Consider the following 576,716-nt stretch of genomic DNA (forward strand, 5'->3'; position numbering starts at 1 on the left):
ATTTTCCTGGAATGTTCCTGGAATCTCCTGAGTCCTTGCGGCACAATTATCCAAGCCTTGTGTTTTTGGGTCGGAAGTTTGCGTCAGGTTCAGGCAAACAGGACTTTCAACTTGGGGGTACAGGAAAGCCATAAATAACTAGTTCCTGCATAACCAACAAGTCCTACATGTCGCCAGAGAGAAGTTTATTATTTTCACTCAATCCAGTGACAAAATCTGATTAAACATTACACGTTTAAAACATATGGGTGAATTGTTCACCATAAGTTCTGTAAGAAACTTTTAGAAAGTAGCTAGGATGCGCATGCTTTAAGTTAATGTGCTTTAAGAATAATTTTGCGCTGCATGGCTTTAAGTTAATTTGACCAACAAGATGTTTTGAGTATTGAGTTAAAATTAAAACGTGATAAATATCGCATCATTACCGAATTCATAACTTCAATATAACTTCAATAGTTATCAAGCACCAGCTGATTTAAGTTTTTCTTCAAACAAGAGTAATTTTCTGATAAATCATCGTACACCTACACGTGTTTTGTTGTATGCACAGATTTTGAGGGTCGCTTATAGAAAGAGGCATCCTTGTCTTTATTTTTAAAAACATAGAACCAGAGAACAGAGAACCTTGTGTGGCATATCCGCATAAAGGGTTAAAATATACATTTTAGCGCTATTTAAAAACTAGGACGGTATAACGGTATATAGGACGGTATATAATATAATGTAAATGTCTCAAGTGAAGATGATGGTTTAAAACATAATTTTATCAAATCAAGCCAATTCATGCGAATACTGTCGTATATGAACAAAGAGAAGACCTAGAGTTCACTAACATTACAGCTAACTGTAGGAAACAGATATCCGGGGAGAGTGTAAAGAAAACACCATACAAAACATTACAATCACACCCGGCAATACGATAAGTGTTGCGCTAGTGATGTTAAAAATTGTTGTTTCAGAAGAAATGCAAAGATGTGTTTTTTACGAGCGCCCGCTCGACACGTGACGTCACATCTCCGCGCTGCTGTTTTGGCTCGCTTTATGGAAGTTTGAATCGTTAGCGATGGAGCGCGTGAACACGAGCAGTGTTAGAGGATTCCTGAGATCTTGCGACGATCTGACTGAGAAGATTCGCTGTTTAATACAGAAGAAACTCGTCAAGAAGTACTTGAGCAGGTGATATTATGCGCTTACGATGCGATGTGAACAGGGCCGTAGCTAGAGAATTCGGGGGGGGGGGGGGCCCCCTAAAAAATATATTCATGCAATATATTCACCAATATCATATACTGTACAGTAGATGAGCATGGAGGCCCAAATATAACAGAAGATGGTGATGTTGTTGTAAAACCTTTATTTTAAAAGTTAAATGTTTATATAAAATTACAACTAATAAAAACTAACAAAAAGAAAGAAATAGTTGAATAATAAAACAAATTTTAAAAAAGTAACAGCAAAATAATGTTTTTCCCATCAGTCTGTTATAATTCATAAATCAAAAAGTAAAGAATGCAGTCAAATTTAAAAAATAAAATCATTTATTGTCTTATTTTTTAATAAAGATAATATGGAACTGGTAATATTATTAAATAAATCTAATAAATGTATTCATCCATTTTTCTTGATGTAATAAATACTTCATCAGCCGGCAGGTCAGGTGCATAATGCAATGCGTCGTGACTCATGTACCTTTTTTTAACTCTTATGTTAAAAAGAGAAATTTTGACCGCGCAATCTTTCGGCCTTTGAAAAAGTGAATGTTTGAACTCTGGTGTATGCTAAATGAAACCAGGCGAACGGGTGTATGAATGTGTCTACAGGTGTATCTAACCCTAACAACTAATGACCAACTTTATTTTTGCTATTGTACATACATTTTATTCTTCTAACTGTTTGTCTTTGGTTAGCACAGCTGGAGAAGAACAACAGGGAAGTTGGAAGACACAGTAGAGGAACTACAGAATAAATATGGAGAGAAAACAGCATTAAAAAGGATCAAGTCCATAGTGAAAAAAATCAGAAAAAAGAATATCAAACGTAGGAAAGATGTATAATTTACTTTGTTAGTAGTCAATATGTTTCTCAATCTTCAATTAGCTTTACTATAATGTTTACATGGTTTTGGTTGTGTATTTAATTGCTCATTTTTTAACAGATGGTGACGTTCAACAGCCTAACAACCTTCCACAACGACGCCAGCATAATATTTCTACATCATTCGGACAGCCATTAATTCAGAACCCTAATCAGCTTAACTTAACAATTGCCCAGAAGAATGGTGGGACAATAGTTACTACAATCATGGTAGAAAACACAATATATGGTGATGTTAACATCGGTGCGGTGAGTGTCTGATAATTTAAGAAACAGTTGCTTAGTTAAGAAATTATTTGTGTGTGTTATATATATTTATTTATGTGTATTTTTGATTTGTTTTTTAAAGTTAGTCCATAGGGTGTGGAACTTTGCACAACTATTTACACACATACTGTTTTTGACACATAGTGATTATGAACATTCCTTTTCTTTTTTTTTTTTTAATAATACATCTCTTTCATTTTGTGCCGGATGTTAAAAGATAAAGGTATTAGTTAATAACAATTAAAAACTTTAAATCAACATGAAGCCATAATATTAATCAATAAAATATGGTTAAATTACAGTACAATGACTTCCATAATATTTTATTTTATTTTATTTTATTTACAAAGTTGTGCGTCGTGAGTGAGACCTCGCAAAGATTACACCAATATTAGATTTCTTGTTGCGTGGTCGCACTATATGCCAGAAGCTTAGTCATCAACATCTAAACTAAACATTATCATGGTTTAGTTGTATTTAAAAAAAATTTTAACAGTATTTTGTATTTTTTTATTTTCATTTTTCAGGTTGATATTTGTAGAAATAAGCAAAATACATTTATAAAAACAAGTTAATGGCCTTGTGTCAGAACACAACAGGTCTTTTTATTGTAACTTTGAAAAGTGTAATACAGTATTTGATTTTTACAAATACCTAAACCAATGGGCCTAAGCCGTTGACCCCTGAAGTTATGACTTCTGAAGGCCTCTCATGTGTAGATTCGCTCGTTGAAAAAATTGTATTTTATTAGCTAAAATCATTGTCTGTATTCATAAAATATGTCCTCATGGGTGTAAAATGACCTCTGCCAATGATCTGACTTATCCTCGTAAGCGAAACATTTCTTATCTTTATTTACATGGGGCGGGTAAGTCCAAGGAGGCTTCCGTGTCGTTCCGCCATCTTGAAACACTATAATACCAGAGAGGGACAAAAAGCGCTAGCCTAACTCAACACGTTTCATCATCAACACTAGTATAGTCATCAGCACATTCAAAAGAACCATCAAAATAGTGTTACATTAAATTTGACAAAAATTGTAATTCTGAATTTAGTAATAATTATAACAAAAAGTTGAAATTAAAATTGACTATGCGTCATAATTATGAGATGAAAAGTTTAAATGATGATGTACTAAAATTGAAATTATGATAAAGTAAATATTCCATAGTGAAATTTTCTGAATTCTATATAATTGTATTTGTGAAAATGTTTCAGTACTGAAACAGCATTTATGAGTTTTTACATATCTTCTGCTTGTTTCTGCAGTTCGTGCAGGCCTCTAAGCCTATAAATTACTAAAAATGATTATTGAATAACTAGAATTTTGTTGACAATGTAAAAAAAATTGACTTTCCATACCGGGAGTTGAACCCGGGCAGCCTGGATGAAAACCAGGAATCCTAACCGCTAGACCATATGGGAGGCACTGTGTGGGACAATATAATGCAGGATCATACTTATGCTGAGCCACAGGAAAAGGAATCCTCGTGGCCAAAAAGCAAAAATTTAATTTATCGGTATGTAAATAAATATCGGGATAGCTTTTCCCAGGTGGAAAGAGCTAATGAAGGAGAAAGAGGAACGCTGTAGGTGCCTGCTTTCTTCTCGACAGGTAAGTCAAAGGTATGGTCTAAATTACAAGCTTTTTCATTGCTTGGTTGTGTAAATCATTATATAGCTGCCATAACAGTAGAACATGTATCGTTAAACTCAATGATGTGCTATTGGAAGCCATGTTGTCATAGCTTCTTGACACATTACGGCTACCGCAGTTGCAACACCCATTTGAAAAAGCGAGTAGATGGGAGAACCACTAGATGGGAGAAATTCTTTTGGGAGGACTAACTTGTAGGGTCTTTAACAAAAAAGCCTGCAAAATCGAGGAGGTCAAAGCGCATGCTTCCTGCTATATAGCTCTCCACAAAGTCTGTTCATGCGGTCACCATAGGCTAATGCTAACATTTGAAACTTCTACATATATTTAAAGGGTAAAATGTAAAGGGTTTCACCCTGTGTGTTTCCACACTGATTAAGGATAGTTCGGGAGATACAAGTAAAAATGATCTTATACGATCTTATACTTATACTTTGAATTAAGACGAGTAAAATTAAATATTCGCTCAAGACCAACTTTACTTATCTGAAATTGTGTGGTGATTTTCCAAATGATACAACTTAGTCTAAATAAGAGCAATGTGGAGTCCTCGGATTTCTTAAAACAACCCAACAACAAAACTTTGACAAAATGGTGTATGGACAAAAGATCTAAGACGCCCAAGCATACTTTTTTTTTTTTTACTTTTTTTTTTTTAATAATACACAAGTCTTCTTAGAAGATAAATAGAAGATATGATTTTAATAATACTTTAAAGATTTAATTTAAACAGTCTTTTAACTTTAAAAGATAAAATTTTTACTTTTAAGGTTATGGTTTTAAATGAGAGAGAGAGAGAGAGAGAGAGAGAGAGAGAGAGAGAGAGAGAGAGAGAGAGAGAGAGAGAGAGAGAGAGAGAGAGAGAGAGAGAGATTTTATATTATATAATTTATATACTTTTAAAGAATAGAATGTTTTTCAACTTTAGTTAAATTAGCAAGATATTATTTTATAACCATATCATTTATACTTTTAAAGAACAGTATGTTTTCAACTTTAGTTTAATTAACATGATAATTATTTTAAAGGATACAATTTTTGTTTTGTTTTTTTGTATGACATTGTTTAATCACAGGGTCGAAACAGCACGTTTCAAATGTCAGAGTTCAAATGTGAAGGCTGGGAGAGGGAATCCCGTGACACACACACACACACATAGACGCGTGGCCATCAATGGTGTGGACATTGATGTGTTAAGAGCTTATTCAACTCTCTCTAAAAAATGTAAGATGATTTTTATTCTTTTAGTAAGATATATTGTATAAGCATTTCATTATATACTTTTAAAGGATAGAATGTTTTTTAAACATCATCCGACTGCTCAGCCCCGTCACTAAGTCACTAACACAGAAAATACGACCGCTGTGTACCAGATAATGATTGTTACAAAGACGTTTATATCAGCGAATACAGACCGCTAAGTCAGCATAGAAAGTGCAAAACAGGATGGACATAGACTAACCAAAGCGCAATAATTTATTTTAACCTGTCAGACGGCCCGCAAAAATTACCAGCATCAGTGTTTTTAAACAAATGACTGTTGACTTGTATACAAGTGACTTGTATGAACGCCAAGTCAGCATACAAACTGTGAGAGCACAGCGTTCATCCTATGAAGTCATCATCCTATGATTTTTTTATTTTTGACTGAAATAGCTGTCTTAATATCATATTTTATATTGAGTATGTTTTTCAACATTCGTTAGTGTGATATTTAGGAAACCCCATTCTCACTTTCACTGCTCTGTAATGCGAGGGGGGTCTGAACTCAGCCAGAGAGAACGCGCGCATAGACGCAGGCACGCTCGCCCCCCTCTTCCTGCCGACACACACACACACACACACACACACACATGGACGCGTGTGCCACTCTGAGTGCTCTGGTGAGCTAATTCAGGAAAAAACTGTGTTTTTGTTTTACCAGTTTTAATAATGTATTGAATTTAAAAACATTATTACGACTTTTAATAATATATTACATTTAAAACATTTTTAAACTTTGAAATAAATGTAGCCCTAACACAATGTCTCATTCTGATCGCTGAATAAACCCTAGGAAGTCAGAGACCGTCAGGTGGTGCTGTAAGAGAGAACCACTCTGTGATTTTATTATTTTGTTTATCTAAATCTAAAACAATTGGTTTCAGTATTTTTTTTATTTTATATACTTTTAAAGAACAGAATGTTTTTCAACTTTAGTTAAATTATTTTATAACCATTTCATTTATACTTTTAAAGAACAGTATGTTTTCAACTTTTTGTGGTATGTTTTAGTATGATATTATATATTGTGTGATGTATTCTTTTTATCCTTATTCATTTTTCTTTTGTGTGATAGACACCACACTGATTTTCATAAACTGTTTTTTCTTCAGCGCTCTATAAACATTTAACTGCTTGTATAATTGTTTTTCAATGTAGTGTGACACACTTACACAGTCTTTTTCTTCTCACTTTTCCAAAGGGGCACACAATGTGCTGGAATGCGGAGGAGATGCTGACACATATCCTAACAGAGCCTTCAAACTTTCTGTCATACCCACATGATCTAGGGTTAAAAAGGTTAAATGGCAAAAGCTTCTGTCAAAATCACATGATCTAGGGCTAAAAAGGTTCAAATAGGGCAAAAGCTTCTGTCAAAATCACATGATCTAGGGCTAAAAAGGTTCAAATAGGGCAAAAGCTTCTGTCAAACCCACATGATCAAAGCAAGGTCAATAGGGCAAACCATAACAACATATGCCGGATAGACACCGGAAGGCCGAACTGTCAAAACACATGATCGAAGGGATAGGAAGGGGCAATAGGTCAAAACTAACTGTCAAAACCACATGATCGATGAATAGGAAGGGTCAATAGGTCAATCCATAACAATAGTGACCGGAAGGGCAACCGGAAAGGTCAACCGGAAGGTCAATGACAACCGGAAGCCATCAATCATTTTGACACTTGCCGTAGGGTATATACTAGCCTACTTTTATAGGATTTTTTAAAGAAGATGAACCAAATAGTTTATTTTCTGTGTAACCAGGCATAGCATGCACCATGTCATGATATTAATGTACCATTGCTTTGACTTGTGTATAGTATACTGTAGATGTTATTGTTTTTTTTGTTTTTTAGATAAGTCCATACATACCCTTCTCATCTCCGTGCGTGCCGTAACTCTGTCTGACGCACCCACCGCTAGCCTAGCTTAGCACAAAGACTGGAGTTTAACGGCTCCAGCTAGCATACTGCTCCCAATAAGTGACAAAATAACACCAACATGTTCCTATTTACATGTTGTGGTTTGTATAGTCACAGTGCGTACAAATAACCAGAGGTGGAAAGTCCAGGTTCAGAAAGTAAAAGTCCTTCTCAGTATTTTGTTCCAATCACCTGGATTTGCTAATTCAGCAGGAGAGAGACCTAATTAGTGAAATCAGCTCAGAGCAAAAACTCCAGTGTTAAATGAACTCTCCTGGGAGTTTATTTGGCTCCAGACTCAAGAGATTCTGTTTCACCACCAGTGACAAAAAGTCCAAAACCTTTACCCAAAAAAGTTGAACTTGAGGACACTTCCATAAGCAATGGTATAAAGTTCCTATCTCTAGGTTGCATTTTATACATTGATTGGGAATGTTGGGATAAAATTTATGTAGTAATTCTGGAGTTATGTATGCTCTCTTAATCCACTTGTAAATACCACTTTATACCTGGTATTAATTGTCTGGGTTTGGGCCTTTAAGCAGATACTCACAGTGCCATTCACAGGGCTGCCAACTTTTGAGTTTAGCTTGGAGTGAGATTTTTGTTGGGGGGGGGGGGGGGGGGGGTTGTTATGTAAAAACAAATATTGCATCACAATTGATTGTCAAAACATTTGGTAACTAAATAGAATTTTATGAAGTTTAGTGACAACATGTTACAATGTTTACATTGTACAATGACTGGTAGGATACAGTTTTTATTATTGCTTGACAAAAATTTCAAGATTTCAATTCCATTCTTGTGATTTGATTCCGATTTTGATTCAATATTGACTACTTTGGATACATGTTTATTTTAAATTTTATTTAAAAAAATAATCTCACCTAATGCTGTAAACATAGAGGGCCCAATCTGCTGGTATTATTAAAGGTTAAAAATAACAAATGAAATTAAATATAATTCAGTTTTTGTTATAATAACAATTATTTAATGACATAAGTAAAAATATAATAAATATGTTATATAGTGCTCAGCAAAATCTCCTCTCTAGCTATTTTTTCTATTCAATTAACATGCTATGGTCATTAAATGGCTTTCCTGAGGTAAATGTAACGTTATGTGACATAATTGTTCTCCTGCTATTATATATTGACCTCTTTCCGTGGTTGAAAAACACTAATTGGTCGATATTATGTATACTTTCGGTAAGTTGTACTGCATCTTTAAATAAAAAAGTAACAGCTGATCGGTTCACGTGCACTTGAACTGAGGCGCTCAGCGATCTGTCACGTCACATTTACAAACGCCAAACGTATTTTTTGTCTGAATTTCGTAATAAAATTGACGGAATCTAAGAGCTGATAATTAGTTTAATATTAAAAGTACCTCTTTGCTCCGCAATTTTTCTGTGCGTGAGAAAATGGATGTGTGGCGTGAGAGCGTGTGAAAAGTGTCAATTGCGTGAGTCTCACGCTCAATGCATGAGAGTTGGCAGCCCTGCATTCATCTTCTGTTATATTCTCACTTATATCTTGACACCAAGCCAAACGCTTTTTCTCAGTATTTTCCTTGCAGTTAGTGGAAATCAGTCTATAAATAAAGGAAACTTGCCTAGCACCATTAAGGTGGTCTAAAGGGGACAGATCCGGTAAGAGAAGAGAATCAAACTTTTGTATTAATTCCTGAAAACTGAGCATAGTTTCGTTGCTAAATAAATCTGCCACTTTGTTCAAACCACTTGATGCCTAGATTTAAAAATCACCATCATGTGTCCCTGGCGTAAACATAGTGTTTCCCCAAATAGGGGTAAATTGTGATAATTGTGGAATCTGTCCAATATGTTTCAAAACTTCATACCATACCACAATAGTATTTTTAACAAAGGGGTTGGAAGTGGCTTTTTTTCAATTTAGGCAGGGGTGCTGAGTACAGATTAGGGCTGCACGATACTGGGAAAATATGCGATATGCGATGTTGTTGAGTATTGTGATAACGATATTTCTAGCGATATAACATTTACCTAGAGAAATGCTATTTTTATTAAGTTTTTTACATTTATTTATAATTTATGTATGTAATGATCATACTAAAATAAACAGGTATGCTAATAGATATTCTTCTGATCTTCAGAAGAATATCTCAGTTTTTTCATAAAGAGTTAACGTTATACATGTAACACTTTGATTAATGGTTGTCTTTGAGACTCTGCTATTGTTACTTGACATTTCGTTAGCAGTTTTGGTAGATTTGGGCTTACACTTTTTGAAGTCTTCATATAGCTCCCTGAGGTTGAGTTCCAGATGACTGTGGAGATTAGTTTCCTCTCGACGTGGCCAAAGTTTTCGGCACGACTTAGTGACACCGTCACTTATGTTCACATACCGTGGTTTTTGTGTGTGCAAATTCGTTATTTCAAATGCAGGCGCGCGATCAAAATGGAAGCACATTTTTCCAGGCCCGCCTATGACGCGACGAAAGGAGAACATCTCAACTTTTCAGAATTCTGCAAGCTCACACAAGTGCTTGTGGAAAGAAGGAGATAGCGGCGCGGCCATGCTTTCCATGCGTTTTTAGACGCGATAAGTGAACGGCCCCTTACAGAGTACCTGCATTAATGACACGTCTTCTCTATTGAAGCCAACATATTGCCATATTTCAGACGTACAGTTCTTTTTAGGCACAGGATCTTCGCTGTCATTTTCCTTGCTTGTCTCTACTCCTGCCATTAGTCTTTATATTCCACTCTCTGCTCTGAGCCACTAGGTTCCCCTTTGGGCCCGATCTAGCCAATAGCATAATAGCACCTACTGGGGAGGCGGGTATAAAGACAGTAAGGCCCCATTTGATTTGTCGAATTTGGAAAAACAACCTATGTATGCATGCCTCACACAAATGCTTGGCACATAAAATAAATGTAATTTATTGCACCTCTCTGCGATACAGATATCACATATACTATTATCACATATACTGCAGCCCTAGTACTGATACAGATTCAAAGGCAATTGTTGAGTTGTACTCAGGGCCGGCGTGTCCATATAGGCGAACTAGGCAATTGCCTAGAGCGGCACTTTTGTAAGGGCGGCAAAATGTGTGCCAATCGGGAATGAACAATTCACAAAATAGGCTATATGATTTGCTGAGCTGCCGCTGCCCCGCCCCGCCCCGCCCCGCCCCGCTCTCACGAGTCATTAGTGAGTGATGGGAAGTTCGGAGCATTTTACTGACTCTCTTGGTCGATCTAGTTCATCAAAATGAACAAATCTTTATTTGAGTCATTTCGTTCATTTAAGTGGCTTTAAATTTTATACTTCTAACAGCCAAATTCCTCGATCACATCCACCTACGCATATATACAGTATAGTGTATATGTATTTGCTTCCTCTTGGCCTACTAAAGTGTTCCTGCGGGAGTATTCTCTGGCTAGAGCGCAGAACAGCGGAGTTTGTATGGGCAGAATGCATGCCTGAGCTTGTGTTTTGGGTTAAGCTGCGTTGCTTTGACATTGTGGAAAATATAATAATAGAAGCGAAATGTATTAGCCTTTTTACCCGTTATTATCAATCTAAATTAATCTCGTTAACTTAATTTCGTTTTTCTTTATTTAAATTTCGTTTTTTCTTTATTTAAATTTTGTTTTTTCTTTATTTAAATTTTGTTTTTCTTTATTTAAATTTTGTTTTTCATTATTTAAATCTACCCTTTACTGTGTCAGTAATTTGTTAGTCAGAAAAATATTAGACTACCTTAAAAGTATTGCTTAATTTAACAGAGCTGTGTGTGTGCGTTTAATATCAGTGTCCGTTCGCGGAGCATATATGCCCTGCCCGCATGAGGTGCAAAGTGTATTTATTCTGAATGTGTCGTGTCTCGCGTGTCCATCTATGTTGCACTAAATGCGACACTGCACTCCCTTGTGAAGTCGATTGGATGAACGGTTCTCGAAATAATCAAAATGCAAACAGACAGACAGACACAGAGAGAATACTGCCTTTATTAGAGAGAAGAATATGTTCAGCACCCTCTCTCCGAAGCTTCGAATATTCGATGTTCATTACAACCGAAGATTCAAAGCTCAAAAAATGGTATTCGGACCAGCCCTAGGGGCGGCACAATTGTTTTTCGCCTAGAGCGGCAGAAGTGCACTCGCCGGCCCTGGTTGTACTCGCCTCAATCCGTATCCAAGGGATAGATTTTTTGTTTGTAAACCAAAACATTGCTGCTCTTAGCTGAGCTGCCCAGTAGTACCACTTAAGATTAGGCAACCCTCCCCGTTCATATGGTAAATACAAAAGAGAGAGCCTCAGCCTGGGACGTCAATTTGCCCAAATAAAATTGGTGAAAAGCTTCTTCATGTTACAGAAAAAGTTATGTGGTGGGGGCAGAGGAATTGATTGAAATAAATCTAAGAATTTGGGGAGAACATTCATTTTTAATATATTGATTCAGTGATTAATTTAGTTGTATAATTATTTTTTTTATATATGATTTATTTATTGAATTTTTCACAACACCAAAGACAAACAATCAATATAAAAACAAAAATTCATAATAATAACAATATAATAAAATAAAAAAGCACAAAAAAACAGACAAAAAAAAAAAAAAAAAAAAAAAAATAATAATACAAAAACACCAACACAAAATCCCTCACAGTACTAACAGGTTTAGTATAGTATATAATATATAACAGAGCTTTATGTCATAATACAGAAATAGGACAAGGTCAGCCTTAACTAGGTCCAGCAAGTAAAGTTGAGTAACCTCAAAACTTAGAAAATAATGTGTGCTGCTAACGATAATACCAGTTGAAAACTGAAAAACCACTGAAAGTGCGGGGTTGGGCGGTCAGTCAGTCAATTGAGACTGCATCCAGCTGCAGAGATTTTACATGCTCAAAAAAGGGTAACCAAATTCTTGAAAATTGAATCATGGAACCACGAAGGCAGTGTTTAATTTTTTCCAATTTAACAAAAAATAAGGCATCTTTTATCCACCGAGTATGAGAAGGGACTCGAGGACCCTTCCAGTTCATCAAAATGCAACGTCTCGCTAGTAGTGTAAGAAAAGCTACCAACTCAGCGAAATGAGACGGCAGTGAGTAATTAGGAGGTAAAACTCCAAACAAGCCAATTAGCTGAGAGGGATGGATATTGATATAAGTAATAGCGGAAAGTGAGTCAAAAACCGACTCCCAGAAAAGAGATAAAGCAGGACAAGTCCAGAACATATGAGTTAGATTAGCCGGTTCTAGATGACACTTGTCGCAGCTTGGATCAATGTCAGGGAACATACGGGCTAATTTACTTTTAGACCAATGTACCTTGTGGACCACTTTACACTGTAAAACCCCGTGGCGAGCACAAACAGATGACGTGTGAACACGTTTCAAAATCGAATGCCATGTTTCTGTCTCTATCTCTATATTAAGATCCCTAGCCCAGGTAATCCGCAGACTATCAGAATCCAAAGGGCAACATGTGAAAAAGGTATTATAAATCGTAGAGATGGCCCCTCTTTGATAAGGATTGATATTTGATATGGTATCGACAATGGTGGAGGGTGGGATCGAGGGGAATCCCAGAAAATGCTTACGGACAAAGTCACGAACTTGCAAGTATCTGAAAAAGTGGAACCTTGGTAAGTTAAAAACTTGAGTCAATTGTTCAAAAGAAGCGAATGTTCCGTCAATGTAAAGATGTTTAATGGAAATGATCCCGTGGTCCACCCAGGCCGCAAAAGCCTTATCAATGAGAGAGGGAGGAAAGAGGGGGTTAGAATGTTCAGGGCATAGAAGAGGTGTTGACTGTAAAGTAAAATGCCGCCTGAGTTGACGCCAGATCTTAAGACAATTTTTAACTATAACATTACTGGAGAAGGTTAAAGGTGATAACGAGAGAGGAAGACACAAAAGAGACGTAAGCGAAGTGCTGCCACAAGCAGCCTCCTCGATCCTTAACCAGGGTGGAGGCTGATCGTTGGAACAGCACCAGATTAACATATTACGAACATTTGCAGCCCAGTAATAAAACAAGAAGTTAGGTAGTGCTAAACCCCCCAGCTCCTTAGTTTTTTGTAAAATGCCTTTCTGTATTCTTGGAGTTTTTCCATTCCAAATAAATTGAGAAATAGTGCTATCTAAAGAGTGAAAGAAACGCTTTGGAATAAAAACCGGTATGCATTGAAAAAGATACAGAAATTTAGGCAGTACATTCATTTTTATACAATTTATCCTACCCGCAAGAGAAAGAGGCAATAGAGACCAACGATGAAGATCTTCGGTCAGTCGATCCAACAGAGGAGAGAAATTACAGTTAAACAGGTCAGAGTAGTTCTTAGTTACGCAGACGCCCAAATAGTTGAATTGATTTAATGATGTCTTAAATGGCAATTTCGAAAGAGGATAAGCTATGGCTGCGGAATTTATAGGCAAGAGTTCACTCTTATGAAGATTCAGTTTATACCCCGAAACCTGCCCAAATTCCTTCAGTAAATCTAAAACGTGGGGTATAGATCTGTCTGGCTCAGAGACGAAAAGTAAAAGGTCGTCAGCATATAAAGACAGTTTGTGCACAGCGCCCCCTCTTATAATGCCCATCATTTGACTAGATCTAAGGGCCACTGCCAATGGTTCAATAGCGATGGCGAACAATAAGGGGGAAAGGGGACAGCCCTGCCGAGTACCACGTCCAAGGGGAAAATAATCAGAATAATCATTGTTTGTGCGGACACGAGCCAAAGGGGAAGCATAAAGAAGTTTAATCCACGAGATAAATTTACAGCCAAATCCAAACTTTTTTAATGTATGGAACAAATAAGGCCACTCCACACGATCAAATGCCTTTTCTGCATCCATCGAAATAACCAACTCAGGGGTGGTAGAAGTTGAGGGAGAGTACAATATGTCAAATAGACGCCTGACATTGTGAAAATAGTGCCTTCCCTTGACAAACCCTGTTTGGTCTGTAGAAATGATTGAAGGCAAAACAGCCTCTAGACGCCTTGCCAGCATTTTAGCTAATATTTTAACATCCGCACATAATAAAGAAATAGGGCGATAGTTACTACAGAGAAGGGGATCCTTGCCTTTCTTCAATAAAAGTGAAATGGTGGCCTGTCTTAAAGTAGGAGGGAGTTTGCCGCATTGTAAAGATTCGTTAAACATATTTAGCAGTAGTGGGGAAAGTTTATCTGTAAATGCTTTAAAAAATTCAATAGGAAAACCATCAGGCCCCGGATATTTCCCATTCTGCATGAAGTGTAACGCATCTTTAATTTCGTCTACCATAAAAAGCTCATCCATCCTAGAAGATGCCTCAGGGTCAATGGAAGGAATGTTTAGGGGCCTAAGGAAACTATCCAACTGAGCCTCATCAGATGAACACTCAGAAGTGTATAACAAGGCATAAAAATTCCTGAATTGGTCATTAATAGTTTGAGGGTTAATAGTTGTGCCATTGACAGTATTAATTTTTAAGATATGTTGAGCCGAGGCAGATTGTCGGATTTGGTGAGCCTATATTTTGCCTGGCTTATCACCAGATTCATAATAGCTATGCCGATACTTAAGTAATGCTTTTATTGCACCGTTGGAAGCCAATATATCAAATTCAGACTTTTTAGTAAGCAATTCTTTTTTAAGTTTGGGTTCAGGTGCATCCTCGCATCTGGACTGCAGGTCAGCCAATTCCCTAGAGATAGAGATACTCCTTTCAACAGTGTTTTTTTTTTTTCGAAAGGCAGAGAAAGAAATGATCTCTCCACGTAAATAAGCTTTGCATACCTCCCAAATTGATGACGCTGACACGTCTGAATTGACATTAGTGGAAATGAAAAGATCAATGCGACCATCAATGTTTTTTATGAAATCCGGGTCAGTAAGAAGAAACGAGTTAAAACGCCACGGGGATCGCGTAAAGGACACACCAGGAAATGAGATATCAACTATGATAGTAGCGTGATCTGAAATAACTATAGGACTGTAGAAACAATTGTTAACAGAAGAAAGCAGCTTGTTGTCAATGAGAAAGAGGTCAATTCGAGTAAAAGTACCATGTACGGGAGAAAAAAAAGAAAACTGCTTATCACTGGGATTGAAGAAGCGCCATACATCCGAGACAGCATACTGCTCCATAAACAGTTGAATAACTTTAGATGATTTAGATGGAGAGATGGGCTTAGTGGATGAGCGATCGAGTGAGGGGTCCAGACAGCAAGTTAAGTCTCCACCGAGAATAAGGTGACTAGACACTATATCAGGAATTGAAAAAATATTTTTTTTATAGAAATCCTCATTATCCCAGTTTGGACCGTAAACATTAGCTAGCATCAGAGAAATGGCCAAAATTTTACCTGTAACAATATTAAAGCGACACACACACACACACATACTAACCCCAACCCGGTTGCTGTAGAGAACAAAAACAGTAACGAACACGCCTCTGATACAACAATCAGCGAATATTACTACTTCCCTAAAACAATCGCACTGCCCCCACAAACAAGTGCAATTAAACCTTAAGAGAACAAGTTAAACCATATCAAACAACTCGAATAAAACACATTGAAAAAAACAAGGCCTGGACTTATAAGACCCGTGAGGTCATATAAATAGTCAACAGAAAATATACCAAAACAGCATTCACCTTAAAGGGGTGGTTCGGGATTTTTGACATCGGACCTCATTTTTAAGTCAGCCTGGTTGTTATTCATCAGTGGAGATATTTTTTATTTTTTATTATCCAGTCCTTATATTTGGATAGTTAGCCGATGCTAGGCTAGCGCGAGTCAATGGTATATGTTAGCCAGCCATTAAAAACCGTTTTACCCACTCCACAGTGCACCAAACGCAAATCAATTATAACACTAGACTATCGATGTATATGTCCGTTGAGAGAATAATGTTGGAAATCAAACTTACCTTTCATCACATTGCATTAGTTATAATTTGTTCCCTGTAATCATAAGCCTTGTCTACAGCAGCAGCGGAGTGATATTGATTACCTAGGCAACCGAGTGAGCCGGTACACACATGACGCAAGTGTATTTACCTGCCGCTGGTACACTGTAGTGCGCTTCTGTTCTGTGTTTACTTTTTGCCGCATTACTAACCGGAGCAAAGTAAAATTCCGCAGCTGCTGAGAAACTAGTTCCTTTGGGATCATTGAGATGAAAGGTAAGTTTGATTTCTAACATTATTCTCACAACGGACATTTGCATCGATAGTCTAGTGTTATAATTGATTTGCGTTTGGTGCACTGTGGAGTGGGTAAAACGGTTTTTAATGGCTGGCTAACTGTACCATTGACTCGCGCTAGCCTAGCATCGGCTAACTATCCAAATATAAGGACTGGATAATTTTGAAAAAAAAATGTCTCCACTGATGAATAACAACCAGGCTGACTTAAAAATGAGGTCCGATGTCAAAAATCCCGAACCACCCCTTTAAAGCCGGTGTACGGTGCAAAGATCCATGTTATAAGAAACTAAATACACAAGACTTATATATATACTGTATAATACTGTATATATATATTAAAAAAATAAAATAAATAAAAACACCTTAACATGCATTTACCGTCCGTAATAAGGCAGGAAAAAGGTCTGCACCGTTTTAGCAACATCAGCCGCAGACTGAAAGTGCCAATTTGCTAGCTTACGAGTTCTTGTCTAAGTCCTGGTCCTGGATGAATTTAACAGCATCTGTAGCAGACTGGAGCCATGTTTTATATCCGTTGGGTAGAGTGATGCGCAGTCTGGCCGGGTAAAGAAGTGCCGGCTTGAACCCGCGCTTGTATAGCTCCGTCATGGGACCTCTGTACTCGGCGCGCTGCTTCACCACGTCGGGGCTGTAGTCGTCAAACAGACGAATCGTATGGCCTTTATAAAGCAGGACACCCCGTTTACGAGCCTTGCGAATTACGACGTCTTTAACTTGGAATCGGTGGAAACTCAAGATAACAGGCCGCGGCCTTCCTCCCGGAGCCGGCTAAGGAGTGAGGCTCCGGTGCGCACGATCTAACTCGGGGAGAAGTGAGGACCTCCGAACCAAGAACATCAACAAGTAGTTGAGAAAAGAACGTTGATGGACGAGGACCTTCAATCGATTCAGGTAGGCCTATAATCCGAATGTTTTGACGTCTGCAACGTCCCTCCAAATCAGCTACTTTGAGTTTAAGCAACTCGTTGTCTTTCTGCAAAGCGGAGTAGGCGCCCTCGAGATGCTGAAGTCGTTGGTCAACTGAAGTGGCGTTAACTTCCAGAGAATCAATGCGTTACCTGTGACCAGTAATGGTGGAATGAATGCTGTCCAGTGTAGATGCAAGAGACTCGAATGAGGATTTAAAATCAGCCGAAAGGGCCTCTCTATGTTCATCCAGCAGTGAGCTAATGTCAGCCATGGAAATGCTAGCCGTTAAAGAAACCTCCTTATCTTTTTCTGCGTGTTTTCCTTTAGCCTTAGACATGATGAAGTGTTCCGAGCACTTACAAACAGTTTATTAAACTTTTGTTGACAGTATAAATAAAAATGTGAAGGTTTGGTAAGAAAATTAAAAATGAAATGGCGGGAGCAGGCTGAGCGCGCGACTATTCTGCACTCCTCATAACCGGAAGTCCGGAGAGATGTGTTCTGAGGTGAGCTTTGCCTCTCACATGGTGAGTTCAAATGGTAATTCCCAGAGAGGTCCTTTGTCCTCTCAGGGTCTGGTCGCTCTTCAAACAGACTGTCCGGCAATTCCTAATTTCTCAATTCTTACAGCCAGGTATACATTTCATTGGCGTTCTGTTCTGACATGATGCACTTTTTCTTAGCGTGTACACCCCGAAGCGCACACACAGTCAAACAGCGCCAAACTGAACTTATGTAGGGTCAGACCCATCTGCTAGCGATGGAAAAAAATACTCAAAACAAGCCACTTTGAAATTTTGCTGTTTTCATGAATACAAAAGTTGGGTGACCCTCCCCCTAGACTAAAAAAATGCCCTCAACAAAGAATAAAAAGACATGATCGACCCTCCCCTATTTTCCTCCGGTGGTCCATTCCATGAATACCGAACGGTCCCTTACTTCAATGAGCTCATTGTTTTTGCCTTAAATTGTTACATTGTTTAAATTAATACATTTTTAGCTAACTGTGATTTTGTATATGTACATTTCTGAAATGCATAACTTGGACAGTTTCCTCTGATAACAGATCACTCTAAATTGTAATGTGGACTCGTGTATTTTCTGTAAAGCTGCTTTGAAATGATGTGTATTGTGAAAAGCGCTATACAAATAAATGTGAATTGAATTGAATGCTGTATTATAGATATATGTTATGCTGATGTGGGTCAGAATGGCTCCTCCTCTTCCTCTGATCTTCTTTCTGCTCATGATTCACGGTGAGTCTCTCTTACATTCACATTAGAAACACTCTGATGTTTTATTTAAGGCCTCATGAGCGGCTGATCTGCGCTTTCTTCTGTCCTGTTCTCACATATTTCTCTCACATATTTCTCTCTGAAACAGGAAGTTTGTGTTAAACTTGTCAAACGCTCGTCTCTTTTAGAAATGTCCAATAGTCATTTGCTACTTGCTAGTCCGTGTCACATGGTTTAGGGGGAGGGACTTTCTCATTGTTTAGAGCATTTGATTGGACAAAAATCACTGTAGCAGCAGATCATGAATATGTTTGGCTCAAGTTCTCGGAAGTGAATGTGTACATGTTAAATATTTATCATGTCAAAGGAGTTCACTAGCATAAATGAGCTCTGAGCTGATAGATAAGAACTATAAGCCACAAAACTAATATTTTGATGTCATTGGGTATTTAAGAAATCAACTTTGATTATTTTCTTATTTTTCATATATTTCATTATTTGAGAGTGCGTCATGTTGTCCGTGGCTGATTTCTTGGTTCTCTCTTCACTCTGTCTCTGTACGTTTACTTCAGCTTTTCTGCAACACCGTCCATCAAAGCTCATCAAAAAAATCACTGTAGGACAGGGCTGCCAACTTTTGAGTTACCTTTCGAGGAAACGTCACATTTACAAGCGCCTAAACTATATTTATTGTTTTAATTTCATAATAAAATTGACAGAATCTGAGAGCTTAGAATTTAAAAGTAACCAGCTCTGTCTTGGCTGACATGTGGCCAGAGGTGTAAAGTTCAGGTTCAGAAAGTAAAAGTCCTCCTCAGTATTTTGTTCATCTGGATTTGCTAATTCAGCCAGGAGAACTAATTAGTGAAATCAGCTGCTGAGTTCATGGGTGGAATAAACATAGACATGTATAGAAAGGCTAGATAGCTTACCGGCGCTGAGAGCCAATGGGACCCGACGACGTCACACGGCGGACATCTTAGGACAGGACCGCTCGTCCAGTTATAACATTAAAGTCTATTGTGCATGTAGTGCTGAAATAACTATATTTTGCTCAATTTTCAATCGATTTTCAAACGGCTTGGTGTGTCATAAACGTCAGGGATGCGGCTATTTAACTGCATACTTGTGAAAAATTATAGCCACAAACGGCATCAGCACAAATCATAGCCACGTTAATAAGGTTTGTAATAAACCAAACCGTTTGTAAATCCGTCAAGAATTCAGCAAGTTACGAGCATTTTAGTTGGCGTATGTCACTCACCTTCCGTCCACAGCAGCAGGGAGCAGCAGCGCAGTCTCCTGACCTAAGATGGCCGCCAAGTGACGACACAGCTGACTCCGCCTTGAGCCATCTAGCCTTTCTATACATGTCTATGGGAATAAACATATGGCAGGACTTTTACTTTCTGACCCCTGGACTTTACACCTCTGCCCATAGAGAGGTGTTGACCATTTTGATGATGCTTGCAGTTTGCCGAGTTCTGCTGTTCTCACGCAATGAATGTTTAGCAATTTTTCTCTTTGTGAGAAAATGTGTGTGTGTGTGGTGTGTGTGGCGTGAGAGTGTGTGAAAAGTGTCGATTAGAGTCTCAGGCTGAAAGTGTGACAGTTCACAGCCCTGCTCTAGCACTAGATCGTGAATATGTTTTGCTCTTGTTCTCGGAAGTGAATGTGTATATGTTAAATATTTATATTGTCATATTCCATGATTTACAGTTTTTCTAAATTGCTAAAACACTAAACCCACTTCTCTGAACCAAATTCTCAATAACCTAAACCACTTTGTCAAATAAATCACTCTTTCTGTAAAACATTAAACAAGTTCAGGAAGTTAAAACACTGTTTGCAAATCTCATGCACTCTTTTTGTAAAACGCTAAACACATTCTCACTCATTAAAACACATTTCTCACTGTGATGCACTTATGTTTCAAAACACTAAACACAGGCAGGCTAAAGTTAAAGGACAAGTTCGGTATTTTACACTTAAAGCCCTGTTTACAGATCGTATCTGATGAAATAGAACGGTTAAGATTAACATTTGGACACATGCTCCTGTCCCGAGAATTTTAGGTTTATTTCGCTTTGTGGACCTATTTTGCCAAACGCGTCACACCCGTGATTCTTCCGTTGAGAGCTTGAATAATAGACACTCCAGCCCAGTTGGTGGCGATAATGCACCTTTGCCAATTGCAAGCAAACCACGGGCATTTCATTGAATACACAGAAGAAGCAGAAGAAGAAGCGGCGGAGTAATACCGTAAAGGTGCTGCGGTTTCAAAGCACGTCCTATACAAGTCAATGGAGTTGGACAAAAACTACGATAAAACCTGTTGGAATGCATATTTTTCAGCGATTTTTGAGTGAACATATCAGTGAACACCCCTGACCACTCGGTGAGTTTCACGTCTTTGTAAACGAAAGTTTAATGTGTTTTTAGGAAGGAATTTTCCAGTGCACATAGACAACCATTGTGGGGGTGGGGGGGTAAAGCGAAATAAACCTAAAATTCTCGGGACAGGAGCATGTGTCCAAATTTTAATCTTAACCGTTCTATTTCATCAGATACGATCTGTAAACAGGGCTTTAAGTGTAAAATACCGAACTTGTCCTTTAAGCACAACTACACACAGTTGTCATCGTTTACACACAATGGGTCTAATTCATGAAACATTCGTAAATATACGAGTAAATATGTGAGTGATTTGCGCGTAAAGAGACCTTCCCGAAAACTCTTCTCCTGATTCACAAATACTTTGTTGTAGCGTTTATATGCCCACGTATAAATCTAATTAATTATTATTCATAACGAATTATGATCAATAATTAATCATTTAATTATTTTCAGAATTTACTGTAGCAGAATCAATAGTATGATTAGTCTATCAGTTCATCCAATGAACAGAAAGCATAAACAGTTATTAAATTAAGAACTAAATCCAGGGTAAGCATAGGTACTTAGATCGAAGTTCAAGACAATAAATTCGTAAGCAGATAACACAAGTAATCTCTTTGTTCAAATACAAACAATACTTTATTGATTATATACTAACACATAAAACTAATATCTAACACAAACACACACACACACACATTCATACGAGTTGCAGAAGGAAAATGAGTAAGGAAAGATTAAGTTTTAAGAGTGAGTTTAAGAGTGAGATGATGAAATCCCAAGTTTCTATATGTACTATAAGACATGACCTGGAACGAACCATCAATCATTAATTTAACCCTTCTATCGTTTCTTAGACAGGTTATTCAGTTTATATCAATACACCAGTTCAGCTTTTAGTCTGGAGGTACTTGCTTGTCTTTGCTTTTGGGGATTCCCTTTTGTTGTGAAAGGGGTTTTCCCGGTCCGTTCATTGGCTGGTGTCCTTGTGCCTGATGTCTGGGGCGGCCAGTCACGTGGTGTGCTGGCGGATGAAAGTCTTTGTTTGAAGCTGGCTTTGCCGTCGAATCGGGACCGAAACTTTGCCGCAAGAGACTCACAACGGAAAATAAAGGAAAACTTAGAAAAGAAAAGACAACTTAGACGAGAGTAGTAAGATGGCTTGAATAAAGCTGTTGAACCCGTTCTTTTGATCTTAATTTGGGTTCTTTGTCTCTGCGTTTACATGGTTACTCGTCTGGTTTAGATCTTCATCTCCCGCTGCATTTTTGGTTCTGCACCACACTTCTTGAGAGTGATAGCAGAGAGAGAGCACAGAGATCGAGAGAGCACAGAGCTCGAGGGAGCACAGAGAGACAACTTTGTTTCGGGTCTAAGATTTTAAACTCAAAGTTTGTCCAACCTCCAGGATGAGTTCTGGCCAATTAGACACTGACTAAATTTAGGAGGTGGCATTCTTTTCAGTTCTGATCGTAAATTATCTTATCTGGGGGGGTGTCTGTTCTCTCGCTCTTAAGCAGAGAGAACAGAGGCCACAGTTTAGACATGATTTCCAGAGGTGGGAGTAAGTCACTAAATTCAAGTCTCAAGTCAAGTCCAAGTCTTAACCCTCTGAGGTCGAGAAACGCGCCGACGCGTTTTGCTGGATTTTTTTCACATAGCAGCAACATAAACTTAAATTACTCCATCATTTATGGTTATACAGAAAAAAGAAATATAAAAAAAGAATCTGTGATATTTCTACTTTTGTATGTGTCCACTTACAATCAAATCAAAACATTGTGCTTTTGTAAAATAAAGAAAATAAACAGGGTGTGCGTTCTGCCTCTCCGTCGCGGTGAACTTTTTTTTCTTGAGCACGTCTATAAACTGAAACATAACTCAGCGAATCCTTCTCACACATTTATGAGCCATATACCTTTATGCACATTTAAGTGTGTACTTTTAAATGATCGGATTCAAACTGAAAACAAATATTCTCTGTTTAAGTAATTTGTATAAAACCAACAGGATGTCCAGTATCTCAAACGCTTGCTAATTATTTTTTAATTCGACACGCCCACTCGCGCAAAAGAGATTCACATGCAAATCTCCACATGGAACGCGAACGCCCTCGTTACCTCAAACACAAAACACTTCACAAGTCTCTGCTTTTCGTCGAGTTTGGAAGACACGTCTGAGCTTACATTGGATTTACCCCCAGAAGAAGAAGAACGCGATTTGAAGACAAGAAAGATGTAAGGTAAGAAATTCTTACTTATTAGTTTATGGTATTGTTGCATAAACTTCACATTGTAGTTGAACTGTTGCTAGATATATGGTGAATATTATACTATTTAGACCCGTGTTTACTGTTAAATACTGTTTGTGGATATCTGCTCAAACATAGATATGTATAACCATAATGTTTAATATTTTGGAGCGCGATCGCGTTTGAATGTATCATATTTTGGAGCGCGCTGTGGGTTTGAGTATCATATTTTGGAGCGCGCTATGGGTTTGAATGTATCATATTTTGGAGCGCGATTGCGTTTGAAAGGAAAAATGCACCAAACATTAGGCTTTATGTTTTTACTATTATCTCATTTCATATCATCATAACGAATGGAAACATTTGAAGTAACATGTGATAATCAATATATTTTTCTCTAGCGTAGTTGTTCTTGAAATCTTTTGGAAGATTTAATTTATTGTTATTATTATTTTATGCAGCACTGTGTAGCCTATGCCTACAAGGCCTATATTCATGTTCATTATATATTGTTGGAAACGTGTGTGTGTGTGTGTGTATTCTGTGAATTTTAAAAATAAATTTTAACCAGAAAAATCTAAAATCTATTCCCAAAATCGTGCAGCCCTATAGTTTCTCTTGATATCAGTATGTTCACAGTTTTTTTCTTTTTTTTTTTCTTTCAGGGACCAGATGCAACTGAGTCCTGCTGACTTCAACATTCACATGAGTCTCTGTACATGAACATGGTAAAGTGAAAATCAAACACCTTGGAAATGAAAGGTATGTTTTTAGGAATGGCACAAAGGTCTCTGTCTTTGGATCATTGTTTTCAATGTGCTCTTTTGTCATTTGTATTTTTGGATTGTGTTGTGTTGTAAATAAATCCAAACAATCTAAAAGCCATTCTTTTTTAAATCTCCTCATTCTTTGTGCAAGGTTGCTCAGAATGACAGGGCCTGATCGCTCCTAATAGGGCAGTTAGGGGAGTGTTTCTTTGTCTTTCTCAGGTGTAAAAGCTTACATATTCATGAGATGATCACGCCTCTTCGCATATGGCTTAGAAATTTTAAATCAATATATTGTCTTATCTGAATGAGCAGTCAGGGTGATTTTCACATAGTTTTGGAGCAAATATTCTAGGCTACGTCATACAATTTTCTAGCCTGGGTGCCAGCCCGAACCCCGCCCACAACATGTTTTGGTCGGGAAGTTCGGTCTGGACTCGCTCCGTTGAGGAGCTATTATGCCCGAACAAAAATTGTTCGGACCAATCAAATTGTCAGGGCGGGCTTTATACGATGATGGACAGATGAGCAACGGTAACGTAATCATCCACGTCACCAAAGAGCGCTTGATTTGAATTAGTTTACAACAAAGACGACTGCTGCTGGAGAATTGAGATTTCACGAGTTCACATTTACAAATAAGTTAGATAAAATAAATGCGTATATAAGATTTCATACAAATAAGTCGATAGAATAAATGCGTATATGACGTGCTGTCCGAGGAGAGGGCTGTGGGCTCGGTAGCCATACTCCCCCGTATTCCTGGTTGTGAGAGAACAAGACAAGAGTGAGGATTCGGGGTGGTGGAGGGATGCTGAAAAACTGTCAAGGAGTGTTAGGTAAGTTGACAGAGTGAATTTGCTTCCTCATGCTGATAGATAGGGTAACGTTAGTCATGGTATTGTTTGATGACAAGTTGATATTGTATTGATTATTTGTACGTGCTCCTCCCGAACTTTGTTTATGAAACATCATGTGTAGATTCCGCCATCGCGTCTGTTATAGAAGATATCGACAGCGCATTCATTTTAAAAGAGGAACAGAGAGCCGCGACATTTTGTTGGTTGAAAATATGAATGAAGAACATGCGTCATTTACTCCGTTGCTCTGATTGGTTGTAGGTCTATCCAATTGAGTGCAGAGTTTTTTTTTTTTTTCTGGTTCGGTTGAGACACACCCCATAATCAAATCTCTATGGAGAAGTATCAGACTCACATTCTGACTAGAATCTGAGTATGACGACGTCAGGCTAACAATTTTCAAAAGTCTTGTGAAGAAATAATCAGTATGGGTTTCATGGCCTTATTTCAGTGAGAATTTTTTTTTGTATTTTCACAAACCACGCATAAATGTCATTATCTCAAAACTACAAACTTTTACATACATGCTGCTGATATATTATTGTAGCAGAGTTTGTGCTAAATACAGTGTAATTAGACTTTAGCCATGAAAATGTCACTAGTAACAGAAAAAAACACAAATGTCAGAGCATGTCAGACCACCTCCAGGGCCCAGAAAACAGCTCAGACCTCAGAGGGTTAACATTGCAAGTCAAAGTCAAGCCAAGTCATTCTGTTGTAAGGGTCAAGTCAAATCAAGTCAAGTCAAGTCAAGTCATACTCTTTGTCAAGTCAAGTCAAGTCGCAACTTAGTCATCAAGTCATACCAAGTCACACACAGGCTCGTTTTACAAATTTTTTAACTCTGGGACTTTTATTTATTATTTAGACACAGAGGGCTGATGGGTAAAAAAAACTAAAAAAAAAAAAAAAAAAAAAAAACTTGTGTGTAATACATAAAATATCGTTAGGAAGCACATTAAATGCTCTAAAAAAAATAATAATTAAATGACCACAAGTAAACAAGAATTAATAAAACTATTCCCATCTTGTGCTAGCCCTACATAGTTATTTTGCTTTGATGTCCTCTATGAAAGTGTAAACGAAACAAAAACATTAAAAATGTCAATTTAATCCAATTAGGCCAACGTGAACACACTCAAAAAAAAAAAAAAAATGTCTAAACATAAGATTTATGTATTTAAATTGCATATAGAATTTCCATCCATTTGGATTACATAGTTTTAACATAAACCAATTAATAATCTGAATGTAATTCATATTTTTAAGTCATATATAAATGAAACAGATAAGATTTATGTAATAGTACACAGAAAAACGCCCATGTTAAATTAACACTGCTCAGTGTTCATATGTGTGCACACTACAGAGTTAAAGTACCATTGAAGCAGTGTTGAAGTTAATGAGATAATTAAGTGATGATTGATCATTAATGATGAACACCTGCTGTTAACAAGCAGAATCACTGAAGAACAGAGAAACACAAGAACTACAACTGACTTCAGCCACAGTCTTAGATGAAATCAACTGAAGAGAAAAGAAGACATTAAATCTGTGAAGATCTCAGCAGAGGAGGATTAAACAACTCAAACAGCTTTACCAGCTTTATCTTAGAAACACACAAGTATAGCAACCAAAGAAAAGTTTACATTAAAGAATCAAGGGTCAAGAGTCCAATTAAAGCAAATGCTAACCACCATCATGGTGACTTTAAAATACAACTATTGATTTCATTAAAACGGATATTAAATTAAGTCAGTCTGGTTAGTAATAGGTGAAGCTGGTAAAGCTGTTTGAGTTGTTTAATCCTCCTCTGCTGAGATCTTCACAGATTTAATGTCTTCTTTTCTCTTCAGTTGATTTCATCTAAGACTGTGGCTGAAGTCAGTTGTAGTTCTTGTGTTTCTCTGTTCTTCAGTGATTCTGCTTGTTAAAGGTAGGGTAGGTAATAATTTTTCCCAAAAAAAAAACGCCAAACGCTCAGGCTGGAACAAGACGCATTTATTACCTGAGACGAGTGGAGAGGAAGGAGCGCAGTACATACAGTGACATCATGTCAGAATCACATGTAATAAAATACCTAACTTTATCACTATGAATATAAACAAATAAGATTTCTTTTAGTACTCACTATCAAGCTAGCATATCGATAATGGTAAAGTTTCATTCGGTAACGAGCTATATTTATAAGGCAAAACTAAAAACAGGTTGCATTGATACACGTTTTTCCATTACCATCAGTTACACTGCGATGAAGATGAATTTCGTGTAAGATTCATAACATATACGGTGTTTTGCATGTAAGAGTTTCCATGATGAAAACATTGTTGACTCTAATGAAGACTAACGTACACTCCGAGTCCGGAGACAAGTACCGCATCGTCGGCTCGAGGACAGGTCCGGGGTTGAGGTCGAAGCAGAGGAGGTCGTTCAAGAGTGCGGGCAGGGTCCGAGGAAGTAGTTTTTGCCTTGTTTGCCTTCGCTGACTGCATATGCAGGTGCTTTGAGCTGAATATTTCCGGGAACGGTGACATGTGATGAGTGCACGCAGGGCAGCGCGCGCAGTGGGGCTCGGGGCGGGCACGAGACATGAAGGCATCTGATTGGTTCTTTACATTCGCACCGAATGGCAGTGATTGGTCAGAGTTTTTACTGTCCTGCAGCTGCTACAGAGGTCTGATTTTTTTCATTCCTTTTTCTAAACACATAATGTATTGACTACTATCAGGATGGAAGGACCATTTCACCCAGTATAAAAAAAAGTGTTTCTGAACAGGATTACCTACCCTACCTTTAACAGCAGGTGTTCATAATTAATGCTCAATCATCACTTAATTATCTCATTAACTTCAACACTGCTTCAATGGTACTTTAACTCTGTAGTGTGCACACATATGAACACCGAGCAGTGTTAATTTAACATTAGAAAATTAGCGTTTTTCTGTGTACTATTACATAAATCTTACCCGTTTCATTTACATATGACTGACATATATGTATCACATTCAGTTTATTAATACAATTACATAAATCTTATCTGTTTCATTTATATATGACTTAAAAATATGAATTACATTCAGATTATTAATTGGTTTATGTTAAAACTATGTAATCCAAATGGATGGAAATTCTATATGCAATTTAAATACATAAATCTTATGTTTAGACATTTTTTTATTTTTTTTTTGAGTGTGTTCACGTTGGCCTAATTGGATTAAATTGACATTTGTAATGTTTTTGTTTCGTTTACACTTTCATAGAGGACATCAAAGCAAAATAACTATGTAGGGCTAGCACAAGATGGGAATAGTTGTATTAATTCTTGTTTACTTGTGGTCATTTAATTTATTTTTATTTTAGAGCATTTAATGTGCTTCCTAACGATATTTTATGTATTACACACAAGTAAATTTTTTTTTTTTTTTTTTTTACACATCAGCCCTCTGTGTCTAAATAAGAAATAAAAGTCCCAGAGTTAAAAAATGTGTAAAACGAGCCTGTGTGTGACTTGGTATGACTTGATGACTAAGTTGCGACTTGACTTGACTTGACAAAGAGTATGACTTGACTTGACTTGACTTGACTTGACTTGATTTGACTTGACCCTTACAACAGAATGACTTGGCTTGACTTTGACTTGCAATGTTAAGACTTGGACTTGACTTGAGACTTGAATTTAGTGACTTACTCCCACCTCTGCTGATTTCTAATTAAAAGAAGATCAAAACATATTACACAGATTTCATTCCAGCCAACTTACTAGTGGTGTTCGTAAGATAGCATTGATATGAAACAGTACACACTTTCAGTCACACACCTATAATAATTATAACAATTACATGAATTATATGGGATCAAGGCATATTAAATGGACACATATATCGTAGAAACACATAGAATGATGTATGATGTTTATAAGTCCATTGAAAATTGTTACTGAATGAGTTTTATGTATACTGTAGGAAGAATCTCAGTTTTCTGGTTTAGAGAGAAAAGAATTCTGGTTTGTTCATTCAGAGGTCCTTAAGGAGGAGGGGGTCAGGAATGTTGTGGGGGGTTCAGCAACATCTGCTGGTATCGATCCGTCTTGCAAACTATCAAAGTTGACCAATAAAAGTCGTTGGTCCGCAGACTTTCTGGAGACTGTGAATGATTCATGGCTCTGGGTTGGGTAATTTGAATCTGGAATGTGAGGATTCTTGTGTGAGACCTTGGTCTCTGTCTTTCTCTTAACCAATCAGTATTTGGCAACAAAGCTAGCATTGACCAGTTATTTCGTTAGTGCTGGGGGCTCTTCTAAATAGTCAGATTTAGACTGATGCCGGATCCGATGGCAAGATTGATGATGATCATGAGACGTTCTGAACAAATCTTCCCCCTTCATTCACGAGAAGCAGAGAGTTTGAATTAATCTTCTGGAAGAAGATAAGTCGGTGTTTGGTTCATACTTGCAGTCGTTACATCGTAAACGTCAGATGTGATAGTGAAATGTGTGTGTGTGTGTTAATGAATTCCAATCAGTCGTAAATGGGACGGGCGTGCACGCTCATTCTCAATTACCATAAATCCCGCCCATTAAATCCGACTGACAACTATATATGGGCATCATATTATGACACCAAACGAAGGATTTCAACATGTCTTCTCAAAAGCGAATGAAAAAGAGAAATTTCTCAGATGCAGAAATTGAAGTTTTATTGTCAGAAGTTCATTCAAAACGCCACATTTTATTTTCAAGCGTAGCCTACATAGTGGCGTATCAGGTCCTAAAAAAAAGGAAGCTTGGCAGCATAGATGCAGTTAATGGAGTTTCATCTGTTAATCGAACAGTCCCAGAAGTGAATAGAAAATGGTTCGACATGAAGCTTGACTGCAACACTTGTGACTTGCGGACTTGAGTTCCGTTTGCAGATGCTATTACTGGCTCCCATAATAAAAGTAAAAAGAAATGTGACGTATGTAATTGCTATATACAATATTTTTTCAAAATGCTGTGTAAATATGTATACGATTAAGGTGAATTAAAATGCAGCCTTATTAATGAGCAAAACGTTCGGATGTTAAACGCACTATTTACACATGGCTGGGAGCAGGTGTAGATTTCTTTCATACCAACTAACATTTGGAAAATACGAACATTTTAATGAATCCGAAAATTTACGCCAGAACCACTTTACACACGATTTACACAAAAATTCGTTCTGCTCGTGTTTCATGAATGAGACCCAATGACTCAATTGTTCACACTTATTTTTAATGATGAGACCAAACCAAGTGTACAAAATACAAGACAGTTTAAAGTTCCTAAATTGACTCAAAATGTTGCATTTAATGTTGAGAACAACAATGGATGGAAACAATATAAGAGGGAGAGGAGGAAGAGTGTGTGTATAAGAGGAGGAAGAGTATCTCTCTCACTGACCTTGATTCTGCAGTTGCTCAACTCTTCTGACTGTACTTTACAGTAACATGCTTTTCATTTACAGTTTTTTACTGTAACCTTTTGGGCTTCTGCAGTTGGTCACTGTATTTCACAGTATGCAAATGCTGAATATACAGACATTCCATACTATACAGTATTCAGTACAATACTATACAGTACTTGCAGTGCATACAGTATTTATTCTCCTCTCCACTGTCAGGTGTCAGTACTACTTTATTACATAATTGCAAAATTTGTTTACTTTCTTACAGTAAATAAATAAATATTTCTCCTGTAACTGCAAGCTTTGGATTCTGTGTTCTCCATTTTTCATGTAGTGTCTAACGAATGATCTGTAGTGTTTATAATATTGACTGATGTGTGTAAGATCTGAAAGCATTGTTTGATTTTGCCAGAAGAGTCAGAGATTCTCTGAATGAGTTTTGAACATTTGCTTTTGTGTTTAAGGTTTTGAGAAAGTGAGTGATGGTTTCAAGAAATGTGTTTTAGCAATTCAGAAAAACTGTAATTGTGCAGCTTGTTGTTTTTGGCTGATTTCTTGGTTCTCTCTTCACTCCTCTGTCTTAAAGTAATTCACACCGAGATTATTCATTTACATTTATCTTATAAGTCCTGTAATGAGTCCCTGTTTTCAAATAGTAATAAAGTATTGTCATGTTTTCATGGCCCAATATAACAGATAAAACAACATTTACAGTTTGATGAATTCTGTGTTTCAGGGGTTTCTAGTGCTGGTTGGGGTGTGAGTTACAGTCCTTCACACATCTGTGCACTAAAGGACTCAACAGTGATAATGAGATGCACTTATACATACCCTACTGGACATCAGATCATGAAAGTGTTCTGGAGCAAAACAGAGGTAATAGATTATGAAGAGCCTCCAGATCTGTCTAATGACCCTGAATACAGTCAGAGGCTTCAGTATCTGGGAGATAAACAGCAGAACTGCACCGTCAGACTGAGTCATGTGAGACTGAAGGATTCACACATGTACTATTTCAGATTCATCACTAATATAACAAAAGGAAGATGGATTGGTGATCCTGGAGTGACTCTTAATGTCACAGGTGAGTTTGATGAGGTTTATCTCTTCTTCTGTGCATTATGTTGAATAATAATCAGTGTATGACAGCAGCACTAGATATAATGTGTGTGTTGTGTTCAGATCTTCAGGTGGAGTCTCCTGAGAGAGTGACAGAGGGAGATTCAGTCAATCTGAGATGTAAAAGCAGCTGCGCTCTGACTGACAGAGCAACATTCATCTGGTACAGAAACTCACAGCCATTAACTGAGAGAAGAGACAGAAACAATGAACTCCTGCTGCAGTCAGTCAGAAGAGAGGATTCAGGCAGATATAGCTGTGCTGTAGACGGACACACTCACATCTCTCCTGCTGTTCAGCTCAATGTCACGTGTGAGTACAGATTGACTTTTCAAACATTACAAAGAATAAATATCTGAATTTATGATTTATAAAAATGTTTTAACCACTATTTTTAAGACTGCCCCTCCCCAACACCCGTGGGACACTTGCCATTATACATTTATAACAATAATATCTTAGTCTAAACCTAAAGTAATCTTGACAAACTATATAGCATTTGAAAGCGTTCAGACTGTAGTTAAGATCACTCAATCCATACACTGTAAAAAATTTCTAACCTCTCCAAGTCAAAATTTTCTAGTGACTGGTCACATCTACATTTTTAAATTGGCCCAAGTGCAATTCTTGTTGCAATAGTCTGTCACTCTCCTCACCAGAGGAGTCTGGATGTCATCTAGTGGAAAAGTTTGGTATTGCGCTAAAAAAAATCGTATTGATTTTCATTTTCTTTCTATTAGATATCAACCTAAAATTTGTCTCAGAATTTATTCAGATATTTAGCTTTTGATTTTCTTGAAGTTTTAGTTGAATTTGTTTTGGTAAAATATATATTTTATATAAATATATATTTTACATTTTCATAAACTTAAATTTTCTATGATGCTTTTTGTAAAGTTTTTTTACATTTATTTATATACATTTAAAATATGCCATAAATCCTCCAAAAACTGCACAGATGTGGAGTAAAAACATTAATAAAAAAACTAAAAAAAGTTTTGTACTCAAAGTTAAAGGGTTATTTATTTACTTATTTTATTTATTTATTTATTTATACCATCATAGTGAAAATGGCAGAACAGTAACAAGTAGGAACAGCAGTGATTGACTTCTCTGTGTAAAGCCCTCTCCTTCTCCAAGGGTGCGGGGGATCAGGCGGTTTACACAAGGCGCTGGAAGACAGTATTTCTTAGTGATCCCAATTCATCAGTCACTGACATAACTCATAGTGACGACTGAAGGGGAACGTCTAGGTTACTAATGTAACTCCTGTTCCCTGAAGGAGGGAAGGGAGCCAAGGTGAAAAAGACATACAATTAAATATATTAAAAATGTACTTGAGTATGTTTTTAGTACAATACAAATATACTTTAATGCATTTTAATACATTTAACAGTACGTCTTTTTCAACTGGGAGAAGTTACGTCCCGTTGCCGTTGAGCACCACTCGGCTCCTCTGGGGAAACTTGATGAGTGTCTCTGATCGCTTCCTTTATAACCACAGCACGGGGTGTGGGTCACGATGCAAATCTCACTCGACAATGTCCATTGGACCGGTTCTGTTAAAACTCGATGATGATGATGATGATTATGATATGTTCTCAGGCGCGATCCTAATTTGTCAGTCATGCAACGTCTCGGTTCCCTCCTTCAGAGAACAGGGGTTACATTAGTAAACTAGATGCTAGTATAAATATATTTTAATTTTTTATTGAAATTATTGCTAGGGACAAATTAGTGGTCACTGATTTGTTAAATAACAAATAATATTCTATCCTTGCAACCTTCCCTTGAATCCTACAGGGGGTGGAACTGAGACACGAGGAAAGGAAACGAGGATACACAAATAAGAAATGAGAAGCGCTCTATTTGTATATTGGAATATTCTTGATCACTGGAGCGTCAACAGCTGCGATCAAGGGATCTGCCCTTATGTTGTTAAAGTTTGGTTATTTGAGAAATTCATACATAAAGATAAAGCAATAAGCCCTGTTGATATATGTTTGATATACAATTTATATAAACTGCAAAGGTAAAGCATAAATAAAAATGATGAAATCTCTAAACAAATGTAACATAACATGTATATGTATTTTTTCCTCTCAGTTTTTGCAGTTGCACTATATATACATTCATTGTAAATTAGGAAAAGTAAAAAAAATTAAATTAAAAAAAATCCTCAAACTTAATTCAGAACTTGGTAAAACATTTGTCTGTATTTCAAATGTTTCAAGCCTCTCAAATTTTTGTCTTAAAGGTTGGGTAGGTAGGAATTGTCTAAAAAACTTATTTTCCAAATTTGTTTAAACTTTATTTATATATCAATACATAATTAAAATGTAAGTACTCTGAAAAAGAAAGTATAAAAATCGAGTGTCTGTAGACCTCTCACGACTGTTTTAAAGACAGCTCATTATTTCCATTCACTCCACCCCCTCCCTTCTGGGCTCCTTCCAAAGCCACGCCCCCAAAACACATGAACGCGCGACTCCGACCGCTGAGCTGCAAGACGCATTATTTACCCGAGACGAGCGGAGAGGAGCGCAGTGCATGCAGTGACATCATGTCAGAATCACATGTAATAAAAAAATCTAACTTTATCATTATGAATATAAACAAATAAGATGTATTTTAGTACTCACTATCAAGCTAGCATTGGTAAAGTTTAAAGCTGCAGTAGGGAGCTTTTAGAAAACGTTGACTTAGCCTGAAAACATGCTAGTAACGTTAAACATGCAGGGACACTGATGACGGCGGATAAACAGTTATCGCACATTCACTGGTAGGGACGAAACATCAACAATATGCTTTACATTGACTATGGCCTGCCCATACTTTGACTACAAACTTGGTCCTCAAATCATTACGTATTTTGCAATACATGTAATGTAACTTCATAACGTTGCACTCTTTCTATAAGTTATAAATAGCTAGCAAGATAATAATGGTAACGTTACAGTATCTAAGTAATTATTCTAGCGATGTGTAATGCTAAATAAGGTTTGCTAGTACATTATTTCAGCAACATGACAAGCCAGTGAATTAGCAGGTTTCTATAGAGCGCGGGATCGTGACGTCAGCGGATCACAGTAACGCAAGGCATTGTGGGATTTTAGGACACGGAGGTTACGGGAGAAACGTAGAATAGCAGTAATATTAGTATTTGAGGCATATTTTAGAAGTAGGCTAATTCAGTTTAGAAAAACGACAGAATGGTGAACGCATGTTGCATTGTAAGTAAGGGTTAATGCCCGACGAGGTGTCCATTATCAGGTATTAATGGACGACGGCGAGGCGTGAACCGTCCGACGCGCAGCGCAGGACGGTTGCCTCCGCCGAAGTCCATTAATACCTGACAATGGACACCTCGAAGGGCATTAACCCGCTTATACCATGGTCACTTACGAAAGAAAGAAATATTTAATCAATTAATAATACTTTAATGTGTTTTAGAGTAAAAATCGTGAGGGTTTTTATTTATTAAGTCGAGCGCACTATTTAATATCTCCCGTATACAGGCGTTGCCAAGCAACAGCGACCCGACCGCAGCAGTTGATCAGTGAGTTTGAGCCAGCGCAATCATTTAGAACTGTCATCAGGCAAATTGACGGGACGCCTTTCCTAGGTGTACATTATCACTTTTTAATGGACACCCTGCAGCCAATCAGAATCGAGTATTCACCCAGACCATGGTATAAACTGTCATAATCGTTCTCACGATCGGCGTGGAAAACGTACAATAAATGGAGTACGATTTTTCAGCTTTCCCGCTTGGAAAAAAAACAATGGAAATCAAGTTGCTGAGCTAACAAAGAGGCGTCGCATGGCATGGGTAGCAGCTGTAAGACGGACAAACATCACCTTCAGCAACATTTCCCGAAACATGTTTGTGTGTTCACGGCATTTTCACACAGGTAAGTTATCATTACAACACCTTTAACTGTTATGTGGTTACCGCTAGCTGCCCATAAAAACTTAATTTTGTAGCTAACTTAACGTTATGCAGCCAGCACTCGGTTGTGCAAAGTTAGCTAGTTAAACTAGTTGCAACCCAACAACCGTACAAGGTAGGGCTGTAACCATAGACAGTATATGAAGGCTGTAACTTGTTTAGCTTAGTTGAGTTTCATTTTATAGTTATGCAGCCAGCTAACTTTAGTTGTGCAAATTTAGCTAACGGTAACGTTAGTTAAAACTAGTAACAACACAACAACCGTAACATTAACTTCAATTACGAAAGAGTAGTAACTAGATAACTTTGCAAAACTAAGTTAGCTGGCTGCATAGCTATAAAATTAAGCTATAAAGGAAGGAATCTCTATAACATATGTAACTGTTACATTATGTATCTGTAACCGTTCATCCGATCAACTTTAAACTTGAGTGTGAAGTTATTTGGATGAGCAGGTATCCAGACAACTGCAAGCACAGACTAAGAAATTCTGTTTTGTTTTTTTCAGGCAAACCAGCCTATGAAATGCTGGAGTGTCATCCCGACTGGGTACCGTCATTACACCTTGGCCACACAGAAGTCAAAACAACACACACACAGCGTTTTAACCGGAGGACGAAGAGACAGCAAGCTGCACAGAGGTCACAGGTGGATGATGCTGCACCTCCAGATGAAGCTGCACAGAGGTCACAGGTGGATGATGCTGCACCTCCAGATGAAGCTGCACAGAGGTCACAGGTGGATGATGCTGCACCTCCAGATGAAGCTGCACGGAGGTCACAGGTGGATGATGCTGCACCTCCAGATGAAGCTGCACAGAGGTCACAGGTGGATGATGCTGCACCTCCAGATGAAGCTGCACAGAGTTCACAAGTGGATGACACTGCACCGGAGGATAACAACAGAGAACAGCAGGAATGCAGTTTTTGTAGCCACAGGTGTGCCGAAATTAACCGCTTGCTGAAGGAGAACAGGATACTGAAGAAAGAGCTCTCCCAAAAGAAGATGGATGAGCATTTCTTTAAAGATGATGATGTGAAGGTAAAGTACTACACTGGGCTTACATGTTTTGCTGTTTTGATGGGCGTGCTGCAGCAGCTTCTTCCTTGCCTGCCACAGACTGTCCGAAAACTTTCGCCTTTTCAGATGCTCGTCTTAACTCTGATGCGCCTGAGGCTGAATCTGCCAATCCAGCACATTGCACACATCTTCTGCATAGACCGAAAGACTGTTTCCACCACGTTCAGAGACACCATAGCTACAATGTTTACACACCTTAGCCCTCTGGTGCACTGGCCTGAGCGACATTGCTTGCAAGGTAGCATGCCACATCAGTTTGTTGAGGCTTTTGGCAATCGTGTTTCAGTTATTGTGGACTGCTTTGAAATTAACATTGAGAGAGCATCAAATCTGAAAGCTAGAGCACAGACATTTTCTCATTACAAACACAGGCACACCCTCAAGTATCTTATTGGCATTACACCACAGGGAGCTATCTCTTTCATTTCCAAAGGGTGGGGAGGTCGTGTCAGTGACAAGCATGTGACTGAAAACAGTGGCCTTCTAAATAAATTATTACCCGGAGACTTGGTGTTGGCGGATCGGGGATTTGACATCAGGGACAGCGTCGGATTTATGTGTGCAGAAGTGAAAGTCCCTGCATTCACAAGAGGACGCTGCCAGTTGGATGCAAAAGATGTGGAGGAGACAAGGCAGATAGCTCACCTCAGGGTCCATGTGGAGAGGGTGATTGGATGTGTACGCAACAAGTACACCATACTAAGTGAGACGATACCTGTGAGCATGGTGCTCCCATATGAAGACGAGGACATTATTTTCCTTGACAAGATTGTGTCTGTGTGCTGTGCGTTGACTAATATGTGCCCTAGTGTTGTCATGAAACCATAAAGTTACAGTATGTAGCCTACCCCACATAACTTCACCTTCAAACACCTTCATGTTTAACTGCTTCTTTTTTCTATTTAATTTTTTCTTATTCTTTACATTGTTTTTTTTTTTATTGTATTGCCTCCTTGAAATGTATTTTAACTTTTAATCTGTAAGGTGTCCTTGAGTGCTATGATAGGTGCCCACAAATAAAATGTATTGTTATTATTATAAATGATGGAATAAATGATGGAAAACTGTCAATTCTAAATCTTTTTATTTGTCACATAACATGAACTTAGTGCAATGCTGAAGTAAATATGGTAAGTAAATAAGTAATTATAACAGGACCTGCACAGTAACAATGTAGTGCAAATATAACAAGTATAATAAATAACAGGCACTTATGTAACGATCACCAGCTGGAGTGCCCTTGAGAGCCACCAGAGGGCACTCCACATAAGACTCTCCTATTCACTCACAAACTACAATTCCCATAACTCACTGCCTGGACTCATCACTTATCACTGATCACATTCACCTGTACCTCATTCACTGATTGTATTCACCTGTCTCATCCTGTTAGTCTGTCTATTTATACCATGTTCATTCATTCACTCACTGCGAAGTCTTGTTGTACTGTTAGTCTGCATTTCCGAGCATTTTCCCTGGTTTCTTGTCTGGTTTTTGAATATCTCGCCCTGGTCCCTGGATTACTCTCTTGCCTCTGGTCCCTGCCTGTTTTGTTAGTTTGTTTCTTTATTTGTTTGTTTGGACTGCCTACCTGTGTTTTGACCTTTTGCCTGTACTTTGGATTACGCCTTTGGATTACCCCTTCAATAAAAGCTGCACTTGGATCTTAACCTTCGTGTCTCGGAGCAGTTCATGACACTTATAACAGGACCTGCACAGTAACAATGTAGTGCAAATATAACAGGTATAATAAATAACAGGCACTTATAACAGGACCTGCACAGTAACAATGTAGTGCAAATATAACAGGTATAATAAATAACAGGCACTTATAACAGGACCTGCACAGTAACAATGTAGTGCAAATATAACAGGTATAATAAATAACAGGCACTTATAACAGGACCTGCACAGTAACAATGTAGTGCAAATATAACAGGTAAAATAAATAACAACTTGAACTTAGTGCAATGCTGAAGTAAATATGGTAAGTAAATAACAGGACCTGCACAGTAACAATGTAGTGCAAATATAACAGGTAAAATAAATAACAGGTAAGTAAATATGGTAAGTAAATAAGTAATTATAATAGGACCTGCACAGTAACAATGTAGTGCAAATATAACAGGTAAAATAAATAACAGGTAAGTAAATATGGTAAGTAAATAAGTAATTATAATAGGACCTGCACAGTAACAATGTAGTGCAAATGTAACAGTATATAACTTCAAGAACTGACAACATGTCATCATAAAAAAAGGCACTATGTACAAACTATTCACAATCTATTGAACAAAGAAGTGTTTGTTCAGTATTCAATACCGGAGATATAAATACCAAAACCTGCTTGTGCTCCACTATTTCAGTTCTGTGTGCATGAGGCACAGAGCCACGGCTCACTAGCTGAAGGGGCCTGACTGAGTCCGACACAGCTGAGGTGGAACCACTTTATTGCACAGTTTTCATTGTCGCAAGCCACCATGTCGTCCTGGTCTTCAGGGCCTCTGCAAACGCACCAGAGTTGGTTTGTATTCTGCAGTGTCTGTGTTCTTGGCCTTTTTGCGTGAGCTTGCTGTAACACGGTTAAAGGATGCGGAGTTGTGGAGGCTGCTCGGGTGTAGTGGCAAGCCACAAGCTCAGGTAGAGAAACATTGAGGAAAAACTCCCGTGCCTTTGTCAGAAGTGTTGTCCAGAACTCCACATCTGGTAAGATCCGAACCACAGCACAGTCTCGCTGCGTCCACACAACAAAGTCACAAAACCCTGACCCGGTGACGAAAATCTGAGTTTGTGCCTGGCTGTAGTACTTGTGTTTCTTCTTCAAGTTTAACTTCCCATCAGTTAGCTGAAGACAAAAGTCGCTGTCATCTGTACAGGCCTGCAGGATGGAGTTGTTTTGGTGCTTATATGTGCATTTGATTTCCAGACATCCTTTCCCACAACATGTGCAGTGAATGAGCCCATCAGGTGATGCCCCAACCTCCGGAAATGATGGATTTATGATAAACCCACATTGCTCCACTTTCAGGTTATCATGCTGGGAAGCTGTCAGTGTGACATAGGTCTGCCTTGCTTCTTCTTCGTGGTCTATCCCCCATCTGATGGCAGCTGTGGATGCTGTTTTTTTGGGGCAGCACACCCTCCTCACAGTTGACAAAGCTGGTCTGGCAACACTGGTGGACAAAACGGCATGGATGTTGGAAGCTGTTATTCTTCCTGCTCTTGATGTGTACCAGGCAGGGGATCGATGCTGCTGTCTTGTCTGAGCTTTCACCGCAACCACCTGTGCCTCTGTTACTGCTACCATGTGTGTGAGGCCCTCACAATGCTGCTGCAGGACAGACAGTTCACATCCATCCTTCCCCGGGTCACGAAGGTGCTGTAGGGACTTTGGGACTACACATGGCTTAACAGGGTCTGCATAATTTTGGTAGTAGCCCTCCATTCCAGAAAGGCAAACAGCCTTACTATGAGTATGTAAAATTTCAAGTAGAGGGGACAAGTTTGAAAGTGTCGTTGTGTGTCCACACGGAGTTGTGCAGCCAATACGAGTCCGTATCCCTGACATTGTGCTCTCTCCACTGATGCACTTGTCAAGCGCCCTCTTCTTAGCTGCGCCAGAGGAGAAGTCAATCTTGTAGCCCACCTCTGCTTGGACCTTGTCCACACTACTCGGAATCATCCAGTAGGCTGGAACATCAGTGACTGTCTTGGTACCCCGTATCCGCACTGCTACTTCAATCTTAAACAGGAGGGCCCCGACATGTGTGCAAGACTCCGCTATGCCAGCCATGCATGTGCAGTGTGCACACTCCACTTGCCCACTGGTATTGAGGATCACCCATGGCTTGAGTGGAGGTTCATTGAGGCGTTGAGAGTGCAAAACCTAAGACATAAATAACACTGATAAGCATAAAATGAATTATATGTATATATATATATATTCAAATTGCCTTCACTTCACATTTACACACCAGTGAAAATAGTTGTAAGTTCATAGTCAAATCTCCAGTGTATTTTTTGTAGACATGTATTTTTGATCTCTTTACTAGTTCTTTATTTGTGTTTATATAATAAACTTGATTCTGATTTAGTACAGAAACTAGTCTAGAACAGTGCAAAAACAACAACAACAACAGCGTTTCGCCTGGAAATTACATTTAATAAAAGTAAACAACTTAACCAAAATGTTTCCTACGTAAAAAAAAAAAATTATATACGACGCAGAGTTTACCTTTGCAGTGTTGTTGTTACGTTTAGTATGGTGACAGAAAGGTGTGTCTGGTGCGTGGTGATTACCTACCTTTGTGCGAACGACGATTTTCTGGTCGTCGAGTTTGTAAATCTCCAGGTCCTGAACCCAACCATTAGTAAACTGGTGATGGGCCTCAAGAGATTTATAATTTCGGAACTGCTCAAATGTGTATGCGCTCACACCACAAACAAGGTAAGAAAACACGTCAGGAAATGTTGTTTGCGGTAGCTTGTTCAGATCAGTCGACCACTCTTTGTGTTCGTACGGATCGAGCCCGTTAATTGCCTTTATTTTCTCCAAGTAGCGCTCCTTTGCTTCCTTGTTCAGCTTCTCTCGGTAGATAACCTTGAGCTTGATCTTCGCACGGTCCATGTGTGTTTGTTTACCTTTTTTCTTCTTCTCTATACAACCTCGTTTGGAAAACAAAGAATTACCGCCACCAGCTGCCTCTAGGAGTTATAACAGCCGTGTCATAAAAGATGGCTGCCGCTACCCAGAATGCACTGCGTCATGACGCAGTTTCCCATTCTCTATTGTTGCTTTGCACAGTGCGCGTGACATTTTATCTGTATGCTATGCGGCTAGAGTTTTGACACTGAGTCAATGGGCTCCGACGGGCTTGTTTATCGTCATCGGTCTTTTTCCGTTTACCTGTCTTTGTTGTATGAGCTGGTGCCACTCGAGAAATTGGCAGTTTTGGTTGTTTGTCCGCCATTAGCACAGCTGCGCGGCACATCGGCTATCTTGATTTTGAACGACGGTACGCGCTGTGCGAGAGAGGGGGGTGATGATCAGCGTGTACACAAGCATGATTGACACTGCTAAGACACTCCTCCTGGCTCTGATTGGTTGTTTCTTACCGGGAGCGGTGTATTTCTGCAAATGGCAATAGGACCACTGGGAGGAGCCTGGGGAGCTTGATTTTTTCACAGATTATCTGTCTCATATTCTACTGTCAGGACATAATGACAGTTTTAACAAATATGTAAAAAATACATTTTTTCAGAAGTTACCAACTGCAGCTTTAATAGTTTTTCCTTGTTAACTTTTCTGAAAAATTAAACTGGGATGTTTGCTGAAATTGTCCCATAATAACCAACTGCAGCCTTTCCTAGAACATTTTCCACCAGCCGTCTCTGATAAATACTTTTACCTGACATCTGTAGATCCTCCAGTGAAACCTGTGATCTCCATCAGTCCATCTGGTGTAATAGTGGAGGGAGATTCAGTGACTCTGAACTGCATCAGTGACTCAAACCCTCCTGCAGAAATCAGCTGGATTAAAGGAGGAACGATTGTAGGATCTGGAAGAATCTACAACATCTCAAAGATCAGCTCTGATGACAGTGGAGAATACAAGTGCAAGTCCATCTATGAACATGGAGAGAAATACTCTGATGCTGTGGCTTTGTGTGTCATGTGTGAGTTTTATGAATCATATTCTGTATTTTAACCACATACTCCTGCTTACTTTCTTATCTGTCAGTATATTTTGTCTGATCTAGTCCTGTTAAACATTGGTGTGTTTTGTCTGTATTTCAGCAGTCAGATGTTTCTCGTCTGTAACTGTCGGTGTTGTTGTCGGTGTTTTACTCGGTGGAGCATCAGGAGCTTTTGTGATGTACATTTGGTAAGAAGTTCATTTAAAAAAAAAAATCTACTTCTCTATTTATGAAGAATTACTGTATTACATTTAGGTTAAGTGTAACATTTAAAGCGGTAGTGCGTAAGCTTTGCCTCTTTGTCGCCATCTCTGTTTGAATCCTGAAATTGCAGTTATTTACAGCGTTAAATGTGTTGTTTATTCCTCTTTCTTCTGACAGTCTTACTAAAAGGATGAACAGAAGATCTGCTATGAAGGAGGTGAGATGATCTCAATTATTCACAGTGTTTTCCTGCAGAGATTTTTCCTACAGCCGCTATGAGCCGTACACAGATATTAAGAGTATAAGACACACGAGTCTCGTGACCAAACACCCGATTCTTCAGTTCTAGATCCAGTAAAACCCTCTAAACATTACATTTAAAAAAAGTGTTCTTTGTCCAAATGGCATGAAACTTTGTACGGCTCTCAACCCTTTCTAGATCTACCAAACATTTTTTTTGACTGATATCTGTTTTTATGTTAAATGAAAAAAATTGTCACACTCGTGGTCTTTGGGGTCTCCAGAGACCCCAGGCTATAACATGTAAGTTTGTAACAGAATAATAGTTGTTTTTTTGTTTTTTTTACAAATGTAATTTGACTCTATTTATTAATGTTTTTACTCCACATCTGTGCAGTTTTTGGAGGATTTATGATATATTTTAAATTTGTATAAATAAATGTAAAAAAAAAAATATAATAAAAAATAAATAAATAGGTTTTTATACAAAAAATCTCCATAAATGAAATTTTGAAATTTGGGTCTTTTATAAAGTGAAATTTACATAAAAAGCTGTTTTTGTATAAAAACCTACTTAAAAAAAAAACAAACAAAAAAAACATTTTTTTATTTATTTATATACATTTTAAATGTATCATAAATCCTCCACAAATGTGGAGTAAAAACATTAATAAACAGAGTAAAATGACATTTGTAAAAAAAAAAAAAAATATATATATATATATATATATTATTCTGTAACAAACTTACATGTTATTGTCTGGAGACCACGAGTGTCACTCCAAACGAAGACCATCAGAGGGTTAAAACATGAACTCACAATGTGTGTGTCCTTCTGTCTCTCCTGTAGATCTCTGATCCCAATGAAGACACATATACAGCTCTTGATCTCAAGTCCATGACCTCTGACCTGTACGACACACTCACAGTAAGTGAGACGTCAAAGTCAGATACTCCATCACTGATGATCACATGACCGATCTCTCGCTCTCTTTCACACAGACCGTTGATCGCAGACCTCCTGAAGACTCTTGATCCTCAGAGCTTTTCTAAACATGAGAATCCATCAGTAAGTGTCAGAACCTGCAGCTCTTCTCAATATAATCAATAAAACTCTCTTCAGTATAGTGTGATTGTTTTATGTATCTTGTGAAAGGTTTTATAATGTTGTTGATGAACTTCAGTCAGTCTTTCTTCATCTTATTGTTTGTTCAGATCAACAGGAAGATTCTGCAGTGAGAGGCGGAGCACAAATGAACCAATCCTGAGCTCTGTGGGCGGAGCCACTGATGATTGACAGGGATCATCAGTGATGAGTCTCAAAAGTTTAATTTCTGTATAGTTTATGAAACATGATATAAAAGTGGAATTAAATGAAAGGTAAAAGCTGGTGAATTGTTATTGTCTAAATATATGTTAAAATTAAGTCAAAACACCTAAAGTGATGTTCAGTTGTGGCAAACAATCTATGCTTTCTCATTTTACAACATTTTCCTGCTTTTAAATCATAATTGATCATTTTATTCTGATAATGGAATTCATTCACAATGGAAAATGTATCTTTTTTTTTTTGCTCTCAAAGTGCTCAATATAATCAGCTTCTGTTATTCTGTCTTTTGTGTTCCTGTAACTCTCGCTTTAAATGTTTTTAAGTTGTATTTGTGATCATCTAATATATACTTGTACAAACCTTAAGGGCTCATAGATCCTGCAGTATTAATATATATAGATTCTCACAAGCTACTTATTTGGTATTGATTCCATTAAAAAATATCAATATTAAAATTGTTAATGAGAAAACATGGGTTTCTGCATCACTTTTATTTGTTTTCAATACTTTTTTTCATGTTTGCTCCAAAATTTGTTGGTGTGATATGCCTTTAAGTCTAATTTATTAATTTTTTCTAAAAATAATAATAAATAAAAAACATACCAATTTGAGAAATAACTGGTTTTGACATTGGCATTGTTAAACCTGCAAGAAAAAGTATTGGTATTGGATCAAAATAAAAAAGTTTGTAATCGCCTATCCCTAACAATCCCTCAAACTGCCACCAGAGGTCACATCTCCTGCGTCTGACATCAACCTCGATGAGCCTCACCTGTAAATCACTATCATTCATCTTCATTCTTCAACAAAGAAAAAGATCATAATTTTTTGTTAGTTTTAGTTCTAGTTGTCTTGTTGAAGGAGAGGAATTTACAGTTAAAGACCAGGACCAGATATGATGAATGAAGACCATGAGTCAGAAGTGCAGTCAATTGATGAAAGTTTTCCTGAAGAAAGTTTGCAGTTTCATCAGCAGAATCAGCTTCAATACTCAGACAGGAGTTTGTAGGCTGTTCTGCCGTACATTCCCATTTTCACACCAATTATCCTCTCACACAATCGCTACGTCATCGCGTTGTCTTGTTTGTTTGCGTTTGTTCAGTGTTTCGGTAGTGAGTTTCGGTAGTGAGGCATGGCCTAAGCCAGCTCACGCTATTCATACAGTGTGTTTGTAGCATTCAGTAGGAAGAAGCAGTCAGGCAACAGGAGGTGACAGTAACTGTAAGTGTTTTTGTATCTTTTGTTTCTTGTATCTTTGTAAAGACCAGCGACTCTACCTGCGCAACTCCACCGAGCAAGGACACCGACAAGGCACTTGAGTATTATTTTTCTTGTTATTTCCTTCCTTCTTCTTCTACACAACTTGTTCTCACTATGTGCTTCCAAATCCCTACTATTACTAACACACGTAAATCAAATGTCACACATATAGCAGTGCAATCCTAACAACCTGCATACTTTTCTTCAAGTACATTACTTTCTTTTTCTATCAGTCTCTGGAATTGCCAGTCTGCTGTAAACAAAGCTGATTACATATATTTCTAGTCATTCAGGTCTTAGGGTTAGGGTTAGGGTTAGGGTTAGGACTGAGACCTGGATCAGACCAGAGGACACTGGCACACCGGCTGCCTTCTCCACTAACTTCACTCTCTCGCACACCCCTCGGCTGACTGGAAGGAGAGGAGGTACTGGTCTGCTCATCTCTAACTCATCTCTGTGTGACAACATCTCTTCTGAATTGCATTCAATTACTATCACCAGTCCTATTGAAAATCCCTTTAGTAATTGTTTATTGTCCACCAGGTCAGTTTGGCAGTTTCTTGTGTTACTCTCATTCTTCCCTGAGGATGGTAGTCCTCTCGTAGTTCTTGGAGACTTCAACATTCACCTAGAAAAGCTTCAGGCTGCTGATTTCCACACTCTGCTCACCTCATTCGACCTCCAACGAGTATCTACTGCCGCTACTCACAAATCAGATAACCAATTAGACCTTATTTACACGCGCTACTGCTCCACTGACCATACACTGGTGACTCCACTGCACACAATCTCAGATCACTTCCTCCTCACTCTTAACCTCAACCTGCCTCAGGACACAACACACACTCCTCCACAGGTCACCTTTACACTCACTCTCACCCTCTCGCCTTTCATCTTTGGTCTCATCCACAATTCCTCGACCTGATCAGCTCTCAACACTAGATACTAACAGTGCAACTGATAATCTTTTCTCCACTCTAACATCGAGTTTGGACAACTTCTGCCCCCTTTCATCCAGGCCTCCTGACTCTCGTCCACTTTTCAAAACCTTCTCTCTTCTTAGCCCTCCTCCTCCTCAAATCTAGACTGTGTATAAACACATCTCTTTGACCTAGCATACACATAACACATTATAGACTTCTATAATTCAATGTTAGGCTGCATAGATTAGGTCAGCCGGAACCGGGAACACTTCCCATAAATCCTGATGTACTCGTTACATCATAAGAAGAATGGCGTCTATAATATTAATCTCTCTGTTTATCCCGAGGTTTACCGCAGTCCACCGGATCCAGGCCGTATCCAGATCTGATGAAGGACCTGCGCCTGGACACGACGACAACGCAGTCCTGAAGTGTCAACTAGTCTCTCCCCTGTGAAGGCCTCTTTCCCCTCCCGTTACCTATCTACAGATAAAGCGTTGTCGGGATAATTCCAGTTTGCGTGGCTATGCGGAAGCAATAAACAAGTCTGTATTATACATTTTTAAGGCCAGACAAGTAGTTTGTTGAGGGTTGGTTTGTAAAGAAGGACTATACGCCTGTGCACATATATATTCAAACGCGCATACCTATAGACTAGACATGTAATGCGCATGTGCAGGCCATCAGCATTCTCACAGGTTCGCGTTTTTGAAATTTGCGCAGAGATAATAGAGATAACCAGAGCGCATTAAGGGTTTTCTGTCAGAACGGTGTCGTGTTAGCGGCCCCTAAGTTAATAACTAATGATTGTTGCGACGGAAGTGAATCAATCAAAAACTAACTTTAGCTGGACAATAACTTTATTCTAGAGCTGCTGTAAAGCCAAACAATCTCTGTTACTGTAATTTCCTATTATCACTGTAAAGCTGCTTTGAAACAATATATTGTCAAAAGCGCTATATAAATGAAGGTGACTTGACTTGACTTAGCCGCTACACAGCTAACGCTGTGCTACACTGGGAAGGGGCCATATTTTTAATGGATGTCAATGGAGGAGAGGCTTCATAACACTGAATAAACCACTTTTGTGAGGAAATTTGCGCAATTGACTTTGTACACCGACGCATGTATCATTCCTATTTTGCACCCGCGCAAAGCGGACTTTTCCTTCCTCAGACGCACGTCCGTAAGTTAGGAAATACACTTGCGCTCCCGGGGGCGGTTCAGCGCAAAGAGGAGGCGTGTTCCGGCGCAAACGTTCCTTCATGCTATTTTGCAGGTTTAGAAAACAATTGCGCCACTAACCAGGAAAAAATTGTTTAAAGTCAGTGGCGCGTTGCGCATGTTATTCATATGCTATTTTAAGGGTGCATGCTTGGCCATAATCAATGCAGCGTGTGCACAACGCACACTTTGATTCTCTCATCTACACAGAAGCAGCAGTTTTCATTTTTGCAAATCATACATTATTACGATAGATAGATAGATAGATAGATAGATAGATAGATAGATAGATAGATAGATAGATAGATAGATAGATAGATAGATAGATAGATAGATAGACGTTCTGATTGGTTTATTTCACGTTATGCCCAAACCACACCTATGAATAATGAAGCTACTTCAGACCAACCCCTTTTAGATTTGCGCATGGCATTTGCAAGAGGCATTTATCCCGCCGGGAAAATAGCAACAGCGCCGAGACCCGCCCACAAAGTTACTTGCGCTTTGCGCTTGACACTTGCTTTTCAGATCGTTAAAATAGGGCCCAGTATGTATAAACTTTAATTTAACAATTGAATAATCAATTAAAAATGAATTTATACCTGTATGATATTATGCCTGTAGCCACATTGGACCAGCGGTTTGGAAAATGGATGGATGGATGATTCAGTTGCCTCAAACTGCCACCAGAGGTCACCATCTCCTGCGTCTGACATCCACCTTGATGAGCCTCACCTGTAAATCACTATCATTCATCTTCACAATTATTCATCTTTATTCATCTTCAAGATCATAATTTTTCTTTAAGTAGGTTTAGTTCAGTAATGTTGTTCTCTTGTTGAGGGAGGGACTGTGATGTTTCCGTCGCAGGTCATTAATAAACAGTGTTAACCACACAAAGTCCTTCACTATAAAGCTAAAGTGCTTGTGTTAAAACAGTCAGTCATTTGGTTGCTGTTGATCTGATGAGCTTCAACACGGTAAGACAAACACACTCTTGCTTAAATGAAACTGATGATTATTGCTCATATAACATGCGTGTCTTTACATGAGAAATGTTAAGAATAGGGTGATTTACATATACTTGTTTAAGTGATGAATATATTAACGCAAGTATTCATTACTTCAATGAGCTCATTGTGTCTGCCTTAAATTATTACATTGTTTAAATTAATACATTTTTAGCTAATTGTGATTTTGTATGTACATTTCTGAAATGCATAACTTAGACAGTTTCCTCTGATAACAGATCACTCTAAATTGTAATGTGGACTCGTGTATTTTCTGTAAAGCTGCTTTGAAATGATGTGTATTGTGAAAAGCGCTATACAAATAAATTGAATTGAATTGAATGCTGTATTATAGATATATGTTATGCTGATGTGGGTCAGAATGGCTCCTCCTCTTCCTCTGATATTCTTTCTGCTCATGATTCACGGTGAGTCTCTCTTACATTCACATTAGAAACACTCTGATGTTTTATTTAAGGCCTCATGAGCGGCTGATCTGCACTTTCTTCTGTCCTGTTCTCACATATTTCTCTCTGAAACAGGAAGTTTGTGTTGAACATGTCAAACGCTCCTTTTAGAAATGTCCAATAGTCTTTTGCTACTTGCTCATCAGTGTCACATGGTTTAAGGGGAGGGACTTTCTCAAAGTTCAGAGCATTTGATTGGACAAAAATCACTGTAGCAGCAGATCGTGAATATGTTTGGCTCAAGTTCTTGGAAGTGAATGTGTACATGTTGAATATTTATCATGTCAAAGGAGTTCACTAGCATAAATGAGCTCTGAGCTGATAGATAAGAACTAAAAGCCACAAAACTAATATTTTAATGGCATTGGGTTTTTAATATATCAACTTTGATTATTTTTGTCTTATTTGTCATATATTTCATTATTTGAGAGTGCGTCATGTTGTTCGCGGCTGATTTCTTGGTTCTCTCTTCACTCCTCTTGTCTCTGTACATTTACTTCTGCTTTTCTGCAACACCGTCCATCAAAGCTGAAGAAGTCATTCACACTGAGATTATTTATTCACACACAGCAAAAACTCCAGTGTTAAATGAAATCTCCTGGGAGTTTATATGGCTCCAGACTCAAGAGTGTTAAAGTGTTAAAATATGAGTGTTAAATTAACACTCAAGAGTGTTAAAGTTAATGAGCTAATTAAGTGATTCATTGAGTGATGATTGACCATTATTGAAGACACCTGATGTTAACAAGCAGAATCACTGAAGGAGAAAATTAAGCCACCATTATGGTGATCAGTGTTTGCTTTAGTTGGGCTCTTGACCCTTTAATCATTAACTTTAGATTTTGTTTGGCTGTTGTATCTGAGTTATAACTGCCAGATGAAAAAAAAGAGGAAAGGTGATCAGGTTATGTTTTGACATAATCATAAATTGACCTGAATCACAAATCTCATTTCGAGAGTTATGACTAACTTGTTGATTACAGCAGCCTGTGATTCTATATCAAACAATTTTCAGCATTTTTAATATAATCCAAAATATTCCTCAAAAGTTGTTCTGATCAAAAGACTTTGTAAATAAATTTATTGAGACACACTGACATCAATAATCAGCCTGTGAATCTCAACAATGGTGACAATAATAAAGCATGTTGCAGTGCATTCTGGGTGCCACCAATCAAAACTAATTTATGGCTCCCATCATGCATTGCGGTATGAATAAATTATGATCTGAAGTGTCTTAGTAATTTCCTTTTCCTAATTGAATATTCTGTTTGTCACCATTGTTGAGATTCATACACTGATTCTTGATGTCTGTGTGTGCCTAAAAGAAAGATTTTTATCTTCATCAGAACAACTTTTAAAACATCCGTTGGATTATTTAGAAAATTCTGGATTTTGTACTGTAGAATCACAGTGATGCTGTAATTAACAATATACATTTAAGCCAGAGATTAGACTCTGAATGAGTTTAGCGATTCAGGTCAAATGATGATGATGTCAAAACATAACCAACACCACCTGATCAACTTTTCTCTTTGTTCATCTGGTAGTTATAATTCAGATACAACAACCAAATAAAAACTAAAGTTAAACATGTAAGGGTCAAGAGCCCAACTAAAGCAAACACGGATCTCCATAATGGTGACTTAAAATTGTGCTTTTTCTCCTTCAGTGATTCTGCTTGTTAACATCAGGTATCTTCAATAATGCTCAATCATCACTCAATGAATCACTTAATTATCTCATTAACTTTAACACTCTTGAGTGTTAATTTAACACTCGTATTTTAACACTTTAACACTCTTGAGTCCGGAGCCATATAAACTCCCAGGAGAGTTCATTTAACACTGGAGTTTTTGCTGTGCATTCATCACTCCATAGATTCTGAGAAGATGAGCTTATATTTCCTGTAATGAGTCGATGTTTCCAATAGTAATAAAGTATTGTCATATTTTCATGGTCCAGTGTAACTGATAAAACAATATTTTCATAAGTACACTCTAAAAAGAGTTGTGTTAAAAAGGGCACATGTTGTCAAATTTAACACAATACACAGTAAATTCCCGGTGTTAAATTTAACACCGCTCGGTGTTTATATGGGAACCACCAGCAGGGTGTTAAAAGTAACACTGATGCAGTGTTAGAGTTAATTAGATAATTAAGTGATTAATTGAGCGATGATTGAGCATTGAAGACACCTGATGATAACAAGCAGAATCACTGAAGAAAAGAGAAACACAAGAACTACAACTGACTTCCGGAGATGAAATCAACTGAAGACAAAAGACGACATTAAATGTCTCAAGATCTCAGCAGAGGAGGATTAAACAACTCCACAAACAGCATTACCAGCTTCACTTATTACCAACTAGTTATTGAGAATTAAAGCAGCACTCAGTAGTTTCGGGATTTCTTCGCTGTATTCTCGCTTTTTGCTCGCAGGTTTCTCTCTAGAGCTCCCCCCACAGCTTCGGAATAGATATTTGACAACACTGTCGTAAAAACTCGTTGGTGATTCTCAGACACCAGAGGCTATAGATCAACGACATCAAAGCAGATGGGACATTCTTTAAAACGTCTTCTTCATTCGGGTTCGGACAGCGTGAGGGAGCGCAATAATGACAGCATTTTAGCAGATTTCTTTTGGCCGTAAAGCAATTGTTTACATCGCGAGACCTGATATCACGCGAGACTTTCTAACGCAGCGGCCGGCGGCCCGCCGGCCCAAAGTTGCAAGTGCGTATTTTACGCTCACGGGCACCAGGGGGGTGCGAAACGACCACCATTCAACCCGAAATAAGTAATATAACCATTCCAATGACTCCGAAGCTGTTCAGTTAAGGTAAAAAAGTTACTTAGTTCACCTTTAATAGAGGTGTAGATGTTGATGTTTTATTGGAAATAATATGTTTTAGTACACTCACCATTATGGTGATCGGTGTTTGCTTTAGTTGTGCAGTTTGACTCTTGGCTTTGCTATGCTATGCAAGTTTGTGCTCTTTGTAACAGTGTTTACCAAAACACATAATTTTGTTACAAGGTATGCCAGAAACAAAGATGATCAAGTGATGTAGTTTTAACCGTCATGAAGTAGAATGATTCACTAATCTCACTATTTACCAAAAATGGTTAGTTGTTATTAAAATATAATTTTTTCAACCAATGATCATTTCTTGCCACAGAACAGATATTCTGAATTATGATTTTTTTTTTTTTTAATGACATTGTGGAGCTTATTATTGAAGACACATACAGACATCAAGAATTAGCATATGAATCTCAACAATGGTGACATGCTTCCTGCAGCAATGCATGCTGGGAGCCACCATAGTATAAAACTAATGGCTCCCAGCATGCATTGCAGCATGAAGCATGTCACCATTGTTGTGATTCATAAGCTGCTTCTTGATGTTAGTGTGTGTGGCTGTGGTTGGTTTTCTCACAATGCATTTAGAAGTTAAAATTCTGAATGTTTGGTATTGAAAAAAAAAAAAAAATTGATGGTAAATATCTGTTAATAACAAGTGACCACTTTTGGTCAGTTGTGACATTTGTCAAAATTTTTTTATGATGATAAAATATATATCATATCTTTGTTTATGGTTTCCTTTGCAACAAATTATGTGTTTCAGTAAACACTGTTACAAAGACAACAACTAACATAAAAACAATATATAAATTGTCAAACCACCCAACTAGAGGAAACACTGATCACCATAATGGTGACCAAACATTTTCAATAAAACTTCAACATCAAAAAATGTGTTCACTCTCAAAAAGAACTTCTGTAGAGGAATGACAGAAATAAGGTCAAACTGGTTTATAATAAGAGCGATTTCATGTCTTTTCAGTTGATTTCATCTAAAGCTGTGTCCAGAAGTCAGTTGTAGTTCTTTTGTTTCTCTTTTCTTCAGTGATTCTGCTTGTTATCATCAGGTGTCTTCAATAATCCAACAATCATCACTCAATTAATCACTTAATTATCTAATTAACTCTAACACTGCTTCAGTGTTACTTTTAACACCCTGCTGGTGGTTCCCATATGAACACCGAGCAGTGTTAATTTGACTAACTTTTTTTTTTATACATGCCATGATGGGATTAATCAATGCATGCTGATGAATGATGTATAATAATAATAATAATGAATCTGCATACCCTAGTTTTGCACTGACATAACAAGACTGACAGTGACACAATAAGACCTCATGTTAGCATCTTTTTACTCTTAAAAAAAAAAACATGTATGTTCTTTAATGTTTGATTATAATTTTACTGTCTTCACATAGGGATGGGATTTGATAAGATTTTACCAATAATAATGCCACTGACAATTCTGATTATCGATCCAATTCTTTAACGATTCTCTTATCGATTCTTGATAGCACTGTGTGGAAAAATGTTTTTTTTTAAAAGTGGTTTTATTTATTTTAAAGTTTAAGCTTGAGTTAGCAAACTGTACTTTTTATATAATGTATGTAATAAATAGAACCTTATTGTAAAGTGTTACTGATTAGTTATACACCGATTCAGACCTCTCCTGAGTTCACTGTTGGAAAGATCAGTTGTTTTAACGATTCATTAAAATGAATCGGTTCAAAGGAGTCATTATTAGTTCGCGAATTGGACGTGTCGTGCGCGTTGTGTGATTATCCCAGCAGTTAGGACATGGACAGCCAAGATTTGTGTCAAGTTGTCAACATAGAAAACATTTCATCACTGTATAGTTTTATTTCTGTAACCAGAATGAGTATGCTATGCCTTTAAGTGGGCAGGTGGGGTGATTGGGTCGGCCGCATTTAAAGTCTCGCGGGTGTCAATGAAAGAGCGTTTGTTCTCATTCTCCGCTTAATGCACGAGTGTGCGTGGTCTCTCCTTTTACTGGCGCGTTGGAAGAACTGCTTGTGTGTTAATGCTGTACTTGAATTCAATGTGAGTAAACAAGTTTTTTTATGAGTTGATCTTAATAGGAGATAAGTTAGTATAATGTGCCTGCAAATGTGTCTTAGGATTATTCCTGCGTTGAAGACCTGTTGATCGGAGAATGCAGTGTGCGTGTCACCCTGCGTCTGGGCTTGGCTACCTGTGAATGTATTTTTAGGATCATTCCTGTGCCGATGACTTGTTGATCTGAGAACGCTCGACGTGAGTGCATGGTTAAGTTTATTAATGATTTATGTAAAGGGTGGTGCTAAAGACCTAGAATGTGTATTTTTAGGATCATTGGTGTCTATACTCGGCTGAGTTACGAGTGCCAGCATTGACGGACGTTTGTAAGGAATAGACTGCGTTACAACTCACTCTTGCCGCTTATCGAGACTCTTATGTCTCAGCCAACCAAGTGAACTATAGTGTATTGAGTAGGCCTACGTGAGTATTTTACACGTTTGTTTTAAGGTAGAATATGTTGATTTTTATGCGTAATAAAATGTGAATTGGTTTTAATTACAGGTTTCGAAACCTTCTTTGGGCGGTGGTCATCGTTTCTTTTCCCACTGAAATTTTGATTTATTTTGTTTTCTTTCGTTAATTGGATAATCATGTCATCGTTGTAGCGTTTTATGGTATTCATTTTTTTGAAATCTTTCTGTCTTATTTACTGGTGTACCACTGTATGGGAGGCTTTATTGGTTTGTGTGTTTGATATATGGTTTGATTGGTTTTGATTTTTATTGGGTTTTGATTTTTGTTTCCTCCCATGTGGTGTGTTTTCCAGTTTATGATTTCAGTTTGATTTGTTTATTTTGAGTGCCATATCTCTCATTGTCTTCTGTTATATAATTTAATTTGCATTATAATTTTCCAGTTTATGATTTCAGTTTGATTTGTTTATTTTGAGTGCCATATCTCTCATTGTCTTCTGTTATATAATTTAATTTGCATTATAATTGTCCAGCTTAATTAATTCAAAGGTTAGATTCATCATTTGTTTTCTTTAATTTATCATTTTTCTTAAGTACTTTAATTCTGATAGTTTGGTGCATTGTTTTCATTTGTTTTGTTTTCTTTGTTTGATGTTTTCTTAAATTGAGTGGGGTTGTTGTGGTATCTGTTTTTGGTTCTTTTGAGGTTTTGGTTTGTTTTATTCTCGTAAGTTTGTGAAACATTTTCTGAACAACAGTGCTACCAATCAGGTTATTTCAACCACCATATCTGTGAAGGATTGTATCTGTCATTTTAATAAAGCATCAACTTTTTGCACTCTGACTTCTGGTTCATTCATTTGAACTGCCTGTGTTAAAGTCATCATTGTTAGGGTCCCCCATCCCATAAGTGGGGGTGGCGTAGTCAATCAGGTCAAGGTCACACTTGGCGTAGTCGGCAGGATTATATATTAAAGAAGGCTGAGTGCAAATGGTTGTGTTGTTTTAAAGTGTGTATTTTGTGGGGTGGGGAAAGAAACGGTGGTTGCAAAAGACCGAAAAAATGTATTTTGTTACGAGCAGTGATCCTCATCCATCGTCAGTTGTTTTCTGGGTTGCTTTTGTGTGTATGTTACAGATCACTATGGAGGAACAACTTAAAGTCTTGACTGAATTGGTACAACAATTGCAGACAGATAACCAGCAACTTCGACAAGAACTCGTAAGGAGGCCCGTGGAGGTTGTTGGTGAGGCTCAATCTGCTAGTCCTAGACGTGATGTTGGTGCCCGTCCATCTGCTAACATTCCGGTATCTGAACGTTATGTTTGTGTTCCACGTGAAAGAAAGTGTCCCAGGTTTTCTGGGAGGAGGTCTATTGATTTATTGACGGTGGAAGATTGGGTTGAAGAAGTACGTCGGTCTTTGATAGTTCGTCCAGTCCCTGTGGCCGAGAAAGCTTTGTTCGTCTATGATCTTTTAGATGGAGAAGCTAAGGCTGAAGTAAAGTTTCACCCTTCTAGTGATAGGGATGATCCTGAAAAAATCTTTACAATCTTGCTTGATATGTATGGTTGTTCTCAGTCTTTGGTTGGTTTGCAGAAGCAGTTTTTTCAACGCCGCCAGCTGGAGGGAGAGTCGCTCCGTGAATACTCGCACGCTCTCATGGCTCTAATGGAGGCAATGAAACGTAAGAACTTGACAGGTATTTGTAACCCAGACCACACATTACGTGATCAGTTTATTGAACATATGCGTGATAATACCCTTCGTAGGGAGCTGAAACGACAGGTGCGGTTAAATGCTGAGATGTCATTTCTGGAGGTTCGTGCTGAGGCTATACGGTGGGCAGACGAGGGAGACACCCCTAGTGTAAGATCTCGAGCTCATTCTTGCGCTGCAGACGTTCAGGTGGTGGAGACGTATAGGTCAAATCGATTTTCCTCCGAATCCACTAATGAATTGGGCGAGCTTAAAGATTGTCTCCGTAAACAACAGGCGCAGCTGGATGCTATTTTGAAGCACTTGAGTATAAATCCATCAAATCCTGTAGGGGGTGCTGTTGGCTCCCGGCTGGGTTCTGCCCGTTTCCAAGCCGATGGTAAGCCGATCTGCATGCGTTGCAATAAAGCTGGTCATATTGCAAGGTTTTGCAGATCTGACTTAGCAGGCATGCACGTGAGTGTGAGAGAGGGGGTAGGAATTGGCCAGGGACAGTCATCTCAGGTGCGAGATCAAACGGTTGTACAGGAAACCCCAGTGCAGCCGGGAAACTAGCACCCTCTGGTGTTGGGAGCTTGGCACCAGAGGGGGGTCCTTTTGGCTCTAAAGGGGTATTTGAGGAAGATGTGGTCCAACTTATTGGGCAGTGCCCTATAGTGGAAGTTTGTTTTGGGGGTGTGAAAACTCCCTGCTTACTGGACACTGGATCTATGGTGTCAATGGTCACAGAGAGCTTCTTTGAGTCTGCATTTCCATTGCATATCAGGGAATGTTTGAAACCTTGCAGCTGGTTACGGTTGAAGGCTGCTAATGGGCTGGACATTCCCTATTGTGGCTACTTGGAGCTGGAAGTCGAGGTTTTGGGTAAAATTCTACCTAAAATGGGGATACTAATTATGAGAGATCCACTAGATCCTCTTATACGGCAACAAAAGCTTGCAGTCCCAGGTCTCTTGGGCATGAATGTTTTGAACTGTTGCTATCAAGAGCTTTTCTGCCAATATGAAGAGCGTTTATTTTCCTCCCTCACGGTTAAGCAAGCAGGGAAGGAGTGGAAGCAGGCCCTTTTGGAGTGCCAAAGTTTAGCTCTGACTAGTCTGGGTTCTTGGGGAAGGCAGTTGTAAGGGCAGGACCGGCTATACGAGTGCCAGCGGGTTCCCTTCAATGGGTTCCTATAAATGGTTGTCAAGGTATGGCACGTGTTATTACTTCTGTATTCTTGGAGCCCTCAATAGGTGAGGAAGGGGCACTACCTGCGAATATCCTTATCTCAAAGAGTTTATTACCAGTAGAGCAGGGTGTAGTTCATGTTCCTGTAGTAAATTTGGGAGAGAAGGACCAATGGCTTAGGCCAAAAACTCTTTTAGGCCAGCTGTATATGGTCAATCTGCAGTCAGTTCTGGAACCGGAGTTGGAGGAGAGTGTGAATAGTCAGGACATGGTGAGTTGTAATCAGGTCATGGAGGCAGGTAGCGGGTTATCCTTGGATTTTAATGAGGCGTCATGGCCTTCGTTATCCACTGCTCAGTCTCAGCAGGCTAAATGCCTTTTGACCCGTTTTAGTTCCGTGTTTAGTAAAAAAGAGGGTGACTTGGGGTGTACTCACCTAGTCCAACATGAGATTCCAGTGCTAGACAATGCTCCTGTTCGGCAGCGGTATCGTCGGTTGCCTCCCTCTCAGTATGAGCAAGTTAAAACTCATATTAGTGAGCTGCTTGAACAGGGTGTAGTTCGGCCTAGTTGTAGCCCCTACTCATCACCTATTGTGATTGTGCAAAAAAAAGATGGGAGTATCCGTCTTTGTGTTGATTACCGCCAACTCAATGCAAAAACACGGAAAGATGCTTACCCACTTCCAAGGATTGAGGAATCGCTTGATGCGCTAACAGGTTCTAAGTGGTTTTCTACTCTTGACTTGGCGAGTGGGTACAACCAAGTTCCAGTGATTGAACGGGATAAGGAGAAGACCGCTTTCTGCACTCCATTTGGGCTTTTTGAATACAATCGAATGCCTTTTGGTTTGTGCAATGCACCCAGTACTTTCCAGAGGCTTATGGAGAGGATTTTTGGTGATCAACGGTTCCAGTCACTTTTGCTATATTTGGATGACATCGTCATCTTTTCTGGTTCCTTTGAACAACATCTTCAGCGGTTGGAGATGGTTTTGGGACGTCTTCAACAAAATAATCTAAAATTGAAGTTCCAGAAATGCCATTTTTTCCAAAAAAGGGTTAGGTACCTTGGCCACATAATTTCCTCCCAGGGAGTGTCTACTGACCCAGAGAAGATCAGCGCTGTAGCCAACTGGAAGCGGCCCAGTAATCTTTTGGAGTTACGCTCCTTTTTGGGTTTTGCATCATACTACAGAAGGTTTGTAGAGGGTTTTGCTCAATTGGCAGCACCTCTACATCGATTAGTAGGGGAGCTCCAAGGTAAGGGAAAGAAGCGAGGTTCAGGTACTAATACTCTGTTGGAAGGACGGTGGACCGAAGTTGTGGAGAATGCCTTTGTGGCTTTGAAGAAGTCGCTGGTAGAGGCCCCAGTTTTAGGCTATGCTGATTTCACTAAGCCATTTGTGTTAGAGATAGACGCTAGCCAGGTCGGCCTTGGTGCCGTATTGTCTCAAGAACAGGAGGGGCAGCGGAGGCCTATCGCTTACGCCAGTCGGGGTCTGCGCCCTGCAGAAAGAAATATAGTATAATTAAAATATAATACAGTTCAATGAAATTGGAGCTCTTGGCCCTTAAGTGGGCCGTCTCCGAGAAGTTTCGGGAATACTTGCTGGGTGTCAAGTTCGTGGTGTTTACAGATAACAATCCTTTGAGTTATCTGCAGACTGCCAAGTTGGCTGCCGTAGAGCAGCGGTGGGCCTCACAGTTGGCGTTGTTTGATTTTGAGCTGAAATATCGTCCTGGTACAGCCAATCGCAATGCGGATGCACTCTCCCGCCTGCCTGTGAATCCAGCTTCTGAAAGGGTCAGGGAAATTGCTTCTGGTATAACCGTACCCCACGAGCTTTCATTAGTTCAGTGTTTAAGCTCTGCTTTGGACTGTACCTTAGCCTCAGAAATAGCAGTTCTGCCCTCTCGTGAGAAGGCAGATATGCAAGCTCTTCAGGCGGCAGACATGCATATTTCTGCATTTTTGAAATATTGGCGAAGAGGAGTGGTCCCTACTCGTTATGAAAGAGCTAGGGAGTCTAGGGAAGTAATGGAGCTTGTTCGCCAGTGGAAACGTGTTCGACAGGTAGATGGAGTTTTGTATAGGGAAGTTTTTTTGGCTCCAGGAAAGGTTAGAGTGCTTCAGGTGTTGTTGCCTGGGGTTTTACGGAAGGAAGTGTTGGAGGGCCTTCATGACCATCACGGGCATCAAGGTATAGAGAGGACAACCACTCTGGTGAGAGAGAGATGTTTCTGGCCCAATCTGCGTCACGATGTTGAGCAATGGTGTATCAAATGTGAGCGCTGTGTGGTCGCTAAGGCTTTACGCCCTAAAGTTCGGACAACTATGGGACATTTGATGGCTTCAAAGCCTTTGGAAATTCTCGCGATTGACTTTACACTCTTGGAGCGGGCAAGTAATGGATGTGAGAATGTGCTCGTAGTTACTGACTAGGGGTGTAACGATATTCGAACCGAACCGAAAAACCGCGATACACCACCCACGATACGAATCGCGATACTCTCATGGCGTACCGAACACGCCCGCCCCGCCCCCTGCTGCCCCGCCCCCTGCTGTCCCGGCTCATTGGACCTCATGTCTTATGTGTACACAACGAATACAGCGTTGCCTAACCACCATTAACCACATTTAATCGCAATAAGCTCAGTGTTTTGTTACATTCGATAATAAGCAAGGTGTAATCTTTCAAATTCTGTCTATTTGATGACGAAATTCAAACATTAAATGTCGTTTTGGCGCTCTTTGATGTGGCGTGACAGATCACCGTAGGCTACTAGGCTCCTCATTTCAAGCGGCAGCGCGGAGCGCGAGTAAACGCGATTCTCTTCCTCAGTTACAGAATAAACATGAATGGACACCTGAAGGTATGTTGAAAGATACAGTATACTTACTGAAAGGCATCATAACTCGTGTAATCGCTCAGTCAGTGTTTCAACAGCGGAAATATGTCAATAAAACGCTTCTTTTTTCACATAGCTTTATTTACCTCAGGCAAGTCATTCAGTGTCCACAGCTTGTTGGTTTGCTAAGGAAATGAACTCTTTCACTAAATAAATGCACTATATTAGCCTATATATTATATTTTACTTAACCTGTTAATGACATCTTGATTATTTTATGTATGTTTAAAATATCTGTCATGAAAATGACAGCAACTGTGTAAATTATTATATTTCAATAATAAATTAGAGTAAAAACATATGTTAATGTAAAAACTGCCTTATGTGCAGTTTACATGTTTTCATACAATTTGTTACTTGAGTGTTGATTATTATTATATCTAAAAATAAATAGCAACTGAATTTAGGCTAAAAGTCTTGGCTCTGTTGTTAAGCTTTAATGTTATAGTAATGTGCAAGTAAGGGCTCCTATATAGTTTACAGCATTAGCAGATAATTAGTTTTATCCTTGCGAAACGTTTACTTGTAATTGAATTAATTTAAAGACAAGGACACAATTTGTTAATTAAATTATCTGTTTAAAAACAAAAACAATTTTAGCTTTCTAAACCCCCCACTCCACCTAAATGAACCGAACCGAACCGAACCGAGACGTCAAAACCGTGGGACGTACCGAACCGTCAGTTTTGTGTATCGTTACACCCCTATTACTGACGTGTTTTCTAAGTTTACCCAAGCTTATCCAACTCGAGACCAAAAGGCAAGCACTGTGGTCCGTATCCTGACTGAGAGGTGGTTCTATGTTTATGGGGTGCCAAAACGCATTCATTCAGATCAGGGGCGGAATTTTGAGGGAGAATTGCTTAAGCGACTGTGTCATCTATACGGGGTCCAGAAGAGTAGGACTACAGCATATCATCCTGAGGGAAATGGGCAGTGCGAAAGGTTTAATCGCACTTTGCATGATCTATTGCGCACTTTGCCCATTGAAAAGAAAAGGGTATGGCCTCAGTCTTTACCACAGTTACTTTTTGCCTACAATACCTGCGCCCATCAATCCACCGGCTACTCTCCCTACGAGCTTATGTTTGGCCAGAAGCCAAAGCTTCCCGTGGATGCCCTTTTAGGGATAGAGGACGGGAGTACACCAGTGACTGTCCAAGACTGGGTGGCGAGTCATCGGGACCATTTGGCCTCTGTGTACGTTAAGGCTAGGCAGCAGCTGGGGGTGGCAGCAGCCCAGCGAGCACGTCACCATCCAGAATCTGTGCCTCTTTTGCCAGTTGGTACTCGGGTTCTTTGTAAGAATCATTTCCCAGGCCGGCATAAGATTCAGGATGTGTGGGGCGCGAAGGTGTATGAGGTAGTAGAGTGTTTGGATGGGGTGGGCACTGTGTATAAGGTAAGACCGCAAGACACCGTGGGGTACGTGAAGAATGTCCACCGCTCGGAATTGCGAGAGCTTCCTGATGGGTATGTACCCTTGGATGAATGTGAGGTTGAGGCAAATTGTCCCCCAGCAGGATTGCTGTCGCCGGAGCATGGTCATTGGAGGCAATTAGCTGAGGAGGATGAAATGTCAGAGGAGGAGACTACGGTTCTACGTGTAGCCCAGGAGGGAGGTCCAGCAGTAGTTGGGCAAGATGTGGGTGAGCGGGAGTTGGGCAGGTGTTTAACTGAACAAGTCATTGATCCCCCAGATTTCCAGTGTCCAGTGGAACAGGTACTTGATTCCCCAGACTCCCTAGAGCCAGTTCCTGGACTTTACGATCATTTAGAACGGGAACCTGAGCCGGGGCGGGCAGAACTTGGTTTACGTCGGTCGGTTAGAACGAGGGCTGGCCAGCATACAAATCCATTTAATCTGCCAAGGCCGGTACAACCCTTGGAAGATCAAGCCCCCCAAAGTTCAGCCTCCGTAAGTTGCCTATATGTCCCTTTTAGACCTTGGGACTAGGATGGGTATGATGGGGATAAGCGCTGTCACCGGGACGGCGACTTTTGAAAGAGGGGGTGGATGTAACCAGAATGAGTATGCTATGCCTTTAAGTGGGCAGGTGGGGTGATTGGGTCGGCCGCATTTAAAGTCTCGCGGGTGTCAATGAAAGAGCGTTTGTTCTCATTCTCCGCTTAATGCACGAGTGTGCGTGGTCTCTCCTTTTACTGGCGCGTTGGAAGAACTGCTTGTGTGTTAATGCTGTACTTGAATTCAATGTGAGTAAACAAGTTTTTTTATGAGTTGATCTTAATAGGAGATAAGTTAGTATAATGTGCCTGCAAATGTGTCTTAGGATTATTCCTGCGTTGAAGACCTGTTGATCGGAGAATGCAGTGTGCGTGTCACCCTGCGTCTGGGCTTGGCTACCTGTGAATGTATTTTTAGGATCATTCCTGTGCCGATGACTTGTTGATCTGAGAACGCTCGACGTGAGTGCATGGTTAAGTTTATTAATGATTTATGTAAAGGGTGGTGCTAAAGACCTAGAATGTGTATTTTTAGGATCATTGGTGTCTATACTCGGCTGAGTTACGAGTGCCAGCATTGACGGACGTTTGTAAGGAATAGACTGCGTTACAACTCACTCTTGCCGCTTATCGAGACTCTTATGTCTCAGCCAACCAAGTGAACTATAGTGTATTGAGTAGGCCTACGTGAGTATTTTACACGTTTGTTTTAAGGTAGAATATGTTGATTTTTATGCGTAATAAAATGTGAATTGGTTTTAATTACAGGTTTCGAAACCTTCTTTGGGCAGTGGTCATCGTTTCTTTTCCCACTGAAATTTTGATTTATTTTGTTTTCTTTCGTTAATCTGATAATCATGTCATCGTTGTAGCGTTTTATGGTATTCATTTTTTTGAAATCTTTCTGTCTTATTTACTGGTGTACCACTGTATGGGAGGCTTTATTGGTTTGTGTGTTTGATATATGGTTTGATTGGTTTTGATTTTTATTGGGTTTTGATTTTTGTTTCCTCCCATGTGGTGTGTTTTCCAGTTTATGATTTCAGTTTGATTTGTTTATTTTGAGTGCCATATCTCTCATTGTCTTCTGTTATATAATTTAATTTGCATTATAATTTTCCAGTTTATGATTTCAGTTTGATTTGTTTATTTTGAGTGCCATATCTCTCATTGTCTTCTGTTATATAATTTAATTTGCATTATAATTGTCCAGCTTAATTAATTCAAAGGTTAGATTCATCATTTGTTTTCTTTAATTTATCATTTTTCTTAAGTACTTTAATTCTGATAGTTTGGTGCATTGTTTTCATTTGTTTTGTTTTCTTTGTTTGATGTTTTCTTAAATTGAGTGGGGTTGTTGTGGTATCTGTTTTTGGTTCTTTTGAGGTTTTGGTTTGTTTTATTCTCGTAAGTTTGTGAAACATTTTCTGAACAACAGTGCTACCAATCAGGTTATTTCAACCACCATATCTGTGAAGGATTGTATCTGTCATTTTAATAAAGCATCAACTTTTTGCACTCTGACTTCTGGTTCATTCATTTGAACTGCCTGTGTTAAAGTCATCATTGTTAGGGTCCCCCATCCCATAAGTGGGGGTGGCGTAGTCAATCAGGTCAAGGTCACATTTCGTTTAATTAAAGTATTGTTTTATGTCAGCTGAATGTCCGGAACGCTTTTCAGAGAAGATAAGGAAACTTATTTAACACAATTCACACCCAGCAGTATAATTCAGGGAAAAAAAATCTCCGAATGCTCCACACGAAACTTTGGTCTTCCGACCTTTTACCACCCTGTCGATTTATTTTGATTAATATGTGCGAGGGAGAGAGAGCAACACAGCGCCTAGTTTGGAGACGGTGAAGTCGTTTACACAGAGAGTGCGCGCGCGCGACCGGCTCTCTCTCTCTCTCTGGTCGTTCTTTTAGTTAAAACATGCGCCCTGTCACAAACGCAGCCGTTCATCTACATTACTCACCGATCAAATAAGACTTTGGCGGGACAAAAATTCACTTTGGCGGGCGCTAAAACAAGTTCAATGCAGGAAAATTCATGCGTGAGTTTCCATTAGACTCGCACGGTAGCCAGGCAAATGGCGAGCTCAGCTGTTGTTGACGCTGTGTGCGTCATGGTGTGTGTGCTTCAAGATTATGACGCAAGTGCTAAGATTCCGATTGGCCCAGAGAAATGTAAATTATAAGAATAATCCAAGAATGTTTCGCAATTCTAGCCTGCATGGCAGTTTACTGTGAGAAACAATACCCCCAATACAAGTTTGCAGGTATGTTTCATGGCCCAATATAACAGATAAAACAACATTTACAGTTTGATGAATTCTGTGTTTCAGGGGTTTCTAGTGATGATTGGGGAGTGAGTTACAGTCCTTCACACATCTGTGCACTAAAGGACTCAACAGTGATAATGAGATGCACTTATACATACCCTACTGGACATCAGATCATGAAAGTGTTCTGGACCAAAAAAAGTGTTGAGCCTCCAGATCTGTCTAATGACCCTGAATACAGTCAGAGGCTTCAGTATCTGGGAGATAAACAGCAGAACTGCACCGTCAGACTGAGTCATGTGACACTGAAGGATTCACACATGTACTATTTCAGATTCATCACTAATGATGGAAGCTGGTTTGGTAACCCTGGAGTGACTCTTACTGTCACAGGTGACTTTGATGAGGTTTATCTCTTCTTCTGTGCATTATGTTGAATAATAATCAGTGTATGACAGCAGCACTAGATATAATGTGTGTGTTGTGTTCAGATCTTCAGGTGGAGTCTCCTGAGAGAGTGACAGAGGGAGATTCAGTCAATCTGAGATGTAAAAGCAGCTGCGCTCTGACTGACAGAGCAACATTCATCTGGTACAGAAACTCACAGCCATTAACTGAGAGAAGAGACAGAAACAATGAACTCCTGCTGCAGTCAGTCAGAAGAGAGGATTCAGGCAGATATAGCTGTGCTGTAGACGGACACACTCACATCTCTCCTGCTGTTCAGCTCAATGTCATGTGTGAGTACAGATTGACTTTCTCTCTTTAACCCTCGTGCACTTTAGATTTCTGGTTACAGTCTGTGTGGTCCAGGTCAAATTGACTGATTTTCATTTTCTTTCTTTTAGATATCAACCTAAAATTTGTCTCAGAATTTATTCAGATAGTTAGCATTTGATTTTCTTGAAGTTTTAGTTGAATTTGTTTTGGTAAAATATATGAAGAGTTCAGATGCAAAAGCCTCTAAGTGCCATCTGAAATTTTCTTCTAGAATGATAATTTTTATCAAGCTTGTATATTTAAGTTCAGTAATTTCACTTAAATGGCAATGAAAATTACCTATGAATTGTCATTTAAGTGAAATTACTGAACTTAAATATACAAGCTTGATAAAAATTATCATTCTAGAAGAAAATTTCAGATGGCACTTAGAGGCTTTTGCATCTGAACTCTTCATATATTTTATATAAAATATAAAAATATATATTTGACATTTTCATAAACTTAAATTTCTATGATGCTTTTTGTAAACTAAAAAAAAAACCTACAATAATCTGTGAAGTGTTCCCTTTAAAAAAGATTTTAAGACTTAAGTCTGTGCTCTGAAGTATTTACATTTTTTAAAGATTTTTAAAGGCACCTATTATGCAAAATTCACTTTACATGGTGTTTGAACATAAATGTGTCGCAGTGTGTGTACACAACCACCCTATAATGATAAAAAATCTTCCCACTCCTCTTTTTTAAAGCTCCAATATGTAACAATTTTGTAATAAAATTTCCGAAAATAACTTGCACAGTGTGATATATTTCTTGTGTACTTACAATATCTCAAAAGTCTCCAAAGATTTTTTATTTCAGAGAAATTCCGATTTTAAATAACTGTCCGTCCCGGAAAAGAAATGTCGCCTCTCAGTGACGCAATGTCCGCTTTTTTCCGGTGTGGACCATGTGATATTTCACCACACCGGAATATCACATGGTCAAATGCGGAAGTGGTGGTTATGGGTCCGAAATTAACACCCACCAAGCGCCAAATGCGGGTAGATTTTCTGTTTGGCGAGTAAATCTCAAAAGGCTATCCACCACACTGGCGGGTGAATGTTCTTACCAAAAATGAAATTTTAAGCGTGCAAGAAGCGTGCGCCTCTAAGAACGAGCACACAGAGAGAGAGAGAGAGAGCCCCGGTCGCGCGCGCGCACTCACTCACTATTCAGAGCGGCCAAGCTTCCCCGTACTTTTTGACAAGCGTCCTTGACAGGGCGGCCAGAGCTTCTTTGCAGCTCAAGTTGGCGGCGGTGTGTACGTACAGTTAACGCTCTGTTGACGGCGCTGAGGAAAAAGCTCCCGCCACTGGAAGAAGCTGTCGCCGCCCATTTGTGTCCTGCGCACCCATCAAAGCCGTGCAGAACGTCTTCAGCACTCGCGGATCGTGCATACTCCGCCGCTGGCCAGGCTGCTTCTGCTTTACACACCATGGTCGTTATTTTCTCGAGAAAAGGAGTTTTCTCATAGCGTTTGCAACGCAATCAAGGGGCAACATTCTGATCTGAAAAATGAAGCCTACCCGGAAGTGCGAAAAACTGCAATACATCGAAAATCCGCTAGGGGAAGGTCCCAAAAGGGAGCAAATGTCCATAGCCCCCATGTTAAAATGTCCGTTTTCACAGCATAAAATCATGTTTTTACAGGTTGGTCCCATGGACTTTTATTGGATTTTTCGATAGGTTCCGAGTGCCTGACAACGGCGAGGGTAGTGAATTTTTTTCTAACTCGTTAGTTTAGATAGTATTTAGATATAAAATGTATGACAATAAGGGCGTGGTTAACTTTGATTGACAGCTTGATTGACAGCTGAAAGGCAGAATGACAACATAAGAAGCGCCATTTTTTAACACAGTTGACATATAATACTACTGTTTCTGTATCATGAAATGTAGTTTTAAGAGTTTTTCAGGCGAGAATGTAGTTGTTTAAAGCTCAAATCTGTGGTTTATTTATAAAGATTTATGAAAATTGTATCCAGTTGTGAGATCCAGCGATGACCGGGCGCTCGGCGCGATGTACCCCGCCTGGAGCAGCCTTTCATCGGCTAGACGTTTTGAGGTTTGCCGCTGACTCTGGCGTCTCTGTAGTGGTTAAACATGAGATATAATTCGTCTTGTCTATATCTAACGGGCGATTTTTGGTCTCGTGGGCAATCGTTTTGGCTGAGGGGAAGTTTCATAACTTTATAAGCTACAGTATATTTAACTTGTACCGTTGTATGGTTAGACTAGATCGAGCGCATGACTTTTTATGTTTGACTGAATTGTTTGCTTTATTTGTATAGCTTATTGTAACTTTACCTTTTACTTATACTTTTATAATAGCTAATATTGATAAAACTGAAATTTAACAAAAAGAGACTGGGTTGAGTTTTGTCATTTTAAATTTTAATACAACGAAGATGATCTGTAATGTTGTTTACTGCAACATCTGTTGTTTAGTACAAATGCACATATTGCCTGGACCATATTAAAATGTTTAATATTTTTATATTATATTTAAAACGAAAAGAGGCAGGTTTGTGTTTTATATTTCGTTTTGTTATAAATAGGCAAACGTTATGTGCAGTGAATATAATCAATACGCGTCGCCTGAACCACATTTGTGTGGCTATAATGTTTAAGATTTCTTTAAATGAAAACGAAAAGAGTTAGTATGGTGTTTTATAACATATTTCGTTGCCTAAAATATACACAGAGATAACCGGAGTAGCAGAGCGAGCTGAGTGACGCGCGCTGCGTCAGAAGGTGGGCGGGGTTAGGGTTTCCCAAGATTTTCCAAGATGGCGCCGCCCATACCCCCCATAAACGGCTTCAAACCCGTTCTTCAGAAAGTCTATGGGTGACGTCACAGACGCTTTGTCCATATTTTTTACAGTCTATGAACGCAATACTCGTTCCCTTATCTCTCAGGGAACCGAGGTTAAAGTAACCGAGTAGCTCTGCCTTCCCTTCCACATGATCGAGTCAGGTAACAAAACTGACAAAAAAAGTTTTTTATTTCACCCCAATGATAATATTTCATATATTTCTCACATTTTGATCAATATATATATATATATATATATATATATATATATATAGAGAGAGAGAGAGAGAGAGAGATTTTTTTTTATTATACGATTCAAATTTTGACAATTTGAAACAACAAAACGAAAGCGTCCATATTCGGATACACGCAGACTGTGTGACAAACGGAGGGATAAAACCCGGATAAATATCCGCCAGGCGTTTTCGAGATGGAGAGAGCTGCGCGACAATCTTGGACCTGACAGAGACTCGCTCTCGTGAGTGTATTGATAGACAGGTAAGCAAATATATATATTTTTTATTGTACAAGTAACGTAATAGTTAGAGTAAAGATGATTTTAATAGATATGAATTACACCACATGCCTGTAATAATATAGCATAACATTTCACGTTCCTTGCAGTGCATTAACTCTTTCCCCGGCAGCATTTTTTTGAAAAGTTGCCAGCCACCGCCAGGGTTTTTGACGATTTTCGCTAAAGTTTAATGGCCCACAGAATATTTTGTTCTATGAATATATGAACATGCTACATATCAAAATAAAGATCTGAGCGTCTGCTTTTAAACAATTTTTTTTATTTTTTATCTTCATTTTTTCTTTTTTTATTGCCACTTGAACATAGATAGGTTTTGTCAAAAACACAACATTCTGGACAAAAAGCTGAGAAAAAGGCATTTTTATCAAACAAGTGCATTTTCAAGCAGAATACATTCAGATGTCTTTTCCATCATATATAAAACCTTCCAAAATAAATTACAATTATAAATAAATCTAAAATATATAAAATTTAGGCACTGTAATTTGCTTTTGAGTGGTACACTGAGTAACATTTCCCAGGATGTGGAAACATTTCCCCCTAGCTGTGTTCTACCTGTAAATAATTATATGAATAATTGGAATTACTTTCAATAAAAAAGACATAGATACACACACACACACACACACACACACACACACACACACACACACATACATTATATATATATATATATATATATATATATATATATATATATACACACACACACACACAGGTGAAACTCGAAAAATGTGAATATCGTGCAAAAGTTTATTTATTTCAGTAATTCAACTTAAAAGGTGAAACTAATATATTATGTAGACTCATTACATGCAAAGTGAGATATTTCAAGCCTTTATTTGTTATAACTTTGATAATTATGGCTTACAGCTTATGAAAACCTTTTCACAATATTCTAATTTAGAATTTGGGGTTTACATAAGATGTAAGCCATAATCATCAATTTTTGCACGATATTCTATATCTATAGTTCCACCTGTAAATACATATTACAGTGTGGTAAATGTGCAAAAAGAGAGAAACAATTTGGGCATTACACGCTCATATTTATGCACACAGCCACACAAATAGCCTACATGCACACTCACACACAAACATTATAGTGTTTATATATATATATTATCCAACATTGTGCATAAAGATATTTCTGTGACATGAACATCTCTCTCACTAACTACTTCGTCCCGATCAGATTCAGAATGATCAAATAAGGAGTGATCGGACTCCGAGTCCATCAACACCTCCAGTAGGCCTACTTGATCAGCCGTAAACCTCTTCGTTTCAGATATTTTGACCTAACTTTATTCTCGCTACTCCATTCATGTTTGAGCCGATCGCAGTCGGTTTCTTTGATCAAAAAGTTCCGTACTCTTTCAGAGCATGCGCGCGGGTCTTCCTTACCGTATACCACCTAAAACACGGATACCCGGAAAATTCCGTGTTTGGCGGGGAAGTGCTTTTTCATAAAACCCGGAAAATTCCGTGTTTGGCGGGGAAAGAGTTAATTATGATGACATAAAATAATACAATCAGACATACAGGTAATACAAAAACGAATAAATTACCTCATCCGTGATCATGATTCATTAATTCCGTTTAGATACATCACTAGATGGTGAAAACGCATTAAAAACGACATCTCCCATCGTCACCTCCTTCATAGCGTCATCAAGCTTCGCCTTTGTTATTGTTGGAAACTGCGCCCTCTTGTGGTGAAAAAATATTACATATTGGAGCTTTAATCCCCATAAATTATGGTATTTAATGAATTAATTATTAATTAAATTATTATTTACCATAAATTATGGTAGCCGGGATGGCTAGCACTTCCCAGCCCTATACGCTGGCTCATTCGGACAATCAGACTCTGCTATGCTGGGATTCAGTTCTCCCAGTGCCAGATTTAGTGGCATCTGTTTAACCTCAGTGGTGAACGTAGAGGCCCCTGTTCTGCATGCAGATTTTGCAGACCTCATGTTTCTCCTGGCGAAGGACGTGATCGAGCCGGTCCCTCCAGCCGATGTGAGGTCAGGGTTTTACAGTCAAGTCAAGTCAAGTCATCTTCATTTATATAGCGCTTTTAACAATGTGGATTGTCTCAAAGCAGCTTTACAGAGATAAATGTATAATTTAACGTTAGATTGTTTTGGCTTTATAGCGGTTCTTTAATAGTTATTTTCCAGCTAAAGTTGGTTTTGATTGATTCGCTTCCGTCGCAACGATCATTTGTTATTAAATTAGGGGCCGCTAAGACGACACCATTCTCTCTACACAGACTTTAAACGCGATCCTGTGAGAAACGCTGATGGCGTTCAGATGCGCATTAAGAATTGGTTCTATAGTTATGTGCGTTTGAATATATGTGCGCAGGTTTGGAATTCCCTACAAACCAAGCCTAAACAAATTACTGGTGTTTCCTTATAGTTTTAATTCAGAATTTTATTTTATTTTATCAATTCGGGGTAGATACGCAAATTGAGTTTCCCGACGACGCTTTATCTGTAGAGTGGGAAAGGGATCCTCCATAGGGAGAGACTAGTTGGCACTTCAGTACTGCGTTGTCATCGGGTCCAGGCGAAGGGCCTTCGTCAGATCTGGAAACGGCCTGGATCCGGCAGGCTGCGGGAAACCTCGGGATAAACACAGACACTAAAATTAGCGTAGATGCCATTCTTCTCATGATGTAACAAGTACATCAGGATTTATGGGAAGTGTTCCCGGTTCCAGCTGACCTAATCTATGCAGCCTAATATTGAATTATAGAAGTCTATAATGTATTATGTGAATGCTAGGTCAAAGAAATGTGTCTTTAATCTAGATTTGAACTGACAGAGTGTGTCTGCTTCCCGGACAATGTTAGGAAGACTGTTCCAAAGTTTTGGTGCTAAATAGGAGAAGGATCTACCGCCAGCAGTCGATTTTGATATTCTAGGTATTATCAACTGGCCGGAATTTTGAGATCGCAATAGACGTGAAGGAGTATAATGCGTTAAGAGCTCGCTCAAGTACTGCGGAGCTAAACCATTTAGTGCTTTGTAAGTAATCAGCAATATTTTAAAATTGATGCGATGTTTAAAGCAGCACTCAGTAGCTTCGGGACTTCTTCGCTGTATTCTCGCTTTTTGCTCGCAGGTTTCTCTCTAGAGCTCCCCCCACAGCTTCGGAATAGATATTTGACAACACTGTCGTAAAAACTCGTTGGTGATTCTCAGACACCAGAGGCTATAGATCAACGACATCAAAGCAGATGGGACGTTCTTTAAAACGTCTTCTTCATTCGGGTTCGGACAGCGTGAGGGAGCGCAATAATGACAGCATTTTAGCAGATTTCTTTTGGCCGTAAAGCAATTGTTTACAACGCGAGACTTCCTGACGCAGCGGCCGGCGGCCCGCCGGCCCAAAGTTGCAAGTGCATATTTTCCGCTCACGGGCACCAGGGGGGTGCGAAACGACCACCATTCAACCCGAAATAAGTAATATAACCATTCCAATGACTCCGAAGCTGTTCAGTTAAGGTAAAAAAAGTTACTTAGTTCACCTTTAATAGGGAGCCAGTGCAGTTTTGACAGAACTGGGCTAATATGGTCATACTTCCTGGTTCTAGTAAGAACTCGAGCTGCTGCATTTTGAACTAGCTGTAGTTTGTTTATTAAGCGTGCAGGGCAACCACCCAGTAGAGCATTACAATAATCTAGCCTTGATGTCATGAAAGCATGAACTAATTGTTCCGCATTTGTCAATGAGAGCATATGACGTAATTTAGATATATTTTTAAGATGGAAAAATGCGGTTTTACAGATACTAGACACGTGACTTTCAAATGAAAGATTGGTATCAAAGAGCACACCCAGGTTCCTAACTGACGACGAAGACTTAACAGAGCAGCCATCAAGTGTTAGACAGTATTCTAGGTCAGGGGTTTTCAAATTGGGTGAATGTGAGCCTCCCCTTAGAGTAGGTAAGGACAGCCGAGCCCCCCCTTCCCCAAAATCCGGTCCGCCTGCCCTAACCCACACACGCCTCGGCAGTAAATGCCATCTTCTGTGTGTTCCAGGCAATGATGAGTTTCAGTAACAACTGATAAAATGTAAATATTTTTTAATATTGTATTTTATTTCCAAATTTTTTTTTTTTTTAAGAAGTGCATTCATAAATGATTCTTTGCAACAGCAAATGGGACATTCTACCAGAAACGTACATTTCCACTTTAAAAAATCTTGGGGAAAAAAATATATTTTTCTTAAATCTGAACGTTGAGACATATGGAGGACATGTTAAACTATGAGAAACACATATCATCCCATCTCAGCATGTTTTTATGATTAAATAAAATACATTTTTATACGCATTTCACCCCTAAAATGTCAGGCCCTGTCACAGACAAATTTGTATATGTTAGAATGGTTTCCTAATGAATTTCTTTGATACAGATAGCATTTTCTTATTGATCACATGTCCCTGATTGTATCTAACATGGTTTTATAATTCCTTTAAGAAATATAAGTAACTTTTCGGTCAACTGTAGTACACAAAATCACAGAATACCCGCAGGCACTCATATAGTTGTAAAATAACTACCTTTACATAGGAGATTTTTATAAAAACATAGTAGTGGATATATACCCCCACCTTCATCTACACAGTTAAAGAGATTAATTAATTAATATTTCCTCAAATATTACACTTTTATCATAATTTCCTGTGTGACAGGACTGACCATGGCGTGACAGGACTGACGGTACTGTGACAGGACTGACTTTATGGATTTTGATGATGCAGAAAAAGTTATGTTTTGTGTTCTTTATTTAAGTTTTGATTGGCATTTCTTTTTTAAATTATTATTATAATTTTAATGTTAAAGTAATATTAGACTATGGTAAAATTCAGCCAAGGACATACATAATATTGCCAAAAGTATTGGGACAGCCCTCCAAATAATTGAATTTAGGTGTTTAAATCCAGTGGTGGACGAAGTACACATACCATGTACTTGAGTTAAAGTAAAGATACTCAAGGTAAAATATTACTCAAGTAAAAGTAGAAGTGCTGCCTTTAAACATTCACTTGAGTAAAAGTACAAAAGTATTTGCCTTCAAATGTACTTAAGTATCCAAGTACTATGATTTTTTTATTGCTATAATGTCCTATTATAATTTTTGTCACAAGACTCTTGCTTAACTCAGTCTACGTGAAGACTCTGTCACTCTTGGCACATCAATCTATTAATAAAATGACATTAATTAATATATATATATATTTGCATTGAATACATTTTTTGTGTGTTTAATTTTGGACGGAAGGGGACTGATCCCATAAGGTATAATACATTTACAGTATTTACCGTACATATTTTTCACAAGCGTCTATGGTCATAATTATAAACATCCTAATGTTATGATACATTCACATAAACCTGCACAATGCCATTGAATATATATATACACACTACATTATGGGAGCAGCCAATTTCCCTACAAAATTAAACACCAAAACGTATTAATGCAGTGTTTCTGCTACTCCTCAGAAAAAAAAATGCTATTATATGCAAGTAATTTTAGTGTCAAGGTAATAAGCAATGTTCATTATGCGTCAGTATTTACCGATAATTGCTGCAATAATAGCTGCTGCTCTCTGCCCCGCTTAAAATTATTGGCAACACAAATTGTTTGGAACTATTGAGAGCTACACGAATCACGTGACCGCGCGGCGGCGAGATCACAGTAGGCTTGTTCGACTTGAAACGGCACACTGCACAGACCAATCGGTGAATGACATTAAAATACCGCAAGAGCGATTCGAGAGTAGACGGCTCTGTATGCTTTTCAATCGCTCTCGCGATTTCGCTCTATACTTTGATGTCATAAACTGATCGGTCTGTGCAGCGCCGATTCAAGTCGAACAAGCCGTGTGTGTCGCAACCTCTTATATACTGTCTATGGTCGCAACTCTCATATTTAACGGCTCTGGTTCGCGCTTAGTAGATACCACCAAGGCAAGTTCAAAACAAAGTGTGCACGTTGTAGGCTACTGTGATAGGTGGCTCGTTTGACCAGTTAAGTTTTTATCCACTCATAAATAAAAAGGAACGACTGATTTTGAAAATGTAGTAGAGTAAAAAGTAAGATATTTGACTTTGAAATGTAGTGGAGTTAAAGTAAAAGTCTTCCCAAATTTAAATACTTCAGTAAAGTACAGATACGCAAAAAAGCTACTTAAGTACAGTAACGAATTACATTTACTTCGTTACTGTCCACCACTGTTTAAATCACTTCCATGGCCACAGTTGTATAAAAATCAAGCACCTTGGCCTTCATTTTACTATTGCATGCGTTAAATACATAACATATGCAATAAATGTAATAAAAAAGAACAATAACATTAATTTGTAAGGCCGTGTCACACAGGAATGTGACAGGGCCTGATGTGACAGGGCCTGACGGTTGGCCATTGTAAACTGCCATTACTCAGCCTGCTAGCATGCTAGCATAAAAACTGTTAACATGCAAGCAAGGAATTTCAATAACCTTTTTAGACATGTTTTGGATTTAAAACATTTTCATTATTTTCTGGAATGTTTAACCGTGACAGGGCCTGACCCTTTAGCTCGTCTTCCTAAAAAAAACATACAAAAACAAGCTTAAAATCATACAATTCAATGAAACAATTCAGCCTTAATCAATGTAAGCTTCACCTGGGTCAAATGATGTCACTTCCTCTGAGTGATACCCTTAAAGGTGTATTTCACACATTTTATGTAGAGTTTTATGTAAACGTGACAGGACTGACCAAAACATGGGGACAGTTGTAAAATAGAATTTATTTGTAGAATTTATATATAATTTTATGTTTTTGATCAGTTGATGTGAATGATAACAGCTTAAACTTGTTATTGATGAGTTTTTTTTTTTTAAATAACAGTTTGTAGCATAACAAAACTATGAAAGCTGTAGCTCCAATTTGGCTGAGGACAAGGGCATGGACAGGATTTGTAATTTTCAAAAGTGTTTTTAATAAAGAAAAAAATATCTGAGAACCTAATGAATGACATATTCCTTTACAGAACAACTCACAGAAATCAACTATGAGCCAGTTTTAGAAATTTTTGGATGAAATACTTTTTTATTCACTGTAACAATTCAAGGACAGATAATGTACGTTTCTGGTAGAATGTCCCAAATAACTTCCAACTTTTATGCAGGCCTAATTGAGGCTACTTTTAAAAATCACAGAACATCAGTAGGCCTAACCATAAGTCAACAAAACATGCTTAACGTGTAAATGTTAAAAGTGTGAAACTTGTGTCTGGGCCTTAAAGGGATAGTTCACTTTAAAATGAAAATTCTATCATCATTTACTCACCCTCAAGTTGTTTCAAACCTGTATGAATTTCTTTCTTCTGCTGGACACAAAGCAAGATATTTTGAAGAATGTCAGTAACCAAACAGTTAACTGGTCCCATTGACCTCCACAGTAAGAAAAAAAATAAAATACTATGGAGGTCAATGGGACCAGTTAACTGTTTGGTTACTGACATTCTTCAAAATATCTTGCTTTGTGTTCAGCAGAAGAAAGAAATTCATACAAGTTTGAAGCAACTTGAGGGTGAGTAGCCTATGATGACAGAATTTTCATTTTAAAGTGAACTATCTCTTTAAAGGGTCATGAAACCCTAAACCAAATTTTCAGAGATTTTAACAGAGGTATGTGTGTTGAACACCATTGAAGACAATGTTAGCGTCTGTTAGATTTAATAGTAGGGGGAAAATGGTTAAATTTTAGTTTTTTTCTGCTATTTTCATCTTCCGGGTTTAAAATCTTCATCATGTCCACGTCACAGGCAGTGACGTGGCAGAGCACTATAGTACTTTGATGACTCATCGGTGTCTCATAATTATTCATGTACTGAGTTTTCTTATCCAATGAGAAGACACTTGCTCTTAATTATTCATGACACCACGTGGAACTTTCCAGTGACAGACATGTCAAACTGTGATATCGCGTAGTAGAGAGGCAATGATGGGACGCGCGTTTGTTTTCGTGGTGCAAAAGTTCCAGTGCATCTTTCCCCGCGATGCTGCCAGGGCTAGACTCGGCCATCAACCACAGACACATCTAAACTATGTGTGTGTAGCAACCATTCAACTGGAGAATGGTGGACTTCGGCCTTGTACACCAATGCAGATTGCGTCTTGCGAGTGATGCGGTCCCGAGGACTTTTCTATCGCTTCAGAGGTGTGTGTGTGTGTGTGTGCGCGTGTGCGTGTCTAAAATGTAACCCTGACCGTTTTACATGCCTTTTGTTAATTAATCACTCGTTATTAAAATGTAGATATTTCGATAATACTTCAATTGTATGGAACGTATGCTTAGTTTGTGCAAATTTCTATGTCACTGTCCATCTTTATTATGTGGGTTCAGGGGGCGCGTAGATCTAGGCTGTGTACGGAACGTTTTTTTGTTGTTGTTAAGCGGAAAATGTATTACTTTCAAATATATGCATTTATATTGTGTATATAAACAAATATTTATTTTATAATGACATAATTATACATATACATGTACATTTATATGTTTTAAATATAATTATGATTACTGTAGGCTAATATATGTAGCAGGGCATTCAGTTACTTTTGAAAGGACAAAAATAAGGTGTCAGTGTATTTCATTAGACTTGAACTTTGCCAGCTATAAAACAAATCTAGCATTTCCTCACGTTTTACCACTGATTTTTAGTGACAGTCGATATGCATGGGCCACTGGCGATGACAGTTATCCCCCCCCCCCCCCCTCCCTTCTCCCCTGCCGTGCCACACCACACCCACTCCCCTCCCTTCTTCTCACAGCCATCCACGCCCATTTAAGTTGCATTTTTCAAAAAGATTGTGAGCTAGACTTGAGCTGAAAGAGGGGGGTTTCATGACCCTTTAAGCGCACATTTGAATGCACATCGTCTCGAACAAAATCAGCACAATGGACAGCTCTCTGATCAATGAACGACAACGCTTTTTGTTCACGGAATGCATAATAACACATAACAGTCAACTGCATTGAAGGCATGTTATCAGATCAAACAGATTTGCATTACATTTTTTTTTTTTTTTTTTTGCCACATAAAATTTCTGATTTAAACAGCCAACAAAATGCACCATTCACGTCATTTGCACGTGTCATTCACGTCATTTGAATTTTGAATTTAACCGCCCATATCAGTGGGAACAATGAGGACGCGCTTTTGATGCGCAGAGGTGTTCGATGCGGGGCTGCACTGCGGAGAGAAATAAACGCAAGTCGTCCTCCACCTGCAGCCTTGATCTGTATTTGTTTTTAATCATGGTCAGAGCGGAAAACCCACACTCACACAAGTAAGTGGAGGTGAAGGGGATTAGGACTTTCATAGCCTTAGTGGAGATCTGGCGGAACTCGCTCTCCACAGACAACCAGAAACGCGTGATCGGCATTTCTACCAGTCTCTGCTTCAAGTCCACATTCGAGCTGAGATCGATCAGGGCCTCCTCCTCCTGCAGGCTCAGTCCATCACTGGGTGTGGCGGGGAAAGAGAACGGATTTCTCACCCACTGATTTCCCATTGCGTCCTCTCCAAAATACTCGCCTAACTGTTCACGCAACCCATTTAAATGCGCAATGATGACCGGTTGGACAGAATTAAGAGGCAGCCCTGTCTTCTCCGCAACATCCTCCAGGGTTGGGAACATTTCCACAGAACCTCGTTCAACACGAGCACACCACAAGTTCAGTTTTTTCCTGAACCCAGACACTTGGTCGTGTGCCGAAAAGACGTGGCACTCTTTGCCCTGGAGAGAGGTGTTGAGGGAGTTGATCCTATCAAAGATGTCAGAGAGATAGGCCAACATAGCAAGCCAGTTCATGTCTGCCAGATGTTTTGCCAGTGGGGAGTTAATCTCGGTGAGGAAGAGGAGGACTTCTTCGCGCAAATCGCACAGCCTGGTGAGGACTTTGCCCCGAGAGAGCCACCTGACCTCGGAGTGCAGGAGCAGCTGCTGGAAGTTAGCGCCCATCTCATTGCAGAGAATTGAGAATAGACGGGCGTTTAAGGCACGCAATTTAATTATGTTTACAATTTTGACAGCCTCATCAAGAACTGCACGCAATTCTTGGGGCATCCTTTTTGTTGCTAAAGCCTGACGATGGATAATGCAGTGCTTCCAGACAGCCGCAGGGGCAAGTGCCTGCACCTGTTTTACGAGACCGCTGTGACGGCCAGTCATTGCTCTTGCCCCATCAGTGCATATCCCACAGCACCGGCCCCAGTCAAGGCAATTAGACTGGTAAAAGTTATTCAAGGCCTTGAAAAGTTTGTCAGCTGTTGTGCGGGCAGGTAGAGGAACGCAAAAAAAAAATTCTTCCTGCACACTGAGGTCTTTGATAAAGCGAACGTAGACCATCAGTTGAGCACAGTGTGCGACGTCAGTGGACTCATCCAGCTGAATGGCGTGAAAGGGGCTTTCACGAACACAGTCCAGGACCTGCTCTTTGACATCACAAGCCATGTCTGATATTCGTCGCTGGATGGTATTGTCAGAAATAGGGATCGCGTCAAGTTTAGCAGCAGCTGCTTCTCCCAGCATTACTGAACACATATCTCTAGCTGCAGGGAGTAGCAATGTTTCGCCGATGTTATGGGGTTTGCCTGCCTTCGCTATACGTAGTGCGACACGATACGATGCTTCTGTCGCCTTTATGTTAACAGTGCCAAATGACTGTATTATTGTTTTTTGTGACTGCAAATCATCACGCTTCCTCTCAAAAAACTCAACGGGCTTGTTCACTAAATTTGTGTGCTTGGTTTCAATGTGACGCCGAAGTTTGCATGGTCTCATGCTATCATTTGCCAGCACCTCCTTGCAGACCACACACTGTGGCAGAGGTGCGGCCTCGGACCCCGACCAGGTGAATCCTAACTTCAAGTATTCAGGATCATATTTCCTACGTTTTTTGCTGGGTCCTGTCGCCTCCCTTAATGCTGACTTCTGTTGAATTGGGACAAGGAAACGATGCATTTTTTTAAAGCTAATACACGCAGAGTTACAGATATCAATAGAGCTGTATGAATTCACAACTATCCCGAAATCCTTTCAAATGATCACTATGGCAACGTAGAACAACAAGCCGATAACAAACTTCCGGTTTGCGTTGGCCTGAATTGACCGTTCGCAAAAGCAAAAGCCACGCCCCCTAGTTATTGTTACTACGCCCGTCAAACAATTGAGAACCAGACACATAGCTATGGCTGGGTGGAGCTCCATACCGGTATAAATGATTGGTTTTGGAGTAATGCAGCAGACATATCCTCCAGGGCACGACAGAAAGGGCTGCAATATGCAGTGAAGGGATATGTTAAAATAAGCAAAGACGGGAATATTACAACAATCGAGGCCAGTGCTTGAAGTGGGGGGAAAAAGGTGCCGATAGGCTAACTGTTACTCTCTTGCATTGGCAAATCATGACATTTGAGATTAATACAGTGAAAAACAAAACTTGAAGATATTGCTGGTACAGCAACAATTTATTGTTATTTATTAACAATATAAATGTATTTAAACAAGTCGTGTGTGCGTGTGTGTGTGCTTGTGCAAACGGAACTCCTCCAAGTCTGCAAGTCCAAAAATACATTTAGGCTATGGTGAGTTTACTTCATTTTATTTTATTAAATGCATTTATGGTGAGATAGATTATTATATTTTCATGTCAATCTGTGTTCATTTTGACCACATATTCATGTCAATCTGTGTTCATATTTAACCTAATAAAAAAATAATATAGCCTACTGTTATACTATCTGTGCGTACACATAATATAGATTTTAATAGCTTGATGCTCTTTAAATATTTTGTTGCATTGTTAAATGTTTCGGTGCATAGGACAGACCTATCCGCGATCGCTCTCCATGGTTCTGACCAAAGAAGAGCGCTTTGGAATCTCCATTACGCATCATATGCATCATACCTGGGCTGCATTTTCCGATAACATTGTCTCTTAGCGCGCTACGAAGACTCTTAAGGTATAACTTAACTAAAGGTATACTACCACTAAAGGTATATCATTGCTAGGCGTCTTCAGGGCTATCATCCACTCGCGAGGCAGAGGCGCTGAAAGGCAGAGGCGCTGGCGCCCTCCTAGCAACGGCGCTGTTTTTGGTAAAACATGATTTTGACGACTTCATTAAGTTTTGTTTTATATAAAACTCTTTTTAAAAGATTTTCGTTTTGTATAAATTGTATCTTAATTTTGATCAATGTTTTATCAATAAATTGCCCGTATTTAATAAATAAGAAGCAAAAATATAGCAGACAATGTAATAAGATGCAGGCACGATCACTTGCATTGCATGTGAACTGGAGGGCGCCGAAACTCAGCTTGTGCCTCACAGATTTGAGAAATATAGGCTATCTATTACAGAAAGCTTGAAATGTCTACTTTTAAACGAAAATATTCAACATATATTCCCCCCCTAGTTCCTACGTCTATGGCCCAATGACGCAACGATGAGCATTTACTACTTTTAAAAAATGCGGGTCAGGAAGCGGGTCGGGTACAATATTTTCTTTTTCTTTTTTTGCGGTCCGAGTTGCGGGCGGGTTAGTTGAAAACGTCGGTCGGGTGCGGGTTGTTTATACATTGAACCGCGCACAGTGGTGGAGGAAGTACTGAATCTCAGTACTTAAAGGGATAGTTCAGGATTTTAGACATGAATCTCTATAGCTTCCCCATAAGCAGTGTGGTGCATTGACCATGACTTACCCCCGACAGCGTCCTGTGAGCCGAGCTCCGGTCCAGTTTTGGTCAAGATGAAATTAGTCCGGCAAGTTTGCTGGGGTCACGTCAATAAAGTTTTTTTCTTCTCAAATCAATATGTGTTCAAAAGAGTGATATATTTGCAGCACAAAACCGCTGTCTATGGAGAGGTCAGACCTCGTAATGGCTTGGCACTATTTTCTTCCCCGTCATATCACTGCGCGCTGCCGCTACCTACAGCCAGCTGGGAGCCGCGCACGTGTCACTTTGTTTACAGCTCGTAAAGAGAACGATAACATGTCTGACTACAGCAGCGACGATGACAACATTGACTTCGACACACAGCCAAAAGGATATCTTTACGAACCTGAATACACAGATGACGAGTTACGCCAGATGGAGTTAGAAAGGACAGAAAGAGAGAGGATGGACAGAGAAGTTGAACAAGTTGAAGCTGGAGCCACAGCTGCTGCAGTGAGACATTGAGTGGCCGACAAATGGTGGTGTCGCTCTTGGTGAGTAGCTATGTTAGCTCGTTCGTGTAGCTGTTCTGAGCACGTAAACACTGCTGTAAACACTGCCGAACAACTGAAAAAGTGGTGTGCGCCTGCGCAGCTCGCAGCTGGCTGTAGGTAGCGGCAGCGCGCAGTGATATGACGGGGAAGAAAATAGTGCCAAGCCATTACGAGGTCTGACCTCTCCATAGACAACGTTTTAGTGACGCAAATATATCACTCTTTTGAACACATATTGATTTGAGAAGAAAAAAGCTTTATTGCCGTGACCCCAGCAATCTTGCCGGACTAATTTCATCTTGACCAAAACTGGACCGGAGCTCGGCTCACAGGACGCTGTCGGGGGTAAGTCATGGTCAATGCACCACACTGCTTATGGGGAAGCTATAGAGATTCATGTCTAAAATCCTGAACTATCCCTTTAAGTAAAAGTACAAATAACCAGAGACATATTTACTTTAGTAAAAGTAAAAGTACCACAATGAAAACCCTACTTAAGTAAAAAGTACCTGATTTTAAATGTACTTTAAGTATTAAAAGTAAAAGTACTTTCATAACAATTTATTCTCTTAATATCTATATTCTAATAATTAGGGCTGTAACAATATGCAATATGAAACCGAAATCGCGACACTCGGATCCACAAACCTGTGTCGCGGTGTGAGTGTGAGAAGGCAGAATCGCGACACACCCCTTATTTGAAGTTAACAATACGCAGACCTGGATAAATTCTTTAAAATTGGGCAATCCCAGCGTTATGGTCGTGACAATTGCAGTAAAAACTTGAAATGTAAATTCTCAAATACCAATTGAAACTGTTTTATATATGCATACTCCCTTAATAAAGAAGTCCAGACATTAGAAAAATACTAGTCTACAGACACATGCGTTTTATATTTTAATATGAGGGAAATATAAATCCGTAACGGACGTGACACAAAAAAAATCTTTAACTATTAGGTGGCAAAATATTTTTTTGTAATTCTGTGAATTTCACTGTGCAAACCAAAAGTAATACCCACCGGATGAAGAACATATCACAGAACATATCATATTCATTTCATTTTTGTGTTCACATTTATGAGGAAAAAACAATGTTACGGACGTGTCAGTTCTCCGTTACGCACGTGAGCGCTCTGAAAGCGGCACTAAAATACTGCTTTAAAACGTTCACAGAGACCTCAAAAGCCCTTCTTTAAAGTGAATTTCGTTTCGTATTAATTGTATCTTAATTTTAATCAATATTTCATTCATGTTTCATGGATTTAATAAATAAGTAAATATAGCAGAAAATAGATCAGGACACGGAGGCGCGGGCGCGTGAACTGGTGAAACTCATGAACCGAAACTCAGGTCTGTACTTGCCTCACAGACCTGAGATGTATATATATATATATATATATATATATATATATATATATATATATATAAAACTTGAAATGTGTACTTTTAAACAGAACAATTCAAAACGAAAGAAAGCAGACTGTTTTCTGCATGTAATTCGTATGAAATGTGCATTTCTCTCTGGCGCGTTCACTGCAAAGATCGCGCGTCAGCATCAATTAAAATGTCTCCTTGTTATATTTTACATATTCATAATCATTACTTTTGCCGGTTCTTTGTAACAGCTTTATTGGCAGCGCCACAGTTGCATGTTACATGAACGCGTCAGCACCGAAAACATAGAGATTTTTTTCAATCCCTGTTTTGGCAAGGGGAAAAAGAAAAACTGATCAGAAAATGTAACGAAACGTTGTAGAAATGTAGTGGAGTAGAAAGTATAATAATTGCTGCAAAAAGTAATGAAGTAAAAGTAAAAAATATGCACTATTGATTCTACTTAAGTAAAGTAGCCTACAGATACGTGAAAAATGTACTCATGTAAAGTAACAAAGTATTTTTACTTCGTTACATTCCACCACTGAGTTTTCGAGTGTTGTTTGTGCACCTGACAACGGCACACGTTGAGCCAGAAGGAGCCATTGCTTAATCTGTCAGCATTACTACTTGTCAGTAATCAGTCCATTCGTTTGTACCGCGACGCGAGTATATGGTTTATTTTTATTTTTTCTTCATATGTCGCGCCTCCCCTGTGGCTCGTTGGCGCCTCCCAAGGGAGGCGCGCCTCACCTATTGAAAACCGCTGTTCTAGGTTATTACGTGAGGACGTTTTTTGTCCAATAATTAGAATCTCTGTTTTTTCAGAATTTAGAAGTAGGAAATTACGAGTCATCCAATTTTTTATATCAGCTATGCATTCTGTTAATTTAGTGAATTGGTAAGTTTCGTTAGGTTTTGAAGAAATATAGAGCTGAGTATCGTCGGCATAACAGTGGAAGCTAATTCCATGTTTCCTAATGATATCTCCTAATGGTAGCATGTACAGAGTGAACAGCAGCGGTCCTAGTACTGAGCTTTGTGGTACGCCATACTGAACTTGTGATCGATGAGACATCTCTTCATTTACTGCTACAAACTGATAACGGTCAGATAAGTATGATTTAAACCATGCTAGTGCAATTCCACTAATGCCAACATAGTTTTATAGTCTATTTAAAAGAATGTTGTGGTCGATGGTGTCAAACGCAGCACTAAGATCGAGTAACACTAATAGCGAGATACAACCACGATCGGATGATAAGAGCAAATCATTTGTGACTCTAATGAGAGCAGTCTCAGTACTATGGTACGGTCTAAATCCGGACTGAAAATCCTCGCAGATGTCATTTCTTTCTAGAAAGGAACACAGTTGTGAAGATACTGCGTTTTCTAGTATCTTTGACAGAAAAGGTAGATTCGAGATCGGCCTGTAATTGACTAATTCTGAAGGATCAAGTTGCGGTTTTTTAACAAGTGGTTTAATCATAGCCAGCTTAAAGTTTTTTGGTACGTATCCTAGAGACAAAGACGAATTAAAGATATTAAGAAGAGGATCTATGACCTCTGGAAGCATCTCTTTCAGTAGCTTAGTCGGTATAGGGTCTAACATACATGTTGTCGATTTAGAAGATTTAACGAGTTTAGTAAATTCTTCCTCTCCTATAGCAACGAATGAATCAAATTTTTCCTCAGGGAGACTACAATGCACTGCCTGATGCGATACTGTAGTAGACGGTTGCATAGTTGCAAGTTTTTCTAAGCTATCCGGGATGCTAAAATGATGAAACTGATCAGGAAGATTATTAATAAAGCAATCTTTAGTGGCAGAAGTGATAGGTCTAACATATTTGTAACACGGAGTCGGCTTTGCAGCCTTGGCTAAATGTAATTTACACGAGACTAGATAATGATCTGAGATGTCATCGCTCTGCTGCAGAATTTCAACGGCATCCACATCTATTCCGTGTGATAATATTAGATCTAGAGTATGATTACGACAATGAGTAGGTCCTGACACGTGTTGTCTAACTCCAATTGAGTTTACAATGTCTTTAAATGCCAAACCCAATGCATCTTTTTCATTATCGATGTGTATATTAAAATCACCAACAATTAGGACTTTATCTGCAGCCAATACTAACTCTGATAGAAAGTCCGCAAATTCTTTGATAAAGTCTGTATGGTGCCCTGGTGGCCTGTATACAGTAGCCAGCACAAATCTCAAACGCGATTTATCATTTATACTATATATTTTTACATTAAGCACTAACACTTCAAAAGAATTATATTCGAAACTTGATTTCTTAGTGGTTTTGAAAATATTACTATAAATTACAGCAACACCACCCCCTTTGCGTTTAAGACGAGGCTCATGTTTATAACAGTAATCTTGCGGGGTGGACTCATTTAAAGTAATGTAATCGTTTGGTTTTAGCCAGGTTTCTGTCAAACACAGCACATCTAGGTTATTATCTGAAATCATATCATTAACAATGAGTGCTTTTGAAGTAAGCGATCGAATATTCAGTAACCCAAGCTTTAGCATTTGCTCATCTGTATTATAGCTGTTTTTTATTTGTTGAACATCAATTAAATTTTTAACCTTAGATGGGTTTAAACGTTTTTTGGATTTCCAAATTCGGGGAACAGACACAGTCTCTATATGATGATAGCTAGGTGAAAGAGGCTCTATGTGATGGGATTTATCTGACCTGGGTGACGCGAGGCCGCTAGCAGACGGTTGGTTTAGCCAGTCTGTCTGCTTCCTGACCTGGTGCCCAATTTGTCATGTTTGAGCTCTAAGACTATGAGCCATATTACTAGAGAGAAGAGCAGCACCATCCCAGGAGGGATGAATACCATCTCTTTTCAACAGGTCAGGTTTGCCCCAAAAACTTTTCCAATTGTCTATGAATTCTATATTATTACACGGACACCACTCAGACAGCCAGCGATTCAGTGAACACAATCTACTGACTATCTCATCACTCCTGCGAACAGGAAGGGGGCCAGAGCAGATTACAGTCCTTGACATCGTACTTGCAAGTTCACACACCTCTTTAATATTAATTTTGGTGATCTCCGACTGGCGGAGTCGAACATCATTAGTGCCGACATGAATAATGATCTTAGAGAATTTACGATTAGCATTATCCAGCACTTTTAAATTTGCTTTGATGTCAGGCGCTCTGGCTCCCGGCAAACATGTGACTATGGTCGCTGGTGTCTCTATTTTCACGTTCCGTGTGATCGAATCACCAATTACTAGGGCACAATCAACAGAATTCTCAGTGGGTGTTTCACTGAGCGGGGCAAATCGATTTGTTATGGTAATCGGAACGGAAGAGTGGTTTTTAGATCCGCGACTAGAGCGATCCCTCACCGTCAACCATTTGCCCGGCTGCGCAGGCTCTACTTCAGCTGGAACCGCATCATGTAAAGAGTTCACGCTAGGCGCATCCAAAATAGTATCTAAAGCTCTAGCACTCTTACTATCCTCAATTAAGGTTTGGATGCGTGTCTCTAATTCTGAAATCTTCTCTATCAGCCTAACTGACTCCTTGCATTTATCACATATAAATCCTATATTGCCAGCAGAGAAGCCTATGCTAAACATGTGACATGAAGTGCAGGTGACAATAACAGGACAAGACATTACTCACCGTGTTTGTTGACTGATTATTACTTACCTGAGCTTTTATTAACTCAAACGCGCGAGCGAAAAATAAATAAATAAAATAGCTGAGCGCACAGGTGGCGCGTTAACAGGCTAGCAGTAGCGAATTAGCGTGTTGTGCTAGTAGTAACGGAAGCTAGCGATGTCAATCTGAGATGTTGGGTAAGCTGTATTTAGTATAAGTATAGTATTTAGTATAAACTACAAATTGTAGTAAATGATGGTTCAAAACAAAGAAATACGAGGCTAAGACGGAGCTTAGCACCGAAGCAAACAAACTCACAGCAGGCAGAGAGGCAGACAGGAGCAATCCTGTGTTCTCTTGTGGCTCGCGCACAGTCTTCACTCGTACAGCCCCAACTTCATTGTTCCCAAGAAGAGTGGTGGGTTACGGCAAATCTTGGATGTGCGTGTTTTGAATCGGCCCTTCACAAGCTTCTGTTCAAAATGCTAACGCAGAAACACCTTTTCGAATGTGTTCGCTCCTAAGATTGGTTCGCAGCGATAGGTCGAAAGAAGCGTAGGCCTACTGTAGGATAATTTTGGTGATCCACACTCCCATCGCATGTCGCAACTCACCCACCATCTCCTCCTCTGGAGTCAGAAGTGACTCTGGTCAGTGGTCAGCCCCTGTGCTAGACTGGTGCCCATATGTGCTGATCCTATATGTGTATTCTTCCACGGGTAAAACAAATAATTCACTGTCCTTGGAGAAATGTAGGATCTTCTAAGTTTTGAACTCAAAGTTAAAGGGTTATTTATTTACTTATTTAATTTATGTATTTATACCATCATAGTGAAAATGGCAGAACAGTAACAAGTAGGAACAGCAGTGATTGACTTCTCTGTGTAAAGCCCTCTCCTTCTCCAAGGGTGCGGGGGATCAGGCGGTTTACACGAGGTGCTGGAAGACAGTATTTCTTAGGGATCCCAATTCATCAGTCACTGACGTAACTCATAGTGACGACTGAAGGGGAACGTCTAGGTTACTAATGTAACTCCTGTTCCCTGAAGGAGGGAAGGGAGCCAAGATGAAAAAGACGTACAATTAAATATATAAAAAATGTACTTGAGTATGTTTTTAGTACAATACACATATACTTTAATGCATTTTAATACATTTAACAGTTCGTCTTTTTCAACTGGGAGAAGTTACGTCCCCTTGACGTTGAGCACCACTCGGCTCCTCTGCGAAAACTTGATGAGTGTCTCTGATCGCTTCCTTTATAACCACAGCACGGGGTGTGGGTCACAATGCAAATCTCACTCGACAATGTCCATTGGACCGGTTCTGTTAAAACTCGATGATGATGATATGTTCTCAGGCGCGATCCTAATTCCTCAGTCATGCAACGTCTCGGTTCTCCTCCTTCAGGGAACAGGGGTTACATTAGTAACCTAGACGCTAGGTACAGTATAAATATATTTTAATTTTTGATTGAAATTATTGCTAGAGTGGTCACTGATTTGTTAAATAAATAATTTTCTATCCTTGCAACCTTCCCTTGAATCCTACAGGGGGTGGAACTGAGACACGAGGAAAGGAAACGAGGATACACAAATAAGAAATGAGAAGCGCCCTGTTTGTATATTGGAATATTCTTGATCACTGGAGCGTCACTTCAAAGCGTCAACAGCTGCGATCAAGAGATCTGCCCTTATGTTGTTAAAGTTTGGTTATTTAAGAAATTCATCCATAATAAAGATAAAGCAATAAGCCCTGTTGATATATGTTTGATATATAATTTATATTAACTGCTAAGGTAAAGCATAAATAAAAATGATGAAATCTCTAAACAAATGTAACATAACATGTATATTTTTTTCCTCTCAGTTTTTGCAGTTGCACTATATATACATTTATTGTAAATTAGGAAAAGTAAAAAAATATATATATATATCTTCCTCAAACTTAATTCAGAACTTGGTAAAACATTTGTCTGTATTTCAAATGTTTCAAGCCTCTCAAATTTTTGTCTTAATAGTTTTTCCTTGTTAACTTTTTGGCTTAAACTTTTTCTTTAACTTTGAGCCTTAAACTGGAAAATTAAACTGCAAAGTTTGCTGAAATTGTCCAATAATGACCAACTGCAGCCTTTCCTAGAACATTTTCCACCAGCCGTCTCTGATAAATACTTTTACCTGACATCTGTAGATCCTCCAGTGAAACCTGTGATCTCCATCAGTCCATCTGGTGTAATAGTGGAGGGAGATTCAGTGACTCTGAACTGCATCAGTGACTCAAACCCTCCTGCAGAAATCAGCTGGATTAAAGGAGGAACGATTGTAAGATCTGGAAGAATCTACAGCATCTCAAAGATCAGCTCTGATGACAGTGGAGAATACAAGTGCAAGTCCATCAATGAACATGGAGAGAAATACTCTGATACTGTGACTTTGTGTGTCATGTGTGAGTTTTCTGAATCATATTCTGTATTTTAACCACATACTCCTGCTTACTTTCTTATCTGTCAGTATATTTTGTATGATCTAGTCCTGTTAAACATTGGTGTGTGTTTGTCTGTATTTCAGCAGTCAGATGTTTCTCGTCTGTAACTGTCGGTGTTGGTGTTTTACTCGGTGGAGCATCAGGGGCTTTTGTGATGTACATTTGGTAAGAAGTTCATTTAAAGAAAATCTACTTCTCTATTTATGAAGAATTAAAAGAAGGCGACGGGGCCCCTCCCACCAGCAGTGATGCTATGCCACGAATTAAAATTTTATGGCGCATCTGCTGCAGAATACTATTGAGTCCGTCTTCCCCATTTACAGAACTGATTTAACAGTAATGAATGTGAAAATTAGCATTGCATTGGTGCATTTTGTTATTATTGAATAACATTACAAATATGCGTACTGGTTTTGATATCGCTTTTTAGTAAGAAATATCCGCTGGAATAAATAATTAGTCTGAACGTGGAGGCAGTAAAAGTGCCGCTGCCTCAATTTGATTGTTATTTTAGCAATAGCATGAGGATCATTCAATAGGCTAATAATAATATTAATAATAATAACACACAATGGCCCCGGTCTACGTATTTTATTTAACAGTATAGGCTCAATAAAAGGTGCAGAACAAGTCTAAGCTGGCCTACACAAGTATGCGTAATTGTAGAAAATAAATTATTCTGTAGTAAAAAAATGAACAGTAAAAGAAAAAAGAATGACTCTACATTTTAGGTCCGTGTACTTGGCGGCCAACGGATTTTCGTTTTGAAAGGAAAAAAGCGAAAAATGGCCGAATCCGTGTATCATTCGTTCAGTCCTTTTTTGAATTAATATTGAATATAGAAAAATGAGAAAACGGTTCCTTTTTCGTTTTTTCATTTTTTACAAAAAAACGAAAAACAAGAATTCAGCTGGATTTCTCGTTTTTCGTTCCCATTTAGAAAAATTAATAAACAGCTTGAATATTCGATTTCTACACGTGGACGGAAATTAAACTCCCCTTTCCTCTGATTTGTCAGCCATAGATCAAACTGTTCCGTCATCAGTTCTGCACAGCAGAATAAGAGTCCTCCGTTGTGCGGATTCTTAACGTATTTATTGCAACTACATTTAATATTTTTCTCATCAAACCACCAGACTAACGAATGTCTCGACACAACCCGTACCGGGGAATAGACTAGATAGGGCTTTCTTCTGTGTATATAAATTCACCTACGCTTTGCATCAGCTGGCTATATGGGTAGGATAAATGACGGCTGTTAGCCTATCATTGTCGCCCTCGCCCAGTAATAAAAAAAAATAAAAAAAAATTATATATATATATATATATATATATATATATATATATATATATATATAAATTAAGATATAAATCAATATAATTAGTTGTAAATTAAATCTTTTTAACTCTAATACAAAAAGAAAAGAATAATGCATTGACTATATAATTGGCCTATATTAACGTTAACGTATAAACTGTCATTCAGACTGACTAGCCTATCTAACAACTGGAGAAGTTTTATGATGTAGGCCTTGTGTTTTATTAAAATGTATTATAATTTATATCTCTAGGATGCACGCTTGTGCGTGGCGCGCCGGGTCATGTTGAGAGGGAAACGCGCGCGTCACATCGTTGTAAAAAAAAAGCATATTCATAAATAGTGTAAAAGACCGGTAAATAAAATACAACATTAACATTATAAACACTATTAATAACATAATATGCGTATTTTAACGAGAAACTGAAACTGTACAGAGCAGACGTTGGTTTCGGGCATCTCTTATTCGTCCAGTAGCCTATCCATATTTGCAATGTAACATTTGGATGCTAATTAATAATGTAAAGAAGGCTTCGTACTTCATTAGAGTCCCAATATAGGCCTACACGTAAATCAGCATCTTCATAGCAAGGGAAATTAGTTTGGAATGTCAACAGACCAATTAAGCAGAATAACGTTTTATATGTTTGGTTGACTGTGTTTTATTTTAATAACGAACAGGCTGCGACAGTCCCGACATCACTTGGATGTGTTGCTCAACAGGGGATTACTGTCGTTTAATACTCTCATTCGAAACAGTAACATTTATATGTCTATTTGTGTACTTTCAAAATGACTACAACATATCATGACTTTGAAATTATTATATAAGAATAATTATTATTATAAATGATTAGGCTATTATATTCTTTCTGGCGCACACCAAAAATTAACCAAAATAGCCTACAGCCAATAGCCTTCTTGGCGCGCCTATATATTTTTGAAGGTCAACATTAAGATTAATCACAGCGTGCTTCATGTTAAAAAAAAACCCGTGACTTGACTTTACAATCCGGAAAATTGCTAATTATTTCACGGACCCCCTGGCACTTGAGAACTCCTGGTCTACACAGAAGAAAGCCCCATCTAGTCTATTCCCCGGTACGGGTTGTGTCGAGACATTCGTTAGTCTGGTGGTTTGATGAGAAAAAGATTAAATGTAGTTGCAATAAATGCGATCCGCACAATGGGACTCTTATTCTGCTGTGCAGAACTGATGACTGAACAGTTTGATCTTCGGCTGACAAATCGGAGGAAATGGGCGTTTAATTCCCGCCCACGTGTAGAAATCGAATATTCAAGCTGTTTATTCATTTTTCTAACTGAGAACGAAAAACGAAAAATCCAGCTGAATTCTTGTTTTTCGTTTTTTTGTAAAAAATGAAAAAACGAAAAAGGAACCGTTTTCAAAATGTTCTACTTTCAGTATTAATTCAAAAAACGACTGAACGAATGATACACGGATTTGGCCGGTTTCCCAATTACCATTAGTAAATAGGAAAACGAAAACCAGAAAACAACTCCTTATTTGTTTTTTGTTTTGATATTAAAAAACGGAAAACGAAAAATAAAATCGTTATCCGATTGTCCTTGATGTGTTTATAGATGGAAATCGGAAATCAAAATACGTATGGATAAAGTCGTAATCCTTAATTCTGCATTGGTATTTTTTCGTGACCCGGAAGCGATCTTAAGTAGTAAGCAGTTGTCATACTGTAGATACACCTATGAGCGGTTGTATGCTAGATGTCGCCTTGGCTACGGCAGTTCATTGGAACGAATGTATAAATATATATATATATATATATATATATATATATATATATATATATATATATATATATGAGAAAAACTTGGCCACTAAATATTTAATATTAAATTATTTTAATGATCACAATTAAAGTTTTAATTTTATTAAATTGAACAAGTAAACGTTGCATTCATATTCTGGGCTCATCTGATTTTTTTGTACATAGCATAGCCTACTTTGTTATGATTTTAGTATCATAATGATAATAAATGCACGCACAATTATCCGTGAACTTGATTTGAACAAATGCCCTTTCAACTTGTGTGTGCAAAATTCAGAATTAAATGAATGTGCAGCAATTTGTACAAATAGAGAGTCTGTAGGCCTATACTGTTGTAGCCATTAAATAAGCGCTTTTAGTTTCATATTTGTTCAAATATTATAATGTTTTTTTTTTTCCATTTATGCTTGCAGTGAACAGCAGGAGTAAGATGCGCAATATATCGAGAGACATGGAGCGGGTCAGACATGATTTTGACCACTTCATTAAGTTTTGTTTTGTAGAAAGCCGTTCTTTAAAGTGTATTTCGTTTTGTATAAATTGTATCTTAATTTTAATCAATTTTTCATCAACATAATTGCCTGGATTGAATAAATAAGAAGGAAATATAACAGCCAATATAATCATGGAGGCGCTCGCGCGGTCACTTGCATTGCACGTTAACTGGAGCTCATCTCATCCTAACTTAACGAAACGTACTCGGTTACCTAACGTAACCTCTGTTCTCTCTAGAGAGGGAACGAGTATTGCGTAAGTTTAGCTTACGCTACGGGTAAAGTAATCTTTTCTCGAGATATGAAGCAAAAAATTATCCTTAATTTTTATATCTTGTCAACGCAGTGCGGCAGCAAGCTGACCTAGAGCAGGCAATCTAGCGTGCTCATAGGCTGCTCTGCGGCAACTGCAGCAGCCTATCACTGAGCCCTTGGCGTGACGTCACGCCCAATGAGCGCGAGCAGCGCGCCTACGCGTCACGGCCCGAGGCGGGGCGTGGCAGAGGGTATAAATACGGGCTGAGAGGCTGCTTTCACTGGTTTTTGTCGCAGAAGCGAGTGAGCTCGTGGCGCGAGCACGTAGGGGTGGGAGATATTGACAAAAATGAATATCTCGATATTTTTTTCCAATATCTCGATATCGATATTCAGACGATATTTTTGCCATCCTTCAAAGAAATGTGTGCAAACTGGCAAAGAAGTTGGACTTTTGACTTGCTGCATTTGACCATTTGACCTTTGTAGGCTATAGAAAAAACAATAAAGGAGCTAACTGAACAGAATCTGAGGTAGCCCCTACTTTTTCCACTTACAAAAAAATTTATAAAAAAAACGGAATTAGGCACCTTTTGCAACAGTGATTATTAAATCAAACAACAATATTGTTGATGATAAATTCAAAGTAAAAAAAATCTTTTCAAAACGCTATAAATCCATCCATTTTTTCCCCAAAACGCTATAAAGCCATCATTTTCCCCCAAAAAATTGATAGTTTGTCTTTTTAAAAAAAAAAGTATTTTGTCTTTTATTTTTCGTGTTTGCATTTATGAGGAAAAAACAATATTACGTGACAGTTCTCCATTATGGACGCGAGCGCTCTGACTTTCAAACTTTCACAGAGACCTCAAAACAGAAAGCACAAAGCCTTTCTTTAAAACGAATTTCGTTTTGTATTAATTGTATCTTAATTTTACCAATTTCCTGGATTTAAAACATAAATACATAAAAAGTAAATACAGGAGGCCAGAGGTGTGGACTCGAGTCATGTGACTTGGACTCGAGTCAGACTCGAGTCATGAATTTGATGACTTCAGACTCGACTCGACAAAATGTACAAAGACTTGCAACTCGACTTGGACTTTAACATCAATGACTCGTGACTTCACTTGGACTTGCGCCTTTTGACTCGAGAAGACTTGCTACTTCCCATGAAAACTGGGGAAAAATATTTCCACACGGCCGCGCCGCTCTCAGTTTATCTGCATCTGTGAAAAAAATGTGCACCAGCTGTATGCATGCAGCGAGCGCGCGCGCTGCCTGCACGACATCCAATCACTGTAGTCCCACGTTGTTTTGATTCGACAGCATCTAACGCCCGTTTCACACAAACTCCGTTTGTAGTGCGTATGCGCCAGCGGTGCGTATTTTTTTCCGTACCCATGTTAACAGGTTAGAGCTTTCACACTGCACGCGGTTGCAGTCCGTCGATCCGTTCCAGGTGCGGTGCGTATACAGCAGTGCCGCGATCGTTTCCGCACCGAGTCTATTTCTGCTGTGCTGCACATGTGCTGCACGCGCTGAATTAAAGTGACAGCGCATGTTTCGTGGTCAAAATGAACACAGATTGACCTAAAAATTTAGTAATTTCACCATAAACGCGATTAATTAAAAAAAATGTAGTAATCTCACCATAAATGTATTTAATTAAATACTATTTTCACTTTAAGACCAGGGTAAAGCAAGGAAAACTACAATTTACCTCAACAAGGCGACATAATGAACGACACTCGTCTCATTCGTGGAGGTGGAAAAACATGTTCCTTGTGACATGCGAGATTTATTGTATTAATTTAAATATAAAATAAAAGACATGAGAGTCGGCTGTTTTTTTATACAAGTAGCCTACATGGTTAAATATTTGACCACTTGCTTTAGGAACTTAATATAAGTAGAAGTAATGCATTGAATAATAGGCCTACGTTGTTTAAATTGTGTTTAAACGTGCATACGTCTATTAAAGAGTGTATATGTGTACAAAGAGAATCGCAATGCTGAGACGTTAAGACCGGGGTAGCCTAAATCAAGGGAAAATACATATTTCAACAAGGCAACATAACACTCGTCTCATTCGTGGAGGTGGAAAAACAAGTTCTTTGTGACATGCGAGATTTATTGTATAAAGATTTAAATTATGCAAAAGAAAGAGTATGAGTCTGCTGTTTTTGTCAATTTTAAGTTTTAATTAAAAATGTAGGCTATGCGATTTTAATATAAGTACATGGTTAAATATTTTACCACTTACTTGAGCAACTTAATATATAATTATATAAGAGTAATGCATTAAATAATACGTTGTTTAAATTGTATTTAAACGTGAATACGTCTATTAAAGAGTGTATACGTGTGTACAAAGAGAATCGCAATGCTGACAATTTTTTTTTTTTTATAAAAGATGCTAATAACTTCTGGATTTGAAATACAAATAGGCTAGTGAGTATGTATTTGTGGTACAGCCGCGGATCACGCACTGCAAACGCAGCATATGTGAAAGCACTATTGCGCGTGCTGGTCTTGCACCGCATACGCACTGCAACACGCATTCCAATTATATTATCAGGTTGGTCCAGTTTTTCAGAAGTGATAATTTTGAGGAGTGAGGATTTTATTGATGACATGTTTAAAAAGGTTTAGGCTAAAACGACCCATGTCTATTTGAAAGTTAAACTGTTTTGCAATATGAGGTTAATACAATACAGGACTGAAGCTGCATGCTGTGCATTGTTCTAGTGCAATATGCTGTTGAAATACAAGCATTTTTTGTGAAAATTAAATTTTCTGTTTTTTACTGTATTTGATTAATGTCATTGTATAAAAAGAGGTTTAAATAAATACAAATCTTACAGACGTACATGATTTGTATAAATTTTATTTCTGTGGTAAGAGGACTTGAAATGACTCGAAACTAAAATGGTAGGACTTTGGACTCGACTTGAGACTTGTTGGCTTTGACTTTTGACTCGACTCGGGACTTGCCTCATCTTTGACTCGACTTGACTCGGGACTCGAGGGCAAAGACTTGAGACTTACTTGTGACTTGCATAACAATGACTTTGTCCCACCTCTGCAGGAGGTTAGCACAACAAAAGGTGCTTGAACTGGAGATTATATCAGCATGAACCGAACCGTGGCCTACGATCGCCTCACAGGCCTAAAAAATGTGAAATATATTTACAGAAAGCTGGTTCTAAACAAAACCATCCAAAACATAATAAAACTATGTAGCCTAATAAATGTGCATTTCTCCTGCGTTCACTAGCTAGCTTACTGCGAAGATCGCGAGTCAATAGCCTATCGTCAACATCATCTTTGCAGCCGACACACAAATTAATAAACAATTAAAATGTCTTATTGCAATATTTTACATATTCATAATCATTACTTTTGCTGGTTCTTTGAGGCAGCTTTTTAGGTTTTTGGCGTTTTGGAAAAGAGCTCTTCACGTGGCTACAAACACCGTTTCACCAAGGCACAACGGCCCTTCAGCACATAAGAACAACAAGAGAAAAAGCGCTGACTTACTAATTACGAAACTTTTATGTGGTTGAACAGGTGAAAGAATCACAAATTCCTCTGCAACTCAAACCTTCTCAGTACGAGTTATGAAGGAAGAGCATTAGAGTTTTCAACGCGTCCTCCTCTGATTGCTGTGTTGTGAACTTGTGACTGAAAAAGTGCGTGCAGGAACACATGCGCAAAACGTAGCTAGGTCTGTAAAATGTCCTTTTGTAAAATGACATATGATAAAAATAAAAATAATTAATATATCATTTAACAAAACGGTTTTGCGCATGTGCTTCTGCGCGCAGTATTTCGAATTTACGTAGCCTATGAATGTGCGTTTTTGACGTCCCGCGCCAGGCCACTCGGAGGGTGCTTCCGGGAATAGTACTGCCCTAGTATTTAAAATCGCTACATATAATTGTTTAGACGGTTATAGTGTGCGTTATTTGTTTTCTCTTTAACTTCTTTCAGCTCTTTTCATGTTTTGGGGGTCGGATTGTACAAATTATGAAATATTCGATATCCCAATTTTGCATATCGTCCAGACAACAATTTGGATATTATCGTCTAAACGATATATCGCCCACCTCTACGAGCACGGCGGGTTACGCAATACTCGTTCCCTCTCTAGAGAGAACAGAGGTTACGTTAGGTAACCGAGTACGTTCTCTTACGAGAGGTTCTCTCGTATTGCGTAAGTTTAGCTTACGCTACGGGAACTCCCTTGTCAAAGCCGTGCGCGCCCGGCATCCACTGAATGAGTCCCAGGGAAGCCCGGGGAACACGAGAGTGTGAGCCAGGCGGCCAATGATATGGCTAGCGCAAGTACATAAGCACATAGTAGGGGGAACAGAGCGGCGCGGCCGGTCTGACTAACCAACCCTTAAATTGTACAGCTCAACCAGGAGGGCTAAAATCAAACAGCAGTAGCCCGCGCACAGAAGTGGGCCGGCCTACGCGAGATTTAGACTGATAAAAGTTTAGCCTGCAGGGCGGGAACTTCTAGATTGTAAAATCTAACAAATGTAGACGGGGAGGCCCAGCCCGCCGCCGTACAAATGTCATGAATAGAAATTCCGCTAGTCCAAGCCCATGACGAGGCCATGCCTCTAGTAGAGTGGGCTCTGATGCCCAAAGGGCATTGCAGGTCTTTAGACGCATAAGCAGCTGCAATAGCGTCCACTATCCATCTGGACAGAGTGTGTTTCGAGGCGGCGAGACCCTTGGTGCGCCCACCAAACGAAACGAAAAGCTGCTCCGAGCGCCTCATGGCGGCGGAGCGCGTAATGTAATTTCTCAGCGCTCTGACAGGGCAAAGGAGATTACTGTCAACTTCGCTGCCGGTAGCCGGCAAAGCTGAGAGAGAAATGACCTGTGCTCTGAAGGGTGTGCCCAACACTTTGGCGACATAACCGTGTCTCGGTTTGAGAATGACTTTAGAGTCATTAGGTCCGAACTCGAGACATGCCGCGTTAACTGATAACGCATGCAGGTCACCCACACGTTTGACTGAAGACAGGGCTATCAGAAAAACGGTTTTGAGCGTGAGGTATTTCATATCCACAGTTTCCATGGGTTCAAAGGGATGCGCTTTCATGGCCTCTAAGACCAGGGAAAGATCCCAAATAGGAACCGAGGGGGGTCGCGGGGGGTTCATCCTCCTAGCTCCTCTAAGGAAGCGGATAATGAACTCATTCCTCCCTAATGCGCGGCCCAGCGCCGAGTCGGAAAAAGCTGATATGGCCGCAACATATACTTTGAGCGTGGAGGGGGACCTGCCCATGTCCAACAGCTCTTGGAGGAAACAAAGCACACGCGACACCTCACATGTTTGTGGATCCAGCCCTTGGGCGGTGCACCATTTATTAAACACAGACCATTTAGATGTGTAGAGCCGTCTCGTAGAGGGAGCTCTAGACTGTGTGATCGTGTTCACCACCCCTATTGGCAAGTCAACGGGTATCCGTTGACTATCCATACATGCAGAGACCAGCGCTCTGGATGAGGATGCCAGATCGAGCCGCGGGCTTGAGAGAGAAGGTCTCTTCTCACCGGTATCGGCCAGGGGGGTGTGTCCGCCAGCCGTATTAGATCTGGGAACCACGTTTGATTCTCCCAATACGGGGCTATGAGGAGCACCGTGTGGCGCGCTTCCCTGATTCTCCCGATGACTTGTGGCAGCAGAGAGACAGGGGGAAAAGCGTAAAGCGGGCCGCTGGGCCAGGTTTGGGCCAGGGCGTCCTCGCTCTTGGAAAAGAACCGTGGGCAGTGCGCGTTGTCTTTTGACGCAAAGAGGTCGACTTCCGCTCTGCCGAAACGGCGCCACAGCGACTGGACTGTTTGGGGATGCAAAGACCACTCCCCCAGGGGAACATTGTCCCTGGACAGTCTGTCTGGACCCTCGTTCAGGAGACCCGGCACATGCGCGGCTCTCAGCGAGCGCAGTGAGTGCTGAGCCCACACAAGGAGGCGTTCCGCCAGGGCGCAGAGTGTTTTGGATCTGACACCGCCCTGACGGTTCACATAGGCTACCACTGACATATTGTCCGTGCGGACTAGTACATGGTGGCCCTGTAGGTATGGGAGGAAGTGCTTGAGCGCTTTCTCGACCGCCAGCATCTCTAGACAGTTTATATGAAGGTGACTCTCCTGGTCTGACCAAGGGCCATAGACCGGTCTGCCCTCTAATAGCGCTCCCCAACCTAGGTTGGACGCATCTGTCGAGACAACTTTCCGGTGCGAGACAACTCCCATCGTCACTCCCGTGCGATACCATTCGGCTGCTAGCCAGGGCTGCAGGGCTGAAACACAGCCATGATCCACTCTGACTCGTAAGCGGCCGGCCGTCCAGGCTCGGTGAGGCACTCGCGCTTTCAGCCAGCGTTGAAGCGGGCGCATGCGCAGTAAGCCCAGCTGGAGCACTGCTGCAGCTGAGGCCATATGCCCCAGGACTCGCTGGAATGTCCTCAGCGGAACCTGACTGCCCGTCTGGAAAGACGCGGCGAGATGTCGAATGCGGCGCGCGCGCTGCTCTGACAATCTGGCCGTCATAGCCACCGAGTCCAGTTCTATTCCGAGAAAGGAAGTCGACTGGCGGGGCAGTAATGAGCTCTTGGTCCAGTTGACCGAGAGACCCAAGCATTCCAGATGGCTGAGAAGCGCTGTTCTGTGAGACAAAAGCTCTGCCTCTGACTGCGCGAGGACTAGCCAGTCGTCCAGATAATTCAGTATCCGCATTCCTTGTCTCCTCAGGGGAGAGAGAGCCGCGTCCATGCACTTCGTAAATGTACGGGGTGCTAAAGATAGACCGAACGGCAGGACGGTGTACTGATATACCCGACCGTCGAAGGCGAATCTCAAGAATGGCCTGTGACGGGGTATTATCTGAATCTGAAAATATGCGTCCTTTAGATCGAGAGAGATGAACCATTCTCCCGGGCGAATTTGCGCGAGGATTTGTCTGGTTGTGATCATTTTGAACGGCCGTCTCATGAGAGCTTTGTTCAAATGTCTCAGATCTAAAATAGGTCTCAGCGCTCCGTCCTTCTTGGGTACGAGGAAATAACGGCTGTAAAAGCCCGACTCGCTCTGAGAAGGATGCACCTGTTCTATAGCCCCTTTGTGCAGCAGCTTTGCTATTTCTGCCTGAAGCAGATGCGCTACTTCTGTATTCACTCTCGTCTCTGTCCGTGCTAGAAAGCGCGGGGGACGGCGAGCGAATTGAAGCGAATAGCCGTGCATTATAGTATTCAGCACCCATTCTGACACGCCCTGGATAGCTTGCCATGCTTTCGCACACATAGCTAGGGGTCGAATGATCTCTGGGTTCGGATCGCCGCGCTGGGCGGGATGGGGAACCTCTATCAGAGAGGACGGGGCGGCGCGCGCGCTGCCGGTGCTCGAATATGGGGGCTCGCGAACAATGGTGACTGGCTGTACAGCACATAACGGCTCGGTCACTGGGGACGGGGCACATTTTGATGCTAGAAACCCGTGGCGCGAGAGCGGCATGAGGTTTAACGTGTTTGATAGTAAGTGTTTGACTGAGCGGGCACAGGGCTTACATATGCAACACGGCCAGTGTAAGGGAGCTTTAGAGGATCTGCATCCCGGGATAACTGTGTGACAGAGCGGGCAGTGGGTAGGTGTGGGCACGGAAGAGCGGGCACATTCTCTACCTTTAGCACTCGAGCGGCGCGTGCCCGCTTTATGAGAGTGCGCTCTGTGAGCGTTACCGGGGAGATCGTGTTTGTGTGTAGTGGTGAGCACTGGGGCGTGGGCACAAATTCTACACTCATGACACCTTCGGCGTGAGCCGGAAAACCCGAAACCATACTCTTTATGAGATTTCTCTGGGTCGCCGTGAAAACGGCGTTTGTGTGCAGGCGAGAGAGTTGTATTACTGGCTCGTTGGCTGCGATGTAAGCTGCTGCAGTAGCCTTTTCTAAGGGGACTGGCAGAGCTGGGCGCTTTGATGGCGGTCCGGCCGCAGCGGGACTCAGCCATCTTTTCCTCCTTGCAGCCGCTAGGAGGACTTCGCGGGCTCAGGCTTGAGCGTCACCTTGGGCCGGGGTCCCCGGGGGGGAGGCGGTTTGTGACGGCTGGTTGAGCGCGACCTAGGGCGGCCGCCCTGTCGTCGCTGCGAAGACGGAGGCTGGGCAGAGCGCTGAGACGAGTTCCGTGCAGGAGGCTGCTGAGAGCGGCCTGCAGAAGAGCTCGAGCGGCGGGGCAGGAAGAGATTCATCGCCTGCGACGCCTTCTGCACCTCCGAGAAGCGATCGACGATCCCGGCGACCGCTGGGCCGAACAGGCCGGTGGGAGAGAGCGGTGCGTTGAGGAACACGGAACGCTCGGATTCGCTCATATCCGCCAGCGTCAACCAAAGGTGCCTTTCGGTGACGGTGAGCGAGGCCATAGATCTCCCGATGGCTTGTGCAGCGGACTTTGTGGCGCGAAGGGAGAGGTCCGTCGCGCTACGAAGGTCCGTGAGAACGGCGCGATCCGGGCCTTTCTCGTCCAGCTCTCGGAGGAGATCGGCCTGGAGGATCTGGAGCACAGCCATGGAATGCAGGGCGGAAGCAGCCTGGCCGGCGGCGGAGAAGGCGCGGCCGACGAGTGCTGATGTGGTCCTGCAGGCCTTGGACGGCAGGGCAGACTTTGAGCGCCATCTGGCGGATGGCGGGCAAAGGTGCGTTGCCACAGCATCTTCCACCGGGGGAATTTGAGTATATCCCTTCTCGGCGGCCCCGTCCACTTGGGAGAGGGTCGAGGAGACCGGTGAGCGGAGTCTAGTGGAGAATGGGGCGTTCCACGACTTAGAGAGCTCAGTGTGGAGCTCAGGCAGGAAGGGTGCTGACCTAGAGGCAGGCGCTGGGCGGCGGCTAGGCAGAAAACACCCGTCAAGTCGGTTAGGCGCGGGCGCCCTCGGTGGGGACCAGTCGAGTCCCAATTGTTCAACCGCTTTGGTGAGGAGGCGGAGCAGTTCCGCGTCGACACTGGCGCGGGACCGGCTAGACTCCTGTGCAGAGGAGGTGGAGCGGAGAGATCCAGACCACTCCTCGCTGTCCGAGGCCAGGATAGAGCAGCTGTCCGTTAAAACAGCGTCGTCCGCTTCATCCCCCGAGGCGACGGCAGTGCGGGCGAAGGCCGGCCGCTGCGCGTCGGGAAGGGGGGGAGGAGATGGAGATAGCGAGGCTCGCGGGAGGGGCTCCGGCGAGCGCTCAGCTGTTGCTGCGGGTTCCGGTGGCCTCTGAGAGCGGCGCTTCTTCTTGCGCGGCCCGGTGGAGGCAGACGGAGAGACAGCTGGAGCGTCGAACAAGGCGAGTCGAGCCCGCAGGGTCGACATCGGCAGTTCTTCGCACATTTCACAGCCGCCCGCCGCGAGGGCGAGGGCGGCGTGGTCCGGTCCCAGGCAGAGAGTGCAGATAACATGGCGGTCTCTGTCGCTGAGCGGAGCTTTACATGAAATACAATGCATTATTGTGAAAAGGATATGTTTCGCCGGATAGCGAAGCAGGCAGGGATAGCTGAAGGCGGCGAAGGCGGCCGGCTTCCTCAGGCAGAATCCTCGGCTTGCAAGGCGCTGGTTTCAACGGCGGCTTCCTCAGAGATCAGCGATGCCTAGAGCTTCGCTGAAGAGACAAAAATCAGTGAAAGCAGCCTCTCAGCCCGTATTTATACCCTCTGCCACGCCCGCCTCGGGCCGTGACGCGTAGGCGCGCTGCTCGCGCTCATTGGGCGTGACGTCACGCCAAGGGCTCAGTGATAGGCTGCTGCAGTTGCCGCAGAGCAGCCTATGAGCACGCTAGATTGCCTGCTCTAGGTCAGCTTGCTGCCGCACTGCGTTGACAAGATATAAAAATTAAGGATAATTTTTTGCTTCATATCTCGAGAAAAGATGACTTTACCCGTAGCGTAAGCTAAACTTACGCAATACGAGAGAACCTCTCGTAAGAGAACTCAGTGTATGCCTCACAGAGACATGAGAAATACATCAAATACACAAAGCTTGAAATGTCTTAAAAACGAAATAATTCAAAACGAAAAGAAAAAGGCTACTCTCTGAATATGTAATCCATGATGTGCATTTCTCTCTATATGCACGTTCACTACGAATATGGCGATCGTCAACTTCATCTTTGCAGTCGACACTGACAGAAAACACTAGTTTATTAATAAAAATCAATGCATGCGTCACCGGATTTACAAATGCACATCTTGCTTGTTGCACGCACACATATTATGTCGAAATAACGAGATATTATGTTGAAATAACATTATTATTAATAATACATCTTTAGAATATTTGATTGAAAGCTGAATGTTGCGCTTCTTCAATTTAATAAAATTAAAACTTTAATTGTGATAATTAAAATATACGCATTCGTTCCAATGAACTGCCGTAGCCAAGGCGACATCTAGCAACCGCTCATAGGTGTATCTATGACAACTGCTTACTACTTAGGATCGCTTCCGGGTCACGAAAAAATACCAATGCAGAATTAAGGATTACGACTTTATACATAGGCTACGTATTTTGATTTCCGATTTCCATCTATAAACACATCAAGGACAATCGGATAACAATTTTGTTTTTCGTTTTCCGTTTTTTAATATCAAAACAAAAAAACAATAATGGGTTGTTTTCCGGTTTTCGTTTTCCTATTTACTAATGGTAATTGGGAAACCGGCCGTTTTTCGTTTTTGTTTTTTTCCTTTCAAAACGAAAATCCGTTGGCCGCCAAGTACACGGACCATTTTACGATATATGCTACATTTAGGGCGCTTTTACACTGGCAGTTTAGTGCGGACCGGGGCACGGTTTGCATGAAAAATCGCTAATGTGAACGCTGTCATCGGACCCGGGTGCGCACTAGAGTACCGAACCCGAGACTACCTGGAGGAGGTGGTCTGAGCTCGGTTGCTCCCGAACCGTGGCGCGGTTCGCGTTAATGTGCAAGCAACACGGACTCGGGTGCGTGCTTGTTCAGGAAGTATAGTATCCCGCGGGGTCTATCCTATGTGGTGTGTGAACGCCTTTTAGAAGGGCCTGGGCGGGGCCCTCCAAAGAGGCGGGGCCCCCACGCACCGCGGGGGCTGCGGGGGTGTCCGGTACGCCACTGATTACATTTAGGTTAAGTGTTACATTTAAAGCGGTAGTGCGTAAGCTTTGCCTCTTTGTCGCCATCTCTGTTTGAAACCTGAAATTGCAGTTATTTGAGGCGTTAAATGTGTTGTTTATTCTTCTTTCTTCTGACAGTCTTACTAAAAGGATGAACAGAAGATCTGCTATGAAGGAGGTGAGATGATCTCAATTATTCACAGTGTTTTCCTGCAGAGATGTTTCCTACAGCCGCTATGAGCCGTACACAGATATTAAGAGTATAAGACACACGAGTCTCGTGACCAAACACCCGATTCTTCAGTTCTAGATCCAGTAAAACTGATTTCCATCAAGATCCTCTAAACATTACAGTCAGCTTTTAAAACATGAACTCACAATGTGTGTGTCCTTCTGTCTCTCCTGTAGATCTCTGATCCCAATGAAGACACATATACAGCTCTTGATCTCAAGTCCACGACCTCTGACCTGTACGACACACTCACAGTAAGTGAGACGTCAAAGTCAGATACTCCATCACAGATGATCACATGACCGATCTCTTGCTCTCTTTCACACAGACCGTTGATCGCAGACCTCCTGAAGACTCCTGAAGACTCTTGATCCTCAGAGCTTTTCTAAACATGAGAATCCATCAGTAAGTGTCAGAACCTGCAGCTCTTCTCAATATAATCAATAAAACTCTCTTCAGTATAGTGTGATTGTTTTATGTATCTTGTGAAAGGTTTTATAATGTTGTTGATGAACTTCAGTCAGTCTTTCTTAGGGATGGGTACCGAAACCCGGTATTAAACGGGCCCCGGTGCTGAATTTTGAAAGACCGCTGGATCGTTAAGCTCGGACGTTATCGGTTCTGCTGTCGGTACTGGAGAAATTATGAAAGTACACGTGCTATTTATTATTGCTATTAAGAAATTATTATCTTGCGAATTTAATCTCGCCAGCCACTTCTATAATAATATTGAACTGTGATGCATTTTTGCTAAAGAGAGAGAGAGAGTGTGTGTGTGTGTGTGTGTGTGTGTGTGTGTGTGTGTGTGTGTGTGTGTGTGAGAGAGAGAGCGATCTTTCATGCAAAGCCACGGCGCGCGCAACACAACAGCCCTGCTTAATGAGTGACGATGAGGACAGAACATTAAAAAGGTTACACTTTAGATCTTTGATATTAAACTAATTTTATTTTAGATTTAGATTTTGGCTTCCAATGATTATAAAAAAGAAGATATTTGAGGTGTAACCATTAAAAACTAAAGCCACATTCTCTCCAGCGCAACTTCCTTCCCTTCACAGAGCGATGCGCTGTCATTTCTCCCTAAAACCCAAAAGTAGGGGGGCGCTATGGAGCATCGTAGGAGGTAGACGTGTTTGCCATCTCCTCCACAGCCAAGTCGATAAAATCGTGATCTAAACGTCTCTAATCTACATTTAAATGGGTTAAAAGCTTAACTTAATAATCATAGCACTACAGCTTAATCTTAAACTTGGTCGATGCCGTCAAAAAAGCAGCCCCAGGGCATTAAACCTTCTCAGACGCAGCCTGATGTTTCTGAAAAAATGGCGATGGCTGACCAAACGGCAGGCCTCGCGCTGGAAGAAAAAGACATGTCGCGGATGATGGAGAAGATTTCGGAAAAGATCATCAGTGCCTTCGATGAGAGATTCGATAAACTAGAGGCTACTCTTCAAACCATACAGACGGCACAACGAGAGTTAAGTGAGAGAGTCGAGATGGTAAAAGAGCAGGCCAGTGATCATGAAGCTCGTATCGTCTCTCTGGAAGCTTCTCTGGGTAACTTAAGTAAGGAGAACAAGATGCTTAAGTCTAAGCTTAACGATCTCGAGGGCCGATCGCGCCGTAACAATATCAGAATTGTTGGTATCCCAGAAGGTGCTGAAAAGGGAAGGCCAACTGAGTTCGTGGCGGAGCTGGTCAAGCAACTCTTTGAAGACTTTTCCGACCCTCCAATCATTGACCGTGCTCACCGAGTACCTCAGCCAAAGCCTCCGGAAGGAGCCAGATCGCGTGCAATAATCGCACGAATTCACTATTTCCAGGACAAAGAGCGCATCATGCGCCTTCGTCAGGGACGTCAGCTTGAATACCAAGGTCGTAAAGTGCTGTTTTTTCAGGATTACACGGCTGAGGTAATGGAACAACGTCGGAGCTTCAGCGAGGCAATGCAAAGGTTAAGGGAGCTTAATGTGCGTCATACTCTGCGCTTCCCCGCTAAGCTTTGCATCACCTACAATGGAAGTACTGAATTGTTTACATCTCCCACGGACGCAAAGCTATACATAGACAAAGAACTGAGGCAAGTCGCTGGGACAGATCATGAATAAATGTTGATGTGTAGTGCTATGGAGTGTGGATAGAGACTGTAAGTGCACAATTCTTTATTTTTGTTTAGATAAGATTTGGCTGTGGAGCAGTGCTATTTATTTTTTTATTTATTTTTTTGGTCTTACATTTCTTTCTTTTTTACGATCGTTTCACTTAGCTTGGGTGTGCGTATTAGTACAATTGTAATACTTTGCTACAAATATAGCGTGTTCTAGTCACTAGGGGAGCCATAATGCTTCGTTTGGGGAAGTCATTTGAGGCAGTGGGGTGGGCTGGGATGGGTGGGCCAAAAGTTCGAGGCTCAAGTTGTTGTTGTTTTTTTGGGGGGGGGTTTTTGGGTGTTTTTTGTTGTTGTTGTTGTTGTGTTTTTTTTTTTTTTTTTTTTTTTTTTCTTGGAGGGGGATTGTTACTGTTGTTTTACATTTAAATGAAAGGGAACGACACAACGAATAGAGGAAATCCTACTTTAACTTTGACATCTTGGAATGTTAAAGGGCTTGGGCACCCCATTAAAAGAGGCAAAGTGTTTACCCATCTCAAGTCCTTAAAAGCGGACATCTTATTTTTACAGGAAACGCATATAGCCGTGGGACAAGAACATAAGCTTAGGGCAAATTGGATATCACAGGTGTATCAGGCTACTTTCAACAGTAAGGCCAGGGGGGTAGCAATTTTATTTCGCAAAGGTATTTCATTTCAGCTTGATTCAATGACTACTGATACTCATGGCAGATATGTCATGATTACAGGACAACTTAGTTCTTTGCAAATTACAATGTTAAATATATATGGTCCGAATATTGATGACCCTCAATTTTTTAAAAAGGTTTTTGATTTAATACCATCTGGGTGTAAAAATGTAATTATTGGCGGTGACTTTAATTGCTATTTAGATCCACTTTTAGACCGTTCATCCTCAAAGCCACCTCCCAGTATAACCTCAGTACAGATCCTAAATAGATTAATTGAAGAAAGGAATATGGTAGATATTTGGAGGTTACAACACCCAACAGATCGGGAGTACTCATTTTACTCGCACGTTCATAAGTCTTATACTAGAATTGATCGTTTTTTGGTTACTTCTGAACTGGTAAACAGAATAACTGGTACAAGGTACCATAATATGTTGATATCAGACCATAGCCCCATCTCTCTTCAGATTAATAAAGTCTTGCCACGACAAAGTTATCATTGGAGATTTAACCCTTACCTACTTAAAGACCCAGCTTTTGAAAGCTACATTAATGCTAAACTGAATGATTTCTTTATGAATAATGACAATGGCCAAGTCTCTGATTCAATTCTATGGGATACCCTTAAGGCAGTCATAAGGGGCCATATTATTGCTTTTGAAACGGCTAGCAAGAGAAATAACAATAGCAGGCTTTTGAGAATTGAAAATTTACTCACGACTTTAGAACAAGCATATAGAATCTCTGGATTACAAGAAGATTATAATAAAATATTGAATTTGAAATATGAGTATAACTTGATCTTGAACAAAAGAATTGAGAGTCTCTTACTTAAACTGAAACAAAAGCATTTTGAATTAGGCGATAAGCCAGAAACTTTATTAGCGAGACAGTTAAGGAGTGAGCAAGCAAAGCAAACAATCCATCAAATTAAGTCAAACACAGCTGAGATTGTAACCAATCCAGAAGAAATTAATGAATCCTTTAGGGACTTCTACTCTGATCTTTATACCTCAAACTGCAACGTCAGTAAAGAAGATTATGAATCTTTTTTTGATAATCTCAACCTTCCCCAGTTAGATAAAACTGCAAAAGAAGATCTAGATCGTGCATTTTCTGAAGCGGACATTCTAGAAGCCATCAAGTCTTTCCCATCGGGTAAAGCGCCAGGTCCAGATGGCTTTGGATGTGAATTTTATAAAACCTTTTCTTTAAAACTAGCCCCCTACTTTTTAAGAATGATCAATGACTCATATGAAAATGGCAAACTCCCCAACTCACTGTATGAGGCCAATATCTGTGTTCTACTAAAGAAAGGAAAAGACGACACAGATCCGGCCAATTATAGACCTATATCGCTACTTAACTTTGATCAGAAGGTGATAACAAAAGTGTTAGCTAACAGACTTGGAAAGCATATCTCAACAATTATACACCCAGATCAAACTGTGTTTATACCAGGTCGTTTCTCTTTTTGCAACGTTCGCCTCCTCCTTAATATTCTTTATAAGGAACGTGGTAAGGAAGCCTCAGAAGCAATCATCTCACTAGATGCCCAAAAGGCGTTTGATCAAATAGAGTGGCCATTCATGCTAAAAGCACTTGAGCGTTTTGGGTCTGGGAGTCGTTTTATCAAGTGGGTAAAAATTCTATATTTATGTCCTCGTTCATCCATTCTGACAAATTCTAACAAATCTAACTCTTTTGAGTTGCACCGAGGAGTCCGACAAGGAGATCCCCTTTCTCCTCTTCTTTTTGATATTGCGCTGGAACCGCTGGCAGTGGGGATTAGAAGTCACCCACATATTAATGGAATAAAGATGGGAAAGGTTGAAGCTCTGGTTAGTTTATATGCTGATGACCTATTAATATATCTCTCTGATCCAGCCAAATCAGTTCCCTATTTGCTTGATTATATTAATGCGTTTGGTAAAATCTCTGGTTATACTATCAACTGGTCCAAAAGTGAGTTCATGTCACTTGCTAAAAACACTAGTTCCAGTCAGGTTGACTCTTTGCCTTTCAAAACAGTCGAAGACCACTTTACTTATCTTGGCATCGTGGTACCAAAGAATCCCAAACAAATATTTAACTTAAACTTTTTGGCTAAGATTGACAAGTTAAAAGATAATATTGAGAGATGGAGGCTTCTTCCGCTTTCTATGATTGGCAAAATTAATGCAATTAAAATGGTCACTTTACCACAGTTCCTCTACCTTTTTCAAAACGTCCCTACTTATATACCTATATCTTTTTTCAAGCTTTTAGATTCAGTTATCACACCGTTTGTTTGGGCTTACAAAACTCCTCGAATAGCAAAAGCGCACTTACAGAAACCCACGCAGATGGGAGGCCTAGGGCTCCCAGTGTTTAAATATTATTATTGGGCAGCAAATGCCAGGGCTTTATCTTACTGGCAGAAGGGTATCCCTAATGAAACTTTCTCTGCGGCTGATCCTCTATGGCTTAGGATAGAGACATTTTCTTTTACAATATCGTGTCTCCCAGTGTTACTTTTTTCAAAAGTTTCTCCCTCATCAAAACTAATTGGTACCAATTTAATAATTAAAAATTCAATTCGAATTTTAAACCAGATAAGGAAACATCTTAAATTACCTGACGTCTCCGTTTTTACACCCATTGCTAACAATCATATGTTTAAACCCTCTCACCTAGATAGTGGTTTTGTTGAATGGAAAAGAAAAGGTCTGATGTCTATTGGTGATCTTTATATAGATGGTAAATTTGCTTCTTTTAACCAATTGCAATCTGTATTTAATCTTCCAAGGTCTGACTTCTTTCGATATTTACAAGTAAGACATTATGTTCAAACGGTTATTCCACAATTTATTGACAAACCAGAGATTAGTACATTTGAGCGAACTTTTTTGTTTAATCCAAGCTCTAGGCATCTGGTTTCACGATATGTTAATTCTTTCCAACTGCCTGTGAACACCAAGCATATCAAAGAAGCCTGGAGTAGAGATCTTGATGTGGAAGTGTCGGATGATACCTGGAATGACAGCCTTAGTAGGATCCATGATTGCTCAATAAATGTAAGACACAGATTGATTCAGTTTAAAGTAATCCATAGATTGCATTATTCTAAAACGAGATTGAGTAGAATCTACAATTCCATTTCTCCAGTGTGCGACAGATGTAAAACAGAGGAGGGCTCATTGTCTCACATGTTTTGGTTTTGTCACAAACTGTTTAATTTTTGGACTGCTATATTTGATTTTTTTTCAAAAGTTTTTCAAAAGGAGGTTAAACCAGACCATGGTCTCGCAATTCTTGGATCCTCTGAGACATTGAATACTCTTCCAAAATCTCAGCAACAACCTTTATTGTTGGGCATGACTCTTGCAAAAAAAATAATACTTGTAAACTGGAAATCTTCAGACTCTCCATCATTTAAAGCTTGGCTAAGCGTATTGTTTCACGTCATACAACTAGAGAGGATACGTTCCCTAGAGTCCAAATCTCATCGCCATTTTCAAACTGTATGGCAGCCCTTCGTGAATTTCCTCAAGTCTGTATAGTGTATAATTATTGTTCTCACTGTAATGATACATCTATGAGTAAGTCTCCTTGGTTTTGTTTATCTAACCCCCTTATTTATTTATTTATCTTTTATTTTTATTTTTTTATATTTTTATTTTATTTTATTTTTTATTGTTATATTGTTTGTTTTCCTGGTATTCTTTAATTTGTATAACATGTAAAAAATTGTAAATAAAATTATAAAAAAAAAAAAAAAAAAGTAACACACACATGCACTTACCTGCCAATGTGTGTGATATGAGTTCTGGCATCAGGTTTCACCTCCACTCCATTTTTGTACCAGATGCCTTTCACATTCTCATCAGAAACCTCACATTTGAACACAGCCTGGTCTTTGGCCTTCACGGTAAGGTCAGCAATGCTTTGATAGACCTCTAGCTGTTTCTCTAAAGTTCAGAGGTCAAAGAGAGAATTATGTCATCACTACCGCATTACACCAAAAATGCTATTCTAGCATACAGTATGTATTATCAAATGTAATGTGGAAATTCAGGTGTTAGATGTATAATATGAAAAATTAATGTTTTCATGGGATGTTTTGTTATTTTTGGGTGAACTATGCCTTTAAGATTATAATAAAGAGAGGTGGGGTAAAAAAAAAAAGGTAACAATCCCACTGTAGCCTGGTAGAGTTACAGTAAAAAAAAACAAAAAACCAAAAAAAAAAACCAAAAGTAACGTCAGAATCTGCACGATCGGTGATTGTTGTAGGTGATTGTTGTAGGTGATTGTTGTCTACATATTTAAAATGTAGTCTATACTGTTGCTAAACTGCGGGACGCGTTTGATAATAAAAGGCTATTAAAAGTACCAAAATTGACGCAATAGACGCTGTTCCAAAATGCGGCGCACGCTCTGAAACACACCGCAACGAGACAAGCAACGTATATTTTGGGCTTCGTGTGCGCATCTAAACGATCAAATACACAAATATGTCAAAATGGCCGTCTTGGAGATTCACTTAAACAGTTTATTCACTTCAATACAGTTTATGTCTTAAATCGGCGTAAATAGTTGGGAGAAAATATGAGGCTTAATAATGATTAGATCTGCATTTGGTCTTAAAGAGGCAGCAGTCTAATAATCCTGCTGACGATTGCTCCATTAATGTGAATCAAACAACAAAAGGCAAAGAGAAAATCAGTCACAGCTCTTGAATTATATAAGCTTTAATCTATCTATGATAAACTATGCCGTGTTATTTTACATCTGACTTTATTAGATGTCTCTTTAACCCATATTACTCCTGAACAGTAATGTCAGTGGACATTACTGAAATTAAAGCACTGGGTATATAATTTGTATATTTGTTTTATTGTATACTTTTTTGTTTGACCATGTGTTTGTACTTTGTTTTTGGCATCCTGTCTGTCTATATAAAACACAAAAGCCTGCACCCTTCTGCATAACATACATGTTTTATTTGTTTTGTTAAAGCATTGCTTTTTCTTTTGCTATAGATATTTATTTTACATTTCAAAATATAAAGCAATATTAATTATGTCCTAAATCATTTTTTCCCCTTTTTTTAATATAACAAAAAGAACCGATAAGAATACCGTTAAAGTACCGGATCGATAAGGAGTATCGGTAAGAGTAGTAATACCGTTAAAACCTTAACGATACCCATCCCTAGTCTTTCTTCATCTTATTGTTTGTTCAGATCAACAGGAAGATTCTGCAGTGAGAGGCGGAGCACAAATGAACCAATCCTGAGCTCTGTGGGCGGAGCCACTGATGATTGACAGGGATCATCAGTGATGAGTCACAAGAGACTTATTTCTGTATAGTTTAAGAAACATGATGTAACAGTGGAATTAAATGAAAGGTAAAAGCTGGTGAATTGTTATTGTCTACATGTATGTTAAAATTAAGTCAAAACACCTAAAGTGATGTTCAGTTGTGGCAAACAATCTATGCTTTCTCATTTTACAACATTTTCCTGCTTTTAAATCATAATTGATCATTTTATTCTGATAATGGAATTCATTCACAATGGAAAATGTATCTTTCTTTTTTCTTTTTTTTTGCTCTCAAAGTGCTCAATATAATCAGCTTCTGTTATTCTGTATTTTGTGTTCCTGTAACTCTCGCTTTAAATGTTTTTAAGTTTTTAAGTTATATTTGTGATCGTCTCATATATACTTGTACAAACCTGAAGGGCTCATAGGAACTGCAGTATTGATATATATCGATTCTCACAAGCTACTTATTTGGTATTTTGTATTCCATTATATTAAAATTGTTAATGACAAAACATGGGTTTCTGCATCACTACAATACTTTTTTAATCACATACCAATTTAAGAAGTAACTGGTTTTGACATTGGCATTGTTAAACCTGTAACAGAAAGTATTGTTATCAGATCAAAATAAAAAGTTTGTAATCGCCCATCCCTAACAATCCCTCAAACTGCCACCAGAGGTCACATCTCCTGCGTCTGACATCAACCTCGATGAGCCTCACCTGTAAATCACTATCATTCATCTTCATTCTTCAACAAAGAAAAAGATCATCATTTTTCTTTAGTTTTAGTTCTATTGTTGTCTTGTTGAAGGAGAGGAATTTACAGTTAAAGACCAGGACCAGATATGATGAATGAAGACCATGAGTCAGAAGTGCAGTCAATTGATGAAAGTTTTCCTGAAGAAAGTTTGCAGTTTCATCAGCAGAATCAGCTTCAATACTCAGACAGGAGTTTGTAGGCCGTTCTGCCGTACATTCCCAGTTTCACACCAATTATACTCTCACACAATCATGAAGCTACGCCATTATTTCAGGTTGAATGATTCTGATTGGCTAAGAAATAGATACATTTAGAAGCCAGTTTGTGTCGAGAACAACAAGTTATTTCGTCTCCCCAGGGTGCCAATACTGTAGTGTAAAAGGAATACTAGCGCACGCCCACACACACACACACACACACACACACACACACAAATACACAGGATACAAAGCTTCTTTAAGGTTGAAGTTGGTCGAACTCTGGCTCTAAACAAGTCATACTTGTTTTGGGGAAAGTTTAAAAAAAAATAATTTGGTGATTTTTCTGTCCATATAGTGCCGGCCTTCAACAGTTACTGAGGGTTTGCTCACAATGTGGCTCAGACTTTGACATTAAATATAATGCAAAGAAGATAATATTATGATTGTTAGGAGTAGGGAAGATATGAAACTTTCTCTCTGTCTGGTATTGTCCTTAAAGTATGTGATGAGGATAATTACTTAAGACATTATATAACTGATGACCTTTCTGATGATTGGGACATTTATAGACAGTGTCGTATGATCTATGCACAAGCTAACATGTTGATTCGCTAATTTAGCATGTGCTCAGGATCTGTAAACAGAAAGAGCAGCGTGCAGAAACTCAGTGTATCATATAATGATGGACTCTAAAAAATGCTATGTTGGCTTTAATTAACTTTTTTATGTCAACAGGTTCCACTTAACTAGGTTATGTTGGATTTATGTAACGTTATTTATTTCAAGTAACTTAAGTTAATTACATAAGGTTAATCCAATGCCGTTTAGTTGAATAAGGTTAACAGTCTTAATTTTGCCCAAAACAATTAAGTTAATTAAGTTCAAATATCCTAAAATTAATATTTTTACATTCAACCAAAACATTTGTATTAACTTAACACACTTAATTAACTTAATTGTTTTGGACAAAATTAAGACTGTTAACCTTATTCAACTAACCTTATGTAATACGTGGGACCTGTTGACATAAAAAAGTTAATTAAAGCCAACACAGCATTTAGGCTGATGCTTAAAGGTGGTATCAGTGATTTCAGGCCCAAAAATATTTTTATCACATTCATCTAATCTTTCCTAACGATCCGCTAGCTGCCCGCCCCATAAGCATGCCGTCAAAAACCACAGCACCCTAACCCTGTCGGTGATTGGTTGGAACACTATTTGTTTTGGTTTTGAGTGTTTGGCTAAACCATTTGTTTTTGTGTGCAGTTCTCAGAGCCTAGGCTGCCTACAGAGATGCATTTTTTTGACGGCATGCTTATGGGGCGGGCAGCTAGCGGATCGTTAGGAAAGATTAGATGAATGTGATAAAAATATTTTTGGGCGGAAATCACTGATACCACCTTTAAGCTATTTCCTCCATAATGACTTTAATTTGTCTTTAGGGTGTAAAACCAGGACCCATCAGTTCCATGGTCATCACAAAACCTGTACCAAATCGTACAGAACCAGGTGGAGTGAGGCAATTTCAGCTGTGGCATTTTGAAATTTTTGTTTTATGTTACATGTACAGGGGCCCATTCTTCGTACGTCGCTAACTCAGTTAGCTGGATTTGATTGTTGGCGATTTGGCATGATCTTGGATTGTTTGGTTCTTCGACGCTCATCCTGAACTTGCTGTCATAGCAACAGGTGCGCAATCTTAAACCTGCTCGGGAGCAGACTTATTTCATGTTAACAGGATTAGACTGCGGCTTCATAAGCGGAGCTGATACGGGAAGTCCAGCGCGGCGCGATAGTGCACTTTCTGAGATATAAATGTTTTCTCGTGACTCGTAAGATTGTCGTTTACATTATTAATTTGTTGGAAACGCACATTTATGTTCGACTTGTCGGAGTCTGGCTTTAACTACAGCACAAACTGTTTGCATTGCCCTAAGATTATTTGCGAGTGGCTCTTTCCTTTACACTATTGGAGATGCGGAGAACTTGATGGAAAGTGCTGTCTGTCGTGTCATTCGGAGTTTACCTGGCGCTTTTAGGTTTAAAAAACAGTTTTAGGTTTTTTTGTGGCATTTCCAAGCCACTTAAGACCCAATGTTGTAAAGCAGTTTTTTTTAAAGCAGTTTTTTTAGGCTATCATGATTTTTTTATGAAGATCATGCAATCATGACCATGCCGATTAATTACAGTATGTGTCACTCAGGCTTCACTAACGTGATTGGTACCATAGACTATAGCTAGACGCAGGTTTGCACTGCACAACATCAGGAAGATCCGGCCTTTCCTAACTGAGCATGCAACACAACTTCTCGTCCAGGCCCTGGTCATCTCTAGGCTTGACTACTGCAATGCCCTTCTGGCTGGACTTCCAGCATGTGCAATCAAACCCCTACAGATGATCCAGAATGCCGCAGCTCGTCTTGTCTTCAACGAGCCCAAAAGGGCCCACGTCACTCCTCTGTTCATCTCTCTACACTGGCTACCTCTAGCTGCTCGCATCAAGTTCAAGGCATTGACGCTTGCTTACAGATCCATCACAGGCTCAGCTCCCTCCTACTTTCACTCACTCCTACGAGTCTACATCCCTACCAGACACCTACGATCGGTCAACGAGCGACGTCTCGTGGTTCCATCGCAGAAAGCCACAAAATCACTTTCCAGAACATTCTCATTCACAGTTCCATGCTGGTGGAACGCTCTCCCCACCCTCATCCGGAATGCAGAATCCCTGACAACATTCAAAAAACAGCTAAAAACCCATCTCTTCCGTGAGCACTTAACCTCATAAAAAAAAAAAATAAAAAAAAAAAATGTTTTTCCCTTTGAAACATCACTTATCAGGTTTATGCTACTCTGAATAATACCTGAACTTCGTATTTTGAGCACTTCTTGTGTTGTTGTTGTTTTTTGCCTCTTTATGATGACTCGCTTATATTAGTCCTAATTTGTAAGTCGCTTTGGATAAAAGCGTCTGCTAAATGACTAAATGTAAATGTAGACCATAGGCTGCCATCAAGGCCTCAATGAAGGGGATTATGTGAACAGAAAGGGGGTTCACAATGTAAATGTGCAGCCCAGTTACTATTGTGATTCTTAATATTCCAGATTAGTAATATTATATCAAATTTAAAAAAGGCAGTTGACTAAAATCTTCCATATCACAAATGTGAAAGCAAAATGGCCAGGATCTGTGCATGACTTAAGCATTTTCAGAGATTCACATTATGCACATTATTTGAAAGTGGTAAGAAAAGTTCCACAATTAAATATCAAGCTCACTGTATTACATACACTTATGCTGATCCTAACAGAACTGCATTTTTTCATAGGAGATTATGACATGTTCCTGCAGACAGGTGTTTTATGACCCCATTCCCTGACCCAAACCAGTTACACTGCAGCTCTAGCCAGGACAAGGGCACACAATGAAATGAACTTTGGCTAACTAAAGGGAAGATTTCAGTGTCTGATAAGTCTGAGGGTTGCACACCTGACAGGGCCTGTGACATTGTTGCATGTGCCATATTACACAACATTGACAAAAAAAAAACACTTTTCATTAAATGTTTAATAAAAGACAAATATGCTTCCTTGAGTTTTATTTCAATTGTTCTTTTTAAAGAAAAGCCAGTGGTCAAGTGCCTACAACAAGAGATATTAGACACATGCCTCATGCAACAAATAAAAAGGAAAAGTTGGCTATACATTGCCCACCTGTAGGCCTATGTCTCCTCTGTGTGTGCACTCTTCTGTAGGCCTTTCTGTAGATGTGGAATCCTGCTACTTATATTGCAGCCATAAAGCATACAAGTATAAATTAAGTAAAGTTATTTATGCACTTGCAGGTAGGCTAGTTCCTCCATATGACAGTTATCTGAGAGGGTTTATTCACTGTCCAGTGCAATGGAAACAAATGGACATTACAAAGTCTAATACTTTCTTTCCTTTGGAAAGTTAGAAAATGTCCACTTACTGCACATATTTCGGCCACCACTTTCTTGGGAACAGATACAAGTGTTGGTGTATTATGTAAAAGTGCACAAAAGAGGAAAACACAATGTCATTACAATGAACTACACTCGGGAAAAATGTGATCAATAACTCATGGCAAAATATTTTTACATTAACATAAGTTTATCAGTTTTCACTTTCAAGTCAAAGCAATTCATCATTACTCAAGATTTAACAGTTGAAATTACTATACAGCCTTAATTTAATGCAGCAAAAATGATTTTACAGTGTAGGCTACTAAGATCTTTTCTTCTTTTTTCTCAGCCTTTTTCTTGGTTGCTTTTATAAACAGACAACCATTTATTTAACACTGCCTTTTATAAAAGAGACTATAATATAGGCTAACTAAAAATTACCATTATGTAGAATATTTTTGTACTTCACTTTTATTTGTTCCCATGTTCTAGTGTGGTGACTCTGACATTACAATGAACAAAGTAATTATGCAATTATTAAAATACAAATATATAGGCTATTAAGTGATAAAAGACATCTAACATGGCCACTTCTAACGGATTTAAATTGTCTGCTACTTTTTACCAGCCCTCTCTCCTGGCTTTTGCAGACTTTGAGGTGTTCCCTGGCGTTTTAATTAAACATTAAAATTCAGAATTAACTTGGACTATTAGTTCTTGCTCTGCTGAGGAGAAAAACTGAGCCCGCCCTTTGGCCACGCTGAGCAGCCAATAGCAGTGTTGCTGATCAATGTTTCTACTATCGATACATATCCCCTTTTAACCAGCGCATGAACGCGCAATTATCTCACTAACTCAATCCAGCGATACTAATCATAACCGGCAGGTGTGTTCGAAGAACCTAATTAGCCAGATCATGATTACCACGATGATATCATCTTGGATGTCTCATTAGATCTCGGATGTTTTAAGCAACGTCTTCGTACGTCGCTAACTCAGTTAGCTGGATTTCATTGTTGGCGATTTGGCATGATCTTGGATTGTTTGGTTCTTCGAAGCTCATCCTGGACTTGCTGTCATAGCAACAGGTGCGCAATCTTAAACCTGCTCGTGAGCAGGCTTATTTCACGTTAACAGGATTAGACTGCGGCTTCATAAGCGGAGCTGATACGGGAAGTCCAGCGCAGCGCGATAGTGCACTTTCTGAGATATATATTTTTTTTCTCGTGACTCGTGAGATTGTCGTTTACATTATTAAATTGTTGGAAACGCACATTTATGTTCGACTTGTCGGAGTCGGTCTTTAACTACAGCACAAACTGTTTGCATTGCCCTAAGATTATTTGCGAGTGGCTCTTTCCTTTACACTATTGGAGATGCGGAGAACTTGATGGAAAGTGCTGTCTGTCGTGTCATTCGGAGTTTATCTGGCGCTTTTAGGTTTAAAAAGCAGTTTTAGGTTTTTTTGTGGCATTTCCAAGCCACTTAAGACCCAATGTTGTAAAGCAGTTTTTTTTAAAGCAGTTTTTTTTAGGCTATCATAATTTTTTTATGAAGATCATGCAATCATGACCATGCCGATTACAGTACGTTATATGTCACTCAGGCTTCACTAACGTGATTGGTACCATAGACTATAGGCTAGACCATAGACTGCCATCAAGGCCTCAATGAAGGGGATTATGTGAACAGAAAGGGGGTTCACAATGTAAATGTGCAGCCCAGTTACTATTGTGATTCTTAATATTCCAGGTTAGTAATATTATATCAAATTTAAAAAAAGGCAGTTGACTAAAATCTTCCATATCACAAATGTGAAAGCAAAATGGCCAGGAACTGTGCATGACTTAAGAATTTTCAGAGATTCACATTTATGCACATTATTTGAAAGTGGTAAGAAAGGTTCCACAATTAAATATCAAGCTCACTGTATTACATACACTTATGCTGATCCTAACAGAACTGCATTTTTTCATAGGAGATTATGACATGTTCCTGCAGACAGGCAGGGGCGGACTTTACCATTAGGCAAAGGTCGGCAATTGCCTTGGGCCCCGAGCTACCTTGGGGCCCCCAAAATGCCCTATTAACTTATGCTTAAGGTTTTTATTTTTTTATTATATATTTCTAAAACTCCATTTGCGAAAAATGGCATCAAATCATTAGTGTCGCAGACAGGAGGGGGCCCCCCGCCTCACTACATTGGACTATTCCATTATCTCACTTACTGAGCATCTGCGAAAGTGACAAGGCTGTGCCAAAAAACTGATGGAGAAAAAGAAGTGATTGACAGACAGAGTAGTAGACAGAGTAAAAATGAAGCGAGGCTAGCTATCCAAGCGGTGCTGAAAAAAGGAGGAAGCGGGAGGAAAGCAAAAAGTCTGTAAAGGTGCGCGGCGCGAAAGATAAACAACACGCAGTAACAGGAGGACTGGGAAATACACAAACAGAGCAAGACGAGTCTAAACGCGAAAATGTTAAGTTTCGAAGTTACCCAAGCGGCTCAAATAAAAGAAAAAAGTGAAAAGACGCTGATAAGTAACGTTATTTGGGAACGCTGCCAAAAATGACAAACTTTTTTACGGCTACTGTTGGGGATACAGATCAGGAACAACAACGTCCAATGCACAGAAAAATCGTGAAGCAAAGAGGACACGGAGATCGACAGACAAAACTGAGCAGTTTAATTGAATCATGATATTTAAAAAAAATCTCAGCTCTCAGATTCTGTCAATTCTATTACGGAATTCAAACAATAAATACCGTTTTTGCCGTTTTAATGTGACGTGACAGATTCCTATAGCGGCACGTGAACTGATCATCTCTAGCTAATAGTAAATAAACACGAATTAACAATGTTGAAAGATACAGTATAACTTACCGAAATGTATATTCCTCATTCATAATATCAATCAAAGTGTTTTTCAACCGCGGAAAGAGGTAAAACAGCTGGAGAACAATCGTCACATAAAATGTACCTCAGGAAAGCCATTTAATTGGCTAGAAAAAAAGAGCTATAGAGAGTATTTGGCTAAATATGTGTACTATATTACTTATTTTAACCTTAAATTATACCAGCTGATAGGGCTTTTTTTCTTGAGAAAAAGTAATGCCTATCTTGTGAAACGTTACCTAATATTTATCCAAATGAGTCAATATTGAATCAAATCACAAGAATTGAATCGAAATGGTAAAAAAAAAAAAAAAAAAACATAGCTTAGGCTACCAGAAATTGTACCATGTAAACATTGTAACATGTTTCTGTTTAGGAGTAAAGAAGTGTATGCAGGATTTAAAGGGGGCGTTTTTTTCTCCTCTCTAACCTTTACTTCCCCGTAGATTAGCTTTACCTGCCTATCCACCATTCAGTCGGTACATATTTTTTTCGTTCTCTTTTAAAGATTGGATGGGGAGGGCCCATAGCCTACCTTCGCCTTGGGCCCCCGATTTGCTAAATCCGCCACTGCAGACAGGTGTTTTATGACCCCATTCCCTGACCCAAACCAGTTACAATTCAGCTCTAGCCAGGACAAGGGCACACAATGAAATGAACTTTGGCTAACTAAAGGGAAGATTTCAGTGTCTGATAAGTCTGAGGGTTGCACACCTGACAGGGCCTGTGACATTGTTGCATTACACAACATTGCCAAAAAAAAAACACTTTTCATTAAATGTTTAATAAAAGACAAATATGCTTCCTTGAGTTTTATTTCAATTGTTCTTTTTAAAGAAAAGCCAGTGGTCAAGTGCCTACAACAAGAGATATTAGACACATGCCTCATGCAACAAATAAAAAGGAAAAGTTGGCTATACATTGCCCACCTGTAGGCCTATGTCTCCTCTGTGTGTGCAGACTCTTCTGTAGGACTTTCTGTAGATGTGGAATCCTGCAACTTATATTGCAGCCATAAAGCATACAAGTATAAATTAAGTAAAGTTATGTATGCACTTGCAGGTAGGCTAGTTCCTCCATATGACAGTTATCTGAGAGGGTTTATTCACTGTCCAGTGCAATGGAAACAAATGGACATTACAAAGTCTAATACTTTCTTTCCTTTGGAAAGTTAGAAAATGTCCAATTACTGCACATATTTCAGCCACCACTTTCTTGGGAACAGATACAAGTGTTGGTGTATTATGTAAAAGTGCACAAAAGAGGAAAACACGTCATTACAATGAACTACACTCGGGAAAAATGTGGTCAATAACTCATGGCAAAATATTTTAGTTTATCAGTTTTCACTTTCACAAGTCAAAGCAATTAATCATTACTCAAGATTTAACAGTTGAAATGACTATACAGCCTTAATTTAATGCAGCAAAAAAACAAACAAAAAAAAAACAACAAAATTTTTTTTTGCCTTTTTCTTGATTGCTTTTATAAACAGACAACCATTTATTTAACAGTGCCTTTTATAAAAGAGACTATAATATAGGTTAACTAAAAATTATGTATAATATTTTTGTACTTCACTTTTATTTGTTTCCATGTTCTAGTGTGGTGACTCTGACATTACAATGAACAAAGTACATATGCAATTATTAAAATACAAATATATAGGCTATTAAGTGATAAAAGACATCTAACAGCCAGCCCTCTCTCCTGGCTTTTGCAGACTTTGAGGTGTTCCCTGGCGTTTTAATTAAACATTAAAATTCCGAATAAACTTCGACTATTAGTTCTTGCTCTGCTGAGGAGAAAAACTGAGCGCGCTCTTTGGCCACGCTGAGCAGCCAATAGCAGCGTTGCTGATCGATGTTTCTACTATCGATACATATCCCCTTTTCAACCAGTGCATGAACGCGCAATTATCTGATTAACTCAATCCAGCTATACTAATCATAACCGGCAGGTGTGTTCGAAGAACCTAATTAGCCAGATCATGATTACCACGATGATATCATCTTGGATGTCTCATTTGATCTCGGATGTTTTAAGCAACGTACGAAGAACGGGCCCCTGGTCTAAAACTTTTCTGATGGTTACACAAACTGGATCACCAGTATTAACGCATAATCGCATCATATCTGACCATTCATTTGACACATTTCTTACAACAGACATTTGTTTCTTAAAGTTTGTAAAACGTTTGGCATCAACACCACATCTGTTTACAGTAACCGATACATTGGTACATTCATTAATGTAGTTGTGCAACAAGGTGGTCATCTCACATCTAATACGTTGTTTAAGTAGACACTTAGCCAGTCCAGTTGCAAAACAAGTGTTCCCCATGCTGTTGTCACAAACAGTCAACTTGGACAATACCTTTCCAGCTGTCCACAGCGTCATAGACAATTTGTTCACTGCTGCCGTCCACAACTTTCTCTCTGACTTCGCGAAGCTTCTCCACAATGAAAACCTCGTCACGCAGTTTCTTGTAAAATAGCATCCACTGACCCCTGAATCCTCTGGGGGTGAACCCTTAAACCACAACGGCTCAATGCTTGAGCAACGATGTGCTTAAGGTCTGGTCTCACCAGATTACGTGTCAGTTCCTCAAAGTAGGAGTCAAAGAAATAGGGGTCCGGTTCAAACAAGCAGGAATGTCTAATCTGACTGGGATGATCCACTTCACAACCCAAACAGATTTCTTTCAGTTTTTTGTTGATGACGTGTTCCAGAAGGACCACAACAGTTGCTTTTATGATTTTTAACCCATCAGAACGGATACAACTGTCTGTGTCGTCAATTCCTGCTAAGGCAGCAGCTCCAGCTATTGCACCGGTGTTCCCGTATGGAGTTGTAAGGAAGGTCAGGTTGTGATATCCTAGATCCATGCAAAACTTATCCAACCAACTGTTGTCATAGGTTTGTGGGTGGGGTTCCAGCGGTGTGGCATTGTCATCAGGTATCGCTGGGATAGTCTCGGGGGTGTTGCTGTAGCAGTAGACAGGTGTAGATCCTTGAGACATGGTGAATGAATGTAGCGATTGTACCGATCCGAACGCTTTTTTAATGACTGTAATATGTGGGTGGGGTTAAGAGGTGGTCTTCGGGGTTGGTAACGCCCTTCTCAGGGTGAAACAATTGCATCTTTACAGAACTGAAACGATCATACATGTCACACCATCTAAACATCTTGTCTATGCTTGTAAATATATTGTCAAGCATACGAACATCCTTCCACTGAAAGAGAAATTTCATGTCGTAGCACATGTGATGCTCAGATTCTCGAATAGGCAACGCACGCACGTTGAGCTTTGTCTTGTCGTTGCAGCAAAAAATATAAACGCAGTCATCTGGTAGCTTTTTACTATGGTCCCCGACCACACGAAATCTTGTGTTAGGAGTTAAGCCATCCCACTCGGCGACATATAATGGATCATCACCACAGTCGTTCAAATCTCTCCAAACGTAGTTGAAAAACAGAAACCAGTCTTTGTCTTGAAAAATCAGACATGGAGTATGCCATGTAAATTCGTCTCCAACATCAGCAGTGTAGAGTTTCACAATACGCAGCACCTTGTCAAACGCATATCTCAGTACACGTTTACCAGACATTGAGAAATCACATTTCACATTAGCTATGTCTTCATGAAGAAACTTTGTCAAGCTAACATTTTGCTTTTTCCTTGGTGCAAAAGTTAGTTCCTCTCTCATTTCAACAGGTCCTCTTGTCGGCGAAATACACATGACCTTTCTAGGGGTTTTAGGAGTTCCCGGAGCAGCCATTGTAACAGGAAAAGATGCAGAAAGTCTTCTGTGTCTAACAGTGCAACCCCTAACCTTATTTAATCCATGGTGTAGGTAGTGACGTAGGTGTCAGACCAGGGAGGACCATATCATAAAAACTTCATTGGCATATGGTGAGGTGCGAGTATTCACATGTCAATCAGGACGCAAATCTCAGCTAGCTTGACACTGTAAATCAGAGACCCTGTTTTCTTGACACATGGATTACCTGTCAATCACTAGTGACACTAGGGTCATAAATCAACCCAAAAGTGACACATGGTATATGTTAATACTACTAAGGCCTTACCAGGGTCTCTATTGTGGAGCCCATCCCGGTCCAGCGGCTCCACCAGGGTCTCCCTGCTCAGCTCAATAAAAGTCTACATCATTTTTTCTTATTTTATGTACTGTAAATTTAACTGTTTATGTTGATTTTGATATGTTTAACGTATGTTGGAAAAAGTACTTTTATGTAGCCTATAAAACAATTTTTTATTTTTTATTTACCAATTTTATAAAAATAAATCAATAATAAAAAAAATCATTACAAAAATCATCAATGTCCAGAACAATTCATTCTCTTTTATTTACACATTTTAAGTTGCATAAAAATAAATGAAGAGTTCAGATGCAAAAGCCTCTAAGTGCCATCTGAAATTTTCTTCTAGAATGATAATTTTTATCAAGCTTGTATATTTAAATTCAGTAATTTCATTTAAATGGCAATGAAAATTACCTATTAATTGCCATTTAAGTGAAATTATACATAACTTAAATATACAAGCTTGATAAAAATGATCATTCTAGAAGAAAATTTCAGATGGCACTTAGAGGCTTTTGCATCTGAACTCTTCAAATAATGTACAGAATTTTTCTTTCCTTTTAAAAAATTAAAGTTAAAAAAGTTAAACAAGAATATGTAGAAAAAATATATATTTTTCAATCATTCTCTCAAGAAGAAAAAACATCCTGCCCATCCTCTCCCTTCTTTCCTGTGCTCTCCTCGCCTCTCCCTCCCTCTCTAGTTGCATGTCTTCTCTGATCAAGTCCAAAAACTCGTCCGCTCTGTCTCGTCTCCTTCGTGCTGCTGGTGCTGTTGGTGCTGCTGCTGGTGCTGCTGCTGGTGCTGGTGCTGCTGCTGTTGCTGGTGCTTCTGCTGCTGTTGCTGCTGCTGCTGCTGCTGGTGCTGCTGCTAGTGCTGGTGCTGCTGTTGCTGCTGCTGCTAGTGCTGGTGCTGCTGTTGCTGCTGCTGTTGCTGCTGCTAGTGCTGGTGCTGCTGCTGCTGCTGGTGCTTCTGGTGCTGCTGCTGGTGCTGCTGCTGTTGCTGCTGCTAGTGCTGGTGCTGCTGTTGCTGCTGCTGTTGCTGCTGCTAGTGCTGGTGCTGCTGTTGCTGCTGCTGTTGCTGGTGCTTCTGCTGCTGTTGCTGCTGGTGCTGCTGCTGCTGCTGTTGCTGCTGCTGTTGCTGCTGCTTCTGCTGCTGCTGCTGCTGCTGGTGCTGCTGCTGCTGCTGCTGCTGTTGCTGGTGCTTCTGGTGCTGCTGCTGGTGCTGCTGCTGGTGCTGCTGCTGCTGCTGGTGCTGCTGCTAGTTCTGGTGCTGCTGTTGCTGTTGCTGGTGCTTCTGCTGCTGTTGCTGCTGCTGCTAGTGCTGGTGGTGCTGCTAGTGCTGGTGCTGCTGCTGGTGCTGGTGCTGGTGCTGGTGCTGCTGCTGGTGGTGCTAGTGCTGGTGCTGGTGCCCCTGGCTCTTCCTCACCGTGGGCACCCACTGCTGAACTCCGCCCTGGTGTGTCCTCAGGGATTGAGGCAATGAGGACAGGGGGGTTGGTGCAATGCCTCTGTCCCAACACCTCATCCATGAGGACATACCAGGGCCAAGTTCAGCAGTGGGTTTCCCACTCACACCCTCACCTGTCCCAGGACACTTGCAATCCTAAGGCAGAGCAAATTAACCATGGCTTGTTAACAACAACAGCACAATACATTTCAGCAAAGATGTGTGTATTAACCTTCTTACTTTTTTTTTTTTTTTTTAAGTTGTCCCATTTTTTTTTTTTTTTTTTTTTTTTTGCCTGTATGGGAGTTACAGACCCATTTTCTCCAGAATTGCTCTAAAAAAGCAGAAAAGGGTACTTCTGAAAAATATTAACACGGGTGCAGTCTTAACATTAGTGCATTGTTAACACTGCAAAATATGACACATCAGGACATGCATAAAAAATACTTCAGAAATCATATTTCTGGATTCTCAAATTTGGTTAAAACCTTTGTAGACATAGCTTGCATTACAGCACTACAAAAACACATAAAAGTGAAACCCCATTGCCTTATCTACTGCTTTTCTTATTGTTGTGGGCTTTATAGGGTGAGTGATATTTCTTACAATACACAAGTGAGATAGACTAGTGCAAATATTACAAATAACGTTAGGTCGTTAAACTAATATTAGCACAAGTTTTGCCTCAAACCACCTGACAAATTAAGCCACGCAATGATGACGAAGGAGTTAAGTTGAAGTTTATAAGAAAGAAAAAACTTGTGGCTTTTAACTGTGGTTTCACTAGCTATTTGAGTAAATGAAAACATAATACTTACATTTAAATGTGAATTTGCCGTCCACCACCAAACTCTTGGCCGCCTTGTTTTTTTCTTTTTAATAAAAATGCTGTCGTCACCAGCGCGCAATGACTTATGGGGTAGAATAGGGTAGGATAGGCCGCTAAGGATCCTTTTATGTATCCTTCCTTTCACGGGGAAACGAAGGGTGCATTTGGCGTCGCTTTTGAATCTGGGTAGCCTTCGTCGCGCCGCAATGATGCAACCGTCCTTCGAATACGGCCTTCGAAGGATGCAGAACTGAATTGGGACAGCCTTCATCGCGCCGCAATGACGCAATCGGCCTTCAAATGCGACCTTCGAAGGGTGCAGTCTTTGAATTGGGACATCCTTCGTTGCGCTACTGTGACGTTTCGTCGTGCCGCTGTGACGCAATCGGCCTTCAAATGCGGCCAATCAGCCTTCAAAAACTATTTTTTTTAATAAAAGTTGCTGATTACTTCTGGATTTGAAATAAAATGGTGAGTATGTGTTTGTGGTACAGCCGCGGATCAGTTACGCACTGCAAACGCAGCATATGTGAAAGCACTATAGCGTGCTGCTCCTGCACCGCATACTCACTCCACACGACGTATGTGTGAAACAGGCGTTAACCTCTGCTTTCTCATCTTACACATCACACTCCACTGTTAAAGTGGCCATTTCAGTAGATTTACTCACTAACATTGTTGTGGAAACATAATAAGCATAGAAACTAAAATATGGTAGTATCGTCCTACAGCGCACATTCTATCAGCTGCAGTTCTAGCGCCTCAGTCCCAATACTGTACCGGTATGTTAATGCAGCGGTAGAGTTACACTCACAGGACACTGCACTTATTCACAATCGCAAAAGTTCATTATTTGCTTGTGCTTTAAAGCTTTGCCGTGTAAGCTCGCGCTCGATCGGCCCAAAACCGGCATCCGACCAGCGCGGAAGGTCTTAACGTGTTACTGTCCTTTTCTCGAGGCAAAGTATTTTTGGATTAAATGCAATACATTTGAATATATTCTCTCGTTATTTCATCTGACTCCATAAATGAAAAGGTTTTAAATGATATCTCTGCATCATTAACCCCCTGAGGTCGGCTGTATCGCCGGCGATACCAGCTCGCTTTTTTTTTTATCAGTGTAAAAGAAACTCATAAATACTCTGTTGACTTTGATTTTCCATAGGAGTTTCATACATCAATCGATTCTGTTAAATGTGTATTATTTTTGTGTATACTCACAATAAAAACAAAGTGTTGTGCTTTTTGCCAAATACAGAAAAATAAACACGAAGCGAGTTCTGCCTTCTCTCTGCCAGTGTAGTCCATTCTGAAACGCGTCCGAAAATGAACAATAACTCAGCGAATACTCAGTCAAACAGGCATACAGACACACAGGCATGAAGCTTGAATTCTCTTCTTTTAAATGAAGTAATTTATATAAAAAACAAATATTCTCATCTTGTGAAATCTGTATTAAAAGAGAGCGATTCCAGTCGAGCTCATTACAGCTCATTCAAATGTAATGTGACTCCGCCCACGGAGAGCGTGCGCTATTCAAATGCAAATGAATGAGGCAATCCACACAAACCTGTGAACGCCCCCATATCAGCTCGAGAAAACACAAGTTTATTCAGATCATTACTTGTTTACACCGTCTCGCAGCGCTGTGAAGAATAATAATAATGGAAAATGTCCCTCAGAAGTGCGGGTATATCGAGGAGCAAGGATCCGACTGAGCTGAGGAAAACTGTAGTAAGTTTTTTTCCTTCTCACGTGAATCGCGTTTCTGTTTATGAATGAATGAATGGCAGAGATGCTGTTTACCACAGCTCGCAAAAAGACAGTTTAAATATAAATCGCGTGTGTGAATGAATGATGATGTTTTAGCAAACTGTATTGCTATACTGAGATGAGTAAAAATCGAAATGTAGGCTATTTGTATAAGCAACGTATTAAACTGCAAATTAACATTTATATGCTCTAATATTTCATAAAAACAACGTTACAGTCAGGCGAAATATGAAAGACAACATTTTGTTGACTAGATTTGGGTACAGTTTTTACTGTAGAATATACTGCCACATCAAATAAGCTTTTGTTTAGCAATTTCTATATATATAAAATACTATTTTTGTCAAAAATAAAGTCATCAACTAAGATGTTAGCTGTTCCAATGTTGGCTATATTCAAACTAATGAATACATAGATAAAATGTAGGCCTATAATCATTTTTTTTTTACAAAGAAAGAGTACACTTGAAATATTGTTGAAATTGTAATTATTGTTGTAATTGTAACCGTTTTAATAAAATAGCAAAACATATTTACAAGATAGATGTAAGCAAAATCTTAAATGGTCAATATAAGTCTTCTTCTAAATATATCTTTTGTCCTTGCATTGTGGCTCAGTCAGTGTCACACCTGAGTGAATGGCTCATCATTATGCAGAGTGGGTGGGACATTGTATTCTAAGGTGTAAACCACTCCTTGTTCACGCCCCCCTCGCAAATTGGCTTTCCAAGCAAAACCTGTTTTACATCAATTTAAATCAATGTATGGTTTTATGTGAACGATAAAGCAAGACTATTTTCACATAATTTTGAAGAAAAAACTATAGGCGACGACATCCATTAGTCAAAAGTCTTATTGCCACATATTGGCACATATTGAACTTTTTTTTCTTGAGCACGTCTATAAACTGAAACAAAACTCAGCGAATCCTTCTCACACATTTATGAGCCATATACCTTTATACACATTTAAGTGTGTACTTTTAAATGATCGGATTCAAACTGCAAACAAATATTCTCTGTTTAAGTAATTTGTATAAAACCAACAGGATGTCCAGTATCTCAAACGCTTGCTAATTACTTTTTAAGATCTTCTGATAGTGAAACAGAAAAAGTTAGATCATTATCAACTTTCAAAGAATACATTGCTAACTGCACATTAATAATGTGTGATCTATTTAGATGAGACACCATTGAGGGCGACCCCAAGCAAAAGAAAGCGTCAAGGTACCATTGTAAATTCCATTCAACAAATGGCAATTTCAATTCAGGTTAAAGTAAATTAACATTTTGCATTCTATTTAGATGGACAATTTCCTAAAAAAAAAAACATCATTTGTTGAGAAAAGGCCAGACAAAGGTATAAGTATATTTGTATGCTCTTTTTAAACAACTAAATCATTTATTTAAAATTAACGTTTAAAATGAAAATTTCCCCCCTGAAACATATTTGTTATTTTACATTTCTTTGATACAGCAACAGAGGCTACACTTCCCATCCCACCCCAACATAAACCAAGTACATTAGTACAAACACATCAAAAAGTATAGTATCATGAGTACATAAAATATATTTTCTGCAGTTACATGTAATTCTTTTTTGTCTTTGTATACTCAAAATAGAAAAAGTCAAAGAGTCTTCCCAGAATGCAACCTATGACGATTCAGATCCCAGTACATCACATGATTTATCTAAAGGTAGAATTGAATAAATGATTTAACTCTATGGGGTGAATTCACTAAGAATTAATTGCGCCCACTGATATTCTTGTGTACACTGTCTGTGCTGGTTTACAGCCAAATTGACAAAATAACTATGCAAATGGTAATTATTATTGGATAAATATTGTTGCCATGATCTATACAGAAACTTCCTTTTAATAATTTTCACGATAAATGTATTATCTTAAATTATTTAAGAATAATTTGTCAGATATATAAATGGTGTACTTGTTGTACAGAAAAGAATGACATTGACTTGATTTAAATACTCAGATTGCAACTGCTTAAAACATTCTACTGGTGCCTACTAAGACAGGTTTTTGTAGTAAAATATCACAGGCAAAAGTGGCACATCCGTTTAGTGGATTCGTCTCAATATGATGTTTCTCAAGGTTCAAGTTGACAACTGTGTTTTTATCATGCTTGCAGATCTTGATGAATCACCCATATTTAAAGGAGCCGTATGTAAGATTGTGGCCAAAACTGGTACTGCAATCACTTTCAAATTACTGTAGAGCGGTGTATCCCCTCCCCCTCCCCCCTGACTCGAGGTTGCCAGATAGGCTGCAGGATCCAGCAGGAACGTAGACTGACACGTAGCTGTGGTAACTAGAGCAGAGCTGGCAACCCGGATGCCGAAACACTACTGACTTCGTGATTGGTAGATAGGTGGAGGGTGGAGCTTCAGGCCAAAACACAAGATGACAACATCAACATCAGTTGAGGGCTGCAACTTCACTTTTAAATGACAATATCCTGGCCGGACTACTGTTGTCAGTGATATAAGTATTTGAAATGAACATGATTTCTTAATGTCTAGTGACATATCAGGGCCATTTTATGATTAATTGAAATACATTTCTTATGTACAGCTCCTTTAATTCTGTGTCTGTGGCAGAATAAATTACTGAAGGTAACATTTAATTTGTATTCAACATCTGTAAACTTTATTTGAATTGATTTTAGATTGAATTGAAAGTAGCTGATGTTAGAAGTTAGATGAGGCAATGATAATAACATTGCGTATGCAACAAAATAACATTGTTAAATAGGTCATATCATGAGGAATCAAATTGTCCATACAAGATACCTTTTCCCACACAGGATTATTCAAAGTTGAGTGCTTGTTGTATAACATAATACATTACATAACTGTTTTAGAGGAGAGACAAACATCTGCAAGGGCTGACCACACGAAGACCCAACGACCCAATGACCCAACGAAGAGTGAGCTTAAAGGTACATTTTATAGGCCTAAGAAACAAAAGCATCGAATGTAAATTATAAAAAGAAAAAGAGTACATATTGATACTGAGTTCTTCCTTTAGATCGCGTTTTAAGTGAATTGCGGTGTAAAGTTCATTTTTCCTCCAATTAGACAGGTTTATGATGTTTGTAATGTAGTTAATATATTACACTAACATTAGGCTACTTTTTGGTTCACCAAGTGTGTAACTGGTGCTCTCTAATTGCAGAAACACTGGAGGTTCTGCTGCGAAAAGTAGAGAGAAATACTCATCCTACTGAGGACACGCCAGGGTCATCAGAGAGCGGAAGACATCCTGGAGCTCAGTGTTGCTCAGAGCAAAGAGGAGCTTGAGGTCCTTGACCACCGTCTTAAAGCCACACCAAGTAGAAATTGTGTTTTTGTCAAACAGCGACCCCTAGAGTCGCTGTGGAATACTTGCACTGTCGTAAATATATTATATTATAACGTTTTTACTTGATTGCAGCTAAATCACAAGTAAATAGTCTATAGTCTAGGCCTACTGTATAATTTAATTTGTGTTGTTTTTATTGGAATGTAAACATTACAAAATGCCAGATAACATCAATTAAGTTAAATGTACGTCGCATTATTTCATAACATTGGCCGTTATGATGTCATTAGACATGATTATTGCAATTTATCATAATAGTTTGCAAATTGTGCTCGTTTACACTATTTACAACCTCTACGTTAGGCTTATTTATGTCCTGATAATTATGTGAGATATTGAAAGCTGTTCTCATGATAATCGCAGGAATCAACATCAAACGGCGTCGTCTGATATCCCTCAGGACTACGTGATAAATACACCTCACAACACCTGAGTTCAGCTGGCAAACTAACTCGTGAGGCATAGCTATCTGATTTATCAAAACGATTCCATTTACACCTGGTCACTAGGGGTGGCACGGTACATGAAAAAACATCCGAACCGTTCGGTTCGCTTGTCTCGGTTCGGAGCGTGTGTGCGTCGCACGGTTCGCACGGTTCGACGCATGCGCAATGTAGCCTTGTGCCCGTGCTAATACAATGCTAAATCATAAATCAGATGTATGTAGAATAACATTATGATGTCCCGCAATCTATTTAAATAGTACACTGGGTTTACTTAGACATTTAATGAGATCTACTCCACTATATGTTGTTTTTTCACGTGAATAAATACATAGATCGACTATTTTATGTATGTACTTTAATGGTCCAGTGGCAGAACTTTTGCCAAGCGTGTCAGAGGTTCTGAGTTCTATTCCGCACTCGTATATATTTTTTTTCTTTTTCATCAAAACCGATTATGTTTATCAGTGGTTGTATATCAAGCAGGGACAGATTTGTGTGAATTTGGTTTTGTGTTATCACTGAAACGAATAGAGTCTCCTCAACGGATTGAAGCGCGCGTCCGAGTGAAGACTGTGCGGCGTGTGCGCGAGCCACAAGAGAACACTGTATCAGCGCCACTGATCGCAGCGGCAACGAGCACTTTGATCACTTGATTAAAAAAACTAATTTCAGTGCTAGATTGCTTTTTATTTAAAGGTACAATATGTAAGAATTTTGCATTAAAATATCCCAAAATCTCAAGGCCAGTGTTATATATTTTGTTAAGTTGATTACTTACAATATCCCAAATGTTTCCAACTATTTTTAAATCGTGAGAAAATTGCGATTTTAACCAAGGAAACGGGGCGTTAGAGCAGGGGGGAGCTGGGAGTCGCCAGTCAATTGCGTCATATCCGCGTTACCCTCGGTTTCCGCTCGTACTGCATGGAGTCCTGGACAAATGCGGTAGTTGTAGCGTCTATCAAGCTACTACAAACTTTAGCTTGTTTCTTGCAGTCGTTATGGTACACAATTATTCTTTACCGATTGCAGCTGGTTCTGTCGACAAAGCATGCTTAATTTTATATTTTCCAAATGTAGCATTCGGTAATAGTTATGTTTATGTAAGGAAAGTATTATTGCTTTAGATTTGTGTTTAGTTTAAACATTGTTTATCACGTCTGGTGTTTATGGCCATGTAAATAAACATAGCATGTGTTATACATAAAGATTAATCAGTATTTTGGCAAATGATGTGGGTATGTTCGAATGTACTTTTACAACAATTGTTTAGAACATGTAAAACTGCGCAGCGTTATCACAACAACGAATTCAACAAATACAGTAACATCTATGATAACCAATGTTAAACCTTACTTTTCTTGTGGTTAATTCATTTTAATGAAATAAAAGTGTGATGAGGTTTAAGATTCAGGAAGAAAGAAGACAGGGATCGGCGTGACTGGGACTCGTACTTTATTAAAATAAAGCAAAACAAACAAAAGCCGCGCACAACGCGCATTCACCGTGGCAACCGCGACGGCACAAAACAGTTCAAAAATGAGAGCTCGGATCCACCGGTTTTCTTCCTCTGCGTCCAGTTTTCTCTCCAGTCTCTCTCTCATTCCAGCGCGGCTTATAAGCGGTCTCTCCACGCCAATAATACTGCAATAAGACACAGGTTCGTCGTTTGCACTTGACCTACTTGCTCGTCTCTTCTCTCTCCCATCACAGACCGCGCTGAGCCACGCCCCCCTCGCCAGAAAAAGCATGTTATTAAACGCAACATTTATAAAAATAGAACTTAGCCTCATCCATGAACATGATTTTTCGATTCCCCTCTGACTGATTTACATCCACGGTGGAGTCTAAAACGACAGTTCCCATCATTCCACGCTCCTTCACATCGTCATCAAGCTACGCCGTTGTTGTTGTTTGGAATGTAGCGCCCTCTAGCGGCAAAAAAATTCTTGCAATTGTACCTTTAACAAACGAACGAAACGAATAATTTGCTAGTTAACTGGAGATGTTTTATTTATTTGTATTGGTACATCCGTGCCGCGAGATATCGACCCTAGCAAAAAGTGGTGGGTACATGTCCCACCCGCAAATTATGCCTATGATGATGAGACACGAGGAGAAAATGACAAAGAACTGTCCGACACAGCCCACGTAGCTCTCACTACAGATGGATGGACCTCCAGGGCCACTGAAAGTTTCCTCACAGTGACCGCTCACTCACTATTACTTCGAAATGGGAAATGAGAAGCTGCGTTTTGCAAACATGCCCCATTTATGAAATAAATAAATAAATAATTCGATAATTAAGCTATATATCAAATGTTGAAGTACATTTTTGGACCGTGGGTTTTGTGAACCGTGCCACCCCTACTGGTCACATAAATGTATTTTTGCGAAACGGATTTATATTCGATCTTCAATTCTCGCGCTATATGCAGATTTAATGGAGTTCACGTCACCGAAAGCAACAGATATGAGCTGCATTTCATAGATCATCAGCTAAAATTTCAAAATCAAAGACCGCAATAGCCTAAGAGAGAGCAGTAAGCCTGGTAAGATCATTTCGTTTCTTTACTTTTAATGATGAAGATTGTGTGTTAAGCGTCTGTGACTTACTTTCACTTTGATTTGCGTGTTCCAGCGCGTCGTCATATCTGGATATAAAGCCTATAACACGCTCTCACACGTTTTTATTTGTTTTTTTTTAGCATTTTTGGGAGGAGTACAATTTACATATTTCCAACAACCATATGCATTTACACTTGTCCAGTTTCGTCTGGAATGCGTCTCAGATCTCCTCCTGAAGTGGTTTGAGCGATCGGATTCAAATCCGTCTCAAATGCGTTTCGGAGGGCATTTACACCTGGACTTTTCACGATCGGATAGCTATCCGATCTGAGAAAACGCATGAAGTGGCCAGGTGTAAACAGCCCCCATGACAAAAACATACGCACGAAAGCCGAAAACAAACGCTGCGGTTGGCCTCTCGCGTCCAAATTTGAGGAAGTGGTGGGGGAAGTGACGTATGCCGTAAAGCAGTCGAATTTTGTAGTTCTTTTTGTGCTCGGGTTACTACCCGAACCCCGAAGTTACATAGTGCCAGTAAAAGCGATACAGACCCTGTCAGGCTATGGCAGACGTGTCATTCAACCTATTGTAAGTCGATGTACCATCACAAGGATCTTGGAAATATATTATGAAGGTTGAAAAGTTCCATGTTGTTGCTTTAAAGGAGCATTGTGTAAGTTCTGAAATTTCTAACCGTTACTGACACCAGTGGCTGTTAGAGGAACTGCAGCCAGTCTCATGCTCGTTCTCGGTGCGCACGCTCGTACGAGCACGACCACAGCAACCAGAGAGTTGCCGAAGCAACCACAGACGGCTCATCGAGATTCACCAGCATGTTTACAGAGGTAAGAAAAGTTACAGTACTGTAAGGTTATTGTTTGACAGACCATATTTTAGTAAAATATTGCAGCGCTACTTTATATTATCAACTGAAGTCTACTTCTAAAAGCACCTCAGGAGAACATCAGATGGTTCAGAGGCGCTCTTTGTAAAGGGCTATAGTTACGAAGTTTGTGTCATGCCTTGCCTTACTAGCCAATAAATACATTTAGCAAAAAAGCCAACATATATAACAACCCAACCAGTACTTCTTTGGCCATTTTAATACTTCTATGGAGTAACAATCTTAATGCACTCGTGCTCTGAATAAAGATAATTCATAAAAGACAGTAACTTTTGAAACGGTCCTGTGGCTGGCTACCTAGCATCCACATTTGGCTAGCATGCTATCATTAGCATTACACCACAAAAACAATAAAATAATATATTGCAAATGGCCTGTAACTATGTCTTACCTTTGCAGTAAAAAGAAAGCCAGCTCAGGGTCTGTTTTTATACCCAGCGCTGACCGGAGCTCCCTCCAAGAATCAAATGCCGCTCCGATGTTTCGGCTCCGGTCACTCTCTATTTTGGCCGCACTAGATAAGGATTTTTTTTTTTTTTTTTTTTTTGAGGAGTTTCTGTGGGTGTCTGGATTGTGCTGGAGGCTGGTCACTTCTTTCCGTCCGCAGAGTCCATTTGAAACACTACTGCTAGCGATTGCCGCTGCTTACTAATGGCTGCCGTACGGATGTAAGCCCAAGTAGACGAGAACGCGCATGACGTCACATTTTGTGAATTTTCGCGCCAATTCGGACCCGACTCCTCCACACACAATTGAGCCTACAGGCTGATAGAGGATATCGTGGTGGACAGTCAAGGTGTCATTCTTTCTATTACATTATGGTTCGCTCATAAATGTACAAATGAAAACTCTATCTTAAAGGGATACTCCACTTTTTTTGGAAATAGGCTAATTTTACAACTCCCCCAGAGTTAAACAGTTGAGTTTTACCGTTTTCGAATCCATTCAGCCGAGTTTCTGATATTAAGAAGAATATCAGTAACCAGACAGTTTCTGGTCTCATTGACTTCCATAGTATATATTTTTTTCCTACTATGGAAGTCAATGAGACCAGAAACTGTCTGGTTACTGATAGTCTACTTAATATCAGAAACTCGGCTGAATGGATTCGAAAACGGTAAAACTCAACTGTTTAACTCTGGGGGAGTTGTAAAATGAGCCTATTTCCCAAAAAAAGTGGAGTATCCCTTTAAAGATTTTTTTAAGTAAAAACCTACACATAGCCCCTTTAATAAAAAGCTTTGTAAAAACTGTATTTGCAGTTTCTTTTTCACGTTTGCCTTTTCATTTTAATATTGAAAATGTCACCGTGAAAATTAAAATTAAATTACATTTAATTCCATTCTCAATTTTGTCACATATTTTGCATACAGTTTTCTGTAATGAAGTGGTTAATCTGGTTTTAGTTTTCATTTTTATAACTAAATTGATTTATTTAATTTGGCAGAAAATGTCTTCCATATCTGAAGCTGCTGTCACGTATATACAGTAGTTCTGCAGTCTGACACATCTCGTCTCATATGTGCTCGTTCAATCCCTCAAACTGCCACCAGAGGTCACCATCTCCTGCGTCTGACATCCACCTTGATGAGCCTCACCTGTAAATCACTATCATTCATCTTCATTCTTCTTCAAAAATTATTCATCTTCAACTTACAGAAAAAGATCATAGTTTTTCTTTAAGTAGGTTTAGTTCAGTAATGTTGTTCTCTTGTTGAGGGAGGGACTGTGATATTTCCATCGCTGGTCATTAATAAACAGTGTTAACCACACAAAGTCCTTCACTGTAAAGCTAAAGTGCTTGTGTTAAAACAGTCAGTCATTTGGTTGCTGTTGATCTGATGAGCTTCAACACGGTAAGACAAACACACTCTTGCTTAAATGAAACTGAAGATTATTGCTCATATAACATACGTGTCTTTACATGAGAAATGTTAAGAATAGGGTGATTTACATATACTTGTTTAAGTGATGAATATATTAATGCAAGTATTCATTACTTCAATAAGCTCATTGTTGCTGCCTGAAAACATTACATTGTTTAAATTAATAAATTTTTAGCTAACTGTGATTTTGTATATGTACATTTCTGAAATGCATACCTTAGACAGTTTCCTCTGATAACAGATTAAATTGTAATGTGGACTCGTGTATTTTCTGTAAAGCTGCTTTGAAATGATGTGTATTGTGAAAAGCGCTATACAAATACATTGAATTGAATTGAATGCTGTATTATAGATATATGTTATGCTGATGTGGGTCAGAATGGCTCCTCCTCTTCCTCTGATCTTCTTTCTGCTCATGATTCACGGTGAGTCTCTCTTACATTCACATTAGAAACACTCTGATGTTTTATTTAAGGCCTCATGAGCGGCTGATCTGCTCTTTCTTCTGTCCTGTTCTCACATATTTCTCTCTGAAACAGGAAGTTTGTGTTGAACATGTCAAACGCTCCTTTTAGAAATGTCCAATAGTCTTTTGCTACTTGCTAGTCAGTGTCACATGGTTTAGGGGGAGGGACTTTCTCAAAGTTCAGAGCATTTGATTGGACAAGAATCACTGTAGCAGCAGATCATGAATATGTTTGGCTCAAGTTCTATGAAGTGAATGTGTACATGTTAAATATTTATCATGTCAAAGGAGTTCACTAGCATAAATGAGCTCTGAGCTGATAGATAAGAACTAAAAGCCACAAAACTAATATTTTAAAGGGATAGTTCACTTTGAAGTTAATTTTTGGTATGTTTTAGCTTACCTCAAGGGCATCCAAGATGTAGGTGTCTTTTTTTCTGCAGTAGTTTCAATTTTGATATTTTTAGGTCAAACCGTTCTTGTCTGTCAGTCATATAATGCAGGTCGATGGTCACTTGTCTCAAACAGCATGCACAGAATCCAAATTAAAACAATTCCCCATCGTCCAAATTAAACAATTCCCCATCGAATAATGAAATCTGAAGCTCATATCTGAAGATAGACCAGATTTCATCACATTCAAAGTGGCAGTGCCACGTCCTATAGAGAAATACATTTAGTTCAAATCATAACTGTGTATTAATCATCAAATAGGTTCTGATTGGGTGTAATTGTTTCAAATCATTGTCTTTAAAGGGGAACCAGGTGTTTGAGAAAGAGAAATGACACACAGGAATCTCAGGTGAGAAAAAATGATTTGGTTTTCAGTAGTTTACTAAATTCATTTGTAACTAAAAGTGAAAGTCTGAATTAGTGGCTTTTTCTAGTGAGTCGTTTATAGATGTTATTTATTTTCTCTTTATTCTGTTTTTTTCTTTAATGGCAAAGATGAATCATTCCAGACCTGATCATGACAGACTCGATGCTTATGATGTTGAATTGAGTGATCCTGTGTATGAGAATGAAATGGTAAGTGTTGAAAGTGTTTCCTACAGAAGACTAAACTCTCTTCACCTTTAGTCAAAAGAAATTAAACGCTCAAAGTCAGTGTGAACATATCTATATTGACTAAGTATATGGGAATTTAAATAACACACTCCCATTTTTACTTTGTCTTCATTCATAAAGGCTGCTCAACTTGATGATTGTAAATCCGAACTGGACTCGTCTCTGTATGAAAATCTTCGAGCAAGTAAGAATACCCACTAGATAGAGACAAAACCCAATCTATTAGCCTTTCCTCTTGACACATGTTGTTGATGCTTTTATTTAAATATGTCAGTATTAAAGTTTTTATTTTCTTTCTTTCTTATTCAGACTAACAAGAAGAGGATGTAGTGTTTTGGACACAGTAAATATTACAGCCTTTATGCATCTCTTTGTGGGAGGAGCCCTGAATGATTGACAGGAGTGTCATGATGACGTGTGACTGAAGTAATTATGGGATCGTTTTATAGATGGATGTGTGATAATGAAAGTAAACACTTAATGAATTTATGTAAAACTGTGTAATCACTATAGTGTGTTTCTCTTTATGCTTTTATATCATGTATGAATCTTACTTCATTTAGATTATTAATGTTTTTGACCGTGAGTATCGGTATTGTTCATGTTTCCAATAAAAGGCAGAAAAAAATAAGGCTTTAGTGTAAAATTCCACACTTTTCTGTCATTCAATAAATCAAGAATAATAGCATAAGAAATATTAAAGCCACACTACGGTAAGTAAAAATTGTGTTTTTGTCAAACAGCGACCCCTAGAGTCGCTGTGGAATACTTGCACTGTCGTAAATATATTATATTATAACGTTTTTACATGATTGCAGCTAAATCACAAGTAAATAGTCTATAGTCTAGGCCTACTGTATAATTTAATTTGTGTTGTTTTTATTGGAATGTAAACATTACAAAATGCCAGATAACATCAATTAAGTTAAATGTACGTCGCATTATTTCATAACATTGGCCGTTATGATGTCATTAGACATGATTATTGCAATTTATCATAATAGTTTGCAAATTGTGCTCGTTTACACTATTTACAACCTCTACGTTAGGCTTATTTATGATAATTATGTGAGATATTGAAAGCTGTTCTCATGATAATCGCAGGAATCAACGTCAACAGCGTCGTCTGATATCCCTCAGGACTACGTGATAAATACACCTCACAACACCCGAGTTCAGCTGGCAAACTAATTCGTGAGGCATAGCTATCTGATTTATCAAAACGATTCCATTTACACCTGGTCACATAAATGTATTTTTGCAAAACGGATTTAAATTCGATCTTCAATTCTTGCGCTATATGCAGATTTAATGGAGTTCACGTCACCGAAAGCAACAGATATGAGCTGCATTTTATAGATCATCAGCTAAAATTTCAAAATCAAAGACCGCAATAAGAGAGAGCAGTAACAGCCCTGGTAAGATCATTTCGTTTCTTTACTTTTAATGATGAAGATTGTGTGTTAAGCGTCTGCGACTTACTTTCACTTTGATTTGCGATAGTTTGCACGTTGGCTTGATGCAGTTGCTCGTCTGCGGTGATGCGTGTTCCAGCGCGTCGTCATATCTGGATATAACATAATAGCCTATACAACGCTCTCACACTTTTTTTTTTTGTTTTGTTTTTTTTTGCATTTTTGGGAGGAGTACAATTTACATATGTGGTTTCAACAACCATATGCATTTACACTTGTCCAGTTTCGTCTGGAATGCGTCTCAGATCTCCTCCTGAAGTGGTTTGAGGGATCGGATTCAAATCCGTCTCAAATGCGTTTCGGAGGGCATTTACACCTGGTCTTTTCACGATCGGATAGCTATCCGATCTGAGAAAATGCATGAAGTGGCCAGGTGTAAACAGCCTCCATGACAAAAACATACGCACGAAAGCCGAAAACAAACGCTGGTTGGCCTCTCGCGTCCAAATTTGATGAAGTGGTGGGGGAAGTGACGTATGCCGTAAAGCAGTCGAATTTTGTAGTTCTTTTTGTGCTCTGGTTACTACCCGAACCCTGAAGTTACATAGTGCCAGTAAAAGCGATACAGACCCTGTCAGGCTATGGCAGACGTGTCATTCAACCTATTGTAAGTCGATGTACCATCACAAGGATCTTGGAAATATATTATGAAGGTTGAAAAGTTACATAGTGTCGCTTTAAAGACCATTACAATTAGATATTGCTAGAGAGAAAAAAATTGATCAAACTACATAAGATTATTAATATAAGGATTACTGCACAAAATTACACTCGCAATCTTGCTGTTGTTCAACATTTCTATAAAAAAAAGTCCTTAATACACAGCAACTTATGTTTCAACTTATTCCTTCTACGACGATGAAAACAGTTCCAACAGAAACAAGTTGTGAGTGACTAACCGAAACACAGACCACTCGAGCTCTACTTCGGGTTTTCAGTCTCCCGCTCGGAGCGATACTGCAGCCAGCCAGAGAAAACACAGCCGATAATAACAATAACTTTTGTTTTCTATAGTGCCTTTAAAGGAGCTTCTCAAAGCGCTCACATTATAAGACAATACAAGTAAAGTAGGCTAATAAACAAAATATAAAATAAATCAAACAAAAAAGCATAGGTGGATTAAATAAACAAGAAACCAGCAATGATTACCACAATCAAAAATAACTCCTAGATTCCTTAATTTCTTTTGAAACTCAAATACAGAACCATCAGAACCACAGAGCCAATCAAACAGGCGCCTATAAAAGTCATGTCATAAAAGTCATAACATTTGTGACATAAACATTTTCAAAAATCAGATTGAAGTTGCTCAAAAAGATTACTAACAGAAAGATGGTTATGCAGCTGTGAAGCTACAACTCATTGTACATTTTTAGCCAGGAAAGGAAGATTTGACATAGGTCGACTAATTATTTAAAGGCACACTAAGCAATTTCTGTTTTTCTCAAACAGCGACCCCTAGAGTCGCTGTGGAGTACTTGTATTTTACGTTACTGTCCTAAATACCACTCATTCAGAGCCGTCGTTTTCTTTTCCTTGACTCTTCCGACCGCGCTTTCTTCGTTTTCTTCGTCGACTCGATTCTTCGCCATGATTCACGTCTGAAATGCGTGCTGGTGTCTTCCATAGAGGCTGCTTCATATGTTGTTGATATATGAGACGTCGTGCCGTAAAGCAATCCCTTTGTCCACGAAGTGCCTAGGGTGTCCCCTGACAGCCTATATGTACCGTAGTCTTCCTCTTGTCCATGGAGAGCCTATTTGTCCCCTGACAGCCTAAATTAGTGGTTCTCAACAGGGGCGGTACCGCCCCCCAGGGGGCGTTCAGAGAACACCGGGGGGCGTTGGAAGCAAGATTTTTGAAAGGGGGGCGTTCAGGTGTAAATGGTTCACGAGTTTAAATATGTAACGCAAATTTTTGTTCATTTACTGTTATTCATTTTAAGCATTTAGTAATTTAGTTGTAATAAACACTTTAAGTGGGCTATTTAAAACGTGTTAGTTTTGTTAAATTATGTTGTAAAACATATGCGCAGAGTGTGATATCATATTGTGTGTGCACTATGGTGCGCGTGAAAGAATACGCCAGCAGCGCGCAAAAAAACAACAAAAAAACATTCGTCTGCAGCCGTTCTATCCTGACCGCAAGTCCACCGTCAGTGTTGTAGGAAGGCACTATAGGCAGGTTTTTTGTGTTCATTTCTATTGCATTACGATTGAAAGCAGTATCAATAATGTCAAAAATATGATGTGCAGTCAAGTTCGGGTGTGTGTATATGCTGTGAGTGTTCTCACCGCGCGCGCTTGTTGTGATTCGCGGAGTTTTGACGAGTTGTATTTTGACGACTTGATATTATTTCTTATTCAAAAGTTTAGAATGTCTAAAATTTTTAAATCTTCCAGTTTAAAGCGACATGTAGCCTATCGTTACTTTTGCAACGACTGTATTATTTTTCCAGTCATAGACCAGCGCTCAAGCACTGACTAGAATCACGCAGCGGAGGAATGGAAAGTTGACAAGCCATTCAAAAATATTGACTTAAGAAACACTTATATTTTTTCAAATATTTTCAATAAATCATGTTCCCATTCACTCTGGCGACGAATTTTAAAATTAATTAAACTAAATTATATTTATAAGGTAAAACTTTTACATTTTTAGGCATTAACAAATTCCAATCCCTAATGCCAAAATGTTTTCTTTGTTCACCAAGTAATTTACTGGTCAGGCATTATTGTTAACTCGCAAGACAGTAAGGAGAAAATGACAATTTGATGGATAATTTAAATATATTCTGCAATATACATTTTGGTAATGTATTCATTCCGCCATCACATCTGAGTGCGAAACGCTGCTTGGGTAGTTTCAAGATATAAAAATAAATTAATAATACAATAATAATTTAATTGTTCATATGTGTTTAATCTTGTTAGAAGATTTTTTTTTTTACTGATTATGAACACAAATGAATCACGACAAACCAAATTAATTGTAATTGTATTAATTATACCATTGATGAAAACAAGCTGATACCAAGGTATTTTAGGCCTACAATTCTAACATAATTTTTCATGAAAAATCATGATTGTATTTATTTATTTTTCGAAAGTAAGGTTAATGTAAGCAGCTTCTTGCAGTACTCTCCTAAATGCGTAATAAAACCTAAGTGCAAACATTACCGCTTTAATGACCGTCCTTTATTTTTCAGTGCATTTGTTTTACAATATATGGCTATTACTGTCATGGGATTAATATTATAACTATTATTATGTAGTAGTGTAATGTAGACACTAACTAAAAGTAAAAGAGGTTTGAATTTTTTCTTTGTTTAAGCCTGCCTGTGACAAGATGGCCGAACGGTGATGCCGGAAGTGACTGCGCCATAAGACATCTAGCGTTAATATATGATATCTATGGTTCAAGCAACTGTAGCTTTCATCACTACAACGGAAGGCCCGCCTCTCCATTAATTCGATTGGACAGTGGGAAAAAACGCGATGACGTCGGGCGTTTTTTCCGCTCGGAGTTGCTTTTTTTTCAACTTCAAAAACACGAGGCGCAGCAGGCGCATAAACAGCGCGCAGAACGCTCGCTGCCATAGGAAACCAATTGAAAATAGGAGCCTCTCACTGCCAAAAACGTGTCAGGTGTGATCGGCCCTTTACTCTCTCTGTATTGTCTTGTAGGAACACTTGAAGTTTTAAAGGTATATTTATAAAATATTATCAAAAAAGTTTTGACCTCGAAGATAGTCAGATTAATAAGTGGATTTGATGTTGTTCTCGCCTGAAGATGCTGATGTTGGTGTTTGTCAGATGAGATGTATGTAATGCCTGTGTAAGATGACCAACAGGTGCAAACTTACCAAAGTACTGGGCTTGTGCCACTGCTGTTCCCCTCCAGTACAGCTTTGCACAGGAGGCACAACTGGCACATTCAGTTCGGAGTAATGTGCTGACTGGAACAGCAAAGCAACGCAGTGGTTGCATAAGCTCCACAGGAATTGAATCTTTCAGTACCACCTACATAAGTAAAATGTCATATTAAATACTTAATTATCATAGCTTGTTCACTGTTTAATCATTTGTTTAGGACGTAATCTTGTATGTAATCTTGTAATTCTATATAAACAGACCAAATTAGATTGGATTAGATTATGTTGTATAATATGCCAACTGCATTAGATCAAAATCTCTAATTGTTTATTTGAAACTCGATAGCCTAATACCTATAACACAAGATTGCATCTTAAACGAATGACTGAGTTGAAAACTTGAATAAGAATGCATTTTACCTGGAGGGGACCAGCTAGGGAAACTTACCTGCCTACAATAACTGTTTTCATTAGGTTTGAGTTACATTAAACATGAATGACCTCAGCCGAGTCCTCGGGAACATCAGGAAATAATCGGGTTATAATAAGTAACAAGCTTATAACATGAACAAGAACGCATACAGTAACCCGAATGGGGACCAGCAAGGTAAACTCACCTGCCAATTTTAGCCACTCTTTTCATTACCTACTCATTTAAGAGTTATAATAAACATGAATTACCTTTTCTAAATCCCCAGGAACACCGGGCTATTAAAGTAACAAGCCTATAACTGCTGTCTTATCAATTCTAGCTTCACCATACACTCAAACTGTGAGGTTTCTCTGCTTTCCTCATGGACCTGTAGCACAATGCCCTGACAGTGGCTTCACCTGTGCCCTGATCTTTATTAGTGTAAGGACTGATTATTTTCCTGCTAAGACAAAACGCACCCTGCAAGAAAGCCATAAAATGCACCCTGGACAGCATATAGCAAAGACAGAGCACAGGACCTTGTCCTGCCCAAACTTATCTCCTTGTCTCCTTGTTTGACTTCAACTCATCCCCCCTCTCCCTCCTCAAGTCACTGAAAGTTCATTAAGAATGTCTATATATCACATATGGTGTATCTTGTGAATATGGTGTTTTTTCCTTCTCATGTTTGGTATCATTTTAAGTGTCTCAGTGTGATTGGTAAAATGGTCTTTTTTTCATTGCAGTCATTGGTTTAATGAGAAAGATTGAGAACTTACAGTAGGAAAATCCTGTTTCTCCTCTCTGAGTGATATCTCTTTAAGATATCTCAAGGAACCAGGTGCTACCCCCCTGGGGTACATGGATTGGCCCAAACAACTCTAAACAACATTTGTATAACCCCTTTTGTTCTGGTCTGGTTATTTAAGGACAGAGCAATCTTTGGGACCTTTTGGGACACACCACTGTGTGTCTCTGTCAGGAAAGCATTATTTATCTTTGAGTAAATTATGTCATGTATTTTTCTGAATTGGCTTTTAATCATTTACTTGTGTAATTGGCATGATACATTTTTACCTGACAAATAAATGTTACATCTTGATTTATTCTGAAGTTTCAGAAATCATTATTTTAGTAGATTATGAGGAGGCTGGTGCTCCCGCAGCTCTGTGTCCAGGATAGGTCAAACTAAAGGCACATATGAACGGAGCAGTGGCACGTCATCTGAAGACCTTTTGATTTCTGTCTATCACTGACTTGGCAAGTTGTACGAAAGTGGCTAAATAAACTACACTTGTTTGTATGAGTGAGCAGTAGGCAACCGACTTAAGAGGTATTAGCAAACCCTGCACCCTCTTACCAAGATCAGACTGGCGAGGCTGTGTCCGTGAGATCCATGTAAACCCGGGGCGTGTGACTCTGTGCGGCATCGGGTCCCTTAGTGAATTAATAATTGAAAGTATGGGATACTCCGAATAATCAAAGATCTAAATTAATTCATATTCAATATTTGATTATTTTCTAATCAGAAACACGATCTAAATTTGATTATCATTTGAAATTGGAGTCAGATTACGTATAGAGCTAAAGTAATACTAAAACTAAATTCCAATAAATTAAGTGAACTTCACTGGAGCGCTGAAAAGACATACACGCATTATACCTTCGTCAGGCCGTTGGATTCCGTCGTTGGGCCAATGGATGGTCCTTACATTAGAAACTGAGAGGAGAGTTAATACAATTGATATTACAATTATCACAAAAAATAACGAACAGTCTGTGTTTTAAACTAAGAAGAACAAGCTTCTATACTAACGTTACATTAAAAATGAACACGTTGCTAACTAGCTTAGCCGCTATCTGCTGGCACACCACATTAGATTAAAATACTTACCCTCTTAGTTGTGCAGATAACTCGATATGTAGAGTTTAAAGCCCTTGTCCCTCTTGCTTGTCGGAGCAGGGGACCAGGCATCAACAATGTGATGAACATCGCTGACGCTTATTTTCGGAAGATCCTGGAGACACTGAGTAAAAACAGACATTTTGGGCGACGCGCAAGTAAACCAGAAACGATATGCCGACTTCTGGCGACAGCAGAAGTTCGTCACTACGCTTGTGCACAGAGACTATTGTGCCACTTCACAATGGACACTATCATTTTATGGTGAATATCATCAGCTTCTGTTATTCTGTCTTTGGTGTTCCTGTAACTTTCCCTTTAAGTGATCAGTTTTATTAGTGATACGCTCATACAATACTAGCCCAGCGCAGACACAGCAGCGCCAGACCAGCAGTCTCAGACCGGCCGTTAGCGTGGAGATTACAGCAGCATTAAGGTCAGGTTTAGTGGTGGGGTTGGGTATTCATTATGCTGGAGTTTATAGTAATTGTGAAGTTAGGGTTAGTGGTTTTGGCAAGCCTGCAACCTTAGCCGGAAAAAAAATAATGCTAGCTAACGCTGTGCTACGCTGGGAAGGAGACCAGAGGCCATTTTCCTAATGGATAGAGCTGGTAAGTCCCGCCCCTTCTGCTAACCCCACTGGACCTCTAGGTTGAAAAATCGTCAATGCAAGTGAATGTGAGAAAATAATTATTTTCTGGTCCTGTTTGAATTGTGCCATGAATGTGAACATATGTTGTCAGTGAATTTTTTATATAATTTTTCGTGTGAAGAATGCTACAATTTAGCGGGTAGAAGTTTGACAAGGTTAGACTTTGTGTGAGAGCAATTTGTGGACTACAACTCTTTGCTGCTTTCGACGCATTTGATATACGTCACCACCACAAGCACACGATCCCACTATACATGGCTGTGTCTTTGGTGCACTTCACCGCCTTCTTTCAGGGAGAGGACAAAATCATTGAGCGTGGTGAAAACCACTTCAAGTCTGGGCATGTGGAGGGGTTCAACTACGCAAGTGGGGAGATGGTCGGCATTGTCCACACCAGTCGACGAGAAAGGTGTTATAATGTTTCGGTGAGTCTACTAGCTAACTAGCACGTTAGCAAATTGCTAGTAGCAGTTACTGTAGCAAAAGCAAAGCTCCCGAGGGTTAACCATTCTCTTGAGTCTTTTCGATTGTTATTCACACATTCTGCATAATCCACGAATGTAACTAGTGTTGCTGTGGCTAAAGTGCTGTAGCACTAGTTGTTTCTGTGCCGTTGTGAAGCTGCTGTGCACGTTAAAGGGATACTCCACTTTAAAATGAAAATTCTGTCATCATATACTCACCCTCATGTTGTTTCAAACCTGTATGAATTGGAAGATATTTAGAAGAATATCAGTAACCAGACAGTTTCTGTCTGAAACAGAAAGTATTTATAGTATAGTATAGTATAGTATAGTATATATTTATAGTATTTTTTTCCTACTATGGAAGTCAATGAGACCAGAAACTGTCTGGTTACTGACATTCTTCTAAATATCTTCCTTTGTGTTCAGCAGAAGAAAGAAATTCATACAGGTTTGAAACAACATGAGGGTGAGTATATGATGACAGAATTTTCATTTTAAAGTGTAGTATCCCTTTAACAATGTCCCTCCGTTTACTACTGTACCCTGTAGAAAACACGCAAGCCACTGTGTATCCAAACCACAACAAGCTATGAACCATCTACGATCTAACCATGGGATTGATATTTTACCCACCTCCTGTTTTAACAGATCTCCCTGCGTGATGATGGCAGCATACTGAAGTCCTCCTGTGAGTGCGCGGTGGGGGACGTTAAATGCAGTCATGCTGCAGCGCTTGCCATGCGGGAGGTCAGCGTGACTGACATGGAGTGCCACTGGAGGAAACCTGCCGCCGCTAAAGTAACGAGGCCAGTGTTAGTCTTATGGTGCGCGTTTGTATTCCTTCTCCCTTTAGGCCCTTGCCAGGACTGTGAAGTCCTGACCCTCACCGTGACCTTTGAGATTGTCCCATCAGGTGGTGTGCCTGGAGATAACATTGTGCAGTGTATTCCAGCCTTCCTTCTCTTCTTTAATGATATGTCAGCATACATTTTACAGGATAAGACACGGATTTTGTAGTTGTTTCAATTAATGTCCCACTTTGTGACTCAATCTATAGCGATTACACTTAGGATATATATTTTTATGTTATAAATACTACTTATTGACTTAGCAAATAAAGTCAGCTTGTGTTCTGTAAGATTATGCGACTAATTGTATTTTAAATACAAACATAATTTTTTTTCATTCGGAAAGAAACACAGCATAAGGTCATAAGTACAGTAAACCTCATTTATTTGAAATGGTACATAAATCCAGGGTACTGCAAGCAGGACACACAGGAACATATGGAGCTGAGGATAGAAGAACATAAGCTCATGTGATGAACATTAAATCTCAAGCTACATGTTTCATTTTTGGTGTGTAAACGTTCTTGTGAGGTCTGGATGGTGTAAGTAATTAATTAACTAAATATATGCACAAGGCACCACGCCACATCCCTCATATTGTGTGCAATATGATCAACGTGGGGTGGTGTATTGTGGATACTTTCTGTGACTGAGATATGTGGACATGTTCATGGTTAAGTGCCCAGTTGGTCACTGTTAAATTTAAAATACTGCTGTGTATGATGACACTGCTAACTGCGAACTGTAATGCAGTATAGTTAATAAAACACATGACCTGAAAATGACTGTGGACCAGTCCTGTTTGGGGGTCTTTGGCAGTTCCTGCAAAACAGATAAAGGGGACAAAACAGAACATGATGTATTTAATGTCAGAGGAAAGAAAGACTAAATCACTTTAAAAAAATGATAATTATAAAGACTGATTCACGCATGGTAACAGTAACAGTGATTGGTCTGACTCACCCCTCAAAGCAATGAAAGAATTTCATGCATGGCTGATGGTCCCTTCGACTCTCCCTGATCTGTCTGATTTTGGTTTTTGATTGCATGATTACTTAAGATTACAAGAGGGTACATTCCTTAACAATTATATCACCAGTTACATTTTACCTCAAAGAATATACATTTTATCATTACCTTTTGCTCACTAACTTCATTACTCTGAAGCCAATTCACCTTTACACAGTTAGATAAAAAGTATGCCATCATGTGCACCTATTAAAACCTTTTAGAATTTTGTGAATTGCTGCACTGATTGATCATACTGTGCATATCTCATTGTTGCCAGGAGGACTTGGTTGAGCGGTTTTATTGAAATTATAATAATTCAAGCAGCACCTTTTTTATTGTGCTAGTGCTATTAGGCTAACCTGCTAATATTTCAGGAGCTTCTAGCAGAGTAGCGGGTAAGTCAACTTTGCTAGATTCACATACCTGATCCGTTTTATCCAGCGTTTCCTAGTTTTTACATCAGACGGGAATCTGAAGAAAGAACAGCCCATTTTGTTTGAATGGTGACATTTGGGTACAAAACACACAGGCATCTCGATCTGTCTCCATAGATTATCGCAGCATTAGCACCGTGATTTGACAAGTGGAGGGAAAATGTGTTATGGGGTGACGTCACATGGGCGACATGTAGTCTTTCTCGTTATGTCTTTTCCACAACTGCTTGCCAAAGAATCATACAATATACTGTCAAACTCGTAACATGAAAAATTATATAAAAAATTCACAGACAACATATATTCACATTCATGGCACAATTCAAACGGGACCAGAAAATAATTATTTTCTCACATTCACTTGCATTGACGATTTTTCAACCTAGAGGTCCACTTGGGGTTTTACGGATGGGCGGGACTTACCAGCTCTATATCAATAGAGGAGAGGCTTCATAACACCGAATAAACCGCTTTAGTGAGGAAATAGCTTTTAAAGGGGTGGTTGATTATGATTTCACTTTTCTAACTTTAGTTAGTGTGTAATGTTGCTGTTTGAGCATAAACAACATCTGCAAAGTTACAACGCTCAAAGTTATAACGCAAGTTCAAGCAAAGGGAGATATTTTCTTTTAAAGAAATTGCTTTTTAAGTACTACAACAAACGGCTGGTTGGGACTACACAACATTCCTCCCAGGTTAGTGACATCACAAACCCTAAAATGTACATAAACCCCGCCCCCGGGAATGTTATCATGACAGAATATGCTAATCAATGACTTGAAGACAACTACGCATAAGCTATATAAATTCATCAACTAACCATTCAGAAATGTTGTCTACATGTTGCCACTTCTTCTTTAGTCCCTCCATCTTTGTCTGACTCCAGTTTTAACATAAAAGGCTAAACAAAATGTAAATTTTCAGTGCATGTCTGTGTGAGGTCAAAGGACACAAGCTGTTGTAGCTCCGCCCTCTTTGCTGAAGCAGCAGCTCATTTGCATTTAAAGGGACACACACAAAAAGGCGTGTTTTTGCTCACCCTCAAAAAGTGACATTTTTAACATGCTATATACAAATATCTGTGGGGTATTTTGAGCTAAAACTTCACATACACACTCAGGGGGCTTCAAATACTTATTTTACATCTTGTGAAAAGGGCATTATACCACCCCTTTAATGAATCGACAGCCCATCGGCTAATCTTCAATGTTTGCTCTAAAACATAAGTTTAGGACTGATCTATTTTTAGAGTAATACCTGTATGATATTACGCTGTTGTCACATATTATAGGCTTCAGGAAACTTAGCAAACTGGCAGCTCCAGTAGTAATGAAAAGACCTTGAACTCTGTCATGGAAACCAGCATGTATAAACCTTATTTTAACAATTTATTAATCAACTAAAAAGGAATTTATACCTGTTTTATATTATGCTGTAGCGACATTGGACCAGCGGTTTGGAAAATGGATGGATGGATGATTCGGCTGCGGCGCCATCTTCTGTTCAGATGCAGGAATTAAGTTTTTCAATTCACGTTATTGCAGTGCATTGTGGGATTGAATGAGTGCACTCGATAACGTCCACTATGGTGTACCACTATGGTAGAGCCACGGATCCTGGTATCTCCCAGTAATGAGACCATCTCTGGTATAAAGCAGGCTTTAGGTGATCGGCAGCTCCTAACATTCGGTCGGTATGGAAGGCATTTTCTGCCAAAATTAAATAAATCAATTCAACTATAAAAATGAAAATCAGATTAAAAATTTCATTACAGAAAACTGTATGCAAAATATGTGACAAAATTGAGAATGAAATTGAAAGATTTAATTTTCACGGTGACAGTGCATCATCCCTGTCAAAGTGAAAAATAAAATGCAATTGGTGACAGTATAGTTGCAGAATTCATTTACATTTACATTTACAGTACAGACACACTCACAGCGGACATTTAACAATCTAGACAACTGTCTAAACTGAATTATACACGTAGACACTCAAGCAGAAGTTTTCCACAGCTGATTTTTTATTCAGTTTTATATAGCTTCAAATATATTTAAATATGAAACATTTGCCAAGGTCCGGTCCTCTGTGACAGCTAGATACGCCATCTATCGGCATAACCATAGCGGGTGATAATGTCTGGCTATAACTGTTGTAGAATTGTGTTACTAAGATTTTAGTACACCCAAGGGGTTGACATCACAAAATAGGCTAATACATGAATGAACCTCATCGATTATGGTCTAGTCTAACATCATAACATGGCCTACTTACGCTGAACAGTTTCTCTGGCAACTGAAGACGCCCGCGACTCAGGCTGAGGAACTGCAGCTTCCCGCAAAAGCTGACTCACAGATTCTGTCATGACTCGTCTCGATTACAATATGATTAATAATTAATTTGTTACATTTATATAGCGCTTTTCTGAGACCCCAAAGCGCTTTACATGGAAGGGGGGAATCTCCTCAACCACCACCAATGTGCAGCATCACCTGGATGATGCGACGGCAGCCATATTGCGCCAGAACGCCCACCACACACCAGCTTACTGGTGGAGAGGAGACAGTGATGAAGCCAATCAGTATATGAGGATGATTAGGAGGCCATGATAGACAGAGGCCCAGGGGCAAATTTGGGATTTTTAATGACCACAGAGAGTCAGGACCTCGGTTTAACGTTTAATGCGAAGGACGGTGCTCTTTTGGCAGTATAGTGTCCCCGTCACTATACTGGGGCATTAGGACCCTCACAGACCACAGGGTGAGCGCCCCCTGCTGGCCTCACTAACACCTCTTCCAGCAGCAACCTGGTTTTCCCAGGAGGTCTCCCATCCAGGTACTAACCAGGCTCAGCCCTGCTTAGCTTCAGTGGGCAACCAGTCTTGGGCTACAGGGTGATATGGCTGCTGGCCATATCATATCATATCATATGATCACATTTCAATAACTTCGTATCACACATTTAGCCATTCACACTCACTCAATCACCCTCATTCACACGGGGCGTCGACGACGTCGCTTTACGGAAGGCGTGTCTGTAGCACTGTTGCTCTTGAATAAGCCCCACTCATTAACATAGAATTTGCATTAAGGTTGTCATTGAAAATGAAAATGAAAACTAAAAGTGTAAAATAAAAGAGGAAATAAAATGACAACTAAACTTTACATTTGAATTTGAATTGTGTCACTATTATTGCGTGAGCGTTAATAAAAAACTTTGTAAAAATTGTATTTGCAGTTTGTTTTTCACGTTTGCCTTTTCATTTTAATATTGAAAATGTCACTGTGGAAATTAAAATGAAAATTAAATAATTTAATTCCATTCTCAATTTTGTCACATATTTTGCATACAGTTTTCTGTAATGAAGTGGTTAATCTGGTTTTAGTTTTCATTTTTAGAATTTAAATGATTTATTTAATTTTGGCAGAAAATGTCTTCCATATCTGAAGCTGCTGTCACGTATATAGTTCTGCAGTCAGACACATCTCGTCTCATATGTGCTCGTTCAATCCCTCAAACTGCCACCAGAGGTCACCATCTCCTGCATCTGACATCAACCTTGATGAGCCTCACCTGTAAATCACTATCATTCATCTTCATTCATCTTCACAATTATTCATCTTCAACTTACAGAAAAAGATCATAGTTTTTCTTTAAGTAGGTTTAGTTCAGTAATGTTGTTCTCTTGTTGAGGGAGGGACTGTGATATTTCCATCGCTGGTCATTAATAAACAGTGTTAACCACTCAAAGCTTCACTGTAAAGCTAAAGTGCTTGTGTTAAAACAGTCAGTCATTTGGTTGCTGTTGATCTGATGAGCTTCAACACGGTAAGACAAACACACTCTTGCTTAAATTATTATTGCTCATATAACATGCGTGTCTTTACATGAGAAATGTTAAGAATAGGGTGATTTACATATACTTGTTAAAGTGATGATTATATTAATGCTGTATTATAGATATATGTTATGCTGATGTGGGTCAGAATGGCTCCTCCTCTTCCTCTGATCTTCTTTCTGCTCATGATTCACGGTGAGTCTCTCTTACATTCACATTAGAAACACTCTGATGTTTTATTTAAGGCCTCATGAGCGGCTGATCTGCACTTTCTTCTGTCCTGTTCTCACATATTTCTCTCTGAAACAGGAAGTTTGTGTTGAACTTGTCAAACGCTCGTTCCTTTTAGAAATGTCCAATAGTCTTTTGCTACTTGCTAGTCAGTGTCACATGGTTTAGGGGGAGGGACTTTCTCATTGTTTAGAGCATTTGATTGGACAAAAATCACTGTAGCAGCAGATCATGAATATTTTTTTGGCTCGTGTCTGATTTCTTGGTTCTCTCTTCACTCCTCTTGTCTCTGTACATTTACTTCTGCTTTTCTGCAACACCGTCCATCAAAGCTGAAGAAGTAATTCACACTGAGATCATTTATTCACATTTATCACTCCATAGATTCTGAGAAGATGAGCTTATATTTCCTGTAATGAGTCGATGTTTCCAATAGTAATAAAGTATTGTCATATTTTCATGGTCCAGTTTAACTGATAAAACAATATTTTCATAAGTACACTCTAAAAAGAGTTGTGTTAAAAATGACACATTAAAATTGTGTTAAAAATGACACATGTAGTGTGTGTGCTCAGGCACATATTGTCAAATGTAACACCATAGTTGTGTAAGTCATTTTAACACACAAATTGGTTATTTGTTACCAATTTTTTTTAATAAAGTGAAAAATATTAACCATTTAATCAATAGTCGAGGACAGAATGCATGTGCACACAAAGTACAACACAATGTCTCAAGCTCAATGACTGGACAGACTCACTGTACTGGACATTATTCAGTTATTCACGCTTCAACCCCTAACTGATAATGCTGCTTTTGACAAAAGTTCATGAAGAGATAACAGTTCACCGAGTTTGCACTTTAAATTCAATTAAAATGTGACAAAATATTATATATAACTAACTTTTATTTACACAGGCCAGTTTGTTTGAGAACACAGCAAACACTGCATACGATGCACATTGATAATGAATGTCGGCGAGCTCTTATAAAATTATGTGTCGAAAACAACACAACCTGTAAAAAGAAATGCGTTAAAAATGACACATGTTGTGTAGAATCTAACACACAACCTGTGTAATTTCTTCACACATCTGTGTGTTTATATAAGGACTACACGTGTTATTATACTAATGTGTTATTCCTCTTTACACACAAGTGTGTTGAAACCTTTTACACACTAATGTGTAGATACACAACTCGGATCGTTCAACAGAGGTTTAGATGATTATGTTTCATTGAATAATTAGTGGCACATTTACTCTTGAACCCTTTACTTTTCTGTAGACTTTTCTCTGGCTGTTGTAACTGTATTTGTATAAAATAATTATGTTTGTTATGGCAGGAGAAAATATGATCAGATGTATATTGATGATTACATAATCATCAAATATTATTCTGAGCAAGTTGTTGAGTATATGCATGATGTCCGATTTGCAGTTAGTTATAACAGTGTTGTGAAATTACATCATGTTATCCAGCCGTGCAGAATGATTTCTTTAAAAAAGTGTTTTCAGAAACTCTTAGTCAAACAATTACATCAAGAATATGTGTATGAATCTCAACAACGGTGACAATCGACAAAATATTCATATACACAGATCAACTCTGTACATCACAAGACTTTAGAAACCAGTTCCAGCATTAATGAATAACTACACAGGAACAAATAAACACAGCAAAATCCCCAGTGTTAAATTAACACTCGTCGGTGTACATATGAACAACTACTATATGTGACCTCTAGGGGGCGCTCCGACGCACAATTTGGATATTTAGAATAGAAACCCCAAAACCCACACTCCCCTTTTAGATAATTAGGCAGGTTGTGTCCAATGAAGGAACAAAAATGGGACTGATGTACTCAATTATAAATTTATTAAACACTCACAAATATAATGATTGGCAATCAGAGCAGACAAATATTCCCTATAGGTTACAGTAAACAACTCTACAATAAATAGGTCACAGTGAATAAAAGCCTCATAGTAAATGAATTACAAGGTATAAGTCTAACAATATCAAAACTACAGTGCATAAAGTCGAATAAATAGGTACTGTTCACAAAACACTGCAGACACACTTCAAACCAATTCGGCCGTGCAAACATACATTAACACAGCATTTCACACTTCACTAGTGAACATTTCATCACAAAATAGACGCTGTTCCTAAAGGAGATATTGCTCAATGCCCATAGGCCGAATGTTGGAAGTTATGACTGCCAAACAGAAAATAAACAAGAAAATAAAGCAAACAACATTTAAATGAACAGGCTACCACAAGCAGGGCTCCATCTTAAGCCCAACTAGGTCCGGGTCATCCAGAGGGTAGCCGCTCCCAAGGTGCGCGCACACACACACACACACACACACACACACACACACACACACACACACACACACACACACACACACACACACACACACACACACACACAAAGAAATACAGAATAAAACAGAATGATTAAGCTCAGGAAAAACAGTGGCTAGTGACCGACGTAGACAATCCTCCTGTAAATCACAAGCATAAGTGGTTTATGATGCTATGACAATTTAAAACAATAACAAATCTCTAATTAGAAGATTAAAACAGGGAAAGGATCAAACTTACGTTTTTCTTTGAATCAAAGCCGTATGCCCCGTAGCAATACAATTAAGTGGTGTGGATGACTAATAACTGTGCACACTCTCATCAGTGTTGTTTATTACTGCAACTCTTATAGGATCACTACTCATTATGAAAGCAAGTTTCTGTAGGCTCATCACTGCTGGTACCATTGACTGGACACCATAACCGCAGACACCAGACCGAGCTACAAACAAACGAACAATGAGCCGTGTTAAGCAGTTCAATGAATTTAATAAAATAGACATGGACTTCCAAAAAGACTTGCGTTACTTACGTTGCTGCAAAACCTGTGTAAGAGGACTAACGTTACTCGCTATTATGAAAGCAAGTTTCTGTAGGCTCGTCACTGCCGGTACCATTTACTGGACACCATAAACGCAGGCGCTGGTACCATTTACTGGACACCATAAACGCAGGCGCTGGTACCATTAACTGGACACCATAAACGCAGGCGCTGGTACCATTTACTGGACACCATAAACGCAGGCGCTGGTACCATTTACTGGACACCATAAACGCAGGCGCTGGTACCATTTACTGGACACCATAAACGCAGGCGCTGGTACCATTTACTGGACACCATAAGCGCAGACGCCCAACCGAGGTTCTCCCCTTCGCACAGCCGATACACCAAGAGACTCACTCTTCACTCACGCCGCACCATTTTCCTGTTCATCTCAACACCTTTAAAGGGGATGCGTCGCTTACGCCACCTGATCCAAATAATCAGCCGGCCTTAAAGGTACACTTCCCAACTCAACCACCTGACCCGCTACATATATAGTAGGGAAGTATGCGGTTTCAGACGCAGAATGTGAGTTAGAGGAGGAAGAGTGTGAGTATAAGAGGAGGAAGAGTGTGAGTATAAGAGGAGGAAGAGTGTGAGTAAGAGGAGGAAGAGTGTGTGTATAAGAGGAGGAAGAGTATGAGTATAAGAGGAGGAAGAGTATGAGTTAGAGGAGGAAGAGTGTGTGTATAAGAGGAGGAAGAGTGTGAGTTAGAGGAGGAAGAGTATGAGTATAAGAGGAGGAAGAGTATGAGTTAGAGGAGGAAGAGTGTGTGTATAAGAGGAGGAAGAGTGTGAGTTAGAGGAGGAAGAGTATGAGTTAGAGGAGGAAGAGTGTGAGTTAGAGGAGGAAGAGTGTGTGAAAGAGGTGATGAACGAGGAGGAAGAGGATGAGGAAGAGGAAGGTGTGGAGAATGTTGTCAAGGCTGGATCTGCTTCAGGGTTTTCCTCTTCTCCTGCAGAGATGATATTCTCCGGCCGGACCGACATGAAGACGTGAAGCTGAAGCAGAATAAATCTCTCTCACTGACCTTGATTCTGCAGTTGCTCAACTCTTCTGACTGTACTTTACAGTAACATGCTTTTCATTTACAGTTTTTTACTGTAACCTTTTGGGCTTCTGCAGTTGGTCACTGTATTTCACAGTATGCAAATGCTGAATATACAGACATTCCATACTATACTATATTCAGTACAATACTATACAGTACTTGCTGTGCATACAGTATTTATTCTCCTCTCCACTGTCAGGTGTCAGCACTACTTTTTTACATAATTGCAAAATTTGTTTACTTTGTTACAATAAATAAATAAATATTTCTCCTGTAACTGCATGCTTTGGATTCTGTGTTCTCCATTTGTCATGTAGTGTCTAACGAATGATCTGTAGTGTTTATAATATTGACTGATGTGTGTAAGATCTGAAAGCATTGTTTGATTTTGCCAGAAGAGTCAGAGATTCTCTGAATGAGTTTTGAACATTTGCTTTTGTGTTTAAGGTTTTGAGAAAGTGAGTGATGGTTTCAAGAAATGTGTTTTAGCAATTCAGAAAAACTGTAATTGTGCAGCTTGTTGTTTTTGGCTGATTTCTTGGTTCTCTCTTCACTCCTCTGTCTTAAAGTAATTCACACTGAGATTATTTATTTACATTTATCTTATATTTCCTGTAATGAGTCGCTGTTTTCAAATAGTAATAAAGTATTGTCATGTTTTCATGGCCCAATATAACAGATAAAACAACATTTACAGTTTGATGAATTCTGTCTTTCAGGGGTTTCTAGTGATGATTGGAGTGTGAGTTACAGTCCTTCACACATCTGTGCACTAAAGGACTCAACAGTGATAATGAGATGCACTTATACATACCCTACTGGATATCAGATCATGAAAGTGTTCTGGACCAAAAAACGTATAGATCCTCCAGATCTGTCTAATGACCCTGAATACAGTCAGAGGCTTCAGTATCTGGGAGATAAACAGCAGAACTGCACCGTCAGACTGAGTCATGTGACACTGAAGGATTCACACATGTACTATTTCAGATTCATCACTGATAAAGCTGATGGAAAATGGATTGGTTATCCAGGAGTGACTCTTACTGTCACAGGTGACTTTGGTGAGGTTTATCTCTTCTTCTGTGCATTATGTTGAATAATAATCAGTGTATGACAGCAGCACTAGATATAATGTGTGTGTTGTGTTCAGATCTTCAGGTGGAGTCTCCTGAGAGAGTGACAGAGGGAGATTCAGTCAATCTGAGATGTAAAAGCAGCTGCGCTCTGACTGACAGAGCAACATTCATCTGGTACAGAAACTCACAGCCATTAACTGAGAGAAGAGACAGAAACAATGAACTCCTGCTGCAGTCAGTCAGAAGAGAGGATTCAGGCAGATATAGCTGTGCTGTAGACGGACACACTCACATCTCTCCTGCTGTTCAGCTCAATGTCATGTGTGAGTACAGATTGACTTTCTCTCTTTAACCCTCATGCACTTTAGATTTCTATTTACAGTCTGTGTGGTCCAGGTCAAATTGACCATAATTGTATTCAGTTGCCCAAAAATGACAATATGAAAAATAATAATAATTACAATCAGGTACAAATAATGAACTTTTAATATCAATACTTTTCACACATTACAAAGACTAAATATTTAAAAAAAATAACCACTAAGACTGCCCCTCCCCGACACCCGTGAGACACTTGCCATTATACATTTATAACAATAATATCTTAGTCTAAAACCTAAAGTAATCTTGACAAACTATATAGCATTTGAAAGAGTTCAGACTGTAGTTTTCATATTTGGCGACTGATTTTGTAAAGATGTGGTGCCGAATTATAACACATGCTCTGATTCTTTCCATATGTTTTTATGTGTTTTAGAGATTGAATTCAAATCAAATATTAACATTACTACCCAAACTACTTCTGAATAGGATGTCTATTTCATAAATATATTTATTTTTAAAGTATGGAAATATATGGATAAGATAACTCAATCCATATATGGAAATCGAATAGTCCTTATATGGTCACCAGAGGAGTCTGGATGTCATCTAGTGGAAAAGTTTGTTACTGCGCTCAAAAAAACTTAATACAAATATTTTTGAGACATCAACCTAAAATTTGTCACAGAACTTGTTCAGATATTTAGCTTGAAGTTTTTGAAGTTTTAGAGTTGAACATGTTTTGTAAAATATAAATTACAGAGAAGTACCGAGATATATATTGTATATCGTCATTTAACCAAAATATACCGAGATATACATTTTTGGCCATATCGCCCAGCCCTAGGAACAAGTAGGAACAGCAGTGACTGAGTTCTCTGTGTAAAGCCCTCTCCTTCTCCAAGGGTGCGGGGGATCAGGTGGTTTACACGAGGCGCTGGAAGACAGCATTTCTTAGGGATCCCAATTCATCAGTCACTGACATAACTCATAGTGACGACTGACTGGGAACGTCTAGGTTACTAATGTAACTCCTGTTCCCTGAAGGAGGGAAGGGAGAAGTTACGTCCCTTTGCCACAAAGGAAGCGAGGATGCACAAATTAGAAATGAGAAGCACCCTAAGTTTCTTCATGCTAGCATGTGTGGAGGTATTGCCCGCTCACCGCTAGTGGTCTTTTGGCATCTCCATGTGGTCCTGTTTGGTATCGCACATTGACTTGTAGTTATATATAAAAAAAACTCTAAACAAATGTAATGTCCTCTCAGTTTTTGTGGTTGCACTACATACATTCATCGTAAATTAGGAAAAGTTAAAAAAGTTAAAAAAATCTTGCAGAAAAAAACTGTTTTGTGAGAATCTTCCTTAAACTTAATCAAGAACTTGGAAAAAAAACATTTGTCTGTATTTCAAAGGTTTCAAGCCTCTCAAATTCTAGTCTTAATATTTTTTCTTCTGTTTACTTTTTACCTTAAACCTTTTCTTTAACTTCCACTGTTTGGCATTAAACAGTAAAAAAATAAAACTGGGATGTTTGCTGAAATTGTCCAACAATAACCAACTGCAGCCTTTCCTAGAACATTTTCCACCAGCCGTCTCTGATAAATACTTTTACCTGACATCTGTAGATCCTCCAGTGAAACCTGTGATCTCCATCAGTCCATCTGGTGTAATAGTGGAGGGAGATTCAGTGACTCTGAACTGCATCAGTGACTCAAACCCTCCTGCAGAAATCAGCTGGATTAAAGGAGGAACGATTGTAGGATCTGGAAGAATCTTCAGCATCTCAAAGATCAGCTCTGATGACAGTGGAGAATACAAGTGCAAGTCCATCAATGAACATGGAGAGAAATACTCTGATGCTGTGACTTTAAACATCATGTGTGAGTTAATGATCGTTTACACATTTACATTGTTCAAAAACTTCAAATTCATAATTGTGTAATATGTATTGTGAGTCTCAGACATCAGACTAACTGTAACTGTCACAGGTGAAGCTTTTATTAACACACTCCTGTATCTTCACATCATTCATCAGTTTGGAGAGTTAATCATGATGATCTTCCTCTTTCAGTTCATCATGTTGCTGGTGGGAATGTGATTGTGATCACAGCGGCATCTGGAGGATTATTCATCATCATCATCATCATCATCATCTTCATCCTGTTTATAATGTGAGCTCAATAAACAAACTGCAGTGATTGTATAAATTCACTTTTGGTCTAATGTAGGAAATGGCTAATTTGTGTTTTTAATTATTAGTAATCTTTAAAATAAATCCATATTCTGCTAATGTCTTTCATTATAACAGAAAGAAAGGAAGGAGTGTTAAATCTGAAGATCACACAGTGAAACAGGTAAATCATCTAAACATGACTTCACAAAAGCAGAGAATGAATCGATCAGCCGTTATCTGTGTTTCAGACTGTAAATGTACAAAGTGACAGGATTCAAACCTTCCCAATCCAGCGGTAATCAGTTTGTACTATAATATAAAAAAATTATGAAATAAACCTGATTTTAGTGGACAGTTGTGAATGGCCTTGGCCGTGAAGTTTTTTTAGTGAATTTAACCAATCTGCTTAAGTTTTTAATTATAATTTACTGTTAAAGTTATGATGACTCAAGCCATTAAGGGTTTTGTACAAGATACATGACCAATCAGAGATCACTTCATTCACATGCAATCATTTGATTTATATTAGTGTTGCACGGTGTACCGATACTTCAAAAGTATCGCGATACTCGGAAATTAAAAACGTCACGATACCTAAATTTATCAGTATCGATACTTAAAAAAAAAAAAAAAAAAAACGCCTCCCTACGGACGTCTGTGTTTTTTTCCTGACGCACGCAGCAAAGCACCTGCCGCTGTCAGTGTCATGTTACAAAACACTACAGACTACCACAAGTGGTCCACGACTCGTGGAAAAAGATGACGCGAGGAGTGACATATGGAAGTACGTTGCCTACCTTTCTCTGTTGCACGGTGCACCGATACTTCAAAAGTAAATCGGAAATTAAAAACGTCACGATTCCTTAATTTATTAGTATCGATACTTCTAAGAATGACCGCGTTCCAGATTTGTAAGGCCGGCGACACACTGGCTTCGTGTCGTGTCCGTTTTTATTTCGGCTCCCATGTTAACTGCCTGCGTGACACACGCGTCTGGGCGCAGCTCGAGGGAAACGCGTGTATGCTAGAAATAGAACCGACGCCTATTTTTCACGCGACACGCAAGCGTGTTGGAAGCGTTTCCAGGCAAAATAGAATAGGAAAAGATGTTTCTATGTCATTTTGACACGAATACATATTAATAAATGACATTTTGATGTTTGAAAGTTTTGACATAAATACAATATAAATGTAATTTAAAAAAATATTATCGATTTTCAAATATTGCACCTCTCAATACAGAACGAATTATTCTGTAGCCTATTTTGCCGTCAACACTGCCGACGTTGTCTTTGCTGCTATATATTTATGTTTAACATGAAGTATAGGCCTTCCACAACTCTCTCCCCACATGTCAAATATATCACCAATTAGGCTTATCATATGTTAGGCTACCAATATTAAACATTGTTTAATATAATCGCTGTTCATATTTTTATTCAAAGTTCAGAATCAAGATAAAGCTCTTATGTTTCTTATGATAAATGAGATAATGCTGCTAAATTTATCTCTTTTTTTTTCTTTGAATGTCATTGCTCTAATTTATTTTTTATATTTTTATATTTCATATTTTGTTCAAATGTTTAATATATCTGCTGTTCATATGTTCATTTATTAGTGTGTTATATGATTAGAATGTTGTCCCGGTTTTAAAATAAAGCACAGCAATGATATTTGAGAGTGTTTCTCCCTTTTCAGGAAAAGTATCGAAAAAGTATCGAAATCGCAATACTTGACTTGGTATCGGTATCGAAACAATAATTTTGGTATCGTGACAACACTAATTTATATTTTATCTGGTCAAAAAACATGGTCTAATCTCTGTGTTGTGGCTTAAATTAGTTTCGGCTATATGCTCAAATTAAGAGAAAGCAAAGTGAGAAAAACTGCAGAAACTAAAATCCACATCAAGACCAAACTTTGAAGAAATTCATGTCATTTTATTTTGTTAACTTTATAAAGCTTTTACTAACATGAAACATGGAGTAACATATTTATTCGGGAATCATCTCAGATGAAGGATGTTTTCGCCATTTTTCGTTACTGCAGCAAACACACTTCTGTGGACCTTATCGCTTCAGTTGAATGGAAAAGTTTTTCATATTAATAATTGTATATTATTGACTGTAGTAGCTCTATGATTCTACAGCATGTGATCCATCAGTGTTGTGATAATCTGAAGAATTTTAAAACATTGTGCACAATAAATGTTTGAACTACTGTATCTTTCAGACACACTCAGAATCTCAACAACGGTGATAATAAAAGTGCAGTGCCAGGGGCGTAAATGTCATCTAAATGTTGGGGGGGACAATAAACATAAAATTCCTAAAGAGCAATTTTTGAAGGGATACAATCATACAGGCAAAATTGTACTTTCTATGGATATGTGTACACAGAGGAAAGCCTTACTACTATTATTAGTGTAGCTAGCATGGAGACCGTGCCATTATCCTTCTTCTCAAAGTTTCTCTCTGGTTCATTGCAAAAGCTGACTAAATTGACCAAAATATTCTTCATTGGTGTGCGAAATTGACAATAAATGATCTCTATATTTTCAGGGATTTTATCGATAACGATAATTAGACAATATTTTGCTGAGTGTGTTATTGTGCTGGTAACTTGGCATGTTTAGGACTGCCGACTCCTAAAGTTTTTGATATTCTTCATGTTCTGTGTGGTGGTCAGTTCACAGCAGTGACAGAAATCATTTTTCCAATAAGTTTCAATATATTTTTACCTTCATTGGCATTTTTACCTTTATAAATGTATTTTTTTAAACCTAAATATATGCATGCATCATCTTTTGTGTCAATTTCATACATTCAATTAAATTTAATTATAATAATAAGACACAATAGGGCTGTTACCAATCAAATTAAATAAGTATCAACAAAATCTTTGCAATGGAGAGGAAACACAAAAGCTGCATTTGAAATGGCATTTAGATTTTACACAGACATAAAAAATGTTTTGTTTAAAACATAAAACGTTGAATATTGATATATAAAATGATTTAAAACATGAAAAGATACTTTAAATGTGAAATTAAAACCGCCAGTAGGTGGCAGCAATTCATTGTTAATGAGTGAGTCATTGAGATTCAACTGATTCGTTCAAAACGCTGATTAATAATTCAGTAAGGAAATACCTCGTGTGTTTCTCAGAGACGCAAATACAGTGCTTTGGCTTAGTTTTGAACTATTTTCGTTAAAACAGGCAATATGATGTCTAAAAGCAAACTTTTCAATTATCAGTTTATTAAATCACATTTATTATCATGTTAATATCTGGAGAAAAACTGCACTCTTTGTGTGATATTATATTAGATTAACTATATTAAACGATATAAACTGACTAAATCACACAGTGAAAGTGTGAAAATGTAAATGCGCACCCTTGTGTAATCTACAAGACTACACATAGTGTAGCCTATGCGTACACTTTATGGGTGTGTGTGTGTGAGGGAACGGTTTTAAACAATCTAGGTAAACGCACAGACTGTATAAAACAAGGTTATAATCGCCAACATAGCGAGGCGGACTAACGTTACATTGGTTATCATAAAAAATGTTGTCATGATTTATTAATGACGCAGCATAATCTGTATTAAAGAGAAAATAATCACTTCATTCGAGGTTTAAAGTGAATAAAATAGCCTTGACTTACTGGAGTTCCACAACAGAAAAACTTGTTCTCTCCCACTGGACTAGTTTGTTTGTGATGATGAGGTAAAAGGGGAGCAGGCAGTGGACCAAAGCACTGTGAGGCAAGGGTGGGGGACTCAAAATTTTAAAAAGTTTTTTTTTGTTGTTGCCCCGTTTGCATTTTTATTATTTTACTACTTAAACAATTATTTTAAGTATATATCATTATATTATTTACAATACACATACTTTAATTCTATTTTTAGGAGGGGACAACCCTCAGATAGGGGGGGTCCTGACCCCCCCGACCCCCTCCTCGATTTCCGCAGTGCATGATTGGAGCATTCAATCAAAACTCATCAATATCTCCCAGCATGCACTGCAGCATGAATAAATTATGCTGAATTGCCTTAGTATTTTCTTTTATTATTATGATCTGCTTTTATTTTTGCTATTGTTTTTGATGCAACTTTTTCGTAGCTTGTTTTGTGATGTTCAGAGTTTTATTTGATTATTTTGTTGATTGTCACCGTTGTTGAGATTCATACGCTGATTCTTGATGTCTGTGTTTCTACATCATACAGTAGTTCAAAACTTTTTTTATACACCATGTGTTTTTAAAGTTCTTCAGATTACTTCTGTGTCACTGCTGGATCACATGCGGTAATGACACAGAACTATTACACTCAAAAATGAGAAATATAATAGTAATAAACATAATGAAAGATAAGACTCTTTATGAGATCAGTGAATCTGGACACTACATGATGATTATGTCATAACACCTGATTACATTTTCTCTCTGATTTTCATGTCATAACAAAAGTGTTTTATAAACACAGTTAAAGCAGTCAGAGTAAATCTGACGTTAGAAAGTCAAGGGTCAAGAGCCAGACTAAAGCAAACACTGATCTCCATAATGGTAACTTCAAACTTTATTATTTTCAATTAACCATGGTTCAATGCCATAAAACCTAAAATATTACTGCCATATTTTTTACGGTGAAGCACTTGCAACCAGCTGCCAGTTTTTTACCGTAAACTGTAGTTAAATGCCGTAAAACACAAATATTTCTAGCATATTTTTTACGGTAAAGTACTAGCAAATGCAACGGTACGTTTTTTTTTTTTGTATTTGTAATTTTGTAATTGTACGGATTTTGGAAAAATTACATGACATGTCCCGTGAGAGCTATTTTTTTTACAGTTAAAATTATGAACATATGTAAAAGCCCTTTACTTTGAACATTGTCAGGAACTTTTTTGATAGTGTTTCCATAAAATTGTGTATGTTCCAAAGTTTATCATTGATCATGTTTTTAAAAATGTATATTTATTATTGTGATTGTGATATTTTGTGATGTAAGACCTTCTGTCTCTCCTGTAGATCTCTGATCCCAATGAAGACACATATACAGCTCTTGAGCTCAAGTCCACGACCTCTGACCTGTACGACACACTCACAGTAAGTGAGACGTCAAAGTCAGATACTCCATCACAGATGATCACATGACCGATCTCTCGCTCTCTTTCACACAGACCGTTGATCGCAGACCTCCTGAAGACTCTTGATCCTCAGAGCTTTTCTAAACATGAGAATCCATCAGTAAGTGTCAGAACCTGCAGCTCTTCTCAATATAATCAATAAAACTCTCTTCAGTATAGTGTGATTGTTTTATGTATCTTGTGAAAGGTTTTATAATGTTGTTGATGAACTTCAGTCAGTCTTTCTTCATCTTATTGTTTGTTCAGATCAACAGGAAGATTCTGCAGTGAGAGGCGGAGCACAAATGAACCAATCCTGAGCTCTGTGGGCGGAGCCACTGATGATTGACAGGGATCATCAGTGATGAGTCACAAGAGACTTATTTCTGTATAGTTTAAGAAACATGATGTAACAGTGGAATTAAATGAAAGTTAAAAGCTGGTGAATTGTTATTGTCTACATGTATGTTAAAATTAAGTCAAAACACCTAAAGTGTTCAGTTGTGGCAAACAATCTATGATTTCTCATTTTACAACATTTTCCTGCTTTTAAATCATAACTGATCATTTTATTCTGATAATGGAATTCATTCACAATGGAAAAGGTTTTTTTTTTTTTTTTTTTTTGCTCTCAAAGTGCTCAATATAATCAGCTTCTGTTATTCTGTCTTTTGTGTTCCTGTAACTCTCGCTTTAAATGTATTTAAGTTTTTAAGTTGTATTTGTGATCATCTCATAGCCTGGCTAACGTCAGACCTCTTTCTCATTGAGACGTGGTCTGGGAACCACATGTTCATTTTCTCGTATTTGAGGCGTGGTTTACGAATGCCCAGAGACGTTTATTGGGCGCTACGAATGTCTATCAAATGCGCCTGTACGTACCTCATAGCCAATCGTTTCAATTATACCAGATGACGTATGTAGAGCGGCAGAAATTCGACGAGGAAGAAGACGAAATAAACTTAAGTTCTAAACTACTTAGAACACTATCTAAGGCTGCATCGAAAGGTAACTTCGCGTCTGCTGTCATGTTGGATCCATATAAACAAACTGCTTCGGTGTGTCGCATAGACGTCGTCATCGTCTTGCTGCTCCCTCCCCGTTCTGTGATTGGTTCCCTCGCTGAGGCGAAAATCTAGTCCATGGAATCCAGGCTGCCTAGCAGAGTGAATAAAATCGCGCTGCGCACAAGGCAGCATGGGGAAACCCAGGCTAATCATCTCATATATGCTTGTACAAACCTTAAGGGCTCATAGATCCTGCAGTATTGATATATATCGATTCTCACAAGCTACTTATTTGGAATTGATTCCATTAAAAAATATCAATATTAAAATTGTTAATGACAAAACATGGGTTTCTGAATCACTTTTTTTTTTTTTTTTTTTTATATACTTTTTTCATGTTTGCTCCAAAATACACCTGACATTTAGCTGGAGTTTGTTGGTGTGATATGCCTTTAAGTGTTTTTTTTTTTTTTTTCTAAATATAATTTTGAAAAATCACATACTAATTTAAGAAATAACTGGTTTTGACATTGGCATTGTTAAACCTGTAAGAAAAAGTATTGGTGTCAGATCAAAAGGAGTGGTGGTGGCGCAATGGATAAGACATATGCCTTTGGTGTGAGAGACCTGGGTTCAAATCCACTGTGAGACACCAATGTGTCCCTGAGCAAGACACTTAACCCCTAGTTGCTCCAGAGGCGTGCGACCTCTGACATATATAGCAATTGTAAGTCGCTTTGGATAAAATTGTCAGCTAAATGAATAAATGTAAATGTAAAATACCAAAGTTTGTACTCGCCCATCCCTAACAATCCCTCAAACTGCCACCAGAGGTCACATCTCCTGCGTCTGACATCAACCTCGATGAGCCTCACCTGTAAATCACTATCAGTCATCTTCATTCTTCAACAAAGAAAAAGATCATAATTTTTCTTTAGTTTTAGTCTTATTGTTGTCTTGTTGTGGGAGAGGAATTTACAGTTAAAGACCAGGACCAGATATGATGAATGAAGACCAGGAGTCAGAATTGCAGTCAACTGATGAAAGTTTTCCTGAAGATAGTTTGCAGTTTCATCAGCAGAATCAGCTTCAATACTCAGACAGGAGTTCGTAGAACGTTCTGCCGTATATTCCCATTTTCACACTAATAATACTCTCACACAATCATGATATCTACATTTTTACTTCAGTCTGAATAACTACTATACTATAATATCCACACATGGACTGATAAAGCATATCTCCATCGATTATACAGCTGACACCAGAACCCTGAGCGTTAGGCCCCATTTACACTGCATGGTTCAAGTGACCCAATTCCGATTTTTTCCTCTCATGTGGCACAGATCGGATATGACCGGTGAACGTGTAAGCAGGAAAAAACCGCATGGATTCCGATTTTCTCAGATCGGATTCAGGCCTCACTCATATGTGGTAATAAATCGGATATGAATCGGATACGTGCATTTGCGTGTGCCATGTAAGCAGACAAATCGGATATTCCCCAGTAAATGCGAGTCGTACGTCATTAAAAAAGTGACGTCAACTCAGGTGGACACCACCAACTGAGAACACATGACTTATTATAGGCGCGATGGTCGAAGGCTCAACACAGTGGAGTAATTTTTTCTACACCTTACGAGAGCAATGTTTTGCTGACCTTTGAAAATAGTGCGGAAAGCAAAACACTGCATAATTAGAGATGCGCGGATGAGCTCCAACGTCACCCGAATCCGCAGCCAAAAACAAGTCATCAACCTGCCTCTCACCCGCACCAATAATTTTCTCTGATTGAAGTATCCGCACCCGATGGTCAAAGTTATTATTCTTATGTGTGGTTACGCGTGAGGATAAATGGATGATCATCACCTTCAACAGCGGACTCGAGGCGATGGTTGATGCGCGCATCTAATGCAATGATGAATGAGCACTGCTTTTAAATGAACATTTCTTTAAAACAAAATTTATTTGACAGAATTTCATTTTCTTAATGGCATAAACAGGCTTTACTCCCTTGAAACTTAAACTGGAATGGAACATGCTCATATTTTAGAGAATGTAGTTAATATTTTCGTTAATAATGATTTATCTATCCAACCGCGACCCACCCGAAATTAGTCAGAATGTTATTTTTATTAGCCTACTTGACCCGCCCGATCCGCGCAGAGCCCCCACGGATATAACCGCGATCCGCGCATCACTATAATAATTTTGTCTGCTTCTGCATCCATTGCATATAGAGCTGTTTTACTTCATTTTCAGGGCCAGAACATCTACATTTGGTTGTTTTGGCAGTGTATAGTGTAAATGCAAATATCGGATACGGGTCACTTTTAAAAGATGATGTAAGCGGGTCGTCAAAAAAATCGGATATAGTCAGCAAATCGGAATTGTGCATCAAGACCAGCAGTGTAAATGCAGCCTTAGTGACTCTCCTGGGTCACAGGACTGCGTTTCGAGGCGCCAGCTTGTCGAGAACAAGTTATTTCGTCTCCCCAGGGTGCCAATACTGTAGTGTAAAAGGAATACTACACACACACACACACACACACACACACACACACACAAATACACAGGATACAAAGCTTCTTTAAGGTTGAAGTTGGTCGAACTCTGGCTCTAAACAAGTCATACTTGTTTTGGGGAAAGTTTTAACAATGCTAATTTGGTGATTTTCTGTCCATATAGTGCCGGCCTTCAGCAGTTACTGAGGGTTTGCTCTCAATGTGGCTCAGACTTTGACATTAAATATAATGCACTGAAGATAATATTATGATTGTTTGGAGTATAAGACATGAAACTGTAATTTCCTGATTTCTCTCTGTCTGGTATTGTCCTTAAAGTATGTGATGATGATAAACACTTAGGACATTATATAACTGATGACCTTTCTAATGATTGGGACATTTATAGACAGTGTCGTATGATCTATGCACAAGCTAACATGTTGATTCGCTAATTTAGCATGTGCTCAGGATCTGTAAAGACTACACATTTAGAGCATATTGTAGCCCTATGTACCTTTGTGTGCTTCTCATTTGTGGCGGCGCTATAGAAAGATCAGCGTGCAGAAACTCAGTGTATCATATAATGATGGGATAGGCTGATGCTGAAGGTGCCACTATGGAGCAGAGCAAGCCAAATGTTTGTCAGTGTTGACGTCTGTTTACAGCCCTTTACCGTTAATTTACAGCTCTCTTTTTTTACAGTATGTTATGGATTTGTCAGCGTCTGCGTCTCAAGGACGTGAACGCATCAACCTCATGTCCTGTCCTGCTGTGAGAGTTTATTTCACAGACATTCCAGTGATTTATCTGAGAAAAGCTACCATCAATCTCACCAAAATAAAAGTCCGGTTCAGAATAGGTGCATTTCTTTTTTAATTTACGTTTACATTATTTATTTCAAGTTTGCTGAATAAAACTTGTCTTTCATTGCATTGCTTTTGTGTCATTATTTTGGTGATCATAATTCTAACACTTACTATCTATTATATAAAAAAGTCATTGCTACGTGTGCTGCGTTTAGCTGAGACTGGTTACGAAATTTGCATAGTGTTGCCCTATTGTTGATTTGACTGTTTCTATTGCTCTCTTCATTTGTAAGTCTATATAATGCCACATAGTTTTGCAAAAGAATAAATTATTGAGCAAAAAAAAAAGAGTTTTGCTCACAAAAATAAAGAATGGCAAAGGGGGACTCTGTGGTCCTCGAGTTTTTTCACGTAGTGTTTAAGCGCAGCACGTCTGTGTTGCACGTCACCACGTAGGCTCACTATTGGCTGACACTGGTCATGTGTGTGACGTGCAACACAGACGCGCTACGCTTAAACACTACGTGAAAAAACTCGAGGCCCAGAGAGAAGGAAATGAAAAGTGGAATAAAGTCTTTATTTTTGTTTGTTTTTGCGCACAAAAAGTATTCTCCTCGCTTTATAAACTTAAGGTTGAGCCACTGTAGTCACTTGGACTATATTAACAATGTCTTTAATGCATTTTCTGGGCCAGCAAGTTATAGTGTCTTAGGGCCCTTTCACACCTGAAAGTCCGCACCAAGGTCCGAACCAGAGTTCATGTTTTGATACATTGTATACATTTGGTTAGTTTTGGTTTGGTTTCACATTGCAATTATGCGAGCGCACTAAAGAACTTTTCATGACGTACTTGAGTCCTGTCGTCATCATCTATATGGGCTGCATCTTAACATTGATTGGTTTGTAAACGGACATGCGTCTGACGTCAGCGTGTTGTCAATTCAAATGAATGAACAGACGCATATCGTTGCCACTATACTGTTATTATTACGGCATTACTCCCTGCAGCACCAACTATACTCGAGGCTAGTTCAAATTCGCCAAATGAACGTCCTCATTGTGCAAACATTTTATCATCGCCGGCAGGACAAATGTGTGTGTGTGTGTGTGTGTGTGTGTGTGTGTGTGTGCGCGCGTGTGCGGGCGCGCGAATCAGCTGGAAGAAACGCAGGACTGACAGATCTGCACATAAATATTCTTCTTCAGTTGTTTAGACTACACGAGAACCACCGGAACTTCCTGTAAATGGTCCGAAAGTCCGAACCACACAGAAAATGCTTTCACACTAGAAACGAACCAAACCTTTGCTCAGTTTGATCCGGACCGAGACTACCTCTTTTCGTCGGACCAAATTTCGTCTGTTTGGTCCGGGCCGTGGTCCGGGGGAGGTTTCACACCTGTAATTTTGATTCGGAACAAACTGAAAAGTCCGAAAGTCCGGACCAAACAAGGTAGGTGTGAAAGGGCCCTTAGAAGCCTATGGAGGAGTGATCCAGCTCGCAGATTTAATCAAAAATATCTTCATTTGTGTTCTGAAGATGAACGAAGGTCTTACGGGGTTGGAACAACATGAGGGTGAGTAATTACTGACAGAGTTTTCATTTTTGGGTGAACTAACCCTTTAAATATGTCTATTATACATTCCTTTTGGAGTGAGCTACATTTTGATTTTATAACAAAATAAATGCTGTTAAAATTATAAGAGAAGCTACAGATAATTTTGTTTTTATTTTGTTTTCTATTTTATTTTAATATAACCTGCAGTGATTGAGTAACTCTGAAAGTGATTCAATGATTCATAATCAGATTTAATTCATAGATAAATAAATCTATAGATTTAAATATAAGTTGTGACTTGGTTAATCTTGTTTATTTCTGATATTTTTGTTTTGCTAGAAGTTCTGAATGGCTGGTAACTTAAAAAAAATAAAATAATTTGTAGCCAAATTGGCTGGTGAGTAAAAAGGCTTATTTCAAACCCTGTTTGTGCACATACTGTACATATGTGTGACAAACTCCTGTGCACTCCACTGAACACTGAACAAGCAAAAGACACACGATAGCAGTGTTTTACATTTTCTACATCTGTGTGTAGTTGGAGTAGCCTATATGGCTAACCATTTGATATGTGTATAGGTCTATGTATAGGTCTAAAAGTGTTGTTAAATATTGTAGGCCTACACATCGATCTGATCAAAATTACATGTATGGGCACAACTATGACTATTGAAGCTCCGCCCTTCACTTCTGTTCTGAAACTGTAGTCTACTCCTAAAACACATCCGTTTTAGCTTAAGACCAAAAAAGTGAGATATGGAGGAAGAGAAGATGTACAGAGGTAGGACAAGCATGGAAAACATATTTAATAGAAAATGTGCAAATGAGCAATCAGGTCAGTTAAAAGAACCAGGGTTGCCAGGTGCCAGCGAGGTTTTCCAGCCCAAAACCTCGTCAAAAACCGCGAGAATGCACAAAAAACCGCCCAATTTTTTTTTGTGGCTTGTTTCTCGTTTAAACACATTGACATTATTAACAAGCTTTAAAATGACCCATTTTTCGACTTAGCCTATCCGATTTTAGAAACAATATTCAATTAAATGAACGCAAAAGTAGGCTACACTGACTTCAGTCAGACTATTCTAGGCCTACTATTAAACTATAAGCTTATGTTACGGAAAATAATGCGATCAACTTAGGCTATCAATGAGTCTGTTTATTGTTACTAAAAGTCGCTTGGAACAAAAGCATTCAGTAACATAAAAACATCGAGTAGATATGGACATAAAAAATAACCCACTTTAACATTTCAGTTATTTCAAATGGCGACATGAAACATGCATATTTATTTATTTTTTTATGATTTTAAAATCGATTTATTTTTTATTACAGAATATTACAGATATTAATTCAAATTAAATTGCTTTATTTTTGCCCTTGCTTATAGATGAGGTTGACAGAAGTTAGCCACTTTCGATTCAATAGAGGATGAAATGTGTCATTACAGAGCTGCACGATTCATCTTTAAAAGTCTGTGATCTCGATTCAAACACCCACGCGATCTTATTCCATTTCGTTTGTCTATTAAACCTTTGACAAAATCATATTCAAATCTGTGTTGGCGCTGCCGCTGACCAAGAAAGAGTGTCATGAACAGGTCATGAACCGCATTGACAGCTACCTAAGTTTGAAAACCCCGCAATCTACTATGTTGTTTGAGGGGCGGGCGGTGCCGGCGTGCGTCACTTTAAGGTAGTGGGAGGGAGTGTCTGTTGTGAGGTTAGGGGGCACGTCAGCCAGAGTTGTTGTGTGTGTGTGCGCGCGCGTGTGTGTGAGTGAGTGAGTGAGACTGCCTTCTGAACATTGGATCGCAGGAATAAGGATCTGAAGTGCCGGTGTTTTGGCAACAAAAACCCGCCGAACTGATCCGAAACCAGCCCAATTTTTATCCACCCGCCCAAACCCATTTTTGCCCGCAAAATAGATAAAACCGCCCAATCTGGCAACCCTGAAAAGAACTCATATTCCTTTATTAATCTTACATGCAAAAACTAAACTTGATTATGATTTGCGGTGACGACTTAAAGTGGACTGAGTTTACATCTCCTGTGCTTATTCACTAGCTTATTATTTCAATAATTCAACAGCCACTTACGAGTCAATTGTTCCCTTAAATACATTTTAATGCCAACGTGACAATGTTTAGGCTACTAACTGAAAATGGGTCTATGCAGATTTATTATTTTGAGATGATGACAGAATCCGCTTTTCCGAGAAGTGTCTCGCTGTAGACACACACACACACACACACAGCGAGAGATGCATAGACACGCAAGCTTGCAAACACGCTCGCGAAGTCGAAACCGGAAATAATCTGTTGACATGACTGACTGAACCACAAACAACTTAGGCTACCTACTAACGGAAATGTTTTTTCAGCTCGTTTAAAACAACCCGCAAATACAGCCAGACCAGCACAGCATCCTGCAGGTTATATCAGGGCAATCGTGTAGTGACTATTTTTACCAGCAGAGGGCGCTGCGAGCAACACATGGTCACGCGCGCAACATGATGAAGAACATAATAATCACAAGAGGAGTGCAGACCAAGCGGGAAGGAAGTTGACCGGAAGTTGAAGCCGGCCGCGTGCCACCATCTTGAAGCAGAACTTCACCTGCTGTTAGCATCCCATTGACTCCCATTCATTTTGGCGTCACTTTGACAGCGAATAACTTTACATCTGAGGCGTTTGAAGACTCCATTTGTCCATTATTTATTTCTAAAGAAACACGACAATGTATAAAATGCTCCATTACCTTGTAGCTTATGTTATGGCCCCGTAGAAGCAGTTTTTGTAAAAGTAGGCTAACGATTGCGTCATAACCACGCGACACTCTGTCGCACAGTAGAGAGATTACCGTATGGACGGGAGGATAAGCTCGCGGGCAATCGGGGGGACGTGGAGGCAAAGTGACAAAATTATTAATCAGAATACCTAGCAAAAGTTTCTCCTGCTCCTAGCTCATGGACAGACATGGGCAGTATTTCAATTAAATGTATTTTAAATACGTATTTAATTACTTTAGTGTATTTTGTAATTTGTATTTTGCAGTTGTGGAAAAAATAAAATGTAGTTTGTAACAAAATATTTTGAGGGAGTGTATTTAGAGTATTTCAAATACTTAAATACTTAAGAAAAATCACCATATGCTTATCACCATAGTAAATGATTTTGCCATATTTTCGGTCTGATGTTGGCAATGGCAATGTCCAGGATGCACAAAGATTTGTGCGCAAAAAATAAATAAAAAAATAACGACTTTATTCCACTATTCATTTCCTTCTCTCTGGGCCTTGAGTTGGTTCACGTAGTGTTTTAGCGCAGCGCGTCTGTGTTGTACGTCACACGTAGGCTCACTATTGGCCGACGCTGGTCATGTGTGTGATACGTGGTGACGTGCAACACAGACACGCTGCGCTAAAACACTACGTGAACCAACTCAAGGCCCAGAGAGAAGGAAATGAATAGTGGAATAAAGTCGTTATTTTTGTTGTTTTTTTGCGCACAAAAAGTATTCTCGTCGCTTTATAAACTTAAGATTGAGCCACTGGAGTCACTTGGACTATATTAACGATGTCTTTAATACATTTTCTTGGCCAGCAAGTTATAGTGTCTTTGAAGCCTATGGAGGAGTGATCCAGCTCTCAGATTTAATCAAAAATATCTTAATTTGTGTTCTGAAGATGAACGAAGGTCTTACGGGGTTGGAACAACATGAGGGAGAGTAATTACTGACAGAACTTTCATTTTTAGGTGAACTAACCCTTTAAGATTATTGTGGGAGTATTTTTGTATTTTCAAAATACTAATTACTTGTATTTTATTTAAATAAATTTTTCACATCAGTATTTTGTATTTTATTTTGTTACATTTCATGAGCCAGTATTTGTAGTTTGTAACAAAATAGTTTTTGATGTATTTGTGCCCACCTCTGCTCATGGACACCTCCTACTCACACTCTCCGTCTCTGCAAGATTCGGAAGGGAATGATTCAGATTTCTCTTGGCACAGCTACTAGAAGACAGACGGGTTGCTCACGTCACATCTACGTCATCAAGCTCAGTTTGAGTCTGCGCGTCAGGAACGGAAGTCCTAAGAAATCGCTGAAAATGGGCTTCACTTGTCTCAATTGAGTTCCAATGAGATGGCTCTGTCCACTTCTTATACTGTCCATGGTGCAGACAGAGCGATATTATCAAAAGATACATAGTTATCGCTATCAAGGTAGTAACATACCACATACTATTCATGTTAAATTAAATTATTACTGTTTGTAGGCTATGCGCTTTGTAACAGGGCCTCAACAAGGTGCGGGACTGTTTTGCACAATTTCAAACACACAAAAAAGAAGAAGAAACAATTGCATTAGCAGAACACACATACTCTGTGCTTAAAATTAGCCTAAAATGCAAAATAATAAGCCTAATTAAGGATAGTTACTTAATTCCAAGCACAAAAAAAAAAAAAAAAAAAAAAATTGGAAAGTTAAAAACGTTAAAAATATTTGTCAAATGCATTTTTATTTATCATGTTTTATTTTAATAATTAGTTTTTGTAAAGACATTTTATTTATTTTTTTTATAGAAACCAGAACAAAAATCCTAATAAAAAAACAAAACCAGAGTAATAATCAGAATATGATTAATGTTAAAATACACTCTAAAAAATGCTGGGTTTTTTCAACCCAAATTTGGGTAAAATATGTACAAACCCAGCTGTTGGGTTAAAAGTTTAATTTAAAAATGAAACCCAGTATTTTACCCAAATGTATGAATATTTATCTGCTGTAACTCATTATGTGAATGTGTGTATGTGAACATACATTCTAATTTATATGGGAACATGTATGTGTAATATATGTAAAGGATAAAACTTTATGAATATTACATGTATTCATGTATCAATATGCCATACGTGGTCAATACAAATATTGCGGTATATTGAAAAATATAAGCACAATCGTTTCCCATATGGAAATGTATTATGTAATATATTGCACGCTACTCTGCTTTGGGGTGTGTCGGCTAGTGTGTTTAATCGAATTGAAGAAATGAATCATCATAAATGCACACGATTGCAGTTGGAAATGCATTTTCTTTGCTTTGTTTCTGAGTGCCCAAAGTAAATAATCTTTGTGTTAGCTAACTTAAACAATTTAAGTTGTTTACTTAAATGTTTTGAGGTAATTGATGTCCACAAAATCAGTATTCTGATCTTGTTGAGTTTTACAGTGTAAAGATACAGCGTAAACTTAGTAAACTTTTGTAAGCCCAGCCAGTGTGATCACCACTGCAATATTTAACATCTATAGCCATATAGTCCAGTGAGTAAACTAAATTATTTAAGCACTAAATAATGAAGCAGAAACGCTCATTACAGACATCACTAGCTGAAAGCTATTTGCTGTCGCCCCCTCTGTTACAATATATTCAGTTCCTGAAATAGCCTATTAGCCACTTACATATTCATAATATGTCCCGCTATTATGGGCGTATCACTCAAATTGGTACTTGTTTAATTAATAATTTTGAAAAGGTAATAGAGTTTCAATAGTATGCATAAACTGTTTACACTTTTACCTGAATGCTTTTTGATTAAATAATGTAAGGATAGATCTGTATACAGCAGAGCAAACACAAATGTAGGCGATAACCTTTGCTAGCCTAAAACAAATTATTTTTACCCTTTTATGTGTATAGCTTTTTATTTTTAAGGCTTTAAAATGTGAATAGTTTGATTAGCTTTAAACATTTGTGTCTCCAATATTCTTATATGTGACCGAACACGGAAAGTAGGGACACAAGTCGGTTCTGGGGAATTTTGAGTTATTCACAGATTCTGAAAGTGTAGTCTCCAAGCTTTCCAACGATGTGTAACACATGGAAATCTGATAATATTTGGAGAAGTTATGAACTGTTTGACAGGTGATGCACATGATCTGAGGATTGTGTTACTGGGAGTCTCTGGAGCTGGAAAGAGTCCAATAGGAAATGCAATACTGGGTCGAGAGGCATTTAAAGAGAGCAGAACCAGAGAGAGTGAGATACAGAGAGGAAGAGTAGAAGACAGAAACATCTCCATCATCGACACCCCAGGATTCTTCAACACTCAACTGACTGATGAAGAGATGAAGAAGCAGATGATGAAGAGTCTGGATCTCTCTGATCCTGGTCCTCACGTCTTCCTGCTCGTCATCAACCTGGAGAACTTTAAACAGGACAAGAGGAACATTGTGGAGCAAATTCAGGAGAATTGTGGAGCTCAAGTGTTTAAGTTCACCCTTGTCCTGTTTACTGGAAGAGAAAAAATGTCAACCAGAGAATGGATGTCCTTTATTGATAGTAGTACATTTCGAGACATAGTCAGTCACTGCAGAGGTAAATATCATTCCATCAACAGTAAAAGTGAGATTATTCCAACTCACATCACAAAGCTTGTGGAGAAGATTGATGAAATCGTCAAACAGAATGATGTCCAACATTACAATAATGTTTCTCGAACAAAGAGCAGAAAAGAAAAAAGAAAACAAGGGGAAGAAGAGTACAAAAGAAAAGAGCAAAAGAATGAGATGAGGCGAGAGCAAATAAAAACAGTGCAGGAAACATTTGAAATGGACAGTGTAAAGACAGAGAGAACCAAAATGGAAAGTTATATTTCTCATGTCAGAGAATTAGAATTGAGAATGTCTGAAGAGAACTTGGTTCGTACATCACCAGTAAGATCACTGGCAGTCTTTTTTGAAACAATGGAGACAAAAAATACAGTCCAGACAGCAAAAGCTGGAAGACCAAGCAGAGTATGGGGCCGGAAGAAACAACAGACAACAACGGAACAACATTTGACAGGTGAGAATGTTTACTAAAACTATTTCATTAAACTTCCCAAATGTCATGAGATTTTCTTGCAACAGTAACACATTCCATAAAAAAATAACCTCTAAACACAAAATAAAGCCTGTCTCACACATTCAGTGATGAATTCAATAAACTATTTTTCTACAGGGTTTTCAAAACAACCTCTATTCAATTGACAAAAATTATATTTCAATCTGTAACATCATATACCGTCTATACATAGCAAGCATATTGTTTTATAAATGAATAAATTACTTCTACAAGATGAAATAATAGTGAAAAATACATTTTCTCAGATGCATGAAACTTGGTGACTGTACCCTTTGTGCAAATATGCATTCTAGGATATGAAGACTTCAGATGCAAAAGCCTCTAAATGCCATCTGAAAATTTCTTCTAGAATGATCATTTTTATCAAGCTCGTATATTTAGGTTCAGTTATTTCACTTTAATGACAATTAATAGGTCATTTTCATTGCCATTAAAGTGAAATAACCTAACATAAACATACAAGCTTGATAAAAATGATCATTCTAGAAGAAAATTTCAGATGGCACTTAGAGGCTTTTGCATCTGAACTCTTCATATATAAAAAAAAAACAGAATGCCAAATTGTAGGTGAAATATTCACCTATTGCAACTGCTCAGCTTCTGATCATGCAGCTAATTTGTCTGGGTTCAATTCAGTTCCTGAATTATTTCCTTTAGTGACATTTACTTTTAAATTAAAAATAACACAAAATTAGCCACTAGAGGACTGCAGGGCATTATTTCCACATACACTACCGGTCAAAAGTTTTAGATCGGTAAGTTTTTTTATGTTTTTAAAAGAAGTATCTTCTGCTCACCAAGGCTCCATTTATGTGATTAAAAATACAAACAAAAACAGTCATATTGTGAAATATTATTACAATTTAAAACAGCTGTTTTCTATGTGAATATACAGTTAAGTGTAATTTATTCCTGTGATCAAAGCTGAATTTTCAGCATCATTACTCCAGTCTTCAGTGTCACATGATCCTTCAGAAATCACTCTAATATGATGATTTGATGCTCAAGAAACATGTATGATTATTATCAATGTTGAAAACAGTTTATTTATTTCATGATTCTATGATGAATAGAAAGTTCAAAAGAACAGCATTTATCTGAAATCTAAAGCTTTTGTAACATTAAACACTCCGTTCAAAAGTTTGGGGTCAGTAAGAATTTTTGTTTTGTTTTTGCGGGAAATAAATAAAATAAATCAATACTTTTATTCATCAATGATGAGTTAAACTGATCAAAAGTTACAGTAAAGACATTTATAGTGTTAGAAAATATTCTATTTTAAATAAATGCTGTTCTTTTGAACTTTCTATTCATCAGAGAATTTTGAATAAAATTTGTACACAACTGTTTTCAACATTGAAAATAATAATTAATGTTTTTTGAGCATAAAATCAGCATATTAATAATTATTTCTGAAGGATCATGTGACACTGAAGACTGGAGTAATGATGTTGAAAATTCAGCTTTCATCTGAGGAATAAATTATATTAAAATAGAAAACAGTCATTTTAAATTGTCATAATATTTCACAATATTACTGTTTTTCTTTTTTATCAAATAAATGCAGCCTTGGTGAGCAGAAGAGACTTCTTTTAAAAACATAAAAAATCTTACCGATCTAAAACTTTTGACCAGTAGTGTAGGTAAAGATCTTTTCAAAAGTTTTTTTTAATTTTTTTTTTACTTTAGATTTATGTTGACATTATAAAATCATTATTATAACAATAAAAAATACTAATAAAGTTTAGCATTTTGTGCTTATTACAGTCAAGCCTTTGCATGGTTTTATACTGTATGTGTGTGTTTGCATTTGTTGTCCATCGTGGATGTGTTGTGTTGTCACTCTATCATTTCTGTATGTGTTCTGCAGTAGATGTGTTTTTTTTTTTTTTTTTTTTTTTTGTGACAAATAATGTATGAGAGAGCAACTTGTGTCATCTGACTTCTATGAGTGATTCTGCATTGTAATTGACATTTTTGACAAATTATGTAGCAGAAAGCATTTTTATAGTCTTCCATTGATTTCTTTGGGTGATTTTGTGTGTGCACCAGCACCGTGTTAAAGTAACACTGAAGTAATTAACAATTACATGATTAATTAAGTGATGCTTGATCATTAGTGATGAACACCTGCTGTTAACAAGCAGACTCACTGAAGAAAAGAGAAACAACAAAAAAAGAGAGGCACAAAAAACTTGTTTCTCTTTCCTTTAGTGATGTGGTGTTAACACATGGTATGTGTGTGATTGGTCTTTGAGCTGATCTCTGCAGGACGGCAGCTGTCCAGGAGCAGGGATGGAAAGCCTGCTATAGCTGGAGACTATGATTCATACAGCTTTATTTAGCATGTTTGCATTACTTTCCATCTCTTCTTATTTTATTTTCAATCATGTCAGATCTCAGGATTGTGATGGTTGGCAAAACTGGAGTTGGAAAAAGTGCAACAGGAAACACCATCCTGGGACGAAAGGCGTTTGAAGAAGAACATTGTGATCATTCTGTGACTAAAATATGCCAAGAACATCATCAGATGGTGGAAGGTCGAATCATCTCAGTAACCGACACTCCAGGACTGTTTGATACATCTATTAGTGAAGAACAGCTGAAGGTGGAACTAGTGAAGTGCGTAGAGATGTCATTTCCTGGTCCACATGCGTTTCTGCTGGTCATCAGACTGGACGTGAGATTCACAGATGAGGAGAAAAACACAGTCAAATGGATTCAGGAGAACTTTGGAGTAGAAGCTGCACGTTACACCATCATTCTGTTCACTAGAGGAGATCAGTTAAAAACATCTATAGAAGAGCATCTGACAAAAAACCACCAGACTAATGAGCTAGTCAAACAGTGTAACGGCTGTTATCATGTTTTCAATAATACAGATAAAGGCAGTCGATCACAGGTCACTAAACTGCTGGAGAAGATAGAGAGAATGGTGAAGGAGAACGGAGGAGAGCATTACACAAATGAGATGTACAAGAAAGCTCAGTGGAAAATAAAGTTGAAAAAGACTCAAGACGCAGCTTTAGTAGGAGCGAGTGTAGCGGGTGTAGGAGTAGCAGTAGCTGGAGGTGCATTACTTGGCATTGCCACTGGTGGAGTGGCACTGCCTGTAGCTTTAATAGCAGGAGGAACAGCTCTAACAGGAGGAACAACTGCAAAGGTTATTGCAGATAAAGTTAAAAAGTTATAGGTTGATCTTATTTAGAAAACACACAAAAACTGATTGCCTCAGTTAGTTCATCATTTTTTGATTAAGTTGTTCAATCTTATTGCAACTTTAGGTAACTTGTGGATTTCTAAAGGGTTACCAGACGATTTGAGTATTGGTAACTCTATTTGACAAGTTCTGCCAACAGTTTACTTACAAATCTGCTGATTCATATTACTAGGAAAACATGTTAGTCAGCTGCAAATATGGCTTGACCCCAAAAAAATTCTCAGAAAAGGTTTCTCAGTGGTTTACAGCAGTATCAGATGTACTTAAAAACATACTAAAAGTTTACCAAAGTTTGACTCCATTTTCAAAATGGCGGCCGTCAGGTCCTTAAAATGACCATTACTAGTTTGTATTCTTCCTAGACCAGGAATACTGGTGCCTGATACATGTTTGGGCCATGTAATATTCTAATTAGCATATTTGCATGATGGATAAGTGATTACAAGTACAATTATATATTAAAGCAATTGGTTACATTGGTTACATTCGCATATATTTATGCGAAAAATAAGTACATTTTCCCTCAAGTAATTACATATTTCTCCTTTCTCATATTGTTTTGCCTAGTGTCAGACCTTAGTCTCAGTAGCCATGTCAAAGTAATAACTAAATCAGCATACTATCATCTCAAAAATATTGCAAGAATTAGATGCTTTGTTTCCAGACAAGACTTAGAGAAACTTGTTCATGCTTTCATCACCAGCAGGGTGGATTATTGTAATGGACTCCTCACTGGCCTTCCCAAAAAGACCATAAGACAGTTGCAGCTCATACAGAACGCTGCCGCTAGGATTATGAGCAGAACCAGGAAATATGAACATATCACACCAGTCCTCAGGTCTTTACACTGGCTCCCAGTCAGATTTAGAATTGATTTTAAAGTATTATTACTGGTATATAAATCATTCAATGGCCTAGGACCTCAATACATTGCAGATATGCTCACTGAATATAAACCCAACAGATCACTCAGATCATTAGGATCATATCAGCTAGAAATACCAAGGGTTCACTCTAAGCATGGTGAGTCTGCTTTTAGCTATTATGCTGGAACCAGCTTCCAGAAGAGATCAGATGTGCTCCTACAGTGGTCACATTCAAATCCAGACTCAAAACACTTCTGTTTAGCTATGCATTTACTGAATGAGCACTGTGCCGCTGTTCGTCTGACTGTTTGTACTGTACTGTACTGTATTTTATTTTATTTTATTTTATTTTTCTAAACTGTTTTAATTATTCTTATTTCTTTTTATTATTTTAATTTCTTCTATGTAAAGCACTTTGAATTGCCATTGTGTATGAAATGTGCTATATAAATAAACTTGCCTTGCCTTGCCTAGTGTTGGTGGTTTCTGTGGTTCATAACCATTCTTTTGATTCCAATAAAGAATAAATTCATTAGAACATGTGTGGTACTGTAAAATTAGTCAAAACAGGGCTGTCACGTGAAGACGTGCTGATTGTCTGAACCCGTATAGAACCACGCCCATTCATTGGCTGATGGCGCGGGCGCCTCCTCAGCGGGGCTACGTCACTCACTCTTATACAGTGAATGCGCCATCTGCTCCTCAGATTTTCCACTGATGAAGAAGAAGCTCCTTCGGCAGTAAGAGAAGCTTGCCACACTGTTAGACCTTACCGGGTTTTTTTACAGTAAAATACTGGCAACACTGTTGCCAGTAATTTACTGTTAATTGTACAGTTCTTCACTGCAATCTACAGTTTGTTTCTGTAAAAATGCACTAAATTAAAATTCAAGTTAACTAATTTCACTTGCAGAAAACGACTGCCTTAAATTGACCAACTGTCATTTAAATGTATTAACTAAAATTTACAATGCATTAATAATGTGAGCAAAGTATTACTGTGAACTTATTTCATTTGAAACCACAACAAAACTTTTGTAAATAAAGAGATTTCCACTGGACCAGCAACTACAGTCACTGCCTGTTAAACAAAGCAACATGCAGCAAATCATCAATGTTTGCAGATCTTCTCCTGGACTGAAACACAGGCTCTACTCTTCTGCACAACGGTGACCCAAAAAACAAGATTTTACAGTAAACTACTGGCAACAGTGTTGCCAGTATAAACCTGTTTTATAACTTACAGTTTATTACTGTTAAAATAAATGTTGTGGGTGTGTCTTTTTATCTTACACTGTTAACCCTTTCAACCCCACAGGGAAATCCACACTAAAAAAAGAGTAAAAAGTAACATTGACAGTGTTGCAGTGAGATAATTAAGTGTGATTGATGAGCATTAGTGATGAACACCTGCTGTTAACAAGCAGAATCACTGAAGGAAAGAGGAACACAATAACATAAAATAGAGAAACACAAGAACTACAACTGACTTCCAGCCATTACACATTATTACACTTATTATTAACCAGTATGGCTTTATTTCTGTCATACATCTACAGAAGTTGTTATTGAGATGTTTAATTGAAAATGTTTGGTTTGAAGTTACCATTATAGAGATCAGTGCTTGCTTTAGTTGGGTTCTGGACCATTGACTTCTTAACATTAGTTTTTCTTTTATTGCTTGAGCTGTTTTTGTGCAAATCACACTTGTGCACAAACACAGTTTGTGAATGATTGCGATTATGATGACAAAATCATCATTATATTGCATGTGCATTCTCTAAAGAATTCATTCTCATTCGTTCAGAATTTAAAATTCGTTCATTCCTCAATCAAAAGTGTTACATTACCACCACTGTGAAATAACAGCAATACATTACAATGACTCATTTTTTTTTAACACATCATAAATAAACAAAAAAAAAAACAGAGCTCCACTGTTATTTAGAAACACAGAGATATCACAATTTAGCACATGAATCTCAACAATGGTGGCAATATTTATTTTTTATTTTTTATTCATGCAGCAGTGCATGCTGGGAGTTTTATACTATCCTGGAACCCAGCATGCATTGCGACATGAAACTTTTGATTGTCACCATTGTTGAGATTCATATGCTGATTGTTGATGTCTGTGTGTGTCTGAGTCGAGCAGGAATTCAAAAAGTTTTAATGCGCTATATGATTTTGATATTCTTCAGAAGACCTGATAACAGAAATATTGATTTCATGTTGTAGATCCACAGATATATGGTAAATATGAAATACCCATAAATTCAAAGAATATATACAGGAAAGATCAGAGAATCAGACATGTCCAGAATGATTGTGACATCATCTCAAAAGCCAAAAACACCTGATCATCTTCCTCTTGACTTTTTCTTGCCATAACAAATGTGTTTTATAAACTCACTGTTACAGCAGCCAGAGAGAGATGAATGGTAAGAAGTCAAGGGACAAGAGACCAACTAAAGCAAATACTGATCTCCATTATGGTTACAAAAAACTTTATTATTAACTAAATCTCTGTTAATTCTCAACAAAAACTTTTGTACATGTATGAAAGAAATAATCGTAAACTGGTTTGTAAACTGGTTTCACACTCAGTGGCTGGAAGTCAGTTGTAGTTCTTGTGTTTCTCTGTTTTTCTGTTCTTGTTTCTCAGTCCTACAGTGATTCTGCTTATCAGGTGTTCATCAGTGTCTCAATTCACTCACTTCTTTTCATTCACTCTGTCAAGTGGACTATATTAGTGAACTAATGTAGGGAATAGTGAATGAGGGTATAGGGTGTGATTGGGAAAACAGCCTCTGAGTGTCGATTTTGAGCACTGTTGATTTACAGTATATTCCTGTAGGCTATTTTTGTTTTCTACGGTATATTACTGTTTTAATGGAAAATGGTATGATACTGTCAGAATTAGGCCTTTTTTTACAGCAAGGGTTAACAGTGCAGTGAACGCAGCGTCTCGTTCCCTATTCAGAGAACATGGGTTACGCGAGTAACCCGAGACGTTCTCTTTCATAGGTTCACTCGACGCTGCGTAGCGATGACGCAATGGGAACGATATACCACACACGACAAGCTTAGCGCTGCCGGATCTGGCCCAACAAGGAACTTTCCTATAATTATTATTATTATTTTTTATTTTTTGCCAGACCAGACTCAACTAGGACCTAGGCGACCAGTTCATACAGAAAGAACCCGGGAACCAGGGGCCGTATCTAAATCCAAGTTGTAAAAACTAATAAAAGTGTGCGGAGAGTCCCAACCTGCCGCCACACAAATATCCTCCCTTGGAAAAAAAGGAACTCCCTTGAAAAGAGCCTGGGAGGACGCGATACTCCTAGTAGAGCGAGCCTTAACGCCCAGAGGTAAAGGAAGCTTCTACTCCTCATAAGCCAGGGAAATTGCATCTCTCACCCACACTGTTAGACCTTACCAGGTTTTTTTACAGTAAAATACTGGCAACACTGTTGCCAGTAATTTACTTTTAATTGTACAGTTCTTTACTGTAAAGGTGCACTAAAAGTTTCGTTAACTAATTTCACTTGCAGAAACCGACTGCCTTAAATTGACCAACTATCATTTAAACGTATTAACTAAATGTATAATGCATTAATAACATGAGCAAAGTATTACTGTGAACTTATTTCATTTGAAATCACAACACAAAGTTTGTAAATAAAGAGATTTTCATTGGACCAGCAACTACACAGTCACTGCTTTTTAATTAAAGCAACATGCAGCATATCATCAATGTTTGTAGATCTTCTCCTGGACTGAAGCACAGGCTCTACTCTTCTGCACAATGGTGACCCACAAAACTAAATTTTACAGTAAACTACTGGCAACAGTGTTGCCAGTATATACCTGTTTTATAACTTACAGTTTATTACTGTTAAAATACATTTTGTGGGTGTGTCTTTTTATCTTACACTGTTAACCCTTTCAACCCCACAGGAAAATCCACACTACAAAGAGTAAAAAGTAACATTGACAGTGTTGCAGTGAGATAATTAAGAGAATATGTAAGTGATTGTTGAGCATTAGTGATGAACGCCTGCTGTTAACAAGCAGAATCACTGAAGGAAAGAGGAACACAAGAACACAAAATAGAGAAACACAAGACCTACAACTGACTTCCAGCCATTACACATTATTATACTTATTATTAACCAGTATGGCTTTATTTCTGTCATACATCTACAGAAGTTGTTATTGAGATGTTTAATTGAAAATGTTTGGTTTGAAGTTACCATTATAGAGATCAGTGCTTGCTTTAGTTGGGATGCTGATGCTAAAACATTAATATTTATTTTGCTGCTTGAGCTGTGTTTGTGCAAGTCACACTTGTGCACACACAGTTTATGAATGATTGCGGTTATAATGATTATGATGATAAAATCATCATATTGCCCGTTCATTCACTAAGGAAATTCATTCTCACTCATTCAGAGTTTAATCCTCAATCAAAAGTGTTACATTACCACCACTGTGAAACCACAGCAATAAATTACAATGACTCATATTTTTTTTTTAACACATCATGCATAACCAAAGAAACAGAGCTACACTGTCTATTGGAAACACAGAGATATCACAATTTAGCACATTAATCTCAACAATGGTGGCAATATATATATATTTTTTTTTATTCATGCAGCAGTGCATGCTGGGAGTTTTATATTATCCTGGAACCCAGCATGCATTGCGACATGAAACTTTTGATTGTCACCATTGTTGAGATTCATGTGCTGATTGTTGATGTCTTTGTGTGTCTGAGTCAAGCAGGAGTTCAAAATGTTTTAGTGCACTATATGGTTATGATATTCTTCAGAAGACCTGATTACAGAAACATTGATTTCATGTTGTAGATTCACAGATACAGTACATGCAAAATACTGTATGAAATACCCATAAATTCAAAAAAATATATTCAGGAATGATCAGAGATTCAGACATGTCCAGGATGGTTATGATATCATCACAAAAGCCCAAAACACTTGATCATCTTCCTCTTGGCTTTTTCTTGCCATAACAAATGTGTTTTATAAATTCACTGTTACAGCAGCCAGAGAGAGATGAAAGGTAAGAAGTTAAGGGACAAGAGACCAACTAAAGCAAATACTGATCTCCATTATGGTTACAACAAACTTTATTATTAACTAAATCTCTGTTAATTCTCAACAAGAACTTTTGTACATGTATGAAAGAAATAATCGTAAACTGGTTTGTAAACTGGTTTCACACTCAGTGTTGCTGGAAGTCAGTTGTAGTTTTTGTGTTTCTCTTTTTTTTCTGTTCTTGTTTCTCTGTCCTTCAGTGATTCTGCTTATCAGGTGTTCATCAGTGTCTCAATTCACTCACTTCTTTTCATTCAAGTGGACTATATTAGTGAACTAATGTAGGGAATAGTGAATGAGGGTATAGGGTGTGATTGGGAAAACAGCCTCTGAGTGTCGACTTTGAGCACTGTTGATTTACAGTTTATTCCTGTATTCTAGTTTTGTTTTCTACGGTATATTACTGTTTTAATGGAAAATGGTATGATATTGTCAGAATTTGGCCTTTTTTTACAGCAAGGGTTAACAGTGCAGTGAGAGATCCTGTGCTTAGAGGCGGCGAGCCCTCTGCGGCCAGACCCAAAGCATACGAACAACTGAGACGACATGCACCACAGCGATAGCTGCGACATAATCTCTCAAGGTAGTTGCAGCCACTCCAGCCACAAATTTATCCTGCAGGAATTCCAGCACTGAACCGACCGGGCAGTTGACTGGGTCCACTGCATGAGCCGAACACCAAGACTCAAAAACCTTAATACAGCCGTCTCGTAGAAGGCGCACGAGAGTTATCAAAGGTCTCCGGAACATCAGCGGGAAGACCAGATGACACTGTCGCTAGTGATTGCCTCTTATCGGCCACACATCTATAGAGGATGCATTACATATGTATTACCTTATTCATTTAATCAAACCCCAAACAAAGATAAAACCTTACAGTAATCTCACAAAATCATGCATTCCATAAGTATGTAATCATGTCAGTGCATTTTAGACAAGTCCAATGGATTCATAGACCCAGAAAACATGGAGTTAGGCACCAAGATTACTTGGCTAGGTCAAATAATGAAGGAGTTAGGACATTTTATGGGCTTCCTGCCCATATTGGACGCCATCTTGAAAACACCTTTCTAGTGGTCAAACTTTGGTAAACTTTTAGTATGTTATTAAGGACACCTAATACTACAAAAAACAGCTGCGAAACCTTTTGTTAGAATTTTTTAAGGGTTAGTTTATATATATATATATATATATATATATATATATATATATATATATACAGTATATGCAGCCACCTATGTGGAAACTGATTGTTTTATATTTCTCAAGCAAGCTGTACTCAATACTATAAGTTGTTAATACAAAGACAGGCAACAGATTGTTAGCAAAACTCTTGGACATTTATTATTATTACTTAAATAGAAAATAAAAATATTGATGTCCCTTTTCTGACGTAATTCTAGATTTCTTCAAGGGGAGAGGGTTAGGGTTAGATTAGGAATGAGTGTAGGGGCTTTTTCAGATCTTTTGATCTAATAGGTGAAATGAGCGCATGCAATTTACACATGAACATGATCGGAGAAGACTGGAAAGCACACAGAGATTATCAGCTTTTGTTTCTACTCTGACAGCCGCAAGACCAGCCGAATGTGGTGAGTGTGTGTTAGAAAAAAAAAATGTTTAGAGAACATTGTGCTTGGTACGTTTTTCGTCTTCAAAACAATTTTATGCTTCAGCCAACAGTTTAAATCCCGTCTGGCTGTCGTGCTTTACATAATGTTTATTGTTTCAGTAAGCAGAGAGTAGGCTTTAGTCTTTTGTGGCTGTTTGAACACATTCAACCACATGAACATTTACACTATGAAAGCAATCCGGTCAAATGCGTTTTTTGACTAACTTTGGAAATGGTCGAAAGTGGACAAGCTCCAAACATTTTAGACCCCATTTGCACCTGTATTTAGGGTCGTCCACCAGTGATCCGATCGACCAAAAAGCATCTTAATACCAGGTGTAAACAGGGCCTTAAGTGGCATTTGGCATTTCTGAAGACACAGATGTACTGATAGTGATCAAGAAAGGGATAAAAGAAGATTGTAGGTGTGATGGACATCGGCTGTGTCTGCACTGTTAGACCTTACCGGGTTTTTTTACAGTAAAATACTGGCAACACTGTTGCCAGTAATTTACTGTTAATTGTACAGTTCTTTACTGCAATCTACAGTTTGTTTCTGTAAAAATGCACTAAATTAAAATTCAAGTTAACTAATTTCACTTGCAGAAAACGACTGCCTTAAATTGACCAACTGTCATTTAAATGTATTAACTAAAATTTACAATGCATTAATAATGTGAGCAAAGTATTACTGTGAACTTATTTCATTTGAAACCACAACAAAACTTTTGTAAATAAAGAGATTTCCACTGGACCAGCAACTACACAGTCACTGCCTGTTAAACAAAGCAACATGCAGCATATCATCAATGTTTGCAGATCTTCTCCTGGACTGAAACACAGGCTCTACTCTTCTGCACAACGGTGACCCAAAAAACAAGATTTTACAGTAAACTACTGGCAACAGTGTTGCCAGTATAAACCTGTTTTATAACTTACAGTTTATTACTGTTAAAATAAATGTTGTGGGTGTGTCTTTTTATCTTACACTGTTAACCCTTTCAACCCCACAGGGAAATCCACACTAAAAAAAGAGTAAAAAGTAACATTGACAGTGTTGCAGTGAGATAATTAAGTGTGATTGATGAGCATTAGTGATGAACACCTGCTGTTAACAAGCAGAATCACTGAAGGAAAGAGGAACACAATAACATAAAATAGAGAAACACAAGAACTACAACTGACTTCCAGCCATTACACATTATTACACTTATTATTAACCAGTATGGCTTTATTTCTGTCATACATCTACAGAAGTTGTTATTGAGATGTTTAATTGAAAATGTTTGGTTTGAAGTTACCATTATAGAGATCAGTGCTTGCTTTAGTTGGGTTCTGGACCATTGACTTCTTAACATTAGTTTTACTTTTGCTGCTTGAGCTGTTTTTGTGCAAGTCACACTTGTGCACAAAGACAGTTTGTGAATGATTGCGATTATGATGACAAAATCATCATTATATTGCATGTTCATTCTCTAAAGAATTCATTCTCATTCGTACAGAATTTAAAATTCGTTCATTCCTCAATCAAAAGTATTACATTACCACCACTGTGAAATAACAGCAATACATTACAATGACTCATTTTTTTTAACACATCATAAATAAACCAAAAAAAAAAAACAGAGCTCCACTGTTATTTAGAAACACAGAGATATCACAATTTAGCACATGAATCTCAACAATGGTGGCAATATTTATTTTTTATTTTTTATTCATGCAGCAGTGCATGCTGGGAGTTTTATACTATCCTGGAACCCAGCATGCATTGCGACATGAAACTTTTGATTGTCACCATTGTTGAGATTCATATGCTGATTGTTGATGTCTGTGTGTGTCTGAGTCGAGCAGGAATTCAAAAAGTTTTAATGCGCTATATGATTATGATATTCTTCAGAAGACCTGATAACAGAAATATTGATTTCATGTTGTAGATTCACAGATATATGGTAAATATGAAATAGCCATAAATTCAAAGAATATATACAGGAAAGATCAGAGAATCAGACATGTCCAGAATGATTGTGACATCATCTCAAAAGCCAAAAACACCTGATCATCTTCCTCTTGACTTCTTCTTGCCATAACAAATGTGTTTTATAAACTCACTGTTACAGCAGCCAGAGAGAGATGAATGGTAAGAAGTCAAGGGACAAGAGACCAACTAAAGCAAATACTGATCTCCATTATGGTTACAAAAAACTTTATTATTAACTAAATCTCTGTTAATTCTCAACAAAAACTTTTGTACATGTATGAAAGAAATAATCGTAACCTGGTTTGTAAACTGGTTTCACACTCAGTGGCTGGAAGTCAGTTGTAGTTCTTGTGTTTCTCTGTTTTTCTGTTCTTGTTTCTCAGTCCTACAGTGATTCTGCTTATCAGGTGTTCATCAGTGTCTCAATTCACTCACTTCTTTTCATTCACTCTGTCAAGTGGACTATATTAGTGAACTAATGTAGGGAATAGTGAATGAGGGTATAGGGTGTGATTGGGAAAACAACCTCTGAGTGTCGATTTTGAGCACTGTTAATTCACAGTATATTCCTGTAGGCTATTTTTGTTTTCTACGGTATATTACTGTTTTAATGGAAAATGGTATGATACTGTCAGAATTAGGCCTTTTTTTACAGCAAGGGTTAACAGTGTGGAAGTAACCGATCGGCGAGAGTTGCCACGTGAAGGCGGGAGGAGCTGGAAACGGAGACGTGAAGTCGGACACTTTCTGCTTCCCGTAGTGACCGCTCACATGGTGTTTGCATACTTTACCACAGCTGAAGTGAAATAAATGTAATATTTGTCAAATACATAGATGTTTAGGAAACATTTTCGTACAATGCTTTATGTACAATCCTGCTTAATACAGTGTCTGTTTGTACAAGAATAAAGCTTAACATAAACCTATACTTACTATCAATGAAGTGGGGTCTACGTTTTTTTATCAGTTTTATTTTGATAAACATGACACAATATAACATTGCGACTACATGAAAATACATTTTACTGTTATAAAAAAACAGATTTGTTAGCATTAATGGAACTGAAGGAGTGAGAATAAACACGAAACACACATGAACTCTGTCATGCGGTGAATCCGGCCAATCGTGGAACAGCTGTGTCGTCATCAGGGCTTGTGAAGCCGCTCTGGAGAAACTGCTCCTGCTGAGTTCTCCGGCTGCTCTCGAATCGCGAAGAGGCGAATCTCGAAAAAATCCTTTCATTTGGAAAACTGATTGCTTCAAACAGTTTGAGTTTAAAAACAAGTATTTGTATGGTGTTAGTACTGTGAAATTATTTCATTTAATTCCACTGAAAAAAAATATTACTTAAAATAAACATGGAAACATTTCATGTGTAATAATGAAATAATCAACAACATGACTTTAACTTAAATCTTTGCTGTTTGTCCGTAGATAGCAATAACACATATGTGCTAAAAATAGAATGAATGCTGGTTACTTTAAGGGTTGGGAACAGGAAGCTGCAGGAAAGCTTGAATATTTGACACACAGTTCCGTGATGTGAAACGAGGTGACGAGAACAATAAAGAAGTAAAATAAGCTCAACAATTGGCGACGAGAATGGCAGATGATTTTCCCATGCTGTCGTTATCTCCCCCAAGCCCCTTTTTGCCCCATCCTAGCGAGCCTACGGTCACATGGGAGAAATGGAAAACATTCCTTTGAAATGTACATGTTAGCGCAAAAAAAAAAAACAAAAAAAAAAAAATAAAATATATATATATATATATATATATATTTAAATATATATAAAGGTTGATTACCTTTTTTCCCCTGACTAAGACAAGACGATGAGAGACGACACCCACGTCATTAAACGATAACTGTGACTATATCAACACATGCAATATCATTGACAAAAAAAGACGAGACTGAAATGTGTTTAAAAAAATAAATAAACTTGACCAAAACCACTTATTTTTGTCGAATAAAGGAGGAGACAAGACATTACAGACTGTTTTTACAGACAACACATTACAGACTATTGAACTGTTTTTACTGATCATCTCATATTTGCTTGTACAAACTTTAAGGGCTCATAGATCCTGCAGTATTCATATATATATCGATTCTCACAAGCTACTTATTTGGTATTGATTCCATTAAAAAATATCAATATTAAAATTGTTAATGAGAAAATATGGGTTTCTGTATCACTTTTATTTGTTTTCAATACTTTTTTCATGTTTGCTCCAAAACACCCCTGACATTTAGCTGGAGTTTGTTGGTGTGATATGCCTTTAAGTCTAATTTTTTTAAAAATCTATTTTTTTTTTAGAAAAATCACATGGTTTTGACATTGGCATTGTTAAAACTGTAACAAAAAGTATTGGTATCGGATCAAAATAAAAAAAAAGTTTGTATTCGCCCATCTCTAACAATCCCTCAAACTGCACCAGAGGTCACATCTCCTGCGTCTGACATCAACCTCGATGAGCCTCACCTGTAAATCACTATCATTCATCTTCATTCTTCAACAAAGAAAAAGATCATAATTTTTAGTCCTATTGTTGTCTTGTTGAAGGAGAGGCATTTACAGTTAAAGACCAGGACCAGATATGACGAATGAAGACCAGGAGTCAGAAGTGCAGTCAATTGATGAAAGTTTTCCTGAAGAAAGTTTGCAGTTTCATCAGCAGAATCAGCTTCAATACTCAGACAGGAGTTCGTAGACTGTTCTGCTGTACATTCCTATTTTCACACCAATAATACTCTCACACAATCATGACGCTACGTCATTACGAAATATTGTTTGTTTACTGTGCTCACTGCTCACGTGCTATAGTCACGTTGGTAAAGGCTTGTTTGTTCGCGTTTGTTCAAAGTTTCGGTAGTGAGGCATGGCCTAAGCCAGCTCACGCTATTCATACAGTGTGTTTGTAGCATTCAGTAGGAAGAAGCAGTCAGGCAACAGGAGGTGACAGTAACTGTAAGTGTTTTTGTATCTTTTGTTTCTTGTATCTTTGTAAAGACCAGCGACTCTACCTGCGCGACTCCACCGAGCAAGGACACCGACAAGGCACTAGAGTATTATTTTTCTTGTTATTTCCTTCCTTCTTCTTCTACACAACTTGTTCTCATCTTTCTTGTGACCTGTCTTCACTATGTGCTTCCAAATCCCTACTATTACTAACACACGTAAATCAAATCTCACACATATAGCAGTGCAATCCTAACAACCTGCATACTTTTCTTCAAGTACATTACTTTCTTTTTCTATCAGTCTCTGGAATTGCCAGTCTGCTGTAAACAAAGCTGATTACATCTATTTCTAGTCATTCAGGTCTCAGCGTCATGGCCCTGACTGAGACCTGGATCAGACCAGAGGACACTGGCACACCGGCTGCCTTCTCCACTAACTTCACTCTCTCACACACCCCTCGGCTGACCGGAAGGAGAGGAGGTACTGGTCTGCTCATCTCTAACGACTGGAAATTGTATCCTTTACCATCTCTGTGTGACAACAGCTCATTTGAATCACATTCAATTACTATCACCAGTCCTATTGAAAATCCCTTTAGTAATTGTTTATTGTCCACCAGGTCAGTTTGGCAGTTTCTTGTGTTACTCTCATCCTTCCCTGAGGATGGTAGTCCGCTCGTAATTCTTGGAGACTTCAACATTCACCTAGAAAAGCTTCAGGCTGCTGATTTCCAAACTCTGCTCGCCTCATTCGACCTCCAACGAGTATCTACTGCCGCTACTCACAAATCAGATAACCAATTAGACCTTATTTACACGCGCTACTGCTCCACTGACCATACACTGGTGACTCCGCTGCACACAATCTCAGATCACTTCCTCCTCACTCTCAACCTCAACCTGCCTCAGGACACAACACACACTCCTCCACAGGTCACATTTACACTCACTCTCACCCTCTCGCCTTTCATCTTTGGTCTCATCCACAATTCCTCCACCTGATCAGCTCTCAACACTAGATACTAACAGTGCAACTGATAATCTTTTCTCCACTCTAACATCGAGTTTGGACAACTTCTGCCCCCTTTCATCCAGGCCTCCTGACTCTCATCCACTTTTCAAAACCTTCTCTCTTCTTAGCCCTCCTCCTCCTCAAATCTAGACTGTGTATAAACACATCTCTTTGACCTAGCATACACATAACACATTATAGACTTCTATAATTCAATGTTAGGCTGCATAGATTAGGTCAGCCGGAACAGGGAACACTTCCCATAAATCCTGATGTACTCGTTACATCATAAGAAGAATGGCGTCTATAATATTAGTCTCTCTGTTTATCCCGAGGTTTACCGCAGTCCGCCGGATCCAGGCCGTATCCAGATCTGATGAAGGACCTGCGCCTGGACACGATGACAATGCAGTCCTGAAGTGTCAACTAGTCTCTCCCCTCTGAATGCCTCCTTCCCCTCCCGTTACCTATCTACAGATAAAGCGTTGTCAGGATAATTCCGGTTTGCGTGGCTATGCGGAAGCAATAAACAAGTCTGTATTATACATTTTTAAGGCCAGACAATTAGTTTGTTGAGGGTTGTTTTGTATTCTCTAGCCATTGAGCGCATAGATATCATATATAAACGCTAGATGTCTCGTGCGCGCTGCTGGCCAATGGAGGTCGACGTCCGCACGTGGCGGCCATCTTGCCACAGTGTGCTCGCTCACTCGTTTAATGGTGCATGTACTTTTAAATAACCATAACTTGCCCAATTTTCTACCGATTTTCAAACGGTTTGGTTTGTTATAAACGTCAGAGATGTAGTTATGACACTGCATACATACACTGCATACATATGAATAATTATAACATACATGTTCAAGCATTCTGAATTATAGCCACGTTAATAATGTTTGTAAGAAACCAAACCGTTTGTAAATCCGTCAAGATTTCAGCGAGATAAGAGGATTTGTGTGCATGCTGATCACTCACCTTAATTCACAGCTTCACTGTGACAAGATGGCCAAACGGTGATGCCGGAAGTGACTGCGCCATAAGACATCTAGCGTTTATATATGATATCTATGGTTGAGCGTACATCTGTTGTGCACTTGTTATTGCAGGTGCATTGTGGGATTGATTGAGTGCACTCAATAACGTCCACTATGGTTTCAGACACCACTACAAATGGCTGTTCCGTCAAATAATGCCGTATTTAAGGCTATAGGGGGCGATTTCAGACACAGCCTCAATGACATCAAGGCTGTAATGTGATTGGTTATCAAGGCACACGTGATCCAAGTTAGCCGTTACACTTTTTCCAATGGTAGAGCCTCAGATCCTGGTATCTCCCAGTAATAACACAATCTCTGGTATAAAGCAGGCTTTAGGTGATCGTCAGCTCCTAACGTCCGGTCTGAAGCTGCTGGCCTGAAGCTGCTGTCACGTATATAGTTCTGCAGTCAGACACATCTCGTCTCATATGTGCTCGTTCAGTCCCTCAAACTGCCACCAGAGGTCACCATCTCCTGCGTCTGACATCAACCTTGATGAGCCTCACCTGTAAATCACTATCATTCATCTTCATTCATCTTCACAATTATTCATCTTCAACTTACAGAAAAAGATCATCATTTTTCTTTAAGTAGGTTTAGTTCAGTAATGTTGTTCTCTTGTTGAGGGAGGGACAGTGATGTTTCTGTCGCTGGTCATTAATAAACAGTGTTAACCATACAAAGTCCTTCACTATAAAGCTAAAGTGCTTGTGTTAAAACAGTCAGTCATTTGGTTGCTGTTGATCTGATGAGCTTCAACACGGTAAGACAAACACACTCTTGCTTAAATGAAACTGAAGATTATTGCTCATATAACATACGTGTCTTTACATGAGAAATGTTAAGAATAGGGTGATTTACATATACTTGTTTAAGTGATGAATATATTAACGCAAGTATTCATTACTTCAATGAGCTCATTGTTTCTGCCTTAAATTATTACATTGTTTGAATTAATACAATTTTGGCTAACTGTGATTTTGTATATGTACATTTCTGAAATGCATAACTTAGACAGTTTCCTCTGATAACAGATCACTCTAAATTGTAATGTGGACTCATGTATTTTCTGTAAAGCTGCTTTGAAATGATGTGTATTGTGAAAAGCGCTATACAAACAAATGTGAATTGAATTGAATGCTGTATTATAGATATATGTTATGCTGATGTGGGTCAGAATGGCTCCTCCTCTTCCTCTGATCTTCTTTCTGTTCATGATTCACGGTGAGTCTCTCTTACATTCACATTAGAAACACTCTGATGTTTTATTTAAGGCCTCATGAGCGGCTGATCTGCACTTTCTTCTGTCCTGTTCTCACATATTTCTCTCTGAAACAGGAAGTTTGTGTTGAACATGTCAAACGCTCGTCCCTTTTAGAAATGTCCAATAGTCTTTTGCTACTAAAGTCAGTGTCACATGGTTTAGGGGGAGGGACTCTCTCAAAGTTCAGAGCATTTGATTGGACAAAACTCTCTTCACTCTGTCTCAACATTTACTTCTGCTTTTCTGCATCACCGTCCATCAAAGCTCATCAGGGCTGCCAACTTTTGAGTTTAGTTTGGAGTGATGATTATGAAAGTTGGATTGATGGGGTGTAAAAAAAATTCATTTATTGTGATTTGATTCCGATCTTGATTCAATATCGATTAATTTGGATAAATATTAGGTACAGTAGATACATGTTCATTTTTCTCAAGGAAAAAAAAATCTCATACAATGCTATAAACATACAGAGCCATGTCAGCTATTATTAAAGGTTAAAAATAACAACTCTAATTAAATATAATGTGTTTTTATTATAATAACAACATTATAATATTTTAGTGATATTGGTAAAAATATAATATGTAGGCTAATATAGTGCACATATTTAGCAAATGGTCTCTATAGCTAATATTTCTAGCCAACTAACGTGCTATGGTCATTAAATGGCTTTCCTGGAGTAAATGTAATGTTATGCTTCTCCAGCATTATGTAACGTTATGTGATATACTTGTTCTCCAGCTGTTTTATTGACTTCTTTCCACTGATTGATCGATATTATGTGTGAGGTGTTGCACACACAGAAGACGCTGTATTTTCTGGTGGCACATATCATTTTTATTTCTGTCACACGCTGTACAATCTGAAAATTCAACAAAGGCAGTAATAAATTAGTTTTTGTTTCACAGTGTTGAAAGGTTGAAATAGCTGGCAGTGTGACTCCATGTCAAAAAGTGAAACGCCCTGCGGCTCACCACTGCCCCCTAGCGTCACCCACCAGTATACGCAGGTTTAAGTGATGTTAACATAAACATCTATAGGCCTACTGAATAAATGGTAACCAACAATACATAATAATAAAACATATGAATAACGATATACGAGTATTTGAATCTATTCGACTACAGAGGCATATACATTTCAGTAAGTTTTACTGTATCTTTCAACATAGCCTACCTATTGTTAATTCGTTGATGATCGGTTCATGTGCCGCTTGAACTGAGGCGCTACAGCGATCTGCCACTTCACATTTACAACGCCAAAACGATATTTATTGTTTTAATTTCGAAATAAAATTGACCGAATCTGAGAGCTGAGAATTTGTTTCATATCAAAAGTAACCAGCTCTGTCTTGTCTGTTGGTGTCAGAGGTGTAAAGTCCAGGTTCAGAAAGTAAAAGTCCTCCTCAGTATTTTGATCCAATCACCTGGATTTGCTAATAAAGACAGGAGAACTAATTAGTGAAATCAGCTGCTGAGTTCATGGGTGGAATAAACATATGGCAGGACTTCTACTTTCTGACCCCTGGACTATACACCTCTGGTCAGTGTCAGTGCGATTTTTCTCTGCGTGAGAACATGTGTGTGTGGCGTGAGAGTGTGTGAAATGTGTCGATTAGAGTCTCAGGCTGAAAGTGTGACAGTTCACAGCCCTGCCCTAGCACTAGATCGTGAATATCTTTTGCTCTTGTTCTCGGAAGTGAATGTGTATAATATTTATTTTGTCATATTCCAGGGTTTACAGTTTGTCTGAATTGCTAAAACACTAAACCCACTTCTCTGAACCAAATTCTCAATAGTCTAAACCAATGTGTTGAATCAAACAGTCTTTCTGTAAAACATTAAACAAGTTCAGGCAGTTAAAACACTGTTTGCAAATCTCATGCACTCTTTTTGCAAAATGCTAAACATTCTCACTCATTAAAACACATTTCTCACTGTGATGCACTTATGTTTCAAAACGCTAAACACAGGCAGGCTAAAGTTAAACACAACTACAACACAGTTGTCATCGTTTACACACAACGACTCAAAATTGTGCACACTTATTTCTAATGATGAGAGGAAACCAACTGTACAAAATACAAGACAGTTTAAAGTGCCTAAATTTACTCAAAATGTTGCATTGAATGTTGAGAACAACAATGGATGGAAACAATATAAGAGGGAGAGGAGGAAGAATGTGTGTATAAGAGGAGGAAGAGTGTGAGTTAGAGGAGGAAGAATATGAGTATAAGAGGAGGAAGAGTATGAGTATAAGAGGAGGAAGAGTATGAGTATAAGAGGAGGAAGAGTATGAGTATAGAGGAAGAGTATGAGTATAAGAGGAGGAAGAAAGTGAGTATAAGAGGAGGAAGAGTATGAGTATAAGAGGAGGAAGAGTATGAGTATAAGAGGAGGAAGAGTATGAGTTTAAGAGGAGGAAGAGTATGTGTAAGACGTGATGAACAAGGAGGAAGAGGATGAGGATGAAAGGAGGAAGATTGTGTGTATAAGAGGAGGAAGAGTGTGTGTATAAGAGGAGGAAGAGTGTGAGTATAAGAGGAGGAAGAGTGTGAGTATAAGAGGAGGAAGAGTGTGAGTATAAGAGGAGGAAGAGTATGTGTAAGAGGAGGAAGAGTGTGAGTATAAGAGGAGGAAGAGTATGTGTAAGAGGAGGAAGAGTGTGAGTATAAGAGGAGGAAGAGTGAGAGAATAAGAGGAGGAAGAGTATGAGTATAAGAGGAGGAAGAGTGTGAGTATAAGAGGAGGAAGCGTATGAGTATAAGAGGAGAAAGAGTGTGAGTATAAGAGGAGGAAGAATGTGAGTATAAGAGGAGGAAGTGTTTGAGTATAAGAGGAGGAAGAGTGAGAGAATAAGAGGAGGAAGAGTATGAGTATAAGAGGAGGAAGAGTGTGAGTATAAGAGGAGGAAGCGTATGAGTATAAGAGGAGAAAGAGTGTGAGTATAAGAGGAGGAAGAATGTGAGTATAAGAGGAGGAAGTGTTTGAGTATAAGAGGAGGAAGAGTGTGTGTGTAAGAGGAGGAAGCGTATGAGTATAAGAGGAGAAAGAGTGTGAGTATAAGAGGAGGAAGAATGTGAGTATAAGAGGAGGAAGTGTTTGAGTATAAGAGGAGGAAGAGTGAGAGAATAAGAGGAGGAAGAGTATGAGTATAAGAGGAGGAAGAGTGTGAGTATAAGAGGAGGAAGCGTATGAGTATAAGAGGAGAAAGAGTGTGAGTATAAGAGGAGGAAGAATGTGAGTATAAGAGGAGGAAGTGTTTGAGTATAAGAGGAGGAAGAGTGTGTGTGTAAGAGGAGGAAGAGTGTGAGTATAAGAGGAGGAAGAGTGTGAGTTAGAGGAGGAAGAGTATGAGTATAAGAGGAGGAAGAGTGTGAGTTAGAGGAGGACGAGTGTGAGTATAAGAGGAGGAAGAGTATGAATATAAGAGGAGGAAGAGTGTGAGTTAGAGGATGAAGAGTGTGAGTATAAGAGGAGGACGAATATGAGTATAAGAGGTGGAAGAGTGTGAGTATAAGAGGAGGAAGAGTGTGAGTTAGAGGAGGAAGAGTGTGAGTTAGAGGATGAAGAGTGTGAGTATAAGAGGAGGAAGAGTATGAGTATAAGATGAGAAAGAGTGTGAGTTAGAGGAGAAAGAGTGTGAGTATAAGAGGAGGACAAGTGTGAGTATAAGAGGAGGAAGAGTGTGAGTTAGAGGAGGAAATGTATGAGTATAAGAGGATGAAGAGTGTGAGTATAAGAGGAGGACAAGTATGAGTATAAGAGGAGAAAGAGTGTGAGTTAGAGGAGGAAATGTATGAGTATAAGAGGAGGGAGAGTGTGAGTTAGAGGAGGAAGAGTATGAGTATAAGAGGAGGAAGAGTGTGAGTTAGAGGAGGACGAGTGTGAGTATAAGAGGAGGAAGAGTATGAATATAAGAGGATGAAGAGTGTGAGTTAGAGGATGAAGAGTGTGAGTATAAGAGGAGGACGAGTATGAGTATAAGAGGTGGAAGAGTGTGAGTATAAGAGGAGGAAGAGTGTGAGTTAGAGGAGAAAGAGTGTGAGTATAAGAGGAGGACAAGTGTGAGTATAAGAGGAGGAAGAGTGTGATTTAGAGAATGAAGAGTGTGAGTATAAGAGGAGGAAGAGTGTGAGTTAGAGGATGAAGAGTGTGAGTATAAGAGGAGGAAGAGTATGAGTATAAGATGAGGAAGAGTGAGTTAGAGGAGGAAGAGTATGAATATAAGAGGATGAAGAGTGTGAGTATAAGAGGAGGACAAGTATGAGTATAAGAGGAGAAAGAGTGTGAGTTAGAGGAGGAAATGTATGAGTATAAGAGGAGGAAGAGTATGAGTATAAGAGGAGGAAGAGTGTGAGTTAGAGTAGGAAGAGTGTGAGTATAAGAGGAGGAAGAGTGTGAGTTAGAGCAGGAAGAGTGTGAGTTAGAGGAGGAAGAGTGTGAGTATAAGAGGAGGAAGAGTATGAGTATAAGAGGAGGAAGAGTGTGAGTATAAGAGGAGGAAGGGTGTGAGTTAGAGGAGGAAGAGTGTGTATAAGAGGAGGAAGAGTGTGTGTCAGAGGAGGAAGAGTGTGAGTTAGAGGAGGAAGGGTATGAGTATAAGAGGAGGAAGAGTGTGAGTTAGAGGAGGAAGAGAGGAGGAAGAGTATGTGTGTAAGAGGAGGAAGAGTGAGTTAGAGGAGGAAGAGTATGAGTATAAGAGGAGGAAGAGTGAGTTAGAGAAGGAAGAGTATGAGTATGAGAGGAGGAAGAGTGAGTTAGAGGAGGAAGAGTATGAGTATAAGAGGAGGAAGAGTATGAATATAAGAGGAGGAAGAGTGTGAGTTAGAGGATGAAGAGTGTGAGTATAAGAGGAGGACGAGTATGAGTATAAGAGGTGGAAGAGTGTGAGTATAAGAGGAGGAAGAGTGTGAGTTAGAGGAGGAAGAGTGTGAGTATAAGAGGAGGACAAGTGTGAGTATAAGAGGAGGAAGAGTGTGAGTTAGAGAATGAAGAGTGTGAGTATAAGAGGAGGAAGAGTGTGAGTTAGAGGATGAAGAGTGTGAGTATAAGAGGAGGAAGAGTATGAGTATAAGATGAGGAAGAGTGAGTTAGAGGAGGAAGAGTATGAATATAAGAGGATGAAGAGTGTGAGTATAAGAGGAGGACAAGTATGAGTATAAGAGGAGAAAGAGTGTGAGTTAGAGGAGGAAATGTATGAGTATAAGAGGAGGAAGAGTATGAGTTAGAGTAGGAAGAGTGTGAGTATAAGAGGAGGAAGAGTGTGAGTTAGAGCAGGAAGAGTGTGAGTTAGAGGAGGAAGAGTGTGAGTATAAGAGGAGGAAGAGTGTGTGTCAGAGGAGGAAGAGTGTGAGTTAGAGGAGGAAGGGTATGAGTATAAGAGGAGGAAGTGTGTGAGTTAGAGGAGGAAGAGAGGAGGAAGAGTATGAGTATAAGAGGAGGAAGAGTATGTGTGTAAGAGGAGGAAGAGTATGAGTATGAGAGGAGGAAGAGTGAGTTAGAGGAGGAAGAGTATGAGTATAAGAGGAGGAAGAGTGAGTTAGAGAAGGAAGAGTATGAGTATGAGAGGAGGAAGAGTGAGTTAGAGGAGGAAGAGTATGAGTATAAGAGGAGGAAGAGTATGAATATAAGAGGAGGAAGAGTGTGAGTTAGAGGATGAAGAGTGTGAGTATAAGAGGAGGACGAGCATGAGTATAAGAGGAGGAAGAGTGTGAGTATAAGAGGAGGAAGAGTGTGAGTTAGAGGAGGAAGAGTGTGAGTATAAGAGGAGGACGAGTATGAGTTGTAACGTAAATACATCTGACTCTGGGTCAATGCGGGTGACGTCACGTACCAGGAAGCTATAAAAGCCGGCCCGAAACAGAAAACGAAAGCTTTCTGAGTCTTCAGTTGCGCTCTGTGTGAAATCTGTCTGTATATTTGGTGTTGTCTGTCTATATCATATATATATATATATTCAGTATGGCGAGCAAGCAGCAGTTTAGAGTGTGTGTCCATCCCTGCCCGCGTTATTTAACGGGAGGTGATACTCACGCTCTTTGTGTTGTTTGTTTGGGTGAGGAGCATGCCCAGTCAGCACTCGAGGGTGGTGACTGTGTGCATTGCGACGCGCTTCCATTGCGTTCGCTCCGATCCCGCTTGGCTCGGTTCAATCCCGATCGCGTTCCCCAGGGCTCGGGTCCCGCCGCTGCCGAGGCACGGCGGCAATCACAGACCTGGGGTTCGCAAATGGATCTATCAGTGGATGTTGAGACGGGCTCTGCCTTATCTCAGCCTCCTTCTGATAGATCCAGTGCCTCTCATCAGGGTGTGGAAGCACGCATTGCGGTTTCTTCCCCCCCGATGGAGGCACCAATACTGCAATTGTCCAGCTCTGAGGAGTTGGACGTTGTTAGTATTGACGCTGAGTCTGAGGATTCGCCACCTCAGTCTCATGCGTTTGAAGAATTGCTTGATGTTATCACTAGAGCTGTCGAGCGATTATCTATTGAGTGGCCAGTAGATAGGCAGGGCGCTCGTTCGAAAAGCAAGCTCGACGAACGTTTCCTGCCATCTCGTGCACAGCCTCAGTGCAGAAGCCTTCCGTTTTTCCCCGATCTCCACACCGAGGTGTCGAGATCGTGGGGGAAACCAGTGTCATATCGAGTGTATACTGCACAAACATCACACTATTCATCCATTCACAATTATAAAGAGCATGGTTATGGGGAGATGCCGAGGGTGGAAGAGACGCTCGCGAGCTATCTCTCTCCAGCAACGGCATCTTCTCTGAAGGCTCCTGCACTTCCATCCAAGCCAGTAATAGTTACATCTTCCCTGGTTCATAAAGCTTATGCCGCCGCCGGTCAAGCTGCAGCGTGTTTACATACAATGTCCATAATGCAGGCTTACCAGGCTGAGTTATTGGGTGATTCTGAGGATGGCGGGGGTATTAGTGCTGATACGGTGTCTGAACTGCGTAGAGCCACAGATTTGTCTCTCAGGGCCACCAAGGAGACGGCTAAATCCATCGGCCGCTCTATGGCAGCCCTGGTGGCCACTGAGAGGCATCTGTGGCTCAACTTAAGTGACATAAAGGACAAAGAAAAACATGTTCTTTTAGATGCACCAGTATCCACTCAAGGGTTATTTGGAGATGCAGTTAACAGTGCTGTAGCTAAATCAACAAGAAGCTTCAAAACAAGCAGCTGCACTTCAGAAACTTCTCCCCCGCCATTCTTTCATTGAGGCTGCTGAGCGGGAGCAGCCTCACTCATCTAAAAAGAGCGCTGAGCACCGTGCCACTCAGAAACAGAGCGTTTCCTCCCGTGCTCCCCCACAAAAAGCTCGGGGACACGGAGGGCGCTCTCAAACCCAGCAGTCTTCGAGGGGTAAAACGGATCTGCGGACCGTTATTACCGCCAAGAAGGCTGCTGGGAAAAAGTCCTGATGTCTGAGGGCTCAGGACAAATGAGGGTAGTCCCCCCGAAGCAGAGCGGTTAACACCTCTTTTCACGGTACCCGTCTCTCTTCGGTGCCCTCAGGGGACCGTTCTGCCAACCCTGCCGCCTCCGGTGTTACAGGGCGCAGCGGTCTCCGGCGAGCACATATCTCAAGGTCCACCCGGAAACGTAGTGGCCTCGGGATGCCCGCCCCCTCTGAGGAGGGTGCTAGAGCAGTCTGTTTGGTCGTTCCCTGCCGGTGCGCCGTTACAGGGCGACGAACCGACTACTCAACAGCAGGAGAAAAATACGGTGCCGTCTCTTTTCGGTGCCCTCAGGGGACCGTTCTGCCAACCCTGCCGCCTCCGGTGTTACAGGGCACAGCGGTCTCCGGCGAGCACATATCTCAAGGTCCACCCGGAAACGTAGTGGCCTCGGGATGCCCGCCCCCTCTGAGGAGGGTGCTAGAGCAGTCTGTTCGGTCGTTCCCTGCCGGTGCGCCGTTACAGGGCGACGAACCGACTACTCAACAGCAACACAATCCAGAAACCAGTCTCGAGAGGCTGGTACCTATAGTAGAATCTTTGACAGCGTGGAAGCTACTGTCAAATGTTTCTCGTTGGGTCCTGCAGACCGTGGCAAAAGGGTATCAGATACAATTCTAGAAACGCCCAACTCGGTTTATGGGGGTCCTGCCCACAGTGGTGGGCCCCGAGCAGGTTCTGGTTATGGAACAGGAAGTAAACACTCTGTTAGAGATAGGGGCCATAGAATATGTACCTCCCTCCGACAGGGAAACCGGGTTTTACAGCCTCTTCGAGTTCTGAACAAGTCATTCATTCAGCTCAAGTTCAAAATGTTAACATTGAGACAAATCGTGTCACAGATCAGGTCCGAGGACTGGTTTGTCACGATAGACCTCAAGGACACATATTTCCATATTTCCATCCGTCCTTGTCATTGGAAATTCCTGAGGTTTGCTTTCGGGGGCAGAGCATACCAATATCGAGTTCTTCCATTCGGCCTGGCTTTATCACCCCGCACTTTCACCAAATGCGTGGATGCAGCTCTGGCGCCTCGGCGCCTCCAGGGTATTCGCATCATGAACTACATCGACGATTGGTTGATTTAGCTCAGTCGCATCAGTTGGCGGTTCAACATCGAGATGTTGTTCTCGCCCACATGAAAGAGCTGGGGTTACGGCTGAACGCCAAGAAGAGTGTGCTTTCTCCACTTCAGAGGACCACTTTTTTAGGCGTGGTTTGGGATTCAGTGTCGATGCAGGCGCGCCTGTCACCGCCACGTGTGGATTCCATCCTTGCAGCTGTGAAAAGTGTAAAGCTAGGCCAGCTACTCACTGTCAAACAGTTCCAGAGACTGTTGGGTCTCATGGCAGCAGCTTCCAACGGGATACCTTTTGGACTACTGCACATGAGGCCCCTGCAGTGGTGGCTCAGGACCAGAGGGGTTTCCCCGAGGGGCAACCCATTTCGCACAATCAAGGTCACGCGGCGATGCCTACGTGCCTTGGTTATGTGGAAGAAACCTTGGTTCCTGTCCCAGGGCCCAGTGCTGGGAGCTCCTTGTCGTCGCAAACTGCTAACGACGGATGCTTCCCTCACGGGTTGGGGAGCGATCCTGAGGGTCGCTCATCTCAAGGTCTGTGGGAAGACCATCATCGTTCCTGGCATTCTATAGCCTAGAGATGTTAGCTGTCTTCCGGGCTCTGAGGAGCTTTGTCACAGGTCTCAGGGGACACCATGTGTTAGTACATACGGACAACACGTCGGTAGTCGCCTATATCAACCACCAAGGGGGTTTGCGCTCGCGCCCATTATCCAATCTGGCACGCCATATCCTCTTGTGGTCCCAGGGGAAGTTGCTGTCACTCAGGGCAGCCTACCTCCCCGGGGTTCAGAATATAGGAGCAGACACTCTGTCGAGACAGGGGCCGAGGCCCGGGGAATGGAAGCTCCACCCCGAGGTGGTGGAGCTGATATGGAGGGACTTTGGTCTCCCTCACGCATCCAGCTCCTCTGGGACTGGATGCTATGGTACAGACGTGGCCGAGGCTACGTCTGTGCGCTTTTCCCCCAGTGGCTCTGCTCCCGGGAGTTCTGGAGAGAGTTCGCAGGGACCGGGTTTTCCTGCTTCTTATAGCCCCGCGCTGCCGGGCAGAGTATGGTTTCCCGATCTTGTGTCCCTCCTCGACGGGCATCCTCTGGAGCTTCCTGTCAGGAGGGGCCTTCTGTCCCAAGCAGGGGGCTCAATATTTCACCCCCGCCAGAACTGTGGAACCTGTGGGCTTGGCTTCTGAGGGGGCCCAGCTCATAGAGTCAGGTCTCTCAACTGAGGTTGCTGAGACCATTCTACAGTCCAGAGCTCCCTCCACGAGGAAACTTTATGCCCTGAAGTGGAGAGTATTCACTTCTTTGTGTAGTGACCGTCGGTTGGATCCAGTCAACTGCCCAATTGGTACAGTTCTGGAGTTCCTGCAGGACCGGTTCACTGCAGGTCTAACCCCGTCCACTTTAAAGGTTTATGTGGCGGCCATAGGTGCTTACCACATTCCTTTGGGTGGAATGTCTGTGGGGAAAGACCCTTTGGTATCTCGTTTCCCTCGTGGCACTTGGAGGTCCGCCTCCCTTTCGAAATCGGACCAGGAGGCGAATAATTTGCTTTGCCCTGTTCGGGCGTTAGACGCATATGTCCACAGAGCTGCCCTGTGGCGTAAGAGTGATCAATTGTTTGTTCGCTTTGGGCCCCCTAACAAAGGAGGTCCAGTGTCTAAGCAAAGGATGAGCAAGTGGGTGGTTGAGGCTATCTCACTTGCTTATGAGGCGGCTGGACAGCCTTCTCCTTTGGCTGTCCGGTCGCACTATACTAGGAGTATGGCGGCCTCTAAGGCCCTTATATCAGGAGTATCTTTACAGGACGTTTGTGATGCGGCAGGCTGGTCCTCACCACACACCTTCGTCAGGTTCTACTCGTTATTGTCTTCCTAGTGCTGCGCAATTGATTTCACACAGGACAGACATTTGTAGCTATGGTGGCGTTGGTATAGACGTTCCCCATAGCGTCAATTCGACGCAACGCGAGTTCCCTTGAAAGGGAACGCCTCGGTTACGACTGTAACCTCGGTTCCCTGAAGAGGGAACGAGCGTTGCGTCACCTTGCCATATCTCCTTCATGCCTGTCAGCACGACTTCAGACTCTACGAAGCTTTCGTTTTCTGTTTCGGGCCGGCTTTTATAGCTTCCTGGTACGTGACGTCACCCGCCTCTGACGTTCCGCCACACCATTGGACTGATTTTACATGTGCTTCAAGACGTCATCATGCAAAGCGTTCCCCATAGCGTCAATTCGACGCAACGCTCGTTCCCTCTTCAGGGAACCGAGGTTACAGTCGTAACCGAGGCGTTTTCACACACAGAGACAGTTAAAGTATAAATGGATTTTAATAGATGTAAACTAGAGAGATTATATGGGCTACAAATATAAACGTACGTAAAAATGCAAACAATAAAACAAACAAACATTTAACCAAACAAGAACATAAGGAATAACGTGAGAGAGAGAATAAAATGATCAGAATTAGAGAAAGATAGAATGACAGAAAAGGATGAGAGAGAGGATGAGAGAGAGAGAGAGAAGGAGGAGAGATGAGATCGGAAGTGAAAGCAAAAATCTGCGATCAGAGATTGCAGTAGGCTATGGCAAAAATCACAGACAGTAACCCTTGAGAGACAACCAAGAAATCACATTCAAAGTTAAATTCAATAATCGATACTTGCATATGGTTCTCTTTGTATGAGGAAGGAAGGCAGAGTCCTGCGTGTGTCTTTAAGAGCAGCGTGAGTCGTTTGAGGGGAGGCGTGCGCGTGCTGTGTCTTCTGGGCGAGCGCGAAGCTTAAAAGGCTCACTGAATGTAACGTTACCAGAAAATAAGATTCATCTCCCAGGAAGGGAGAGGCAAATATATATAACTTAGTTGCAAAGAACGGCAGCTTCTACATGACGCGAGGGTATGCGTCCCAGAGGAGAAGCCAAGGCAAGGCCTGGTCCAGCTGGTTCCGTTGGGAGGAGAAGCGCTGCGCGTGGAGAAGAAGAAGGTCAGAGCGAGAGCAAGAGAGTTGAGAGACTGAAAGTTTGGACTTTTATCAGTGTCCCGTGAGCAGTGTCCCACGTCCCCTTTTTCGCTCAAGTTTCAAAAAAAAAAAAAAAAAAAAAAACAAATTTTTTTTTTTTTTTTTCCCTTTGAAACATCACTTATCAGGCTTATGCTACTATGAATAATACCTGAACTTCGTATTTTGAGCACTTCTTGCGTTGTTGTTGCTTTTGCCTCTTTATGATGACTCGCTGGATTCAGTCCTAATTTGTAAGTCGCTTTGGACAAAGGCGTCTGCTAAATGACTAAATGTAAATGTAAATGTAAATGTCCCGTGAGCAGTGTCCCACGTCCCCTTTTTCGCGGGGGACGAATCATCTTAGAGCATTTCGAAAGTAAAAGGTTCCTTTGTCCGGTGGACGACGCCCACTGGAATGAGTCATGAGGGAATTTAACTTGAGAGGATTTTGCCCCAGACATATGAAATGTATAAAACAATGCGCATCACTGCATTCTGCTATCGGAATTCAACTCCGTTAGCTGGAGAGGATTACAGAGATATCAAAAATAGAATATAGACGTTGTAGCAATGCAAAGATACATTATTATGCATTAGTATTGGCATTTGCAGTTCTATTAATGTTACAATAGGACATATGCTTTCCTATGGTTTACACACACCTCTTAACACAAAAAGAGATATATTTAGTACATTTAAGAGTGACTTTATGGGTAAAAGTCCTTTTCTGTAGGGGGTTTCTGTTTCAAAGTCCAGAGTGTGTTTGTGTGTGTGCGTTGGAATGTCACGAGTCTATAAAGTCACGGGGAGTTCACGCTGAACTGGGGGGACTCCAGACACCCTGACGCTGGTGAATTACCCCGTAGGGAATAATAATAACCAGAGCTGTCTTCCTAAGGACAAAGAAGATGTGTTCGACACCCTCATGATTCACTTAATGTGAAAAGCAGCTGGCCGGATGTCATTGTTGCTACAGAGTATAAGAGGAGGAAGAGTGTGAGTATAAGAGGAGGAAGAGTGTGAGTTAGAGGAGGAAGAGTGTGAGTATAAGAGGAGGAAGAGTGTGAGTTAGAGGAGGACGAGTGTGAGTATAAGAGGAGGAAGAGTATGAGTATAAGAGGAGGAAGAGTGTGAGTATAAGAGGAGGAAGACTTTGAGTTAGAGGAGGAAGAGTGTGAGTATAAGAGGAGGAAGAGTGTGAGTTAGGGAAGAGTGTGAGTTAGAGGATGAAGAGTGTGAGTATAAGAGGAGGACGAGTATGAGTATAAGAGGAGGAAGAGTATGAGTATAAGATGAGGAAGAGTGTGAGTTAGAGGAGGAAGAGTATGAATATAAGATGATGAAGAGTGTGAGTATAAGAGGAGGACGAGTATGAGTATAAGAGGAGAAAGAGTGTGAGTTAGAGATTATGTGTATAAGAGGAGGAAGAGTGTGAGTTAGAGGAGGAAGAGTATGAGTATAAGAGGAGGAAGAGTGTGAGTTAGAGGAGGAAGAGTGTGAGTATAAGAGGAGGAAGAGTATGAGTATAAGAGGAGGAAGAGTGTGTATGAGAGGAGGAAGAGTGAGTCAGAGAAGGAAGAGTATGAGTATGAGAGGAGGAAGAGTGAGTTAGAGAAGGAAGAGTATGAGTATAAGAGGAGGAAGAGTTTGAGTTTTCTCTGCGTGAGAAAATGTGTGTGTGGCATGAGAGTGTGTGAAACGTGTCGATTAGAGTCTCAGGCTGAAAGTGTGACAGTTCACAGCCCTGCCCTAGCACTAGATCATGAATATCTTTTGCTCTTGTTCTCGGAAGTGAATGTGTATATGTTAAATATTTATTTTGTCATATTCCAGGATTTACAGTTTTTTTCCTGAATTGCTAAAACACTAAACCCACTTCTCTGAACCAAATTCTCAATAGCCTAAACCAATTTGTTGAATAAATCACTCTTTCTGTAAAACATTAAACAAGTTCAGGCAGTTAAAACTCTGTTTGAAAATCTCATGCACTCTTTTTGCAAAACACTAAACACATTCTCACTCATTAAAACACATTTCTCACTGTGATGCACTTATGTTTCAAAACGCTAATCACAGGCAGGCAAAAGTTAAACACAACACAGTTCTCATCGTTTACACACAACGACTCAAAATTGTTCACACTTATTTCTAATGATGAGAGGAAACCAACTGTGCAAAATACAAGACAGTTTAAAGTGCCTAAATTGACAAAATGTTGCACTGAATGTTGATAGCAAAAATTGATGGAAACAATATAAGAGGGAGAGGAGGAAGAATGTGTGTATAAGAGGAGGAAGAGTGTGTGTATAAGAGGAGGAAGGGTGTGTATAAGAGGAGGAAGAGTGTGTGTTAGAGGAGGAAGGGTGTGTATAAGAGAAGGAAGCGTGTGAGTTAGAGGAGGAAGAGTATGAGTATAAGAGGAGGAAGAGAGTGAGTTAGAGGAGGAAGAGAGTGAGTATAAGAGGAAGAGTGTGAGTTAGAGGAGGAAGAGTGTGAGTTAGAAGAGGAAGTATATAAGTATAAGAGGAGGAAGAGTGTGTGTGTGTAAGAGGAGGAAGAGAGTGAGTTAGAGGAGGAAGAGTATGAGTATAAGAGGAAGAGTGTGAGTTAGAGGAGGAAGAGTGTGAGTTAGAAGAGGAAGAATATAAGTATAAGAGGAGGAAGATTGTGTGTGTAAGAGGAGGAAGAGTAAGTGTGTAAGAGGAGGAAGAATATGAGTATAAGAGGAGGAATAGTATGAGTATAAGAGGAGGAAGAGTGTGTGTATACGAGGAGGAAGAGTATGAGTACAAGAGGAGGAAGATGTGTGTAAGAGGAGGAAGAGTATGAGTGTAAGAGGAGGAAGAGTGTGAGTATAAGAGGAGGAAGAGTGTGATTATAAGAGGAGGAAGAGTGTGAGTATAAGAGGAGGAATAGTATGAGTATAAGAGGAGGAATAGTGTGATTATAAGAGGAGGAAGAGTGTGAGTATAAGAGGAGGGAATAGTATGAGTATAAGAGGAGGAAGAGTGTGTGTGTGTAAGAGGAGGAAGATTGTGTGTGTAAGAGGAGGAAGAGTATGAGTATAAGAGGAAGAGGAAGTGTGTAAGAGGAGGAAGAATATGAGTATAAGAGGAAGAGTTTGTGTATAAGAGGAGGAAGAGTATGAGTATAAGAGGAGGAAGAGTATGTGTATAAGAGGAGGAAGAGTGTGAGTATAAGAGGAGGAAGAGTATGAGTATAAGAGGAGGAAGAGTGTGAGTATAAGAGGAGGAAGATTATGAGTATAAGAGGAGGAAGAGTATGAGTATAAGAGGAGGAGGAAGAGTGTGAGTGTAAGAGGAGGAAGAGTGTGAGTTAGAGGAGGAAGAGTATGAGTTAGAGGGGGAAGAGTATGAGTTAGAGGAGGAAGAGTGTGAGTATAAGAGGAGGAAGATGAGTATAAGAGGAGGAAGAGTGTGAGTATACGAGGAGGAAGAGTATGAGTATAAGAGGAGGAAGAGTATGAGTTAGAGGAGGAAGAGTGTGAGTATAAGAGGAGGAAGAGTATGAGTTAGAGGAAGAAGAGTGTGAGTATAAGAGGAGGAAGAGTATGAGTATAAGAGGAGGAAGAGTGTGAGTATAAGAGGAGGAAGAGTGTGAGTATAAGAGGAGGAAGAGTGTGAGTATAAGAGGAGGAAGAGTATGAGTATAAGAGGAGGAAGAGTGTGAGTATAAGAGGAAAAAGATTATGAGTATAAGAGGAGGAAGAGTATGAGTATAAGAGGAGGAAGAGTATGAGTGTAAGAGGAGGAAGAGTATGAGTTAGAGGGGGAAGAGTATGAGTTAGAGGAGGAAGATGAGTATAAGAGGAGGAAGAGTGTGAGTATACGAGGAGGAAGAGTATGAGTATAAGAGGAGGAAGAGAATGAGTTAGAGGAGGAAGAGTATGAGTTAGAGGAGGAAGAGTGTGAGTATAAGAGGACGAAGAGTATGAGTTAGAGGAGGAAGAGTATGAGTATAAGAGGAGGAAGAGTATGAGTTAGAGGAGGAAGAGTGTGAGTATAAGAGGAGGAAGAGTATGAGTTAGAGGAGGAAGAGTATGAGTATAAGAGGAGGAAGAGTATGAGTATAGAGGAGGAAGAGTGTGAGTATGAGAAGAGGAAGAGTGTGAGTTAGAGGATGAAGAGTGTGAGTATAAGAGGAGGAAGAGTATGAGTTAGCGGAGGAAGAGTGTGAGTATAAGATGAGGAAGAGTGTGAGTATAAGAGGAGGAAGAGTATGAGTTAGAGGAGGAAGAGTGTGAGTATAAGATGAGGAAGAGTGTGAGTATAAGAGGAGGAAGAGTGTTAGTATAAGAGGAGGAAGATTATGAGTATAAGAGGAGGAAGAGTATGAGTATAAGAGGAGGAAGAGTGTGAGTGTAAGAGGAGGAAGAGTGTGAGTTAGAGGAGGAAGAGTATGAGTGTAAGAGGAGGAAGAGTATGAGTTAGAGGGGGAAGAGTGTGAGTATAAGAGGAGGAAGATGAGTATAAGAGGAGGAAGAGTGTGAGTATACGAGGAGGAAGAGTATGAGTATAAGAGGAGGAAGATAATGAGTTAGAGGAGGAAGAGTATGAGTATAAGAGGAGGAAGAGAATGAGTTAGAGGAGGAAGAGTGTGAGTATAAGAGGAGGAAGAGTATGAGTTAGAGGAGGAAGAGTATGAGTATAAGAGGAGGAAGAGTATGAGTTAGAGGAGGAAGAGTGTGAGTATAAGAGGAGGAAGAGTATGAGTTAGAGGAGGAAGAGTATGAGTATAAGAGGAGGAAGAGTGTGAGTATAAGAAGAGGAAGAGTGTGAGTTAGAGGAGGAAGAGTGTGAGTATAAGAGGAGGAAGAGTGTGAGTATAAGAGGAGGAAGAGTGTGAGTTAGAGGAGGAAGAGTGTGTGTATAAGAGGAGGAAGAGTGTGAGTATAAGAGGAGGAAGAGTGTGAGTTAGAGGAGGAAGAGTGTGTGTATAAGAGGAGGAAGAGTGTGAGTATAAGAGGAGGAAGAGTGTGAGTTAGAGGAGGAAGAGTGTGAGTATAAGAGGAGGAAGAGTGTGAGTTAGAGGAGGAAGAGTGTGAGTATAGAGGAGGAAGAGTGTGAGTATAAGAGGAGGAAGAGTATGAGTATAAGAGGAGGAAGAGTGTGTGAAAGAGGTGATGAACGAGGAGGAAGAGGAAGAGGAAGGTGTGGAGAATGTTGTCAAGGCTGGATCTGCTTCAGGGTTTTCCTCTTCTCCTGCAGAGATGATATTCTCCGGCCGGACCGACATGAAGACGTGAAGCTGAAGCAGAATAAATCTCTCTCACTGACCTTGATTCTGCAGTTGCTCAACTCTTCTGACTGTACTTTACAGTAACATGCTTTTCATTTACAGTTTTTTACTGTAACCTTTTGGGCTTCTGCAGTTGGTCACTGTATTTCACAGTATGCAAATGCTGAATATACAGACATTCCATACTATACAATATTCAGTACAATACTATACAGTACTTGCAGTGCATACAGTATTTATTCTCCTCTCCACTGTCAGGTGTCAGTACTACTTTATTACATAATTGCAAAATTTGTTTACTTTGTTACAATAAATAAATAAATATTTCTCCTGTAACTGCATGCTTTGGATTCTGTGTTCTCCATTTTCCATGTAGTGTCTAACGAATGATCTGTAGTGTTTATAATATTGACTGATGTGTGTAAGATCTGAAAGCATTGTTTGATTTTGCCAGAAGAGTCAGAGATTCTCTGAATGAGTTTTGAACATTTGCTTTTGTGTTTAAGGTTTTGAGAAAGTGAGTGATGGTTTCAAGAAATGTGTTTTAGCAATTCAGAAAAACTGTAATTGTGCAGCTTGTTGTTTTTGGCTGATTTCTTGGTTCTCTCTTCACTCCTCTGTCTTAAAGTAATTCACACTGAGATCATTTATTTACATTTATCTTATATTTCCTGTAATGAGTCGCTGTTTTCAAATAGTAATAAAGTATTGTCATGTTTTCATGGTCCAATATAACAGATAAAACAACATTTACAGTTTGATGAATTCTGTGTTTCAGGGTTTTCTTGTGATGATTGGGGTGTGAGTTACAGTCCTTCACACATCTGTGCACTAAAGGACTCAACAGTGATAATGAGATGCACTTATACATACCCTACTGGATATAAGATCAAGGAAGTGTTCTGGACCAAAAAAAGTATAGATCCTCCAGATCTGTCTAATGACTCTGAATACAGTCAGAGGCTTCAGTATCTGGGAGATAAACAGCAGAACTGCACCGTCAGACTGAGTCATGTGACACTGAAGGATTCACACATGTACTGTTTCAGATTCATCACTGATAAAGATGATGGGAAATGGACTGGTGATCCAGGAGTGACTCTTACTGTCACAGGTGACTTTGATGAGGTTTATCTCTTCTTCTGTGCATTATGTTGAATAATAATCAGTGTATGACAGCAGCACTAGATATAATGTGTGTGTTGTGTTCAGATCTTCAGGTGGAGTCTCCTGAGAGAGTGACAGAGGGAGATTCAGTCACTCTGAGATGTAAAAGCAGCTGCGCTCTGACTGACAGAGCAACATTCATCTGGTACAGAAACTCACAGCCATTAACTGAGAGAAGAGACAGAAACAATGAACTCCTGCTGCAGTCAGTCAGAAGAGAGGATTCAGGCAGATATAGCTGTGCTGTAGACGGACACACTCACATCTCTCCTGCTGTTCAGCTCAATGTCATGTGTGAGTACAGATTGACTTTTCAAACATTACAAAGAATAAATATCTGAATTTATGATTTATAAAAATGTTTTAACCACTATTTTTAAGACTGCCCCTCCCCAACACCCGTGGAACACTTGCCATTATACATGTATAACAATAATATCTTAGTCTAAACCTAAAGTAATCTTGACCAACTATATAGTATTTGAAAGCGTTAAGACTGTAGTTAAGATCACTCAATCCATTATGGAAATCAAAGAGTCCTGATTTTTTATTTATTTTTATTTTAGATATCAACCTAAAATTTGTCTCAGAATTTGTTCAGATATTTAGCTTTGATTTTCTTGAAGTTTTAGTTGAATTTTTTTTTGTAAAAAATATATTTTATATAAAATATAAAAATATATATTTTACATTTTCATAAACTTAAACTTCTATGATTCTTTTTGTAAACTTTAAAAAAAAATCTACAATAATCTGTGAAGTGTTCCCTTTAAAAAGATTTTAAGACTTAAGTCTGTGCTCTGAAGTATTTAAGATTTTTAAAGATTTTTAAAGGCACCTATTATGCAAAATTCACTTTACATGGTGTTTGAACATAAATGTGTCGGCAGTGTGTGTACACAACCACCCTATAATGATAAACATAAGGAAACGAGGATACACAAATAAGAAATGAGATGCGCCCTATTTGTATATTGGAATATTCTTGATCACTGGAGCGTCACTTCAAAGCGTCAACAATTCATACATAATAAAGATAAAGCAATAAGCCCTGTTGATATATGTTTGATATACAATTTATTTAAACTGCAAAGGTAAAGCATAAATAAAAATGATTGTGACATGTGAAGGGAATTGAGAGAATTGAGATGTCCTTCAAGATGCTGAGTTTGATCAGTTTCTGGGTCACAGGCTGGAGGACGGAGGAGCGAGGAAAAGTAGCATCAAAATCTCTAAACAAATGTAACATGTATTTCTTTTAATATCAGTTTTCGCAGTTGCACTATATATACATTCATTGTAAATTAGGAAAAGTAAAAAAAAAAATCTTCCTCAAACTTAATCCAGAACTTGGTAAAACATTTGTCTGTATTACAAATGTTTCAAGCCTCTCAAATTTTTGTCTTAATAGTTTTTCAATGTTAACTTTTTTGCTTAAACTTTTTCTTTAACTTTGAGCATTAAACAGTGAAAAATTAAACTGAGATGTTTGCTGAAATTGTCCAATAATAAGCAACTGCAGCCTTTCCTAGAACATTTTCCACCAGCCGTCTCTGATAAATACTTTTACCTGACATCTGTAGATCCTCCAGTGAAACCTGTGATCTCCATCAGTCCATCTGGTGTAATAGTGGAGGGAGATTCAGTGACTCATTCAGTGACTGATTTATAAGTCTGAACTAAGTGTGTGATGTCAAATTTTATTTGTTAATGTTTTGTTTGTTTGTTTGTTTGTTTCAGACTCACCCAGGAACGTCTCAGTGTCCATCAGTCCATCTGGTGTAATAGTGGAGGGAGATTCAGTGACTCTGAACTGCATCAGTGACTCAAACCCTCCTGCTCTGAACTTCAGCTGGTTTAAAGGAGGAAGGATTGTAGGATCTGGAAGAATCTTCAACATCTCAAAGATCAGCTCTGATGACAGTGGAGAATACAAGTGCAAGTCCATCAATGAACATGGAGAGAAATACTCTGATAATGTGACTTTAAACGTCATGTGTGAGTTTAAAATAAAACACAAGATGCTGCTGAACATTCCAGCATGTTTATAATGATTTTCATTAATAATTATTTGCATAAAATGTTTTATGATTCCTTATAACAATAAGTTTTGTGAAAAAAGTTCATTGAACTTTAATTTTTGTCTGTTTTAGACCCACCCAGGAACGTCTCAGTGTTGATGAGTGGATCTGGTGTAATAGTGGAGGGAGATTCAGTGACTCTGAACTGCATCAGTGACTCAAACCCTCCTGCTCTGAACTTCAGCTGGTTTAAGGAGAATGAAACCTCAGCTGTTGGATCTGGACAGAGGTTCAGTGCACTACAGAGTGGACGCTTCTACTGTCAGGCTCACAATCAACATGGATCTCAGAGATCAGACGCTGTCACAGGTGAAGCTTTTATTAACACACTCCTGTATCTTCACATCATTCATCAGTTTGGAGAGTTAATCATGATGATCTTCCTCTTTCAGTTCATCATGTTGCTGGTGGGAATGTGATTGTGATCACAGCGGCATCTGGAGGATCAGTCTTCATCATCATCTTCATCATCATCATCCTGTTTATACTGTGAGTTAAAAGAAAACTGCATTTTGGTCTGATGTAGAAGGAAATTATCCATTTGTGTTTGATTATTAGTAATCTTTAAAAGACAGCGTTCATATTTCTCTTAATTTAATACATTCGTCTATATGTTGTTAATGTCTGTGATTATAACAGGAAGAAACAAAGGAATGTTAAAGCTGAAGATCACACAGTGAAAGAGGTAAATCATTCAAACACAACACGACTTCACAGAAGCAGAAAATCAGTCGATCAGCCGTTATCTGTGTCTCAGACTGTAACTGTACGAACTGATGGGAAACTAACATTATCAAAGTCTTTATCAACACAGTCCAGAAAAAAAATAAACTAATTAATAAAACTGAAGAAAACATTTAACAAATTTTTCCATGGTTTAATGGAATGCTTATATATTTATTGTTTTAATATGGGTTTGTTGGTGTAATTGCATAATCATTTACATATAGTGTGATGAATGAACATGTCACTTCATTTACTCATTCTGCCCTATTCTTCTCCACTCCATGTGTGAATCAATGAAATATACCTGTATTTTACATCACAACATTGATGTAGTTACATGTCTTAATAATAATTACAAATTGTATTTCAGAATGATCTCTGTTCTGATGTGTCACAGAGAGTTTCAGTCCATGATAAGCCTCTTTCTGAACCGGATTCAGCCAGTGACACTCTGTATGCCAGTGTGAAACCCAAAAGATTCAGAGGAAAAACTCCTGAATCCAGAGATACTGAGGACATTCTGTACGCAACTGTCCAACATCACAGAAAGACAGAGACGAAGAGAGCAGAGGAGAATGAATGTCAATATGATGACATAAGAGTTCATCAGCCTGATGCTGCAGTGAGGTGAGAAAAACAACTTAACTAGCACCAACTTAACCAGTACCAACTTAACCAGTACCAACTTAACCAGTACCAGCTTAACCAGTACCAACTTAACCAGTGCCAACCTAACCAGCACCATCTTAACCAGCACAAGCTTAAACAGTACCAACTTAACCAGTGCAACTTAACCAGTACCAACTTAACCAGTTCCAACTTAATCAGAACCAGCTTAAACAGTACCAACTTAACCAGCACCAACTTAACCAGTACCATTATAACAGTACCATTATAACCAGTACCAACTTAACCAGCACCAATTTAACCAGTACTAACTTAATCATTGCAACCTAACCAGTACCAATGTAATCAGTACCAACTTAAACAGCACCAACTTAGCCAGTACTAACTTAACCAGTGCAACTTAACTAGAACCAACTTAACCAGTGCAACTTAACCAGTACCAACATTACCAGTTCCAACTTAACCAGTTCCAACTTAATCAGAACCAACTTAACCAGTACCAACTTAACCAGCACCAACTTAACCAGTACCATTATAACCAGTACCAACTTAACCAGCACCAATTTAACCAGTACTAACTTAATCATTGCAACCTAACCAGTACCAACGTAACCAGTACCAACTTAAACAGCACCAACTTAACCAGTACTAACTTAACCAGTGCAACTTAACCAGAACCAACTTAACCAGTACCAACTTAACCAGCATCAACTTAACCAGCACTAACATAACCAGTGCAACTTAACCAGAACCAACTTAACCAGTACCAACTTAACCAGCACCAATTTAACCAGTACTAACTTAATCATTGCAACCTAACCAGTACCAACGTAACCAGCACCAACTTAAACAGCACCAACTTAAACAGCACCAACTTAAGTTAGTACTAACTTAACCAGTGCAACTTAACCAGAACCAACTTAACCAGTACCAACTTAACCAGCATCAACTTAACCAGTACTAACATAACCAGTGCAATATAATCAGTGCAACTTAACCAGTACAACCTTAACCAGCACAAAAGTAACCAATACTAACTTAACCAGGGCAACTTAACCAGAACCAACTTAATCAGTACCAACTTAACCAGCATCAACTTCACCAGCACAAATTAAACCAGCTTAAACAGCACAAACTTAACCAGTACCAATAAAACCAGTACCAGCTTATCCAGCACCATCTTAACCAGTACCAAGTTAATCATCTTAAACAGCACCAACTTAACCAGCACCAGCTTTACCAGCACCAACTTAACCAGTACCAGCTTAACCAGTATCAACTTAACCAGCACCAATTTAACCAGTACCAACTTAACCAGTGCCAACTTAACCAGCACCAGCTTTACCAGCACCAACTTAAGCAGCACCAGCTTAACCAGTACCAACTTAACCAGCTTAACCAGCACCAACTTAGCCAGTACCAATGTAACCAGTACCAGCTTAACCAGCACCAACTTAACCAGCACCAACTTAACTAGCTTAACCAGTACCAACTTAACCAGTGCCAGCTTTACCAGCACCAACCTAACCAGTACCAACCTAACCAGTACCAGCTTCACCAGTACCAACTTAACCAGTACCAGATTAACTAGCACCAATTTAACCAGCACCATCTAAATAACCACATGTCATATAATATGGGTTAGAATATTGTGTGCTCCTGTTTGTTTAGATTTTTTTAGGCGATCAACTGTTCAAATTGCGGAAGATTCATCACTGATCTACAGCAGCGTCAAATGAGTGATAGCCAGTACCAACTTAACCAGCACCAACTTAACCAGCTTAACCAGTACCAGCTTAACTAGCACCTATTTAACCAGTGCCAGCTAAACCAGTACCAACTTAACGAGTACCAACTTAACCAGTACCAGCTTAACCAGCACCGACTTAACCAGTACCAAGCTTAACCAGCATCATCTTAACCAATAGCAACTTAACCAATACCAGCTTAACCAGCATTATCTTAACCAATAGCAACTTAACCAGTACCAATTTAACCAGTACCAGCTTAACTAGTACCAACTTAACCAGTACCAAATTAACCAGCAGCTTAACCAGGATAAACTTAACCAGCACCAACTTAACCAGAACCAGCTTAACCAGTACCAACTTAACCAGTACTATCTTAACCAGTACCAACTTAACCAGTGCCAGCTTAACCAGCACCGACTTAACCAGGACCAGCTTAACCAGCATTATCTTAACCAATAGCAACTTAACCAGTACCAGCTTAACTAGCACCAACTTAACCAGTACCAACTTAACCAGTACTATCTTAACCAGTACCAACTTAACCAGTGCCAGCTTAACCAGCACCGACTTAACCAGGACCAGCTTAACCAGCATTATCTTAACCAATAGCAACTTAACCAGTACCAGCTTAACTAGCACCAACTTAACCAGTACCAGCTTAACCAGTTCCAGCTTAACCAGTACCAAGCTTAACCAGCATCATCTTAACCAATAGCAACTTAACCAATACCAGCTTAACCAGCATTATCTTAACCAATAGCAACTTAACCAGTACCAATTTAACCAGTTCCAGCTTAACTAGTACCAACTTAACCAGTACCAAATTAACCAGCAGCTTAACCAGGATAAACTTAACCAGCACCAACTTAACCAGAACCAGATTAACCAGTACCAACTTAACCAGTACTATCTTAACCAGTAACAGCTTAACCAGCAACCAGCTTAACCAGTGCCATTGGTGCTAGTGCCATTGGTGCAAGTTGGTGCTGGTTAAGCTGGTACTGGTTAAGTTGATACTGGTTAAGCTGGTGCAGTACCATCTTAACCAGTACCAACTTAACCAGTGCCAGCTTAACCAGCACTGACTTAACCAGGACCAGCTTAACCAGCATTATCTTAACCAATAGCAACTTAACCAGTACCAGCTTAACTAGCACCAACTTAACCAGTAACAGCTTAACCAGCACCAGCTTAACCAGTGCCAGCTTTACCAGCACCAACTTAACCAGTACCAGCTTAACTAGCACCAATTTAACCAGTGCCATCTTAACCAGTACCAGCTTAACCAGCACCAACTTAACCAGCAACAGCTTAACCAGCACCAGCTTAACCAGTGCCAGCTTAACCAGCACCAACTTAACCAGTTCCAACTTAACTAATACCATTTTAACCAGCACCAACTTAGCCAGTACCAACTTAACCAGCACCAACTTAACTAGCTTAACCAGTAACAACTTTACCAGCACCAGCTTAACCAGCACCAGCTTAACCAGTGCCAGCTTAACCAGCACCAGCTTAACCATTTCCAACTTAACTAATACCATTTTAACCAGCACCATCTTAACCAGTACCAGCTTAACCAGTACCAACTTAACCAGTACCAACTTAACCAGCACCAACTTAACCAGTAACAGCTTAACCAGTACCATTATAACCAGTGCCATTATAACCAGTAACAGCTTAACCAGCACCAGCTTAACCAGTGCCAGCTTTACCAGCACCAACTTAACCAGTACCAGCTTAACTAGCACCAATTTAACCAGTGCCATCTTAACCAGTACCAGCTTAACCAGCACCAACTTAACCAGCAACAGCTTAACCAGCACCAGCTTAACCAGTGCCAGCTTAACCAGCACCAACTTAACCAGTTCCAACTTAACTAATACCATTTTAACCAGCACCAACTTAGCCAGTACCAACTTAACCAGCACCAACTTAACTAGCTTAACCAGTAACAACTTTACCAGCACCAGCTTAACCAGCACCAGCTTAACCAGTGCCAGCTTAACCAGCACCAGCTTAACCATTTCCAACTTAACTAATACCATTTTAACCAGCACCATCTTAACCAGTACCAGCATAACCAGTACCAACTTAACCAGTACCAACTTAACCAGCACCAACTTAACCAGTAACAGCTTAACCAGTACCATTATAACCAGTGCCATTATAACCAGTACCAACTTAACCAGCACCAATTTAACCAGTACTAACTTAATCATTGCAACATAACCAGTACCAATGTAACCAGTACCAACTTAAACAGCACCAGCTTACCTAGCACCAATTTATCCAGTACCAGCTTAACCAGTACCAGCTTAACCAATAGCAACTTAACCAGCACCAACTTAACCAGCATCAACTTAACCAGTAACAGCTTAACCAGCAACCAGCTTAACCAGTGCCATTGGTGCTAGTGCCATTGGTGCAAGTTGGTGCTGGTTAAGCTGGTACTGGTTAAGTTGATACTGGTTAAGCTGGTGCAGTACCATCTTAACCAGTACCAACTTAACCAGTGCCAGCTTAACCAGCACTGACTTAACCAGGACCAGCTTAACCAGCATTATCTTAACCAATATCAACTTAACCAGTACCAGCTTTAGTAGTACCAGCTTAACCAGTTCCAGCTTAACCAATAGCAACTTAACCAGTACCAACTTAACCAGTAACAGCTTAACCAGCACCAGCTTAACCAGTGCCAGCTTTACCAGCACCAACTTAACCAGTACCAGCTTAACTAGCACCAATTTAACCAGTGCCATCTTAACCAGTACCAGCTTAACCAGTACCAACTTAACCAGTACCAGCTTAACCAGCACCAGCTTAACAAGTGCCAGCTTAACCAGTTCCAACTTAACTAATACCATTTTAACCAGCACCAACTTAACCAGTAACAGCTTAACCAGCACCAGCTTAACCAGTGCCATTGGTGCAAGTTGGTGCTGGTTAAGCTGGTACTGGTTAAGTTGATACTGGTTAAGCTGGTGCAGTACCATCTTAACCAGTACCAACTTAACCAGTGCCAGCTTAACCAGCACTGACTTAACCAGGAGCGGCTTAATCAATATCAACTTAACCAGTACCAGCTTAAGTAGCACCAACTTAACCAGTACCAGCTTAACCAGTTCCAGCTTAACCAATAGCAACTTAACCAGTACCAACGTAACCAGCACCAACTTAACCAGTAACAGCTTAACCAGCACCAGCTTAACCAGTGCCAGCTTTACCAGCACCAACTTAACCAGTACCAGCTTAACTAGCACCAATTTAACCAGTGCCATCTTAACCAGTACCAGCTTAACCAGCACCAACTTAACCAGCAACAGCTTAACCAGCACCAGCTTAACCAGTGCCAGCTTAACCAGCACCAACTTAACCAGTTCCAACTTAACTAATACCATTTTAACCAGCACCAACTTAGCCAGTACCAACTTAACCAGCACCAACTTAACTAGCTTAACCAGTAACAACTTTACCAGCACCAGCTTAACCAGCACCAGCTTAACCAGTGCCAGCTTAACCAGCACCAGCTTAACCATTTCCAACTTAACTAATACCATTTTAACCAGCACCATCTTAACCAGTACCAGCTTAACCAGTACCAGCTTAACCAGCACCAACTTAACCAGCACCAGCTTAACCAGTGCCAGCTTAACCAGCACCAGCTTAACCAGTTCCAACTTAACTAATACCATTTTAACCAGTACCAACTTAACTAGCTTAACCAGTAACAACTTAACCAGTGCCAGCTTTACCAGCACCAACTTAACCAGCACTATCTTAACAACCACAGATCATATCTGGGCTATAACATTGTTGTGCTCCTGTTTGTTTTGATTTTTGTAGGCGATCAACTGTTCTATTTGTGGAAGATGCATCAGTGATCTACAGCAGCGTCAAATGAGTGATAGAGACCAGCGAACACAAAGCCTGTGTTCAGTCGTTTAATGAACGATTGTTGGATGACTGTATAGTTGTGGAATAAGTTACCCATCTGTTCAGACCACAACCAATATAAACATGTTCATCACCCACATTAAGACTCATTTGTTCTCTTTGACTCTTTGTGAGATAACGACAGTAATTGTGTGCTGGACTGATGTAAAGTCTGTTTCTTACTTGTTTAATGTTTTGTATGTAATTGTTGTGTATATATATATATATATATATATATATATATATATATATATATATATATATATATATATATGAATTGACTTTTTAAAGTTTGTTTGAGTTTAATCTGTTAGTATAGAATTTGTTGTTCAGTATTTTTTTGCTCTTCAGATTGGGGCGTAAGATTAGAAAGCAGTCAAGTGATATCTGCACAACTTATTAATATTTAAATGCAAAAGTATTTCATTTTATGTATTAATGTATTTTAATAGAGTTTCCTCTGCCTGTTTTACTTTGGTTTTACAACTAGGACCAGTGCTTCAATAAACCTGATTAACCTTCAAGATATTTAAGTCTGTAGACATTTAAACTGTTTTACATAAAATCCAGTGCTTTCAATGCATTACATGTTTTCATTGCTTTTTTGTTTTTAGCTTGTTCCAAAAGATGTACATATAATGTAAAGTCATTTATAAAATGTGGAAAATTTGGTTTACCTTGAGCCCACTTCTTTTTATGTATATGGTATTTTCCTAATAAAATAAATAACTGTATAATATGTTGTTCTTCACATTCCAAATGGTCATTCTGAGTATAAAAAAGCACATCAAAAACACAAATTTCCATCATACGCTTCAGTTTTCTATTAATAAAGGTTTCTAAATCTTTCCAAAATAATCTTGAGTAAATATAGTGAAAAAACAGGTGCAAAATTGTTTCTTTTTCTAGTGCACAAAATTCACAATTAAATGAAATATTAAGCTTAAATCTTTCCAAAACATGCTTCGCAGGATCAATTCTGTGAAGTATTTTGTAAGACACTTTCTTAATTTTGTTATTGACACAAAACTTATTTGGCAATTTCCATGCTTTAACCCAAGAGATTTCACCAAATAAAGAAGACCAAAAGAATCTTAACCAGTAACTGCAGGAAAAGCAGAACCAAGAGCATTACTTATAATATTATTGCTACATTTTTGTTTTAAAACATCAACATTATCAATGAAAATTTTATCACAAAGATTGTTCATGTTGATTTCCACTGACATTTTTAAGAGTAACATCACACTCTCTGGAATCACGTCAAGAACAATAGCAAACTCTCTTGGTTTAACTGTTTTTTTTTTTTATTTTTTTTTTTTATTCAGTTTATGATAACAAATATCCATTGGAATTAACCAATTGTCTTACTAATATAATCCCTTCATTGAACCAAGCATGACAGAATAGTGATTTGTTTTTAAATAGTATGTCTTTGTTATTCCATATGAAATAGTTGTGTGGTGAAAAATTGTGCTTTTTTTTTGTGCCAATTTCCATGCTAGCAGGGCTTGTTTGTCTGTGAAAACTGGCCAATTTTACACGAATTTTGTCAGCAGAAAGAGAGAGAATAGAGGGCACCTTTCGTCAAAAAAACTGACAGTTTTATTGCTTTATGGCCCTCAAAGCCCCGCCCCTTTTGACCGTGGGAATTTCCCACGCTAGCTCCTCCCACTTATGGGCTGTACAGTACACCGTGGGAATTTCCCACGCTAGCTCCTCCCACTTATGGGCTGTACAGTACACCGTGGGAATTTCCCACGCTAGCTCCTCCCACTTATGGGCTGTACAGTACACCGTGGGAAAATCGGATTTGTGTCACGCCTCCTTAGGGGTTGAACATCTGAAGCGTGGGAAAATTTCGCACGCTCAGTAGTTCTAAACAGTGTAAATTAAAACTTTAAAAAAAATGTACAATAAAGACATAGAGTGTGAGATCAGTGTTTTTTTATTTATTAAAGAAGACAGTTGTACATTCATCACTTTTAAAACATTAATGAAATAAGTTAAAATAGCATTTTTCTCTTAAAGAGTTATTAAAAAATGAGTTAGTGTTATTTAAAGATGTTAAAACATTAAAACAAGTTAAGAGTTTTTTTATTTTACAAAAACATAATTTTTAAAAAATTGTAAGCATTTAACTTTCACATAGTATTTTGTAAAACTTTTACATGAAACACAAACTAATTTAAAAAGTGTTAAGTTTTTACATACCATTCGTTAAAGGACTCAGAGCTTAAAAGATATATAAGTGTTTCGTTGTGGTGGAGCAGAGTGGAGAGCGTCCACTCACTCCGGAGGCCAGTCAGAAATGAAGCTCTGTGAGGGCCTACAGAGAGACACACACAAACCCCGCCCCTACCCCCGCCCCCAACAGATGTCACCGTGGGAAATTCCCATACCCCCTTCAAGCTCCCAAATAGAAAACACATCCGGTCATCTCAGTGGCCGAACTTAAATGACCAAAGAAAACCGATGCAACGGCTCGAAGAGACCACACCCCCTAACACACCCCTCTCAAAGATGAGAGGTCAATTTTGATTTAAGGGCCTCCCTAAAATGACATCACTCACGGGAATCCCCCTCCCACAGCATCACAGTCACATGAGCTGTTTAAAAAGGAGCACAAACATGACAAGATCTACTTGTGGTTTTATTCAAGTAGAACACTATGGCTACGTCAGACCCCAAAACTCCTGAAACATTGATGAAGCTATGGAGGATTCGACCTTAGCGCCGCGGAAAAAAAACACAGTTACCAGGACCCGTTTAACGCGATTTCTCCTCGAGCCGGCGGAGCGCAAGTGAAATACTTTTCTGGAGGACGTGCGTGCGAAGTCAGATTGGTTAATGGATAACGACGAGCGATTCACAACGAATACAACAGAGGATCCCAATTTGTTTTTTTTACGGAAAGGGATTGGATTTTATTTTATACAGGAGTATGGAGAGATTTGAAAGATGATGGGAGTGAACCGGTTTTCATAGCAGAGTGGGCTGGATTAACCACGGTTGCAAGATACCGACTTCTCGCGGATTATATTAAAAAAAAAAACACCCAGAGGATTACGTTTACATACTTTTTTGGAATGGATGTACCCAAATGTTCGTATTTCTGAGGATGAGCATTTAAAATAGCCTACTACGATTTAAAATTCATGTTTCAATGGAAGGTTTACATGTGTTGGAACAGATTTTTTCTAAAATCACGTAGCTTTTTTTTAAATGGAGCGACGCATTTGGATCTGTTGATGGATACGCACCAATAGGATTACCGGCTGCAACGAATGGATACCCACAGAAAAGCATCGATTGGCTGAATACATTTTGTGATTATTTAATCCTTTCTATGTAAAGTATTTTGAATTGCCAGTGTATAAAATGTGCTATATTAATAAACATGATATGCCTTGCTTCGCCTATGTCACAGGAGAAATTATATTTAATTCACAACTCTATGCTCTCATACAGACTAGAACTGTCTCACACTCACACAAACACCGACCCCACCCCTCCCCACTTCTCCCCACTCCTCCTTTTTAAAAAAAAAAACGTTCAAAACAACGTCAACTAAAATACAATATGCTACTAAAGTTTAGTTTTAAGTTCCGTATGATACTACATCACTCATCGACGGTAGAAACATGAATGAGTATATATCATGTGTGAAGCCGAGTCTCCACCCACCTAACGCTAGATTTATTTATAATTACACTAAATAACATTTATAAAAAATAATAGTTGTTTAAAAAAAGAGGAGGAAGAGTGTGAGTATACGAGGAGGAAGAGTATGAGTATAAGAGGAGGAAGAGAATGAGTTAGAGGAGGAAGAGTATGAGTTAGAGGAGGAAGAGTGTGAGTATAAGAGGACGAAGAGTATGAGTTAGAGGAGGAAGAGTATGAGTATAAGAGGAGGAAGAGTATGAGTTAGAGGAGGAAGAGTGTGAGTATAAGAGGAGGAAGAGTATGAGTTAGAGGAGGAAGAGTATGAGTATAAGAGGAGGAAGAGTATGAGTATAGAGGAGGAAGAGTGTGAGTATGAGAAGAGGAAGAGTGTGAGTTAGAGGATGAAGAGTGTGAGTATAAGAGGAGGAAGAGTATGAGTTAGCGGAGGAAGAGTGTGAGTATAAGATGAGGAAGAGTGTGAGTATAAGAGGAGGAAGAGTATGAGTTAGAGGAGGAAGAGTGTGAGTATAAGATGAGGAAGAGTGTGAGTATAAGAGGAGGAAGAGTGTTAGTATAAGAGGAGGAAGATTATGAGTATAAGAGGAGGAAGAGTATGAGTATAAGAGGAGGAAGAGTGTGAGTGTAAGAGGAGGAAGAGTGTGAGTTAGAGGAGGAAGAGTATGAGTGTAAGAGGAGGAAGAGTATGAGTTAGAGGGGGAAGAGTGTGAGTATAAGAGGAGGAAGATGAGTATAAGAGGAGGAAGAGTGTGAGTATACGAGGAGGAAGAGTATGAGTATAAGAGGAGGAAGATAATGAGTTAGAGGAGGAAGAGTATGAGTATAAGAGGAGGAAGAGAATGAGTTAGAGGAGGAAGAGTGTGAGTATAAGAGGAGGAAGAGTATGAGTTAGAGGAGGAAGAGTATGAGTATAAGAGGAGGAAGAGTATGAGTTAGAGGAGGAAGAGTGTGAGTATAAGAGGAGGAAGAGTATGAGTTAGAGGAGGAAGAGTATGAGTATAAGAGGAGGAAGAGTGTGAGTATAAGAAGAGGAAGAGTGTGAGTTAGAGGAGGAAGAGTGTGAGTATAAGAGGAGGAAGAGTGTGAGTATAAGAGGAGGAAGAGTGTGAGTTAGAGGAGGAAGAGTGTGTGTATAAGAGGAGGAAGAGTGTGAGTATAAGAGGAGGAAGAGTGTGAGTTAGAGGAGGAAGAGTGTGTGTATAAGAGGAGGAAGAGTGTGAGTATAAGAGGAGGAAGAGTGTGAGTTAGAGGAGGAAGAGTGTGAGTATAAGAGGAGGAAGAGTGTGAGTTAGAGGAGGAAGAGTGTGAGTATAGAGGAGGAAGAGTGTGAGTATAAGAGGAGGAAGAGTATGAGTATAAGAGGAGGAAGAGTGTGTGAAAGAGGTGATGAACGAGGAGGAAGAGGAAGAGGAAGGTGTGGAGAATGTTGTCAAGGCTGGATCTGCTTCAGGGTTTTCCTCTTCTCCTGCAGAGATGATATTCTCCGGCCGGACCGACATGAAGACGTGAAGCTGAAGCAGAATAAATCTCTCTCACTGACCTTGATTCTGCAGTTGCTCAACTCTTCTGACTGTACTTTACAGTAACATGCTTTTCATTTACAGTTTTTTACTGTAACCTTTTGGGCTTCTGCAGTTGGTCACTGTATTTCACAGTATGCAAATGCTGAATATACAGACATTCCATACTATACAATATTCAGTACAATACTATACAGTACTTGCAGTGCATACAGTATTTATTCTCCTCTCCACTGTCAGGTGTCAGTACTACTTTATTACATAATTGCAAAATTTGTTTACTTTGTTACAATAAATAAATAAATATTTCTCCTGTAACTGCATGCTTTGGATTCTGTGTTCTCCATTTTCCATGTAGTGTCTAACGAATGATCTGTAGTGTTTATAATATTGACTGATGTGTGTAAGATCTGAAAGCATTGTTTGATTTTGCCAGAAGAGTCAGAGATTCTCTGAATGAGTTTTGAACATTTGCTTTTGTGTTTAAGGTTTTGAGAAAGTGAGTGATGGTTTCAAGAAATGTGTTTTAGCAATTCAGAAAAACTGTAATTGTGCAGCTTGTTGTTTTTGGCTGATTTCTTGGTTCTCTCTTCACTCCTCTGTCTTAAAGTAATTCACACTGAGATCATTTATTTACATTTATCTTATATTTCCTGTAATGAGTCGCTGTTTTCAAATAGTAATAAAGTATTGTCATGTTTTCATGGTCCAATATAACAGATAAAACAACATTTACAGTTTGATGAATTCTGTGTTTCAGGGTTTTCTTGTGATGATTGGGGTGTGAGTTACAGTCCTTCACACATCTGTGCACTAAAGGACTCAACAGTGATAATGAGATGCACTTATACATACCCTACTGGATATAAGATCAAGGAAGTGTTCTGGACCAAAAAAAGTATAGATCCTCCAGATCTGTCTAATGACTCTGAATACAGTCAGAGGCTTCAGTATCTGGGAGATAAACAGCAGAACTGCACCGTCAGACTGAGTCATGTGACACTGAAGGATTCACACATGTACTGTTTCAGATTCATCACTGATAAAGATGATGGGAAATGGACTGGTGATCCAGGAGTGACTCTTACTGTCACAGGTGACTTTGATGAGGTTTATCTCTTCTTCTGTGCATTATGTTGAATAATAATCAGTGTATGACAGCAGCACTAGATATAATGTGTGTGTTGTGTTCAGATCTTCAGGTGGAGTCTCCTGAGAGAGTGACAGAGGGAGATTCAGTCACTCTGAGATGTAAAAGCAGCTGCGCTCTGACTGACAGAGCAACATTCATCTGGTACAGAAACTCACAGCCATTAACTGAGAGAAGAGACAGAAACAATGAACTCCTGCTGCAGTCAGTCAGAAGAGAGGATTCAGGCAGATATAGCTGTGCTGTAGACGGACACACTCACATCTCTCCTGCTGTTCAGCTCAATGTCATGTGTGAGTACAGATTGACTTTTCAAACATTACAAAGAATAAATATCTGAATTTATGATTTATAAAAATGTTTTAACCACTATTTTTAAGACTGCCCCTCCCCAACACCCGTGGAACACTTGCCATTATACATGTATAACAATAATATCTTAGTCTAAACCTAAAGTAATCTTGACCAACTATATAGTATTTGAAAGCGTTAAGACTGTAGTTAAGATCACTCAATCCATTATGGAAATCAAAGAGTCCTGATTTTTTATTTATTTTTATTTTAGATATCAACCTAAAATTTGTCTCAGAATTTGTTCAGATATTTAGCTTTGATTTTCTTGAAGTTTTAGTTGAATTTTTTTTTGTAAAAAATATATTTTATATAAAATATAAAAATATATATTTTACATTTTCATAAACTTAAACTTCTATGATTCTTTTTGTAAACTTTAAAAAAAAATCTACAATAATCTGTGAAGTGTTCCCTTTAAAAAGATTTTAAGACTTAAGTCTGTGCTCTGAAGTATTTAAGATTTTTAAAGATTTTTAAAGGCACCTATTATGCAAAATTCACTTTACATGGTGTTTGAACATAAATGTGTCGGCAGTGTGTGTACACAACCACCCTATAATGATAAACATAAGGAAACGAGGATACACAAATAAGAAATGAGATGCGCCCTATTTGTATATTGGAATATTCTTGATCACTGGAGCGTCACTTCAAAGCGTCAACAATTCATACATAATAAAGATAAAGCAATAAGCCCTGTTGATATATGTTTGATATACAATTTATTTAAACTGCAAAGGTAAAGCATAAATAAAAATGATTGTGACATGTGAAGGGAATTGAGAGAATTGAGATGTCCTTCAAGATGCTGAGTTTGATCAGTTTCTGGGTCACAGGCTGGAGGACGGAGGAGCGAGGAAAAGTAGCATCAAAATCTCTAAACAAATGTAACATGTATTTCTTTTAATATCAGTTTTCGCAGTTGCACTATATATACATTCATTGTAAATTAGGAAAAGTAAAAAAAAAAATCTTCCTCAAACTTAATCCAGAACTTGGTAAAACATTTGTCTGTATTACAAATGTTTCAAGCCTCTCAAATTTTTGTCTTAATAGTTTTTCAATGTTAACTTTTTTGCTTAAACTTTTTCTTTAACTTTGAGCATTAAACAGTGAAAAATTAAACTGAGATGTTTGCTGAAATTGTCCAATAATAAGCAACTGCAGCCTTTCCTAGAACATTTTCCACCAGCCGTCTCTGATAAATACTTTTACCTGACATCTGTAGATCCTCCAGTGAAACCTGTGATCTCCATCAGTCCATCTGGTGTAATAGTGGAGGGAGATTCAGTGACTCATTCAGTGACTGATTTATAAGTCTGAACTAAGTGTGTGATGTCAAATTTTATTTGTTAATGTTTTGTTTGTTTGTTTGTTTGTTTCAGACTCACCCAGGAACGTCTCAGTGTCCATCAGTCCATCTGGTGTAATAGTGGAGGGAGATTCAGTGACTCTGAACTGCATCAGTGACTCAAACCCTCCTGCTCTGAACTTCAGCTGGTTTAAAGGAGGAAGGATTGTAGGATCTGGAAGAATCTTCAACATCTCAAAGATCAGCTCTGATGACAGTGGAGAATACAAGTGCAAGTCCATCAATGAACATGGAGAGAAATACTCTGATAATGTGACTTTAAACGTCATGTGTGAGTTTAAAATAAAACACAAGATGCTGCTGAACATTCCAGCATGTTTATAATGATTTTCATTAATAATTATTTGCATAAAATGTTTTATGATTCCTTATAACAATAAGTTTTGTGAAAAAAGTTCATTGAACTTTAATTTTTGTCTGTTTTAGACCCACCCAGGAACGTCTCAGTGTTGATGAGTGGATCTGGTGTAATAGTGGAGGGAGATTCAGTGACTCTGAACTGCATCAGTGACTCAAACCCTCCTGCTCTGAACTTCAGCTGGTTTAAGGAGAATGAAACCTCAGCTGTTGGATCTGGACAGAGGTTCAGTGCACTACAGAGTGGACGCTTCTACTGTCAGGCTCACAATCAACATGGATCTCAGAGATCAGACGCTGTCACAGGTGAAGCTTTTATTAACACACTCCTGTATCTTCACATCATTCATCAGTTTGGAGAGTTAATCATGATGATCTTCCTCTTTCAGTTCATCATGTTGCTGGTGGGAATGTGATTGTGATCACAGCGGCATCTGGAGGATCAGTCTTCATCATCATCTTCATCATCATCATCCTGTTTATACTGTGAGTTAAAAGAAAACTGCATTTTGGTCTGATGTAGAAGGAAATTATCCATTTGTGTTTGATTATTAGTAATCTTTAAAAGACAGCGTTCATATTTCTCTTAATTTAATACATTCGTCTATATGTTGTTAATGTCTGTGATTATAACAGGAAGAAACAAAGGAATGTTAAAGCTGAAGATCACACAGTGAAAGAGGTAAATCATTCAAACACAACACGACTTCACAGAAGCAGAAAATCAGTCGATCAGCCGTTATCTGTGTCTCAGACTGTAACTGTACGAACTGATGGGAAACTAACATTATCAAAGTCTTTATCAACACAGTCCAGAAAAAAAATAAACTAATTAATAAAACTGAAGAAAACATTTAACAAATTTTTCCATGGTTTAATGGAATGCTTATATATTTATTGTTTTAATATGGGTTTGTTGGTGTAATTGCATAATCATTTACATATAGTGTGATGAATGAACATGTCACTTCATTTACTCATTCTGCCCTATTCTTCTCCACTCCATGTGTGAATCAATGAAATATACCTGTATTTTACATCACAACATTGATGTAGTTACATGTCTTAATAATAATTACAAATTGTATTTCAGAATGATCTCTGTTCTGATGTGTCACAGAGAGTTTCAGTCCATGATAAGCCTCTTTCTGAACCGGATTCAGCCAGTGACACTCTGTATGCCAGTGTGAAACCCAAAAGATTCAGAGGAAAAACTCCTGAATCCAGAGATACTGAGGACATTCTGTACGCAACTGTCCAACATCACAGAAAGACAGAGACGAAGAGAGCAGAGGAGAATGAATGTCAATATGATGACATAAGAGTTCATCAGCCTGATGCTGCAGTGAGGTGAGAAAAACAACTTAACTAGCACCAACTTAACCAGTACCAACTTAACCAGTACCAACTTAACCAGTACCAGCTTAACCAGTACCAACTTAACCAGTGCCAACCTAACCAGCACCATCTTAACCAGCACAAGCTTAAACAGTACCAACTTAACCAGTGCAACTTAACCAGTACCAACTTAACCAGTTCCAACTTAATCAGAACCAGCTTAAACAGTACCAACTTAACCAGCACCAACTTAACCAGTACCATTATAACAGTACCATTATAACCAGTACCAACTTAACCAGCACCAATTTAACCAGTACTAACTTAATCATTGCAACCTAACCAGTACCAATGTAATCAGTACCAACTTAAACAGCACCAACTTAGCCAGTACTAACTTAACCAGTGCAACTTAACTAGAACCAACTTAACCAGTGCAACTTAACCAGTACCAACATTACCAGTTCCAACTTAACCAGTTCCAACTTAATCAGAACCAACTTAACCAGTACCAACTTAACCAGCACCAACTTAACCAGTACCATTATAACCAGTACCAACTTAACCAGCACCAATTTAACCAGTACTAACTTAATCATTGCAACCTAACCAGTACCAACGTAACCAGTACCAACTTAAACAGCACCAACTTAACCAGTACTAACTTAACCAGTGCAACTTAACCAGAACCAACTTAACCAGTACCAACTTAACCAGCATCAACTTAACCAGCACTAACATAACCAGTGCAACTTAACCAGAACCAACTTAACCAGTACCAACTTAACCAGCACCAATTTAACCAGTACTAACTTAATCATTGCAACCTAACCAGTACCAACGTAACCAGCACCAACTTAAACAGCACCAACTTAAACAGCACCAACTTAAGTTAGTACTAACTTAACCAGTGCAACTTAACCAGAACCAACTTAACCAGTACCAACTTAACCAGCATCAACTTAACCAGTACTAACATAACCAGTGCAATATAATCAGTGCAACTTAACCAGTACAACCTTAACCAGCACAAAAGTAACCAATACTAACTTAACCAGGGCAACTTAACCAGAACCAACTTAATCAGTACCAACTTAACCAGCATCAACTTCACCAGCACAAATTAAACCAGCTTAAACAGCACAAACTTAACCAGTACCAATAAAACCAGTACCAGCTTATCCAGCACCATCTTAACCAGTACCAAGTTAATCATCTTAAACAGCACCAACTTAACCAGCACCAGCTTTACCAGCACCAACTTAACCAGTACCAGCTTAACCAGTATCAACTTAACCAGCACCAATTTAACCAGTACCAACTTAACCAGTGCCAACTTAACCAGCACCAGCTTTACCAGCACCAACTTAAGCAGCACCAGCTTAACCAGTACCAACTTAACCAGCTTAACCAGCACCAACTTAGCCAGTACCAATGTAACCAGTACCAGCTTAACCAGCACCAACTTAACCAGCACCAACTTAACTAGCTTAACCAGTACCAACTTAACCAGTGCCAGCTTTACCAGCACCAACCTAACCAGTACCAACCTAACCAGTACCAGCTTCACCAGTACCAACTTAACCAGTACCAGATTAACTAGCACCAATTTAACCAGCACCATCTAAATAACCACATGTCATATAATATGGGTTAGAATATTGTGTGCTCCTGTTTGTTTAGATTTTTTTAGGCGATCAACTGTTCAAATTGCGGAAGATTCATCACTGATCTACAGCAGCGTCAAATGAGTGATAGCCAGTACCAACTTAACCAGCACCAACTTAACCAGCTTAACCAGTACCAGCTTAACTAGCACCTATTTAACCAGTGCCAGCTAAACCAGTACCAACTTAACGAGTACCAACTTAACCAGTACCAGCTTAACCAGCACCGACTTAACCAGTACCAAGCTTAACCAGCATCATCTTAACCAATAGCAACTTAACCAATACCAGCTTAACCAGCATTATCTTAACCAATAGCAACTTAACCAGTACCAATTTAACCAGTACCAGCTTAACTAGTACCAACTTAACCAGTACCAAATTAACCAGCAGCTTAACCAGGATAAACTTAACCAGCACCAACTTAACCAGAACCAGCTTAACCAGTACCAACTTAACCAGTACTATCTTAACCAGTACCAACTTAACCAGTGCCAGCTTAACCAGCACCGACTTAACCAGGACCAGCTTAACCAGCATTATCTTAACCAATAGCAACTTAACCAGTACCAGCTTAACTAGCACCAACTTAACCAGTACCAACTTAACCAGTACTATCTTAACCAGTACCAACTTAACCAGTGCCAGCTTAACCAGCACCGACTTAACCAGGACCAGCTTAACCAGCATTATCTTAACCAATAGCAACTTAACCAGTACCAGCTTAACTAGCACCAACTTAACCAGTACCAGCTTAACCAGTTCCAGCTTAACCAGTACCAAGCTTAACCAGCATCATCTTAACCAATAGCAACTTAACCAATACCAGCTTAACCAGCATTATCTTAACCAATAGCAACTTAACCAGTACCAATTTAACCAGTTCCAGCTTAACTAGTACCAACTTAACCAGTACCAAATTAACCAGCAGCTTAACCAGGATAAACTTAACCAGCACCAACTTAACCAGAACCAGATTAACCAGTACCAACTTAACCAGTACTATCTTAACCAGTAACAGCTTAACCAGCAACCAGCTTAACCAGTGCCATTGGTGCTAGTGCCATTGGTGCAAGTTGGTGCTGGTTAAGCTGGTACTGGTTAAGTTGATACTGGTTAAGCTGGTGCAGTACCATCTTAACCAGTACCAACTTAACCAGTGCCAGCTTAACCAGCACTGACTTAACCAGGACCAGCTTAACCAGCATTATCTTAACCAATAGCAACTTAACCAGTACCAGCTTAACTAGCACCAACTTAACCAGTAACAGCTTAACCAGCACCAGCTTAACCAGTGCCAGCTTTACCAGCACCAACTTAACCAGTACCAGCTTAACTAGCACCAATTTAACCAGTGCCATCTTAACCAGTACCAGCTTAACCAGCACCAACTTAACCAGCAACAGCTTAACCAGCACCAGCTTAACCAGTGCCAGCTTAACCAGCACCAACTTAACCAGTTCCAACTTAACTAATACCATTTTAACCAGCACCAACTTAGCCAGTACCAACTTAACCAGCACCAACTTAACTAGCTTAACCAGTAACAACTTTACCAGCACCAGCTTAACCAGCACCAGCTTAACCAGTGCCAGCTTAACCAGCACCAGCTTAACCATTTCCAACTTAACTAATACCATTTTAACCAGCACCATCTTAACCAGTACCAGCTTAACCAGTACCAACTTAACCAGTACCAACTTAACCAGCACCAACTTAACCAGTAACAGCTTAACCAGTACCATTATAACCAGTGCCATTATAACCAGTAACAGCTTAACCAGCACCAGCTTAACCAGTGCCAGCTTTACCAGCACCAACTTAACCAGTACCAGCTTAACTAGCACCAATTTAACCAGTGCCATCTTAACCAGTACCAGCTTAACCAGCACCAACTTAACCAGCAACAGCTTAACCAGCACCAGCTTAACCAGTGCCAGCTTAACCAGCACCAACTTAACCAGTTCCAACTTAACTAATACCATTTTAACCAGCACCAACTTAGCCAGTACCAACTTAACCAGCACCAACTTAACTAGCTTAACCAGTAACAACTTTACCAGCACCAGCTTAACCAGCACCAGCTTAACCAGTGCCAGCTTAACCAGCACCAGCTTAACCATTTCCAACTTAACTAATACCATTTTAACCAGCACCATCTTAACCAGTACCAGCATAACCAGTACCAACTTAACCAGTACCAACTTAACCAGCACCAACTTAACCAGTAACAGCTTAACCAGTACCATTATAACCAGTGCCATTATAACCAGTACCAACTTAACCAGCACCAATTTAACCAGTACTAACTTAATCATTGCAACATAACCAGTACCAATGTAACCAGTACCAACTTAAACAGCACCAGCTTACCTAGCACCAATTTATCCAGTACCAGCTTAACCAGTACCAGCTTAACCAATAGCAACTTAACCAGCACCAACTTAACCAGCATCAACTTAACCAGTAACAGCTTAACCAGCAACCAGCTTAACCAGTGCCATTGGTGCTAGTGCCATTGGTGCAAGTTGGTGCTGGTTAAGCTGGTACTGGTTAAGTTGATACTGGTTAAGCTGGTGCAGTACCATCTTAACCAGTACCAACTTAACCAGTGCCAGCTTAACCAGCACTGACTTAACCAGGACCAGCTTAACCAGCATTATCTTAACCAATATCAACTTAACCAGTACCAGCTTTAGTAGTACCAGCTTAACCAGTTCCAGCTTAACCAATAGCAACTTAACCAGTACCAACTTAACCAGTAACAGCTTAACCAGCACCAGCTTAACCAGTGCCAGCTTTACCAGCACCAACTTAACCAGTACCAGCTTAACTAGCACCAATTTAACCAGTGCCATCTTAACCAGTACCAGCTTAACCAGTACCAACTTAACCAGTACCAGCTTAACCAGCACCAGCTTAACAAGTGCCAGCTTAACCAGTTCCAACTTAACTAATACCATTTTAACCAGCACCAACTTAACCAGTAACAGCTTAACCAGCACCAGCTTAACCAGTGCCATTGGTGCAAGTTGGTGCTGGTTAAGCTGGTACTGGTTAAGTTGATACTGGTTAAGCTGGTGCAGTACCATCTTAACCAGTACCAACTTAACCAGTGCCAGCTTAACCAGCACTGACTTAACCAGGAGCGGCTTAATCAATATCAACTTAACCAGTACCAGCTTAAGTAGCACCAACTTAACCAGTACCAGCTTAACCAGTTCCAGCTTAACCAATAGCAACTTAACCAGTACCAACGTAACCAGCACCAACTTAACCAGTAACAGCTTAACCAGCACCAGCTTAACCAGTGCCAGCTTTACCAGCACCAACTTAACCAGTACCAGCTTAACTAGCACCAATTTAACCAGTGCCATCTTAACCAGTACCAGCTTAACCAGCACCAACTTAACCAGCAACAGCTTAACCAGCACCAGCTTAACCAGTGCCAGCTTAACCAGCACCAACTTAACCAGTTCCAACTTAACTAATACCATTTTAACCAGCACCAACTTAGCCAGTACCAACTTAACCAGCACCAACTTAACTAGCTTAACCAGTAACAACTTTACCAGCACCAGCTTAACCAGCACCAGCTTAACCAGTGCCAGCTTAACCAGCACCAGCTTAACCATTTCCAACTTAACTAATACCATTTTAACCAGCACCATCTTAACCAGTACCAGCTTAACCAGTACCAGCTTAACCAGCACCAACTTAACCAGCACCAGCTTAACCAGTGCCAGCTTAACCAGCACCAGCTTAACCAGTTCCAACTTAACTAATACCATTTTAACCAGTACCAACTTAACTAGCTTAACCAGTAACAACTTAACCAGTGCCAGCTTTACCAGCACCAACTTAACCAGCACTATCTTAACAACCACAGATCATATCTGGGCTATAACATTGTTGTGCTCCTGTTTGTTTTGATTTTTGTAGGCGATCAACTGTTCTATTTGTGGAAGATGCATCAGTGATCTACAGCAGCGTCAAATGAGTGATAGAGACCAGCGAACACAAAGCCTGTGTTCAGTCGTTTAATGAACGATTGTTGGATGACTGTATAGTTGTGGAATAAGTTACCCATCTGTTCAGACCACAACCAATATAAACATGTTCATCACCCACATTAAGACTCATTTGTTCTCTTTGACTCTTTGTGAGATAACGACAGTAATTGTGTGCTGGACTGATGTAAAGTCTGTTTCTTACTTGTTTAATGTTTTGTATGTAATTGTTGTGTATATATATATATATATATATATATATATATATATATATATATATATATATATATATATATATATGAATTGACTTTTTAAAGTTTGTTTGAGTTTAATCTGTTAGTATAGAATTTGTTGTTCAGTATTTTTTTGCTCTTCAGATTGGGGCGTAAGATTAGAAAGCAGTCAAGTGATATCTGCACAACTTATTAATATTTAAATGCAAAAGTATTTCATTTTATGTATTAATGTATTTTAATAGAGTTTCCTCTGCCTGTTTTACTTTGGTTTTACAACTAGGACCAGTGCTTCAATAAACCTGATTAACCTTCAAGATATTTAAGTCTGTAGACATTTAAACTGTTTTACATAAAATCCAGTGCTTTCAATGCATTACATGTTTTCATTGCTTTTTTGTTTTTAGCTTGTTCCAAAAGATGTACATATAATGTAAAGTCATTTATAAAATGTGGAAAATTTGGTTTACCTTGAGCCCACTTCTTTTTATGTATATGGTATTTTCCTAATAAAATAAATAACTGTATAATATGTTGTTCTTCACATTCCAAATGGTCATTCTGAGTATAAAAAAGCACATCAAAAACACAAATTTCCATCATACGCTTCAGTTTTCTATTAATAAAGGTTTCTAAATCTTTCCAAAATAATCTTGAGTAAATATAGTGAAAAAACAGGTGCAAAATTGTTTCTTTTTCTAGTGCACAAAATTCACAATTAAATGAAATATTAAGCTTAAATCTTTCCAAAACATGCTTCGCAGGATCAATTCTGTGAAGTATTTTGTAAGACACTTTCTTAATTTTGTTATTGACACAAAACTTATTTGGCAATTTCCATGCTTTAACCCAAGAGATTTCACCAAATAAAGAAGACCAAAAGAATCTTAACCAGTAACTGCAGGAAAAGCAGAACCAAGAGCATTACTTATAATATTATTGCTACATTTTTGTTTTAAAACATCAACATTATCAATGAAAATTTTATCACAAAGATTGTTCATGTTGATTTCCACTGACATTTTTAAGAGTAACATCACACTCTCTGGAATCACGTCAAGAACAATAGCAAACTCTCTTGGTTTAACTGTTTTTTTTTTTTATTTTTTTTTTTTATTCAGTTTATGATAACAAATATCCATTGGAATTAACCAATTGTCTTACTAATATAATCCCTTCATTGAACCAAGCATGACAGAATAGTGATTTGTTTTTAAATAGTATGTCTTTGTTATTCCATATGAAATAGTTGTGTGGTGAAAAATTGTGCTTTTTTTTTGTGCCAATTTCCATGCTAGCAGGGCTTGTTTGTCTGTGAAAACTGGCCAATTTTACACGAATTTTGTCAGCAGAAAGAGAGAGAATAGAGGGCACCTTTCGTCAAAAAAACTGACAGTTTTATTGCTTTATGGCCCTCAAAGCCCCGCCCCTTTTGACCGTGGGAATTTCCCACGCTAGCTCCTCCCACTTATGGGCTGTACAGTACACCGTGGGAATTTCCCACGCTAGCTCCTCCCACTTATGGGCTGTACAGTACACCGTGGGAATTTCCCACGCTAGCTCCTCCCACTTATGGGCTGTACAGTACGCCGTGGGAAAATCGGATTTGTGTCACGCCTCCTTAGGGGTTGAACATCTGAAGCGTGGGAAAATTTCGCACGCTCAGTAGTTCTAAACAGTGTAAATTAAAACTTTAAAAAAAATGTACAATAAAGACATAGAGTGTGAGATCAGTGTTTTTTTATTTATTAAAGAAGACAGTTGTACATTCATCACTTTTAAAACATTAATGAAATAAGTTAAAATAGCATTTTTCTCTTAAAGAGTTATTAAAAAATGAGTTAGTGTTATTTAAAGATGTTAAAACATTAAAACAAGTTAAGAGTTTTTTTATTTTACAAAAACATAATTTTTAAAAAATTGTAAGCATTTAACTTTCACATAGTATTTTGTAAAACTTTTACATGAAACACAAACTAATTTAAAAAGTGTTAAGTTTTTACATACCATTCGTTAAAGGACTCAGAGCTTAAAAGATATATAAGTGTTTCGTTGTGGTGGAGCAGAGTGGAGAGCGTCCACTCACTCCGGAGGCCAGTCAGAAATGAAGCTCTGTGAGGGCCTACAGAGAGACACACACAAACCCCGCCCCTACCCCCGCCCCCAACAGATGTCACCGTGGGAAATTCCCATACCCCCTTCAAGCTCCCAAATAGAAAACACATCCGGTCATCTCAGTGGCCGAACTTAAATGACCAAAGAAAACCGATGCAACGGCTCGAAGAGACCACACCCCCTAACACACCCCTCTCAAAGATGAGAGGTCAATTTTGATTTAAGGGCCTCCCTAAAATGACATCACTCACGGGAATCCCCCTCCCACAGCATCACAGTCACATGAGCTGTTTAAAAAGGAGCACAAACATGACAAGATCTACTTGTGGTTTTATTCAAGTAGAACACTATGGCTACGTCAGACCCCAAAACTCCTGAAACATTGATGAAGCTATGGAGGATTCGACCTTAGCGCCGCGGAAAAAAAACACAGTTACCAGGACCCGTTTAACGCGATTTCTCCTCGAGCCGGCGGAGCGCAAGTGAAATACTTTTCTGGAGGACGTGCGTGCGAAGTCAGATTGGTTAATGGATAACGACGAGCGATTCACAACGAATACAACAGAGGATCCCAATTTGTTTTTTTTACGGAAAGGGATTGGATTTTATTTTATACAGGAGTATGGAGAGATTTGAAAGATGATGGGAGTGAACCGGTTTTCATAGCAGAGTGGGCTGGATTAACCACGGTTGCAAGATACCGACTTCTCGCGGATTATATTAAAAAAAAAAACACCCAGAGGATTACGTTTACATACTTTTTTGGAATGGATGTACCCAAATGTTCGTATTTCTGAGGATGAGCATTTAAAATAGCCTACTACGATTTAAAATTCATGTTTCAATGGAAGGTTTACATGTGTTGGAACAGATTTTTTCTAAAATCACGTAGCTTTTTTTTAAATGGAGCGACGCATTTGGATCTGTTGATGGATACGCACCAATAGGATTACCGGCTGCAACGAATGGATACCCACAGAAAAGCATCGATTGGCTGAATACATTTTGTGATTATTTAATCCTTTCTATGTAAAGTATTTTGAATTGCCAGTGTATAAAATGTGCTATATTAATAAACATGATATGCCTTGCTTCGCCTATGTCACAGGAGAAATTATATTTAATTCACAACTCTATGCTCTCATACAGACTAGAACTGTCTCACACTCACACAAACACCGACCCCACCCCTCCCCACTTCTCCCCACTCCTCCTTTTTAAAAAAAAAAACGTTCAAAACAACGTCAACTAAAATACAATATGCTACTAAAGTTTAGTTTTAAGTTCCGTATGATACTACATCACTCATCGACGGTAGAAACATGAATGAGTATATATCATGTGTGAAGCCGAGTCTCCACCCACCTAACGCTAGATTTATTTATAATTACACTAAATAACATTTATAAAAAATAATAGTTGTTTAAAAAAATTAAAACTCATGTTTCAGTTAATTTTGGACTTTTGGTGAAGTTAACAAATATTCACTAACTTAGGCCTACTGATTTATTCACTCTTCGATAGGATAATCCACATCTCCAAATGGAGAAATCTGACCATTGTTTGAGAATGCGTTTTGGAGTAAAAAATAATAAATCTGTTCAAAACTATGTGATTTAACCTGTAAAACCGTGAAACGTAAGCGGCAGGCAAACAGTTTTCTTTTCACAGACATGTAACACTTTCACATACAACTTTTTAAAATGATACAGACCTTTAAAATACAAAGGTGTAGTATTTAAAACGTTAGGCCTATCAGAAAAAAGAAAAGAAAAAAAAGTCAACGTTAAATCATTTAAAACAAGTTATAGAATGTCTTTCACGAACGACTTTTAAAGATACCAGAAAAATGGTAAATTATGTTTTTTAAACAATGTTTCAAACGTGAGCAACATATCAAACATATCAAACTACAACAGTTAAAAAATACATCAAACAAATAGATTATAAGCAAAACTTTTTAACATAAACTTTTGTTTAGTTTTTAGCTAACAATATCTCTTACGCTGTCCCGCAAAGCACATGAATGAGAAATAGAGTCTCCGCCCACCTAAAACTCCGCAACGTATGAGAATACACATGTGCAGCGCTAGCCTAGAGCTACAGATTTAAATCTTGGTAAAAAGGACTTATCAGAACAACGTTTTACATTTTTTAATTTTTTATTTAGGCTAATTTAGTTATTAATTCACTATTAGATATTTCTAGCCTAATATTTTCAAGCATCTGTCCACACACACACACACACACACACACACATACGGATGAACGTCTTAACTTTTACGACATCATAGAGAGAGAGAGCATCACTTTGTACCATGCTGTGTTATGCCTAGATAACGAGAAATTATCTCTTGTGAACTCTGAATGGCATTGTGAGCTTTGGGTGATACTGTAAACTTTTGGTTTTCTTTACAAGAAATTGATGAAAGCTATTTTTAGAGTCGACATGAAATCAAAATTGATCCTATTTACTTTGTTAGCGCATATTACTAGTCTTGTGGTGAACAATTAATCCGTGCAAGTTAATACACAGGAAAAATTGTTGGTCATGGTAATCTTTAATCAAAGTCTGAAAAGCGACTTCCGGTCTGGAAATGGCGTTTCTTTTCTGATGACGTCAGTTTGACGGCTTAACCACTCCTTAAACCGTCTGCTATGAGCAGAGATGGACAGGAGGAGCGTTAGAGTAAAACCCTACCCTCTGTTCAATATTCCCTTTCACTTGGAAATACGTCACAACAGTGGAGAAAAGTCGTTTTGCAACTTCCGGTTCACGGGGACTTTAAAAAACATTAATACAACTCTTTGCTTTACAAAAACTGTTTATTACACTAAAACAAGACACAAAATAGGATATTTCATTTACCCCTACAGTAGTCATATAGTTATTTCTTTATTTTTATTCTGTATTTTTACAGACCTAAAACCATGAGGCTTCAAAGTATGGATTGGAAGTAAATTACCAAAGACACAAACGATTTTGAACATTTATACATTTGTGTGTTGCAAAAGCAGAAGTCTATCTTCTTTAAATAAAGAATCACCTTTATTTATACTTTAATTTCTTTAAAACAATCTGGTGACCTGCATTATTTCTGTGATTACATGATTAGTAATATTGTGAGAGGTTTCCTCACACGTATAAAAAACTCCACAATATTAATATCATGGTTCCATGTTGTTTGTTTGTTTGTTTGTCTGTTTGTTATTAACTAATACGTTCATCTTTTAACTAACACTTCAACATCCAGCACAAAATTAAAGAGATGTATGAGCTAAGGATGTTCTCTGACCCCAAATAAACGGATAATGGAATGTTCACAATCTACAATATACAGTTAGATATTCTCCTACTTCGTATGTGTGTAAATAGTTGTGCTTAATTCTTTGGGTGTATTTTTAGACACCCTATGGACTAACTTTAAAACATAATATTTATACAGGAATCACACATGTCCTTATAATCCATGTAAGATTCAAAAGACCAAATCACTAAGAAAAGAGCCGTTTATAATAAATACACAAAAGTTTCCAAATGATGGTTTTATTACTCCGCTAGATTTAGTCATCTTGTTCAGATAGCACAACGCTGTTTCACATGTTGTATGTTGGACTGTATGTGTTTTAGGTGAAGACGTTTCTTTGAGAGCTGAAATAAATGACAATTAAGAATTTAAGTGATAGTCTTTCTGTCTGACTAAATTGATACTTCATTTAGTGCAACTTTCCCTCTATCTACGAATTACACAAAGTGCATGCTGTTTTACACTTAAACTATTACAACAGAACTATTGCACTGAGAGAGGCATATTCATCCAAGCTCGAGGCTGTTAAAGTTCCACACTTTGGTAAAACCTAAATTCTAGAGGTCAATTGGGTTAAAAGTAAATGCATCATCATGAGCCATTTAAAACAAATACAGAAAAGCCACTATAGTGACCAGTTTTAGCGTGTGAATTGACATTTTACATATTACGCTGTTTACATCTTGTTTTTGTACAGTTTTTGTTCATATAGGAATGTATGAAAAACATGAACAAATATTGCATAAAGAGAATTAAATGACGGTCCTTCAAGTATGAGAGTGACTAAACAAATCATATTTATTTTAGAACATCTTTCTGCTATGTCTACGAAACATTGACGTGAAAGATGAGTATTACACTTCAAACTCGTCTAACTATTACACTTATTTTGTTATTATTACACGGTTATTTTGTGTGTGTGTCACTAAACAACATGGTTAAGCTAATGAATTACAGTTGATAGGTGGTATTTTTACGTGAAAGGAGGAAAAGGAATATTTAACATGTAAAAATAAAAATATTTTAACCTATCGTCAATTTCAATTGTTAGATAAATCATCTAACAATCGACAGTTATATGTGAAACAATTAGAGTTGGTGTAAATTTGTCGCATTAGAGCAGGATTCTTGTTTATATTGAACATTGTTATTCTACCGCATGTTTAACAGCCTTATATTGTTGTCGGCCTCATCAAAGTTCACACAGTTTTCACCGGAGCATACCGACTCTGAAACAAGACCAAGTATTAGCATGTAACATTTTGGACACCTTTGTTTTTAGGCATCTTTGCATTTCTTCTGAAACACCCTGTTTTTAAATTGTTTAACAATTTTTATCATCACAAGCGTAACACTTATCATATTGTCGGGTGTGATTGTAATGTTTTGTATGTTTTCTTTACACTTTCCCCCGGATATCTGTTTCCTACAGTTAGCTGTGATGTTAGTGAACTCTAGGTCTTCTCTTTGTTCATATACGACAGTATTCACATGAATTGACTTGATTTGATAAAATCGTGAGACACGTGAGACATTTACATTATATTATTATTATACCGTCCTAGTTTTTAAATAGCGCTAAAATGTATATTTTACATTTTAACCCTTTATGCGGATATAGAATGCCGCACAAGGTTCTCTGACATATCTTATCGTGTAAAACATCTATGTAGATCTATGTTTTTAAAAATACCGCGAAACAAAGGACACATCTTTCTATAAGCGACCCTCAAAATCTGTGCATACAACAAAACACATGGGTATGTGTACAATGATTTATCAGAAAATTACTTTTGTTTGAAGAAAAACTTAAATCAGCTGGTGCTTGATAACTATTGAAGCTATTAAACACCCATGAATTCGGTAATGCGATATTGATATCACGTTTTCATTTTAACTCAATACATTTGAATGTGCTAAAGGTCTATGAACTTAACTTAAAGCCTAGGCAAAATGAAATACATCCTAACTACTTTCTACATGCTTGTTACAGATCTTATGACGTCTCATGCATACTGTATGTTTTAAAAATATATGTATATTTTTATATATCAATATTTTGGTGTAATTATAGACATCTCTCCGGTGGCATATGCATAACTTCTCCATGACGCTACTTCTGATTCAATGTGGCATTATATGTAATCCTATACAGCGGTTTACGGCGTCATGATGACAACCTCTCCAGCGGGGCGGAGTGAGCTGTTGTCCTGATAAATATTTCAGGACTTCGAACACAACCCGGACAAAACCTCCTGTCGTCCTCACACCCTGCCTTTTCCACCGCTTCGCAACGTAGCCATCCTACAGCCCCTGCGACACCCGTAACATCGACCACCACGGCATCCGTTTCAGGCCAAACGGAGGAGCAGGTGGGTTACTTAAACCTGGCCCCCCTCCAGTCCCTTTTCGTCCCGCGGAGTTGAGGATATGTCTCACCAGCGACCTCCGGTTTGTCACAATCCTGACATGCGTCGGGAACAGGAACGCCTTGACACCTTTCAGAATTGGACTCTTGGTACAGTAACACCAGCCGAGCTTGCCCAAAGTGGTTTCTACTACCTTGGCCAGGGCGACAGAGTGGCTTGCTTCAGTTGTGGAGGCCAGCTTAGCAACTGGGAACCGGGAGATCAGGCAGTATCAGAGCACCAGAGGCATTACCCCAACTGCCGCTTCGTTAGAGGTGACCGTGCAGATAATGTACCTTTATCTGGTGGCGGCCTTTCCAATGTATCTAACTCGGCAATGCAACAGTGTGAAGAAAGGTTGCTCACATTTGTCTACTGGCCCTCAAGAATAACTGTTCGACCAGACCAATTGGCTAAGGCTGGTTTTTACTATGTTGGTCGTCGTGATGACGTGAAGTGCTTTTGTTGTGATGGTGGACTCAGATGTTGGGAGTCTGGTGATGATCCATGGGTAGAGCATGCCAAGTGGTTTCCATGATGTGAATACCTGTTGCAAGAAAAGGGCCAAGAGTTTGTTCATCAGATTCAAGCAAGATTTCCAAGACTATTTGAACAGCTATTGACTATCGAGACAGTGACTCGAGAGAATTTTTTGATCCAGCTGTTGTACACCTGGGTCCTGGAGAAGACCGTTCAGAAGATGCAGTGATGATGAACAATCCTGTGGTGAAGTCTGCTTTAGAGATGGGATTTGAGCGTGGCCTGGTGAAGCAAACCGTGCAGAGCAAAATTCTCGCAAGTGGAGAAAATTACAAAACCGTTCAAGAGTTGGTGTCTGATTTACTAAGTGCAGAAGATGAGAAGAGAGAGGAGGAGCGAGAGCTTCTTGCTGAGGAAATGGCATCAGATGGTTTTACGTTTCTTAAGAAACATCATCATGTCATGTCACAGCAGCTAAAAAGTGTGCAGAGCTTAATGGACCATCTTCTAGAGGAGAACGTCATCTCACAGAAAGAGTATGGCATTATTCGTAACTGCACTACAGTCAAGCAGCAGACAGGGCATCTCACTGAGTTAGTCCTGTCGAAAGGAAATGCATCAGCAGAGGTCTTCCGCAACTGGATCAAGAAGAATGATGTCTGCCTGCTGAGAAAACTGATGGCCCAGACAAATGAAGCTGCATCCCCGAGTCAAGATCTTTCAGACTTGCCTATGGAGGAACAGTTAAGAAGACTTCAAGAGGAGCACACATGCAAAGTTTGCATGGATAAGGAAGTGAACATTGTCTTCATCCCCTGTGGTCACCTAGTTGTGTGCAAAGAATGTGCGCCTTCTCTGCGCAAGTGTCCCATATGTAGAGGCTTGGTCAAAGGCGCTGTACGTACTTTCCTATCATAAAGTGAAGATATTCATCATCCAAGTAACAACAGTTTTTGGATGTGCAAATTTACACCAACTCTAATTGTTTCACATATAACTGTCGATTGTTAGATGATTTATCTAACAAATGAAATTGACGATAGGTTAAAATATTTAAATTTTTACATGTTAAATATTCCTTTTCCTCCTTTCACGTAAAAATACCACGCATCAACTATAATTCATTAGCTTAACCATGTTGTTTAGTGACACACACACAAAATAACCGTGTAATAATAACAAAATAAGTGTAATAGTCAGACGAGTTTGAAGTGTAATACTCATCTTTCACGTCAATGTTTCGTAGACATAGCAGAAAGATGTTCTAAAATAAATATGATTTGTTTAGTCACTCTCATACTTGAAGGACCGTCATTTAATTATCTTTATGCAATATTTGTTCATGTTTTTCATACATTCCTATATGAACAAAAACAAGATGTAAACAGCGTAATATGTAAAATGTCAATTCACACGCTAAAACTGGTCACTATAGTGGCTTTTCTGTATTTGTTTTAAATGGCTCATGATGATGCATTTACTTTTAACCCAATTGACCTCTAGAATTTAGGTTTTACCAAAGTGTGGAACTTTAACAGCCTCGAGCTTGGATGAATATGCCTCTCTCAGTGCAATAGTCAGATGTGATTCTGTTGTAATAGTTTAAGTGTAAAACAGCATGCACTTTGTGTAATTCGTAGATAGAGGGAAAGTTGCACTAAATGAAGTATCAATTTAGTCAGACAGAAAGACTATCACTTAAATTCTTAATTGTCATTTATTTCAGCTCTCAAAGAAACGTCTTCACCTAAAACACATACAGTCCAACATACAACATGTGAAACAGCGTTGTGCTATCTGAACAAGATGACTAAATCTAGCGGAGTAATAAAACCATCATTTGGAAACTTTTGTGTATTTATTATAAACGGCTCTTTTCTTAGTGATTTGGTCTTTTGAATCTTACATGGATTATAAGGACATGTGTGATTCCTGTATAAATATTATGTTTTAAAGTTAGTCCATAGGGTGTCTAAAAATACACCCAAAGAATTAAGCACAACTATTTACACACATACGAAGTAGGAGAATATCTAACTGTATATTGTAGATTGTGAACATTCCATTATCCGTTTATTTGGGGTCAGAGAACATCCTTAGCTCATACATCTCTTTAATTTTGTGCTGGATGTTGAAGTGTTAGTTAAAAGATAAACGTATTAGTTAATAACAAACAGACAAACAAACAAACAAACAACATGGAACCATGATATTAATATTGTGGAGTTTTTTATACGTGTGAGGAAACCTCTCACAATATTACTAATCATGTAATCACAGAAATAATGCAGGTCACCAGATTGTTTTAAAGAAATTAAAGTATAAATAAAGGTGATTCTTTATTTAAAGAAGATAGACTTCTGCTTTTGCAACACACAAATGTATAAATGTTCAAAATCGTTTGTGTCTTTGGTAATTTACTTCCAATCCATACTTTGAAGCCTCATGGTTTTAGGTCTGTAAAAATACAGAATAAAAATAAAGAAATAACTATATGACTACTGTAGGGGTAAATGAAATATCCTATTTTGTGTCTTGTTTTAGTGTAATAAACAGTTTTTGTAAAGCAAAGAGTTGTATTAATGTTTTTTAAAGTCCCCGTGAACCGGAAGTTGCAAAACGACTTTTCTCCACTGTTGTGACGTATTTCCAAGTGAAAGGGAATATTGAACAGAGGGTAGGGTTTTACTCTAACGCTCCTCCTGTCCATCTCTCCTCATAGCAGACGGTTTAAGGAGTGGTTAAGCCGTCAAACTGACGTCATCAGAAAAGAAACGCCATTTCCAGACCGGAAGTCGCTTTTCAGACTTTGATTAAAGATTACCATGACCAACAATTTTTCCTGTGTATTAACTTGCACGGATTAATTGTTCACCACAAGACTAGTAATATGCGCTAACAAAGTAAATAGGATCAATTTTGATTTCATGTCGACTCTAAAAATAGCTTTCATCAATTTCTTGTAAAGAAAACCAAAAGTTTACAGTATCACCCAAAGCTCACAATGCCATTCAGAGTTCACAAGAGATAATTTCTCGTTATCTAGGCATAACACAGCATGGTACAAAGTGATGCTCTCTCTCTCTATGATGTCGTAAAAGTTAAGACGTTCATCCGTATGTGTGTGTGTGTGTGTGTGTGTGTGTGTGTGGACAGATGCTTGAAAATATTAGGCTAGAAATATCTAATAGTGAATTAATAACTAAATTAGCCTAAATAAAAAATTAAAAAATTTAAAACGTTGTTCTGATAAGTCCTTTTTACCAAGATTTAAATCTGTAGCTCTAGGCTAGCGCTGCACATGTGTATTCTCATACGTTGCGGAGTTTTAGGTGGGCGGAGACTCTATTTCTCATTCATGTGCTTTGCGGGACAGCGTAAGAGATATTGTTAGCTAAAAACTAAACAAAAGTTTATGTTAAAAAGTTTTGCTTATAATCTATTTGTTTGATGTATTTTTTAACTGTTGTAGTTTGATATGTTTGATATGTTGCTCACGTTTGAAACATTGTTTAAATGGGGTCGGTGTTTGTGTGAGTGTGAGACAGTTCTAGTCTGTATGAGAGCATAGAGTTGTGAATTAAATATAATTTCTCCTGTGACATAGGCGAAGCAAGGCATATCATGTTTATTAATATAGCACATTTTATACACTGGCAATTCAAAATACTTTACATAGAAAGGATTAAATAATCACAAAATGTATTCAGCCAATCGATGCTTTTCTGTGGGTCTCCATTCGTTGCAGCCGGTAATCCTATTGGTGCGTATCCATCAACAGATCCAAATGCGTCGCTCCATTTAAAAAAAAGCTACGTGATTTTAGAAAAAATCTGTTCCAACACATGTAAACCTTCCATTGAAACATGAATTTTAAATCGTAGTAGGCTATTTTAAATGCTCATCCTCAGAAATACGAACATTTGGGTACATCCATTCCAAAAAAGTATGTAAACGTAATCCTCTGGGTGTTTTTTTTTTTATATAATCCGCGAGAAGTCGGTATCTTGCAACCGTGGTTAATCCAGCCCACTCTGCTATGAAAACCGGTTCACTCCCATCATCTTTCAAATCTCTCCATACTCCTGTATAAAATAAAATCCAATCCCTTTCCGTAAAAAAAACAAATTGGGATCCTCTGTTGTATTCGTTGTGAATCGCTCGTCGTTATCCATTAACCAATCTGACTTCGCACGCACGTCCTCCAGAAAAGTATTTCACTTGCGCTCCGCCGGCTCGAGGAGAAATCGCGTTAAACGGGTCCTGGTAACTGTGTTTTTTTTCCGCGGCGCTAAGGTCGAATCCTCCATAGCTTCATCAATGTTTCAGGAGTTTTGGGGTCTGACGTAGCCATAGTGTTCTACTTGAATAAAACCACAAGTAGATCTTGTCATGTTTGTGCTCCTTTTTAAACAGCTCATGTGACTGTGATGCTGTGGGAGGGGGATTCCCGTGAGTGATGTCATTTTAGGGAGGCCCTTAAATCAAAATTGACCTCTCATCTTTGAGAGGGGTGTGTTAGGGGGTGTGGTCTCTTCGAGCCGTTGCATCGGTTTTCTTTGGTCATTTAAGTTCGGCCACTGAGATGACCGGATGTGTTTTCTATTTGGGAGCTTGAAGGGGGTGTGGGAATTTCCCACGGTGACATCTGTTGGGGGCGGGGGTAGGGGCGGGGTTTGTGTGTGTCTCTCTGTAGGCCCTCACAGAGCTTCATTTCTGACTGGCCTCCGGAGTGAGTGGACGCTCTCCACTCTGCTCCACCACAACGAAACACTTATATATCTTTTAAGCTCTGAGTACTTTAACGAATGGTATGTAAAAACTTAACACTTTTTAAATTAGTTTGTGTTTCATGTAAAAGTTTTACAAAATACTATGTGAAAGTTAAATGCTTACAATTTTTTAAAAATTATGTTTTTGTAAAATAAAAAAACTCTTAACTTGTTTTAATGTTTTAACATCTTTAAATAACACTAACTCATTTTTTAATAACTCTTTAAGAGAAAAATGCTATTTTAACTTATTTCATTAATGTTTTAAAAGTGATGAATGTACAACTGTCTTCTTTAATAAATAAAAAAACACTGATCTCACACTCTATGTCTTTATTGTACATTTTTTTAAAAGTTTTAATTTACACTGTTTAGAACTACTGAGCGTGCGAAATTTTCCCACGCTTCAGATGTTCAACCCCTAAGGAGGCGTGACACAAATCCGATTTTCCCACGGTGTACTGTACAGCCCATAAGTGGGAGGAGCTAGCGTGGGAAATTCCCACGGTGTACTGTACAGCCCATAAGTGGGAGGAGCTAGCGTGGGAAATTCCCACGGTGTACTGTACAGCCCATAAGTGGGAGGAGCTAGCGTGGGATATTCCCACGGTCAAAAGGGGCGGGGCTTTGAGGGCCATAAAGCAATAAAACTGTCAGTTTTTTTGACGAAAGGTGCCCTCTATTCTCTCTGCAGAAAAATTACATTTCAACAAAAAATCTATGCCTCCAAGAGTATTAAATATGTCATTAGGAAATACGTTCCAAAGACTTTCTCTATTCTTCAAAAATTCTATCAACCATTTAATTTTGAAAGTGTCATTAAGTGTAGTATAATCTAAGACCTCGAGTCCCCCTTGCTCTTTGGTGTTACATATATATACATATATATATAGTTCCTTTTATAAATAATGTGGCTTTTTTCTCCATATGAAGTCATAAAGTATCTTATCTAATTCCTTAATCACCTTAGGAAGCACATCTAATGATAAAGATGTATATACTGATCTAGAAATGCCTTCCGCCTTTGACAATAATACCCTCCCAATTATTGATATATCTCTCATTAACCACCCATTAAATTTATTTTTTGTTCTCTCAATAATTGGTTCAAATTTTATCTGACTCCTCTGTTTTTCATTTTTACAAATTACTACACCTAGATATGTTAATTGGTGTTTAACTGGGATGTTCTCTATTTCTGTAGAGGAGCAATCTTTAAGGGGAAACAATACAGATTTATCACAGTTCATTGTAAGGCCTGATACAGCAGTGAACGCCTCAATACATCTAATTATTTTTGGTCCCTCGAATTTGTTTTTCAAAAAAATTGCAGTGTCATCAGCAAACTGGCTAAGTTTAAACTCTAAACCTAAAGCTGTGATACCACTATACTGATTTATTTTTACATGCACTGCCAAAACCTGGGTGACTAACAACAATAAAGAAGGAGAGAGGGGGCATCCTTGCCTAATGCCAGGATGAATATCACACCTTTGTGAAGGACCAGCAAGTTTGACGGAACTATTACATCCATTCTACAATGTTTTAACAGCTTTCAAAAATACATCTCCAAACCATAACAATTTAATAACTTTGAAAATAAAATCATGATTCACCGTATCAAATGCTTTATAAAAATCAATAAATAAAATAAAACTATCATCATCAATTAATTGATTATAATCATATCTAAAACTAGTCTAATATTATTCCTGATGACCTTGCATAAAACCAGACTGTTCCATACCAATTATTTTATCTAAACCTCGTTTCATTCTTCTAGCAAAAATCATTGCAAACAACTTACTGTCATTATTGAGCAAACTAATAGGCCTCCAATTTTCAATGAGTAACTTGTCCTTGTTAGGTTTGGGAATCAGCGTTATAACCCCTTGTTTTAATGAAGCAGGCAATTCACCTTTCTCTATAGCTTCTATAAATACTAATAATAAAAAGGGGGAAAATTCTTTAGAAAATGTCTTGTAAAACTCTCCTGTTAGCCCGTCATTGCCTGGAGATTTGTTATTTTGTAGCAAGTTAATGCACTCTCTCAGCTCCTCTATATCTATTTCTTTATCACACACATTTTGGAAGTTCTGATCAATTTTTTTTGGTATCACTCATAAAGCTATTTAAAAATATATATCACTGTTGGAAGAAGCCATTGTGGAAGAATACAAATTACTAAAGAACTGAGCACATATTTTGAAATATCTAAAGAATTATCTACTATTTTGTTGTTAATAATTTTTTCCCCTTTTTCTAACCATTTAAGTCTAGATCGAATAAATGCTCCTTTTGCTTTATCCTCATAGATATTATCAAGTTCAGTATGTAATTTTTTTTTTTTTTTTTTCAAAATCAGTCAAGGCTTCTTTCCTCTTTTTATTCAAATTGAATATTTCCTCAATAATTGAATTTTCTTTCCTTTTTTTATTTTTTGCTTCCAATTTTCCTTGGTTAAAGGATGCCGTTCTGATATCAAACTTAATTAATTCCCAGTACTTTCCATACGTCTTTTCTATAGCTGCAATATTGTCCTATATTTTTCAATAATGAGTTTGATTTTTTCCTTTATGCATTCATTTTCAAGCAATTTATTGTTTAATTTCCAGTAACTCTTTTTTTTTTTGACTGATTTATCTTGCACCATATTTATTCTTATGAATATTCCTTTATGATCTGTCATTATGCAAGGTTCTATCAGTACAGAGGCCACATTATTAGTTAAATCATTAGACTCTAACCAATAGTCAATGTGAGAATGAAGAGATAGGTTCTTATTACTCCATGTATATATTCCTCCCTGTCTGGATTCTTATCTCTCCACACATCAGGAAGGCCCAATCTTAAACATACATGATCTAGTTCACTCGAAGGGCCAGGCCTACTTTTAGGAGGCCATCTATCAATGGTTGCATCAAACACCGTATTGAAATCTCCTCCCCAAATAACTTTAGCTAAAGGATATAAGAAAATAAAATGCTGAATTCTAGATTCAATCTGCAAAAAGAGTATTTCATTGTTAATGTTGTTATTGGTGGCATAACAATTAACTAATATAAATTGTTTGTTATCCTTATCTATCACAAGTAATATCCATCTACCACAATCATCTTTTTCATAATTCAGTATCCGCCCTGTAAATGTATCTTGTATAATAGCGACCCTCGCTGATCGATGACTGCCAAATGACAACCAAATCTCTTTTCCCCACTGATTTTTCCAGAACATGGCATCTGAAGAACATGCATGCGTTTCCTGAATTAAACATAAATCTACACATTTCCCTTTGCAATATAAAAATAAAGCTTTTCTCTTTAGGATATCACGAATACCTCTGGCATTGATAGAAAACAAAGAAAGAGACATAAAATGTCAAAAGTAGCCAATTAGTAAAAAATAAACCACAAGAGTAGGTAAATAAACTTTAACATAATGGGATTCCCACAAACAATCTTCAAAAATTATAACAGTTGCAAACATTTAAATAAACCTTAAAGTGCATCCATTATTTAACCATAAGAAGAACTTCTTGTCTCTAATAGAGAAGATTAACCTTGACTTTCACCAGTGTACACTCTTAAAACGGATGTGTTAAAAACAACACAACCTGTGTTATATCTTAACACACCTGTGTGTCTAGTTAAGGACAACACATTTTGTGTTACTTTTAACTGAACCAGTGTGTTATTGTTCTTAACACAGAAGTGTGTTAAAACCTTTTACACACTAATGTGTTATAGTTACACAACTTGTGTCAGATATGTGTCACATGTGACTGTAGTCGGTGTGTATTTGCCAGAGTTATTTCCTGTGTTTTTACAACTGAGTGTTTGGACGAACACTGAAACGTATTGTAAACTTGTGTTTATGGAGTCAAGTGACGTTTAATAAAGAGTTTGTTTGAACATTTGGATGGTTTAATTAGACATCATGAATCTACATAGACAAGCTCTTATTGAGAATTAACAGAGGTTTAGATGTTGTTTCACTGAATGTTTTATTTGAAGTCACCAGAATCGTGATTAATGGCTCCTTTATTTGAGCTCTTGACCCTTTACTCTTCTTTAAGCTCTTCTCTGGCTGCTTTAACTGTATTTTAATAAAATACATTTGTTATGGTGAGAGAAAATATGATCAGATGTTTCTTGATGATGTCATAATTAGTAAGTGCAGCTCTGATCAAGTTTATGAGTATATGGATGGTGCACATTTTACACTTTTTTTTTTTTTTTTGTCTTAACAGATCCTCCCAGGAGTGTCTCAGTGTTGATAAGTGAATCTGGTGTAATAGTGGAGGGAGATTCAGTGACTCTGAACTGCATCAGTGACTCAAACCCTCCTGCAGAAATCAGCTGGATTAAAGGAGGAACTATTGTAGGATCTGGAAGAATCTACAACATCTCAAAGATCAGCTCTGATGACAGTGGAGAATACAAGTGCAAGTCCATCAATGAACATGGAGAGAAATACTCTGATGCTGTGACTTTAAACGTCATGTGTGAGTTAATGATGGTTCAGTAACTGTGACATTAAATCCTCGAAACATCTGTGATGTCAAGTTTAATATGATTGTTAATGATATCAATATTTCTCTGTTTTAGATCCTCCCAGGAACGTCTCAGTGTCCATCAGTCCATCTGGTGTAATAGTGGAGGGAGATTCAGTGACTCTGAACTGCATCAGTGACTCAAACCCTCCTGCAGAAATCAGCTGGATTAAAGGAGGAACGATTGTAGGATCTGGAAGAATCTACAGCATCTCAAAGATCAGCTCTGATGACAGTGGAGAATACAAGTGCAAGTCCATCAATAAACATGGAGAGAAATACTCTGATGCTGTGACTTTAAACGTCATATGTGAGTTAATGATCAACTGCACAATGTTCAAAAACTTTAAAATCATAATTTTCTAATATTTGTTGTGAATTTTCATTTTTGTCTTTAGATCCTCCCAGGAACGTGTCAGTGTTGATGAGTGGATCTGGTGTAATATTGGAGGGAGATTCAGTGACTCTGAACTGCATCAGTGACTCAAACCCTCCTGCTCTGAACTTCAGCTGGTTTAAGGAGAATGAACCCTCAGCTGTTGGATCTGGACAGAGTTTCAGTGCACTACAGAGTGGACGCTTCTACTGTCAGGCTCACAATCAACATGGATCTCAGAGATCAGACGCTGTAACTGTCACAGGTGAAGCTTTTATTAACACACTCCTGTATCTTCACATCATTCATCAGTTTGGAGAGTTAATCATGATGATCTTCCTCTTTCAGTTCATCATGTTGCTGGTGGGAATGTGATTGTGATCACAGCGGCATCTGGAGGATTAGTCTTCTTCATCATCATCTTCTTCATCATCATCCTGTTTATAATGTGAGTTAAAAAACTGCAGTGATTGTACAAGTACACTTTTGGTCTAATGTAGAAGGAAATGATCCATTTGTATTTGATTATTAGTAATCTTTAAAAACAGCGTTCATATTTTCTCTTAATTTAATACATTCGTCCACATGCTGTTAATGTCTGTGATTATAACAGGAAGAAACAAAGGAGTGTTAAAGCTGAAGATCTCACAGTGAAAGAGGTAAATCATCCAAACACAACACGACTTTACAGAAGCAGAAAATCAGTCGATCAGCCGTTATCTGTGTCTCAGACTGTAACTGTACAAACTGATGAGAAACTAACATTATCAAAGTCTTTATCAACACAGTCCAGGAAAAAATTAATTAATTAATAAAACTGAAGGAAGCATTTAACAAATTTTTCCATGGTTTAATGGAATACATATATATTTATTGTTTTAATATAGGTTTGTTGGTCTAATTGCATAATCATTTACATAGTGTGATGAACATGTAACTTCATTTACTCATTCTGCCCTATTCTTCTCCACTCTATGTGTGAATCAATTAAATATACCTGTATTTTACATCACAACATTGATTTGATGGGAAACTGCTCTAGACTGAGAATCTTCAGATCAAACTGATTTACTGGTCTTAATAATAATTACAAATTTTCTTGTATTTCAGGATGATCTCTATTCTTGCGTGTCACAGAGCGTTTCAGTCCATGACAAGCCTCTTTCTGAACAAGATTCAACCAATGACGCTCTGTATGCCAATGTGAAACCCCAAAAATTAAGAGGAAAAACTCCTGAATCCAGAGATACTGAGGACATCCAGTACGCAACTGTCCAACGTCACAGAAAGACAGAGACGAAGAGAGCAGAGGAGAATGAATGTCAATATGACAATATAAGAGTTCATCAGCCTGATGCTTCAGTGAGGTGAGAAAAACAACTTTACTAGCACCAACTTAACCAGTACCAACTTAACCAGTACCAACTTAACCAGTACCAGCTTAACCAGTACCAACTTAACCAGTACCAACTTAACCAGTACCAACTTAACCACCACCAACTTAACCAGTACCAACTTAACCATCACCAACTTAACCAGTACCAACTTAACCAGTACTAACTTAACTAGTGCAACAAAACCAGTACCAACTTAACCAGTGCCAACCTAACCAGTACCAACTTAACCAGTACCAGCTTAACCAGTACCAACTTAACCAGTACCAACTTAACCACCACCAACTTAACCAGTACCAACTTAACCATCACCAACTTAACCAGTACCAACTTAACCAGTATTAACTTAACTAGTGCAACAAAACCAGTACCAACTTAACCAGTGCCAACCTAACCAGTACCAACTTAACCAGTCTTACTAATATAATCCCTTCATTGAACCAAGTATGATAGAATAGTGATTTGTTTTTAAATAGTATGTCTTTGTTATTCCATATGAAATAGTTGTGTGGTGAAAAATTGTGCTTTTTTTTCATTTCCATGCTAGCAGGGCTTGTTTGTCTGTGAAAACTGGCCAAATTACTACACCTAGATATGTTAATTGGTGTTTAACTGGGATGTTCTCTATTTCTGTAGAGGAGCAATCTTTAAGGGGAAACAATACAGATTTATCACAGTTCATTGTAAGGCCTGATACAGCAGTGAACGCCTCAATACATCTCATTATTTTTGGTCCCTCGAATTTGTTTTTCAAAAAAATTGCAGTGTCATCAGCAAACTTGCTAAGTTTAAACTCTAAACCTAAAGCTGTGATACCACTATACTGATATCTTTTTACATGCACTGCCAAAACCTGGGTGACTAACAACAATAAAGAAGGAGAGAGGGGGCATCCTTGCCTAATGCCACGATGAATATCACACCTTTGTGAAGGACCATAAGCAAGTTTGACGGAACTATTACATCCATTCTACAATGTTTTAACAGCTTTCAATAATACATCTCCAAACCCTAACAATTTAATAACTTTGAAAATAAAATCATGATTCACCGTATCAAATGCTTTATAAAAATCAATAAATAAAATAAAACTATCATCATCAATTAATTGATTATAATCTATCATATTTAAAACTAGTCTAATATTATTCCTGATGACCTTGCATAAAACCAGACTGTTCCATATCAATTATTTTATCTAAACCTCGTTTCATTCTTCTAGCAAAAATCATTGCAAACAACTTACTGTCATTATTGAGCAAACTAATAGGCCTCCAATTTTCAATGAGTAACTTGTCCTTGTTAGGTTTGGGAATCAGCGTTATAACCCCTTGTTTTAATGAAGCAGGCAATCCACCTTTTTCTTTAGCTTCTATAAATACTACTAATAAAACGGGGGAAAATTCTTTAGAAAATGTCTTGTAAAACTCTCCTGTTAGCCCGTCATTGCCTGGAGATTTGTTATTTTTTAGCAAGTTAATGCACTCTCTCAGCTCCTCTATATCTATTTCTTTATCACACACATTTTGGAAGTTCTGATCTATTTTTTGGTATCACTCATAAAGCTATTTAAAAAAATATATATCAATGTTGGAAGCAGCCATTGTGGAAGAATACAAATTACTAAAGAACTGAGCACATATTTTAAAATGTCTAAAGAATCATCTACTATTTTGTTGTTAATCATTAGTTTTGAAACCGAGGGAATTTTTTTTCCCCTTTTTCTAACCATCTAAGTCTAGATCGAATAAATGTTCCTTTTGCTTTATCCTCATAGACATTATCAAGTTCAGTATGTAATACATTTAATTATTTTAATTCAAAATCAGTCAGGCTTCTTTCCTCTTTTTATTCAAATTGAATATTTCCTCAATAATTGAATTTTCTTTCCTTTTTTTATTTTTTGCTTCCAATTTTCCTTGGTTAAAGGATGCCGTTCTGATATCAAACTTCATTAATTCCCAGTACTTTCCATACGTCTTTTCTATAGCTGCAATAATGTCCTATATTTTTCAATAACCAATAGTCAATGTGAGAATGAAGAGATAGGTTCTTATTACTCCACGTATATATTCCTCCCTGTCTGGATTCTTATCTCTCCACACATCAGTAAGGCCCAATCTTAAACATACATTAACTAGTTCACTCGAAGGGCCAGGCCTACTTTTAGGAGGCCATCTATTGTAACGCAAAGTTGGGATGTGGCCCAGAAAGAAAAGAAAAACAATAGGTGTCGGAGGAAAAGATGCACGAGAGACGACAGATGGCTTCCCCGTGTTTAATACAATTACTTAAACGTCACACTCGTCTCCATACATGGGGGATCGAGTGAGAAAAAGTGACTTATACAAACTAACATCCAACTCTGGCCACAAAATATAAAAGGAAATAAAAGAAAGAGTAGCGGTAGAGCGGTTATCTCCTCTCATCACCCGTCAAATCTACAACTGACACTCTACGCACATGCGCAGTTCCCATTTCACCCCATATTTACCCAAAAACACAAAGTGACCGTTACACTATCAATGGTTGCATCAAACACAGTATTGAAATCTCCTCCCCAAATAACTTTAGCTAAAGGATATAAGGAAATAAAATGCTGAATTCTAGATTCAATCTGCAAAAAGAGCAGATTTCGCTGCAATTAACTAATATAAATTGTTTGTTATCCTTATCTATCACAAGTAATATCCATCTACCACAATCATCTTTTTCATAATTCACTATCCGCCCTGTAAATGTATCTTGTATAATAGCGACCCCCGCTGATCGATTACTGCCAAATGACAACCAAATCTCTTTTCCCCACTGATTTTTCCAGAACATGGCATCTGAAGAACATGCATGCGTTTCCTGAATTAAACATAAATCTACACATTTCCCTTTGCAATACAAAAATAAAGCTTTTCTCTTTAGGATATCACGAATACCTCTGACATTGATAGAAAACAAAGAAAGAGACATAAAGTGTCAAAAGTAGCCAATTAGTAAAAAATAAACCACAAGAGTAGGTAAATAGCCTAAACTTTAAACTTGAACATAATGGGATTCCCACAAACAATCTTCAAAAATTATCAAACATTGCAAACATTTAAATAAACCTTAAAGTGCATCCGTTATTTAACCATCCGAAGAACTTCTTGTCTCTAATAGAGAAGATTTACCTTGACTTTCAGACTCCTGCCAAACGACCACAAGTCTATGAAGTGCCGTTGCCCTCTTCAGGATGAATCTCTTTACCATCAACGAAAGCCCTCGCTCCGCTGAAGTATGCGCTCTTGCCCTCCTTCCTCGCCCTCTCCACAGCCGGCCAAAGACGATTCCGTGCTTCAGTGTCAAAAGCAGTCAAGTCCTCTTTAAACCGCAGCCCCTTGGTGGTCAGATACTCGTTATTTTTCATCCGAGGTTTTAGGTCTGCCAAGACGATGTGCCACATCCAGAGCATCCACTACCATACTCCTTCACCATCCTTTCAATCTGGTCGGATCTCTCGTTAATCTTCTCAGAGAGAATTCGGATGATATTCTCCTGCACTTCACTTAAAGAGAGTTCACTTTCTTTGGCAGAGGAGGCCACATTTGTATGCCTTTTGGAAGGTTGATTTTTGCTTGGTGTGTTTTGGACACGAATCACAACTTCCTCCGTTTTTTACCTTAAAGGCATACGAGTGGGTATCGCTGAAGTTTATCTTCTCTTTTACCATCTCAACCTCCATCTCTGTGCCAAGATTAGCATCCTCAGCCATTTTTTAAACTGTGTAACAAACGGCTGATGCTTTGGTAATTTAATACTGTTCGCAAAATCAAAATGTAATCAGATGCAGCAACCAGTAACAACCTTTAAATATTAGTTAGCAACTTTACGAAAACTGTATCTTCATTTGTGGGGAAATACCCGAAATTGCTTCTCAGCTTGCAAACGCACAACCGCTCACGCCGCCATCTTGAGGTTTTCGTGTCATCATCATGTTTTTGACGGCCCGTTGACGTTGAGTAGCGTGAGTGCGTGACACGTCACCCTTTTGCAGAATGAATAAAAAACAATCAGATTTAAAAAAAAAAATGTATTGAGGACATTATATAAACAAAGGAAACATTCACAACGTAGAACAAATAAACAAAAGGAAAATAAAAGACACAAGAAACAAGACAGGGGTATAAAGGCCTAACTAATCAGAAAAGATTACATATCATTTGGGGTATCATATTTTACCCCAAGATGCAGTGCTTTGACTGCTTTCACACTTGACTACAGCTGTAATGCAAAGTAAACATTATAACATATAACATTATTGTTAAAAAAAAACCTTGATATGTCTCAGCCTCTGAGGGAATGTTATTGTAATGCTCAGGAACAATGGAATTACACTAATTTATCAGCTTTCCCCCAGACTTAATATTGAAATCAACATCGGTGTAAATTTGCAAAAAGTTTTGACCTCAAAGATAGTCAGAATAATAAGTGGATTTGATGTTCTCACCTGAAGATGCTGATGTTGGTGTTTGTCAGATAAGATGCATGTAAGCTATGTAATGCCTGAATGTAAATATGTAATTTGTGTGAATTATTTCTTCAGATGTATATTTTGCAGCCAAAACAATAAAACAAACAGGTTTTTAGTAACACTTTTATGTAAAATACATGTCTAAAACAGAGAGAGAGAGAGAGAGAGAGAGAGAGAGAGAGTGAGAGAGAGAGAGAGAGAGAGAGAGAGAGAGAGAGAGAGAGAGAGTGTGTGTGTGTGTGTGTGTGTGTGTGTGTGTGTGTGTGTGTGTGTGTGTGTGTGTGTGTGTGTGTTTCTAGGGAAACACACATCTGTAATCTTGTCTGCTTTCCACAGAACATCATGTGTGTCCGCAGGGAGGGGAGAAGGAAAAAAACGAATGCAATAATAGTCCACAACTTTATGTATGTAATACTGCTATTCCCCCATTGTGCCTGCAGGTGGCACTGTCACTTGTAATTATTAGTTGTGTTCCTTAAAATAAATTCAGAAGAAGTAATTGTTCGTTCAAGTCCTCCTGGGAAGTTCGTACGTACGAGGTGGGAAGTCGTGTTTACGACGGCAGAAGCGTTCAAGTCACTTTCGTCGGAGTAAGATGGCGGAGTACTTTCTCTTAATTAATTACACACAAAAATACGTAAACTCTTGTTCTAGAAATGAAGAACAAAGAAATGTGCATCAGGAGGATTTAGTTTTTTTAATGTTTTTAATTAATTAATGAAGCCAGTGCCAACTTTATCATTGCATGTTGCATTGTTATATAGAATGCCATCATATTCTGTGCAGGCAATTAGCTTACTGTGTTGTACATAGAAAAGCCTGACAATATCACTGATAAACACCTTTAATATTGTGGTATTCCGCCATGTTTCTCACCGAAACGCCCCCAACTCGTAAAGATCGGGGCTTAGAGAAAATCCAGAGCTTTCCACTCATATTTACGACATTGTGGTGGAGTTCAACTCGTAAATATGATATATACAACTGAGATGACTTGAACGCACCATAGAGTATCAGAGCTCCGAAACCACATACTTCCCTACTATATAGTAGGGGAAAAGCAGTAGGCGAGCGAATAAGTATGTCCGAATCCTTAGTATCCATAAAACAGTAGGCGAGTACTGGGTGACGTACTAATTCTCGTGAGATTTGGAAGTGCGTATACTATAGTGCGTCCGAATATTCTGTATTCTATGTAGGCAAGAAGTTCCCGGATGATCTTCTGCTTCCGCCCAGATTCTCGAGTGCTCAACCGATGGATACTTTTCTATCCCAGGAGGCCATGCGAGAGGATACGTCATAATCGAACATCGCGGAGATCAGCGACGCGGGTGTGTTCAAAAGTGAGTAAACACGGTTCCTTGTGTTAAAATCGCATGTGTTGAACTACTGTAGAGTAAACTGTTGAATTGTTGAAGGTGTAAAGGAGTTAGACCGTATAGTATAGTTGTGATTTTGCTGTAATAACACGTTTTATTATGTATAGCTATGCAGGGGAGCTCCAGTAAGCACACGTTTACGTCTCCAAAGTGGATTTACATAAAACATATACATCTTAAAGATGCTCATTTTATATGTCTTTTTACATCTGACAGGAAAATCTTATAAATATTGCAGATGAGCACATCACAACATGAAATAGACATCTGAGTGATGAATGTGTGCTATTATGTAAGAGAATTCACTGTTGTCAACAGTGCTTACATTAGATAAATGTGCAGTAAGTAAAGTCATTAAACAAATCTACAGTATAAAGTAACTAAACATAACCTATCTAATGTATTTGTCCTTTAGTACTGTTGATAGATTGAGGAACATTTAAGTTGGATAAAAAGTGAGTTAACACATCAGCAACAACCTCAACATGTAAATGTAGTGTTGAGTACATAAATCACAGAGGTAATGTGAATCTTGTCAGATGAACAAATGTGTGTTTATCTGGTGGAGAGTGGCTGAAGAAGGCTTTGAGTGAGTATACTACAGAAATGAATAACATGATATATTTGAATATTATTGAAATTTAAAACAGAGCTAATACGACACTTTTCTGATTCTTGATTTCTGTTAATTTGCTGCAGATCTTTTGTGGTGGAGCAGAGGATGTAAGGAAAGATGATGGCTGCATTTGTTGGGTGAAAAAGGGTATTTTAGGGATCTTACTAAAATATAAAGTAAGATCATTTTGTTACTTCTAATACATTCAAATGACATTGTGCTGTTAAAATGACTGCTTTTGTAAGTTTTGTGTATTTTTGTAGGATCTGAAATGTCAGCAGACTGGTGTGAGCACTGAGGATGAGGAGCCCAGAGCTGAATCCTGGAGATGGTGCCATGGATGAAACCCTCCATCACTCCACCTGCCCTTACGAGACCCTCCATCACTCCACCTGCCCTTACGAGACCCTCCATCACTCCGCCTGCCCTTACGAGACCCTCCATCACTCCGCCTGCCCTTACGAGACCCTCCATCACTCCGCCTGCCCTTACGAGACCCTCCATCACTCCGCCGGCCCTTACGAGACCCTCCATCACTCCACCTGCCCTTACGAGACCCTACATCACTCCACCTGCCCTTACGAGACCCTACATCACTCCACCGGCCCTTACGAGACCCTCCATCACTCCGCCGGCCCTTACGAGACCCTCCATCACTCCGCCGGCCCTTACGAGACCCTCCATCACTCCGCCTGCCCTTACGAGACCCTCCATCACTCCGCCTGCCCTTACGAGACCCTCCATCACTCCGCCTGCCCTTACGAGACCCTCCATCACTCCGCCGGCCCTTACGAGACCCTCCATCACTCCGCCTGCCCTTACGAGACCCTCCATCACTCCGCCTGCCCTTACGAGACCCTCCATCACTCCGCCTGCCCTTACGAGACCCTCCATCACTCCGCCTGCCCTTACGAGACCCTCCATCACTCCGCCTGCCCTTACGAGACCCTCCATCACTCCGCCGGCCCTTACGAGACCCTCCATCACTCCACCTGCCCTTACGAGACCCTACATCACTCCACCTGCCCTTACGAGACCCTACATCACTCCACCGGCCCTTACGAGACCCTCCATCACTCCACCGGCCCTTACGAGACCCTCCATCACTCCACCTGCCCTTACGAGACCCTCCATCACTCCACCTGCCCTTACGAGACCCTCCATCACTCCACCGGCCCTTACGAGACCCTACATCACTCCACCTGCCCTTACGAGACCCTACATCACTCCACCTGCCCTTACGAGACCCTCCATCACTCCACCTGCTCTTACGAGACCCTCCATCACTCCACCGGCCCTAATGAGACCCTCCATCACTCCACCTGCCCTTATGAGACCCTCCATCACTCCACCTGCCCTTATGAGACCCTCTATCACTCCACCTGCCCTTATGAGACCCTCCATCACTCCACCGGCCCTTATGAGACCCTCCATCACTCCCCCGGCCCTTATGAGACCCTCCATCACTCCACCTGCCCTTATGAGACCCTCCATCACTCCACCGGCCCTTATGAGACCCTCCATCACTCCACCTGCTCTTATGAGACCCTCCATCACTCCACCTGCCCTTACGAGACCCTACATCACTCTACTGGCCCTTACGAGTCCCTCCATCACTCCACCTCCACCTGCCCTTATGAGTCCCTCCATCCCTCCACCTGCCCTTATGAGACCCTCCATCACTCCACCGGCCCTTATGAGACCCTCCATCACTCCACCTGCCCTTATGAGACCCTCCATCACTCCACCGGCCCTTATGAGACCCTCCATCACTCCACCGGCCCTTATGAGACCCTCCATCACTCCACCTGCCCTTATGAGACCCTAATGAGACCCTCCATCACTCCACCTGCCCTTATGAGACCCTCCATCACTCCACCTGCCCTTATGAGACCCTCTATCACTCCACCTGCCCTTATGAGACCCTCCATCACTCCACCGGCCCTTATGAGACCCTCCATCACTCCACCTGCCCTTACGAGACCCTACATCACTCTACTGGCCCTTATGAGTCCCTCCATCACTCCACCGGCCCTTATGAGTCCCTCCATCACTCCACCTGCCCTTATGAGTCCCTCCATCACTCCACCTACCCTTACGAGACCCTCCATCACTACACCTGCCCTTATGAGACCCTCCTTCACTCCACCTGCCCTTATGAGTCCCTCCATCTCTCCACCTGCTCTTATGAGACCCTCCATCACTCCACCGGCCCTTATGAGACCCTCCATCTCTCCACCTGACCTTATGAGACCCTCCATCACTCCACCTGCCCTTACGAGACCCTCCATCACTCCACCTGCTCTTATGAGACCCTCCATCTCTCCACCTGCTCTTATGAGTCCCTCCATCACTCCACCCACCCTTATGAGTCCCTCCATCACTCCACCCGCCCTTATGAGTCCCTCCATCACTCCACCTGCCCTTATGAGACCCTCCATCACTCCACCTGCCCTTATGAGACCCTCCATCACTCCACCTGCCCTTACGAGACCCTCCATCACTCTACTGGCCCTTATGAGTCCCTCCATCACTCCACCGGCCCTTATGAGTCCTAAAGAACCTAAAACGAATAAAATAAAATAACCTAAAAAGAATCAAATAAATTAAAGAAAGAGGAAAGTCTAATTTTCGGGTCCTAGGGAGAAATCGCATGCGCAGTGTGAATGATATGAGTGTGTGAGTGTTGAGTAATTTGATGCATCATAAATTTGTTTGTTTATTTGTTTTAAACGCGAGTAAGTGCGTAAACGCGAGTAAGTGCGTGTAGCGTGAGAAGTGCGCTACGTGGCGTGAAAGGTACGTCACAGTGAGCGAGAAGTGCTCACATGTTTGTTTATTTGTTTTAAACGCGAGTAAGTGCGTGTAGCGTGAGAAGTGCGCTACATGGCGTGAAAGGTACGTCACAGTGAGCGAGAAGTGCTCACATGTTTGTTTATTTGTTTTAAACGCGAGTAAGTGCGTAAACGCAAGTAAGTGCGTGTAGCGTGAGAAGTGCGTGTAGCGTGAGAAGTGCTACATTATCTTTATTGTACTACAAGAGAATCTGAAGGAGCAGAGAGGAGGGGGTACCAGCTGTCCGGTCCAGGCATACTGCCAGGTCTGGGCGTGTGACCAGATTATTCTGGGCTTGTTGCCAAAAAGGTACCTAACTAGTCAATAAAATGTATAGTTTGCTGAGCTGCAAGTGAAAATCAAATTTAGCAGAGACTAAGCAGAGGATTTGATTAAGGAACCAATATAAGGATAAAAGCTATTCAAATTGGATGGATGGTGACAAACAAATCAGTGAAAAAAGAATAGAAAGATATAAGTATCAAAGAACAAAAAATATTCCAAGAAGCTGGCCTTGTCGATTGTTTGGTCATTTGCCAGACTGCAGGTGGTGCGATCCAGACAGAGAAACACAGCCTTTGCTAAGTAAGAACTGAGCAAACAAGCATTGTTTCTGCATTTATAACAAAAAGATATCAAAAGAATGAATGAAAGTGTGTGATTGAAATCCCGGGTGTATGAATGAAGAGTGAAATAAAATAAGCACAATTGTATGTGAAGTGAAGAACCACAGAAGGTAGAGGGGAATAAGGAAATACAGACAATTGATAAAAGTTTTTCTTTCTCTTCAAGAAGTCTTAAAGTTAAGTGAGAATAAATGTGGAACGGAATTACTGACAGGGAAAAAGATAGATATAGACGATGGGATAGAAGGCAGCGAGAAGAGGAAAAATTAAGACAGACACTAGAATTAACAAAAGGCATAAGAAATCATTTTTGGTGGCAAAAGGAATTTATAAATGAGGAAGGACAAAGGCAGGAACTGCTGTAATATGAGACTGCAAGTGTGTGTGTGAGGAACAATGGCGCCACCCCTGACCGACTCCTGGCCACCCCGCTGGCCAGTATAAATTTTAGTAGCATCAGTTATGCATTTCATCCCTAATGCACAGCCAGGCAGGCAAGCCGCTCTAGACCTTCGATCGCACACAGTAGCCGCCAGTACTCCCCCGCCCCTCCGTCCATGCCGCTGTTGCGCGCTCAGACAGCAACAGCTCAGCGCGTGCCCGTCGGTCAACAATTTCAAAAGAAGTTAAGAAAGAAAACGAAGAAGACTACCGCGTCAGTTTGGGTGACAAAGTCATCTGAAGTTATTCCATAGCTTAATGTGAGGGACAGAAGTCTATTTACATCATTAAAGTTTACGGAAACTCGTTTTCCCTCCTCTGCGGCTGTCAATCATTCTCCATTCAGTATTCAAACAGCGCGCGCGCCTCTTCCGGTTGGATGCACGGTAAAACTCTCTCCAATATGATATATTCACATTATAATGCATTATCTGTAGATAAAAGGCTGTGGCTTTGCATAAAATGATTTTATTTTGTTGGAGTTTGTTGCTGTTTTTAAACGACTCACTACCGTGTGCTTGTTAGATCACACACATCACAAGGACTATGAATCGGAATCAAACGCACAATAACTGGAATTTAAAACTGTGAAACAAATGATCAATAAACTGTTGGACAGATATACACTAGGATTTGTGCGCTCAACATTTCTTCGCTTTGTGCCGTGAACTTTTAAATGCGCACTTACTGTGACTCCATGTTGCTTTGAGCACATCATTCTGCACCCGCGATGCGCATACGCGCTTTGTGCGCTCTGTTTTGAAGCGTTTCATATTATCATGGTTTTGCGTAGGGATGTCCCGATCAGGATTTTTTGCCCTCGAGTCCGAGTCCGAGTCATTTGATTTTGAGTATCTACCGATACCGAGTCCCGATCCGATACTTCTATAATACATAAAAAAAGAATAAAGAAGAGCAAAAAACAGATCCAGGATGTTCCTTATTTTTTATTTAATTCACCTTATTTTAACATTCAACAACTCTGTTAACAAACAGAGCACTTCTGTGAGGTAGCTTGAACAATCAAGTAATAAATAACATAAATTCTTCACTTTTGGACTTAGTGCAACAGTAAATATAAAAAAAAGTCTAATATATAAACAAATAGCACCTCAACTTAAAATACCCAACAGGCATGTAAACAAATAAAAAAATAAAGTGCCACAGTGTTTGCAAAGCCAGTAATGTGCTTTTAGGAACTGCACTCGCCGGTTTCACACTGCACGCGTTAGCAGAGCGTGCAGCGCGTATTATTTTCGCCGCCCATGTTAACAGATTAGAGCATTCACACCGCACGCAGAGGTGGCGCGGCAGTGCGTAGTAGAGCAGAGCAGCAGTGCCGCGATCGTTTCGGCGCAGTCTATTTTTGCTGCGCCGCTTATGCTGAATTAAAGTGACTATGCATTGATCATGGCCAAAATACACCGCAGTTTTATCCAAAAAGTGCATTGATGATATCTATTTTGTTTTAAACAGTCGATCAAATGACCAACAGCAATTTAAAAAGAAAACAAATGTCCAAAAACAAACTTGTTGCCAGAACAATAAAAACAAAGATGAACCAAAAGTTATATTTATGAAATTATTAATAAAATAAGCTTCTTGACAAGTATTTTCTCTTAAATATATTTGAAAACGAAATAAAGCAATGCCAACTTATCCATTATAGAGTAGGCTACTCTGTCTGTAGGCCTACACAACCCGCGGTTCAGCCGCGCGTGACGAACGCTGCCAGTGTGAAAGCAAAACGCGCGTGTCCTGCTCCTGCTCACCATACGCACTGCTCCTGCGCTGCTTACGCTCTGCTAACGCGTGCAGTGTGAAACCGGCGTAACTCTGTGCCACCGCATAACTATAGATGTGTTAAAAAATGTGTTAAATGAGAATATATATACATATATATCCGAGTCCTGATCGGGAGGTAACGTCCGATTCCGATCGAGTCTGAAACCACGTGATCGGGCCCGATTTCCGATCACGTGATCGGATCGGGACATCCCTAGTTTTGCGCACTGAAAGATTATTAAAAGCCTATATTTTTTATACCTAGCCTGCTCAATACATTTAAAATAAGCATAATTTAATTGTATATTATTTCTTTGTAGTGTAGGCTATATAAATATATACACTTCTGAATTCTTGACATTAATAAATATATTTGTATCTGCCAGTATCTGCTTTTCCCCAGTAACTGCTTTGTTTGCAATAAATGTACACCAAAATACAACAGAATTGTTGTGCAACTCAAAATGTTAACTGTACTGTTATTAGTCTATGCACATTATATCATTAGTAACATTAAATATAACACAATAAACCATCATATAGTATATCAGTAGGAGTTTCCTTAAGTCTTTCTAAAAGTTTACTACAGTCCGGTTTACTACAACAGTAGAAAAAAATTCTAAAATTATGGTTTATAGTTTTGGTGTGCCACCCCAAGATTTTAAGTAGCCCCATCTGGCCACCCCTATGAAAAATTTCTGGAGGCGCCACTGGTGAGGAAGGAAAGGAGGGAGACAGAGAGAAAGAGTTCACCTTTCCTAGTTCTGACTAGCATATAAACCAGAAAGTGAGTAACCATTTTCAATACATTGGTGTACACTTTGAACAACAAATTGAGAGATTTTATTTGTAACTGTCGTCCCCACCAGTGGACCTGTAATAGAGGAACTGCATTTTTAAAATACCTGAGAAAGACTAATCAGATATCTTAATAAATGTCTGACGATCTTGCTGAAAACTAGTTAAGAATAGATGCAAGCTGGGGTTAGTAAGGTACACTAAAAATGAGTCAAACACACCGATAATTAAGATTATAATGGCATCAACACCTGTAGAGATATCAAGATCAAAATATTAATTTTGCAGAGATACTATAGGACAACCCTCCAAAAATGGGGAAAGAAGCCTAAAAAATAAAATGACCAGCTGAGGGAACATTAGATGTGGCTATGTGCAGAGACACTGAAACATTCGTAAAAAATAAATAACTAAATAAAAAGGTATTCAAAAACAGTTTACTAAGAGATCAAGTAAGATTGGTGAAATCTGCTAATCCAGTCAGAATTAAAAGTAGACTAATTTCACAAATACCAAGAAAACGCCAATAAAATAATTGATAAGAAATTAACCTGAAAGAAAATATAAAAATTGCTTACATATTAGTTGACCGGTCCATGGGGGAATTAAATTAATAAGCAGGTCTAACAGGGATTGATATGGAGGATTGCGCAAACTGGTGACCATCAAAAACACTGGAGTTTTCTCCTTAGTGGTTTGTGCAGTTCCCAGTGGAAATTCAAATAATTGATAAAAAGGTTTATAGAAATATCTGACAAAATATATATAGAGAGAGAGAGACATGCTAGATGTGGGTATGACTGACCGGTTATATAAAGACATAGCCTATGATGTTTGCATCTTGTTGTCCCCTTGTGAAAAAAAAAAGCACTTTAGTGTACTTTTATAAAGTGTACTTATTATACAAATAATATACTTTAAATGTATACACTTAAGTGTATCTCAAATGCAATGTTTTCACCGGTCTGAATGCACATTAAGTATAATTGATTTGAAATGTATCACATATTAAGTTGAAATAAAATGCAATAAGTTGTCATTAAGAGTGATTTTTTGGTACCACTTAAGTGGGACTTTAATACAACTTTATATTTACTTTCATAATTGCTTCTAGTGTCTTTAAAATTGATTTAAAGTGCACTGCTCAATGCACTGACAAGCAATTAATGTGAACTAAAATGTACTTTAATGTCAGTTAACAATACATTTAAGTGTGAATTAAATGTATTTTTTTCACCGCTTAAGTGCATTTTATTTGTATTTAATTTCAAATGTATCACAAATTAAGTTCATATTAAATGTAATTAGTTGAACTTTTGAATGCTTTTTTTTAAAAACATAAATGGGACTTTAATACATATTTAATAAGTACTTTGTGTATTTAAAATAGTTAAAGTGTAGTTTAATGAACTGACAAGCAATTCATGTGAACTAAAATATACTTTAATGTCAGTTAACAATACACTTATATGTGAATTAAGTGTAATGTTTTCGACAAACGTATTGCATGTAATTGATTTCAAATGTATCACAGATTAAGCTCAAATTAAAAGCAATTAGTTGAAATTAAGAGTGCTTTTTTGGAACAACTTAAGTGGGACTTTAATACATTTTTATTTGAACTTTGAAATGTGATAAAAGTGTACTTCCAAATATACTGACAATTAATTAATGTGGACTAAAATAGTTGCAATTTATTTCAAATTTGAATAAAAAAAATCTTAACCTAGTTACAATCAACACAAATTCAGTTTAAAACCCTCTACGTACATTTACTGACAAAATCTCTAAATAATAAATACATAAAAACCTTTCTGTTGATGCAACAAAAAAAAACCCAAAGAAACACTATACATAAACAGTTACAACACTTTAAAGGGGTAGTTCACTTTAATGAAAATTCTGTCATCATATACTCACCCTCAAGTTGTTTCAAACCTGTATGAATTTATTTCTTCTGCTGAACACAAAATCGAAGAATGTCAGTAACCAACCAGTTAACTGGTCCCATTAACTTCCATAGTAGGAAAAAAAAAATACTATGGAAGTCAATGGGACCAGTTAACTGTTTGGTTACGGACATTTTTTAAAATATCTTCCTTTGTGTTCAGCAGAATAAATAAATTCATACAGGTTTGAAACAACTTTTGAGGGTGAGTATGATGACAGAATTTTCATTTTAAAGTGAACTATCCCTTTAACTCATTTATAAAGCGTCTGGAGGACAATGATGCTTATTATGCACAATCATTTTCTCCCTCATACAAAGGTACCTAAACCTATCCATCACAGAAAACATTTAGCATTTTTACATTTTCAGAAAACATCATTCTGTATGGATTTATAAGATTGTTTGCATGTAATTTACTGGTATTACTATACTTTTGGGGTAATTTGGTCCCCATAACCTAGGGATTACCAGTACACACATCATTTTAGACACACAACCCATGAATTAATACAAACAAAATGTGAAGAAAAGTATCATTCCATGTACAACACTAAGATTGAAATGGGTAATGCTTTACAAAAAGGTATGATTAGTTAACTACTTCAGTTAACATGAACTAAGAATGAATAATACTTTAAGCATTTATTAGTCTTAGTTAATGTTAATTTCAACATTTAATAATGCATTATTATATTCAAAAGTTGTGTATTAAAATTAGTTAATGCACTGTGAACTCACATGAACAATGACTATAAATTGTATTAACTAACTTAAACTATATTTTAATGAACTAATATTAACAAAGATGAATAAATACTGTAAAAAAAAAAAAAGCTCATTGTTAGATCATGTTGGCTAATGCATAAACTAATATTAACATAGCACCAACATTAAACAGGACAAAATGCTTACTCCAGCATTACAGTGAATATAAGTTTGTCTAAAAACAAAACAAAAACTGAAGAAATCCAAAAGGCACTAAAACAAGAAAAGCTAAATCATGTCACCAATTTTTTTGAAGTTGTTGGAAAGTGCTGTTTATGTCAATGTCCCAGAAGCTCTCCAGAGTAAATGTGAATGGAAATGTTCCAAAGAGGCAGAAAAGTCAGAAAAAATACCTTGAGACAACAACAAAAAAACAAACAAAAAAAAACTGAAGGAAAACATTTGTTTATAAAACAGATCCAGTCCATTATTATATTTGGCTCAAATGAATGAAATTGATAGATATACAGTTGTGCTTTAAAGTTTATATACACCTTGCAGTATCTGCAAAATGTTAATAATTTTAGCAATAAGAGGGATCACAAAAATGTATATGTTCTCTTTTTATTGAGTAGTACCCTGATGAAGCAGTTTATTCTGCAAAGCGTACGTACACTTTTGACTGCTAACTGTTGATGAATGTGTGATGAATTACCTCAGTCATCAGGGTCAGGTCGTAGTGCTGGGCAAGGTTCCTTCTAACTCCCACAAACACCAGGATTCCACTGACCACACCATCTTCACTGACACTGGGCTTAAAGTGATTAAAAATAGAGAACATTGTATTGCTACTTTACAGGGAATTAAACATAACTTATCAATTACACAAATATAGATAAATGACCCATGCAAACCCAAGACCCATGCAAATTGAGAAAGGTAATCTTGAATGTTAAGCTTGCCTCACATAGCTATCTTCATGAAGGATGTTCCTGTAGGCTATTTACCACGGTTGACACAGCAATGCTGCAAGCCTTCTTCCTTTGGTTTGTTACCTGTAAAACACATGGTGATTATAGGGGCATATGTAAATGCACAGGTGGAAAAGATTCAAAGCATTAAAGCTATAGGGATAGTTAGTGACTTGATAGTAGTGTTTTAGCTTGATCAAGGTGTGCTGTCTTGGCAATACATTTTGTACAGACTCTTGTACATCTACTCAAATGAGTCAAAAGAATATTTTATGCATATAACAATTATGTTGACTTAACATGTTATGCATAAGATCCTTATAAACATATGTAAACCATACATATTTAACATTCATTTTTCTTTCTGCAGCAGCAGGAAATAACACAGTATTACATCAGCTGACTGTATGTCTGAAACATTTGCCTGAGAAAGTGCATCCGATCTTTATATGTATACATAACTTAATAAACCAAACACAATTTTAAAGTAAATTCATAATTAACACTATAACCTTGTAAATGGAGTCAATTTGAATCGAAATTAAACGCATTTCACAATCACCTCGTGTGTTAGAGCGTTCACGAAATGGCGGACAGTCATGCATATCAACATATTCACAACCCCGACCGTCATTACTCTAAATATCTGCGGCATACACATTTGCATTACAGATCTCGTGTGCATATTATTAAGTTGTTGTAACAATAATACCTGCAAAATAACAGGAAAAATTGATGAGACAGGAGCCACTGTGTCACGTCGCACCAAATCCTCAGCAGAGAGCAGATGTGAGGGCGCAGGCGCACACAGCTCCTAACAGCGCATTTTTCAAACTCTAGTGAAGTAGTGCGTCATCATGACGTAGTATTTCCGGCGCATGCGCATTAAACAACATGTTTGTATATTTCATGCATGGTTAAATGTTATTTCCATAGACAGTATATAAAAGGGTTATTTATTTCATCTTTTCTGTTTAAGTTGAAGTTGTTCTAACTCATTGTGTTGTTAGACTCTGTAGCCTAAATTCACAAAACTTGACTTTCACCTAACTAAAAATCTATATTTTTGTTCAGTGTAGTGTAGTCTGATTACAATTAAATGTGTGTTTAATTGACTAAGAACAACATAATGATATTGAAAGTATTCTGTTCACAGTTGTAAAGTAAAACACCTTACTATTATGCTAAGACTCCTCTCATAAATTACATTTTATTGTCAAATATTATGTATAAAACAGATAAATGTCATGAGGTTGAAGGAGAGAACCCAAACGCAGACACTCAAGGTTTATTACGACACAACACAGAAAACAAAGCCCACGAGGGGGCAAAACAGGACTGGAGGAGAGTACACCTTTGACTAAGACAGGATAATAAATGAAGACTAGATTCTGACTTAACTGGAAACTAACAGATACACAAACTGACAATTCTCATTTGATTAAACAGGATTCAGACAACGTACTCACAGGACTGTCACAGAGTTTAACACGCAATGTTTGACAATGTACACAGTAAATTCCACAGTGTTAAATCAACACTGCTCAGAGCAAATATGGTCCCACTCTACAGAGTGTTAAAGTAACACTAAAGCGGTGTTAAAGTTAATGAGATAATTAAGTGATTAATTTAGTGATGATTGAGCATTATTGAATACACCTGATGTTAACAAGCAGAATCACTGAAGGAGAAAATCATAAATTGTAAGTTACCATTATGGTGATGGGTGTTTGCTTTAGTTGGGCTCTTGACCCTTATATGTTTACTTTAAATTTTACTGTTGTTTGTCTGCTGTTATTGATGTATAACAGTCAAATGAACAAAGTAAAAGTGTGATCTGATAGTGTTGGTTATGTTTTGACATATTCATGCTGTGATCTGAAAAATGAAACTTATTGAGATAGTTTGGTTTATCTTGTTACCAGCAGCTTTGTGATTTTAACAGCATATGATTATCAATACTTTACTTATAATCCAAAATATTTCATAAACATTGTTCTGATCAAAACACTTTCAAATTAATTTATTTAGAAACACAGACATCAATAATCAGCCTGTGAATCTCAACAATGGTGACAATAATAAAGCATGTTGCAGTGGCTGCCACCAATCACAACTCATTAATGGCTCCCATCATGCATTGCGGTATGAATAAATTATGATCTGAATTGTCTATTTAATTTACTTTCCCTAATTGAATATTCTGCTCGTCACCATTGTTGAGATGCATAGACTGAATCTTGAGGTCTGTGTGTGCCTAAAGGAAAGATTTTTTTGTTTTAAACAACTTTTAAGAAATCCTTTATATTATATAAAAAATTCTGGATATTTATGCAGATTCACAGTTATTTTGTAACCAACAACATAAATCGAAGTCAGAAATAAGGATCATAATGAGTTCAGTGATCAAGTTCAAATGATGAATTTCATAATATAACCAACACCATCAGATCACTTTTTTTTTTCTTTGTTCATCTGGCAGTTATAACACAGATACAACAGCCAAACTAACTCTAAAGTAAACATATAAGGGTCAAGAGCCCAACTAAAGCAAACACCCATCACCATAACGGTGGCTTACAATTTGTGCTTTTCTCCTTCAGTGATTCTGCTTGTTAACTGCAGGTGTCTTCAATAATGTTCAATCATCACTAAATTAATCACTTAATTATCTCATTAACTTTAACACCGCTTTAGTGTTACTTTAACACTCTGTAGAGTGGGACCATATTTGCTCTGAGCAGTGTTGATTTAACACTGTGGAATTTACTGTGTACCAGAGGTGGGAGTAAGTCACTAAATTCAAGTCTCAAGTCAAGTCCAAGTCTTAACATTGCAAGTCAAAGTCAAGCCAAGTCATTCTGTTGTAAGGGTCAAGTCAAATCAAGTCAAGTCAAGTCAAGTCAAGTCAAGTCAAGTCAAGTCAAGTCAAGTCAAGTCAAGTCAAGTCAAGTCAAGTCATACTCTTTGTCAAGTCAAGTCAAGTCGCAACTTAGTCATCAAGTCATACCAAGTCACACACAGGCTCGTTTTACACATTTTTTAACTCTGGGACTTTTATTTCTTATTTAGACACAGAGGGCTGATGGGTAATTTTTTTTTTTTTTTAAATTAACTTGTGTGTAATAAATAAAATATTGTTAAGAAGCACATTAAATGCTCTAAAATAAAAATAAATTAAATGAACACAAGTAAACAAGAATTAATAAAACTTTTCCCATCTTGTGCTAGCCCTACATAGTTATTTTGCTGTGATGTCCTCTATGAAAGTGTAAACGAAACAAAAACATTAAAAATGTCCATTTAATCCAATTAGGCCAACGTGAACACACTCAAAAAAAAAAAAAAAAATGTCTAAACATTAGATTTATGTATTTAAATTGCATATAGAATTTCCATCCATTTGGATTACATAGTTTTAACATAAACCAATTAATAATCTGAAAACAGATAAGATTTATGTAATAGTACACAGAAAAACGCCCATGTTAAATTTACACTGCTCAGTGTTCATATGTGTGCACACTACAGAGTTAAAGTACCATTGAAGCAGTGTTGAAGTTAATGAGATAATTAAGTGGTGATTGAACATTAATTATGAACACCTGCTGTTAACAAGCAGAATCACTGAAGAACAGAGAAACACAAGAACTACAACTGACTTCAGACACAGTCTTAGATGAAATCAACTGAAGAGAAAAGAAGACATTAAATCTGTGAAGATCTCAGCAGAGGAGGATTAAACAACTCAAACAGCTTTACCAGCTTCACCTATTACTAACCAGATTGACTTAATTTAATATCCGTTTTAATGAAATCAACAATTGTATTTTAAAGTCACCATGATGGTGGTTAGCATTTGCTTTAGTTGGACTCTTGACCCTTAACTTTTTAGTATTATATTTTCTTCGGCTGCTACATTTGTGTGTATATAAAGCACATTTGTTGAGGCAAAAAAAGCCATGAGAAAATTAGATCAGGTGATATTGGATGTTTAATCATCATGTAATTGTTTGAATCTCTGATCTTATTCTCTGTCTAACGCTTTGATTATATACGAGTTGTGTTTGTAATGTTGTTATATAATAGAAGCCATGTTAATTTACAGCATGAAAATAATGTTGTTAGCCAAATAACATTTAGTGCATTAAACTTTTTTTCTCTACATTATTACTTCAAGAATCAGTGTATGACTCTCAACAATGGTGACAATCAATGAAATGCTTCATGCTGCAGTGCATGCTGGGTACCACCAATCAAAACTCACCCATATCTCCCAGCATTCATTGCGACATTAATACATTATGCAGCTGGATTTTCTGGATACTTTGTTTGATTGTCACCATTGTTGAGATTCATATGCTATTTCTTGATGTCTGTGTTTGTCTAAGTAATGCCATAGATTCAAGTTTTTGTGCACCAATTATTATTTTTTTAAAACCTATTTTAAATAATAGGTATTTGATAAACAACACTGCTAGATATACTATAAAATCAAATGACTTCTATTATGAATAAAACAATATTAAAAAAACAAGTCCAATATAATCAAAGCATTAGATACTGCATAATATCAGGGATTAAGGAAATTACATAATGATGACGTTTACATCATCAATAAACAACCAACATCATCTGATCTCATGGCTTTCTTAACTACAACAATTGTGCTTTACAAACACACAAGTATAGCAAACAAAGAAAAGTTTACATTAAAGAGTCAAGGTTCAAGAGTCCAACTAAAGCAAATGCTAACCACCATCGTGGTGACTTTAAAATACAACTATTGATTTCATTAAAACGGATATTAAATTAAGTCAGTCTGGTTAGTAATAGGTGAAGCTGGTAAAGCTGTTTGAGTTGTTTAATCCTCCTCTGCTGAGATCTTCACAGATGTAATGTCTTCTTTTCTCTTCAGTTGATTTCATCTTAGACTGTGGCTGAAGTCAGTTGTAGTTCTTGTGTTTCTCTGTTCTTCAGTGATTCTGCTTGTTAACAGCAGGTGTTCATAATTAATGCTCAATCATCACTTAATTATCTCATTAACTTCAACACTGCTTCAATGGTACTTCAACTCTGTAGTGTGCACACATATGAACACTGAGAAGTGTTCATTTAACATGGGCGTTTTTCTGTGTACTATTACATAAATCTTACCCGTTTCATTTACATATGACTGACATATATGAATCACATTCAGTTTATTAATACAATTACATAAATCTTATCTGTTTCATTTATATATGACTTAAAAATATGAATTACATTCAGATTATTAATTGGTTTATGTTAAAACTATGTAATCCAAATGGATGGAAATTCTATATGCAATTTAAATACATAAATCTAATGTTTAGACTTTTTTTTTTTTTTTTTTTTTTTGAGTGTGTTCACGTTGGCCTAATTGGATTAAATGGACATTTTTAATGTTTTTGTTTCGTTTACACTTTCATAGAGGACATCACAGCAAAATAACTATGTAGGGCTAGCACAAGATGGGAAAAGTTTTATTAATTCTTGTTTACTTGTGTTCATTTAATTTATTTTTATTTTAGAGCATTTAATGTGCTTCTTAACAATATTTTATTTATTACACACAAGTTAATTTTTTTATATATATATATTTTTTTTTTTTTTACCCATCAGCCCTCTTTCATCTGTCTAAATAAGAAATAAAAGTCCCAGAGTTAAAAAATGTGTAAAACGAGCCTGTGTGTGACTTGGTATGACTTGATGACTAAGTTGCGACTTGACTTGACTTGACTTGACAAAGAGTATGACTTGACTTGATTTGACTTGACCCTTACAACAGAATGACTTGGCTTGACTTTGACTTGCAATGTTAAGACTTGGACTTGACTTGAGACTTGAATTTAGTGACTTACTCCCACCTCTGCAATGTACCGACACAGGACAGAAAACATGAGGGGATTAAATAGGGAGCAAACTAATCAGGAACACAGGTGTAAGCGATGATATAATAATTACAAGATGAGATAACAAGGGGGCGGGGTTAGGTGACAAGACAACGCAAGCACACAGCCCAAACAAATGGCCATGTGCTTACACATAAAACATGAGTCTGTCATGATCCTGGCTCAAGACAAGAGAAGATCTGGGACACGAAGGCAGAATCATGACAATAAAAATGTCAACAATATGTTGTACTTGATTATAATGTACAAGCAAATGTATTGGAAAAATACATTTCAAGTGCATTAATGCACAAGTATATATTAGAGACTAAACATATTTAAAATACATTAACAAATTATTTTTGGACAACACACCTGAGTTGTAATTAAAATCAATTATTTTCCATGTTTTCCATTAAAGTTCTTATTTTATTTAGTATATTAGTCAATACATAAAAATACATTTCCTTTAATAACTTATAACTTTAATAACTTTAAAACACTATAAAATCATAATTATTTAAAATGTTTGTTTAAGTAAAACTTAAGTAGACATTATTAAAAAGTGCATTTTTTAAAACATGCACTTAAGTATGTTTAGAAATATTATAATGAAAGTGTACTTTCTTTAAATAAAATTAATTAGACATTATTATAATGTGCATTTTTAAAAAGTACACTTAAGTGTGTTTAGAAATACTGTGATGAAAGTGTACTTTCCTTAAGTAAAACTTAATTAGATATTATTACAAAGTGCATTTTTAAAAAGTACACTTTAGTGTGTTTAGAAATAATCAGAGGTGGAGAGTCCAGGGGTCAGAAAGTAAAAGTCCTGCCATATGTTTATTCCACCCATGAACTCACACAGCAAAAACTCCAGTGTTAAATGAACTCTCCTGGGAGTTTATTTGGCTCCAGACTCAAGAGTGTTAAAGTTAACGAGCTAATTAAGTGATTGATTGAGTGATGATTGAACATTATTGAAGACACCTGATGTTAACAAGCAGAATCACTGAAGGAGAAAAATCACAATTTTAGTCACCATTATGGAGATCGGTGTTCGATTTAGTTGGGCAGTTGACCTTCAAATGATTATCTTTAGATTTTTTGCACTGTTGATCTGAGTTATTACGGCCAGATGAACAAAAAGAATAATTGATCAGGTGGTGTTGGTTATAACATATTCATAATTTGATCTGAATCACTGAACTCAATTAGAGCCTAATCTCTGACTTCAATGTATATCGGTCATTACAACATCACAGTGATTCTACAGATTAAGATCCAGATTTTTCAATATAATTCAAATTATTTCTTAAAAGTTGTTCTGATAAAGAAAAAGAAAATCTTTCTTTAAGGCACACACAGAAATCAAGATTCAGTGTATGAATCTCAACAATGGTGACAAAAAGAATATTCAAATAGGAAAACAAGACAATTCAGATCATAATTTATTCATACCGCAATGCATGATGGGAGCCATGGATGAGTTTTGATTGGTGGCACCCAGAATGCACTGCAACATGCTTTATTATTGTCACCATTGTTGAGAATCACAGGCTGATTCTTGGTGTCAGTGTGTCCAAACAATATATTTTTTTCAAATGTCTTTGATCAGAACAACTTTCAAGAAATCTTTCTGATTACATTGAAAATGATTAACATGGCATAATATTAGAATCACATGCAGCTATAATTAACAAGGTAAACTTAACTCTCTAAATGAGTTTTGTGATTCAGGTCAAATTATGATTATGTCAAAACATAACCAACACCACCTGACCAACGTTTCTCTTTGTTCATCTGAGAGTTATAACTAGGGCTGTGCGATATATATCGAGAGATTGTTATGCGCATCTCGTCAGTAAAGCCGTTCCTTGATTAGTAGTAAATCACCATCACCTGCTTTCAGATGGAGCGGCATTTAGGGCTGAGGAGATAATTAAGTGATTAATTTAGTGATGATTGAGCATTATTGAAGACACCTGATGTTAACAAGCAGAATCACTGAAGAAGAAAATCACAAATTGTAAGTTACCATTAAGGTGATGGGTGTTTGCTTTAGTTGGGCTCTAGACCATTATATCTTTACTCTAATATTTACTGTTGTTTGTCTGCTGTTATTGATTTATAACAGTTAAATGAACAAAGAAAAATGTTATGTTATAGAGTTGGTTATGTTTTGACATAATCATGCTGTGATCTGAAAAAGGAAACTTTTTGAGATAGTTTGGTTTAACTTATTAGCAGCAGTTTAATGATTCTTCAGCCTATGATTATCAGTATTTTACTTATAATTTTAAATATTTAATAAACATTGTTCTGATCAAAAGACATTTAAATAAATTCATTTAAAACACAGACATCAATAATCAGCCTGTGAATCTCAACAATGGTGACAATAATAAAGCATGTTGCAGTGGCTGCCACCAATCACAACTAGGGCTGGGCAAAAAAATCGATTTTTCGATTAATCGTTTTTTTAAATGTGGTCGATTCAAAATCGATTCTCAAACGCCAAGAATCGATTTTTTTCCATCTTTATGTATTAGTTTTCCTCCACTGTTCATAGGCTTGCAAACTCAATTTTATAGCTAATGCTGTGAGATTTTATGGTAGTTTTATCTAAATCATAAAATAACCTCAATTAGTGCTGCACGTTTAATCATATCGCAATCGCTATGACAAGCCTATACGCAATTAGGCTATATGACCAAAATGCTGCCAAAATGCTGTCGTGACTGTGACAGAAAAACTTGCGATGATATCGTGCGTGCGCACAAGACAGCACAGAATAGAATTATCTTTCGCGCTTGAACGAAGAACACACACAATTATGCCAAAATGTATTTTTGTCGAGTATCTTTATAACATAAGAGCAGTCTTATGACGAACGTGAAGAGTTGTGCCTCGTGAGAGAATGAGTCCGCGTGTGAGTTCCGCGTCTCTGTCAACAGCGGCTGGTCTTAAAGGGACAGTACACTGTAGCCACTAATTATCTCTGTCATTTAAGTTAATCAAAGAACAAAGAGAACAGAGAAAAACACTCACTGCTCTTGAATAAAGAACTTTTGTAACTTTGATTAGTCAATATATAATTTATAATTAATGCAACACCGACTGTTTGATAATTTTATTCAATTTCTGTATGGCCTAGCTGTTAGACAGGAAGGGCACATATTATATTATATGCAACGTTTTTATATGTGGGTTTATGTGAGGATTGTTAACCTGTTTGATCAAGACATGCGACTGTTCTGACTTGTCCAATTTTCAGCATCAATTTTTCATCTTGCATCAAAATCCTGTCTATTCATTGTATGCATTTGAAATATAGAGTTGGGTTCTGTTTTAATGTACCCAAGTGTACCTAAAATAAAAAGAGTTTAATATACAGGTTTGTAGCTCTTAATTTCTTTTTATTAATTAAACACTTGAAAACTTGTTCACTTTTTTTTCTTTTCTTTTTCTTTTTTTAATAAATATAGGATTTGTATTTAATATTCATTGAGTGAGTCGAATCGAAATTAATTTAGAATCGAAATTGAAAAAATCGAATCGAGAATCGAAATCGAAAATCGAATCGAGAATCGAAATCGAATCGAATTAGAGCTTGCGAATCGAAATCGAATCGAATTGTAACATCTGAATCGATACCCAGCCCTAATCACAACTCATTAATGGCTCCCATCATGCATTGCGGTATGAATAAATTATGATCTGAATTGTCTATGTAATTTACTTTTCCTAATTGAATATTCTGCTCCTCACCATTGTTGAGATGCATAGACTGAATCTCGACATCTGTGTGTGCCTAAAAGAATGAATTTTTTTTTTTTTAAGCAACTTTTAAGAAATCCTTTATATTATATCAAAAATTCTGGCCATTTATGCAGATTCATTAACCAACAACATAAATCGAAGTCAGAAAGAAGAATTTTAATGAGTTCAGTGATCAAGTTCAAATGATGATTGTCATAACATAACCAACACCATTAGATCACTTTTTTCTTTGTTCAACTGGTGATTATAATTCAGAAACAACAGACAAACAAAATCTAAAGTTAATAATATATGGGTCAAGAGTCCAACTAAAGCAACCATTGATCGTCATAACGGTAACTTACAATTTGAGCTTTTCTCCTTCAGTGATTCTGCTTGTTAACATCAGGTGTCTTCAATAATGTTCAATCATCACTAAATTAATCACTTAATTATCTCATTAACTTCAACACTCTTGAGTGTGGACTCATACACTCCCAGGAGTGTTAATTTAACACTGGAGTTTTTGCTGTGTACAAAGAGCCGTAGTTAACTGACAAGCTGAGCCATATCGCATTAATTATCGCTGGCGATACGTCCGCGATATTGATGCGATATGGCTCAGCTTGTCAGTTAACTACGGCTCTTTGTAGTAAATGCCGCTCCATCTGAAAGCAGGTGAAGGCGATTTACTACTAATCAAGGAACCGGCTTTACTGACGAGATGCGCATAACAATCTCACGATATATATCGCACAGCCCTAGTTATAACCCAGATACAACAGCCAAACAAAATCTAAAGTTATTAGTTGAAGGGTCAAGAGCCCAACTAAAGCAAACACTGATCACCATAATGGCAACTTAAAAAATAGATTTTCTCCTTCAGTAATTCTGCTTGTTAACATCAGGTGTCTTCAATAATGTTCAATCATCACTCAATCAATCACTTAATTAGCTCATTAACTTTAACACTCTTGAGTCTGGAGCCAAATAAACTCACAGGAGAGTTCATTTAACACTGGAGTTTTTGCTGTGTGAGTTCATGGGTGGAATAAATATATGGCAGGACTTTTACTTTCTGACCCCTGGATTCTCCACCTCTGCAAATATTGTGAGGAAAGTGTACTTTCTTCAAGTAAAACTTAATTAGACATTATTACAAAGTGCATTTTTAAAAAGTACACTTAAGTGTGTTTAGAAATATTGTGAAGAAAGTTTACTTTCTTCAAGTAAAACTTAATTAGACATTATTACAAAGTGCATTTTTAAAAAGTACACTTAAGTGTGTTTAGAAATATTGTCATGAAAGTGTACTTACTTTAAGTTAAGCTTAATTAGATATTATTACAAAGTGCATTTGTAAAAAGTGCACTTAAGTGTGTTAAGAAATATTGTCATTAAAGTGTATTCCATTTAAGTACACTTAAGTGGTCTTTAATTTTAATTATATTATATTATCTGCAAGTGCACTTTTTAAAAAAGTATACTTTTATTATTTTAAGCACACAAAAAGTACGCTTTCAATACAATTAGTACACTTCTTTTTCACAAGGGTCCCTGAGACAGTTTTAAATTTGAGCCATTGCAGAAATTGAGATCTTTGGATTGGGTTAACTTAAAATAACTTGTGCATTGTGTTGAATGAGCAGGATTGGGTGACCACGCTAAACAGACATTTTTTTACAGCCATACTATATTATACACATTTCACAGTAATGAGACTCATTGATTTAATCCTAAAATGCTTGAGAGAGTAGAGATCGATATAACGAGTGATAAAAATACTATATATGTGACTGAAAATAAGGCAATTTAGACTGAAAGGCTGCTATTTTCTGCGTACTGCAAAGAAGAAAAATGCTTGCTCTTTTCTGCAAAGAAGAACTTGCTTGCTTTATTAAAATTGCATGGGCAAACTGCTGTTATCAATCAGATGAGACTTCTGAAATTCAGGGACAATTGAAAGAGATGGTTGCAGAATTTATAAAGGATGAATTTGATTAACACGGATCTCTGAGTGTTCAATTTCCAGATGACACCAGACAGCTTTTGGGACGGCTCCCTCAACATAACCAACAGCAACTGGACTGTGCAACAAGTGAGAGCAAGAAACATAAGGACACGGCTGCAGAGAAAAGAAGAGGCGTCTGGTTGGTGGGCCTTCATCCCTTATGAAAGAGGAAGCTGAAACTTCTGAGGGGCTGGTATGGACAAAGACTGTGTTGATGCAGAAACAACCAAGAAAAACATCCTGCTATTATGCAAAATTGCCTCCTCCGTGGCTTGGCCAAAAGCCAGACTGAGGAGAGGCAGAGAGACAACAACATCCAGAGTCAAACCACTATGTCCGAACATGACACCAGACCCTTGAATGCCAACAAAGACTGACAGACAAATGCATCGGATGAGGAGGGAAACACTCAGACAGCAGCTCAACCAGTTCAACTGATCGCTGGTCCAAGCAGAAGGACTTCATCCTTTACTGAGTGGGCACAGACTTTAGTCCAGCTGTAAGCAACAACAAAAGATGTGGATGATAAAGCTATGGTGCTGGTCACTCCATCTTGGTCAATAGTTATTTTTTTTTTTGGTTTAGAAATAAAAATAGTGACTACACAAATTACAAACACGTGATGTCACAAGTGCTGTCATTACCAGGGATTTCACGATGTTGATATTGTTGGTTATGAATTTGAGATTATACTAAAATCTCCAGTCATTTAAAAGAGCATCTCATAAGCAACAGAAGAAAAGATTATGAAGAGAAATTAAATTAACAGATGAATGACAAATCAGATAAGAGAAATTGATAATGTTTTTTCCAAACGACAGCATGTCCAGACCTCCCAGCTAGAAATGTTTTGTTCTAAAAACGTTCTGAGAACATTACCATGAAATAGGGCTGGGCGATTTAAATCGCGATATTGTTATGCGCATCTCGTCAGTAAAGCCGGTTCCTTGATTAGTAGTAAATCACCATCTGCTTTCAGATGGAGCGGCATTTAGGGCTGATGAGAGAATTAAGTGATTAATTTAGTGATGATTGAGCATTATTGAAGACACCTGATGTTAACAAGCAGAATCACTGAAGGAGAAAATCACAAATTGTAAGTTACCATTAAGGTGATGGGTGTTTGCTTTAGTTGGGCTCTAGACCATTATATGTTTCCTTTAATATTTACTGTTATTTGTCTGCTGTTATTGATTTATAACAGTTAAATGAACAAAGTAAAATGTTATCTTATAGTGTTGGTTATGTTTTGACATAATCATGCTGTGATCTGAAAAAGGAAACTTATTGAGATAGTTTGGTTAAACTTGTTAGCAGCAGCTTTGTGATTCATCAGCCTATGATTATCAGTACTTTACTTATAATTCAAAATATTTAATAAACATTGTTCTGATCAAAAGACATTCAGATAAATTCATTTAAAACACAGACATCAATAATAAGCCTGTGAATCTCAACAATGGTGACAATAATAAAGCATGTTGCAGTGGCTGCCACCAATCACAACTCATTAATGGCTCCCATCATGCATTGCGGTATGAATAAATTATGATCTGAATTGTCTATGTAATTTACTTTTCCTAATTGAATATTCTGTTCGTCACCATTGTTGAGATGCATAGACTGAATCTTGACGTCTGTGTGTGCCTAAATGAATGAATTTTTTTTTTAAACAACTTTTAAGAAATCCTTTATATTATATCAAAAATTCTGGGAATTTATGCAGATTCACAGTTATGCTGTAACCAACAACATAAATCAAAGTCAGAAAGAAGGATTTTAATGAGTTCAGTGATCAAGTTCAAATGATGATTGTCATAATATAACCAACACCATCAGATCACTTTTTTTCTTTGTTCAACTGGCAATTATAATTCAGAAACAACAGACAAACAAAATCTAAAGTTAATAATATATGGGCCAAGAGTCCATCTAAAAGCAACCATTGATCGTCATGACGGTAACTTACAATTTGAGCTTTTCTCCTTCAGTGATTCTGCTTGTTAACATCAGGTGTCTTCAATAATGTTCAATCATCACTAAATTAATCACTTAATTATCTCATTAACTTCAACACTCTTGAGTGTGGACTCATACACTCCCAGGAGTGTTAATTTAACACTGGAGTTTTTGCTGTGTACAAAGAGCCGTAGTTAACTGACAAGCTGAGCCATATCGCATTAATTATCGCTGGCGATACGTCCGCGATATTGATGCGATATGGCTCAGCTTGTCAGTTAACTACGGCTCTTTGTAGTAAATGCCGCTCCATCTGAAAGCAGGTGATGGCGATTTACTACTAATCAAGGAACCGGCTTTACTGACGAGATGCGCATAACAATATCGCGATTTAAATCGCCCAGCCCTACCATGAAGTTCTAATAATGTTTTCAGCGGGTAGTTTTATTTTGGTTCCCAGAATGTTCTCCTAAAACGTACACAGCAAAAAAAACCTCCAGTGATAAAAGTTAATGAGATAATTAAGTGATTAATTGAGTGATGAGTGAGCATTATTGAAGACACCTGATGTTAACAAGCAGAATCACTGAAGGAGAAAATCAAAATTTTAAGTCACCATTATTGTGATCCGTGTTTGTTTTAGTTGGGCTCTTGACCCTTACAATTTTAACTTTAGATTTTGTTTGGCTGTTGTAACTGAGTAATAACTCCCAGATGAACAAAGAGAAAAGGTGATCAGATGTTGTTGGTTATGTTTTGACATAATCATCATTTGACCTGAATCACAAAACTCATTCACTCAGACTTAAATTTATATTGTTGATTACATCATGAAGTGATTCTACAACATAAGATCCAGAATTTTCTATTTATTCCAAAGGATTTCTTAAAAGTTGTTTTGATACAAAAAAAAAAAAAAGAACTTTGTTTAGGCACAAACAGACATCAAGATTGAGTGTATGAATCTCAACAATGATGACAAACGAAATATTTAATTAGGAAAAGGAAATTACTAAGACAATTCAGATCATAATTTATTCATAACGCAATGCATGATGGGAGCCATGAATGAGTTTTGATTGGTGGCACCCAGAATGCACTGCAACATGCTTTATCATTGTCACCATTGTTGAGATTCACAGGCTGATTCTTGATGTCTGTGTTTCTAAATAAAATCTTTTGAACAGAACTTTTAAGAAATATTTTGGATTCTATAGAAAATGCTACAAATCATATGCTATTAAATCACCAGGCTGCTGCAATCAACAAGGAAAACCTAACTCTCTAAACTTTAGTCCCCTGTTGTAAGTCAGTGTTTCAGGTCAAATGATGATTACGTCAAAACATAACCAACACCACCTGATCACCTTTTATCTTTGTTCATCTGAGAGTTATAACTCAGATACAACAGCCAGACAAAATCTAAAGTTAGTAGTTTAAGGGTCAAGAGCCCAACTAAAGCAAACACTGATCACCATAATGGTAACTTAAAATTAGATTTTCTCCTTTGGTGATTCTGCTTGTTAACATCAGGTGTCTTCAATAATGGTCAATCATCACACAATGAATCACTTAATTATCTCATTCATTTTAACACTCTTCAGTGTTCCTTTAACACTCATATTTTAACACTTTAACCCTTTGAGTGTGGAGTCAAATAAATTCCCAGGAGAGTTAATTTAAGTTTTTGCTGTGTAGGATAACATTCTCTAAAAACATCCTCAAAATGTTACAGTTAAAAGTTATATCTTAGTTTACATTTAACCTTATAGAAACATTATTTGGAATGAGAAAACATCCTCAAAACATTCTTTGAACATTACATTCAAATGTTTTCTTTAAAACATTAACCTAACTTGTAGGGAATGTTAGCCAACGTTCTGAGAACGTTCCCTGCTAGCTGGGCTACCAGAAATATATATAGGGTGGTAGTGGCGCAATGGATAAGACACATGCCTTTGGTGTGAGAGACCCGGGTTCGAATCCACTGTGAGACACCAATGTGTCCCTGAGCAAGACACTTAACCCCTAGTTGCTCCAGAGGCGTGCGACCTCTGACATATATAGCAATTGTAAGTCGCTTTGTATAAAAGCGTCAGCTAAATGAATAAATGTAAATGTAAATGTAAAATATTTATCTGTGAGATATTGAAAAATGTGGGGTTTATGACAGTGTCACAGGGTGACGAAAGCCGGAACTACAGGCCGGGAAGTTGTTGTGGCGGGGAGCACTTCCGGTGTAACACAAGGCCGGTTCCGGGGATACACGGAAGCAGGAAAAACATATCGGGAGTGAAAGCTAACGAGGGTAATCGCTGGCAGCTGTGCGGGGAAAATATGCAAGCAGGCGATTGGACTAAGAGGGAAATAAAAGAAGCTGATGCTCGAGAGAAAAAGAAGGCGGGGGAGGAGAGAGGAGATGTGAGGACGCAGCACGTGAGAGAGGCCGCGGCCGTGGAGGGAGGCCGCGAGAGGACAGAGAGACAGAAGACTTCGGCTGGATTGCGGGTGTGGGCCTTGGTTGCACCGTGAGTCTGTTGAATTGCAGTTTTGTTGTGGAGATGAGCACGAGTGAAACCTTACAGTGTGTGGTGAATCTACGAGTGTGGGAATTGTGTTTCTGCTGTTCACTCGCGGTCACAGCTGTTCATTACTCTCTGCCTGAGCCCTATGAGTGTACAGCTACGCTGGTGAGATACGTAACCTTTTCTCTGCCTGAGCCCTGTGAGTGTACAGCTGCATTGGGGAAATACCATTAACCTCTTATTTACCTGAGCCCTGTGAATGTACAGCTGCATTGGTGAGATACCATTAACCTCTTCTCTGCCTGAACCTGCTGCATTGGTGAAATACCATTAACCTCTTCCCTGCCTGAGCCTGGTGCGGAGATACGTGAAGAGAACGCTGAAGGAGAGAACGCGGAAGCTGTGAATTATGTTCATTCCTCTCTCTGTTTGAAGGTGTTGAGATACGCGAAGAGAACGCTGAAGAAGAGAATGCGGAAGCTGTGAATTATGTTCATTCCTCTCTCTGTCTGAAGGTGCTGAGATACGCGAAGAGAACGCTGAAGAAGAGAACGCGGAAGCTGTGAATTATGTTCATTCCTCTCTCTGTCTGAAAGTGCTGAGATACGCGAAGAGAACACTGAAGAAGAGAACGCGGAAGCTGTGAATTATGTTCATTCCTCTCTCTGTCTGAAGGTGCTGAGAAACGCGAAGAGAACGCGGAAGCTGTGAATTATGTTCATTCCTCTCTCTGTCTGAAGGTGCTGAGATACGCGAAGAGAACGCTGAAGAAGAGAACGCGGAAGCTGTGAATTATGTTCATTCCTCTCTCTGTCTGAAGGTGCTGAGATACGCGAAGAGAACGCGGAAGCTGTGAATTATGTTCATTCCTCTCTCTGTCTGAAGGTGCTGAGATACGCGAAGAGAACGCTGAAGAAGAGAACGCGGAAGCTGTGAATTATGTTCATTCCTCTCTCTGTCTGAAGGTGCTGAGATACGCGAAGAGAACGCGGAAGCTGTGAATTATGTTCATTCCTCTCTCTGTCTGAAGGTGCTGAGATACGCGAAGAGAACGCTGAAGAAGAGAATGCGGAAGCTGTGAATTATGTTCATTCCTTTCTCTGTCTGAAGGTGCTGAGATACGCGAAGAGAACGCTGAAGAAGAGAACGCGGAAGCTGTGAATTATGTTCATTCCTCTCTCTGTCTGAAGGTGCTGAGATACGCGAAGAGAACGCGGAAGCTGTGAATTATGTTCATTCCTCTCTCTGTCTGAAGGTGCTGAGATACGCGAAGAGAACGCTGAAGAAGAGAATGCGGAAGCTGTGAATTATGTCCATTCCTTTCTCTGTCTGAAGGTGCTGAGATACGCGAAGAGAACGCTGAAGAAGAGAACGCTGAAGAAGAGAATTATTAACCTCTTCTCTGCCTGAGCCCTGTGAGTGTGCAGCTACGCTGGTGAGATACGTAACCTCTTCTCTGCCTGTGCCCTGTGAGTGTGCAGCTACGCTGGTGAGATACGTAATATCCATTATCTGTCTGAGGCTAGTGAAGAGCCTGCTAAAGCTGCGAAGCACATGTTCCTTCCATTCCCCTGTCTGGGTCCAGTGAAGAACCTGCTAATGCTTGAAGAGCCTGCTAAAGCTGTGAGTTATACGTATTCTCCATTATCTGTCTGAGGCTAGCGAAGAGCCTGCTAAAGCTGCGAAGCACATGTTCCTTCCATTCCCCTGTCTGGGTCCAGTGAAGAGCCTGCTAAAGCTGTGAGTTATGCGTACCTTCCATTCCCCTGTCTGGGTCCAGTGAAGAGCCTGCTAAAGCTGTGGGTTATACGTACCCTCCATTATCTGTCCGAGGCTAGTGAAGAGCCTGCTAAAGCTGTGAGTTATGCGTACCCTTCCATTCCCCTGTCTGGGTCTAGTGAAGAGCCTGCTAAAGCTGTGGGTTATACGTACCCTCCATTATCTGTTCGAGGCTAGTGAAGAGCCTGCTAAAGCTGTGAGTTATGCTAAAGTTAAACATTTACCTCCATTCTCTGTCTAAGTCCAGTGAAGACTGTGCTGAAGCTTGAAGAGCCTGCTAAAGCTGTGAGTGATATGTACCCTCCATTCTCCGTCTGAGTCCAGTGAATAACCTGCTTCCCGAATAAGAGAATGTTGAAGAGACTTAAGATTGTTTTTATTATTTAATAAAGAACATTTAATTTTATTCCTGTGTCTGCCTCCTTCATGTCCACGGTCAGCTCCTCAGGGGCGGTACGCAAGCAAGGGGTGGGCGGCCCGCTGGCGCTCGCCCTGACCTGTGACATATAGTTATAGTGCAAAAGAGGAATTATTTGCAAGCGCGGTCATCGACTGTTGAAGAGACAAGAGCTGACTCAACTGGTGGTTTAAAAACCCGCTGTCTGCTCCAACACCAGATAGCGCCCTAGGTGAGACCAGGGCACCTCTGGCAACGATGGAGCAACCCAGATAGCACTCCAGGCCACCGGAAGCGCCTGCGCAGTACCTCTGGCACCGATGGATAGAGACTAAACTCCAAGTTTATACAACAAGATGGATTGAAAGTATTGAAAGCATGATGTTTGAAATAACACATCCTTTAAAATGATGATTTGATAGGAAGGTGAGATCTTTTACTCCACTCTAGCCAAGTAGGGGTGGAGATGTTTGGTCTCATTCTTCCTCCAGAGTGTACCTTTGTGATGGGGGTCTATTGATAAAAGATGGATGGTCTATACTGACCAGATTGGATAGATAATGGAAGAGAAGTACCCTACTCATGAAGATACATTCTGGGAAGTAATAGTTGAAGGTGGGACTAAAATTAGTCCCAAAGGGGGGATGTGTTGGAGAATTTCCTTTGTCTCATATATGAGTCCAATCTAAATGCATGAATATTAGGGATACTAGGCCTAAAATATGGGAGGCCTAAAATCATGGGAAACAGAGAAAACAGGTCAAAGGGGACAAAATGATGGGAAACACTGAACCTGTCAAAAGTATCCTGAGGACAGGATAAAAACTGGGTGAAAGGTAGTCTAAGGACAAGAGTGGAAAAGTACCCAAAAAACCATATATGAAATCTATGCGCATGCGCATGCGCCAGTATGGCCACCAATAGAAATTGGACATTAATGCAGGTGTTTCTAATCGTGGCGACGTGACGAGGAGGAGCAAAGAGAAAAAGATAACTATGTTAACGCTAATTGGACACCAAGTGAGGAAATTGGACACCAAGGGATGAGAAAAAAGGTATAAGATCTGAAAGAAAATCATTGTAAAATTAGATGTCCGGATGGCCAGCCGGCGTCTCACTTTGTTTGTACAATAAAGTTTATTCTTCTGGGACCTGAAACTTCGACTCTGAAAGATTTCTTCAGACATTGAAGACCTGAACCAAAGATAGAGAATTGGCCACAACATGATCTGGTAATAAAATACCTACTCTTTTAGCAAGAGTAAGTAAGTACTTCTTGAAATTAAGCACCTACTCAGTGAGTATGCGGTTTCAAACGCAGCCTAAATCTGTTGTACACTTGTTATTGCAGTGCATTGTGGGTTTGAATGAGTGCACTCGATAACGTCCACTATGGTTTCAGACACCACTACAAATGGCTGTTCCCTCAAATAATGCCCTATTGAGGGTATAGGGGGCGATTTCAAACACAGCCTCAATGATGTCAAGGCTGTAATGTGATTGGTTATCAAGGCACATTGTTAGTGCACCTGTCGCTCATATCATTTTTTTTATTGCCAAACTTAGTTACATACAAGATCAGGGAAAGATACCACGGTTGTATATTTAACAATGAATGAATAAAATAAAAAAATATATAATGGGTTTGCATAAATCATAATATGATATTTTATGCACAGGAAAAAAGAACAATGACAAGGTTAAATAACTTTAAATAATTCATCATAATACATACAAAAAAAATATTTTTTGTTGTTGTTATTTGTTATTTATAAATTCAACAAGAAAAAGAGGAAAACATAAAGGAGATTTAAGCCACTTTTGGCTGTGGGTGAAAAATTGTGGATAAAATAAAGAAATTAACAACATATTCAAGAGATGACGATTTTGGGTTTTCGTAATAAAAATAATATCGTTATGGATAAAACTGGGTCACATTAGTAGCCCAGGGTTTAAAATATAAGAAATCAACCATAAATGTATTCACAAAATAAATGGCTAGCTGTTTCTTCATCAAGACACAAAATGAGCCAGTTTCGTCAATATCAAGATATTTACAGAATGAATAAACCTTTCGCTCATATCTTTTAAGTAAAAAAAATGTTTTAGGGGAGCGCGGGGCACAACCTAACGCGGGGCTAGTTGTAACACGCTTGTTTTAAATACTTCCGCACATGCTTGGATGACGAAACTTTGTGTATTTACTAGTTGCCATATCAACACCATATAGAAAAAAAAAATCCGCCAAAATTATAAATTTTTTTGGAAGATATCCATAGACATTTATTAAACCATAGCAAAAGTAAATTTCTTACTTAAGTTCATTTTTCATCTCTATTTTTTGTGTTTATTTAAAATAAGACAAATCTGATATTATTTTAATCTCTAAGATGTTATTTAACAGTTGAGATAGTTATTTAATGCTTCGCTAACTAGCAGAAGACACTAGCAGGGTTTAAATCCCAGTTGTGCAGGCGGGGGCATGTTGTAACACTGCGTTACAATGTGCCCCTATTAGAAATATGCCATTATATTCTATACTTTTATTCATTTTATTGGGAAACCGTGAGAAAAAGGTGAATAAAGACTGAGAGTCAATGTTCAGAAATGACTAATTATTTATTTGTTTTGAACTATGTTGTATAGCTTTGTTTTCATGTGTTCGTAGTCAAAACTCAAAAATCAAAAAACTCAATTTAATTATTAAAAATTGCCATTATTTTATATGAAAAAGTTTTAAATTGTATTTTATTTAGAAAATATTTTAGTTTGTTTTGTATATATTTTTTATTAGATCAGATAACATTTTAAGCTGTCATATGTTATGTTACAATGTGCCCCACACATGTTACAATGTACCCTACCTATGGGGCATGTTGTCACATTTCACTTCCATTCTTTCGGGGTATGTCAAGAAAAAAGTATATACTGTATTAATAAAACAAAACCACATAATTGTACTAGACATGTGGGAAATTAATGTGGGAAAAAATAAATACTCTGAACCATAAGTAGATTTACACAAACTGAGAAAGTCAAAAAGCGTTAGGTTGTGCCCCGCTCTCCCCTATATATATTTTAAGTTGTTGCACTTGTGATATCGTCGTAGGTGACATGATAACGTCAACATGGCGGATGATGTACTGCTCGCATTCATACTGCTATACTGTACTGCTATAAAGTACCTACTCTTTAAGCACTCGTTAAGTACTTATTGAAATTAAGTACCAACTCAGTGCGTATGTGGTTTCAAACGCAGCCTAAATCTGTTGTACACTTGTTATTGCAGTGCATTGTGGGATTGAATGAGTGCACTCGATAATATCCACTATGGTTTCAGACACCACTGCAAATGGCTGTTCCTTCAAATAATGCCCTATTGAGGGTATAGGGGGCGATTTCAGACACAGCCTCAATGATGTCAAGGCTGTAATGTGATTGGTTATCAAAGCACACGTGATAAAAGTCAGCAGTTACACTTTCCAATGGTAGAGCCACAGATCCTGGTCTCTCCCAGTAATAACACCATCTCTGGTATAAAGCAGGCTTTAGGTGATCGTCAGCTCCTAACGTCCGGTCTGAAGCCGCTGGCCTGAAACTGCTGTCACGTATATAGTTCTGCAGTCTGACACATCTCGTCTCATATGTGCTCGTTCAATCCCTCAAACTGCCACCAGAGGTCACCATCTCCTGCGTCTGACATCAACCTTGATGAGCCTCACCTGTAAATCACTATCATTCATCTTCATCTTCACAATTATTCATCTTCAACTTACAGAAAAAGATAATCATTTCTGTTTAAGTAGGTTTAGTTCAGTAATGTTGTTCTCTTGTTGAGGGAGGGACTGTGATGTTTCTGTCGCTGGTCATTAATAAACAGTGTTAACCACACAAAGTCCTTCACTGTAAAGCTAAAGTGCTTGTGTTAAAACAGTCAGTCATTTGGTTGCTGTTGATCTGATGAGCTTCAACACGGTAAAACAAACACACTCTTAAATGAAATGATAATGATGATTATTGCTCATATAACATATGTCTATTTAGAATAGAGTGATTTACATATAGACAGCAAAAACTGTTTATATGTAAACGGTTAAATTAACTCTCCAGTGAGTTTATTTGAGACCACACTCAAGGGTGTTAACCTGTTAAGATCAGGGACCATTTTTGGGGATTTCCAAATTTGGGAATTGAAAAGCTTCCCATACCCAGATACAGTGGTCTAAATACACAATTTTGGTGTAATTTTACAGGAAACCCTTTGACGTTACATAAAACAGTGATAAACATTTAAGTATATATTGTCTGAGCTGCCCTGCTTTTGTTTTTTTGGTTATAAGTTCATTTTTGAAAGTGTACGTATAAGAGCAAACCCTGTGTGCTCCTCGACGGAGGAAATGTGGGAATTAGGTTTAACTGAAACCAGGAATGTGGTGTATAATTGTGTGAAATGTATGATGAAAATTGGCTAGCAATTTCACCAAGCAAATACCAAGAAATAGGTTGTAGACGTTTGTCTTTCGACTACACTTGCAAAATCCGCGATGGGACTGAGCTCGAATAGCTTCAGCGTCAGCAACTTTTTATAGTACAAAATCGCTGTCAATCAAAAGGAGATGCAGCCTTTCGACAGACCCTCCAATCATCACGCAGAAGCCCGGAGTCCAGGCCAGCCCACTCCTCATTCACTCCCAGAGTGTCACAGTGTCTGGTTTGTGTTTCCCTGGGTCACCACTAGAGGTCCTCTTTCCCCACGGTGTCATTCACTCTTACTACATTTCCCATCATCCTGTTCTGTCACTCATTGTATCATTGCACACAGCTGTTTCCCGTCACCTCATTAGTATCTGTGTATATATACCCTGGTTGTTTCAGTGTTTGTCACGGAGTCCTTGTTTAATGTTACAACACTTCCTGAGGTCTGTTTCTTGCTTGTTTCTCGTTTGTGTCTTGTTTTGTTCTTGTTTTGGATTGCCTGTATGGTTTTGACCCTTGCCTGGACTGGATTTACGAATTACGGATTACCCAATAAATATTGCGATTGGATCTACCTTTTCCCTGTGTGTGTCCGTGACAGAAGGACTCCGTCACATTATAGATCCAGCATTATGGGGTTTCGTATCCTTCCCCCTAAGACAGAGAAGGAGAGGAGGGGACGGGTCCAAAATTTGATGGACCTACGCCAGCAGGGCCAGACGATAGGTTGTCTGGCTCAGATGTTTTGGACCCTCTCTAGAGGGTTGGACTACAACAACGCAGCATTGAAGGAACTCTTCAATGTCTGTCTGGATGACCCATTGCCTAGGTGGGAGATGAAGGGGCTGGAAATCCTGGACTTTTGGGGATTCAACAGTTACCTAGATCATCGTAGCCAGTGGGATACTCCAGTCCCGCCTCCGGTGGTCTCGAGTCCGGTGGTCCCAGTTCCGGTGGTCCCAGTTCCGGTGGTCCCAGTTCCGGTGGTCCCGAAACGGAGGAGGAGATGGAAGACTCCCTCCGTGACTGTTCCGGTGGTCCCAGTGCCGGTGGTCCCGAGTCCAGTGTACCCTGTTCCGGTGGTCTCGAGTCCGGTGGTCCGGAGACGGAGGAGGAGGAGAAACCCCTCCACAATGACTTATTCGGTGGCTCCTAACCCAGAGACCATCCCGGAGGTGACTGCCATCCCTGACGCGTCGCTCAGGCGACTTGCTCTGCCCGCGCCGCCCAGGCGTCCTCCTCTGCCGGCCCCGCCCGAGCTGCTCGCCCTGCCGGCCCCGCCCGAGCTGCTCGCCCTGCCGGCCCCGCCCGAGCTGCTCGCCCTGCCGGCCCCGCCCGAGCTGCTCGGCACGTCTGCCGATCCAGAGACTGTTCACGACACGTCTGCCGATCCAGAGACTGTTCACGTCACGTCTGCCGATCCAGAGACTGTTCACGTCACGTCTGCCGATCCAGAGACTGTTCACGTCACGTCTGCCGATCCAGAGACTGTTCACGTCACGTCTGCCGATCCAGGATCTCCGGACAAGATGGCCGCCGCCGAGCCTGTGTCTCCGGACAAGATGGCCGCCGCCGAGCCTGTGTCTCCGGACAAGATGGCCGCCGCCGAGCCTGTGTCTCCGGACAAGATGGCCGCCGCCGAGCCTGTGTCTCCGGACAAGATGGCCGTCGCCGAGCCTGTGTCCGTTCCTGAGCCGGTATCTGTTCCTGAGCCGGTCTCTGTGTCTGTTCCTGAGCCGGTCTCTGTGTCTGTTCCTGAGCCGGTGCCTGCTTCTGTTCCTGAGCCTGTGTCCGTTCCTGAGCCGGTATCTGTTCCTGAGCCGGTATCTGTTCCTGAGCCGGTATCTGTTCCTGAGCTGGTATCTGTTCCTGAGCCGGTATCTGTTCCTGAGCCGGTGCCTGTGCCTGTTCCTGAGCCGGTGCCTGTGCCTGTTCCTGAGCCGGTGCCTGTGCCTGTTCCTGAGCCGGTGCCTGTGCCTGTTCCTGAGCCGGTGCCTGTTCCTGAGCCGGTGCCTGTTCCTGAGCCGGTGCCTGTGCCTGCTTCTGTTCCTGAGCCGGTGCCTGCTTCTGTTCCTGAGCCGGTGCCTGCTTCTGTTCCTGAGCCGGTGCCTGCTTCTGTTCCTGAGTCGGTGCCTGCTTCTGTTCCTGAGCCGGTGTCTGTTCCTGAGCGGGTGTCTGTTCCGTGGTCGCCCGAGGGGTCGTCTCCGCCCTGGCTTCCCGAAGGGTCGTCTCCGCCCTGGCCGCCCGAGGGAAGGTCTCCGCCCTGGCCGCCCGAGGGAAGGTCTCCGCCCTGGCCGCCCGAGGGAAGGTCTCCGCCCTGGCCGCCCGAGGGAAGGTCTCCGCCCTGGCCGCCCGAGGGAAAGTCTCCGCCCTGGCCGCCCGAGGGAAGGTCTCCACCCTGGCCGCCCGATGGACTGTCGTCTCCGCCCTGGTCGCCCGATGGACTGTCTGCTTCTCGCTGGCCGCCCGATGGACTGTATGTTTGGCCCTGGCCGGTGGCTAAGCCATCACCCCCTGTTCCTGTTCCCCTCCATGGACCTGGCCCCCCATCCCTCCCCCTGATCCTCCACCATTCCACCTCCCTCCTGGACTCTTGTTTTGTTGTGTATTGTGTCTTGGAGCGTCTGGTAGCCCCTCCGTAGAGGGGGGGTTATGTCACAGTGTCTGGTTTGTGTTTCCCTGGGTCACCACTAGAGGTCCTCTTTCCCCACGGTGTCATTCACTCTTACTACATTTCCCATCATCCTGTTCTGTCACTCATTGTATCATTGCACACAGCTGTTTCCCGTCACCTCATTAGTATCTGTGTATATATACCCTGGTTGTTTCAGTGTTTGTCACGGAGTCCTTGTTTAATGTTACAACACTTCCTGAGGTCTGTTTCTTGCTTGTTTCTCGTTTGTGTCTTGTTTTGTTCTTGTTTTGGATTGCCTGTATGGTTTTGACCCTTGCCTGGACTGGATTTACGAATTACGGATTACCCAATAAATATTGCGATTGGATCTACCTTTTCCCTGTGTGTGTCCGTGACACAGAGATGCTGAGCGTCCGTGGGCAGGACATAATCGCAGCATTTATCCAGTGACCGTTTAGTTTCGAAGCACTGAAAAAGTCATTGAAGTCAATGGACGCTGGACTTCAACAGGGAAATGCACTGTGACGCTACGGAAATGCATGAGAAGGAAATCGAGTCAGCCGACATGCTATATGTAACTGATTCTGAACGAACTCGTCTTCGAGATGAACGTGTTCTAACGCATTTTTTAGTCATTAAAATGTTAACACAATAGTACATATTTGACCATTCATTTTTTGACATTATAGGGGAAGCCGAGCTTCCCTTGCAGTCTTAAAGAAATCCCCACTGATACAGTGGTATAAATGTAATATCCCAGAGTCATTTTACAGAAAACCCTTTGAAATTACATCAAATGTGATAAATATTATAGTATATGTTGTCTGTGCTATAAATAAACAAAACAAAAAATATGCGCTTTATGATTTTGATCAGTTTCATTCTTTCAGAAGATACAAGACTATAATTTTATAAAAGATAAAACCTGTGTGGTCTATTACAATCCAGAACAGGATCCACATCCTCCAGATTTATATCCTTATAATGCTGGAATATGTTTCCATGAGTTTTCCCATATGAATGTGTGTGTGTGTGTGTGTGTGTGTGTGTGTGTGTGTGTGAGAGAGAGAGAGAGAGAGAGAGAGAGAGAGAGAGAGAGAGAGAGAGAGGCGCAGGCGTGATAGAACAATGGAGACATAAAAACATACTTCACCATTTTGTTCAGGACATCATTCAAACTGCAAAGTGTTTACTTATGTGTGTATACTCGCAATAAAACACAACATTGTGCTTTTGTCAAACTGTAACCTACAACTGTCACCCAACCAAAATCACACACACACATAGTTTAAAAGCAAAAAAAATATTTATCCAACGCCATTTAAAAACAGTCTGTGGGTGCCATCTTTTGGACATTCATCATATTGCAGTGGTTTTCATTTCTTGTCCTCAGAGGACCAATCTGTTTATTTTTAAGTTACACTATACATTGATTTAAAAAAATATATAATGTTTTTTTTTATAATGGTAGTATTATTTTATACAGAAATAATAGCAGCCCCCCTCCCGAGTCCCAATACACACACACACACATACACACACACACACAGAGAAAATAGTGAAGCTACCACCAAAATACTAAGTTATTAGCTAAGCTACAAGTAGTGACTGCCCAACACTGATAATACAGACTGTGCCACTTGTATAAAATTCACTGGCCAATGCTTTACCAGTAATATTCTTTTATTTCTACAATAGCATTCTTGTGTCAGTTGTGATCTAAGTCAGTGTTATGGAATATGACTTATCAAGTCTCAGTTCATAGCCGGGTGAACACCGGCGGGTGTAAACATAGCCTAGCTAGCTGGCTACGATTTCAGTACAGTAATATCAAAGATCCTTGCTCTTTCTCAAGTCTCTGATAATATTCTATTCACAAAATACAACCAATAGTACGGTAATGTTAAATCTTACTTGTGAAAAGTAATCCCCCGAGCCCTATTTGCGATGGTCCGCCAATTTGAACAGGAAAATGCTGCATAGTGCTCTGGCATCTTAACTGCTGCCACGCAACAAAACTATGAGTATGACCGGTTTAAGATGGCGGACGCATTTCTCAGCGACCAGCGGCCAATAGGGCGTCTATCTATATGATGTCTTTGTGTTTTAACACATACTCGGTGCCTCTCTGTCTTTAAAAAATGGAGAGCACATTCCGGTAAATCTCATAAGCCTGAAGAAGTCAGTTGATTAATTCCCTTGATAATCACTCATTAGTAGGGCTGGGCAAAAAACAAAAACAAAAAGATTAAAAAAAAAAAGATCAAATTAATCTGTTTTAAAAAATGTGGTCAATTCAATATTGATATCAAAAGCCATGAATCAATTTTCCCCTGTATTTATTGAACATTGAACATAATAACTGACTGATGTCAATCCTCTTCACTAGATGTACATTACGGACATTACAGCAGCCAGATCAAAAGTAATGTTATAAAAGCACATACTGATCACCATAATGGTGACTACAAACTTAAATATTTTCAATAAAACATCAACATCTAAACATTTTCTCAATAGGGAAGGGTGATATCTTATTGTTTGCAATATACCGCTAAAAAAATCCTCTCATGATAAGAATCAGTCTTCCCTCGATAATAACTATAAAGTCTAGTTGATGATGTTTTTCTGTTTGCAACCCATTGGCAGCTCACGCACAGAGAGGAAACAACTATGGCGGAACTGAGTGAAGCTGAGGAGGAGTTTATGGCTAAAAGAGGAACTACCTTTACAGTCTGGAACTGGCACACAGATATATTTTCACTCGCCGAACACTGACTGAGCGCTTGAGAGTTTCGCTCTCTGTCAAGCGATTCGTAAAGCGCACTATTTCAGTTCATCTCAATGAATACAGTGTATTTGACACACAGGGAAACACTAGTCGTTGCTTTTCTGTTCCTCACACACTGAGAGAGAGAGAGAGAGAGAGAGAGAGAGAGAGAGAGAGAGAGAGAGCGCGAGAGAGAGAGAGAGAGAGAGTGAGAGTGTCTTATACCACGCATAACTGACATACTACATGTAAACGATATTCTTTTTTGTATTTTCCTCTAAAAAATAATGGAGCTCATTTGGAATTATTCAGCTTTTTATGAACAAGCAGAAAATAATATGCAAACGGAAATCTCATTGGCTGGCACTCACCTATTACTGTCCCTGTTTTGACTTCTCTTTCACACAGACCGTTGATCCCAGATCTCCTGAAGACTCTTGATCCTCAGAGCTTTTCTAAACATGAGAATCCATCAGTAAGTGTCAGAACCTGCAGCTCTTCTCAATATAATCAATAAAACTCTCTTCAGTTTAGTGTGATTGTTTTATCTTGTGAAAGGTTTTATAATGTTGTTGATGAACTTCAGTCAGTCTTTCTTCATCTTATTGTTTGTTCAGATCAACAGGAAGATTCTGCAGTGAGAGGCGGAGCACAAATGAACCAATCCTGAGCTCTGTGGGCGGAGCCACTGATGATTGACAGGGATCATCAGTGATGAGTCACTAAAAGATAATTATTTGTGTATAGGTAAATAACTTGATGTAACAGTGGAATTAAATGAAAGTTAAAAGCTGGTGAATTGTCGCTGTGTAAAAAAAATATATAAATATAAATGCTAAAATTAAGTCAGAGGAGTAAAACACCTAAAGTGATGTTCATTGGTGGATACATGTGCATTTCTCAGCTTAATTGATCATTTTACCCTAATATACTGAACAAAATCATAATTTCGTGAGCTTAGAATTATAAGGTTCTATTTCCGTTTAGGGTAGTTCTGAGATATTGAGCATCAAAGTTTTTACATCCCAGCTGGCAATGGAGAGATGGAACCTTTTTATTTGATTAATAACTACTAACAAAATATTTTTTTACAAAAATAACACCACACAGGCATTAATAAACACCTAATGGATCAGATTATGTCAAAAACTCAATTTGACCAAAAGTGGAGATAGAACCTTACACACAGAAAAATCAAGGTACAGGATTGTACCTAGAAGAGTATAAATGCTTTGTCGCCCCAGCTGTACCCTAGCAGGGTACAGCAATGTACCTCTGAACATTGGTACATTTTTGTACCTTCTTGTTTGTACCTCTAAAAGAACATGTATGTACCCCTAGTGTTAGAAATGTACCATTAGGTCCTGGTATGTTTTAAAATTACAACATGGCATTTTCCCAGATCATATCACAGATGTCCTGCTGCACTGATTTGTCCTAAATATATATAAGAAAAGAAATACTGTACTTCTGAGAATTAAGTTCATGGTGTGATTTAATTCCTTCAGATGCATCAGAGCATTTTCCTTAACCAGTTTTAAATACAAAACAGAGGCAGTGCATGTTTCACAATTTATTTAATCACAAAAGTAAAAAAATAATAAAAATAAATAAATAAAAATCACAAGAGTGAAAGTCCTTCGAGTGCACTTTGGGCAATGGTACAGTTGAGGCATGATGAGGATCTAATACAAAAGGTTAATCATCCGGACTAAAGTTACTGGCAGTGGCTTGTCTCCCTCTTCCACAATGTTGACAATGCGCCTCTGAAGAAAAGTCAGTGTGTTTTTCAGGGGTGGTGGATATGCAATGTTGAAAGTAAAGTACATACAGAAGGCTGTTATGAAGGCTTCATCAAGGCTGGTGCACTGGCACACATCTATTCCATCTACATTCACCACACTGAGCCCTCTTCCAATGATCGCCGTTTTCCAGTCTTTATCCATCAGTTGTATGGTTGGAAAGGGTGAAGCAGGGTCTCCCTACATTAAAAGAAAACAGATTTTCAAATTCAAAATAAACAAACAAGTAAATATAGTTTATTGGCATTTTTATTGCAAGCACTTGCCATAGTTTTGTCATACGCGCATGTCGGTGATGTCGCAAGTGTGGTTATGTCTTTATGAATTTAGGCAAGGCAAATTAATTGTAGGTCTTAATATTAATTTAATAACAATACCAGCTTTATAATAATAATATAATGGGAAAACGAGCCAATTATCGTATGATATCATCAAAGGCATCAGCGTTATCTCTAACTATCGTCAATATACCATACTATCATCACAACCCTAATTCAGAAGCCTACCTCTCTCATAGTAATGTAGTGTACACTCTTTTCTCTGAAGATGGATGGCAAGAGGAGAAGCCCGGCCCTCAAATCAATTCCTGCAATATCGGAAAAATATTTTAAATTCACAATCACATATATTTTGCAATGTAGTAAAGTAAATTGCAGATATTATTGTGAGGTTCACTAGCAAGGTGACTGTCTTTACCTGGTATATCTTCAGCCAGGGCATCTTGTCTTGCTTCAGTGTAGTGTTTTGCTAGGGGGGATTTGGTCTTGGCAAGTTTGAGCACATTAGGTAGAACACTGGCAAAACCCTCTCTGAAGCGATGACAGAAGCCGTTTGGTGAAGGATGGATACGGTCAACCTCATCAAAAAACTGTAGGATATACATGAAGACATGATTAACATTCTTCATTCTTACTGAAACCATTTGATTTCTATACTGTAGCATTTAGAAGATATTTTCAGAAATGTTTAGTTTCCTTGTTTTCAATGACAGCAATCGACATGTCTTCAATTTCACAATTTCCAAAATTATAATATATTGCTTCCCTGTAACATTCAGGTGTTTTCAATATACTCACTTCAGCAAGCATTCTTAAGAATGGATATTTTTTTAGTACATCCTCTACAGACATTCCTTCGATGATTTCTCTACGTCTCCAGGAGAATGTTCGTGCCATGCGGTCTTTCACAGTCAACATATCTGGATGCGCCTTCCGATACTCATTTTGTAACACGTTCACATGCACCTCAACAGATGTTGAGTCCTCCCCAACACAAGTTTCCTTTGTCAGAACAACAGAAACAGATATGCAAAAAGTTTGAACAACAAGGTTTTTTAGATAAATAAAAAATAAATTTAACATTGCATGAAAAATTAGACCTAATGTTCAGTCAGTGAAAGAGTGAAGTATATGTGAAAAAGTAGTAAAATATATTATCTACCTTACATTGTCCTGCACTAAGTGAAAATGTAAAGGTGTATGTAAAATATGTATATGGCAGTGGGCTTACATATGCTACACTGGCAGACTTTCGACAAAAACTTGCAGATGCACTGGTGGATCTGGACTGTTTTGTATGGCCAAACTTCTCTTTCAGCTTTCTGACTTCACTGTCGCTGACAAGAGGTGCACGTTCTGCTTTAAACTTCCTCTTTAGGGACATGTGCCAGGTGTGCTAGTAGCAAAACATATTCCAGCAAGTAAAAGATGAAGTAACAATATCTTGAGGATTATGCAAACAGATCAATCAATGGCTTAAAAACAATGCAACTTACATAGCCATTTCCCTCCTTATCTCTCAGGAAAGGGTATTTCACAATCAGTGCCTTGGCAACTTGAATATACTCTGCATTAGTTGGATACCTAGCACAAAGGCAGAAACAAACTAAATCAATCTTTTGGTTTTGTCTTATGGTCTACATAGATTGTGAATTGATCTTAAAGATTATATCAGTGATTTCAGGCCCCCCCCCAAAAATGATCACATTCATCTAATCTTTCCTAACGATCCAGCTAGCGGATCGTTAGGAAAGATTAGATGAATGTGATCATTTTTTTTTGGGACCTGAAATCGCTGATACAAACTTTAAGTAGTACAGTTGTAGTAGCAGAGGTGGTAATAATTGTTATACTTACAGGGTGTATTCTGCCATCATTTCATACAGCGTTCTGATTATTTTGTTGCGTACTTTAGGAATTGTGTGACACGGTTCCTTGGTGTCAAGTCTCGCCTGGACATCTCTGGGAAAGGTTGGAATGACAGTCACAAGGGGTAGTCTCCTGTGAGCTGCTTCACCACTGCAATACAACATTAAATACATCAGTTACCAATTGACCCTTCGCAGGGAGCTTGATTGACAGGTGATCTGACCAATCATACTTCGCCATCCGCCATTTTGTCGGAGCACGCAGTCAAAAGAGATGGTATATTAACATGGGAGGATTTGAACTTGAAAAACGGAGTGTACTGACGCCTTTCCGCAGTTAAAACAACATTCCTTTTTATGTTCATTCATGGCTATTGCTATAACTGAACTAGAAGAAAGAGATGATCGGTTCATGAGCAGCTTTAACTGATGCTCTACAGTGATCTGACAGACACATTAAAGAGCCACAAAATGGTATTGTTTAAATTTCTTTTTAAAAATGACCAAATATGAAAGGTGAGACTTTGTTTAACATGTTTAATATCAAAAGTAACTGAAAAGTAACCTGGTCTGTCCTGTCTTTCAGCCAGCGTGTTGTCAGTCTTCTCTCTGCTCCACAATGTATTTTTCACTGCATGAGAACATGGTGTGTGTGAGAGAGAGGCGTAGCTTGTCGGGCATAGCAACAATAACTAAGGGGGGCGGGTCTTTGCAGACGGTCAATTGGCCATTCACAAAGACCAGCTGTTACTGTTGCTATGTCCGACAAGCCACGCCGCTCTCACGCAGTGAAAAATACATTGCAGAGAGGACACTGACAACGCATTGACAGACAGGACAGACCAGGTTACTTTTGATATGAAACAAAGTCACAACTTTAAAATTTGGGTCATTTTTAAAATAAATTAAAACAATAAATAACGTTTTGTGGCTCTTTAACACGTCTGACAGATCACTGTAGAGCCTCAGTTAAACCTGCTCATGAACCGATCATCTCTTCCTTCTAGTTAATTTATGGCATCAAATTAATATAAGGAGAAGTGTTGTTTTAACCACGCAAAGACGTCAGTACACTCCGTTTTTTAAGTTTAAATCCTTCAACGTTAATCTAACTCTCCTGATTGCTTTGTCGGACAAAAATGGCAGATTATGATTGGTCAGATCGCCTGTCAATCAAACTCCCTGCAAAGGGTCAATTGTGGGTGGATCCTATTGAATAAAATTAGATAAAATTCACCATCCAGCAAATGCCCAAACGAGCAGACAAACTCTTGTTGAACACATTTACCAAACCGGGACCCTCATAATGCTGCCCTTACCTTGGATTAGTGAATGGATGAGGCTGGGGTTCTTCCGTAGACTGAGCGACTTCAACTGGTACTGGCTCTAATACAACAGTGGTCTCAGACTCCTTATATTGGCGTAAAAATTGTTGAAATTTTTGTTGCTTTTTGAAGGAACCATCAATCAGGTAGCCAACCATGGCTTCAGTGAGTCCACAGTCCACTGTTTCTCCATCCACGTCATTTTCTGAACAAACGCAAAATTACAACAGTTATACACTGATAACTGTAAAACACACACAGAATTAAGTGACGTTACGCCTAAATGTGTGGAAAACGAGAATCGACAGAAAATGGCAGTTTTGCTCAACTCTATGAACTGCTAAACCAAATACGATGCGCTCATTACGTTACATATGAATTGGAGAAAGTGTAAAATAGGGGCAAGTCCAAAACATCTAACGTTAAATAAATACCCATCCATGACTGATGAAGTTATAATTCACCGCCGCTGCCACTAAAGCTCCGGTTGCTATAGAAACAGTGTTCTTAATGGGCCGTTCACACAGAATGCTTATTTGCGTTAAGACGCGATTTTAACGTTCATAAACCTCAACCTAGTTCGTGATTGCATCGAAAAACAGTTGAAAAGGTGCGAGTGGGAATAGAAAAACGCGTTCTGTGTGAAGATAGGACATGCGCATTGGTTGGTCTAACCTGAATAATATTTTTTATCGCGTTTTGAACATAAGAAACAACATCTATGGGACAGGTCATGTCAGATTTTGTTCCTGAATTGACAAATGTTAATTTGAGCAGTTTTTGATTCAGGATTCCCTCATCATGTGAGGTTAGTCGACAGCAGACTGCACGACGCGGGAAAAAATGGGTTGTACTGCCCAAGACTGCAGGGGCTCTTGCTTAAAATGATTTAATGGCGACGACGACAAGTCAAGTGGAAATATTTTAAGCGACTTACTTAAGTAAATCAACAAAATAACTATGTATCGTTAACCCAGCAAGCCATAACTTACAATAACGTTGGTGTAGTAACGTTAGTTGTTTCTGCCAATCGACTGTCCTGCATAGTTCATCTCCAACCCTAATCAAACACACCTGAAGCAACCAATTAAGGTCTTTAGGATCACATGAAAATTAGAGGCAGATGTGTTTGATTAGATTTGAAGATGAACTGTGCAGGACAGTCGATCGGCAGGAGCAGGATTGGACACGTTTTCAATAGCATGAATAGAAAACCAAGATATGGTTAACGTTACTTACCCCTGAATTTTCTTGCCTCTTCTTCGTTGATCTGTATTCCAGCTTTAATTATTTTTTGAAGTAGTTCATCCGTTGTCAAACTCGACAGAAATGCACAATTAATCGACATTTTCACTCTTTTCACATACTCTACTTGTGCACGAGAGAAAGCGCTGCGCAACTGTATTATGGCGACTTGATATTGCGCCTTCTCAATAGAAGAGCCAATCGCTGATTGGTAAAGTAAACGCGTCATCGCAACTGCCGTTAAAAAACTCCGGTTGCTATAGAAACAGTTTTCTTTAAAAAACAATGACGTGCGAGTGATAAGCCCCTTTCACAAAATAATGCCAGTAATTTGCAGTAAACGACTTTTTATTTTTATTTTTTTATTTTTGTAAATGTGCTGTTCACACAAGATTGGTAGATCTTTGCCAGAACCAATTTACCAGTATTTGTGTATACCCTGTTCACATGTAATTTACAGGGAGTTTACCAGTGTGTATAAAGGATTATTGTTGGTATTTGAATAGACCATATCGATCCTACATTGATATGTATTTTAAATCTATCCAGTTATAATTTGCATAAAAACAAAGCAATGTAATGATGACTAGCTAAAAGTTATTAATGAAACTTATACAGGCCATACTGATCAAGAATTGGAAGGACATTTACCAGTAACCTTTTTACTTAAATAAACACAACTCTCTATTTAAATTAAAATTGATCTCTGATTTGCTGCATAATTTGTACCTTAAGCTTGTTAAAAGTACATTTATGTACCCTTTGCTGTCAGAACTGATTTTGTACCTTTAAATTAAAACAAAGGTTCAACTTTGTTACCTTAAGGACCATTTCCTGTACCCTACAGGGTACTTTCGTGGCAAATCTACTTTAAGGTACAGAAACGATACCCCTATTTTTCTGTGTGTATAATTCTAAGCTCACGATTTGTGCCCCTCCACAATGGACACTCTATCATTTTATGGTCAATATCATCACCTGTAAATCACTATCATTCATCTTCACAATTATTCATCTTCAAGGTACAGAAAAAGATCATCATTTTTCTTTAAGTAGGTTTAGTTCAGTAATGTTGTTCTCTTGTTGAGGGAGGGACTGTGATGTTTCTGTCGCTGGGTGTTAAACAGTGTTAACCACACAAAGTCCTTCACTGTAAAGCTAAAGTGCTTGTGTTAAAACAGTCTGTCATTTGGTTGCTGTTGATCTGATGAGCTTCAACACGGTAAGACAAACACACTCTTGCTTAAATGAAACTGATGATTATTGCTCATATAACATACGTGTCTTTACATGAGAAATGTTAAGAATAGGGTGATTTACATATACTTGTTTAAGTGATGAATATATTAATGCAAGTATTCATTACTTCAATGAGCTCATTGTTTCTGCATGAAAACATTACATTGTTTAAATTAATACAAAATGCTGTATTATAGATATATGTTATGCTGATGTGGGTCAGAATGGCTCCTCCTCTTCCTCTGATCTTCTTTCTGCTCATGATTCACGGTGAGTCTCTCTTACATTCACATTAGAAACACTCTGATGTTTTATTTAAGGCCTCATGAGCGGCTGATCTGCACTTTCTTCTGTCCTGTTCTCACATATTTCTCTCTGAAACAGGAAGTTTGTGTTGAACATGTCAAACGCTCGTCCCTTTTAGAAATGTCCAATAGTCTTTTGCTACTTGCTAGTCAGTGTCACATGGTTTAGGGGGAGGGACTTTCTCAAAGTTCAGAGCATTTGATTGGACAAGAATCACTGTAGCAGCAGATCATGAATATGTTTGGCTCATGTTCTCGGAAGTGAATGTGTACATGTTAAATATTTATCATGTCAAAGGAGTTCACTAGCATAAATGAGCTCTGAGCTGATAGATAAGAACTATAAGCCACAAAACTAATATTTTGATGCCATTGGGTATTTAATAAATCAACTTTGATTATTTTTGTCTTATTTGTCATATATTTCATTATTTGAGAGTGCGTCATGTTGTTCGCGGCTGATTTCTTGGTTCTCTCTTCACTCCTCTGTCTCTGTACATTTACTTCTGCTTTTCTGCAACACCGTCCATCAAAGCTGAAGAAGTAATTCACACTGAGATCATTTATTCACATTTATAACTCCATAGATTCTGAGAAGATGAGCTTATATTTCCTGTAATGAGTCGATGTTTCCAATAGTAATAAAGTATTGTCATATTTTACACTCTAAAAAGAGTTGTGTTAAAAATGACACATTAAAATTGTATTTGTAGTTGTATCACACATGTAGTGTGTGTGCTCAGGCACAACACATGTTGTCAAATGTAACACAATAGTTGTGTAAGTCATTTTAACACACAAATTGTGTCAGGTTATTACATACTCAGAATTTTAAAAAATAAAGTGAAAAAATATTAACCATTTAATCAATAGTCGAGTACAGAATGCATGTGCACACAAAGTACACGACAATGTCTCAAGCTCAATGACTGGACAGACTCACGTCCCAGATAGCAACATTGTTTCGGCCCAGATCCGGCCCACATCTGGCACTTGTGGAATGCGGATCTGGCCCACATGCAGCGTGGAATGACGGCCCTTGGGTGGCCCACTCCTGTTGGCCAGATCTGGGCCACAAGCAGGCCATAGCAATGCCACATGTCAGCCAAGAGCAAAGAAATCAACCAGAACTGGACCTTATCTGAGACACAAAGTCTGTGTGTATTAAATATGGAGTCATTTCAGCCTAAATAAGCCTGTTAACAAGCAGAATCACTGAAGAAAAGAAGAGAACAGAAAAAGAGACGAGCAGAAACACAAGAACTACAACTGACTTCAGACACAAGCTACGTTTACATGGACACAATCGGAATTAAATCAATCCGACTGATGAATCCGAACAAGGTGTTTACATGAATGATAAATAAAGTAATCGGGTTGATGTGCGCGTTTATATGTCACAAGTTTCAAATCGGATCTGATGTTTTGACATGCGCACACTGCACGAATATATATGCCCCTCCCCGCGGCCAAAACCAGTCGTCTGTGGATGACAATCCAAAACAAGGACTGGTGGGACGTTGTCCTGCTTCACTTCACAGACGCGCGAGTGAAATTAGAATTTTAGAATGACGGGAAACGTATTAATATGACACTTTATTAAACCGGAAGAACAGCTCGTTCCGCGCGTCATACATCATTACGCTAGTTAACGTCATTGCACATGCGCAGTCCTTTCAGTTTCGGTTTTCAATCCGATCAAGTGTTTACATGTTCTCTCGATCGGATTACAAAAGGGATAAACCACCCCTTTCAATCCGATCGAAATTTCATATGGATCAAGCTCAATCGGATCGATTAAGGTGTTTACATGAAGGTTTTTTAGTCCGATTGAGCCGTCAATCCGATTATAAGTGTCCATGTAAACGCAGCTACAGTCTTAGATGAAATCAACTGAAGAGAAAAGAAGACATTAAATCTGGACAATGGATTAAATGTTTAATTTGGATTAAACAACTCCACAAACAGCGTTACCAGCTTCACTTATTACTAACCAGACTGACTTTATTTCTGTCAGACGTCTACAGAAGTTTTTATTGAGAATGAACAGAGGTTTAACTCTAATGTGTTTCATTTGAAGTCACCATAACAGTGAATAGTGTTTCCATTAGTTGGGCTCTTAACTCTTATTATATCTTTTGTCTGCTGTGACAGAGTGTTTGTCAAACACATTTGCAGCAGCAAAGAAAGCTAAAGTGAAATGAGATCAGGTGATGATGGTTTCCTGTTGATGGCTTTATAATCATCATGAAATAACCTGTTTCACTGATGTCTTTGGAATCTAGCAATTGTGTTGATTCATTAAAATCTTCACATCACAAACCCTGTGTTTCTGCAGCATGAGAACCAGCAATATTATAACAATCAGTTTAAATCTTTTAATAAACATGAATTCAAAAAAATAAGCTTACGCTGACACACAGATATCAACAATCAGCGTATGAATCTCAACAATGGTGACAATCACAAATATTTAGATAAACAGATTAATTCAGAACATCACTGAAAAGCTACTAATTCATAACAAAACCAACAGCAATTTTTTTTAGAATTAAACAAAATAATAGGACAATTCAGCTGCATAATTTATTCATGTTGCAATGTATGCTGGGAGTTTTGTACTATGCTGGTTCCCAGCATGCATTGCAGAAAGGTTAAGTACTTCAAGGTACTTTTGATTGTCACCATTGTTGAGATTCATACGCTGATTGTTGATGTCTGTGTGTGTCATATTAGGTTGACTTTTTCGTGGTCATGTTTGTTAAAGTCTTCTAACTGATTGTTATAATATTGCTGGATCTCACGCTGCAGAAACACAGGGTTTGTGATGTGAAAATATTAATGGATCAACACAATTGTTAGATTCCAAAGACATCAGTGAATCAGTCTAATTCATGATGATTATAAAATCATCAACAGGTAACCATCATCACCTGATCTCATTTCACTTTAGCGGCGCGCTCTTATAAAATTATGTGTCGAAAACAACACAACCTGTAAAAAGAAATGCGTTAAAAATGACACGTTGTGTAGAATCTAACACACAACCTGTGTAATTTCTTTACACATCTGTGTGTTTATATAAGGACTACACGTGTTATTATACTAATGTGTTATTCCTCTTTACACAGAAGTGTGTTGAAACCTTTTACACACTAATGTGTAGATACACAACTCGGATCGTTCAACAGAGGTTTAGATGTTTATGTTTCATTGAATAATTAGTGGCACATTTACTCTTGAACCCTTTACTTTTCTGTAGACTTTTATCTGGCTGTTGTAACTGTATTTGTATAAAATATGTATAAATATAAATTACATAATCATCAAATATTAATCTGAGCAAGTTGTTGAGTATATGCATGATGCCCGATTTGCAGTTAATTATAACAGTGTTGTGAAATTGCATCATGTTATCCAGCCGTGCAGAATGATGTCTTTAAAAAAGTGTTTTCAGAAAGTCTTAGTCAAACAATTACATCAAGAATATGCGTATGAATCTCAACAACGGTGACAATCGACAAAATATTCATATACACAGATCAACTCTGTACATCACAAGACTTTAGAAACCAGTTCCAGCATTAATGAATAACTACACAGGAACTAGGGCTGGGCGATTTAAATCGCGATATTGTTATGCGCATCTCGTCAGTAAAGCGCGGTTCCTTGATTAGTAGTAAATCGCCATCACCTGCTTTCAGATGGAGCGGCATTTACTGCAAAGAGCCGTAGTTAACTGACAAGCTGAGCCATATCGCATTAATATCGCGGAACGTATCGCCAGCGATAATTAATGCGATATGGCTCAGCTTGTCAGTTAACTACGGCTCTTTGTACACAGCAAAAACTCCAGTGTTAAATTAACACTCCTGGGAGTGTATGAGTCCACACTCAAGAGTGTTTAAGTTAATGAGATAATTAAGTGATTAATTTAGTGATGATTGAGCATTATTGAAGACACCTGATGTTAACAAGCAGAATCACTGAAGGAGAAAAGCTCAAATTGTAAGTTACCGTTATGACGATCAATGGTTGCTTTAGATGGACTCTTGACCCATATTATTAACTTTAGATTTTGTTTGTCTGTTGTTTCTGAATTATAATCACTAGTTGAACAACGAAAAAAGTGATCTGATGGTGTTGGTTATGTTATGACAATCATCATTTGAACTTGATCACTGAACTCATTAAAATTCTTCTTTCTGACTTCGATTTATGTTGTTGGTTTGTGAATCTGCATAAATGCCCAGAATTTTTGATATAATATAAAGGATTTCTTAAAAGTTGTTTAAAAAAAAAAAAATATTCTTTTAGGCACACACAGATGTCAAGATTCAGTCTATGCATCTCAACAATGGTGAGGAGCAGAATATTCAATTAGGAAAAGTACATTACATAGACAATTCAGATCATAATTTATTCATACCGCAATGCATGATGGGAGCCATTAATGAGTTGTGATTGGTGGCAGCCACTGCAACATGCTTTATTATTGTCACCATTGTTGAGATTCACAGGCTGATTATTGATGTCTGTGTTTTAAATGAATTTATCTGGAAGAGTGTGGGCCCTATTTTAACGATCTGAAATGCAAGTGTCAAGCGCAAAGCGCAAGTAACTTTGTGGGCGGGTCTCGGCGCTGTTGCTATTTTCCCGGCGGGATAAATGACTCTTGCGCCAGGCGCAAATCTAAAATGGGTTGGTCTGAAGTAGTTTCATTATTCATAGGTGTGGTTTGGGCGTAACGTGAAATAAACCAATCAGAGCGTCATCTCACATTCCCTTTAAGAGCAGACGCGCTTTTTCCATAGCGGATTGCTATTGTAACGGCGGATTTGCCAGGCGCGCGCCAGGAGCGGTTCACAGCCAAGGAGAGCAACGCTCTCGTCACGGCCGTAAAAGAGAGAAGTTACATTGAAATGGAGAAACCCACCCAAATTAACTTCGGTTAAACAGGCGTATGATAATTTGGGTAAATGTGTAAGCTAGATGTATGCTTTTATAATAAATTGTCTATCTATCTATCTATCTATCTATCTATCTATCTATCTATCTATCGTAATAATGTATGATTTGCAAAAATGAAAACTGCTGCTTCTGTGTAGATGAGAGAATCAAAGTGTATGCGTGTTGTGCACACGCTACATTGATTATGGCCAAGCATGCGCCCTTAAAATAGCATATGAACAACATGTGCAACGCGCCACTGACTTTAAACTATTTTTTCCTGGTTAGTGGCGCAATTGTTTTCTAAACCTGCAAAATAGCATGAAGGAACGTTTGCGCCGGAACACGCCTCCTCTTTGCGCTGAACCGCCCCCGGGAGCGCAAGTGTATTTCCTAACTTACCGACGTGCTTCTGTGGAGGGAAAAGTCTGCTTTGCGCGGGTGCAAAATAGGAATGATACATGCGTCGGTGTACAAACTCAATTGCGCTGGGTGCAAGAAAGGGCCCTATGAGTATAAGAGGAGGAAGAGTATGAGTATAAGAGGAGGAAGAGTGTGAGTGTAAGAGGAGGAAGAGTATGAGTTAGAGGAGGAAGAGTCTGAGTTAGAGGAGGAAGAGTGTGAGTATAAGAGGAGGAAGAGTGTGAGTATAAGAGGAGGAAGAGTCTGAGTTAGAGGAGGAAGAGTGTGAGTATAAGAGGAGGAAGAGTATGTGTATAAGAGGAGGAAGAGTGTGAGTATAAGAGGAGGAAGAGTATGTGTATAAGAGGAAGAGTGTGAGTAAGCGGAGGAAGGGTGTGTGAAAGAGGTGATGAACGAGGAGGAAGAGGAAGAGGAAGGTGTGGAGAATGTTGTCAAGGCTGGATCTGCTTCAGGGTTTTCCTCTTCTCCTGCAGAGATGATATTCTCTGGCCGGACCGACATGAAGACGTGAAGCTGAAGCAGAATAAATCTCTCTCACTGACCTTGATTCTGCAGTTGCTCAACTCTTCTGACTGTACTTTACAGTAACATGCTTTTCATTTACAGTTTTTTACTGTAACCTTTTGGGCTTCTGCAGTTGGTCACTGTATTTCACAGTATGCAAATGCTGAATATACAGACATTCGATACTATACAATATTCAGTACAATACTATACAGTACTTGCAGTGCATTTTTTACATAATTGCAAAATTTGTTTACTTTCTTACAATAAATAAATAAATATTTCTCCTGTAACTGCATGCTTTGGATTCTGTGTTCTCCATTTGCCATGTAGTGTCTAACGAATGATCTGTAGTGTTTATAATATTGACTGATGTGTGTAAGATCTGAAAGCATTGTTTGATTTTGCCAGAAGAGTCAGAGATTCTCTGAATGAGTTTTGAACATTTGCTTTTGTGTTTAAGGTTTTGAGAAAGTGAGTGATGGTTTCAAGAAATGTGTTTTAGCAATTCAGAAAAACTGTAATTGTGCAGCTTGTTGTTTTTGGCTGATTTCTTGGTTCTCTCTTCACTCCTCTGTCTTAAAGTAATTCACACTGAGATTATTTATTTACATTTATCTTATATTTCCTGTATGGAAAGAACCTATATAAACATATATGTTTTAATATATGTTTTGATATATGTTTTTAATATATGTGACATATATAAAATTGGCCGTTTTCCTATATTATATGTACATATATGCACATATATGCACCTACATGTTCACCTATATATGCTCACCTATATGTTCACATATATGCACCTATATGTTCACCTATATATGCACCTATATGTTTACCTACTATATATTAGTAAAATTATTAAAATCCATAGCTACTAGGCCTACACTGTAAAAAAAAAAAAATCCCGTATACAAACGGTAAATCTCTGGCAGCAAAGTTTCCAGACGGATTCCGTTAAATTACAGCAAATAACCATTTCACAAAATTACAGGCAAAAACAGTGAAAATACAGAATTGACTTTACAGTCAAAATTTATTAAATTACAGTACATTACTGTTGATAATGGCTTATTAAACCGTGGAAAAACTGATAAATGATGTCAAATTACATTTAAAAAAAACCATTTAACTTTCAAGTTAAACTGTAAATTTAGGGTTTTATAAAGTTATTTTATAATAATGCTGTCTATCTACAGTAATTATCTTTTAATATATAGTTTTTCCTGTGTATAATAACTATGAAGTTATGTATAAAAATGCATTAAATACATAAATTCAAATTCAAAGTTTGTATATTTACAGTTAAGGCATTTCCAATTTCACAACTTTGACCAATCTCTAATTAAGTACTTAATAATAGCAAATGTACAGTCAATTTCTGTTAAATTAATTAAACGTATAAGTACAAAATACCTGCACATTTACAGTATTACTCATTAAACAAACACTGAACATCAAGATATGTGAATGATAGGAAATACAATCTTAGTATATAATTTAGAACATGTAAAAATATCTACATTAAAAGGCAATTGCTGTATGCCTTTATACTCTAATATAACTTATTTTACACATTTACAATTACATTTTATCCAAAGTGACTTAAAAATTAAGAGAACAATAGAAGCAACAAGTGCAGTGACAAGTCCCAGTTAGTGTAGCACAGTACACAAGTTTATTTATTTATTATTAAAACAAAGATTTAGTATTATTGGGTCAAGTGTTTATGAAAAGATGGATCTTTAGCAGTTTTTTGAAAATGTGTTGAGTTGGGCAGGTCATCCCACCAGCAGGGACCAGTCCAGGGAAAGGTCAGTGAAAGTGGTTTTGTGTCTCTTTGGGATGATGGCACCACAAGGCGCCGTTCACTTGCAGAACACAAGCTTCTGGAGACACATAGATCTGAAGCAGTGAGTTTAGGTCTTGCTGCAGCATCTGGATCAGTTGCAGAGGTTTGACTGATGCTGGAAGGCCTGCCAGGAGAGCATTACAATAGTCCAGTCTGGATAGAACAAGAGCTTAGACAAGGAGTTGTGTGGCTCCGATAGGAAGGGCCGGATCTTTCTGGTGTTGTATAAGGCAAATCAGCAGGATCGCATGGTTTGGCTGAAAGTGAAACCATAAGCAGTTCTGTCTTGGCAAGGTTGAATTGAAGGTGAAGGTCATTCATCCAGCAAGAATTTTCCATCAGGTAGGCTGAGATGCGAGCAGCAACCGTCAGATCCTCTGGCTGGAATGAAAGGTAGAGATATATGTCATTATAAGTGATAGGAAAACCCATGTTTCTAAATGACAGAGCCTAGTTACAATACAAAAAAATAATAATAATAGATGGGTGGAATCTAACACAATCGTGGTCTTACTGAAGCAAAACCAAACCTTGTGCAGCTCCAGTGGCCTCACAAGGATCAAATGAATATTCACATGGGAAAATATAGTATAAAACAAATTAAATTTTCTGCCACTTTTAGTGCAATCATATGGAATCAGAAGACTCGGCCATTACAATATTTTAAATTACTTCTTCCCATACCTTGTTTGCCATGATCATTCTGCTTTCCACTTGACCTGAAATCACAAATATATATATATATATATATTTTTTTTTTTACAACTCAGTATTACATTTGCATATGTCAGAATATGTTCCACTGGGACAATGCAAAACCTCAACTGACGTGTTGGCAAGCATGCAGCCAGAATATGGAATTGATCATGTGGTGTTCATATACTAGCCTCATGTGTTTTCCTGTATCATCAACAGTACAGTATTTGCTGAATTCGTTTTCTTAACGGTCTTGATAACCACATTAACCCTTATGAAAATTAACTATGGTTTAACCAAAAAAAAAAAAAAACCTTGGTAACGTTAGGCCTATTTGTAGTATAACTGTGGTTATTAAAAATGGTAATAAAAATCCGCCAAAAACGTGGTTACTATTTTGTAAGAGAAGAGTTTTCAGCTTCCAGACAGTGTTTAAAAATGTCCCGCCATTTAAGAGATTGATTTACTGACAGATACTATCGCGTATTAACAAAGATTTTATACACAATTAAACGGACTTTATGTATAACAAGTCTACGAAAGCTTGTTTTAGGTATTTTTTGAGGTGTGGGTTCAACTGATCTTTCTTAAAACAGATGGAAAATGTAAAGATGCATGCTACATTTTCAGTGTTTTGCCTCCAGCTCATCATTTAAAATGCTAACGTTAGCTTGAAAACTGTAACGTAAACTTAACACAAATGTAATATAAAATATCGTTCACATGCAGACTCTTACCTCAGCCGGTGATCGGTTGGCATGATGTCCGCTGTGACGAACCAGGCTCACTGAAAAGGGTGCTATTTCCGAAGAATCCAAACTGACAACAGCTAGGGCTCCTGCTCACGGCTGCTCTCGACGAACACGATTGCTTTGAATTATGAGGTGTCATATTGAACCCCTGTTAATCTCACAATCCACTTCAGGAGAGTAGACTGAATTCAAATCTCCCACTTGCACTTGATTAAGATCCAAAGTCGACTGATCAGCTGACCGTTGTGGGCGGGACTAAACAGCGGAAACGTAATGGCGGCGAATTTGAATCTGCGTCATCGCGCGCGCGCGCGCGCACACACACACACACACACACACACACACACACACACACAAAGCCCTGAATGTGCAGCAACGGAGATTTAGAAAAATATTAATAAAATATACATGAAATTATGGGAGAATAAGACAATGAAATAATGATCAAAATGAGCATCTATTTGCAAGACAAGATTAAAAGACTATAGCCTAAAGGGACATTCTACCAGAAACGTACATTATCTGTCCTTGAATTGTTACAGTGAATAAAAAAGTATTTCATCCAAAAATTTCTAAAACTGGCTCATAGTTGATTTCTGTGAGTTGTTCTGTAAAGGAATATGTCATTCATTAGGTTCTCAGATATTTTTTTCTTTATTAAAAACACTTTTGAAAATTACAAATCCTGTCCATGCCCTTGTCCTCAGCCAAATTGGAGCTACAGCTTTCATAGTTTTGTTATGCTACAAACTGTTATTTAAAAAAAAAAAACTCATCAATAACAAGTTTAAGCTGTTATCATTCACATCAACTGATCAAAAACATAAAATTATATATAAATTCTACAAATAAATTCTATTTTACAACTGTCCCCATGTTTTGGTCAGTCCTGTCACGTTTACATAAAACTCTACATAAAATGTGTGAAATACACCTTTAAGGGTATCACTCAGAGGAAGTGACATCATTTGACCCAGGTGAAGCTTACATTGATTAAGGCTGAATTGTTTCATTGAATTGTATGATTTTAAGCTTGTTTTTGTATGTTTTTTTTAGGAAGACGAGCTAAAGGGTCAGGCCCTGTCACGGTTAAACATTCCAGAAAATAATGAAAATGTTTTAAATCCAAAACATGTCTAAAAAGGTTATTGAAATTCCTTGCTTGCATGTTAACAGTTTTTATGCTAGCATGCTAGCAGGCTGAGTAATGGCAGTTTACAATGGCCAACCGTCAGGCCCTGTCACATCAGGCCCTGTCACATTCCTGTGTGACACGGCCTTACAAATTAATGTTATTGTTCTTTTTTATTACATTTATTGCATATGTTATGTATTTAACGCATGCAATAGTAAAATGAAGGCCAAGGTGCTTGATTTTTATACAACTGTGGCCATGGAAGTGATTTAAACACCTAAATTCAATTATTTGGAGGGCTGTCCCAATACTTTTGGCAATATTATGTATGTCCTTGGCTGAATTTTACCATAGTCTAATATTACTTTAACATTAAAATTATAATAATAATTTAAAAAAGAAATGCCAATCAAAACTTAAAGAAAGAACACAAAACATAACTTTTTCTGCATCATCAAAATCCATAAAGTCAGTCCTGTCACAGTACCGTCAGTCCTGTCACGCCATGGTCAGTCCTGTCACACAGGAAATTATGATAAAAGTGTACTATTTGAGGAAATATTAATTAATTAATCTCTTTAACTGTGTAGATGAAGGTGGGGGTATATATCCACTACTATGTTTTTATAAAAATCTCCTATGTAAAGGTAGTTATTTTACAACTATATGAGTGCCTGCGGGTATTCTGTGATTTTGTGTACTACAGTTGACCGAAAAGTTACTTATATTTCTTAAAGGAATTATAAAACCATGTTAGATACAATCAGGGACATGTGATCAATAAGAAAATGCTATCTGTATCAAAGAAATTCATTAGGAAACCATTCTAACATATACAAATTTGTCTGTGACAGGGCCTGACATTTTAGGGGTGAAATGCGTATAAAAATGTATTTTATTTAATCATAAAAACATGCTGAGATGGGATGATATGTGTTTCTCATAGTTTAACATGTCCTCCATATGTCTCAACGTTCAGATTTAAGAAAAATATATTTTTTTCCCCAAGATTTTTTAAAGTGGAAATGTACGTTTCTGGTAGAATGTCCCAACAATTCAATACAGGTCTACTGTAGCCTATGTAGGGTAGGCTGTATGTACAAATACTATTATTTAACCTTAAAAAAAACCTCACTTTAACCCCCACATGCTTAATAATCTGTAAGGACAACATATTGAATAGATGCAGATTTCTGCAGTTATACCTTCTTTTCTTTGTTTTCTAATTTCACAGAAAAAAATCTGTAAAATATTACTTTGTAAAAATACAGACAAGTTCCTTAAAAAACGTAAATTGATGTAAAACCAAAATACAAGCAATTACCTGTAAATTTAATAGTGGACCTTTAAATTACAGCAAATATCTGTAAAATAACAGGCATTCACTATAATGACAAAACGGTAAAATTCTGTAAAAAAAATACAGACCATTACCTGTAAAAGTACACTTTTTTTTACAGTGTAGGCAACATAAATAAAACCCCAAAATGTAGAAATTTACATTATTTATTTACTTAAGAACAATCAAATAGTACAAGAACAAAAATAAGACAAAAAACTGAACAGAATTTTTTTTTTATTTTTATTTTTTTATCTTTTTGATCTCAGCTCCGTGAGCTTCGAATTGATAGATGTGCCTATCTGAGCTAGGCATCATGTATGACAGTTTCCAAAGTGAGATATGAGCTACAAAATGACCATCCTGCCATGAGCTATAGGAGACATATCTTGTATGTACATATAGGGCTTATATGTATATATAAAGAAGCAATACAGGAGACCTATATGGCCTGTATATGCACATATATGCACCTCAATTATGCCTATATGTGGCATATATACGCATATATGCAGCATATATATTATCATATATGTGCATATATGCTGTATATATGCAGCATATATGTGCATATAAACTGCATATAGGTTTCATATATGCGCATATATCCTCATATAGATTCTTTCCATGTGGGATGAGTCGCTGTTTTCAAATAGTAGCGCCCTTCTCCCTTCGATTTAAGTGGGAGGGGCCCTGGGTAAGTTCATTTTTAGATCTCTCTAAGTAGCCTCTGAATATTATACATTTTATTTCAATAAACCCTTATCTTTTCAATTAGTATGCTTAATAATAGACTAAAATAACCACAGAGTCTGAAGTAAAATATAAACTTTTAGTAGTTCACTCAAATAAAACAAAAATCAAATAGCAATTGGAGATAAAATAAAAGTTAACCCTTTAAAGTTTTACAACAAAAGGATCTTTCCTCCTTAAAACTCAAATCAACAATTTACAAATACAACACTGTATTAATATTCCTTATCACTCTGGTGATTTATATACTCTGGTGATTTATATAACAGATAAACTAATAAGATGGACAGTAAATACACAAAATGCCCCAAATATCATCAATGTGTTGATTAGTATACTCAAGTCCACCGAGTCTTTGTTGTCTCAACACAACTGTTACGGCTCACATAAACATTCCCCAACAGCAGAGGTGGAGAGTCCAGGGGTCAGAAAGTAAAAGTCCTGCCATATGTTTATTCCACCCATGAACTCACACAGCAAAAACTCCAGTGTTAAATGAACTCTCCTGGGAGTTTATTTGGCTCCAGACTCAAGAGTGTTAAAGTTAACGAGCTAATTAAGTGATTGATTGAGTGATGATTGAACATTATTGAAGACACCTGATGTTAACAAGCAGAATTACTGAAGGAGAAAAATCACAATTTTAGTCACCATTATGGAGATCGGTGTTCGATTTAGTTGGGCAGTTGACCTTCAAATGATTATCTTTAGATTTTGTTTGGCTGTTGATCTGAGTTATTACAGCCAGACGAACAAAAAGAATAATTGATCAGGTGGTGTTGGTTATAACATATTCATAATTTGATCTGAATCACTGAACTCAATTAGAGCCTAATCTCTGACTTAAATGTATATTGGTCATTACAACATCACAGTGATTCTACAGATTAAGATCCAGATTTTTCAATATAATTCAAATTATTTCTTAAAAGTTGTTCTGATAAAGAAAAAGAAAATCTTTCTTTAAGGCACACACAGACATCAAGATTCAGTGTATGAATCTCAACAATGGTGACAAAAAGAATATTCAATTAGGAAAACAAGACAATTCAGATCATAATTTATTCATACCGCAATGCATGATGGGAGCCATGGATGAGTTTTGATTGGTGGCACCCAGAATGCACTGCAACATGCTTTATTATTGTCACCATTGTTGAGAATCACAGGCTGATTCTTGGTGTCAGTGTGTCCGAATCATATATTTTTTTCAAAGTCTTTTGATCAGAACAACTTTCAAGAAATCTTTCTGATTACATTGAAAATGATTAACATGGCATAATATTAGAATCACATGCCGCTATAATTAACAAGGTAAACTTAACTCTCTAAATGAGTTTTGTGATTCAGGTCAAATTATGATTATGTCAAAACATAACCAACACCACCTGATCAACGTTTCTCTTTGTTCATCTGAGAGTTATAACCCAGATACAACAGCCAAACAAAATCTAAAGTAATTAGTTTAAGGGTCAAGAGCCCAACTAAAGCAAACACTGATCACCATAATGGCAACTTAAAAAAGAGATTTTCTCCTTCAGTAATTCTGCTTGTTAACATCAGGTGTCTTCAATAATGCTCAATCATCACTCAATTAATCACTTAATTATCTCATTAACGAGCCTGGAGCCAAATAAACTCCCAGGAGAGTTAATTTAACACTGGAGTTTTTGCTGTGTGAGTTCATGGGTGGAATAAATATATGGCAGGACTTTTACTTTCTGACCCCTGGATTCTCCACCTCTGCCCAACAGTAATCAAAAACACCCGGGTGTCAATTCAAATATACAAATCTAAATAAAATAAATACCCTGTTGCAGGCCTGATACGATGCTGGGGTTCGTTGAGGCACAAAACAGGTTGCCACTTCACTCAATGAGTAAACAAAATAAACAACTGTCTTACCGATCGTTAGTTCGAGCCGGCTTTCATGACGCACACACTTTCAGCACGAGGGGGATTGCGGTCTGAATAACTGACGGCAGATCAGCAAACTCGTCCAACGCTGCCAGAGGAACCACTGAGAATCCCTGGTATCTCAGGGCGCTATCTGGGATGTCTTCTAGGGATTTGGTTAGAGAGACAATTCACGGTAGTTTTCCACACACGCGACTTCGCGTCTCTCACGTGTGATAAGCGCTGTTTCTTGAGAATCGCGCTACTCAGTTATTTGATCATCAAAGGGGAAATTACTATCCCCACACGTTCAAACAACATTTTACCAACTTTAAATCAGTTCTCGTATGGACAACTGTCCTAAAATGGTATCTTTTATCAAACTAGTACTCAGACACGATCAGGGCTGGACTGGGACAGAAAATCGGCCCTGGCATTTTGGCCCAGACTGGCCCACTATATATGATCATCATAAACACCACCCATCTTTGCATGCCCTTGAATATGTTTTTGTTCAACTCCTATTCATTAAAACCACTAATGCCATGTAATGAGTGAGTATAAACGAGTGAGAGTTAACAGATGAAAAAAGTACAAAATTGTAATTTATTGCATTGGCATAGCAATACCAGTGTTTTTCACAGGAATTTTGGTAAAACTGTGGTGGGTGGACCTAAGTCTTTCTAGGGGGGTTTGGGGGCATGCTCCCCCTAAGAAAATGTTGTGCATTTTAATGTTAAATTCATCAATCTGGTGCAGTTTGAGGGTTCAAAATTAAAAGCTCCAACCCATATTCAGTGTGCAAATATAACAAAGAAAAAAATCAAACCTCTTTTAGTAACAGTGTCTGTCTATATTACACTACTACATAATAATAGCCTAGTTATAATATTAATCTCATGACAGTAGCCTAATAGCCATATATTGTAAAACAAATGCACTGAAAAATAAAGAAAACTTTCATAATTAGTTTTGTACTAATTTCTAAACTTGAAAGAGATAAGCACATGATCTTTTATTTTGACGGAAACTGTATCAAGCTTTTATTTTGGCGGAAAACATGGATAAAAACGCGTCTCATTAAACTTCTAGTAAATTTAAGTAATCGTCAACTATGCAGATGTGGAAATAATGCGTAACTGGGTAATGGTTTCCTACACTCATAGCCAAAGTGTTTTGAAAGTAGTTCTGCTTACCGCGCGCGGACTCTACACTTTCTCATCTCTCTCCTGATCCTCCTCACTATCCTCCTCATCAGCCACGGGAGCTGATGAAGGTCCTGCTGCTGCAGAAAACGTCTATATTTTGACACATTTTACAGCGTCTGCTATTTCTATTACACGCTATTTATCTGCACATTCCTTGCGTTTCTTCTCCATCTCTCAGACTATTTTGACAGATACACACTTGACACTGCACGTTCACTCAAAGCCCAAAGGGGGAGGTTTTTAAAGCTGTGATTGGGCCAGCCCACTGTCAATCAAGAAAACAACCAATGGGGCGCTGATCTACGCGTTTCATGGGCCGGTCTGTCAGTGGAAAAAAAAACTAACGCTGACTTTTTTTTTTACCAATGCATTACACCGGCACTAACCCAGCGCCGTCAATTAAACAAAACAAAACGAATGGGCCGCCGATGTACGAGTTTTATGGGCCGTAAAAATAAAATAAATAAAAAATTAAAAAAAGTATGAGATGTATCGGCCCAAAAAGCACGTCGGCCCACCGGGCATTTGCCCGGTATGCCAGATTACCAGTCCAGCCCTGGACACGATCGATCTTCCAGCCATCACCTCTTCTTCCCGGACGTCACCCCTCGTCCCCGCCCCCCTCAACATTTAACCAATCCCAGCTCTTAACAGTGGCAAGTACTTTTAACTCAACACATAATCATACATTTTCCTTCCTTTTCAATGAAAATAATATTATACAAGGAAACCAATACACATACTATACATGTATATACATAAAATATTAGAAAATAATATTAAGGAAATATTACTAAACCAAATGAATACCCAAACTATATGAATACATTTCAACCGGGCTTCAAAATAGTAATAAAGTATTGTCATGTTTTCATGGCCCAATATAACAGATAAAACAACATTTACAGTTTGATGAATTCTGTGTTTCAGGGGTTTCTAGTGATGATTGGGGTGTGAGTTACAGTCCTTCACACATCTGTGCACTAAAGGACTCAACAGTGATAATGAGATGCACTTATAAATACCCTACTGGACATCAGATCATGAAAGTGTTCTGGACCAAAACAGAGGTAACAGATCCTGAGTCTCCAGATCTGTCTAATGACACTGAATACAGTCAGAGGCTTCAGTATCTGGGAGATAAACAGCAGAACTGCACCGTCAGACTGAGTCATGTGACACTGAAGGATTCACACATGTACTATTTCAGATTCATCACTAATATAACAAAAGGAAAATGGACTGGTAAACCAGGAGTGACTCTTACTGTCACAGGTGACTTTGGTGAGGTTTATCTCTTCTTCTGTGCATTATGTTGAATAATAATCAGTGTATGACAGCAGCACTAGATATAATGTGTGTGTTGTGTTCAGATCTTCAGGTGGAGTCTCCTGAGAGAGTGACAGAGGGAGATTCAGTCACTCTGAGATGTAAAAGCAGCTGCGCTCTGACTGACAGAGCAACATTCATCTGGTACAGAAACTCACAGCCATTAACTGAGAGAAGAGACAGAAACAATGAACTCCTGCTGCAGTCAGTCAGAAGAGAGGATTCAGGCAGATATAGCTGTGCTGTAGACGGACACACTCACATCTCTCCTGATGTTCAGCTCAATGTCATGTGTGAGTACAGATTGACTTTCTCTCTTTAACCCTCATGCACTTTAGATTTCTGGTTACAGTCTGTAGTCGAGGTCAAATTGACCGTAATTGTATTCAATTCCCCAAAAATCACACTATGAAAAAAAATTACAATCAGGTACAAATAATGACATTTTAATATCAATACTTTTCACACATTGCAAAGACAAAATATCTGCATTTATGATTTATAAAAAAAAATTAACCACTAAGACTGCCCCTCCCCAACACCCGTGGGACACTTGCCATTATACATTTATAATAATAATATCTTAGTCTAACTAAGGTAATCTTGACAAACTATATAGCATTTGAAAGAGTTCAGACTGTAGTTTTCATATTTGGTGACTGATTTTCAAAAGACGTGGTGCCGAATTATAACACACGCTCTGATTCTTTACGTATGTTTTTATATGTTTTAGAGATTGGATTCAAATCAAATATTAACATTACTTCCCAAACTACTTCTGAATAGGATGTCTACTTCATAAATATATTTTTTAAGTATGGAAATATATGGTTAAGATCACTCAATCCATATATGGAAATCGAAGAGTCCTTATATGGTCACCAGAGGAGTCTGGATGTCATCTAGTGGAAAAGTTACTGTTACTGCACTCAAAAAAATCGCATCAACCTAATATCAACCTATCAATATCAACCTATAATTTGTCACAGAATTTTCGGCCAGTGCATCCGTTAAACCTCAGTGGACGTATAGGCCCCTTGTTCTGCATGTGGAGATCGCAGTCCTCCTGGCGAAGGATGCGATCGAGCCGGATCAGGCGGTTTACATGAGGCACTGGAAGACACAGTGTTTGTGGCGTATTTCTTAAGGATCCCAATTCATCAATCACTGATGTAACTCATAGTGATGACTGAATGGGAACGTCTAGGTTACTAATGTAACCCCCGTTCCCTGAAGGAGGGAAGGGAGAAGTTACGTCCCTTTGCCACAATCCCTGTGTTCACCGCTGAGTAACCGAGCACCACTACAGGGGGTGGAACTGAGACACGAGGAAAGGAAACGAGGAAACACAAATAAGAAATGAGAAGCGCCCTATTTGTATATTGGAATATTCTTGATCACTGGAGCGTCACTTCAAAGCGTCAACAGCTGTGATCAAGGGATCTGCCCTTATGTTGTTAAAGTTTGGTTATTTAAGAAATTCATAATAAAAATAAAGCGATATGCCCTGTTGATATATGTTTGATATATGATTAATTTAAACTGCAAAGGTAAAGCATAAATAAAAATTATTGTGGCATGTGAAGGGAATTGAGAGAATTGAGATGTCCTTCAAGATGCTGAGTTTGATCAGTTTCTGGGTCACAGGCTGAAGGACGGAGGAGCGAGGAAAAGAAGTAGCATCAAAATTGTAGTTGTATATAAAAACAAATTTTAGAGATTTTTTCTCTGTTTTTTTTTTTTCTCTGTTTTTGCAGTTGTAACATGTATTTCTTTTAATCTCAGTTTTCGCAGTTGCACTATATATACATTCATTGTAAATTAGGAAAAGTAAAAAAAAAATCTTCCTCAAACTCCAGAACTTGGTAAAACATTTGTCTGTATTTCAAATGTTTCAAGCCTCTCAAATTTTTGTCTTAATAGATTTTCCTTGTTAACCTTTTTGCTTAAACTTTTTCTTTAACTTTGAGCATTAAACAGTGACAAATTAAACTGGGATGTTTGCTGAAATTGTCCAATAATAACCAACTGCAGCCTTTCCTAGAACATTTTCCACCAGCCGTCTCTGATAAATACTTTTACCTGACATCTGTAGATCCTCCAGTGAAACCTGTGATCTCCATCAGTCCATCTGGTGTAATAGTGGAGGGAGATTCAGTGACTCTGAACTGCATCAGTGACTCAAACCCTCCTGCAGAAATCAGCTGGATTAAAGGAGGAAGGAATATTTTGCAATCTGGTGAAACCTACAGCATCACTAATATTAAGTCTGAGGCCAGCGGAGACTATCATTGCTCTGCTAGAAATAAACATGGATCTCAGACTTCTGCTGCTGTGAATGTGAATATCATGTGTAAGTCTGCTTTTATTTTTAGCAGTTCTGGAAGATTATATGTGCAATGATTTGTCTCACTGCATGTCATTTTACACTTTTTGTCTTTACAGATCCTCCCAGAAACGTCTCAGTGTTGATAAGTGGATCTGGTGTAATAGTGGAGGGAGATTCAGTGATTCTGAACTGCATCAGTGACTCAAACCCTCCTGCAGAAATCAGCTGGATTAAAGGAGGAACGATTGTAGGATCTGGAAGAATCTACAGCATCTCAAAGATCAGCTCTGATGACAGTGGAGAATACAAGTGCAAGTCCATCAATGAACATGGAGAGAAATACTCAGATGCTGTGACTTTAAACATCATGTGTGAGTTAATGATGGTTCAGTAACTTTGACATTAAATCCTCGAAACATCTGTGATGTCAAGTTTAATATGATTGTTAATGATATCAATATTTCTCTGTGTTAGACTCACCCAGGAACGTCTCAGTGTCCATCAGTCCATCTGGTGTAATAGTGGAGGGAGATTCAGTGACTCTGAACTGCATCAGTGACTCAAACCCTCCTGCTCTGAACTTCAGCTGGTTTAAGGAGAATGAAACCTCAGCTGTTGGATCTGGACAGAGTTTCAGTGCACTACAGAGTGGACGCTTCTACTGTCAGGCTCACAATCAACATGGATCTCAGAGATCAGACGCTGTAACTGTCACAGGTGAAGCTTTTATTAACACACTCCTGTATCTTCACATCATTCATCAGTTTGGAGAGTTAATCATGATGATCTTCCTCTTTCAGTTCATCATGTTGCTGGTGGGAATGTGATTGTGATCACAGCGGCATCTGGAGGATTATTCATCATCATCATCATCATGATCATCATCATCCTGTTTATAATGTGAGTTAAAAAACTGCAGTGATTGTACAAGTACACGTTTGGTCTGATGTAGAAGGAAATTATCCATTTGTGTTTGATTATTAGTAAATCTTTAAAAACAGCGTTCATATTTTCTCTTAATTTAATACATTCGTTCATATGCTGTTAATGTCTGTGATTATCACAGGAAGAAACAAAGGAATGTTAAAGCTGAAGATCTCACAGTGAAAGAGGTAAATCATCTAAACACAACACGACTTTACAGAAGCAGAAAATCAGTCGATCAGCCGTTATCTGTGTCTCAGACTGTAACTGTACAAACTGATGAGAAACTAATATTATCAAAGTCTTTATCAACACAGTCCAGGAAAAAAAATCATTAATAAATAAAACTGAAGAAAACATTTAACAAAGTTTTCCATGGTTTAATGGAATACTTATATATTTATTGTTTTAATATAGGTTTGTTGGTCTAATTGCATAAGCATTTACATATAGTGTGATGAATGAACATGTCACTTCATTTACTCATTCTGCCCTATTCTTCTCCACTCCATGTGTGAATCAATGAAATATACCTGTATTTTACATCACAACATTGATTTGATCTAACCTGATACTTGATCTTAAAAGTTTGAGGCAAACTGCTCTAGACTGAGAATCTACACTTCAGATCACACTGATTTACATGTCTTAATAATAATTAAAAATTTTCTTGCATTTCAGAATGATCTCTATTCTGATGCGTCACAGAGCATTTCAGTCCATGACAAGCCTCTTTCTGAACTGGATTCAGCCAGTGACACCCTGTATGCCAGTGTGAAACCCAAAAGATTCAGAGGATATCCAAAAACTCCTGAATCCAGAGATACTGAGGAGATCCAGTACGCAACTGTCCAACATCACAGAAAGACAAAGACGAAGAGAGCAGAGGAGAATGAATGTCAATATGGTGATATAAGAGTTCATCAGCCTGATGCTGCAGTGAGGTGAGAAAAACAACTTAACTACCACCAACTTAACCAGTACCAACTTAAAGGGATAGTTCACTTTGAAATGAAATGTTGGTATGTTTTAGCTTACCTCAAGGGCATCCAAGATGTAGGTGTCTTTCAGTAGTTTCAGTTTTGATATTTTTAGGTCAAACCGTTCTTGTCTGTCAGTCATATAATGCAGGTCGATGGTCACTGTCTCAAAGAGCATGCACAGAGTCCAAATTAAAACAATTCCCCATCGTCCAAATTAAACAATTGCATAGCGACATCTAGTGTATATATCTATACCCGCCCGCGCTCTCAGATCATTTGGACGCAGCTGTGTTCAAGAGGTAAAAACGATATAAAAACTGTTCGTTTTCTCACACAAACCGCTCGTTTCGTGTCTTAGGCCATCAATGTGTAATTACGATGGGGAATTGTTTAATTTGGACGATGGGGAATTGTTTTAATTTGGACTCTGTGCATGCTCTTTGAGACAGTGACCATCGACCTGCATTATATGACTGACAGACAAGAACGGTTTGACCTAAAAATATCAAAATTGAAACTACTGCGGAAAAAAAGACACCTACATCTTGGATGCCCTTGAGGTAAGCTAAAACATACCAAAATTTAATTTCAAAGTGAACTATCCCTTTAACCAGTACCAGCTTAACCAGTACCAACTTAACCAGTGCCAACCTAACCAGCACCAGCTTAACCAGTACCAACTTAACCAGTGCAACTTAACCAGTACCAACTTAACCAGCAACAACCTAACCAGTACCAACATTACCAGTTCCAACTTAACCAGTACTAACTTAACCAGTACCAACTTAACCAGCACCAACTTAACCAGTACCAACTTAACCAGTACCATTATAACCAGTACCAACTTAACCAGCACCAATTTAACCAGTACTAACTTAATCATTGCAACCTAACCAGAACCAACTTAACCAGTACCAACTTAATCAGCACCAACTTAACCAGTACTAACTTAACCAGTGCAACTTAATCAGTGCAACTTAACCAGCACAAACTTAACCAGCACAAAAGTAACCAATACTAACTTAACCAGGGCAACTTAACCAGTACCAACTTAACCAGAACCAACTTAATCAGTGCCAACTTAACCAGCATCAAGTTCATCTGCACAAACCAAACCAGGTTAACCAGCACAAACTTAACCAGTACCAAGTTAATCAGCTTAACCAGCACCAACTTAACAGCACCAGCTTTACCAGCACCAACTTAACCAGTACCAGCTTATCCAGTACCAACTTAACCAGCACCAATTTAACCAGTACCAGCTTAACCAGTACCAACTTAACCAGTGCCAACTTAACCCACACCAGCTTTACCAGCACCAACTTAACCAGTACCAGCTTAACCAGTACAAACTTAACCAGCACCAATTTAAGCAGTACCAACTTAACCAATACCAACTTAACCAGTGCCAACCTAACCAGTACCAACTTAACCAACTTAACCAGCACAAATGTAACCAGTACCAGCTTAACCAGTACCAACTTAACCAGTGCCAACTTAACCCACACCAGCTTTACCAGCACCAACTTAACCAGTACCAGCTTAACCAGTACAAACTTAACCAGCACCAATTTAACCAGTACCAGCTTAACCAATACCAACTTAACCAGTGCCAACCTAACCAGTACCAACTTAACCAACTTAACCAGCACAAATGTAACCAGTACCAACTTAACCAGTGCCAACGTAACCACTGCTAACTTAACCAGCACCAGCTTTACCAGTACCAACTTAACCAGTACCATTATAGTCAGTACCAACTTAACCAGCACCAATTTAACCAATACTAACTTAATCATTGCAACCTAACCAGTACCAACTTAACCAGAACCAACTTAATCAGCACCAACTTAACCAGTACTAACTTAACCAGTGCCACTTAACCAGAACCAACTTAACCAGTACCAACTTAACCAGTGCAATTCAATCAGTGCAACTTAACCAGCACGAATTTAACCAGCACAAAAGTAACCAATACTAATTTAACCAGGGCAACTTAACCAGTACCAGCTTAACCAGTACCAACTTAACCGGCACCAATTTAACCAGTTTCAGCTTAACCAGTACCAACTTAACCAGCACCAGCTTTACCAGCACCAACTTAACCAGTACCAGCTTAACTAGTACCAACTTAACCAGTACCATTATAACCAGTACCAACTTAACCAGCACCAATTTAACCAGTACTAACTTAATCATTGCAACTTAACCAGAACCAACTTAACCAGTACCAACTTAATCAGCACCAATTTAACAGTACAAACTTAACCAGTGCAACTTAACCAGTACCAACTTAACCAGCATCAACTTAACCATTACTAACTTAACCAGTGCAACTTAACCAGCACAAACTTAACCAGCACAGAAGTAACCAATACTAACTTAACCAGGGCAAGTTAACCAGTACCAGCTTAACCAGTTCCAACTTAACCAGCACCAATTTAACTAGTACCAGCTTAACCAATACAAACCTAACCAGCACCAATTTAACCAGTACCAGCTTAACCAGTACAAACTTAACCAGTGCCAACCTAACCAGTACCAACTTAACCAGTGCCAACTTAACCAGCACCAGCTTTACCAGCACCAACTTAACCAGTACCAGCTTAACCAGCACCAATTTAACCAGTACCAGCTTAACCAGTACCAACTTAACCAGTGCCAACCTAACCAGTGCCAGCTTTACCAGCACCAACTTAACCAGTACCAACCTAACCAGTACCAGCTTAACCAGTACCAGCTTAACTAGCACCAATTTAACCAGCACCATCTAAATAACCACAGATCATTTAATCTGGGCTATAATATTGTTGTGCTCCTGTTTGTTTTGATTTTTTAGGCGATCAACTGTTCAGAATGTGGAAGATGCATCAGTGATCTACAGCAGCGTCAAATGAGTGATAGCCAGTACCAACTTAACCAGTACCAACTTAACCAGCTTAACCAGTACCAACTTAACCAGTACCAGCTTAACTAGCACTAATTTAACCAGTGCCAGCTAAACCAGTACCAACTTAACCAGTACCAACTTAACCAGTACCAGCTTAACCAGCACCGACTTAACCAGTACCAAGCTTAACCAGCATCATCTTAACCAATAGCAACTTAACCAATAACAACGTAACCAGTACCAGCTTAACTAGCACCAACTTAACCAGTACTAGCTTAACTAGTACCAGCTTAACCAGTACCAACTTAATCAGCAGCTTAACCAGTACCAACTTAACCAGCACCAACTTAACCAGCCCCTTTTGGGCGTAATCATGTTTCATAATTTATGATCAAAACCTTTTCTAATCTTAAAAATATTGTCAGAATGGTCTGAGTCTCAAGGTTCGATATTTTGTGACAGAAGTGATATTTGGACAGAGCTTTTTAAATTTGTTACAGCAGAATGCATACAATTAAATTCAATAGAATGTATGTCACCCAGTGGCTATTTTTGGTATTACGCCTAAACAAAATCTCATGGGAACTTCAACCCAGATAGCAACATTGTTTCGGCCCGGATACGGCCCACAGCTGGCACTTGTGGAATGCGGATCTGGCCCACATGCAGCGTGGAATGACGGCCCTTGTGTGGCCCACTCCTGTTTGCCAGATCTGGGCCACAAGCAGCCCATAGCAATGCCACATGTCAGCCAAGAGCAAAGAAATAAACCAGAACTGGACCTTATCTGAGCCACAAAATCTGTGTATATTAAATATGGAGTCATCTCAGCCTTAATAAGCCTGTTAACAAGCAGAATCACTGAAGGAAAGAAGAGAACAGAAAAAGAGACGAGCAGAAACACAAGAACTACAACTGACTTCAGACACAGTCTAAGATGAAATCAACTGAAGAAAAAAGAAGACATTAAATCTGTGAAGATCTCAGCAGAGGAGGATTAAACAACTCCACAAACAGCATTACCAGCTTCACTTATTACTAACCAGACTGACTTTATTTCTGTGAGACGTCTACAGAAGTTTTTATTGAGATTTAACAGAGGTTTAACTCTAATGTGTTTCATTTAAAGTCACCATAAGAGTGACTAGTGTTTCCATTAGTTGGGCTCTTAACTCTTAGTATAACTTATGTCTTTTTTAGCCGCTGTGACAGTGTGCTTGTCAAACACATTTACAGCAGTAAAGAAAGCTAAAGTGAACCGAGATCAGGTGATGATGGTTTCCTGTTGATGATTTTATAATCGTCATGAAATAGACTGATTCACTGATGATTTTGGATTCTAACAATTGTGTTGATCCATTAATATTGTCACATCACAAACCCTGTGTTACTGCAGCATGTGATCTAGCAATATTATAACAATCAGTTTAAAGCTTTTAACAAACATGAGATCAAAATATTAGCTTATGCTGACACACACAGATATCAACAATCAGCGTATGAATCTCAACAATGGTGACAATCAAAAGTACTTTGCTGCAATGCATGCTGGGTACCAGCATAGTGCAAAATTCCCAGAATGCATTGCAACGTGAATAAATTATGCAGCTGAATTGTCCTATAATTTTGTTTGATTCTAAATATTTGCTTTTATCTTTTGCTGTTGTTTTTGTTGTGAATTAATAGCTTTTCAGTGATGTTCTGAATTTATCTGTTTATCTAAATATTTGTGATTGTCACCATTGTTGAGATTCATACGCTGATTGTTGATATCTGTGTGTGTCAGCATAAGCTAACCTTTTGATCTCATGTTTGTTAAAAGCTTTAAACTGATTGTTATAATATTGCTGGATCTCATGCTGCAGTAACACAGTGTTTGTGATGTGACAATATTAATGGATCAACACAATTGTTAGAATCCAAAATCATCAGTGAATCAGTCTATTTCATGATGATTATAAAATCATCAACAGGAAACCATCATCACCTGATCTCGTTTCACTTTAGCTTTCTTTGCTGCTGCAAATGTGTTTGACAAACACACTGTCACAGCGGCCAAAGAAGACAATAGATATAACAAGAGTTAAGAGCCCAACTAATGGAAACACTAGTCACTCTTATGGTGACTTTAAATGAAACACATTAGAGTTAAACCTCTGTTAAATCTCAATAAAAACTTCTGTAGACGTCTCACAGAAATAAAGTCAGTCTGGTTAGTAATAGGTGAAGCTGGTAATGCTGTTTGTGGAGTTGTTTAATCCTCCTCTGCTGAGATCTTCACAGATTTAATGTCTTCTTTTCTCTTCAGTTGATTTCATCTGAGACTGTGGCTGAAGTCAGTTATAGTTCTTGTGTTTCTGCTCGTCTCTTTTTCTGTTCTCTTCTTTCCTTCAGTGATTCTGCTTGTTAACAGGCTTATTAAGGCTGAGATGACTCCATATTTAATATACACAGATTTTGTGGCTCAGATAAGGTCCAGTTCTGGTTTATTTCTTTGCTCTTGGCTGACATGTGGCATTGCTATGGCCTGCTTCTGGCCCAGATCTGGCAAACAGGAGTGGGCCACACAAGGGCCGTCATTCCACGCTGCATGTGGGCCAGATCCGCATTCCACAAGTGCCAGATGTGGGCCGGATCCGGGCCGAAACAATGTTGCTATCTGGGAAGTTTTGTGATATCAACTTAACTAATACCATTTTAACCAGCACCAACTTAACCAGCACCAACTTAACTAGCTTTACCAGCACCAACTTAACCAGTGGCAGCTTTACCAGCACCAACTTAACCAGTATATATATATATATATATATATACATATATATATATATATATATATATATATATATATATATATATAGAGAGAGAGAGACTTTTTTAAGTTTGTTCTAAGTTTGTTTAATCTGTTAGTATAGAATTTGTTGTTATTCAGTATTTTTTTGCTCTTCAGATTGGGGTGTAAGATTAGAATGCAGACAAATATCTGCACAACTTATTAATATTCAAATGCAAAAGTATTTAATTTTATGTATTAATGTATTTTAATAGATTTTCCTCTGCCTGTTTTACTCTGTTTTTACAACTAGGACCAGTGCTTCAATAAACCTGATTAACCTTCAAGATATTTAAGTCTGTATAGTGTCTTTACTGGATTCACAGCACTGGTAGGACCTCTACTGGTTGACTTGTGAATTATTGTTCTTTTTTTTATTATTATTCAATGCCACAAGAACAAGAGGTATTACATATTCACAATATCATATTACAGTATTTCACAATTGCTAAGACACATTTCTTGAAACCTTCACCCATATTCTCACTTTAAACACAAAACCCAGTCTTTAAACTACATTCACAAAACCCCTGACTCTTCTGGCAAAATCAAACACTTGCCTCAAAACCATTCGATCTGTGCTCAAAATCAAACAATGCTTTCAAAACATAAACACAGCCAGTCAATATATAAACACTCATCAGCATTCATTAGACACTACATCAAAAAATTGAGAACACAGCGTCCAGGGCATGTAGTTACAGAAAAAAAAAAAAAAAAAAGTTTATTGCAAAATAATTTTGCCATAAATAAAAGTAAATAATTCACAACTCAGTACAGCAAATATATTGCATACTGTAAGTACTGCAAGTAATACAGTATTGAATGTCTGTATTTTCAGTATAAAAAATAAAGCCCAAAGAACAAAGATAACTCTAAATGAAAAGTGTATTACACAAAATATTGTGCAATTGCAAAATCAAAGTCAATGAGAGACTCATGCTGTTGGGAGAACAAAGGAGTCCTTCCATCCTCATTTTGCAATTCTACAAAAGGGAAAATGCTCTTACAAATGTATACATACAGTAACAATAGTAATAGACATTACATTCATATGTAAAATGTATTGTAAATCTTTTTTTCTTTTTTCCCCAGTCCCCTGACAAACTGATGTACTGTATCAAATGTATACAGTAAACTTTCAGTCGCACAAATTAGAAAAACAATACATTTACCTGTTCTCTTCTCTGAATGTCCTGATTATGGTGGACACAGAGAATCTGCTCAAATTGGGTTTTACTCTTTGTCCTGCTTCCCTCATGGTCATTCCATGAACAAGAACATGGTCTATCACAGTTGCCCGAATTTGATCTGAAATTACTATTCTTAGTCTTGCTCTTCGTTGTCCTTGTACTCTTCCTCCTCATCCACCACCTCTTACACAAACTCTTCCTCCTCTGCCTCTCACATTGTTTCCATCCATTGTTGGAATCAACATTCAACGTACCTGGGCCCCCAGTGTACTCTGAACTGGCTTATATTCTAGACAACTGATCTGATCACATCATTAGAAACAAGTGTGAACAATTTTGAGTTGTTGTGTGTAAACGATGACAGCGGTGTTGTAGTTGTGTTTAACTTTTGCCACATGTATTTACCATTTTGCAACACAGTGCAAAATGTGTTTTAGTGAGTGAGAATGTGTTAGAGTTTTGCAAAAAGAGTGGATGAGATTTGCAAACAGTGTCTTAACTACCTGAACTTGTTAAGGTTTTGCCTACAGAGTGACTGATTCGACAAATGGGTTAAGGCCACTGAGCATTGGGTTCAGAGAATGGGGTTTAGTGTTTTAGCAATTGTGAAATACTGTAACATTAGTGTATTATATGTATATGGTATTTTCCTAATAAAATAAATAACTGTATGATATGTTGTTCTTCACATTCCAAATTGCCATTCTGAGTATAAAAAAGCACATCAAAAACACACATTTCCATCATTCACTTCAGTTTTCTATTAATAAAGGTTTCTAAATCTTTCCAAAATAATCTTGAGTAAATATAGTGAAAAAAACAGGTGCAAAATTGTTTCTTTTTCTAGTGCACAAAATTCACAATTAAATGAAATATTAAGCTTAAATCTTTCCAAAACATGCTTCGCAGGATCAATTCTGTGAAGTATTTTGTAAGACACTTCCTTAATTTTTGTTATTGACACAAAACTTATTTGGCAATTTTCATGCTATAACCCAAGAGATTTCACCAAATAAAGAAGACCAAAAGAATCTTGCTGCAGGAAAAGCAGAACCAAGAGCATTACTTATAATATTATTGCTACATTTTTGTTTTAAAACATCAACATTATCAATGAAAATTTTATCACAAAGATTGTTCATGTTGATTTCCACTGACTCAGCATTTTTAAGAGTAACATCACACTCTCTGGAGTCTGGAATCACGTCAAGAACAATAGCAAACTCTCTTGGTTTAACTGGTTATTTATTTTTATTTATTTTTTGAAATTCAGTTTATGATAACAAATATCCATTGGAATTAACCAATTGTCTTACTAATATAATCCCTTCATTGAACCAAGCATGACAGAATAGTGATTTGTTTTTAAATAGTATGTCTTTGTTATTCCATATGAAATAGTCAGCCCGTTCTCATCCCAAGGCGTCATATACTGACGCTTTTGACATTTCGTCTACATCCGACGCACATGTCACCCTTTAGCGTCAATATGAGACGCAGATAAATATGGTCCAGAAGGCGCCTCCTAGCGGTCTAACCCTAACCCTACCCCAGACCTAAACCTACCCATAATCTGCGTCTCATGTTGACGCTAAAGGGTGCCATGTGCGTCGGATATAGACGAAATGTCAAAAGCGTCAGTATATGACGACCTAGGATGAGAATGCGTTGAAATAGTTGTGTGGTGAAAAATTGTGCTTATATACCAATTTCCATGCTAGCAGGACTTGTTTGTCTGTGAAAACTGGCCAAATTACTACACCTAGATATGTTAATTGGTGTTTAACTGGGATGTTCTCTATTTCTGTAGAGGAGCAATCTTTAAAGGTGAACTAAGTAACTTTTTTTACCTTAACTGAATAGCTTCGGAGTCATTGGAATGGTTATATTACTTATTTCAGGTTGAATGGTGGTCGTTTCGCACCCCCCTGGTGCCCGTGAGCGGAAAATACGCACTTGCAACTTTGAGCCGGCGGGCCGCCGGCCGCTGCGTCAGGAAGTCTCGCGTGATATCAGGTCTCCCGATGTAAACAATTGCTTTACGGCCAAAAGAAATCTGCTAAAATGCTGTCATTATTGCGCTCCCTCACGCTGTTCGAACCCGAATGAAGAAGACGTTTTAAAGAATGTCCCATCTGCTTTGATGTCGTTGATCTATAGCCTCTGGTGTCTGAGAATCACCAACGAGTTTTTACAACAGTGTTGTCAAATATCTATTCCGAAGCTGTGGGGGGAGCTCTAGAGAGAAACCTGCGAGCAAAAAGCGAGAATACAGCGAAGAAGTCCCGAAGCTACTGAGTGCTGCTTTAAGGGGAAACAATACAGATTTATCATACAGTAATTCATTGTAAGGCCTGATACAGCAGTGAATGCCTCAATACATCTAATTATTTTTTTTTAAAATTGCAGTGTCATCAGCAAACTTGCTAAGTTTAAATTCTAAACCTAAAGCTGTGATACCACTATACTGATTTCTTTTTACATGCATTGCCAAAACCTGGGTGACTAACAACAATAAAGAAGGAGAGAGGGGGCATCCTTGCCTAATGCCACGATGAATATCACACCTTTGTGAAGGACCATAAGCAAGTTTGACGGAACTATTACATCCATTCTACAATGTTTTAACAGCTTTCAATAATACCACATCTCCAAACCCTAACAATTGAATAACTTTGAAAATAAAATCATGATTCACCGTATCAAATGCTTTATAAAAATCAATCAATAAAATAAAACTATCATCATCAATTAATTGATTATAATCATATCTAAAACTAGTCTAATATTATTCCTGATGACCTTGCATAAAACCAGACTGTTCCATATCAATTATTTTATCTAAACCTCGTTTCATTCTTCTAGCAAAAATCATTGCAAACAACTTACTGTCATTATTGAGCAAACTAATAGGCCTCCAATTTTCAATGAGTAACTTGTCCTTGTTAGGTTTGGGAATCAGTGTTATAACCCCTTGTTTTAATGAAGCAGGCAATTCATCTTTCTCTATAGCTTCTATAAATACTAATAATAAAAAGCGGGAAAGTTCTTTAGAAAATGTCTTGTAAAACTCTCCTGTTAGCCCGTCATTGCCTGGAGATTTGTTATTTTTTAGCAAGTTAATGCACTCTCTCAGCTCCTCTATATCTATTTCTTTATCACACACATTTTGGAAGTTCTGATCTATTTTTTGGAATCACTCATAAAGCTATTTAAAAATATATATCACTGTTGGAAGAAGCCATTGTGGAAGAATAAAAATTACTAAAGAACTGAGCACATATTTTGAAATATCTAAAGAATCATCTACTATTTTGTTGTTAATCATTAGTTTTGAATTTTAGTATTCAAATAATACATTAGTATTTTTTCCCCCTTTTTCTAACCATTTAATTCTAGATCGCATAAATGCTCCTTTTGCTTTATCCTCATAGATATTATCAAGTTCAGTATGTCATTTATTTTTTTATTTTTTTTATTCAAAATCAGTCAGGCTTCTTTCCTCTTTTTATTCAAAATTAATATTTCCTCAATAATTGAATTTTCTTTCCTTTTTTTTATTTTTTGCTTCCAATTTTCCTTGGTTAAAGGATGCCGTTCTGATATCAAACTTCATTAATTCCCAGTACTTTCCATACGTCTTTTCTATAGCTGCAATAATGTCCTATATTTTTCAATAATGAGTTTGATTTTTTCCTTTATGCATTCATTTTCAAGCAATTTATTGTTTAATTTCCAGTAACTATTTTTTTTTTTTTGACTGATTTATCTTGCACCATATTTATTCTTATGAATATTCCTTTATAATCTGTCATTATGCAAGGTTCTATCAGTACAGAGTCCACATTATTAGTTAAATCATTAGACACTAACCAATAGTCAATGTGAGAATGAAGAGATAGGTTCTTATTACTCCACGTATATATTCCTCCCTGTCTGGATTCTTATCTCTCCACACATCAGTAAAGCCCAATATTAAACATACATGACCTAGTTCACTCGAAGGGCCAGGCCTACTTTTAGGAGGCCATCTATCAATGGTTGCATCAAACACAGTATTGAAATCTCCTCCCCAAATAACTTTAGCTAAAGGATATAAGAAAATAAAATGCTGAATTCTAGATTCAATCTGCAAAAAGAGTATTTCATTTGTTACAGTTTTTTTTATTCGCTTTGGTACTATTTTCAAAAGTTAGGTGTACATTTTCAAAACTCTTAGTGCTAATATCACAACAGATCATCAAAAGTGCACTTTTTTCAAACATTTCATCATGTTTTCAATTGTGTAAGTACAATACACTAAATCACAAAGTATCCTTTTCACAACACAAAATAAGTGTTTCGTCTACATAAATGTTTCATTCACAGTCACTGCCTTTCATAAAGCTCTTACTATCAAACTTTTGATTTGCATCTCTTCTTGTTCAGTTTACTACATTTGTCTATGATTTAATCCAAATGATCTTAATGGTTAATCAATGAATCATTTGGTACACCTATAGATTTCTATATACAGTTTCTATAGAACTTGTTTGTAATTTCCGATATGAAAAATCAAATGTAATGAATTCTTTTAACATAAGTGATTTATAGATTATAACCACCATGATGTTCATAGTGTGTGTGTCTGTGTGTGTGTGTGTGTCTGTGTGTGTGTGAGAGAAAGATACAGAGAAATTTGCCATTTGTGCAAATACTGCAAAGCAGAATAGAGTATAAGGGAGAGGAAACAGTCAATGACTGTAAAACATCAGATTGATCAGAGATGCATCAGTAGAAGGGAGACAGACGGCATCAAATACAGCTTTTTTTTACATTACAGTATGTCATGTGATACTGTAAACATGGTAGAGACATGGTAGTTACATTACTGTACCTCACCCTTCATCTGTAAAGGTCCACTACAGTATATTCAGTCAAATAGTCAAATCATTTACTGTATTCATTGCCAGCAAACTCTGTTCTAGCACAGAACCTCATGGCTGTGCTTCATCACACCTTCTGATAACACACTGGATAGATACTATTACAAACATTATGGATTCAATTACATAAGTTAGGTTATGCACGTGTATTTTCTAATGTGGCATAGCCTGTATTACTGTAATTATTTCAGCAACAACGGTGATTTGAAACATGTATCTTGCATTGTTAAAAGTACTAAATTGAAAGAAGATCATGCTGTTGTGTTTCTGTGATTAAACCAAATGTTCTCATTACATATTACAATAATCTTGTGTTTGAAACAATGATTATGTGGACTGAAAACATGTGCAACTGACTGAAAGCATGAGATCAGGTTTTGAAAGAATGACTAGCTGTGTTACAAGTGTGATCAGTTTGGATTTTTGTACTAAGAGTTTTGAAAATGTACACCTTACTTGTGAAAATAGTACCAAAGCGAATAAAAAAAACTGTAATGTTGTTATTGGTGGCATAACAATTAACTAATATAAATAGTTTGTTATCCTTATCTATCACAAGTAATATCCATCTACCACAATCATCTTTTTCATAATTCAGTATCCGCCCTGTAAATGTATCTTGTATAATAGCGACCCCCGCTGATCGATTACTGCCAAATGACAACCAAATCTCTTTTCCCCACTGATTTTTCCAGAACATGGCATCTGAAGAACATGCATGTGTTTCCTGAATTAAACATAAATCTACACATTTCCCTTTGCAATACAAAAATAAAGCTTTTCTCTTTAGGATATCACGAATACCTCTGGCATTGATAGAAAACAAAGAAAGAGACATAAAGTGTCAAAAGTAGCCAATTAGTAAAAAATAAACCACAAGAGTAGGTAAATAGCATAGACTGTAAAAAAAATATGGACGTAGTGTCCGTGACGTCACCCGTAGGTTTCTGAAGAGCATTTTTGAAGCCTAAAGTAGGCGGAGCCGGCCGTCGCCATCTTGGCCTTGCGTCACTCCCGGATAACAGAAAATAGGCAAAGAGGCGGGGCGGGAGTGGAGCTGAGGAGCCTTGCTAATATGATTCTGTACTATTCTGCTAGTTGAAAATGTATTATGCAGTAACTTAATATTACTCTGAGAGTGTGTGTGTGACAGTGATTTATGTGCTTAACGTTACATGTCAGTCACTCTCTTTTTATAGTCTATGGTCCGTCAGCGCGGCATCGCTCAAGTTCGTAGAGATGAGCTTATTCAGTCCATTTTAAATTCTGATTTTGGCCGCCTCTCAAATGGGTTAAACCATAGATATATTGCCTATGAAGTTCAAGTAAATGCGCTAGAAAATCCGCGCTCATTCATGGATGTGCATTTATTGCATGGACGGAGAAAGCGCCGACACCTGCAGGATTTCATCTGACGGTACTTAAGCATATTATAATCTATCTGTTCCGTGAGAGCAGAACGAACGAGCCTTTATTGACGTTTTTAAATCTGAAAACTTCAAAAAGCTACGAAATTGTCAGACATCCATTAGTGCATGTTCACAGAGGAAAACAACTGAAATACAGCGCTGGTTGTTCTCTCGAACGATACTCGACGACGGAATCCTAAGCCGTGGGCGAAGTAATGGGTGTATTAAATTGTATGAAATAATCCCGGAAAAAAGCACAAAACACTGCAGAGATGGCAAGTTCAGCAGCTAAAATTTGCTGAGGTGAAGTGACGGCTAGTAGTAACAACAGACAAACGGCTAGCAATGACATCAGCGGGAATCCATCTGTCACTCAAGTGGCCACACCCTTAATTATGCAGAACTTTAAGTATTAATCAACTAAACGGATGAGTTATAAAAAAAATCACCCCCCTCACAGTTGTTATGAAGGGCAAAATTAGCTGTATAGACCAAAGCCACATAGAGATCCAGGCTGTAAACATGTTTTTTTCCGCTGTAAAGTTGGTAATTTTAACATGGGGGAGATACAGATTTGACTCACTTCTGCAGCCAGCCCAAGCGGCCAGTTAATGAATTGCAGTTTAACTCACTTCCGTGTTGGTTTCAAGAGAGAGACGGGGAGGTTGCCGCTTGGTAAATAGCCTAAACTTTAAACTTGAACATAATGGGATTCCCACAAACAATCTTCAAAAATTATAACAGTTGCAAACATTTAAATAAACCTTAAAGTGCATCCGTTATTTAACCATCCGAAGAACTTCTTGTCTTGTCATTATATATATAACATATAACATTATTGTAAAAAAAAAAAAACCTTTATATGTCTCAGCCTCTGAGGGAATGTTATTGTATTGCTCAGGAAACAATGGAATTACACTAATTTATCAGCTTTTCCCCCAGACTTAATATTGAAATCAACATCGGTGTAAATTTGCAAAAAGTTTTGACCTCAAAGATAGTCAGATTAATAAGTGGATTTGATGTTCTCACCTGAAGATGCTGATGTTGGTGTTTGTCAGATGAGATACATGTAAGCTATGTAATGCCTGAATGTAAATATGTAATTTGTGTGAATTATTTCTTCAGATGTATATTTTGCAGCCAAAACAATAAAACAAACAGGTTTTTAGTAACACTTTTATGTAAAATACATGTCTAAAACAGAGAGAGAGAGAGAGAGAGAGAGAGAGAGAGAGAGAGAGTGTGTGTGTGTGTGTGTGTGTGTGTGTGTGTGTGTGTGTGTGTGTGTGTGTGTGTGTGTGTGTCTGTTCTAGGGAAACACACATCTGTAATCTTGTGTGCTTTCCACAGAACATCATGTGTGTCGTATTCCTAGTTTCGTTGCGTGGCAGCAGTTAAGATGCTAGAGCACTATGGAGTATTTTCCTGTTCTAATCGGCGGACCATCGCAAATAGGGCCCGGGGGATCACTTTTAACATTACCGTACTATTGGTTGTATTTTGTGAATAGAATATTACCAGATAATTGAGAAGGAGCAAGGATCTTTGATATTACTGTACTGATATCGTAGCCAGCTAACGTTAGCTAGGCAATGTTTACTGCACCAGCCGGTGTTCACCTGACATGGAGAGGTGGGGTAAAGTAATAATTACAAGAGCTTCTCGGTTATTTTAGTCCCGTCCGAATGTGCATCTCAGTAACGTTAATCATAACGGACAATGTCAGTAAAGATTACGGCGACTTTTACCTTCTGTAAAAAGGTCCAGGAAAATTACCTCAGGTAACGTTTATATTAATAGACGAGACGTGCGAATAGACCCTCTGTAAATCAAGTAATGTCGTGTTTAAAAGTAGTTTCCTGTGGTTTTTCCAGAGACGCTTGAAAAGGCATTCAGTTGCGTTCTGGACACTAGGAGAAGTCTCCCCCAAGTGTTTTCTCCCTCCCTCAACTCAAGTGTTTTCCACATACCATTCAGATCAGAAAGAAGTTCGAAAGCACTTGTAAGAGGCACGAAACTGACTTTTAGCGCAACCCAATCTGAAGTTAATTCATACATTGTTCGACCGGACATAACTGTTTTAGGTTATTTGTGTTTGCGCACGTGATATCAGGAAGCAATGTAAATGTAAAACACACACGTTTCTTCAACTTATTAAAATATCTTACTTTACTGCAACTATCTGTTTCTGCTTCTTTATCATATTTATAGTGTGTGATTTATAAAATATCCTACATCACATATTTAGATTTTGGACGTCTGGTCACTTTATATCTTAAATCAGAATATTATATTAATGTTAAGCCTACTATGAATATTAAAATACGCCGAACCATGTGTCCTGTATAATAGCTACATGAATGACCTTTGCCGCAAAAAAACCCGCGTGAAAATCAGTTCGGTATTCAGTGAGGTATGATTAATTAAATGCGCTGACAGCTCCTTGCACCTGCCATTCAGATTACACTGAGTGGAGCGGGTGACCGGTCTAAGATGGCGGCCCCACGGCTCGCCCGCGCCAGTAGGCAGTAGCGGTCGATAGGGCGTCTATCTATATGATGTCTATGTTCAAGTCCTCCTGGGAAGTTCGTACGTACGAGGTGGGAAGTCGTGTTTACGACGGCAGAAGCGTTCAAGTCACTTTCGTCGGAGTAAGATGGCGGAGTACTTTCTCTTAATTAATTACACACAAAAATACAGAAAGGTTCTTAAACTCTTGTTCTAGAAATGAAGAACAAAGAAATGTGCATCAGGAGGATTTAGTTTTTTTTAATGTTTTTAATTAATTAATGAAGCCAGTGCCAACTTTATCATTGCATGTTGCAGTCATTTTATATGTCTATTTACATCTGACAGGAAAATCTTCTATAAATATTGCAGATGAGTAACGTTACATCACAACATGAAATAGACATCTGAGTGATGAATGTGTGCTATTATGTAAGAGAATTCACTGTTGTCAACACTGCTTACATTAGATAAATGTGCAGTAAGTCAAGTCAATAAACAAATCTACAGTATAAAGTAACTAAACATAACCTATCTAATGTATTTGTCCTTTAGTACTGTTGATAGATTGAGGAACATTTAAGTTGGATAAAAAGTGAGTTAACACATCAGCAACAACCTCAACATGTAAATGTAGTGTTGAGTACATAAATCACAGAGGTAATGTGAATCTTGTCAGATGAACAGATGTGTGTTTATCTGGTGGAGAGTGGCTAAAGAAGACTTTGAGTGAGTATACTACAGAAATGAATAACATGATATATTTTAATAATATTGTAATTTCAAACAGAGCTATTACAACACTTTTCTGATTCTTGATTTCTGTTAATTTGCTGCAGATCTTTTGTGGTGGAGCAGAGGATGCAAGGAAAGATGATGGCTGCATTTGTTGGGTGAAAAGGGGTATTTTAGGGATCTTACTAAAATATAAAGTAAGATCATTGTGTTACTTCTAATACATTCAAATGACATTGTGCTGTTAAAATGACTGCTTTTGTATTATGTTTTTTGTATTTTTGTAGGATCTGAAATGTCAGCAGACTGGTGTGAGCACTGAGGATGAGGAGCCCAGAGCTGAATCCTGGAGATGGTGCCATGGATGAGACCCTCCATCACTCCACCTGCCTTTACGAGACCCTCCATCACTCCACCAGCCCTTATGAAACCCTCCATCACTCCACTGGCCCTTACGAGACCCTCCATCACTCCACCTGCCCTTACGAGACCCTCCATCACTCCACCTGCCCTTATGAAACCCTCCATCACTCCACTGGCCCTTACGAGACCCTCCATCACTCCACCGGCCCTTACGAGACCCTCCATCACTCCACCGGCCCTTACGAGACCCTCCATCACTCCACCTGCCCTTACGAGACCCTACATCACTCCACCTGCCCTTACGAGACCCTCCATCACTCCACCCGGCCTTACGAAACCCTCCATCACTCCACCTGCCCTTACGAGACCCTCCATCACTCCACCTGCCCTTACGAGACCCTCCATCACTCCACCTGCCCTTACGAGACCCTCCATCACTCCACCGGCCCTTACGAGACCCTACATCACTCCACCGGCCCTTACGAGACCCTACATCACTCCACCGGCCCTTACGAGACCCTCCATCACTCCACCGGCCCTTACGAGACCCTACATCACTCCACCTGCCCTTACGAGACCCTACATCACTCCACCGGCCCTTACGAGACCCTCCATCACTCCACCGGCCCTTACGAGACCCTCCATCACTCCACCTGCTCTTACGAGACCCTGCATCACTCCACCGGCCCTTACGAGACCCTACATCACTCCACCTGCCCTTATGAGACCCTCCATCACTCCACCGGCCCTTACGAGACCCTCCATCACTCCACCGGCCCTTACGAGTCCCTCCATCACTCCACCTGCTCTTATGAGACCCTCCATCTCTCCACCTGCTCTTATGAGACCCTCCATCACTCCGCCCGCCCTTATGAGTCCCTCCATCACTCCACCCGCCCTTACGAGACCCTCCATCACTCCACCTGTCCTTACGAGACCCTCCATCACTCCACCTGCTCTTACGAGACCCTCCATCACTCCACCTGCCCTTATGAGACCCTCCATCCTTGCACCTGCCCTTATGAGACCCTCCATCACTCCACCGGCCCTTATGAGACCCTCCATCACTCCACCGGCCCTTATGAGACCCTCCATCACTCCACCTGCTCTTATGAGACCCTGCATCACTCCACCGGCCCTTACGAGACCCTACATCACTTTACTGGCCCTTATGAGTCCATCCATCACTCCACCTGCCCTTATGAGTCCATCACTCCACCCGCCCTTATGAGTCCATCACTCCACCCGCCCTTATGAGTCCCTCCATCACTCCACCTGCCCTTATGAGTCCCTCCATCACTCCACCTGCTCTTATGAGACCCTCCATCACTCCACCTGCTCTTATGAGACCCTCCATCTCTCCACCTGCTCTTATTGCCTCAGATTGTGAAGCACAGCGCAGCACCCAACAGCCTCCGGCATGAAGGCACGGCTCACCTCTGGTGGTCAGCTGAGTCATCAGAATAAAGCCGCAGAATGGGAACCGCTGTGTTGAGATGGCAGGTTGTGGAGTTCACCGCCTGTAAATACATGATTATAGTTTGAATAAAGTTTAATGTGTTGTTGACTTGTATATTCATTTGTTTATTGATGGTTACTTTTATTTGTTCTTTTACTAATTTATTCATGTTTCTTATTGTTGTCAGTAAATAAATTATTATTTAATTAATGCATTAATTCATTGCTTGACTGAAAATGTAAATGATTTCACTGCATTCATCTTCTAGACTGTATTCATGCATAGCTATGTCATATAACAAAACAAATAAAACATTTCTTGCTTTATTAAATTATATAATTTTCAGTAAAACAAAGGGAATATAAATAAATATTGGCCAGCATTTATCATTATTATTGTGTGTAAGTTTTGGGGTGGGCTAGCAATACAATTTGTTGTGGGGTAATATACATTTTTAAGGAGTGATACTTACATTTTTCGAGTATAAAATCAACAGTTTTCTCCAAAGGCGAGATCTCTGTCTCCTTTGTGCAGACATTACAAACATTACAAACGCTTTGGAAAACCATTCTAGGTAGGGCTGTCGAGTTACTGATGTGAGGTGTTAGTGCACCTGTCGCTCATATAATTTTTTTATTGCCTTATAATTATTGCCAAATAATTTAATTAACAACATATTCAAGAGATGACGATTTGGGGTTTTCGTAATGAAAAATAATATCGTTAAGGATAAAATTGGGTCACATTAGTAGGGTTTAAAAAATAAGAAATCAACCCTAATGTATTCCCAAAATAAATGGCTAGCTGTTTCTTCAACAAGACACAAAATGAGCCAGTTTCGTCAATATCAAGATATTTACAGATAGATGAATAAACCTGTCGCTCATATCTTTTAAGTTAAAAAAAATATATATATATTTTAAGTTGTTGCGCTTGTGATAAAGTCGTAGGTGACATGATAACGTCGATGATCTGGTAATAAAGTACCTACTCTTTTAGCAAGAGTAAGTAAGTACTTCTTGAAATTAAGCACCTACTCAGTGAGTATGCGGTTTCAAACGCAGCCTAAATCTGTTGTACACTTGTTATTGCAGTGCATTGTGGGATTGAATGAGTGCACTCGATAACATCCACTATGGTTTCAGACACCACTACAAATGGCTGTTCCCTCAAATAATGCCCTATTGAGGGTATAGGGGGCGATTTCAAACACAGCCTCAATGATGTCAAGGCTGTAATGTGATTGGTTATCAAGGCACATTGTTAGTGCACCTGTCGCTCATATCATTTTTTTTTATTGCCAAACTTAGTTACATACAAGATCAGGGAAAGATACCATGGTTGTATATTTAACAATGAATGAATAAAATAAAAAATATATAATGGGTTTGCATAAATCATAATATGATATTTTATGCACAGGAAAAAAGAACAATGACAAGGTTAAATAACTTTAAATAATTCATCATAATACATACAAAAAAAAAAATGTTTTTGTTGTTATTTGTTATTTATAAATTCAACAAGAAAAAGAGGAAAACATAAAGGAGATTTAAGCCACTTTTGGCTGTGGGTGAAAAATTGTGGATAAAATAAAGAAATTAACAACATATTCAAGAGATGACGATTTTGGGTTTTCGTAATAAAAATTATATCGTTATGGATAAAACTGGGTCACATTAGTAGCCTAGGGTTTAAAATATAAGAAATCAACCATAAATGTATTCACAAAATAAATGGCAAGCTGTTTCTTCAACAAGACACAAAATGAGCCAGTTTCGTCAATATCAAGATATTTACAGAATGAATAAACCTTTCGCTCATATCTTTTAAGTAAAACAAATTTTTATATATATTTTAAGTTGTTGCACTTGTGATATCGTCGTAGGTGACATGATAACGTCAACATGGCGGATGATGTACTGCTCGCATTCATACTGCCATACTGTACTGCTATAAAGTACCTACTCTTTAAGCACTCGTTAAGTAGGCCTAAGTACTTATTGAAATTAAGTACCTAACTCAGTGAGTATGTGGTTTCAAACGCAGCCTAAATCTGTTGTACACACTTGTTATTGCAGTGCATTGTGGGTTTGAATGAGTGCACTCGATAACATCCACTATGGTTTCAGACACCACTACAAATGGCTGTTCCCTCAAATAATGCCCTATTGAGGGTATAGGGGGTGATTTCAGAAACAGCCTCAATGATGTCAAGGCTGTAATGTGATTGGTTATCAAAGCACACGTGATAAAAGTTAGCCGTTACACTTTTTCCAATGGTAGAGCCACAGATCCTGGTCTCTCCCAGTAATAAGACCATCTCTGGTATAAAGCAGGCTTTAGGTGATCGCCAGCTCCTAACGTCCGGTCTGAAGCTGCTGGCCTGAAACTGCTGTCACGTATATAGTTCTGCAGTCAGACACATCTCGTCTCATATGTGCTCGTTCAATCCCTCAAACTGCCACCAGAGGTCACCATCTCCTGCGTCTGACATCAACCTTGATGAGCCTCACCTGTAAATCACTATCATTCATCTTCACAATTATACATCTTCAAATTACAGAAAAAGATCATAATTTCTGTTTAAGTAGGTTTAGTTCAGTAATGTTGTTCTCTTGTTGAGGGAGGGACTGTGATGTTTCTGTCGCTGGTCATTAATAAACAGTGTTAACCACACAAAGTCCTTCACTGTAAAGCTAAAGTGCTTGTGTTAAAACAGTCAGTCATTTGGTTGCTGTTGATCAATTTCTTGTAACAATTAGTTTTTTTTTTTTTTTACTGTTTTATCTTGCACCAGATTTATTCTTGTGAATATTCCTTTATGATCTGTCATTATGCAAGGTTCTATCAGTACAGAGTCCACATTATTAGTTAAATCATTAGACACTAACCAATAGTCAATGTGAGAATGAAGAGATAGGTTCTTATTACTCCACGTATATATTCCTCCCTGTCTGGATTCTTATCTCTCCACACATCAGGAAGGCCCAATCTTAAACATACATGAACTAGTTCACTCGAAGGGCCAGGCCTACTTTTAGGAGGCCATCTATCAATGGTTGCATCAAACACAGTATTGAAATCTCCTCCCCAAATAACTTTAGCTAAAGGATATAAGAAAATAAAATGCTGAATTCTAGATTCAATCTGCAAAAAGAGTATTTCATTGTTAATGTTGTTATTGGTGGCATAACAATTAACTAATATAAATAGTTTGTTATCCTTATCTATCACAAGTAATATCCATCTACCACAATCATCTTTTTCATAATTCAGTATCCGCCCTGTAAATGTATCTTGTATAATAGCGACCCCCGCTGATCGATTACTGGCAAATGACAACCAAATCTCTTTTCCCCACTGATTTTTCCAGAACATGGCATCTGAAGAACATGCATGCGTTTCCTGAATTAAACATAAATCTACACATTTCCCTTTGCAATACAAAAATAAAGCTTTTCTCTTTAGGATATCACGAATACCTCTGGCATTGATAGAAAACAAAGAAAGAGACATAAAGTGTCAAAAGTAGCCAATTAGTAAAAAATAAACCACAAGAGTAGGTAAATAACTTTAACATAATGGGATTCCCACAAACAATCTTCAAAAATTATAACAGTTGCAAACATGTGTCACTGCCCATATATATTTAGAACAATAATATCTTAGTAAAAACCTAAAGTAATATTGACAAACTATATATCATTTGAAAGCTTACAATCTCTAGTTTTCATATTTGGTGGCTGTTTTTTAAAATAAATTACAGAGGAGCAGTAATTTATCAATTTGCAACAAGAATATTTCATATTCATTAGGCGTGTTTAGGCCTTTATTTTGAAATAGAAATAAACATGAAAAATCATAAAAGATTGGTAGAAACCTCACCCACATAGCAACATTGTGTCGGCCCAGATCCGGCCCACATCTGGCACACATGGAAAGATGATCTGGCCCACATGCAGCGTGGACTTACGGCACTTGGGTGGGCCACTCCTGTTTGCCAGATCTGGGCCACAAGCAGGCCATAGCAATGCCACATGTCAGCCAAGAGCAAATAAATAAACCAGAACTGGAAGATTAAACAACTCCACAAACAGCATTACCAGCTTCACTTATTACCAACCAGACTGACTTTATTTCTGTCAGACGTCTACAAAAGTTTTTATTGAGAATTAACAGAGATTTAACTATAATGTGTTTCATTTAAAGTCACCATTACAGTGAATAGTGTTTCCATTAGTTGGGCTCTTAACTCTTGTTATATCTATTGTCTTCTTTGGCTGCTGTGACAGAGTGTTTGTCAAACACATTTGCAGCAGCAAAGAAAGCTAAAGTGAAATGAAATCAGGTGATGATGGTTACCTGTTGATGGTTTTATAATCATCATGAAATAACCTGTTTGACTGAGATAATTTGAATCCAACAATTGTGTTATACCATTAATATATTCTCATCACAAACCCTGTGTTACTGCAGCATGAGGTCCAGCAATATTATAACTATCAATTAGAAGACTTTAACAAACATGAGCACGAATCATTACTGTTCGATGACACACACAGACATCAATAATCAACGTATGAATCTCAACAATGGTGAGAATCAAAAGTACCTTGCTGCAATGCATGATGGGTACCATCATTGTACAAAACTCCCAGCATGCATTGCAACATGAATAAATTATGCAGCTAAATTGTCCTATTAATTTGTTTAATTCTAAATATGTGCTTTTATTTTTTGCTGTTGTTTTTGTTGTGGCATTTAGTAGCAAAAACAAACAGATGAACTAGAAGAACTAACTAGCACTATGAGCACCATTCTCTCTAGAACATTGGATGTGGTTGCACCTATTAAATTAAAAAAGGTCAGAGAGAAAATTAAAGCACCATGGTATAATAATACTACGCATGTTTTAAAGAGAGAAACCCGTATTTTAGAGCGTAAATGGAAACAAACTAATTTAGAGGTCTTTAGAATCGCGTGGAAAGACAGTATGTCACGTTATAAAAAGGCCCTAAAAGCGGCCAGGGCTGAGCACCTCCGCAAACTAATAGAAAACAACCAAAACAATCCAAGGTTTCTATTTAACACCGTGGCTAGACTAACAAATAAACAGACGTCACCCGAACAAAATATCCCGTTACAGTTCAGTAGTAATGATTTCATGAACTTCTTCACTGAGAAAATAGAAAGCACCAGAACCACAATTATAAACGTTCAATCTTCAATCGCGCCTTATAATTCAGCTTCAATTATCACCCCGAAAGAACAATTACAGTGCTTTACAACTATAGAACAAAAAGAGTTAAATAAACGTATCACTTCATCTAAAACAACAACATGTTTATTAGATCCTATACCAACTAAACTACTGAAAGAAGTGTTACCTGTAGTGGAAGATCCTCTCCTCAATATTATTAACTCGTCTTTATCTTTAGGTCATGTTCCAAGAACATTTAAACTGGCAGTTATAAAACCTCTCATTAAGAAACCACAATTAGATCATAATAATCTAGCAAATTATAGACCCATTTCAAATCTTCCATTTATGTCTAAAATATTAGAAAAAGTGGTGTCCGCTCAACTGGGCTCTTTCTTGCAACAAAATGATATCTATGAAAAGTTTCAGTCTGGATTCAGACCGCATCATAGCACTGAAACTGCGCTTGTTAAAATCACAAATGATTTACTTTTAGCTTCTGACCAAGGCTGTATCTCAATACTAGTTTTACTTGATCTTAGTGCTGCGTTCGATACTATAGATCACACAATACTCTTAGATCGACTACAAAATTATACGTGTGTTCAAGGACAAGCACTAAGCTGGTTCAAATCATACCTATCTGACCGCTACCATTTTGTCTATTTAAATGGAGAAAAATCGATCATAACTCCAGTAAACTATGGAGTGCCGCAGGGATCTGTATGAGGCCCTCTGTTATTTTCAATATATATGATGCCACTTGGAAATATTATAAGGAAACATGGAATTAGTTTCCATTGTTATGCTGATGACACTCAAATATATATTTCATCACGGCCGGATGAAAACGCTACATTTTCCAAATTGACAGAGTGTGTTAAAGATATAAAAGATTGGATGACGCGTAATTTTCTTTTATTAAATCCAGACAAGACAGAGGTAATACTTATCGGTTCAAAAAACCGCCCACAAAACCTCGCACAATACAACTTTAACATCATAGGATGTCCTGTTACTTTATCCTCTACAGTAAAAGACCTGGGTGTTATACTTGATTGCAACCTGTCTTTTGAAAATCATATTTCATATGTTACAAAAACAGCCTTTTTCCACCTTAGAAACATTGCTAAGCTACGTAATATGCTATCAGTTTCTGATGCAGAAAAGTTAGTTCATGCATTCATGACCTCGAGACTGGATTACTGTAATGCTTTATTAGCTGGTTGTCCTGCATCCTCAATAAACAAGCTACAGTTAGTCCAAAATGCCGCCGCTAGAGTTCTTACGAGATCAAGAAAATATGATCATATAACACCGATTTTATCATCACTGCATTGGTTACCTATAAAGTTCCGTATTAATTACAAGGTATTGCTACTGACTTATAAAGCCCTAAACGGCTTAGCTCCAGTCTATTTAACGGATCTTCTATCACCCTATAATCCATCGCGCTCTTTAAGATCACTAAATTCAAGGCTTTTGGTCATACCTAGGATATCCAGAACCACCAAAGGAGGGAGAGCATTTTCACATTTGGCTCCAAAACTCTGGAATAGTCTTCCTGATACTGTTCGTTGCTCAGACTCGCTCTCCCAGTTTAAAACTAGATTAAAGTCGCATCTCTTCAGCCAGGCATTCATATAATCCTACAGTTCAAACTACAATCCGGCCTCTATCCAATGCCAGAGGAGAACTGGCCCCCGACTGAGCCTGGGTTCTCCCAAGGTTTTTTTTTTTTCTCCATTAAGGCACCTGATGGAGTTTTAGGACACCATTAGGTCACTTGATGGAGTTTTTCGGTTCCTTGCCACTGTTGCCTTTGGCTTGCTCAGTTGGGGATATTTAATTTTATTTTATCAATCAAAAAATTCCTCTTGAAACAAACTTTGTTGTATTATTTTAATTTAATACTGTGAAGCTGCTTTGATGCAATCTGTATTGTGAAAAGCGCTATACAAATAAACTTGACTTGACTTGACTTGACTTTTCAGTGATGTTCTGAATTAATCAAAAAAAAAATATATATATTATCACCCTTGTTGAGATTCATGTGCTGATTTTTTATATCTAAGTGTGTCACCTTAGATTTTTTTTCGTGCTCATGTTTGTTAAAGTCTTCTAACTGATTGTTATAATATTGCTGGACCTCATGCTGCAGTAACACAGGGTTTGTGATGAGAATATATTAATGGTATAACACAATTGTGAGATTCAAATTATCTCAGTCAAACAGGTTATTTCATGATGATTATAAAACCATCAACAGGTAACCTTCATCACCTGATCTCATTTCACTTTAGCTTTCTTTGCTGCTGCAAATGTGTTTGACAAACACTCTGTCACAGCAGCCAAAGAAGACAATAGATATAACAAGAGTTAAGAGCCCAACTAATGGAAACACTATTCACTGTAATGGTGACTTTAAATGAAACACATTATAGTTAAATCTCTGTTAATTCTCAATAAAAACTTTTGTAGACGTCTGACAGAAATAAAGTCAGTCTGGTTGGTAATAAGTGAAGCTGGTAATGCTGTTTGTGGAGTTGTTTAATCTTCCAGTTCTGGTTTATTTCTTTGCTCTTGGCTGAGATGTGGCATTGCTATGGCCTGCTTGTGGCCCAGATCTGGCAAACAGGAGTGGCCCACCCAAGTGCCGTAAGTCCACGCTGCATGTGGGCCAGATCATCTTTCCATGTGTGCCAGATGTGGGCCGGATCTGGGCCGACACAATGTTGCTATGTGGGAAGGTGTTTTCATGCCAAGAGTTCAAAAGATAACACCAATTAAATTTTATGAGAAAAAAGGTCTGAAAATGTTTTGAATATAAAGAAAAAGGTGACAGTTAAAGGGTTAAATATACCTTAAAGTGCATCCGTTATTTAACCATCCGAAGAACTTCTTGTCTCTAATAGAGAAGATTAACCTTGACTTTCCGGATACCGCCAACTGCAGACTCCTGCCAAACGACCACAAGTCTATGAAGTGCCGTTGCCCTCTTCAGGATGAATCTCTTTACCATCTCTTTACTCTTCCTCGCCCTCTCCACAGCCGGCCAAAGACGATTCCATGCTTCAATGTCAAAAGCAGTCAAGTCCTCTTTAAACCGGAGCCCCTTGGTGGTCAGATACTCGTTATTTTTTTAATTTTGCAGATTAAATCTCTGGCTGTGCGAGAAATGAATCTCATGATCTCTTGGTTGAACTCTTCTGCCATCATCCGAGGTTTTAGGTCTGCCAAGACGATGTGCCACATCCAGAGCATCTGCTACCATACGCCTGTGTCAGCGCACACTTCTGTGCATATTTCCACAACTCTCGTTTTCACGTTTTCATTGGATTGCTCGGACAGTCCGTATAAACACAGACACCATCTGCGGCTGTAACGTTCCTGGTCATGAATTTTCATATTCATTTCCTTGACTTTTTTTCCTAGGAGAGCATTTGCATTTTGTAGGATTTTGTTTTCTTTCTGCAGCTTCATTACATCATCATGAACTGACGTATAAGAGATTTGCCCAAAGCTTCAATGCTGGAAGAATTCTCCTTCACCATCCTTTCAATCTAGTCGGATCTCTCGTTAATCTTCTCAGAGAGAATTCGGATGATATTCTCCTGCACTTCACTTAAAGAGAGTTCACTTTCTTTGAGGAGGCCACCACATTTTTATGGCTTTTGGAAAGTTGATTTTTGCTTGGTGTGTTTGGACACGAATCACAACTTCCTCCGTTTTTTACCTTAAGCCTGGTTCACACGGGACGATTTTAAAATTGTCGGACGATTTTCCAAACCTGAGAGACCCCACACACGGCGATAAAAAAATCAACACATCACACACAAACCGATTTGACACCCGAGCATTCCCAGGTCAGACGGGAAATCTCGCAAAATCCCTCGAGATCAAACGTGACTTCAGAGTAAACAATCATGGCGGAAGAAGAGGATGCAGTGGCGATAGTTTGTAGTTTGTTTTTAAACGAAAAAAAAAAACGTTATCAAAAGAAAGGCGATGGTCAAAGAAGTGGAGACTTTCTGGTGCGCGATGCCGCCGGCTGTTTTTATTTTGTTTCCCGGTGCTTCCTCGCCGCCTCGTCACCTCGCTTTCTGATTGGCTACACTCCACAGTCCACAGGCTGCGTGCTCGGGGGACACCACACACGCGAAGAAATCGGGCCAAATAAATCCAACATGTTGGATATCCCCGATTTGAGATCGGAGCGGTCCCGACGTCCTTCCGAGCAGACGAGAGCAGTCTTAACACACCACACACGGCAGGAATATCTGATCAGATTATTTTACGATAATCGGAGCATCCTTAAGATTGTCGGAAGGGGTGAATCGGGGCTAAAATAGGCCTAATTATCCTGCCGTGTTAACCAGGCTTTACAGGCATACGAGTGTGTATCGCTTTAGTTTCTCTTCTCTTTTTGTACTTCTCTCAGATCAGTGATGTTTACAGTAAAGACTCCAGTAGAAGCTTGTAAAAGGTAGTATTCCAGGATATGATCAAATATAAAAAGGACTGTTTCACAAATAAATGACAGTTTTCAGGCCTCCGTCATGTCTGAGCTCCAGCAGCTGGTCTTCTTGTCTTGATGAGAGCTGGTTCTGACATCATCATCTTCAGAATTAGAATCAGAATTGACTTCTATTGCCATGAAAGTTTTCACATTTGCTTTGGTGTTTTGGTGCATGACAAAAATAAATATAAGTATTGATGTTTGAAAATACTGCATTTACTGAAATGACTATTTTGCCAAATTGAAAATTATATATTTTATAAAGAAAAAAAACATATTATTTATTTTCTATAATTATATATTATATATTTTGCGGAGGGACATTATCTATGAATATGTAATGTGCATATATTTAGCTTGGAATGGATTGCGCATCCATACTTTGCCATTCCTTGGGTCTTTTTCAGATGGGACATAACGTTCAAACTCATCAGACAGTGATGTCAGGTGGCTATGTATCAACTTGCCAAGTCCTTCAGCATCCTCGGAAAAACTGGATAAGTTGCTGAACATATTAAAAACACCCCGGTTGATGCGTCAGTGCAGACACCCACACATAAAACTTCCATTCCAGTCTGCCTGTAACGTATTCGTTCAATACTTGGAATATTTTGGAGCCGGTGGTTGTGCTTGGAAGTGAAAGACAACAGACCAATTCTTCCTGCACCTCATCTTGATGCACATAAACTACAGTAACATGATCGCCTTATTTTGACAGTCATAATTTCTACTTGAAACAAACTCTTGTATACCTTTTTTTTTTTTTATACAAAATGTAAATGAAAATCATTTGTTCTATAGGCTACATTAAAGTACTTTTTCCAACTATTAACAACATACGTTAAACATATCAAAATCAACAAACATTTACAGTAAATAAAATAAGAAAAAAATTATGTAGACTTTTATTAGAATTTATTAGAATAATAATTAGACTTTCAAAAAGAGTAATTTCTGAAAAAAGTACTTTTAATAACAAGTTTTTAGTATCAAGAGTAAAACTAGAGGTATGTATTCTGCAGGGGAAAAAACTCCTTGTCAGGGTTTTTATTATAGTTTTGTATTTATAATTATGCTACTACTGCATTTTACTTCTGAATATTTTCAAGGTTGTTACATTATATACTTTTGTGTAGTTTAATGTAAAATCATATGTGAGGGAAAAAAGGTACTTCAGTAGGTTCCGAAAATTAAAGTCCCATATCAGTTTGAAAATTAAAGTCTCATATAAGTTTGATATGTCCCATATCAAAGGGCGCATCTGAAGCGCTCGGACCGGTCTAGCCTACGGAGGACTGTTCTTGTCGCCTGGCAACCGTGACAGCTGCCGATGACGAGCGCGAGAAATACTGGACTTTTTTATATTCAATTGGGTTTTATATTCATACAGGGCTAAACCGAAAATACATGACCTGGCAGCGCTGGGGCTGAAACATCCTCACCATGTCCTCCAGTAAAATATAAAACATAAAAATGACAATAGCCAATTCTGGCTCCATAGCTGTTTACTCAATTAGGCTATATCAAATGAGTTATCAGGATGGCAGCTGTCCTCTCGCACCGTTGAGGAGCGGTGATCAGAAACACCTGGTTGCGCAATTAGGAAATCCTCTATGAAGGCTACATGGTGTGTCCTTTGGAGGACGCATAGGCTGCATCCTTGAAGTCTTCAGTCCTTCGAAGGATGCAGCCTTCACATTGGGACACAGCTCTCGTCTCATATGTGCTCGTTCAATCCCTCAAACTGCCACCAGAGGTCACCATCTCCTGCGTCTGACATCAACCTTGATGAGCCTCACCTGTAAATCACTATCATTCATCTTCATAATTATTCATCTTCAACTTACAGAAAAAGATCATCATTTCTGTTTAAGTAGGTTTAGTTCAGTAATGTTGTTCTCTTGTTGAGGGAGGGACTGTGATGTTTCTGTCGCTGGGTGTTAAACAGTGTTAACCACACAAAGTCCTTCACTATAAAGCTAAAGTGCTTGTGTTAAAACAGTCAGTCATTTGGTTGCTGTTGATCTGATGAGCTTCAACACGGTAAGACAAACACACTCTTGCTTCCCAGCAAGCAATAGCCGTCTTTTCAACGTCTGGGTTAAATATAGACCCGATATAGTCCGGCTATGTGTAACCCACTTTTAGCCCAAATAACATTTAATCTGGATAAATTTATTTTTTTCCAAAATAACTTGTGAGATGTATGATATTCCATACTGTAAGCAAAGTCTACCGTGATTACAAGTTGTTTGGTTTACTTTATTTTACATTTTATATGTGTAGGCTGTGCGTAGCCACGATTTAGCTCGTATTCAGACCCGGCTATGTGTAACCCACTTTTAGCCCAAATAACATTTAATCTGGATAAATGTATTTTTTTCCAAATTAACTTGTGAGATGCATGATATTCCATCATGTAAGCCAGTGGTTCTCAACTCCAGTCCTCGGGACCCACTGCTCTGCACATTTTGTATGTCTCCCTTATTTAACACACCTGAACCAGATCATCAGCTCGTCAGGAGAGACTCCATGAACTGATTTGAGTGTGTCAGATAAGAGAGACATACAAAATGTGCAGAGCAGCGGGTCCCGAGGACTGGAGTTGAGAACCACTGATGTAAGCAAAGTCTACCGTGATTACAAGTTGTTTGGCTTACTTTATTTTAGGCTACATGTTATAGGCTGTGCGTAGCCACGATTTAGCTCGTATTCAGACCCGGCTATGTGTAACCCACTTTTAGCCCAAATAACATTTAATCTGGATAAATGTATTTTTTTCCAAAATAACTTGTGAGATGCATGATATTCCATCATGTAAGCAAAGTCTACCGTGATTACAAGTTGTTTGGTTTACTTTATTTTACATGTTATATGTGTAGGCTGTGCATAGCCACGATTTAGCTCGTATTCAGACCCGGCTATGCGTAACCCACTTTTAGCCCAAATAACATTTAATCTGGATAAATGTATTTTTTTCCAAAATAACTTGTGAGATGTATGATATTCCATACTGTAAGCAAAGTCTACCGTGATTACAAGTTGTTTGGCTTACTTTATTTTAGGCTACATGTTATAGGCTGTGCGTAGCCACGATTTAGCTCGTATTCAGACCCGGCTATTGTAGCCCACTTTTAGTCAAAACTGATTGTAGTTTTTTGCCAGGCAGTGCATGAAATGGTTGATATTCCATCATGTTCGCATTGGTATGATATCTACAAGGTTCAATATGTCATTTCACGACATGGTCGATCTGTAGTCACGATTTAGCTCCGAATTGGACGGCTATATGCGGTCTGCTTTAGCCCACCTGGCGAAATCAAAGCAATCTGGTCTACGTACGGCTTGGCTATAGCCCAGATTCAGACCAGCGATCTAGTATAAGAATATTACTCTTTTAAATGTTTTCGCTCACACAGCTTAATATGTTTTATGTCAAACATTCATACACAATCTACGATAAAAAATCAAATCAAATGCAATTGCATTTCCCAACCGCTAGATGGCACAATCGAAACACTACTGAGACATGTCTCCTGGGACTACTGGCATTGCGCGACTAGATCACTTTAGCCAAATTTCGCGAAAACATTTCCGCCATTTTATTTTACACGAGGCAGCTGTCGGAGAGCAACGGTCTGAGTGAAAATCTGAACATTTATACTTCGATCTTGTAAGTATGCGTGTTATTTTTGATATGTTCATTGTTTAAATTAGTTAGTTGTTATAATGTGTAGGAACCGTGACATTTTAACATTAACATTGCAGAGTACTATTTTTCTCCAAAAAGTTAACGTTACCTGCACGTGTTATTGCAAATGTATAAATTCAATGAATGTGTAGCATGAAACTATGAAACTTATCATTACTATTTTTTTATTATTAATAAGATACCAGTGTTTGGTTTTTACATTACAGTTGATTTAAAGCAAATTTTGTTAGTACTTTATATAAAATTTAACAGCAGCATAGTGCAACATGAAAAGAAAAAAAACATAAAGTCTTTGTTTGTAAATAATTAAAATATGCAGCATACATTCAGTTTTTTTTATATAAATTTTTTGACAGACAGATAGCCAGTGTAAAAACCTCAGAACCTGGAGTGATGTAATCCACTTTATTTGATTTAGACACTGTTTATTGCAAATTATCCTGCAATCAGTCAACAAAGTAATTGTCAATGACTACCATTAAATGTCTTGTTACCAACATTCATCAAAATATATTTTTTTTGTGTTTGTTCAACAGAAGAAAGACATATACAGGATTGGAACCAAGTGAAAGTGAGTAACTGATAACATGTTTTTTTTGTTTGTTTTTTTAAGTGAACTACGCCTATAAGTATCTTTTTATGTTTATTAGAGTTATATGAGTAAGTGATAAAGAATGATTTATAGTGATAGTTCACTTTGAAATTAAATTTTGGTATGTTTTAGCTCACCTTATGGGCATCCAAGATGTAGGTGTCTTTGTTTCAGTAGTTTCAATTTTTATATTTTTAGGTCAAACTGTTCTTGTCTGTCAGTCATATAATGCAGGTCTATATGGTCACCACCTGAAAGAGCATGCACAGAGAAGTCCAAATTAAACAATTCCCCACCATAAGTACACACTGATGGCCTAAGACACGAAACGAGCGGTTTGTGTCAGAAAACGAACAGTATTTGTATTATTTTTACCTCTTATACACAGCCACGTCTAAGTGATCTGAGGGCGCGCGTGCTTCGGTGTGTGCGCGTTCTGGCTTAGTCTAAGTGCGGCGCTTGCGCGAATTAAGCCAGAACGCGGACGCATCACACACCTGGAAGAGCCCTCATATCACTTGGACGTGGCTGTGTACAAGAGGTAAAAACGATATAAATACTGTTCATTTTCTCACAAAGACTGCTCGTTTCGTGTCTTAGGCCAACAATAATGTGTACTTACGATGGGGAATTGTTTAATTTGGACTTCTCTGTGCATGGCCTTTTTAGGTGGTGACCATAGACCTGCATTATATGACTGACAGACAAGAATAGTTTGACCTAAAAAATCAAAGTTGAAACTACTGTGGAAACAAAGACACCTACATCTTGGACGTCCTTAAGGTAAGCTAAAACATACCAAAATTTAATTTCAAAGTGAACTATCCCTTTAAACTGGAGGGAAGATTATGTTATATGCTACAGTACAGAGAGTATTCTAATGCTGAAATGTGTAATTTATTTATAAATAAAGTATTTATTCTCAGACACATTCGGTCTCTGTCGACGCTCTATTGAGCGCTTTCTCGGCATTCGCCTCACTTTTGTCCAGTCCGTCGATTCATAAACTCACACACCAGAGACAAAACTTTGCAGCTCCTATGGTTGAGAGAAAGCCTACTCGGATGAAAAACGCTTCAGTGAGCTCAATTATAGTAACGCCACATTTTTAATGACAGTAACGGGAACGCCGTTTTTAATGGAGGAAGCAATAATTAGTTTGATTACTCATTATTGAAAAAAATAACGCCGTTTATTTATAACGCCGTTATTCCCATCACTGTATATGTATATGAAGAGTTCAGATGCAAAAGCCTCTAAGTGCCATCTGAAATTTTCTTCTCGAATGTTCATTTTTATCAAGCTCATATATGTAAGTTCAGTAATTTCACTTAAATGACAATTAATAGGTAATTTTCATTGCCATTTAAGTGAAATTACTGAACTTGCATATATGAGCTTGATAAAAATGAACATTCGAGAAGAAAATTTCAGATATATATGTATATGTACAGGTGCTGGTCATAAAATTAGAATATCATCAAAAAGTTGATTTATTTCAAGAATTCAACTTAACAGGTGAAACTAATATATTATATAGACTCATTACATGCAAAGTGAGATATTTCAAGCCTTTATTTGTTATAATTTTGATGATTATGGCTTACAGCTTATGAAACCCACGAAATCAAAATCCCAGAAAATTTGAATATTACATGAAATCACACAGTAATTACACAGTGATACCATGGTCATTGAACCAGGTTTTGGTTATTTTGGCAGTGTGGGCAGGTGCAAATCCTGCTGGAAAATGAAGTCAGCATGAAGTGCTCTGAAAATGTCCTGGTAGACGGCTGCGTTGACTCTGGATTTAATAAAGCACAGTGGACCAAAGTCCTCTTTTCTGATGAGAGCAAATTTTGCATCTCATTTGGAAACCAAGGTCCCAGAGTCTGGAGGAAGAATGGAGAGGCACACAATCCAAGATGCTTGAAGTCCAGTGTGAAGTTTCCACCGTCTGTGTTGGTTTGGGGAGCACATGTCATCGGCTGGTGTTGGTCCACTGTGCTGTCCACTCAACGCAGCCGTCTACCAGGACATTTCCAGAGCACTTCATGCTTCCTTCAGCAGACAAGCTTTATGGAGATGCTGACTTCATTTCCCAGCAGGATTTGCACCTGCCCACACTGCCAAAAGAACCAAAACCTGGTTCAATGACCATGGGATTACTGTGTAATTACTGTGTGATTTCATGTAATATTCTAATTTTCTGAGATTTTGATTTTGTGGTTTTCACAAGCTGTAAGCCATAATCATCAAAATTATAACAAATAAAGGCTTGAGATATCTCACTTTGCATGTAATGAGTCTATATAATGTACAAGTTTCACTTTTTTAACGGAATTACTGAAATAAATCAACTTTTTGATGATATTCTAATTATATGACCAGCACCTGTATGTGTGTGTATATATAGCCTATATATATATATATATATATATATATATATATATATATGCCTTGTACAGAATTGTTCAATACGCGTATCGTTACACCCCGTATTGCATCACCATTACGCGAGCAAAAATGTTCAATTATTGATATTAATTTATTTATAATATTGATATAAATTATTGTCTATATTGATATAAATTATATAGTCTCAATCTATATTCTGTTAACTCTATATTGGCCAGCTCTAGTGTGCATCCTAGCTAAAGTGATTGACTGTAATTAGTTAAATGACTGTCAACAATGCTTTTCTTGAGCAATAATTCTTTCCTTTTTCTCATTTGGCAGACGCAGTGATGACCAGCTGTCCATCAGCTACGGAATGTGAAATAAAAAACGTTATTTCAAATCATTTCAAACAAGCTCCAGGGAGGGCAGGGGGTGGGGGTTATGGATCTAAATAAACAGTTGTTAATTAAAAATTTTAATATCTTAATTTGTTTTAGATATTTTTCAAATGTTTTATTTGTTCATTTTTATGTTTGAATGTTGTCTATATAATTGTTCAAAATAAATCCCTTTATATTCAATTAGTTTGGATGGATTTTCATTTATGAGAACCTGTTATTTTTGAGTGAAAAGAATCCTTATGCCTCATTTTGTTGTCTATTACATGTATATGTAGTGTAATTGATGACTAGTCTATTCTTGGGCTATGGTTAGACGTCTATTAGATTTTCACTGACAGCCCAAAATAAGCCTTGTTTTAGCCTAGACCCATATTGCCTGTCTATTAGACGTATATATGTAGTCGTTTAATAGTGGTCTAATTGATGACTAGTCTATTCTTGGGCTATGGTTAGACGTCTATTGGACGTATAAATATAGTCGTTCAATAGCTGTCTATTCTTGGGCTATGGTTAGACGTCTATTGGACGTATAAATATAGTCGTTCAATAGCTGTCTGATTGTCTATTCTTGGGCTATGGTTAGACGTCTATTAGACGTATATATGTAGTCATTCAATAGCTGTCTATTCTTGGGCTATGTTTAGACGTCTATTAGATTTTCACTGACAGCCCAAAATTAGCCTCGATTTAGCCTAGACGTCTGGGCTGTGTTTAGACGGCTATTAGACGTCTATTAGACGCGAAATTGCTTGCTGGGTTAAATGAAACTGATGATTATTGCTCATATAAAATATGTGTCTTTACATGAGAAATGTTAAGAATAGGGTGATTTACATATACCTGTTTAAATGATGAATATATTAAGGCAAGTATTCATTAGGGACTGTTCGTTTTTTATTTAAGGGGCTACCGGAGGAGTTTTGAGATCATAATAGACTTGACCCTCCCTTCGCCAGCAAAACATTTTTCTATCACCCTCCAAAATGATTGTGAAAAAAGGCATGACCCTCCCAGATAATTTATTGATTACTTCTGTACTGGTTTGCGCTTGGCAAAGATGTCAGATAGCCATTGTTTTTTTACAACCATGACAAACGACTTATGCCCGTGTCACACATAGGCTACTCCGTTTTCCTTGCTTTACCCCGGTCTTAAAGTAAAAAGATGACTGTGAAAAATAGTAGTAGGCCTATGTAATTAAATGCATTTATGGTGGTATTACAACATTTTATTTAATTACATGCATTTATGGTGAGATTATTATATTTTCATGTCAATCTGTGTTCATTTTGGCCACGAACCATGCACTGTCACTTTAATTAGCGTTTAATTCGCGGGTGCAGCACAGCAAAAAAAGACTGTGCAGAAACGATCTCTGCACTGCTGTATACACACCGCTCCTGGAACGCATTGCCGGACCGCATCCGTGTGCAGTGTGAAAGCTCTGACCTGTTAACATGGGTACGAAAAAAATACGCACCGAATATGCACTGAAAACTACAATTTACGTCAACAAGGCACATAATAAACAACACTCCTCTCATTCTTGGAGGTGGAAAAACAAGTTCTTTGTGAGATACAATATTTATTGTATTAAAATTTAAATGCAAAAGAAAAGGCATGAGAGTCGGCTGTTTTTGTCAATTTTAAGTTTTAATTTAAAATGTTTGCGATTTTAATAAAAGTACATGGTTAAATATTTTACCACTTGCTTGAGCAACTTAATATATAAATCTATAAGTAATGCATTGAATAATACGTTGTTTAAATTGTGTTAAAACGTGAATACGTCTATTAAAGAGTGTATGTGTATAGAGAGAATCGCAATGCTGACAACTTTTTTTTTTTATAAAAGTTGCTGATAACTTCTGGATTTGAAAGTAAAATGGTGAGTATGTGTTTGTGGTACAGCCGCGGGTCAGTTACGCACTGCAAACGCAGCATATGTGAAAGCACTATAGCGTGCTGCTCCTGCACCGCATACACACTTCACATGACGTATGTGCGAAACAGGCGTTAACCTCTGCTTTCTCATCTTACACATCACACTCCACTGTTATGGTGGCCATTTCAGTAGATTTACTCACTAACATTGTTGTGGAAACATAATAAGCATGGAAACTAAAATATGGTAGTATCGTGCTACAGCGCACATTCTATCAGCTGCAGTTCTGGCGCCTCAGTCCCAATACTGTACTGGTATGTTAATGCAGCGGTAGAGTTACACTCACAGGATACTGCACTTATTCACAATCGCAAAAGTTCATTATTTGCTTGTGCTTTAAAGCTTTGCCGTGCAAGATTGCGCTCGATCGGCCCAAAACCGGCATCAGACCAGCGCGGAAGGTCTTAACGTGTTACTGTCCTTTTCTCGAGGCAAAGTGTTTTTTTATTAAATGCAATACATTTGAATATGTATTCTCTCGTTATTTCATCTGACTCCATAAATGAAAAGGTTTTAATAATATCTCTGCATCATTAAATGTGAGCGAATGTTTGACTATTCCTTTTAACTCTTTAATGAAAATAATGTCAAAGTCAGTTAGAATAATCAAATGTAACAATTTATTATGTCAGGTAAATATATCATGCCAATTTCATAATCAATTCAAAGATAATCGATACAAAACATCAAATGCTCTGGAATAGAGAGAAGATGCAAACCCAACATTAAAGGTATAGCGGAGGATGTTTTACTTCCTGGTGGGTAGTCTAAACTATTGGTCCTCCTAATTGTCAATCATTCTGGTGAATCAATCAAACTTTTCAAAAAGTGGAGAGGGCGGGTCTTATCTAAAATTTGGAAAGATCCTCCGCTATACCTTTAAGAAAAACATGAGGCTGAGAGGTCTCACTCTCAGCCTCACAGGCAAATCTGAGTTACAGAAAGGCCCAGAACCCTCTGCTGCATTTCATTATATAGTCAGGACCTCTTCACTTGGAAACATCTTTTAACAATGGAAATTTGCATTCAGAGGTTACACATTTGGGTGTAGGGAGACCATTTGTCTAGAGGCCAACCCCTCCTTGTGTGCCAGTTATACATAAACTCTTAAAAGCCTTATTACCTTTTGTTTAACTTATTTGGAAATTAGACATTTGTACCAGTCGCACTGAGACATTTTAAATGATACCAAACATGAAAAATACTCTGTGATAATTATTCACATTAAACTATTCATTTTCTTGGGTGAATTCAGGTGATCTGAGGGGGAGAGAGGGGGAGTGGGAAGAGGGGGAATGAGGAAGAGGGGGAGAGATGTGTTCTGAGGTGAGCTTTGCCTCTCACATGGTGAGTTCAAATGGTAATTCCCAGAGAGGTCATTTGTCCTCTCAGGGTCTGGTCGCTCTTCAAACAGACTGTCCGGCATTTCCTAATTTCTCAATTCTTACAGCCAGGTATACATTTCATTGGCGTTCTGTTCTGACATGATGCGCTTTTTCTGAGCGTGTACGCCCCGAAGCGCACACACAGTCAAACAGCGCCAAACTGAACTTATGTAGGGTCAGACCCATCTGATAGCGATGGAAAAAAATACACAAAACAAGCCACTTTGAAATTTTGCTGTTTTCATGAATACAAAAGTTGGGTGACCCTCCCCCTAGACTAAAAAAATTGGATGACCCTCCCCTCAACAAAGAATAAAAAGACATGACCCTCCCCTATTTTCCTCCGGTGGTCCATTCCATAAATACCGAACGGTCCCTTACTTCAATGGGCTCATTGTTTTTGCCTTAAATTATTACATTGTTTAAATTAATACATTTTTAGCTAACTGGGATTTTGTATATGTACATTTCTGAAATGCATAACTTAGACAGTTTCCTCTGATAACAGATCACTCTAAATTGTAATGTGGACTCGTGTATTTTCTGTAAAGCTGCTTTGAAATGATGTGTATTGTGAAAAGCGCTATACAAACAAATGTGAATTGAATTGAATGCTGTATTATAGATATATGTTATGCTGATGTGGGTCAGAATGGCTCCTCCTCTTCCTCTGATCTTCTTTCTGCTCATGATTCACGGTGAGTCTCTCTTACATTCACATTAGAAACACTCTGATGTTTTATTTAAGGCCTCATGAGCGGCTGATCTGCACTTTCTTCTGTCCTGTTCTCACATATTTCTCTCTGAAACAGGAAGTTTGTGTTGAACTTGTCAAACGCTCATTTTAGAAATGTCAAGGGGTGCTTCTCAAATATCCCTCCTCGTCTCCTCGCTCCTCCGTCCTCCATCCTATGACCCGGAAACCGATCGAGCTCAGCCATCTTGAAGGACATCTCAATTCTCTAATTGCACCGCGAGGAGTCGAGGATGGAGGAGTCATGAGCGAGGATACACAGGTGTATCCTATGCGGAAGAGTTTTATCGACTTAAACGTGACACACGTATAAATTCTCCTCCCCCTTCACATCGGTCACAATCATTTTAATTTATACTTTACCTTTGCAGTTTATATAAACCACACATCTCACATATTTCAACAGGGTATTTTGCTTTATTATTATTTATTATGAATTTCTTATATAACCAAACTTCAACAACATAAGGGCAGATCCTCTGAGCGCTGCTGATGACGCGATGAAGTAACGCTCGAGTGATCAAGTAGTCCAATGCATAAAAAAAAAGTTACATTCGATTCCTCCGTCCTCATTTTCTTTCCTTGCAGCCTTTCCTCGCATCCTACAGGGGGTGGAGCTGAGACGCGGGGAGAGGAAACGAGGATGCACAAATAAGAAATGAGAAGCACCCCAATAGTCTTTTGCTACAGTACTTGCTAGTCAGTGTCACATGGTTTAGGGGGAGGGACTTTCTCATTGTTCAGAGCATTTGATTGGACAAAAATCACTGTAGCAGCAGATCATGAATATGTTTGGCTCGTGTTCTCAGAAGTGAATGTGTACATGTTAAATATTTATCATGTCAAAGGAGTTCACTAGCATAAATGAGCTCTGAGCTGATAGATAAGAACTAAAAGCCACAAAACTAATATTTTGATGTCATTGGGTATTTAATAAATCAACGTTAAGATTATTTTTGTCTTATTTTTCATATATTTCATTATTTGAGAGTGCGTCATGTTGTTCGTGGCTGATTTCTTGGTTCTCTCTTCACTCCTCTTGTCTCTGTACATTTACTTCTGCTTTTCTGCAACACCGTCCATCAAAGCTCATCAAAAGATCACTGTACACTGAAAATTTTTTTATGTTGACTTTACTTAATTTTATTATGTCAAAGGGGTTGCACGAAATAAATGTATCTAAATCCAGATATATTTTTTTAAGTTGAGTGTACTTATATTTTGTAAATTGGTTGTACTTATATTTTATAAGTAATTTCAGATTAATTATATTCATAATTTTAGCTAAACTATTTTGAGTTGAATTTACAAACATTTTTCAAGAATCAGCCTTTGAATCTCAACAATGGTGACAATTATAAAGCATGTTGCAGTGCATTCTGGGTGCCACCAATCAAAACTCATTCATGGCTCCCATCATGCATTGCTGGGTGGTGGTTATGAATGCCAAAGCATCTGACAACATTAGATGCTTTTTTGTGATGATTTCATCATCAATAAGCTGAAAACAGCTGATATTACTTATTATTGGCTTTCTCTGCCACAACAATTGTGTTTTACAAACACACAGTTAAAGCAGTCAAATAAAAGTTAAAGGAAAAGGAAAAGGAACAGGAACAGGGACCAAGAGCCCAACTAAAGCAAACACTGATCACCACAATGGTGACACTTCAAATTAAACAAATATCAACATCTAAACCTCTGTTAATTCTCACTAAGATCATCTGACAGCAATAGTCAAAGTAATTATGTCTAAATGAGACCATCAATTATGTTGAAATATGTCCACAATGGCCACATCTGAACTAGTTATAACCTTGTACGAAGGTTCCATGAACGTCTATATCGGACGTGCAGAACACGTCAAAAAAAGACGTCATAAAAACGTTCATTCTGGCTCCTCAGTGGACGTCTTTTCAACGTCCGACTTTTGTGACAAAGACGTTGAAAATACGTATTTTGGACATAATTTTGCTTAGTGGGTCAGGTGTCTTCAGTGTTGGCAATACAAGATAAAGAGTTCTTAATTCATCTTTGACGTCTGTCTGTTATTCAGATATTTTTGTTTAAACATTTTTAAATGGTTAACTTTTAAGGAATTGATTTGATTAATTATTACTCAATTCTAATGTGTTAAAATTAATTAATATTTCTTGTAATCTGCACAATTTTGAGTAGATATAGCGTATTCATTTTACAGTGTATATGAAAATTAAATTAAACTTATTTTTTTTCTAATTACTTTTAATTTAATGAAATTAAATTGTTTTAAACAAGGGCAGTGAATAAGTAGAACAAATAAGTAGGATTAAATGACACATTAAAATCAGTGAAATTAACCAGATAAGAACATGTAACATTTACAAGGGGTCAGAATAATTTTTTTCACTGTAGGAAAGGGCTGCCAACTTTTGAGTTGCCTTTCGAGGAAACGTCACATTTACAAGCGCCAAAACGATATTTATTGTTTTAATTTCATAATAAAATTGACAGAATCTGAGAGATTAGAATTTAAAAGTAACCAGCTCTGTCATGGCTGACATGTGGCCAGAGGTGTAAAGTTCAGGTTCAGAAAGTAAAAGTCAATATTTTGTTCATCTGGATTTGCTAATTCAGACAGGAGAACTAATTAGTGGAATCAGCTGCTGAGTTCATGGGTGGAATAAACATATGGCAGGACTTCTACTTTCTGACCCCTGGACTTTACACCTCTGCCCATAGTGTAGCCTTTTTGAAAATTCAGGGCTATAAAGAAAATAAAAATAAAAACACACTGGCAAAATAGTGAGTTTATGTTTGTAGTATTTTTTTTCCTTTTCTATTTTTTTTTCTTCTAAAAATGTTTGTTTAAAGGTTTTGCCAATGTAAGCTTTGTAACAAGAGTGTACCTTTAAGTTCTGTAAAAATGTTGAAATTGTATGCGTCTGTTCTTAACCAATGAGAGTTTGTGCTGCGGGGGTGTTGAGGAAAAATTCCCTTTTTGGAGGGAGGGGGAGTTCGGTGAAGGAGATAAGTGCGTCATACTTTTTTTTGTTGGATGAGCATCAGGTTGGACAGAGACTAATTCTTCACGGCTTTTCTGAACTGAGTGGATGAACAGTTTTGGTTACGATTCGTTACGAAATTTTGAGCGGTGAGGAGGAGACTGGATCCGAAATCTCGAGGGAGAGTGGAGGACTCGTTTGGAGCTACTGGCGGAAAATCACCCACGGCCTAATGGAGGACTGATTCATCGGGCATCGTTGATTTGAGATTGCTACTTTCTGGGGGTTTTTTTCGGTTTGAAGACATTCGGGACCACTGCATCATAGCCTTCATTTTCATGCACATGCAGATGAGTGAGTAACTTAACGTTACGCTTGGACTGAGCTCTGCTGAATCTCAGATCGTTTGGAGGAAAAGTGCACCAACGGTTCATGGAAATTGTACATGTACTGGTTTAGAGACTATAAGTTTGTGGGTTCTCATTTTTATTGTTGAGGTATTGAGTGTTTAAAATCTGTTTTGACACATGTGAAGGGGATTTGAAATGAGTGAACGGATTATCAGACTCATTTAACGAATCCATTCAAGAGTATTCTGATTACGAAGGAGTCAATTTAAGAATCATTTGATTACGAACGAGTCAATTCAAGAGTATTCTGATTACGAACGAGTCAATTTAAGAATCATTTGATTACGAACGAGTCAATTCAAGAGTATTTTGATTACGAACGAGTCAAGAATCATTTGGTTATGAACGAGTCAATTTAAGAGTAATTTGATTATAATTGAGTCATTTTAAGAAGAAGAATTTGAGTTATTTTGGGTTTAAATGAGTAAATCAGACCTATGTTAAAATAAGTATTAGTGGTTGTTGATAGGAGTGAGTCATTTGTTTTTGAGGTAACTGTTTTTTTTTGGTCTGACTAATTTAAGTCTGAAGTACTGAGTTTGGATCAGTTAGAGGGCTGCACTATTTAAATGTGGTAGGCCTAACTGTATTTTTGGTTTCCCTGAACCAGTTAAGATTCCATCACTGTGTAAGCCAATTATTCAGTAGTTTCATATCCTTGTCATTTGTTTATTTTTCTTTGTTTTTGTTTATTTTGTTTGTTTGTTTTGTTTTGGGATTATTCAATAAACCTCAGGGTTTATTATAACTTTCTTATGCTCAACCTGTTTGTTTATTCTCAAACAATATATGTTTATTAATTGGAGGCACCGCGCTATAGAACAAATTATTATTGTAGTATACTTGTAGTAGCTAACTGTTTATTCTTCAGGGGAAGGACCAGAAATTACACTTTACTACTGTTGGGATACCAGGGCTCCGTTAATATTATTAAACGAGTGTACCCGGCTGGGGAGGGTTACATTTTGGAGGCACCGCTGGGATCTCTTTTCCCTGTGGTGAATATATTTTTTTTTGGTGAACTATGGACCTGTCTAAGGCTGGTGAGTGGAGCCGCCAGGCTAAGCTCGATCCTCACAAATGTGTAATTCTTAGCATGGTGCCAATTGATATGGCTGAGGATATCATTGCAGAAGTGCTAAACTCAGTGAAAGTGTTTGGTTGCCCTAAAGTACGGGGGCGTCGGGGGGACACCACAGGTTTGCAGATGTTCTTGTTGGTGGAAACTAGCCTGGAGATCGACGTTAACACTGTTCCACCAGAAGTAGGCATTCCTGGAGTTGTGGGGCCATGGGGGGTACATGTCCCTGCAAGTGAGGTGGCCCCTGAGCTGACTGAAAAGGGCAGTGATTTTCAGGAGAAATTAATGAGTTGGCTAAATCAGGAGGGTAGGTCCTTAGATGATGTGAGGCCTCTGATTAGTTCTGACCAACCTGCTAATGTAAGTGCAAACTTAGTACACGCCCTCGATCGGCTGGTGGAAAAGTGTACTCAGGCGCCTGTTGAGTCTTTGAGTTATCGCAAACTACGGGTGTTTTCTGGCCTACAACCTGTTCCCTCAGGAGAGGATGATTATGACTCTTGGATGGAACAGGCCACACAGATGGTTAGCGAATGGCAGTGTGCTGAGTCCACCAAAAAGCAAATAATTGTGGAAAGTTTGAGGGGGCCTGCAGCTGACATAGTACGTTTTGTTAAAATGGGTAGTTCAGAGGCCACGGCCACAGACTATCTAATGGCCTTAGATACCGCTTATGGGAGTACGGAAAGTGAGACAGATCTTACTGTGAAGTTCAGCTGTACTTACCAAGAGCCTGGTGAAAAGCTCTCAAGCTACTTGTATCGGCTGGACAAGATCCTCCATCGTCTCTTCTTAAAAGGGGGTATCAAAGTGGAAGACCTGAATCGGAAACGTATGGAACAGGTTGTTAAAGGTGCCCTTACATCGGATACAGTAGCGTTGAGGCTTAGAATGATGTACAGTTTGCGTGATCCACCTGGGTTTTCTCAGCTGCTGCGTGAGGTCAGAGAGGAGGAAAATTGGATAAGCACACGGGCTAGTGCTAAGCCTGTTGTAAATTCTAAACCTGCTGTGGCTATGCAAATGGGGTCTGCTTTGGATGATGTAGAGGTTTTGAAAAGAGAGGTAAAGGAATTGACCACTCAGGTAGGCAAGCTGTTGAAAAATGTCACTACACAGATCCCTTGTGTGGGACCTGCTAAGGCGTCTGGGTTTTCCACTGCAGCTGCAAGTAAAGGCTCAGACGTCATTTCCAGGGCAGGGATTTTCTGTTATAAGTGTGGAGAAGATGGCCACACTCGAAGGGAGTGTCAAGGGGTAGAGGATTTGCGTAAAGTGAACCAGAAACTGATTAGACGGAGCAGGTTGGCGGGAAACTTCAACGGAGCTCTGTGAAGGAACGGCTCAGAGCTCCGGCTACCACCCGTTCCGACTCTTTTTCTTCAACGAGTACAGATGGTCATGGTCTTCCTGTTGGACTGGTGGGGCCGTCTTTGGAAGTCCCTGTACAAATTGAAGGGGTTTATACTAAGGCCTTGTTGGACAGTGGTTCACAGGTGACAATTCTTTATCGCAGTTTCTATCAAACTTACCTGAAGCACTTACCTGTTCAGCCGGTTGAGAATTTGGAAATCTGGGGTTTGAGTGCGCACAAGTATCCGTACGATGGGTATTTGCCCCTTCGTCTGGAGTTTACTGCGGCTGTTGCTGGAGTACCTCAGGTGGTCGACACCCTTGCATTAGTCTGTCCGGACCCTCAGCCAGAGCAAAAAGTAGCTATTTTAGTGGGCACAAATACCACGTTAGTACGACAGCTGTTTGAAGCCTGTAAAAAGGAGGCTGGAGATGACTTTCTGAGTGTTCTGTCTGTCCATCCAGTGGTACGTGCTGCATATGAGACAATTAGTGAGGGTGATAGTCGGGAAGACTGTTCTGGTCCCCATGGTACCATTTGGTTTCTGCAGCACAAGCCAGTAACTTTGAAACCTGGGGAAACTGGTCAAATACAGGGAAGACCTAAACTTCGAACTGACTTGGGGGACAAGCTTGTGTTAATCGATCAGCCTTTTGAAAATACTGATTTAGGAGAACTGATGGTGAGACCAGAGTTAAGGCTTGCTTCTGTGATGTCAAACCGCTTAGTGGCCGTCACAGTCAAGAATATGTCTAGCCGCAGCTTGCTTGTGACACGGGGCACTCCTATTGCCCATGTATTCCCTGTAGATGTGCTGTCTCAGTCTACAGCTGTGAGGGCTGTTTCCGAGTCGACCGATCTGACTATGGACTCCTTTAACTTTGGAGATTCTCCTCTTCCTTTGGAGGCCAGGCGCCGACTATGCGAGAAACTTCTAGAAAGGAGAGACGTGTTTTCTTCCCATGAATGGGATGTGGGTTGTTCTCGCAGTACTGTTCATGAAATCAGGCTGACTGATCCCACTCCTTTCCGGGAGAGGTCTCGGCGTTTAGCTCCCAAAGACTTGGAGGATGTGCGGGAACACTTGGTTGAGTTGCAAAAGTGTGGCATAATTTCTGAGTCTAGAAGTCCGTACGCGTCTCCCATCGTGGTGGTGCGGAAAAAGTCAGGAAGTGTTAGGATGTGTGTGGACTATCGCACCTTGAATCGCAGAACCATTCCCGACCAATATACTGTACCGCGGATTGAGGATGCATTGCACAGTCTCTCAGGCAGCCAGTGGTTTACCGTGCTAGATTTGAGGAGCGGTTACTATCAGATACCGATGAGCCCTGAGGACAAAGAGAAAACAGCGTTCATTTGTCCACTCGGATTCTATGAGTTTGAACGGATGCCTCAGGGGATTTGTGGGGCACCAGCTACCTTCCAACGAGTCATGGAGCGTACTGTGGGTGACATGAATTTCCTGGAAGTGCTGGTGTACCTCGATGACCTGATAGTATTCGGACAGACTCTAGAAGAGCATAACATGAGGCTGCTCAAGGTGCTGGATAGGCTGCGTGAAGAGGGTCTGAAACTGTCAGTGGACAAATGCCAATTTTGTCGAACCTCAGTAACCTATGTAGGGCATGTAGTGTCTAAAGACGGTATTTCCACTGACCCATCGAAAGTGGAGGCGGTAGTTACTTGGCCAAGGCCTCAGACTGTGACACAATTAAGGTCATTTCTGGGGTTTTGCGGGTATTACCGTAGATTTGTGAGGGGGTATTCAAGCCTTTGTCGCCCTCTGAATCAATTGTTGGGTGATGGTGTCTCACAGGAACCGGGGAAGAAACATTCTCTGGGCAGAGCTGCTGACACTTTGGTGTCCCGTTGGGATGAGTCCTGTGAGTGTGCATTCAGGGAATTGAAACAGAGGTTAACGCAAGCCCCAATACTGGCATTTGCAGATCCTCAGAGCCCATATGTTTTACATGTGGATGCCAGCTTGGATGGGTTGGGAGGTGTTCTTTATCAACCACATGCTGAGGGGTTGCGTCCCGTTGCGTTCATCAGCCGTAGTTTGTCCCCGTCTGAGAGAAATTATCCGGCTCATAAGCTAGAATTTTTAGCTCTAAAATGGGCTGTGGTAGACAGGCTGCATGAATATTTGTACGGGGTTACATTTGAGGTGAGGACTGATAACAATCCCCTCACGTACCTCCTAACTTCGGCCAAGTTGGATGCTACTGGACACCGATGGCTATCGGCGTTGTCTACGTACAGTTTCAGCCTTAAGTACAGACCGGGAAGGAAAAATGTGGATGCTGATTCTTTATCGCGTCGCCCATACTTTAGTGAGGTTGAGGGAGGAGAATGGGAGGAGATTTCAGAATCTGGGGTGCGATCTTTGTGCCAGGCAGCGGCATCTGGGGAGACTGCGAGGGTAGGGACCTGTCCTTTTGAGAGTTCTCGGGAGAGTGAGGCTACCAAGGCTCATGGCAATGTAGTGTCTTTTACCCCAACACTGGCGAGGAATTTAGACGCTGATTTGAGGGAGGCTCAGAGGCAGGACCCATGTTTGAATAATATTATCTTGGCTATCAGCAAGAACAAACCTTATGATAGCATGGTCTGTGACTTGCCTGAATTTCATCTTTGGAAGAGGGAGTGGGGAAATCTGATGGTGTCAAACGGATTGCTGTATAGAGTGGTCACTCCTGAGGGTGGGCATAGACGGCAGCAAGTAGTGCTTCCACCTGTGCTTCGTAGTGATGTACTGAACTCTCTTCATGATGACAATGGCCATTTTGGGTTTGACAAAACATATGCCTTGGTAAAGGACAGGTTCTATTGGCCTGGTATGAAGGAGGCCGTGAAACACTATTGTAGGGGTTGTGAACGATGTGTGGTGAGAAAGACTCTGCCCCGTAAGACAGCGTCCATGCAGCACATGCAGAGCTCAGGGCCTCTTGATCTTGTGTGCATGGACTTCTTGGCTATTGAAGCAGACAGCCGTAATGTGAGTAATGTGTTAGTTGTTACAGACCATTTTACTCGTTACGCGCAGGCTTTTCCTGCACGAGATCAAAAGGCCTTGACAGTGGCTAAAATCCTGTGTGAGAAGTACTTTGTACATTATGGTCTGCCAACCAGGATTCATTCGGATCAGGGTCCCGACTTTGAGAGTCGTCTGGTGAAAGATATGCTTGCCGTGTTGGGGATTAAGAAGTCCCGTACTACTCCCTACCATCCTCAGGGCGATCCCCAACCGGAAAGATTTAATCGGACACTCCTAAATATGTTGGGTACCCTGGATCCGAAAAAGAAAGCCCAGTGGAGTGGGTACATCCCACAGTTAGTACATGCGTATAATTGTACGCAGCATGAGGCTACTGGGTACTCCCCGTATTTTCTCATGTTTGGGCGTGAGCCTAGCTTGCCAGTGGACATTTGTTTTGGAACAAACAAAGGGGGTGGTTCAGTGTCACCATCGGTGTATGTGCAGAATCTGAAGAGGAACCTGAGGGCAGCTCATGAGCTGGCGGCTGAAGCTGCTGAAAGGAAGAATTTGTCTAATAAGAGAAGGTATGATCAGAAGGTGCATGAATGTGTCCTTAACCCTGGTGATAGGGTGTTTATCAGGAACTTAGGTCTGAGGGGGAAGCACAAGCTGGCTGATCGCTGGAGTTCAGTTATTTACGTGGTAGATAAACAGTTGACAAATCTGCCTGTATACCAGCTGACTCCAGAAAAGGGTGATGGACCAAAGAAGGTCTTGCATAAAGATCATATTCTTCCTGTGAGCTCTCACATGAGGGTTAGGGAGGAAGGACAGGTGACTACTTGTGGTGATGTTCCTAAGAGAAATAAGCTCATAGGGAGAAAATTTAAGGATTCTGATGGGCTTGGAGTTCAAGAGGTGGGAGCAACGGAAGTCGGGTCTGAATCCGACTCTGACTCTGAGTCCGAATATGATTATGGTCCGTTTCTGTATGGAGAACCGTCACTATTTTACGGGGAGAGAGCTGTAATTGGAAAAGAAAAGAGAGTGGTTGAAAATCTTGAGATGGTTCCTGAAAGAAATGAGGTGGTACCAGAGTTGGGTGAGAATGATGGGGGTTTCCCGGCTGACCAGGAAGAGGAAATGGTGAGGTCGGAATCTCTGAAGGGGTTGGACCATATAGGAGGTGATCCAGAATGTATTGGGTGTGGGCGAGGGTATAACGAAAATATTGGCCCTGTGCATGAAATGCAATTGAGGAGGTCTAATAGGGAAAGGAAACCACCGGCAAGGTTTACTTACCCAAACTTGGGAGTTCCTACTCGCGAGCTGGTGGTTACCTCTAAAGGGTGTGAGGTGTGTTCAAGCCAACAACGTGTTCCCCTTAGAGGTCACAACAATGAGAATTCTCATGTTTGGTGGTGTAATTCCCAAGCTCTTTGCCGGTCGTGTTGGTCACACATAAATACATGGCCGTGTATAGTCCCCAGAGTGTAAAGTTGAGACCGATATTTCCTGTTTACTGCTTTAGTGGTTCGCATGGGGACATGCTGTTTTCAAGTGGGGGAAGGATGTAGCCTTTTTGAAAATTCAGGGCTATAAAGAAAATAAAAATAAAAACACACTGGCAAAATAGTGAGTTTATGTTTGTAGTATTTTTTTTCCTTTTCTATTTTTTTTTCTTCTAAAAATGTTTGTTTAAGGTTTTGCCAATGTAAGCTTTGTAACAAGAGTGTACCTTTAAGTTCTGTAAAAATGTTGAAATTGTATGCGTCTGTTCTTAACCAATGAGAGTTTGTGCTGCGGGGGTGTTGAGGAAAAATTCCCTTTTTGGAGGGAGGGGGAGTTCGGTGAAGGAGATAAGTGCGTCATACTTTTTTTTGTTGGATGAGCATCAGGTTGGACAGAGACTAATTCTTCACTGCTTTTCTGAACTGAGTGGATGAACAGTTTTGTTTACGATTCGTTACGAAATTTTGAGCGGTGAGGAGGAGACTGGATCCGAAATCTCGAGGGAGAGTGGAGGACTCGTTTGGAGCTACTGGCGGAAAATCACCCACGGCCTAATGGAGGACTGATTCATCGGGCATCGTTGATTTGAGATTGCTACTTTCTGGGGGTTTTTTTCGGTTTGAAGACATTCGGGACCACTGCATCATAGCCTTCATTTTCATGCACATGCAGATGAGTGAGTAACTTAACGTTACACTTGGACTGAGCTCTGCTGAATCTCAGATCGTTTGGAGGAAAAGTGCACCAACGGTTCATGGAAATTGTACATGTACTGGTTTAGAGACTATAAGTTTGTGGGTTCTCATTTTTATTGTTGAGGTATTGAGTGTTTAAAATCTGTTTTGACACATGTGAAGGGGATTTGAAATGAGTGAACGGATTATCAGACTCATTTAACGAATCCATTCAAGAGTATTCTGATTACGAAGGAGTCAATTTAAGAATCATTTGATTACGAACGAGTCAATTCAAGAGTATTCTGATTACGAACGAGTCAATTTAAGAATCATTTGATTACGAACGAGTCAATTCAAGAGTATTTTGATTACGAACGAGTCAAGAATCATTTGGTTATGAACGAGTCAATTTAAGAGTAATTTGATTATAATTGAGTCATTTTAAGAAGAAGAATTTGAGTTATTTTGGGTTTAAATGAGTAAATCAGACCTATGTTAAAATAAGTATTAGTGGTTGTTGATAGGAGTGAGTCATTTGTTTTTGAGGTAACTGTTTTTTTTTGGTCTGACTAATTTAAGTCTGAAGTACTGAGTTTGGATCAGTTAGAGGGCTGCACTATTTAAATGTGGTAGGCCTAACTGTATTTTTGGTTTCCCTGAACCAGTTAAGATTCCATCACTGTGTAAGCCAATTATTCAGTAGTTTCATATCCTTGTCATTTGTTTATTTTTCTTTGTTTTTGTTTATTTTGTTTGTTTGTTTTGTTTTGGGATTATTCAATAAACCTCAGGGTTTATTATAACTTTCTTATGCTCAACCTGTTTGTTTATTCTCAAACAATATATGTTTATTAATTGGAGGCACCGCGCTATAGAACAAATTATTATTGTAGTATACTTGTAGTAGCTAACTGTTTATTCTTCAGGGGAAGGACCAGAAATTACACTTTACTACTGTTGGGATACCAGGGCTCCGTTAATATTATTAAACGAGTGTACCCGGCTGGGGAGGGTTACAATAGGGAGGCGTTGACCGTTTTGATGATGCTTGCAGTTTGCCGAGTTCTGCTGTTCTCACGCAATGAATGTTTAGCAATTTTTCTCTGCGTGAGGAAATGTGTGTGTGGCGTGAGAGTGCACAGCAAAATCCCCAGTGTTAAATTAACACTCCTCAGTGTACATATGTGTCCACACTACAGGGTGTTAAAAATTAACACTGAAGCAGTGTTGAAGTTAATGCGATAATTAAGTGATTAATTAAGTGATGATTGGCCATTAGTGGTGACACCTGATGATAACAAGCAGAATCACTGAAGGAAAGAGAAACAAGAACAGAAAAAAGAGAAACACAAGAACTACTGACTTCGAGCCATTATTGCACTTATTATTTTACCAGTTTGACTTTATTTCTGTCATACATCTACACACGGTCTTATTTAGATTTAACAGAAGTTTAGATGGTAATGTTTTATGGAATGTTTCGTTTCATGTCACCATTATGGTGGTCAGTGGTTGCTTTAGTTGGGCTCTTGACCCTTTACTTTTTAACATTAGTATTTCTCTGGCTGCTCAAAGTCTGTGCTTATAGAGCATATGTGTTAGCCACATATGCTGTGTTAGCCACAGCCAGTTATTTTGTGTGTTTTTTTGCCTCATAAAGGTGAAAAATAGAAATCACACAAACATTGTTCTTTAACTTGTAAGAATACACATATAAGTGCTGCATCTTTTTATTCATTGATTTGCTGTGTCACAGACATAGTCATATGTCATATTCATACTGACTGCTGCTAATCTGAGTCCACAAAAAAGGAGCAGATGCACTCCTCTTCCTGCACTGCTGCTGCATCTTCATGAGGTCTGGTCTCCTTGACATGTCCCCACCCCCACCAGAACTGGGGCCCCCCACACCCAAGACAAAAATGGTTTGGCCACTGATCAAAATTTGATGTTGTCATTTAATTTGAAGTTCAGTACGCTCAAAATGTCCGGTCAGCACAAGTCCGGTGCTCAGAAGAGGAAAGAAAAGAGAAGAAGAAAATAGAGTTTTTCTAAACAAATATAAAATTTTTTTTTTTAAAAGCGGTGATGGTGAAGCTGGAACTAGTAAAGTCAACGTAAAGCAAGGTAAGAAACAGCGCAGCAAACGCTTACGAGCATTGTCAGGAGTTTTCCTGCATTTAAATTTTTGGGGCGGCCGAAGATTTTTGTCCCGCCAAAGCCGTCTCGATTTTTGTCCCGCCAAAGCCTTATTTGATCGGTAAGTGATGTAGAATAGAATGACTGCTGCGCCTGACAGGGCGATAAGGAGCAGAGAGAGCCCCGGCCGCGCGCGCGCACTCTCACGTCTTCAAACAACACGTCGAGCGCTGTCTTGCGCTCTCTCACTCGCGCATATTAATCAAAGTCAATTGAACCGTTAAGCAGAACTAAATTAATATTAATATTACTGGTAAAGTTACCGGGTACCGGACATTTTCTCACTGGTTCCCAACTCAACATACACACGCACACACATCTGTGTAACTGTCATTGTACCATAACCAACGTCAGCTTTGCTTTATCTCATCTCATCCCATCTCACCAACAGTTTAATACTGTTACTCGCACATCCAAAACATCGTATTTTACGTCGCGGACTTAAAAAATAAATAAATAAAAAAACAGACGCAAAAAAACCCAACAACTAATAAATCACTCAATTCTCATTGGCTACCCGCCAATGTGGCAGGTAGATTGACAGTTTTACCCGCCAATTGCAAAATTCACCCGCATTTGGCGCGTGGTCGGGTGTTAATTTCAGGCCCTGTATATATATATATATATATATATATATATATATATATATATATATATATATATATATATATATATATTCTTTAACTGCATGCTTTGGATTCTGTGTTCTCCATTTGTCATGTAGTGTCTAACGAATGATCTGTAGTGTTTATAATATTGACTGATGTGTGTAAGATCTGAAAGCATTGTTTGATTTTGCCAGAAGAGTCAGAGATTCTCTGAATGAGTTTTGAACATTTGCTTTTGTGTTTAAGGTTTTGAGAAAGTGAGTGATGGTTTCAAGAAATGTGTTTTAGCAATTCAGAAAAACTGTAATTGTGCAGCTTGTTGTTTTTGGATGATTTCTTGGTTCTCTCTTCACTCCTCTGTCTTAAAGTAATTCACACTGAGATTATTTATTTACATTTATCTTATATTTCCTGTAATGAGTCGCTGTTTTCAAATAGTAATAAAGTATTGTCATGTTTTCATGGCCCAATATAACAGATAAAACAACATTTACAGTTTGATGAATTCTGTGTTTCAGGGGTTTCTAGTGATGATTGGAGTGTGAGTTACAGTCCTTCACACATCTGTGCACTAAAGGACTCAACAGTGATAATGAGATGCACTTATACATACCCTACTGGACATCAGATCATGGAAGTGTTCTGGACCGAGTCATTAAAGGGTGATGAGTCTCCAGATCTGTCTAAGGACCCTGAATACAGGCAGAGGCTTCAGTATCTGGGAGATAAACAGCAGAACTGCACCGTCAGACTGAGTCATGTGACACTGAAGGATGAAGACATGTACTATTTCAAATTCATCACTGATAAAGACAAATGGACTGGTGCTCCAGGAGTGACTCTTACTGTCACAGGTGACTTTGATGAGGTTTATCTCTTCTTCTGTGCATTATGTTGAATAATAATCAGTGTATGACAGCAGCACTAGATATAATGTGTGTGTTGTGTTCAGATCTTCAGGTGGAGTCTCCTGAGAGAGTGACAGAGGGAGATTCAGTCAATCTGAGATGTAAAAGCAGCTGCGCTCTGACTGACAGAGCAACATTCATCTGGTACAGAAACTCACAGCCATTAACTGAGAGAAGAGACAGAAACAATGAACTCCTGCTGCAGTCAGTCAGAAGAGAGGATTCAGGCAGATATAGCTGTGCTGTAGACGGACACACTCACATCTCTCCTGCTGTTCAGCTCAATGTCATGTGTGAGTACAGATTGACTTTTCAAACATTACAAAGAATAAATATCTGAATTTATGATTTATAAAAATGTTTTAACATGGTTCGGGTCAAACTGGCCATAATTGTATTTAATTCCCTAAAAATTACACACACACACACACACACACACACACACATACACGTCTATATTACTAACAGGGGACTATCGCTCTACACTGGCCAAGAGGGGACTAGTGTTTCTGGTCATTTTGAAGGAACAAAAATGACATACAAAATTTTCTTTTAAGCTCTTTTTTCATAATATAACTTCAAATATGCATTTTTTTATTTAAAAAAAAACATGCCAAGTGGGGACCTGAAACTCTGAACGATCTCTATCTATACTAGTGGGGACTTGATAGCCTGCAATGGAGCTGTGTGTGTGTGAACAGTGAAGTGAACTGGCAGTGAAGTCTGCCTTCATTATGTAACTCTCTCTCTCTCTCTCTCTCTCTCTCTCTCTCTCTCTCTCTCTCTCTATATATATATATATATATATATAATAAATATATATATATATATATATATATATAATAAATATATATATATATATATATATATATATATATATATATATATATATATATATATATATATATATATATATATATATAACCTATCAGTTATCAAAACATTTTAAATACGATTTGTTTTAGGAAAGACCATTTAAATCTACAACGGGGTAAAAAATACAGACGGCCCGACGGCAACAGTTCAAGAATATCCTCTTATCATTCATAATATTATTTTTCTTATTTAACGCTCTCTCTTCATAGATACTTTCTATGCTTGGTTATGCAGTCCCTAACAATTTACTTGTTACTACTTTTCTTAATAATTTCTTCTGTACCTCAGTAGCAGTTCCATACCAACAAATAATACAGAATATCATAACACTTTCAATGAAAGCACTATAAAACATCAGAAGCTTTATGTTGAGGACATTACAGCAAAGTTATTGCTTTAAGAAATTCATTCTCTGTTGTGGCCTATTAATTAAAACATAATTTCTACTCTAATAAAATCAATAGACATGTCCTTATTTTTCTGTTTCCTTTGTTTCTAGGATGTTGATGTACAGAGATATTCAGTGTTTGAAATATTGCTCAATTTAAATGCAACCAAACATATGTCGTTCGTTACCATCCAACAGTGGACCTTTCTTTAAGATCTAATTCAAAACTTTTGAGTTGACTTGCTGCATCTGGTCATTTTGAAGAAACAAAAATTAAATCATTTTTTTCATAATATAACTTTAAAAAAAAATAAAATAAAAAAAAATAAAAAAAATAAACATGCCAAGATTGAATCTCAACTCTGAACGATCTCTACCTATACAACAGTGGACTCACAATAGCCTGCAATGGAACTGTGTGTGTGTGTGTGTGAATAGTTAAGTATGTCTTTATTTTGTAACTATAAGTTATATATATTTATATATAGGCCTTCATAGATACTTTCTATGCTTGGTTATGCAGTCCCTAACAATTTACTTGCCATTGTTATGTGCCATTGCACTCACACATACATGTCTATATTACTAACAGACCAATGTCGCTCTACACTGGCCAAGTGAGGACTCAATGAACGATGTCTATCTATACAAGTGAGGACTTGAACAGTGTGTGTGTGTGTGTGTGTGTGTGTGTGTGTGAACAGTGAAGTGAACTGGCAGTGAAGTCTGTCTTCATTATGTATATATAGTATATTATATAGTATATTATATATTATGCCTTTTATCAGTCATAATATTTGTTTATTTTATTTAACACTTATTTTCTCTCTTCATAGATACTTTCTATGTTTGGTTATGCAGTCCCTTTAGGGTTTATAGGATTAATCAAACAGAAATAGCTCTTTAAGGTAACGATTTCAGGTCACTATAGTGACCTATATTTAGTATAGCGTAAAGCATACTTTATACAGTGAATAATGATTTTATTAATCAAAATGAACTTCGCGTCCCCAGTTGGATGGTAAAGAACGATACGTGTTTGGCTGCTTTGTACATTTCTTGCCATCACAAACACACTGTAAAGATTTTGGAGGTCAATCTCAAAATGTTATGTCGAAAAACTAAAGTGCAATAAATAATACACGCTTTAGGGTCTGTTTACACGACATCATTTTCAACTGAAAACTGAAAACGTTTTGGCCGTTCATTTCAACGAAAATGCCATTTTGGGGGCCTGACAATGAACGCTTTTGAAAACGAGTTTTTGTGAGCTCATCTAAAGTGAGGACTAGTTATGCCTTGTAAAGCATTTATAAAGGAGATTTAAAGGCTGTTAATATTTCTATGTTCTCTATCGTGTTGTGTTTGTTTCCTTTTTCTGTTTAGAAGATAACTGAGTCTTTAAATCTCCTTTATAAATTATTTACAAAGCATAACTAGTCCTCACTTTAGATGAGCTCGCAAAATAGTGAACTGACCACTACTAAATGCTTTATAACTGCCTGAATCTACTACATTTACTCACACTTTCTAAGTGATCTTATTAATCACTGTAAACACCTAAATAACTGATTTGTAAATAATGCTATACTTCATTTAGAAATGATAAATTGATTTAATAAAGTATGAAAATGCAATTATTAAACACATTATAGATATGCTTCTAACTCAATAATACAGCGTTTAAAGGTGTATTTATAAACTGCTTACTAATGTCTGCTTTATGAATTATGATTTATCTGTTTACCAATGCTTAACTAATTATTAATAGGATGCAGTTTTTATAAAGGGTTACCATATATATTATATTATATTTCTCAAAATATAACTTCAAATTTGCATTTTTTTTTTATTAAAAAAAAAGCATGCCAAGAGGGGATCTGCAACTAAATGTTATAATTATAATGTAATTATTATTATATTAAGATATTAATAATGCGACTGATAGTATTGGCTGCCTATTAATTAAAACATAATTTCTACTCTTAAAAAAAATCAATAGACATGTCCTTATTTTTCTGTTTCCTTTGTTTCTAGGATGTTGATGTACAGAGAAAGTCAGTGTTTGAAATATTGCTCAATTTAAATGCAACCAAACATATGTCGTTCGTTACCATCCAACAGTGGACCTTTCTTTAAGATCTAATTCAAAACTTTTGAGTTGACTTGCTGCATCTGGTCATTTTTAAGAAACAAAAATTAAATCATTTTTTTCATAATATAACTTTAAAAAAATCAAAATTAACAAAATTAAAAAAATTAAACATGCCAAGATTGAATCTCAACTCTGAACGATCTCTACCTATACAACAGTGGACTCACAATAGCCTGCAATGGAACTGTGTGTGTGTGTGTGTGTGTGTGTGTGTGAACAGTTAAGTATGTCTTTATTTTGTAACTATAAGTTATATATATTTATATATAGGCCTTCATAGATACTTTCTATGCTTGGTTATGCAGTCCCTAACAATTTACTTGCCATTGTTATGTGCCATTGCACTCACACATACATGTCTATATTACTAACAGACCAATGTCACTCTACACTGGCCAAGTGAGGACTCAATGAACGATATCTATCTATACAAGTGAGGACTTGAACAGTGTGTGTGTGTGTGTGTGTGTGTGAACAGTGAAGTGAACTGGCAGTGAAGTCTGTCTTCATTATGTATATATAGTATATTATATAGTATATTATATATTATGCCTTTTATCACTCGTTTTGAAAACGATGCCTTTACCATCTGCATGTAAACAACATAAACGTGAATTTGTGAAATTGTTACGTCATTCCAACCCGGTCACACTAAATGCGTCTCTATAGCACACATTGTGTTTATTGTGCAATTTATACGTGCATATGATAGGCATGGGTGGGTTTAGGGTAGGTTTAGTAGTGGTGTGTAATATGTAATATGTATTATATGTTTGGTTAGGATTAGTTTTGTAGGATGTGTGTGTATTACACTCAATAAAGTGCGTATTATATCCATGTAAAAAAATATATTTTCGCGTAAAAATTGCACGATAAACACAATGCGTGCCATAGAGATGCATTTTCATGAGATCAGGCAGGTCATGCACAAGTATATAACATGGTCACATGCGTACTTATCATCACGTGTTCACATGTTCATGAGTATTTGAGTTTTTTTTTTTTTTGACAAAGTAAGAAAGGTTTGGGGTGTGCTTTTAGATGGGCCTTTAAAATTTGACAAACAAATATCTTCAGTAACTGGATCTAGTTTCTATCAACTTCTATTACTTCCCATTTAGACTACAGCAACTCATTGTATTGCGGTATTTCCAAGTCACAAATCGCTCGCCTTCAACTGGTCCAAAATGCTGCAGCAAGATTTATTCACAAAAGTAGTAAATATAATCACATGATGATGATGATACATTTTATTTATATTGCGCTTTTCTGCTTTACATATAGCCTCACATTCAAGCTGGGGGCAAGCTGGGGCCAGTTGTACTGTTAGAGGGGCCAGTTTAGACCTTATTGTTGTCATATCATTTTCTGCACTGCACTATAGGCATTAACAGGCAAAATACCATGATTACCAATCATTCAACAATGTATTTGCATTGCCATTATATTTTTTAAATTTGCATTACATATTCAGAATCAGTCACATTAACTGCATTCTACGATTTTTGTGTTTTTTTTGCAAAAAGATCAGCAAATTCATCTAGATTTAAGGCCTTTGCCCTCCTTGACTCAATACTTAGAACACCTAAATTGCTTAATCTGTCATCTGACATTGTGGACCTGAGATAGGTTTTCACCAGCTTTAGTGCATACAATATAATATACAATTAAATTATGCTTATTTTAAATGTATTGTGCAGGCTAGGTATAAAAAATATAGGAAAAACCATGATAATATGAAACGCTTCAAAACAGAGCGCACAAAGCGCGTATGCGCATCGCGGGTGCAGAATGATGTGCTCAAAGCAACATGGAGTCACAGTGTTCAGCGCTGCACAAGTGCGCATTTAAAAGTTCACGGCACAAAGCGAAGAAATTTCGAGTGCACAAATCCTAGTGTAGCCTATATCTGTCCAACAGTTTATTGATCATTTGTTTCTTCACATAGTGAAGTTTTAAATTCCAGTTATTGTGCGTTTGATGCCGATTCATAGTCCTTGTGGTGTGAACAGGCACACGGTAGCGAGTCGTTTTAAAACAGCAACAAACATAAAATACAAATACACAAAATAAAGTCATTTTATGCAAATCCACAGCCTTTTATCTACAGATCAAGCATTATAATGTGTATATATCATATTGGAGAGAGTTTTACCGTGCATATATATAACATAATATAAATTAACATTACAAAAGTTAATGATAGTACATTTCAAATACCTAAAAATTGACAATTAAGTGATTTTGTTCGAGTCAAAAATATTACTTAACATTAATGAACCAACGGTACACATTTTTTACTTTAGCAATCTTATGGGTTGTGGTCTCTCAGACATTGGCAGTAATAAAAATACAATAAAAACATAGTTTCCCTTTGGACTTAAATTACATATCTTTGTGGTATACGGTAGAAATATTGCACATTTCAGTCTAACTTAGGTTTTTAAAATAAATAACACAGTCTTGGAAATAATATGTAAGCATGTGCAAATAAGCCTGTATAGTAAATCAAGTTCTGTTGGTCTTTGTGTTTAAGTGAGAAATTAATTCATTTAAATTGAAAGATCTCAATGTTTATAAGATCTTTCAATTATGTTTAACAGTTTTGAGCGTATAAAAGAGTGTATAAAAATGGGCTCTGAGTTTTGGCAGAGGTTGTGTCTAAGTGAAATATGTAGTTTGGAAGATGTAGTCACTGAATGCATTAATACAACATTGAATGACACACATTTGCAACACTTCTACAGTAATACCGTAGTAAAATATTTTCAGAATCTAAAAAATTAAATACTATCAAAACAATTAGATGTAGCTGAACACATACAGGTATTAATCTTTCAGTTTCATCACCATCTATAAAAAGGGGAAACTTGGGGGAAATGTGTACTGTACTGTAAACAATGACCATGTGACATAAAATGCTGTGAATTCTGAACAACAGAAAACAGCAGAAATATGTTAGAATTCTACCCGTTATTTGTGTGTTTTTTTATTTAACGTGTGTTTTTGGGGGGTAAAACCTTTTCTAGTGTTCTGGAAGAATGAGTTGATCTGAGAATGAAGTTTCAGTGCATTTTGAATGTGAAATGAACTGCTGTCAAGCTGTAAGTTGGTTTGGAGAAGATATCATGGTTTTTTAACCTGATATCATTTAAGACATCATTTAAGACTGTGGTATAAATGATTGAATGATTTAACCATAACTCATTACTATCCTTGATATTCTAAAATAGGTATTTTTCATGTGTATGTAGACTAGGGTGTGTGATATTGAGTTGTTGCACTTCCCCCCCACACGCAATTTACATATCAATGCAGGAAGGCCTTAAAGGCCAGTGTTTTTCTTAGGTGAGAAAACTGGCCAACAACCCCCAGAGTAGTGTTACCAACATCTGTGCAACTTCTCAAATACACTAGAATAAACTAGAGAAAACGCTGGGATTTACCCTGCCAAATTAAATTAAATTACAGGTTTTTACAATCGCTAAGACACATTTCTCAATATTTAGGTACATTTTCAAAACTCTTCACTCAGTTCTCCTAACCAACTTACAGCTTGACAGCAGTTCATTTCACAATCAAAATGCACTGAAACTTCATGTCTCAGATCAACTCATTCTTCCAGAACATTAGAAAAGGTTTCACCCATACACTTAGTGATACACTTTGTCACACATAAAACAAAAAAACACAAACAACAGGAGCATTACACAATGTTTTCTTTTGTAAAATGCTTTCATAAAACAAGAATGACACTATCTACTGTTTATAATTCACTGCAGTTGATGTTACATAATCCTTTTTGATTACAGCCCAGTTATCCTCTATGATAATATTGAGCAGGTGGATACCTATAAGTATATAGGTGTGGTCATTGATCGTTCATTTACTTGGAAAGCCCACATTGATTATCTTTGTTCAAAATTCCGGCAACGATTGTATTTTTTTAAGAAGACTTAGGCTGTTCGGTGTAAATCAGAGAATTATGCAATTATTTCATTATGCCGTTTTAGGTAGTCTTTTAAATTATAGGATGCAAACTTCATATGGCAATCTTTCGGTCCAATTAAAATCACAGCTTGCATGTCTTGTGAAAACTGCAATGTAAGTTATGGGTGTAAGAGAGTACTCATCACTTCAATCAATTTACGAATCGTGGATTTTTTTAAAAATGCACAGACAATAGTGAGTGATTCAAGCCATGTTTTATTTCCAATGTATCAGCTTCTGCCATCATGGAGACGGTATAGAGTCCCACTGAGTAAGAGTAACCGTTAGAGTATCTATTAATATGTTAAATAGCAAGATGTAGTTATACATATATGTAGTTTTAAACTCTTTTTGGTTTGTGTGTGTATGTATATGTTGTGTACTAATGCAGCTTTGAGTCCAAGACAAATTTCCTGAAAAAGGACAATAAAGTAAAGTATACTAACAAACTAACTTTTTAACATTACTGTACTAAAATATTCCTAAGTTTCCCCTTTTGTATAGATGGTGATGAAAATGAAAGACTAACACTTACATCTAATTATTTTGATATTATTATATTTTAGAATCAGAATATCTATTTCAATGTGATATTACTGAAATTAATTTTTAACAGTTTAACAGTACTATTATTATTAACAGTTTTAAAAAGAGTATGTAAACGTGCAAATTAGCCTGTATAGAACATAAAGTTCTGTTGGTGTTTGTGTTTAAGAATAATTAATGTAAATGGAACAAAATGCATTCAATGACATCTTTCAAAGCAGTGATCCACAGTTTAGCTCACATAGACGGAAGGTGTGATCACTGTGTGAAGAGAGTTTTGAAAAAGTGACTTTAGAATTGGGAAACTTACATTTTATTTGTGTTTGGAATAATCATTAATTTAGTTTCATTGTAAACATAGTGCTAAACAAGTAAACAAGATTTTATATTTAAATATTATATTATAATATATAATACTGATTTCAGAATTGTGCAAGGTGTATTTTCCGGAATCTCTGTGTGAACGGAGCTTATGTGAGCCAAACTGTGGATCATTTATTATTGCTTTGGCAAAACATTTTTTTATTTCTAACTTAACACAAACACCAACAGACATTTATGTTCTATACAGGCCAATTTGCAGATGTTTACATTCTCTAATCAAAACTGATGTTCAAAACCTAATATTTAAATTCTGAATCTAAAAAAAACAAAAACAAAAAAATATATATTTAACTAAACACCTATACAAGTGTTAATCTCAGTTTCATATTTTTGTACAGTATTGTAAACGTGGATAATGTAACATTAACTGCAGTGAACAGTAGATAGTGTAATTCTTGTTTTATTTATTTTTTAAATACATTTTTACAAAAGAAAACTTTACAAAATAAATTTGGCAGGGTAAATACCAGCGTTTTCTCTAGTTTATTCTAGTGTATTTGAGAAGTTGCACAGATATTGGTAACACTACTCTGGGGGTTGTTGGCCAGTTTTCTCACCTAAGAAAAACACTGGCCTTTAAGGCCTTCCTGCATTGATATGTAAATTGCGTGTGGGGGGGAAGTGCAAAAACTCAATATCACACACCCTAGTCTACATACACATGAAAAATACCTATTTTAGAATATCAAGGATAGTAATGAGTTATGGTTAAATCATTCAATCATTTATACCACAGTCTTAAATGATGTCTTAAATGATATCAGGTTAAAAGACCATGATATCTTCTCCAAACCAACTTACAGCTTGACAGCAGTTCATTTCACATTCAAAATGCACTGAAACTTCATTCTCAGATCAACTCATTCTTCCAGAACACTAGAAAAGGTTTTACCCCCCAAAAACACACGTTAAATAAAAAAACACACAAATAACGGGTAGAATTCTAACATATTTCTGCTGTTTTCTGTTGTTCAGAATTCACAGCATTTTATGTCACATGGTCATTGTTTACAGTACAGTACACATTTCCCCCAAGTTTCCCCTTTTTATAGATGGTGATGAAACTGAAAGATTAATACCTGTATGTGTTCAGCTACATCTAATTGTTTTGATAGTATTTAATTTTTTAGATTCTGAAAATATTTTACTACGGTATTACTGTAGAAGTGTTGCAAATGTCTGTGTCATTCAATGTTGTATTAATGCATTCAGTGACTACATCTTCCAAACTACATATTTCACTTAGACACAACCTCTGCCAAAACTCAGAGCCCATTTTTATACACTCTTTTATACGCTCAAAACTATTAAACATAATTGAAAGATCTTATAAACATTGAGATCTTTCAATTTAAATGAATTAATTTCTCACTTAAACACAAAGACCAACAGAACTTGATTTACTATACAGGCTTATTTGCACATGCTTACATATTATTTCCAAGACTGTGTTATTTATTTTAAAAACCTAAGCTAGACTGAAATGTGCAATATTTCTACCGTATACCACAAAGATATGTAATTTAAGTCCAAAGGGAAACTATGTTTTTATTGTATTTTTATTACTGCCAATGTCTGAGAGACCACAACCCATAAGATTGCTAAAGTAAAAAATGTGTACCGTTGGTTCATTAATGTTAAGTAATATTTTTGACTCGAACAAAATCACTTAATTGTCAATTTTTAGGTATTTGAAATGTACTATCATTAACTTTTGTAATGTTAATTTATATTATGTTATATATATGCACGGTAAAACTCTCTCCAATATGATATATACACATTATAATGCTTGATCTGTAGATAAAAGGCTGTGGATTTGCATAAAATGACTTTATTTTGTGTATTTGTATTTTATGTTTGTTGCTGTTTTAAAACGACTCGCTACCGTGTGCCTGTTCACACCACAAGGACTATGAATCGGCATCAAACGCACAATAACTGGAATTTAAAACTTCACTATGTGAAGAAACAAATGATCAATAAACTGTTGGACAGATATAGGCTACACCAGGATTTGTGCACTCGAAATTTCTTCGCTTTGTGCCGTGAACTTTTAAATGCGCACTTGTGCAGCGCTGAACACTGTGACTCCATGTTGCTTTGAGCACATCATTCTGCACCCGCGATGCGCATACGCGCTTTGTGCGCTCTGTTTTGAAGCGTTTCATATTATCATGGTTTTTCCTATATTTTTTATACCTAGCCTGCACAATACATTTAAAATAAGCATAATTTAATTGTATATTATATTGTATGCACTAAAGCTGGTGAAAACCTATCTCAGGTCCACAATGTCAGATGACAGATTAAGCAATTTAGGTGTTCTAAGTATTGAGTCAAGGAGGGCAAAGGCCTTAAATCTAGATGAATTTGCTGATCTTTTTGCAAAAAAAACACAAAAATCGTAGAATGCAGTTAATGTGACTGATTCTGAATATGTAATGCAAATTTAAAAAATATAATGGCAATGCAAATACATTGTTGAATGATTGGTAATCATGGTATTTTGCCTGTTAATGCCTATAGTGCAGTGCAGAAAATGATATGACAACAATAAGGTCTAAACTGGCCCCTCTAACAGTACAACTGGCCCCAGCTTGCCCCCAGCTTGAATGTGAGGCTATATGTAAAGCAGAAAAGCGCAATATAAATAAAATGTATCATCATCATCATGTGATTATATTTACTACTTTTGTGAATAAATCTTGCTGCAGCATTTTGGACCAGTTGAAGGCGAGCGATTTGTGACTTGGAAATACCGCAATACAATGAGTTGCTGTAGTCTAAATGGGAAGTAATAGAAGTTGATAGAAACTAGATCCAGTTACTGAAGATATTTGTTTGTCAAATTTTAAAGGCCCATCTAAAAGCACACCCCAAACCTTTCTTACTTTGTCAAAAAAAAAAAAAAAAAAAAAAAAACTCAAATACTCATGAACATGTGAACACGTGATGATAAGTACGCATGTGACCATGTTATATACTTGTGCATGACCTGCCTGATCTCATGAAAATGCATCTCTATGGCACGCATTGTGTTTATCGTGCAATTTTTACGCGAAAATATATTTTTTTACATGGATATAATACGCACTTTATTGAGTGTAATACACACACATCCTACAAAACTAATCCTAACCAAACATATAATACATATTACATATTACACACCACTACTAAACCTACCCTAAACCCACCCATGCCTATCATATGCACGTATAAATTGCACAATAAACACAATGTGTGCTATAGAGACGCATTTAGTGTGACCGGGTTGGAATGACGTAACAATTTCACAAATTCACGTTTATGTTGTTTACATGCAGATGGTAAAGGCATCGTTTTCAAAACGAGTGATAAAAGGCATAATATATAATATACTATATAATATACTATATATACATAATGAAGACAGACTTCACTGCCAGTTCACTTCACTGTTCACACACACACACACACACACACACTGTTCAAGTCCTCACTTGTATAGATAGATATCGTTCATTGAGTCCTCACTTGGCCAGTGTAGAGTGACATTGGTCTGTTAGTAATATAGACATGTATGTGTGAGTGCAATGGCACATAACAATGGCAAGTAAATTGTTAGGGACTGCATAACCAAGCATAGAAAGTATCTATGAAGGCCTATATATAAATATATATAACTTATAGTTACAAAATAAAGACATACTTAACTGTTCACACACACACACACACACACACACAGTTCCATTGCAGGCTATTGTGAGTCCACTGTTGTATAGGTAGAGATCGTTCAGAGTTGAGATTCAATCTTGGCATGTTTAATTTTTTTAATTTTGTTAATTTTGATTTTTTTAAAGTTATATTATGAAAAAAATGATTTAATTTTTGTTTCTTAAAAATGACCAGATGCAGCAAGTCAACTCAAAAGTTTTGAATTAGATCTTAAAGAAAGGTCCACTGTTGGATGGTAACGAACGACATATGTTTGGTTGCATTTAAATTGAGCAATATTTCAAACACTGACTTTCTCTGTACATCAACATCCTAGAAACAAAGGAAACAGAAAAATAAGGACATGTCTATTGATTTTTTTTAAGAGTAGAAATTATGTTTTAATTAATAGGCAGCCAATACTATCAGTCGCATTATTAATATCTTAATATAATAATAATTACATTATAATTATAACATTTAGTTGCAGATCCCCTCTTGGCATGCTTTTTTTTTAATAAAAAAAAAATGCAAATTTGAAGTTATATTTTGAGAAATATAATATAATATATATGGTAACCCTTTATAAAAACTGCATCCTATTAATCATTAGTTAAGCATTGGTAAACAGATAAATCATAATTCATAAAGCAGACATTAGTAAGCAGTTTATAAATACACCTTTAAACGCTGTATTATTGAGTTAGAAGCATATCTATAATGTGTTTAATAATTGCATTTTCATACTTTATTAAATCAATTTATCATTTCTAAATGAAGTATAGCATTATTTACAAATCAGTTATTTAGGTGTTTACAGTGATTAATAAGATCACTTAGAAAGTGTGAGTAAATGTAGTAGATTCAGGCAGTTATAAAGCATTTAGTAGTGGTCAGTTCACTATTTTGCGAGCTCATCTAAAGTGAGGACTAGTTATGCTTTGTAAATAATTTATAAAGGAGATTTAAAGACTCAGTTATCTTCTAAACAGAAAAAGGAAACAAACACAACACAATAGAGAACATAGAAATATTAACAGCCTTTAAATCTCCTTTATAAATGCTTTACAAGGCATAACTAGTCCTCACTTTAGATGAGCTCACAAAAACTCGTTTTCAAAAGCGTTCATTGTCAGGCCCCCAAAATGGCATTTTCGTTGAAATGAACGGCCAAAACGTTTTCAGTTTTCAGTTGAAAATGATGTCGTGTAAACAGACCCTAAAGCGTGTATTATTTATTGCACTTTAGTTTTTCGACATAACATTTTGGGATTGACCTCCAAAATCTTTACAGTGTGTTTGTGATGGCAAGAAATGTACAAAGCAGCCAAACACGTATCGTTCTTTACCATCCAACTGGGGACGCGAAGTTCATTTTGATTAATAAAATCATTATTCACTGTATAAAGTATGCTTTACGCTATACTAAATATAGGTCACTATAGTGACCTGAAATCGTTACCTTACAGAGCTATTTCTGTTTGATTAATCCTATAAACCCTAAAGGGACTGCATAACCAAACATAGAAAGTATCTATGAAGAGAGAAAATAAGTGTTAAATAAAATAAACAAATATTATGACTGATAAAAGGCATAATATATAATATACTATATAATATACTATATATACATAATGAAGACAGACTTCACTGCCAGTTCACTTCACTGTTCACACACACACACACACACACACACACTGTTCAAGTCCTCACTTGTATAGATAGACATCGTTCATTGAGTCCTCACTTGGCCAGTGTAGAGCGACATTGGTCTGTTAGTAATATAGACATGTATGTGTGAGTGCAATGGCACATAACAATGGCAAGTAAATTGTTAGGGACTGCATAACCAAGCATAGAAAGTATCTATGAAGGCCTATATATAAATATATATAACTTATAGTTACAAAATAAAGACATACTTAACTATTCACACACACACACACACAGTTCCATTGCAGGCTATTGTGAGTCCACTGTTGTATAGGTAGAGATCGTTCAGAGTTGAGATTCAATCTTGGCATGTTTATTTTTTTTAATTTTAATTTTTTTAAAAGTTATATTATGAAAAAAATGATTTCATTTTTGTTTCTTCAAAATGACCAGATGCAGCAAGTCAACTCAAAAGTTTTGAATTAGATCTTAAAGAAAGGTCCACTGTTGGATGGTAACGAACGACATATATTTGGTTGCATTTAAATTGAGCAATATTTCAAACACTGACTTTCTCTGTACATCAACATCCTAGAAACAAAGGAAACAGAAAAATAAGGACATGTCTATTGATTTTTTTTTTTTTTTTTTTTTTGTAGAAATGATGTTTTAATTAATAGGCAGCCAATACTATCTGTCGCATTATTAATACCTTTATAATATAATAATAATTACATTATAATTATAACATTGAGTTGTAGATCCCCTCTTGGCATGTTTTTTTTATTTTATTTTTTATAAAAAAAATGCATATTTGAAGTTATATTCTGAAAAATATTATATAATATATATATGGTAACCCTTTATAATAACTGCATTTAATGAATCATTAGTTAAGCATTAGTAAACAGTTAAATCATAATTCATAAAGCAGACATTAATAAGCCGTTTATAAATACAGCTTTAAATGCTGTATTATTGATTTATAAGGATATCTATAATGTGTTTAATAATTGTATTTTCATACTTTATTAATTATCAATTTATCATTTCTAAATGAAGTATAGCATTATTTACAAAGCAGTTATTTAGGAGTTGTCAGTGATTAATAAGATCACTTAGAAAGTGTGAGTAAATGTAGTAGATTCAGGGAGTTATAAAGCATTTAGTAGTGGTCAGTTCACTATTTTGTGAGCAAAAGTGAGGACTAGTTATGCCTAGTAAAGCATTTATAAAGGAGATTTAAAGACTCAGTTATCTTCTAAACAGAAAAAGGAAACAAACACAACACAACACAGTGATAGAGAACATAGAAATATTAACAGCCTTTAAATCTCCTACATAACTAGCATAACTAGTCCTCACTTTAGATGAGCTCACAAAAAATTGTGAACTGACCTCTACTAAATGCTTTATAACTACCTGAACTACAGTAAAAATTTATATTAATAAAGCATTTATTAACACACTAAGTAACTATTACTATATGTCTGAATAATAAGTGTATGATGTATGAATGTACATTGAATTAGTTTAATCATTTACTCACACTTTCTAAGGGATCTTATGAACCACTGACAACTCCTAAATAACTGCTTTGTAAATGATGCTATACTTCATTTAGAAATGATAAATTGATCATTAATAAAGTATGAAAATACAATTATTAAACACATTATAGATATGCTTTTAAAACAGGAATAAAGCATTTATAACTGCATTTATATACTGCTTATTAGTGTATATTAATGCTTTATAAATGAATTAACTCTTTACTAATGCTTAACTAATGATTAATAGCGTGCAGTTATTATAAAGTGTTACTGAAGCAGTTAAACAGCAGCTCTACAGTCTTGGAGCCTCTCAAGGACAGCAGCCATTCAGACAATAGAGAAGTGTGAACGGCGTGTGTTAATGGGCCACTGCAGTTCCTGCTCCAGCCTACAGGAGCGCTGCTGAGTATGGACTTAAACACACACACACATGTAAGTCCCCACTTGGTCAAAAATGTACAAAATTAACCAGAGCGTGTTTTGGCTGATTTTAACATGTTTTAAAGCATGACCAACAGGGGACTTGAAAAATGTCCCCACTTGGCTCGACGGTCCCCTGTTAGTGAGTGTGTAACGACACCAAGGTCCCCAGTTAGATAGATAGACGAGTACACACACACACACACACACACACACACACACACACACACACACACACAAAAAAATACAATCAGGTACAAATAATGAACTTTTAATATATTAATTATACTTTTAATAACAATACTTTTCACACATTACAAAGAATACATTTCTGAATTTATGATTTATAAAAATGTTTTAACCACTATTTTTAAGACTGCCCCTCCCCAACACCCGTGGGACACTTGCCATTATACATTTATAACAATAATATCTTAGTCTAACTAAAGTAATCTTGACAAACTATATAGTATTTGAAAGAGTTCAGACTGTAGTTTTCATATTTGGCGACTGATTTTCTAAAGATGTGGTGCCTAATTATAACACACGCTCTCATTCGTTACGTATGGTTTTATATGTTTTAGAGATTGAATTCAAATCAAATATTAACATTACTACCCAAACTACTTCTGAATAGGATGTCTACTTCATAAATATTTTTTTAAAGTATGGAAATATATGGTTAAGATCACTCAATCCATATGGAAATCGAAGAGTCCTTATATGGTCTGGGTGTCATCTAGTGGAAAAGTTTGGAACTGCGCTAAAAAAATAATATCAACCTAAACTGTGTCACAAATTTTCGGCCAGTGCATCCGTTTAACCTCAGTGGACGTATAGGCCCCTTGTTCTGCATGTGGAGATCACAGTCCTCCTGGCGAAGGACGTGATCGAGCCGGTCCCTCCAGCCGATGTGAGGTCAGGGTTTAACAGCCCCTACTTCACTGTTCCCACGAAGAGTGGTGGTTTTGAATCGGCCCTTCAAAAGCTTCTGATCAAAATGTTAACACAGAAACACCTTTTCAAATGTATTCGCCCCTAAGATTAGTTCGTAGCGATCGACCTGAAAGACGTGTACTTTAATGTCTCAATTCTCCCTCGACACAGACCGTTCCTAAGCTTTGCGTTCAAGGGACGGGCATACCAGTACAAAGTCCTCTCCTTCGGACTGTCCCTGTCACCATGGGTTTTTACGAAGGTCGCTGAGGCCATATCCTATGATCCTATGGTGCGTTCAAGTCCTCCTGGGAAGTTCGTATTTACGAAGTGGGAAGTTGTGTTTAAGACGTCATGTGCGTTAAAGTCACTTTCGTCAGAGTAAGATGCCGGTGTACTTTCTCTTAACTAGTTACACAAGAATACAGCAAGGTTCTTAAACTCTAGTTCTAGAAAATGAAGAACAAAGAAATGTGCATCAGGTGTGTACTGCATTGATACATATAGATAAATATAGATAAATATATTTCATACATTATAGCATATTATAATACAACTTATTAGGCCTATATATTTATAGAATAGCAAAGTAGGCCTAATCAATATACAAGACTGAACCACAGATGTGAAATATAAAGGCTATCATGATCATGTTTAGTTTATAATACGGATTATTTTTTAACTTAAACAAATACAACATATAACATTAAAAACTCATCGGCTTAGACTGCATTTGAAGAAAAATAAACACAACACAACAAATTTTTACATTTCCCGCTGTTGTCACTTGTCATCATCGTTGCTACGATACGTGACTCACAATGACTGAAACGACCAATTAAAAGGGCATTCTCTGATGATGTTCCAAGATGTTAAAAACGATACGCTGATCATAGACAAACCGGGGGAGAAATTAGTATCTACCGCACCGTCGGGTTTTTTTTCTTATCATAGCCTACAAATGTCTTCGTTCATAGTCTAGCTATGTGTCTGTCATGGATTTGCACTGAATTGATTCTCAAAAATACGGAACAAAGTGCGTTCCGTATCAGTTCAATACGGAACAAGACTTTTATGTGTCAAATACGGGACGATTCCGTATTATACGGCACGGTTGGCAACCCTAGTTGGCAGTGCCTGTACACAACCATCATAAAATGATAAAAATCCATCCAGTGTTTTTTTTTTAAATCTCCTTATATGTTTTACACTCTCTGAAATCAAGCCGTTCGATTTTGTGACGTCACAAAATCGACGCCCCTCCCACGATTGTTGATTGACAGCAGCGTTTCAACACAGACCCGCCCTCGCTCGGGAGCGAGCTGTCTGTCATCACAGTGCATTGTTGATATGCTGGAGCAGAATGGCGTCTAAGCGATTGTGGTGTTCTGTTCTTGGGTGTAATAAGGAACACAGCAGTCATTTTGATGTTCCTAAATCCGAACCGCTGAAGACACAGTGGCTGAGTTTGTTTTCGAAGGGAATATTCCCTAAGATCAACGTCAATGCTTTCATGTTTGCGCGAATCATTTCACCAGACTGCTTTACAAACGAGGTCAATATAAAGCTGGTTCCCTTTCAAGGGAACTCGAGCTGCGTCGAGATGCGATGGGAACGCCCTGCGTGATTGCGTCGTGAAGCACGTGTATAATCAGTCCAATGGAAAGACGAGACGTCATAGGCGGGTGACGTCATCGACCAGGAAACTATAAGGCAGCCCCGCTGACACAGATCGCGTCAGCTTCGCGTCAGTTGTGTTGTTCCCTACCCACGTTATATCACGGGTGGGGACACACACTTCAGCTTTGTGTTGCTTGTTTGGGAGTGGAGCATGCCAACAGTCAGTTCTCGAGGGGGCTGACTGTGAGCATTGCGAGAAGCTGTCCGTAAGGACGCTCCGCTCCCGCCGGCCGTTCTTCGAGGAGGACGGTTCGGTGCGCGCTCCCCGAGGCGCGGGTCCCGCTGCTGCCGAGGCACGGCGTCGACGCGCATCTTGGGGATCGCGAATGGATCGAACAGCGGGGTTTGAGACGGGCCCCGCCCTATCTCTGCCTTCACCTGTTAGATCCAGTGCCTTATCTCGGGGAAAATCCTCCCCGGGATGAGGCACTCATGCTGCGATTTCCAGTTCAGAGGAATTGGTATCGTTAGTGTTTTTGTTAAGAGAACAAAACAATTAAAAATATAAAGAATAAAGCAGATGTTTATGCGTTTTCAATAAATAAATAAGTCAGCTCATAACTCTGTTGAATAAAGAGGAGAAAAAGAAAATACATTTTTAAAAGGAGGTTTTATCTAGTGCTGTTGCTAAGTTAAATATTACTGGCCAGCCGGTTATTATGAGAGTGAAAATATAAGGAAAACTCTATATCTCAGCCTCCTCGTCAGGGAATGCCGTTTTTTCCCTATCTCCACACTGAGGTGTCGAGATCGTGGAATAAACCGGTTTCTATTTATGTGTTTAATCCCCAAACTTCTACTATAGTAATGTTATGGGTATTAAGTATCATGGTATGACAGTGCCTCGAGTTTAAGAGACGCTTGTGAGCTATCTCTCTCCCAGGTCGGCGTCATCATAACCCCGATGTTACCCACCAGCCATCATAAAAATAGATGAATATTATAAAAAAAGGCAGCGCTGGTGGGTAAAGTATATAAGGACATGGATGAATGTGAGGATGTTAGCACTGACGCTATTCGAGAATTGCGTCGCGCAACAGATAACTATACCGGGGAGGGACGGTTTCGAGAAATCGTTTCTCCTCGGCGTCCTCTGGGGGGCGACTCTCTGAGGAGGGACTTTAAAAGGTTGTTTTCCTGCTGGTGGCCACAGAGTGATATATATATATATATATATATATAGTTTTTCTGATGTAAAGAAAAATAAAGATAAAATATGTCTTTTCTTCTGGACGCTCTGCTTTCAATAAAACGAAGAATAAATTATTCAACGGCGTTCCAGAGGTTTCTTCCTCACCGATCTAATGTTCCTGAGACTGCTGGGCGGGAGCAGTCTCAGCCTCCTAAAGCTCCTCGCAGCATAAATAAAATGCAGCAAAACAGAGCGTCGCCATTCGGGCTCATCCACAATCGAGGGGGACCTGGGTGGCGGTCGCAGTCTAGCCAGTTAGAGATATGCAAGATCTGAGGACTGTTTTATCTCTAAAATAGCTTGGATGAAGAAGCCCTGACACAGAGGCTGCAGGCTTCTGAGGGTGGCCCCCTCCGGTTTTGAGAAATCGTTTCTCCTCGGCGCCCTCTGGGGTGTGACTCTCTGAGGAGGGTTGCAACGCTGACAGTTCGGTTTTTCTGCCGGTTCGCCGTTTCAGGACACCGAGGTGTCAGCGTCCCCAAACGATCCTCCGAGGAGGGTCGTAGAGCAGTCATTTCGGTTTCCCTGCCGGTTCACCGTTTCAGGGCGCCGAGGTGCCTGCTTTTTTCCAGCGATCCTCCGAGGAGGGTCGTTGGAACAAAGCTAGTTAGAGGTAGGCAAGATCTGAGGACTGTCGCTATCTCTATTAAAACTTAGACAAGAAGTCCTGACGCTGAGGTTATCAGGCTTCTGAAGGTTCCTCCGGGGCAGGGACGGTTTTGAGAAATCGTTTCTCCTCGGCACCCTCTGGGGTGCGACTCTCTGAGGAGGGTCGCAGCGCTGCCAGTTCGGTTGTTCCCTGCCGGTTCTCCGTTCAGGGCACCGAGGTGTCAGCGTCCCCATACGATCCTCCGAGGAGTGGCGTAGAACGGTCAGTTCGGTTGTTCCCTGCCGGTTCGCCGCTTCAGGGCACCAAAGTGACTGTTCAACCAAATCCAGAGGCCAGTCTCGAGAGACTGGTTCTCCTAGTAGAATTTCTGGCAGCGTGGAAACTACTGCCATATATTTCTCAGTGGGTCCTGCACACTATAGAAAAGGGTTCAGAATTCAGTTCGGTTCTCGTCCGCACAGATTTCTAGAGGTCCTCCCCACAGTGGTGGACCCCGAGCAGGCTCTGGTTATGGAGCAGGAAGTACTGATACTTCTGCAAAAGGAGCTATAGAAGGGGTTCCTCCTCCCAGCAGACAGTCAGGGTTTTACAGCCGTTACTTCATTGTTCCGAAAGAGGGTGAGGAGTTGCTTCCTATTCTAGACCTGCGTCAATTAAACAGCTGGTTTCAGAATCTCAAGTTCAAAGTATGCTTACGCTAATATGATTGTGTAACAGATTCAGTCCGAGGACTGGTTTGTCACAATAGACTTGAAGGACGCGTACTTCCATGTATCTATCCATCCTCATCACAGGAAGTTCCTGAGGTTTGCTTTCGGGGGCGAAGCATACCAGTATTGGGTTCTTCCCTTCGGCCTAGGTTTATCACCCTGCATCTTTACAAAATGCGTGGATGCAGCTCTGGCTCCTCTGAGACTCCAGGGCATTCGCGTATTAAATTCTCGACGATTGGTTGATTTTAGCTCAGTCCGAGCAGTTGGCAGTTCGGCATCGAGATGTCGTTCTGTCTCACATAAAGAGGATGGGGTTGTGGCTCAACGCCAAGAAGAGTGTGCTCCTCCCAGCTCAGAGGACCACTTTTCTGGGTGTTTTATGGGATTCGACAATAATGCAAGCACGTCTGTCTCCTACACGTATTTCTGCAATTCTCACAGCCGTAAAGGGGTAAAACTAGGCCAGTCACTCACTGTGAAACAGTTTCAGAGACTGTTGGGGCTCATGGCAGCTGCGTCCAACGTAATCACTTTTGGCCTTTTGTACATGAGACCTTTGCAATGGTGGCTCAGGATCAAGGGGTTTTCTCCGAGGGGAAATCCATTTCGCACGATCAAGGTCACGCGGCGATGCCTTCGTGCCTTGGTCATGTGGAAGAAACCTTGGTTCCTCGCCCAGGGCCCAGTGCTGGGGGCTTCTTGTCGACGCGTAACGCTTTCGACGGATGCTTCCCTGACGGGATGGGGGGCGGTCATGAGTGGCCGCTCGGCGAAAGGTCTTTTGCAGGACCATCAACGTTCTTGGCACATAAATCGGCTAGAAATGATGGCGGTATTTCAAGCTCTCAAATACTTCCTGCCAGACCTGAGAGGTCACCATGTGCTTGTCCTTCCGGACAACACACTGATGGTCTCGTATATCAGAGCAGATATCCTGTTGAGGCAGGGGCTGAGGCCCGGGAAATGGAGACTTCACCCCAAGGTGGTGGAGCTCCTTTGGGAGAACTTCGGTCAAAACTCAAGTCTACCTTTCGCATCGTTTTATACAACGCATTGCCCTATGTGGTTCTCCCTGACACATCCAGCTCTGCTTGAACTGGATGCAACGTATTAGGTGTGGTCGAGGCTACACCTGTACGCATTTCCCGATATCTTTGCTCCCGGGAGTTACTCTCATCCGGAGTTATGGATACTATGGGCTCGGCCTCTGAGGGGGCCCAGCTCATAGATGCAGGTCTCTCGACTGAGGTCGTGGAGAACATACTCCAGTCTAGAGCTCCCTCCACGAGAAGACTGAATATCTGAATCTTGCTATCTGCCCTATGGTACAGTACTTGATTTCTGCAATGAATGTTTCTTTGCTGGGTTATCTCTGAGGAGAGATTCTTATTTCGTCTTCTCCGTGGTACATGAGGCTGAGGCCTGCACGTACTTGGATTTGCACCTGGTATGGTGATAGTCTTTCTTCACCCCTTGCCGGGTTGTATTCCTAGGTCCCTACTAAATTTGCGGGTCATTTGTGCTGCAGGCCTTCTGTCCTCCACCTCCAGATCAGGAAAAACTTAATCTGTTATGCCCTGTCTGGGCTTTGGATGCTTATGTCCACAGAGCTGCCCTGTGGTGTGTATCTATAAGAGCAGTTATTTGTCTGCTTCGGGTTACCTAAGATAGGTTGCCCTGCATCTAAACAGATAATGAGCAAGTGAGTAGTTGAGGCTATCTCACTTGCTTATGAAGCGGCCGGACAGCCTTCACCTTTGGCTGTCCCGGCCCATTCTACCAGGAGTATGGCTGCCTCTAAGGCTTTATTATCAGGAGTTTCACTCTATGACATCTGTAATGCGGCAGGCAGGTCCTCACCGCATACATTTGTTAGATTTTATGACTTGGACCTAGGCTCCACTCCAGGGTCTAGGGTCATTGTTTACTAGTATGCGCATGGTCTTCATACAGAACAGGCATTTGTCATATGGCGTCGAGGGTATAGGGTTCCCACCGCGTCTCGACGCAGCTCGAGTTCCCTTGAAAGGGAACGTCTCAGGTTATGTATGTAACCCTGGTTCCCTGAGAGGGAACGAGACGCTGCGTCGCCTTGCCATACTCCCTGCATGCCTGTGATCGACTTGCTTCGGCTTTTCAGAAGCTAACGCGATCTGTGTCAGCGGGGCTGCCTTATAGTTTCCTGGTCGATGACGTCACCCGCCTATGACGTCTCGTCTTTCCATTGGACTGATTATACATGTGCTTCACGACGCAATCACGCAGGGCGTTCCCACCGCGTCTTGACGCAGCGTCTCGTTCCCTCTCAGGGAACCAGGGTTACATACGTAACCTGAGACGTTTTGCTAAGAAGCTGCTCTTGAAAAAAGGATCGGTACCAACTATTCGTGTTCCTGCTGCACCTCCAGAAGAACTGAAGTGAGTGTAACGTTTTATTAACCTTTATATTAATCTTTATATTAATCTTTGCAAATCGCTTGCTGCACCCGGCATGTTTTCTATGTACGATGTTCTCAATATAATTCATAATCCCACGTTTATAATGAACAACGCGTTATGGTTATTGTGTTATTGTGTTACAAACAGTGTGCGCACAGAACAGAGGGGCGGGGTGAGCAAAGCTCATTATCATTTAAAGACACATGCACTTAAACGGCGTGCTGAAAACAGAGCTGTTTTTGACCAGGTAAGATGAGTGTTTTCTTACAATACTAATGAGAATTTTTAATTAAAGTATATTACAAACTTTTAATTTAGACCCTAAAGAATCATATTAGCTTGTACAAAAATGGCATTATATGACCCCTTTAAAGAAAATCCCGAGCTTCCCACTCTTTCGGGATACGAAAATACGATCTTTACGAGATGACTTGAACGCACAACAACGAGTAGGCACGCTTTCCCAGTGTTATCCAATATCCTCACTGTGTGGGAACAAGTAGGAACAGCAGTGATTGACTTCTCTGTGTAAAGCCCTCTCCTTCTCCAAGGGTGCGGGGGATCAGGCGGTTTACACGAGGCGCTGGAAGACACAGTGTTTGTGGCGTTTTTCTTAGGGATCCCAATTCATCAGTCACTGATGTAACTCATAGTGATGACCGAATGGGAACGTCTAGGTTACTAATGTAACTCCTGTTCCCTGAAGGAGAGAAGGGAGAAGTGACGTCCCTTTGCCACAATCCCTGTGTTCACCGCTGAGTAACCGAGCACCACTACAGGGGGTGGAACTGAGACACGAGGAAAGGAAACGAGGAAACACAAATAAGAAATGAGAAGCACCCTATTTGTATATTGGAATATTCTTGATCACTGGAGCGTCACTTCAAAGCGTCAACAGCTGTGATCAAGAGATCTGCCCTTATGTTGTTAAAGTTTGGTTATTTAAGAAATTCATACATAACAAAGATAAAGCAATAAGCCCTGTTGATATATGTTTGATATATAATTAATTTAAACTGCAAAGGTAAAGCATAAATAAAAATGATTGTGACATGTGAAGGGAATAGAGAGAATTGAGATGTCCTTCAAGATGCTGAGTTTGATCAGTTTCTGGGTCACAGGCTGGAGGACGGAGGACGGAGGAGCGAGGAAAAGAAGTAGCATCAAAATTGAGTATTGAGAAGCACCCATAAACTTTCCCTCGATTCCTCCGTCTTCATTTTCTTTCCTTGCAACCTTCCCTCACATCCTACAGAGGGATGTGTTTTAGCCATAATCAGTGAAAAATTAAACTGGGTTGTTTGCTGAAATTGTCCAATAATAACCAACTGCAGCCTTTCCTAGAACATTTTCCACCAGCCGTCTCTGATAAATGCTTTTACCTGACATCTATAGATCCTCCAGTGAAACCTGTGATCTCCATCAGTCCATCTGGTGTAATAGTGGAGGGAGATTCAGTGACTCTGAACTGCATCAGTGACTCAAACCCTCCTGCAGAAATCAGCTGGTTTAAAGGAGGAAGGAATAGTTTGCAATCTGGTGAAACCTACAGCATCACTAATTTTAAGTCTGAGTCGAGCGGAGACTATCATTGCTCTGCTAGAAATAAACATGGATCTCAGACTTCTGCTGCTGTGAATGTGAATATCATGTGTAAGTCTGCTTTTATTTTTAGCAGTTCTGGAAGATTATTTGTGCAATAATTTGTCTCACTGCATGTCATTTTACACTTTTTATCTTTACAGATCCTCCCAGAAACGTCTCAGTGTCCATCAGTCCATCTGGTGTAATAGTGGAGGGAGATTCAGTGACTCTGAACTGCATCAGTGACTCAAACCCTCCTGCTCTGAACTTCAGCTGGATTAAAGGAGGAACGATTGTAGGATCTGGAAGAATCTACAGCATCTCAAAGATCAGCTCTGATGACAGTGGAGAATACAAGTGCAAGTCCATCAATAAACATGGAGAGAAATACTCAGATGCTGTGACTTTAAACGTCATGTGTGAGTAAATGATGGTTCAGTAACTGTGATCAACAAATTAGTGGATTAACAAATGCAAAACATGAGTATAGAGTTAATTTTGTGACATTAAATCCTCTAAACGTGATTAAATCCTCTGTGATGTCAAGTTTAATATGATTGTTAGTGATATCAATATTTCTCTGTGTTAGACTCACCCAGGAACGTCTCAGTGTCCATCAGTCCATCTGGTGTAATAGTGGAGGGAGATTCAGTGACTCTGAACTGCATCAGTGACTCAAACCCTCCTGCAGAAATCAGCTGGTTTAAAGGAGGAAGGAATATTTTGCAATCTGGTGAAACCTACAGCATCACTAATATTAAGTCTGAGTCCAGTGGAGACTATCGTTGCTCTGCTAGAAATAAACATGGGTCTCAGACTTCTGCTGCTGTGAATGTGAATATCATGTGTAAGTCTGCCTTTATCTTTAGCAGTTCTGGAAGATTATTTGTGCAATAATTTGTCTCACTGCATGTCATTTTACACTTGTTGTCTTTGTAGATCCTCCAAAGAGCGTCTCAGTGTCCATCAGTACATCTGGTGTAATAGTGGAGGGAGATTCAGTGACTCTGAACTGCATCAGTGACTCAAACCCTCCTGCTCTGAACTTCAGCTGGATTAAAGGAGGAACGATTGTAGGATCTGGAAGAATCTACAACATCTCAAAGATCAGCTCTGATGACAGTGGAGAATACAAGTGCAAGTCCATCAATGAACATGGAGAGAAATGCTCTGATAATGTGACTTTAAACGTCATGTGTGAGTTAATGATCATTTACACATTGTTCAAAAACTTCAAATTCATAATTTTCTAATATTTATTGTGAGTCTCAGAGATCAGACGCTGTAACTGTCACAGGTGAAGCTTTTATTAACACACTCCTGTATCTTCACATCATTCATCAGTTTGGAGAGTTAATCATGATGATCTTCCTCTTTCAGTTCATCATGTTGCTGGTGGGAATGTGATTGTGATCACAGCGGCATCTGGAGGATTATTCATCATCATCATCTTCATCATCATCCTGTTTATACTGTGAGTTAAAAAACTGCAGTGATTATTGTATAAGTTCACTTTTGGTCTGATGTAGAAGAAAATGGCTAATTTGTGTTTGATTGTTAGTAATCTTTAAAAACAGCTTTCATATTCACTCTTAATTTAATACATTCGTCCATATGCTGTTAATGTCTGTGATTGAAACAGGAAGAAACAAAGGAGTGTTAAAGCTGAAGATCACACAGTGAAAGAGGTAAATCATCTAAACACAAAATCAGTCGATCAGCCGTTATCTGTGTCTCAGACTGTAACTGTACGAACTGATGAGAAACTAACATTATCAAAGTCTTTATCAACACAAAAATAAATAAATAAATAAAACTGAAGTAAACTTTTAACAAATTTTCCATGGTTTAATCATCGTCGACGTCACTTCAGTGGTCTGGGAAAAGCACATAAAAGTCCTGGCAGAAAGCGATGCATAAGGATGTAGTGTAACAACGAATTATTATTTTTTCCGAATTGTTAACAACTTAGTGTTAACTAATAATAGTTGCAAACTCGTACTACCAACAAAATATTAGTGCATTTCTAGAACTGGGCGTGCATGGTTACACTACATCCTTATGCATCGCTTTCTGCCAGGACTTTTACGTGCTTTTCCCAAACCCCTCAAGTGACGTCGACCAGAGTCCTGCACGGGTTCGGGTACCCACGGGTGAGCCACAAATTTTGCTCAAACGGGTGAAAAATTTCCAACTGTGTCGGATACGGGTGCGGATCGGGTCGGACACGGGTCTAAACACGGGTTTAAAACAATAACGTGCAAACGTAAAAATTTTAGGAACACATTTACAAAAATATGCCTGTATTTCAAGTTGATAAAATAATTTAAAATCCACATCAGTTTATTTGTGCCAACGCCCTCCCAGGAGTCTCTATACCTACTTTCACTTTTAAAATTCATCATAACCAGTCGTCGAGATGGATGCTGAGGAGTTGAAGAAAAGAATAGCTAATGGAGATGGTAAAGTTGTCGACAATACGCCATCAAAAATCAAGTCCAGTGTGTGGGAGAAATTTGGAGTTATCTGAAGAAAACAATATTGTGAAAGGCTTTGCTGCATTTTCGTGTTGGATAGCCGCAAATGTGGAACTTCATCACTGAGGAAGGACGCAGATAACTGTGGTAACAAACCTAGCATTTTCAAATTTAACACTGTTAAGTATGTGTGGTGTGCAGGGCGTGTTTGAACCCAAAATGGTCAGATGTAGGCTAGACAAAATTGCGTGGCAGATATAGTGTTGTAGCCGCGTCTGTTCGATTGGTAAAATGTGATAAGGCTACTCAGTTTTGTGGTAACGTTAGCCATGTTCTTCATGTACGCGGCCTTTTGACAGCTTCGGCTGAAGTTGTCCTTGTGTTAATTGTTGTGTAATAATTTCTGTATGACCTGGCAATAAACATTTTTGTAAGTGTGTCTATAATGTGATAGTCTAAACTGATTTTATTTCGGTTGCGGGTCGGGTGGTCGGTTCTATTTTAAGCGGTTTGGGTGCGGATTTTAATTAGTGCTGCTGTCGGAAAACGGGTCGGATACGGCTTTAAACACTGCGGGTACGGGCGGGTGCGGATTTACAAAATCGGACCCGTGCAGGACTCTGACGTCAGCATTCGGGTTAGCAGTAGCATGAGCCGTCTGGCAAGTGTTATTTAAATAAACTCCTGATACTTACAAACTTTCCAATGCCTCGTTTTATGAGTACAGAACCTATTTGTACTACTGTATGAGTCTGGTACCATTCTGGGCATTATGAGTGAGGTAATTTACGAGATACATCCTTGGATCCATTAGAGCCTGCACTAAGCCAGTCAGCTGATATCTCTAAAAAAACTCTAACTTTAATAATGTTCGACCAAGGGAAAAAAGGCTTCTGGGGGGTGTTGGGCTCGAGGACATGGTGCAAAGGACCTTAGGTTGATTTTACTCTGAACCATCCCTTTAACATATAGTGTGATGATTGAACATGTCACTTCATTTACTCATTCTGCCCTATTCTTCTCCACTCCATGTGTGAATCAATGAAATATGTATTTTACATCACTACATTGATTTGATCTAACCTGATACTTGATCTTTGATCTTTGGTACTGAGAATCTTCAGATCAAACTGATTTACTGGTCTTAATAATAATTGAAAATGTTCTTGTATTTCAGAATGATCTCGATTCTGATGCGTCACAGAGAGTTTCAGTCCATGACAAGCCTCTTTCTGAACCGGATACAGCCAATGATGCTCTGTATGCCAATGTGAAACCCCCAAAAAATAAGAGGAAAAACTCCTGAATCCAGAGATACTGAGGAGATCCTTTACACAACTGTCCAACATCACAGAAAGACAGAGACGAAGAGAGCAGAGGAGAATGAATGTCAATATGATAATATAAGAGTTCATCAGCCTGATGCTGCAGTGAGGTGAGAAAAACAACTTAAGTACCAGCTTAACCAGTACCAGCTTAACCAGTACCAACTTTGCTCCTGTTTGTTTTGATTGTTTAGGCGATCAACTGTTCAGATTGTGGAAGATGCATCAGTGATCTACAGCAGCGTCAAATGAGTGATAGAGACCAGCGAACACAAAGCCTGTGATCAATCATTTAATGAACGATTGGTGGAACTTAACCAGTACCAACTTAACCAGTACTATTTTAACAACCACAGATCATATAATCTGGGCTATAATATTGTTGTGCTCCTGTTTGTTTTGATTTGTTTAGGCGGTCAACTGTTCAGATTGTGGAATGAATGATTGCTGGAATGTTGGACCAGCTTAACCAGTACCAGCTTAACTAGCTTAACCAGTAGCAATTTAACCAGTACCAGTGTGTGTATATATATATATATATATATATATATATGTTACTTTTTGAAGTTTGTTTGAGTTTAATCTGTTAGTATAGAGTTTGTTGTTATTCATTATTTTTTGCTCTTCAGATTGGGGCGTACGATTAGAAATCAGACAAGTGATATCTGCACAACTTATTAATGTTCAAATGTATTTAATTTTATGTATTAATGTATTTTAATAGAGTTTCCTCTGCCTGTTTTACTCTATTTTTACAACTAGGACCAGTGCTTCAATAAACCTGATTAACCTTCGAGACATTTTAGTCTGTAATGTCTTTACTGGATTCACAGCACTGGTAGGACATCTACTGGTTGACTTGTGAATTATTGTTCTTTGATGGGACATAAACAATACCTCAGATTACATTGGCATCCACCTACTTTACCCTCCTCCTTTCTTCTCTCTAGTCAGGATCGACAGAGTCTCTTTCTGTTTCAGATCTCAAGCAGACAGCGAAGAAAAAAGTAAAATGTTTATATTTGTGCTTTGTGGATAATGGTAATAAAATGTAAATAAGGTTTCAGAGACCAAATACCCCAGATGGAGGGAAATAATATGTATTTCAAATTAACATAAAAGAGCCCCTTGAGATTAAAAAAAAATACAAATGAATTATTATATTACTGTTGTAGAAACTAAAAGGGATAGTGTTTGAAACGGGGTTGCCATGACATAATCATATCGAAATTCATTCTTCTGTTAAGATTTCTGATAAAACATTTGGCATCAAATATTACTACTTCTGTGTCATAAATTCAATCTTATTTCAGGTTTTGCACTGTTTCTTTGTGTGGTGTGTGGAAAAACAGATACATTTGTAAGGAACATTTCCCATTTTGTTTAAATGGGTTTTATCCCAGTAACGTCAGTAAATTACCTCAGTTTTCAAAATGAATCCTGTATCACGTGATCATAAACGGACGGCAAAAGCAGTTCCTCGAAGTGACCATCATAGGCTATACACTTGGCTAATTCATGGAAAGACCCTTCTGGAAAAGATAAGATTGTGTTCACTTGTTTTTAACGGGCCGTCGACGTTGAGTAGCGTAACGCCCGTTTCACACATACTCCGTTTGCAGTGCGTATTTTTTCCGTACCCATGTTAACAGGTTAGAGCTTTCACAAATATTGGGGATATTTTGGGGATATTTAATTTAATTTTATCAATCAATAAATTCCTCTTGAAACAAACTTTGTTGTATTATTTAAATTTAATACTGTGAAGCTGCTTTGATACAATCTGTATTGTGAAAAGCGCTATACAAATAGACTTGACTTGACAATGCAGCGATCGTTTCCACCGAGTCTATTTTTGCTGTGCTGCAAACGCTGAATTAAAGTGACAGCGCATGTTTCGTGGTCAACTGAACACAGATTGACTTGAAAATGTAGTAATTTCACCATAGATGCATTTAATTAAATAAAATGGAGTAATTTCACCATAAATGCTTTTAATTCAATAAAATGTAGTAATCTCACCATAAATGTATTTAATTATCTTAAAGTCATCTTTTTACTTTAAGACCGAGGTAAAGCAAGGAAAACTACAATTTACCTCAACAAGGCGACACAATGAACAACACTTGTCTTATTTGTGGAGGTGGAAAAACAAGTTCTTTGTGACATGCAAGATTTATTGTATTAAAATTAAAATGCAAAAGAAAAGGCATGAGAGTCGGCTGTTTTTGTCAATTTTAAGTTTTAATTTAAAATGTTTGCGATTTTAATATAAGTACATGGTTAAATATTTGACCACTTGCTTGAGCAAATTAATATAGAAGTAATGCATGGAATAATAGGCCTACGTTGTTTAAATTGTGTTTAAACGTGCATACGTCCATTAAAGAGTGTATGTGTACAAAGAGAATCGCAATGCTGACCAAACTTTTTTTTAAATAAAAGTTGCTGATAACTTCTGGATTTGAAATAAAAATAGTGAGTATGTGTTTGTGGTACAGCCGCGGATCAGTTATGCACTGTAAACGCAGAATATGTGAAAGCACTATAGCGTGCTGCTCCTGCACCGCATACTCACTTCACACGGACTAGCCTATGTGTGAAACAGGCGTAACCCGTCACCGTTTCGCAGAATGAGTGAAAACCAATCAGATTTTACAGTGGGTGGGACTAGTCAATATTACTCTGACGCATTACAAATAATCTGTCTTGACAGGCTAAAGAACGAGCTTCTGTGATTATAATGAGGAAATAAATTAATTACATAAAATAAACAATACAGTAAAGCTGTTTTATTGAGGATATTATTAATTCACTTGTTTCTTTTCCCACAAAGAAAGACTCTGTGTGAAGAGAGGTAAGTTGCACTATACTTTATTTACATGTTATGTCCATCAGAAGACTGTGTGGATGCACAACACACTTTCAGAAATATACATTTTAATTGTCTGATTTTTAAAGGTTTACACTGAACATTTACATCAAATAACGCACTTCATAGCCACACATTATACACAATGTACAGAGCTGAAGCAAGACTTGATGACAATCATATGTGTTATTCTACAAGCTCTCTTAATTATATATGAAAATATGTAATAAACAATTACAAACTATATAAAATTCAAATATTCAAGGAAACAGAGAGTGACAAATTAGTAAATACCGTATGAGAAAGTTAACATTATATTGAAATATAATAGCACTATTTTGTTAGTCATCTTTTTTCATTTACAATTTTTCTTGGTCTCTTAAACATCTTCTTAGTTCCTCCATGGTTTTGTTCAGTTTGTCACTTGCATCTTTCATCAGCAGCTTCATTCATCAGCTCAGGAACATCCACCACTTGTTTTATGAAATCCATGTTTCCCTGCGTTTATATGTGATTTAAATCGTCCTTATGCGCACGATTCCTGTGTGCAAATTATGTGGAATGATGAATGACACTGTGTGAATAATCAACTTTGTCTCCTAAACAGGGGCGTCACCAGATAAATTTTAACGCATGTGCTGAGGGGGTGCTAGATCATTGAAGGGGGAGCTGCACAATTATAGGCAATATACATGTGTATATATATATATATATATATATATATATATATATATATATATATATATATTAGAGGTGGGCATAGATTAATTTTTTTAATCTAGATTAATCTAGATTAATTTTGAAATTAATCTAGATTAATCTAGATTAAAATGGCTCATTTGAATTCTGCCGAAGGCATTCAGAATATGTGTGCTACCCAAATAATGACTATAAAAGTAAGTCTTTGAGAACGGGTTTCTCAAGCCAGGTGGCGCATTAGACCAGGGGCTCATCTCCTGTTTCCAAAATGCATCACAAACTGCTTGAGAAAGCTGTTCTACTCATAGACTGTAAAAGGTTACTACTGTACTGTTACCGTCCGTAGGCAACATTAGGTAGGCCTATGTTATTATCAACTACTATAGGCTATCAATTAGGGATGGGCGATATGGCCTAAAATCTATATTGTGATATACATTGCAGCCTCTTGTGATAACGATACAGTATATTATAATAAAACCATTTCAGAACAGATTACACAGACCCATGCTAAACAACTGCTAAATGTATTTTTTTTTAAAGGGTGTATGTAGTTTTGAGAACATATATTGTGCAAAACTGTAAGTATACAACATAATTTTGCAGATAAATAAAATGTAAGTACACTAGCTGCAGAGACTTAAGTAGGTCTAATGTTTATTATGGCTTGGAGCTTATGAAACCCCAAATTTAAAATTAGAATATTGTCTAACTGATGTCTTTTCAGTTAAAAAGAAACACAACAACGATTCTTAAAATCGAGATTATGTGCTACACCACTAAGATATATTGGAATGGGAATAATACGCGCGCGCTGGTATTCAGTGATATCATGTTTCGTTTTGAATTTGAGGTGGTCGAACGGATTAGTCGTGTGTTAACTTACCGAACTGTTACCCCACACACTCTGTATATAGTTTGCTGCTGCTCGTCTGACGGCTTAAACCCGAACCAAGTCCAAATAATGGATGTTGCACCGATCTTTTTCACCAGCTTTCACTTTCAGCCGTGTTTACTTAAAGGTCCCATGACATGCTACTTTTTGTAGGCTTTAATATAGGCCTTAGTGGTCCCTAGTACTGTATCTGAAATCTCTTTCCAAAAATTCAGCCTCGGTGCAGAATTATAGCCACTACAAGCCAGTCCCAGAATGAGCTTCCTTCAGACAGGCCGTTTCGGTGTCTGTAGCTTTAAATACTAATGAGGAGGAGAAAGGCGGCGCGAGGTGGAGGGTGGGTGTGGCCTTGACCATCTTGCGCAACGGGAACGTGGCGTGCATGTTTACGTTGGATATAGCAATGGCAAGAAGACACGCAGTCTTTCAAGCATTTCAGTTTGACCCAGAATCTGATCCAGATGGAGAAGCAACGGATGAAGAAGTTGCAACTCAGCGGCTCCAGCAGGACGTTTCCGAATGGTCAGTTTAAAATATTATGTCTGGATACGGTACTTTATTCGGATGGTTTAGTTATTATCATGTAGCTAACGCGAACCTACTGTTGCCTTTTCATGAGAGATCTGTAACGTCGGTATTTATCTTATTACAATATCATCAAGCTCTGCGATCTTGAAATGCGGATATCGCGCGCGCCATATAACCAACAGGAAAACGGTTATCCAAATAACAAAGACGTGTACAACACTCGCGTTACAGTGTGTGTATTCACACACATAAACTGCATAGCTAATGTTACAGCCATATTCTACGTGTAAAATCTAGGTAACGTTAACCATAAACAGTAAAGCAACACACTTATATATCATTAGTTGACTTACTTGTCCGAGGTGTGTAGCTGAGCCAAAGAGAGTGATCCAGACTTTAGTTTCAGACGTTCAGCAAGCCCAGCTCTGTATTGACCCTTCGGTGTTCATTTGTACATCCAATTATTGAGCAATTGTTATGCTTCGCTCGCTCAAAAGCCATGATATCTCTCGTCTCGTGGACAAACTAAAATCGCGCGCGCGCGTTCCTACTTCCTAGCGCATTTTCTCATGGGCGGAAAATCTCTGGGCGGGCAAAGCAGAGACAGGAGAGGTAACATTTCCTCCTTATGACGTCATAAGGAGGAGATTCAAGATCAGCGCGTATGAACCTCCATTTTCTCAAAGGCAGAGAAAGATAGCAAAAGCTCGATTTACACCGATTGAAATTTTTAGAAACTTGGGGACCATATACAGGCTAGGGGAACTCATATTAATGTTAAAAAACCTCAGAAAGTGAAAATTTCATGTCATGGGACCTTTAAGATGACGACGAATATGCGTTGCAGCCGGGTTTACCTCGCGGCCGCGGGTAGATTGCGTCATCATAGCTTGTGTAGTATATAGCCATCTCCCATCTCCCAACCCAACTTGGAGAATAGATTAACGGCGATATTTTTTTTATCGCGCGATAAGAGTCTCGCGTTAACGCAGCACGTTAACGCCGATAACGGCCCACCACTAATATATATATATATATATATTAGGGTGGCCCTTAAATGTACGAATTAGTTTTTTGTTTTGTTTTGTTTTTTTGCAGCCTGACCCGCTAGATTTGTTCCATTTATGCTAAAAACACCCCAGAAAAAAAATGGCCCACAAATATTAATATTTAGAGGTAGCTCAAGCACATCAAAGTTCACGTTTTTTTTAGCCAATTCTACAAGTCAGCAAAATTCTTCATTCTAAAACGTTTAGCATTGAGCATTGTATTCAATACTATACACAGTTTGCAGAATGCATCACATCACATAGCCTGTATTACTTGATCACAGTTCAGTGTGAGTACTATATTAATTATTTAACCAAATATATCTTACACAACATACATTTGACTATTGTAAGATAACTGATGATACGCATCTTTTCACATTTAGTCCAGGCAAAGTAACTCATTTTGGAGCCAAAAATAGAACTAATTGTAAAGTAATTTTTTGCAGCTTAGATCATTTCTATGAGGTGTCCAGAACAACATACTAAAAGTCCTAAGAAATCCTAGTTGAGGAAATATGTTAAATTCTCATCAATCCGAGATGTGTGCCAATAAGGCCAGACTAACAATACACCCCAATGGGGCTATTTTTTTTCTTTTACTCCTATCAAAATGAAACTTTACACAATGAAAGTACCCATGAAGAGTCAAATTTTTTGTATTACAAGTTTCTTTGAAAATGAATTTGAATATGCAAATGAGCTATACACTAATCGAATATATAGGCTACCCAAAATACACCCGCATAGGCTTAATTTTTTTCCTTTACTCCTACCACAATACAACTTTACACAGTGAAAGTATACATGAAAAGTAACATTTTTGTTTTACAAGTTTCTTTGAAAAATCTATTTTAAATATGCAAATGAGCTCAACACTAGGCCTAATTGACTTATGGCCAAGAAACCATAAAGTCACAAGTAGAAAAAACAGGGGCCAAATAACTAACACATTCATGTCCATTCAGTAAGTTAACCTATGCATAAACACGATAAATTTGAAGTCACTTGCCACACTTACCTGGGTCACTTGCCACAAAAAGACTTATATTGACCTTAAGAATTGATTGCACAATCTTGCCTCCAGTTGCTTTCTAAATTCTTTTTTTTTTTTTTTTTGCGAACAAGCCTTACCCAATGACATTCCCCCACAGATAACATCAGAAGAAAGTCAGAATAGCCATCTTAGTCATTAGTAACGTGGTGAGATTAAATTTTGGGCTGGTAGATTTACAAATGATTGGTATTGTTGGTAAGATTACGAGATTACAGGCAGAAGTCATTCTTACCAACTAAACCATTCACTCTCACACAGAAGACAGATGAAAAACTGGATAGACACACTTTCCAGACATTCCAGCTCTTTAAAATAATTTTGCCAGACACCAAAACTGCTTCTCTTTTTGTAGTTAGCAAGTATTTCAGAGCAGGCGAGCCACACATCAGACTTCCACCGTTTGTAAAGTAGCTTTGCAGTGTTATGAGAAGCTAGCAACAGCAATATCTAGGTTAGTTAAAGAAAAAAACTAAACACTAAAATCAAATAAAAATAAATAAAAATAAACCTCCCATGTTGTTGTTACCTGTTGTTACCGACCCTGAATACCAGTGGGGGTTATACCTCTGGCAGGTACTACCAAGCCAGGCAGTTTTCAGGTTAGAGGCCAGTCTAAAAGCAGCATTGCCATCACCCATTGGCAGTAGGATGATTGGATGAAGATCGGGTCGATGTATTTGTCATACATATGAATGGTGTTTCTGCCTATATGCAAATTAGGACATATTCAATAAGTGTGGCACTCATGTGCATATTCAAATTCATTTCAAAATAAACTTGTAATACAAAAAAAAACATTTCTTCATTTCTTTTACTATGTAAAGTTTTATTGTGGTAGGAGTAAAGGAAAAAATTAAGCCTATTTGGGTGTATTTTGGGCATATTCGATTAGTGTATAGCTCATTTGCATATTAAAATAAATTTTCAAAGAAACTTGTAATAAAAAAAATATATACTTTTCATGGGTACTTTCATTGTGTAAAGTTTCATTCTGATAGGAGTAAAGAAAAAAATAGCCCCATTGGGTGTATTGTTGTCTGGCCTTATTGGCACACACCTCGGATTGGTGAGAATTTAACATATTTCCTCAACTAGGATTTCTTAGGACTTAGTATGTTGTTCTGGACACCTCATAGAAATGATCTAAGCTGCAAAAAATCATTTTACAGTTAGTCTGTCGTAAAACGCTACTTTGCCTGGACTAAGTTTGCACAGTTCAAAGTCAATAGTTCAGAGTTTCTTAACACCACGCATTTCTGTGAAAGTGGCTTTGTTAGCCCGTCGTTAACACAATTTATGCTTCTGCAAGAAATGCGTAGAATATATTTTGTGCAAAATAGGTGTAAATTCAGAATTGCCATTAAATAAGCAAGTATGTAATTTAAATAGTTTAGATCAAATTAGGCAAGTGGTAATTATCACAAATTGAGCATAATAACTGATTATACAAAATTTCAACGTCATCGAGCCACCCCTAAATATTGTTCAAATTAGCTCATATTTTGCCTGAATTATTTTTTCATGTATTGGAACAACTTGAGGGGGTCAGACAATTATAAATCAAAACTTGAAAAATAAGGGCCACCTTAATATATATATATATATATATATATATATATATATATATTAGAATGTCCCCTTATTATGTCGAAATAATGAGTTATGTCGAAATAACGACTTAATATCTCGAAATAACAAGATAAGTTTTCTTTTCTTCTTCAAAATGCGGTTCAGGGCTTCCATAGAATACAGCCTGAATATAATTGCTTCCGGAAATTCTTTTTGGGGGTGCTATCAGGGTGCTTTGGTCTTTCTTGGGGGTGCTGAAGCACCTGCTAGCCCCTCCCTAGCACCGCCCATGCTCCTAAATTATGTTAGAAAAGTAAAAATAGTCATAAATGATTCAAGAGTATGGAGCTTTAAAAATGAATAGCAGCTCAGATCATTTGCTCTTTGATGAGAAATGTTTTATTGTGTTCGCAGACTTTAGTATTTTGTCAAATCGCTTCTAAAACTCTAGAAGAGAAATGCGCGAGATTACTGAGATTTGTTTTGCAAAAAGAAATAATAATCACTCTTGAACACTTGAAGTTTTAAAGATTTATTTATAAAATATTATCAAAAAAGTTTCGACCTCAAAGATAGTCAGATTAATAAGTGGATTTGATGTTGTTCTCGCCTGAAGATGCTGATGTTGGTGTTTGTCAGATGAGATGTATGTAATGCCTGTGTGTAAATATGTAATTTGTGTGAATTATTTCTTCAAATGTATATTTAGAAGCCAAAACAATAAAACACTCCTAATGTTTTAGCAAAACTTTTATGTAAAATACATTTCTAAAACAGAGAGAGAGAGAGAGAGTGTGAGTGTGTGAGAGTGTGTGTGCATGCATGCATGCATGCGTGCGTGTGTGTGAGAGAGAGAGTGTGTGTGTGCGTGCGTGCGTGCGTGCGTGCGCGTGTGCGCGTGCGTGCGTGCGTGCGTGCGTGCGTGCGTGTGTGCGTGTGTGTGTGTGTGTGTGTGTGTGTGTGTGTGTGTGTGTGTGTGTGTAAATCTAAAAATGGCTTTGAATGTTTTGCTGATATCTTTGTGATCTGTGGATATCTTTAAGTTAAATCAGGATCAGGTCAAAAGGAGTCTGTTCCAGGGAAACACACACCTGTAATCTTGTCTGATTTCCACAGAACATCGTGTGTGTCCGCAGGGAGGGGAGATGGAAAAAAATAAATGCAATAATAGTCCACGACTTCATATGGGAAATCTAAGCTGATATAATGTAGGCTACTTGTTTATATGTCTGAACAACTATGGCCACAGCTCCAAAATGTGCTGTTTGTGCAGTTTTCAATGATGTAACAGTCATTTAAATTATTTTAATAATTTTTAGTTAACTTTAAATTAATTTGTGTGGAACAATCCACATGTTGTGACTGAATGAGAGAAAAATCAACTCAATTAACTTGTAATTTAAATTAAAATCTTTATTTAAATGCAACTTAAATTCTGCACTAGGCAAGTAGCAAGTGTCACTTGATCAATAACACTGACATGCAATATAATCCAATATAAGAAAGATGTCTCGTAAAAATTATATAAATGCATATGTTTGCACGTGGGAAATCTAAACTGATATAATGTACTTTTAAATTGCAATTAAGCTATCAGTAATGTTAACTGAATTCACAATCAATGCTGAAATTCTTCTCTCATTCAAGGTTTTTTTTTAGCTCAGGATTTAACACAGTTTGAGGCGAAAGAAGAGTTACAGGTTCAGTTACTGCATGAGACATTACTCTACAGTCACGTGGAAGATAAACGGGCATCTTGTTGTGGTTATTTTCAATTATTGTCCAACAGTTAAATCTGGAGTAATGATGCGGAAAATGTACTCATGGATTTGTGGCCTGTCCCGTAACAAACACATTTACAGCAGCCAGAGAAAACCCAATGTTGAACTATTAAGGGCCAACTACCCAACTAAAGTAAACACTGATCACCATAATGATGACTTTCAATAACTTTCAATAACACAACAACATCTAAATCTCTGTCAAACATGGCAGGGCCCAGTGTATATAGTCCAGGTTCAACACATGTGTGTTAGTTGGGCCTGGATGTGTAATAGAAACCTCTGGCTCCATCTAGTGGCAAATATTAGTTCATGTTTATTGAAAGGGCCCATATTCGGCACAGTGGCTCATTAGGAAACACTGTCGACTCACAGCAAGAAGTTCTCCGGTTCGAGCCAGGAATCCTTTCAGAGTTTGCATGTTCTCCCAGTGTTGACGTGGGTTTCCTCCGGGTGCTCCGGTTTCCCACAATCCAAAGACATGCAGGTTTTGTGGATTGATGAGTGCTGGGTTGCATCAGGAAGAGCATCCAGTGTCAAATTTGTGGCAAACCCAATGTGTTTGTGGGGAAGTGGACACTGCAAATGAGCGGGATTAAAGCTTGGAAAATATATATTGAAAGGGCCCCTATGCTTTTCTTCAATATGTTCCTTCATGTTCACTTATAATGTTGATAAAGTTTTTTTCACAAAAAACAGTCATATATTCATTAAAAAAATCTTATTTTCTAACATCATTTGACACTTTGTGGCTCATATAATGATATCAATGCATAGGAACAAGTATCAACACATTAAGTTGCTGGACATTCAGTAAAGTCAACTAGGAAGTGTAAATGAAGACTTTTTTTTTTTTTTTTTTTTTTTTTTGCACACAATACAATCTCTCAAAGCATTTTATACACCATTAACTCTCCAGCAAACCAATGTATCCTCACCAGTACATATCTGATCAAACAACGTGCATTTTGACAAACTGATATACTTTAATAAAAGTATCAAGTGTGTATTTGATCAAATCAGTGTAACCAATGGGTCTGTCATTCAAGCACATATTCAACCTGTAAACCAGTACATACAGTATGTTTTATTTCCTGAACAGCCTTTCACAGTTTCTCCTTCAGGTGAGCTCAGATTACAGCTGGTGTGTGTTCAGTCAGTTCAGAGGATTAAACACTTTATCTTTCTTTTCTTCACTGGGGGCCGATGTAGACCCGCATGAATGACTTCATTAAACACCGTCTTAAGGCCTCGCTGTGTTAATGCTGAGCACTCCAGGTACTTCACAGCTCCTGTTTCTGTAGCCATAGCCAGACCTTCAGTGAAAGTGATGGGGGTCATTTTCATCTTTTCCAGCCTTTCAATGGTGTCCTTGTCGTCTCTCAGATCAAGTTTAGTCCCAATGAGAATTATCGGAGTGTTTGGACAAAAATGCCTGACCTCTGGAAACCATTTTTCACGGACCTTCTCAAACGAGGCTGGATCCACAAGAGAAAAGCAGATCAAAACCACATCAGTCTGAGGGTAGGAAAGTGGTCGAAGCCTGTCGTATTCCTCCACTCCTGATGTATCCCACAGTGCCAGTTTCACTGGATTCCCATCGACAGTCTCACTGGCAGAATAATTCTCAAACACAGTGGGGGTGAGCTCCTCTGGAAAAGCACCGGTGGTGTAGGTGATCAGAAGGCATGTTTTTCCCACAGCCCCGTCCCCGACAATCACACACTTTATGGACTGCATCTGTGTCCACGTATCATGCTATCCTGTTAGCTGTGTCTGTCAATGAATCAATTAAAGCTGATTTCCCAATTCAACACACAGCGATTCCAAAGTAGAGAGTCGATGAAAGTCGAAGGAAAATATGAAGTTTCGATTTGAAGTTAACGCACCTGATCGACTGCATTCCAACATATTTGTTGCTGTTCCAGTTAAAGGTGCAGTAAGCGCTTTCTGAGAGACACTGTTGAAAGTTGATCGAGCACCAAAAGACACTTGCAGCCAATCAGCAGTAAGGGGCGTGTCCACTGATGAGGGGGGAGGGGCCTGTGCTGCTTACTGTGTTTGTGAATTTGGGGGGCGGAGTTATCAAGATAGGAATATGGTTCTTTTAGGTAGGCGTTTGTTTTGGTGATTTCAGATATAAACAGTGTTTCTCAGAAATTACTCACTGCACCTTTAAGTAAACAGCCACTCCCCCAAACTCTCAAACGCTAAATGAGGTCAGAAGAAGGTCAGGTTGGCAAACTCTCTTAATTATGTATTAATAATTCTGACATGGTGTGAACGCAGCATAAGCTCGTTGTTTTAGTTCAGGAGGAACCATAAAAGACGGGTGCTGTTTGTTTGTGGTGCTCGCTGACTGACGTCTGTCTACACGTGCTGGTGATGCGAGGAGGTATGAGACCATTAATGATTACGTCTTTATCATCAATATGTATCCAACAACATCTTATCATATTTTCTCTGGCTTTTCTTTCCATTAAAAAACACAGTTACAGAAGCCAGAGAAAAACTAACATTAAAATATCAAGAGTCAAACAGCACAACTAAAGGAAACACCGATCACCGTAATGGTGACATCAAACGTAACTATTATTTTAAATAAAACATCTACAGCTAAACAAAAAATAATTATTATTTAAAGATGCAACAAATTTCACAGTACAAGACGATTTAATGTTTGTAAATATGTAAGTTGTGTGAATAAGTTCTTCAAAGGGATATTTTGCAGCCAAAACAATACGAAACACTTAAATCTGCCGTCCGTAACTTTTGGCGCTCTATAGGTTAATAAACCGAACTGCTGCGTCCTGCTGAAGAACGTTGTAGCCAGAGCTCCTTCTCTCTGTTTGTGTCTATAGAGAGTCACGCAGGCTCTGGATTCATCCTCAGTGGTGTGACCCGACCGGTCTAAAATATTCCTAATATAAGCACTTATTATAGGTATTATACTGTAGTGAATCAGGAGAAGACAAAAACACGGTTTGGGAAATGGATTCATGATGTACTCGCTCATTTAAAAAATTTTGTCTCTGAGTTTCAATATGCGCAACCCCCTTTTTCCTGAGCTAGTTATCGGCCAAGACTTTCCGTCCCTGGAACGAGCTTCTCATCTATTACTGTCCTCTATAGTAAACAGTAGATGGCATCATAAAGCCTGTTTTTTTTTCACAGATGATTGCTTTTAAAATATATTATTTGGGGTTTAAACCATTTTGCCCAAATAGAAGAAAAAAATATCAGGTACAGTATCTTTAATGTTTATCAAAGCTTTTAAGTAAAACACGCGTGTGTGTGTGTGTGTGTGTGTGTGTGTGTGTGTGTGTGTGTGTGTGTGTGTGTGTGTGTGTGTGTGTGTGTGTGTGTGTGTGTGTGTGTGTGTGTGTGTGTGTGTGTGTGTGTGTGTGTGTGTGTGTGTAAATCTAAAAATGGCTTTGAATGTTTTGCTGATATCTTTGTGATCTGTGGATATCTTTAAGTTAAATCAGGATCAGGTCAAAAGGAGTCTGTTCCAGGGAAACACACACCTGTAATCTTGTCTGATTTCCACAGAACATCGTGTGTGTCCGCAGGGAGTGGAGATGGAAAAAATGTATGCAATAATAGTCCACGACTTCATATGGGAAATCTAAACTGATATAATGTAGGCTACTTGTTTAGTCATTGTTTATATGTCGGAACAACTATGGCCACAGCTCCAAAATGTGCTGTTTGTACAGTTTTCAATGATGTAACAATCACTGAAATTATTTTAATACTTTTTAGTAACAATTATTTTAGTAAGTTAACTTTAAATTAATATGTGTGGACCAACCCACAGTGTGTGACTGGATGAGAGAAAAATCAACACAATTCATTTGTCATTTAAATTAAAATCTTTATTTAAATACAACTTAAATTCTGCACAAGGCAAGTAGCAAGTGTCGCTTGATCAATAACACTGACATGAAATATAATCAAATATAAGAACGATGTCTCATAAAAATTATATAAATGTATATGTTTGCATGGACAATTCACAAAGCAAATCCTTCCCTATAAAGAGACCATGATGAATATATGAAAGCATATGGACAAATATAGAATCTGTTTTCTGAAGAAAAACAGATTAATTTGATGTGAAGTTTTTCAAGTATACAAAAACTGAAAGCAGGAGGACCAGAGACATTTTTTTTTTTTACAAGTTTAGTTAGCATAGTTGTGAAATGATGTGTTGATTTATAATGTTACAATATTAAGAAATTTGTAGAGACATCATCAAACCATCTTTAACTGGGATTCCATGGAATATTTTATTTTTCTTAATTCACATTTTGTCCAAATCTCTGATCATTTTGTAATATACACAAGGCTGTATTTATTCTCGTTGGCAGCAGGCGGCGCTGTTTAAGCAGTATCAATACGAGCCCTTCCAACTTTCATACGTCCTAATCGTCAAACACTCTCTTAACACCATTAACAACACCATGCACAACTTTTTCTGGCGCCTTGATAATCTCTTTGGTTCCTCCGACCACCGCGCCGGTCACTGGAGACGCCAGCAGAAGCGCAGTATTTCCAACAGCTCCAGCGACCGAGCCGGAGCTGATGAGTTTCCCGCCGGCCTCTACGGTGCTGCAAACGGCTCCCTTCACGATCCCGACAGGGACATCCACCACGGCGCTGACCACGCCCACCGCGCACTCGCCCACGCCCAGCACCGCAGATCCCAACATATTGAAGATATCCATGCCGTCTCGCGTTTACTATAGCCTTCTGATTCCTGCAAGCAGAATATGAAGACAGCTTGTGTATGTATGTTTATTCAAGAGTCATTCCTGGGGATGTGAATACTTTAATATTAATATTTCAGTCCCCCAGACTTTTTAAAGTGGTGTTTCACCACAATGAAATGTTTAAAGTACTGCTCCGCAACGATTAATCACGAATAATTGCATCCAAAAAAAAAGTTTTGTATATATAAATACACACATAGGCCTATGCATGTATATATTTAAGAAATATTTGCATGTATATACTGTACATTTATACATAATTTATATTATATATAAATATAAATATTTTATATATAAATAAATATTTTTTCTTAAATATATAGTCAAACCAAAAAATATTCAGACACCTTGCTATCCTCACTTATAAAATAACTACAGTGCCCTGCACCCAAGATCAAAAACTAAATCTGGTGTCTGCTGTCTGAATTATTGTTTGTTTGACTATACATGCATGAATTCACACAATAATAAATATACACAGTACACACGCACATATGTAAACACAAACTTTTATTTTGAATATAATTAATCGCGATAAATCACTGCACAGCACTAGTTAAAAGTGTTTCACAATAATTAGGTATTTCCATTATTATAATGAATAAAAATAATTATTGCATTTATATAATTTTTATCATACAATAATGTCTTATTTCTATCTTCTTATCCCTGTGGCACTTCACTAAATTTGTACTTTTAACAAAATGTGCACTGTGTCTGTAATAAAAAAAGACTACACTGTAAAATAAAAGTTGCTGTCAACTTGGATGTTTAAGTCATTTCAACTTAAATTACATTAAACTGACTTTAAAAATGTGTTGAATCTTTTATAACTTATAATTATTATTTTTTTTATTAATTAAAGCAATGTAAAAATATGTCGTCATAACTTAATGATCAATAAGTTATGACAACATTTTTCATTGTTTTTACTCATCGAAATAAGTTAAACAATTGTCAACTGTTTTTTATAAGTTATACAAGATTCAAAACATTTTTAAGTCAGTGTAATGTAATTTAAGTTGAAACAACTTAAATGTCCAAGTTTATTGTACTTGTACTTAAAACTTTAAGGCAGTATTTATTTAATTTTTTTCAGTGTATAAAATGATGTCCCTCAGTCTGAACTCAACCCCATCACACCAACCATTCGGGTCTCTTTAACAGTGGTGCTGAATATGGTAAGTAGTTTCATACTTTTAATCGTATTTTTGAGGCATATTCAACTCAACACCATCACATAAAGTTAAGATGGAAATGTATTATTTTTCAAAATGTTATTTTAAATCCATACGTATACAATGTACTTATTTCATTGCTGCCATATATGGTCTACTCTACACTACAGGAGGAGCAGTGGCCATTCTGAGCAAAAAACCTAAACGCCGTCACACTCAACCCTGTCACATATCTGGATATTTCTCATTGTTTAGTGGTTGAAAACTTGTGATAGGGTTGAGTTTTTTACTTCATTTATGAATAATTTTATTTAAAAAATATAATTGTTTTAGTAAATATATAAATGAACCAAAACCATGACAACTCATAATTTTGACAAAAATAAAATATTTATTATTCGACAATCATCCTACGTCAGGAATGGCAGTCAGATCAGCAGCAGAAACACTGTTGTGTTGTGCATGCAAAAATATGTTGAGCCAGAAAGAAGGGCACAATATGACAGAGAGACTCATTTAAAAATATAAAAATTAAAGGCAATTTCTTTCCTGTAATGTCTGTCAAAATGAGCCTTTGTGTTAATGCCCCTGAAATGAAGTTACTGTACATGCTAAACGTGTTATACACAGTAAATATATGCTAAAGTTAGCTATAATATCACCAAACAGAATATGAATACTGACCTGCTGTCACGGATGGTCTTGATGGTGGTCAGCTGAACTTCTTTAATTCATTGTTGAGTTACTCTTTATAGATTAACTGGAGGAACTGAAACCAGACAGTGGGAGTTACTGATCCAAACCCCCCAGTAAACAGGAAGTGAAGATGTTAGTAAAGATATTTATTTCTGGCTGAGAAGACATACAGTATTTCAACAGTTTTACTTTAATGTTCAAGTATCATGAAGAACATGCTCCTCATCATCCATGAGCCTGTGAGATTGGACAAGAAATCACTTGTTGAAATGCGAGGAGAAAACCTCTGGCCTTTATTTTCACTTTCACAGTCTTTCCTGTAAACTGGGGTGATGAGTCATAAAGTTGCTCTTTCTCCTAGATTTAAGGCTTTGAAACCTTGACATATCTTTATATTTAACTTCCACAGTCTTTCCTGTAAACTAGGGCTTTTCTTGAAGCTGCTCTTTCATATGGTAAATGCACATGTGGAGATTGGGGCATCTGTAGCATATTACAATGTGGCAATTCAAATTGATTATGACCATCTGAGCCATTGTACAATAAATGTTTGAATGGGATCTTTAAGGCCAAATGACACAGTTTTATATCTTTATGGATGGCCATTGGCTGATAGTTTGTCCTCCATTAATATCAAAATCAAAGATCAGATCTGATTACAGACAAACACCACCGTCTCATATCGGTTCTTGGTGTTCAGACCAGATAAGTATGATTTCTGCACAAAGTATGGAAATACAGGCAGGTAGGACATCATATTCGGAGCGAATGCAATGATTGGACAAACATTTTTTGGTTCTGAGATTTCCACAGACAATACATGTACATGTTTTATTATTTAGACCACTTCTATTATGGACTGCTATGAGGACGTGAAGGCAGTTTCAACCAGTATAACTAAAAACATTGTCTATTCCCAACAGCTTTAAAGACTATTCTGAGTATTCAGACGCTGAAAAAACAGAGGGACCAAAGACAATTTACACAAAAGACAAAATGTGTGACATAGTGAAGTTTAATTAGCATGATTGTTAAACGATCAGTGTTGATTTTTTATTTTACGATATTATGAAGTCATTTGTTGAGGCATCATCAAACCAGCATTAACAGTGTATGAAATATTATCTTTTTTAAAAAAAAAAATTATTAGCAATTTTTCTCCAATTTCCAGATGATTCACAGATAAAAGTTATTAAAAAGTGTTCACAGTATGAGTGTTAAAAGTTTTTAATCGTCTAAAGCTTTATCAATACCATCTGAAATACCCTGCACAACTTTTCCTGGTGCCTTGATAATCTCTTTAGTTCCTCCGGACACCGCGCCGGTCAGCGGAGACGCTATCAGACCGATCGCAGCGCTCACTCCATCTCCGACTGTGCTGGCGCTGTCGATCTCACTGCTGGCCTCTATCACGCTCTCAACGGCTCCCTTCACCATCCCCACCGGGACGTCCACCACGGCTCGGGCCACACCCACCGCCCCCTCCGCTAGACCCGACATCACGCCCTTAAAGATGTCCATGATCTCACGGGATTCCTGCCAGCGGAATATGGCACAGCATAAGTATGTTTACATAATCGTTTACTTATATCTACTAGAACTACTGTAGAACCTATTCTGTTCATTCTTTTGTACTCACAATCAATGAAAACTTGGGAATATCAGGTAACTTTAAAAGTTTGATTTCTGAAAAGGCATAAATTTAAGGTTTCTGTACATTTACAGTAATAAATACATATATTTCTACATTACTGTAAATAAGCCTATATATAAACAGTGCTGGGTAGTAACTGATGAACTACATGTAATCTGGATAATGTAATCAGATTCCAAAAAAATTAAGTGCTTGTAATTAGAATATATTACATTTTAAAATACTTGAATTCAGACTACAGTTACTTTTTATTGATTAAATGGTAACATATTAAGCCTGGTGCATCCTTATGGAATTGTTTTGTCTTGTTCAGGGTTTTTTAAAAATATTTATTTTATCATAATTTTGCCAGTGTTAATGTCAACAGCATACATTTTGGCACAGGTGTGTATTTTTATTGGAATTTTACTATTTCACCCTCATTTCCTTTAATAAATCTATTTTGCACTAGTAACACAAAATAGTTCTTCTCAGGACCTTAAGGACAAAAATGTCCCCAATTGAAACACATTAAAACTGCCAAGGGATTGGATTTTTAATCCAAGGGCCATTTAACTATAAAATGATGCACTCTTTGTTATTAATGGGCTTTCATTCTGTTGGTAAGGCTTAACAATGTAAAATTTTACAATTTTTTACCAGATGGTGCCATTTTTTTTTTTCAGGTTTGGCCCATAAAACAAATACTCGCTTTATTCCTGTTTTCTGCTAATGCATATTGTAGAGCCAATTGGATAAACATTTGGTTCTGCGCCCTAACAAACTCTTACTGAAAGCTGCTTTTTTTTAGATATCATCCGCAAATTTGGAACACAACTTTTTAACACAAGATTTATGGCTTTGAATTTCTAGCAGTTTTAGAGTTCAACATGTTTCATAAAATATACATTTTATATAAAACAATTTTCATAAACTTAAACCTACATTTTTGGTTTTACTAAAAACAAATATAGGCTATATATGACAGTTTTTTGACACAGACATTTTTGTCCACTATGGACCTATGTGTAACTTTTTTATTAATTGATGTACAAGGGTTAATATTCATGCAATGGTAATAAATTATTCATAATTTATTGATTCTCTCTGATTGTCTTTCAATGTGATAAACAAGGTAGGTCAAAAGTAATGTAAAAGTAGTCTGATTATATTACCTAAAATGTGTAATGTAATGAATTACATTATAACTACATGTTTTGTCATGTAATTTGCATGATTGGATTAAGAATGTCATCAATATATATGTATAATTATTTAACCATTCGGAATCATAATTGTTTATATTAAGACATAAATCCATGACACAATACTGACATGAGCAAATAGCTTTGGTTTCATTAATAGATTTCTTACTGTCAACTTCTGAGGAGCTGGAAGAGTCGGTGAAGTTTTTAAAGTTGTTTACACCTGTAATGTAAATGCAAATGAGGTTACTATACATTCTCAATGTGCTGAATAATATCATATCATCAAATATAGCTTGTGAATACTGACCCGAGGTCACAGATGGTGTTGATGTCAGATGAGGTTCTTCAGATCAGTGTGGATCAGTGTGGACTGACTAGATCATCTCAAGGGGGTTTATATACACACTGGGGGAACGGAAAACAAACGGCGGGAGTGATTGTGTTACAATGCTTTTTTTGGAGTTCAGTTTTGGATGATGCTGTGAACTATTAACCCTGTCTGAACCTGTAACGTCTCTGTTAATGTTTTACAGAGAAGAAACGTCAGCAGCAGCTCTGACTGGATCAATTCACTCTCAGGAGACAATTACATGCCAGTCAAAACCCCTCAGGAAATAAGACCAATGGTGAAACATCGAAACACTCAATAATGAGGAAAAAACTGTTCTTTTTTTCTTTGTTGAAAGGGACATCTACATTAACTTTAGTTTATACTCATCTTTCTAAAATGCACATCAGCTTCTCCGTGAAGAATAAGCTCAGTTTAAATGAAAAAATGACTGTGAATATATTGTGAGGAAAATAACTGACCTTGTATTCACTTTCATTTTCTGTTTCAGTGCTGCTCTTTCACCCAGTTAAGGCGAAGACAGTCAAATGTGCTGAAGTTTTATCCCAGATAACAAGTTACAATTACAAGTCAACACTGATGTGTCACCAGTAGATTAATACTCCGACGTAATGTTGTTTCAACATCATGTTTGTACCCTCAGTTATGCACCCTAATGTAAAAAACAAAAAAAACAACAACAAAAAAACACATATGGTTGCTAATTTGGATTATAAGATATGTGTTATGATTTTACTGGGGTATACTCATATCCAGAACTAATGACGGATGACCTTTTCTGGCTGAGTTAAATATTTTAATTACATTTTTAATCCAACATTTGGGTGTGTACATAGACCCAGTGTAGTGTAGTGTAGCTTGGAGATCTTGTATAAGATTTGATGAAGATAAATGAAACTATCTAAAGTTAAATCAAATGGTGTTTCTGTTGAGTTTTGTGAGTCACCATTGTGTTGAAGAGTAGAGTCTGTGCAGTCCAGGAGAAGACGATGAAACATGTAGCTTTACTTAACAGGCAGTGATTGTGTAGTTAATGATCCAGTGATATATAGCTGGAGGGAGAGGGGGATGTAGAGATAAGGAAGGAGAAAAGTTTGGACAAGACAATGTCCTGTGTGATCTTCTTTGAGATCTTCTGTCCAGGGTGCGTTTTATTGCTTTATTGCAAGGGTGAGTTTTATCTCAGCTTTTGTCTTAGCAGGAAAATCAGTTCTTACACCAGTAAAATCATAACACATATCTTATAATCCAAATAAGCTACCCTACTGTTCATGTCCCCTATTATTAAAGAATCTTAATGCTGTTTATCGGCTAAAGTGAATCAAGTCTCCCTGTAGTGAAAAGTGAAAGTGATTGTACACAGTGCTCTGTCTGACAGAAACAGCCCTGATTTACAAGAAGAGGTCTTTAAAAGGAGGGTGAGGGGGGAGGGGGGAGGGGGGGGGTGTGAGTATTGAATATGTGAATATGTGCCTCTAATGCTGTTGCGCCCATAACATCCGGTAAAGTGAAACAATACTTTCTGCTGTGTAAAGTGAAACAGGAAGTGCACAAGTGCTTTGTGGAACAAAAGACATTAACATCAGATGTGTGTTTGTTGGCTCTTTTACTATAAACTCTTGCCATTGCTTGATGAAATTTCACAGCTGAAATCCAGTAATCCCTATAGGAACCCATATGATTGTGAGTTTCACATGAGAGCGAAAAAGTTCCCCATGCAGATTTCACTCAGATCCATACATGATGACTATATACTATACTAAAGAGTGATCAACATCATCAGATTAGTTTCTGTTGCACTTTTTGCCATAACAAACATGTATCTGAAACACACAGTTAAAGCAACCATTGAACTAATGTTAAACAGTAAAGAGCCCAACTAAAGCAAATACCGATCATCATAATTTAGGCCTATGTTGTTGTTTTTTTTCAAACTTGTTTTTTCAATAAGACATCAACATCTAAACCTCTGTTAATTCTCAATAAGAGCTTCTGTAGACATATGACAGAAATAAAGTCAGTCTGGTTAGTAATAAGTGAAGCTGGCAATGCTGTGTTTGTTGTTTAATCCTCCTCTGCTGAGATCTTGAGAGATGTGTTAGTGTTTAATGTTCTGTTGGGATTTAAAGTGTTTCTGTTGAGTTTTGTGGGTCACCATTGTGTTGAAGAGTAGAGCCTGTGCAGTCCAGGAGAAGACCAAGAAACATTGAGAATATGCTGGATGTTGCTTTATTTAACAGGCGGTGATTGTGTAGTTAATGATCCAGTGATGTATAGTTAAATTCATGCATGTCGTTATCTGCAAGAGATTCAGTTTTTACATTGTAGAAACCATGGCCACACAGTGAGTCTAATGAAAACAATGCAGAAGTAGTAGTTGTAATGTCTACCACGCCACTCTGAGGATCAATATTTCCTAGATGGAGAGAGCTTCACGACAAACTTCAACTAGACAGAGACGCTGATCTTGCATGTGTTTTATTAGACAGGCGAGTAACTGTTTGGATACCTTTATCGACATGAATTATTGTTTTGTAGCTCATCACGTTTACCACCAATTAATTCAACAAATAAAGTGAATGGATGAGTAGTAATTTAGCATTAAACATTACATTACATGTGGCTAATTCATTAGAATGAAATAAAATCATGTGATCAAACGAAACATAATAAAACACAAAATATATGAAAGCATCTTTGGTGTTTCCATGGTTCCTACGGAAAGGCCGTGTCCTGGTTAAAATTGTTGATTTATCTGGATTTAAACACTGTTGATAATATTTGGGATAATGCAAGTACACAAGTCAACAAAATATACAACATTGTTTAAGTGGTTATTGGATATTTTAATCTAAAAATCTTACATATTGTGCCTTTAAAGCTTGAAGCTGTTGACTGCCATCATATGCTGTAATGTAATATGCAATTATTCTATTATAATTATGCCTTTTGATGTATTAAGTACTTATGTGTCGTAGTAAACCACAATTGTAACTGTATTAAAAAGTGGTTTTATAATGAAAGACACCAGAAGTTGTTGTTAAACAATTTATTAATAAAGTGTTATATAATGTAAGACACTTGTAATAATCATTGTAACCACATATTGAGAAAATGGTTTATGAAGAAAAAATATACCACACTGAATGTTGTAAGCATTTATTAAGCATATTGCAGAGTAGAGAAAATTTTTAAATGTATTAGAAAGAGCTTTGCCAAAGAAAGAAGAAAAATGCAATCATTACCGTCTATGTGTTGCGGACGAGATACAGAAGATACAGCAATGAAGAAAAGGTCCAGAAGAAGGAGGATGAAGCAAAGGCTTTAATGGCCAAGTCCTAGGGGGTTTCTAGGAGGGGATGACCAATGGACAAGTTTTAGGGAGTTTCCAGGTGGAGATTTCTGAAGATGTCAAAAAGTTGATGGACTTTAAAAAGAGCTGGAATGACATGTGCAGTCAGAGGTGGATTCACCAAGGACATCTCTGGTGTTAGATGCCTTGCCATTGGGCCTCATGAAGTTAAAAGCTTGTAAATTATTTGGTTTTGATTTACTTTTATTTTTTATTTTATATATTAGTACCTTTTATGTAAACTAGTTAATCTGTATTTAATAAAAAAATATATATAATTGAAATTAAGAAGCTCGCCTGCCATAAGTCTCTGTTTGACAAAAGATTGAGCTGAACTGACCACGGAGAAGTCTCTGTGATCTAAATATTGTAAGTATGGAAATTCAAATGCTTATTATTTAGGACAGATTTGACTTACTTTCCCTAACCTGAGAATAATTAAAATAAGGTTAAAGGTGTTTAAAATTACGCACCATAAAACAATGCACACGACCCAGGTTGAGTAAATTAGTAAATTTTCATTTTTGGATGAACTATTCTAAGTCTTTGGCTACGTTCACACTGCAGGGCTAAATGCTCAATTCCGATTTTTTGAAAAAATTCGATTTTTTTGCAAGGCCGTTCACATTTCCAATTAAATGCGACCTTTTGTGATCTCCTGTGTGAACGTGAAATGACCCAGAAGTGACCCGCATGCGCAGAAGAGTACTCAACGGTCAACGACGTCACTTGTTGTTTGCGGAAGTAGGCAAGTAGCTAAACTTTAACTGTGATTCTCTCTCTCACACACACACACACGAGCGCGCGCAGCGACCGTTACACAAGAGCCAGACAGCAGCCGCTGACCTATCTAATATCAGATTCAGCACAAATAAGTTAACATAACGTATATATAATGGCCATGGGATTTTTTTATTTATTATTAACGGGCTCGTCGAGGTCGACCCGTTCGGCAGATTTACCTCAGCTCGACGAAAATGCAGTCCGTTTTCATACCGACGACTACTTCAACGCAGAATTATGACGTTTTCCGCGTATCAATGACGTGCGGGTCGGATACATGCGACCTGGCCGTTCAGACTGAAGTCGCATTTCAAAAGATCGGATATGTATCGGATTTGGGACCACATACCCAAGTGGCCTGGGTCGCATTTGAAAAGATCGGATCTGTGTCGTTCAGACTGTCATGAAAAGATCAGATACAGGTCGCATAGGGGCAAAAAAATCGGAATTGGGTCGTTTCAGCCTGCAGTGTGAACGTAGCCTTAGACTATTCCTTTAAGACCAAAAGTCACGTTTAATTTTAGGTCATGTGTGATAGTTGCCCTCCATTCATATTGAAACCAAAACTAAGATCACATCTGAATTCAGACAAACACGCTGCTCTTATCTGACCTGATCTATAAATCCATAATCAAAGTTATGACCAGATATAATTTGATATCTAAATACATCCGCAACCTTTGTTTGTTTGTTGTACTGAGTTTATTGTGTAAGTTACAAATTATATTATCAGCAATAAAAATTGAAGTGAAAATTTTATTTAAAACATGAACATTTTTTTTAACATAATTACCCACTTGTTTGACTTAACTTTATGGCTTTCTTTTTATGTTTACATTTATGCATATGAATTTATACAAAGTGACATGAGAAACTCTCCAATAGCTGCTCTTTACACAGATCTGGATCTATTATGAATAATCATTTGCATTATTCATGTCCTGTATGTCTTTCTGAGGTGACAGACCTTTAGACACAGGACAGAGTTAATTCAGAATTATGACTTTAATAACCTATCAGATAAAACAATAAACACAGACATACAAAAGAATTACATGTCGCAAAACCCTTTGTACACAACGGCGCCATCTAATGGAAGAAGACAGACATTGTGTAGAGTATTAAACCAGGATCAAACCAGGCTGGAAGTTCAAGCCGGAATTATTTTTAAGAAAAACAATCTCTAAAAATGCAAACACAACTGCAAAGTGATGATGATATCAGCAGATATGAGTCCAGGCGTGTTATCTGTCATCTTCAGTGGAAAAACTGAGGATTCAACAGGCTTATATTGTACAATGAATGTAAACAGAATAGGTCTACTTTTATCTAGTTTATAGTTAGCCAGTTTTTGATATGGCTATGAGGCAGGTCTTACAGTTTTTATCAGTCGCTTTGGTACATTTCTAGAATCGTCCTAAACATTAGCAAACCTTCATTTCTCAAAACAATTCGAACAAACAGCAGAACACAACCTGCAAAACCTGTAACTTACTCAAAAGTGTATATCAATGAACATATCAGTGCCATCAGAATGACAAGTCCTTGTGTCATTGTTCACAAACAAGAATGCACTTTTTCTGTATGGCATTTATCAATTTTAACAGTACAAATTGACTCCACATTAATGTATATGGGATATTGATTACAAAAGACTGGACAGGATTCACAGTAACACTTTTACTATTGGTCTGCAAATTACAGTACAATGTCATTGCGATATAGAAAAGAAAAAGACAAGAGTACAGTATGTACAGTATATATATATATATATATATAAAAATTGGCTGTTTGGATTTAAATAAGCGAATGCATCTATGACTGGATCATTATTGCAGTGATTATTATGTTTCTATCGTGTTAACAGTTCTTCTAACCCTAACTGATGGAGTGTGTGTGTATGTTTCATTTCATTAACAATCATGTATGAAGACACATCATGACCATATTCCAGGATGACAATGTCAAGCTTCATCAGGCTCAGACTGTGAAAGATGAAGAATCATTTCCACACATGAATCGGCTCCTCTGAGTCCAGATCTTAAACTCACTGAAAGTCTTCGGGTTGTGCTGGAGGAGACTTTACAGAGAGCTGGACTCTTGCATTGACTATACAAGACCTTGAACTTGATGGAAATAACATCACAACATTTCTTTCCATGCTACTGTAATATGAAGCAATAGTGGCCCGTACTTCATCAGAAACATGTTTACACTCCTCCTCCTCTGTCTTGTCTCCGTCCTCTTCCACCTCACATCTTTACTCCTCTTCTTCTTCCGACTCTTCCCCCTGTTAGTTTCCTTGTTGTTCTTCCACTATAAGAAACTGTAACTCTGTGTTGTGCTCTGTCTATACAGTCAAACCAAAAAGTATTCAGACAGATATACTTTTTAATAGTGGATTCAGGACACTATAGTTCATTTATGTAAGTCAGGAGAGCTAAATAAATATACTGTGACATATTACACCAAATATTCTTCGTACAGTGACTACCGTAAAATTAATAACAATTTGGGACCATGTTTTGCTGAAGTGTTTTTTCTGTAATTGCTAATGCAACCTTTTTATACCAGACTGAACTAAATGAAGCATTACTTGGTGATTGGTTGAGCTAAACTGGTATTATCTAATTGTGTAGTTAAATTTAACAGCTGACAGACATTCAACATAATTAATTTATAAGAGTCTATCAGAAGGACGGGCAAAACCAGAGAAATATCCACTGATTTAATAACTCTGAGCTCTTCTCATATATTATTACCATTTTCTAAACTATAGTGAATAAACTGTGATGATGTGAGAAATGTTGAAGGTGTCTGAATAAATGTTGGTTTGACTGGATACGCTTCAGATGAAGCTTCATGACATCTCTATATTAGAGAACTGGCTGATCTAATTCCCCTTCATTAGTGAAATACACAACGCATCAGTTCAGGACACATTTAAACATGTGTCACGGATAATGCAGACACAGGAGAGGAAGACGGCAGGCGAATCTTTATTACAGTAAACAATAGTGCAGTGATGAGGAGAGCCGGTGAGAGAGAGTCCAGATGAAGATCTTGACAGAGACACAGAGGAGAGGAAGATGCTGGAGAACAAAGAGAAGTGATGAGAAGTGTGCATTAGAGGCGGTGATGATGACGACGTGCAGGTGTGTGTGTGTGTGTGTGTGTGTGTGTGTGTGTGTGTGTGTGTGTGTGTGTGTGTGTGTGTGTGTGTGTGTGTGTGTGTGTGTGTGTGTGTGTGTGTGTGTGTGTGTGTGTGTGCGTGTGATTGTGGATGATGTGCAGGTGTGTGTGATTGTGAATGACATGCAGGTGTGTGTGTGTGATTGTGAATGACGTGCAGGTGTGTGTGTGTGATTGTGAATGACGTGCAGGTGTGTGTGTGTGTGATTGTGAATGACGTGCAGGTGTGTGTGTGTGTGATTGTGAATGACGTGCAGGTGTGTGTGATTGTGGATGATGTGCAGGTGTGTGTTATTGTGGATGATGTGCAGGTGTGTGTTATTGTGGATGATGTGCAGGTGTGTGTGATTGTGGATGATGTGCAGGTGTGTGTGTGTGATTGTGAATGACGTGCAGGTGTGTGTGTGATTGTGAATGATGTGCAGGTGTGTGTGTGTGTGTGATTGTGAATGACGTGCAGGTGTGTGTGTGATTGTGAATGATGTGCAGGTGTGTGTGTGTGTGATTGTGAATGACGTGCAGGTGTGTGTGTGTGTGATTGTGAATGACGTGCAGGTGTGTGTGATTGTGGATGATGTGCAGGTGTGTGTTATTGTGGATGATGTGCAGGTGTGTGTGTGTGATTGTGGATGATGTGCAGGTGTGTGTGTGTGATTGTGGATGATGTGCAGGTGTGTGTTATTGTGGATGATGTGCAGGTGTGTGTGTGTGATTGTGAATGACGTGCAGGTGTGTGTGTGATTGTGAATGATGTGCAGGTGTGTGTGTGTGTGATTGTGAATGACGTGCAGGTGTGTGTGTGTGTGATTGTGAATGACGTGCAGGTGTGTGTGTGTGTGATTGTGAATGACGTGCAGGTGTGTGTGATTGTGAATGATGTGCAGGTGTGTGTGTGTGTGATTGTGAATGACGTGCAGGTGTGTGTGATTGTGGATGATGTGCAGGTGTGTGTTATTGTGGATGATGTGCAGGTGTGTGTGATTGTGGATGATGTGCAGGTGTGTGTGTGTTTGATTGATTAAATAAAATACATTTTCTCACATGTATTGACTCGTTATTTCATCTGACTCCATAAATGAAAAAGGTTTTAATGATATCTGGGCATCATTAAAAGTGAGCGAATGTTTGATTACTCTTTATTAACTCTCTAATTATATTTTACCCGCTCAGATTAGGAAACTATATCACTTTGAGGTCCTTGTATCTTTCACAGGTTTCACGACACAGTTTCGCCAGTTCCAGTCATCAAACAGAGGTAACTGGTTACATACCTGAGATTTGCTGTATTCACACGTACACAATCAAAGATACTTTAATAGCCCTCATGGACTGCATCCCCTTGAGCTTAATTTAATCGTTTTAATTCAGTAGAGGTTTTGGCCACTATTAAAGATGTTAGTCGACCAACTTTACTTCTCTTATAATAGCTTTGGATTGGCCAAGCCCGTGATTGCTCACGTACACTTATCTAAAGTAACATTAAATTAAAACAGAGGTAATTAGACACACCCAGATTTAGGTTGATCAAACAGCATTCGCTGGCCTAAACAGAATGAACTTGTCTTCTGCAAACCAATACACTTGAACTGGTGCCAAATATTAGCCGTCACTAATTTGACGCAAAACTAGTGGGAATATACGAATCCGATAATCTACTCGGGAAAACAATCTTAGAGTCAGTCAGAATAAAATCAAATGTTTACAATTTTTTGACCAGGTAATGAAGCAATAATTCAAAATCCAATTCATAAGAATAAAATCACCAGTTAATCATATCATAACAACTCAGAAATCTAGGAATTTGTAGAAATTATTACCTGGCAACGAAAATGACACACAGTGTTGTGTGGGAAGTCCAACCTACAGACTCCTCGAACTTTTCTGCTCCTTTTCCTTACAAACCCAGATAATTCAATATTCTTACCAAATGGTGGCGTCTGTCATCATAATTAGATTTTGGTTCCCTATTGAGGGATTCACACTGTGAGATCAGAATTTGTACTTGAATGGGTTCATGTTTTACACACAGGAGGAAGTTTGAATGGAGGATCTGGGGGAGGGAACACCTTTAAGAGACACATCACTTTTCTCATCATTATGGTTGGGAGAATGATTTTATCAGGCGCCCTGAGACACTTTAAATGATATCAAACATGTATAGTTACTTTTTGTACACACATAACATTGCATGGGTTTTCAGTGAGTTCCAGGTGAGGAGGAGAAGGGGGGAGAAGGGGGAGATGGTGAGAGTGAGGTGTGAGCTGCACTGTGTGGTGCGTCTCAGATGATCCTGTTACATATGTAAGAGAGAGTTCAAATGTTAATTCTCAGGAGAGCCTTTTGTTTCCTCGCTCAGACTTACAACATCAACATCTAAACCTCTGTTAATTCTCAATAACTCTTAACTTGGGGTGTGGTCGCATGTTCCGTCGTCAACAACACAATTCCATAGAACTTGCGACCATAGTTTGCTTACGATGCTTTTGGGAAACGCAGCCCTGGTTAGTAATAAGTGAAGCTGGTAATGCTGGTTTGTGGAGTTGTTTAATCCTCCTCTGCTGAGATCTTGACCCCCGGTTTCACAGACAAAGCTTAAGTTAGTCCCAGACTAAAATGCATTATTGAGCTGTTTTAACTGAAAGCAGCTTGCACTGACAGATCTTAAAATATGTCAGTGTCATTGTTTTGTCTAGAGATTCACACCAGTAATGTGTTTTTAAGGCACGTTTATAAAAGCTACTTAAATGTTCCAATTAAACAAAGGCCTAATTCTGGCTTAATCTAAACCCTGTCTGTTAAACCAGGCCTGAGAGATTAAGGGTACGTTTACACGACAACGATATGCTTAAAATGGAAACGTTTTTTGTTAAAACGATCCCCATAAAAACGCTGTATTTTGCTGCCCGACCATTAGATGAATGAAACACAATAGACTGAACACATAATATGCATGTGCATGAAGTCATTGTCATGCTGGAAGTCTGTTTTAATTCTTGTGTTTCTCTTTCCTTCAGTGATTCTGCTCATTATCATTAGCTGTCTTTAATAAAGCTTAATCATCCCTTAAAAAAAAATCTCATCCACATGAAAATGCAAAAAAAAAAACAGGTGGCGATATAACCCTAACCGTAAAGCCATGTTGGCCAATCATAAGAAAGGTTATTATATTTTTTATATTATTTTATTATATTTTTGTATTCTATTATTTTCAATATTTTGGCTATTGCCACCATCGCACAGTCTCGCCTCGTGTAAACAAAGGAGATAGTGGTGCACAATCTGACGTTCTCTAATGTGATGCTTTAAAGTGATAGTTCACCCAAAAAATGTAAATTATGTCATAATTTACTCCCTCAAGTTGTTCCAAACCTGTATTAATTTCTTTCTTCTGCTGAACTCAAAATAATATATTTTGAAGAAAGTCGGTAACCAAACAGTTGACTTCCATACCCATTTACTTCCATAGTATTTTTTTTTCCCTACTATGGAAGTCAATGGTGTCCATCAACTGTCTGATTACATTCTTCAAAATATCTTCCTTTGTGTTCAGCAGAAGAAACAACTTGAGGGAGAGTAAATGATGACAGAATTTTCATTTGTTGGTGCTTGTAGCCAAGTATGCTATACCATACTCTGAATTTGTGCTCTGCTTTTCACCCATCCAAGTGCACACACACGCACACAACAAACACGTGCGCACACACACTTGGGGGTTCGTTGTCTTGCTCAAGGGTACCTCCGTTGAGGGTATAATGATCCCCACACCTATACTTCCTGCAGGTACTGAGACTCAAACATAAGATAATAATAGCATTGTTGTATTCATATCTTTTTGAAAACCGTAAGAATGAACTTAAACGCAGATTTATTTATTTTTATATTGCTCTCTGATAACAAGAATAAAATTTTTTTTTTAAATAAAATAATAATAATAATTTTTAAATTAACACGCAAAGTGTAGCGAAATAAACCTAAAATTCTCGGGACAGCAGCATGTGTCCAAATTTTAATCTTAACCGTTCTATTTCATCAGATACGATCTGTAAACAGGGCTTTAAGTGTAAAATACCGAACTTGTCCTTTAAAGGAAACGAGATGCAAAAAAAGTGATGCTTTCAATACATCAAACAAATATACATGTGAAACAAATACCTCATTGGCTGCTTGTCATGAAAAGAGGTCCTTGAGTCCTTTGTTTAACAAAATCTTCTTTACTGTCCCCTTTTGACTTGAAACAACACTTATTTTAAACTTAAATTCAACTTTCAGAGCCTCGTTAGGCGTCCGCTCTTCTTCAGTTCATTGGGGTCGACGCAATATTTTTGTCATTTCCGCTAAAGTGATGCATTCTCACACCTTACATTTAAAGAGCCACAAATGAGTTTACATAGCATTACATCAAATTCATAAATATAAGACGATATGCATGATAATAGACGAATGCATGAATAGACGAATGCATGAAATGATGGATTTAATTATAAGTTAATTATTAAACAAATGCATAGAACATCTGCTTAACAGCAATTACACAAAGATAATAAACAGACTTTTCTGTTCACAAGCTGTTTACAAAAAAGATCCATTTCTCAACAAAGTAACATGTGAAAACATTCACGTTTAAATATGCACATTTCAGTCTACTACCACCTACTGATGATATAATGCAGCGTGACAAAAATAACCATCTTTTTCTTCCAGAAGTCAAATGTAAAGTAAAATGCAAGTAAAGTGACAACCCTGACTCATTGGAAAAACTCAGCTCAGTTCTGTTTCTTGTTCCTTTTCTCCCCTGTTTCTGAGTTGCTGGAGCTGCAGATATTAGGGGTGTAACGATTCGTTTTAACAACGATTCGATTCGATTCACGATTCATGGTTGTCGATACGATTCAAGGACGATATTGGTTCATTTAGAACGATACGATCCGAAACGATTCAGTGACTTGAAATCGATTCAGTGACTTTTTAGCCAAAAATTATTGTAAGTGAATCAGGTATCAATTAATTATGGATATAAACAAACAAGTAAAACACAAATTAATGTCAAATGCATTCACATTTTATTTTAATAGGTAGGACTGAACGATTATGACAAAAATGATAATTGTTGATTATTCCCTTGAAATTGTAATTGTGATTATTAATTACAATTATCACAACATTGAATGATGTTTTGAATAGTTTGGCCATGGGACCCACATTTCCCTATGGTCATCAAGCCGCGACCCACCTTTTTAGGAATTATATAAGCCTATTATAATACATTTGTTTACACAAAAATTGTTGACACACAAGTTCTGTCCCCCTTTACTTAACAAAAAAAATTTAAGAATATGACAAATACTGATAGACAGTAGGCACTGCGAGGTTAAGCTAAATAGCAGTCCCAAACTAGTTTTTGTTAATGCAGTCTTGGTATGAGCCACCACAGTCATATAAAAATATACAAAATAACCAGTAAGTGGCATTTTGTTATGGAAACAAACAACAATTAGGCTACCATGGTGATACACAATACTTAGAAGAACTGGTAAAGAAACATGGAAACTGCTCCTGATAAATAGCAACACACATGGCGTACCAATAACGTAATTTATTGGTATTTTACTTTTATTTCTTAACTTACTAATTTACGACGTTGCATTCTCGTATGACTTTAGTGAAGTGATACAGCGCGCTCCGCCGCATTTGCGCGTGCAGTTGAAGAGTGCGCGCTCCTGCAGTAGCCAGGAAAGTCCGTTTTTCTGAGGTGAGAGACTTTGCCCTGCTTGTAGTCTTTGCGCTGCTGCTGGCGCATCATGCATGGCGACGACGACACAGATAGGCAGACTGAATCGAGTAACGTTTAACGCCTTTATCATTAAATGTGCAAAGAAAAAACATCCATATAAAGTCTAACGTGCTTAAATCCAATGCGCTATTTCCTAGTATCGATACAATCGATTCATTACCTTTTAAAACGATATTAGATCGATATATGTCGTCCGGAAGGCCAACTTGCCGAGCACAGATCGATCCAGTTGGATCGTAGGAATATAAATCGATACATCAATGTAGTTGATGAATCGTTACACCCCTAGCAGATCTATTTTCTAGCTAAAAAATACACTCCTAAACCAGCTGCTGCTGATACCAGAACTGCACCTGCTGCTGCTCCTATTACTGCTGCCTTTCCTACAGTTAATGCAGCTGCTCCTAATCCTCCTGCTCCTACTCCTCCTACTGCTGCTCCTACTCCTCCTACTGCTGCTCCAACTCCTCCTACTGCTGCTCCTACTCCTCCTACTGCTGCTCCTACTCCTCCTACTGCTGCTCCTACTACTCCTACTGCTGCTCCTACTCCTCCTACTGCTGCTCCAACTCCTCCTACTGCTGCTCCTACTCCTCCTACTGCTGCTCCTACTCCTCCTACTGCTGCTCCTACTCCTCCTACTGCTGCTCCTACTGCTGCTCCAACTCCTCCTACTGCTGCTCCTACTCCTCCTACTGCTGCTCCTACTCCTCCTACTGCTACTCCTACTCCTACTGCTGCTCCTACTGCTCCTCCTACTCCTCCTACTGCTGCTCCTACTCCTCCTACTGCTGCTCCTACTCCTCCTACTGCTGCTCCTACTCCTCCTACTGCTGCTCCTACTGCTGCTCCTACTCCTCCTACTGCTGCTCCTACTCCTCCTACTGCAGCTCCTACTGCTGCTCCTACTCCTCCTACTGCTGCTCCTACTACTCCTACTGCTGCTGCTCCTACTCCTCCTACTGCTGCTCCTACTCCTCCTACTGCTGCTCCTACTGCTGCTCCTACTCCTCCTACTGCTGCTCCTACTGCTGCTCCTACTCCTCCTACTGCTCCTCCTACTCCTCCTACTGCTGCTCCTACTACTCCTACTGCTGCTCCTACTCCTCCTACTGCTGCTCCTACTCCTCCTACTGCTGCTCCTACTGCTGCTCCTACTGCTGCTCCTACTACTCCTACTGCTGCTCCTACTACTCCTACTGCTGCTCCTACTCCTCCTACTGCTGCTCCTACTCCTCCTACTGCTGCTCCTACTCCTCCTACTGCTGCTCCTACTGCTGCTCCTACTCCTCCTACTGCTGCTCCTACAGCTGCTCCTACTCATCCTACTGCTGCTCCTAATCCTCCTCCTCCTACTACTGCTGCGCCTACAGCTGCTCCTACTCTTCCTCCTACAGCTGCTCTAGTGAGACATTTTCTCTGTAGTATTTCATCCTGAGTCTCCATATAATCATGTGCAGTGTATCTCCTGTTTTTGTTCTTCTCTCTCAGTGTGTTTATCTTTTTCAGGAGTTTTTTTACCTGAGATTGGTCTTTATCTTTGTTATCAAGAACAGTAAAACATTCTGGAAATTGATTAACTACTGATTCCAGTATTGAAGATTTTTTTCAGATAATTCTCTATTGTCTCACCTTTAGGTAATTGATCTTTATGAGTAAAGAGCACTATTGTGTGATTTGAGAACTTTTTACCAAAATTCTCCTGGATCCATTTCACAACTTTCCTGCTCTCCTCTGTGAATTTCTCACCCAGTTTGATCACCAGCAGAAACACATCAACACCATCATTTGTACAATCAAGTATCTGCTCAATTTTGTTCTGAACATCTGTAATCTTCTTTGATGTATCAGGGAGTCCTGCAGTGTCGATCACTGTAATTGTTTGCTCGACCACCTTTTTTTGTTCTGATTTCAGATTGTGGTCACAGACTCAGGAGAAAAAACTTCTTCAAATGTTCCTCTAACTCCGATGATGGTGTTTCCTGACGCACTCTTTTCTGCTCCAGTCTTACCCAACAGCACAATATTCAGATCTGACACTGTAAAAAAGATTGACAGATATTATGGATGAATAAAAGGTGCATGGATTGATGGATGGATGAATTAAATATTCAGTTATTAGAGGTTGTTCGCTGTTTCTCTGCATCTTGCTTATTTCAGTTTGAACGATTGAGATTTTTCTTTCTCTGTCATGATAAAGAATAAAAATCTAAAAGTTAATAAAATTTTCAAAAAGTACCCACTAATTTGATAGCAGCATTACTAACAGCAATGTACAAAACTGATCAATGGAATAGGTACTGTGTGTGATGTAGAACCATAAAAAAAAAAACACAACGATTTGTTTTAATTACTTAAAAGTTGTATTTTTCTTTACTTGTTGGCAAATCTATTTTCTAGACTGTTACCTTTACAAATAATTTTCCACTGCTAAACAAGATTCAAATACATTTAGATGTGTGAATAAATGAATATAATGAAATCAATAATAGTAAAATAAATTAAAAAAATCATTATTATCATGATTATAGTTTGATTACAATGTTCACAACTTACGAAGCAAGTCGTATCAGAACCTTCTTGATAGATAGAAAACAACACAACATGCAACAACAGTTACAGGAGTTACATAACATAACATTTTTAAAATGACAATCTTTCTCTGAGTTTTCTTGAACATCTCAAGGGTGTAGTGTCCTCCTTCATTCTTCTGCTCTATTGTCTTGATCTTCTTCAGTAGTTCAGTGACTTGAGCTCCATCTTTCATCTCCACATTATTGAAGGCATAATATCTTCCCTCACATTCATCCACTACCTTCATCAGCTCTGGGTTTTCCTGCAGAAATGTTTCTAATGGTTTATTTAACTGATCCGCTCCAGTGAACAGCAGCATGGTGAATCTAATAGTATCTCCTCCAAAGTTCTTCTGAATCCATTTCACTGTCTCCATATCCTCTTTTGTGAATCTGCCCAGTTTGATGACCAGCAGAATCACATGAGGACCAGGATCAGACATCTGCAAACTCTTCTCAATCTCAGCCTTCAGGTGTTTTTCATGTGTGATGGACGTGTTATACAGTCCAGGTGTGTCGATCATTGAGATGTTTCTATCTTCCACGTTCCCCTCATGTTCACTCTCAGAAAAAAAGGTACAAAAGCTGTCGCTGTGGCGGTATCTTTTCAAAAGGTACACTTTTGTACCTAAAGAGTACATATTAGTCCCTCAAAGATACATATTAGCAGAGGTGGGTAATCCAGGGGCCAACGAGTAAAAGTCCTGCCATATGTTTATTCCACCCATGAACTCAGTCAGCTGATTTCACTAATTAGTTCTCCTGTCTGAATTAGCAAATCCAGGTGATCGGAACAAAATACTGAGGAGGATTTTTACTTTCTGAACCTGGACTTTACACATCTGCATAGCAATGCCACATGTCAGCACAAACAGGCACTGTAAGCTGTTAAAAGTAGGCCTATTCAGAAAACTTAAGACACTACACAATTTTTTTTATATATATTTTTTTATTGGTTATTTTATTTTATTTTAATTCAAAATTAAGCATCAGTCACACGTAGCTTACAGCCAGAGTAGTGACAGTATACATTACATATCGTAGTGCATTGGTGATTATATAAAGACCAAATGTCAATAGCACAAATCTAAACTAAAACATTCCCATATCTAAAGAAAAGAACAATGACAGCAGCGGCCCTGTGCGAGCACAAACGAACCGGACAGGTTTGTAGACGAGATGGATGGAGGGCGCGGCTTGCTTGCGTGACGTCACTACTCCTCCAAAGATTTTGTGATGTCTAAAGTCGGGAACACACCAAGCCGACGGTCGGCCGTCGGGCAGTTTTTGTGCGTCGGCCGACTAAATCTTCTCAGTGTGTTCCGCACCGTCGGCTGAAATTGGTTCTCGTCGGCTTTGTAATGGCCGACTCGACGTGTTGAATCGGCGTCGGGGCTTGTCAGTCAGTCGGGCCATCTGATCATTCTGATTGGCTGTTCAGCTAGCGAACCAGTGCTCTAGAAGAAAAAAACGGATGTGACGAAGCAAGTAAACAACGAAGTCATTTCTCGTGATTATTTCTCGTGATTATCATTCGTTATTATTTAAAAAAGATATGGCTGTCTGGAACGAGGCAAGTGAAGACGCATTGATCAGCATGATCCAGGAAAGGCCGGCCTTGTATGAAATTACAGAAAAATCGTATGCCAACCATGTGGTGAAAGCTGAAATGTGGCGTGAGATCGAAAATAAACTTGTCATATCAGGTAAGATTTTCTTTTTGGCAATCGAGGTCTTTAAAAAACTTGTTTGTTATTTTTAAATGGTCCATAGTAAAAATAATGACATGTGTTAGATTTGTGTGTATGTACCAAAAATAATTTGGTTTATGGAAACAGGCAGTTATTAATATTATGTGCTAGCATCTAGTGTACGTCCAGTAGAGTAAAAAGTAAAAAATTTTGGCATTACAAATACTCATGAAACTGACAAATAACTAGGCATAATGCTCACAAAATTTGACTTTATCCCTCAGAGAAAGAGCTCAAGAAGCGGTGGGATTCATTGCGAACCCAGTACATGCGTTATAAGAAACAAGGACCCTCAGGAAGTTCTGGATCTCAGAAGACTGGCAGGCAGCAATGGATCCTGAACCGCCTGCAGTTTCTACAGCCTCACACAAAAAGGAATGAGAGCACTTCAAATTTAACTATCAGGGTAAATAAACAAATCTATGTGTTGTTGTTGTTGTTGTTTTTTGAATAAAATGAAACATTTTGCTTTTTTAAAGTGGCCACTGATGTTCAGATGGGTCTATTACAAGTAACTTAACATATATTAACACAAGCCGTTAAATTCATTTGTCACATTATCTTCCACAATGTGCCATAAAGTGCTTCTGAATAGAGCCATTTCACCAATTTGCAGGGTATTGTTTTTGCTTTGTCCTGTTATTGTTATGGGTGATTGGTGAACAGTTGTAAGAATCTATGGTATCACATCATTTGCATTTTGATTTTTATCTTTATCTTTTTTTTTTTTCTTTTTTTTTTAAGGAACCTTCGGCTGATAGTGATTCCTGTTCACCCTCAGATGGTACCAACAGTGACACCTGGACTGGCACCCATGAAGAGCCCAGCTTCATTGAGGCGGAGCTACGGCCCAGTACACCCTTGCCTGAATCCACGATCTGTGGAGCTGAGTCCACAGCCATTAGAAAGAAACCAAAGCCTCCGGGGAAGCGCAGGAAGATGCAGGATGAATCATCCAGTGAGGAGTCCACATACTTGATGCGCACCATCGGCAAAACACTGGAAAACACCAGTGATGCCATCTCAGCCTTCTGCAAAAATCTAGAACACCGAATGCGGAATTTGCCACCACATGTACTGCCATATTTCCAGCATGAGGTTGATGATTGCAGTTTCAAATATTCAGTGGTCCACAACCATTCACTGGATGCATATGTCAATCAGTATACACACCTGTAATGTATTACGTTGCAAAAGTGTAAGCATGTTTGCAGTATATTGTAAGTTGTACATGTACATGCACAGTTGTAATTTATATTATAGTTATATTATAGTGCTTGCACAATTCTATTTAGAATTTAAAGTCTCTTCTATTTTTGGTAATTTTATATCATTTACCTTCTAGCAAATTATTTGGCCATTGTTCTGAACATTGCAAAATAAAACACTTTGACTTTGTGTAAAAAGGTATTTGCATTCACAATTCTTTATGTAAAAAGAGATCACAAAACACATAATGATGTAAAATCCTGACTTTTATTTAGCAAATTCACACCACTGTCATAAAACAAAACAAAAAAATTCAGCTCCGAGCATATTACTGTATATGATAAAATATGATATCAAACATCAGCTCCAAAAAATATAAAGAACTTTGCAAATACATAGAGAAGTGTTACGTGTGTGTGTGTGTGTGTGTGTGTGTGTGTGTGTGTGTGTGTGTGTGTGTGTGTGTGTGTGTGTGTGTGTGTGTGTGTGTGTGTGTGTCTGTGTGTGTGTGGAGGCTCTTCTGTGCTCAAATCATGACTAAGCAACTGAAGTTTAAAAAAAGAGAAAGTTGAGAATCTCGCACACAAACAACATGCATTTTTATCCAAGAACAAATATATACAAAATTATATTTTGAATTAGAAAATTATAGATTTTTTTTGTGAAAGTTACACACACACACAACAGTTTTCATTCCCACCCTCCGAGCTCGCGAAAGCCTGTAGTTGAATATGCGTTGCTCAACAGATAGCCTGCGGTTCAGATATGGCTTCATGAGTTATTCCTTCAAGGGAAATGCCTCATCTGCCACAATGCAGTAAGGGGCCAGCTGGTCAGATTCAGGAAGTGGTGCAGGTACAGGTATGTTCGATGTTCTTTTCTCCAAAGCATCCTGTAAAGAGCATCCACCAAACACTCCACCATCTGAAACACGCCCATTGCAGCCCACATCAACATAAAGGAATCTGTAATTGCTGTCAACCAGTGCCATTAGAACAATGGAAAATGTAAACAAGTTGTAAAATGTCAATCCAGTTCCTGGTGGGGGACGAATGTTGATGTGCTTCCCATCCAGAGCACCCAGGCAGTTTGGGAAGTTCCACTGAGCCTGGAATCCAATGGCAACTCGCTGCCACTCTTCCACTGTGTCTGGGCACTGAAAAACAGTAAAATGTAAAATAATTTTTTTTTTTTTTTAATTAGTTTTATTTGTCAGACCCTTTATAACTCGTAGTCATTTTGGGATGTTTCACAGTCTGAATGTGTACAAACCTTCAGGTATTTCTCTTTTAAGACCTGGTAGATTGCTGCACAGGTTTCAGGAACGAATTGCTGAATTGTAGACATTCCCACTCGGAACTGGTAAGAAAGGCTCTTGAAGCTTTCTCCTGCAAAGAATACAATTACATAATGCAGAGTTCAGACTGCACGATTTTAGCCCCGATTTTGGCTCGCCGACAGGTTTTGAGAAATCGCCGACAAATGCCCTAAATCACAGGCAAATCGGTGCTCGTTCACGCGAGTGACAATCACGCAGTGTGAAAGAGCAAAGACGCGATCTGACAGAATCGCCGACGAGTCGCCGACGCCCGTGAGATATTTGGCATGCTAAATATCTGGACCTGCCGGCGATTCAAAATCCTGCTGTGTGAATAGTGTTCTGACTGAAAACTACATCGGCGATGACCGACAGCCAATGAGAGAGCAAGATACAGAGCAGCGGGGAGTTCAGGGAGGAGTTATAGGTCACAATTTCAGTATTTTAATAGATATATTTACAATTATATCAAACAGAAACAAAGCACAAACATTTGCTTGACCAGCAGCAACAGCAGCACAATGCAAAATTATTTATTTACCCCCAACTCTCTTTGCAGAACACACAATCCTTGCTCCCCTCGTCTTCCCAGCCATTTCCTCATACATAATACATAATATGTTTTCTTTTTCTCCTTTTCGCTGCAAATCAGTGCACAGACAATTTGGATCGCAAGCTTCTTGCAGGCTATCATTTTTAATAACACACCTTTTCAAGAATCAATCATCAAGAACAAAACACTTTTAATGCATTTTCATATGATTATATTTTATATGCTGTTTCTTTTTAAGTAGGCTACAATTGCCATCTGAAATAATCAATTTCTTTTCACTTTTATAAAGCTTAATAATACACCAAAATGTACACAACTGAAAAGGTGTTGTATTGCAATGTTAAAACAAAGAATAACCTTTAGCTTGCTTACCTGTTGCCAGGAACCGTAGTGTAATCATCAGACGTTCCCCTACGAAGATACAATCCCGGTAGTTCGTGTTTTTTCTCTGTATAATAGGAGTGATAAGTTCCTTTAATGTGTTAAACTGAGTAGGAAAAAGCCGTGCGAAATTTTTAAAATCGGAGGTTTCATCTAGTTCCAGCTCTCTATACAAGTTCGGGAAAGCCCCCATGAGCCTGTTTCTGGAGAATCCATGGTTTCACCCATTTAGTGCGCTTTCTGCCTATTTTTCGTACCCGATTCTTTCTTTCCTCTTCCACAAGCAAAATACCAAGGGCTGACAACGCCAGTGCCATTTGCAACGTGTCAGACATTCCGATTTCCAAAATATCACAAATCCGTCTGTGGATAGCGAGACTCTGATATGCTTTTTCTTTGTATATGTTTTGTATCCCTGTAGCTTATTCGGGTTTCCCGCTTTGAGTAACTACTGCCAAGACTACTGCCACCTGCTGGTACGGAAAGGTATTTCCTACGCAGGTGCAGAACGGACGTGCTAGTTGGCCGTCGGGTGTCGAGAATCGGCTTGGTGTGTCAGGGCAAATCTGGACCCAGACGCTGCCGACGTGAGCCGACCCTGCAGTCTGCTTTCGTTGCCACTAGTTCGTCGGCGTCGGCTTGGTGTGTTCCCGGCTTAAAGAATGGAATAATTTATGATGGTTCTTTCTGCGGCACAAATCGAGCACAAACAAAAAGCACCGGTTTGGGGCGATTTGGATGGCATGGGGTGGAGAGTGACGTCACTGTCCCGAATCTAATGTGTTATTTCTAAGGAGGGGAAAAAGATACAATGTTCATCGTAACGGCACAAACCGGCACAAATCGAGCACAAACGAGCGGCACAGTTTTGCAACGATTTGGACCATATGGGGTGGACAGTTATGTAACTGTACTTAAAAAGTTTATTTTTTTATGTTTAAGAGGGGATCGTAGTTGCAATGTTTCTTTCAACGGCACAAACCAGCACAAACCGAGCACAAACGAACGACACCGGTTTGGTGCGATTTAGATGAGGTGGGGTGGAGAGTGACGTCACAGCTCCCAAATTAAATTTGTTATATCTGCGAAAGGAAAACAGATACAGTGTTTGTTTTAACGACACAAACCAGCACAAACCGAGAACAAACAAATGACACCGGTTTGGAGCGATTTGAAGGACATGGGGTGGAGAGTGACGTCACACAACCCCAAAAAATAATGTTCAATATCTCAAACACCAAAGCAGCACAAACGTTCGTTTTTGCGGCACAAATCAGCACAAACGCAGCACAAACGAATGGCATAGTTTTGGAAATTATTTTGTTTTATGGGGTGCCAACTTCACGGAGGTTCTGTACCACGCTTATGCAGAGCAAGGACAATATATAATACTACATGGCATTTCATTAGATTACTCACAGAAATTGCCTTCAAGGCAGCCTAATACATCACTGGACTAGTTTTGAGCCATTCCACAGAATGTGACATTTCTGTCCCCAGGACATTATATTAAAAAACATTTACTCTAAAATACATTTTATTAGGCAAAGTGTCCCGCACATTAAGCTAACTGCAAATTTAAAATGTATAATAAAAAATAAAAAAATACACTTTAAAAAGTTAAATCAATTAAATATACTGTATGAATTGAGTAAATGCAAGAAAATAATTAAGTAAATCTGAGTAACTGCATCTGGTACATTAATAAATAAAATTGAGTAGAAATAATTTAACATTTAAACATTTAAAAAACAATATTAATGAGTAATATTAACTGTTTTTATTTATGAGTAATATTAACTTTTTTTATTTCCTCTAAACCTTTGTAAAATAGTATTCCATAAAACCACCAGTAGACATGACATTGGCCTTTATTGTTGATGAGTACAGCAGCAAATTTTACACAGTTTTAACATGTAGCCTATACAATATTGCCTACATTTAAACATTATAAACATTTTAGAATTAAAAATGAAACATTTACACATTCAGGTAGCCTAATTCAAGTGTAATCAACCGGTCTGTTATCCAATATCCACCGGATCAGCGCTGGTTCTCCTGCCGGAGACGGACTCGCGCTCTGCGGGTGAACTTCCAACTTTAGACCGCCGTCCTGCGTTTCACTCATAGCCGAAAGATACTGCGAGCGACTGACTCCATAACCTGCCCATAAACAAACAGTGCGCAGTTCTGAGGACATTTTATCATCCAAATTAATTATATTCATTATCTTTAGGAATAAAGTCGTGTGTTTATGCAAGGCGTTTCAATCACGCGTAAAGACAGGTGCGACTCTCGTTTAGGTGTCACATCACACCTCTGTATGTTGTTTTGCATTAAATAAAATTATTTAAAGCGCTGTAATGATTTTATAGATAAAATAAAACATACACAAACCTGAATTTCACAGAGGAAATGCACCAATTTCGCGACGCTGAGAAGAGGAGAACTGTTCTGGACTGGAGAGAGTTCAAACAGCGCGCGCTCACTCAACCGTTGAGTTTTCATCACGTCAGAGGGTGGGGGAGGGGTGCATTGTTTTAACTGAGTAAACTTACTCAATTTATTAAGAGTGTGTTATATATTAATAATATTGATTTGACTTAAGTAATATTTTTGTTCCTTGAAACAGATCAGTTTATCCATTCTGAAATATTTTGATTGAAATTTCACAAATATATTAAGGCTGAATCCTAATTCTCTGTCTTACTCCCATAGTTGCTTTGCAGCATATTTTGATCTTAGAAACTTCAGCTCGTATTCATCCCAAAAGTGGATCAGCTGCCGGGTTTCCTCCGGCGTCCCTGTGTGATACAGGATAGTATATGTAAAGCACGTATCGATTTCTCCAGGGTGACCATGCAATGTCCTCTTTTTCCCGGACATGTCGCCTGGATTTCGGGATCACCCAAAATGTCCGGGATTCGGCTTTTGCTTTCTGCCGTCACTATTCATTATGTGTACATTATTTGACACTGACACGTATGTGCCAGCTTTGCAGGTCATGCATTCAGCTTCAAACGGATCCCGACTGATACGAAAACAAAGGAATTTAAGCAATGCTAAAACGCACATAAACCGATCACTTGTTGAATGCATGACCTGCAAAGCTGGCACATACGTGTCAGTGTCAAATAATGTACAAATAATGAATGGCGACTGTAGAAAGCAAAAGCCGAATCCCGGACATTTTGGGTGATCTCGAAATCCTGGCCGGACATGTCCGGGGAAAAGGAAATTCACTGCTTATGGAGTTTAGTTAAAACTGTAGACATGCATGGAGTCCATGCAAGGCTAGTCAGAGAAATGCGGGACTGATTGTGCAAACCAGCAATGTATCGTTAGCATAGCCTAGCGTAGCAGACTAGCGATATTTAAAAACGTTTCAGTTAACAACATGGTTGCAGATATATGTACATGACTGTGTAGAGCACAAAACAAGACTGTCATAATTTTTCAATCAGTCATTTAAGCCGAAAATGTTGCATTGTTGTGTGATTTTATATCCAATCTGCTTAAAAAAAAAAAAAAAAAATTCATGAGAAAAAACTATTTTATCTAATATTTTAGATAAAAAAAACACATTTTAGTCATGTCCCCGGGTTTTCATTCTGTTCTGTTACCCTAACACATCCCTCACCCCCCTCATGTCCTCATGCTATTAGCATGTATGCTATATGGCCATATGTCATGTACAGTATTTGATAACTTTTTGCTTAAAAACCGAATCCTGTTCCTTTCAGTCATGTTACTCATGAACAAGAACAGGAGTGAGTTTAAGTAACTCTACTAAAGTAGAGTCCTCTGTTTTGTTGATTTAATACTGTAAATAGTTGATGTAATACTATTCACCTGAATTATGAGTTTTAAGGTGGCAATTACTTAAATTGTAGACATTAGTAGTATACAATGTGAACACCATACTACCAGGAAGCCAGTCCACCACGAAGTGACTTAACATTTTGTCTTTGTCTTTCTTATATTTTGTAGAAGATGGAGAAAACCCATACTATGCAGGTGCCTATGCAGGTGCCTAGGCATATTGCAATGGAAGGAGCAAAACACACCCGTAATCCTCTCTTATCTCCCTTTTTTGTCTTAACTTCCCTCTTCCTCCCTTCCTCTCTCTCCTTCTTTCTTTTGTCCACCTCCTTCGCTGTGAAGTACTACTAGCACATAGTACATTATTATAACACAGAAATCGTATGCACACACAGTCATGTACACTCTCATACACACATGCACACATATGGACACTCCTGTTACAAAGTGTTCATTCCTGTTACTATTTGTTTTTCAAAAAAAAAAAAAAAAAAGTTAAACCACTGTTTTTATCAGTTTTGCTTGATCCATCATTTATACCAGGGGTGCCCAATCCTGCTCATGCCGATCGACTGTCCTGCACAGTTCATCTCCAACCCTAATCAAACACACCTGCCTTTAATTTTCAAGTTGTTCTGAATTCTCCATGTTTAGCATAATAACGGAGATGTATGTCACTGAATAGTGCGCAACAAGCGCAGTTGCGGAGCCTACGCTGATTTAGTAGACTGGGAATAAGCGTAGTGCCATAGAGTTGCATCAGCCGTTCTGACTGGAAAGTTTGCAGGATTGCTTGCATTATAAGGACATTGTACGAGTAACGGACAAGTAAGTCCAGTGTTATTTGAATATTAATGTTATATTGCAAGAGTATTTGTTGTAGATAGTGTTTCTAAGTTTATTCGTCTATATTAAAGCGGCCGATTTACCGCACGTGAATTGCACGCTGTATTATATGCCGTCAATCCTTTGAAGTTTAAATAGCGATCGTTAAAACTTGTATAAGGAAGCAAATACTTCATGTTGAGTTTTTCATTTATATCTACAATGTAATGTTGATTATTATTTCTTTCATTGTTTTAGAAAACCTTGCACATGTCCATCTATGTTGATGCCAAAGCAATCATTAAAAGGCTATCATCTATCCATGACTCTGAGTTCTCTGACAAGAACACTGTGGCGGTCAGTGCACATTGATCCAGCTAAATTCAAAATTGTAACATGGTCCTTCGAGCCGGAGACTGACTACTACAGATATGTCATTGCCTGATGATAACCCGTCCAGTTCAGACCAGTCAGCTGGGAGACCAGTGAGACAGAGTAAACTTCCTAGGCACCTGGAGGACTATGTTATGGACTATAACTTTCGAAGGTCAACTAGTCCCCCACCAAGTTCACTAGAAATACATACATTGCCTTCAGCAGTAAACCGAGCTGTGGACAGAGCATTATCCTTGCCGAGTATGTCTACACCAGTACGCAAAGTAGAACGAGTTCAATCAACTGATAAAATGTCCCTGAGAGAATTGATGGAAAACATCTCTGCAGCTGAAAGGGAGGAGTCAGCTGAGATTGCACAGCTTACAAGCAGACTGTCTCTTTATGAGAAAAGGCAGCAGCGTCGACAGGATATGTTAAAACGCATTAATGCTTTCCTACTGGAGGAGGAAGCAGATAACCTCTCACTCCAAGAAGCAGATATAGCATCTCAGAAGGGAGCACTTTCCCCTGAGTCTGTTCATAACATTACCTCGACTGCTCCACACTTCACAAAGACACCAGTTGACTTTCCAGAATCTCCGCCTGATGCAATGAGCCCTAAACAAAAAAGAGCTGAATTACCTTCGATCTCACAAGTTCCAGTTATTCGAAATGTGGCATAGGGTACCATAAGATCTCAATCTGCCCAGCAAACACTTGTACTGAATAATATGAGTTCAGTTCACTCAATTCCATCATCATGCTTTGTGTCTCCACAACTCCCTACAGCTTCTGATGCTGCTTTACAAGGACAGTTACTCCTACAAAGGCAGTATGAAGATAAGTCACCTCCTGAAATTAGAAGGTCCTTAGGAGTTGAAGGCAGCCCTTTTTTGTCCCAGCAGCAATGGGCCACTAATCCTCAGACTGCAATACATACGATGCAACACTCAGTACCTTCCATTTATGCTGGCTGTCGTCCTAATTATCCTGGTGCCTACCCAGCAAAGCCTAGTTATGCTGGTGCACATGGTGTTCACTACCCAGCACAACAAGTAACTTGGCCACAATATGATAATTGTCAGACAGCTCCTCCACCTCCCATTAATTTATATGGAGCGCCAAAACCTTCCATACCAGACTTTGCTGTAGACAGTGAAAGGGATTTCGCTAATCTGAAACTAGCTTTGGATAATCTACTAGACCCACATCCTGAGCTGTCAGAGAAATACAAATATCACGTGCTACTTGAACATCTTAAACTTCCAGAGGCTCAAATGATTGGACAGTCTTGTCGACATGAAGCTCGGCCATATACAGCAGCAATGCAGGCTCTACAGTTGCATTATGGACAGCCACATCAATTAGCACAGAGCGAAATAGCAGCCATACTCAACGCTCCAGATGTGAAGGTCGGTGAAGCTAGTAGTTTCCAGTCATTTGCCTTAAGGGTTCATCTTCTTGTGAGTATGTTGCTGTCCCTGGAGGGCCAGACAGGCATTGAACTCAGCTGTTGTTCCCATGTAGACCGGCTCCTCAGCAAACTACCTAAGTATCTCAGAGACAATTTCATTGAATTCTTACAGATGCAAGGAAAGTTGAATGTCGCCAGCCTCAATCCATATAATCTTTAGGACTTTTCTGGTTGGCTGCAGAGTAAAGCTCAACAACAGCGTCTATCCAGTAGACTAGTTGAACGTTATCAGAAAGAGAATTCCTCCTACTCACTTCAGGGAAAGGATTCAACTCGATCGAAAAGACAGAGTGCTTCAGTCTACCATGGTACAGAACCCCAAAGTGTCAAATCACCTAAGCCGGTATCTCAGCCCTCTCAATGGAAGAAATCCAAAGTCCATTGCCTATTCTGCCACAGCAAAGAGCATTACATAACCCAGTGCTCAGAAATAAAGGAGCAATCTACAGAAAACCTCATACAATGGATAGCAGAAGGGAAACGGTGCTGGAAATGCGGTCGTTCCCATCATCCAGAGGACTGTAATTTAAAGAAACCATGTGGAATCTGTGGGGAGATACATCTCCAAGTCCTCCATGGAATCGCCGAACAGCGATCCAAGATTAAGCACACCAGTGCATTAAACAGTAGGATCTATCTCACACCTTCCAGTCCCTCAGGTCGAGTACTACTGAAAGTTGTGCCTGTGCTTCTACATAATAAGGGCAGAACAATTGAGACCTTTGCGATATTAGACGACGGAGCTGAACGTACCATGCTACTACCTGCCGCTGCTCAACAGCTTCAACTAGAAGGGAAGGAGGAAATTTTAGCCTTACGTACTATCCGTCCTGATGTCACATTCCTGACTGGCTTAGTTGTTACCTTTGATGTGTCCTCCAGAAGCAATCCAGTAGTCAAGTACAGAATCCAGAATGCCTTCACTGCAGATGGATTAGATCTGGTGGAACAAAGCTACCCAGTGAAAGCTCTTCAACGTCGATATGTCCACTTGAGAGATATTCCTTTGCAGTCGTTCAAGAATGTTCAGCCCTTGTTGCTGATTGGCTCAGATAATAGCTCTCTGATTACTGCTGTGGAAACAATTCATGTAGACACTCAGATTGGACCAGTTGCAGTCCGTACAAAACTTGGGTGGGCTCTTCAAGGTCCTGAAGGTCTTTCAAATCGGTCAACTTCCACTCATCAGAGTTATTTTATTACCACTGCAGCAGCCCATGATACCCTCTATAGAGACGTGGAGCGATTGTGGAAGTTAGATTCTCTACCTTACCGCAGTGAAAAGCTGTTAACTCGATCTAAACATGACCAAGAATCTATTGAGATCCTAGATGGCAAGACCTGCAGGGTGTTAATCGATGGAATTAAGCGCTATGCCACTCCCTTGTTAAGAAGAGATGATTCCCCCAAGCTCCGTGCTCCACAGGAATCTGTGCTTGCCAATCTCCGCAATACCGAAAAGAGACTCCGAGATCAACCAGAGAAGGCAGCCGACTATCAAGGTGAGATGAATAGACTAATTCAAGCAGGTTATGTGAAGGAGATTACAGCTAAAGAAGCTAATGAATCGGAGGAATCCTGGTACCTGCCACATCATCTCGTCTACCATAATAGTAAGGCACGTCTGGTGTTCAATTGTTCATTTGTCTACAAAGGTTCTTCACTCAATGAGCAGCTCCTGCCAGGACCAAACCTGGGACCATCCCTGCTCGGGGTCTTACTGCGATTTCGACAGCACTGTGTTGCAATCAGTGGAGACATCAAGGGTATGTTTCACCAGGTTCGACTGTTACCTGAGGACAGACCCTTACTGAGATTCCTTTGGCGGGATTTACTACGGGAGATCCCACCGCAAGTATATGAATGGCAGGTGCTACCGTTCGGGACAACCAGTAGTCCTTGCTGTGCTATCTATGCACTACAAAAGCACATCAAAGAACACCCATGCAGCACTACTGACCTCATCCAGTCTGTTGAATCCGGTTTCTACGTTGATAATTGTCTGGAGAGTCTACCTACTGCTGAAGCAGCCAAGACTAGAGTAGATGACTTGCGTGCAATACTGGCGGATGGCGGATTTGAAATTAGGCAGTGGACGAGCAACCGATCATCAGTAGTGGCTCACTTACCATCTGATGCTAGATCCCAGGACATGGAACGGTGGCTTGAACACAATCGGTGTGACCCTCAAGAACCCGCATTAGGACTCTGCTGGAATTGTAGAACAGACACACTGGGTTACAAATACCGACCTATCAAACATTCAGCACTAACAATGCGTACAGTTTACAAGATACTAGCGAGTCAGTATGACCCTTTGGGTTTCATCACACCTTATACCACCAGAGCCAAGATTCTCATACAGCAGCTATGGTCAAAGAAAAGAGACTGGGATGACCCAGACCTCCCTGCAGATCTGCGTGAGTCTTGGAATGTCTGGGAGAGTGAATTACCACACCTCAGCTCAGTTTCAGTCCAGCGTTGCTATGTTCCTGAAGCAATGGATAATCCTGAAATCGATCACCACCTTCATGTTTTCTGTGATGCGTCAGAAAGGGCGTATGGAGCAGTAGCATACCTCTCTACAACTTATGAGAGCACTACCAATGTCTCCTTCATAATGGCCAGGTCAAAAGTGGCCCCAAAACGTCAACAGACCATGCCACGGTTAGAGTTGTGCGCAGCGCTTGTTGGAGCACAGCTGAAAAAATTAATCCATACAGAATTGTCATTCTGCTTGAAACAGACCACACTATGGACAGACTCTACAACTGTTCTAGAATGGCTACAGTCAGAGTCATGCCGGTTCAAGGTATTTGTCGGCACACGTGTATCCGAAATACAAGAACTGACAGATCAGCGATCATGGCGTTATGTCGACTCACTTAATAACCCAGCTGATGACTTGACAAGGGGCAAAACACTTCTAGAGCTTACTAGACCGAGCAGATGGAGTAATGGACCATCTTTCCTCTTGCAAGCTTCAGATGAATGGCCTAAGAGACCACACATCACTCAGCCACATAAGTCCAATGAACTAAAAGGTCTGACTTTCTGTAGTTTTGCATCGGTACCACAGAATATTCCAGACGCAAACCAGTTTCATTCATGGAAGGACCTTGTCGAGGCTGTACGTCAGCAATGCCACGGGGCGGCAGAGCCAAACCAGACTCAATTGATAAACAGTTACCGTGAAGCAGAAGCTATTCTACTGCGAGCCTGCCAAGAACAAAGTTTTCCTGAAGAGCTTGTTTCTCTAAGAGCAGGCCAACCAGTTCATAGCAGCAGTAGACTTAGAAATCTATCACCAGAGCTGGACCAAACAACAGGTCTCATAAGAGTAGGTGGTAGGCTACGGCAGTTACAGCATGTCAGTGACCTTGATATTCATCCCATTGTCCTCGACCCTTGTCATTCCGCTACCATGCTTATAATTAAAGACTATGATAAACAGCTGCTACATGCTGGATCAGAGAGATTATTTGCAGAAATCAGAAGACATTATTGGATTTTGAGAGGTCGACAAGTCATTAAAAGGTACCAACTTCTTTGCCCAGAATGTCAGAGATGGAGAGCACAGCCTAAAGTTCCTCAAATGGCAGATCTGCCAAAGGCTCGCCTACGCATCTTCCGCCCACCTTTCTTCTCAACAGGTGTTGATTGTTTTGGGCCATTCATTGCCAAGATAGGCAGACGAAATGAGAAACGGTGGGGAGTAATTTTTAAGTGCCTGACGACACGTGCCATTCATTTGGATCTCCTTAATTCACTGGATACAGATGCCTTCCTACTAGCCCTCCGCAGGTTCATTGCCCGGCGAGGCAAACCAGCAGAAATCATTTCGGATCGAGGCACGAATTTCAAAGGAGCTGACAGGGAACTCCAAACAGCTTTCAAGGAATTGGAACCGCAGCTTCAACAACAACTGGCAAATTACCAGGTTGATTTCAAATTCAATCCCCCTAATGCACCGCACTTTGGAGGAGCATGGGAGCGGGAGATTCGCTCCATCAAGAGTGCACTTCAGGTCGCTGTGGGAGCTCAATCATTGTCAGAAGATGTACTTCACACCATCCTAGTTGAAGTGGAAGGTATCCTCAATTCCAAGCCTCTAGGGTATGTTTCAGCTGACGTGGCTAATCCCGACCCTATAACACCAAATATGCTCCTCATGGGGCGGCGGGACGCTTCTTTGCCACAAGCCGTTTACGCTCCTGAGACCATAGGAAGACGTAGATGGCGGCATTGTCAGAACTTAATAGATCAGTTTTGGATCCATTACCTACGAGATTACCTGCCAACCCTTCATCCCCGCTACAAATGGCAGCATCCAACAGAGCCCCTTGCACTGGATACCGTGGTAATGATAATTGACCCTAACCTACCACGAGCCCAGTGGCCTATAGGTCGTGTGGTGAAACTCCTTCCAAGCAGAGATGATTGTGTACGAACTGTTGAAATTCAAGTACGGGATAAAATCTACACACGACCTGTAGCCCGTCTTATCCCACTTCCCGGACTGCCAGATAATACAGAAAATCCGCAAACATAAAGAATTCTACTAATCATCACATTTGCTTCTCAAATGTGGGGGCGGCTGTTCTGAATTCTCCATGTTTAGCATAATAATGGAAATGCGCACAGAATCAGCGCTGTATGTCACTGAATAGTGCGCAACAAGCGCAGTTGCGGAGCCTACGCTGATTTAGTAGACTGGGAATAAGCGTAGTGCCATAGAGTTGCATCAGCCGTTCTGACTGGAAAGTTTGCAGGATTGCTTGCATTATAAGGACATTGTACGAGTAACGGACAAGTAAGTCCAGTGTTATTTGAATATTAATGTTATATTGCAAGAGTATTTGTTGTAGATAGTGTTTCTAAGTTTATTCGTCTATATTAAAGCGGCCGATTTACCGCACGTGAATTGCACGCTGTATTATATGCCGTCAATCCTTTGAAGTTTAAATAGCGATCGTTATAACTTGTATAAGGAAGCAAATACTTCATGTTGAGTTTTTCATTTATATCTACAATGTAATGTTGATTATTATTTCTTTCATTGTTTTAGAAAACCTTGCACATGTCCATCTATGTTGATGCCAAAGCAATCATTAAAAGGCTATCATCTATCCATGACTCTGAGTTCTCTGACAAGAACACTGTGGCGGTCAGTGCACATTGATCCAGCTAAATTCAAAATTGTAACACAAGTAATCCTAAAGACTTTAATTGCTTGCTTCAGGTGTGTTTGATTAGGGTTGGAGATGAACTGTGCAGGACAGCCGATCGGCAGGAGCAGGATTGGGCACCCCTGATTTATGCAATTGTTTAATAAATTAAATGGTTAAAAAAAATAGGCCTAGATAAAACTGAGGCTTCGGTCTTCTTTAAAATAAAAAAATGGCTTTGTGTTTTTTATTAAAATAAACCATGACTTAAAGGTATAGCGGAGGATGTTTTACTTCCTGGTGGGTAACCTATACTATTGGTCCTCCTAATATTCAATCATTCTGGTGAATCAATCAAACTTTTCAAAAAGTGGAGAGGGCGGGTCTTATCTAAAATTTGGAAAGATCCTCCGCTATACCTTTAATATATAGTGATTTTTTTGTCACAAATATCAATTATTCGAACATATAACCAACAATTTCTTTGAAATAAACACTTTCTTGTAGGGAAAACAAAGGAATTCATTTACATGCTTTGTAAATGGCACATGAGTTTCGGAAACAGGGCTGAGAAAACATGCGTCCATCTTCTGCTTAGAATCCTTGTAGAAAAAAATAAATAAAGTTACCTGACCAATAAACATTTTGAATAGTTAAATATGTGTAGTATTAGATTCAGTGTAGCAAATGTCACCCTTTGGTGGAATGGCTCTTTTATTCCGTTTTTTTTCATTGCTCCATTAATATTGGTCGATTGCATGGAAAAACATACACAGCCTACTTGGAATTGGAAAAATTGGAAATGTCATATTCAAAGTTCCAGTTGATAAAAATCAGCGTGAGTTGGCTAATTAATATAATTTATATTTTATGTTAAATAAAAGCTTAATGCGGGATAGCTTCCCTCACCCTGGTCAGCTCCTGACTCCACCCACTGGCAATATTTGAAAAATGCTGGAAAAGTGGGCAGACCCCAGTGGAGAGGGGATGAACCGAGGGTGTGCAGGGGGGCGTGCACCTGAGACCCGCAGTGACGGATTAATTGACAGCTGCTGTCAGACTCTAAAATGGAGAGTGACTCACAGGGTCGCAAGACGATGTAAAGTACATGCATCTGATGAGTTTTATCGAGTTGATGTCAATAGCGCGCGCTCTCTGTAGGCATATTCATATGTTGCCGCTATGTGAAAAAATCCAGCAATATGCGCCGGCGCGTTTGTCGACCCCAGAGGATTAACTTTAGCCTAACCATAAATTGTGATCATATATATGATCACTCACATCAAGACGCCACTGCGGTGGTGGAGTCCATGCAGGAGGAGCAGCGTTTGGCACTGCGTCGCTTTTCAGCGCGAGCTGTGTGGAGAAGCCCATTTCCACCTCTATTGCGTTGGAGAAGCAATCCCGCGTAAAATGCAGGTTTCACACTCACGGTCTTCCAGGCCAAGTTTATGCAACCACTGGCACCTAATTTCCAAGTCTGCTGGAAAGCTATGCAGTCCAGCAGTGCTGTTGCAACCAGCAAACCTACACCTACAGTACGTACCCTCCTGACCACTGTACTAAACACAAATAAATCTACGTAGCTATCCTAACTGATGCAATACTATGTGTGGTAGCTCGTACCAAGGGAGGGCATGGTGAACTGGAACCTGCTTACGTCGTGTAGTACCGCTTACGTCAAGCAGTACCGCAAACATCCAATAGGAAAATTCAACTGCAGTAGCCACCGTTCAACCTGAAGAGGGCAGCACTCAGATGTTTTTACACCATATATTGTAGAATTAAAACACTTCATACCTTTATATAAGTTTATTCGAATCAATGAACAGCACTAATAAAGCCCTATTCTTACAGATCATTAACTAAAAAAAGTTGGTTTAGGGTTTAGTTACCCTTTAAACATTATTGGAAGTGGCCTACACAATTGAACAAAATATATAACACTGTGCCAGTGGTTTTGAGATATTTTAATCTAACAATTTTATCTATTGTGTTTTTAAATCTTGAAACTATTCACTGTTTTATATGTATGAGCTGGAGTTTATTCAGACCAATGCTTTCGTGGTCCGAAAACCAGGTTGAGTAAATGACTGAATTTTTATTTTTGGATGAACTATTCAAAGTCTTTGACTAATCTTTTAAGAACAAAGACAGAAAGAAACCAACAACAGAGGGGAGAAACACAGAAACCAATTACAAAATGGCAGTGGCGCAAAAAAGTGGGTATGTGGTATATGCGGCGCATGGGGGCACCAAAGTAATGGTTAAAAAATATATATATATTAAAATGATTTTCATCATATCTTCTATATGTAGCTGCTGTTATGCATTTCTAAATAATTTCTGCATTTCCTCAATGTTATAAAACATTTTAGAGGACTAACAGACTAGAGTAGGCGCCCTCATAATACGGGGGCGCCGTGAGTGTATCAGAATCAGAATCAGAATCAGAAAGAGCTTTATTGCCAAGTGTGCTTGCACCCACAAGGAATTTTTCTTGGTACTGAAGCTTCCAGTGTACATATACAAATACAAATACAACAAGAAACATAGTAATACAAATTCTAAGAATAAAATATATAAAAAAATAAAAAATAAAAAATAGTATAAAAAGTAAAAAAAAAAGGGGTCACAGTTGGGTTTAGTCTGAATAAACATTTACAGATTATGAACATATTTACAGTATTTTGAGAAGTATGAATAATATAAATATAAATATCACCTGAGTTAGAGAATATTACACTAGACAGTGGGAGTCTAGTGCATGTTGCAGATTATGAACATATTTACAGTATTTTGAGTAGTATGAATAATATAAATATAAATATCACCTGAGTTAAGAGAATATTGCACTAGACAGTGGGAGTATTGCACTTGCAGGCATATGCCTTGGGGGGCATGTTAAGTGTTCAGAAGGGAAATGGCCTGTGGAAAGAAACTGTTCCTGTGCCTGGATGTTCTTGTGGCCAGTGATCTGTGTCGCCGTCCTGACGGTAACAGTTCAAACAGGGGGTGTCCAGGGTGAGTGGAGTCTGTGATGATTTTACCTGCTCTCTTCCTCACTCTGGAAGAGTACAGGTCCTGGAGGGTTGGCAGGGGGGCACCAATAATCCTCTCTGCTGTCCGGACTGTCCGTTGTAGTCTCCTGATGTCCGATTTGGTAGCTGAACCAAACCAGACAGTGATGGAAGTGCTTAAAACAGACTCAATGACGGCTGAGTAGAACTGGATCAGCAGCTCCTGTGGCAGATTGAACTTCTTCAGCTGGCGAAGGAAGTACAGTCTCTGCTGGGCCTTTTTCACAATGGAGTCAATGTGATTTGCCCACTTCAGGTCCTGAGAGATGGTAGAGCCCAGGAACCTGAATGACTCCACTGCTTCCACAGTGCTGTTCATGATGGTGAGAGGGGGGAGTGCTGGGGATTTTCTCCTGAAATCCACAATCATCTCCACTGTTTTGAGCGTGTTCAGCTCAAGGTTGTTATAGCTGCACCAGACAGCCAGCTGTTCAACCCCCAGTCTGTAAGCAGACTCGTCACCATTTTGGATGAGACCGATGACGGTGGTGTCGTCTGCAAATTTCAGGAGCTTGACAGAGGGGTCTTTAGAAGTGCAGTCATTAGTGTACAGGGAGAAGAGCAGTGGGGAGAGAACGCACCTTTGGGGGGCGCCAGTGCTGATGGTGAGGGTCCTGGATGTGAGCTTCCCCAGTCTCACTCGCTGCTGCCGGTCTGTCAGGAAGCTGGAGATCCACTGACAGATTGAGGATGGCATGGAGAGCTGAGTCAGTTTGGCTGTGAGAAGATCAGGGATGATGGTATTGAAGGCCGAACTGAAGTCCACAAATAAGATCCGTGCATAAGTCCCAGGTCTGTCAAGATGTTGCAGGATATAGTGCAGTCCCATGTTGACTGCATCATCCACAGACCTGTTTGCTCTGTAAGCAAACTGAAAGGGATCCAGAAGGGGTCCAGTGATGTCCTTCAGATAGGCCAACACCAGTCTTTCAAACGACTTCATGACCACAGACGTGAGAGCGACAGGTCTGTAGTCATTAAGTCCAGTGATTTTAGGTTTTTTTGGGAACCGGAATGATAGTGGAGCGTTTGAAGCAGCAGGGAACTTCACACTGCTCCAATGATCTGTTGAAGATCTGCGTGAAGACTGGGGCCAGTTGGTCAGCGCAGGCTTTTAGACAAGCAGATGAGATGCCGTCTGGGCCTGAAGCTTTCCTAGTCTTCTGTTTTTTGAAGACTCGGCTCACGTCCTCCACACAGACCTTAAGCTCAGGTTGGATGGCAGAAGGGGGGAGGAGAGGGGTTGCAGGAGGTGATGGTGGATGTGTGAAGTGCACATCAGAGCGGGTGTGAGGTGTGAGTCTGGGCTTCTCAAACCTGCAATAGAATGCATTGAGAGTGTCAGCCAGTTGTTGATTCTCCACAGATCGGGGGGATGGTGATTTGTAGTTGGTGATGTTCCTCAGGCCTCTCCAGACTGATGCCGGGTCGTTGGCTGAAAACTGGTTTTTCAGCTTTTCAGAGTAGATTCTTTTAGCAACTCTGATCTCCTTTGTCAGTCTGTTTCTGGCCTGGTTATACAAGATTTTATCCCCACTTCTGTAAGCATCCTCTTTGGCATGACGAAGCTGTTTGAGTTTCCCAGTAAACCATGGTTTATCATTAGTGAATGATAAGAATGTCCTGGTAGGAATGCATGTATCCTCACAGAAACTGATATATGATGTTACAGTATCTGTGAGCTCATCCAGATCGGTGGCTGCAGCTTCAAAAACAGTCCAATCAGTGCAATCGAAGCAGGCCTGTAGATCCTGCTCTGCTTCGTTGGTCCATCTTTTTACAGTCCTTATTACAGGTTTAGCTGATTTCAGTTTCTGCCTGTAGGTCGGTATAAGATGAACCAAACAATGATCAGAGAGCCCCAAAGCTGCCCGTGGGACGGAGTGATACGCATTCTTTATCGTGGTGTAACAGTGGTCCAATATATTACTGTCTCTGGTAGGACATGTAACATGCTGTCTGTATTTTGGCAGTTCACGGGAGAGATTTGCTTTGTTAAAATCCCCAAGAATGATTAAAAGAGAGTCTGGGTACCTTTGTTCCATTTCAGCTATATGTTCAGCCAGCTGTTGTATCGCCGCGCTCACACACGCGTCTGGAGGAATGTAAACATTCGCGAGAATGAATGAGGAAAACTCCCGCGGCGAGTAGAAAGGTTTACAGTTTATGAAATGTGCCTCTAAATTAGGAGAGCACATCTTCTTCAGTGTTGTTACATCTGAACACCAACTTTCGTTAATGTAGAAACACAATCCACCACCTCTCGTTTTCCCCGTTAGTTCCGCGATGCGATCCGCTCGGAACAGCTGAAAGCCCGGCAGATGTAGTGCGTTGTCCGGTATGGCTTCACTCAGCCAGGTTTCAGTGAAGCACAGAGCAGCGGAGTTTAAAAAATCCTTGTTAGTGCGGGTGAGGAGAAGAAGTTCGTCCATTTTGTTAGGAAGAGATCGGAGATTCGCAAGATGAATACTGGGGAGTGCAGTACGGAGGCCGCGCTCGCGGAGTTTAACCAGCGCGCCAGCGCGCTTCCCGCGTTTGCGTCTGACCGCGCGTTTGAACAACACCGCTGCCCCTCCGACGAGAATGTCCAGTAAAACGTCTGAGTAATCAAAATCTGTAAAAAAGTTGTCTGGTGTGTGTTTCCTAATGTCCAGTAGTTCGTCTTTGGTGAAACTGATAGGAAAAGAATGACTAAACGCAGAACAAACCAACAAAAACAACACAATAACTGGAGAGCTCCACACCGAGGCAGCCATCCGCGGCGCCATCTTGGATTTGGCCACAAGTTGTGAGTTGTCGTCGAAAAAGATGGATAAAGCAAAAAAGCTGTCGGGGGCTAAATATAGAAAAAGAAACTTTAAATAACCATTGAATCAAAATAAAATTGTACTCTTATATGTGAAATAAGCATGTGACCTTGTTTCAACTCCATCACTCAAAGAATCGGAATCGAGAATCGATAAGAACCGGAATCAAAAGGTAGAATCTGAATTTGAATCAGAATTGTTACAATCAAAACGATGCCCAACCCTAATTGTTACATAAACTACATTATAGTTAACAGAGAAGGTTCTAAAGGATCTTTGTAGGCTTACTTTTGCATTTTAAGGCATTATGTTGCATTGGTTATAATGATAATGTTAATGTTTGTCAATTTGTAACTATTTATTATTTGTTAACATTGTTAATAATATTATACAGTGGGGTGAACAAGTATTTGATACACTGCCGATTTTGCAGGTTTTCCTACTTACAAAGCATGTAGAGGTGTGTAATTTTTATCATAGGTACACTCAGGGCCGGTGTTACGCCCTTATTAGGGAGCAACAATGAAGGAGGAGGAAACGTTTACGGCGGTTACAATACTCTTTTTATTTACACATTCTTCATAACAAAGACTGTCTCTCAAGTTCTCGCAATACGCCGCAACGCCGATCAACATCTCGGTCCTGGCCAGGGATTGATATGACAGAATGGAACGCTCTATGAGGACGCCAAACAGGAAGCTTTTAATGACAGGCACACCTGTGCACCGGTGCACCCAATCCACCTGATTACCTCAGCTCCGCAGCGCACCTGTGGAAGGAGCAAAACACACCCAGACACGGCAGAGACGACAATACAAAGTATACAGCCGTGACAGCCGGTTCTAGACATTAGGAGGCCCTAGGCAAAATTCATGTTGGAGGCCCCCCACCCCCAATAAAAAACACTTGAAACAAATATGATTCCTAACCTTTTTATTTATACAACATTTAATTTTAATTTTAGTATATTTAGTATATTTTTACTTACACAGTACATAAGTTTGGACACATTACTATTATACTACTTTATGGTAGTATTATTACTACTATCTATGGTAATAGTAATGATACTATTATTAATGTTTTTGAAAGAAGTCTCTTATGCTCATCAAGCCTGGATTTATTTGATCAAAAATACAGAAAAATAATTTTAAAAATAAGAAATAACTTTAAAGTATTTCTGTGACGCAAAGCTGAATTTAGTGTCACGAGATCCTTCAGAAAACTTTATAATATTCTGATTTATTATCAAATGTTAGAAATGGTGCTTAATATTTATTTTATAACCTGTGATACTTTTTTTTCAGGATTTTTTGATTATTAAAAAGTTGTTTTAAAAAAGTCTTCACTATCACTTTTTATATATTTAACACATCCTTGCTGAATATTCCTGTTTCTTGTTTTTTTTTCTTTTTTTTTTAAATCAAATAAATGCAGACTTGTAGAGCATAATAGGAAACTTCTTTCAAAAACATTAAAAATAGTAATGGGTCCAGCCTTTTTACCGGTAGCCTATACTGTATGTACATATTAATCAAACTTTATCTAAGGTAATCTCTTTTTTGTTAAATGAAGATGTTATTGTTGTTGTTGTTGTTGTTATTTTGCTGTTTCATTCAATTTATTCACAGTTCCAGAATACTATTTCAGAAGATGAACATAAGTGCTTTTATCATTTTTTTCATAGCTGCGGTATATGGGCAGGATTTTTCCCTCCCATTTAATCAATATTGACGGCAGATATTGTCATATTATTAATATCAGTAATATGATATTATGTAATGTGTTGTTAGGCTACCTTAAATATGCTATACACAAATCAAGTGGAAGAGAAAGACACGATCGCTACTGAGCAGAAAAAAAATTCTAAACTGATATTATTGGCGTAAGTAGGCTATGATGTCAGGGTATAATCTAATCATCAGCATAATTTAGAAGATAGACCCATAGATATGAGATCCTTTATTTGAAACATTTAAAAATGTTGTAGTGTGTTGACATTTTAACTAGCATTTTACTAGTCAGCTCCCGACCCGATGATATTCATTGTACGTGCAAATTCAAAGCGTCGCGTCTGATCATGATCATGCGGAAGGTAAGGGATCAGCCCAGAACTACACGGCAGGACATGTTCAATTTTCAGAAAATAGCAAAGACAGAGCACAGGATAGGATTGTCCTGTCCAAACTTATCTCCTACCTTATCTCTGCTAATTTTTTTTATTTTTATTTTTTTTTATTATTAATTATGCAACACATCTTATTCACATATACAAATTTTTTTTACATCTATCCCCCCCTTCAAAAGAAAAATCTAAATCTAATTTCAAAGCCACTTCTACCCAAAAATCCTGGATATGCATACAGGTCCATACAGTATGTATAAAGCTACCAACTTCCCTGTTACATTTCATACACAGAGCTTTCCTTGGGTCCATCTTATGTCTGAGTTCAGGTGATATCTGAAGGCGATGCAGTAACTTAAATTGTAATTCCTTCGCTCTATTACACATGGATATGCTATTAGCATGCTCCCATATGTCCGCCTCCATAACTTTATCTATTACCGCCCCAAGGTCCTGAGCCCATGTTTGAATAATTGTATTATTAGTCTTAATGGACTTATAAAAGGCCTCATAGCATCGCCTTACTATAGCCTTATTGCTATGTATTTTGTATAGTAGTTGCTCAATTGGTGACATTTCCAGAGTAAATTTATGCCGAATTGGATTCTGTATAAAGCTTTTGATTTGTAGGAACCTAAGAAAATGTGTGTGTGATAAGTTGTATTTCAGTCTTAGTTGGTCAAATGACATCATTTTGTCCCCTTCAAATAAGTCTTTCAAAGTTGTGATACCAGCATTTTCCCACAGAGCAAACCCATTATCTGTCATGCCAGGGAGAAAATCTGTGTTTCTTCGTATTGGAGTAATTGGAGATAAAACATCTGTTCTCTTTTCCCATTTCTTAATCATGTCCCAAGCCTTTAGTGTGGATTTAACAATGAAATTACCCTCTGCAACCTCTAGTTTATTCCGATCCAGGGTAAAGGGGAGACTAGCTAATTGTAATGGCTTACCTAAATTATATGCCTCGATATCGAGCCAGACAGAGTCCGAGTCACTCCGTACCCAATCTACTAGATACCGAAATTGGGAAGCCACTTGATATAGTCTAATATTGGGAACTGCCAATCCCCCCTGACCTGATGACAATTGCAATTTTGTTAATTTAAGTCGTGGTCTCTTACCATTCCATATAAATGATCTGACCCAACCGTTAACCGTCTTAATAGTATTATTATTTAGTAGGACTGGGATCATTTGGAATTTGTAGAGCAGTCGTGGTAAGATATTCATCTTAATTAAAGAGATTCTTCCCAGCATTGAAAGTGGTAAAGAAGACCATCTCTCTAGGTCATCATGGATGCGTTTAAGCAAAGGCTGAAAATTTGCTTTAAACATCCTTTGCAGCAGAGGAGTAATAAATATACCTAGATAAAGAAAACCTTCTGTTGCCCATCTGAAAGGTGACAAGCCGGGGGGAAGGGTTTGATGTACCCGACCCAATGGCAGGGCCTCTGACTTACTGAAATTTATTTTGTAACCAGAAAACTTACTAAACTCGTTAATAACAGTAAGGACTGACGTAACAGATATTTCTGGTTGCGTGATAAACAATAAAACATCGTCAGCATACAGAGAAATCTTATGTTGCCTTTGATTAATCGATATACCATGAATAGAAGGGTGGGCTCTAATGGCTTCTGCTAGTGGCTCGATTGCGATTGCAAACAACAGCGGTGATAAGGGGCACCCTTGGCGAGTGCCCCTTCCCAAAGCAAAGTAGGGAGAGCATTTACCATTTGTGATAACAGCCCCTACTGGGTTATGATAAAGCAGCTTGACCCAATCAATACAATTTTTACCTAAATCAAATTCCTTGAGTGTGAAAAACAAAAAACCCCATTCTATACGGTCAAAGGCTTTTTCTGCATCCAATGACACTACCATACCTTTAAGATTATTTTGCTGACACAGTTGAATAATGTTAAGTAACCTTCTAACATTATTACATGAGTTCCTTCCAGTAATAAACCCTGTCTGGTCATTATTAATGATAGTTGGGAGGATTTTCTCTAGTCTTAAGGCTAGTATTTTAGATAAAATCTTAAAGTCTAAGTTCAGTAGACTGATAGGTCGGTAGGATGAACACATATCCGCTGGTTTATCCTTCTTAAGAATCAGGCTAATGTTTGCTTCTGTAAGTGTTTTGGGAAGAGCTCTCTTCTCGAAGGAGTCATTAAACATGGCAAGTAGAGGTTTCACCAACAGCGGCTTAAAACATTTGTAAAAGTCAGAGCTAAAGCCATCAGGGCCAGGGGCCTTTCCTGATTGTAAAACACCAACAGCTTTAGCTACTTCTTCCAATGTTATCGGTCCGTTCAGTACTGTCTTTTGTTGGTCATTAGGCTTGGGCAGATTCAGATTGGAGAAAAAGCCCTCCATAAGTCTGGAGGACCCTGCTGGCTGCTCACTTGTGTATAACTTTGCATAAAATTCTGCAAAAACCTTATTTATGCCATTGCTATCCAGTTTTGCCTGCCCCAAGACATCTTTAACTGAAGATATGTTCTGAGAGATAGGTCTATTCTTAACCAGGTTGGCTAAATATTTGCTAGGTTTGTTACCAAATTCATATAATTTCTGCCTTGCGAATCTTATAGTCTGCTCTGCCTTCTGAGTGAGCAGTGAGTTAAGTGCTGCTCTTGTGGTCAAAGTTGTTTTAAGATTAGTATCCGTAGGGTTCTGGTTATATGCCCTCTCACATTCAGCTAGCTGTAGCTCCAGTTTCCGTTGCTTTTCTTGACACTTCCGTTTTGTGCTTTTTTCATAAGATATTATCAAACCGCGTGAAAAAGCCTTACATGTCTCCCACAAAATAGAAGGAGATACATCAGGTGTATTATTACATGAAAAGAATAGCTGAAACTCAGTCCGAAAAAAAGATATAAAATTTGGGTCATACAACAGATGGTTATTAAACCGCCATTTACTTGATCGTTGCTGGGCCTCACCATGTGAGAACTTTAAGTAAACCGGGGCATGGTCCGATATTGTAATGCTCCCAATATCACAAGATGAAACAGAATACAACATTGCTTTAGGGACAAACAGGTAGTCTATTCTAGAGCTACTTTTATGCACTCCAGAGAAGAATGTGAATTCTTTGTTGTTTGGATTGAGCGCTCGCCACACATCCAAATAACCTAGTTCTTCACATACATCAGCGGTTGCTCGCGCCCGTTTAGTAGGGTTAGTTCTTTCAGCAGGTAACTTATCAATGCGAGGGTCTAATGTGCAATTTAAGTCACCACCAGCAAATGACTGAGCACAGTCCAACTCCGCTAATTCTGAAAAAGCTTTTGTGATGAGAGCAGGAGGATGACCTGGTGGAGCATAAAGATTTAAAATAGATATATTTTCGCCAAACAGGTGTCCTTTTATTACAACATATCTTCCTGCATTATCTTTAATACAGGATTCTAGCTTAAAAGGAAGCCGTTTGTTAATAAGGATGCAGACTCCTCTACTATTGGACGTGAAAGAAGAAAAAAAAACTTGTCCCACCCATTCACGTTTAAGTTTTTCATGTTCTGTGTCTTTTAGGTGCGTTTCCTTCAGTAGTGCTATATCAACCTCTTCTTTTTTTAAATACGTCAATATTTTTTTTCTTTTCACAGGATGATGTATGCCTCTAATATTCCATGTACATACCTTAAGTACAGAGTCAGTCATAGTGGTTGTAAAGAATTAAATAGAGCGAGGATTGGTTGTTGCCTTAAGTCTGTATGCATTATACTATCCATAATCTGATTCCCTCCATGTACTATTGTGACCGGAGAAAAGATAAAACAGAAAGAGAAACTCAAAGTGCTGCGCTGTCTTCCCTAACCCTAGAATAACCCCCTGATCAAAACTATATACACACAGTCTCCCATGAACAAACAGACAAATGGAACTTAAAATAAAGAGAAGGGTGGAGACCCCGACTTCAGAAGAGAAACCCTTGCAAGGCCCTCTTAACCTTACTTCAGATGCGGCTATGATGTTCCTGAACCCACAATATCGAGTGCAATCAATTATTCAATCAGCCCTATGTTCATTGAGCTGATGTTCAACCATCACTTGTATTTTTCCACATAATATCACACAAAAAGAACAGGAATATCTCTGGTATCCATACAGTCAGAAAGTTAATAATATAAAGACAGAGAGAAAAAAAAAATAAAAAAAAATAATAATAATAAAAAATAAAAAAATTAAAGTAAATAAAATTAAATAATTATGTGCTACCACCTGTTGGTGACAGCAGGTGGCAGCTGGCCACGCTTCTTTGGGCATTTTCACTTATGACAATTTTTTTTTTTTTTTAATAAATAAATACAAATAAAAATCCCCACTTATGACCGACAAAGTGCAATTATTTATGGCTGCAAGCCATAGTTTCGTACAGGCCTCGTTTCCAAGATGAACTTCTGTTATGAAACAGAAGGGTAAATAATAAAATAAAAAAATTAAAAAAAATAAAAAGGCCAGACGCGAGACACCGTCCAAATGCCCTTAACACGATAGTCTTAACGTCAGTCTTTTACACTCATTCTCCAAAACATTGAGCTTGGAAACCAACTACAGCAACATGAACTGTATATTTCAGTTTGTTCGTCACAGACCATTACTAAATTGTAAGATCTTAGTTACTCACGCTCGTTCGTCCGGTACAGTGCCTTCACCACCAAGCGTGTTTATATATGCCATAGCTTCTTCGGGCTTGATAAAGGACTTGGTAGTGTTATTCACGGTGATCCTCAGAGTTGCAGGATAATTTAGGCCATAGGTGTGTAGTCCGAGCGACTGGAGCCTCCTTCTGGCCTCGTCAAAAGCCCGACGTTTCCTCTGAGTTCCGCTGGAGAAGTCCTGGAAAAAGAAAATTCTGCTGTCCTCAAAACGAAGCTCCTTCGCCCGCCTGGCTGCCTCTAGCACCCGAACCCGATCGCTGTAGTGGTGAAACCTTACAATCATAGCGCGGGGGTAAGGTCTGCGTGAGTCGGCTCCCCTCCTCGCCGCCGGGCCCGACACCCGATGCGCCCTTTCCAACTTTATTTTCCCGTCCTTGGTGGTCATTGTCAAAACTGTGGGGAGCCACATCTCCATGAAACTTACAGCAGACGAGCCCTCTGAAGATTCTGGCAGACCGATTATTCTGAGGTTTTTACGTCTGCCTCGATCCTCCTGGTCATCCAGCCGCTCCTGCAGAGAGGCCACAACTTTTTCCAGGTATGAGACGCGTTTCTCCGTCTCGACATTTACGTCCTCCACCGCGGAGATGCGATGTTCAGCTTCCCCAACACGCTTAGTTGTGTCTTGCAACTCTTTCGATATGTCTCCAATCTTTTGCAGGAAAGAGTCAAACTTAGCCTCTATCACCCCGGATATATTTGCTGTAAGTGTGGCCATGGCCTTGGTCATTGCGGGACTCAACACATCCGTCTCTGCAGTCTCTGTGTTGCTATCTTGTGTCTTATCCATGTTGCTAGCCGTGACGTTCTTCTTCTCCTGTGTCTTTTTCGCGGATTTTGAAGCCATTTTAACAAAAGCTTTACCCCAGAAGTGGTCCAATGACATCAGCTAAATTCTGCGCGTGTTTATTTATCGACTTGGGCTAAATTAAGCATTAGTATCAGGATATTTCGCATCGACAAAGCGGGAGCTCACACCGAACGCTGCTACTCGGCCCGCATCACCGGAAGTCCCCCCATCTCTGCTAATTTTTAAGTGTCTCAGTGCGATTGGTAAAATGGTCTTAATTTTGTATGAGTGAGCAATAGGCAACCGACTTAAAGGAACACACCACCGTTTTTTGAAATAGGGCTTATTCACTTTCTTTCCTACATTTAGATAGGTGGGCAAATGCATTTTTGTCTCAGTGCATGCATTGTTTTAGTTTGACAGGGTCGGCGCTAGCTTAGCTTAGCACAATGAATGGAATCCTTTGTTGCCAGCTAGCATGTCCTGAGTAAAAGTGATATAAAAAAATTAAAAAACCCACCTAATTACTTCTTGTGGCCTGCATATTCACAACAAGTACAAATAGTGATGCAGATTAACACTAGGCGATTTCCTAGGCAGATATTTACTTATATATTAAGGACTATATTAGGGGGAAGCACAGGCGAAGCACTGCTACTTGGGCGTGATATCTCTGCGCCCAAGTAGCAGTGCTTCACCTGTGCTTCCCCCTAATATAGTCCCAAGTCAATATCTGCATAGGAAATTGTCTAGTGTTAATCTGCATCGCTATTTGTACTCGTTGTGAATACGCAGGCCACAAGAAGTAATTAGGTGGGGTTTTTTTTTTTTTATATCACTTTTACTCAGGACATGCTAGCTGGCAACAAAGGATTCCATTCATTATGCTAAGCTAAGCTAGCGCCGACCCTGTCAAACTAAAACAATGCATGCACTGAGACAAAAATGCATTTGCCCACCTATCTAAATGTAGGAAAGAAAGTGAATAAGCCCTATTTCAAAAAACGGTGGAGTGTTCCTTTAAGAGGTATTAGCAAACCCTGCACCCTCTGACCAAGATCAGACTGGAGAGGCTGTGTCCGTGAGATCCACGTAAACCCGGGGCGTGTGACTCTGTGTGGCATCGGGTCCCTTAATGAATTAATAACTGAAAGTATGGGATACTCAGAATAATCAATGATCTAAATTAATACATAATCAATATTTATGACTATTTTCTAGTCAGAAACACGATCTAAATTTGATTATCATTTGAAATTGGAGTCAGATTAAGTGTAGAGCTAAAGTAATATTGAAACTAAATTCCAATCAATTGAGTGAACTTCACTGGAGCGCTGAAAAGACATACATGCATTATTCCTTCACCCACCGTTGGATTCCGTCGTTGAGCCAATGGGTGGTCCTTACACACCCGACCCCCTGTGAGGTAAAGGCACCCTGGGGATACGAAATAACTTGTTCTCTACAAGCTGGCGCCTCGAAACACAGTCCTGTGACCCAGGAGAGTCTCTTCGTACATAACTCAGGGTCCTGGTGTCAGCTGTATAACCGATGGAGATATGCTTTATCAGTCCATGTGTGGATATTTTCTAAATATATCTATTTCTTAGCCAATCAGAATCATTCAACCTGAAATAATGACGTAGCTTCATGATTGTGTGAGAGTATAATTGGTGTGAAACTGGGAATGTACGGCAGAACGACCTACGAACTTCTGTCTGAGTATTGAAGCTGATTCTGCTGATGAAACTGCAAACTTTCTTCAGGAAAACTTTCATCAATTGACTGCACTTCTGACTCATGGTCTTCATTCATCATATCTGGTCCTGGTCTTTAACTGTAAATTCCTCTCCTTCAACAAGACAACAATAGGACTAAAACTAAAGAAAAATGATGATCTTTTTCTTTGTTGAAGAATGAAGATGAATGATAGTGATTTACAGGTGAGGCTCATCGAGGTTGATGTCAGACGCAGGAGATGTGACCTCTGGTGGCAGTTTGAGGGATTGTTAGGGATGGGCGATTACAAACTTTTTATTTTGATCTGATACCAATACTTTTTCTTACAGTTTTAACAATGCCAATGTAAAAACAGTTATTTCTTATATTGGTATGTGATTTTTCAAAGTAATTTTTAGAAGAAAAAATTAAATTACACTTAAAGGCATATCACACCAATAAACTCCAGCTAAATGTAAGGGGTGTTTTGGAGAAAACATGAAAAAAGTATTGAAAACAAATAAAAGTGATGCAGAAACCCATGTTTTGTCATTAACAATTTTAATATTGATATGTTTTAATGGAATCAATACCAAATAAGTAGCTTGTGAGAATCAATATATATATATATATATATATATATATATATATATATATATATATATATATATATATATATATATATATATATATATCAATACTACAGGATCTATGAGCCCTTAAGGTTTGTACAAGCAAATATGAGACGATCACAAATTACACAACTAAAAAATTTAAAAACACATTTAAAGTGAGAGTTACAGGAACACAAAAGACAGAATAACAGAAGCTGATTATATTGAGCACTTTGAGAGCAAAAAAAAAAAAATTCCATTGTGAATGAATTCCATTATCAGAATAAAATGATCAAATATGATTTAAAAGCAGGACAATTTTGTAAAAAGAGAAAGCATAGATTGTTTGCCACAACTGAACATCACTTTAGGTGTTTTGACTTAATTTTAACATATATTTAGACAATAACAATTCTCCAGCTTTTAACTTTCATTTAATTCCACTGTTACATTATGTTTCTTAAACTATACAGAAATTAAACTTCTGTGACTCATCACTGATGATCTCTGTCAATCATCAGTGGCTCCGCCCACAGAGCTCAGGATTGGTTCATTTGTGCTCCGCCTCTCACAGCAGAATCTTCCTGTTGATCTGAACAAACAATAAGATGAAGAAAGACTGACTGAAGTTCATCAACAACATTATAAAACCTTTCACAAGATACATAAAACAATCACACTATACTGAAGAGAGTTTTATTGATTATATTGAGAAGAGCTGCAGGTTCTGACACTTACTGATGGATTCTCATGTTTAGAAAAGCTCTGAGGATCAAGAGTCTTCAGGAGGTCTGCGATCAACGGACTGTGTGAAAGAGAGTGAGAGATCGGTCATGTGATCATCAGTGATGGAGTATCTGACTTTGACGTCTCACTTACTGTGATTGTGTCGTACAGGTCAGAGGTCATGGACTTGAGCTCAAGAGCTATATATGTGTCTTCATTGGGATCAGAGATCTACAGGAGAGACAGAAGGACACACACATTGTGAGTTCATGTTTTAACCCTCTGATGGTCTTCGTTTGGAGTGACACTCGTGGTCTCCAGACAATAACATGTTTTTGTTACAGAATAATCTTCTTCTTTTTTTCTTTTTTTTTTTTTACAAATGTCATTTTACTCTGTATATTAATGTTTTTACTCCACATTTGTGGAGGATTTATGATATATTTAAAATGTATATAAATAAATGTAATTTTTTTTTTTTTTTTTTGGTTTTGGTTTTTATACAAAAACAGCTTTTTATGTAAAATTCACTTTATAAAAGACCTAAATTTCTAAATTTCATTTATGGAGATTTTTTTGTATAAAAACCTATTTATTTATTTGTTTTGTTTGTTTTTTTACATTTATTTATATAAATTTAAAATATATCATAAATCCTGAGTAAAAACATTAATAAACAGAGTCAAATTACATTTGTTAAAAAATATATATATATTCTGTTACAAAATGACATGTTATTGCCTGGGGTCTCTGGAGACCCCAAAGACCACGAGTGTGACTAGTTTTTTCATTTAACATAAAAACAGATATCATTACAATTAATAACAAATTTTTTTTTTGTTTTTTGTTTTTTTTGTAGATCTAGAAAGGGTTGAGAGCCGTAAAAAGTTTCATGCCATTTGGACAAAAAAACAAAAAAAATTTTAAATGTAATATTTAGAGGATCTTGATGAAAATCAGTTTTACTGGATCTAGAACTGAAGAATCGGGTGTTTGGTCACGAGACTCGTGTGTCTTATACTCTTAGTATCTGTGTACGGCTCATAGCGGCTGTAGGAAACATCTCTGCAGGAAAACACTGTGAATAATTGAGATCATCTCACCTCCTTCATAGCAGATCTTCTGTTCATCCTTTTAGTAAGACTGTCAGAAGAAAGATGAATAAACAACACATTTAAAGGAGAACTCCGATCAATTTTAACATTGAGCTCATTTTTTTGTACATTTGGAGTGCTGTCAGTACAGAGTACAACGACAAAAATCGGTGTTGCCTACACCGTGTTATCCTCTTTTTAAAATTTGCACCCTGTTGACTTCAATGGGGCAAGTTTTAAACCTGCTTTTAGCCTCTTAACATTTTTTTTAATTTTTATGCATTTGGCAGACGCTTTTATCCAAAGCGACTTACATTGCATTATCCTATACATTTATACATAGGTATGTGCAATCCCCTGGGATCAAACCCACAACCTTGCGTTGTTAACGCAATGCTCTTACCACTGAGCGACAGGAAAGCTTAACATCCTTGTAAGTAATCGATTGTCGAGTTCACGCACATAGGTTTAGTACCTATGATCACGCGCGTGAACTCGACAATCGATTACTATGGACTTCGACCGAAAACAGGATGTAAATACAGGTATGAGCGCTGGCTGAATTAACATCACTTTTATTCATATCTTTCACATCTACTGCAGTCAGATTCACACGCGTTCACTCCGAAGGAATCACTCACATTGGCTGGGCACTTGTAATGACACATCAATTTTAAAAAGAGGATAACACGGTGTAGGCAACACCGATTTTTGTCGTTGTTCTCTGTATTGACAGCACTCCAAAGGCAAAGCTTACGCACTACCGCTTTAAATGTAACACTTAATCTAAATGTAATACAGTAATTCTTCATATATACAGAAGTAGATTTTTTAAATGAACTTCTTACCAAATGTACATCACAAAAGCTCCTGATGCTCCACCGAGTAAAACACCAACAGCAACACCGACAGTTACAGACGAGAAACATCTGACTGATGAAATACAGACAAACACACACCAATGTTTAACAGGACTAGATCAGACAAAATATACTGACAGATAAGGAAGTAAGCAGGAGTATGTGGTTAAAATACAGAATATGATTCATAAAACTCACACATGACACACAAAGTCACAGTATCAGAGTATTTCCCTCCATGTTTATTGATGGACTTGCACTTGTATTCTCCACTGTCATTAGAGCTGATCTTTGAGATGCTGTAGATTCTTCCAGATCTTACAATCGTTCCTCCTTTAAACCAGCTGATTTCTGCAGGAGGGTTTGAGTCACTGATGCAGTTCAGAGTCACTGAATCTCCCTCCACTATTACACCAGATGGACTGATGAACACTGAGACGTTCCTGGGAGGATCTAATACAGAGAAATATTCTTATCATTAAAGGTGCCATGTGTAAAAATTGAGGTAAAAATATCCAAAAAATGAGCTACACGCATCAAAAGAATGAGAAGAAATAAGGGCGATTATGTCATTAAAAAAAAGTTAAGTTATAGTGCTGCAGAGATATCAACCTGAATTAGCATGCTAAATTACTAGCCACGGCCCGACAGGTGTCGTAATACCAGTTTCGGCCATGGGAGGCGGTATGCGGGCAACATAACCACCAGCAAACATGCAACACACGAATAACTCGCACGGCTTGTGGGCGTACTTGAACCTGATGCTTTTTTTTTCTTTTTTTTCTTCACATACACACATACATATATTCATATGCACTTGAGATAAAACAAAGAACAAAGAAATGATCATGCATGTGAACTGGTCCCCAAAGAAGCTATCTAAAGCTTATACTAGGGGGCCATGACAAACAAGGAAAAAAGAAAGATGAAAGATGTGTGGCCTACATATAATACATTTCATACATCTCATTCATACAACAAATAGTAGGAGATCCCATTTAACAGATATAAATTTTGTTTAACAGTTTACCTTGAGGTTGAAAGATTTATGGAAGCTTGTTTCCACCACAAAATAATAATAAAAAAAAGATAATTGCGACTTTTTATCTCACAATTGCGAGTTTACATCTCGCAATCCTGACTTTATTTCTCATAATTGCGAGATATAAAGTCAGAATTGCGAGATATAAAGTCAGAATTGCGAGATATAAAGTCGCAATTGCGTGTTACAAAGTCAGAATTCTGACTTTTTTTCTTGCAATTGCAACTTTATATCACGCAATTCTGACTTTATAAAACGCAATTGCGAGTTTATATCTCGCAATTCTGACATATTTTCTCAGAATTGTGAGATATAAACTCACAATTGTGAGATATAAAGTCCAATTCTAAGGGGGAAAAAAAGACGGACTTTTTTTTTTTTTTTTACCTCGGAATAGTTTATCTCACAATTCTGACTTTATATCTCCCAATTGCATATTATAAAGTCGCAATTGCGAAAAAAAAAAAAAAGAATTCTGACTTTATAAGACGCAATTGCGACTTTATTTCACGCAATTCTGACTTTATGGCCCGGTTTCACAGACAGTGTTTAGATTAAGCCAGGATTAGGCATTTGTTCAATTAGGGGATTTAAGTAGCTTTTATAAACTTGCCTTAAAAAAAAATTATACAAAAAAAAATTATACAAAACATTACTGGTGTGCATCTTATTTTAAGATAATGTCAGTGCAAGTTGCTTTCAGTTAATAAAGCTCACACTTGCATTTTAGTCTGGGACTAGCTTAAGCCTTCTCTGTGAAACTGGGGGAATATCTCGCAATTCTGACTTTATAACACGCAATTGCGACTTTATTTCACGCAATTCTGACTTTATATCTCGAAATTCTGAGAAATAAAGTCAGAATTGCGAGATATAAACTCGCAATTGTGAGATAAAAAGTCGCAATTATCTCTTAAAATGTTTTATTCTGTGGCGGAAACAAGCTTCCATTAAGATTAATACTGACATACATGCAGAGTGAGAAATAGTATGCACATCAGGAAGATGTATACAAGCTTAGTAATTGTTTCTTGAGGGTTTGTTTAAAAGAAAAAATAGAGCTTGAGTTTTTCAAATTTTCATCCAGCTCGTTCCAGATCCGCGGTCCCCGGCACACTACACTCATACCAGTGCTTTTTAATCTCCGTTTTTTACCAGTAATGATGTGCGTGTTTCTAGTGAGGTAAGTTTGCCGGGGATAGCGGATGGGAACAAGCTCACATAGACTGTTATTCAAGCCAAAGACCACCTGATACATAGTACATGCATTGTGAAATATATTATATTCAGTAAGTCTTAAAATACCGTACCTAGAGAAAATAGAGCGAGTTGGAGCATTGAAATCAGACCATGATATGGCGCGAATTATTTATTTATTTTTGTAGAATTTCTCATTTTTTTAGGTGAGTGGGATAAGTATTGCACCATATAATAGGCCTATTGCAGTAATTTAAATGGGGTTCAAAGAGGGTTTTGTAAAGAGTAAGTAATGTTGCGTGAGGTAACAAGTGTCTAAGCTTAAAGAACAGACCAACATATTTTGATAGCTTTTTGACAAGGTATTCAATATGGTGTTTAAAGTTTAGGTGATCATCTATAAAGACACCCAAGAATTTAGTCGTCTTCACTCTCTTTAGTTCCTCTCCCTTTATTTTGATCTGGAAATTTGGATCCTCGAAATTAGGTTGTTTTTTATTTGGACAGAATATTATGTAGTTGGTTTTACTGGTGTTTATATATAGTTTATATACTTTGAACCAGTTATCCACATTCTGAAGCTCTTTGTTGAGTAGTTGAAGTTCAAATTCATTTTTGTGTGATAGGAACAAGTTAGTGTCATCTGCAAAGATTACTTTATGGAGGGTCTTTGAGGAATTTTCCAGGTCATTAATGTAAATAATAAAGAGGAGAGGACCTAATATGGATCCTTGTGGAACACAATATTTAATGTGTTTGTTTTCTGATGTCTGTTCGTGAATAGTTACATATTGTTGCCTCAGGTGTAAGTAGCTCTTGAACCAATTCAGTGGTTGGCCTCTAATTCCATAATGGTGCAATTTGTACAGTAGTATGGTGAAGTCGATGGTATCAAAGGCCTTTGAAAGGTCTAAGAATACACCGATACCATATTCCCCCTTTTCAATGGCATCACTGATCTTTTCAGTAAGATCAAGGATCGCCATACAGGTGGTGTGTTTTTTCCTGAAGCCATACTGGGATGGGTTGAGTATGTTCAGTGTATTAAGATAATTAATAAGTCCACTCTTTCCAATATTTTGGAAAGAGTTGGTAAGATGGATATGGGACGATAATTTATGTCATGTCATTTTTATCACCAGATTTGAAAATCGGAATTATTTTTGCAATTTTTGTCATTTTGGGAACAGTTCCTGTGAGCAGTGAGAGATTAATACAGTGTGTAAGTGGTTCAATTATTTCTTTGGCAATACTTTTTAATATTTTACTGCTAATTTCATCTTCTCCAGCAGAATTTGAGCTCTTCAGAGCCATTATGATATTATGCAGTTCAGTGGCGTATGTAGGCTTTAGGAAGAAGGAGTTTGGATAGTTGCCTGACATATATTGTTTGTAAGAGACACTTTGTGGTTGAGTGATGTTTTTTGAGAGATTAGCCCCTATTGATACAAAGTAATTATTAAGTTCATTTGTAAGATCAGTATTATTTATTGTGTCTGGGAGCACGGTGTCTTTATGGCCCCTATTCAAAACATTATTCAGCACTTTCCATGATTTCTTGGAGTCTCCCTGTGAGGTTTTTATAAGTTCAGAATAGTGACTATATTTGCTTTTCCTGATTATGTATACCAGTTTATTCTTGTAAACATTGTATTTAGTTGTATTCTCTATATTTGTTTTTTTAACATATATTTGTTAAAGTTTATTTTTTTGTTTGATAGAGTTAAAGATTGCCCTTGTTAGCCAGGATTTGTGTTCTGCCCTACTGCGTGCGACAGTTTTTATAGGAATGGAGCAGCGAATGGAATCTGTTATTTCATTTACCAGGGAATCATATGCAGTGTCAGGATCGCAGCAGCAATAAACAGTGTTCCATGCTTTAGCTTGCAGACTTGCCTTAAGTTGATGCATTGTTCTGTCGTTTACTACTTTAATTTTTACCGGGTGACATAAAGGTAAACATTTGTAATCAAGATTAAAGTACAGTATTGTTGGGTAATGATCAGATATATCAGAAAGTAGAGCTCCTGATTCAAGCTTAACATTTCGTATATTTGTGACAATATTGTCTATAACAGTTGTAGAAGTATTTGTGACTCTAGTAAATATATTTATAGTTGGAAAGAAAGAGGAGGGGTGTAGTGTGTTAATGAAGTCGTTTTTGACTGCATCGTCCTTGGAGACATCAATATTGAAGTCTCCAAGGAGGACGCAGTCTTTGTTTAATTTATTTGTGTAACAAAATTTCTTCAAGTTTGTTATTAAAAATGTTTAAATCAGAATCTGGGGGGCGGTAAATTACGCCCACAATAATGCTTTTACATTTGTCATTTTTTATCTCAATAAAAAGAGAGTCTGTGTGATTGTCATTAACAGCAAGATCGCAAACATCGGCATGCATGTTCGAACGTACATAGAGGCATACCCCACCACCAGATCTGCCAAATCTGTCCTTATGATATTATTTATAGTCTTCGAGGTTTAAGGCATCTATGTACGATTTGTCATTTAGCCACGGCTGGATCCATAAATAGGAGATGTAGGTCTAATCCAAGAAGTGTAAAAGTCAGCCCTATCAGCGAAAAAAAAAAAAAAAAATTTAAAAAAATTAAATTAACTAGTCCTTGAGTATGGTCAAATATTCACGTGCATCAGCTGGGCTTCTAAATGAGCGGCGATCTTCTCCGTGTGACAGGCACAGAATTGCGGGAAATTTCATGTTGAATCTGATGTTCTTTTTGATCAGCGCCTCGCACACCTCGTTGAAACCCCGTCGTTGTTCACGGACAGCTGGGGATAGATCTTGATAGATGGACAGCTTCTTATTCTCTAACATCAGTGACCCCTTGGCTTTCACAGCATGCATAATCCTGTCTTTGACGCTGGGATTGTGGAATTTTATGATCATCGCTCGCGGTCTGTCATCCTGCTTGGGTCCAACGCGGTGAGCCCGATCAATCTTCACCCTGCCCTTGCCAGTCTGGAGGCCCAATAGTTTCTGGAGCATAGATTCAAGGAATATTTTCGGGTCAGTCCCTTCAATTCCTTCTTTCAGAATCAGGATTTTGAGATTGTCCCGACGACTTCGACTTTCCAGATCGATCACTTTGTCGTTTGCTGTTTTCAGCTGTGTTTCCATTACAGCCACTTTAGTTTGAAGTATCTTAACGGAATCTTCCACAGTTGATATCCGCTCTTCTGCCGATTGAAGTCTCTGCTCATTTTGTGCCACTACAATTGGGAGTTTATCAGTGTTTTTTTTAGCTTATCGTCCATTAGTGTAGAAATAACTTCAGTTAATTCAGCAATCAAGGCAACGTTGTCAGCCCTCAGCATCCCCCCGCCTACTTGTTCCTGAAGCGACGTGGAAACTTTTCCTTTCAACTTTTTCTTCTCTCCTCTAGTGATATTAGGAGCGTCCATACGCTGTACTGTTACTTTAGGCTATATTTCAACTTGCCCATGTAAATGCCAACTAAATACCATTTAAAGCGCAGTTTTGTTTGCAGACGAGCAGGTGCTTCAGGAGTGTTCACCTAATCCGCCATCTTGTTCATCCTGTTAAAAAAACCTGATGTCAATCGTGTGGAAAGTACAGCCCACTACTACATTTCAGTTCAGGGAAGAGAGCAGAAGAATGGCTGAAGCCCTTGGCAAGAGACCCCTACCACCACCACAACCACCCGCTGCAGGGAAAAAAACACGCTCGGAATCACAAATAAAATCAGATAAGAAAAGGAGCCGAACCCGAGTAAATATTGGCACTGCTTTCCATCGCTGGAGACAACTGATGGACATGAAAGAAATGAGGTTCGACTCCGAACTTGCAACATTTCTTTTGGATTGGTAAGTAAGATGCTGTTAGTATTTCGCTAGAAGTTTGTTTTATATGTTTGTGTAGTTTTTTCGGGAAGTTAAAACATAGAAATGTATCGAAGGCTGTTCGATAAACGTGCTAATGTTAGCGATGGCTAACTGTTTGCGTTTGATAGTTAGCTCTACCCACAGATCCGATCCGGTTTTCACCTGTTATCTACCAGAGCCGTCTCTACCAAGCTGATGCTAAAATGTAACATTACCTAAGAAGCTTGAAATGTCTTCGATGATAATGAACCCCAAATGGACGCACGCAGGGTCCGAAACTAACACCTGCCAAGCCAAGCGCCAAATGCGGGTAGATTTTCTGTTTGGCAAGTAAATCTCAAAAGGCTATCCGCCACACTGGTGGGTGAATGTTCATACCAAAATATGAAATTTTAAGCGTGCACGCGCTCTTCTGCCTCTAAAAACGAGCAGAGAGAGAGAGAGAGAGAGAGAGAGAGCCCCGGCCGCGCGCACGCACTCACTCACTATTCAGAGCAGTCAAGTTTCCCCGTACTTTTTGACAAGCGTCCTTGACAGGGCGGCCAGAGCTTCTTTGCAGCTCAAGTCGGCGGCGGTGACAACTTTATTTAATGATATAAGTAAAAATATAATAAATATGTAGTATTGTAATATAGTACACATATATAGCACAATACTCTCTATAGCTCTTTTTTTCTTGCCAACTACGGTATGTGACCTATATTATGTTTATTAAATGGCTTTCCTGAGGTAAATCTGACATAATTGTTCTCCAGCTGTGTTATTGACCTCTTCACGCTGATAAAAAAAACACTGATTGATCGATATTATGTATGAGTAATACATTTTGGTAAGTTGTAGCCTAATGTATCTTTCAACAGTGTTCGTGTTTTTTTACTAATAGCTAGTAGAGATGATCGGTTCACGTGCGCTATGGGATCTGTCTTGTAACATTTACAAGCGCCAAAACGGTATTTATTGTTTGAATTGCGTAATAAAATTGACAGAGCTGAGATTTTTTTAATATCATAACTAACCTGCTCTGTCTACTCTGTCGGTCTCCGTGTCCTCTTTGCTTCGCGATTTTTCTGTGTGTGAGAAAATGGATGTGAGAGCGTGTGAAAAGTGTCAATTGCTTGTGTCTCACAGTGAATACGTGAGAGTTGGCAGCTCTGGTTACGTTGGCGCTAGCTTGGTCAACATCAGCGAATGCTGTCTGTCAAATTAATTTAATTCAAACTAACAATAAAAATGTAATATGAACAAAACGAAAATGAACATATTCACTGGTAAAGGTGAAGGGGAGTAGCTTGAAGATGTCATATTTCAATATCACTTGACATCAACCAACGTTCCTCTGGAGTCAAAACGTCCTCTATTAGGAGTTGGCTCGGCTTCGGCTATGGCTCTAGGGTCGTTGTGAAGGTAGGGGCGGAGCATAGAGACTATGCCGTTTCTCGTTTGTTACTCTAGAGTAGACCAATTCACTTTATGGAGGTATACTGCCCCCATCTGGTATGGAATGTGGAGTATGACTTGATTTTTTGCCAGACATAACACATGGCACCTTTAACAATCATATTAAACTTGACATCACAGAGGATTTAATCACGTTTAGAGGATTTAATGTCACAAATATATACTCTATACTCATGTTTTGCATTTGTTAATCCACTAATTTGTTGATCACAGTTACTGAACCATCATTTACTCACACATGACGTTTAAAGTCACAGCTTCAGAGTATTTTCCTCCATGTTTATTGATGGACTTGCACTTGTATTCTCCACTGTCATCAGAGCTGATCTTTGAGATGCTGTAGATTCTTCCAGATCTTACAATCGTTCCTCCTTTAAACCAGCTGATTTCTGCAGGAGGGTTTGAGTCACTGATGCAGTTCAGAGTCACTGAATCTCCCTCCACTATTACACCAGATGGACTGATGGACACTGAGACGCTCCTGGGAGGATCTAATACAAAAACAAAACAAAACAAAAAACACTTTAACAATCAAATTAAATTTGACATCAGACTTATGAATCACCCTCCATTATTTCACCTGATGGACTGATGCAATCACAGGATTTATTGGATAGGAGGATCTGTGTCAAGTAGAAGGTATGAAAAATGAAAATATGATTCAACTCACACATGACGTTTAAAGTCACAGCATCAGAGTATTTCTCTCCATGCTCATTTCTGGACTTGCACTTGTATGTTTTACTGTCATCAGAGCTGATCTTTGAGATGCTGTAGATTCTTCCAGATCCTACAATCGTTCTTCCTTTAATCCAGCTGATTTCTGCAGGAGGGTTTGAGTCACTGATGCAATTCAGAGTCACTGAATTTCCCTCCACTATTTCACCAGATGGACTGATGGACACTGAGACGCTCCTGGGAGGATCTGTAAAGACAAAAAGTGTAAAAGGACATGCAGTGAGACAAATCATTGCACAAATAATCTTCCAGAACTGGTTAAAAATAAAGGCAGACTTACACATGATATTCACATTCACAGCAGCAGAAGTCTGAGATCCATGTATATTTCTAGCAGAGCAATGATAGTCTCCGCTGGACTCAGACTTAATATTAGTGATGCTGTAGGTTTCACCAGATTGCAAAATATCCCTTCCTCCTTTAAACCAGCTGATTTCTGCAGGAGGGTTTGAGTCACTGATGCAGTTCAGAGTCACTGAAACTCCCTCCACTATTACACCAGATGGACTGATGGACACTGAGACGCTCCTGGGAGAATCTAATACAAAAAAACAAAACACTTTAACAATCAAATTAAATTTGACATCAGACTTATGAATCACCCTCCATTATTTCACCTGATGGACTGATGCAATCACAGGATTTATTGGATAGGAGGATCTGTGTCAAGTAGAAGGTATGAAAAATGAAAATATGATTCATAAAACTCACACATGATGTTTAAAGTCACAGCATCAGAGTATTTCTCTCCATGTTCATTGATGGACTTGCACTTGTATTCTCCACTGTCATCAGAGCTGATCTTTGAGATGCTGTAGATTCTTCCAGATCCTACAATCGTTCCTCCTTTAAACCAGCTGAAGTTCAGAGCAGGAGGGTTTGAGTCACTGATGCAGTTCAGAGTCACTGAATCTCCCTCCACTATTACACCAGATCCACTCATCAACACTGAGACGCTCCTGGGAGGATCTGTAAAGACAAAAAGTGTAAAATGACATGCAGTGAGACAAATCATTGCACAAATAATCTTCCAGAACTGGTTAAAAATAAAAGCAGACTTACACATGATATTCACATTCACAGCAGCAGAAGTCTGAGATCCATGTTTATTTCTAGCAGAGCAACGATAGTCTCTGCTGGACTCAGACTTAATATTAGTGATGTTGTAGGTTTCACCAGATTGCAAAATATTCCTTCCTCCTTTAAACCAGCTGATTTCTGCAGGAGGGTTTGAGTCACTGATGCAGTTCAGAGTCACTGAATATCCCTCCACTATTACACCAGATGGACTGATGGACACTGAGACGCTCCTGGGTGAGTCTAACACAGAGAAATACTGATATCATTAACAATCATATTAAACTTGACATCACAGAGGATTTAATAACGTTTAGAGGATTTAATGTCAGAAAATAAACTCTATACTCATGTTTTGCATTTGTTAATCCACTAATTTGATGATCACAGTTACTGAACCATCATTTACTCACACATGACGTTTAAAGTCACAGCATCAGAGTATTTCCCTCCATATTTATTGATGGACTTGCACTTGTATTCTCCACTGTCATCAGAGCTGATCTTTGAGATGCTGTAGATTCTTCCAGATCCTACAATCGTTCCTCCTTTAATCCAGCTGATTTCTGCAGGAGGGTTTGAGTCACTGATGCAGTTTAGAGTCACTGAATCTCCCTCCACTATTACACCAGATGGACTGATGGACACTGAGACGCTCCTGGGAGAATCTAATAAAAAATAAAAAAAACACTTTAACAATCAAATTAAATTTGACATCAGACTTATGAATCACCCTCCATTATTTCACTTGATGGACTGATGCAATCACAGGATTTATTGGATAGGAGGATCTGTGTCAAGTAGAAGGTATGAAAAATGAAAATATGATTCATAAAACTCACACATGATGTTTAAAGTCACAGCATCAGAGTATTTATCTCCATATTTATTGATGGACTTGCACTTGTATTCTCCACTGTCATCAGAGCTGATCTTTGAGATGTTGTAGATTCTTCCAGATCCTACAATCGTTCCTCCTTTAAACCAGCTAAAGTTCAGAGCAGGAGGGTTTGAGTCACTGATGCAGTTCAGAGTCACTGAATCTCCCTCCACTATTACACCAGATCCACTCATCAACACTGAGACGCTCCTGGGAGGATCTAAAAACAAAAACAAAAATTCACAACACATATTAGAAAATTATGATTTTAAAGTTTTTGAACATTGTGCAGGTGATCATTAACTCACACATGACGTTTAAAGTCACAGCATCAGAGTATTTCTCTCCATGTTCATTGATGGACTTGCACTTGTATTCTCCACTGTCATCAGAGCTGATCTTTGAGATGTTGAAGATTCTTCCAGATCCTACAATTGTTCCTCCTTTAAACCAGCTGAAGTTCAGAGCAGGAGGGTTTGAGTCACTGATGCAGTTCAGAGTCACTGAATCTCCCTCCACTATTACACCAGATTCACTTATCAACACTGAGACATTCCTGGGAGGATCTGTTAAGAAAAAAAAAAAAAAAAAAAAAGTGTAAAATGACATGCAGTGAGAAATCATTGCAAAAATACTAATCCAGAAATAAAGGCAGACTTACACATGATATTCACATTCACAGCAGCAGAAGTCTGAGATCCATGTTTATTTCTAGCAGAGCAATGATAGTCTCCGCTGGACTCAGACTTAATATTACTGATGCTGTAGGTTTCACCAGATTGCAAAATATTCCTTCCTCCTTTAAACCAGCTGATTTCTGCAGGAGGGTTTGAGTCACTGATGCAGTTCAGAGTCACTGAATCTCCCTCCACTATTACACCAGATGGACTGATGGACACTGAGACGTTCCTGGGTGAGTCTGAAACAAACAAACAAACAAACAAAACATTAACAAATAAAATTTGACATCACACACTTAGTTGAGACTTATAAATCAGTCACTGAATGAGTCACTGAATCTCCCTCCACTATTACACCAGATGGACTGATGGAGATCACAGGTTTCACTGGAGGATCTACAGATGTCAGGTAAAAGTATTTATCAGAGACGGCTGGTGGAAAATGTTCTAGGAAAGGCTGCAGTTGCTTATTATTGGACAATTTCAGCAAACATTTTTCACTGTTTAATGCTCAAAGTTAAAGAAAAAGTTTAAGCAAAAAAGTAGGAAAAACTATTAAGACTAGAATTTGAGAGTCTTGAAACATTTGAAATACAGACAAATGTTTTACCAAGTTCTAGATTAAGATATTATTTTAAAAAATATTTAAAAATAAGATTTTTTTTTTTACTTTTCCTAATTTACAATGAATGTATATAGTGCAACTGCAAAAACTGAGAGGAAAAAAATACATGTTACATTTGTTTAGAGATTTTTTATATATAACTACAATTTTGATGCTACTACTTTTCCTCGCTCCTCCGTCCTCCAGCCTGTGACCCAGAAACTGATCAAACTCAGCATCTTGAAGGACATCTCAATTCTTTCTATTCCCTTCACATGTCACAATCATTTTTATTTATGCTTTACCTTTGCAGTTTAAATTAATTATATATCATACATATATCAACAGGGCATCTTGCTTTATCTTTATTATGTATGAATTTCTTAAATAACCAAACTTTAACAACACAGCTGTTGACGCTTTGAAGTGACGCTCCAGTGATCAAGAATATTCCAATATATAAATAGGGCGCATCTCATTTCTTATTTGTGTATCCTCGTTTCCTTTCCTCGTGTCTCAGTTCCACCCCCTATAGGATTCAAGGGAAGGTTGCAAGGATAGAAAATTATTTGTTATTTAACAAATCAGTGACCACTGGATTGTGGCAATGGGACGTAACTTCTCCCATGTAGCGTCTGAACCAATCGGACACACACAAGTTATTAATTTATTTAATGAATAATCCAGCAAACTCACTGTGAAACTCTCCCCAAAAACTAACATCCCAAATGAAGCTAACACACTGGCAGGACGGTGTCTTGTTACAGGACACACAGAGAGTTTTACGATCCAAAGGAATAAATAATAATAATAATAATACATTTTATTTAGAGGCGCCTTTCATGGCACTCAAGGACACCTTACAAAATTCATAAAAAAGACATTAAACAATCAAACCAGTACAGCAAAAACATTAAATCACATAAAAGCCTGCCTAAACAGATACGTTTTAAGACGAGATTTAAAAACTGAGAGACTAGAACTGTTGCGAACTTCTACTGGAAGAGAGTTCCATAAATGGGGAGCAGCATAGCCAAAAGCTCGTGAACCCATAGAAGTTGTCCGAGTGCGTGGCAGAACAAGTGAAAGTGCAGAAGCAGATCTTAGAGTGCGGGAAGGAGTATGTATATGAAGAAGATCTTGAAGATATGAAGGAGCCAAGTTATTAAGTGCTTTGTAAGTTAAAAGTAAAATTTTAAAATTCACACGGAATTTAACTGGAAGCCAATGCAACATCTGTAAAACAGGAGAAATGTGTTCAAAGGTGGAAGTTTTGGTAATGACTCGAGCTGCAGCGTTTTGTACCAACTGTAATTTATGAAGAGATTTGGAGGGAAGCCCATAAAACAAAGCATTACAATAGTCTATTCTTGATGTTACAAGAGCATGCACAAGCGTAGCAGTACTCTTGAGTGAAAGGACCGGGCGCAGACGATTTATATTGCGAATATGGAAGAATGCAGAACGGGTAACTCTATTAATGTGAGATTCAAAAGACAGAGTTGTGTCAAAAATGACACCCAAACTTTTGACCTGATTCGACAGAGGAACAGAACAGTTATCTATTTCCACAGAAGAGATATTCGACTTACTTAATGTATTTTTTGAACCAACAAGAAGAATTTCTGTTTTACTGCTGTTCAATTTTAGAAAATTACTTGAAAACCAATTTTTTAATTCACTTAAGCACTCACCAAGAGCAGAAGAGGGAAACTTTGAAGAAGGTTTAGAAGACAGGTAAAGTTGGGTGTCGTCGGCATAACAATGAAAATGGATATCATATTTCCTAAAAATGCTGCCAATAGGTAAAAGATAAATAATAAACAGAAGAGGTCCTAAAACAGAGCCCTGGGGAACACCAGTGACAACATAAGTGGGTTTTGATTTAAACTGTTTAAGTTGTACAAATTGAATGCGATCTGTGAGATAAGAACGAAACCAGCTTAAAGCCATACCAGTAATTCCAATAGATTCCAGCCTGCTCAGAAGTATGGGATGTGAAATGGTGTCAAACGCTGCACTAAGGTCAAGTAGTACAAGTATTGATAGAAGACCAGCATCAGCCGCTAGTAATAGATCATTAGAAATCTTTACAAGTGCAGTTTCAACACTGTGGAAAGCACGAAACCCTGATTGTAACTGCTCATATAAACTATTGCAAGAGAGATGTTCGCGAAGCTGAAGAGCAACAATTTTTTCCAGAATTTTTGACAAAAACGGCAGATTTGAAATAGGTCGAAAATTAGCAAAATTCTTTGTGTCAGTCCCAGGTTTCTTAAGAATAGGTGTTATAACAGCAGTTTTAAGTGCAGTAGGGACAGTACCAGTAAGAAGTGATGTATGCATAATATCAGTGATTAAAGAGGAAAGAAATGATAAACCAGCTTGAACCAAGTGAGTCGGTAATGGATCCAGTTGACATGTGACAGATTTAGATTTTTGTACAATGGAACAAATGTCCCCAACTGTTGGAATTTTAAAAGCAGAAAATGAAAATAAGGGAGATGGCGCAAAGCTAGAATGAGTTTTGTTCCGATCAGGGTTTGGTGAAACCAATTGCTGGTGGATGTGTTCAATTTTCTTATTAAAAAAGAGCATAAATGCTTCACACAATTCTGTGGAGTTTATATGCCAGTTAGAACATTCAGGTGGCTTTAAAATAGTGTTAACCACAGAGAATAGAGATTTTTGGTTTCCTACACCAGATCCAATTAAACCTGCATAATAATCTGATTTCGCTGTGGAAAGTGCAGTCTTATAAACTTGCATGTGATCAGCATACAAATCTTTATGAACTACAAGTCCAGTCTTGGAATACAATCGTTCTAAACGACGCCCCTTGACTTTTAGCAGGCGAAGATCCGATGTAAACCAGGGTGCAGAGTTGACAAACGAAACATTCCTGGTTTTCAGTGGGGCACAAGTGTCAAGGATCATTTGAAGATTGTCATTGTATTGCTTGATTAAATCATCAAGATTCCCAGAATGGTCTTTGTAGGGAAGTGTGGACAAACATTCCCCAAGAATTGAGGGATCAATGTTCTTAATATTACGAAATGTGATTGTACGACTCAGATTAGGCTTAAACACAGATAAAGAGACATTGAAAGACACCAGCAAGTGGTCTGACAATGATAAGTCAGAAGTAGTGCAATTTCCAGGAAACACCCCTGAACAGCAGACCAAATCAAGAGTATGACCTTTTGAATGAGTTGGGACATTGATAAATTGCTGTAGTCCAAAACTATCTAGGCATGATAAAAACTCTCTAGAACATGAATTTTCAGTATTATCCACATGGATATTAAAATCACCAACCAAAACCACGTTTGGAGACAATGAACAAAGAGAAGTTAAAAATGTTGAAAATTCCTGTTGGAATACAGAATTGGCCTTCGGAGGCCTGTATACAATAGCTATGATAGTTGGTATGAATCCATTGATTTGCAAAGCAACAGATTCAAAGGAAGTATAATCAGTTTCAGGAAGAGTTGTAACTTTCCATTTTTCCTTATATAGTACTGCAAGCCCCCCGCCCCGACCAACAGTGCGTGATTTACAGATAAAAGTATATCCAGGAGGAACAGAATGATTCAAATGGTAAAAGTCATTACTTTTTTGCCAAGTCTCAGTAAGACAAAGAAAGTCGAACTTACGATCAAGCAGCAGATCATTCACGAAAGGACCTTTATTAGAGATTGATCGAATATTCCATAGTCCAAATGAAAGATCGTTCTTACCGTTGATAGAGGTGATCGTCTTTGTTGGCTTGACTAAGACACTGTGATCGATAGTCCGAACATGTTTCCTTGGAGGACGAGGTTTCTTAGACCAAATGGAAGAAATTCCACTTGGAGAGACAACCTTAAAACTCCGGCGAGATCCACGATGAACATATTTACGGCGTGGTGTAAAAGCAATATCCTGATGTAGGTTTAAAGCAGACGGAGGCTCGCCAAAGTGCACGCGTAGCTGCAACAATTCCGCTGCCGAGTAGTGATAAAGCGGATACACAGGATGGAAGATTGAGCAGAGGACAATCCACACAATTGAAATCCAGATAGACAGTTTGACGATCATCATTGCCGCAGCTGAAGGAGGATAGAAGAGAAGTCCGGCAGCCTCGAACCAAATTGACAGGTGAGCAGGAATCCAGCAGTGCCGGCAACAGTCTCAGGTAGCAGGTGAATCTCAGTGAATCTCGGTGAATCCAAAATCGTGTACAGACGTACAAAAAAATTGTATGCAGTCCAGGCAGGTGAATAAAACACAGTGAACTAAAAAGGTAATCTAAAAACTAGAAACGTTAAAAACGTTCAATCGTTCAAAGTTCCTCAGAGCAGCGGCTGCTAACAGCGCCAGCGTTCGCTCCACCGGAAATGACAAATGTGGCCGCATGTGCAACAGAGAGACAATGGGGAGACAGAAACGATCTTCCATGCAGACTTTGCTACATTAATCAGAGACGAACTGATCTAGAAATGAACATGCATCCCAGAAACTGTGTGAATGATTGTGATGTTTTGTGTACTATTTTGTATACACCATAGTATGTATTTTATTATACAACCAACGGTCAATGTAACCTTACCTGTATCATGTCTCCTATCTAATTAATCCTCATTTAATGATTCACGCTTTGATGTACATCACCTACTCTTAGAATGCAGTGTGGATTTGTTATATCTATCTGAGTATTAATGAACAGAAAAGAGGTAAGGCAGATTTGAGATAGCGTCATAAATCTTCCCCACAAGAGGAAACTCCCGCCAGACAGTTCACCCTTCTCATTGGTCCAGCAAACCCAGAGAGGGGTGGCCATTCTCAGGCTTTATTAGAGACAGACCACAGTGACCGCCTCTCTCTCTTAGCTCGTCTCATCCGGCTACAACACTGCTTCTGCTGATACTGGGGGGAACCCTTTCCCCCACTGGGGCCCCGGAGCACCGCCTGCCATGTTTTCGTACTACCAAAGGGAGACAGAAGGCTGTGTCTCCAATCCAGCAAACTGCAACTTTACCATCACTGAATGGACAACGATCAATTCCAGGCCTTCTCGGCACTTCAGGATGCCGTGCCGTTGAGGCATGCCCTCAGCAGGCCAGGTCCGCAGGCTTCGACTCACAACAGCCATGTGCTTGTTGAAACCACAATGCAAGCTCATCATCATCTTCTCCATCAGGCAGAGAAGAAAACAATGGCAACTTGCACCATGACTTTTGGCACTCACGGACTCATCAACAAACTCAATTTTCAACCACTTCAAGAACTGTTCGTGCACACAAACTATGCAAGTATCAATTTAATGAGGTGCTCTGAAAATGATCAGCTGATGGTTATTTTCATACTGAAATAGATCTTTTCCATTGTTCTATTTCCTGTTTCCGGTTCCACATCACTCACCCCTTTACCTATGCATGTGTGGATGGATGAATGTATTTATGTTTGTTTGTTTGTTTAGTTTAGTTATGTTTGTGACTTAGTTCATAAAACTTGTGCACAATTATGTATTTGGTTTCTGATTCTCTGCTTGCATACAAAGTCCCTTTTATGATCTTGATATTGTTACATGCTCTAAGTGCTGTACATGCTAAGGAATAATTCTTTTTCAGTGACCATGAAAGATAAACTTTTCTTAGAAAAAATGAATAATCAAAGAGTTCGTTGGAACTGATTAATTGATTGTAATATTAATTTGCCTCATCTCAAAGTTAATCTAATTAACTCACCCAAATATTAATAATTAATCATAATTGGTAATTATGGATTATTATAAAAATGTCCCCTTTGAGCTAATATTGTTACAGTTTGGTGGAGAATGCGGGCATCGTATTAAACATTGTATGCAAGCAGACAGTAATCAATCATGTTGTCCCATAAGTTTTATTAACATTGTCTACATGCACGTACAAGTTTCTGATAAAATCAGCAAAACTATAGCTTGAATATGCCTTCCTACGAACGGCAGAAAGTTTCTCAATGCTATAAGGCATGTTTAAATCGTACGATAAGAAACTTCAGATTTTAGCGAAGCAATTCTAATTTCAGTTTTAAATCGAGCGTAAGCCTTCTCTGACGAAGAAATCTCAGATTAGCTGCGCGTATAAATGGTACCAGAACTTTAAATCGTACGATAAGAAATTCCTGATATTAGCGAAGCAATCCTAATTTCAGTTCTAAATCGAACGTAAGCCTTCTCTGACGAACAAATCTCAGATTAGCCGCATGTATAGATGGTACCAGAACAAATTAATCTGATCATTGGGCGAAGAAATCCCAATTTTCAGCATTTTTGAAGGTGATTGAGCGATGCTCCTCAATCACCGATCAAGGCCTTATTATTATTCGTTACGTCATTGTATTCATTGAAATTGAACGCTGCTCCGTTCAATTTGTGTTGTTGGTTGGCATGGGTCTCTTAGCAACACATGACACCGGGAAGTGCGGGCAGGCACTTTGACAATCTGATAACAGCACAAAACCTCACAGACCCTTGTGTAAAGCTTGCTCCCGAGCAACCCTACACACATACAAGTTAAAGCCCTTTACCTCGACGGATAGCTTTTAGCGCCGGCTAAAACTTAGACATGTGTGAATGTAAAGTGTAACCTTCAAACTAAAGACTATAGACTTTGGGCCTTGGCCCTTGAAACAAAGGGATAGTGATTTGAACACGGGTAACGAGAATCAAAGCTGCTCGATGCTTTGAATCAAAGCGTCACAAATTATTCTTCCTTTTATCAAATGCATCATTAAATGTGTACGAATCTATAAAAGTGATACAAGATCACATAGAGATCAAATACACACTGGTTCACGAACCGTTGAAATTTAGAATAATTTCGAAACAGCTATGACGCGCAACGAAGCCCGTTTACTGAAATCCCGTGACTTTAGCAGTCTGATACACGATCAGAATCACTGATTTGAGACAAATGATTCACACTGGTTTCAGAGCTTCACGAAGCATGTCTCGTAGGCGGTTTAAACTACTCTGTCCTCTCTCTCTCTCTGTCTCTCTCTCTCTCTCGACCCCCTCCCTTTTGGTTTCACTTTTAGTTGAAACCCAGATACCTTGGTTTTTATTTGTGTTTCATTTATTTCGACATAAGTCTACCCCTATTTTATTTTGTGTATTCACACCTGTTGAGCCTGAATATTCCAATTCAGTTAAGTTGAATTTAATTAAATTTGGAATTTAATTAAATCAATTTGCTTATTCAATTTCCCTTTTAGTTACCAGGGCTATGAGGACACTCCCTGTTTACTCTTTATTTTGATTTTATTTCAGTTTATTTACTTACTTTGTTTCAGCCTGAATTTCCATATTCAGCTAAATAAAGTTTAACTAAATTTGAAATTTAACTAAATCAATTGTTTCCCTTTCCTTTATTTTATTTTTTAGCTATAAGGACATTCTACCTTTACTTATACCTTATCTTAGTTATTTACTATCAACATCTTCCCTCTCTCTATAGGATTACAGTAGCTCTAGCAACTGTTGTTTCCGTAACTACCCAGGTCATTAGTATCCTAATTCCTGTCTGTGCTTTACCCCTCCTCACTCCTTAGCACCAAGCTATAAGTACATAAAGTACGGTAGACAGAACGGGAGACACTTCCCGCTGTTCTTCTTCTTTTGACCTTGATGTTTGATGTGTCCCTGCTAGCTTAGTCTAACAGCAGCTTAACCTATATGTGACACCTGTTTACCTATGTCTCCTAGCTAAACTTAAATAGGTAAAACACTCCTTCCTTCCCTTTCCTTTATTCTTTCTATTATTTCTATTTTGGTTTTGCTCTATTTGTTAGTCTCGTAGTATAACGTGAAAAGAACCATCAGTTTTTGAGTAATAGTTTTATGACATGTAAAAGTCCAGTCATCAGTCAACGCTGCTTAAAGCACGTCAACTAAGATACTCAAAACCCCTTTTGTTGTGTGTACTCACCAACACTAAATTGAATGGCCCACATAGCTGTTCTCCCACAGAGCTTACCACCTCTGTTGGAACTTGCATTTGCCTTTGCCACTCCTCTCTTGTGTTCCCACAAGTATGCCAGTAGGCCTCAGACATCCAGCCCTGCCACCCACCAGGACCACCTGGAGACCCGGCAGAGCAGCGTCCTCGACATCCTTTAGCCTGAAGCAGACAACGACCTGCCGAGGCAGAGAAGGGAACCGTTAGACGACAACGAAAGCGGACGTTGGACACCCAGCCTGAGCCACCAAGAGCTGACCAGCATCATCTTCTCCTTGGCCACGCTCCCGCAGGCCTCAAACAGGAGGTAAATGAACTAACGCTGCCAGCCACAGAATTCCAAGAGAGACGCTAAAGCCATCAGTGTCCAGCCAGAGCTGAAGTCTAAACACTGACTCAGCAATGCTGTAACATCATAGACAAACACAAGGGGGGTCCTGAACAGAACTGAAACAGTCCAACCACCTGCAAATGGACCCCACAAGAAGATGTATCCTGCTAAACTTGCATTCAGCAGGGAAACCTCCCCCAGCCAAGCACAGAGTTACCAAGGGGGAAAACAAACCCCTCTGCTTAACACGTCAACGGACGGTTTCCTGGAAGCTTCTGAAGCCGCAGAAGGAAAAGGATTGATTCAGACGAATCCTGAAACAACACGTGTAGTGACAACTCAATAGAGATGATTGGAGGGGAGGGGTGGAGAGGGGGTGAATGGGAAAGCACGTGGCTTACATTAACTGTTGAATTTGTAGAAAGGTTATGAGGGGATTCCAGGTTTCTTTAAAGGCAGATATATTGTTCTTTTTATGAGCTATGGTTTCTTCTGTCAAAATGAATTCTGTGATTAGGTTAGTCCAATGGGTAAAATGGCAAGATGATTTTGATTTCCAGTTTTGAAAGATAATTTTTTTTGCGATTGCTAGAGAAACAAGAACTGGGGTTCTCTTACGAGAGGTCTCTCGTACTGCGTAAGTATCTTATGCTAGGGGAAAATCCCTTTTCTGCGAGATATTGAAGCCAAAAAATTATCCTTAATTTTGTATTATTGTAAAACGCGTTGCGGCAGCATACAGACATAGGGCAAGACGGCTCGTGTGCCTATTGGCTGTCCTGCGGCAACTGCAGCAGCCTATCGAGCGAGGCCTAGCGTGACATCAGACCCAATGAGGGTGCTTCGCGCCCACTGCGTCACGTCCCGCCGAAACGGGTGTGGCTTAGGCGTATAAATCCAGCTCGCAGGCAGCTGAGATCTGATTTTTCATCTCTTCAGCGAAGCACACGCATCGCTGGATCCGGAGAGAAGCCGCGCCGTCTGAGGAAGCACTTGCAGCGGGACGAGTCATCACTGAAGTCGCTGGCCGCGCCGCCTTCAATCGCCTTCCTGCTGCGCTATCCGGCGCCTAAATCCTTTACACTCTCTGCTGTGTGTGTGTTCGCCGCCGCGACACACACTGTCTAAAAGAGCTTGCGTCTTTTTAAAGATGCCTTCCTGCGGCTCGTGCAGAGCCACACTCAGCGACGGGGACCGCCACGTTATCTGCGTTTCCTGCCTGGGTGAGGATCATGCAGCTCTCGCGCTCGCTGACGGCGGCTGCCATCATTGCGAGCTACTGCCTATGGCGACTCTGAGGACTCGCCTGGCATATTCCGCTGTAGTGCCGTGCCGTAAAAAGCGCCGTGCTCAGCGGGTCCCGGAACCTTCCCCCACCCGTCAAAGCTCGCCGGTTCGCCCGCCAGCTTCACCGGCTTCATCAGTGTCTCTTCCTGACGGACAGCGGCCGCCGTCTGCCGCCGCTTCCGTCGACGACGCTGATGAGAAAGCCGCGTTGGGGGAGGATGATTCCTGCTCTCTCCTGGCATCGGGCAGTGAGGATTGGGCGAGCTCTGTGGATCTCGCGCCCTCTGTCCGCGCATCGCCAGGCAAAAGAGCTAGCATCGAGTCAGAGCTGATGCGCGTACTCGCACAGGCCGCGGCGAGCCTCGGCCTCGAGTGGTCTACGCCTGAACAGCCTGCTCACAACCGGCTGGATGGATATTTTCTTCCTGGGGAGCGCACTTCGCCTGCATCCAGACCAGCGCCCTTTCTTCCTGAGTTACATGAAGAAGTCGCTAAGTCTTGGAACGCCCCCTTCTCAGCTAGAATGCGCTCTTCTGTTTCGCTAGCATTCTCCGCTGTTGACGATGCTAAAAACAGAGGTTACCATTCGCTGCCGCCGGTGGAAGAAGCGATAGCAGCCCACCTATGCCCGCCCTCCACTGGATGGCGCGCTAAGCTGGCGCTGCCTTCAAAAGCTTGCCGCATGACATCAACCCTGCTCGGTCGCGCTTTCTCCGCCGCTGGGCAGGCTGCGTCAGCGCTGCATACTATGGCCACACTGCAAATTTTCCAGGCCGATCTCCTCCGAAAGCTGGACGAGAAAGGACCAGATGCAATTTGCGTGCCAGACTTGAGAAGTGCTACGGACCTCGCTCTCCGCGCTACTAAGTCTGCTGCACAGGCCATAGGACGGAGCATGGCCTCTCTCACTGTGACCAGTGGTTTGAAGTAACGAATTACAAATACTCACGTTACTGTAATTAAGTAGTTTTTTTCAGAAATTGTACTTTTTTGAGTAGTTTACATTTTTTGTAATTTTACTTTTACTTGAGTACATTTTAAGTGATGTAAAATGTATTAATTGTAGTGCACAGTGTTTATTATAAGGGGGTAGAATCCGCAGCTCAGTACTCACTACTAACTACTCATGAGTACTTTTAAATAAGCTACTTTTTTACGCTTACTCAAGTAGTTTTTTTGGACAAGTACTTTTTACTCTACTCACACTACATTTTTTGGAATGTAATGGTACTTTTACTTGAGTACGTTTTTCAGTACTCTTTCCACCACTGACTGTGACTGAGAGACACCTGTGGCTAACGCACTCTGAGATGTCAGAGTCTGAGCACGCCGCGTTCCTCGACGCTCCGCTTTCTCCTGCTGGCCTCTTCGGAACTTCCGTCAAAGATTTCGCGGAAAGATTCGCAGAGGTACAGAAAGCGTCACAGGCTATGAAGCACTTCCTGCCGAAGCGCTCCAGTTCTGCAGCAGGCCGTGCGAAACCGTCTGCTCAGAGCTCACAGCCTCAGCCTCCGCCCACCGCCGCCACTTCGCAGCGCCGACAGGCCCGAAGCGCGAGACCGCGCTCTCGCTCATCTGGCCGCCGCCCTGCCCCGCGTGGGCCGCGGCCCAGGATTGCGTTAAAAAGCCCGAGGCCCCGAAGTCGTCCTAGCACGCCTAGGGAAACGACGGTGTCCAAGTCCCAGCCGCGACCAAAACTCATCGCTCGTTCAGTTCCAAGAAATGTAACTGTTCCAGTGTATTTTGCAGTCAACAAACCGGTTCCACTGCCCGCTTGCCTGCACACAAATGCCGTTTTCACGGCTACCCAGATAAATCCCACAAAGAGTGTATTTTCTGGTGTCCCGGCCACGGCCGATGGTGTTATGAGTGTAGACAAAATGCCCACTGCCCAGTGCCCATTCCTACACACAAGCACAGCCCGTCACACAGGGCTCGCGCACATAAAATCGACCCAGTTCGATTGTGCATTAAACGTAGCAGATGTGCCCACTGCCCAGTGCCCACAATCACTATGTTCTGCATGTCTCGAGGTTTCTGTAAAAACGAAACCAACGTGCATTCGAACAGAGTGCTTGCAAAGGGACAGTTCAGAATGCTCACGACCAGAAAAATCCTCGCGCAGATTCACCGAGGAGATTGGTTTGTGTCAATAGATCTGAAAGACGCGTATTTTCAAATACAGATTGCGTCACGTCACAGGCGATATTTGAGACTCGCCTTCGAGGACCAGGCATATCAGTACACAGTCCTACCGTTCGGCTTGTCCCTAGCACCCCGTACATTTACGATGTGCATGGACGCAGCGCTCGCACCCCTCAGACTACAGGGCATGCGAGTATTGAACTACTTGGACGATTGGCTGATTCTAGCTCAATCTCACTCGGTGCTCATAGAGCTGTAGCAACAATGACATCTGCTTTTCACATTAAGTGAATCGTGTGATGTCGAACACATCTTCTTTGTCCAAACAGCACTGGTTAATAATTCCCCACGGAATAATTCACCAGCGCCGGGGTGTCTGTCGCCCCCCCCAGTTCAGCGTGGACTCCCTGTGACTTTTACAGCCTCATGACACACACACACATACACACACACACACACACACACAAACATCCGTTGTGTTTAACTTAACATTCTTTTAAATGTGTGTAACTCAGACTTGTCTCTGAACTTCCTGTATGCATGTGTGATTAATGTTGTTTTGATCATATAGTTATGATCTTCGAGTGTTTGGATCTGAAATGTATTTTTGAAGAATGTTCTCCCAGTAGAATCGCATTCCGTAACCCGAGCTCATTGGCAGGTAATAAAATTTGACCACAGAGCTATCCAGCCCTATGCATGAGATAACAGGATCGCAACATTCCAACACACACACATACAAACACACTCTGGACTGTGAAACAGAAACCCCCTACAGAAAAGGACTTTTACCCATAAAGTCACTCTTAAAGGTACTAAATATATAAATTTGTGTGTTAAGAGGTGTGTGTAAACCATAGGAAAGCATATGTCCTATTTGTGACATTAATAGAACTGCTATTGCCTATACAAATGCATAATAATGTATCTTTGCATGGCTACAACGCCTAGATTCTATTTTTGATATCTCTGTAATCCTCTCCAGCTAACGAAGTTGAATTCCGATAGCAGAATTCAGTGATGCGCATTGTTTTATAACAGGGTTTTTCCTGCATAGAGAATTATGAGGCGGCCGCCCCCGTCAAATTTCGGGCCGCCTCCGTCTCTCGACAAAAACTCAAGACGGAATCACATGATTAGATACCTCTTTTCCACCGACACGATTCCGCAGCGGGTTCACGGCCGGGTTCCATTCCATTCTCAAACCGTTCTGCGCATTTCGACTGCATCAGAATAAGCACGAGCCCGGCCCTGGCCCGAGACGCTCAAGCAATTTTGAAAACCTATGCATTATCATAAAGTGCTATTTTGATTAATGTTTATGGGAGGTGGAACAGATGCAATAATTCCTGTTCACAGATGTTTAATTCCTGTCTTGCGCACAGCTCTATTAATTAAAACAAGAAGTTTTAATTCCTGTTTTTATTGTAAACCATATATAATGTGTAATTGGAGACCAGTTTTATGAAATAAGAAAACAGATGATAATCCCTGTTCTCCTTCTTTAAACCGTCTCATGTGTATAATATATAATGTGTAATTGGAGACCAGTTTTATGAATTAAGAAAACAGATGATAATCCCTGTTCTCCTTCTTTAAACCGTCTCATGTGTATAATATATAATGTGTAATTGGAGACCAGTTTTATGAATTAAGAAAACAGATGATAATCCCTGTTCTTCTTCTTTAAACCGTCTCATGTGTATAATATATAATGTGTAATTGGAGACCAGTTTTATGAAATAAGAAAACAGATGATAATCCCTGTTCTTCTTCTTTAAACCGTCTCATGTGTATAATGTATAATGTGTAATTCCTGTTAGTCACATGTTGTGAAACCGAGCGATAAAAGATAAAAATCTGCAGTCTGAATACCCCACTGACCAACACTAGAGGGCAGCCTTTAGGTGTGGCAGTTCTCAAATTACGCGCCCCCAACCGACGTCATCCTGCGTGAGCGTCGCCTCCTACTGACGTCATCCTGCATGAGCGCAATAACGCCATCTTGTGGACGCTCTCAGATAATACCGGCTTTCATTTTTCTGCTAACAATTTTCCTTTTTCTCTCCCCGAGGATAGAATGAATGGTTTGACTCTCAAATATTCACCTGCATTCAAAGCTTAGCTTATGCTGATATTATTTGGAGTTAGACAATTCTTCTTTTCTGTTTTTGACTGTCACACTTTAAGTGAAGTTCGAAAAAAAAAAACTTTTCGAATTAAAGCTTAGATTTGATTCACTCAGTTAATTGATAGTCCACCTATGAGGAAGCACGCCACCGTGTGGCCACCTTGGGTCGATGTATCAATATCTGTTTCACCCCCAGTCTGCATTGAAGTGTCTCAACATTGCTACCCTTCTCGTTTGATTATTTTATAATCAATACTAATAACTTCAGTGTTATTGTAAGGATTATGGGAAGTCATTCTGATTTTGTTTTAGTTTAATTATTGTATAATTAGTATTGATACTCCATTGTTATCATTCTAATTTTCTTTCCTTCCTTATTAGTATTATTTTGGACCTCTCCTTGCATCCTCATTTGAATTTTAATTCAAAATTGTGTCTACTCAACCAGGCGAACCACTGAGAGGACATACGCCCCTCACCCTTGTGGCACAAACCCACTGCCGGGACCTATCCCTCTGCCTGCGTCTCAAGCCTGTGTTGTTATTTGAATTTTATTTCATTGATAATTTTTTTTTCTCTTTCCCCAGCCTCTTCAAAGGGGGGGGGGGGGGGGGGAGGTTATTCCGATAATTAACCATCAGTTATCATAATCCCTTTTCATTGTATCATTATTTTGGTAAAGCCTTTGCCTCTGACTCCTGCATACATATTTACTCAATTTGATGAAACCAGAAAGCCTTAATTCACTTTAAGTCTAACATCTTAATCCCTTATTGTGTATCTATTGGCAGGACTCAGTCAGTGCACTGTGGTGATCCGAAAGTCATCCCTGGTGGTTTCCGGTGGGCGGGGATCATCTGTCCGGCGTTACCGACACTGCGCTCTGTCTGGTGTTGGGACCGTCGGAGGGTCTGACCGCGCCCGCTGGTTTCCACCTGGATGACCTCTATTCACCCCAGGTAAACAAAAATTTGATAGAACACATCCACTTATTATGAACCACAGAATACTAGCTATTCCTTCGGGTGTATTTTTAAGTGCTTAGACCCACCTTTCTCTCTCTAAGACACACCTTCTTTCGAGGTCCTGTCCCGATAACCCACGCATCTCCTGGCCCGATCAGGAACTCTCGCAGTGTTAATAAGGCTTAGGCCTCTTTATTTTATTTTATTTTATCTTATTTTATTTATTTTCCTTAAATAACGCTCCCCGTGTTATTGTTTGTGACATTTCATTGCAGACCAATTCACTTCCTTGTGTTGTGTTTCCCTCTGATCTTCCCTACCTTCAACCTTGTCTCTTTCTCCACTCTGTTGTGATTTGTTTCTTTCATTTCACTTAGACACAGAACCTAAGAGAGACCCCAGGAAAGCCGAATAATAGAGTGACGATCAAAGCGGGCGTCGCTAGACGACCCCCCCAGGCTACCGCCTGTCCAAATTTCTATTGTGGGTTTCATCCATACCCACGAAATTGGCTCAGCTAACTGTCGGCATCAGTTAGCCCCGAAATTCTCATAAACGGCATAGCCCGTATGAGTATAGCTCATTAACCCTAAAACAAACTTGCATTGTGTCTCTTTTTGTGTGTGCTGTGCTTCTCTCACCACAGTAAGCAGAGATGTCGAGCTAACCCAGTCCCACAGTACCTGGACCAGTTTGAGACCTACGATCCAACCCAGAAGTACGACCACGAGCAGCTGGCCAAAATCTTCGGAAAACTCGCACTCAACCTCGTCACCAAGGCCCGGGCCAGCGAAAGGCTCAGCCTCGACATGGAACAGAAGGCAGCCGCACTACAGCTCCAGGCCACAGAAGCCCGGAAGGACCGAGCCCACACACAGAGTCGGCTAGACCAGCTAATCTTCCTGACCGAGGAAGAGGACGAGACGGACACAACGCTACAACAGGAAGTTGAAAGACTTCAAAAAGCCCTGGACGATCTTCATCGGCACACAGATCAAAGACACCCACTATGGAGTCTGGTCCAAGCTGTCACGAATCCGGTCTGTGGCCTTCTGCCCGATAGCCACCAGAGGTCGCTTCTCCATGTTGACTCTCACACCACACAGCACACTGGACTGCATTTCCCATCATCCATTGCAGGGACGACACACACAGCTGATTACACTAATCACGCTCACAGCTGAGAATGATCTCACAATCACTATCACCCAATAACACACACTTTATAAGCCTGGGACTTTCTCTCTGTGAGTGCAGAGTATTGTTAGCGCTTATCCTAGCGATAACTACTCTACGGAACCGAGTTGTTCTTGCCTTGCCTTGCCTTGCCTTGCCTTGCCTTGCCTTGCCTTGCCTTGCCTTATCTTTGCTTGTGTACCTGGATTATCTCTCTGCCTGGCCCTGTTGGATATTGTTCGCTAATCGCAGACCCACGCTTGCCCTAGGATCTCTCTTGTGTCTTGCCCGAACTATACCTGTTTGCCGTTGTCTGACCCTGCCTGTTTACTATGTTTATAAATAAAAGCTTGCACATGGATCCGCACGCCTCATGTCTTGTTCACCCTGTAACAGAATACTCGGCCACACAAGGATCCAGCAACTTTTCAGAAGGACATTTGTCAGGTATGGACACTACAAGACTATTGTTTGCCCTCAAACAAGGCTCACGATCACTAGAGAACCATATTAGAGAGTTTTTAGTCTTCTCTCGTTATTCTGATTTACCGGACATTATCTTGATTGAGATTTTTTGTGATGGCATTAATCAACCATTGCAATCTCAGCTTAGACGTGAGGGTCCACGTTCATCACTGAGTGGTTTTTTTGATTTTGCTTTGACTGTTGGCTCACTATTCACTGTGGGTATCGCGGATGAGGATCACGTCATGCCACCCATCAGGCCCATCGCCGGATCAGTATTTGGACGTCCTAGATTAATGTCCAGCGTGATGGACCCACCGCTCATGTCAGCACGGAGGGCCAAGAAGATCAGCCGAACGGGGTCTCGTCCTGCCAAAACCACCGTTCCAGAGTCTCTTTCCGTCGAAGTCTCCGCCGAGCCTGTTCACGTCACACCTGCCGAGCCTGTTCACGTCACGCCTTCCGAGCCTGTGTCTTCGGACAAGATGGCCCAGCCCGAGACTGTTCACGTCACGTCTGCCCAGCCAGAGACTGTTCACGCCACGTCTGCCCAGCCAGAGACTGTTCACGTCACGTCTGCCGATCCAGAGACTGTTCACGTCACGAGTGCCGAGCCAGAGCTTCACGCCAGTCCAGCCGAGCCTGCACTTCACGCCAGTCCAGCCGAGCCTGCACTTCACGCCAGTCCAGCCGAGCCTGCACTTCACGCCAGTCCAGCCGAGCCTGCACTTCACGCCAGTCCAGTCGAGCCTGGGTCTGAGAGCGTCATGCCCGCCGAGCCTGAGACTGAGAGCGTCATGCCCGCCGAGCCAGTGTCTCCCGACAAGATGGCCGCCGCCGAGCCATTGTCTCCGGACAAGATGGCTGCCGCCGAACCAGTGTCTCAGGATAAGATAGTCTTCGCCGAGCCAGTGTCTCAGGACAAGATGGTCTCTGCCGAGCCAGTGTCTCAGGACAAGATGGTCTCTGCCGAGCCAGTGTCTCCGGACGAGATTGCGCTGCCACGTCTCCTGAGCCCTCAGCAGAGATGGCCGCCGACACGCCTGAACCTGAGCTCCAGCAGAGATGGCTGCCGACACGCCTGAACCTGAGCCCTCAGCAGAGATAGCTGCTGCCACGGTGTCTGTTCCTGTTCCTGAGCCGGTGTCTGTTTCTGTTCTCCTCCCTGGCCGCCTGAAGGGTCGTCTCCTCCCTGGCCTCCTGAAGGGTCGTTTCCTCCCTGGCCGCCTGAAGGGTCGTCTCCTCCCTGGTCGCCTGCACAGCCTGCTCCTTCCTGGTCGCCTGCACAGCCTGCTCCTCCCTGGTCGCCTGCACAGCCTGATCCGCCCTGGCCTGCCGTCCTGTCGCAGTCTCCAGGCCCTCTTCCACTCCACGGGCCTGGCCCTCCAGCCCGCCCCCGGGTCCGCCTCCGCTCCACCGCCCTCCTGGATTATATTGGAGCGTCTGGAAGCCGCTCCTTGTGGGGGGGCTCTGTCACGAATCTGGTCTGTGGCCTTCTGCCCGATAGCCACCAGAGGTCGCTTCTCCATGTTGACTCTCACACCACACAGCACACTGGACTGCATTTCCCATCATCCATTGCACGGACGACACACACAGCTGATTACACTAATCACGCTCACAGCTGAGAATTATCTCACAATCACTATCACCCAATAACACACACTTTATAAGCCTGGGACTTTCTCTCTGTGAGCGCCGAGTATTGTTTAGCGCTTATCCTAGCGATAGCTACTCTACGGAGCCGAGTTGTTTATGCCTTGCCTTGTCTGTTTTCTTGTGTTTTGACATCTGCCCGTGTTTCCAGGATTAACCCTCTGCCTTGCCCTTCGGACTCTGTTTGCCCCTCATTTGGATCTTTGCTTGTGTACCTGGATTATCTCTCTGCCTGGCCCTGTTGGATATTGTTCGCTAATCGTAGACCCACGCTTGCCCTAGGATCTCTCTTGTGTCTTGCCCGAACTATACCTGTTTGCTATTGTCTGACCCTGCCTGTTTACTATGTTTATAAATAAAAGCTTGCACATGGATCCGCACGCCTCATGTCTTGTTCACCCTGTAACACAAGCAAATTAAAAGTTTGGCCACTCGTGCTATTGATTATTCCCAATTTCAGTTCATTCTTGTTGTCTTGATCACTTAAGCTTTTTTTTTTTTATATTTTAATTTTACTTTGATAATAATAGCCGTCAGCTATTCACTTGTCCATTCTTTCATTTATTTGATTTATTTACATTCGTTTTATTTCATTCTTGTTCTAATGTGGTTCCAGTTCCAATAGGGCCCAGTAAGGAACCAGAGACACCTTTATTTGTGGTTTTGTTTATTTTCAACAAGTGCACTCATTTTTATGACCCTGCAAAACAAGTAATCTCAACGATTACTAGGGCATAACTATAGTCCTGAGGATTGATAATAAGCATAATCTGAATAGGAAAACTGTATTTTTTTTGATTTCCTGAACAATCATTGTTATGATGTAAATGATCTTTGAAAAGTTTGAAAAAAACAAAAAAAACATGTTATGAATATAAAGATACTTTTCTTCAGCTGACCAGCCAATTATGATAGTGTGTGTTGATTGGTGTTTATATTTGTTCAAGCTTGACAACCTTATTGCCTTTTCTGGCAATATTACTTTGTTACTTTGTAACATATATTACTTTGTAATATATATTTATAATTACAAATAAGTACAAAGATTACATTGTTAAAAAGGGATGCTTATGAGAGAGCATACATTTGAAACTGCTGAGTCTATGAAGGGTTTTGATTACGTAATTTGCCTGCCTTATAGCATAACTTGACATCAACAATCAGCAAATGAATCTCAACAATAGTGACAATAAAATATTCAGATAAACAGATCAACTCTAAACAGCCTAAAACAGGCTACTTAAAATCACAACAAAAGCGCAATTAAAGAAAATAGTAAGATCATTCAGCTGCATAATTTATTCATGCCTCAATGCATGCTGGGAGTCTTTGATGTGTTTTGTTCTCTGCTGGCTCCCAGCATGCATTGCGGCAAAAATATATTTGTTGATTGTCACCATTGTTGAGATTTATGTGCTGATTCTTGATGTCTGTGTGTCTGAATAATACATATGCTATTTTTTTTTTTTAATCTTTAAATTTCTTTATAATAACCATTTACAATAACACTATTAGATCTCTTGCTGTTGTAACTGTGTGTTAATAAAACACATTTGTTATGGGAAAAATGCCAAAAGAAAATAGATCAGGTGATTTTTGGAAACTGTTGATCTATTGGCCTGAATCTCTGATCTCATCCAGTGTCTAAATTTGGAATATATGGTGATGTGTTGATCATTTGTATTTTTGATTATAGTTGCCCTGTGATTCAACAGCATGAGATCCAGAAGTGTTATGGTAACTATTTATTATACAGACATTTATAGTATATACATATGGGGCGCCGTTTGTAAAGTGTCTCATGCTGAAAATAACAGCAACATTTTGTCACATTTAGCTTCAAACAATGTTGTATTTAACTGGTATGAATTTTTGACGGTCACTTTTTACCACATTTACAACAATATTTGTCAACTTAGAGATATTTTAAATAGTTAAATATAAATATTAAATGTTACACCTAAATGTTAAATGTTAAATCTAAATGCTAAATCTAAATCTAAATGTTAAATCTAAATCTAAATCTAAATGTTAAATCTAAATGTTAAATGTAAATCTAAATCTAAATGTTAAATCTAAATATTAAATCTAAATCTAAATGTTAAATCTAAATGTTAAATCTAAATCTAGATGTTAAATCTAAATGTTAAATCTAAATCTAAATGTTGAATCTAAATCTAAATGTTAAATCTAAATCTAAATATTGAATCTAAATGTTTAGGGTGAAACTAAATATTTAACTAATATGCAAAATCAAAATGCCGGTAACCGGAAGTGCCAAAATAAAAGCTCGAGGAGGTCAGTGTGTGTTTATAGCATGGTTTATAGTGTCAAATAACGAATAAAAACCATCTCATCCGAGGAAATGGACTCTTGGACATGGATTATCGTGATAATAACTACCTAAAATAATAAACACATTTGGAGAAACTGTATTTGAAGAGTAGGCTAGCGTCACTTTTATGAAAAGTGCGGGACTTATGACCTGCAGCCATAATAGCCAGCCACGAGGGGGCTCACTTTGACTGAATGTCATGTCATCACTCTCATCACGAAACTCTACAGTTTCTCCAAACGTGTTTATTATTTTAGGTAGTTATTATCGTTATATTATAGTTATTATTATGAGATGGTTTTTATTCGTTATTTGACACTATAAACCATGCTATAAACACACACTCGAGCTTTTATTTTGGCACTTCCGGTTACCGGCATTTTGAATTTGCATATTAGTTAAATATTTAGTTTCACCCGAAACATTTAGATTCAACATTTAGATTTAGATTTAGATTTAACATTTAGATTTAGATTTAACATTTAGATTTAACATTTAGATTTAGATTTAGATTTAACATTTAGATTTAGATTTAATATTTAGATTTAACATTTAGATTTAGATTTAACGTTTAGATTTAACATTTAGATTTAGATTTAACATTTAGATTTAACATTTAGATTTATATTTATATTTAACATTTAGATTTAGATTTAACATTTAGATTTAGATTTAGCATTTAGGTGTAACATTTAATATTTAGATTTAACTATTTAAAATATCTCTAAGTTGACAAATATTGTTGTAAATGTGGTAAAAAGTGACCATCAAAAATTCATACCAGTTTTTTAAACATTGTTTGAAGCTAAATGTGACAAAATGTTGCTGTTATTTTCAGCATGAGCAGCTTTACAAACGGCGCCCCATATATACATTTATATTTTACATCTGGCATGTAAGCCTGATGAAAAATCAATGTTAAGTTTCAGTCTTGATTCAATGTTGATCTGCTATCAGGGATATAGTTCTTTATAATTATAAACACAACAAGTACTGTTTTTGACTATGAAGTGTGGCATATTCAGAACTACTGTACAGTGTGAATGACAGCCAGACACACCTGAGAACAATCTACAGGTTTCATACATTTCTACCAAAACATTTCCATGACTTTTGAGGCAAATATTCATATTAAAATCCATGTTCAAATTTACCATAGCATATCTGTAGCCTACATAGATTAGAAAACATTCATCAAATAAGCCAATAGAGACACAGTGTGTAACATTACCAGGTGAGATGGTCACTGGTGTGACAGTTGTAGGGCTGGTATTAATGCTGTCAGTGTCTGTAAGTTTGGATGAATAGTGATTAATGAACAGAGACACAAATATCATGAGTGTGTAGAAAGAGCTCATGTGAATATAATTACCTGCACAGTATGCAAGATTGCAGGAGGTTGGTCTAACCAGCTCATAGACATAATAATTGCCTGGACAGGCTTTGACTTTAATGGGAAAAGACGCGTAAGTGCAGCAGTAATTGCTCCAGTGACCGCAGACATCTCGAGTGACGACTCCATCTGTTACTGTTGGGTGTCCACCACGCATCCACAGTGGGACATTAGTGCCACAGCTGTACTGAGCAACACATGTGTCTGGGATATGAGCGCTCAAGCCGTTAATGAAGAGACGATACCAGCCGCTCCAGGAGACAGACGTGTCACACTTTCTGACTGAAGCATGTGTATTACTGATGGATCTCCATGTATCGTTCAGCACAGTGTAGGTGTAGCAGGGGTCTGCAGAGAGATTAGCTGTGATGGAAATATATTAAGACATTAATGAGTTTCTGAAAAACATGTTATTATAAAATGTAACCAGAAATGGAGCTTTTGGTACAGCTTCCAACCAGTTTTATTTTATTTCTGTCAGACGACAACAAGAGTTCTTACTGAGAATTAACAGAGGTTTAGATGTTAATGTTTTATAGTTTTATTTGAAGTGACAATTGTAACCGATGTTAGGGCCGAGGGACAATTACCACACTCCGGAGGAGCAGACACCAGAGGACACCAAGAGGCGGACAACAGAATGACTTCTAAAGGTAAGTTTTTATTAATTTAAAAGAATAAAAACAGTGCTGAGAATATTCGTGGCTGGAACCCGGTTGGGGAAGAGGAACTGGGGGGGAAATATTCCTCTTCTCTACTGGCTCGTGGGTGGGACAATGGCTTCTTCTCGTCTTTTCGACTCGTCAGAAAGGTGCTTATGGGACAGACAGAAATTTCTTCTCGTTTCCTTGACTCGTCGAAATGTACCTGTAGGACGGACCGAGGCTTCTCGCCTTCAGCTTTCACCACGGACAGAGCAGGTAAGTATTCGGCTCGTGAAGATGTTCTTAGGACAGCCGATCGAATAACAGCAGCTTCCTCACCTCTTCGGAGGGACAGACAGTGACGATGCTCAGACTCGGCTTGGGGACGTGTTCATGGAACAGCCGATCGAATGACAGCAGCTTCCTCACCTCTTCGGAGGGACAGACAGTAACGGTGCTCAGACTCGGCTTGGGGACGTGTTCATGGAACAGCCGATCGAATGACAGCAGCTTCCTCACCTCTTCGGAGGGACAGACAGTGACGGTGCTCAGACTCGGCTTGGGGACGTGTTCATGGAACAGCCGATCGAATGACAGCAGCTTCCTCACCTCTTCTGAGGGACAGACAGTGACGGTGGATCAGGCAATAACAAGTGAGACAGGACTGTGGTAATTTACCCGCCTTTACTCTCGTTCCGTGCGTAGCAGAGCGGCGTCGTTGGGAGAGTTCGTGAGACTGGACTTTCGTGGACGTGAGAGACAGTGCTCGTGGAGTGTGGTACTCGGGGTGCGTTGAGCTCTTTCCTCCCACCATACACTCAAGTGGGAACCTGGACACAGCTTTAGGCAGATCAATTTGAAAGAATCTTCACAGTCATAAGTCAATATTCATCCATCAAAGTTTCAGAGGAAACGCAGTCGTTTGATCTCACCACACTTGTGCATAAATCACTCTTCACACGTGTGCGCTTCACTCTTTCAGACACTGCAAACTCACTTCATCTCCACAGTGATTAATCGACTCGTTTCTCTTCTCTCTGTAGGGTGGATGACTCGAGGAATAATGTTTTCAGAAGATCAGCATGAACACATCAACGATCCTCCCAGCTGTTTCAGTTACTACGCTTCGTTCTGTCAACAAGATCACACACACTGCCCGCAAACAAAGGTTAGTTGCACACTGGTGATGGTCAATCTTCAAATGTGGTTTTCTCAACGGGTAATAAATGGAAGGGTGCACTTAACTTTTCCTCGGTGAGTCACTCAACATCCTGCAGTGGTTTTCTCTCTCACTTACTTCATTGCTTTCCTGTCTGTGGTTTCTTCAGAAAACTCACTAAATGAGCATGCCTCGGGGAATCTCACAGTAGAACTCCGATCCGGCATTAAACCTTCAGCCTTCTTATTTCACCACCGTTGTCAGAACACACACTGCTGCCTGCCCGTCCCTTCCACACTGCTCAAACACTCCCTTTTTATGCTCCTTTTCCTGAGCACATGCTTCAATGAAGCGCAGCTGATTTGCTTCAGCTGGCGCTCGTTATGGCCAACACTCAACAGAGCCAGATTTAGAACCAATGAGGAATCTTTTTGGATTTGCCAGGTTTTCACCCGGTGACACAATTATAAAACATTGTCCAATGCATATGCAAAAAACAGAATTAGTCATTATAACATGTACAGCATTAAGGCCTGTTCACACCGGGACGAATTTTCCGCGCGATATTCGCCGACGTTTAACGCCTCGTGACTAAACAAAGGGCGCCAATGTGAGTGTGCACACCGACGCGAAAAACGCCACGCGTAAAAGCGTAATTTTTTTTTAAACGCCTCGGGTTCGTTTTTTGGGTTTGACGCGCCGCGTCAAAAACTATCCGACCAATGAGATTGGCGCTTTTGCTCACGTGTCTGGAGCTTCTGAAGTTACAGTAAAACACAACGTGGGGGCGCTCAAACACAAAAAGGTCTTGCCGAGCACACATACGTAACGGCGAAGAAGATATACGTCAAGTACGGTCAATTACTACAGTCTATGGTCAAGTAGCGTCTACACTGCCGGGAAGAAATAAGACGAGGAAGATGCAAGGCAAGATGAATGTAGAGCTGCTGGTCTCGTTGGTGTCGGAACATAAAGAACTATATGACAAACGTGAGAGCGACTACAAAAATCTTGATAAAAGAGAACTGTTATGGAGTGTAATTGCAGAGCAAATGGGCCTTGATTGTGAGTTTCATTTCAACTAATTGTCTTTCATGTACATTGTAACTTTTTCCCACAAACGTTTGACAATCACCGGGGTATTTCTGTTTTACATTAAGCGAAAAATGATGTCAGGGAATGAATTTGCATGTTCACTCGGCTCATCGTAGGCGAAAATCGCTTGGGTGTGAACACAAAAAACGTGTTGAAAAACGCTGCCGAATAACGCGTGTGACACTAGAGTCAGACCTTAGTTTCAGTAGTCATGTCAAAGCAATAACTAAATCAGCATACTATCATCTGAAAAATATTGCAAGAATTAGATGCTTTGTTTCCAGACAAGACTTAGAGAAACTTGTGCATGCTTTCATCACCAGAAGGGTGGATTATTGTAATGGACTCCTCACTGGCCTTCCCAAAAAGACCATAAGACAGTTGCAGCTCATACAGAACGCTGAGCAGAACCAGAAAATATGAACATATCACACCAGTCCTCAGGTCTTTACACTGGCTCCCAGTTAGATTTAGGATTGATTTTAAAGTATTATTACTGGTATATAAGTCATTCAATGGCCTAGGACCTCAATACATTGCAGATATGCTCACTGAATATAAACCCAACAGATCACTCAGATCATTAGGATCATATCAGCTAGAAATACCAAGGGTTCACTCTAAGCATGGTGAGTCTGCTTTTAGCTATTATGCTGGAACCAGCTTCCAGAAGAGATCAGATGTGCTCCTACAGTGGTCACATTCAAATCCAGACTCAAAACACTTCCGTTTAGCTGTGCATTTACTGAATGAGCACTGTGCCGCTGTTCGTCCGACTGTACTGTACTGTATTTTATTTAATTTTTCTAAACTGTTTTAATTATTCTTATTTCTTTTTATTATTTTAATTTCTTCTATGTAAAGTACTTTGAATTGCCATTGTGTATGAAATGTGCTTTATAAATAAACTTGCCTTGCCTTGCCTCCTCTTACACACACCCTCTTCCTCCTCTTATACTCATACTCCTCCTCTTCTAACTCACACTCTTCCCCCTCTAACTCATACTCTTCATCCTCTAACTCACACTCTTCATCCTCTAACTCATACTCTTCATCCTCTAACTCATACTCTTCATCCTCTAACTCACAATCTTCCTCCTCTTATACTCATACTCTTCATCCTCTAACTCACACTCTTCCTCCTCTTATACTCACACTCTTCCCCCTCTAACTCACACTCTTCCTCCTCTTAAAATCATACTCTTCCTCCTCTTACACACATACTCTTCCTCCTATTATCATACTCTTCCTCCTCTAACTCATACTCTTCATCCTCTAATTCACACTCTTCCTCCTCTTATACTCATACTCTTCCTCCTCTTATGCTCATACTCTTCCTCCTCTAACTCACAATCTTCCTCCTCTTATACTCACACTCTTCCTCCTCTAACTCACACTCTTCCTCTTATACTCATACTCTTCCGCCTCTAACTCACAATCTTCCTCCTCTTATGCTCATACTCTTCCTCCTCTAACTCACAATCTTCCTCCTCTAACTCACACTCTTCCTCCTCTAACTCACACTCTTCCCCTTCTAACTCACACTCTTCCTCCTCTAACTCATACTCTTCCTCTTCTAACTCACACTCTTCCTCCTCTTATACTCACACTCTTCCTCCTCTTATACTCACACTCTTCCTCCTCTTACACGCATACTCTTCCTCCTCTTATACTCATACTCTTCCTCCTCTAACTCATACTCTTCATCCTCAAACTCACACTCATCCTCCTCTTATACTCATACTCTTCCTCCACTTACACACACACTCTTCTTCCACTTATATTCACACTCTTCCCCTTCTAACTCACAGGTTTTGATAAGTTCTTCAGAGGTGATGGGTTGTTCTAAAAAGTTTGCTTGTTCTGTGGTTAATGAGGGAAGGTCCAGATTGTTAAGAAAAGAGTCAATTTCAGATTGTAGAGGTTGGGTGCCGGTAGTGTACAAAGAGCTGTAGAAATGGCGAAAAAAGTTATTGATTTCTTGAGGGTCCTGCGTAATTGATGGGATGAGGGATTTGTCTTTTTTGTATTGTAACATGTTTGCCAGATATTTACCTGCTTTATTGCTGAGGTGAAACTGATCATACACTCACCTAAAGGATTATTAGGAACACCATACTAATACTGTGTTTGACCCCCTTTCGCCTTCAGAACTGCCTTAATTCTACGTGGCATTGATTCAACAAGGTGCTGAAAGCATTCTTTAGAAATGTTGGCCCATATTGATAGGATAGCATCTTGCAGTTGATGGAGATTTGTGGGATGCACATCCAGGGCACGAAGCTCCCGTTCCACCACATCCCAAAGATGCTCTATTGGGTTGAGATCTGGTGACTGTGGGGGCCATTTTAGTACAGTGAACTCATTGTCATGTTCAAGAAACCAATTTGAAATGATTCGAGCTTTGTGACATGGTGCATTATCCTGCTGGAAGTAGCCATCAGAGGATGGGTACATGGTGGTCATAAAGGGATGGACATGGTCAGAAACAATGCTCAGGTAGGCCGTGGCATTTAAACGATGCCCAATTGGCACTAAGGGGCCTAAAGTGTGCCAAGAAAACATCCCCCACACCATTACACCACCACCACCAGCCTGCACAGTGGTAACAAGGCATGATGGATCCATCTTCTCATTCTGTTTACGCCACATTCTGACTCTAACATCTGAATGTCTCAACAGAAATCGAGACTCATCAGACCAGGCAACATTTTTCCAGTCTTCAACTGTCCGATTTTGGTGAGCTTGTGCAAATTGTAGCCTCTTTTTCCTTTTTGTAGTGGAGATGAGTGGTACCCGGTGGGGTCTTCTGCTGTTGTAGCCCATCCGCCTCAAGGTTGTGCGTGTTGTGGCTTCACAAATGCTTTGCTGCATACCTCGGTTGTAACGAGTGGTTATTTCAGTCAAAGTTGCTCTTCTATCAGCTTGAATCAGTCAGCCCATTCTCCTCTGACCTCTAGCATCAACAAGGCATTTTCGCCCACAAGACTGCCGCATACTGGATGTTTTTCCCTTTTCACACCATTCTTTGTAAACCCTAGAAATGGTTGTGCGTGAAAATCCCAGTAACTGAGCAGATTGTGAAATACTCAGACCGGCCCGTCTGGCACCAACAACCATGCCACGCTCAAAATTGCTTAAATCAACTTTCTTTCCCATTCTGACATTCAGTTTGGAGTTCAGGAGATTGTCTTGACCAGGACCACACCCCTAAATGCATTGAAGCAACTGCCATGTGATTGGTTGATTAGATAATTGCATTAATGAGAAATTGAAAAGGTGTTCCTAATAATCCTTTAGGTGAGTGTATTTGAGTTGCTGTATACAGAACTGTGTTTTTTTTTTGTTTATGATACTATCCAATTGAGTCCTAAGTTGCTTGAGTTCAGTTTGTACTTTTTCAGATGGGGCAGTAGACTGTGGATTGCTAAGCAGTTTTATTTTTTGCTCGAGGGTGTTTTCCAATTGTTGTTGCTGTTTTTTCTTGTGTGATGAATATGATATAATTATGCCTCTCATGACTGCTTTGCCCAATTCCCAAAGTGTTGATGGTGAGATTTCTGGAAAGTCGTTCATCTCCAGAAAGGATGCCACTCTCTTTTTATAAGAGTGGTAAAATTGTGGTCCTCTAGGAGTGAAGTGTTGAAGCGCCATCTTGTAGAGGTTTTCTTCTGTGCTGGGTTGTTTAATGTTAAAGATACAGCAGCATGGTCACTGATAATAATTCAATGGATAGTATTTTCTGATATCTGTTGAATTAAGGAGTTGCTAATCAAAAAAAAAATCTATTCTAGAGGAAGAACGGTGGGCTGAAGAGGCATAGGAATATTCTCTTAGCAGTGGGTTCCTTGCTCTCCAGCCAAGGCCATCATCCATCATATATTGTTTAATTACTTCTGATGAGTGACAAGTTCGTGTGTTACTGTGGTTGTGTGTACGGTCAAATGATGGGTTGAGAACAATATTGAAATCTCCGACTACTATGAGATTTGTGGAATTGTACAACAGAGAGAAGAGATTATGAAAGAAAAGTGTGTCATCATTGTTTGGAGCGTAAATGTTTGCTAGTGTAAAAGTTAAGTGATTGATTGATATATTGATGATAATAAATCTTCCTTCTGGATCTGTGTATGGTTTCTTGCATAATTTGATTTTCTTTGGTGAGTTTTGTGACTTGGGTGGAGAGGTGTGATACGGTTATTTTTAGTTCGATGTAATCTTGCATTAGAGTTTCGATTTGGGATTGGGAAAATTCGAGACTAGCTTTCAGATCACGGATGTCTATATGGAGAAGTTCGAGCAGGGCCGGCTCTAGCCCTTTGGTTGCCCTAGGCGAGATTGAGTTTATGCTTTTATAGTCACTGCAACACTTCAACAAGCAAATTATGACTTGAAGGATCAACAGTAATAAATTGTTCATACACAAATGCTACAAAGAATGTTCGAGGATATTTACCAAATTAAGTAATAAACTTAAGGAAGAAGGAAGATATACTATAGACCAGCATATAGAGTATAATAGACCAGTAGTGTTTGAGATTAATTAATGAGGAATGTCAATGTTTACTTGGAAACAAATCACTGAAGTTTTAAATTGTGGTTGAATAAACGGTATTCAAGGGTCTTACTTGCTAAATTAGTGAAATTTACTAAAACTGTGGTTGAAATTAGATTCATAGGGATAGGATGTTATTGTGATTTCCATGTGTTTTCATTATCTTCTAGTACAGGGGTTCTCAACCTTTTGCAACTCATGGCCCACCAATGAGGGTTTAAAAACATTCCGAGGACCACGTTTCCACATATGATAGTATGAACACAGAATAACAGAAAATTCTAAAAGTACAATGATATACTCTGCTGTTAATCTGTTATGCAGACTAGATCAAGTCAGCTATATAGATGAAAACTGTCCTTGTATCAAAAAGGCTTTGAAGGTTTTCTCAGTAACCATTCCTGTAACAATAACAGGCTAACATACCTGTAACAACAGGCCAGACACACAAGAGGGGATTCTTTCTATTTGCTGCAACACGATCTCTATACCACGAATGTTATTTCTTGTGCCATTTATACGCCAAAAATGTTTTTTTGCGTGCATATATGCTACGCACTGAAAACCCTTGATTAGGATTAGGGGTGGGGAGTGCGTGCGTATTACACGCCATACACTGCGTATCATATGCACGCAAAAACTATTTTTGACGTATAAATGGCACGAGAAATAACATTCGTGGTATAGATACGAAATGTTAATTAAAAAAAGTTAATTCACCCCAATTTACATAGCCTACTGTAATGTAATTGATCAAATACAGTTAGCGATATGAACATGACTGTTTAAAACAATATTATGTTGGCTTCCCAGCACAGCCCAGTTTTGTTCAAATGTCTATGCAGCTTTGATGGTTTTGACAACATTTCTCCACATTCAACACCTGAATCCACATTCAACAACATTTCTCCACATGCGCCTTCGGCTTAAGGGGGTCGCACACCGGACGAGAAGCACAGCGGCACGTCTTTAAAATTCGAACACATTATTTTCTATGAGTGTCACACCGGCGGCGTCTGTCCGCAGCGCCAGCTATAGCTCAAGACACTGTTCAAAATCCTTTCGTGCCACAGAGCGCCATTTACATAGTTTTATATTAAATTGACTACATTGTATTTGTCTCAAATCGTCGTTAATGTAGCCTATATACTGACTTCACCCTGTGCTGCAAGATACATGTAGTTTTATATTCATTTACCATCTTATCAGCTGTGTGGATGAAAATGATCAGATTTTCAGGTGAGATTCTCAATTAATTCAGTTAATGTACGTCCTGAGTTAAAGTGTTCAGACTGCAGACTCAGCAACGATTGTATTTAATTGTAAATGTAAATTTAATTGCAATCATAACATAGCACAGACATTATCTTAATTTCGTAATGTCCTTAAACATAACAATATTGCTGGCCATAAACTGAGTGCGCGTCCAGTGTTCGATACCTCGAGTTGTAGACGCGGCGCTGCGCTTCTCGTCCGTGTGTGACCCCCTCAGTACCTGCCGTTATAAAACCAAATTTAAAGGGGTGGTAAAACACGATTTCACTTTTCTAACTTCAGTTAGTGTGTAATGTTGCTGTTTGAGCATAAACAACATCTGCAAAGTTACAACGTTCAAAGTTTAAAGCAAAGGGAGATATTTGCTTTTAAAGAAATCAATTTCTAAGAACTACAGAAACGGCTGATAGAGACTACACGACATTCCTGTGGGCTTGCTGACATCACTAAGCCCAACATTTACATAAACCCCTCCTCTGGGAACACAATACATAACGGGGGCGAGGCCATTTTATGTTGCTTTGGAAAAGAGTTGTTGTGGTAGTCGAGTGTCTTGGCGCTATGCCGTCGAAACGCTGTTATTTTCACCCAGATTGCAGGTCCACTTTGTTCAGTCTTCCTAAGGACGGTTAAAATTTATTTTTTAACTCGGTCCCTCATAATTATAATCCAAATGTCGCACTCTGTGCTGCACATTTTCCGGAGGAAAGCTTCCTCAATCTACACGAGTTACAATGCAGGATTCACACAACGGCTTGTCCTGAAAGATCGAGCAGTTCCAACTTTAAAAACAGAAGCTGTTTACGAGCCACAAACTGTAAGTATGATTTTTTCGTTGACGTGTTTTCCTGTAATAGTTCGTATTGTTAATTGTACGTTGTAGCAAGGAAGTAAACAAAGGAAAACGCTGTTTGGCTCCACAAACCAGTTTGTTAAATGCTAATGTTAATTCATATCCGACAAACACATACAAACTTCTGATTAATATCACCAGCGCAGCGAACTTGGAATGTTCGAGGTTGTTGTCGTTTCACTGTAAATTATTCGTTGATTATAGCTTTTATGTATTGTTTATCTGCAGGCATGCTAAACATGGTTTGTGTTTGATTTGGCTGTTGTAAAGCCAATGTTTAGTGTTTGTATTGGGTTAATAGTTCTGGCGACAGATATTTAGCTACAATCGTTTTAAATATACAAAAGTAACAGTGTCATATAGCGATCACAATAGATCTGCAGCCTTAAAAACAAACATACCTTTCTGAAACGTCCTTAAACAGCTGTTCTTGACCAGTTTCTGCTCGATTCTCTCCAATAACATTCTCTGGGTCTGATTCGTGCTCTAACTGATTATGGGAATATTAACGCCATTGTTTACTGAAGCAAAAACTACCGGTAAGGGGCGTTTCCGAAACAATGTGAACTTGGCGGTTAGCGAATCACAACACACTGAGCCAGCTAACCAATCTGAGCCCATTGCGTATTTTTGAGGGCGGGGCTTCATAGAACCAGGAAATATCCGACCGTTTTTACAAGAAGGGACAGAGCAGTGTAGAATAATGGTTAAATTTGTGAAAAATAATGCGAATTTTTAAAAACGAAGCATGAACACATGTTACAGTGGACCCCACAAACACAATCAAGCCTTCGAAAAAAGGTGTTTTACCACCCCTTTAATATATTCAGCGTCCTATTTTCTCACCACACACTTCGAAGCTTTTCCTTGCACAGGTCTGTCTCCCACATCTGCTTTTCTTTTCAGAAAACGATCCGTACAGTAACGTAATGTTACTGCATCTGATCGAACAAACGTTCAATCTGACGTGATTGGTGTTGCGATATTTAAACCTAAATTAGCTTTTAGATAATGCATCTTGAATTGACTTGAGTGTTTTTGATCATACAAATTCATAAGAACAAGATCATTAGAAAATAACAAGATTTGTAAATTAAAAAAAATTAATAATAATAATTTGGGGGTAGTCTACCACTGCCTACACGGCCCACCAGATGGCGCTCCGAGGCCCACCAGAGGGCCGCGGCCCACCGGTTGAGAATCACTGTTTTAGTACATATTGTCAGATGTTGTAAGCTTAAATTAGTTATTCAAATGACTAACTTTCTTCAAGCTGCGTGTCCCTGGTCTCAGTCATCTGTCTTTCACTGGTGCCCTGAGTGCTTGATGTGGTCCAGGGTGTCCCTTCACCTGTATACAAGCATATTGTATAGCCAGACAAGCAGTGAGTGAAATGATGAATGTGGTTGAACTTCTTTAAGAAAACAAGCTAACATGCTAACCTTTTTCTATTGTACTTTAAAGTATGGATGTGGCTTGAATAAATACTATTAAATAGACTCACTTGATGCAGGCTGTGTGTCCCTGGCCTGGTCACTGGTCCCTGGAGTACCACTACTGGATGTCCCTACTCCTGCAGCTGTATGTATTTAAACACAGAGTTCATCCTAGCTGTTCGTTACACAATTGCATTTGGTCATTTCTATCATCCTACCACATAGTTGCATTGTACAAATACATTTTATCTCTGACCATGTAACTCTATTAGGCTGCTACAAGGCTAAATAATACTACTGATTACAATTAGTAGTATTATTGTGATGTGATTATAAAAGTACTAATTGCTAATAATAATAACAATAACAAAAACAGCAACAATAGTACTAGTTGTACTTTCAAAGTTCAGAGAGAGGAGAACATGAAGGATCAGATGTCCTTTCTCCAGCAGGTGCCGGCCTCTGCAAATATTGCCCGAGTGCATCTGGCCATGGCCAATAAAAAAAAAAAACATATTTTAGTATATTCCTAGAGGGGAACTGTACAGAAGGGTGAACACCACGTCAACACCACTATCAGCATAATGGTTACTGTGTGTGTATGAGCCTGCTAGTTATAATGAATGTAGAGGTTGGTGGTTCAATCCCCGGTTCCACCTGACCAAGTGTCGAGGTGTCCATGAGCAAGACACCTAACCCCAGCTGCTCCCGACGAGCTGGATGGCGCCTTCTATGGCTGACACCGCCGTCGGTGTATGAATGAGTGAGTGAATGGGTGAATGTGAGGCTATGTAAAGCGCTTTGGTGGCCATAGGTCTGTGAAAGCGCTATATAAATGCAGTCCATTTACCATTTACCATTTAGAGTAGAGAGCAACTGTACTTTTCATAACTAGCATGCATACAGATTGTAGAAATAGCTGTCGATGAAGTTGAACAGGTTATCCGGGTCTTGACAAGATTGGTTATCCAGTATAGTGAAAGTTGTTTTGATAAAATGAGTGAAGTTGATCGTTTGCGTTCAGAGCGCTGCCATGTTGGTTCTCACCCACAGTCTCGCGATAGTCTCAGTCTCGACACATCCTCCCTGATGGAAGTCTGATTCTCAGACTTAAGAGTCTGAATGCAGACTGGGCACTGCCCAGATACCAAACAGACCTAAAGGTGCCTGTGCTACTACCACAGACTCCGAACGAGCTTACCCTGGAGCGTGCAACAAACCTGTGACAGAGGAAAACACCAGCTCCAAGAACCTTTTCCTCCAAAACCAGTTAGTCACCATTTCTGGCCGCTCCACGCAATGCCCACTCAACGATGCGTGACTTGACGCAGAATGCCTTTAACACACGAGGCCTCCTCAGAAGGGGTTCCTAAACCCCATTGACATTGAACTGCAAAGATCAGAAGGCACACAGCACGACCATAATGCAAGCCGCTGCTACAAAGTTCATAGTCAGCATAGGACATAGAACTTTCAAAGTAGATGAAAATGTGTGCTCAAAAGAAACAGGAAGCTGCATTAGTAAAATTAGAATTTTACTGATTCAAAGAAAATCTTGAATGCATATGTTAGCCTCACGTGCCAACAGACTATGCACTGCTTTCAAACTATACAGACATTTGCCACCTTCTGGTTGAAATTGGCACTGCTGCATATTCGTTTCCATGACAATGACTTGTCACATGACATACTAACTTTAAATAGGGCATGCGTCACCCGACACCAGATAGTAAGCAAACCACCTGAGCTGCGTAAACTAACGTGACCTAGCGGCCCTTTGTTTAACTACTGTTATCCTAAAGTGCGCATTTGATCATCCCGATCCAAATAGGACGCAACATGCGATACGCATTTTGATCACTGGTTACTGGCTTGTTTAAATGCAGATAAAACGATAGCTGGAATTGACATCTCTACTAAAAGTGAAAAAGTCTTAGATTTTTAACTAGTATCTGTAATTTCAGCATTAAAGCATAAGTCTGTTTGACAAAAGAAGCTCAACTCAGCGGCATTCTGTACCGGCATTTATTATTCTGCTTGATTGGAGAAATCCAAAGTGCAGCATCTGTTTCTGACGAAGAAATCTCAGTACAGTGTTATATATGCATAGACTTGGGTGATGCTCCCCTTTCTGCAATGTAAAGGCCTTACAAATTATTGTTAGGTTGATGTAATTCATCTAAATTGTGGCTGCATCTACAAGCAGAGCTACCTAGAGATCAAAATTGTTCCACTCGCTGAAAAGTCAATATTTATGCATGAGATGGATGTACATTTTAAACTAATTTAAAATGTGCAGACATTCTGCATAGACTGTTGAATTGCTCTGACATGGTTCCCATGACAACGACTTGTCACAGGAAGTGCAAACTCGTAATGTCATATTGTAAACAAATCAGCCTAGATGGCTAAGCTAACCTAACCTAGCGTCCGTTCAGCTTAGGCTAAGCTAGGGTGACCATATTCCAGGACATGTCCGGCCGGGATTTCGAGATCGCCCAAAATATCCGGGATACGGCTTTTGCTTTCTCGTCACCATTCTTTTTGTTTACATGCACACCTTTTGATTCAGTAGGACTGAATTAATTCCGATTGGTGAATCTAAATGTATGAACGCTAAACAAGTGATCGGTTGATGTTCTAGAATTGCTAAGAAAATTCCTGTGTTTTCATCTCGATCGGGATCCGTGTGAAGCAGAGTGCATGACCTGCAAAGCTGGCACGTACGTGTCAGTGTCAAATAATGTAATAATGTAAACATAATGAATGGTGACTGTAGAAAGCAAAAGCCGAATCCCGGGCATTTTGGGCGATCTGGCATTCTGGCCAGATATGTCCTGGTTAAACAGGACGTATGGTCACCCTAGGCTAAGCTAAATAATAACTGCTACAGTTAGCGGTTAGCATCATTTACTTGAAGTCTTTATCTACAGCTTGTGCTGTGCACAGTGCAAAGTGATCTAACATACTTTTCCTTTAACCCCAGTTAGGGTTCTGATTTCTCACTTTCTCTTTCCTTACTTTCAATTCTTCCCAGCTGAATTTTACCGCCACTAGTTTAGGAGTAGTCCTTGCTGAGTGCTGTCAGCTAAATTTGCAGTTACCTTGTAAATTAAATCTAAATTTAATTACATGTAAACTGTGTAGCCAGAGAAGAATTTTTATAGTCATGAGGATTTTCATCAGCATGTTGACTAAACTTCTGTAAGGACACACACACAGGGACCGTGTGTCTTGAACACACAGCAGCTGAGACCCACTATGGAGTCTGGTCCAAGCAAATTAAAAGTTTGGCCACTCGTGCTATTGATTATTCCCAATTTCAGTTCATTCTTGTTGTCTTGATCACTTAAGCTTTTTTTTTTTATATTTTAATTTTACTTTGATAATAATAGCCGTCAGCTATTCACTTGTCCATTCTTTCATTTATTTGATTTATTTACATTCGTTTTATTTAATTCTTGTTCTAAAGTGGTTCCAGTTCCAATAGGGCCCAGTAAGGAACCAGAGACACCTTTATTTGTGGTTTTGTTTATTTTCAACAAGTGCATTCATTTTTATGACCCTGCAAAACAAGTAATCTCAATGATTACTAGGGCATAACTATAGTCCTGAGGATTGATAATAAGCATAATCTGAATAGGAAAACTGTATTTATTTTTTTTGATTTCCTGAACAATCATTGTTATGATGTAAATGATCTTTGAAAAGTTTGAAAAAAACAAAAAAAACATGTTATGAATATAAAGATACTTTTCTTCAGCTGACCAGCCAATTATGATAGTGTGTGTTGATTGGTGTTTATATTTGTTCAAGCTTGACAACCTTGCCTTTTTGATTACTTTGTAATATATATATATATATATATATATATATATATATTTATAATTACAAATAAGTACAAAGATTACATTGTTAAAAAGGGATGCTTATGAGAGAGCATACATTTGAAACTGCTGAGTCTATGAAGGGTTTTGATTACGTAATTTGCCTGCCTTATAGCATAACTTGACATCAACAATCAGCAAATGAATCTCAACAATAGTGACAATAAAATATTCAGATAAACAGATCAACTCTAAACATCCCAAAACAGGCTACTTAAAATCACAACAAAAGCGCAATTAAAGAAAATAGTAAGATCATTCAGCTGCATAATTTATTCATGCCTCAATGCATGCTGGGAGTCTTTGATGTGTTTTGTTCTCGGCTGGCTCCCAGCATGCATTGCGGCAAAAATATATTTGTTGATTGTCACCATTGTTGAGATTTATGTGCTGATTCTTGATGTCTGTGTGTCTGAATAATACATATGCTATTTTTTTTTTTTAATCTTTAAATTTCTTTATAATAACTATTTACAATAACACTATTAGATCTCTTGCTGTTGTAACTGTGTGTTAATAAAACACATTTGTTATGGGAAAAATGCCAAAAGAAAATAGATCAGGTGATTTTTGGAAACTGTTGATCTATTGGCCTGAATCTCTGATCTCATCCAGTGTCTAAATTTGGAATATATGGTGATGTGTTGATAATTTGTATTTTTGATTATAGTTGCCCTGCGATTCAACAGCATGAGATCCAGAAGTGTTATGGTAACTATTTATTATACAGACATTTATAGTATATACATTTATATTCTACATCTGGCATGTAAGTCTGATGAAAAATCAATGTTAAGTTTCAGTCTTGATTCAATGTTGATCTGCTATCAGGGATATAGTTCTTTATAATTATAAACACAACAAGTACTGTTTTTGACTATGAAGTGTGGCATATTCAGAACTACTGTACAGTGTGAATGACAGCCAGACACACCTGAGAACAATCTACAGGTTTCATACATTTCTACCAAAACATTTCCATGACTTTTGAGGCAAATATTCATATTAAAATCCATGTTCAAATTTACCATAGCATATCTGTAGCCTACATAGATTAGAAAACATTCATCAAATAAGCCAATAGAGACACAGTGTGTAACATTACCAGGTGAGATGGTCACTGATGTGACAGTTGTAGGGCTGGTGTTAATGCTGTCAGTGTCTGTAAGTTTGGATGAATAGTGATTAATGAACAGAGACACAAATATCATGAGTGTGTAGAAAGAGCTCATGTGAATATAATTACCTGCACAGTATGCAAGATTGCAGGAGGTTGGTCTAACCAGCTCATAGACATAATAATTGCCTGGACAGGCTTTGACTTTAATGGGAGAAGACCCGAAATAGCAGCAGTAATTGTTCCAGTGACCGCAGACATCTCGAGTGACGACTCCATCTGTTACTGTTGGGTGTCCACCACGCATCCACAGTGGGACATTAGTGCCACAGCTGTACTGAGCAACACATGTGTCTGGGATATGAGCGCTCAAGCCGTTAATGAAGAGACGATACCAGCCGCTCCAGGAGACAGATTGGTCACACTTTCTGACTGAAGCATATGTATTACTGATGGATCTCCATGTATCGTCCAGCTCAGTGTAGGTGTAGCAGGGGTCTGCAGAGAGATTAGCTGTGATGGAAATATATTAAGACATTAATGAGTTTCTGAAAAACATGTTATTATAAAATGTAACCAGAAATGGAGCTTGTGGTACAGCTTCCAACCAGTTTGATTTTATTTCTGTCAGACGACAACAAGAGTTCTTACTGAGAATTAACAGAGGTTTAGATGTTAATGTTTTATAGTTTTATTTGAAGTGACAATTATAAAACATTGTCCAATGCATATGCAAAAAACAGAATTAGTCATTATAACATGTACAGCATTAAGGCCTGTTCACACCGGGACGAATTTCACGCGCGATATTCGCCGACGTTTAACGCCTCGTGACTAAACAAAGGGCGCCAATGTGAGTGTGCACACCGACGCGAAAAACGCCACGCGTAAAAGCGCAATTTTTTTTAAAACGCCTCGGGTTCGTTTTTTGGGTTTGACGCGCCGCGTCAAAAAATATCCGACCAATGAGACTGGCGCTTTTGCTCACGTGTCTGGAGCTTCTGAAGTTACAGTAAAACACAACGTGGGGGCGCTCAAACACAAAACGGTCTTGCCGAGCACACATACGTAACGGCGAAGAAGATATACGTCAAGTACGGTCAAGTACTACAGTCTATGGTCAAGTAGCGTCTACACTGCCGGGAAGAAATTAGACGAGGAAGATGCAAGGCAAGATGAATGTAGAGCTGCTGGTCTCGTTGGTGTCGGAACATAAAGAACTATATGACAAACGCGAGAGCGACTACAAAAATCTTGATAAAAGAGAACTGTTATGGAGTGTAATTGCAGAGCAAATGGGCCTTGATTGTGAGTTTCATTTCACTTAATTGTCTACATTGTAACTTTTTCCCACAAACGTTTGACAATCACCGGGGTATTTCTGTTTTACATTAAGCGCCATCTAATGTCAGGGAAGGAATTTGCATGTTCACTCGGCTCATCGTCAGCGAAAATCGCTTGGGTGTGAACACAAAAAACACGTTGAAAAACGCTGGTGAATAACGCGCGCCGATATTCGTCCCGGTGTGTACGGGCATTTACATTAACATTATTTTTACAAAATGAAGCAGTGTATTTATTTTTTGATTTCCTGAACAATCATTGTTATGATGTAAATGATCTTAAAAAAAATAAAATAAAAAAAAACATGTTATGAACATAAAGTTACTTTTCTTGAGCTGACCAGCCAATTATGAGGTTATTATGTGAGTATAGGAGACCATAAGTCTGAGTGGACATCCATGACATGCGGAGTCCCTCAAGGCTCAACTCCTGTTCAACCTGTATATAATAATAATAATAATAATAAATTTATTTTGTATAGCGCCTTTAAAAGTAGCTTTCTCAAAGCGCTTTACAGACAAGCATAACAGCAAATGAATAAACACAATGGAAATACAAAACAAATAAACACATAAAATCAAGTTCATGTAAAAGCAATCCTAAAATAAAATGTTTTAAGAAGAGATTTAAAAGTCACTAATGTACTTGCTTCCCTGATGTCGGCCGGGAGAGAATTCCAGAGCTTAGGAGCATAGGCAGAAAATGCTCGGTCACCCCACGTATGAAGCCGTGTCTTCGGAACAACCAAAAGACCACTCTGAGAGGAGCGCAAATTGCGACGTGGTGTGTAGGGGATTAATAAGTCAGTCAAATACTGAGGTGCCAGATTGTGCAGAGATTTATAGGCCAGCATAAGGATTTTAAAATCAATACGGTACCTAATAGGTAGCCAGTGCAGGTACTCCAAGACCGGGGTTATATGGTCCCTGGCCCTGGCCCCAGAAAGTACTCTAGCAGCTGAATTTTGAAGATATTGCAATTTATCCAATGATGATTTAGAAACCCCAACTAGAAGACCATTGCAGTAGTCAATGCGCGAAAAGACAAAAGAGTTTATCAACTTCTCAGCTACCGAAAAGGACAACATAGGACGTAGCCGGGCTATATTTCTAAGGTGATAAAATGATGTCTTAACTGTATTCTGGACAAAAGGCTCAAATGACAGTGTGGCGTCAAAAATGACACCCAGATTTTTTAATTTGGTCTTAAACTCCAGTGCAACGCCATCAACAGACAGAGTAGGAGACCCAACCTTTCGCAGTTGATGTGGAGATCCAAGGAGCATAACTTCTGTTTTTGAGCCGTTTAGAGACAGAAAATTATTGGACATCCAAGTCTTTATCTCAGCAATACAGTTAGAAAGATGCCCAACGTTCACTTGCTGACCCGGTCTAGTATGTATATAAATCTGTGTATCATCAGCATAAAGGTGATAGTTAAGGTTGAGAGATTGTAGTAATTGACCAAGTGGATAGATGTACATACTAAAGAGTAAAGGACCCAAGACTGACCCCTGTGGAACACCCGTATGAACAGAACCAACTTTGGACCTATAACCACCCATGAAAACAAATTGACTGCGGTCAGTGAAATAGGACTTGAACCAGTCAAGAACAGTCTCTGACAAGCCGAATACATGTTCGAGGCGATCGAGTAGTAGGGCATGGTCAATAGTGTCGAAGGCTGAACTGAGATCCAAGAGAATGAGAACGGACGTGGAGCCGGAGTCGGAGGCAATTAGTAAGTCATTAGCGACTTTCACCAACGCAGTCTCAGTGCTGTGTAATTTTCGAAATCCTGATTGATGTGGCTCACATAGTTTATTTTCAATTAAGTGTTTGTTTAATTGAGCTGCAACCACACCCTCCAAGATTTTAGACAGAAATGATAGATTTGAGATTGGGCGATAATTTGACAGATTTCTCACATCAGAATTTTGCTTTTTTAAAACAGGAGTGACTGCAGCAGTTTTAAGTGCTGCTGGCACCTCCCCAATTGATAAAGAGTCATTTATTATAGCAAGAACTGAGGGACATAAAGGACCAAAGCAAGATTTAAACAGGCCACCAGGCATGGGATCAAGTATGCAGGTGGTAGCTTTCATACTAGAAACCTGGTTGCAAAGCATCTCAGGTTGCAATAAAGTAAATTTAGATAAAGGAATGCCAGAGAACCTAGGAGTATTAACTGTAAGATCGGCAGACTGCAAGGAATGAATATTTGTGCGAATATTGTAAATTTTTTCACTGAAAGATTTGAGAAACTCATTACACAGCCAGCCAGATGAAGTCAGAGAACTGACACTATCTACATTAAGTAGACTGTTAATTGTATGAAAGAGCTTCCTGGAATTGCTTTGATTAATATCAATAATATTTGAGAAATAGGCAGATCTTGCAGTTTCAATGGCTACTCTGTAGTTTGACAAGCAATCTTTCCAGGCCTGGTGGAACACATTTAAACCAGAGTGACGCCATTTTCGCTCTAATTTCCGACACACAGCCTTCTGTGTACGCAAATCACCATTATACCAGGGGGCTGACTGTGCAAATGAAACATTACGTGTTTTTATGGGTGCAAAGATGTCCAAGTTGGCTGTAAGGACATTATTAAATACTGAAATTTTATCCTCAAGAGGAGCAGAAGACATGCCAACTAATGAAGATACAGTCGAGTTTGCAAAGGTAACATGATCAATTGATTGCCATTTACGGAAAGAAATAGTTCGTGAAGTCTCTCTACTAGAATGAAATGTCTCAATATTAAAAAAGATAGCTAGATGATCAGAAAGTCCAGTATCCACAACAGAGAGATTAGAAAGAGATGAGTCATTTGCAATAATTAAATCTAACGTGTGTCCTTTACAGTGAGTAGGGACATTTACAAACTGAGAAAAATTAAAACAGTCCAAGAGTGATAGAAAATCCTTGGCCAAGGGACAGGCTTTCTGATCTACATGCAGGTTAAAATCACCCAGAATCAAAATTCTCTTAAATCTGACGGACAATATAGAGAGAAGATCAGCAAACTCAGACAGAAAGTCCTTATTTAGTTTAGGAGGTCGATAGATAGTGACCATGGCAGAATGGAGAGCAGAGTGAGTATCAGACACATTTAAAACAAGACATTCAAAAGTTTTAAAAGGAGGAACGGATACAGGGTGAATCTTGTATTGCAGTTTGTAAAGAACTATAATACCACCACCTCTACCTGTAGTTCGTGAAACGTCAATGAGTCCGAAGCCCGCGGGAGTCAGCTGATTAAAAAGAAAACCATCGTCCTGTTTGTGCCATGTTTCCGTGATGAAAAACAAGTCTAGCTTCTTGTCCATGATAAGATCCGCCAGCAATAGAGCTTTGTTGTTCACAGAGCGCGCGTTTAGTAGCGCGGCTTTTAAAGGGCTTGCAGACACCGCATCACAGAAATGCCGCTCGTACGGCAGAGCAGAAAAGTTAGTAAGATCAACCCCGGAGGAAGACAGTCTTGTAATCCTTCGCCGACAGTTCAATACTGGGATGGAGGACGACGAGGAAGAGATGTAGCTTCGTCCTGTGCTCCGATGAATATACCGCTTGGGCCGCAGTAATCCAGTCCTGTCACAGTGGTCATAGGTGTCCCCCGACAGATAGTAATTCCGCTTCAGGGATAAGAGCTGGCGAGAGGTGTACTGTAAGGCCATGTTCATTAAAGCCTCGTCTGCGTCAGCTCCCAATAAACCTAACTGTGAATCCACAGAGCCGATAGAAAGCAACCAGGCCAACACCAAGAAAAACAATTTCCCGGCAAACATGAAGAGAGCACACGGCATCACAACGGATAGAGAGGAGCGGCAGCCAGAGCGCGCCAGCGTACCCTGCTCACCCGTCAGCCGGAAGTCAGCCGGAAGATACGTGCTCCCAATGAGCCAAATAATGAGAAAGAACCAAATTGCTTACCACAGCTATGCAGACGACACACAGCTGTACTTAGCCCTATCGCCTAACGATTACAGCCCCATTGACTCCCTGTGCCGATGCACTGATGAAGTCAACAGTTGGATGTGCCAAAACTTTCTTCAGTTAAACAAAGATAAAACTGAAGTCATTGTGTTTGGAAACAAAGATGAAGTTCAAGGTGAACGCATACCTTCACTCTAGGGGTCAAACAACTAAATATCAAGTCAGGAATCTCGGTGTGACACTAGAGTCAGACCTTAGTTTCAGCACAGCAAAAACTCCAGTGTTAAATGAACTCTCCTGGGAGTTTATATGGCTCCGGACTCAAGAGTGTTAAAGTGTTAAAATACGAGTGTTAAATTAACACTCAAGAGTGTTAAAGTTAATGAGATAATTAAGTGATTAATTTAGTGATGATTGAGCATTATTGAAGACACCTGATGTTAACAAGCAGAATCACTGAAGGAGAAAAAGCACAATTTTAAGTCACCATTATGGAGATCAGTGTTTGCTTTAGTTGGGCTTGTGACCCTTACATATTTAACTTTAGTTTTTATTTGGTTGTTGTATCTGAATTATAACTACCAGATGAACAAAGAGAAAAGTTGATCAGGTGGTGTTGGTTATGTTTTGACATCATCATCATTTGACCTGAATCGTTAAACTCATTTAGAGTCTAATCTCTGGCTTAAATGTATATTGTTAATTATAGCATCACTGTGATTCTACAGCACAAAATCCAGAATTTTCTAAATAATCCAACGGATGTTTTAAAAGTTGTTCTGATGAAGATAAAAAAAATTCTTTAAGGCACACACAGACATCAAGAATCAGTGTATGAATCTCAACAATGGTGACAAACAGAATATTCAGTTAGGAAAAGGAAATTACTAAGACACTTCAGATCATAATTTATTCATACCGCAATGCATGATGGGAGCCATTAATTAGTTTTGATTGGTGGCACCCAGATTGCACTGCAACATGCTTTATTATTGTCACCATTGTTGAGATTCACAGGCTGATTATTGATGTCAGTGTGTCTTAATAAATTCATTTTCAAAGTCTTTTGATCAGAACAACTTTTGAGGAATATTTTGGATTATATTGAAAATGCTGAAAATTGTTTGATATAGAATCACAGTCTGCTGTTATCATCAAGATAGTCATAACTCTCAAAATGAGATTTGTGATTCAGGCCAATTTATGATTATGTCAAAACATAACTGATAACCTTTCCTCTTTATTCATCTGGCAGTTATAACTCAGATACAACAGCCAAACAAAATCTAAATCTAATGATTAAAGGGTCAAGAGACCAACTATAGCAGACACTGATCACCATAATGGTGGCTTACATTTTTTTGATTTTCTCCTTTGGTGATTCTGCTTGTTAACATCAGGTGTCTTCAATAATGATCAATCATCACTCAATGAATCACTTAATTATCTCATTAACTTTAACACTCTTGAGTGTTAATTTAACACTCATATTTTAACACTTTAACACTCTTGAGTCTGGAGCCATATAAACTCCCAGGAGAGTTCATTTAACACTGGACTTTTTTGCTGTGAGTAGTCATGTCAAAGCAATAAGAATTGCAAGAATTAGATGCTTTGTTTCCAGACAAGACTTAGAGAAACTTGTGCATGCTTTCATCACCAGAAGGGTGGATTATTGTAATGGACTCCTCATTGGCCTTTCCAAAAAGACCATAAGACAGTTGCAGCTCATACAGAACGCTGCCGCTAGGATTCTGAGCAGAACCAGAACATATGAACATATCACACCAGTCCTCAGGTCTTTACACTGGCTCCCAGTTAGATTTAGGATTGATTTTAAAGTATTATTACTGGTATATAAGTCATTCAATGGCCTAGGACCTCAATACATTGCAGATACAGTATGCTCACTGAATATAAACCCAACAGATCACTCAGATCATTAGGATCATATCAGCTAGAAATACCAAGGGTTCACTCTAAGCATGGTGAGTCTGCTTTTAGCTATTATGCTGGAACCAGCTTCCAGAAGAGATCAGATGTGCTCCTACAGTAGTCACATTCAAATCCAGGCTCAAAACACTTCTGTTTAGCTGTGCATTTACTGAATGAGCACTGTGCCGCTGTTCGTCCGACTGTACTGTACTGTATTTTATTTTATTTTTCTAAACTGTTTTAATTATTCTTATCTCTTTTTATTATTTTAATGTCTTCTATGTAAAGCACTTTGAATTGCCATTGTGTATGAAATGTGCTATATAAATAAACTTGCCTTGCCTCCTCTTACACACACCCTCTTCCTCCTCTTATACTCATACTCTTCCTCATCTTACACTCATACTCTTCCTCCTCTTATACTCATACTCTTCCTCCTCTTACACATACAATCTTCCTCCTCTTACACACACTCTTCCTCCTCTTATACTTATATTCTTCCTCTTCTAACTCACACTCTTCCTCCTCTAACTCACACTCTTCCTCTTATACTCATACTCTTCCGCCTCTAACTCACACTCATCCTCCTCTTATACTCATACTCTTCCTCCACTTACACACACACTCTTCCTCCTCTAACTCATACTCTTCCTCTTCCTCCTCTAACTCACACTCTTCCTCCTCTTACACTCACACTCTTCCTCCTCTTATACTCACACTCTTCTACTCACACTCTTCCTCCTCTTATACTCATACTCTTCCTCCTCTAACTCACACTCTTCCTCCTCTTATACTCACACTCTTCCTCTTCTTACACACATACTCTTCCTCGTCTTATACTCATACTCTTCCTCCTCTTATACTCATACTCTTCCTCCTCTTATACTCATACTCTTCCTCCTCTTACACGCATACTCTTCCTCCTCTTACACGCATACTCTTCCTCCTCTAACTCATACTCTTCATCCTCAAACTCACACTCTTCCTCCTCTTATACTCATACTCTTCCTCTTCTTACACACTTACTCTTCCTCCTCTTATACTCATACTTTTCCTCCTCTTATACTCATACTCTTCCTCCTCTTATAATCATACTCTTCCTCCTCTTACACACAATATTCCTCCTCTTACATACACACACACTCTTCCTCCTCTTATACTCATACTCTTCCTCTTATACTCACACTCTTCCTCCTCTTATACTCATACTCTTCCTCCTCTAACTCACACTCTTCCTCCTCTTATACTCACACTCTTCCTCCACTTACACACACACTTGCGTTCGATACTATAGATCATACATTACTCTTAGATCGACTACAAAGCACCATGGTATAACAATACTACGCATGTTTTAAAGAGAGAAACACGTATTTTAGAGCGTAAATGGAAACAAACTAATTTAGAGGTCTTTAGAATCGCGTGGAAAGACAGTATGTCACGTTATAAAAAGGCCCTAAAAGCGGCCAGGGCTGAGCACCTCCGCAAACTAATAGAAAACAACCAAAACAATCCAAGGTTTTTATTTAACACCGTGGCTAGACTAACAAATAAACAGACGTCACCCGAACAAAATATCCCGTTACAGTTCAGTAGTAATGATTTCATGAACTTCTTCACTGAGAAAATAGAAAGCATCAGAACCACAATTGTAAACGTTCAATCTTCAATGGCGCCTTATAATTCAGCTTCAATTATCACCCCGAAAGAACAATTACAGTGCTTTACAACTATAGAACAAAAAGAGTTAAATAAACTTATCACTTCATCTAAAACAACAACATGTTTATTAGATCCTATACCAACTAAACTACTGAAAGAAGTGTTACCTGTAGTGGAAGATCCTCTCCTCAATATTATTAACTCGTCTTTATCTTTAGGTCATGTTCCAAGAACATTTAAACTGGCAGTTATAAAACCTCTCATTAAGAAACCACAATTAGATCATAATAATCTAGCAAATTATAGACCCATTTCAAATCTTCCATTTATGTCTAAAATATTAGAAAAAGTGGTGTCCGCTCAACTGGGCTCTTTCTTGCAACAAAATGAGATCTATGATAAGTTTCAGTCTGGATTCAGACCGCATCATAGCACTGAAACTGCGCTCGTTAAAATCACAAATGATTTACTTTTAGCTTCTGACCAAGGCTGTATCTCAATACTAGATTTACTTGATCTTAGTGCTGCGTTCGATACTATAGATTATACATTACTTTTAGATCGACTACAAAATTATACTGGTGTTCAAGGACAAGCACTAAGCTGGTTCAAATCATACCTATCTGACCGCTACCATTTTGTCTATTTAAATGGAGAAAAATTGATCATAACTCCAGTAAACTATGGAGTGCCGCAGGGATCTGTATTAGGCCCTCTGTTATTTTCAATATATATGATGCCACTTGGAAATATTATAAGGAAACATGGAATTAGTTTCCATTGTTATGCTGATGACACTCAAATATATATTTCATCACGGCCGGATGAAAACGCAAAATTTTCCAAATTGACAGAGTGTGTTAAAGATATAAAAGATTGGATGACCCGTAATTTTCTTTTATTAAATCCAGACAAGACAGAGGTAATACTTATCGGTTCAAAAAACCGCCCACAAAACCTCGCACAATACAACTTTAACATCATAGGATGTCCTGTTACTTTATCCTCTACAGTAAAAGACCTGGGTGTTATACTCGATTGCAACCTGTCTTTTGAAAATCATATTTCATATGTTACAAAAACAGCCTTTTTCCACCTTAGAAACATTGCTAAGCTACGTAATATGCTATCAGTTTCTGATGCAGAAAAGTTAGTTCATGCATTCATGACCTCGAGACTGGGTTACTGTAATGCTTTACTAGCTGGTTGTCCTGCATCCTCAATAAACAAGCTACAGTTAGTCCAAAATGCCGCCGCTAGAGTTCTTACTAGATCAAGAAAATATGATCATATAACACCGATTTTATCATCACTGCATTGGTTACCTATAAAGTTCCGTATTAATTACAAGGTATTGCTACTGACCTATAAAGCCCTAAACGGCTTAGCTCCAGTCTATTTAACGGATCTTTTATCACCCTATAATCCATCGCGCTCTTTAAGATCACTAAATTCAAGGCTTTTGGTCATACCTAGGATATCCAGAACCACCAAAGGAGGGAGAGCATTCTCACATTTGGCTCCAAAACTCTGGAATAGTCTTCCTGATACTGTTCGTTGCTCAGACTCGCTCTCCCAGTTTAAAACTAGATTAAAGTCGCATCTCTTCAGCCAGGCATTCATATAATCCTACAGTTCAAACTACAATCCGGCCTCTAGCTCATAAATGCCAGAGGAGAACTGGCCCCCGACTGAGCCTGGGTTCTCCCAAGGTTTTTTTTTCTCCATTAGGTCACCTGATGGAGTTTTAGGACACCATTAGGTCACTTGATGGAGTTTTTCGGTTCCTTGCCACTGTTGCCTTTGGCTTGCTCAGTTGGGGATATTTTGGGGATATTTAATTTAATTTTATCAATCAATAAATTCCTCTTGAAACAAACTTTGTTGTATTATTTTAATTTAATACTGTGAAGCTGCTTTGATACAATCTGTATTGTGAAAAGCGCTATACAAATAAACTTGACTTGACTTGACACTCTTCCTCCTCTTATACTCATACTCTTCCTCCTCTAACTCACACTCTTCCTCCTCTTATACTCACACTCTTCCTCCACTTACACACACACTCTTCCTCCTCTTATACTCATACTCTTCATCCTCTAACTCACACTCTTCCTCCTCTTATAATCATACTCTTCCTCCTCTTATACTCATACTCTTCCTCCTCTTACACACTTTGGGCCCTATCTTGCACCCAGCGCAATTGACTTTGTACACCGACGCATGTATCATTCCTATTTTGCACCCGATAGATAGAGAGATAGATAGATAGATAGATAGACAATTTATTATAAAAGCATACATCTAGCTTACACATTTACCCAAATTATCATACGCCTGTTTAACCGAAGTTAATTTGGGTGGGTTTCTCCATTTCAACGTAAGTTCTCTCTTTTACGGCCGTGACGAGAGCGTTGCTCTCCTTGGCTGTGAACCGCTCCTGGCGCGCGCCTGGCAAATCCGCCGTTACAATAGCAATCCGCTATGGAAAAAGCGCGTCTGCTCTTAAAGGGAATGTGAGATGTCGCTCTGATTGGTTTATTTCACATTACGCCCAAACCACACCTATGAATAATGAAGCTACTTCAGACCAACCCATTTTAGATTTGCGCCTGGCGCAAGAGTAATTTATCCCGCCGGGAAAATAGCAACAGCGCCGAGACCCGCCCACAAAGTTACTTGCTCTTTGCGCTTTACACTTGCATTTCAGATCGTTAAAATAGGGCCCATACTCTTCCTCCTCTTACACACACACTCTTCCTCTTCTAACTCACAGTCTTCCTTCTCTAACTCACACTCTTCCTCCTCTTACACACATACTCTTCCTCCTCTTACACACACACTCTTCCTCCTCTCATAGTTATACTCTTCCTCTTCTAACTCACACTCTTCCTCCTCTAACTCATACTCTTCCTCCTCTAACTCACACTCTTCCTTCTCTTATACTCACACTCTTCCCCCTCTAACTCACACTCTTCCTCCTCTAACTCATACTCTTCCTCTTATACTCATACTCTTCCTCCTCTAACTCACACTTCTCCTCCTCTAACTCACACTCATCCTCCTCTTATACTCATACTCTTCCTCCACTTACACACACACTCTTCCTCCACTTATACTCATACTCTTCCCCTTCTAACTCACACTCTTCCTCCTCTAACTCACACTCTTACTCCTCTTATACTCATACTCATACTCTTCCTCCTCTAACTCATACTCTTCCTCCTCTAATACTCACACTCTTCCCCCTCTAACTCACTCTTCCTCCTCTTATACTCATACTCTTCCTCCTCTTACACACATACTCTTCCTCCTCTTCCTCCTCTTACACACACACACACACACACACACACACACACACACACACACACTCTTCCTCCTCTTATACTCATACACTTCCTCTTCTAACTCGCACTCTTCCTCCTCTAACTCATACTCTTCCTCCTCTTATACTCATACTCTTCCTCCCCTAACTCACACTCTTCCTCCTCTTATACTCATACTCTTCCTCCTCTAACTCACACTCTTCCTCCTCTTATACTCATACTCTTCCTTCTCTTACACACACACACACACACACACACACACACACACACACACACACACACACACACACACACACACACACACACACACACACACACACACTTTTCCTCCTCTAACTCATACTTTTCCTCTTATACTCATACTCTTCCCCCTCTAACTCACAATCTTCCTCATCTTATACTCATACCCTTCCTCCTCTTATAGTCACACTCTTCCTCCTCTTACAGACACACTCTCCCTCTTCTAACTCACACTCTTCCTGCTCTAACTCATGCTCTTCCTCCTCTTATACTCATACTCTTCTTCCTCCTCTAACTCACACTCTTCCTCCTCTTATTCTCATACTCTTCCTCCACTTACACACACACACACACACACACACACACACACACACACACACACTCTTCCTCCTCTTATACTTATACTCTTCCTTGTCTTACACACACACACACACACACACACACACACACACACACACACACACACACACACACACACACACACACACTTTTCCTCCTCTTACACTCATACTCTTCCTCCTCTAACTCACACTCTTCCTCCTCTTATACTCATACTCTTCTTCCTCCTCTAACTCACACTCTTCCTCCTCTTATTCTCATACTCTTCCTCCACTTACACACACACACACACACACACACACACACACACACTCTTCCTCCTCTTATACTTATACTCTTCCTTGTCTTACACACACACACACACACACACACACACACACACACACACACACACACTTTTCCTCCTCTTACACTCATACTCTTCCTCCTCTAACTCATACTTTTCCTCTTATACTCATACTCTTCCCCCTCTAACTCACAATCTTCCTCATCTTATACTCATACCCTTCCTCCTCTTATACTCACACTCTTCCTCCTCTTACAGACACACTCTCCCTCTTCTAACTCACACTCTTCCTGCTCTAACTCATACTCTTCCTCCTCTTATACTCATACTCTTCCTCCTCTAATACTCATACTCTTCCTCCTCTTACACACATACTCTTCCTCCTCTTACACACACACACACACACACACACACACACACACACACACACACACACACACACACACACTCTTCCTCCTCTTATACTCATACACTTCCTCTTCTAACTCACACTCTTCCTCCTCTAACTCATACTCTTCCTCCTCTAACTCACACTCTTCCTCCTCTTATACTCATACTCTTCCTCCTCTCATACTCATACTCTTCCTCCTCTAACTCACACTCTTCCTCCTCTTTTACTTATACTCTTCCTCCTCTTGCACACATACTCTTCATCCTCTAACTCACACTCTTCCTCTTATACTCATACTCTTCCTCCTCTTATACTCAAATTCTTCCCCCTCTAACTCACACTCTTCCCCGTCTAATTCACACTCTACCTCCTCTAACTCACTCTTCCTCCTCTAACTCATACTCTTCCTCCTCTTATACTCTTCATCCTCTTATACTCAAGTCTTCATCCTCTTATACACACACTCTTCCTCCTCTTATACTCATGCTCTTCCTCCTCTAAGTCACTCTTCCTCCTCTTATACTCAACTTCTTCCCCCTCTAACTCACACTCTTCCTCCTCTAACTCATACTCTTCCTCCTCTTACACACATACTCGTCCTCCTCTTATACTCATACTCTTCCTCCTCTAACTTACACTCTTCCTCCTCTTATACTCACACTCTTCCCCCTCTAACTCACACTCTTCCTCATCTAACTCACACTCTTCATCCTCTAACTCACACTCTTCCTTCTCTTATACTCATCCTCTTCCTCCTCTTATACTCATACCCTTCCTCCTCTTACACACATACTCGTCCTCCTCTTATACTCGTATTCTTCCTCCTCTAACTCACACTCTTCCTCCTCTTATACTTATACTCTTCCTCCTCTAACTCACACTCTTCCTCTTATACTCACACACTTCCTCCTCTTATACACACACTCTTCCTCCTCTTATACACACACTCTTCCTCTTCTTATACACATACTCTTCCTCCTCTCCCTCTTATATTGTTTCCATCTATTGTTGCTATCAACTTTCAATGCAACATTTTAAGTCAATTTAGGCACTTTAAACTGTCTTGTATTTTGTACAGTTGGTTTCCTCTCATCATTAGAAATAAGTCTGAACAATTTTGAGTCGTTGTGTGTAAACGATGACAACTGTGTTGTAGTTATGTTTAACTTTTGCCTGCCTGTGTTTAGCGTTTTGAAACATAAGTGCATCACAGTGAGAAATGTGTTTTAATGAGTGAGAAAGTGTTTTGAGTTTTGCAAAAAGAGTGCATGAGATTTGCAAACAGCGTTTTAAATACCTGAACTTGTATAATGTTTTACAGAAAGAATGATTTATTTGACAAATTGGTTTAGGCTATTGAGAATTTGGTTCAGAGAAGTGGGTTTAGTGTTTTAGCAATTCAGAAACACTGTATATCCTGGAATATGACTAAATCAATATTTAACATATATACATTCACTTACGAGAACAAGAGCAAAAAATATTCACGATCTAGTGCTAGGGCAGGGCTGTGAACTGTCACACATTCAGCCTGAGACTCTAATCGACACGTTTCACACACTCTCACGCCATACACACATTTTCTCACGCATAGAAAAATCGCACCAACACTGACCAGAGGTGTCCAGGGGTCAGAAAGTAGAAGTCCTGCCATATGTGTATTCCACCCATGAACTCAGCAAGAGCAAGCTGATTTAACTAATTAGTTATATCTCCTGGCTGAATTAGCAAATCCAGGTGATTGGAACAAAATACTGAGGAGGACTTTTACTTTCTGAACCTGGACTTTACACCTCTGACACCAACAGACAAGACAGAGCTGGTTACTTTTGAAATGAAACAAATTCTCAGCTCTCAGATTCTGTACATTTTATTTCAAAATTAAAACAATAAATATCGTTTTGGCGTTGTAAATGTGAAGTGGCAGATCGCTGTAGAGCCTCAGTTCAAGCGGCACATGAACCGATCATCAACGAATAAACAATAGGTAGGCTATGTTGAAAGATACAATAAAACTTACTGAAATGTATATGCCTCTGTAGTCGCATAGACTCAAATACATGTATATTGTTATTCATATGTTTTATTATTATGTATTGTTGGTTACCATTTATTAAGTAGGCCCATAGATGTTTATGTTAACATCACTAAAACCTGCGTATACTGGCAGGTGACGCTAGGGGGCAGTGGTGAGCCGCAGGGCGTTTCACTTTTTGACATGAAGGAGTCACACTGCCAGCTATTTCAACATTGTGAAACAAAAAATAATTAATTGTTGTCTTTGTTGAATTTTCAGATTGTACAGCATTTGAAAGAAATAAAAATGATATGTGCCACTAGAAAACACAGCCTCTTCTGTGTGTGCAACACCTCACACATAATATCGATCAACCTGTAACGCTGGAGAAGCATAACATTACATTTACCCCAAGAAAGCCATTTCATGACAATAGCACGTTAATTGGCTAGAAAAATTAGCTATAGAGACCATTTGCTAAATATGTGCACTATATTAGCCTACATATTTATTATATGTTTACCTATATCATTAAATATTAGGGATGAGCAAGTACAGCATTATCTGTATCTGTATCTGTTAACCATATGAATTATCTGTATCTGTACTCGGACTGGGCGGGGCCTAACCCGGAAGTGGGTCGGGTTGACTTGAAGTGGGCGGGGCTTTAACCGGGATGTTATTTTAAGCATGCAATTGATATGGGTTGATCAGAAATTGTTATATATATTGCTGATTAGAAAACGATTTACATGACAGCATCAGCATTGAGCTTCAAATCAATGGTTTTGATCACGATAACAAACTATATACAGAACAAGTTTTGCAACAATGAATACAACACATGCGGTTTCAATTATAAAGTAAAATGTAATGAACAAGAGTTCTCTTACGAGAGGTTCTCTCGTACTGTGTAATATCTTACGCTATGGGGGAAATCTCTTTTCCGCGAGATACTGAAGCCAAAAATTATCCTTAATTTTGGAATAATGTAAAACGCGTTGAGGCAGCATGCAGACATTGGCGAAACAGCTCGCGCGCCTATTAGCTGCTCTGCGGCAACTGCAGCAGCCTATCGAAAGGCCCCGTCCCGCCGAAACGGGCGTGGCCGTGGGCTATAAATGTAGCTCGAGAGGCTGGTATATGATTTTCATCTCTTCAGCGGAGCTCTCGCATCGCTGGATCCAGAGAGAAGAAGCCGCGCCGTCGAAAAAGCCTTTTCAGCGGGACGAGCCTTGCATCGAAGCCGCTGGCCGAGCCGCCTTCTGCTGTGCTATCCGGCGCACTATATCCTTTACAATACTAGTGTGTGTTCGCCGCCGCGACACACACTCTCTCTCTCTAAAAGAGCTCGAGCGTCTTTCTTAAGATGTCTCGCACCTTCTGTGGCTCGTGCCACTCAGTGAGCCCCACTCAGCGACGGGGACCGCCATGTCATCTGCGTTTCCTGCCTGGGTGAAGGACATGCAGCTCTCGCTCTCGCTGACGGCGGATGCCCTCACTGCGAGCTACTGCCTATGGCGACTCTGAGGACTCGCCTGGCATTCTTCCACAAGACTGCACTCCCGCCCGCTGCGGTACCGCGCCGTAAAAAGCACCGTGCTCAGCGGGTCCCGGAGCCTCCTCCAACCGTTACAAGCTCGCCGGTTCGCCCGCCAGCTTCACCGCCCGCTTCACCTGAGTCTATCACTCCCGGACAACGGCCGCCGTCTGCCGCCGCTTCCGTTGTGGATGACACTGAAGAAGTGGCGATTGTAGAGGAGGACAGCTGCTCTATTCTGGCATCAGAAAGTGAGGATTGGTCGAGCTCTGTGGATCTCACCCCCTCTGCTCGCGAGTCTTCCGGGAAAAGAGCGAGCATTGAAGCGGAGCTAACGCGACTGCTCACACAGGCCGTGCAGAGCCTCGGCCTCGAGTGGTCGACGCCCGCGGAGCCTGCGCACAACCGGCTGGATGGTTGTTTCCTGCTAGGAGACCGCGTTTCGCCACCTTCTTCGCCACCTTCTAGACCCGTTTCTTCCTGAGCTTCATCAAGATCTCGCGAAATCCTGGTGTGCCCCCTTCTCAGCCAGGGTGCGTACCTCTGCCTGGGCAGCATTCTCCGTGGTGGACGATGCTAAAAACAGAGGATACCATTCTCTCTGGTGGAAGAAGCGGTAGCTGCCCATCTTTGCCCGCCCTCTGCTGGACGGCGTGCAAAGACAGCGCTTCCGTCTAAAGCCTGCCGCACTACTTCAGCCATGCACAGCCGCGCTTACACCGCCGCTGGACAGGCTGCATCTGCGTTGCACACAATGGCTACATTGCAGATCTTCCAAGCCAACCTTCTCCAAAAGCTGGATGAGGACGGGCCGGAAGCTATCAGCGTGCCGGATTTAAGAAGCGCTACGGATCATGCACTCCTCACCACTAAATCCGCTGCACAGGCCATAAGGCGGAACATGGCCTCTCTCACCGTTGCTGAGAGACACTTATGGTTGACGCTCTCTGAGATGTCGGACTCGGAGCGCGCTGCGTTCCTCGACGCCCCCCATCTCTCCTGCCGGTCTCTTTGGATCTTCCGTCAAAGATTTTGCGGACAGATTCGCTGAGGTGCAGAAAACGTCACAAGCCATGAAGCATTTCCTGCCGAAGCGCGCTAGCTCTGCAACAGGCCGCTCTAAACAGCCGTCTGCTCGAAGCTCCCAGGCACAGCCTCCGCCCACCGCCGCCGCTTCACAGCGTCGACAGGCCCGGGACTCGAGACCGCGCTCTCGCTCTGCTGGCCGCCGCCCCCCACGTGGGCCCCGGCAGAAGGTTGAAATAAAGCCCGAGGCCTCAAAGTCTTCCTAGCCCGCCTAGGAAAACGACAGTGTTCAAGTCTCGCTGCGGCCAGACTTCCACCAAAACTTCTCGCTCGTTCAGTTCCAGAAAATGCGACTGTTCCAGTGTATTATGCAGTAAACAAGCCGGTACCACGGCCCGCTTGCCTGCACACAAACGCCGTTTTTACGGCGACCCAGATGAATCTCTCAAAGAGTGTTTTTCCTGGTATCCCGGCCACGGCCGATGGTGTTATGAGTGTAGTAAAAATGCCCGCTGCCCAGTGCCCATTCCTACACCCTCTTCCTCCTCTTATTCTCATACTCTTCCTCCACTTACACACACACACACACACACACTCTTCCTCCTCTTATACTTATACTCTTTCTTCTCTTACACACACACACACACACACACACTCTCTCTTCCTCCTCTTACACTCATACTCTTCCTCCTCTAACTCATACTCTTCCTCTTATACTCATACTCTTCCTCCTCTTATACTCATACTCTTCCCCCTCTAACACACTCTTCCCCGTCTAATTTACACTCTACCTCCTCTAACTCACTCTTCCTCCTCTAACTCATACTCTTCCTCATTTTATACTCAAGTCTTCCTCCTCTTATACACACACTCTTCCTCCTCTTATACTCATACTCTTCCTCCTCTAAGTCACTCTTCCTCCTCTTATACTCAACTTCTTCTCCCTCTAACTCACACTCTTCCTCCTCTAACTCATACTCTTCATCATATAACTCACACTCTTCCCCATCTAACTCACAGTCTTCCTCCTCTTATACTCATACTCTTCCTCCTCTTACACACTTACTCTTCCTCCTCTTATACTCATACTCTTCCTCCTCTTATACTCATACTCTTCATCCTCTAACTCACACTCTTCCTCCTCTTATACTCACACTCTTCCTCCTCTTATACTCACACTCTTCCTCCTCTTATACTCATACTCTTCCTCCTCTAACTCACACTCTTCCTCCTTTAACTCACACTCTTCCTTCTCTTATACTTATACTCTTCCTTCTCTTATACTCATCCTCTTCCTCCTCTTATACTCATATTCTTCCTCTAACTCACACTCTTCCTCCTCTAATTCACACTATTCCTCCTCTTATACTTGTACTGTTCCTCCTCTAACTCACACTCTTCCTCTTATACACACACACTTCCTCCTCTTATACACACACTCTTCCTCCTCTTATACACACACTCTTCCTCCTCTTATACACACACTCTTCCTCCTCTCCCTCTTATATTGTTTCCATCCATTGTTGCTATCAACATTCAATGCAACATTTTGAGTCAATTTAGGCACTTTAAACTGTCTTGTAATTTGTACAGTTGGTTTCCTCTCATCATTAGAAATAAGTCTGAACAATTTTGAGTCGTTGTGTGTAAACGATGACAACTGTGTTGTAGTTATGTTTAACTTTTGCCTGCCTGTGTTTAGCGTTTTGAAACATAAGTGCATCACAGTGAGAAATGTGTTTTAATGAGTGAGAAAGTGTTTTGAGTTTTGCAAAAAAGAGTGCATGAGATTTGCAAACAGCGTTTTAAATACCTGAACTTGTTTAATGTTTTACAGAAAGAGTGATTTATTTGACAAATTGGTTTAGGCTATTGAGAATTTGGTTCAGAGAAGTGGGTTTAGTGTTTTAGCAATTCAGATTCACTGTATAGCAATTTATCAATTCACTGTATATCCTGGAATATGACTAAATCAATATTTAACATATATACATTCACTTACGAGAACAAGAGCAAAACATATTCACGATCTAGTGCTAGGGCAGGGCTGTGAACTGTCACACATTCAGCCTGAGACTCTAATCGACACGTTTCACACACTCTCACGCCATACACCCATTTTCTCACGCATAGAAAAATCGCACCAACACTGACCAGAGGTGTCCAGGGGTCAGAAAGTAGAAGTCCTGCAATATGTTAATTCCACCCATGAACTCAGCAAGAGCAAGCTGATTTACGAGCTCTCACAGCAGCAGGTGCTACCGGGAGAATGGCGACTCCATCCCCAGGTGGTCAAGCTGATTTTCAGGTGCTTCGGGGCTGCACAGGTAGATCTGTTTGCTGCCCCGGACATGTCTCACTGCCAGTTGTTCTATTCCCTGACCGAGGGGACCCTCGGCACAGATGCTCTGGCACACAGCTGGCCCCGGGGCCTACGCAAGTATGCGTTTCCCCCAGTGAGCCTTCTTGCACAGACCTTGTGCAAAGTCAAGGAGGATGAGGAGCAGGTCTTGCTAGTTGCGCCGTATTGGCCCAACCGGACCTGGTTCCCAGAACTAGTACTCCTCGCGACAGCCCCTCCCGAGCCCATTACTCTGAGAGAGGACCTGCTCTCTCAGAGACAGGGCTCCACATGGCACCCACGTCCAGACCTCTGGAAACTCCATGTCTGGTCCCTGGACAGGACGTGGAGGTTCTAGGTGACCTACCACCCGTGGTAGTTACGAGGCGCCTCTATGCACTGAAGTGGAACCTTTTCGTTGACTGGTGTTCTTCTCACGAGGAGAACCCCCGATCTTGCTTGATCAGAGCCGTGCTTTCCTTCCTGCAAGAGGGGCTAGAGCGAAGGCTTTCTCCCTCCACCCTTAAAGTGTATGTTTAGCTGGCGACAGGACGTTGCGTCTCCCATTCCGTCCTTCAGGGAACGAGGGTTACATTAGTAACCGGAACGTTCCCTTTCAGCCGCTCACGTTCGATTGCCGCACATCACCATAGAGTTGAAGGTACGTTTTTGAGAAAGCACGACTTGATCATCAGGTTCCTGAGGGGGGCGAGGAGACTAAATCTGAGACCACATTTTTGAGCCCTTGCAATCAGCTGAGTTAAAAATCCTGTCCTGTAAGACAGCTCTCTTGGTTGCATTGGCCTTTATCAAGATGGTAGGGGACCTGCATGCATTTTCGATCGACGAATCATGCCTAGAATTTGGCCCGGATAACTCTCACGTGATCCTGAGACCCCGGCCCGGATATGTGCCCAAGATTCCTACCACTCCCTTCCAGGACCAGGTAGTGAACCTGCAACCGCTGCCTTCGGAGAAGGCAGACCCAGCCCTGGCTTTTCTCTGTCCCGTTCGCGCTCTCAGGACCTCAAATCAGCTCTTTGTCTTTTACGGAGGCCAGCAGAAGGGAAAGGCCGTCTCCAAGCAGAGGATGGCCCACTGGATAGTGAATGCCATCGCCTTGGCTTATGAAGCCCAAGGCGTGCCCTGCCCACCCAGGTTGAAAGCCCACTCCACTAGGGGTGTCGCTTCTTCTTGGGCGCTGGCACACGGCACCTCGCTGACAGACATCTGTAGAGCTCCAGGCTGGGTGACACCTAACACGTTTGCTAGGTTTTATAGCCTTCGTGTTGAGCCGGTTTCTTCCTGTGTGCTCGCTTCAACCAGCCGGTAACACCGAAGTTCCCGCTCTAGTGTCGGCATGCTGCGCCACTCCCTTCCACTGGAACGGATACATGCGCTTTTTGCTCCAGTCGAGTTCCCCACTCAGGCGAACCCTGTGAGTTCCTCTGCACCCCTTCAGCAGTCAGACATTGCGGAGCATCCGACACCAGGCCTAGTGCTCATATGCTTGTGTAACTTGTGCTAGGCTGGGTTCCATATGTGGTGATCCCTGCGTCGATCCCATATGTGTATTCTTCTACGACCAGCTCCCTGCGGTGAGCCCGTGTCTTTCCCAGAGTCCGCTCTGCCGTCACTGTCCGGTGCTGCCTCCCCCTTCTCAGGTGGAGCCACCCCAGTGACATTTCATATGTTGCACTGCCCCTATCCGGCCAGTCCATATGTGCATTCTCCACATGGTACCTCCCTTCAGGCAGGATGTGTCTTCCGCAGCGTCCCTCTCCCCTGGAAAGGCACGCTTTCCCAATGTTATCCAAGAGATCCTCTGTGTGGGGTATAACAGAACTCAACATTGAACTCTCTCTATGCAGGTCTTCCACCCCAGCCAGTTGGGGGTCTGAGAGTCTGCGTAGGGCGCTGGATGTGGCAGCAACCGGGGCGTTTTCCATGGCATCCCAATTACATTGTCACGTCAACGTTACATTCGAACGTGAGCGGCTGAAAGGGAACGTTCCGGTTACTAATGTAACCCTCGTTCCCTGAAGGAAGGAATGGGAGACGTAACGTCCTGTCGCCACCTTTGCTGACCATCGCTGCAATGGCCGTCACAATCTCGGCTCCTCAGCGAAAAACAATGTGTGCGTGCGCCTGCTTCCTGTTTATACCCGCGCTGCGGGGCGGGTCACGTGACGCATTTCACGCACGCCAACGTTCATTGGCTCGTTCTGTAGACACACGAAGATGATAGGGCTCCCTGAAGTGATCCCAATTACATTGTCACGTCGACGTTACATCTCCCATTCCCTCCTTCAGGGAACGAGGATTACATTAGTAACCGAAACGTTTTGTTCAATCAAATGCTCTGAACTTTGAGAAAGTCCCTTCCCCTAAACCATGTGACACTGACTAGCAAGTAGCAAAAGACTATTGAATATTTCTAAAAGGGACAAGCGTTTGACATGTTCAACACAAACTTCCTGTTTCAGAGAGAAATATGTGAGTACAGGATGGAAGAAAGTGTTGTATGAAGGTAATATGATGCCATAAAGAATCTCATGCACAGGGTAAGATTTGTGAAAGTGTACATAAGATTGCAAGCATAAATTAAATTTGCATGTGCAAGAGAAGATTTGTAAAGGTGTAAATCGCCTAAAAAACTAGTGGTTACACGATGGCATTGCAGGTGATAAATGGTGCATAATTTAGAGATGCTCTTAAAATACACGTTAAAGGGAAAAAATATTATTGTAACTCATTTTAGTAAAATAATAATAGTAATTCCGCAATCCTCCCAATCAGTAGACAGGTAAAATTATGCATGCAGTAGTGCAGATACTAGATTTTCTTTCTTAACACACCAGCTCGAAATTCAGTATGGACTCATATAGTCAGCCTAATGGTGCACAGGCTATTAAGCAATCATGATAGCTATTTGTTTATCTATTTATTTAACATGTATGTGTGCATTAAAAGTACCATTTCGGCAACGAGAACGTTTCTGAGCCAAATGAAGATAAAGATGTGTTCTGGTGACTGCCGTGTTAATTGAACCAGTCAGATAAGAGTAAACCTAGAGTCAGCGAGAAGCTCATCTGATTGGCTACATGAAGAAGGTGGACCCGCCTTCCTCTTCATGCTTGCAAAACTCAATGAGTGAGAGAATCGTGCCAAAACTGGAAGCGCAGGTAAAAGAAAGACGTAACTCTACAAATCGGGTTATTTCTGAACTTTTTTGCCCCATGCATAAAGACAATTGCAACAGCTTATTTTTTTTACACAAAGTTTGATTTTATGCAATTAATCTGTTTTGCAGTTCCTTGCTTTCGGTCGCAAATTGCTGTTCACAGGCCTGCAATACTTTTGGCCATATTTGTGCGCAAAAACTGTGCCAAAAGTGTAAGCGCGGAAAAATGGAAGTCAGAAGAATGCAGATCCTATTTATTTTGCGTTAGCATGAAGCTGCAGCTTCACAATACATGAATTACACTTAGAATAACAGTTAAATGCTGCAAATATTTTTTTCTTACACTTTGAAAGGCGATTTACACCTTTACAAATCTTCTCGTGCATGCAAATGTAATTTACGCTTGCAATCTTATGTACACTTTCACAAATCTTACCCTGCGCATGTGATTCTTTATGGCATAATATTACCTTCAAAGAGGTGTTTCTAATGTGAATGTAAGAGAGACTCACCGTGAATCATGAGCAGAAAGAAGATCAGAGGAAGAGGATTAGCCATTCTGACCCACATCAGCATAACATATATCTATAATACAGCATTCAATTCAATTCACATTTGTTTGTATAGCGCTTTTCACAATACACATCATTTCAAAGCAGCTTTACAGAAAATACACGAGTCCACATTACAATTTAGAGTGATCTGTTATCAGAGGAAACTGTCTAAGTTATGCATTTCAGAAAAATGTACATATACAAAATCACAATTAGCTAAAAATGTATTAAACAATGTAATAATTTAAGGCAGAAACAATGAGCTCATTGAAGTAATGAATACTTGCATTAATATATTCATCACTTAAACAAGTATATGTAAATCACCCTATTCTTAACATTTCTCATGTAAATACACGTATGTTATATGAGCAATAATCATTTAAGAAAGAGTTTGTTTGTCTTACCGTGTTGAAGCTCATCAGATCAACAGCAACCAAATGACTGACTGTTTTAACACAAGCACTTTAGCTTTATAGTGAAGGACTTTGTGTGGTTAACACTGTTTATTAACGAACGCCCATCGACGGAAATATCACAGTCCCTCCCTCAACAAGAGAACAACATTACTGAACTAAAACTAACTAAAGAGAAATAATGATATTTTTCTTTAAGTTGAAGATGAATAATTGTGAAGATGAAGATGAATGATAGTGATTTACAGGTGAGGCTCATCAAGGTTGATGTCAGACGCAGGAGATGGTGACCTCTGGTGGCAGTTTGAGGCATTGAACGAGCATGTATGAGACGAGATGTGTCAAACTGCAGAACTTTATACGTGATTGTGTAGTCTCCCACTGAAAAGGGGAACATAGAAATATTAAAATAACGACAGACACTGCGTTTCCCTCAATCTCTGTATTATGAGTGGGGAAAGGGAACCGTGTGCCTGATAATAACTCTCCATGCTCGCCCCACCTCTTGCTGGAGTCCTTCGGTACAAACTACATGAACCAATGAAATAACCAATCATAACAATAATATTCTCTTCTCAATACCTGCTACAACTGCAGTTTCAGGCCAGCAGCTTCAGACCGGACGTTAGGAGCTGACGATCACCTAAAGCCTGCTTTATACCAGATATGGTCTCATTACTGGGAGATACCAGGATCTGTGGATCTACCATTGGAAATAGTGTAATGGCTAACTTGTATCACTTGTGCCTTGATAACCAATCACATTACAGCCTTGACGTCATTGAGGCTGTGTCTGAAATCGCCCCCTATACCCTTAAATAGGGCATTATTTGAGGGAACAGCCATTTGTAGTGGTGTCTGAAACCATAGTGGACGTTATCGAGTTCACTCATTCAATCCCACAATGCACTGCAATAACAAGAGCACAACAGATATACACTCAATGGCTAGAGAATACCCACAATGCACTGTGAGAGTCATTTGCCAAATGAATTCCTGCATCTGAACAGAAGATGGCACCGCAAATGAATCATCCATCCATCCATTTTCCAAACCGTTGGTCCAATGTCACTACAGCATAATATAAAACAGGTATAAATTCCTTTTTTATTGATTATTAAATTAATAAATTAAGGTTTATACATGCTAGTTTCCATGACAGAGTTCAAAGTAAATCTTTTCATTACTACTGGAGCAAACATGTTTAGCACAGCGTTAGCTAGTGTTACGCTTTTTTCCGGCTAAGGTTGCAGGTTTGCCAAAACCACTAACCCTAACTTGACAATAACTATAAGCTCCAGCATAACAAAATACCCAACCCCACCACTAAACCTGACCTTAAAGGGATACTTCAGGATTTAGCATTAAGCTTTGTATTAGTAGAAAACCTGTAGTATTTTCGAATTACCATGCTTTCCACCCTCATATTCCCCTGAGACGAGAGATTTATGTATTTTTTGTCTGGAAAAAATCCTCCGACGACATCAGAATCATCATTTTGCGTCATCGGAGGATTTTTTGGCCAGAGGCTAAAGACTACAGCCAGTAGTAGGAGCTTTCCCGCATGTTTTCAACCCTGCCCATAGAGGGTGGGATCTCACTCACAGAATGTACACATTAGCTGTGTCCCAAAGTGAAGGCTGCGTCCTCCGAAGGCCGTATTTGAAGGCCGATTGCATCACAGCGGCGCGACTAAGGACGTCCCAATTCAAAGGCTGCATCCTTGGAAGGTCGCATTTGAAGGCCAATTGCGTCACCGCGGCGCGATGAAGGTTGTCCCAATTCAGTTCTGCATCCTCCGAAGGCCGTATTCGAAGGCCGGTTGCGTCATCGCAACGCAACGAAGGCTACCCTGATTCAAAAGCGACGCCAAATGCACCCTTCGTTTCCCCGTGAAAAGAAGGATACATAAATGGACACTTAGCGGCCTGTCCTACCCTATTCTACCCCATAAGTCATTGCGCGCCGGTGACGACAGCATTTTTTATATATTTTTAAAGGCGGCCGAGACTAGAGTTCGGTGGTGGACAGCAAATTCACATTTAAATGTATGTTTTCATTTACTCAAATAGCTAGCGAAACCAGAGTTAAAGTTTATTATAAACTTCATCTTAACTCCTTTTCGTTATCATTGCGTGGCTTCATTTGTCAGGTGGTTTGAGGCAAAACTTGTGCTAATATTAGTTTAACGACCTATTTTTAATATTTGCACTAGTCTATCTCACTTGTGTATTATAAGAAATATCACTCACCCTATAAAGCCCACAGCAATAAGAAAAGCAGTTGATAAGGCAATGGGGTTTCACTTTTGTGTTTTTGTAGTGCTGTCATGAAAGCTATGTGGTTTTAACCAAATTTGAGTATATAGAAATATGATTTCTTAAGTATTTTGTATGCATGTCTTGACGTGTCATATTTTGCAGTGTTAACAATGCACTTAAGATTGCACCCCTGTGTTAAGCTTTTTAGAGCAATTCAGGAGAAAAAAAAAATACAAAGTAAGAAAGTTAATACACACGTCTTTGCTGAAATGTATTGTGCTGTTGTTGTTAACAAGCCATGGTTCATTTGCTCTGCCCTTAGAATTGCAAGTGTCCTGGGACAGGTGAGGGTGTGAGTGGGAAACCCACTGCTGAAACTTGGCCCTGGTTTGTCCTCAGAGCCGAGTTAAGCAGTGGGTGCCCACGGTGAGGAGGAGCCAGCACCAGCAGCACCAGCACCAAGGCAGAGGCGAGGAGAGTAGGGAGAGGATGGACAGGCTGTTTTCTCTTCTTGAGAGAATGATTGAAAAATATATTTTTTTTCTACATATTCTTGTTTAACTTTTGTCACTTTTATTTTTTTAAAGGAAATAAAAAATCTGTACATTATTTTTATGCAACTTTAAATGTGTAAATAAAATACTTTTTTTTTGACAGTCATAATTTCTACATGAAACAAACTCTTGTATACTTTCTTTTTTTTCTTTTTTTTATAAAATTGGTAAATGAAAATAATTTGTTCCACAGGCTACATTAAAGTACTTTTTCCAACTATTAACAACATACGTTAAACATATCAAAATCAACAAACATTTACAGTACATAAAATAAGAAAAAAATGATGTTGACTTTTATTCAGCTGAGCAGGGAGACCCTGGAGCTGCTGGACTGGGATGGGCTGCCCCTGGTAAGGGCATCTGGGATGGTCTCCAGAGTGTTTGAGTGCTTATTTCCACTATCCACTAAGTTGTCTACCAACAGGTTTGCAGGGCTGACTTAATCGATGGCTGCCATGTGTCACTGAGTTTTTTGTTGTTTTTTTTTCAAAAAGTAATTTCTGAAAAAAGTAGGCTACTTTTAATAACAAGTTTTTAGTATCAAGAGTAAAACTAGAGGTGTGTATTCTGCAGGGGGAAAAAAATCCTTGTCAGGGTTTTTATTATAGTTTTGTATTTATATTATGCTAGGCCTACTACTGCATTTTACTTCTGAATATTTTCAAGGTTGTTACATTATATACTTTTGTGTAGTTTAATGTAAAATCATATGTGAGGGAAAACAGGTTCAGTAGGTTACTTCACATTTATACGTGAATATTTAACGAAATATGCAGTTCCGAAAATTAAAGTAACAAAATGTAGGTCTATTGTCACTATATTAACAAATTGTTGCTAACTACAGCTGCGTCCCATATCAAAGGGCGCATCTGAAGCGCTCGGACCGATCTAGCCTACAGAGGACTGTTCTTGTCGCCTGGCAACTGTGACAGCTGCCGATGACGAGCGCGAGAAATACTGGACTTTTTTATATTCAATTGGGTTTTATATTCAAATATTATTATTATTAAATTTTATATTTATATAAAAATGACAATAGCCAATTCTGGCTCCATAGCTGTTTACTCAATTAGGCTATATCAAATGAATTATCAGGGTGGCAGCTGTCCTCTCGCACCGTTGAGGAGCGGTGATCAGAAACACCTGGTTGCACAATTAGGAAATCCTAAGAAGGCTACATGGTGCGTCCTTCAAAGGACGCATAGGCTGCATCCTTGAAGTCTTCAGTCCTTCGAAGGATGCAGCCTTCACATTGGGACACAGCTCCAGTGTTCAGCCGTCTTTCTTTGGAAGCTAAGCTAGCAGGCTCTTGTTCTGTGGAGAAAGCCGAGTAGTAGGAGAAGGCTGAGTAGTAGGGGTTACCATCCTCTTTTTCCCGGACATGTCCGGCCGTCGAGATCGTCCAAAATGTCCGGGATTCGGCTTTTGCTTTCTGCAGTCGCCATTCATTGTTTACATGCACACCTTTTGTTTCAATCTAACTGAATTCATTCCGATTGGTGAATCTGAATGTAGTGTTTACATGAATGCTAAACATGTGATCGGTTGATGTGCGTTTTAACATTGCTAAGAAAATTCCCGCTCCTCCGTGAGAGATAGGAGACCGATGCGCCTCAGTAATGACGCCACCGGCCTCGCGCCGTTCTCCCGCGCCCCTCAGCCTCGTCCTGCTCGCCACAGTAAACATAATGAATGGCGACTGTAGAACGCAAAAGCCAAATTGCGGACATTTTGGGCGATCTCGAAAACGCGGGCAGAGCAGACTTGTCACGGATACTCACTAGTAGCCTAGACTTGTTGTTTAACTGCGCGCTCTTACCGGTAGGCGTGGCTTGGGAGTGGCCTCCTAGGGCAGCGAAGCAAGTGCATTCTGGGAGTTGTTGTCTTTCATCCACATAAGCCAAAAATACATTTTCTGGCTTTTCTCAGTCTAGAAAGCTCCAAATTCAAATATAATTTCACATTTCTTCTACATAAATGACCTATTTTAAATACACATTCATCTTTCCAGAGGTGAAGTATCCCTTTAATGCTGCTGTAATCTCCACCCTAACGGCCGGTCTGAGACTGCTGGTCTGGCGCTGCTGTGGCGTGTGGCTCTGCGCTGGGCTAGTATTGTATGAGCGCATCACTAATAAAACTGATCTCTTAAAGGGAAAATTACAGGAACACTAAAGACAGAATAGCAGAAGCTGATAATATTGACCATAAAATGATAGAGTGTCCATTGTGAAGAGGCACAATTATGATTTTGTTCAGTATATTATGGTAAAATTATCAATTATTATTTAAAAGCAGAAAAATGCACTTTATCCACCAATGAACATCATGTTAGCATTTATATTTATATTTTTTTTACACAGCGTGTGACAATTCACCAGCTTTTAACCTTTATTTAATTCCACTGTTACATCATTTGTTTTAACTATACAGAACTAAATCTATTTTAGTGACTCATCACTGATGACCCCTGTCAATCATCAGTGGCTCCGCCCACAGAGCTCAGGATTGGTTCATTTGTGCTCCGCCTCTCACTGCAGAATCTTCCTGTTGATCTGAACAAACAATAAGATGAAGAAAGACTGACTGAAGTTCATCAACAACATTATAAAACCTTTCACAAGATACATAAAACAATCACACTAAACTGAAGAGAGTTTTATTGATTATATTGAGAAGAGCTGCAGGTTCTGACACTTACTGATGGATCAAAGGTCTGTGTGAAAGAGAAGTCAAAACAGGGACAGTAATAGGTGAACGCCAGCCAATGAGATTTCCGTTTGCGTATACAACAAAAATACAACAAAGTATATTGTTTACACGTAGCATGTCAATTCTGCGTGGTATAAGACTCTCTCTCTCTCGCTCTCTCTCTCTCTCTCTCTCTCTCTCTCTGAGTGTGTGAGAAACAAAAAAGCAATGACTAGTGTTTCCCTGTGCATTCATTGAGATGAACTGAAATAGTGCGCTTTGCGGATCGCTTGACGGAGAGCGAAACTCACAAGCACTCAGTCAGTGTTCAGTGAGTGAAAATATATCTGTGTGCCAGTTCCAGACTGTAAAGGTAGTTCCTCTTTTAGCCATAAACTCCTCCTCAGCTTCACTGGTTAAGTTCAGTTCCGCCATAGTTGTTTTCGCTCTGTGTGTGAGCTAACAGAAAAACATAATCAACTAGGCTTTATCGTTGTTAGCGAGGGAAGACTGATTCTTATCGTTAGGGGAATTTTTACCGGTATATCGCAAAGATAATATATCACCCATCCCTATTGAGAAAAGGTTTAAATGTTGATATTTTATTGAAAATAATAAAGTCAGTAGTCACCATTTTGGTGATCAGTGTTTGCTTTAGTTGGGCTCAACTCTTGATTTTATAATGTGGCGATACGATGGGCAAGACGTTTAGAATCACACTTTTATTTATACCCGACTACGCCACCCTGGTGGAGGGCCAGGGAAATACTTCAAAGAAAGACACACAGGTAAGTATTACCCACTGAGGGCAAAGATATAAACCAATGAGACAGGGGTAACAATACAAAACATACTTTATTTTATTAAAACGTCATAAACATCACTAAAAACTCACACCATAGAAAAATACCAATAGAGGTCGTCCAACCCACTTAAATTCACCCCAAATCAGACTGCAAGGCACTGCAAGGCAATTGTGTCAACACACATCACACACTGTGAAGCACACGCCTCTAGACAAAGGCAGCCGGCCTCCCCCATTCCACATCGAATCCCTACCGGCTCCTGGAGACACAGAAAAAGGATTAGCTACTAATTATGAGAAAATTATACAACACAAAAACCACCAACCCAAATAAAATATACAAACACAAAAATGGCACGTTGAGTGTGTCCCAGCCTCCTGACCAAGTATGGCCAAGCAGAGGGCAGTGCCTGAATGGTCACCAACAGAGTCCAACTAAAAAAAAAAAACGGTTACAATATTAACATAATAAATTGCACAACAGAAAACCATAAATTAATATGTAGTAATATTGAAAAAAAAGAACACAAAAAAACAAACAAACAAAAAAACAATAACAAATAACCAACGAGCAGTTGTGCAAAAGAAATCCAACACGACAAAACAAGAGAAAAAAAAGGTAGCAGAAATCCCAAAATCAAAGAAAACCCCAAAGAATACACACTTAGACAATCGAGTCAACCATAATACGCCATATAGCAGTAGCATGAAGCACGTATTGGTTGACCCCAAAAGCAACCAACCTGCTAAGCTTTACGCTCAGCACAGCTGTACGAACCCACATGAATTGACAATAAGTAAACCCAATAAGCAAAACAATAGCGGCATCTCCTGTAACGTCTTCACACTGGATAGGATTTACAGATGGGGAAGTTCCTTCTCTCTTTAACAATAAAACACTGAACGTTAAACTAAATCTATAAAATCCCAAATGAAAAAGGGAACGAGATACTTAGTTTTAGATGAACACCCTCCAAACGCCCTATGTATGGTTAATCACAATGCACCGTAGCCCAATCCGCCAGCCAGCACTCACACACCCGCTATTTTAACTATTAGCGAGAGCAATACATCGTAACTACCACAACAACCACTCGTGAAATTTGCCAAGAATGCCACACATATTGAGTTCAGAGATTCAGGTCAAATGATTGTGAAATAATGATTATGTTAAAACACAACCAACACCATCAGATCACCTTTTCTCGTTGTTCATCTGGCTGTTATAACTCAGGTACAGCAGCCAAACAAAATCTAAAGTCAATGATTTAAGGGTCAAGAGCCCAACTAAAACAAACACCGATCGCCATAATGGTGACTTAAAATTACGGTTTTCTCCTTCAGTGATTCTGCTTATTAACATCAGGTGTCTTCAATGTTGGCAATAAAAAAAAAGTTTTAAAAAATTTGTTGTAAATTTTACTCATTTTAAATGGTTAACTTTTAAGGAATTAATTTGATTAATTATTACTCAATTCTAATTTGTTAAATGTAATTAATAATATTGCTTGTAACGTTGCCTCAATTTTATTGATTAGATATAGCGTATTCTTTTTTACAGTGTGTGTGTGTGTGTGTGTGTGTGTGTGTGTGTGTGTGTATATATATATATATATATATAGTTGTGAAATATGCAATTATTCTATTCTAATTATGCCTTTTTGGCATATGAAGTACTTATGGGTCATAGTAAACCACAATTGTAACTGAATTAAAAAGTGGTTTTATAAAGAAAGCTACCATAAGTTGTTGTTAAACAATTTATTAAGAAAGTGTTATATTCTGCAATTGTTGTTGTAAAATCATTTATTGAGAAAATGGTTAATAAAGAAAAACATACCACACTGAATGTTGTAAGCATTTATTAAGCATATGGCAGAGTAGAGAGAAATTGAAAATGTATTAGAAAGAGCTTTGCCAAAGAAAGAGGAAAAATGCAAGCATTACCGTCTATGTTGCGGACGAGACACAGAAGATACAGCGATGAAGAAAAGGTCCAGAAGAAGGAGGACGGAGAGGCAAAGGCTTTGGCTTGTCCTCAAGGCTGAATTCTGCATATGCCTCCACAGCTCTTACAAGGATCTGGTAAAGGGCCCACCATCCCTCTGTAGAGTCCACTTCTGTAAAGATATGTTTAACATGAGAATTAATGTTGATAATGTTAATTTTTATATACATAATCTTTGCATTTATATCTTCTGTAATAGTGTGGATTATTTTGAATGTCTGTTATACGGACATGTTTAAAGCAAACGTCTTTTAAAAACATGGTCTTCATATTGTTATTATGGAGCTAGAATTGTGTCTTTATTACATGCGATAAAATAAATGATCTGAGAGAAAAAAAAAATTTGAGAGAAAAAGATATCACACTGATAGCAAAAAAGCATTTCATGAGAGAAAAAATAATATTTGAGAGAAAAAGTTTTCATACCAATAGCAAAAAATAATAATATTTGAGACTAAAAAAAGTTTTGAGAGAAAGTATTTTCTAATAGAACATAAAAAATATAAATGTAAAAAAATGTTAAATTATTTCCGAGAAAAAAAATCTCTCTCAAAATACTTTGAAAAAAACTCTCAAATATATATTTTTTGCTATCAGTGTGAAAACATTTTCTCTAAAAAAAAAAAGTGTTTCTCTAAAAACGCTTTTCTTTGCTCTCGATGCAATTTCTTGCTCTCGTGTCAGGATTTTGCTTTTGCTGTGAAAATTGTGTCATGGGCGGGGCCACGTTCCTATTGGCCAGTCGGGTGAGCATCGTCTGGTCTTGGGAGTCGAACTGAATCATTACACCATTGTTCGGTTCACCGGCATAGATGCCGCCTCTGCCTTAGTTGAGCATAATGCACAATATAATACACATTCATTCATGAATATGAGTGCTATTTTTTAATGTTTAATCTTCAGTGATGCTGAACTTGCTCAGCCAGCTACCCATCGAGTTGTGTGTGTCATCATCTTACCCATACGCGTAGGAGCTTCAAAATCAAAATTTTGTCCCCCCCACTATTTCCCAATGTAAGATTTTGTTTTGCATTGCCTGCCTATCTCTGCCGATTTCGGAGTCTCCAAATGAATCCATTCTGCAACTTTTAAATACATAATTAAATTTTTAAAAACGAAATTATTGGCTTAAGTGCAGGGTCCGAAAGTTGGTCGTTTTGTCGCTATGGTTACACACACACACACACACACACACACCGTTGGCGGTGCGCTCAAAGTCATCTGTCAGTTGTGCAGTTACCCAAAATCTCCTGAATGAAGTTAAAACCCATCATGTCACTGGATGAAATAAAATCGACTAGCAAAAATACAGGAGGCCGCCTTACAAACGAGTGTGTGGAAGATATTGTCATTTCGCCGTAAGGTTTTTTATTTTTTAAATAAGAGACGATCTAGGGCTGAAATGTGTTTTTTTAAATCAAGTGATCAAAGTGCTCGTTGCCGCTGCGATCAGTGGCGCGATACAGTGTTTTCTCGCGCTTCAATCCGTTGCGGATACTCTCTATTCGTTCTGGTGAAATAACAAAACATAATGCACACAAACGTGTCCCTGCTTGAAATACAACCACTGATGAACATAATCGGTTTTGATGAGTGAAAAAAACTATACGAGAAAAAAAAAATATATACAAGTACGGACTTGAACCCAGAACCTCTGACACACTTGGCGAAAGTTCTACCACTGGACCATTAAGATATACATTAGTTAGTCACACGAAAATTCTTGCCACTGACAACATATAGTAGGCTACATCTCATTATACGACAACTTAAACCCCATGTAGCCTACTATTTAAATCGATTGCTGGACATTGTAATGTTATTGTACATATATCTGATATTGCCCCTCTGTATATTCACCAGGCCCACCTATTAATGACGTTCTGTATCCGCCAAAGGAAACGTGGAAGTTAAAATACTGAAATAAATACTGATAACATATTTTGAGCATTTAAGTGCTTTTTTAAAATATATATGTATATATATATTCCCCCGAAGCCCCCTAGCATTTACTGTCTCCGGGATAGTTCACTTTGAAATAAATTTTTGGTATGTTTTAGCTTACCTCAAGGGCATCCAAGATGTAGGTGTCTTTTTTTCCGCAGTAGTTTCAATTTTGATATTTTTAGGTCAAACCGTTCTTGTCTGTCAGACTCAGTCATATAATGCAGGTCCATGGTCACTGTCTCAAAGAGCATGCACAGAGTCCAAATTAAAACAATTCCCCGTCGTCCAAATTAAACAATTCCCCATCGTAAGTACACATTGATGGCCTAAGACACGAAACGAGCGGTTTGTGTGAGAAAACGAAACAGTATTTATATCGTTTTTACCTCTTATACACAGCCATGTCCGAGTGATCTGATCTGACGTGTACGCAGACTGGTGCATAGATATATACACACTAGATGTCGCCTTGTCTACGGCAGTTCATTGGAACGAATGTCTTTAATGTCTATATCATAATGAGCTATATTTATTTTATTTTATTTTATTTTATTTTTCGTGTCCACATTTATGAGGAAAAAACAATGTTACGGACGTGTCAGTTCTCCGTTACGGACGTGAGCGCTCTGAAAGCGGCACTAAAAGACTGCTTTAAAACTTTCACAGAGACCTCAAACAGAAAGCACAAAGCCTTTCTTTAAAGTGAATTTTGTTTTGTATTAATTATATGTTAATTTTAATCAATGTTTCATCAACCAATTGCCTGGATTTTAGGGATGCACCGATACGGGTATCGGGCCGATACTGAGCTCATGTACTCGTAAAAATGCCCCGATACCAACAACCGATACCAGGCAGCGTGTGTACGGTGTTTGTGTCCAGACAAAGAAACACTGACAGAAATTATAATGGGGATAAAAAAAGAAGGCTGTCTATGAGGTAAATATATCTTATTAGTGAAATATTAAACAGAATATAGTAACGCCTGTGGTGCGCGAGCTGATAAGAGAAAAACACGCAGTGGATTGAGCGCGCAAGCGGCACAGACGCGCGAGCTGGTCGAGCGCATCAGACGTCAGTGGAAAGTTTGTAGTTCAGTCGGATGTCAATGGCAAAGAAAGTAAAACGAGGCATGTAGCTTATTATTAACGTTAACTGACCAGAGAGAGAGAGAGAGAGAGAGAGAGAGGGAGAGAGCACTTCTGTTGAATGCTCTTGATTGCTGATCGTTCACTCAGCACGTGTTATTTGGATTAAAACTAAATCGTACATGTAAGTAAAACATGAACTGTTACCTTATTTATGTTTAACGAGTGGTTGCCTACATTATTACATGACATTTGCAGGTCAAGAAGTTACATGAACTTCAAACATCCAAAGCGCGCGCCCCGAAAACCATCGCCTCAGACAGCGCGCGATACTGAATGGAAGTCTTTCACGTCTTGCGCTTGTACGGATGAATTCATTTTTCACTGTTGGTGAGTATCCTAGTAAGTGAACGTAGACAGTAAATTGTCTCTGGTATAATTCAAATGGGGTCCGTGCGTTCGGTCTTAAAGGTGCAGCAGTTTAATGAATCTGCTGCTGTGTTTTAATGTTAATCAAACAAAGGACAAATAAATTACTCACTGCTCTTGACTAAATAGGCTACCTTTTTTTTACTTTACAAAAAGATCCATCTATATTTAATTTATACAGTAATGAATATGCAGTGCATTAAATATATAGTTGATGAACAAATTAAGTTTAAATTTAATAAACAACTAATATGATTGATATGCTTTTGGTTTCTCTACCAATACATTTAAAAAATTACAAATGCATGAATTAAAAATTAATTGAAAATTAAAAATACAGGTATCGGTTACGGTATCGGTATCGGCGAGTACCAAAAATGAAAGTATCGGTATCGGACTCGGTCTGGAAAAAGTGGTATCGGTGCATCCCTACTGGATTTAATAAATAATAAGTAAATATAGTAAATATAGCAGACAATAGATAATCACGACACGGAGGCGCCGGCGCGTGAACTGGAGCTCGTCTCATAAATAAACCAAAACTCAGCAACTTGCCTCACAGACCTAAGAATTTAGATCTATTGTCTACAGAAATCTTGAAATCTCTACTTTTAAACAGAACAATTCAAAACAAAACAAAACTATGTAGTCCGTATAAAAAGTGCATTTCTCTCTGGCGAGTTCACTACTGTGAAGATCGCGAGTCAGCATCGTCAACTTCATCTTTGCAGCCGACACAGAAAACACTTGTTAATTAATAAACATTTAAAATGTCTCCATGCTATATTTTACATATTCATAATCATTACTTTTGCCGGTTCTTTGTGACAGCTTTTAGGTGCTTTATTGGCAGTGCCACCCACATGAATTTTATAGCTTTGGCTATTTATTTAATTTACTTATATTATATTACAGGTATTCATTTTAGGATAATTTAACTTAATTAACTTAATTAAGTTTGGGGCAGTCATGGCCTAGTGGTTAGGGAGTTGAACTGGTAACCCAAAGGTTGCTGGTTCGATTCCAGAACCGGTGGGAAATGACTGAGGTGCCCTTGAGCAAGGCACCTAACCCCTTATCGCTCCCCGGGTGCCACACAAAGGCTGCCCGTTGCTCTGGGTGTGTGTGTGTGTTAACTACTCACTACTCTGCTCCTAATGTGTGTGCATTAACTTGGATGGGTTAAATGCAGAGGTCAAATTCCAAGTATGGGTTACCATACTTGACCGTCACTTTCACTTTCAATTGTTTTGGACAAAATTAAGACTGTTAACTTATTCAACTAAATGGCATTGGAATAACCTTATGTAATTAACTTAAGTTAATTGAAATAAATAATGCTACATAAATCCAACGTAACCTAGTAATGTGGAACCTGTTGACATAAAAAAGTTAACTAAAGCCAACATAGCATTTTTTTTAGAGTACATAATTATATGATACAGTGAGTTTCTGCACGCTGCTCTTTCTATAGCACCGCCACAAATGGGAAGCACACAAAGGTACATAGGGCTACAATATGCTCTAAATGTGTAGTCTTTACAGATCCTGAGCACATGCTAAATTAGCGAATCAACATGTTAGCTTGTGCATAGATCATACGACACTGTCTATAAATGTCCCAATCATCAGAAAGGTCATCAGTTATATAATGTCCTAAGTATTTATCCTCATCACATACTTTAAGAACAATATCAGACAGAGAGAAATCAGGATTACAGTTTCAGGATCACAATTACAGTTTCGTGTCTTCCCTACTCCTAACAATCATAATATTATTTTCTTTGCATTATATTTAAAGTCAAAGTCTGAGCCACATTGAGAGCAAACCCTCAGTAGCTGTTGAAGGCCGGCACTATATGGACAGAAAAATCACCAAATAACTTTCCCCAAAACAAGTATATCTTGTTTAGAGCCAGAGTTCGACCAACTTCAACCTTGAAAAAGCTCTGTATCCTGTGTATTTTGTGTGTGTGTGTGTGTGCTAGTATTCCTTTTACACTACAGTATTGGCACCCTGGGGAGACGAAATAACTTGTTCTCTACAAACAGTGGCGCAAAAAGTGGGTATGCGCTATA

General features: G+C 39.0%; 10 protein-coding genes, 3 long non-coding RNA genes and 1 pseudogene across 32 annotated transcripts in view; 7 read left to right on the top strand and 7 right to left on the bottom strand.

Moving 5' to 3' along the window:
- Positions 1-44,367, top strand: part of LOC309493750 (B-cell receptor CD22-like) — a 61,665-nt gene extending 17,298 nt beyond the window's left edge. Inside the window, exons 1-9 of one of the 2 annotated variants that reach the window (XM_082162977.1) lie at positions 18,278-18,595; positions 31,012-31,359; positions 31,458-31,706; positions 41,848-42,102; positions 42,224-42,311; positions 42,505-42,544; positions 43,418-43,495; positions 43,570-43,636; positions 43,783-44,367. In XM_082162977.1, the coding sequence (XP_082019103.1) occupies positions 18,532-18,595; positions 31,012-31,359; positions 31,458-31,706; positions 41,848-42,102; positions 42,224-42,311; positions 42,505-42,544; positions 43,418-43,495; positions 43,570-43,602 (1,155 nt within the window). In that variant the 5' untranslated portion in view covers positions 18,278-18,531 and the 3' untranslated portion in view covers positions 43,603-43,636; positions 43,783-44,367. Of the gene's footprint in view, positions 1-18,277; positions 18,596-31,011; positions 31,360-31,457; positions 31,707-41,847; positions 42,103-42,223; positions 42,312-42,504; positions 42,545-43,417; positions 43,496-43,569; positions 43,637-43,782 lie in introns of those variants that run through there. The other variant, XM_082162976.1, reaches the window with a different exon arrangement.
- Positions 35,105-37,497, top strand: LOC309493727 (uncharacterized protein). Its single transcript, XM_082162940.1, has 2 exons — positions 35,105-35,308; positions 35,855-37,497. The coding sequence occupies exons 1-2, from the start codon at positions 35,218-35,220 to the stop codon at positions 37,252-37,254; spliced, it is 1,491 nt and encodes a 496-aa protein (XP_082019066.1). The 5' UTR covers positions 35,105-35,217; the 3' UTR covers positions 37,255-37,497.
- Positions 38,789-41,703, bottom strand: LOC309494736 (uncharacterized protein; the record flags this gene model as incomplete). Its single annotated transcript, XM_082164148.1, has 2 exons — positions 40,730-41,703; positions 38,789-40,312 (listed from the first exon to the last, which is right to left on the bottom strand). Exons 1-2 carry the CDS (start codon positions 41,051-41,053, stop codon positions 38,789-38,791), a joined length of 1,848 nt encoding a protein of 615 aa, XP_082020274.1. The 5' UTR covers positions 41,054-41,703.
- Positions 44,368-48,681: 4,314 nt separating the features above from the next.
- On the top strand, positions 48,682-65,005 carry LOC309493840 (uncharacterized protein). Its single transcript, XM_082163108.1, has 3 exons — positions 48,682-48,742; positions 64,257-64,586; positions 64,685-65,005. Exons 1-3 carry the CDS (start codon positions 48,685-48,687, stop codon positions 64,960-64,962), a joined length of 666 nt encoding a protein of 221 aa, XP_082019234.1. The 5' UTR covers positions 48,682-48,684; the 3' UTR covers positions 64,963-65,005.
- An 88,980-nt stretch (positions 65,006-153,985) lies between these two features.
- Positions 153,986-418,993, top strand: LOC309493654 (B-cell receptor CD22-like). Its single transcript, XM_082162840.1, has 16 exons — positions 153,986-154,034; positions 154,167-154,239; positions 158,964-159,308; positions 159,398-159,646; positions 161,272-161,526; positions 218,534-218,791; positions 234,008-234,265; positions 258,932-259,186; positions 333,192-333,446; positions 413,904-414,161; positions 414,332-414,589; positions 414,682-414,939; positions 415,123-415,216; positions 415,385-415,430; positions 417,397-417,654; positions 417,739-418,993. Exons 1-15 carry the CDS (start codon positions 154,020-154,022, stop codon positions 417,523-417,525), a joined length of 3,006 nt encoding a protein of 1,001 aa, XP_082018966.1. The 5' UTR covers positions 153,986-154,019; the 3' UTR covers positions 417,526-417,654; positions 417,739-418,993.
- LOC309493696 (GTPase IMAP family member 8-like) lies at positions 173,537-198,721 on the top strand. Of its 2 annotated transcripts, none has more exons than XM_082162894.1 (4): positions 173,537-173,663; positions 178,754-179,674; positions 182,131-184,295; positions 197,452-198,720. In XM_082162894.1, exons 1-3 carry the CDS (start codon positions 173,585-173,587, stop codon positions 182,925-182,927), a joined length of 1,797 nt encoding a protein of 598 aa, XP_082019020.1. In that variant the 5' UTR covers positions 173,537-173,584; the 3' UTR covers positions 182,928-184,295; positions 197,452-198,720. The 2 variants fall into 2 exon arrangements, with proteins under 2 accessions (XP_082019020.1, XP_082019021.1); XM_082162895.1 differs by having other exon boundaries at positions 173,570-173,609; positions 197,452-198,721.
- On the top strand, positions 215,443-216,954 carry LOC309493890 (uncharacterized protein). Its single transcript, XM_082163173.1, has 2 exons — positions 215,443-216,754; positions 216,839-216,954. Exons 1-2 carry the CDS (start codon positions 216,479-216,481, stop codon positions 216,866-216,868), a joined length of 306 nt encoding a protein of 101 aa, XP_082019299.1. The 5' UTR covers positions 215,443-216,478; the 3' UTR covers positions 216,869-216,954.
- Positions 234,547-250,891, top strand: LOC309494737 (inhibitor of apoptosis protein-like; annotated as a pseudogene). Its single transcript has 6 exons — positions 234,547-234,577; positions 234,741-234,837; positions 234,988-235,033; positions 235,472-235,701; positions 238,727-239,598; positions 249,249-250,891. The product of its transcript is annotated as an inhibitor of apoptosis protein-like (transcript).
- LOC309495774 (sterile alpha motif domain-containing protein 3-like) lies at positions 307,447-311,215 on the bottom strand. The gene is made up of 8 exons (XM_082165619.1): positions 311,112-311,215; positions 309,782-309,943; positions 309,421-309,508; positions 309,156-309,320; positions 308,723-308,926; positions 308,343-308,514; positions 308,153-308,232; positions 307,447-307,826 (listed from the first exon to the last, which is right to left on the bottom strand). The coding sequence occupies exons 2-8, from the start codon at positions 309,799-309,801 to the stop codon at positions 307,530-307,532; spliced, it is 1,026 nt and encodes a 341-aa protein (XP_082021745.1). The 5' UTR covers positions 309,802-309,943; positions 311,112-311,215; the 3' UTR covers positions 307,447-307,529.
- Positions 321,429-323,292, bottom strand: LOC309493956. Its single transcript, XR_014204133.1, has 3 exons — positions 323,072-323,292; positions 322,323-322,357; positions 321,429-322,019 (listed from the first exon to the last, which is right to left on the bottom strand). It is a non-coding gene; the product is annotated as an uncharacterized lncRNA (long non-coding RNA).
- Positions 418,994-427,164: 8,171 nt separating the features above from the next.
- Positions 427,165-429,926, bottom strand: rac1l (Rac family small GTPase 1, like). The gene is given in 2 exon segments (XM_082165040.1): positions 427,165-429,284; positions 429,287-429,926. Coding segments are annotated over 2 exon segments (495 nt in total). The 5' UTR covers positions 429,735-429,926; the 3' UTR covers positions 427,165-429,237.
- A 1,920-nt stretch (positions 429,927-431,846) lies between these two features.
- Positions 431,847-438,312, bottom strand: LOC309495740. 3 transcript variants are annotated; one of them, XR_014204810.1, is made up of 5 exons: positions 438,295-438,312; positions 437,792-437,889; positions 437,651-437,704; positions 434,632-436,179; positions 431,847-432,756 (listed from the first exon to the last, which is right to left on the bottom strand). It is a non-coding gene; the product is annotated as an uncharacterized lncRNA (long non-coding RNA). The 3 variants fall into 3 exon arrangements; XR_014204811.1 differs by lacking the exon at positions 438,295-438,312 and having other exon boundaries at positions 431,847-432,746; positions 437,792-437,945; XR_014204812.1 differs by lacking the exon at positions 438,295-438,312 and having other exon boundaries at positions 437,792-437,943.
- A 19,190-nt stretch (positions 438,313-457,502) lies between these two features.
- On the bottom strand, positions 457,503-459,390 carry LOC309493954. Its single transcript, XR_014204131.1, has 3 exons — positions 458,728-459,390; positions 457,757-457,872; positions 457,503-457,640 (listed from the first exon to the last, which is right to left on the bottom strand). It is a non-coding gene; the product is annotated as an uncharacterized lncRNA (long non-coding RNA).
- Positions 459,391-486,265: 26,875 nt separating this feature from the next.
- On the bottom strand, positions 486,266-562,894 carry LOC309493639 (cell adhesion molecule CEACAM5-like). 15 transcript variants are annotated; one of them, XM_082162793.1, is made up of 23 exons: positions 562,843-562,894; positions 562,394-562,466; positions 538,442-538,825; positions 538,301-538,357; positions 533,377-533,451; positions 533,136-533,222; positions 522,271-522,654; positions 522,130-522,186; positions 499,806-500,063; positions 499,453-499,710; positions 499,107-499,364; positions 498,678-498,932; positions 498,250-498,507; positions 497,899-498,156; positions 497,468-497,725; positions 497,120-497,374; positions 496,686-496,940; positions 489,087-489,341; positions 488,877-488,961; positions 488,038-488,077; positions 487,088-487,165; positions 486,947-487,013; positions 486,267-486,800 (listed from the first exon to the last, which is right to left on the bottom strand). In XM_082162793.1, exons 1-22 carry the CDS (start codon positions 562,855-562,857, stop codon positions 486,981-486,983), a joined length of 3,936 nt encoding a protein of 1,311 aa, XP_082018919.1. In that variant the 5' UTR covers positions 562,858-562,894; the 3' UTR covers positions 486,267-486,800; positions 486,947-486,980. The 15 variants fall into 15 exon arrangements, with proteins under 15 accessions (XP_082018931.1, XP_082018919.1, XP_082018930.1 ...); XM_082162805.1 differs by lacking the exon at positions 499,453-499,710 and having other exon boundaries at positions 486,266-486,800; XM_082162804.1 differs by lacking the exon at positions 497,899-498,156.
- Positions 562,895-576,716: the final 13,822 nt, after the last annotated feature.

Source organism: Leuciscus leuciscus (genome assembly GCF_965113295.1).
Source record: "Leuciscus leuciscus genome assembly, chromosome: 3".
NCBI lineage: Eukaryota > Metazoa > Chordata > Actinopteri > Cypriniformes > Leuciscidae > Leuciscus > Leuciscus leuciscus.

What these genes read in the sequence shown, in the direction of transcription:
- LOC309493727 (XM_082162940.1), top strand. Translation starts at nt 35,218, where the DNA reads ATGGCATGGGTAGCAGCTGTAAGACGGACAAACATCACCTTCAGCAAC. An exon ending in TTCACGGCATTTTCACACAG is followed by an intron (nt 35,309 to 35,854) that starts GTAAGTTATCAT and finishes TGTTTTTTTCAG; the next exon opens with GCAAACCAGCCTATGAAATG.
- LOC309493840 (XM_082163108.1), top strand. Translation starts at nt 48,685, where the DNA reads ATGTGGGTCAGAATGGCTCCTCCTCTTCCTCTGATATTCTTTCTGCTC. An exon ending in CTTTCTGCTCATGATTCACG is followed by an intron (nt 48,743 to 64,256) that starts GTGAGTCTCTCT and finishes TCTGTGTTTCAG; the next exon opens with GGGTTTCTAGTGATGATTGG. An exon ending in AGTGACTCTTACTGTCACAG is followed by an intron (nt 64,587 to 64,684) that starts GTGACTTTGATG and finishes TGTTGTGTTCAG; the next exon opens with ATCTTCAGGTGGAGTCTCCT.
- LOC309493654 (XM_082162840.1), top strand. An exon ending in TGTGACTTTAAACATCATGT is followed by an intron (nt 161,527 to 218,533) that starts GTGAGTTAATGA and finishes TGTTTGTTTCAG; the next exon opens with ACTCACCCAGGAACGTCTCA. An exon ending in TGTGACTTTAAACGTCATGT is followed by an intron (nt 234,266 to 258,931) that starts GTGAGTTTAAAA and finishes TTGTCTTAACAG; the next exon opens with ATCCTCCCAGGAGTGTCTCA.
- LOC309493696 (XM_082162894.1), top strand. Translation starts at nt 173,585, where the DNA reads ATGGAGGAAGAGAAGATGTACAGAGGTAGGACAAGCATGGAAAACATA. An exon ending in ATGTGCAAATGAGCAATCAG is followed by an intron (nt 173,664 to 178,753) that starts GTCAGTTAAAAG and finishes ACTGTTTGACAG; the next exon opens with GTGATGCACATGATCTGAGG. An exon ending in AACGGAACAACATTTGACAG is followed by an intron (nt 179,675 to 182,130) that starts GTGAGAATGTTT and finishes CAATCATGTCAG; the next exon opens with ATCTCAGGATTGTGATGGTT.
- LOC309493890 (XM_082163173.1), top strand. Translation starts at nt 216,479, where the DNA reads ATGAGATGCACTTATACATACCCTACTGGATATAAGATCAAGGAAGTG. An exon ending in TCACAGGTGACTTTGATGAG is followed by an intron (nt 216,755 to 216,838) that starts GTTTATCTCTTC and finishes TGTTGTGTTCAG; the next exon opens with ATCTTCAGGTGGAGTCTCCT.
- LOC309495774 (XM_082165619.1), bottom strand. Translation starts at nt 309,801, where the DNA reads ATGATGGCAGAATACACCCT. An exon ending in ATAAGGAGGGAAATGGCTAT is followed by an intron (nt 309,321 to 309,420) that starts GTAAGTTGCATT and finishes TTTTGCTACTAG; the next exon opens with CACACCTGGCACATGTCCCT. An exon ending in AGTCTGCCAGTGTAGCATAT is followed by an intron (nt 308,927 to 309,155) that starts GTAAGCCCACTG and finishes GTTCTGACAAAG; the next exon opens with GAAACTTGTGTTGGGGAGGA.
- LOC309493639 (XM_082162793.1), bottom strand. An exon ending in TGTGACTTTAAACGTCATGT is followed by an intron (nt 499,365 to 499,452) that starts GTGAGTTAATGA and finishes TTTTGTTTTTAG; the next exon opens with ATCCTCCCAGGAGCGTCTCA. An exon ending in TGTGACTTTAAACGTCATGT is followed by an intron (nt 496,941 to 497,119) that starts GTGAGTTGAATC and finishes TTTTTGTATTAG; the next exon opens with ATCCTCCCAGGAGCGTCTCA.